This window comes from Chiroxiphia lanceolata, chromosome 14 (genome assembly GCF_009829145.1).
Source record: "Chiroxiphia lanceolata isolate bChiLan1 chromosome 14, bChiLan1.pri, whole genome shotgun sequence".
Taxonomy (NCBI): Eukaryota; Metazoa; Chordata; class Aves; order Passeriformes; family Pipridae; genus Chiroxiphia; species Chiroxiphia lanceolata.
This window is the reverse complement of record NC_045650.1, coordinates 14,138,268-14,651,780: the sequence shown is the minus strand read 5'-3', so window position 1 is coordinate 14,651,780 and position 513,513 is coordinate 14,138,268. Positions and strand designations below refer to the sequence as shown.

The window sequence follows — 513,513 nt, the reverse complement described above, 5'->3', positions numbered from 1 at the left end:
CGCAGGCGGAATGTCCTGCGGCCCAAACTTCCTGCTGCTTCTGCACAACATACAGCACTCTCCCCCTCCTTCTCTCCCATCACCCCACAAACTCTGCCTTCCATGATGCTCCCCAAGACAGTGCCCAAGTGCCCCGCTCCCGTTGCAACCCGAGTGTCACTGCAGAGGAACAGGTCACCTTTCATGCAGTTACATAAGCTCAGGGTTCTCACTTCAGGATCAATCTGTGATGCAAATGGCCTTGTTACAAAGGTCAAAAGCAGGGGGGGTGTATTAGAAATTATTAGAAAATTTACCGTTCTTATAAAGATAACCAAGTTATTCTGACCTGCAATTGGTGGCACATATTGTGACAGGAGCTAAACCTAGTCCTCCAGGACAGGTCCTTGAAAAGAAGAAACACGACTGTGGAGAAGAGTCCTGGAAAACTGAAACAGCTTTCAAGAAGTGAAACAAAAAATGCAAAGAATCAGTCCAAAGTGTTTACATATATTAATTCATTCATTTATATTCTTTACTTTTCCATGTTGCACTAGTTCTACATCCCATTAATTCCAAATTGATCTTACCTCTAAGACCTATGACTTAGCAAGTTTTGTACACTCAGAAGTACCATTAGCTACATACAGTTTGCCTTCCCCTGTTTTTCTTTGAAATTAATGCTGGAAACATAAGAACCCAAGAATGGAAATGTAATACAAATGTAAGATTTTAGAGTACAGTGCTTTGGTTGGGTATGAATCCTACAGGTAGGGAATGTGCTCCCATGGCATTTTACCCTCAGCTGTGGCAATACACAGCAGCAAGAAAGGTGATTCCTGTGACGCTGTGCAGGAGTCAAGATTCAGTATCTTGGCCTAACATGGCAAATTTAACATGCTTTGACAGACTCAGGATCAAAAATATTTTGGTTCCTGCACCGGCGGGAAGCTGCAAGATTGCCAGAAAAGAAGTTTAATAATAAAGTGAAGAAGAAGCTAAAAGAGACCGTGGTCTTGGCATGGGTGAGGGAGGAAAAGGAGCTTCGTGACTCCGGCCGGGACCGCCCTGGGCGAAACGGGAACGGACAGACGGACAAACATCCGTTTGAGCAGCGACTCTACCGACCCGCTCTTGCTCTTCTTCCTCCTCTCCCTCTCCCGGTGTCCCACACCCTCTCCCGGTTTCTCTCTCCCGTTCCCGGTCTCTCTCTACACCTGCCGGCCCGGGCCTTGCCCCCGGCCCGCTCCGTCCCCGCCCTGGGCGCGCCGTGCGGGCTGTGGCGCTGCTGGGCGGGCAGCTCTGGCTGGGCTGGGACAGCCGCCCTCGGCTCCGCCTGCCCCGACCCCGACCCCTGTCCCTGCGCCGGCCCCACTCCCAGCTCCGCCGCCTCCCGGGGCCGGTGGGGCCCATACGCGCTGCGGCCGCTCCCGCCTCCTCTGCGGGTGCCCCGGCCCAGCCGCCGTGCCCGCTCCGGGGGAGGAACCTCGGCCCGGGGCGGTTGTGGGGCCGTGGGGACCGTGCCGGGTCCCGGCCCGAACGCTGCCGGCCGCGTGTGGCCCGCAGGGAGGGAGAAAGAGCCCTTTCAGCAGCGGTGCCGGGTGGGTTCGCCCCACAAATGGAGCCCCGGTGAGTGGCGGGACCGGAGGAGGGGCCGGAGGAGGAGCAGGAGGAGGAGCTCAGTCTGCCTCTCCCCTTGGCTCGCAGGTGGCCATTAAATGCGTGGCCCGGCGTCGCTCCTGGCAGTGGGGCGAGCTCGTCAGTGACCGGGGGCAGCGAGAGAAACCGGGGCGTGACGGGCGGGGATGAGCCGAGGCCCGGGAGGGTGGAAGCCGCCAGCACACCTCGAGGGAGAGCGGGCGTGGGGTCAGTGGGGGCGCGGGGCATCCCGAGCTGGGTGAGGGGTACCAGACAGATCCCTGGCACGGCATCACCGCCTCCGACGACATCGTGGTCCCCTCGCAGCCCAGCGGCACCCAAGCTCCCCTGGAGATCGTGCATACATGTCCAGTGGGCTTCATGGCGTCATCCAGCTCCTGAAGAGGTTCGAGCTCCCCAGCAGTCTCTTGTTGGTGATGGAGTGTGTGAGGTAGATACCCATCTTCCCTATCTTCTCGGCATGAGTGGGATAACACGTTTTGGGAGATGGCAGTGGGTACATGAGCATCCTGCTCTTGCAGTTACTGAGGAGATTGTTCTTGTCCTCCCATGTTTGGCTGGAGGAGGTGGCACATGTGTTCAGTAGTTTCTGAAATCAAATCAATCTGGGGTGACCCCAAATAACAGTTTTCAGCTTGGTCACGCTGTGTCTCAGCTGTTCTCTGAACAGTTCTCTCCCCTACCTATTACTTCACAACCGCTCCCTCTTTTTTCCCCCAGTGAGTTCCCAGCTCATCATGGTCTCCATCACACCGTAGCCTTCCCTGCTGCCTCCCGCACTGAGGAAGACAAAGCCACGGGTTTGGGGGCTCGTCCTGTCCCTGCCTGCACAACAGCACTGTCTCACGGGTCCTGTGAGATTTTACGGTGCGATTCAGGCCCTCTCTCTGGTCCTCAGCTGTCCTCACTGCAGTATTCCAATTCCCTTTGCCTCCTCCCTCCAGCACGATGAGCTCTGTGAATCCCCTCAATCTTCCCCAACCCCATACTCCACTTAACAGTTATATCAGGGTCTGTTTATACAAGGGTCTCTTCTGTGTCTTTGTGTGCATGTATATATAACAAACATGGAAAGGGAAAGTGTTCCCCAAGTTGCTTACACACTCCTTCCTTTATATGTAAAAAATACATACGTACACGCCCATATATAGATATACTAAAAATATATGGATGGATAGAGATTGCCCACACACCTCTAACTCTGGCATCAGTTACCTTCTGAGATGGTGGCCAGGTGACTTTTTCCCAGCTCTGTGTGAGTAGCTGTACAAGAGCTGAACTGAGCAGCATTTAGAAGCAGTTTAAAGATTTCTAGGCAGGAACTGTAGCTGATGACCATCTGTGTAACTCACCATATTCATCAGGAGGGGGTGCTGGTTCTTTATGGATATGGAACAATGGAGAGACAAGACTGGAAAAATCACAGCTCTCTGGATTTGTGCAACCTGGGGAGCAACAGAAATGCCGTCTGTCTGCTTTTGTGGACACAAAGTACAAGGAGCTCCAGTGACAGAGAGTGAAATGGGCTGGTGGCAGGTTAAGTCCTCTTTCAGGACATCATACAGTGGCACAGGACAAAGCTGCTGTCACAGAATCTATTGGTATTTATAACTTTTATTTGCAATACTTTAGGTCCAAGTTTCAAACTGCAATATTTTTACACTCAAGACACAGTCATGCACAATCCATATTTCAATTTCCTATTGCTTCAACCACAATTTAAAATAACTTAATATTGGAAACAAAACCCAAAATCTTTAAAAAAAGGATGCTGAGGTCAGTAAGATGGATCCATGCCATCAGCACATTTACAAAGTAAATAACTTAGTTCTCTTTTTAAAAAGATCGGTTACCTCTTAATCCAAAGTTACAGAAGATTTTTCACTACACATGTTTTTTGTTTTTATCTTTCATCTTTTTCTTTTTTCTGTTTTTTTCTTTTCGTTTTTCTTTTTCTTTTTTTTTAAACAGATAACACGTCCTAAAAAAGGAATGTACAGCAAAATGAGATACATTTCTGATAGACAATGAAAATGTAGGCTCCTCCTCTGTTTACTTTTGTCTGGATACCCTGAAGAAAAAAAATCTAGCAGACACCAGCATAAGTGTAACCTGGTTGCTTTGGACTAAACTGGAGTTTAGCACTGGTGACATCCTGATCCAGTCAAGAGTTGCAGAATTCTTCTGCAGATCTGCTCAAACCATCTGTCTGCAGGCACAGCACCTGCACTGCCGACACACCAGTGCACCAGAATCACTCCGTTATTCCCCCACTGAATTTGGGCTCTGCCCAAGGGGGGGGTGCTACGGTCTGTGCAGTCCTTTGCTACGAGTTCCCATCTGGAGAAGCTCCCCTTCTGCTGGCTTACCTGCCAAGGCAGACACCAGCAGCTCCTCGCACCTGAAGGGCTGAGGCTTTTCCCCTGTTGCTGTGCTACAGACTGATTTAGCAGCATTGCTGAACATGGAGATACACACAGTGACCGAGAGCAGTTGCCTTTCTACACCTTAAGCCCAAAGGTCAAAAATCTCAGCAGACACGGACAGAAGAGACTTGCAGGCTCCCTGTTTGCTGTGTTGATCCACATCTGACTGGCATCTGACCAGCTTTGCATGGTGAAGAATAAGAACAAGGGGCAGCTCCCTCCCACCCACGCAGCCAAGGCACTCCTCCGGCCCTGGAACTCAGGGCACTGTCAGCACCTGCTTCTTAAGTGACCGGTTCTGCTGTCACTGAAACCAACCAATTTCTTGCTGACTCCAGAGGGAGGAGCAGCAGTGCCTGGATCTGATCGCTAAGTCTAGGGCAGGGCTGGACAAACAACACACACAGCACGCACCAGCAAACTGAGCTGACTTTCAAAACAATCACTTGCCACTATTCCTTCACATTTACAATAGCATCACACCAGCCTGAGCCACCTGGCAGCCCTCAATGCCAGCATGGACTTCAGATGGCAGGCCCTGGGCTCCCGGAGTACACACCAGAGGTGATGACTCCCTCTCCAGACCAAGCTTACAGATGAAAAGGCTGCTGTGAACAGGCAGCTCAAAGGGCAGAGAAATGAGGGTCTCATCTTTATCTGTGCCAGTTACACAGTCTTAGGCAGCAGCCCCTGAGCACAGTGGGAACAGAGAGCACAGAAAGAGGGACAAAACCAGTCAAGCACAGAGACTGGAAAGACCTGGGACAGGTAACTCGCTGCTTCAATTCTCTCTTTAGAAAAGCTCCTGTTTCAAACCCCTAAAAGGCATGGAGGGGCAGACAGGGGGTGACATGCAAACAGTACTCATGTTTTCACTTCACACACTCACCTTCTCAGTGTTCTAGAAGAAACTGGCTTAACAGTATTCTTCTCTCAGTCATGTAGTTTAGCCTTAGCAGCTCAGGAGCTAAAGGAGCTGAAGCCTTGGGCCACAAGAGCTGACCAAGAGGAAACTTTTTGATCAAACTAATGCTGCTAACACAGACCTAGCTGAATCCAGCAGACAGAATCATGGAATTGCGGAATCCTTTAGGCTGGAAAAGACCTCTGAGCTCACTGTTAACCCAGCACTGCCAATCCCCCACTAAACCATGTCCCCAAGTGCCACATCTACGTCTTTTAAAGGGATGGTGACTCAACCACTGCCCTGGGCAGCCTGTCCCATACTTGACCACCCTTTCAGTAAAGGAATTTTTCCTAAGAGCCAATCTAAATCTCCCCTGGCACAACGTGAGGCCATTTCCTCTGTAATTAGGAGGTCAACCCTGACCTGGCTACAACCTCCTTTCATGTAGTTGTAGAGAGCAATGAGCCTCATTTTCTCCAAGTTAAACACCCCAGTTCCCTCAGCTGCTCCTCATCAGACCCTTCCCCAGCTCCATTGTCCCCTGGACACACTCAAGCACCTCAATGACTTTCTTCTTGTGAGGGGCCCAAAAATGAACACAGGGTACAGAACTGTACAGAGGATTTGAGGTGTGGCCTCACCAGTGCCCAGTACAGGGGGATGGTCACTGCCCTGGTCCTCCTGGCCCCACTATTGCTGGTACAGGCCAGGATGTCATTGGCCTTCCTGGCCACCTGGGCACATGCTGGCTCACGTTCAGCCGCTGTCAACCAGCACCCCCGGGTCCTTTTCATCCAGGTATGAATGGAATGAAGAAGATAAGGACCAAGGCAACAATTCCAAGACAATGAAGTAATGTCTGAAGGTGGCCAGCTCAGTGACAGTGAAAACCTGTAAGAAATCAAGTGACCACCAACCAGAATTAAGTGACTGGACTTGGGGATCAGGTGGTATGGGTATAATTGAGAGGGATGAATTGGGGTATGGGTCCCTCTCTGGAGGTACCAGCTCGACCTCTCACCTGAGAACTAATAACAGAGGAAGTGGAAGCCTTCACTCAAACCTTGCTTTTGTCATCAGGATACCAGGGTGAGAGCCTGTTACAGTAACTGGCATAAACCTGTAACATCAGAGTTGTGATTCAAAGGTGTGTACACATGTGCCTGACAGCTCTTCTGATCTGCATTCACAGCTGCCAGCTTGGGCCTTGTGCCCAACCACAGCCCTTTTGGCTTTGTACATAAGCTGGCCAAGGCAGATGTTGCTAGCAAGCCTCACAGAAACCCAGCGGGATCTCCAAGCAGCTGTGAATGTGGTGCCACCAAACAGAGCAGAAGGCACCTGACACAAAGGTGCTGAAGCTGATGCGTGGTCTGCTGAAAAACCACGCAGGGCAAAGCCACTGTGCTCACAGGCTATTAAATCAATTAGCAGTTGTCAGTATTTCCACCTTTAACTAATGATATTGCCCCCCCATTTCCTCAGTCAGGGTCAGATTCCAGCAAGTGCTTGCCTGGGGGAATTACTAAGCAGCAAGAACAAAGTTTACAGGCTTGTACACGGGGCAGTCCAAAGGGCACCCATGAAAAGCAAGTGGGCATCCATCCCTTCTTCTCTTTCCTATAAGACCTTTTTTCTTTTGAGATAGCTCTTGTCACCAAAGGTACATGCAACCACTGCTAGGCTCAGGCCAGTGATGGTTTGTAGGCACAATGCACACCTAGGATTATGGCAATTGGCTCTAAACTGCACCCAAAGAGAGATATATAAGCAACATTCTGCAAGCTTCAGCCAGAAAAATAAAATTACCCTGTAGGCTCAAGGACAGACACAAGCAAAGAGAAGTTTTAAAGATCCCTGAATTGTAAATCCCACTTAAAGAAACCTCGGATGGTTTCTGCTGAAAGACAAGAGATGTCCTTTGCCTGCTTCCTGAAAACTGGGGATAAAATTAAAGACATTTACCTGGTCAGGGAAGAGGAGAGGGGAAGAAAAAAAAAAAGATGAACACTTATATTTATAGGTCTTCATCAGCTTGCCCCATCAGCCATCATTACAGTTGCTGCACATCTGGGCATGAGTGCACAGTCCACCAGGAAGGTGTGTACACTGGGAAGGTGTGACACCACTGCCTTGATAATCTGTAGCAAGGCAAAGGTGGCACTAGTGTGCATGCCCTGGATGTCAAGCAAAGAAACACTGGCTCCTGCCTTTAATGGTAGATGTTACAGGGCTCTCTCTGGCCCTTCGCTCACTGGATTTGCTCAGGACTGGACTAAGGACTACTAAGTATTTACATGCTCAGTGTGAGGAATATTCGGTAGCCACACCAAGGACTATATATTGGAAATAACCACCATAGGGACAATAGAGTACGGTGACATTTCCTACAACTAGAGGACAGGAGACAGGTACTTACTCCCTTCTCGTGGTGACTGGAATGTGCTTCATTTTTGGTGGCAGGACATGGGGGAACACTGACCGAAAGACCTGCCAAAGTGCAGCCACTGGCCTCAGAGAAACTCAGCACAAACCCTTGAGTTCATTTGTGTGTAGTGGAATGGCCAACCAGTAGCCAAAGATGAAGAATAAACACACACATATTTACAAAAGCACTGGACACAAGAAGTGAGAATGCAACCCCAGCCCAAGTTTGGGATCCAACCCTGAGAGCACTGTAAGATCCACCCCCGTGCAGGTTCCCAGGAGTGCATGCAGGAGCTGTATGGAATTTTACATAGGTATGGTTATCTTTTTTTTTCTCTTTTTCTTAAATAAATAAACTTTTCTGTGCTTCTCAAACTTCCCTGACTTTACTGCTATCATGCTTCTGTCCCAAAACACATTAAAACCACAGTGCACTATCGGCTCATTTTCACACATCTTCACTGCAGGGATGGGAATCATAATCAAGCTCTTGGATAGGGTATTTTATAGTTTAATTTAAAAATTAAGACAATTAACCAATCCTTTAAAACCTTGGAATGGAAGTGTCTGAAACTTTTTTAGTTTTCATTTTGCAACAGAAACAGCCTATTTCTAATACTTCAGAAAAATATATATAACTGATTGCTTAATCTGAGGATAGCAGTCAGAAACCCCAAGATAGTTCCAGAAATGTAAGATATTTGTCTCTTTCCTTCCTGCAAGGTCATGCTATTGTCAATCCTAATATACTCTGTGAGCCTGTAAATCATGTACAATACTTGACCACATCAGGATTGGATTTTTATGGTTTTGTGTTGTTGGGTTTTTTTAATATATCTACGTCTCTTCTACATTTCCTATCCAAGTTGGGAGGATATAAACACAGCTGCAATTTCTCAGTACCTAGTGAGTGAAAATTTAATGCCAGAGACTGTCTCAAGCATGGAGCCACAGGGATACTGGAGGTGCATTTCCCTGCACGTCACACAGCTTCGGCTGGGCAAGTACAGTCCATGCTGAAAAAAGCCACTGGCAGAGATTATTTCTGCTGAATCTTGTCTGCCTCCCAGGAATTGGTTTTAGAAGAAAAATCTCTAGCTTTGCTGATGCAAAGAAAAATAAATATAGTATTTAATAAAATAAAAAGTTAAGGCCTCCTAGGACAGCGGTTGTCTTTTTAAAAAGTCAGTGCCAACAATGTTCTGTATGCTGGGGCATACACTGATTAGAAAAAAAAAACCCTACCATTTGATTTTCCTGTTTTTAAAATCTGTTATCTTCTAGGAAGTTATGGTTGTGGGGTCTTTTTGAAGCAGAGATGCTGAAATACTTACAGATAAAGAAAATAAATAAGAAATTCCCCCTCCAATCAAATAGTGTAGTTTGTCAACAGAAGTATTTAGACTGTATGTCCAGCAAACATGTGCCATTACGAAGTGCTTTCCTTTTAAAGGACGGCTGTCTGTTCCTTTGTGGGTAGGAAAAAATAAAAGCAATACTGGAAACAGAAACAGTCACTCATTTCTTCACTTCTTACAGGAATACACACGTTCCATTCTGATGAATTCTTTACACGTTGAGGGCAGCCCATCTCCAGCCTGAATTACTCTTTCACAAGGAAGTCTCTCCCACAGACACAGAACTTGAGCTGACAGAGAAAAATGGGACCTCACAAGAAGGAAACAAAGTCTTTTGAATAGAACAGAATCATTCAGGTTGGAAAAGACCACTGAGCTCATCGAGTCCAACTGTTAACTCAGCACTGCCATGCCCCCAACTACACCATGTTCCCAAGTGCCACATCTACACGTCTTTTAAAAACACCTACAGGGATGGTAACTCAGCTACTGCCCTGCACATCCTGTTCCTAGGCTTGACCACCCTTTCAGTGAAGAATTTTTTCCTATATCCAATCTAAACCTGCCCTGGTGCAACTTGTGGCCACTTCCTCTCATCCCATCACTTGTTATTTGGGAGAAGAGACCAATTCCCCCACGGCTCCAATCTTCTTCCAGGTAGTTGTACATTGCTGGCTCATGTTCAGCCACTAGAGACCAACACCGAAGTCCTTTTCCACTGGGCAGCTTTCCAGCCACTCTGCCCCAGCCTGGAGCTGCAGGGGGCTGTTGTGACCCAAGGGCAGGACCTGGCACTTGGCCTTGTTGCACGTTGTCCAATTGGCCTCAGCCCATGGATCCAGCCTGTCCAGATCCCTCTGCAGAGCCCTCCTACCCTCCAGCAGATCAACACTCCCACACAACATGGTGTCATCTGCAAAATGACTGAGGGTGCCCTTGATCCTCTCGTCCAGATGATCAATAAAGATACTAAACAGGACTGGCCCCGGTACTGAGCCCTGGGGAGCAGCACTGGTGACCAGCCCCAGCTGGATGTAACTCCATTCCCCACCACTCTCTGGGCCCGGCCATCTAGGCAGTTTTTTACCTAGGGAACAGTGCACCCATACAAGCCATGAGCAGCCAGTTTCTCCAGGAGAATGCTGTGGGAAATAGTGTCAAAGCCTTTCCCTCATCCACCAGGCGGGTCACACTGTCATAAGAGGAGATCAGGCTGGTCAGGCAGAACCCACCTTTCACAAACCCACATTGGCTGGGGCTGATCCCCTGGCTCTCCTGTATGTGCTGTGTGATGGCACTCAAGATGATCTGCTCCACGACCTTCCCTGGCACCAAGGTCAGGCTGACACACCTGTAGTTCCCTGGATCCTCCTTCTGGGCCTTGCAGATTGGTGTCACATTTGCTGATCTCCAGTCACTTGGCACCTTCCCCTTAGCCAGGACTGCTGGTAAATGATGGAAAATGGCTCAGTGAGCTCTTCCACCATGTCCTCAGTAGCCTTGGGTGGATCCCATCCAGCCCCAGAGCCTTGTGAGTGTTGAAGTGGTGTAGCAGGTCGCTGACCATTTCCCTTTGGATTATGGGGGCTGCATTCTGCTCCCCACTTCTGTCTTCCAGCTCAGAGGGCTGGGTGCCTGGAGAGCAACTGGTCCTACTATTAAAAACTGAAGCAAAGAAGGCTCACAGACACTCCTCCTCCTATTCACCCCCTCTGGCAGCTCTGGCCCTAAGATGAGGAGTTCCTCTCCCACAGCTGTGCTCACCATCTGCTGTGCCATGGTCTGTTTGTCTGCCATGGCCTGTTTGTCTGCCCTGGCCGCTCCCACTCCCCAGGGCTTTCTTTATGGGGTCAAAGCTTGGTTGCTTTTGGCCCACCCAGGTCCTGTCAGCCACTGTTGCACCAGCTGTGGGCTCCTGGAGGCTCCCTTGGCTTCCCCTGCGGTTCCCTCGGTTCAGGAAACTGGAGCTGCTCGCCTTGGCATCATATCTGGCCACCTGAAAAATTGTACCTGTTGTGCTCCCCAGGAAATCAGGAAAAGTTAATTCCTACTTAGCAGTGGTAACTCAGGGAGCATTGTCTCCATCTGCTGCTTCAGCCAAAGACACTGGGACGGACAGTGTGAGCGAGGATGGGTCAGTCTGCAGCAGTAAGGACACTTGCCACACAAAGGCTGCAACAAAACAGGAAGCCAAAGTCAAACAAGCTCATGGCCTGATTCAAGACCAGCCCAAGCACCCTTTGTTCCTGCTGGCCAGACGTGAAGGCAGTGAGTACCTTAAAGGCTACTGAGCCCTTTGCAGGACCAGGCTGGAACACGAAGATCTATAGCAGAAAGCTGTGTTACTGTGGGGTTTTTTTTGCTCACTGGGTGCGTGTTGCTTCAGTTGCTGTTTTAAAGGTCTTGCATGAGTCGTACTCCTAAAACACAGCAACAAATACGCCGTGCAAATGCTTTTGCTGAGTGAAGCCACATTGCGTCTTTCTTTCAGAAATTAATAAATAAAACACAAATTGCATACTGAAACTGTTCTGCTCCCTTCCAAATCCGCTGACTAGTCAAGCACGGTCCTCAGGCACATCCCCAGCTCCCTCCTGCTGGCAACTCAGAGCTGCACTGCGCAGTGCCTGCTGCACGCCGGACAGCAGAGAGCGGGCTGGCTTGGTGCCTCTGGATATTTCTGCAATCCACTCTGCACTTCACACGTTTGCTCTGGCTCAGTGCACAACTCCAGGTTCTAAGGCGCCTTCTTCCGGAGCTGGCGGCTGCACTGGCTCCTGCAGATCTGAACTGCGCAGGTTGTTCCTCGGGGCAGTCTTGGTTCCCACAGCAGAATTCCTGTGCCTAAAGGATGCTCACCTGTGTAGGAGCCTGCGGAGCAGCCCGGCTCCCTCCCCCTCTGCTGAGAGTGCTGCAGACATTCCCAACCTTTCCCAGGAGCTACAAGACAACCAGGAGAAGAGCAGGCATCCTCAGAAGAGACCGCTCCGCTCTGTTTTGCCCTTCTCTACTCCTGCAGAGACTCAAGATGGCAAATCCCACCAGGCTGCACATTTCACAGCATGGCCACGATTCACCTCGGGAGCAGCCCATACCCAGTTTGGCTCTGAGACGGGGTGATTAGTCCAGTCCCAGGAAGAGGCAAGCACCCAGGGCCGGGCTGCTGCCACTTGCTGCTACAATGCCTTCTTCCAGCCTGGCTCTGTGGATGCTGAGGCTGCCCTGTGCTCTGCCAGGGCTCTGCTGGAGCTCAGCACTGGGCAAGGCTGGGCCTGCTCTCACCTCACACTGCTGTGGCAGCTTTGCATCAGACGAGCCCTTTCTGAGCAACCAACTGATCTTTCTGCTTTTTCAGTTGAGTAAGACTCTCATCCAGGCAAAGAGATTGCAGTTAGTGATACAAATCCAACTGGCAAGAACCAAAACACTACACAGTCCCAGCTGAATGCCTGTATCTCCACAGGATGTTTTGTCTGCCCCACTCTTCATTCCTTTTTGGTTGGAAATGCAATTGCACTTTCTTCCTCATCTAGAAGTACCACGACTGGGCAAAAACTGGTGAGTGGGCCATATTCAAAAGGCAGTGCAGTCTGGAGTTGATGAATGAAGAATTGCCCTTCTCAATTCCAAACCATACCAAAAACCCCATAAACAGGACTTTACATCGTTAAGAAAGAACTGACAATTTAAAAGTGAATGTACAGCTTATTCACAGGGTGAGAAGGAAGGGAATCTTCCAACTGAATTTGCTTTACCTTGGAAATGATTGAGGCAGCAAAGCATTTTCTGTCATTACCTCTCTGTCCTTAGCCCCATTTCATCTTAAAAATAAATTAAGGAGCCAGAAAGCAGGAAGAAGACAAATGATAATTTTTTACTCCTTGAGGAACTGGGGTGGTCCTACCACCATGACTGTGACCGTTGGTTTGTTCATCCATCCATCTGTCCCGCAGCACGAGAGTTGAGGTTTTACAGAGTCTGTGTTCTCAGTCCTGCTCTGAGCTGGCAGGGCAGAAAGCCGACCTGAAGTGCTAGCGGCTGCTGTTCTTAATCGCTTCCTTCGCTGCAATGATCAGAGGAGTGAGGCTGGAGAGGGGCTTGGCTAATTTTAAAAATGGATGCTGCCCAAAGGAAAAAAAAAAAAAGAAAGAAACCATTAGTTTCCAAACTCAGTTCCTCACAGGCTCAAGGAGGATTCCTCTGGTTACCAGAAATACACAGAAATAGGACTGAGGGGAGTCAGACTAGACGACCGTTAAAGGTTCCTTCCAACCCAAACCTTTCTAGGCATTGGGAGCACCCGATGCCTTTGAGTTTATCTGACAAGAAAATCGATACCTCAGGCAGCTGTTTCACCTGCAGTCACTTCCCATCTTACCTGCAGAAGCTCCTTGGCAGACCCTCGCCTGTCCACATCCATCTCCAGGCAGCAGTTGAGAAAGTCTCGAAACACAGCAGAGAGTCGCTCAGGGTTCTGTAGCTCCGGTGTCCCGTTTGTGGCTATCAGATACAGCGCCTGGAACAAAAACAGGACACTCTTTCATTCATACCCAGAACTGCTCACAAAGACACAAATTTTTAAGCTGCAGTCTCCAGTGGCAGTTTCTTCCCTGGCAGAGGGCTGGAGATGATTTTTCTATACCAACGAAAAGAAAAATCCTGATGCAGTCACAGCTATTCCAACACCAAAATGATCTTGCCTTGACAGCTGATTTCATTGGCTGACCTAGTTAGTAGGAACTACATCAGCAAACACATATTTTGCTTCTCCAAGTATTGACACCAGCTTTACAAACTGTTTTTAAAGAGTCAGTGTGGTCTAAATATATTATTTCAAAAGATTATTACATCAAATACATCTCTGCAGTGCTCACTGGTCTCTAAAGTACAGCTTCCATAAAACAAAAGTAATCAAGTTTTCTTCTCTGTTCTTGATAAAAAATGGTTACCGGATGAAAAAAAAACCAAATCCATCATCTTACTGTTGCATAAAGAAGCAGAAACATTTGGAGCCTCACGTTCAACACAGAAACATTAAGTTGCATGCACAAATATATTATGATGAAAAGGCATAATTGGGTAGACAGGAGCCACCTGCAACTATGTCTTTCAGCAGTCTCTACAGTCCAGATCAGCTCCACTTATGCAGTAGAAGAAAAACTTTTAATGGTCTCATCAGAAAAAGGAGTAATTCCATCCCTATGGTAACCCTCTGCTAATTCTGATACTCAAGTAAATGCATTAATGATGTTCCCATCTCAGAAACTGCCAGGCAAGAAACAGGGGTTTTGGGCAGCTGGATTATTGAAAGCTCAGGCTCGATGACATGGAGAAAGTGGTTGGGCTATGAAAGAAATACGTTCATTACGTATTTCAAGAAATCCAACAACTACTGTGTGCCATCAGCTAAAAATCTTTGCTGTAAAAACCAGTCTTGCTTATAAGCTCTCCTGTTTGGAGGCAGCTGAGACTGCCTCCAAAGAGTTCCGTGCCTGCAGGTACAGCTGCAGTGCTTTTCATAACAGTTCTTCAACTGGAGAAACTTGCCACTGAAAAATTCTTGTCATTCAGAAATACAGCTCAAAGAAAGCTCAAAAAGTGCATGACAAATTTCAAGCACTGCTGAAGGCCAAAATGGCAAGTTTCTGCACTGGCACATGTCACTTCTCTTCTAAGGTTCTCCCAGTGATGCAATCAAAGCTGCAGCAGATGCTGATGTGCTCCAGGAACATTTTTAGAAGTAGGCCTTCACAGAACTAATTCAAGCTGATGTGAATGGGATTTTATCTCATGGAAGACAAAATATGGCACAGATTAGAAAGACAGTGATATCTGATAGTATTTCACCTTACCCTGAGAGGATTTTCATTAAGGTAGGGAGGTTCTCCTTCCACCATTTCTATTGCCATGATCCCAAGTGACCAGATGTCCACCTTGGGGCCGTATGCTTTTCTTGTTACAACTTCTGGTGCCATCCAGTAAGGAGTCCCCACCATTGTGCTCCGTTTACTCTGCTCGGGGGTGATCTGAGCACAGAAGCCAAAATCAGCTGAGGAGAAAAACAAATACTGTTGAAGCCAGTTTGAATCATGAAACCAAGCAAAAGAATTCCCCATTTTAAGTCTGAGAATGCAGTGCTGAATCAAGTGGAAAAGCGGCGTTTCCTCAGGGCTGTGGCCAGGGAAATACAGAACTGGTCATTTAAAGAAACCCTCAAATTTCATACAGTGGCTTTTATTCATTCACTTGAAGCTTTAGATTGTAACTCCCTCTGCTCTGGAAGGGACACACACAAACCAAAGCCACTCCTGACACCTTGTTCCTCTCTAGACCTCTCTGCACATTGCAGCTGTGCCCTTAGTTCGCAGCAGGGCTCTGTGCACGCCCGCAGACACCACTTTTGGGGTATTGCCAGTCACTCAAAAGCAGCCCCACACCACATCCCAGGAACACTGCACTTGACCAAGAACACCTACTCAATTTGACAGATCCATCCATCCCAAGAAGAATATTGTCACTTTTGATGTCCCTGTGAATCACTTGGTTGGAATGAAGGAAATCCAGGGCTTGCAGGCACTGGTGGAGAAAAAAAGAAATGTGAGGGTAAAAATTCACAATGTGATTTCATCACACAAAAAAAGGACATGGCTCTATGAGATTTCCTTTCCAGGGCAATGGTGAGTAATGGCAGAACACGGTGCTGTCAAGAGGAAGAGCTTGCTGCTTCAACACTCTTAAGAATCCTATCTTTCTGAGTGAAGGCAGATCAGCTTTTGGAAGAGACATGTCAATTGTTGCTACAGACAAATAGACAGAATGATGCTGCTGCAGTGGACGTGCCCTTTCTTCTCTGTATAATAACAGCAACACAGAAACAGGAGCAGCACCCTGTCTGTGCAAACCAAAGCACAAGGGGAACCCCTCACCTCCCGACAGACAGCAGCTATCTGTCCTTCATCCATACACGTCTCGGTGACAACGTCGGTCAGAGAGCCTCCAGCCAAGTACTCCATCACTACCCACAGCTCATCACCCACAAGGTAGCTGAAAGGAGAAAACAGCGGTGTGGAGATGAATGTGCATAGCTAACTTACCAAATAATCATAGCTCTACAGCTGATTTTTGTTTCCAGGTCACTTTTAAGTGAAGACAGAATAAAATGAATAAAGGACATTCCTTCTAGGTTCTACAGTACTTGGAATCTGTGCAGTCTAAATGGGAAAGGCACATCCATGAAAAAGAAGATGTCTTAGATGACAAGCAAGTGAAAAATGCAGTTTAGTAATGGTGAAAATAAATCTGGAATCAGCACATGCCACCAGCCAGTTCACCATCTTAACTCATAAATTCCACCATTAACTCTGGGAACAAGGCAATACAACTTTCAGACTCATCCATGAGAGGAAGGTGTACACCACTGAGGACAGAAGTTGATCAAGTGTTTGGAAACTTGCAAAAAAAAATACATCCAGAAACAGGAAAGAAAATTTAAAACCTGCCAAATTAGGTGTTTCTGGAAACAAGAATGTAGTCTTCCTGGCATCCACAGCAATGGAAAATTGTTGGGAAAAGCCCAAAGGAAATAATTTCAACATAAGACATAGAAAAAAACAAACCCCAGAACAACATGGAGGTAGGGAACTGACAGGCTGTCGTTTTAGTAAGATATGGCTGGTGCAGGTTTTTGAAAACAAGGCTTCAAACTACATATGCCAGAGAAGATTAATGCAGAGCAAATGCAAACTCCTGCCATCCACTGGAGATGTGCAGAGAAATAATAAAGAGCTCCATGTTCTGCTGGTGACCAAAAGAGTTTTTTGATCTTCAGCTTGCAGTGTGTAAACAAACATTCATGTGATAATACCAGAACTACTTACCTGTCTAAGTAGTTAACAATATTGGGATTCTTATTTTCCCTCATGACCAGGATTTCATTGATAATTAGTTCCTTTTTGGGCTGCTGTTGGAGATTCATTTGCTTTATGGCCACCTAAAATTACATTGAAAACCATTAACCTGAGTAGTCTGTTGCACAAGATCAGAATGAAAATGGAGTGAGTAATTATATGATTTTTGATTGTATCAGCAACTGCTGCTATTCTTGGTTGCTTAACAAAGCAAGCACAGACATACATTATGGATAAAATGCTATCCTAAAAAGATCATTAAGGTTCCACAACAAAAATACAATCCTAGCAATTCCCAACTTCTTGAATTTTGATTTTGCTCTTGTAAGGAACATTTGTTAACACACTTTACACTTGCAGTTACTGTCAAGGTTTAAAAAGAAATAATCCATGCTTTGGTATTTTATGGATACACCCAGGGTTAAAAGGAGGGCTTAGGGCTTTTAGACCACTTGGAACCCCCAGTCTAGGCACAGTTAGCAAGTACAGCACTGCGGGTGGATAAGAAACTACCAGTAAGATTCACATCTGAGTCTTTGCTGACAGCCAGAAATGAGAACTCAGGAATCTGAAGCTGGAGCCCCAAAGAGCAGTGGGATTCTCCAAGACACTACCTCGACTGCTTATTACTAACAGGATGACCATAATGAGCTGTCATTGACACCAGAGCAAAACACCACTCTATTCTTACCAGCTGCAGTATGACTAAACCACAAAATTGTGCCAAAAACATGACCTCTCCTTAATTATACTTTGAAGATCAAACACAGAAGAAATGGTAATCAGTATTACTGTCCAAACGTGGGATTAAGATAAATTGGGCCCAAATGATGGCAGTCACCATCAGCTTGTTGATGCAAGAGCTTTAGTAATTAAGACTGAGCCAGCGTGTCCTTCTCTGAAAGATACCACTGCCCTCCTTCTTTCTTGTAGTTAATATGGACAAAGTCTTTCTGAAATTAAGTGATGTATCACAGCTATTTATTCCTCACAGCAAGAGGGGAATCTGTGACCACTTTCATGTGACCTGTCTCATTATGACAGATCTTTCAACATTACAAGTTGTATTGTTAACCTATCTGTGGCCACACACACAGGCAGATTTTATGCTGTAGATATAGAGCTAAGTTGTACATCTGAACCAGCATTCTCTGTAAAAGCACAACTTCATGCACACTGGGGAACAGAGACACAGCAACTTCTAAACCAATACATTTACACTGGCAGTAAAACTTATCTACTTTTTATCAGAACAAAAGCTTGCTGGGATTTCTTAACAGATCTCTCTCCATTAAAAAAAAAAAACATTCAGGGGTTATGTAACATGGTACCAGGGTGGGACAATAGCATGGAGAGCACCGACCTGTTCTGAAGACAGAGTAAGTAAAAAGTAAATCTCTTACAACTGGCCTTAAAAACTATGGGTGAAGCATCCAGCCAAGCACAGAGAGCACCAAGGCCCTTACTGATCCCAGGAATTTGCAGGCACATTTTCAGGCATTTCTCAACACCTCAGTTCCAGTGTTGCTGGAAAGTGTATGGCCATAGTAAGTGTTCAGTTACTGAGGCACAGAACCACATTGCCCTTAAAGAGCTTCCACTGAAAAGCTGAAGACAGCAGATGATGGATTTTGCCAGCTGACACCAGCACATGCTTCAGAGGAACAGCTTTTGCAGGAAAGATGTACTGGCCACCCAAAGCTCCACCCACAGCTCAGACCAGAGGGAAGAGTACTCAACAGCTGCAAAATCTGCTGGGATTTTTGACACTTACCTCTTGTCCTGTGGCGATGTCAATGGCCGTATAAACAGTTCCTGAAGCCCTAGAAACAAAACAGCAGCAAAGAACTGAGAAAAGGTTTAGTCCCTGGGAGTGAAAGCCAGCCCGGAGAGGAGATCTCTGCTGCCTGGAGTGTTTATAAAATACCTGGGTTCATTGACTCTTCAGTCAACAGCACAACAGCCCACCAACTCTCAGCCATCCAGGGTGTCCAAGAGAAAACTGAGGCCCCACATGAAGGAAAAGGGCTTGTGCAAATCTCCAGGGTACACACCAAACCATTTTAATTCAAAGCCTAAGGGGGAGGGTGTCTACAAAAACTGGAATGTAATAGATTTAAATATTTTCCACTTTGCCTTGTTGTATTTAGGGTGCTTTTTTTTTTCTTTTTTCCTTTGTGTCTCTGTGTGTGTGTTTTTTCCATGGAATGTAAAATACAGTCCAGTTGGGCCTTCTCACACCTCTTATTTGAATCCATCTGGCAAACTCGGGTAATACCACAGTCTCATTCTGAGAACCCTGAACACATGACAGCCATCTGAGGAAAGGATCTAAAGACAGCTTTCTCCAGCATGCAAGGAAACAGTTCTCCAGCCATCCTGAGAGGTCACGGCTAGAGCAGGTTAAGGAATCTATTGTTTCACACACAGATGGAGAGGGACTCAGAACAAAGGATCCTTAGACAGCTTCTCTGTGTGTGAAGAACCATCAGCAGCTGCTTCTGTTAGGTGCACCAGACACGTGAAGGACCCTTCATGGTGTTCATGTTTTGCTTCTGTTGCAGAAGCTCTGCACAGGTGTTGCAGAGCCGCCGGTAATAAATGGCATGCTCACCTGCAGCCTAGACAGTGTGGTTTGCCATCTGCCTCTCATTCAAAGATGTTCTTCCCCTGTAAGGACTGGAAAGGCCCCAGTCAGAAGAAACCCCTTTGGGTTTCAAAGCAACTGGGGGCTTGTAAACCCTTTTTTTCTAAAGGGCTTCCTTCTAAGCTAAACCACAGCTTTCCTTCCATCATGGCAGAGGTGGGCAGCTCCGGAACTGGCACCTACATTAACTGTGCACATCAGCACCTTCTGAGGCAGTGCCTCACAGCCCAGCCCTGCTGCAGACAGACATGCCAACTTCAGCTGTGCAGCACTTTGGGTGCTCCTGAGCATCCTGTTTGATTACTCTCCTGATGATTTTTTGCTTCAGGATCTTTCCCTATCACTGTAAATTGACCTGTGGTATTACAGGCACGAGTTGGTTATGGCAGCACACTCACTCCTCTCTAAGGAGGGCATGCAGTCTTCAGGCTGTACTAAAGCTGGAGGAAATCAATTTAGATACCCTTTTAGGCCAGCTATTGGCCACTTGTCTTTCCACCAGCTGTCAAGGTACTCCAAGGCTCACTCCTAGGACTATCAAAATAAAAGACCGTGAGGGTGACGCTCACATTCTCACGGTGACAGCAGTCATCTGCTTCACACACATGTTTATTCTGCTCTCACTTCTTCAGCTGACACTTCTCTTTTGAGAGATGGGAACAGCCCTAAGTGTCCACTGACATTTTACAAATGACAGGAAGAACCAAAGCTTCAAGCAGAAAGCAAGCTGGAATTTGAGAAGGGGTTTTTATACAATGGATGGAGCAGAAACACCTTCCCACAAGGGCCTTACCAAACCAGAGAGATCCAAGATAAAACTTGCCAGAGAAAGAGCATGAGCGTGTGTCTGCCTTTCTGCAGTGTGTATCCATTCTAGGTCAGCAACAGGCTACCCTGAGCTCAAACCTCACAAATAGTTAAGGCAGAAAAATATCTCCTGATGCCAGTAAACAGCTTCTGTCCTACACTGACAGCGGCGTGATCCTGGTGTGACACAGATGGTGCCAGCCCTCCTGGAACTACAACACTGCCAAGGAAACTGTGACGGGGCAGGCAGTCCATATTTAAAATGCAAGTCAGATACCTAATTTTGAGGCAAGCTCTTTTGTTCTCGCCTCCTCACATAGGAAGTATTTCAAATCAATCTGATTTACAGTAAGCAAAGCTGAGTTTCAAAAGGGAATAGCTTGGGTGATTACTTTCAGTAAATACCTAAAACCTGCAGGATCCATAAAGGACCTGCCATCACACAGATGATGCATATTTCTCTCAAGTGCATCGACACTGTGTCTGTTACTGAACTTTTGCTTTTTACTACCTCTGCTAGAAAAGAGAGCTTTTCATTTAATCTCCTCTTTCAGTTTCTAAACTATGTGGTTATAAGCCTGACCACTGAATATTGTTTTAACCAAAGTGTCTGAAAGAAATGTTATTGAGAACTGTTATCTGAGTTGCTCTTTTAGGTAAGAAAAGTTTTTTCTCCTTTGCTGAGTGTGGTCGTATTATTTTGAGACACACAAAAATTATTTCTCCTAAGAAAATAAGCAAACAAGTGCCACACACTTGACAGATAGGAGAATCTTCCAGGTCCTGCTCCTTGCCACAGACAGGATACTGCCAGCATCAAGTTGACTTTGATGATGCTTTCTGACCACAGTTGCAAGTTCTGACCAGTACTGAGAGACAGAAGGATCTAAACCCAGTGTCTGAACATGCTTGGAGCTTGCCTGACTTCATGCTTGATATTACACCAGCAAAACACGTGGCTTGTGGTTCTGCATAAGTAACTGGGATTGGACTTACCCTTGGCCAATTTTTTCAAATCGAGTATATTTCTTCTTAGGATCTCCCACGCTCACAATGCTCCCTGAAAGAAAAATGCAAGATGTTGACTTCAAAACAGAGATCCCGCCTTCCACCAGATCCGAAATGCAGCCCCATTGCTGAGCCCTTTGTAGTCAGCTGGGTAACAACAACAACAATAGCAACACCAGAGGCAGCTCCATAGCACAGATGGCCTCTGCAAAGACTGATTTCCTACAGTCCTCTAAAGGGGCACCTCGACAGGAAACGAAGCACATGGAGAAACATTCAGAGCAGACAGAGATCAGAAAAGAACAGGTACCAGTGCAAGAGTTTCTCCTCTACAAACATTAAGGAGAGCTGGAACAACAGTGCCCTTATTTTCTTGGGAATAAACACTCTGATGCAACAAAAGGTTTAATATTTCCGAAGATTAAATGCACCTTGGGTTCTGGAATATTTTTTTATGAAAAGGCGCCATTTCCAGAGCAGGAAGAATATTGGAAAAGTGTTTCCAGGAGAGGAGGGGATCTTCTCAACCTATCAGGAGTTTACCAAAAGAATGCCTTTATCTTTTTAAAGAACAGCATCTTGTTATCATCAAGAATGATGGCATTTTAGATCTAGGACTTCCATGACTGATTACCAGGCTAAGTTCTGAAGACAACCTTGCTTGTGCTGCTTGAGGAACCACACTGTTTGTCTTCAGCCTGACACAGATCAGTCATGAGCACTGGACTCCCCCTCTCAACACTGCCCACACACTGGTCTTCACAAACCAGCACAATTGGAATGGGTAACAAAAGACAGCAATGCCCCTTGAGCGCTGGTGATGTGGACAGCTGCCCAAACGAGATGCTGATCCTTTCACAAGTCCAGGTGATGTGATGCAGAAGACAGCCCAGAGTCCTCTGGTCACGTTCTTCTCTACTGAAGAGTTATTCTGTAGTGAAAACCCGCTCTAGAGAAGTAGAATGACCTTTTGTTTTATGGTATGTGTTTCAACGAGATGAAACTATGAAAAGTTAACCAGGTTCTGAAAGCACTACACCCTCAGCTTGGGTTCCAGATGATCCAGTTCCTCTGACCCTTGCAGGCTGGCACAGCAGGGCAGGACCACTTCAGGATACTTGAGACTGTGTTGGAATCCCAGGCCAGTGGGCAGGCTCCCACTGCCATCCACAATGGGCACTGCCTGGTGTTCCTGGAGCGCTGGGAGAGGGGAGCGAGTACTGTGGGGCAAAGGAAACCTCCTCTCCTGCAGCTCCCATTAGCACTCTTGCCAAGGGCTGCAAAATTATTTTAGCAGGGAGTGCACCAGATGGTGTTGATGCCCTGTCTTCTTGCCGTGCTGGCAGGCAGGATTCCTGGCTAGGCATCCGGTCACATGCCCATTTGGATGCTAAAGCCTCTGCTCCAGAAAAATGGCCTTGACAGGGGGAAGAGGTGTTTGTTACTACTTAGAGTGAATGGTGCATCACCTAGTTTTGTTTTGGAAGCACAGGTAAACAAATAAGTGTATGTTTCTATTTGTCATACAGGGATACTGCCAGATCAATAAAAAAATATATGCTGTGGATCACTGGAAGTCTTTCCTTCTGAACTCATCTTAAACTATTTCCATGTAAATTCCAAGGTAAATCTTTAGTAATCATTTGCATTGAGCCATCACCTTAGGCTTCATTGTCTGCATTTTAGCTAGGAAATTACTGGACCAGAAAAAACAATATTGTTTCTTTAATTAAGCCTTCAGATTTGTTTGAGTCTATCAGATTTTGGCTCTTTCATGAGATACAAACACAACATCCTAATTATTGCTTTCTTTCCTTCCCGTTCAGACTCCCTACATCTCTGAGTGGGCAAGAAGGCATCAAACAGAGCAAGATTTAATTGTAGCTTTCAGTGGCACCAGCTCCACCATGGGTGATGGAGCCAGACTGTCTCATACCCTGTGGCTCACAACCCCACGAGGCTCTGCAGCAGTAAACCAAACACTGCTGGGAATGCTGTGCTCAGCCTGGGCTGGACAACAGGAACAACACTGTGCTGTCTGTATGGTTAGGTGCTATTTTCAGCAAGTTAATGGAACTGTGTACCTGTTAGAACAGATATCAGAAGTTCATGCAAGTTCATTAACATCAGAAAAGAATAAAGAAGACTGAAGAAGAAAGATTTTGAAAAATCATTTTTTGCAAATTCACCACTGATTTTGCAGTTCAGATTTTCAGAGTTTTTCCTCAAGACTTGAGTAGCTCCTTTACTAAGTTAGTTGTTTGTGGCTGACTCCCTGTGCTTAGGCCAATGCACATCAAATTTTGCAGCATTAATATCAACAAAGTGACAGGTATGCAGCTCCTGCTCAGACCAGCACTCACTACTGTGGACAAAAGATAGACATATCAGCTATTTTGATGTCTTTAAGCACTTCCCTTTATCAAGTCCTAAATTAAGTGGTTAAGAAAGCAGAATTGGGCCAGTTCTGTTTTACAGTTATCAGTAGAACATAGTCATGATTTCATTACAGACAGAATTTTGTTTGATCTTATCTCAGTAGTACAGGCTTTACTCACTAATAAAACTCTGAAAGCTCTAAAAGAACTAAAGGTATTTCAAGAAGAAAAGAATTATGAAAGCAATTTCAGATAAAAGAGGGCATGGGGCATCTTCCTAAAAGTAGCATAAAAACAGTTGTGGGGAAAGTAGGCAAGGTGGAGTGGTCATATGAGATAAAACAAAACAGAACAAGCACCACACTCCCTAAATATAATTAGTCCAGGACTCTAACAAAAAAGCATCCTCCACATTTTCAGATAGCTTCATGAAGGCACAAAAAGATTTTCATTGTCCACATCACAATTTGCCCAAGGCAGACCTTCAGACCTCGCTCACTTGGTATCAAATTGTTAAGAAAGAAAAAGCATGAAAGCATGTAACACTTCAAAGATATAACCCCCAACAACTCAAGGGCTCAGTCCTAACTCAGCCTATACAGAAGCTTGAATAAATGATACACACACTTATGTCCATAATGCAGGGTACCTGCAGATCTCAGCCTGCCTCAAGCATTTAGCATCAGTTGAAGAAGCACGATTCCTCTCTCTGTAAGCTGACATACCTGCAGGTAACTATCTGCTCTGGAATTTATTTCATTCTGCCTTCAGCTAAAGCTCTCTAACTTATCCCTTGGATACTCCCTAATGGCACTGAGATTCACGTCATCCTGGTAAGGGTGCAGAACACTATGCAAGCAGCTGAAATCTCACAGCTAAGGAAGGTCTCAGCCTCCTCAGTCACACCAACCATCAGTGGCAAGGCAGGTATGACAAAAAGGTGGAGCCTTGACAACCACTCTGAAGAAGCCACAGCCAGACTGCAGCCCCTTATGAGCAGTTGCTCCCTTTGAAGACACAGCATTACTGGCTTTGTGATCAGACACAAGGAGGTGTAAATCAAAATGCTTTTTGTACTAACAGTTAATGGTAAACACAGAGTAAACTGGGTCTGTTCTGAATCCAACCGAGAACACAGCACTGGCAGCTATTAATAAAAATATTATAAAGCTATTATACAAGCATTTTTTTTTAATTTTCGGGCACATTGAAACATCTTTTTCCTCTCTATCCATGGTGTCAACTGATTTTCTGACAAAAATCAGGACATCTCACTGACAAAATTGTAGAATTCTTATAAAAACAAACTATAGAAGTAGGAGCAGTAATAACAGTCATAAGAAGGACAGCAAGAGAATAGCTGGGGCAGGAGAGTTACTTGAGGCTGAAGGAATAAGCTTAATGCTGCAGTTGTCTACTGTTAAAAAACCCACACCAACCCCCCCCCCCCATGAACAAAAACCCAAAACCCAATAGATTTCTGCAAAGTATTTTGGCTCTGATGACTTGTGAGAAGTCAGGAGTCTAAAGAGAATTAAGGAACCCAAATATTCTGTTCAATTGGCCATTAGCACACAGGAGTTCACTAGGTCACACACTAGGTCCCAGCCTTCTGCTCAACCAGAAACAACCTCTGCTTTTGCCTTTAGAGCAGGAAGCAGCTCAGACAAACCCAATCCAGTCTGAGCTGCCCTCAGAAGCAGGAGGAACACCCTTCCTCAAAGCTCAACAACAGTTTCTGCAGGGAGCTTTAAGAGACTCTGTGACACTGAACTGAAGAGGAACATTTGGTACAGCTAATGCTGAGATATGCACAAAATACACTGCTCTAGCAGACATAAAATACACAATACATACTCAGTTTCTCTAGGATCTCCTCATCTGTCATCTTGGATTTTTTCCGCTGCCGGTCCGTGTTTCTGTACAGAGTGTTTGTGTTTGAGTTTTCAGGCTGGGGAGTGGTGGCTTCTTTAGCTGGTGCTGGTGCAGCGGCAGGTTCAATGACAGAGCGTGTGTAGATCTGTGAGAAGAAATTATCTCGTGTCAGGAAGATGGCAGAGATCTCCCCAAGACCATATTTCAAATGTAAACCCTTAGGAAGATGGTGTCAGCGACACCCAGGGCTCTAAAACTGTTCGGTTTTGCTGCCCGCTTCTCATACTTAATGGGTAAAAAATGAAGGGTCACAAGTTCATGGCCAGTTTCACATTCAATTTTCATGGATTTTCTGAAAAAGTCCATGGAGAGGAGCAAGTACTACCTCAAGGGACAGTATGTCCTACATATCCTGCCAGGTATATGAACTGTGTCTTTAGACCACTCTCTCTGCTGATAGGGAACCTGCACAGGTACTGTGGACAAAGTGGCTCACTTCTACACCCACAGCATTATGAAGAGAAAGTCACAGCCCCTGTCAGAATTCCAGGAGACTGACACCTAAACACAAAAGCTGGAAACTGATTTTCCAGGTGTCAGTGGCTGGGATGAAGCACTATGTCATGGCAGGACCCCAGCCCTCAGTCTTCAGCCACGAATGACAAGTGCTGTCTGATCAGAAACCTGCAGCTCTGCACTGCACCAAACACAGTGCTAACCAAAGCTGGCACTTACTGATTTTGTATGTTCAGGCCGTGGTGCGATAACAGGTGGAGGTTCATTGTCATCTTCTTCCTCTTCATCATCTTCATCCTCTTCTTCAGACACAGAGGGAGCCAGAGGAGGTTCTGATGCTGTTTTTGTGCTCTGTGGACAGACAGTAGTGTGAGTGACAGTCATCATTCTGCCACTTTGGAGCTTTGATAGTTACCTACAACCTTAGTCTTCCAGAGATCAGAATCCAATCTAGACATGCACGTGTTCCTATGGGCCTTAGTTCTAACTTACAGCACAACACAATTTAAAGGTACTTAAAGTTAGGTGAGTTGAATTCCACCAGTCCCAGCTGCTGCTCACAGCAGCAAAATGTCATCCCAAATTTCGCTGGTAAAACAAAAAAATTAAAATGTGCCTTGTGAAGTGTTTACCAACTGCTTTCCAGCTGGCTAGAAGAGGCCACTTAAGAGAACTGAAGCAAACTGAAGGCACCATTCTACATATTCACATCTCATTGGCACTCTCTTTAAAATGTCATCCCTTTGGTCCAGCAGAAATACCAGTAAGGGAAGCCCACAGCAAACAGGGAGGCCTGAGTTTCTAATGCTAACTTTGGAAAGCTGACGTGCTGACTGTCTCACTACTGCCTCTGTCTGCTAGAAGAAAACCCCACAGCATCTGCCAAGGTGTCCATACAAGGCTTACTGTGCTCTGGTGAACACCACACTTCCTCTGAAAAGTGTGTTTTATTAAAGATAAGGGAAGTGGCATCGACTGAAAATCTGAAGCGTGAATATTCAAGGCTAATTTTTCATTTCATTATGCACAGTCTGCTGTGTAATCACAAACCTCACATGAAGTTGCTTAACACTTAAAAATAAAAGCCAAATCCCCATTCAGTCACTTGCTATTTCATGCACTAACAATAACCCTAATAAATTTGGTCACTATTAATGTGGATGTCATTCCTACATCTCTGGGAATGCTCTTGCAATTCAGCATTAATTAGAGTGGATGGTTATTTAAAACTTTCTTTCAATGGTTCCAGTGAGTTACATATCAATTATAATCTGATTTATATTCAGCTATATATCCAGCTGTACTAAGGAGAAATCACGAAATTCTATAGAAATGGGATTCTAAGTTGTTAAAACTAAATTAAAATGGGCTCATTAGACAGTACTGCATACTGTTGTGAATTATATATTCCATCATGGCTAAAACCGGCAAGCAAACTTCTGTCTGCAAAATAAGACTTTCACTTATTTCAAAGCAATTAAACAGAATGAAAAAAACAACCAAGGAAAGCCCATGGCTTGCTCCATAATTCTGAAACACCAGGGGCATCAAAGGTTAGTTTCCCACTCACCGAAGGATGGGCTTCTATGTATCCATGGGCGCTTTTATCTGCAATGAGCAAGGGAAAATGAACCAGATGCTGTTAGGAAAAAAACTGACTGTTGTAGGGAATCACACAGAACAAGTTAACACCACCCCTCCAGCAGCAACAGTTCCTTTACACAGCAAGGAAGAGAACGGGACAAAATTCTAGATTTTTGTCTAATTTTTGCCCTGTTTGCCAGTAAATAAACTAAACAGAAATTTGGTTCTTTAACAATCGATGCTTCTGTTCCACCCAAGAGCTAAAGCAGCTTTTTCTCCTCTCTGTGTTTTATTTCTTTAAATAAATTGCATGCACTCATTCTAATTACCTTGTGACAATGTATCCCCAGAAAAGCTTCCCCAAAATCCCCCTTAAGCATGGCAGTTCTATTCTGACACAGCACAGGAACAGAACTATTTCAAAGTCTGCATTTCTTAATAAAGGGAATCACTATTTTAGTGCACAGTAAGTGTAAATTTAGTCAAATCCTTTAATTACGGAATTTGGAAAATTCTGGAGATAAGTGCAGTTTTTAAAGGGACTTCTGAGAAGCTTTCCCAGTCTGCATTTTGGAAGTTGTCTTGGTTGAACCATCGAACTAAGGAAATTACAGCTCCAGTGCCACAGACGATCCTGTGGAGGGAATGGAACCCTGCAGGTTACATTCCAAAAGCTGCCCACACCCCACTGCCTACAGACACCTCCTTTTTAGCTGAAGCTGTTGACAGGAGCTCTACCAAACTAATGGTATCTTAATGGCAATTTTGTTTCAAAATCTTGGTTAGTTCTAAAAACCAGCGACAAAAAAAAGTCACCGTTTCAACCTTTCAATGACATTTGGAGGAGATGTGGAATTCATTTTAGGACAAATGGTTCAGTTTGCTTCTTGACCACCTGAACATTGAATTTTGCTCTGACTCATTTTGAAGCCTGACCTTCCTTTTTCACAGGGAGAAGTCAACTTACCTCCTGACGTAAAGCTCATGTATTTCTGGTTGTTAACTGTTTCTTTGGAATCATAAAATTTGAGAACATCTAGAACAGCCTGTGGGTTCTTCTTCTGCTCCAGTTTTGTTATGTTGGAGGTCTGTAGTAGCCTGGCCCACTGCTCTGGAATGCCCTGTAGTTGTCAAGTGGAAAAAAAAGTGGGTTTAGAGTATTTAAAATCCACAGCCTCACAGATCTTTACCAAGATCCCACGTTCCCTGTAGCACAAATTTACTTGCAGAATTTTTGACTGACACCTCACAACTAAAATTAGATGCAATCATTCTCTTCTCTATCAACATCTAGATAAAACCAGGACCCAACTTTAAAAAGAAAAGAAAGTAATGACTGTGAGAGGAAAAAAAGTGCATGAAACTCCTTTGGAAATCAACTCTGCTGTTCCATGGAGTAATGATTTAAGGCTTAGCTTGTTTGCCTGGTGATTCAGTGCAGACATAACAAGACAATTATTCTCTATTGGTGGACAACACAGTGTCTTTTAGGAGCTTTACACTGGACTTTTCATGCTTGGGAATGCAAACACATTTTGCTGAAATGATCTCTGCTGTCTGATTACAAGGTGAACCCCACCCTGATACAGTTCATTTTCAGCATACCAGGGAACACTGCGGGGTAAAGAATCCGTCTTTCAGCTCTCAAAAGCATGACACTGAGGTGTCCCACTGCTGCAAAGGATGCCTCTAAGTTTTCTACTGCAAACGTACAGAAACCAGGGATTTGGAAAACAGGCTGAGAGTCCCAAAGCCTTGGATGAATTCTTGGACATCTTATGGGTGAGGGTGGCATTTGAAAATTGATCCAATCGCTGAAAGCCGCAGCTCTACACTGGAATTCTATTTATAAAAACTTGCTTTAGTTACCCAGGATAGTTCCCTAAATTTGACAGCCTGTCATTTCCCCCCTTTACTGCACAGCTGACAGCGACCAGTGAATTGTAGGGCTCACTGAAGAAAAACGACACCTTAGCCTTGGTGCCACCCCAATCTACTTTCATACGGCTTCTTCCTCAGAAATTCTCCACAAAACAATGTGTGACATGGGCCTCCAAAGTTTAGGATTGATGAAAAAAAGAGTGGGAAAAGCCAAGCAACAAATCTACTGCACACACATCAACCTGCTGCTGCAGTGCTATGACATCTCAAAGAAGCATTTGGGGCCTGTGACGCACCTCTGGGAGCTTCCCTGGGCACATCTGTGAGCCATAGAGATCTGGCTGCAATGGACGTAAATAAAGAAAGAAAAGAAAGTTAAAACAGAATGTGGGACAACTCAGAAGATGGTAGGAGGAGGAAACCAATGGGCCAAAATGGGCAAGTCCCATCTAAAATGGGAGTTATGAGGCGGACACCAAATAGATCTGGCGGTGGACAGGCTACAGGAAGGCAGGCTTAGGAAAACAGAAAAACCACAACCATTGCAAAGTTTGGAAGCATCATTCCCCCTCCTCTTGCTTTTAAACCAGTTTTTCTCTCCCTCATAAAAATACATTCCTGAGAATTAATGGCAAGTGACTGAAAAAATTACTTGTGATTTCCTGTCTCAACTAAAAAAAAAACCAAACCAAAAACTATTGGGCTTTTGCTGTTGGCCTAGTTTTGAAGCCAGGTTAACACTTTTGAATGGCTCTATACAAGTTTTTTCCAAGCTTGGGGGTTCTGCAGCCCTGAGATCACCATTGGCCAGTGCATGAGTCCCCAAAGTGCAGCGGAGAGAGCAGCCAGTCAGATTGTGAAATCTGGGAGATTGTGTATGGCCACAACTCAAATGATCTATACGTGTCAGACTGAAAATCAAGACAATTGTAAAGAAATTCTTGATTAGATTAGGAATGTGCAACTTCTTTGGATCTACAGCCACAACTTTTCCCACTTACTAATGTCATAATCTTGAAGCTTTAAAAGTTTGGTGGGTGACCACGTTTTCTTCTAGATTGGGGATGAGGAAACGGCTTCAAAAACATGCATGCCTTACAAAAAACACTCCCCAAAGCCCTGCTAACCACACTCCATCCTCCATTCATAAAATGCAACTGTTTCTTCAAATAAAGGAACATAAAGCTCTAGCAGCATGCTCCCACCCAACAGTTTCCAACCAATTTTATTCTCTGCTTTAAGAGCCCTACTTCTTAGCAAATGTGGTTGCTCCAAGCATAGTGAAATGGAGACATAACATCTGTTCATGATGGACAGCACAGCCTGGTGCTCAAGCCTGAAAGCCAGAACTCAGGAGCCCATGCAACTGTGCATTGGGATGCAACTACCAACAGTCAGGGGATGCAGCTGGGGGTGATGGTTGGGTGTCAGAGAATGGCCCAGTGGGTTGCACATAACCAGGAGAGCAGGCATGACTGGCATGACAGCTGCAGGAATTAGAAACAAACAAAAAACCCCAACCCATACATTTGTACATTTATCCAACACTTCCATGGCACTTCCAAACTTTTGAAAGAGACAGACAGAGTGATCACTAGACAGTGGGAATATTTATCCATGACATGGCTAGTGGAAGTCCCTTCAGCAGGACCTACTTACCACATGACTACCCAGCTGATACACGGGTTCTATCCAGGTTGGGACAAATCAAACAAGCCTAATGTAATCTGGGATTAGCTGGGACTGACAGTCAGTTCTTAATGATGCAAAAACTCCCTTTTCACTGATATTTGACTCCCCTAAGGACTGCAGCATAAGCCCTGTCGCTGGCAAGCTGCACAGGGGAAGTCACCTGTCCCTTTGGTTCGTTTTGAATTGGTTAGAGCCCTCTCAGACTGCAGCACTGCACTTCCACACTTCAGTGCTATTGCAGAAATACTGTGTGGTTGCAAAATAGCAGCCATCTAATCTTGCACTGTTTGGAAAGGGGAAAAGATATTAAAAAGGAACTGTGCTACAGCAACAAAGCTGGATATATTTAGTCACGTAGAACTGCTGTGCTCTATAAAAGGGCAGGACCTGTGCTGGTGGCATCTGACACAAATTAAAAAAATAAAAAAGCAAAAATCTCTGATGCTAAAGCAAAAAGCTCTGATGATATCATCATGTTTTGACACACAGGATGATAATAACAACATTCAAAATGATCCAAACCGTGATCCCTGAAATACTGATAGAGAGTGTTGGTGCTCAGAACCAAAGTGCATTAAGCTTGACATCCCTCCTTTTTGTTCCAGCTGGCAGTGACATGAACCAACTGGGACCCTCACCACAAGTCAGACTATGGAGAACACAACTGTGACCCATCGTGTTTGCACAGAGCCAGAAGGAAAAGGTCTGAAGCACAGGGTAGAATTAAAGGCAGAAGGCTGGAAGGAAGAACAGATACAGAATAAGAAGAGCTGAACGTTTAGTGGGGAGAGAAGGGAAGGAGGAAAGGCAAAGACAGACAGGAAGAAGTGATGCAAACACAAAAGGGAGAAAACAAAAGCAGAAAGTAACATAACATATAATATGATACAAAGATAAGGAGAATGGCACAGAAGATTAACCTGAACAATAAAGTGGCTACAGGGAGAGAAAAAGAGGAAAAAAAGGGAAAAGCCAGGACAGACAGAACAGAAAAAACAATTTTAAAAGCTTTATGTTAAGTTTCTGATCAAAAATGACCGCATCTGGGCTTTTTAAATCAGCATTTAGTCAACCCCTAGGGTTTGGCACAGAATAAATTTTGAAATAAGATTTTATATATGACACCTATTTTAAAAAGGCTAATTAACTAGTTCACTTATTTTAAATGTAGCTGTATTTCCTAATTACTAAGGATAATTCAATTTCACTACCCCTTTGAAGACGTGCTGTCATTAAATGTGTCTTTTTCTCTTCTACTGTTATTACTACTGTTGCTACTGCTACTGTAGGATACAGAAAGTTTCCAGCTTTCTGAAACGTCTTTGCAAAAAAAAAAAAAAAAAAGTGGCAATCAAAAGAAAAAAATCATTTAAAAAATCATGTTTAGGATTCAAATTCTGGAAATTGGCCAGTCCTTTGTCCAGGCAAATGATTTGTCCCATCCTGTTTGGTGTATGCAGCCAGTCAGCACTACCACACTTCATTCACAATTTGACACAGGGTGATTACACAGTCTGACCACTCAGCTCACAGGGCACTACAGGTGGCACAGAGAGAGTTGCTAATGCTTCCTCTCACCTCCACAGCTCAACCACACATAAGCTCACTGCCATCTCAGCTTTAAGGGATTAATGGGTTCTGCACCTAACTAGTACTCTGAGAAAAAATGCTCTGAAACCCCCTGCACACTTCAGAGAGCTTCTATCAGACTCATTTTTCCCAACACTTCATGCACTTTGTCAAGATACAAGTAGCTGACAGCTATTTCATTAGTACACGAAGGCTAGAAACGTGTTTGATCATCTCAAGTGAAAACATATTTTAAAGAAATTAAACTACAATGAATGGACTTCCATAATGCTGCTGCTTTCTGGGTATCTCCAAGGGCTGCCTGCAGAGCACATGGACTTTGCATTTTGAGGCTGGTTGTCTACTATGCACGTGTGTGGGGGCTTTTTATGCTTTTCCAAAGACACTGAAAAACCAACTCTTGTAGCAGCTTGGGGGACTGATAAAAGCATACACCTACGTCCTTCCTAGTTTTCATTTTCCACAGACACTCTGCTGACAATCCTTGGAGGAAAAAAAAAAAAAGCAGCCTGAATCACAAGTTAAACACTCCAGATCCTAAGCCCAACAAAGAAAAGTCTCTTTCTTCACAGCCTGGGTGCTGTCATCTGATGTTTCTGCCAATAGGAGGTTATTTTACCATCAAGAAACTAGAAGCTCTGCTAAGTATGAAATACAGCAGTTACTTACTGTGAATTCTCCAGTGACGGCATCAAATCCCACATGAATGGTATGTTCAAAGTCTGAAGGAAGAGAGATCTCAGGACGTTCTTTCTCTTTCTTCTTGTTGGCTAGAGGCAAAATGTTAACAAGCACTTATTTTCTGTACAGCTTTTCATTTAAAACTTCTCACAATCAGCGTGCTCAAAATAGTATTTTAAAAGTGGAAAACAAATCAATTAACATCCATCTAACTTGACAAACAGATCCAAGCTAATACAACACCAGCAGGTCAACTCCTGTTGGGGAAGGTCTAGAAGGTGCTATTTTGTTTTGTTTTTCTTTCAGCCACTGTAATTGCTGCCAAAGCAAGTTGCTCATGAAGTAGCCTTCTTAGGCTATCTCTAACCAGTAGGATTTCTATTATCAGTTCTTCTTTTCACTGAGATTTCATATCTAGCAACTAACTTCTGTTTGTTAACTACACTCTGTGGGTTTCTGTGGAAGTAAATCACATGGGATACACATGTGTTTGGATCTTTTTTCCTCCGACGTGGTTTGAACCCGTTTCAAAATCAGCCAAATTAGAGAGGAGAGGTTTTTAAGACAACCAGGTTCCTAGAGGTTCTGTGAAAACTGGCAGCTCAGGAGGTGATGACTCTGCCAAGTAAAAGGCTGAAGCAGCAGCTCTGTATTAGAAAACACAGAATCTGCACAGCAACAGGATCCCACATATGCTGCTGGAAAAGCTTCATTTGAGCTCTCAATTAACTAAGACATATAATCATAAAACAGGCTTTATGAGTCTCCAGAAATTTGTTGTTTTTAAATCATTCCACCAGTATTCCCAGAGTGTGGAGTGTCTTACTGAAGCAGACAGGCCTGGAAGTCAGTCAGCCTGCATATGCTTCTCATCTCTCTCTCCCTCTACCACCTTTTGAAAGTAACGTGCTCATCCATCTCCTGCGCTTCTGACAGCTGACAAGTGTCACTTCAGCCCAGTTTTACTGACCCTGATAAAGAATGAGTGGAATAAAGGCTGAGAGAAGCTGCCTTCACTTTCCTTCAGTGTTTTAGTATTATGTTTGCCAGCTCTGTAAGTTCACCCAGGGGTCTCATCCAAAGGCAGAACTCACTGTGTATCAGCACCGCTCCCAGCCCATGTCTGTCTTTGCTCACAGGCAGTACCTCCATGAGGCCTGTCTTAGCACATCTTTCTTATTCTGCCTTACAGCCTCCTTTAGGTGGAAGATGCTCTGCTCTTCCTCCAGAGTATTTTGAATGTTTCTAGTACTTTCTCTGCACTGCTGCATTTATCCTCCTTAAATAATTGTCACCTTTTCTCTGTGCTGCACACCCCTACCCAACGTTCATTTAGCATTCAGTAAAGATGGCAGCAATATCTCAAACACAAACGCAAAGGCTTTTCCCCTTCTTTTATTGCTAAGTTGATGTTTAATTTTCAGGACAGATGTTGCCAGTTAGAAGATGTCATCTCTATGCAGATAACAACACTGGTTTCTACTACCTCATCATTTGCAAGCAAATGTAGTGAAAATTAGATTTAAAGAATTATCAAATTCAGTTCACAGCAACAGTCAAATCTAGAAGTGAAATAAGGGATTACAGAAAACATTCCATGAAAAGCAGCACTTGTCCATTCTAGGATTCTCCTGCAGGAGGAAAAGTGTTCCAGCTCATTCCCCAAGATATGGCTCATCTGCTTCATGGACCTCTGCCTACCAGACTGTGATACAACACCTATGGTCCAAATGCTGATAAACTATAAATGAAATACAGAATCAAGCATCTCTTTACAACACCCTCACTTCTCCCCAGTCTAAAAACTTTGACACTTCTGTCTGGGCCCTGCAAATCAAATCACTTCTATTTCATACACACTGGCAAAATGATACAAAAAGGCATGACTTCTTTGAAGCACTGACTGACTGGATTCAAGGGGTTTGTACTGGACAAACCCCTTGATTTTCTTGCAAATGCCCCTCACAATACCCTCCTGCTGCACAGCATTTAGCCAGGAAGGCCTCCACACCACCTCAGCACCTATTACAGATTAAAATAGAACAAGGAAAGATTGTTCTGTCTCCCACAGTCTGCATCACCATCATCATCACCATTATGTTAAAAGAGAAGTTGTTTGGGAGAAAAATGTGACTCAGCTAAGTGGCAGCTTTTCTCCAGAGACAGAGGAAGGGTTTGACCTCATGCTTACGCCCTCCTGTTTGCTCACCTCCTCTTCAGCTCATTCTGTTCCTTCCTCCCATCCCTCATCCTTCCATTCTCCCTCATGCCATCCTCTCATTTTCCTTCCTGCTCTGTTCCTCCTGTCCCACCCCAGCAGCCTTGTCATTTTCTTTTCCTCCATTTATCTTTACCCTGCTGAGTTTTCCTCCTTCTCTCTTTTCTTGTTTTTCTGTACAGCAGCCAACCAGATGCCTAAAGGCCAGACTCTGCACCCACCTGCAACCAAGTGTAAAGCAGCTTCAACGGAAGTGATACCATTCACCCAGCAACCTTAACATGGATGGACCTCTGCAGCTGAAAGAGGCATCTGAGCTGTGGTGGGCCAGCTTCCCTCAGATTTCTTCAGGCCTTCATGGAGCCACCAGTCCACACACAGTATTAATTTATTTCACAGCAATTACAGATATTTCATGAAAGAAGAACAAGGCTGGATCAAACAAGTGATACAACACACAGAAAGTCATTACTTTCTGCTCTCAATTCTGCTGAGGTAACACCTCTGCTGAAAGGAAGCACTAATGCTGTGAACTGCATTGTGGCTCCCATCACCATCATTAGCTCTGAGATAGGAAGGCCAATTTCACAGCTTCAGTACGGGCTATGAGGAAACAGGTTCAGCTCCTTGTTCCACAAGGATTGCCTGTGTGGCACTGGAGATTCATTTCAATTGTCTGCCTTGGCTTCCTGCCCTCAGGAAATGGGATACCTTACCCCAGAGATTAGAAAGGAGCATGAGGTCAGGTGCTCTGGGAAGGAGCAGGACAGTACTGCCTACACGGCTTATATCAACTGTAGATGCACAGAAGGGCCCCACAGAGCCATCAGTGGCTTGCCAAAATAATTGAAAATGCTGCAGTCCAGCAGGGGAGTGACTGCAAAGATTCCCGGTGTCCAGGCACAGCAGTCCTGGCACACAACCACCTTGGAGGGAACGCACCGTACCACATCCATCCTCGCATCCCTCCTGTCTGGTGAGCAAAGGAAAGACAACAAAGTCCCTGCAGGTTCAGGCAGAAACACCCTGCCATGGTGTTTTCTTCACGTTCTGTTTACTTCTACCGGTGGTGAACTATTAATATAACACTGTGATGCTGCAAAGCACTGCACTAGATGAGAGCAGCCGTATCAGTCACCTTCTGTTTTATAAGCAGGACTCTCAAAAATATGTCAGAGAGTCTGTGAAGCACACACAGACCAGCTGATACCATGACCCACAAACCAACCCTGCAATGAAACCACCTCAAGGGGTTTGGCCAGTCAAGCTAAACTTCCTCCATTTATTATTTCACCCAACAAAATTAAGCTATAAATCTTACCTTATTTTTCCTCACAGTCACATTTAAAATCACAACACTTGTATGTTTCCTAAGACTGCTCTGACTGGTAGTTAATTACATTTTTAATGTCAGTGATCACTTCCAGGAGGGATTTTTTCTGGATCTCCCCTTTTCTGCATGCATTTCACATAGCACCTCCTATTTAAGAAATGCTCCCTCAGAGAGGGATAATACCATCCTGCTAGCACTCAGGGGAAGAAGTGACCCGAGTCTTTCCAGAAATTAAAAAAGCCAGGAGAGGTTTTCATTTTGACCTTTAAAAAGAATCAATGGAAAATTAATTTTGTTCTCAGAAAGGGACATTTGGGGGAACACACTGCAGAGTGAACCGGGCCAGGTCTGCCTGAGGAATGGGCCCATCCAGTCACAGCCTTCCCATGAGAGGGGTCTGCAGGACTGCCTGTGGCTGAGGGCAGGAGTGGGGCTGACACTGTGCCTTGCACTGCCTGTGAGGAGTTCTGAATGCCAGGCTACCTCCAACTGCTCCACACAACCTGGGGGAAAGACTCATGAACGCAGCAGCTGAGCAGCACAAGTGAGCTGGAGCTCCAAGGGAATGACCACAGCTCCACAGTTCTGAGTTCTCCTCGAAGGGACAGTGACCCACATTGAAGGTAGAATTCCTCTTGAAATCCACCTGGATTTCGCACTGCTGACCACAACCTCTGAGCTCAGCATTTCAGCCAGTTTTCAGTCCACCTCACTACACACTTATCTAGACTGTACTTCATCAGTTTGTCTGTGAGGGTGCTGTGGGAGGCTCTGCTGAACACCTTACTAAAGCAGAACTGCTCTGCCTTCACCACCAAGCCTGTCATCTCAAGGTAAAAGGCTGTCAGTGTAGCTCAGCATGAATTCTCCTCTGTAAATCCATGCTGACTATTCCTGATCGCATTCTTATCCTTCATTTGTGTGGAAATGATTTCCAGGAGGATTTGCTCTACTACTTTCCCGAGGACCAAGGTGAGGCTGACTGGCTGCATTTCCCCAGATCCTCCTTCTTAAAGGTAGACAGGATATTTGCTTTTCTGCCATCAGGAACATCCCCCAGTCACCCCAACCTTTCCAAGATAATAAGAGTGGCCTTGCAGTGACATCAGCCAGCTCCTTCAGCATTTGTGGGTGCAGCCCATCAGTTCCCATGGCATTAGAAAAAAAGAAGATCCCTTCTCTTCATTCTGTCAATACACTAACTCAAAAAAAACAACCCCCCTCCTTTCTGCAAATGCATTTCAAATAATGCAACTGGAATGCTGTTCGCTCCACGTTTAAAAGACTCTCTTGCTGTAATCACAGTTAGCAGGTTTTAAACCAAGCCATTCTGTGTCCACTCTCACTGCAAAAGCAACAAGAAGGAAGAGCCTTGCTCCTCTTACTGGAATGAAATGCTCTAAAAAACCCTCAAAGTGTCAGGCATGCTGCCCTCTCACTTCTGCAAATGTACTTCCAGAAGTACACAACCTCATCTGTTTTTACTGCTAATGTAAAGCAAAATCCAAAGGAAAGGATTCCCCAGTTTAACTATAAAGTTATTTTTAAAAGGCAAGTTGCACAATGTGGGCACATTTTAGTGGCTTTCCAGAGACAAGAAAGTAACTGACTGAACACCTCCTCCTCTTTTGAAATATGTTTCTAGAGCAATTGGAACAGAAGGCTTTGGTACCACGGTCTGCAACTGAAACAGAAAGAAAACAGTGGCAGAAAGTAAACACCACAACCAACAACCAGCAGAAAGCACAGAGATGGAGCCCCCCCATCTGCACTGCTGATACTTTACTTTTATCCCCTCCTCCTGGAAAGATGGAGCGCAGCCTGGCTTTCTTGTTCTTCTCCTCGGGGGCCATGGGAAGCGGTTTCGAGCTGTGGTTCAGTGCTGAAGAATCGCGGTTGTTGCTGTTCATTCTCAACGGTGGGGCTGGAGGTTTCTCTTCAATATCCAGACTATCGGACATCTTCAGCAGCCCTCACAGCCTCCTGCAAAGCAGAACACACAACAGGCCTGTGAGGGGAGGATGCCAAGGCTGGTGGGCTGGGGGGGAAAGGGGGTGAGAAAAGCCTTCTGGTGGAATAAGAAAACGTCTCTGTTAAGAGGTTTGGTCTGAATAAAGTTACTGCTGGTAACTATAAATAAATTCAGTGGCCAATTCCTAAAAACCACTGTATTATCCCTGTTACAGGCTTTTTAAGTATTTGCTTATAACTTTTTCCCTGTAGTTCTTTACAATCCAAATTTTCTTCTAAAACAGACTTCCAAAGTAAAATTTAAATGATTTACTGAAACTACCTGGCATTGTAGTCAATCATTTTTATGAGGTAAGAAACAAAGTGCGTGTTGAGGGGATATGGGTAACAAGCATTAAAACTCTGTTCCCTCCCTGCTATGTTTTGAGAGCTTAGGGCTTCAAAAGGAACGATCTTCTCAAAGGAAACTTGTTTTGAAGTATGAATTAAAAAACTTTCTTGCACATAAAAATGAGTATGTGTTTACCTTAAAATCAGCCAAAGCTGGAAAATGTTCATATCCTGAAAACAATCCAAGTCTCATTCTGTCCTGCTACCACACGGGTCTGCTCCCACAGGAGGTGCTCACCTCCACCTGCACACTGAACCACCGGCAGCCACCGACCAGGTGTTGCTCCCTAGAGCTTTGCCTTCAGGCACAGAAGTGTGGAAAAGATTACACACTCCCAACTAATGGAGTCATGAACTGGAGACAGTTCTCAGAGAGGACCACACCACCTGGGAAAGCACAAGGGACCCCTCACAGAAAACCACGGTCCCCAGGATGTACCTGGTCCCCACGAGAGGGCTGTACCCACACAGCCCAGCTGTCCAGGTAAAGAGCTGCTCTGGCAGTGGAGGGACACAGCCCACATTCCTATGGAAGCACATATGGAAGCACTAATGTGCTTTATATCACCCAGGAACAGCTATAACCGTGCCCAGGCTAGGGCTTGTGCCAATCTAGTTTTCAAGTACAGACTAGCCTATTTACCTAAAGAACTAAATGCTTTCGCAGATTTAGGTCAAACAGTTAATATTACTAATCTTTGTGATTTCCATCCTGAAATGCAGAAGGTTTTCTAGTAAGGAAGGAAGGAAGGTGTAATAGCCAGTGATGAAAACTACTGTAAGGTAACAGGGAGAACCACTCGTGCTCTGTGTGTTATCCTGGGGAAGGGACAGCCCATGATGTTCAGGTACTTTTGCACAGAGATGGGTGATGGAGTTCTCAGCCTTTGAAGCCCAGCAGAGACACCTGGATATGTCTCCCTGTCTCTCCAGCAATTCTCACAGAGCAGAGGCTTTTATCTTCTCTTTAACCCACCTACAAATAGCTTTCCAGTGCCAAAATCAGGCTTCACTCCCGAGACTGCTGGCGTGAGGCCGACCACAGGAGCACCAGGGCACGTTTTCGGCTTCTTATCAAAAGCAAGGCGGTTTATTCTGTGAAGTCCATTATGGGGCACAGTCTCAGCTGTCCCTCAGAATGGGACAACTGTATCTGCCACTGCATCTATTTGTAAACAATGCCAGTTTGCTGAAATAGGTCCTCCCATGGGATTTCATTCCACAAAGAATACTATTAACGGTTTCTGGCCCAATTTGCCTATGATGTAATTATTTCCAAGATTTTGAAAGGAACACTATATTTTGTTCAGAGCTGTTTCAGGCTCAGTTTCAAGAACTGTACAAAGCTCTTTTATTCATTTCTAAAACAGAAAAAAAAAAAGAGGGGGAAGATAGCCTAAAAGGTTTAACGGTTGATATTAACTTTCTAAAGCTGGTCTAAATGAAGACTAAAGCAAACCACAAGATAATACACACCAAGAGAATTACAATTTATGGTTTTCCTGATCAGAGCCCATCTGCTCTTCCATTCATTCTAATTTTGAGGATTTCCATGTACCACTGCATCACAACAAAAGAACATTCACTATCACATAAGACTTCAGATTTTAAATATTTTGTACTGATTCACTCCAACCCGAACTTAAAGAAAATCTGTAAACAGTGGAGGGCCAACAAGACATATCCAGCTGAAAAAACTCTCAAGTTTACACTGCAGAGAAATGTCAACAGCAAACAGCCCAAGCTAGACTCTATCTTGGGGCCAGGTTTTCCCATCTTAATAAGAAGTCCTTGGTCCCACTAGTCTAGTTCTGCATAGGGCAACTCCATCAAAAACCACCTTCTGTCTATTGCAAATTATTACAGCATATCCATATATTCAGTTAGTCAAATTCTGGTGTTCTTTCTCTTTTTTCTTTAGCCTTTTGTTGTTGTTGCTTAGGGGGGAGAGGTTGAAGGGGGGGGAGGGTGGGTGGGTGGTTTGTTTGGGGTTTTTTTAATAATGCTACCAATTCCTGCCTCCCAGAAATAATATCTGCTACCTTATCCTTTCATACCTCGTCTCCTGTTCGCAGAGACACAGGTCTCTCCACTCAAAACATACCTTGGTTTCATGAGTTTTTCCTACACCTCCTGGCAGGCTCCCAGGCAACCCTGCTCTCTGTAACCCTGTCTCAGCTCGACATGCAAGGTGTTGATGTTTGCATTCTGCCCTGGAGAGATATGGTCACAAAACTTCCATTTCTTAGGTGCAAGATGAATTCCCAAGTCTCTGAATCCTTGTTGATCCAAGTTTCTATGCAGTACCTCAAGAAGCACATAATCCCCTGAAGACCTTCTCCCAAGAAGCTATTGAAAACAAACCCCTCAACAAGACAAAAACAGCCTCCACTTGCCACTTGTGACAGAACCACAAATTCTAGAACAATGCTGAAGTGACACAGCCCATGCCCCAAACCCACAGGACTCTGACTGGAGGGTATGGAGCAGTTCCAAGGACTCTGAGCAAATGTTCCCTAGCCCTTTCTAAGCTCAGGGAGCCAGTATGGCATTGGTTTACACTCCTGTCACAGTTTTCAGACTTTTCCTGCAGGCCTGAGTGCTAGAAAGTAAATTTTTAAAAGCAGAAGTGAGATTGCAGAATAATTCTGCAGTGGAGATGAGATCCTGGCAAATCCTGCACACAGACCTGTGGAACACTGTGCCTGGGTTCAGAGCACTGCAACAACAGAGCTGCCAGAGCACCCACCAGGGCTGTGGGAGCCACCCAGGCTGTCAACAGGGACAGCTTTTGGAAGAGGCCAGCCTGTGCTCACCAAGAGGATGGAGTACACAATCAACAGTATTTTCCTCATCTCAGTCCTCAAGGACCCCATGAGTGCAACCAAGGTAGTGCTGGTAACCCTTTTAAAAGTGTGAAGTTGCACAACTACCACCTCCTTCCAGAGCAAATTCTTTTCAATGCCTATTGGCTTTAAGGAAGCATTTAAAGAGACAGACTGTTGCACCAAAATACAAGAGTGTATTTGAATGTGTTAGCTAGAGCTTCCAGCCAAGTGGCAGAAGCTAAAATTAAGTTCTCAGCCAGGTCAGTTGCTTCTACACAACTATCACAGAGTTCTACAAGATGATCCATTGTCCCTTCCCTTCCCCCCCACCTCTTCCAATCACCAGTTTTAAGTGTGAAGACAAACACTGACTTTAAACATATGGCATTCAGCTTCTCTATGACTCAATTCCCCCTTTGCAAAAGCCTGTCTTATAATATTTTTGCATCTAGTTCCTGCCAAGCTAGGGAGGAGAGGAAGGAAGATATCTGAAGCACCCAAATGTCTTCAAAACAACACACACAAAATTTGTTCAATTCAGTTCAAGTTCAGAGCAGAATTTCACGCTGGGCCTTGATCTCAGTAAGCTCTTCACCCCTGTGTATCTGGGAAACACTGTGGATAGACCTTGAATAGCTTTCTTAAGTTAGCCCCTTATTTCAAAGTCTGCAGCATTCAGACATGACTGGTTCCAATTAGAACTCACAAACAGTATCCTGTTTGCAGAGACACTGGTGCTCATTTTCAAAGCCTCAGAGATACTATTGCAGCTTGTGATGCAGCAAAACTGTCTCCCAAGATCCCTTGACTGGAAGGAACCATGCCAATTTTCAGGCAGTAGCTTTGCAAATGTAACTTGAAGATACAAGACTCACTCTTTGTTTATAAATATACTTCCTGAAAAAAGATATTTATTACTTAGTTGTATGGGCCAAATTTTGCTCCCAGTGACACTCATCCATTTCCAAAAATCAATGGTGATGTAACTGAGAAGGATTCTCTCTAGATTTTGAGTAATGAGACACTCTGTTTGTTAAGGTATTTATAGAGTACTTTTCTGCCCAGTTCAGACCTGTATGTGCTTTTCTACATCTGCACATTTACTTGCAGTTTTCTTACAGTTCCTCTAAAGAGTAGCCAGTGAGTTGGACAGAACAGATGCAAACACAGCTTCACTGCTTTCATGCAAGATGCTTTACTCTGCAAAACCTGGTTAGGCTAAAATAAAATACTGAGGCCTTTTTGATAAAAAAGGGCCACGTCCAACATCAGCTGAAGCAGATGGGTACTCAGGGTCCATAACACCCTAGGACAGTCTGTGCCCAGCTGCTTCCACCCCTGGCTGCCTGCAGATCATGGGTGGGTGGGTGTGTGGGGCTGGCTCTGCAGGCAGGGTAGACCCACCCAGGGTGCCCTGGGGACTAAAGACATCTTTTTCTGCGACCTCTCCCACGTGCACATGTTGCAAACAACAACTGCATCCCTTCTTTATACAACCCTGAAAAAAGGAGGCATTCACACAAACTACAGAAGGAATTATAACCCCAGAAACATCAAGAACGCTTCCCTTTCATACAACCGTCTCAAAGCACAATACAAACATTTGCCAATTAAACTTCCCCATTCCCCTCACAGGCAGGTAAACATGCTCTGAGCTGAACAAATTATTCAAACTGAGTAATTTCTTTGATGAATGTACTCTGTTCCTGTTTGCAAACACCCTGTAAGCAGCTTATGATTTCCGCCAATATATTCATTTATTCAGAAGTTATCCTCTGTACTTGCTACAAGTGACTTTTGGCCTCTGAACTAGCTGTTCATAAGAAGCTCTCTGTGTGGAGGGGATATTTTGAATTCAGGTTGGATCCAAGTAAAACTACCTGGGTCACAAGTACTTGGAATGAAACATCCATTTTGAGATGGGATAAACAAGCTTCTGTTAGGAACTGCGGCATTAAGAGTTTTACATAGTGACTTACTAATACTGGTTCAAAATTCCCTCTCGACTGTGCACTTGCAGCAACAGTGCCTAAAAAACAAATACAGAAGGGATGTTTGCACAGAAGCTGTGAATTTAATGGTTTTGACTAAATATTTCTTCTAATTTAAATTATTATGTCCTTTGTCTGGACCTCAAGTCACTCAGTTAAATTGCTAAGAGCTGGGAATGGACCAAAACAGTGGACCTTGTCACAACTGATGGAAATAACCTGCAAACATATTTTTTCCCCCCTGCTTAATTTACATTTGACAGCATTTCTAAGTCCATGGCCTTTGAGGATCCATCTCCCCTCCTCACAAGCGTAGCCTACCTATTTAACTACATTTCTTTCCACAACTCTCCAACTCTTTCTCTGCAAACTGCCAGTGCAACCACAGGCAACACTTCACAAAATGCATCTGACTTTCATCTCCCAACACCCTTCAGCCCACCCGCTTTACACGTCTCTTCCCACACGGTCAAACTCGCTGCTGCTCTGCAGACTCCCAGTGCCCCGTGCCTGCTCCCACTACAAAAGTTTCACAGCTCCTCACACAGGTTCACTTTTCCAAGTGCAACAAGTATTGGGACTTGCCCAGGTTTTAACAGAGCACTTCTCCCTTTCCGTCTCCATACAGAGCCATGGCTGTTCAGGCTGTGGTCCCAAAAAGCAAAACATGGAATTATTTTTGCATAGTAAAGCCAGTGGTGTTTAAAGTTAGGTGTATATTTAAGGGCTGCACATTATATTATATTAAAGGTTGCAGTGCTTAATGTGAACAACGATGCTGGGGCTTCAGCATAGCTGTGGGACACTGTGAAAGAAAAACTGAAGAATTCTTCTCCACCCCGCTGAGCCCTAGAGAACACCCTGAGCCCAACATATTTTCTTTGTGGGTGTTTTTTGATCACATCAAAACAAACACAGTCCATTCAAACTGTGCTCATGCTGGAGTCCTGGCCACTTAATAAACCACTTGAGCTTTGGGATGGTTACATGACCTGGGAGGGGAAGAAGTGTGTGTACAGAGGGTGTGGGAGAGTGAAACAGCTTTCTCGATGAAACCTCATCCAGGCATTCATTAATACATCTCATCACAGACTAGCAAGGAAAGGAAGTTTATTCCCACGGGTTACATTAAGTGAGCAGTTCACAGCATCACAGCATCAGGAGATGGCCTGGAAACTGGTAACTATTTTTGATAGGAAAAGTGACTTAACTTCATATGGCAAAGATATGGACACGGCACACCATGATCATGCAGGAAAACCAGCTGGATCACGAGGACACTTCTGCCACCCAGAGAGAGTGAGGGGAGAGCTTCCACCATCCTGATTGCCTTGGGAAGAGCCACCAGCACCTCCACCCACTCATACCCAATCCCAGACAGCTACACTGGTATTTCTGTCATGTGTTTTTGAATCATGGTTTGAAACAAAAAGGTTGTGCTCTAAGCTACTGAATCTGGAGACATGTTGAGACTGACAGAGCGATGGACACTCCAAGAAGAGCTAAAGGAGAAAAAAGTGAAGGACACTACAGCCTTTTTTTTTTTCTTTTAAGGTAATGGAAAACACTTAACTGGGATAGATAAGAAACAATGAAAAAGTATCAAGAAAAGGTATTTATATGCAAGAGGAAAACAAAAACCCCTTACCCACTCCCTGTTTGCTTTTTATTTAGACAGCTGAAGGGCTCCACAAAGCTGAAAAAGATGTCTCAAAATCAACTGTGCTTCTCAAATATCCCTCATTTCACAGTACTGTATTCCATGCCCTTGTCCACACACGACAGAGCCTGTGTGAAACGAAATGTGGATTTAAACCATTGCAGATAGAATGAACTAATTCTCCATATGGACTTTATTATTTCTAGATGAGAGCTTAAGCCTGAGGTTCACTTTTGTTCTCTAGGAGGACTCAAATGTAAACAAAGAAAAGCTACTTATTGGAGACACCAACATCATGACTGCCACACTAAAAATTTCGAGACCTTAATTCAGATTAAAACCAGCCAAGACAAATGGTTTGAGTTCTAATTTGAGCTGGCAACTGAAGTCAATCCTGAAGCACTGTCCAAGATCAAGTATGAGAAGCCAATTGCAAGCTACTGACCATTAAAGTGGACCAGTCTGACCCCAACTCACCTGACAGGCAGCAATCCCTTGGCCACAGGAAGGCTCTGTAACCCATGTTGGACCTTTGAACACCTGTGGCTCACTTAGTTGACCAGTCAACCCAGGTACAGAGTAAAAGGGTCTGGGCTCTTCAGATATTGCCTTTTTCGGGTACAAGACAGAATCATGGCACTGTCTCAGCAATGTCTCAACCCCACTAATTTTATCAGTTCAGCTGGAGAACAGCAAAGCCCCAAAGAGGTCCAGAAAACCCAAACCCAGGCCTGCTCCTTACAGGAACACTTAAGAGTGCAACAGATGTAAGGTTGCTCCCATCATTATTCAGTATCAAAGGAAGCCTCTTCTTGCTTGGACTTCCATAATAAAACTTATATATATAAAAAAGTCCTTAAATTCATATTTTCTGAGCACCCTAAACTTCTACTGAACTCCAGCTGGTGCACTAGGGCTGCTTTTAATAAACCACTTGGCACCTTGCCTATTATGTTTTCATTTTGTTTACATTAAAAAGAACCAAACAAAGTTTAGAAGAAGAAAGAGGGGGAAAAAAGAATAAAGGACCAGTTTCCCTGGTCCTCATATTCTCTGCAGGTGTCAGTGCTTTCTCTGCTCTTGCACAGTTTATTCTCTGCTTGACATACTCACAGAAGATGTGCCATGATAAACACGACCAGGTGAACCCCCAGCCCAGCACCACTCCAAAGCTCACCAAAGAAATGTCCGTGGCCCTTTTCCCAGCAATGGTCCCCACGGGCAGACCAAGAGCTGGTTTTGCCTCCAGACACATGTGTGCAGCCCTCCAGGAAGGCAGCAAGAGGGAGAAGGGTACCCTGTGCTGACCACAACTACGTGCTGCTGAAGCACTGGCCTGTGCCCCACTAAACTCAACGCAGTCCAAGCCAACAATCACCACAGAGCTCTGCAAGAGACAAGGAAGCAGCAGTATAATGCAGTAGTTGAAAGTTATAGACAGTTGTAATTTTCTAGCACCTTCCAGTCACCTTTTAGCTCATTTTGTCTTTGCAATCCTTAGCTGAGAAACTTGCTGTAGTAAATAACACTAAACCTCTGTGTCAGAGGAGAAGGATGTATCTGACATTCAAAAGACTTAACTCGAGGCCACCCCAGGATTGCCAGGCAGAGCTGGGAGACAAATCACACTCCAAGAAGGAGAAATAAAGAACGGGGAGTCTGCTGGATGTCCCCAGCTCTGCTACTGGGGGGCTGGATAAAGATCTCTAACCAGGAGAGCATGGGATGGACTTAAGGCTTCCAAATGCCACAGGTAGAGACAGAGACCAACACCACATGAGAAAATTTGCTGTACCCAACTTCCCAAGGCATGCCTGGAAGGAGTCAGCTCCTGCCTCCAAGTAAGGAAAGGAGGAAGCCTAGGCTGCCACATGCCTTTTACCTGGGAGGTGGATACAGTCCAGATTCTGCATCAGCTCTTTAGGGCACTAGGGCAAGAAGGCATTCATATCCCCATTCACTTCCTCAGGGACAACATTTTGCCTTTTATTCTTTGCCAGGCCTTTTATTTACAGCTGACTAACTTCATATATCTAATATTCACCTGCTACGTTAGTGATCTTATCGTGTGTAATGGCCCATCTACCTTGGGGGAATTATGGATCTGGAGCAGTCACAGGGGGAAATGGAGCAGTCACTGCATGCACTTATTTATTTCCAGTTGCCAGCTAGACCTTGGCTTCAGAGCAGCAGGGTGGGAAGACAAGGAGAACAAATGTACAAATGCTATTCTTAAATAGGTCAGGGGAGAAATGACACCTATGTGCACAAAGCCAAACAAGATACACACACAGGATCTGTTGTCTTCTCAGCTACCACAATGGTCTGATATTTTTAAACTGTTTAAATGGGGATTCAGCATTTAACGCTTCAGCACTCAAATAATAATCATCTGCTCCAGAGTGGTGAAGCAGTGGAGATTCCTTCTTGCCTGACTTCATGTTACAACAGAGAAAACAGTTCACCATCCTCTTAAAACCTAAATGAAAAAATAAAGGTGTTTGGGGAACTATTTACAGCTCCCCTGCAGTTGTCCACAGCCTCCTGCAGAGAGTCTGCAACTACCAACTAAAGACACTGGGCTCAGCAGGGGACTAAAGCTCCCCAAGGTGGTGGCATCCAGGTCACTCCATCCTCAGTCACTGTATAGGAGAATGCTTGAGCCAGCAGGGACCGTTCTAGTTTTGGAAATCACACTGTACCCATGCCACAAATCCTAGTTAGAACAACTAGTAGTAGTCCCAGGCCTGGGCTTCATTCCTGTTTCCTGTGAATTTTCATTAGGACAAACCACTGAGCTTCTCCCTACCACCACAGATGCCTTGTCTGAAGAACCTGGGAGCACATTTGCAAGTCACTGATGCAAAAGGACTCAATTTTTTTGATATAAGCAGACATGAGCCAAGCCACTTCTGTTCCCAACATATCAAGGTACCCCCATCTCAAGATCTCTCTCCAGAACATGCGGAGCACCAGCTCCTGTGAAAGGGAAGCACCTCCATTGCTCAGTGGGTGTTTCTAAAGCAGCCTGAGGTCCTGATGCAAATCCCTACAAAAGTACCAACTCCCAGAGCAGCAGCTGACACTAATGCAATCCTGTATCAGGTCAAAGAAGGCACCAAAAATAAGAAACCATCAAAAGGCACAGAAACAAGTAAACAAACAAAAAAGCAAGGGAAGACAAAGAGGACAACAACAGGACCCAAAATAGATTCCTTGTGCCACACACACATCAGATTTATGGCATAAAAGCTTTGCAAAAAAATCTTGTTCTCAAAACAGCCCATCAACATTTACTCTGCTGCTGGAGGAAGCTTACTACTGTCTGACACCCCTACTTTCTATTTACAACAACTTCAGGCTTTAAGGAAAACCAAAGTACATTAATTGAGGATTTTTATGAGGCACAAAATGACAGCTGCATTGTTATACGTTCTATAAGCAGCAAAGCAGGCTGAGAAATGGGGAGGACATCAGAGAAGCAGTATCCAAGGCCAGAAGATTCCCAAGAAAACCTTAACAGCTCCTCCACCTGCCTTTATTCCCAGTCATTACAAACAAGGCCAGGTGGGCACTAGGACACACACCCTGGTGAGCCTCCAAGAGGACACTGAGACAGCCAGTGAGGAGGCAAATCCAGCTGCACTGACACAGCACTGTGCCTGAGCTGCGTCTGATACACAGACACAGCACCGAGGCAGAGACAGCTCGGGACCCTCCAGCTTGGAGAGCAGACAGAAGATGGGAAGTCTCCATGCTTGCTTCGTATAGAGCCACAGAGCCTTGCAATTCTGTGCTGGAATTTCAATGGGCCCATGAAACAATGTGCCCCACTCCCAGTATTGACAAATTCCAGCTGATTTTGCAACCATAAAGAGCATTCCATGTGTGCACAGACAGCAGCAAACTGCTGCTCCTCGACAGCAACTGCCACCTCAAACGGGTACCTGGCTACAAGATGCCCACATCCACAACGTGAACACGTTCCTTTCCAGGCCCCATGCCAGGAGGAACAGTAGAAGCAATAGGAAGGCAGTGGGATACACTGCCAGCCTCCAGGCTCACAGCACCCTCAGCTCTGCCTTGGTACAGACCAGTGCCTGGAGCTGGTCTTCACCAGGGGAGAAGAGCAGGGCTCTGCCTCTTGTTTTGTTTCCTTGCAGGACATATTGAGATACAGAGCCACATGCTGAGGGTACCAACATGGGACATTGCCACAGAACTCACAAATAACCTCAGACAACTCACTGTCTCGTGTGCCCTTTCCTGTTCTGTGAGGAACTCAGCTCTCTCCCTCGCTTCTTAATGTAGACGAGAGGTTGCTTCTATTTTGTCACATCTACGAGACTTTAAAGAACCTAACAAAGAACCAATTTAGTTTCAGAAATCTGACAGCAATTGTGTTGTTAGTCAGCACACAGTACATGCACTACAGAGTCAACAACCTGGAGAACAAAGGAAGAAGAGAAAATGGACAACAAACTATCTCCTGTGAGTTGAGAAAACAGGAAGTACTGGGGGGGGAGATCAACCTCTGAAATGCTGGATTGCTAGGACAAAAAAGGGTCAACAGAAGTGAGAACAGAGCCTGTACACTGATCTGTCCCTGAGGAGGAAAAGACAAGAAAACTGTAGGCAAAATAATTTTACTAAGTGGCAGAAATGAGAAATGAGCAAGACACTGTTGCCAGGATCAGTGTCTAAAAAAAACCCAAGAGAGAACAGCTGATATATTGTCTGGTCTCAGACAAAATGAACCTGTCTTAAAGGCACTATTGTTTAGGCAAAATTGTGCAGCAAAGACTAAATGCTCTGGTTACAGAGTCGTGCGTCACCGTGTCTATGAGTAACCAAAGAGATACTAGAGGTGTCCCAGTGAGAAGGGTGACAGCCCCAGACATGCACCATCTGCACTACAGGGAGCCTGATCTCGCTCTAGGGAAATGTCCCCAAACAGCTCAGCCCCCTGGACCATCCAGTGAGTGTGGGAGAGTGACAGGCCCAGAGAGTGAGGGCACTGGCATTGTGCTTAAAGGAACCCAGGACACACAGAGACACAGATGCCTGAAAATACAGGCTCTGGGGTCCAGAGCACAGCACAGGGAGATGCAAAAAGAACAAGGCTCAGCTCAGAGCAGTGCAGTAAGCACGCACAGAAAGCAGAATAACTTTACAATGCAGTTTCTCCAGAAAGTAAATAACAAGTGTGAATGCAGTACCTGGGGATGCTCCTGTGGAAAGAAGGATCTCTGCAGTACAACCTCAGCAGACAGACTCTCAACAGTCAGGCTGTGCCCAAGAAGCTGCCAGCCACTCTACAGCTATGTTTGCTGCTGTGCCATTAAATCAAAGACAAATTTGATTCCAGCTGGATTTTAGAGCCAGCTGCAGTGATAAGAGGCAATCTTAGACTGAAGAAATGCCACCAAACATTGAAAATGTAGAATAAAAAAAGTGTTCTGAGGTCAGTGGACAAATACAAGCTTTTAATAAAAAACCCCTCACAAAACCAGAGGCATTATCACTTTATCTTCACAAAAGCTGACAGACAGAACCATTCACAATTTGGCAGCAGGTCCATGCAAACATGAAATGATGAACAAAGTATTATAATTTCTGTAAAAACTTAAGTCCCTACAAGGCCTTACAAGAAAGAGGCTTTGATTAAAAAACTAGAACAGAAAAAAAAAGACCACAGAACACACTAACCAATTAAAAGCCACACTAACAGGCCACGACAACTAACCATGATCTATAAATCATCACTGAGTGAAACTGTTCCAGTGAGTTAATTCCTGGCCCTGCATTTACCTCTGAGGTCTCTGAAGAAACAATCAGAGCCAAAGATTGCAATGAGCACCTTGAGCTGGAGCAGCTCTGCAGACTCTGAGTCTGGGAATATCTGAGGCCATCAGCTCACACTGCAAGTGACAGGCAGTTGCTCGGGGCCCAAGCAACTGCATCCTGGGGTTCCTCTGCAGCAGAGGGTGGGGTCAGGTCACAGCAGGGACCTGGCCAGACACAGGTCCTACCCCACTGAAGGGGCTGCCCATCAGCATGATGTCGCTCCTAAGCAGAGCAAGGCTGGAGGCAGCCACAGCCACAGCCTGTTCCTGAGCTGCAGACCCAGACCAGCCTTCGCTCTTCAGCAACGCAAAGAAGCTGGTACACAAGAAGTTGCTCTGCCACTACCATGATTTTTTCAGCTCCTCCCTAATTTACAGCCTTAGGCAGATGGCTGCTTTTCCTTGCCCAGCCCTGAGGGTACCGAAGTCCTACACAGCAGCTCACAGCACACCAAGATGCCTCAGCAGCAAACCCAAGGAGAGCAAGTATGGAAAAGTCAGTGCCCCATCCCATTCACCAGCTGATGTCTAACAGCTCACAAAGTCCATCTGCTCAGACAGAAAAGGAGCCACCAAACTACACTCCCTGCAACATGGCATGTCCACCACACCTTACTAGTCACCAGCAGTGTCCTGGGTCACAAGCCCAGCAGAAAGGACCATGAAAAACAGCCCCATGGAGCGCTGCTCTGTGATAAATTTCAGAGGGAAACTTAAGAGCAGACTCTAGGAAAAGGCAGTGACCACCCATCCTCTTTTGCAAAATTAATCATTTCTTGCAGCTCGAACAGCTCTTATGTGTCATCAGAAACAAATAAGACAATAAAACCTTAGTGTACCAGGAGAGTGAAAATATTTACCTTGCATTGAGTAAACTTTTCCCAAGGTGCAGGCACAACTGTAAACAGGAGGAAATGTTAAGAAGAAAAGACACGGTAGAAGCTGTTTGCAACAACACACCTCAGAGCCAGAAGGGATATGAAACTGGATCTCCTCTCTTCAGGAGTAAAGAAATTGTCACAAAGAACCACAAATTATTTATTAAAGAGAGTATGATACCACAGGGAAACAAAACAAACCTAAATAATCTAGATGTAGACATTTTTATCAAGAGAAAACCAGATAACAGTATATGGAAGACAATTCTCTCCTTTATTTTCTTTAATTCAATTCTGCTTATCAGCATCGTCATTACAGCTGAAAGTGCAAAGACTTTAACACATTTCAAGTCTTATTCAATTCCCACCAAAGTATCCGAATAGACTCCAGTAATGTTGTATCAGATTTCTATGGGCCCTTCCAATCTGAGAGCTAAACACTCCTTTAAGAACTAAATGAATTCAGCTTCCTTGCCTTTGTGAGGAAAAGCCCTGGCTGCCTGCCCTTCTCTGACTCAGACACCACTTGGCCCAGCCATGAGAAGGGCTACGCTCCCTCTGCTCCCACCGAAGTCAAGGGCATCTCTAAGGCTCAGCACGCCGAAAACCAGGCTGTCTGCCACGGGGGCCAACGCCAAGATGCCAGCTAGTAAATGCACAAACCCTGGGAGGAAAGAAAGTGTGAAGGCAAAGCCCGTGGCTCAGAATGGGCAGCCCTGTGCCGCTTTCTGAGCGTGCCAGGCACATGGAAGTCCTGCTGCACCAGTGGGCACGATTCTCCATTTCACCCTGGGACCTGCGAGTCTAATTTGGGCTGACGCAGAACGGTGCACACTGAACGAGCCTCTGCTGCAAAATGTGGACCATCACATCATGGTTTATTACTATTTCATTATCTTTAGACTCTTCAGCCTGCAACAGCTCCCAAATAATTCAACATTAACAGATCTTGTTTCTCATTACTTCCTGTGTTTTAAAATATTTTTCTTCCATTTTCTAAAAAATATTTATACAGAATGGTAACATTTTGTGCACCTGAAGACTGATTTATCTCAGGTTTATAAAGCCCTTCACCAGCTACAATTAAGTAAATCTCTTGACACAATATAGGTAAATGCCAGTAGCAGCCATCCCTAATTCTAATAATCTCACAAAACACTTCTGGAGCTCAGTGAATTCTTATTAGACAAATCATACACTTGTCTGCAGAGCCAGAATCCCGGGTTTTCCACTGCTGAAAGTCTCAGCCTTTCAGCCTAAATGAGAAAAAGCACTAAAGGCAGGCACTGCAGACTGTACACCACATAGCCTGTGCCACCCAGAGTTCACCCTTGGCATCAGAAATTGGACACAGCTTACTCAAGCTACCCAGAGTACAGAGCTTACAAACTAGGAAATAAATGCACAGAGATTAAATTACCACTCCAAATTACCCTAATAAATCTATGGATGTAAGAATCATATAAATCAACAAACATGCCACCACCTGTCCCTCTGTCCCTGATACACACCTCAGGAGCCCAAACTTCCCCTCTTGCTGTCAAGCATTCACCACTAGCAGTTGTAAGCTCTCCAGCTAAGAAATGCAACTGAAGTGCCCTGATTCTGCCCCCCGTACACAGAGCATCTAATATATCAAATCTATATTCTGAATTAAATTGTACAAAGCATCTCTGGTACTCCAGGGAACAGCAATCACTGGCAGCTGAAAACAATGACAGCAAATCATCTTTTGCCCTAGTGTACTGCTGCACTTGCTAGGTCTCCACCATCCAGAACAGCCCAGTGCAGACACAGGGCTGTGGAAAGTCCACTTCATCATCCCTCCACCTCGAGCCATCGCGTATTTGCAGCACTAACTCTGATGTACCACACACTTGCCTTGCCCTTGGAAAGGTGCACACCCTCTGCTGTGTTCACCTTCACATTCTGACATTCAAACACTCGCCTGCAGCTCTAGGGGACAGGTGTACCTGATCCCACTCCTCACTGAATTACTCTACATGCATTGCCCATATCTCTCTGCATGTCTGCAGCCCCTGATCCTCTTCTGCTACAATCGCTTAGTGGTTGATTTCTTTCAAAAATTAATTCTACTATTGATATCCCCGTAATTTCTCAATGAGAAGCTGAAGCCTTTTAAAAATACAGCCTTCAATGTCCCATCAAATCCAACAATGAGAAGGACCTTTTCCCTCTCACCTCCCGGTGCAGGAGCACAGGAAGAAATTACAGGAATCTGATGTTCTCTTCTGCTCTGTAACTGACTTATCAAGGGGACTCTGGCCGATTGCATAATCACAATGTGCCTCAATTCTCTCATTTCTCAGTGGCTACAATTACTCTGTAACAAATCCCTGGTCACTTAGGACTGATCCTGTACTTCAGATCCTGCCTCCCTGCAGGGCACGTTGCAATCTGACAGGCACAGGCCAAGCTCCTGGGAAAGCCAAGGTCTCTGATTGGAGCTGGGCATGAATTTTTCAGCAAGTACTTGTCAGTGGCTTGAAAGAGAATCTTTTCATGGGAATATGCCACTGTTCTGGAAGGCTTCATCAGAAGGATGACAAGAAAGAGAGGGAAGAGCATTTCTGTTTCCTCAGAGAGCATCTGAAGAAAGTGCAGGCTTTGGGCTGCTAACAGGAGTGGGAAACCTGGGCTGAACGCAGGCACCAGCCTTGCAGGCAGGGGATCCAGATTCCTCAGCACAGTTTTTCCATTACTCTGTGAAAACTTCTTAATAGCATTTCTTCCACTCCCACTCTTTTCTAAAAAGCTTTAAAAGATCTTAGTGCCAGGGAGATACAGAAGAGAAAACCACTTCCAACCCAGCCCTACAAGAGGGAGAGCTCAGGTTCCACTTACCTGGGAAGTGGTGCTGTGTATACACAGTGACCAGGGTATCATGGATAGGAGGAGACTAAGCATGTCAGAATCTCCACTCAACCTCCCTCCAACACAGAACCAGCCTGCTGGCCAACCCCCGGGATTCTGTGTGCGATTATTAATTAATTAATGGTGGCTTGTGGAGAATGCTTCAAAAGGTAGAAGGTGAGGGATGTGCGTTATTTTCCAATATTAGCATGGCTTTCTGACACATAAGCCCAGGCAACTTGGATGTATCCTTCCTATGAATCTGTAATGCTGGATTCTACACAATCAGTTCTTCCAAACACAACATGTGAGTTATAACAAGTGAATGATGATCTTGGCCTAGAACCTTTTAAGAGAGCTCCGGAGATGGGCACAGGGCCACACACTCCTAATATGCAAAGGCAGCTGTGACATCGCTGTGCCCCAGGAGACTATTTGAAGAGGTCCTTCTGCCAAAGCTACTGTTCACCCGAGATGCTGGCAGAGAGGAAGAGTGTTTCTACTAAACCATTTCTATGTAGCATCTGCTGACTTAGCCTAAAGTGCCACCAAAGGGATTTGGGATAACTTTCCAACCTCACAGTGACAAAGGCTGAGGCAGACATTCTTCCAGCTTGGCGCTATGGACAGTAACTCCCACCAGAGTGGAGGAGAGGACCACCAGGACTTGGATCTACTGGAATTCATCCCCTTCCCTTCAGCTCCTTCCCTCAAACTGTCAACATGGAAGACACCGGTCAAGTGCCTCCTTAGAAAACTACTTATTACAATCTAAACTGTAATGCCAATACATCTAAAGCTGGCCTAACTCTTTCAGCAGCCAATATTACTTAATTTGACAACCCAATTGCACAAAATGGATCAAAGCTAAGGCTGGAATTTGCACAAGCACTTTTACACTGGGTGTCTACACCACTGAAAGCAGAGGATTTATAAGTGAAACAGTCAGGTTGCTGCCATTTTTCTGACAAGCCCAGAACTTCTTTCCAGTAGCTAAAGGGGGCTACAAGAGAGCTGGAGAGGGATGTTTTACAAGGACATGTAGTGATAAGAAAAGGGGAACGGCTTCAAACTGGCAGAGAACATGTTTAGATTAGATATCAGAAGAAATTCTTTACTGTGAGGGTAGTGAGTTACTGGCACAGGTTGCTCAGAGAAGTTGTGGATGCCCCATCCCTGGAAGTGTTCAAGGCTAGGCTGGATAGGGCTTGGAGCGACTTCGTCTATAGTGGCAGGTGTCCCTGCCTATGACAGGGGCTTGGAACAAGGTGGTCTTTAAGGTCCCTTCCAATCCAAACCATTCTATGATTCTATGATGATTCCTCCTCCCACACTGACAGACGAAGTACCTTAATTTCTTTGTAAGACAAAAGATCAAAGAAACATCTACTCTGCAGCCAAAGCTGTGCTTGTAGTTCTGAAAGATGCTCCCAAGTTTGCTTTTCCAGCAGGCACATCAGGACAAGACACAGACACCTCCATCCACAAGTGCCCTGGTGAGCAGCTGGACCATGCTACTTCCACGGAGAAGCCGGAGGAGAGATGCACTCCCCTCTAGCTGCAGCATCAGCATTTGCCCCAGAAGAGAACACTGCAGTTGTTTTGGTGCCCCAGGAATTACACACCCCTACTCTTTACACAACTACTCTCAGTAAAAATCTGCTTTAACAACTTGCTGGCAACAGCTGTCAAAAATCCAATTTATGTGTATGTATGTGCACACAGCAGAAATTAAGTGTTTCTCATCCAGCTTTCTCACTAATCTCCTTTTTACCAAACCCTGTGGATGTAGGGTAATGTGACATTAAAAGGACTCGGGCAGATTATCAGTGCAGGCAGTGTGCAACACCTCCATTTCTAGGTGTGCAATCGCCTGCAATTCCTGATAATGCACCTTCCCAAAGGCTTTGGCAAAATGTGCCTTTGCGGGCAGAACATCAAGAGACAATGAGGCAATAAATTCTCCTCTCCATCCTGCCTTTCAAGAGATAAACGACTTGACAAGTTGAGTGATAAAGAACCAATCTAATTATGTGTCATTAAGCTGCAACTAATACTGGTAGAGAATGGATAAGGGCCTGCTGGTTAGAAATGCTATCAAGGAAAATCTAAGATGTGGCATTAAGGCACACCTTGAAAACAGAACACATTTTGTGCTTCTCCTAGAAATACTTAATTCTATTCCAAGCCACCATCTCTTGTTTTACTTGACATGAGCACTTTTCACCACACAGAGTTCTTTCTTCCATCAAGGATTTTATGGAGTCAAAAACCAGCATCTACCAACAAAACAGAGCCTCCACATCCCCTCTGGCAAAACAAAGCTCATCTCACTCTTCATTTAGAAAGAAATTCCAGCCTGATCAGAAAACACTGCCAGACCTCACTGCACAGCTCATTTGCTCCTCATGCAAGGCCTCCACCTGAATCCATACCTGGACTTCCCTGAATCAAATTCCTGTGCTGAACATCTTATCCGTAAACTTCTTGCCAACTATGACCAAAACCTCTTTCATTTGCTTTCAAAGAATATGATGGGATTCAGTAATGCAGCAGAGAAATTACTGCCCATTTCAGGTGCACACGGAAGGCAGTGCTCAGCTCCCATGGGAATCCAGCTCCAGTTGCATGTGCCTCACCATCCATGTGGAGAGCAAGTAGTTCTATTCATCTGCCAAGCAGGAGTTTCTTAGGCTTACTGAGCACACACCCCCACACATCACCCTCAGTCCCTGGGCAAGTTTAACATCTTCAGTATCAAGAACTCACCTAAACTTGTGAAGTATTCCATATTTTTAACAGGTCACTCAGAGAAGCTGTGGATGCCTCATCCCTGGAAGTATTCAAGGCCAGGTTGGATGGAGCTCTGAGCAACCTGGTCTAGCGAAAGGTGTCCTTGTCCATGGCAGGAGGCTGGAACTAGATGGTCTTTAAGGTCCCTTCCAACCAAACAATTCTGTGATTCTATACGACTGAGACAGCTCCTGGTGGTCCCACTGATCATTCAGGTCCTGACCTCTGACATCACCACAGCAGGGGTTAAACAGTCGTTCTGGTATTTGCAATGGAAAAACTGGGACCTGCTTAAGGATCTGGGACTGCATTCCTTTAAGTATGAAACAGGATTTATATCAGATAATACAAATTTTTGATGACTTGTGAGCTGAAGAGGAAAGTTGCTCTTTGACTAGTTCTACCGATTTCTATGACCAAGAAATCTGAGGGAAAAAAATCATAAACCCCCTTCTGATCTGTCTTCTGATCCCATAAAAAATTTCCACGTGGCCAGTATGTCAACAGCCACCAAGGCAGATTCTGTGCCAGTTTTCTGGGCTTGTACCATTCTAAGCTCAGCACAGTCTCACAACAGTGAAAGCTGGGCCCTTCATCAGAAGGTGAGTGTCCTGTGTTACTGATGGAACTCAGCCATGATTATCTGGACAGACCATTATACTCTTCTAGCAATTATCATCAGCACTAATATAACTTTGGCTGCTGCAAACTGTAAGAGTGTCTTGATCTGATTTACATTCAGGAACATTATATAATAAGGTGCAACATATGATCCTAGTCTCACAAGCTGATACTGCAGACTGTGTAAATGGAGATGAATCACTTCCCAAGTCTTTGCAGAAGGTTTGTTTGCCCTCATAGAAAAAAGTTTCCATTCCTCCAAAGGCCACATGGAGTGCAGAACCATGTATTCTTTCCTGTCTATAAGGAAGCACCTCCAGGGCAGAAGCTCTTTTCTGAGTGACTGGACCTACATCTGCAGCCATGGACAAAATGCCTGTCCCAAGACCTCCTGAGAAAGGAAATCTTGTGAGAGGCAAAGGACTTTGAAGGGAGTTACAGAAAGAATGAACATGTGCTGGAGAACAACAGAAATCTTCAGATCATGTTCCGATTGCAAACGCTCTTTAGGTGCCATACGAACATGAGAATCGATGTGTTATTAAACACAGCTATTTTACAAACCTCATTTCTGTAAATTAAATGAGAACTTGAAGTCAGGCCATATAATTGGAGGCAGAACTTGGCCAAAAGCCATTATTTTTCATAAGGACTGGCCTCTAGGCCAGCAGGTGTTTCATTAAGCGCCCAGACAGTTAACTCAGACTAAGGGAACAGTAGTGACAGATTATTTTTTGCTGACAGCAACCCAACCACTGAGCCCTGACACAGGTTTGAAAATCCATTCAGGTCCCAGAAGCCTGACTGCAAAACAATTCAAGATGTGGTAAGACACACATCCTCTATATCTAAGACTTACCTAGGATGCTGCTTGGAGTTTGTTTTCCCCTGCTCTTTCAATTCTATCCTGTTTATATGTCTAGAAATTAAAGCTAAAGGAGAGAGTGGTAAGATTTTTCCAAACATCACAGGAAAAAATACAGGAAAACTGTCTTCCCATAAAGTATCAGGCCAGAGCTGCAATTACATTTTCACTTGTTTTACTAGACCCATAAAATACCACTTGTGCTGAACAGGTGCAGGGTGACACATCAAGTTTTAAGTATTGCTCAAACTGAACAAGAGCACGGGCAAGTCCCTGAGTTGAGGGGAACCAGCTTTCTGGTATGACACCAGCACAAGCCCAGCGTGGCAATAATTCAGGCCCCTCCTTCTGCCTTCAGTGTGAAGCTCAGACATTAATAAAGAAATGCAGTTCCCCAGGCTGTGGGATCCTGGGTACCAGAAATTCTGCTCAGTGCCGAGTCTCAGGCAAAGCACAGGGAAGGAGAGCCCAGAGGAACAGTCTCTAAGATGTGGTTCCAGAATCCACAGCTGGCCTAAATTTTACTCCACGCCACGAAGCAGCTCCTTTCTCACAGATGGCTGCTGTTACACAGCGCTGACACCCACCACGGAGCAACTGGGCATGCAATATTAATAGCATCAATGAGAAAATTAGGAGCCCACATCAAAGCACTGAAAGTTGTTTTTGTAATTTTTGTCTTGAAAACTAGGTGGAAAAGGAAAGGTATTACACTCAGCTAAGCATGTTTAGAGGACTTTCTTTGTAAGATGTGATTCTGCAGCTTTCAAACACACACACATATGCAGAATGACCCTAAGGATGGGGGAGTGCTGCTGTCAGCTGTAACTCAGCAAATCACAAGTTGCATGAAGAAATAAAAATCAATGTTGCTCTGAAATTTAGCCTGGCAGAAAAGTCAAAGCTATCACAACAATACAGCTGAGAATTTCTGCTGTGAACATGGTTTTCCTACAACATGGTCATCCCCTTGGAATTTGAGTCCAGAGATTCTGATCTGCACTGCACTGAAACCCTGCACTCCACAGACGTTCTGAATTCAACAGAAGCAAACCAATAATGCAAATGTAGTACAAACTCATTTGCTAGAAGTTTTCTAGTAACAGACAATGATATAAGAGCATAATCAATTAATCTAATTAATAATTTTCCCTCCTCCATTAAAACACTGACATTGGACCAAACTACATAGAGTCTGTTTGCATCAACAGTGGCAGCACAGCTGAAACATGGGTGAAAATGCTGTCAGCCATGTAATCTCCGTAAAATGACCCTTGGAATTGGGGATTTAGTAAATTAGGGACAAGTACAAACCACAGAAATATTATCATGAGGATACAGTGACTGTCACTGTGTCCCTTTTGACTGGAATTGGGACTGCTCAGCCACAGCCAAGTCTCCACATGGGCACAGCCCGATCTGAGCTCCTCTGCCTGCACTCCAAGCAACTCTATGCACGTGTCTGCTCTGAGAGCTGTAAAGGCATGTGAGTGTAGATGTGCCCACACCCTGCAAGGTGTCCATCATCCTCCTGTCCTGCTGACAGCTACAGGCGTCTCTCACTTCCAGCTTGGAGGACGTGTGCTCCACCACTGCATGACACAGTGAAGTCTTCATGTGATTCTAGATGCATTTCTCTGATAGCTGTGCTACTTTAACATCCACCCACAGTGAGAACCTGACATCTTTTTAAGTAGTTTGTTGAGACACTACAACCTGATGACTCAACTTAGTTATTTGTCTTAATCTGCAACAGACCTTGGAGCTGCACAGTGAAATAAGTATAGGCTATTTCCTCTCAGAGCAGGTGAAAGATGGAATTAACAACTAATCCATCTGCTGTACTCTGCTCAGTTAACTGGTTTCATTTTGAATCAAGCCCTGCCTTTCTTCTGCTTCATCCCATCTTACACATGTGCAGCCTCCCTGCCTGGGCTGGCGCTCAGGCCAGACAGTCTGAAATTACATCACTGGCATCTTGATGCAGCTTAGATGTCATCACCTCAGGTTACATAGGAACACAGGACTGGGAGAGACCCACTGGGTCACCAAGTCCAGTCCCTGCTGTCTAGGCAACCACGTCACCTACCCCCTTTGTAAATGAATCAAAAATAGTTATGAACCACACTCCACTGGGCACACCCCAGGGTAGGCATGAATGATACACTGCGGTGTAAACTGACTTGGGAAAAAGTACACAGACACATCCAAGACAAATTAGAAATGCAGTAGGCAGGGAGGCAGCTTAGTCCAATGGCCAGGGAACGGGACAGGCAGGAAGAAGGCTGGGGCCTGCTGGCAGCTCCCGTGCTTCCCCGTTCCACTGGCAGTGGCTCCATCCCTCAGGTTCCTCTGGGCTGAGATCAAGACAACATTGTCCCTCCTTCCTTCTTAGATTGCTTTCAGCACTACAGACAAAATGAGGGACACAAGAACTAACTATTTTTATCCACTTAATCTCCCCAGCAGGGTTTAAAGCCCATTTTAAAGCCCTCCTTTGCAATTCAGTCTGTGGATAATTTGCTACCTGCATCTCCATAAAGTTTAACCTGTCATAGCCTGGCAAAGGTGTAATTTCATCCCCAGGCTCTTCTGACTTGAGACTATGGAGCTTCTCTTGTGGATACAGTATCAAAGCAATAGCTCTGAGAGACAACAACCCTTTGCATCTCACAACCCATGCATTATTCTCTCTAAACATAGTTTAACAGGCCAGAATCAAAACTTTTTCTCACCCCTTATGTCTCCTCCCCACTGTGACACTTTAAGAAAGAACAAACACAGATAAGAGCAGCAGACAGAGACACAGAGAGAGGATGGTTTATCCCACAGGCAGAGGATTACTGCATCATGATGTAATGACCTTGTTCAGAAAAGAAAAAGGTTACTTACACGACAGTATGAGTTGTAGAAATATCACCTCCTTTCCAGAACAGGGTAAAATAATGTCCATTTAAAGTTATGCTGAAGACGATGTAAAACACTTGTCCAGTGAACTGGAGAAAGACCAAACTTCAGGCCAACTGGCCTGGGTATAATCCCTCTCCAGACACACATAACACATTGAACAAGCAAGCAGAAGTATTGCTCAGCTAAGAATGCAGAGAAAGGAGATACCATTCCACTTTCTATGTGTTTGCATCTTCAAACGTCCAAGAGTCCTCTCTGTACTCTAAAAAGTACAGGGCAAAATCAGCTACTTTTGTGTTTCACTTCAGGTACTAGAGAGCCAACTGTTTTATTTGCCCCCTGTGAAGACTTTATTTGTATTTTTACTGCCTGTTTTTCCCCCCCCAGAACAAGCGGAGGGAGGAAGGCCACATGATGTCTGTATATGAAGCAATCCCATGAAAGAATAAATTGAGGTCAGGCTTGTTCTCTCTGTTTAGACAACATTTAGGGCATCTTTGGCCATGACTAAAACTCCAAGGCTGAGTTAATCACATTTGTGACTACAGGTTCCTCAAAGGGACTTGTTTCTAATGAATTTTAAAATGCTATGAAAATAACAGGTATGGTATTTACCACTGAAAACACTGTAAAAGAACACTGATGCTACTGCCCCAGTACAGCACACTTATTTCTCTGCACTGTTGTTATTCTGCTAAAGTGAAGCGTATGTTATTAAAGCCAATATTTACCAACAGATACTACAGTGGTGAAAGTAATAGAGTCCTTCCATGTAAAAATAGGCTTCCAACAGGAAATAAAAGGCATTTGGCAAGTCTTAGCCCGCCAAGGGCAACTGCTACATGTCCTGTTTCCAGGACAAGAAAGCCCTCCAGTTACTCCAGATACTTCCAGTGGTGAATGCTGAGCTTGTCTGGTAAGTTTTCCGAGCCCAGTGGAAATCCTGCAGCAGACACTGAAACCTCTGAGTCTGAATTGGCACCAGATGCTTTGGAAAACAAGAGAATTGCATTTTGTTACAGGAATATGAGAAGGCCAAAATGCTTTATTTGTCAGCACAGGAACAGTCACTCTTCTAAGAACATGAATATTTTGTTAAGTTGTTACAAAATCAGACTCTTCCAAGGAAACCCTGCACTGAGCAACAGCGCCATGTGCCAGCTTACAGTGCTCTCTACACGTGTATGAGACAGGAAATGTATTTTCTATAGTAGATGAACAGCAATGACAGCCTTCAGACTAGAGTATGGAATATAATTTGCAGCAAATTCCAACCTCTCAAGAAGCAGCCTACAATATCTCTCTACTAGCTCAAAGTCTCCATACAAAGCCTAACTCAACATCCTGCGTTTACTGCAGTGTTTCTTCTCAATTAAACCAAGGAAAAGTGTATTAGCCATACATCAAAACTGCATTGCAGCTAGAACTGCCAATTACTTATGGCAAAAGTAGGCTGATTCATCCGACTGTATGTGGGCCTTGGCTGGAGTTTTCCCAAAACGCTACAAGAAAAGAAGAAAACCTCAGTGAACCTCCCCCTCATTCCCACTCCCTCCTCCCCCCCAAATCACAGTCAAGAGGCCTGTGCTTGCAAAAGCAGCATTTCCTGGAGAATTCTTTATCCAAATCACTCCTTTTCTAAATTCAGACGAAACACACAACAACTCAAAATATATTTGCATATGATATATACGCGTACAAGGACAGCCCTCCCAAACACTCACAGGCGAAACGCAATGCAAAGTGCCTAAAACACCCCTAAATCCCCAGTCCACTGGGATCCCTACATCTCCACTGCAAATCCCGTGGCCACCTGTGTAGCATGTAATGGCTACCTGACAACACTCACTTGGCAACCAGCCTGAGCAGGGGGTGGGGGCCTTGTCTCTTTGCTCAGAACACTCACAGAACAGAACATTTCTGCTAAGCACAAGCACATCCTAAATCCAGACCCTTTAACGAGCTCCCTGTTCCAATGTATTTAACACCTAACATATCACAAATAGCAATTTGCCATCCAACATGTCCCTCCTTCAGCTTGTGTGTTTCAAATGAGCCTTGTGGCCTCGGGGTGCCAGGGCTCTTCTCTCCCTGGCACTGCTGCATGGAAGAACCACAGGTCTGCTTTGGAAAAGGACACAGCAAGTAACATTTCACCGTAAATTGTCCTCATTAGTTGAAATGGACCCACTCAGGCACCTTCTAGCCTAGGTTTTCAATGTCCCTGGCCACACCAACATCCCTATTCCCCACAGTGAGTTCAGGACACAAAAATTCAAACATGTTTGCTTCTGACTGCTGTCTTCCATCACTATGACAGCACCCTACTGATGACCTTGGGCATCTGACTTCATCCTTTTGTTTCCAGCGTGTTTGACAGGAGTCAACCTGGCATCCAGCCTCCCCTGGAGCAGTCAGGCCCTGCCTTAACACATCTCTGGTTTTTTTCCAGGTCTGACTCTAAGCCATTTATTGTAAATCTTTAAAACAGTTTTCACAGAAAATATGCTTTGAGATCCTCAGAGTGCAGAAAAGATGTTTGAAGCATGCACCTACTGCTCACTGCCTTCTGGCACCAACATTCAAAATTCCAGCGAGCACAGCGGGAGAGAGCCTGAGCTGCCTTTTCCATGGCTGAGGGCACGGGTTGTCAGACATGGCCAGTTCCATGGATCACAGCACAATGCCTCACCAACACTGCAGGGCAGACCAGTGCAAGGCATCTTCTGCAATGACCCCACCAACAAAAGCCAACAGTCTAATGAGAACTTATACTTTAGAGGCTGTTTGGAATATGCAAGAGCACAGTTTCTACCTCTCCTTGCCCAAAAGTAAGTCCTGTTATGGGTTGACTTTTAGATTATGTTTACCAGACTGCTCCTGGGGTACACACACTATGGGTAATGTCTGTTCCAGTACACAAGCAATTACACTCAGGAAAACCACTGAAATAGATTCAGTCCTCAAACAGAGAATCACACCTGTATAGCTGTACCCATGAGGCCAAGCTCTGCCATTCTGCTGGGATCAGCAATGCAAACACCATGAAATACAGCTCAAAAAGTACTCAAGAATCTGGTAACAGACCTCTTGTGTCATTTGCAGGCCTGGAAACTTCATTCATGTGCTGCTTCTCACTAAAAAGTGAGAGGACAGAGATTTTGCCACATCAAGGACTTAGAACTGGAAAACTACCTCATATTCATATTCCTATTGCTTTTCCTTATTCCATGAAGAAGCCTGGCATTCACCCTATATGTCCACAGTGCACCACAGACCATGGGAGAAGATCGACTATGCACTGAAGAGCACATTGCTCAAAAGCTCTCACTGTCTGCATTACAGGTCTTAGATGTTTTGTGGACAATTTACTTCAGAAACCCACAAAGGTAGCAGTAGTTCCAGCATTTCAGTAGGACTGTAGCTTTCAAAAAGGGTCCAGGACACAACCTCTGTGTGAACTGTCAATATCCTGCAGAAAAGAATAAGACTCCACTCCCAGATTACTCCTTCTGAAGTGCTTAACATTATCCATTAATGCCACTAGAAAGGAGGATTCTGCATTGCCCTAGTGAGAGGGAACAAAAGCATGGACAGAAGGTGTGGGACAGGATGTGGGGCAGAAATGAAAGGGAAGACTGTCCCCACAGACTGCCACTCTAGATACTTCCAAATATTACCCCACCTCTTTCTGTTCCATGCATCCTATGAAGTGCAAGGAGCCTCCTCAGAAAGAAACAAACCAGGGAGCAAATCTGTCTGCTTTAGTCTTTTTCCTTGCTAAAAATCTTACTTCTTCCCAACTTGAATTTCCAAAGTCTCTGGAACAAAGAGAGGAGAGTCATAGCACAGCACAGCTAATGTAGACCATATCTGTAGGAAATAAATAACCAGGATGCCAACCTGAGCTGGCTAGGCCTGCTAAAAAGATCAAAGGAGGATGTAAGCAGCTCTTTTCTGGAGCAGGCAGGCATAGGAGCTGTGGTATCAATGTCTGTCCCTGATACAAACAAACCTGAGCTCAAAGCATGACAATCTGTGTTGTGCAGAGCAGAATCACAATTAAAAGCACTTTCCAAGCCTCCATTTCTGCATGCACATATTTGACAGCTTTTCTGGTGACACTTCAAGAGCATCCCAAATCCAAGTCCACAATCTTCTGCCTGTGAGGGCAGGAGACACTAAAAACAATTTTAGCAAATGCCCAGGGTTTTAATTGTGTGCCTTCCATTCTCTCCTCTCAGGTTTACCATGCACCAGCAGCCCCGTGTTTCATCTGGGGAGTGGCTGGGTGCACCTGATAAATACGAGCTGGCATCTGGGCACTGCAGGTTGAATCAAGACTCTCTGCAGGGAAGCGCCTGGAAAATTTCTGATCTGGAGGATTTTCTCCTTCACAATAGGGAATAGAGAAGGAGGAGACAGAAAACAGAAAACATTAGGCCTTTCACTCCCCTTGAGAGACACACAGAAGTACTTTCCAGTGCCCTTTCCAAATAAAGCAAACAGTAATTTTTTGATGCCAGCAAATGGACAGGGACTGGGGGGGGCCACAGAGCTGCTGCCCCTTCAACAGCACCATCTGGAGAAATGAGCACACCCAGGTAACACGGAAAGATGATGTTTTAGTACCCCCTAGTCACGTGCACTCGACTGCACACATACCCTGCAGAGCAGTGCTGAGCCTGCTAAGGTGCCAGAGCATTTTCAACACTTGAAGATTAGAAGGGAAATGAGAATGGTCCGGCTCTGGAGTCTGTGCTGTACTGCAATGTCAACGTAGCATCTTGTTCCAGACTTAAGGGATCTACAGCCGGACAAAAATGACACTGCAGTACCCTGACTTGTGGCAAAGCCAAGTTGGACCCCAGCACAGCTCTCACTGGTCCACGTGCAAGGTATCACTTTCAGAAGTCAAGGGGTCACATCCAAAATCTTTGCTTCCATTTCCCAGAGAAAGGACACTTTTGCCCTCAGGATAGCAAAGAAACATGTAAAACTTTCCCAAAGATTCCCTGAACATGTTTTGGGGTCCAAACTGCCTTAATTTGCTTCTGATGGCAATAAAAGAGTACACGACCAGAGCAGAGTAAAAGATGTGTATCCAAGCTTAACTGTGCCGTTCCCCATCTTTACAAGCCTTACATGGTGCTATATCAGTGTCCCCCACCTGTACCACACCGAGCCCCAAAGCCAGTCCTGTCATGTGCAGGCACTGAAAACTAATCACACTGTGGATTCCAGGGCAGAGATATGCTTTGTTCTGCATCAGTCAAGAGTCAGCTACATCTGTCCATACACTATTAGATAAGCAACGGAAAACAAGAAATAACATTGGTAAATAAGCACACTGAATATATAACAACACTATTTTACTCCTAAATAATGCACACAGTCATGCTGGTAAGTCTTTAGACCAAAACAAAGTAACATTCACGGCAGAGGTTTCCCAACTGAGCAGGACATGCCCCTGTTTAAGAGGGACATGATTTCCAAGTCTGCCTCTAGAAGGGACGATATGACGCTGGACATCCCAGCACCCAGAGGTGCACTTAGCCCATTGCTCTGAATCAGACTTGCAGGTTGGGCTGGTGGCACATGCTGACACAAAGATCCTCCCAGCCCAGAAGCCAAAGACCTGGAACGCTTGCAGGCTTGCCTGTCCCCCACCCAGGGCTTCCTGGGGTCATGAGCTCCAAAAGCTGGGGACATGAGACTGCATCAACAACATCACACACAGGCTTCCTGGTGAGTGCCACCTTGCAGCCCAATTCCCTGTCTCAGGAAACCCAAGAAGCCAACTCATAAACAGGGCACTGCCAGAGCTAAGCTGCAGCTGTGCAACTGAACATCCAAAATGAAGGGTCCCTGGGCTGTCCCCAACAAAGACCAGCGCTACACTTGCTGTTCGCTGCACACAAGCCACAGCTGCTGATATTCACCTGGAAAAGATCTCCAAAACTCCATGCACTGAGCCTGACCACTAGCAAACCACAGATACTTCTGTCATATTTTTCCACTACAGAATTGCTCCTAGGAGCAGAAGACACAGCAGCGACAGCAGGTCTGAGATAAGAGGTTCACATCAGCGTCTCTACCTGCGCTGACCCGGGCCCAGTGAAACCTACCAATTACCATTTGGCCTAATGCCATTCTTCACGTAACAGGCAAATCAAAGCCAACATAAAAGAAGGAGAAGATACACAAGTTCAACTGTTTGTGTCTGAAAGGTAAAAAGCAAAATAGAGCTGCAGGGAGAAAATGCTAGCTAAACACAAAATAGCACTGGCAAGTGAAAAGGTTTATTTCTGCAGGTGTAAGTTAATTCATGTTCCTCCTTCCCCCTCCTACTGCTGCCCTCCCCATTAAGTTCCTGGGAGAAAAGCTTCAAGCACCTTTGGCATGAGCTAAGGATAGTAATGAAAGAGGAAGATCACACTGGGCTCCCGCCTGCCCACTGTGCAGCACAGCAAGGAACAGAAATCAGTACTCAAACCAGCAAGGCACAAACTGACAGCACAGTTAATGTCCCAAAGTCACAGGGTGTCCAACCAGAGCAGCAGCGGAAGCCAAATCTGGCAACATCCCCCCTGTGACCAGTTCTGTGCAGACATGGCTAAAATTAAGGAGGAGTTGAAGGCAGATCTGAAAGACCTTCAGCTTCCCAGCTGGTTTTGATCCCAGAACACTGGCAGCTCCAGGAACACTTGGATCCACAGTCACAATTAAAGTATTAAAAGAAAAAGAGAAGAAGGCTTTAGGCAGAGGGAACAGGAACTGAAATGGGACTATCCCCACAAACCGGCTCTCCTCTAGGAGCAAATGCTGCCAGGCCAGGAGATGCCTAACACAGGAGCTGGGTTTGTTATGGCCAACAATATGTTGCAGAGCTGAATGTGCCTCACCTATCCCTGCAACTGCATATATAAAAGCTGCAAAGAATATGGGAGAGTGGAGGAAGACAATCTCTTGTGCCCAGTTTTGTTTTTCCAGACCTTGTGAGCTGGCTCAGGACACACAGGACAATCTGGACTCCAACTTCCACATTTTTTGAGTTTTGGTCAGATCCTTACATAGAAACTGCCCAGGGAACAGTCTACTTGGAAAGGTAAAGTTTTCTCCTGTGGGCCCCCCCTTACACAGTCTCACTGGGCTTGTTAGTTTAGAGGGTACAAAGCCCCCACCAGACAGCCCCTACAAAAAGCCAGCATGCTCGTGCTGAAGCCCTGAGGTGAGGAGGCCCAAGTCCAGGGCCTGTGACAGTCAAAGCAGCTCACCCTGGGCATTGCCTCCTGCAGCACTGCTGCCACAGCTGCCTCCTAAACTGTTGCTGCTGCAAGCAGTGGCCCATGAGGCCGGAAACTTAATACTGTAACAGGAGCTCAGGGCTCACAGGAGCTACCGAGACTTACTTTTAGTTATCCAGAGTCACTCAGTGAAGACATGCCATCCATGCAGCTCTCAGTTCACAGCACAACCTCCTCTGCAGCCCAGAGGCAGCTGCAGCCCCTCACCCCTGAAGTCAGGCACCCCCAGCCCCCCCCACCATGCGGGCCACAAGCTCCTCTGCCCAATTCCACGCTATAGGAATGCAGCTCCAACCCATGCAGCCGCAAGCACCGCTCTCCCTCACCAGCCTGTGCTCACGGCAGAAAACTCGGGCTCAGGGCAATCCTTCCCTTCCATGCAAATAACCTGTCACGGCAGCCTTCACTCCTCGGCCTTGAACAACCCACCAGCCCACGTGCCAGGCCTGAAACCCACTACAGCCGACTCCTGATTTACTCTGTATTCTGCTCACATCGCTGGGTAACCTGTGACTGGAAGCCTGAGGCTCCTCTGCAGCCACGTGCCCCACTTCCACTTCCCTGGGCAGAGCGTCCTCCTCCCGGGTAGCTCTGGAGATGTGCCCGGGCCCCCTTCTCCCCGTCTGACAGCCACGGAGAAGGTGGATTCACACGAGAGGAGCCAGGGCAGACGATCTCATGTCATCACCCCTCCAGCCACAGTGTTCCCTTCCCTGTCCCCTCGGGCTGGCAGGTACAGCCTGGCTCCGGCCCTCCCGACAGCCCGTCCTCCTCCTCCTCCTCCCCCTCCCCGCTCCGAGGCGGTTCATGTCTGAGCGGCTCAGCAAAGCCCACGCTCATCTCCGGCCTCCAGGTTCCCTGTGCTGAACAGCATCCCGGACCGTGCCCAGGAGGACAACAAAAAGCAGGCTCCCCTCTCCGCAGCCCCGGGCAGGTGGGACAAAAGGGACACAAAGCCTTTAGGAGCGTCTGCCAAACACAGACACCCAGGCTGTTCACTGCTGGCTCGCCTGTGCCCACCCGCAACCACGCCCATACAAAAAACAGCCCGGACCCTCGCAAACGGAGCCACGCGGGGAGAGGCAAAATCCAGCCGCTCGTCACCCCTTGGGGCTGCAGGTCCCGAAACAGCCCCTTCTTCCCATCCCGGGCCCACCATCTCTTTCAGCTGCCGCTCACTTTGAAGCCATGGTTTCTGCTGCCTGAATTTCCTCAGCCTTCCACATTCAATACCTCACTGCATTTAAAGCACGGCTCGTTTCTGGCACCGGTGAAAACTGGATCTGAAAACTGCCTCAATGACCAAAACAAGGTGCCACTCGTGTCGAGCGCATCCCCCCTTCCCGGAGGAGGGGAGCAGCCAGACATCACGCCAGAGCGCTCCCTCAGCTGCCTGGTGTAAAAGTCTGGGACAAAGGGACAACCAGCACAGGGACCGCTCCAGTGTGGCATGAGGCACCACCAGGCACGCACAAGGAGAGACTACCCTTCCCTGAACGGATTTCGAGAAAAACTTGGCAGGTGCTGAACCGGTCAATCGGATGCGCGTTGTCAATAACGAGTATTAAAAAAAAAAAAATAAAAAGGAAAAGGCGGAGTTATTTATAGCCCAGAATTTCTCACTCCTCTGCAGAAGCGCAGCCCAGAGGCGGCATTGTTGGGAGATGGGGAACACACGCACCGCGGCCGCGTTCATGGCCGGTGCCGGCGCTGACACAACTCCAGCCCGGGCCGCGGCTCTGCGGCTCGGGGAGCCCTCCCCGCAGGACACCGGTCTCCGGCCACCGCCGGCCGCCCGGCAGCACAGGTGTCACTCACGGCAGCGGCACCGCGGAGACGCGGCGACAACCCCGGCACCGGCGCAGCCCGGCCCTGCCCGCGGCATCCTCCACCCATCGCCGGCACAGACGGGGCGCCGCAGCCGCGGCCACGGGCACCGCGCTCCGCCGGCGGCCGCAGGGCCCGGCCGGGGTTATCGGGAGCCGCGGTGGGTCACTGCAGCCCGGCCGGGTTACCGGGAGCCCCGGTCGGTCATTGCAGCCCGGTCGGGTTACCGGGAGCCGCGGTGGATCAGTGGAGCCCGGCCGGGTTCCCCGGAGCCGCGGTGGGTCAGTGCAGCCCGGCCGGGTTACCTGGAGCTCGGTCGGTCATCGCCGCCCCGCCCGTCCCCCGCCGCCGCCGCCGCCGAGCGCCCCCGGGCGCGGCCCGTCCCCCGCGCCGCCAATCGCCGCGCGCCCGCCCGCCCCGCGCGTCGCGGGGCCGCCGCAGCCGCGCCGGCGCAGCCAATGGGCGAGGCGGGCGACGGGTGACGACACACGGGCCGGGGCTGGGGCTGGGGGCAAATCTTGTGTTTCAAGGCAGCCGCGCAGGGAAAGCGCGGCGCGGGGGGGTGGCCGCCCGCCAAGCCCCTTCCCCGGGAGCCCCCTCAGGGGTGCGCGGGCACCTCGGAGGCGGGACTGGCACCGGCCGGTGCCGGAATGGGTCCTGCGAGGCGTCATAACGCTGCCTGGTCTTCGTCGGCTGGGAATAGGAAATGCACCGTGAAATTCGGGGCTCCCCCGGATGACGTTGCGTGTGACAGCTTGTGGGCTTCTCCGGTCCGCATCCAAACGTGGGAGAAACCCAGCAGGCAGCGATGCTAGAGCAACCAGCTCCGGCCACTCCTGCAACAAAGAGGGCACTTCCCTGCAAGGATCCCCAAACGCACCAGAAGGAAAATCTTATTCACGGTCTGTGTTTTCCTTTCTCCTTCATTCATTTCGAATTACGCTTCCCCAGGCAGAGCGTGGTCCCGTTCCTGCTCCTCCGAGTTCAGCTCCTCCATGAAAGGTCTCAAAACTAGAAACAGACCCTGCTTTGATGAGGATGACCTCACGTTTGCAGTATTTCCAGGAAAAAAAAAATCCACATAGGAACACGACGGATTTTAACCCCCGGGGCAGAGGCGCGGGGCCGCGGACAGGCGGCAGTGCCGGGTCCGAGCTCGGGGCTGTGCCCGGTCCCGGGGCTGGCAGGACACTCTGCCAGCTGCTGTCCTGCCCGTCCGAGCGCAGTGGAAAGGGCTGTGTTGTTACATACCAAAGTGGGCATACCTTTGACCAAATTTTTTTTTGTTTGTTTGGTGTTTTTTCCTGATGGAGAAGCACAAGGTGTGTTTAATAACACATTATGCAGCAGCCACGGGCGAGCACTGAAGACTGCCTTCTGCAGGCTGCTACTGCCAAAGGCGAGGCAGGTCACACGTACCAAGAGGAGATAACAAACCCTCCCAGCCCCACCACACGGCATGTGATCTTCTCTGACCACGACTGGTCACACTGTTGCCTTAGAGCTCGTTCAAAGGACAGGTTCTCCAGAAGCAGGAGCTCACTGAGTCACCCAATCCACACTGACCTGACAAGCAGCCCCCACTGAATCACCACCATCCCTTCCTGCTGTATGCCGAGGTCTCACCAAGGTTTTCTTCCCCAATATGAGTCAAATCTGTCACTTGGCTGGCTGGCTCTGCAGGATCACAGTCAAGCCACGGAGCAAGTTGTCAGTGCTATTTCCCTCCCCACAGAGAAATACCCCTGTGGACAGGTAACTCTCAGGATCCTCTAAGGTCAGCAGGAATCCTGCAGAGCTGCTGTCCTTTGACGGTGGAATAAGAGGCCTTCCACTTTCTGCTGCAAGTAGTGTCCACCCTGGTGACAGCACACTGTAAATCCAAGAGCGATGTCCCTGCAAAGATTTTGGGGAATGTCCCTTGACTGCAGTGATAAGGGAATGCAGCTGACACTGTCAGGGTTCCCACAGTCTCACCCAGCCCTGCAAACCACACTGGCTGCTGCTGTTTAAAACAGCCCAGAGTTAGAAAGGACTGAGCAGGTGGGGAACCAGTGGTACCCAGCCACCTTCAGAGTGAAAATTATTCCTGATGGCTCAGAAACAGAAGGTGGGTCGTTTATCAGCCCCACGTCCCTGCACACCACACACCATGGGAGGTCTGTGTCCCGTTCTAAAGGAGGGAAACAGCTCAAGAAAAGCTACAGACAGAACACCAAGTCAGGCAATTACAGATGCTGGGATTGAACCTGTGGGTGAATCACTTCCATTCATTTTTAAAAGTCCAACTAAAAACTAGTTCTAGCATAAACTATTAGCAAAATTGCTCTTATAAGCACCTTAAGAAAACTGCAGCCTGGTGCCTTGGCTCCTGTCAGACTTTTCCGAAGGCTGGGCGAGAGCACGCGAAGGAAGAGTTTCAGTTTCCTTTGCCCTGTGAAAGAGCAGAAACTTGACTCTGTTACTGCACGTAGTGAAAAAGCAAGATCAGATCCCTTACTAAGAGCCTTGTCCAAAGTTAGAACTCTCCTGGGAGCCAAAGAAACCTTGCAACTACTGACTCTGCATGTGGAGTTTTTCCTGAAAATCACAGTGGTTTTTGAACCTGTGCATTTCAGCCTTCCTGGGTTCTCCAGCTACCTTTAAGCTACTGGATGGGAGCCAACTGTCCCATACCTGATAGGAAGCTGATTTGGCATGCCTGTCCCATGCCACCCTGGGAAAGGAGACTAAGAGAGGAAGCAAAAGCAAAGGCCACAAAGCCGCAGAGCTCCCTTGCTCCTCATCCCAGCCATACCTGAGGCTGACCCTGTGGGAGCTGGAGGGCTCCTCCACACACTGTGAGCAGCCGCGTGTGCTGACAACAGGCATGTTGCTCAAGCACATTGCTGGGAGGGGGAAAAACGGAGTGACTGCATGGTCAAGGCACCCACACAGTCCCAGGGTGCCGGGCTCGGCAGTGCAAGCTGGACTTGCTCCACGGGCTGGGCTGGGGCAGACCTGCAGAGCATGGCTGAGCCTGATCCAGCCCAGACATGGACATGGTGACAGTTTTGTCCCCACAGGGCACGGGAAAGCAGGCCAGTCCCTGCTAGACATCAATCCCATGTGACTGTCACATGGGTGTCCAAGCAAGTCGGAAATACTTCAAGGCTCTGCATGCCCATGAGGTCCAAGCCTCTGAGACCCGCAAGACCTGCCCAAACCCTGTATGTTCACCTGGTCTCTGAGCACGGGTCTCATCCTGCAGAAGCAATCTCAGAAGCTGCCCTAATTTGAGCCCCAATGCCCAATGCTTTAGGAGTCTGAGAAGCAGGAGGAAGGACTTGGCTGCACCAGGTCCATCACAAGCTCCTTTCTTTTGTACTAAAATAGGCAGGGCTGGCTGTATCACAACCATCCATGCTGGAGTGTCTCTGTGTTGGGCTGTGCACAAGCTTCCCAGCCCCTCCTTGGGGCACTCCCAACCCGGAGTGGTCCAGGGACAACTCCTCCCTGAAGATGCAACTCCATGGAAATTCAGGACCAGGAAATTCAGCCAACACAGCATAGCAAGAGAAAGAAATATTAGCTCTGAGCAGCGAATAGCCTTCTTGTAGCCTCCAAAAGATGCCTGAGGACTTCAGAAGCCAAATGCCAGGTAACCTCACCTCTTAGATCTCATCAGCTAGAACCTCCCAAACTGATGGCAGTGCTGCAGACTCACACTGCCTGACCAGCACCCTGCCCTGTGCCACAGGGGTGTGCAAGGCTGAATGTCTCAGCGAAAGACACCAAGCACTGGCATTTTTGTAAACCAAACATGCACTTACCTGGGATGGCCAGGGAGTTTGAAAAAAAAAAAAAAATCTTTCTTGAGCAAAAAGATGAATCCTTTCAAAGAGCTGCCTGATCCTGCTTTCATAGGGAACGTGCTCAAGCAGAACAGGAATTCAGGAAAGCTCTGCATCTGTACATCTGCAGGATGCCTAGTCAGTGCTATGTAGGATGTAACTTTAATGGGATATGCAGTTCCAGAGGTGGCTCACATACACCCCAGTGAAGGCATAAGGTCATGGAGCAAACCCCTCTGCTTCAGCAGGGCAGGAAAGTGGACACGGTCTCCATCTGCACCAGAACTGGTTCTGCCATGTTTTATCACACCTCGCTGGCAAACATGACACGATCTGAGCAATACAGTGTGACTGCTGCTGGGGTACCAGGTTTTCATGGGAAGAGGGTATCCCATTAAGTATCCCATTAATCTCCCACACTAAGTGGTAGCTGCCAGAGAGCTCATCCTACAACTCTGACAACTAACTCCCATCCCCACTAACAAAACTCCAACAAGTAGGAACCTACTAAAGCCCCTCACAGCTGGGTTATTGCAGTACCCTGCAGTTCTCCTCCTGTGCCAGGCTGCTGAGTCACAGTCCTGCTCCTCACCAAGGCTGCACTACATGGGGGGCTCTGGGGGCCCCTCCATCAGCCCTGCCAAGCGCAGGCAGCTCTGAAGTGGCACCACAGCAGGACTGGATTAGCTGTGCCGGGGGCTGATGTGGGGAGCACTGGGGGGAAGGGACACGGAGGGAAGCCGAAAGCCAACAATTAAATCTGGGGGCCTGCTTGGCCCATGATGTCATGGCTTCCCAGCGCCCCGGCGATTGGCTGCGGGTGAGCATCTGCTGGGAGCTGGGGATGGTTATTTGCCTGAGGTTCAGACCTTTCCCAGCGGCTCTGAATCAGGCTGGTTGTCCTGACAACCTGGATAGTGGCAGCTCCTGATAACCACGTAATGAGGTTGTCACAAAAAGGAGCCCCTCCGTCAGAGAGGTTTAGGGATCATTAATGTTTCCGAGGGAGCGTGAGAGAAGAAGAGGTAAGGGGACCATCTGGCGATGCTGGAGCACGTCAACAGCCTCCCTTGGAAAGAAGCTTCATTAGACAGGAACCACCTACCGACACGTAGCGATGGGAACAGGCAGGCTGCCTGCCAGCAGCGAGGGGGTCCCAACTGCTCAGCTGTGGGATCTGCTGTATGCTGAGATCCAAGCAAAGACAGAGCAAGGAGGACACACAAGTGCTGCCTGGGAACGATTTGAGTTGCTGAGCAGTGCTTGGGTACGAGGCAGTAATGCAGCCTGGGACAAGTGACATGGTGAGGCTGGCACACAGAGACCTTCCTACTGTGCTGCTGCTCTCACATGCTTTCTCTTAGAGGGCAAGTCACTGAAAGAATCTGTGCCTTTATTTACCCCATTTGCAGGCAACTTCTGTGAATGGTTAGAATACCTTCCTACCACCGTGCCTGTCCTTCTGCACAGGGCAGGGCACAGACTGGCAGCAACACAGCTCATTCAAAGAGAATTCATACATGACTCTGCTGTCCTGAGCATCCTCTCAGCTCAGGTGCAAGACAGGACAGAGATGCCCCTTGTCCTTACTGGAGACTGAGCCTGGGGGAGACTGAGCAAGGCACCAAACAGTGTCTTCCCCTGGGATCTACACATGCACTGTCTTCTCATCCCAGGAAACTCTTTGTCCTTCACCTTGTCTTTGTGAAACATTCACCCTGTACTCAAGAGAACCATGAGGTACCTCCCTCTGGCAGCAGTAAGAGTGGATTGGGGTGCTGCAGTCTGAAACCTTCATGGATGGCAAAATACAACACAGCTTGGAGAAGCTCAGTTGCCAAATTACTGATTCCCGGACCAGGTCCCTGGAGAAGAATGCCCACATTCACATTAAATAACACGCTTCTTAAAAACACTTCCCTGCAAAATTTTGCAGTCTGAATCTTTCCTAAGAGGAGACAGAAATTACCTCCATGAATAACTCCTTATGAATCCTACAGCAATAATTGACAGAATGTGTCTTTTATGTAATTTTCATCTGTTTTAAAAATATCTACTGTAAACACTTGCTTAAGTCAGTGTAAGACTTTATTAACGAAGTTTTCCTATTAAAAGCTGCTGTAGTTTTAGCTTATATTTTTACCTCAAACCATAATTTCCCTACCCAAAATTAGCGCTTCAACTGTGGATTTAACTGAGATGTAATAAGACTATTAACACATGTCAATTAAATACCAATCAACTACTCAAGACTGCATTTAATAGACACATTTCTTAATATACCACTGCTATACCTCATTAAAATGGTGTTGAATCTTCACAACTGTTGTAAACAATCAAGTGGGATATAATCCACCTCCACGAACTAGTAAAACTTAATGTAGTGCTGTCCTACTGGGGGGAAGTGTGTGATATAAAATTCAAAGCTGAGACAAAGATACAGTTGATTGCATGTAACAGAAATACTCTCAGAATTATAGTAGGCACTGGGTTCACAAATCCTGCCTCTCTCAGAAAGGACAGGAATGTCTGCAAGGAGATCCTCATCCTGGAATAGGGTTTTACAAGAGGGAAACAATATGAGCCAATACTGCTTAAACTTGCAATCCTACCCAAGCTGTAATTATTGATTCTTCTCCATGAGAAGTTGTACAGCCCAGCAGCATTGCTCCTCCAGTTTTGGCAGAGGGGAAACTGAGGCAAAGAGCTGCTCCAGCGGCTCAGGCTGGGCAGCAGCTCAGTGGCAGCTGTGCAGTAACCTCCCAGTGGAATCGCCTCCCACGGATCCCCAGTGTCACTCCCAGGCCCCTTTTTTTTTTGGAAATTGCAATTTAAATCACCTTCCAGCAGGTGTAGCAGGACTAACAGCTTGAATGTATCAAGCCCTACCTTAACACAGCTTGTAAACAGAACACATCACAGCTTCCTGCAGAAACGGCAATGGGATCCAGAATTTTTCAGGAGAATCCCTGTAAAGTCCAACTCTGTCTAGTTTGCACTTAAACATCTCCCATCCTCCTTCTTGGGGAACATCTCATTTGACTGAACACAAGCAAAGACGACCCACATACCTGCTGGATTTTATCTGCTCAAGATGTTGAATCCAATCTGCTCTCAGGATTGAGAAAGCCAAGATTCACCCTATCTATCCAAACAGCATGGAACAGTTTCCAGTCCTTCCTGGCATCAGAGATGCTGAGATTCTGAGATGCAGCACGTTAGCCCAGACCTAGAGGAGTGTGGCCAAGCTGTCACAGCCCAGCACAAACACCAGAGTTACTGATCCATGACCATGCACAGCCCCCTGCACTACAATGTCTCAGCAGAGGTGAGAGATCAGTCCTCATGTAGGAACAGCTACACATTATGCTTTAAGGGCACAGTCTGACAGTAAAACCACCACAGCAAGATGGGCCAATGCAGCAAATTTATCATCTCCAAAAATTGTCATTCAATGCTGATTCTTCATTGGAACAGTCACACATCACTCTGCCCCTGTTTTCAACCTGCAAAATGCCTAGAGCTGGGTGAGACATATAAAAAACATTCTCCAATCTGTTTATATTTGTTTTAATATGAAATGCATTTGCAACCATACTAGATTTTTAGACAAGTTATTCTCCATTTTTTCCCCAATTAATTGTGAGCAGGAATGACACCAATTCTTACCTGCTGGGAGACATCAAAACAGAGAGGCTCAAGAGGTGAAATGTCACCATTTTACAGGCTGTGTTCAGGCTCAGCCATGCTGTGGCAGTGTCTGGAGGTGGGGTTTTAATTTACATTCACCTCGATGTAATCATTAGGACTAATTACTGCAGCACTGAGGTGGAGTAAGTGTGAAGCAGCCCTGCCTGCACAGCCCTCAGCTCTTGACACCTGAGCTCAGCTCTGTGCTCAGAACACATGTGACAGCAGGAGACCTGCTGAGCTCCCACCTCAATGTGCAGACTTGGAAGGTGTAAACCACTGGTGGTACCTGGTATTTTGGGGTTTCAGAAATGCTGAATATGGAGGCCAATACAGATCTGTGACTGTCCAGAGCATCTCAGCATCCCAGAATGGATGGTGATGTCCAAAGGGATATGAAAATGAACTGATTAAAGCCAATAAGGCTGTTAGAAGATGAAATGGCTTTAACAGCTTTTACACTGGAACCACTATCAAATCTTTTTAATGCCTGTTTCTTGGTCAGACATGTCTGCAATAAAAAAAATCTTCCTCTCTGGCTCTTTTCCACTCAATGCAGTTGTGCTTCAGGAGGAGAAAGGACTTAGGCAGGGATTCAGGCCTTTTTTTGGCACTCCATCACCAGAAGATTTCACATGGGGGATGATACTGGACTGAAGATACTGGAGTGTTGTTTGCTGTGGAAGAGAAGCAGTGTTGAGCAGTTGCCAGGAAAATTTTGCCATGTTTCATCTCCTGCTGCCTTCAGAGTACTCTGGGGAAAGCAGGAAAGTCTGATGCCACTGAAGTCCAGGATTTCCCTGTGAGCCCTGAGACAGGCTCCATGGGAGCAGGAAGGGAGCCAACCTGTGAAGGGTGCAGCAGTGTACTACAAAACAGGATGGAGACACAGACTCACACCCAGAAATAGATAAACTGAAGAGGAAAGATTCAGCTCCCTCTTGAAGATCCACTCTTCCCACAACAAATGCTGTGAATCTGAGAATTAACTTCATACTGGATGAGTATGAACTCTGATTTCACAGCTATGGCAACTCCAGTGGTGTCACGGGTGAATATGAACAAAGGTGCTATGGATGGAAAACACATGGCATTGCATGATGGCTTGGAGGGCTGGAGAATGCTGGGTTACTCATGTGTTGCAATGCAAAGGTTCTATAGGCATGAGGATAACATCAGCCCGGAGGGTCTGGAGAAGAAAAAGGTCTTTATGTGGTTCCCATTCCACAAATGAAGACTTCATTGCCTGGAGACTATCCCATGACAGTTAGAGTTTATTGCCACGCCAGCTCAGGGCAGTGCCCTCCCAGCAGCTGGAAGACCAGAGACAAGGGCTGTCTGTGGTCTTACGGCACTTCCATACCAGCCTGCAAGACTGAAGCCTTACAATTAGAAAAAGCATGATAGAGAGTGTGTGTCTTGACTTAGAGAACACCCTTCCCCAGCTTGCTGGGGTTGTGACCTGGAAAATTAAAATGCAAGAAACTCTCCAGCTGCTGACCAGGCAAAGTGGTTGATACTGGATTAAACAATCAATGGCTCTCAGCTATAGCACACAGGCACCAACTGCACTGGCTGAAGTGTCCCTCTTCACTTTAGTTTGGCCAATGCCAGCTAAAGCAGCAGGACTGACTCTGTCTTGGTGATACAAACAATTTGCACCAGCTGAAGATTCCTCTGAAACCCAATTCAGTGAGACACTTCAAACAAGGTTTCAGGAAGCTGGTCCAGAGGAAGAACTACTGTCTTTGCAAGACTGACCACATCATGATAGTAAATGGAGAATGTGCTAAACCCCAAACTTATATGTATTGAGAGGAGCTACTAGAGCCTAAAACACAACCTTGCCTCCAAGACAACCTCAGTGCACCCACTTCTTTAGAGGAGAATATCCCACTCTCTTCCTCATCATTGTCTGTGAACCCTCCAGCACCTTCCTTCCCTTTCTCCCCCGTAACTCTGCACACACTTGCAGCTCTTCACTGCAAAGCCAGTAAAGTGTGCCATATCTGTTCATGCCAAGCACTGTTTCTACTGTTTGTCTCCAAACTCTTGGTTTTCCTTGGTCATAAAGAGAATTCCACAAGAAATAGTAAAGGCTGGTCACCTAGGTAAGCACATGTGCAGGTACAAGAAGTTAGTTCCATAGATTTATCTTCCATGTCACTGAGGAAGTCACAGTCTGCTTTGACATAGCATAGACAGGACCAACAGAAGGCCACTATCCCAGAAATAATCTTTTTATCATAATTTCAGAGCTCAGAGGCAGTGCAGCATGAGTTTTCTGACAAAATAGGAGTTTTTCCTCATGATTCTTGAACTACGCATTTCAGCATACAATGCAACCCAGGTTTGACAGGTCTTATCCAAACAGTAGAAGAGTTTTGAACACCAAGATTAAGGAAAGATATGTTGATGAGACCCTGAGCACAAGACAGTCCATAGAAAGAGGGTGAGACCTGCTGGAGACCTTTTCAAATCACTTTCAGTGATCAGCTTTCTTTAGAAAGCTCAAGGAAACATCAGTTTCTGCATGTATCCATAGGATGGGAGAACACTTAATTCATGGCAACTTTATAGAAGTTTTGTTCTCCATCCAGTACAGATCAAACACAACTGTAAAAATGCATTTCAAGAATCATGAACATGACCTTTTGAGTCAAGGGTATAAAGCACAACAGTAGAGGAAGCACTACATTTCAGCCCTCACCACCAGCTGTGAAAGTCAGGTGTTCAGAGAATATAGTCAGGTTTATTAATCTGGTGCTTAAAGATGTCACCTAATCAAGAGTTGGGATCAGGAAGAAATCCCCAGCTGACATTAAAACGTTAAATACAATGGACTGAATCCAATTATTATTTCTATTGGAATTGCTAATCTATGAGATGGGGCTGGAGGGTCTGATTTCCAAGATAAACACATGACAGCAATGCCACTGGAGACAGGGGCTGATTGAAGCTTCTGACCTGTTCTGTGCCGCTGTGCCAGGTCAGACTCCCCTTCCACCCCGAGCCTGCCAACATCTGGGCAGCCAGGAAGCTCCCATGGGATCAGGGAATCCCTGTCACAGCAATGGTGTCTGGGTGCTCTCATGCATCACAAAGGCTACAAACCTGCATGGTTGCCCAACTCTTCTGCTAACCTCCACGTTCCATGAGATATTTCCTTCTTTTGATACTCATAATATCCAAGGGATTTATGATCCCTGGAAAACCCAGCATACAAACAGAGAAACCATCTCCTTCTGTGAGCAAATTAATTTCTCTTGTAAAAGGACTCACATTAGGCCTTCAGCTCTTCAGCTAAGGTACCAAGACAGCCTTCCTTGTCATGGAAGTGCCTTTGTAGGTAGATGGTAAGTCTCCCTGCCAGTCTGAGCTGCTTCAATGCAAGGATATGTCATAAACCTTCCTCTCCCCCCAAAAATCCTTCACTGAATGAGAGGAAAATGACTGGGGTGTGTTGACAGCTTTCAGCTTCCTGAAATGACTTTGTGAAGTTTTACAGGGACTCAACCCAGCCAAGAACAATCGCCCTTAAAATAGAAATTAAAATTAAATACCTTTATTTTTTCATGGGAAAAAAGCACCATGTTCCATTGGAGGATCCACTCCACCTCTGTGTCACTCTGACACTTCCACCGACAGTCACACTTGGCTTCTGCCAGTGGCCCAAGGAGCCCACCAGGATGGGGTCATCACACTCAGTATCCACCTCCCAATATCCCTCCTCTGCTGTATGGAGCAGGGAATGGCTCCATACAATCTTTACAATGAAAGGTCCCATCCCATATGGAGGCCACTGTCAGAGAGGAACAGAGCCAGAGGCTGGATTTGGTGGCATCCCACCTACTGTCCTGATGCCATGTATTCACACCGGACTCCAACCTACAGGATGCAGCCAAATATCACAGGTGATTCCCTGACATTACTCCAGTTTACATCAGTGTAAGTAAGACAAGGCTCCTGCCCCCACTTTTCCTGTGCTACCAGCACAGCTTTACTGTGCAGCTGCCAGTGTGAATGCCAACCCAGGCTGCCTCTGGCTTTCTGCAGGACCCAGACTCTCACGCTTCAGTGCATCCTTGCAGTTGAAACAAGATGTTTGCTCATACATATTTTTAATCCTGTTGCTACCCTGGCTCCTTCTCGTTAGCCTCCTTGCACAGCCGTTGGTTCCACACCAGGGAAACAGGCCAATTATCTTGAACAGCCCAGGGAGAACCACTGCTCAAGGAGGTGCTGGGTGCTTATCCCAGCGGGAACAACTGCTCTCCTGTGGTGAGGGGAGGAAATCCCAGAAGTTCAGAAAGTCTCAGCAAGGCAGGGATGAAAATGCCAGATAAATTCCTCATCATCAGAGGAAGAGAAACACCATCCTGCTGGCACATATTGAGTGTTACCTCTCAGAGGGCTGCACACAGCCCTGCAGATGCAGGTAAGGAGCCATTTCTGGAGAGAGCAGCTCCTTGGGGCAGAGCTCTGGGACTGACACGGGGCTGGCCAGCTCCAGGGCACACTCACTTTTTACAGGACAAAGTCACATACGGCCACAGACTCAAAGCTGGACAGTACAGACATATGTTGCTGGGTGGGATGGCTCGCTCACCTACTGTCAGCATTTCAGCTCCCGTTGACTTGGACTGAAGCTCCCAAGGGATCACCTTAGCCAAGCCCAGTCACCCTGAACACACTGTCTCCTTGGAGCTGACACCTGCAGGTCAAGCTACAGTCAAGGCTACCAGTAGACAGCCTGATCCCACTCTCCCTGTGCACAGGGCAGACACATCAAGCCTGGGCTGCAGTATGTGACAACAGAAGAAGGTAAATAAGACACAAGCAGTGTGGCTTTCAGCTAAGCCAAAATCACTCTGTTCACTTTTCCACACAGATATCACCAGAGAGACCCACCCCTGCTCCTTCAAGCTTGCCATCACACAAGACATGGGCTCTACCTCCCATAAGAGATCTGATGTGTCATTTCAGGCTGAGGCATTTGGAGTCAAGCTCCTCCTATTCCCAAGGAGTTAAGTGACTGTACAGTCTTAGCTACACTTACACTGGTGTCTGCAGTGAGGGAAGGGGAGGCTGACTCGCCCTTTGGAGGTCCAGCCCCTTCTCCACCTGCCTCCCCCAAGCCCTGCACCAGCAAAATGGATTTTCACACTGAATCGTGCACACAGCCTTGGGCAGTCCCACGTGACTTTATGTGGCAGCCATGCTCCTTCTGACACACTGCGTGGTCCAGAACAGATTGTCTGCACAGCAAGGTGAATCACAGCTGTGAGCAAAATCTCTGGACGATTGCTATGGCAAAGAGACTGGCATTGCTTCATAGTACTGCTGCCAATTATCTCCTGCTTGCACAACGAATCCCTTATCACCTTCTCTCACCAAAGCCGGGCAGAAGGAGCTTTGCAGACTTTGCTTTTGCCTCACTAATCATTGCTGGGCTGACAAGTCCCATGGACCGGGAACAGACTAATCTTCTCAGAAATAGAGCCCATACCTTGCCTTCACTGGCTGCTGAAAATGTGCCCTCAGATGGCCTGTGATGCCATTTTTGTCTTCTAATGGAAGCTGAATGTCACTGCTCTCCCCATCAGGAACAAATGCCAGCAGACTGAAGCCCCCCCCAGTTCTGGCCACTACTCACACCAGACATCAGCTGCACAGGTCTGTCCCAGGAGAGGTACCAGGCAGGCACATGCCACCCCATCTGATTCCAGCATACCTGGTGCTGTGCAAGCCATCCCGCTGTCAAAAAACCCAAAATTTTGGCAGTGACCTCACTGAACTAGCAGGGCTGCATCACTACATGTCCCTCCAGTGTCCTTGTACCCACCAGGCCTGGAAAGAGGAGCTGCTCTGAACGGAAATGGGGTGGGGGGTCTCACCAACCCCAGGCTATCTGCCTCCTGCAGCACTAACCACCTGCCCTAGAGTGTCTGAATTCAGCATGTGAATGCTGCCCTATCCTGCACTTTTGCTACACGTGCCCAGAAGTGATTGTGGCCCTTCAAAACCCTGAGACCACGTTGTGTATTCATGATGCCATCTGCTGGCACCTTCTCCCTTAATTAACCTTTCCAAAGCCACTTTGTGGGGTGTGGAGCTCTTCAGACCCAGAGCACATGGGAACCATTGGCTCCTGTCCCCCTCCCAGGGGAAAAAGTCTGTGCCTTCACCAGCATCCCAAACTCCCTGTTCTCATCAGCTGCAGGAAATAAATCAGGTGGATTCATTACATAATCTGTAATAAACAAGAACTGTTTAAGTAAAATGAACATGTTTTCCTGGTAGGGAAAGGACAACAGTGAAGGAAATACTTGAGATCTCAAGAGATTCTTTGTGATGCTCCTGCGAACTGGATAAGAAGATACCAATGCAAAAAATATCCATCTAATATATACACATACTGGCTTTTTCCTTGAAAGACTGCCTGGCCTCTGGAACCTCAGTTTCTCAGGATTGCAGCTGGAAAGAGAACCCCCAAGATTCACCTACCCAGGTATCTTGCAGAGTGTACTTAGAGGCAGAAAGAATGGCTCTACCATGAGTGATCTCAACAGGGAATCACCACACTTGCAGTGATAGGCACTGAGGGACAAAGATGGGTAATTTATCCAGTTTACTTGGGAAAGAGAAGCAAGGGGATCCCAAACATGCACACTATTCACAGAGGAATATTTAATTAAAGGGGCCCAAGTCAAAAGCATCTGCTGGACACCACTGTTTATTCTTCTCCCCCAAAATATCCAGGAGACTTAGCAGAGCCTCCATGCTACCTGAGCTGTGCCCACTGAAGGAGAACCATGGAACATCTACCCTCATCAGGGCAATAATTACTCTCGTGGGAGCTTTTTGAAAAAAGTCTGGCAAAATTAAAGAAGCTGGCAACAGTGGGAACATGCCAATCTAACTGACAAGTAATATGAAGGCTGCTGAGAGATGAAGAGCAAAGGACTGGAGCACGGAGGATAAAACACATCCAAAAGTGCAACAAAATCACACTAGGACGGATTAAGTCTCCTTAGTACAAGCTCTGGAAAGAGCAGAGACACTTCATCTCTGAGCCACACAGGCTTAGGATTTGTCTTCTTTCATGGCTGTCCTTGACATGGAGCCAAACTCACCCTTTTACACTCACAATTAATGCCCTGCAGGGCAAGATCTTCTTACTGCCTTGTACAGACATACACATCAGCCTTCCCTGAGATCACAGCACCCACTACCCCTCCCTTCCCTTTCCTTCCTTCCACTCCCTGTTCACTCACCCACTCCTGTTTGCTTTTTCATTTTCACACAGGAAAAATTCTTAGAATTGGAACCAGAAAGATACTCATTCTTCAAAGAGCCACTGCAAAGCAGGAGGCTTAGATCCTAAACTCTTCCAGGAAGGCAGCTGAGTTATGCACACACCTCATGATAAAAGTGATTAACCATCATTACCAGGTTGCTGTAGTGTCAGTTCTGGAGCTCGCTCTAAAAAGGACAATGTCTGATGGCACTGAGTTTAGCAAAAGAGATAGAAAAAAGAATTTAAAGTCCAGAAAATCCATCTTTCAGAGAGATGAATGAGCTCATTGCCTGTAATTTAGTAATGAGAAGGTTAAAATGCATCTCACTCACAGTCTGTATGTACCTGTGCAGTGAAAAATCCTGAGATTAGTGGATGCTTGAGCCTTTTTTAATTTTAAGCAAAAGCATGATGAAAAACACAAAAAAGACGAAGCTGGAAATAAGTAAGGGGAGCATTTTTAGACCAAAGCAATGCACCACTGAAATACTTTATTAAGTGAAGCAGTAGATTCTCTGACTTACAGTTCCTGCATCCCCACTGGACGTCTGTCTGAATGACCTGCTCAAACCTAAGTACAAGGTATTGAGCTTGAAGTAGAAATCTTTGGATAAAGATTTCACATGGGAGGTCAGATTATCTGGTTAGAACTGTCCCATCCTCTTGCGAACAGGGCCACAATAGGAAAGCTGGAATCTGAGAACTGGTAACCAAAGAACAACAGGACACAGTAGTAATAGTTTCCCATTACCTGGGATCACAGTACCATTAACTCACAGTATTTTAGGAGGGAGAATATTAATTTGCCTGCCTAGGTTTTCTCCACCAGTAATGAAAAATTAAGGAGATGTATAGTATGACTCATACAGACAGTACACAGTAAACAAATAATGAAAATAAACCATTGGGATATGCAGTTTGGGAACTCCTGTACCATATGTGCTATTATTTATTAATTGTATTCCCATAGCAATATACGTCTGCTGCACCCTGCAGTCTAAAGCCCCTTGCTTCCTAAGTGTTAATTAGGGCTCACAGTAAATGCTGAGAAGTGAAGGAAGTGTGTTCATCTCTCTCCTACGCTTGTAAAGCCCCAGAAGCAAAACCCAAAGTGACTTCCATGAGGTCACGAGTGAATCAATAGCACTGCCTGAAACAGAGCTCAAAACTCCTGGCTTCCAGGTTCTTCCCACAGAGAGAGAAAGATTGGTAACAAATCCCTGAAGAGGTGGGAATGAGCAAGAAAATCACAGTGTGCAGTCTGCCTGTCCTCACAGGTGAGTTAATTAGACTGTGGCCTAATTAAAACACAGCCTTTGCATCTCACCTTTCTTTCTTGATGATGTTGGCAGCAGGTGTAGGTTGCCCATAAGTTAAAAATGCAAGCCAGCTTCTAACCTTGGAGAGAGTGGAACAGCCCTACAATGGGGTAAGAAACCCAGTGACTGCAGTGTGGAACCTACTGTGCTCATGGAAAGCTTCACTGGATACAGATGCCTGCAAGACAGAGGGAAAGAAGTGAAGATAAAAAAGGCTTGTCCTCCCAGTGCTTCCCTCCACAGTAAACTTGGGTTTAGAAGCACCAAACACTTGCCATTTCAAATGAAGTTCCCAGGTGTTTGGCCACCTCTAGAAAGCAGCTCCTGCATCTTAGCAATTATAACCAACATGAGCCCAATATGCTTTTAATGGCTGGAGTTAAAGACTATTTCAGACAAAAACTGCAAAAACAAGTGGCAATCACATACCTCTCAATCCTAGGGAAACTGGGGAAATGAGGACATTACTTTTGTTATGATGTCTCTCTTTCTGCCAGGAACACGGTAGGAATGGAAGGGACACAACTTACAACAGGCCATGAAAATGAAGCATTAACCAAAGATTTAACCTCCACACACAAAACCTCACAAATGGGAAAACTCTACCACAATAAAAAACCTTTTTTTCTCTAAAGATTGTTTTTAGAGGGCAATGGTCAGGTCAATGAAAAGGCTGGGTTTAACTTGCTTAATCTCCAGCGAGTTTTAAGGGTCTGACCAGGAACTCACTGGAAAAACCCAACTGTGGTCGTCACCCACCTGTTCTGCAGAGAGGCAGAGGGGTCACGAGCACAAGCAGCAGCCTGTCCCCCTGGGGAAGGGAGGCTTTCTGGTGCCAAGGGAAGAGTGCAGCCAAGGTTCTTATGGAAACCTGCAGTTCACATGAGGATGAACAAAATAAAATACCAAAGTCTCCCACTACCGAATCAGTTCATCAGTGACGGGAGGTGAAATGCTGAACCCAGGACAAGAAGCGTGTGCAAGAAGGGCTGAGCCACAGAGCCAGAGCGCTCAGGAGATGCCCAAGGCAGCTTCACCCAGGCTGTACATCCAATTAATTCTCCACCAAGACAGACACCCTCCAGACTCAGACAATGCTGGAAAGAGTAAGTATTCGGCAGATAAAAAGGCAAAAAATATCTGTAAACTCCAAAGGTAAAAGACATGACTCTCGCCCTTAATAACTCACAGATGTATTTTCCCTATCTCGTCTGCAAACATTTCAAAACAGTGCTGCATTCCCCACTGAACAATGGTGCCCACAGAGGGGAACTCAAGATGATATAGTGCATGGAAAATGAAGTTTCCAAAAGCATTTGAGAATAAAGAGAAAAGGAGGGATCAGAAGCAGCAATGAATGAACACAGAGACAGGATTTCTCTGTACAGCAGAACTCTGCTCTTCAAATCACATGGAAATCCCAGCTTTCCTGGTTGTAACAGGAAACAGCCCAGGAGATGGACTGAAGGCTCTGAGGCAATTCATTTTCCAACAAGACAATGCAGTCTGCAGCCAGAGCATCACATTGCAGTCATGCTGCCTGTTACTCAATGTGAAAAAAGATCAAAGAGCAAGTGGGAACTGATGCAGCGAGGCACGGTGCGAGTCTGCAGCCACACTGTTCTCTTTCTCACAGCTGAAAGCAAGGAGGGCCTGCACCTACACAGAGAGGACACCGACAGCACCCCTTCCCCTGCCTGATGGAGCACCCTGAACAGTCTGAGCCGAGAGCCCTACACACATCCAGCAGGCACTGCTGGCTCACTCCAGCACAGCAGGGTTGAACGAGCTAGAATTCCAGAAAGGTCTGGCTGCAAAAAAAAGCCAAGGCAGCACGTGTCTTTATGAACTTTCATCAGCTTCCAGTCTCTTTGCTATTTTGCTGTCACCTATCACTATAATTAAATAATGTTTGGTCTTGTTACTCTGTTAACCAAGAGATATTACAGACTCAGAAAGTCAAACTCAGTCTAACCTGCTGGATACTCGCTCCTGGTATATTCGATGGGAAAGCACAGCACAAGAGGGAGACAGGGGACTCATTCCTTGGAAATGTAAATGCCTGATGCCTTACCCAACCCATAAAAGAAATATTGCAAAGGGGTTGGAGACACATTAGATTTGTAATTGGGATGATCCTATACAGGCATATCAGTAATTACTGATAAACAGCATGAGAAAGCCTGTTTCATAGATCCACAAAGGATCTGGGACAGAGAACATCAGCAGCACAATGTAATGTCCAGCCCTCACACACTGTCTTTACAACAGTCAGTCAATATTCCTGCAAAGCTGCCTGCTTGTGTTTCATATCTGTACTAACTTCCATGCCCATTTTGGTCCTGATCTCAAAAAGGTACTGTTTATCTATTCTTCCCAGTTCTGTACAGCCACGAGCTGCTCATAGATTTCCATGACTTGAGAAGTCAGGATAAGGATGCTCCAAAACCCGAAGCAAAACAAAACAGTGCTGGACGCTCCTCTGGTCACCAAAAATACAGGGCAGCACTGTACTATGGATGCAAAGCTTTCTGCTACTCAGACAGCATTTTAGGAGGATTCCTGGTTTTCTTCTCTCTTCCTTACAAATCAGGCTCTCTCCCTGTCTGGTTCTCCTGTGCTAGAAGTCTTGTTACAGCTGCAGGGAAAGGCAAGCCATTTTGCTTGCATGGCTGCCTCTGCATTTCAGGCTGATTTGTATGAGACACTGCCACCCAGCACAATTTGCATACGTACCAAAACGTGAGACCTGCTCAAAAGGAAGCAGGAAAACCATTCGTCTCTCCTCTTGGAAAAGGTTAATGGCATGGATTCTTTGCAAATGTTTACTATTAAGTGTTTCCTAAGCCTCTGAGCTATAGAATTTGTACATAAAAGGAGGTTCACCCTCTTCCCCCAGTCCCACAATCCTATTTGCTTCAGATTAACATGAGTGACCTCTACTTCACTCGAGCTTATTCATTGCCCACAGAGCAGGGCCTGGTTTTACTGAATTATTTCCCTGCCATCATGAAGTGCTATACAGCTGCATAGGAGGGGACAAGGCTGCAGATGCAGGTGTTAGCTTTCTCGAACATTAACCGTTCAACACCCAGACAAGATTCCTATTTAATCCTTATCCAGATCAGGACAGTTGCAGAAAACTATGACATAAGGACAAGATACCTGGACTTAACACACCATAACACTGGGCCCAAAGGTGTGATAAAGAAAACAGGGGTGAACTACATCCCAGTAATTACAAGAGATCATACATGTCAGGGGACAAAGCAGCCCTGCCATGAAACACCTCATCTCAGCATCTCTTGCAGCTCCCTCCCTCTCTGTCCTCAGTTGTGTCAGTCACCCAACATGCTCCACACTTGCTGTCTTAAGAGTGCATGAGAGGCTCTGGGGTGGATGCTCTTTGAAATGGCTTAATTTAAATTGACATATGAAGTGTCACCTCCAAATTAAGCCAGGCTGAAGAAAACCCTTCAGGACTTTTCCGTCCCTTCTTCTCTCTCTCTTCTTTCCCCTCTCACTTCACTCTAAAAGAGGGCTTACACGTCATTCACCTCCAGCCATCAACAGAAAACAACTCGTACCTGAAAGGTGTCTTCAGCTGAACACTAAGGGCAGGGAAGATGTGCCCTCATTTCCTCAGTCCTCCAAGAGTAACAGCCCAGACTGAAGTCCCTCCATAAGTCAGATCTCTCCTGTGTCAGACACAAACCCAAATTATTCTGGCACATAAGCACATATCTGTGCTGAAAGATGGCCACTGGGCAATTAAAATCTGTCTCAGTCCTTTGTTCTCCAGGCAGGCTGCCTGATTGAGTGGACCCTTTTACTTACAAAAACAAATATTAGGCCTGATCTTCAGCTGGCAGAAAGCCACACAGTGCCATCAATTCTTCTGTTACCCTGACTGAATTTTGACCTATGGCTTCCAAATACACTGAAGCTCTTACTTGCTACTTGCACCTCCCATACCGTCAAATGGCACAGTAACCCACTCACTAATTTTGCAGACAGGGACAGATCTTCTCACACCTCATGGCATCAGGCTCACAGTGCAGCACCTGGGCTGCCTGGCAAATCTTGTTCTGATACGGACAATACTGCTTCAGGTTTGGGACCTTTTGCTGTGATTTGCAAATAATCAGAGTTCAGACACAGCCCATAAATACCGTATTTAAATGTTCCACTCATTACTACAAAAGAGGATCCTGCCTAGAGAAGCGAGACTGAAACTTAAAGCAGAGCAGGACAAGTATAAAGGACTGATGGCAATAACTGTCCTTCTCTCGCAGAGCAAGAGAATACTTCAGCACCCAGACTGTCCCAACAAATATTCCATCCTATAGCTTGTTCAAAGAATTACATATCATTCCTTACTCTGCACAGACAAGAATTTGCTTTTTCATCAGTGAAGGTGGCTGGGTTTTCGGTTTAAAAAACAAAACATGTATTACTGAAACTAATGTGACTCTTGTCATGAGCAAAACCATTTTAAACAGTCCAGAACCTGGGGGAACCAGCCAGAACCCAGAGGGTGTTGTGTGGGCCCCTCTTCAACACACACATACTGATCTCCAGCATGTGAGTGCTGTAAAAATAAGCCAGAGACTAACAAAGACTGGTAGGATAATCAGAATAAGGCAGACTCCTCTAAGGGAGACTGGAGTAACCAGCTTTTTTAGCTTAACCAAGCAGAGGCTGAGAGGGGTCATCACTGCAATCCAGAAATAACTCAAAGGCAAACACCAAGGAAGAAAAAACAGCTAGTCAAGATCAGTGACTAGAAATAAACAAAGAAGAAATTAGAAGGCCATGAGCAAATCTGAACTGGAAATTCTAATGTTTCTATTACCAGAAGGACGAGGCAGAAGCTACTTTTCAACTGAAATATGGTGGAAAGAACCCCTAACCCTCTTTGGGTGTTTATAAAGCAGACTCTAGGACATGGTACCTGCAGTCAGTAGGACTGAATCAGACACCCTTGAGCTTCCTCACTATACTGAGTGCTCAGCTCAAACCCAAAGAAAGGGAAAAAAAAAAAGCTAACGTAGAGAAAAATGTCAATATTCACCACTGCTGTCAAAAATTTCTCATTAAAACTAGGCCACAGAGGCAGCAAGCTGTGCAAAGAGGAGAAAAATGGCCTCTCAGTGAATTCAGGCTCCCTGATCATTTGTGTTCCTCCATCACAAACACAGACACTTGCCCCATACTTGCTCTCCAACATGAAATGCCACTTGGGGTTTTCCTGTAACATGTCTACAGGGAGGCATCAGGAAATTCTCTGTAGAAGCTATTGGAATAACTCTACCCAAAAGCACTCTTTTGCAGTGAAGAAAACTGCTGAAGAGGAAAAGCAGTCAAGTTTTTCTGGTCTCCTATTTAGTCTGTATCTAGAATTTGCAGGAATCAGAAAGGAATACAAATGTTTCCATCTCCAGTTATAACTTTTCAAAGGAATTATGCTTGGTTTTTTCCCCAAAAAACCCTCTCCATCAACATTTGCAAACTATGGTCCAGAGAGTATGAAATGCAGAAAGTCCTTTCCAAGGAGAATTAATCTCAATATAGTTGGAGCACAGCACATGCACGTACGGGCCCAGATCCTTGCAATTCTCATGGACAAAAGGGTTTCTTGTATATAGATGGTTCTCAGCTAGAACCCAACTGACTGAGGAAGGTTTATCATTACACTTTCACCCATACACTTTCAAAGCACACTGGTCAGCAATGGAACAGATCCTCTGAAGATACCTGTAAGTCATTCCTACTACTACCCAAGAAGGAATTAATCAATATATTAGTTTCCAGGCATTCACTAAGGGATCAGACCACTACAGGAAGGATGCCTGCCCCTGTCCTACACCACTTAGAACCCAAGTCACTGGAAGCATACCAGAAAAGGAGATGAGAGGACAGGGAGCTGAAGCAATGGAGAGCACAGAAACTAAATCTCAGTTAGTTTCTATCTGCGCAACACATCGGCCTCCCAGCAGAGAGAGGTTTCAAGGAATTATCAAAGAAAAACCAACCCAGTAAAATGGAGGTTAGCTCAGAATTGATGAGGTTTTTCAGAGGCACAGTGATATCACCAGAGAATCAGCAACTGGGTCTCTCAGGACTGACAGAGCAAAACTAATGATAAACATCTTGATCCAGCCAGGGGAGACTGCTTGGAAGAGCCCCAAAGATCCAGCTCTCACTTGAAGGAGGCAGTTCCTTCCAGTTTTCAAAAATATGACCAACATCTATTTTAGTTTAATCACAGGAGCAAACTTAATTAACAGGGATGGTACAGTAGAAGGCTGTGCAAAATAACTTACTGGATTTCTCTTTCTTCTTTCCCACAGAAAAGAAGTTGTTTGTCAGTCCCATCGGAATGCCTTTGATCTCAACACTGATCTAAGCAACAAAACAAGAAGAAATGAAGGAAAAAATTAAAAAGGCTCTCTAGAAGAGAGCATCCATCTTCTCTCCACACACTGATTTGCCTCTGCCTCCCCAGACACAAGCAGGTGACTCCTGAGAGCTGGCAGGGTACAATGCAGAGAACAGCCCCACACACCCCAACGTGCCTCAGGCACTTTTGTGAGGCTCTACCAGATCCTCCATTCTGCTCTGTTTCTGCTAAATATATTAATAAGTGATCAAGTTTTATTGTTCTATAGCTACATTTTACAGTCATGCATAGTGCTCTTCTCAACAGCATTCTCCCTTTAAATTCCCATGAGTAGGGAAGCACAGTCCATGAAGTTTAAGGATCTACTGTACTTTGAATTTTGAAGCCACCATCATTGCTAGATTAAAACTGCACTGGCTGGGACTATCTAAAAAACACAGTTATCAGCCCTCCACAGGCTTGCAGAGGGTCAGGGCTGCCAGGCAGCGAAACCTAAAATTCAAGAAAGACTCTCTGTGTATTAGGTCCCAATTTAGACACGGCTTGGGTATTTCAGCACTCACTGAAGTTTAGGCATGTGAGTCGTCTCACTGAAGTCACAGGAGCTATTCATGAGCTCAGAAGTTAGACACACATTAAGCACCCTCCTGACTTGTGACTTTGGATCATAAAGTCTGTGAAGCAGAAATCTGCTGCTCAATCCCGCCTTGTGCAGCCCTTTGCATGATGATCATATCTGCTCTGGGATCTCAGAACCACTGCATAATAATTATTCAGTTGAAATTACATCAGCTGAGATCAGGTTACACTCAAGTTTGGCTTTTCCAGGAAAAACTGAAAGCATCCATAGACATGCATTGCCTCCTCTGATGTCAGCAAAAATTTTGCTATTGATTTCAAGAAAACCGGGATTTCATTGCAGCATTTAATGCTCTGAGTGTCACTAAGTAAAAGTGGGACTGTCCCAGATTTCCCTAGAGTTGTTAAACAAGAGAGTTATCAGTTCTAAAGACAAAAGCAGAACAGTAAACAGTGCTACTTGCAGTGATAATGATAATTGGAGGGGAAAAAAAGGAGAATTAATATTTCTTTGCAGCACTGGATGTTCCCAGCAAATGCTCGAAATGGCAACAGTATTCAGTGACAGACAGTTTATTGTTCACAGAAGGCTTTCTCGTAATCCCAGTTTTTTACCTCTTCAGCCTTTAATTAACAAAACTTCTGCCTGGGTTTGCACTGGCCCTCCACAATCTGCAAGCTGTTCAGGCAGTCACAGAGCAGAAGAGAGCCTGAACACTAACCCTGAGACCCAGGAAAGGTCCTCCCTGCTTCAGAGACCCTGGAAAACCTCATCCAGAGCGAGGCTGCCGTGCCTGGCTGGGGGCAGAGCAAGCACCAAGTCCCAGAAACAGGTAAATAGTTTGGGATCCTTTTGGCACAAACACACCTGTTGAGGGGAAGGGAAAGTTCCTCTGTATTCACACCCCGTGAAGGATTGCAGAGCCACCCCTGCTGCTGGGTGTCACACAGGCAGGATCACACCACAGGCAAGGGAGAAACTGGGTCCTTAAGTCACAGAAACTCAAGTCAACCTGTCCAGCTTGATGTTCTCAGGAGAACATTCAATTCAGATAGTTTCCTCAACCATCCTGAAGCTCTGTTTGTGATCAGTTAATTGAGACCTACAGCAATGACAGTAACTTGATAAATCTCAGTGTGCAGGAGGTCATTTTTAAAGCATCATTATGTGCATTAGAAAGCTTTAGCACTCACACTATAATTATAATGAAGCCTCATCTGGCATTACCTAGCATTGGGAAGAGTGTGGTGAGGGTAGTTTGGTTTAATTCCTAATCTAATTAAAATTCTCTTTTGTTCCAGCAGCCAAAGCCATCTTCCATTTAAGAGCATAGCAATGCCTACCTGCAATTATGAAATAAGTAATTTCATTTAAAAGCAACTGCTACATACAAAAAACTCTTGCACCTTGGATATCCTGATGGAAAAACATGAATTAAAAATCTTTAACACAGAGCTGGCCAATTCTGGTTCCCTACAGCCCAGCACTGCTGTAAAATAAAAATTTACAAAGGTGGAAAGCTCACAGCTTTGCAGGGCAAAGGCACAGCTGTATTTCATACCTCACAAAACTTATACTGTGCAGCACAGACTTGAAAGTAAATTTTTGGGGTGAGGGTAGGGGAGGATGCTTGGATCTCTGCACAGTTGCTGGGTCCAGTTACAAAGCTATTAGCCTCACTGTGAGAATTACAAGGCAAAACACCACATCTTGAATAATTCAGGAAATCAGCTTGAAGGACGGTAGCAATTCCTTCTCACTTTAAATCCTGTCTCCCTCTTCCCCACACTGACCTCCTGGGACTCCACTAAACATAAAGCAGCAGGCAATAAACATACAGCTATTTCCACAGACAGATGCATAAAGTCCCACTCCCTCCCTTCTCCCCCATGTGCCCATCAGAAAGGAATCTCCCATCCATCCTCTTCTTTCTGCTGACTTGGAGTGAGAAAGGGAAAGCAAAATATTATTGATCTGATCTCCAAATTCAAAAGTGCAGAGCATCCCCAGGCTCCAAGAGAGGAAATCCCTGGTAAGGTCCTGTCAATAGTGTGCTCTGCCCAGCAATACTTCTCACAGCTGATTAAACTTTCAAGGTGCCCAACATTACAGCTATGGGGTGAAGTCAGAAAGTCCAACTGGGGTTTATAAATCCCAGTTTAACACACACACACACAGCGATTTATGAACATGGTACATTAATGGCTGGGCTCAGCATCACTAAATCAGTTCCTCCTGCTACAAGTATGAAGTAAAGATGGATAAACCAGAGCATTTCATTTAGGGTGATTTACATTGCAGATAAATCAACATTCATCACTGAACGATTTGTTAACACACTGCAGGATCTTCTAATCACTTTCTGGTTTTCCACCCATCGAAACCTTTTGAAATTACATCACTAAATCCCAGACTAGAGGGGCAGGGCCATGAATAAAGTCTCGGGGGCAGAACCAAGGAGGCTTATGGTGCCAAGTGATGGTTTGGTTGGGCTGGGCTGGGTGGCAAGACAGATGGGTTCAGTTCTGGGGCTTCTTGCACAAACTGGAACCCAAATGTTGGAGGAGATCCACTCTCCTGTCTTATTCTACAATTCCTCAGTCCCATGCCTCCACATATGAAAGTGAGAACAGAGCACATCTCCCTGAAGGTTGGATCGTGAGGAAAAACACCTTCAGAAGAGCACAGAGTGTTAAAACACTACTTGCAGCTACACTGCAAGGCAGTCAGGGATTTTGGCCACCCCAGAGAGCCATGAGAAGAAGCTGAGGTCTCCCTCAAGGTGACAGAGTAAGCTATGACTCTATTCTATTCTATTCTATTCTATTCTATTCTATTCTATTCTATTCTATTCTATTCTATTCTATTCTATACTAAATACTTGCTAGTAAGGGAATCAGAAAACCATTCAGCCTCTGATGTATTGGTAAAATTCTGGAGGACTGTACAGCAGAGGGGCTGAACAGAGCCAGCAAACAGGTACACACCACAACTACTTCTCCATATCTTTACTCAACCATTTCCATAGCTACAGAACATGGCCCTCAAGGGCAGGGAGATCTCAAGGACAACTTTCCTCCTGCATCTCAGGACAGATGACTTCAGGTCCTGCCTCCACCTTCATCTGTCTCTTCTCCATGTCATTCTCTGTCCCTGTTCCCTCAGCTGTGAAGGGGAAATTAGGAAAGTGGTCTCATTTATAAAGCACTTTGAGATAAGCTGACGACAAATGCACTAGAAGAGTGATTTGTTCTTCAGGCATGACTTCTGATCTCAGAGGTTGCTCAGTCTTCCAGCATCTACAGATCTAAAGACTCAGATCTAAAGCACTTAGGCTGTCTCTGTATTACATCTCACAGTCTTGATAAATTCTCTTTTTCCTCCTCCCAGAAACCCAGAAGTTTGATTTCTTGTGCAAAGCTGATAACTTCTCCATCACAAAAGCATTCCAAATTAGTCAGAATCCAAAATACAAGAGGGAAGTGTGTCTCTTTAGGTTTCCACCTATTAAAAAAAAATCCTTTTTCAACAGTCAGGCCTTGGCAGCTACTGCTTTTCACAGAAAAAACTCCTGTCCTGTTTGACCAACCTTCTGTTTCAGCTTTCCTGTTGGAGTGTAGCGCTGAGAAAGCAATACTGGAGTAATCTGCAGTTCAGCAGACATGGAGTTGATTTGCCCTGTCAATGAATCACCGTCTGACTGATGCATCCATTTATTTCAGCAGCATTTGAATTGATCTAAGGGAGATACTTGCTGAAATGCTGTTACACAGATGCAAATAGTTCTTATAAAATTCCTACACACAACAGCAACACATCCTGTGCTGTTCAGGAAGCCACTTGCAAAGTCCTGTCTGTACGGGATGGAAAAGCAGCACCAGAAAATGAGGACTGACTCTAAAAGGCATTTGGTTGGATTTACTTTACCTTTAGCACACACAGGAGAGGTTTGTGCCAGCAGGAGATGTCAGAGGGAATGCTCCAGAGAGAGGAATGGCTCGGCCACCACAGAACAGGCAACAACAGGCCTTTCCCTGAGCTTGAAGCAGCTGCATCCTGCAGTCCAGTGGGATGCATCCCTCTGTGCCAGATAAACCCAGAGCTCATGTCACACTCGGGGCACTGACAACAGGACAACCACCTCCTTTGGCGCCCTCACAAAAGCACCCCTGTTCCCTTCCTCACTCTGTCCAGACTGAGAGAAATGAAACTGCCCCTCAACAGTGCTCTGACTGTTGTACAATGTATATAAACACACACACAGAGAAATACACACTTATATACACTTATATATATACATTTTGTTCATACATGTGTGTATATATACATATACACATACCTATTATATTCTGGACACAACAGTATGAACTGAAAGAGCTCAGGGTCAAGTGCTTTAGTCGGAGACTCTCCGAGCCCAGAGTATCTGGTTGTTCCTTCCCTCACTGCTCCAGCTCTGCCAGCACAGAAAACATCCTAATAAGACTGTGCTTTTAACAGTACAGAACCACTTTGATGAGGTGCCTGGGTACAGTGAAAGCACAAAGCTTTGCTGGAATCACTGTTCTCCCCACCAGCAACAATGAGAGGGACAGGGAGTGCTGGTGTGGCCCCAGTGGTCCAAGTCACACCTAGACTGTGAGCCTTAAACAACCTTACAAGTACACCCAAGCAAAACAAATCAAAGAACCTTACTCCCAAACCTCAGCCTCTGTAGTGTGGAACGATCCCCTTCAATTCCATAATTTAACAATTTGGCAATCTCACTGGATTTTGACACTTTTGGAATGTCGCGATCCAGAGATGCTTGCTGAGAACAAAGCAGAACTCCAGTGTCATTTTAAATATTAGTTGATTAGATAACTTGTGCTTTTAAGTGGAGTGCACGGGTATGGGCACATGAAACAGCACAATGCTGCTGAGCTCTGGTGGGACTCACGCCTTGCATTAACTGCAGGAGCTGTAAGCCCAGAACCAGTGTGCTTTGACTCCTGGATATAGGGACGATTCCAAACCTTACCAAGTGCTCATGGCTAGGCTTTGTGAACAGAGATTTGGGAAGGGCTCTACCAAGTGCTAGCACAAAGTTATATCACCTTATTTGTGTAGTCTCTCCCACAATGGGGACTTGAGATCTACCCTTCAAATATTTACACACACACTTCACACACCAGACTAGACACAGCTGAAGCAGAGCTGTGGGTATGCATAATACACCTTTTTTTCCCTATGATATTGTTATGAAGTAGGAGGTGAGATTATTCACATATTAGGCCTTCAGTCTCCAGGGAACTGTCTGTGATTTCTATATTTATACTTTCAGGGTTGTCACAGAAAACACTGCAAGAGATTTTGATCTTGAAAACTGATGCAAATTAAGAAAAAAAATTGGTGGCATTTCCACCTCATCCCCAAAGCTCAGGAAAACACAGGCTCTCAGATTTTTGCCCTGCTCTTTCTTAAAACAAAACGACAGAGTAAAGCAGCAGGAAGCCATCACACAAATGGCAATCATAAAATTGATCAGGCCATCAAACAACTGTCATCAAGAAGCAGAAAACAGATTAATGAGCATTCATTATTGACTGGTCAAGTAGCCTGGCAACAGTTCTCTTCAAACGCTGACAACAGCAGGACTCTCTAATCACCTCCAAGCAGGAGAGGACCTTTCTTATGCCACTGGGCAGCACAGCCCTGGCCTTTTGCTCTTCACCACGTGGGGGAGATTAAACAGAACTTAGATGCAATACTGGCTGCTGTCTAACCACAAATATTCCAAAATCTAAATTCTCTATCATGTAAGCACCAAGAAAAATGTGCAAATCTAGATTAAGAGATGCATAATTAAATATTTTGAACAGCTTATCAGAGGTTACTGCCTCTTAACCAAACAAAAATACTAAAGTTTTGAAGATGAGCAACAAAGGGTCGTAAGAAAATGCAAGGGTTCACATGGTGGACATCCAGGTCCCTGCAATGTCAGTGCCACTCCACGGCCTGCAGAACTGCTCAAGCTGGATCAACTTTATTATAAAGGAAGGGTTTGTAGGCTGGGCAAACTCTGAGAGCAATCCTGCTCTCCAGTGCACTGCCCAGGTCCACTGTTTTAGTCCGGGCATTGAACTACCCTAATTTTACACGTAGCTCAGCATATGTGGCTACACAGATTACCTTTTTTGGATCTGGCCAGTTCAGACAGGATGCACACACATTCCAGGTCATAGCCCCACATGCTCCCAGTCAAAGCAGCCCAACTCCAAGGACCTTCCAAGCACAGAGCAGAGGATATTTATTTCATCAGGTTTCTGAAGAAGTTCAAGAACATTTTACAAAGGGTAGTGAAAGGGGTGGAAAGCACCTTATGTCAGCACTTGGCTCAAGACATATGGACTTGATGGTTTGAAGGCTGCCAAGACTGGGATTGTGTTGTTCTTGTGCAGCAGATGAACTGCAGCCTTATATACAGTGGGTGCTGGCAGTTGTGTGAAGAAGAATATTCTACATCAATGAATCAAAAGTGGGTGGGTGGCTTTTTGGGTTGTTTGAGGGACTGCTTCAATCGGGTAAAAACAAACAAAGACTCCTAAGCACAGAGACAGGGCAGACTCACCTGCCATGTGTTACATGTGTCCAACTCCTTAGGTACAAAACAGGGAAAAAAGAGCGTGAAAAGGCTGGTGTGGTCCTACACAAGCCTCTCTGTCCTCTCCCCAGTGCTGCTGCCCCTCTCCTGAAGGAACTGAAACACACAGCAGAAGCAGCTGGCACTAATATTTATAGAAATGCATAGAAACCCTGCCCTGTGCTTTGTCCTTCATGGGCATCCACCTCTTCTCCCCTGCCCCACATTTCCTTGTTCCATGATTCAGCAAGACCTAGGAGGGACAATGGCACTAGTGGTGCATGTTCCACACAGTAAGAAGTTCCCTCTGCCTCTATTTCTCAGGTCACTTTTGCACCAGTGAGAGGTCCTGTGAGCTGCCCTCCAGTCCCAATGTCAAAGCATTATAAAGGGATACAGGGCACTTCTGCCCATGTATACCATTTGTAGCTCACATTTGCTCAGTGAGGTGATCTGAAATATGGGTCAATACCTAATGTTTCTTAATATTAAAAGACTGATAGTAGCAGCGGGAAATTAACAGTGCAGAACATGCAAGTGTGATCCAATAGCAGCAAGTACCTATTCCAAAAGAGCTGCACAGAAGGAACCAGCATTGAGCTGTGTCCTTAATAACTGAAGACTTCACTGCCTCTGATAGCCAACTCTAAAATACACCTTATCATCAGTACTGCAGTGGGGCCTGCAAGCCCCACCTCCCAGGCCAGGACTCGAGGACCAAATGAGCAAAGCAGCCCCCCACAGCGAGCTTGAAGGAACATGTGAGTACAGCTAAGGATGCATAAAGAAATAACAGGAGGATTTGGGTCAAAAGGGAACAGTGCTGTCCACTGCCAAAAGAAACAAAAGAACGATCTTTAACAACCGAGTTTTGAGGCAGAATAAGAAGGAAGAAAAGGAAGTTTTACTGGGGATCTTGGAGGCACAGCCTTACCTGTGAGAGTCAAAGTCCAATGGTCAATGGTCAAAGACCCCCCCACGAGGCTAAACAGCCTTTATGGTTAGTTCAAGTGGGATAATGGGACTGAAGTGGGCTGCTCACACCCTCCCAGCTGCCACTGACTTCCAGAGTGGGTGAGCTGGTGCCAAGTGTCAGGCAGGTTGGCTAGAAGCAGCTTCAGGAGAGTGAGAAGGTAGGAATCAGGGAAAGGAAGATGAGCAGTTTGTGTCTGACAGGAGGGAGAAGGTGAAGGTCAGTGGAGAGACCTTCAGAGGTGATGTTTGCAGCACCAAGAGAAGTGAGGTAAAACGAGATTTGACAACTTTTATTGCTCTTCGGGAAAGATGGTGCAGGAAGCTGAGGCAGAAGATAGAGGAGACCTGGATGGAAGAACTTTACTTATACCTAGGCTTTAAAAAAACCCCAACCAATAAACAAGACCAGCAGCACCCTCTCCACATATTCTGGATGCACTTGAGATGAATATCAAACTAAAAAAACATCTGAAGATAATCCAAGCACAGATCAGAATTTAGTCTAAACCAGTATGGGTAAGATTCAGGTAACTCCAAAGCTCTGAGATAAAACACCATTATCAGCAAAGGAAATTACCTTTTTAATACCATATATTTTCCTAAACTAATAAATCTTCATGCCACAAACCCCTGTTTTTTGTAATGGGGACAAACACCCTCTCTGCTGCCCTTGCATCAGTTCAAGTCCTTCCTCCCCTGCATGTTCCTTACCAGCAGCACCCTTTTTTCTAAACTAAGCAAAAGTAGAAGTAAAAATACCACTACCAAAAAGAAAAAACAACCAAACAAACCCAAACAGAAAATCCCAGCTGTCACAATGAATCACTTCCCAAAGGGAAGATGTTCTGGGATGCTGATATTTCACAGTATTGTGAAGTCCTGGTTTGGGACCAAAGACCCAAAAATTGCCCCAGGATAACCTTTGGCCCAAATTATCATCTGAAGTCCCAATGACTTTTACACACACAAGTAACCTCTTTCCCTCCTACCACTCTTCTGCTTTTGGCTTCAGATTTCCACAGAGAAGAATTAAAAAATTCAATCCCCACAGGCCATTTTATTTATTTATGGGCAGAATTTGCTCAGTTCTTTCGCTGCTTTTCCCATTGCTACCAGACAATGTTCAGATGCCCTTCTGCTTGTGTTATCCATGTACAGCTAAATTACATTTAATTCAATTATGAGTGAAAGCCACAGGAAGCCAATATGACAACTCCACTAGATAATCTTCCACTTCCCTGCCACAATTTCATCCATAAGGTCCTTTTCTCATTTTACTTCAGGATTCCTGGCTGCCTCACAGTCTGATTTGCTTATTTTAAGACAAAAGCAGTTATGTTTCTTTTTAGTCATGTCAAAGATTTTTAATGTAAGTAGAGATAAATGAAGTTTCGAGATACCATATTTCTTAGATAGTCAAACAGTTCCTTTTCACACTGTTAAATTAGAAAAAGTAAATGGTTAATTTTCAGCAGCAGGAGGGACATTAGTCTTGCTGTGTGCTTCTAACAGAGATGCATGCACAAAAATCACTGTGCATTGCACAAAATATAAATAACTAAAATAAAATAAAGCTATATAATTATATGGCATTTTAATGGGATTTTATAATTATATTGCACTTTAATGGGATTTGGACAACTAACTCCCTCCAGCTCTTTGCAAATCTCTGCCTTAGGCAATGACCTTGTGCCAGTGCCCACCCCAAACCAATGTATAAAACAAATTCTAGGGTGACTGATGTCTCTGGTGAGGTACAGTCACGTCCACAACGAAAGCAGCCACTGCTGCCCTGTTGCAGTGGCCAGAACACACAGTAGGAGTGCTCTGTGTAGCCCTAAGCCAACGGGGGATTTCACCACACAAAATGTAATGCTGAGAGCCTGGGACAAGTAATCACATCCCATCCGCTTCCTTCTGCTCCACACTCCAGCAAGGCTGACTGACAGGGAAGAGCATCATTTCATCTGACACTAATGCCACATCTTAAATGAATATGGAGGGGGATGTTGTCTTGGGAACCTCCCTGATGAATATTAACCTGTGCCAACCTGTCTCTCTTTTAAGGGCTGGCAAGGCAGGACAAGTTCACAGATGTAAACTTATGGGCAGGAAATCTAAATTCTCCCTGGGAACTACATTTCTAAATAAAACCCATCCTTTCAGTGCAGTGCTATTTATAAGGGCAGCAAGTTTATACTGCTCATTCCCTATTTAGTTTAGCCCTTCTCTAATATTCATTATCTCACTCTCGACTTCTCGCTGTCTGCATATCCATTGTCACCTCTCATTTAGGAGTGACTCATTCTTAAAAGGATTTAGTCAGCTGTGAACAGCCACGCTGAGCACTGTGCATGGCATAGCCAGGGAAAGAGAAACTCCAGAAATGTCTGGACAGATCTATTCAGATAATCTCCTCTGCAGACAGAGCAAGTAGGCAGTCCAAAATAATCCACCTTGAGTCTTTGGGAATTTTACTCCAGAATTTAGGGTGAAATTATTGCTGCTGTCATGTAGACTTTAGATGGCTAAAGGTTCAGGAGCCTTCTCCTCCACTTCATTGCTGCCCATCACGCCCCTCCAAAGCAGCAGATATTTATCTCACCTTCTCCTAAGCACAAGAAGCAAACCAGAATATTTCACCATCTGTCCAGCAGCAGTGTTCAAGAGCACAGATTTGACCCACTATCCCATTCTTCTACATGCCATAAAAAGCCATCCCTGAGGAACTCACCATCTTTTGCCCCTTGTTAAGGCAGGGGTGCCTTCTAGTGGGACTCATCTGAAAACATTGCTCTGTTAGATCCCATCTCCTCAGCTGATGGCTGCCTTTTCTCCTGATGAACAGGACCAAAGGGGAACTGGCTGGGTGGCTCACAGGTCCACCCAGGAAGCTTCTTATGGCACAGGAGGTCAGGAGGAGTGAGCAGCTGCTGTTGGGGCTTGAGGGAAGGGCACACTGTGCAACCCTCACATCTGTGGGAAATGACAAGGCAGCTTCAGAGTCCAAGATAGCTGGGTACTGCACTGTACTTACTCACTAGGGAAAGAAAAAGCAAGCCCTATATTATTGAGAATTTGCTTTTAAGTTTTAAGAGCGTGGCTGAAGATCACAGAGGTGTCCAAAAAGCTGTGCTAGCAAAATGCATCCAGCTTCCTCTTCAAATGAGCCTAATAAACTGGGAAAACCCTGTCAGTCTGAATACACTGTAAGTTAGTGAGGCGCGCATTTAGTCCCCGACAAGGCTGATTTCCATGCTGCAGTCACGTGCAGTTCAACCCAAGAGGATGACAACTTACCACAACACCTCGCCTCTCTGTGGCATAAGTGCCCCTGCTTTTGGGGTTTTGTTCAGAAGGACAAAATAAGTCCATCTCTTTCTTCCTCACCCACACCCCCTGAGCCTGCACGGGCTGGCTGTGCACTCAACTCAGCTGTGTCACAATGGAACAGCTTTCTGCCCACAACAAGGTCAGCTCTCCCTGGGACTGTCCTGCCAGTTCCTGGCATGGAAAAGTCCACTCTGCCTTTCAAATTCCAATCTGCAAAACAAAGCCATCCCAGAAAAAGACGCAACCTGAGAGATAAAGGACACCAAACAGCAAAGATTCACCCTGCTCTTCTACTCTTCTTACCAGAAAAGGGCAAAAGTCAGAACTGGTTTTGATCAAAGCCCTGTTGTTGCTGAAAGTGGTACATCTGAGGGATGGAAAAGGCAGGCAGATAAATGGTTCTAATTTTGGCATATCCTGCCTACAGATACACCACATAGTAAATCACCCCAAACCAAAGCAGACGCCAGCAGAACTGGTGTCACGAGAGCAACGCTGAATCCAGGCCCTGGTTTCAGTATCTACACCAGAACAAAACATGGCACACAGATGTCCACACCAGGACACTGCTTGGGTTGTGCTGATTTTCCTTTCACCTTCCCCTTGCTTATGTCTCCTGGCAAATTATATTCCTCACCAAAAAAAAAAAAAAAAAAGTTTGCTGAAGGTAGAAAACTAGAATGTTTGCTGAAACCAGACTGCAAGACAATCAGAGAGTAAGTGTTGCATCTGCAAAGAAGCATTTCCCTGCAGAACTAATTCCAGAAGCCATTTTCATCCAATTAACGAGGTGAAACAAACTGTTGCTAGGCCAAAGGAATTTGCTTAGCCAATCTATTTGGACGCTGTTTCCGCAGCTTTCATTACAAGAAGCTGGCAACATGAGTTCTCTTTCCTGAAATCAGTAGGATCAAACAAGAAATAGCCTCTCATGGATCAAAACCACACGTGATGACATCGTTACTATCCAAATTACACAGCAGAAAACCAACTGGACAGATACAGTCAAGCAGATCATGAAACTAAACCTGCTTAAAAAAAAAATATTGGGTTTTGTTGAATGCAATTCAGTTCAGATTATAAATCCTTAAGAATTTGTCACAAGGTATAGCTCTACCACATTTCCAAAACAAAATAAAATTGAGGAAAATCACTCTTCCTACAGAAACAGGAAAAACAAACAAAAAAAGAAAATGGGGAACTCATTTCTTGAACAAGAGTTCCCTAAGAGATGTTCAGCTTGCTCAGTCACAGCTTAGGTCACGTCAGGCAAATCTTGTGGGTAAGAGATGGACAGAACCTAGATCAACCAATTTCTTGTTCTCCCTATTCAGACTAAATTTACTTTTCACATTATGAGTGTATTAAATTGAAAAACACTGGGCAGGGAGTTCAGCAGGGAGCCCCCATTCCTTCTAGTGCTTCTCCTGCTGCAAGAGACAACAAATCTCTTCTCGCTAACCCATGTATTACAAGGAAATCCTTAACACTCTGGGGTGTAGATCATATCACAAAATATAGTAAGACCTTGTAGGAGGAGCGCTGTCAGATTCCAAATGGTGGTTGTCTCACCACAGCATTAGGAAACAAAAATTCATTTGCACTGATCTCTTGCAAAGTTGAACATTTAGACCATCTCTTTGGCACCAAGCAATCCACTTGCATCTTGAACCCTTCCCGCATCTTGCAACAGTGAACAAACAGCCCTAAGCAGCAGGGACTTTTCTTCTTACAGAAACTCTTCACCCAACTTTTACACCCCTCCACCCCGCAGTGATTCAGAAAGAGATTAGAAAATACTCCTTGTAATTAGCAACCCAGTCAAATTAGATTCACATTGTTTCTCCTTTAGCTCAACTATGCCTGCAATCCTCTCTTTAGCTCTGGTTAACCACTGTTTGTCAGTCAGGTCCAGCATACAGATGAAATCCAAACAGCGTGTTCCCCGCTGGCGTCACCGGCCGGGATGCTCCCTCCGCTTCCCCTGGGCGCTGCCAGACGCAGGAGGAGCCAAGGCAAAGGCACACAGCAAAGCTGCTCTGCCGGGAGAAAAAACACCCAAGGTGCTTCTCATCAGACCTCCCTGAAACTCACACCCCGCTCTTGTCTTCCAGCCTTCCTCCCTGGGAGCATCCTGAATACAAAACGTATGAAAAGCACATGGGGAGACAGGAGGAGGGAGGGGAGTGGAAGTTAACATTGCTATAATGGAAATTGTCAAAGCTTCCTTCTCTTTTCTACTCCTAGATACAAAAGTAGGAGTAAGGAGATTGATTTTCTTCCTCTTTATTGTCCCCTCCCTTTTATTTTCTATCTTTCCAAGCCTCTCCAATTTTGGCAAAGTACAGAGTGGCAAAATTACACTGTTGCATTTTTTCTCCTCAGTTTTGCTTTGGAAATTTTTCATAGAATGGGTTTTTTCAGTTTGGGTTTTTTTCCCCCAAAGAGTGGGGGAAAGAAAATACAAAAGAAAATATCCCTATAAAGACCATAAGTTTTATTTATGCAACTTCATGATGAATTAAAAAATGCTGGGGGTGGTGGAACGGAACATTCAAGAAAAACCAAAGTAAGAAAAAAAAAATGAAACACAAAAGGAATGATTTCTTTCAAAATAAAACTAGAGTTTTGATTCCTTTCCACTCCTCTGTCAAAGAATAAGAAAGTATTTTATTCCAGTTTTGTATAACTTTCTACCAAAACCTTTTTAGGGGTAATAAAAAGTAATTTTAATTCTGTGCTCTAATTTTTAAAGCACAACAGCTTGGCACATACCATGAAAGGTGCCTGGTGTGCTATTGCACTTTGTAACCAAGATAAGACTTTCCAGAGAGCCACTGTGGAAGCCAAAAAGCAACCTGAACTTTTAGATCAAAAACTCTTGCTCTACACAGGAAAAATGTTATTACAAACATACTCCCTTTCCTAAAGGGAGCCCACACATGCCCTAACAGTTCACCTTGAGTTAGGAAATTCCCTTTCACCAGCGCTGGGAGTGCACGTGCTGCTTGCTTTCATCAAAGGAAAATTTGGCGGGCAGGAAAGGAGGGGGAGAGGTGTTGGTGTTGGGGAATTTGTCAGCTGCAGAATCAGAGAGTAATTTCTAAAACCCTAAACACTTCAGCAATAAATGTGCATCCCCCAGGAGGTGCAAGCCCTGCGACGGCCTCCCCGTCAGTGAGGAAGCTGCAGGAGGACAGAACCACGCCTGCTGAAGGACAACCAGGAATGGGAATTCACCTGGCAGAGTGCACAAAACACAGCAGCAAAACAAAACTCGGGATGGAGACATCCTGGGATTCGTGCCCTACCTGGGCACATGTTTGATTTCCACACTCCCCCCAGCAGCGAGGGGAGGGCATGGCTGGCCTGGCAGCGGGGGCACCTCCCAGAGGCATCTGAGCAAAGCAGCCTCGTGCAGGAAACCTCCCACCAGCACTCACAGAGAAGGTACAGAAGCCACAGCTTTGCCAAGTGAAGCATCCAAGAGGGACAGCTGGACATAGAAACCAAAAGCAAGGTTTCCAATGAGCATTTGTTTATAATGGACCAAGCCCAATGCAACCCTCACTGCTTCCCCAGTTCACACCTCTCACCTCTCGTCAGGTCCCTCGGATTGAAGGGTGAAGACACTCCTGCCTTTCCTGCCCCTGCTACAGCACAACAGCCTCCAGAAAGGCAGCAGAGGGCCAAGCAGAAAGAAATGAGCTTTAGTTTGCCCCAGCACCCATTGCCAGCCTCTCCTGGAGGTTCACACCCCAGCCCTGGGCTGATCCAAAGTACCCAGTGCCTCAGTCAAAGCCCCTCTGGCTCTGGGAGCTGGCTACAGATACATCCTCAGGGGGTTTTGAACCTAAGGTCTGATCCAAGTGCTTTTCGACACAGGCAAATTCAGATCCAAATGAACATCCAAAGTCAGGCCCCACACCCCGTGCCAGGGTGGCCGGAATGCGGGTGTGAGAGATGTTCGGGCTCAGGCTGCTTTGGCAGCTCTCCTGGTGCCACAAGTGAAAAGTCCACAACCCTGAGGAGTCAGTCTGAGAACCTCCCTTCACACCACTGACCAGAGGGGTTTGCAGGAGGTCAAGTGCCCAGAAAACAAGGCCCTGGACAAAAGAATATGAAAATCAAATGGGAATAAAACATAGAAAGATGGGAAGAAGGGAGACATAGGATGCATGACTGACATTTTATAGTCTCCACCCCAGTTTGCTGTCTCTAAAAGCCCTCAATGTGGCAACAAAGCAATTATGCCTCACTCCAAAGCTACCAAGAGCAGTGGGAATCCCCTTACTGGGTTTGTGGGGTTCAGGTCCACAAGGCAGCGATGGATGGGTTTCCCTGGGGATGTGGGCAGGACTGCCATCAGATCTCTGAACTTCACCCATTTCCCCTCTGGAGGGCTGGGGAAGAATTCCCCACCAGAAGCCACATTGTAAGGTTCTCCTGGGAATGGCAGATCTTCCCTGTCTCAGTGGATGCCCAGGAGCATGGACTATCCTCCTGATAACAAAGACATGTCTTTCTGCCTGAGACATCCCAGGCATTTCCCAGAAGTCCCTCTGTGGCTCAGAGCAGTTACCTTTCAAAGTAATATCTTTTTAATTTGCTCAAGGACACTTTGTGGTGCCATTAAAGTTTCTCTCCAGCAAACATGCTATTACACAGCTTGGAAACTTAATTAAACAACATGTACAATTTCTTTCAGCAGCTAATGCAGTACAGAGGAAGATGATCTGCCACGCTCTTACTTACTTCAGTGCCACTTCCAAAGAAGCTCTAAAGTCTCTGGGCAGGCAAACAGTCCCATTCTGCCCCCCTATCACACCTCTTCTGATCATGCAGAACGATTCTGTGCAAAAGGGGATCCTCTCAGAGAGCAGATGCTGCAGCCTACAAGCCTCACAACTGACTGCCCTCCACATTGTCTTTGCTTCAGAGCTGCCAAAGCTGTTAGCACCGGTAAAATTTTACTACATCTTCAAATCCCACTTTGTGGTTTTCCTTGAAGACACTTCTTGGAGATAATTCTTATAGTCCAGCCCCTTTTATGCAATAAGGTCTTTCTGCTGTTACCCATAGCACAGCATTTTAGTCTGAATTTCTTCTTTCTCTGTCAAGGTAAAATAGAGAAGGAAATTACTGATTTCTAACGAGATTTTTCAGACCTCCTTCTCTATTTCTCTGCATAAAAGCATAAAATAATAATATGAAAAATTAGCAAACTGTTGTTAACTTTCCACACTTTCCTGAGACTCTAAATACCAATTTCTATTTTCTCCTCATTTGGATTTTTTGTAACATCATACCTACAAATAAAGGGTTAAACTGAGTCACAGCTTAATCCATTCCCAATTATATTGCTGAAATGAGGAAAAAAAACCCGTCAGTCTTGGGGGGGATCAATGCTTTGCCTCCATAGAATAAACAACCCCACTCAGCCGTTTGCTAATTTATCAACATTCATTTCAAAAAGAAGCTTTACTGGGAGTGCAATACCTTTTGTTTCCCTGGAAATGGAGGGTTTGCCTTGCCTCTCCTACATGGAATGAGAGAGAGCAAATCCACCCAAAGTGATCTGACAGCTCTCAGCGTTACTAATAATACTTCAATACAAGCAGTTCCCTGATTGTATCACCAGAAGAAGTCACTGATAAAGGACACCAAAAGGCAATATCCCCTGTGGAGATTGGGAGCATCAGGTAAATTCCTTCATTGTGCTCTCAAGTGCCCAGGGCTTATCAGCAAGGCTATGAAAACTGTGATACCTTGTCAGGAAAAGAGTCTGGACCTGCAGGGCCAAAAGACAACTGAATCATCAGAGTTCAGTGAGTAAGTCATTTAACAGGAGCCTTGTTAGCTGCATTGCATTAGTCACATAGGAGGTTTCCCTCTTGCTCCTGGAGCTGGTGGAGGGCACACCTGGGTGGGATCTCTGCTGGACCCTCACACTACAGACATAACCACCGAGATGAGAGATGAACCCAAGGAAAGGTCTGAAGTCCCTAAAGCTCCATCTCTGCCAGAATCCTCCCTTGAGTTTAAACATTGCTTTAGTTTGGCTCAAAATGCTCAGCACTGCTTTGACACAAACCTTGTCTGTAATGAGCAGGAGCAGCTTCACCTCTGCCACAGCCGAGACTCGTCCTGAGCCACACAGCAACCCTTCCATGCAGGGAGCAGCCCCCCAGCTGTCCTCCTCCCTACCCACTTGGAGAGGCTGGGAAAGCAGGAAATCCTTGATCTTCTGTGAACAAGCCCTCTGTCACAAACCCATATTACGAGGACCAGGGGGAACACTAATTAAAGGAGCAAGTATGCCCTGGTTTTGAATATGCAGGCAGCTCCTCGACACAGCCTGGATTTCAAACCAGCTGGCTCTTTGTGGGGCAAACAGCTGCTGGATTTGTCAGGCTTCATTGCCTGTTCAGCCCAGCACCGGGCTGCAGATCCACTGAAAGAGACTTCCACCAACACAAGCGAGACTCTACCTTCTCCTCCCTCAAGCAGGCACATAAACCATCCCTTTAAATGGGGTCGGTGTTAATTAACCCACTTTAAACCACGTTATGCAGAAAAGAGAATACTTTTCTCTTTCTGTGGACATACAGTTTCACCTGCCAGCTACCACTGCATTGTACTAAACAGCTCCCTTCTTTCACTAGCAGGAAGAGGGATTTTGTGTTCCCCCCACGTTCAGGAAGATCCCCAGCAAACAGAGAAAGGCCTCCTACAGCAGGAGAATACGTAGGTGGAAATATCAGCTTATTGCACGGAAAAGCACAAGGAGAACTGTGGAATGAAAGGCTTATTCAGAGCACTCTGTTAGGAAGGTTTGGCTTGGCACTTTTCACAGAGGGACTTTTGGTTTTGCTGTATATACACTAATTGGAAAAACAAGCAGGTAGAACATATAGCATGCAGCCACATTAAGGACTCTCCTTTCTTTACTGCTATTCACAAACACACACATTTCTGTTGTTTTCACTCAAATGCCAAGTCATCTTCTTTCCCCACCAGAAGACCTACAAAGCCCAGAGAACCCGCTGGAAAAAATATTTCTATTACAGCATCTTTTAAATATAAAAAGCATCTCAAGTAAAGACTGAGCATAAGACTTACTAATTGGCTGTCAATAACTCAAACATGGATTCACACATTTCATGCCAGACTTACCTGTAAAAACAATATAAAGAAACAAAATATATTGATTCCCAAAATTTTATGTTGGGCAATTTTCTCCCTTTTTATTTCTGTTTTAAAACTTTAGGCTATTTTAAAGCTACAGAATTCTGGTTATTTGCTGGCCTTGACCCTGGACTTTCAAAAAAGCTGACCTTCACTGCAAAAAGACCAAAAAGTGTAATTACAGGGAAAGTGTTATCCTTAGATTGAAGTGTAGCAGAGCTGCAGCACTGCCATCCCAGCCTTGAGTGCTCAGCAAGGTAAGCTCCACTGAGAAGAGTACGAGGTTCAATCAGTGACCTTGGGGTAAAAGCTGAAATATCACTAACTTCCAGCACTTGAAAATCAAGAGTAAGATTAAAAGTAAATACACACAAACAACAGTCTTGGGGCTGGGGACAGAGGAAGGTTTCTCCTCTTTGGATCAAATTTCCACTTTCTCTTTCATGGATGAGAAACACAGGAAATTACTTCCTTAAGGGATGCTGAGACTTTCCCCTGAATCCAAGAGCTGAGGCCTTAAGGAAAACCTCAAAACAGCAACATGTGTAATAAAATAACACTGCAAGATGCAAAATTAAGACTTTGCACCAGTATCCACAACCCCTCTTTTTCAAATGAAGACAGAATTCCAAATTTCCCTAGTTTTACTTCAGAATATTCCCCACAGAAAGATCCTTTCTGGCTTCCCTTTGCTATCGTGTGTTTTCCTCTGCTTCCCCCTCCCTTTAACCTAATTTGTTCCTTAGATGTAAATCTCAACTATGTCGATTTCATAACCAGCTCATAATATTTTTACATTAATATTTCACATTATAAAAGACCAAAAAGACTGTATGAAGAAAACCCTACTGTGATTTCTTGCTTCTGCCTCAGAAGCTGTGTTGTTTACCACAGTCCACATTTACCACACTATAGGGCAGGTATGGTACAGCTCTGTGTGTGTGCCATATATCCACATTTCTTCTCTCCACCCCAGCTGTGGATGTCTGACTACTGGACCCCAGGCATGATTTTAATGGGTGATTTTTATAGGTGTGACAGCTGGAGTAAAGCACTTAGCACTTGTGAAAACCAGGTCTCTTGGCTCCACAGCCAACCTGGGCATTCAAAAATCATTACTCAGATCCTAAAAAATAATGAGATTGGCTTAGAAATAAAGATGGGTTTAGATATTGCAGGTTTTATTTGCCTTATGGTGTTTATGCCTTTTGCAGCTTCAAGCCTTCTTTTCTTCTCCAACAGGGAGAATTAGAAACTGTCTTTTAAATGAAAACAGAGAATCTTCCCATAAATCACCTGACTTCTGGAGCTAGGATTTTAGGAAAAATATACAACCTCATCAAATTGATGATTCATAGTGACTAGCAGCACATATCCCCATTAGAAGCATGTTTTCTTCTACAGGCTTCTTCTAGGCAAAAAAAAAGGTATTGGAATTGTCTTCTCCCCTTGTGAATGTTGTTACCCAATTTCTCTCAATTATCACAAAGGGGACACCTACATTCAATAATCAAACACATTTGCACTGGCACTTACAGACCTATACAAAGTGTATTTCAGGGGAAACCTCTTACACTGTTAGAAGTGTCACACTCACTTCATGCAGCCTGAGACACACCAGGAGAGTCTGTGCCCTTTGGCTGTATGAGAGACACATCAAGGCTCTACTGAATCCATCAATGTCTCTCCAGGTTTGGGATGCAACGTTCATCAAGTAGCCTGAAGCCTGGCTATCTGGGAAGCCCTGATGCAAAAACTTCCAAAGCTCTAGGGAAGGTTTAAGGTAAGATTTAGCCTTGTATCTTACTCACTTTGAGGGTGGGAGATAAGGGAGCAGCACATTAATTATACGTATCCCAATACATCAGCCAACCTCCTCCTCCAGCACTCCCATACAGGCATGACAAACCAGCCCTAAGGTGACAAAAGCCTTCCAGACATCAGAGAGGCTGATCAGTGGCACACTAGGGATGCACTTGCAAGTTCTCTCTTGAATTAAAAAATGCAAATGATACTACAGACAGAGGGGGTTTTTAACTTACATTTATATATCTCAGCCTTGCCACACTCTTTGAGTTCTGTTGTTGAATTCTTTTCTGGAAGAAGAGGGATGGCAAGGTGATACAACTATTAGAGTAAATAATCAAATACAAGCTCTGCATGAGACAAGACTCCATTCATTCTCTGAGGATCTCAAGCTGGCAGGAAGGTCACACCTCCGTCTCCTCCCATTTAAGGGGGCAGGCCATGTCCTTGCACTCCTTTGGTGGCTGCATATCAATGTTTGCAAGATGGCACTGCAAAACAGTAAGATTTGGTGCTGTAGATCACCCTGGAGTGCAAGATGGTCGAGACACTTAACAGGTTACTAGGATGAAAGCTTTTAAGATGGCTTTTAAGAGCCATCATGGCTGTTTCCAAGTTATTCTTCCAAGGTGTAAATCTACCTCCTTTTCCAAGAAGTTTTCTTAGAAGTAGGGCAGCAACGGACCATTGGCATGATGATATAGAGGCCCCAGGGCAGGGATCAGGACTTGGTAGCTCTTTAGTGATGCTTCACTTCCAACACTCTAACCAGAATCAGTTTTGTCTGGAGATGGTGCAGCTAAGGACTCATCATGAAGTTAATTGAAGTTAACTTTCCTACCACTTCCACCTGTGATGGATAACTTAAGGACATTCAGCTATCAGTGCAATCAGAGATGGAGTTATCAAAGGTGGAGAGAATGGGATGTACAGCCACTGCAAAAGAAGAACGTGGGAGCAAAGATCATCACAATCCATCCTGCTTAAGATAATCTGAGAGGTCTCTCTTTATATAACACAGTTTGGGAAGAGATATGCACACTCATCGCCTCCCTTTTCTCCCTGAAAACTCCCCATGCTGCTCTAATAAGAGTCCCTGGTAAAACAAACTAAACACACACAGCTTTTCAAAGAAGGCATCAATGCCCTAAAATAAATAATCCTTTAAACCCTTGTGCATTGCGGCACTTGCTGGGCCTTAGGCAGGGAGAAAACAAGACAAACTGCAGCTGTGAAATATGAAGTAAGACAGGAATGAGAAAACATTCCTTTCTCCTGAGGAAGCATATGCAGAGCTGCAAGTGTTTTGATCTACCAGTTTAAATTAGGCCTTGCAAATCAGCTGGGAAAGAGCTCCTGCTGAGCACGTGTAGTAAGGACCTGCAAGCAGAAGGTGTCCCAGCAGCACCAGGAGATGAACAGAACCAGCAGGAGGAAAACAGCAGTCCTGCTCTTCCCAGCTCCTCTGCTGTTACTGTTTTATTCAGATTTTTTCCTTGCCTGTATTCTGGTAGAACTTTTTCTCCTTAGAAAGGAACCATGACTGTGCACAAATGCAAGGATAAATATCACATCACAAGATGTTTTCTAAGGTTTAAATATGTTTTAATTTGCAGGTATAAAGTGAGTACTCATGAGAATTCTGAGAAAGGAGAAGCTGGTGACTGGGGAGAACATACTGTAGCTCTTGTTTTCCAGCCAACCGTCATCCCAACATGGCCCGGTACACTCAGCTCAGGTGCTCTAATAGAAGCACTTTTGCTCAGCCTTTCCCTGGCTTTGGAAAAAGTGGGAGTTACAATTAGTAGCTTCCAGAGCCCATCCACTGTGTCTAACTCTATGTTACATCTGAAAAAGGGCAAATGAACAAGTTCCAACTTTCTAGTGCCGGTTCCTGGTTAACTGTGAAGCTTTGATTCCCAGCTGGGACATCACACCAAGCAGCAGCGGCAAGTTTAGGGAGATGGAGAGAAGGTTGGTTTTCCAAAATCTTTGTGTAACACTGATATCTCATCATCTTAAAATACTTACCTAGGAACCAATTGCCTTGGTCAGTTTAGATCAAGTCAGAGATACAAAAATAATCGTGATGAAAGCTGAGCCAATGTCAGCATCCAGTGTCTCCAAGAGCCATCCTTGTCCTCTGGCCTCCCCAGCTGCCCTTCTCATAACAAGGGGAACAGAAGACAACCACAAGCAGCTACCAACAGAACAAATGGAATATGCTGTGGCAGTAAGTTAACTCAGCTTGAAGGAAACAATATTGGGCATTCCAAAAGCAAATAATTACACTCTCCCTAACTAAAGTTGTCACTCTAGAGGGTCTTGCACAGAAGAATCAAGACTTGCCCACTGCAGTCCTGCCATCTCTGAACATGTCTATCTTCACAATTTATTTTTAACTTCTTTGGACACAAACTTTCCCTTCCTGTTGTTTATAGAAATGTATAAATGGGGCCTTCTTGAAGATGGAGACTTCCAGGCTGTGATAAAGGCTTGGAAAGCTGTCTAGCACTGCTGCAGTCTCTCCAAGAGTTTCTGTGTCCTTTGCAGAAATGTTATTTCACAACTTTTCAAAGGACCTCAATAGATTTTGACAGATATCCCTACACCTCATGTAAGCACCAGCATGTTAACCAAACTATTTTTCCTATCCAGTCAACAAAGAAAAACATAAGGAACACAGCACTGACATGTGCAGACACCAACTCTTCATTTCTAACAGTAGTCACTTCTGGCCATTTCTGATTTCACTCACTCATCAGAACCTAGTTGTTAGTGTCAACTGTCTTCCAGTGGAGTGGCACATGTTATTTCTAGGAAAGAAACTAAAAACGTATTTCGAAAGTGTTCAATCAACCCTGTCAGTATATCTTGCAAGAGAAGAATCAATTAGGAACACCAGAAATTAACTTTTTTCTGTTTCACACCATGTACTGCTATTAATTATCAGAGTGTACAGGCAACATACAAGCAGAGCAGAATTTTTTGGTCAACCACTGAAAGAGACTGGCATCCCAGATGATAAACATGTCTTTAAGTCCTTTCTGCTGTGCATTTACACAAACACCCCCTGCAGATACTCTTCAGTCCCAGCTTGTGAGAGCTAAAGGTACTGCACACAAGATCTCAGAAGAAGACAACTATTTTGCTTCATGGCACTTTCTGAGGTTTCAGTATTTCAGTGCCTTCCTCAATTAGTTGAAAACAAACCAATTCCAATGTTTTAAAGCATCAGAATCACTCTGAAGCATCATCCACATTTAAATGGGAGTCTTTTCAATCAGCATATGCAAACCCAGTGATTACTGTACTGAGCTGAGATGCAAACACTAGTCCCTGATGTGGGATGAAATTGTCCTGACAGACGAGGGACCTTGAACCTCTCATACCTGGTTCAGTGCTTGCACTAGCCCTGCAGATGGATCTACAGGGCCACATTCACAAGCAGATGCATCCAGGTGCTGAACAACTTCCACGTGGACAGCTGGCAATACAGCAGAGCAGCAGCCCCTGAGCAGCCTGGCAATGTACCTGTGGTCAGTGCCCGACTTTACAAGGATCTGATCATCCTGAGAAATGGAAGAGTAATCAGCAATCTGTAAGCATGTCTTATGTACTCACATCTCCATGTAAGTTCAGCACCTCAGCTGAGAAGAGCCAAAGAGGACATTCTTGTCTGCTTCCCCCTCATCCTGCAGAATGCCACATCTCCCCTTTCTTCACCTGTTTTACACCAGCACTCCACTAAGACAGTTTCTTAAACAAGGATTCTTTTCCATGTGCCAAATGCAGGAGTGGCATGTAAGTAATACCAGAAAGTGAGGGAGATGGATTCTATGATTCTATAACCTAGACTGACTTCTAGAGCAATCTTTCATATCCCAGTGTTCAACTTAGTCCTCCAGATACAAATATTTTCCCCTCTATGCCTGTCTCAGGGACTTCCTTCTAGCTTTTGCAGCAAACAGGACTGGGTTTTAGATTTTCTGAAATACAGATTCACCCAGAAACTTAAGGAGTGCAAATACATGCTGTTAAGATATTACTCTATTTTCTAAAATATATATGTAATATTAGACCCACCTCTGCTGAATTTCACTTGACCTTGGTACAACTTACATGAATACTGACACTAAAAAGAAGCCTTCTCCTCATTGTCTTCATTTAAGGGAAAGAGGTCCAGCTTTGTATTTCCAATGCCTCCAGATTAAGCAAAGGATGGTACTGAAGAACACCTTTGTTGGCTCTGTTGTACTGTCAAGCACTTGAGACAGCGATGGGAAAGAACCAGCATTGTGCAACAATCCCCTTCCACAGTGTAATTAACTCTCATTTTCCCTGGCCCTGCAGTGCTTGCCTCCTTCACCCATAACTGAAAGAAACAACAGAAAGCTCTGGAGGCAAGGGAGGGGACAAAAGCAGCTGCTGAAAGTGGTTCTCCCTGTTGGCTGTACTGCTTACTTAGGTAACTGGCTATTTCTTTTCATCACAGAGGTCACCATAAATAAATTCTGCACACACATCAAGTTGAAATGGAGCAATCAGGAGATTCAGCATCCAAAACCCAAAATTACACTCTCAGTGTATCACTCAACAGCTTGGGCAACCTGTTCCTTTCTCATTCTGCCATAACGTGCTCCTTCACCAGGACACTACGAAAAGCTTCACATCAGCTGAGACCACATTGCTTTACCATGGCCTCATCGTTTCCCCACATCTCAAACACCTTCAGTTCCCCTTATACCTCCACTGTGAGCAGTCTGGGGCCGAATTTGGCACAGCCCTAACACTCCCAGTGCCAATCCAGGCCTGGGGACACAAGGCACAGTATTAGCCCTGCCTCACCTCCTCACCTGTAAAATGGAAGCCAAGATGCTGTTTTCTACAGGAGGCTGCAGGCTGGGTATCAGATCAGGAGCAGCCACTCACCCTGGCAGGGATGGAGCAGGACACATGCCAGTTGTGAGCTTTGTGTGCTCTGCCTCTTTGGACACCACCAACCCAGGCAGCAGGGCAGAAGGACCTGGCTTGCTGACTACCAGTTGAACTATCCTGACTTGTACCTGATGGGCACTTGATAATGAGCAATCTAAGTACTCACATGCTGAACAGAAGGAGGAATTGCTTTCTAATTAGAGCCCTGGACACCAAAAGAACCATATAGCTAATAAGCACAAACAGAATCATCATTAGAGGAGACTTTATTAGGTACTTACAACTGAGATTGTAGTCATTTGTCCTGACAATAAACTTGGGCAAAACTGATGAGTGGTGTCCTTTAAACCTCAACTGGTTTAATTAGGCTAGTTGAGGATATTTGATATCCCATCCCTTTAGCCTCTCTAAAAATAATCCTGTTGTATGTCCTATTTATTAATTTTGATTTATATCAAGACAGTCTTCTGTTTCTCTAAGGGGCATTTACAAAAGTTAAAATGCAGAGCCAGCCAATAAATCCATCCAGTACCTAATGAAATGACCTTCCAAGGAAGTAAAACCCCATCACCCTGAAAAGCCAGAGAAGCCTTTGTTGGATTTGCTGAAGGTAACTATAGCTTGAAAGATGGCATCTCTGCCTAAGAGGTTGGAAAAAGTGGTGGCTATCATGTTTGAGTGTATTATTAAAAGTGACAGTTATCTCTGTATGCTTACAATTGCAACTTCTGATTTCCTAGACTATAACAAATGCACCACTGCTGTTCTGGATGGCCTAGCATTAATAAAGCAAACCAATTCTGAATGCCCAAGGCCGGGACCTCAGGGACAGCAGATGGTGCCCAGGATACCCATTCTCACATTAGCATAAGAATAGTATGGAGCGGGTCACAGATTGCCTTTAAGCAAGCTTTCAGTTGTCCACACAGTCTCTGCTTCCTACCAAATGAGACAACAGCATTGTTTGGGATTTTTAATTTAGGTAATCGGGGCTTCATTACATAAAATGTATTTCACAAGTCAAACAATAAAGAAATCCCTCTCCTTTGTAACAACTTGCACTCGATAAGCACCTTATTCAAACTTTGCACACACAACAGAAGGAAATGAACAGCCTTTGTTCATATGCATTAAAACACTTTAGACAAACAACATAAGAGTTCTTAAAATTAGAGCTTTTTTTTTTATTTAAATTGCTTCTAATTTTGTGTGCAATCAATTGTAGCTGTAATTACTTGTAAGCACAAATGGTATATTCATTGATATCCAACTTGACTCTCTCATTGAGAACCAGAAGAAATCCCAAATAGAAAATTGGAAATTGTGCCTCAAATTCTTTAAAAAGAGTATGAAATCCACATGCTTACCTGGATTCAAAATTAAGACTGTCCTGATCTAAAAAGAGGCAAAACTTCACCCCATTCCTAATTTAAGCCTCGGAGTTAAGTAAAAAGCACCCAAGGTCTGGACTCTCCAGAGAGAAGTCCAGATCAAGACACAGGATAACATATGCAAACTTTCACAAGATATTTTGCCCTTTCTGGGACCCATAGGTAAGCTCCACTTTAACTAAGATGTCTCACAGAATGTGAGACATCAATAATGAACATAGCCTTTGTGCTTAAGTGTCTGTCTTCTTGGTTGGATTAATGCAGATTTCTGAATTAATTAATTAATAATTAATTTCTGAAAAAATGCTCTGCAGTCCTTTTATAGTTCACACTTTGTGCCTCTTGGACAGGGATGCTAAGCTCAGTTTCTTTCCTGGCCGGTTATTAACCATCAAGAGAATGTTTCAACTCCACTCATCACATGCATCAGGCAAATCAAATCTGGAAAAACCTACAAGAAGAAGTCAGTTTATGGAAAAACAGGAAGCACATTAACTGAGAGATGACCTACTACCTCACAAGCTCTCTGCATGAAACATACAGAAAGGCAGAGCTCATTTCATTTTTTTTCTTCATCCGAGAAACATGAAGAAAAAAAGGGGGTGTTATTTCCACTCCCAAACCGAAGGGATTAAAGAGGGGCTAAAACAATCCACACAGGTATCATGTGCCCAGATCCCTCTTCCTCATCATTGCACTTACTCTAGGAAATAGTAATCATGACTTCACCTGCTTAGATCCCTCTTGATATCCCCATGACGGGAACTTCTGAAGTAAAGACTGGTATTAAAAATCTGCAGGGTGTCCAGTAGATGGTTAACCTCACTCCAAGTCAAAAGTGCAAAGCTCTAGGGATGACAGTGCCATGGATTCACTAGAATGGATCTTGGCAGGCTCAACAAGCCCTCAGCTTCCCAAGCTGTTCTCCAAAACAAGGCTGACAAAGAGCTAGCAAAGGCAAGTCACTCCACACCACAGGCACACCCCAGATTCCAGACATGGGTGATGGTAAGGCAGCTGAGAGTTACAGATTTACATACAACACAAACTGGCACAAGGAACAGACGAAAATCTTTTGTTGATGTTGCTGTTCTTGTTTCTCATGTAACACAGTTTTCATTCCCTAAAGCCAATGTACTAATTGCCAACTGAAAATAAGTCATTTTATCATCTTACTTGAATAAATACCAATAGTTCTTGAGCTTGACTGGAAAATTCAAGAAGCCATATCTGGACAGTGAAAGCAAATGACTATTTCTGTATCTTGCTCAGCACATTTCCTTCTGTATGAACTGCATGAAAATTATGAATTCTCTAGAAACACAATGGAATTAGGGAAAGCTTTTGAATAAAGCTTTTGGGTCACAAGGTCACTGGACTCCACTGAATTATGAGGGTCCTTTCCTGGCTAAGGAGTTCAGAAGGTGGCTGAGGATTTTGTAGTTGACAGATGAAATATGTTAAAACAAAAAGGACAGGGACTGAAAGCTCGTTCCCTATGTAGTTATAAGCAGAGCTGTTTAGGGCTTATTTTTCAGAACTGTTGAGTTTCAAGAATTTCAATTTTCATTGGACTTCCTTCCAATCAGATACTTCTGGGGATGGAAGTTCTAAAACTTGTACCAAATGAGAATTTACAACCTTGCCACAGGAACATGGCCCACTGGAAAGACTCTCTACTCAATACCCAGCATTGTTCAATAGAGAGAAAATGTAAATCTAGCAGCATTTCTTGACACCACCTTTGGGGAAAGAACCTTCCACTGTTGCAGATGTCTCCTTCTAAGTGATTCCAGAAGGTGAGCAGATGCAGAGAGGTGGTAACACTTGCTAGAGGGGAAATGTCATCTCCTCCTGTCAGTGCTAAGGCTTCTCACACTCGTCACAGAGTGAGAATGAGTGATGGAAAGAAGACAAACACAAACATTACAGTAAAACACCAGGTAAAGATATTATGCTGCTTTTCTGGTGGATATTTACAGCCAGAGAGTTGGGATATGTCTGTAAAAGTAGTATTTTTAAATTATCTCTAATATCTAATTTATTCTTCTCAGATTCTGTTAAGCAGCCAACTTGGGGTGTTCTACAGAAAAAACCCACACTGTAGCTATAGCACTGCAGGCAACTGCTGAATGTTCTGTAAAAACATAAACAGTTTCTTGCCTGCAAATCTGCTCTCCATCATACTTCTCATCTTTCACTGCTCAGTTCCCAAGATACCAGAATTTCCTTAGTTCTGTGGTTACCTAGAATTTTCTCATGGAAACAAGCACCAAACACATCATGAAGAAAACAAACAATAGGCAAAAATCCCCTAAAAACAACCCTTCAGCTTATTATTACCTTATTCTTCCTGTGTAGGCTCAGAGCCAAAGATATTCCAGCCACTGCTGAGGAGATCAGTGGTAAAAGTCATTAGCTGTTAGCAGAGGAAAAATCTTAAAATAAACAGTTCTTCAAGGTATAATTTTTCCCCTGATAAAAATTAAAGAAGGGCAAAGCCAAGAGACCGCTCCATCTCCCCCCTTCATTAATTAATAATATAAGCACTAACCTGAAAATGAAAATGGATGGTTTCTTTAAGCCTATGGGAAAACTCCAGAAAACAGGCAAAAGGCTCCTGTCCCATTTGTCACATGGTTGCCACGATCTGCGGGTGGTGTGGCAGAAACGAAATCCCACACTGTGACGAAACCTCCTGTCATCTGTCGTGGCATGTGCCCCTCCCAGAGCACTCTGTGGTGAACAAGGGCCTGGGCTGGCACTGCTCTGAAGTGCCTTTCTGAATTTGAAAGAGGAGGATATTCCATTTCAGTCCTTGCAACTGTTAAGGATATCCAGTGAAATGGTAGTTAAAGACCTGTCAGCCCAAAATGTGCTGCACTTACGGAGCTTTTATAAGATTTGCCTCTAGCTGTCTTTGCAAAGACTGAGGATAATACATAGTGTGTTACAGAGACCTAAAACAGGTAAATAAAACTAATTTTCTATCTGGGAGAGGCAAAGTGCAGGGAGGTTAAGGAACAATCCAGCCTCTCACAGCCAAGCAATGGGAGAATCAGGGACAGAATCCAAATAAGCTGATACAGTCCTGTGACCTCAGCACCGAAGGGGTATCTTCCTGTACTTATGACCCTCTTTCTCAGATAAGTTTGTCCAATGTGTACTCCAAAGAGTGACCATGCTGGTCTGGGAGTCCCAGCTGCAGGAGCTTGTGCAGATGAGGAGAGAAGGTTCCTTCAGTAACAGTCTCTCCAGAGCTGCTTCTGGAGGTCAGCAATCTTATTGCCTTGTTTGGTTTTGGGCTCTTCCTGACTTTTCATTTAATCTGGAGGATTTGATTCACTGTTTCTCAGCAATAAACTGTTTTCCTTAGAAGGGCTAATCAAACTTTTATGAGGCCCCTGAGCAATGGAAAAACTGATGAGATACATTAAAGATTAGGTGTGGAGTAAAACTGAAGATCAGGGCAAACATTCCTATTGAGTTCAATGGAATTAGATTGGGATTTCCATGCATATCTTTTCCTGCTGCTCTAATCCATCTTTTTATGTATTTGTATAACTACCTCAGCACCCCGAAAGAGGGAACTGGTAACCTCTCCCATACTTTACTTAGCTTCTCTATGGATATCACTATCACCAGGAAAAAAACAGGATTCTCTGGCTGCCTGCAGTGCACCCTCACATCGGTGCTTCATGGGGCTTAAGAACTACCACTTCCACTAAGAAGTGGGCAGATACAAGCAATTAAGAAATGTTTTCTGCCTGAAGCATTGGTAACTAAAACCTAGAACTCATCGACCCGGCAGTCATCCAGACAATGAACTTAACAAGACTCAAGAAGGGATTAGAAATGCAGACAAATATGGTCCACCAAAGAATTCTGGCATGGTAGCACCCAGAACATGTCCATGTTAATCCTTCCTGTACCACTGCTCCAATCATAGACTCACAGATTGGTTTGTGTTGGAAGGGACCTTAAAGGTCATCCAGTTCCAACCCTCCGTGCATGGGCAGGGACATCTTACACTAGACAAGGCTGCTCCAAGCCCCATCCAACCTGGCCTTGAACACTTCAGGGAAGGGGCAGCCACAGTTTCTCTGGGCAACCTGTGCCAGGGCCTCACCACCCTACATGTTATGAACTCCTTAACCTGGCAGAAAGGCTGCAGTGCCACAGCCTCTGCCCTGCCTGGTCAGACCTGTGCTGTACAGGCACCCACAGGGGGGATGAACAGGATGTTTTTGATGGCTAGAGCTGGGAGGTGGGCAAGGAAGAGAGGCTGTCCTGCAGATAGGCAGGAGTGACCACGTGGCTGGGAAATAGCTCTCAGTGATGTTAAGCTGATGGTGCAGACCTGAATCACCCAACTGAATACTTACATACTCAGCAATACTTGCTTTCTTACTCCCCAAAACCTTCAGCAAAGATGCTGCAGCCTTCCTAGGTAGCCTATTTCAGAATTTAGTATCACTACTGCTGGAAAGCATCCTTAAATTTATAATGATAAACTTCTGAAAAACATATTAATCTGTGTGCTGGTCTGTGAAGGCAAGAAAACGAGCTGCAATGTGGGGAAAGGGACAGCAAGTCCTGGGCCACCCAAGACAAGTCATATCAGGCTAGAACAGCACAGTAGGTGACCTTCAGACCTACTCTAATACGGCAGTTCTTATGCTTCCACACAAATAAAGCGTTCACACCAACTGCCAGACAGCAGGTCAGTTTTTCCAGCTGATCCTCTGTCTTATTATGTAAGATATGTTATTTGATATTGCTCTCTGCTAACCCCTGCATAAATTAGCCATTGAGGACTAGAACAGAAATTATCACTGAAAATTCAATCAGCGTTTCACTGATTTTTTTTAATACATCACCGTGTGTAGGTCAAAGTGCATTATCCTGCTTGAGCTTATTGGAAAAGATATCATTAATCAGCTGCATACAATCTAACAACAACAGTAGAGAAAGGAGCAGTGGTCCAGGAGAAGGGTAGGAGGGCAAAAGTTAAACCTGAACTTCTCAACTTCAGCACTCACAAATGGTGTATTTAGGAGAGGACATTATCCATTATTTCACCTACAAAGGTGTTTTTATCTCCTAAATGGTTTCATTTCCGATCTGCTTTGACTGACACATGTTCATAGTATCACAGAATCACAGAATATCCTGAGTTGAAAGGAACCCACAAGGATCATCGAGTCCAACTCCTGGCCCTGCACAGAACACCCCACTAATCACACCATGTGTCTGAGAACATTGTCCAAATCGTTTTTGAACTCTCTCAGGCTTAGTGCTGTGATCACTTCCCTGGGGAGCCTGCTCAAACATCCTCTGGATGAAGAACCTTTCCCTAATATCCCACCTAAACCTCCCCTGGCACAGCTTCATGCTGTTCCAAAGCTCTTGTTCATGAGGCCTAGTGACATGCGAGGCCAGTGCAGGTGATCCATATCTTTCCCTATCCCACAGAAATTTATTAAATACACAGTGTTTGATGCTCATGGTCTCAAGTTGCCTTGCAGAAAATGCTGCCAGCTGATGGTATCCAAGGTTTGAAGTTTGGGAAACTGCTGACACACTGGTTGGGAACAGTGCAGTGTCAGGGAAGGAAATGTCTTAACCATACAAATATGACAGGATGGATTCACTCCAAAATCAAACTAATCCCTTAGGAAAAAACATGCCAACAAATGGGGTTGATGACGTGAAACTGCAAGAGGCTTACGGAAAACCCCACAGGTGGACGAAGACACATCAATTCAGCCCTTCACCCAGTCCTGTAACATGGCCTGCAGTCTGTCACATAATGCTGCATTTGAAGGCAGGATTTAGGAGACAGGTTCATTGCCAGGCTACAGCTGTGCCAATCTTAACTTCACATGAGAGCAAACCACATGAGGATCTTAGTGCACTACATGTGCTCTCACACTACCACTGCCTCCAAAACCCTGTCTGAACAAGGTCTAGTGAGAGAAAAAAAATCAGAAAACAAAAAAACTGTAAGGCTGCCTGCAGTGTGCAGGACCTATAAAAAGGACCTTTTCACATCTCTTCTATCCTCACTTTCTCTCTAATCTACCCATCTCTCTATCTATCTATCTATGCCTACCAAGATGGAACCAGACTCTTCCAAGAGATGTCCAGTGAAAGGTAACAGACACAAACTGAAACACTGGGAATTCTGATTAGATATTATTTTTTTTTCATAAGGATGGTCAAACGCTGAAATTGCACCAGAGAGGTAGTGGGATCTCCATTTTTGGAGATATTTTTTAATTTAACTGAACCAAGCCCTGCTAAAAATTGGTCCTGCTTTGAGCAGCAGGTTGGACTAGATCACCTCCACAGGTCACATCCATCCTAAATTATTCTGTGATTTTTCTTGGGTATATTTGGAAGCATACCTTAAGGCTTTAATAAATATTAATAACTTTCTATAATACTTAAGCTGACCCTCTGCACTGATGAAGAATGGAGACAGGCTGCTGGTGATAAGATGAATAATAATGAATAAGATGGTGATATAAGATGAATAATAGCACTACCCACAAAATACCCCCAACAGTCAGCACCACTCTGGAGAGCTCTACACTCAGAAACCTTCTCCAGTGCACTCAGTGAACACTTCATCCACCATGAAGTGTGTCCAGGGACATGCTATCCATACCCTGCTATGCTCAACAGACTAGGACCCTGTGACTACAGACAACTGGTTCCATAGTGAAACCTTCTAGAACGTGGTGCACTGTAAGAAAGATTACTGGGGAGAAAGATCATAATAAAAAATCCTATAGGATCTCAAAATGCATCTTATTCTATCTGAAGGGCTAAGGCTTCAACTAGGCAATTTTAAGGCACTTGCTTAATCTTAGAGAGCACTGTGAGAGACTGGGAATATTTACATATACTGGAATAGTTATGATCTGATGATTTAAAGTGATATCTATTGATGCCCAAAGGTATTTTTGGGCCCATACTTTCTCCACTGACTGTCTGTTTTCATGTAGTTGTTTGCCAACTACTGACAATCAGGGAACATGAAATCCGGAGGTGTATCAGTGTGTGAGCGTCCACTCCAAAACCTCTGTGAAAATAACCTTCAGGGATGGCAATCAGCCAGAGATGCAGTCTGAAGCCAGCTAAGACACAAATAAATATTCATGGTAGCTAAGGATTTTGTATTTAATACCATTCTGCTAATGCAGATAAATATTCAGATTTCCTTGGCTCCTGGAGAGTAAACCCAGTTTAAAAGAGAAATCCACACAACAGCATTCACATAACATTGCCACTGCTGGGAGGGGTTTGGGGGGAGGTGTTATCTTAATTTTTAAAGACCAAGATGCAATTCGAACATCTACATCAGAAAACAGACACAGAAAGACTCATGCTTCCCTGCAGATCACTGGATCACTGCTGCCTCGTGGCAGAGGGATGGCTCTACCTGTACCATACTGTTCAGCACTGTGCTCTACCTCTACCTTTCAGGACTGTATTTCAGTAGCAGCACCTCTCACTTACCTTGACATCTTTACAATGAACAATATAATTCCAAGTTAATATGTTACTACTTTTACTCCTACCCACTGCTCAGCCTTCTCTGTGCTAAGGCAAATGTTTATGTGGTACAAATCCCAAGCTCACCGTTGAGCGTAACCGACTCTGAAGTGATGATTACCTTCCCGAGACTCAGTTTACACAAAAGATCCACAGTTGAGTTAGGCTTGGCCATGCTATTGCAGCTGTTAACTGTGTTACAGCAGCAGATCTACACGACCACCTAACTAGGTAAAAGCAAGGCTTTCCTCTCCAGTCAACCAAGGAGGAGTTGCATCCTGACCCCACCACAAATTCTAGTCACATCCCAGGTAGAAAGGCAGAAGTTATTCAAAGGGAAGCAGAATCAAAGAAAATTATTTCCCTTCCTCTGCAGATTTACAAGCAAAAGGATAACTGGGTTCCATAGCCCATTATTAAAACTCTTTACAATTAACCACCTGACTCTCACACCCCAGCTGGATGCTACATGAAGCTGTGACTGCAGGACCACTGATAAGTCACTTCACTCTCTCACACATAAGTCAGGAGCCTAATTCACATGATTCAGAACATGAACTTTTAAATTGTTTTCAACACACCTTCAGACTTCGTGGAAGGAAATGAGCAAGATGACAGATGGACCCATTGTTTTTTCTTTTTTTCACAGAACAGTTCTCAGTCTGCATTATCTCACTGCTTTTTAATCCTTCTGTGCCATACCTTCATTTCTAGAAGTCTATGTAGATCAACACTTGCACTTTCTCTTCCCTTGTCATTGTAGTTTCTGTAAAATGTTAAGAAAGGAGGGCAAGTAGCTCCTAAACAACTCTGTCACACTTGTGACTGGACAAAAAGGGGCGAAAGGAAAGGAACTGGAAGTGCAGCCACAAGGCAGCGAGAGGCCAGGGTGCTTTCCCCAGTCTTTTACTGGCCTTGAGTAAATCACTTCCCTTATATGTTGCTATACATTTAAAGTCATATTAAATTGTTCAGGCTTCTGGCAGAACTTCTGAAGTACAAGGCTCAGCTACCAGTATACAGGTTTGAGATATCAAAGCACTCTGGAATTCAAGGTGTTCAGCTCTCTTAGACAACAAACACAAATTTAAAAAGGCAAATTAAGATAAATATAATCAGCACATTTATGATCCCTAGTTAAGAAGTACTTTCAACCTAAGAGCTATTGGAATACCCCTCTCCATTCAGCTTGTCAGCCTCTCTACCTTTTAAAACATATACCAGAGATCACAGCAGTCAATACATTTATTCTCTCAGTTAAGATATACTTATTCTGAACCGAGTCTTTGTATGATCCTGACAATTCTCACTCAAATGAGAATGACTTGAAGACATACAGACCACAAGTTTCACCTTTGTGAAGAAAACTATTTACATGTGGGGGTGCAATAGTTTATTAGAGCAGTTACTTCTTTAAAAGAGTGGAAAAGATGGTATGGTGTTCCAATGGCCAATAAGTCATCCCTGCCAGGACCTCTGTTAGGGATTTTGCTGCAACAAAGTTCTTACAGGATGTCAGTGCTCACTATCTCTGTTGGACAGAGTGTGCCCAGAGTCTGCCAAAAGAGAAAACCTGAAGGCTGCACTGAAGTGACAGTAATAGGGCAGAGGGGAGCTCTGCACCTGACCCAAGGGGAAGGCAGCTAATTTAACCTTCTGTCTTGTTTTAGTAGAAGTCCACAGCGCTCATCCCCATTTCTAGTATTCTAAAATTCACCATTACCAATCTCTTAAACTGCTCAGCCAGTTGATGGTGATCCCTTAAATTAGGGCATCAGATCCAAACTGGGAAGGCTAGACAGGCAGATGGATTATGTCTCCAGCAATAGAAGGAGTCTGAGGATGCAACTGGCTCCAAAGGCGCCCCATTCCAATTAATGTCTTCCTGTGAGTCTGGAAGTGCCTCATGCAAAGACACTCAAAACCATCCCGTTGAACCTCAAGATTAAAAAATAACAAAGGTAAAGTTGGGAAAATGTTTAATATGTGAAAAGCAACTGATCCTAAGATACTGGAATGGGAAGTCACTGAAGGTACACCTGGCATGGGACTGAGCTCATCTTGCCCAAAGGACAAGCAGCCTGTCTCGCCGGTGGCTCACAGGAGGAGCCTGCAGAGCCCTTGGCCTCCCCTCCCCTTCCGCACCCGCCGAGCTCCCGGTGCCCTCCTGCAGCCACAGCCCCGCAGCGCAGCACCGGGTCCCGCAGCATCCAGGCCCAGCGAGCGCCGCCAGGCACATCCCAGAGCCTTTCCCATAGAGCCCATTCTCCCTGGAGCCTCACACTAGCCAGAACCCCCAGCACAGAGGGGAGGGTTCGGGGTGCTTTGAAGGCACAGATTCGGGACCTACCGAAGGGAGCCGGGTACTGACCAACAGCTCGGGGCTGTCCCCGGTGCCCCCCCAGCTGCAGCCGCGCACGGACCCCCGGCCGGGCTTTGTTGCCGGGGCCGTGGGTGCCGGGGCCCGCCGATCCCCTCCGGCCGGGGCAGGGCAGGGCCGTGCCGGCCACGCCAGGTACGAACGCAAAGCACAGACCTTCTCCCTGGCCTCTCCGCGGGGAGGCTGCGCCCGTCCTGCCGGCCGCGGCCACGGCGCCGGCGGGGAGCTGGGTCCGGCCGCGCCGCCTCACCGGCCGCACATCGATGTGCCGCCGGCAGCCTCGCCGCGCTGCTCTCCACCCCCTCCTTCCAGGGGGACAAAAACGGGGGTGGCGGAGGGGGGGAACCTTCCTATTATTATTATTCTAATATATTCTGGGGGCTTGTGGTTCCTGCAGCCAGGCGGAAGTGAACCCGCTTTCGTCCCCCTCCTCCTTCCGCGATGCTCCGGGGCTGGATGCGGGAGGTCCCCGCAGCCCAGGGAGCGCTCCCGGGGCTCCGCTGCCCGCAGCAGCGCCCCGGTCCCTTGGTCCCCTGGGGGTGGGGAGGCGGTGCCGTTCCCGAGAGGCAGAGGTTGCTTTGAAATCAAAAGGGGGGGAATGATTTTCTCCACCGCAGTGAGGGCGGGCTGGCGGAGCTCGGTGCCCGCAGGGAGCGGCGGTGCCCGGTGCGCTCGGTGGCCCCGCTGGAGCCCCGGGCGGGCAGCGCTGGCAGCGGTGCCCTCAGTGACGGGCGGGCACAGCTCGACAGGAAAGGCTGTAAAACGCAGCGAAATGCAAAGGTGTCTGCTGGCTCCGTAGTGACATCCCGTGGTGCGGGGCCACTACTGCCGAAGGCCCCCCGAGCTCCGGCGGAGCAGCCGCGCACCCAGCCCGGAGCAGCGCCGGGGGCATCCTTCAGAGACCCGAATCACCGTCAGTGGCTTGGTTTTAAACCAGCCTTCTGCTCTGTGCTGCTGCAGAGCTGCGCTGCTCTCTGGCACTGTAGGGATTTGTGCCCTACAAAGGTGTTCCAGGGAACATCAGAGCAGCGAGTGCTCAGAGCTGAACAGTGCCACTGGCCCCGTGCCTGCACTGGGGAGCAGAATGAGAGACACCAAATGAACATACAGTTAACTAAGGCTAATGTTAATTTCTTAATTTAGCATGTGCCATCATGTTGAATCAGACTTGCAGAACATCTTCCCCCAGCCAAGAGTCACCGGAGTAGAGATGAGGTGGTGAAACCCTGTCCCTCCCTTAGAGAATTCCCCTATCCACCTCCTCTGTCACACAACACACTGGGATGCTCCAATGGCCTGTGGCAGAAAAGGCAAGAAGAGAAAGACAGTGAAAGAGAGCTGAGCACATGGACCAAAACACCACAACCTGTCCCTAGGCAGGAGGAAAGTTGGAAGTCAGCACTGAACAGGCACAGCTGAGCTAACTGGATTCCAGCTCACAGGGATGCCACTAGTAATGAGGACTCAGTGGCATCAACCTAAAAATGTCTCCACAGCCCCTGGCAAGCTTGGTAAGATCCATGCCACCATGTTTACAAAGATTGCCCAGATCAGAAAGATTAAGGCTAGCCTGGGCAGGCCTGAACACACAGCAACTGAAACTCCTGATAATTGTTTCGGGGCATGCGGATGCGGGTGGTAGATGGATTGGAAAAGATTCTTCTAAACTCCGCTACAGGAGTAACATCAGATGATGCACATGTTCAGAAGAGATGGCTGGGACACTCTTTACTGAGATCTCTGTTGACCCCAGAAGTCACCTGCTCATCATGGTGGAACTTAACCATGCTAAAATTCTGGTGCTGCCCCTTCTTCCTTGTAGAAACAGTGAAATGGTCAATGATGCTGACATCTGTTTTGTCCAGTGGCTCATTTTGGACCTGCCGTTCTGGGCTGTGCAGCTTCATCTCTGTGTTCAGTTTTGTGTTAAACATTTCCTTCCCATCCCAACAGCAACACAGTTGCTTAGTCAGCTGCTGCATCTGTCTCGCAGCCTCAGGATGTCTGCAGCCTCCACACTGCCAGGGGATGGCTGAACAGCCACGTCAGCAGAAATGCCCTCTTCCAGGCAGGACTGGCCAGAAGATTGCACCTCATCCTGAGGAGTGCACACGTGGACACACTGGTGCATAAATTGTGTCTTGCAGCTTAATTACTGGAACTCCCTGTGCTTTGAAATAAACCACAGCTGGTGTTAAAATACAGCAGATGTCTGCTTAGCAAGGGAGAGCAGCCTGGTGCTTTGCTCACCCTGGTTTCTTACTAAGTACAGACTTTGGTCTTCTTTTCTGATATCTAAAGCCCTTCATAATCTTCCACAGCCAGCTCCTGCTGGAGCACTGCAACCATTGACCAAGGGGTTAGACAAGACTGTGGAAGTTTCATCTTTCCCAGGCAGAATTTCTGTACTGTGGAACTTACTTTGCCTCATGGAGATACAAATAACCTAGATCTCAATGCAGTCAGAAGCAAAAGCAAAAATTCTCTCCTCAGCTTCATTTCTTCACACAAAAATATGCAGAGAACGCTAGTACACAGCCCAACAAACCCAAGCCCTATAAAGTAATCAAGCTATTCCTCTTAGTGGCTCGCTGGAAGGAAAGGCAGAGAAGGAAAAAGCATTGTTCTGTTTTAAAATACTTGGGAGGCACACAAGGCCCACAGAGATGGGAACCATCTAAATATATATAAAGACAATCCATCTGTTGTAATCCAGCAGTTTCATAAAACCAATGAAAAAAATTGACAGTTTCATGAAACCACTAAAGCACTGTTGATACTTTCAGGTTTTTTAAATTCGTCTCCAATGTGTATGAATGTAGGAAATCAACCATCTTCTGTCAGATTCCTGAACTACACAGGAAAAGAAAAAGGCTGTGCATGAAGCTGATGCAAACAAATCCATGATGTAAATTAAAGCAAATTGCCATTAACAATCTAACACAAACTATTAGAAATCGCTGTTCACACCCCAAAATACATTTCTGATTTTCATGATATGTCAGCACACACATCCATCACTCCCCTCTTCCATCCCATGGATCTCAAAGCATCTCACAGATGGTGCTTAAATGAAGCCTTACAACACCTCCAGTCTTTCTCCACAGGGAACACCGAGAGGCACAGGGATGTGCTTATTGTCTAGCAGGAAGTATTAGAACGACCAGAAAGATGTTGGTGTCCTACCTGCACATAAGCCTTGCTCTTATTACTAGATAGCACTTCCAGTGCTTGTCTGCTCATAATTATACAAAGTCGTTCCCTTAAAGACTGCCCTGAGCTATCCACTGACAGCTTTGCAGGCAGAGCAGGGCACAGAAGCAGTGTTTTGCTTCATCCCAATGGGTGGTGCCTCTTCTCAGCTCTGTGTCTGAGGAGTCACGTAGCAGCTATGGAGCAGCACTCATTAATACACTGTGAATTTACACCAGCTTTGGTTGGTTTCAAATGCTCGTCTTGTGGTACAGCCAGGTGACAGGTATGGGAAACAGCTAAAGGTTTCCATACATCAGGGAATCCTACAAAACATATAGGAACAGTATCAACCACCATCTCACATGTTGATGTGTGTTCTGAGACCTCCCAGCAAAGCAGGTTCGTCTGGGAAGCAGGAAAATAAATGTGCATTAGCCAGAGAGCTGTAGTAGCCCAGTGAAGTACCTTGCAAGTATTTCCCATTAAATGTTCAGGCAAGTTCAGCTTCCTCCCTTCCCTCTCCTCTTCAATATATGCACATGCTCCATCTCAGTGATTTATGGTCCAGTCCTGCTGTGATCTTTCTCTGGGTAAACCTCTGTGCCCAGACTGCAAGCTGAGAGCACACGTATGAGGAACAGGCAGCACAGAAGATCTGACAGTTTAGCCCCTAAAAATTTCTCCAGTTAAATTACAGAGATACCCACAGACCTCAGAGAGCTACCAAAGTACATGTCCACCAACACTATTTATTAAAAAGGCACCAGTGTTCAAGTGAAAGTACCCAAAAATCAGTCCCCCAGCCCATAACCAAAGCCCTGCCTCGGTATGATGGTAAATGGAGAGCATCATATATGGAATATGAGACTACTGTGGCTATGGATATCATATATGATAGAACAAAAGAGGGAGTTGGCCATAGCTGGTCACTTCTGGAGATCATCTCTGGGTTACCTTTGTAATATCCTCTTCTATTTTCCTGGTTTTGTTTGAGTTTTTCTTCTAGAACTTGGCAACTGATGTCTCACTGTTATTATCAGTATTTTATTAATGATATACTGTCAGTGTCTATAAAAAGTACGTATTTCAACTGATAAATGCTACAATATGAAAAAACAATCTGCTGTTAATAAAACACAGATAAATTCCCAAAGGAAATGAATGGTCTTAAAACCCACAAACTTGAAGTAAAAAACCACTCTGCTGCGTTTGAAGTAATTACAAGAGAAAAATGATGAAGACTGTTTCTTCCCAAAACTTGGCAATTTTTATGTCATGCTACTGATATTATTATTGAAAAATGGTGCTTTTATTCACTACCACTTCTTTTACTTTGGCCAGTGCTGCAGCCAAACATCTGCTTGTTAATTTAGCAGAGTAAATTGATGGTTAGTAATTCAGGAGTTTCCAAAGATCCCCACAGACATTTCTTAAGGAAAATCCTCTCTAAAGCTTTGTAAGGATGCACTTAGGAGGGGAGAAGAGTGAAGAAACAGAAAGATCCAGACAAAGCATCCAAGCGAATGTTTGGACAAGTTGGGCTCTTCTCCCGAAATATCTCAGTGGACGTTTGGGGACAAGTTTTCAGCTGAAGGCATTCCAAAGCTCAGAGTGCAAGCTTCACACTGAACATGCCACTGTGACTGAAGAAAGCTGTGAGTGCAGGAAATGAGGCTAAAAGCAATGGTGAGGTAGCAGACAGTTCACTGCTCAAAGGATTCGTTTCTTCCCCTTCTGTCTTTAGAGAGTGGCAGAGGAAAATTAATCATGATTGTTATAGTTACACATTGTGAGCCTGTTCTTCCTGCAAGCACATTGACCTGTCTCTATGCTGGAAAAATTCTCAGGAGGCAGCCCAGCTTCACCAAATATATCCCAACAGACGGAATCCTGTATATCCAGGATTTAAGAGACAAATCCCCCAAAATCCTACTGTCTAAGCAGATACAACCCAGACAATCGTCATCAGGCCTCCCAGGTCCTTGGCTTACACTGTCTCTATGTGCCGTGCCAGGGTAATGGAGAAGTGTCAGACCTTGGGATCCTCCTCCCAGAGCAGGTACAAAAAAGGCACATTACATCACCACACTCTGGCAGCATTCCCACCAAATGCCCTTTCATTCATACTGTTGACAATCAGTTATCATGCACCGGGGTTGAGACAAAAAAAATAATACTACTGGCAAAAATAGTGTATTCACCGAATGATTTTAAAAAGATCTAAAAGCAGCTGCACAAATAAAATTGTAAATAGTCTTACTATCCTCACAAAGCGATTGCATCTGTTAGGCTGAACAGATAAATGTAAAAAATTTTTAAGAAATAGTGAGTTTCTTGCAGGCTAACTACACAGCCCTGGAGACTGAACCCTCAGACTAACAACAGACCATGGCAGCAGAGAGGAAAAGAAGCATCTTTCCAGCACTCTCCAGAGCAGTGCCTGAAGCTCAGGAATGCCTTCTCCCAAAGGCAGTGAGGAAACCTGGGTACCAAGAGGAAAAATTGTATGGGTTTTTGTGCCTGTGACACACCTGCCCAAGCACGCTCCAGGTTTTTTTCAGCAGTATGAACTGAAGGTGTTATTTTCTTAGAGTATGAGGGTGTCACACTGTGAGTTCAGCAGCAGTGGTGTAAAAGTGAGGCACTCACTGGGGTACAAACTATGTCGGGATCAAATTCTGTACTTTTCAGCCTGTTCTGAAAATAAACAGCCTCTGAGTACTGCTGGCCTTCTTTTTCCAGACTCCATTAGTTAAATGCACAATGTTAGGACATAACTCAAGGCTTTGCACTCTCTGGGCTGCTATTTATTGCTAGCGACAAAGACATTCACCACAACGTGCACAAGTAATTGTGCAGCTATTTCCTAAGCAATACTTCTTCACCACCACTAAGGGACAGTGTTTCCTACATTTCTACTAAAAGGAATGCCATATCTGCAAGTTCAGATTTAATTAGCAATGGGTAATGCCTCCTTTTAGTGCTTGAAGTGTTTTACATTCTATGTTAGGTTTGTTTAATAAGTAAGTTGTTCATGACACAGTGAATTACAGGCCCATTTATTGTACTTTCACTACTGCTAGAAGGTTACACTGACAAAACAAGTGTATTAGGGAAGGTAATTCCTCCTATGAACTTCTAAGCCTAAGAGGATGGCTAGTCTAAAGTAAAAGGTTTACAGTGAGGTGTCAATCAAAAGGCATAAACAGCTTCGCAAAACACATCTCTTTTTGCATATTATTATTTTCCAAATACCTAATTTGTGTCTGTGAAAACCTCTTAAACTGTCCTCATCTGTGCTGACAATTCAAATATTGGTAAATGTGCAACCTGATTCTCTTTGATAGGTACTGATTCCTTTTCTATTTATACCAGACACACTTCAGCCATTGACTTCACTCAGAGTGAAGATAAAGCCTGCTATATTCAGAGGCAGAACTTCACTAGCAGTCCCATTTCTTCAGGCATATTTTGTGTTTTGGAAAATAGTTTAACCAACTTAAAAGACTCCATTAAGTAACTTTCTCTCCATTTGTGTTTCTGAAAAATACTCTGAAAGTCCCACTCTCACCAGAAAGTAATTTATGTATGGAAAGGCTCTGGCTTATACAAAAGGCCAAGTTTTTATAGGACAATATAACAGAGATACCTGGTTTTCCTTATTTTCATGCTCACATAACTAGGGAATGTCCATGAAGAAATTGTTACAGTGATAACAAATTACTGTATCAAGCTCAGAGCTGTATGATTTCAAGACCATATCTCAACATTCTTTTTGGTGCCTCAAACATTTAAAGACATTCAAATTTGATGGCTACAAGATTAATAGCTGTACACTCAAGCTGATAGTGTAGATGCACAACCAAAACCCAATTCTCTTTGTTTTCTCTTCAGTGAGAGAAAGCACAAGGCACATCATATCCAATTAATAAAGAACAATTAAAAAAAATCATGAGTCCCATGAACAGAAGGCTTCCCAAATTCTGTACTCTGCTGAATAGTACATCTAACCTTATCTGTGCAGATAATCCAGTGCAATTAGCCCCAACTGGTGCTAGCAGGGGACAGTGGCATAGCCAAGAAATGGATATTTTTAGTACCCACCATCTAACCCTGCCCTGTAATTAACTGCAGAGCCCCACAGATTTCTGCCTGATTAGCTGTTCAGCTAATGAGAGGCTCCAGACTCAGCTACCATGAACCCTGAATTACCTGCCATTCATGGACCAGTCTTTGTGACTGCCCAGAGCCCAGCACAGGTGCAGAGCTGTGCTGCAGGAGGGACACAAAGAGCAAAAGGGGGCCCCGTGCAAACCGTGCACAGCTCCTCTGACTCCAGTCACACATATTGAATGCTTTGGATGGTTATGCACATGGGAGAAAAACCTGGCAGTTCCTGTATGGTCATTACCCAAGATATAAAATGTTTGGCTTTTAATTAAGATCTACAATATCAATGTCACAAAATGAGTCTGAAATTACAAGAGCGGGAGCTGATCTGATTGTAAAAAGCTCAGCTATTCAATTGAAGGCCAATACTTGGTCATAACCAGAGAAAAGTTGAGGTCAGGAGTCCAAGTTCAGGAGTGGAGAAAATAAGAAGCTGAAGGAAACATTATATCCTCCAATAATCCTCGCAGGAGATATGATTTCAGCATGAAAGGATGCAGTCCAGCTTTCAAGTTTCCAAGCAAAAATCGTTCTACTATAACTCCACTGCGAGATAAAAGCAGACATGTGATCCAGCAATACTGGCCTCTTTCACTGGTGTTTTTATTGGTGCTGCCCTCCATATTAAAGAAAACAAACACTCTGCTTTTAATATTAAAGATAACTCCAATAGGTCTCCTTTAGAGAACCTTTCTTTGTTAATCCATGCCTTGTAATACAGTGATCCTTGTGTTAGTTTGGAAAGTGGCCTGTAAAAGGAAAAGCAAGCACAGGATTGGCTTTTTAAAAAAATTCTACCCAGTTTGGAAGCTTTTGTTTGAGTGTTTTGGGGGTTTTTTTCTGTATCGGTTTCTTCTCCTTTCACTTTTAAAGGGTCATGGTGGAAGAATAAATAAGGCTGTCACCTCATATGTGGTTCTCCTATTTCTTAACTGAGGAAAATGGAGATTTGGATCCTCCTGAGACCTGAAATTCCCAAGGGAATGCATAAATACATGAAAGAGCATTTTTTTAATAGCAATATGACTCAGTAGCACACTAAGATGAAACTCAGGAGATGAGGTCTGTTGTAATTCTCCTCTGAGCTGATGGGCACCTCCACAAAAAGCATTTCTGTGTCTTAGTTTCTAAAAAAGATAACCTGAAATGTCCACAAGTTTTAAAGTTTTTTCAGATATGGCAGTGCAGTATAATAACAGTGTCAGCCATGAGATCACCAGATGAGCTAAGCTGTGGTACCCCCCGGTCAGCAGAGCCTCCTGTCATCACATGGGGCACCTACATTTGGGCAGTGCAACACAGAACACAGAGCTGCTGAAGTCCTGCTCCCTGCTCTTGGGGATTGAATCTCTCTGGATTCAAATGGAAAGGGTTGTTAAGGATGCAGCATTGATTTTGCTCTCACTGTACTGCCAGATGGCAGTTTTTGTAGGATCACAGAATGGTTTGGGTTGGAAGGGACCTTAAAGACCATCTCATACCAACTCCCCTGCCATGGGCAGGGACACCTTCCACTAGCCCAGGTTGCTCAGAGCCCCATCCAACCTGGCCTTGAACACTTCCAGAAATGAGACAGCCACAGCTTCTCTGGGCAACCCGTGCCAGTGCCTCACTATCCTCACAATGAAGAATTTTTTTCCTGATATCTAATATAAACCTACCCTCTGTCAGTTTAAAAACATTCCCCCTCAAATTATTAATTTTCTTGTATTTAAATCAAATATTGTTAAACATTCCTTAAACCAGTTCTGTCAGTTAGTCAAAAACTGTGGCACAGAAGAACCAAAAAAGCAACTAATTGCTGACGTTAATGAGTTCAAGTAAATTGAACTGATGCTTTCCTGCCTGCTTACACTAGCCATGAATTTTACCGGTAAAATGTCTCATGATCAATCAATGGTATAATACTTGTAATTCTGAATGCACAGAATAGGGTGGGGCTCTTCAGTGATAGAATCACCTCATGAATTCTCCTCCTGAAGCAAGATGAACACACTGACTGATACATCACTTTTGTTTTCGATATAATTCTGCCAACAGGAAGTCTTGTTAATAGCTATGGATGCCAGTGTCAATAGGGAAAAACAAAAGGTGTATTTGCTGAAACAGAGGTTAGAAATATTTTCGTTTCTCTTTTTTGTTTGCCAGCTGCTTATAGCAATGGATATCACAATTTACATCACTGATGCATACTTGGATGAGCTGGACCACAAGATAGGATGCTGTTGATCTGATCGTTTCTGCAACCAAAATAGGTCACACATAACTGTGCAACATTAGTAACATCCAGATTCCTGTTTCCCACAATGGAGTCCTCATTACTGCCTAAGGACAGCGTTTAACACTCTGTATTTACCCATCATGACAACAATCTGGGAAGAAGGCAACAAATTAAAAATGAAAAAACTGAGGAAACCATCTCCTCTTTGATTAGAGCGCCACAGCTACTGCCCCGAACCATATCCTCCTAAAGGAGGGAGACATTGGCCTTGGTAATTAGCCACACATCAAAACCTTCCTAGGGAACTCCTCCTCCTGAGAGGCACATGAAGATCAGGACAGGCTGTCTAAACACAGCGAGCCTCCTCTCCCTTGCTGGGTTATTTTCCTTCTCTGTAGGGGAGCTCCAGCCAGGGGAAACTCCAGCTTTAACAGAAGGTGGCTTGGTTTCCTCCCTGTTTTTATAGCAAGAACAAGCTACAAAGGCACCCTTTCGATAATATCTAGTTCTTCAAAGTCAAGTTCTCTGTGGTACTGAAACATTGAAACTTCAGTTCTGCTTTCACTGCAGTTTTATCCAGCTACTGTATTTCTAACACAGCTGGAACACCAGTACCCCAATCTGAAGTGTACTGATGTCAAACAGCAAAAGACACCTCATGACTCCATATGCTCTGCTCATTCCAAGGAAATGTCTAGAGCCTCACTCACTCATGAAATACTGTTCATGTTCAACAGGTCAGAGATGCAACATCAGCAGGGACTAGAGACCCAGTCTGGGCTTTCCACCTCTAGGACAGACAGGGACCCAAAGGAATGAAGGTCTCATCTCCTGGGACCTGGGCTCCAAACAGCTGAATTCCTGCTCACTGCAGTTCAGATGCCATGCCTTATAGGTACTTATAGGGAAATTATATCAGCATTAAAATCATCAAAATTGGATTATACTTGGACACATGCTGGCAAAGTATTTGCAATGGATTCAGAATAGCTGGAGATTGGCCACATCCACATAATATTCCTAAAGTTGGATAAAATTTAACAGCAGTAAATTAGGAAACTTTGCCAGCTCCAAAGCACTACCTCAATCTTGGGCCAAAACAATGCACTGGCACTCAAATGCTCTAGAAAGATTTTTCCCTTCTGCCAAAAACTGTTATCAGATAAGAAGAGCTGGGCTGCGGACCACAGGGATAGGGATGCTGTTTCTGGAGGAGGATGGGCTTTGGAAAAGGGCCTTTTTGGCAAAAACTAAGGAAGTTGCAAACAAAAACCTAAACTATTTGCAGAGCTCTGTGTAGAGGGCAGAGGAGCAGGGCTGCTGGAGCATCTGTAAGTCCCAGTGAAGAGCACTGGGGACCATGGATACTCTCCCTAGCCACCACTCAGTGTTTCTCAATGATGAGGAAAATAGAAAACTGAATTGTTACAGTGCATAGAAACATTCCTTCCAGAGAGATATTTAGAGCACAGTGAGAAGTGGGGGAGAGTGTAGAAGACAGAAGGAACAAAAAAGTATTAAAAGGGTGAGACAAGCTGTTGGCATCTCTGTCTTTTGCCACATCTCAGTCCTAGTGCCTGTTGAGCTAAACTGTGAAATCCGTATTTATTTCGCAGACCTGTGAGGCTGCTCATGCCCGGCAGTGCTCCCCCCAGGCACTTACACACTGCCCTGCCTGGCCCCCTGGAACCCCACAAACCAACGAGACCGTATGCAACCACCCCGGAGAAGCAGCACAGCCTCGGAGAACCATTCCCTCTTCTTCGGGATTGTTCAGTGCCATATTTAAAAGATTCTCCCCATCTCTTAGAAGTGAAGTGGGGGGAGGATCTGTCTGATTGTATCTGTGACCCTGGCAACTCTTCACAAGCGGAGACAGCTGAGTCACTAATATTTAGAAAAATAACATAATTGACTGTATTCAGGCCTGTGGAGGACCCCTGCTGGGTATTCACAGTTAAACATTAGCAACTCGGTCATTCCTGGCAGCCTTTGTGAAGGGTTGCCAGGGCTGTAGATTCAATTAGATGACCTCCGACAAACTGATTTCCACTGCAAATATCTTTAAAAAAATATATTAAATCCCCAATAAATACAGTGAAATTGGAGGAGACAGCCCTTCCTACCTCATTGAATGTCCCAAATCACCCCACAGCCCCAGCTAGATGCCTGCCTGGATGTTCTGCATGCCCGGGTTCTATTATCACTGCTGCCTAATGTGATTTAGCCCTGTCTGTGGACTGCACTCTTTAAATCTGAGAATGTGACAGTGTCGCGGTTGGATGCAGATTAGGATACAAAATGATATTGAAAAGGTAAAAACATTTGCATGTATCTTTCTTTTCCTTGTCACTGGGCAGGGGTGACAATTCTTTTAGCACTACTTTTGTATCTTCAGACAGCTTTTTTTCCATTACTAACCATTGAATCATTTTGATGTAAGAGGAACTAAGATGAATCACTAGATCCAGTGTTTTGTACTACCCATTACAATACATTGTGCATTACACTGAGCTGAAATATTTGCTTTATTCCCAGTAATCTATACTAAAGGTGATTCATGTGCCACTAAGGCATCTGGGAATGAGATTTTTAAATTCTGGTTTATGCACAGAGTTTTATGATAAGCCCTACAATAAAACAACCTATGTGGACACTGTTTGTTAACACTATCATAATAAAATCAGCTAACACCTAAATTACACTTTGTAATTGCTTCTCATAATGTCTGTGTCCTCAGACTACAGGATTTATTTCAGTCAACATACTCTGCCCTGGTAAATTGGTTCTCAGCTCAACTTTTTTGTTTGCTGCTTTTCTATCCTAAATAATTCTGAACAGCTACCAAATCCTCATCTTTTTTGTACACATAAATGTTTGAGGAAATATAAAGAAGCAGAACAGTACTGGATTCTCAATATGTCCCTCCAGAGAGAAGCTTAACAAAACAATGTTTTAAAATATTATATCCCATTGTTGGAGTTACAATGAGATATTAATTCAGCAGCAAAAAAATTGTAATAGGATAAGAGGTACTATGAAATGATTATCCAGAGAGCCACTAACTAGCATTTTGTCACATGGCATTGTAATTATTCTTTGTACATGGTGCTAAAGAGTATACTAAGGGTATTTACAGAGAAGAAACTTTTCTTTACATATAGTGTAAATTGGTATATGGAACAGAGACACTGCATAGAGTTAAGTCTGATTTTTTTCCCCTCAATGTTCCCTGCTGAGCAGTGCCACAATTAATCAAGCTTTCTAGGTTTTAGTTAATTGCTGGACCCCAATAAATTGGTTTGTACTGGCACTGGTCCAGGTCTGATAATTTCACAGCCTCGCAAACTGCTGCATGTTCACACAAGAACCTTGAAAGCAGGGAGCTGGGATAAAAAAAGAATAAAAGAAACTCTTGTTCTGTGACGTTCCATTAATACTTAAAAAGCCAGCCCACAAGCAACAGTGTCTTCACTGTTTGTTTTACTCCATGTGTTTTATACTGATGCTTTTAATGATGAAATGAAATCCCCCCTTTCCTCATTTTAAACTTTTTTCTGTAGGTAGTTATTCACAAAGAGCCATTTCTAATTTCACCAGTGTCCTCTTGGACATTTCCACCGTTCCCATCCTCTGCTGAAAATTCATTGTGACTTTTTGACACAGCTCGGCTATTTTCCCCCCCTCTCTCTATAGTTTTGTTCATGTGAAAGGATCACCATCTTCTGGTGAAGAAAAGTTCAAGACTGGCTTTATGAACTAAACAAGAGAGATGAGTGGTCCCCCAGTCTGGTCTAACTCAGTGCTGGTGAGTGCCCTCTCAGTCAGTCAGACGCTGTGAGGCAGAGGACAGCGGGGCTTTTCCTAAGCCTGCAGCCAGAACCAAGCAGGCTGGAGTCACAGTTTAGTGTTAGTGCATTTGGGTCTGTTATGAGTAAGTACACAATATTGTTACCAGTGGCAAAGACAGCTCCACAGCTATTAGTTCATTTTACAACTGAGCTCAGTTACACAGAGGACTTTGCATCCTCAGCCGTCACTGGTCGCAATGGGATTTGCGAGTGCTCAGCCCCTGGCAGGCTCTGGCTCCATGCTGGCACATATTTGACTTTGTTCTCCCTAGAGAAGGCTCATTTGGCAAGTTCAGTTTTACTAATGGGTTTCAAAAGCACTCTCACACCAGCAAGTTTCTAAGCAAAAGAATTACATAATACCCAAGGTGTTCGGTAACCTCGTTGTTATTGTCTTTGGCTTACCAAGGCGAGATTAGCAGCACTAATCATGGTTTATAAAAGTATATTTGAATTGCAATTGGAGCCTCATTCAGCCTGCCTTGACTCCTTCTGTCATGCCTGGCTTTATCTGGTGGATCTCAGCTGCAGAGAAATGTCTCAGCAAGTGGATCTTTATCATGGTATGATCAATCTGTAAGATTTGTTCCTGCTTTTCTCATGCATAGTTATACCCTCAGTAAGTGCAAAACTCCAGCAAATTTCTACCAGGTGTGATTCTAGTCAACAATTGCAATGGCAAAAAAGAATGTCTGTTGTTTTTATGTGGACTATACCATCTTCTGCTGCTTTCAAGAATGTGTGGTAGTGAAAAAACAATGAAGGTGAAGCTGCTCCCAGAAATCAGAAATAATCACTTATACAAATTCTTTGATGCTGCTTTTCACTTGCTGAAAATAGTCACTGAGATGTTGTTGCATGCTATCTGGATTTACACTCTGGTGGAAGCACTAATTGTAAGTAGTGCAGGCTTCCTGCCCACAAAATGCTGTTCAGGCAGAATTATAGATGAGAGTTTGGACTGAAGATTTGGACTTCCTGTCTTGAGAAAAAAAATGGCCCTTTCGGTTTTTTGAATCAACTAGGAATTTAGAGCTTTATTCTCAACTATGTTATTGATGTTTTGCCTCCAACACTCATTACATTCAATACAAGACTAAATAACACAAAAGAAATTCATTATTACTATGAATACTAGAAAAAGACAAAAAGCCAAATCTGGCATGGCTACATAATCTTTTTTTAATAGGTAAATTAGATTAACACAGAGGATAGCTTAGAAATCAGTGGTTTCTGTCAAAGATTACAATGCACCTCTGACAGTAAGATGTACCTGTTCAAGAATTTCTGAATTGGACATTCAACTCTCTGGGCAAGAAGGCACAAGAAAAGAGACTACAGAGAGGAAGACTTTCTGTGAATGTAACAAAAATCAGCCCTTTCACAATTTCAATGTAGTTTGTGTAGATTCCTTGGGCTCTTTTGAAAGTTTGAGCAGCATTTGCTTCTACATATCTTGGTGATGACACTTCACTACTATTGCACTCTCAGTAAAGCACTGAGTACTAATGTTTTGATACACAACAGGGAAGCTCATGCAGCTCATGAACATACCAAAAAAATGTATATTCCTACAAATTGCCTTGCAATCTTTCACATTACAGATGGGAAAGAGAATGATAGGATCATAATTACAGCTGCACACACTCTGTGGTGGTTAAAAGGTATCTTATTAATATCTGGAATTGTTAGATTAGATTAGATTAGATTAGATTAGGTTCCATTAGAAAAGAAAGAAAAGAAAAGTAAAAAGGAATAAGAACAGACAAAGAAAGAAAAGGTGAAAAGAAAAAGCAAAAAGAATAAGAAAAGAAAAAAGAAAGAAAAGAAGAAAAAGGAAAAGAAAAGAAAAGAAAAGAGAAAAGAAAGAAAGAAAAAGGAAAAGAAAAGAAAAGAAAGAAAAGAAAAGAAAAGAAAAGAAACAGCGCAGAAAAGCACTTCAAAATCAATGCAAAATTCAGGAGGGCCTCACTTCTGAGTGCATATATCTATTCAATACCCACCACTGGGATTCTTGACACCCCACCCAGCAAGCATCATTTGCTCTATGATGGAATGGAAAATTGTGTGGTTCCCTTCTCCCGCATTTTCATGTTTGCTGCTGGCAGCTCTTGTGACTCTCTTCTCACCTGGGTATTTGGAAGGGGAATTTAGAGACCTGTCTTTTATTTGCATTTTTTCACAGAACAATGAAAGATTTTCAGCTAATCTTCAGTCCCAGCTGAATATATCCACATCAAAGTAATGAGGAATTGGGCTGCAATTTGACATTTTATGTAATGCTGTTGTTGTTTAGTAAACTGAATTGAAATCTCAGGTTCACTTCATCCATCTGTCTCTCTGGTAAATAAATTAATTAATTTCTAGTGCTAGAGGACTGACAGCCCACTGCAGATGAAGTCAGTGCTAAGAATGAACAGGAGGGTGGAGAATGCTCATGACCATCCTATGCCATAATCACAAAATTATGCACATCTGAAGCCCTCTTTGTTGAAAAGTATATGTGAAGTCTGGTTGGGGAACATCCAGATTGTATTCCCAGTATAATAATTGGGAGGGTTGATCCAAACCACAAAAACTAATTTAGAATTTTTTATAAAATCCTGGGAATAATTTTTAGCATCTTAAGATTCATTTTCCAAAGAGCTTCACTGAATTTATAGGACTGCAAAAACCAAAGGAATTCATTACATTAAGAACTTCCTTTCATACTTTTTTAGAGTGAAAATTTGACCATATATAAACAGAACAAAAAAAAGGACAGGGAAGTAAATGGAAGTTGTGTCATGTGTCTAACACCTCTCAGAGCTCAATGTCTGTTCCAATTAAGAAAACTCCACATGGTGTGTAAACATGTTAGCATTGGCATGAATCTTTTATCCTGTTTTTTTCCCCCTCACACAAACTGAGAAATAATAGCAGGATACCTACATGCTGCTCAGTCACTGTGAGGCACAGCACAGGGACACGGACTTCCACTGTCAGTGTCACATTATTAGCTGCTTAACTTCCATTATCTGTAATGAGAATTACATGGATAAATCTCTGTGCTTTTAAAAATTTAGGGCATCCTTGAATCTCTAATGCTCACTATCAGGAGCAATTCTTTCCTGTCTGGACAACTAGGATGCAGAGCATATTCAAGCAGTGAGTTCTGGGCAGCACGAAGGGTAACAACTACATATCAGATGCCTTCCAGAGCTCCCTGTGTCACATGTGTGCAGCAGCCCTGAACTTCACACATTGCAGTAACAGCCCACTGCTGAGCAAGAGCATGGGGCAAGGTGTCTGTAAGTCCCATCAGTGCTGTGGTCTAAGGGGAATAAGACAGACCCCCTAACGTGGGGCTGTATTAGCTGTGAGACAGGGCAAAGCATAATGGGCTGTGGTGAGACACAAAGAGTAGTGGCTTGTACTTGTACTTACTCCTGGGTGAGGCTTGGGCAGAGCTGGGAAAAGAGGAACAGCTTGGGCATGGGTGCAGCACTACCAGGATCCACGGGCACTGGCAAACCCTTCCAGCTCAGCAAGGATCACTCATTGAGAGGCCACCTGTGAACATTCCATTCAGGCACAATGTCCAGCATGTGCCACATTATGCTTTGGCCTAACAACCGTAACCCTCGCTGTGACACTACGCCTGGGAAGATGAATGACAAGACACAGAGGCAGCCTTTGTACGTGACCAAGAAAGAGGCAGATCCTGACAACGTTAAACTGCGTCATCACTCAAAAGCCCTCAGGGACGTCCCAGCAAAGGATGAACAGCACAGCTTGAGCAGCAGGATCAGGAGTAGGAGTCAGACTAGGGCAGCTTGCCTTTGGAAGTCTGGGTTTCTCCCAAGTTGCCCATTCATTGAGTCCCAAGCCCTCACTTCAGAGAAAGGCTCTTTCAGCCAATTCTCTACAGCCTAAATCTGACAAAGAGTGGGAAAAGGAATCTGTTTTGTATATCTCCATGTTCAGCAAAGGTCTTACACCTGAATTAGTATCTCCAGAGACCATTAGACACCATCATCTTCTGAAATAGTCTTACAGAATGCAGTGGAAAGTGCTGGCATCTGTAGCAACTTTTCCAAAGCACTCTTCAGGCCAAATAAGGAATTTCTTTTCAAAGAATCTCTCTGCAAAAGAATTCAGGTCACACAGTCTATAGAAAATATTTCATTTTTCATTACTACTACACAGTCAGTGCATAAAGACTACTGTAACAATTACTGCTGTCTTTACACAGAGAAGTGTCTCAGCACAGAGAAGGAAATACATGGGATAACCACTGTCTAGAGGAAGCTTGACAGAGGTGGGTAGCTCTGTTGGGTGAGTTGTTCTGGAGGATGTCTACACAGTAAAACTGAGCTTTGCCCAGGCCCAAAGCTGCATCTACCAAAGTCATGTTGATGCTATAAACCCAGATTATAGAGACTCTCTACAAAGACCTGTGGATTCCTACTCACAAAGATTTGCAACAGCACGATTTCAGTCATAGATCTGAGTGTCTGTTATTCATGCACAATTTATCTCACAGGCTGGGCCTGCACAGTCTAACCCAGCACAACACCTAAAGGAACATAACTACAGCCTCACGATTTAGAAGCATGTGTGCACACACTTAATCCTTCCCTCCATGAACATGAATATACCTCTGCAGGACCAGAACTTGCACAGCACAGGTTCTCTGCTTTCATGTGCAAATTACAGTCATATTTCTGCTTTCTTTCTCCATTTGCCCATCCCTCTTTCATACAGTGGCTCTTCCAAAACTATCAGCCTGCAACAGTAGCCATCACATTCAGGAGTAAGCGCTTTAAGTGAGGATTTTTCCATAGGAACATGGATTACTGCCAGTGCACAGCAAGGAAAAGAGTAGCAGAGTGACACAGAAGTAGGCATGGAGCAGTGTTTTCAAAATGCTTAGCTCCAGGACTTTCTCTTTTCCTTATTTCATATTAAGGGTTATGAAGTTGCATTTGACTAACACACAGCCCTGGTTACTCATGAAGTCACACTACAAAACCCTTAGTAAGTTATCTATCCCTTTCTCATGCAGTATAAGATTTCACCATACACTGTACCTTCAGTATTTTGTCCAACTAAGATACAATGGAAGAAATGAAAGTTCTACTCAATTTTCAGCCTTCTGAAAATATCTCTCAAGTCTGAGAGGTGTATGACCTCCTAGCAGTGCTCCCCAAACACCCTAGTCCCAAACTAGGGGAAATAGGTTGTAATTTGTTTCTCCACATGATGTCTTTTCATACCTCACCCTTTTTCTCAGATCATTTGTCAAGAGTTCACTGATCTCTTCTTATTAGTTACAGGGGCTACAAGAAGACAGAAAAAGAATGTTTGACCAAGCATATAATGAGTCATGGGTTTAATTTAGTTCCACCAGAATCTCAATGTGACCTTGAAACCTTCTAACACAATAAATCAGAGCAGAGGATATCAGCAGAAGGTGTCTGGCAGATCCCAGGGGATGCTAACTCCGGTCGGCTCTGCTCCGGAGGGCACCCCTCCTGGGACAATCTCATTAAAGAGCCGTCTCGGTGTGGAGTCCTCTCTCCAAGAAAGCCGCCCGTGGCGTTCTGTCACCCAGCCCGCAGCTCATTTGAAGGCACCGGAGCGCGGTCCCGCCGCCCGGGTGCGGGTCCCGCTGCCTGCAGGTGGTTCCCGCAGGAGGAAGGGGAGCGCGGAAGGCGGGCAGGCTCCGAGGCCCCTGTGCGGGGTCGCCCTTCTCGGAGCCCCCCGGGGCGGAGCGGCCCCTCCCCGGCCGTGTCAGTCAGGCCGCGGTGCCGGGCGCGGGGCGCGGGGCGCGGGCGCGGCGGGGCCGGGGCGGGAGGCGGCCCCGCTCACCCCGCCTCCCGCCGCCGCTCCAGCGCCGCCGGGGCTGCGGGGCCGGACCCGCCGCCGAGCATCCTCCAGCCGCGGGGTCTCGCCGCGCTCCCCGCCGGGGCAGGAGGCGGCGGCAGGTGCCCCAGCCCCGGACTTTCCGGAGCGCCCGCCCCGCAGCGGCCCCGCAGCTCGGGAGTAGCGGATCCCCCCCTCTCCGCTCCCGTCCATCAGTCGGGGGTCGGGGGCTGGCGGCGGCAGGACCCCGTCGTTCCCCTGCTCGCCCCCTCGCCACCGAAGCGAAGGAGAGACCTAAAAGCCGCTGGAGAAGACGATGGCAACGTGAGCGGGCAGCGGAGCCGCCTGTCCGGAGCCCCGCCGTCCCCGGCGGAGCGGAGCGCGGAGCCGCGCGGTGCCCAGCGCTGTTCGCGGCGGTCCCCGAGCGGAGCGGAGCGGCCTCCAGCCCTGCCCCAGGTTTGTGAGCTCTGCCGTCCGAGGCGCGGCCCCGGGGAAGGCGCGGTCCCGCTGCCGGAGCTGCGGCACAGGCAGCCCAGCGGGGGCACCCGACGCCTCCCGGGCTTCCCATCGGGCCCGTTTCGCCCCCCGGGGGCACCGCGGGCACCTGGCCGGGCCCGGGGCAGGGGGGCAGCCCCCGGCCCGAGCTCCCCTCCCGGCCCCGGGCGGGGCTGAGGGCGCTCCCCGGGCAGGCGCCCAAGGGGCGGCTGTTCTGTCAGAGCAGCGGGAGCCGGGAGGCTCCGGCCGCGGCTCAGTGCGAGACCCGCCCGCTCACAGACACCCCGTCAGCCGCCCCCGACGGCAGCGCCGGGGCTCGCAGGGAGAAAGCCTCGGGGAGAGCGGAGGGAGAGGGTTCGCGCTCCGGGTGATGCAGGGGGAGCGCGGCCGTCGGAGCAGGACCGCTGTCCCCGGCGCTCCACCGCCGCAACCCCGCGCCTCGCAGCCTCTGCCAGCTCCCCTCGGCACTGCCTTTTCTCGCTTTTTTCGTTTTTTTTCCTCATTAATCATAAAACGTGGCAAGACCGGACACTGCCTCTTGCAGTTACCAAACTGGGATCTTTGGAGGGCGAGGCGTTAAAAAGAGGCCCATCCGCCTTATTTCACTAAGTAATTTATGTAAGAAGGGGATCACTTTCATTGTTTCTACTATGCAGAAAACACACCAATAATTAACAGGTTAATCCTAACTGAGATTATTTAAATACAGGAATATTTTTAGGTCATTGCCCTTTGGGGAAATAAAGGGAGTGTGCTAATAGTGAAAAGTATGTGTTTATATTTGGAGTAACAACAATACAGAAATTAAAGAGAATTAAGAAAGACATCAAAAGTCTGCATCCTCTTTCTGTTATTAACTCCTCCATCTCACATTACCGTGCAGCATTTCTGAGAGTAAGCAGTCCAAGTTTTAAAATGTTCTTCCTTTTGAAGACCTGACATTTAAAATGGGTGGATTTCTGAGCCTTTCTATTCCAACTAACCAACCTAGCTAACAGGTAAAGTGCTGCACAAAGAATAATTGTGTGCCACTGATAATTATTGTTTGCTTAAGCAACCCCCAAGAAGGCCAAAATATTTAAACATTCACATTCCTGCTAGTCTCAGTGATGTGCTACTGTTGTTCTCAATGCACGCATGATGTCCTGGGACTAAATTATGAGGTTTTAATTTTAAACAGGTTTTTAAAAGGATGTTTGGCTTCAGAATGTCCTATGTGATTTGAATATGTTGAAAGGAAAAAAATTACTTAAACCTTTCTTCTGAAATTGAAATATTATTCTCAGCTTCCAAAGTCGAAATGGGAAGTTATGTTTTGTTACTACATGGGGACTGTGCTTTAAAAAAGGTGCTTTTGTGTTGGTTTGTTTTTTAATATCTTTTCAGATGCAATTTGCATTATTTTGAATGAGATTTCTGAGTACAGACGGAGTAGTTGCACAGGCTTGATTAGTTAAGGAAGATGCTCATTTTGGTTGTTTTTGTGGAATATAGACAAAAGGCAATAAAACCACTGATAAAATCAGATCACTCACCCTTTATTACAGTATCCTAGTTCTCAACAGTAATAATAGGAAGATTTTAATTTTAAGGGCTCGTTAACTTACTGTTTACTGAGTTTCTCTAAGTTATCCACAACTTAGTTTTGACCATACATATATAAATTATTATTTCTACCTTGATTAGCTGTGACTTGAATCATATTTCTGTGCAGTTCTGTTATTTACATGAAATCTGAAGAGGTCAAATCAGTTTACAAAACACATTGTTTATCTTTCCAATAGTGACTCTTTTTGGTTTTTTGAAACTTCTGTGAAACTAATAATGAATCCATATCAAGGCTCTTAAAATCAACCCCAGCTCTTTCCAACATTGTAAGTTATGGACAAGTGCACTCTGGGAAAATGATGCTTTTGTAATGAATTCTGATAAACAGCAAAGCACCAAAATAGTTCTCAGTTTAGAATTTTAGGTTGGCTATCAAAACCAAATCAATTCTACTTTAGTTAGTTATTTTCTTTAAAATAATTCACCTTTTAAAAATCAGAAAAAAAAGATAAACAGAATGGCACATGCAGCAAGTACAATACCACATCTGCACCACACAGACAAGAATACATTAAGCTTTGCTCCATATGCAAGATTTTGACATTAAAGATCTGCAGGAATGAAGATGCCTTGTCATTCCCCCATTCTACTCTCAGCCATCAAGGCAATGGAAGGGTTAAGTCTAGAAAAATTAATTATACACAGTCACAGAACAATAGTGGTTGGGAGAGGGGCGAGTTGAATAGTGGTGGAAGCCTATTAGATGTGGTGAGGAAAACTCCCAGTGACTGCAGCGTGGCCAGGGGCTCACCCTGAGCAGGGATTCCCATAGTGCAGGGCTGGGACTCCAGGGACACCCAAAGTTAATTTTACGATGAAGCAAACATGCCACAACTGAGACCTGTGTGTCCTGAGATACGCTCAAAAGACATGCTCTACAAGAACATCTTCCAAACTAGTTTCTTGGGGAAGAGAACTTTTAAGAATTTACGTTGCTTACTTGCCAGATTTCTCTGCTTTGGAATAAAATGAGGACTTTTTTAGAAGTAATATCCAGTTTTCAGCTTTCATGAATGGGAATATGGCCCCTTTTAAAAATGAAATGTTCTGAAGGCAAAGCTGTTTCTGTGAAGAGAAGATCCATGATACAGACAGATTTTATTGTTCTGACAGTTTAGGATTTCTGTGTGCTGGATGAAATCACTAAGTATCTTACAAGATTTTATTTTAATTAACTTAATCTTTTCTTCACAACAGCTCAACATTCTCTACTTGGAGGCTCTTTCTTTTCCTTTTGCTGATAAAGATGAGAAAAAAGTGGATATTGGAGGATTTTCATTTTATCTTTTTTGGCGTGCTCTGTCTCCTTTTCATAGATGGAGGTAAACTAGAACAAGTAAAACGTAAGTAGACTTCAAACAAAGCTGTCATGTCCACCTAAATTGGACATTTTCCTTCTATTTTCAGATGTCATTCAGAAAAGAATGTCCTGTACCTTCTAACTTTCTTCCTCCTTCTAATCCTGCATTTAGTAGAATCAGGTCACACCCACATTTGGGGCAGTTTCCTAAAGCTGCACAGGTTACACTGCATGATAAAGAACATAAAACATCAATTGGAGAATCTGTTTTATTTCAAATATCCTGAGTCAAGAGTGTGCTTAATTCCATTTTAGTAACCTCTGTAAACATCTGACAGATTATCTGGAATCTGTCCCATGTGTAAGACTGTTGTGCTCAAGTTTTCATCTAGTGTAAAGCTCGGCCAAGACTATTCTGTTGTGTTGTAAAAACAGCCTCATATGAACTGGATTAGGTACATCCTTTGAGAAAATTAAGAGTCTAAGCACTGTCAAAAACTTGATGAGAAGAATTGAAAAGAATACAAACAAAACAAAGGGATATTTCTACAAAGCCTGTTATCCACGGGAGATGTTAACACATTTCAGAAATAATGGCAAGGAGGAATAACTACTCAAATAAGTCTAGGAGTTATTGACTGCTCCTGTTAATAGCTTTCTGGAATGCTCTTCCAACCTACACAGGTTGTTTTTTGGCCTTCTTCTTACAAAGGACATTGTTTGCCCTTGAGAATTAATTAAAATTTTTAGGCTTAGTCTCAGCAGCTTCTGCTTCCAAGGAAGTAGATTGGAAAAAAAAAAATAAAGAGGAGAGTGAGTTGCAGAAAGGCCCCTGCCCTGCTGAACTCACTCACAGGAAAACCATGTGCAGGTATCCCGGTTCAAAAAAACACAGAGTCAGAAATTATCAAACTCCACTTCAGTTGTCTGCTTTTTCATATCCTGCGTTTCATTTGTCATGCTTCTGTGTGAAGGGAAAGCAGATCACTTCACAGTTTCTAACAGTCCCTAGCTCTTGCTACCTTATTCTAGCCCAGTAAATATGAATAATGTGTCTTGCTTGGATTATCACGTGGAAGACGGGTATTTTGTTAGATACCCTGAAGTATCATCTATACTGAGATTAATGAAATAAACTGAATTTGAATCATAGAATCATAGAATTGGGATATCCTTAAGACAACAGGAAGGAATTCTCACATGGAAACACATGAGAAACACCCTTTTATAAAAGAGATTTGAGTTTTCAATGTGAAACCATAATGTGATAGGGAGAGACAGGACAATAATGCCTGACAGATATATGGGTACCTGCAAAACTGCACCTGCGAGATTAAAAGTGCTTAATGAACAGAAAGATCTTAAAATATTTTGAAAGCTGATGCATAAATTATTTCACAAAAATGAGCACAAATTGTTCTGAAATACTAGGACAAACTTCTTTTATTAGGTTGTTAAAATATGGAGTTACTGAACATGCAGTGTAAGCACAGTGCATTTATCTTCCCTTTGCAGGCCCCTTGTTCAAGATCTCTCTGTGGTACAAAGTAGGATATCCCAGAGTTGGGCCAATTGCTTTGGGTTTTCCCTGAAAAGGTTTTGTTTCCTATAAGTCTGTCTGAGTGATCAGGCACTTTAATTTTCTTACATAAACAGGATCTTAGCCTGAGTTTTTGCAGGTGGAAGGATAAACTCACCTATATAAAAGCCATTTTATCAGCTGTTTCAGGAGTTGAAATTTTGGAAAGATGGAAGGCCACATAATTTATTTTGGTTTGGGAGTTTAGAAAAAACAGCATGTGAAACTAAGGATGTTTCCACTGTGTGATTCTCCAGGGAAAGAACGAATAGTTTAGAAAACTCTGCACGCCCAAATACACTTTGTATGAATAGAATGGAAGCATTCATTCATAGCTCTTTCAACTCTTTACTGTTTTACAGATTCAGATACATACTGTGTGTTTCAAGATAAGAAGTATCGTGTAGGAGAAAGATGGCATCCTTATCTAGAACCCTATGGCCTTGTTTACTGCGTTAATTGTCTTTGCTCAGAGGTAGGACTGCTGACTTATTGATCTTACAACTTATTCTACTTGCTTCACTGACTAGAATCCTTTTTGTTGCAGCTACAATTTGACAAAGCCCAAACCTGTTTTCACTAGTGGGTCCTGATCATGCTACAGGAAATAGAGGCAGGTGATCCTAGCAAAGGGAAAAAATTAACAGAGAAGGCCAGTACTGGCTAAAAATACTTGCATGGCCTAAACAAAACAGCTCCTTACTTAGCCAGAAGCCTTGTCAATGCTGAGCATTACGTATTGACTCATCAGGCCCCACTACCAACATATAATCTTTGCAGTTCCATCAAATATGGATGATTATGCTGAACCTGAATTTGGTGGTGCTTTGATCTGTGTACAGTGCCAACATCTTCAGAAGCATTTCCGCAGTCAAAGCATCTACTGCCTTAAAGTGCTGAAGGAACAGGCTTGGATATTGCTGTTAGTAAAGGTCAGTGAAAGAAGAATGAGATGATGAACCATGAGAAAAGGGTATGGGGAGCACAGAGAACTGGATAAAATGTGAAAGGACAGGTCCTTGACTCCCATCAGTAGATGGCTGATGAGAAAACACAGCAGTCAGACGTCCCCATAGTATGTAATATACAGCTGGTGGAGAGAGGCAGGAAAATGAGAGCAGAATATGTCCCTTAGAGTACTTTAAAATAAATAAGGGATCTTAGTCACTAACACATGAGACACTCCAGATGCTGAGTTTTGTCTGCTATATTTAATGCAAAATAAAGTATTCCTGGCTATTTTCCGTCCCTGCAAGTGTAAAATATTGGGCCCCTGTGCAGCATTTGCTCTGAGGGAATCTGCTACTACAATTTAGTGCAGAGATGCACAAACAGTAGTCCCATGAGCTTGGCTGCAGCTCAGATCTATGCAGCAGAATGCAGCTGTAAGAGAAAAAAAAAAAAGGAACAGGAAGAAAAGGAAAAGTCCTTATTTAGAGCAAAAAAAGGAGTTTCCACTCATGTTTTGCTGATGTATATGCAAAGTTGAAAACTCTCTCAAGAGTCTGTGTGGAGTAAAATGCTCACTAAATTGCTGTAAGGATATGTCTTGAGTGGGGATTAAATTAACTGGAAACCCTAGAGATATGGATACAAATCATTGCTTGGTGATTTTTAGGAAGATGCCAGACAGTCTGGAGGGATGGGAAAGTGCATGGTGTGCTCCTCTAGAGAACAGCACTGCTGGGACCCAGACATACCCACACACACCCATGCACCATGAGGCTCCAGCAAATGGAGTCTGTTTTATTTCTTTCTTTCACACTTGGGCACAGAAAACAAAGTGACAGTTCAGGGCAGAAGGTTTAGTAAAGATGGAAACTGCTGATGGTAGTCCCCAGTACATGCAGCTCAGGAGTGAACTCGACTCTACTCCCTTGTTTGCTGTGTTTTACCTTTGGTGTACTGTGAGGATGCAAAAAGTGACCTGGTGTTATTTCAGCAGTGAAGATGCTGAGGGATCTCTGAGATGTGACTCTTCTTGTCTGGAAGGAAGACTCCAAATAACAACTGCAGCATCCAGCCACTCATTTCAGCTTTGTCCTGGCCAAAAACATACCCTCAGAACATTGACCTATAGTAAAAGCTCCTGATTCCTTCAGGGACCCTTAACAATTTATAATTTTAACAAAGTAAAGGCATTAGAAAACATGCCATGACATAGCACAAGCACAGACCATAAACCATAAACCAGCATAAAAAATTAAAGTGTGCCACAGAGAGCAAATAAGACACACTTAAATGTGACCCACCTATGATTCCCTGTCAGTCAGGCAAAGGGTATGTACAGAGTCTGAAGCAGCAACTGATTCCCTCACACTGCAGAGAAAAGCAAAAAAATCCCCAGGGATCTTCGTCATCAGTGTGATCAAAATGTCTTTGCTGGCCTCAGACATCATGATCCAGATGATCTCTGCACAAAACAAGTCATATCAGCCAGGCAACAGAGAGAGATTTCTGATCCATGCTCCGTCTCTAAACACAGTATGTCTGTCCATCCCCCAGCACACACAATTATGATGTTTAAGAAAAAAAACCAAACAAATTAACTAACTAAACAGAGACCAAATTATTCAGCCTGGAATTTAAAAAAAACCACCTTTCCTGTTTTTGTGTGTATGTAGTATTGTATTTTTACAAGTTAGAATTTACATACTTAAGCCAGAGTAAAACTAAACATAATTCAGTGTTCTCACCCTGTTCCCCCTTTCTTTTACAACCCCTCCTCCCACCCCCAGTTCACAGGGGAGCCTGTTGACTGTTACTGTCAAGTAAATTTGAGCACTCACAATTTGTCAGATCATTATTTTACTCTCTAAAATACAGCAACTTTTTGCTTGTGTTCATAGTCAGATCTGCAGACTTCAGGAGCTAAGCCAACTGCTCTCCACACTCAGCACTGATAGCTCAGCTCAGGAAGAGGTGCATTGGCACTCTTTGGTACCTGATGCAGAAATGCTGATCATGGCCCTGGCTCACAGGGACCAATAGGCACTTGAGCCCTGCTCTGGTCAGTAGGGCTTGGCCTCCCAAACACTGCTGTGAATCCAAGTGTAAGATCAGTCTCTCTAAGCACAAGATCAGTTAAAACAGTTCTGTCCTGCTGCAGACAGTGGAGTCCTGCTGGTAGACCGGAGCAGCAAAGTTGGCCTGCAGAATTTTGTCACAGCTGATCATGCACAGAAAGTAAACATTCACCTCAGGAGATTCCGCAGGACATAAAATGAAAAAGGGAGTGAGGTCATGGAACAGGACAAGTCAGCAGCATGGAGCCAGGTCAGCAGGCAGTGCCAGCCTTTCTTCCACAGCAGCGCTTTACAGGCTCTCAGGTGAGGGTCTGCTGGGCAAGGAGCTGTGTGGACCAGGGATAGTCCCTATCCTGTGAAAGTCCTACAGCCCAAAATTTACTCCTCCTCAACAAAATCAGTATATTTCATTTCAGTCATCATTGGAAACAGATGGTGATACCATTTTTAGTGTCTCTTTCCAAAGCAGATGCACAAATGTAGCTCGTGGCTAGCAATGATCTAACAGTATGATTCCAGCCTGTGGTCTGCAGATATTTAGGAGTCAATGAATTATTTTGAAAGAGATGACTAGAAAGGCCTACACATCTGCTGTCTAAGGAAGTCTGCACCTCCCCTGGAAACATTTCAGTGTTCTAGAAGGCATATGAAAATGAAGTGGGTTTGGTCCTGACACCACCTAAAACTAGTCATAGCATGGTATCAGTGTTCATGCTGAAAGATCTTTCTTGCTATAAACATGAGCAACTCAGAGCTAAATTAGAAGGATGAATTATAGATGGGAAATTGGAATTTGAAATGGATAGTCTTTTCTGGTGACACACACCGGAGAATGAAAATTCCCTGTGTTTTAATTATAAATCAAACTTAGATGTGGTCAAATAGAATATTATGTTAATGACATGAATAATGAACCCTATTCCCAAGACTTACTCATATTTCTTAGAAAAATGGCTACTTACCAACTGGTGTTTTTGTCTACTGGGAAACCCATAAAATGAAAACAAAAGACTCTCCACAGTTTTCAGGAACAATTACAGACACTATTGTCTCTTGTGGTCTTGAACTAACCCTCAGTAGGGGATATCTCAGAGACCTACCATTAATTATCCATGTCTTAGTTTTGGAAATGCAATTCCTAAGCATAATCTGCTCAAAAGAAAAAGACAAATTGAGATTGTTGCAATCCATTTTTAGACACTTCCTCTCATTTTAAGGTTTGTATGGATTTCTGACCTTCAGCATAAATTCAAAGGCAGTAGAAGTAGTCTGGGCTTAGCTTGGCACGAGTGAAACCAGAATGTTGTAAAAAGTCTTTTCTTTTTTTAAATATCTGGACGTAGAATAGAGAACATAGAAATTTGTAAGACATTTCGTTAAAGTATTATGCATTATGTTCCACCTGCAGAATGGAAATGTACTGTGCAGCAGAATAAGATGCCCAAGTCTACACTGTCCTTCCCCTGTGCATGTACCACAGCTGTGCTGCCCACGATGCCCAGGTAATTCTATTAATGACAAACAAACAGTCCTTTCTGAAATAGTTATTTAATATGTTGAATAACAGCAAAATTAAATGTATGTGCTGGAAAACTTCTGTGAAGTAAACATCCTCCTATATCCATTAAGGTCATGAGAGGCTTGTCCTACATAAGTTATAGTATTACCCATGGTGGTTTCTTCACAGGAAATCAGAAATATAGATTTGGGATGGGATCAGGTAAGCTACCAAGTCCAGTCCCCTACAGTCCAGGCAGAAGATAGCAGAAGTTTCATTGACTGTCCACTCCTCACTTTTATCTCTAAACTCCATCACAATAAAACACCCTCCCACAAACTTCCTGAGTTTCTGCTTTTGGTGCTTTTCATAAGAGCAGGCTAAAATATATGGTTATTTGCAATGGTTCTCTGTTAATAAGTGACTGAAAATAGCTGTGGCAAATGTGCATTTGTATAGTATCACTGTACAACCAGTCTGGTAACATTTGCCTTTTACATCTCAAGTCCAGGCATAGCTTCATAATTAGTAGAGACTGTTGTAAATCATAGAAGCAGTGCTGTAGAAGTTTATGACTATATAAATCCAATTGGATATGTATAGTAAATTCTTCCAGACTGTACATTTATTATATGCTCATTATTAAGAGCCACTGTATGAAAGAGGCTAAGCAGAATCTTTCACGAGGCTGTTACAGCATTCCCGACATGGCCTAATGGCTGGTAGATTTGATTGGAGCTTTTGCCCTAAATGTCTGTCTTAGTGGCACCCCACATTTCCACTTATAAAAGAGTATTCATGCAGCATCACAGAAAGGGGTTTTATTTGACTTTCTCCAGAGAGTTTCATTGTCTGAGGAAAAGAGCTGTTCCCTGACCAAAACCTGTGAGCTGAAGGCAGGAGGCAATGGTGGAGGGACAGAGCGCACAAGAAGGGTGCTGTTCAGCTGGGATGGGAGTGTGTTCACTGCACTTACTGGGTAAAAAGGGCATCCACCCATCAATTTGGGGTAGAATTCATCTACCCTGGCAATTATATACACTCTCTCTCAGATATGTGTATCAATATCTGATCTAGGTATCTAGAATCCCTTTTTAATCAGTGACAAGGAAGAACCATTTCAAGCATATAACCCGTCTGATGCCATGAGGCCACTGTTGTGTCCTAGGATGAGATTGAGCCCATTCAACTCTAGATTCAACATTTTGGCATTTAGTTGATGATAGAGTTCTATCTATGATGGTCTAATACATTGGAAAGAAAGTTTGTAAGGCAGTATGCTTTCTTTGGCGAACTACTACTGTTAGTTAAAATGGTAAGATGCTGGGAACACAAACCCCTCTTCTGTTTCCAGATCAAAAGAAGGACTGATGTGCCCAAAATCTGGCCTGTTTTTCCAGGTAGTCTAGGCATTAGTTGGCAAGGGAATCATCTAGATACCCTTTATAGCTGTTGGAAACATGCTGTCTGAGAGGGTGACATCCTGTTACCCAGAATGAGAAGACTTTTCCTGGAGATGTCTGTCACTCTCCACTGATTATTGAGGGAGCACAGGAAAATAGCTTATGCTAGATGCTTACTTTGTTGACAGCTTAAGTTAACTCACAGAATTCCTACACTCAGTATGTAAGTGGCATCTGTACTCAGGAACTTTTTCTTTTCATTTTTTAGCATCTTTGCAATAGAAACATAATTCTTCTAGATTGACTGTTTTTTCTTCAAGTGCTCTTTGGTAGTGAACTGTTTGGCTTTTCTTCTGTTCATAAGGTTGTAAATGCCATGATACATACCAAGATTTTAAAACATTCTACAATGGCCTGGTAAGGAAGAGTAAGGGCCCCTGTAAACTCTCAAATCCATCTTATCAAATTAAGTTCTTGCTAATAATAGTCTTCAGCTGGAATTTTGTACTCTGTGTTTAAAATGATAAATACAGAAAATTATCAGAATGAGCCTTTCTTGAATTGTGACCCATTATCTTCTCTTAGCTGTCCCTACAGTCTATTGGCTACCTATGATGGGCCATTACATTGTTAACTGGGCACCATCTCATTAAAAATGAGAGTCCCACTAAGGTCTATTTTTACCCTACATGAATCTGTAACTCAGATAGATCTGCTCCAATGCTAGGCAAAAGAGAACCAGGAATCTCCTGTGATGTCAGGGGTTATTCACATTCTGCTTTCTGCAGTGATTATGTGTATCATATTTGGTGCTCCATCTTCAATGGTAATGTTCATGCCTGATCTGAACAGGAATCTCCATCATTCTTGCACATCTTGTGCCAGCTTTCCATTCCTGTGTGTCTGGCATACAATGTCTTTTGTGCAACATGCCCTGATATGCAGGAAATTCACCTCTCTGGTTTCCCTGGTTATTTTCTAATAGAACGTGTGAGAGCTCTGGCCATTGGCCATCCTTTGGAATCACCCTCATAAGAGCTCATTATATTCTGTCACATGATGTTTCCCCTCCGTTTCTCAGGTTGCATTTCAGAAGTGAGTAGTGCTGGTCAGAGTGACCTTCTCTTCTCTTGCCTCTCTGCAGGCCTTGTAGAGTGTAACTGCCCAAATCACTGCCTCCTTATTTAATGAAGCAGAGGTAATGCCAGGAGGCAGCAACTTTCATTGGACACCAAACTTCTTAGCTACCTAAGTGGAGGAGCTGTTGAAGGGATTCCTTTGAGAAAAGTTGGCACTGCTCTCCCCCTGGAATTAATCTCTCCTGCATCCATAGTGACACTGGACTTGCTGACACAAAGAGATGCAGTGTTTGTATTCTGTCTCCCTGGTACCAGACACCATGAATCTTAAGTAGTTGTCAGACATGTTATGAAGCATCTTCTACTTTCCCCAGTGGTTTGATCCTACCAGCTTCTACCACAGATTCACCACTAACTTTTCCTTTTTTTTTGAAACCTATTCTTTCTAGAATTGGCAAAATGCCTTGTGTCTTGTATAGATCTAGATATTCCTTCCTTTTGCAACTCTGCAAAGTATTTTACCATCTGAATTGCATTCTTATCATGACACATGTGTAACCAAAAATACTATGTTCACATTCACTGAGACTCTTTTTACACAGTGGTGAGACCCAAAAGGACATCACAGGCTTGTGAGCTTGCACTCCTTCCTTCCACCTCTAGGATGCTCCAGGCATCATGAGAGGAGAGGTAATTTGTAGTCAGGGAGAGAATTCACCATCATTTTTAGATCTGGATCAGCTCTTGATCTAGAGTGGACTTCAGACCTCCTGCCTTCTGTCATGAAAATAAACTTCATGTGCAAATTCTTCAAGCATTTATCTGCATCTGTCTTTTATGGCACTACTACAGACAGTGCCTTTAAAACTGGAACATTTATTGTAGATTGTATAATTTTTACATACAACAATTGCAAATGAAAGCATTTAGAGTCTGGTCAAAGATAAAATTTTTGAGTACACTCTGGAACATGTAAATCTAAGATGGGAAAAGCTTACATCAGAAACAAAGATTCACGATTGCAGGATTTAGAAAGGCTTTCTGTATTCCACTTGCTGGTTTGATCTCTCAGCAGATAAGGCTACATGCTGATGTATGAACTGGTCCATCTGGCTCCAGTGTTTTTTAAGCCTGCTGCCCCGACTAAACACACTGGCTTCCAAGAACGTTCATTATTAGTGACACATTAAAGTGTGAGCTTCTTTGGTACTGTGATTTTTCTTTATCAAATTCAAACCACTTTTCTGATGGACTTTTGTTTTTCTTTAGATATTGAAATAACAACAAAATGCCAGGTGGTACCTGTATGCATAGCTGGTCTAAAGATCGACCAGATGAGGTATCTGACAATAGTGGTCTGAGAATATCACCTAAAAATAAGTGAGGCTATGTCTGCATAGTAGACTGCAGCATGACTCAGTAGTACCTGAGTCTTTGAACTAGCTACTTTAGATCCTGGGAGCAGCCTAGTTAGGACAGTGCAGAACTCACTGCACTGTAAAACTCCTTAAGAAGCTGGAAAAATGTGCCTGCCATGAGCTCAGTGTGACCTTTGCTCAGGAACTCCCAAAAACTGAGCTAGTCCAGGGGACACCCTGCAGGGTAGATGTGCTCAGAGACTCAGCCTTGCGAGGTGCAGAGCATGCAAAGCACCTGCTGACCTGACACACATCGTGTAAGCAAACACAGAAGCATGTGTGTGATGCAGTGCATCTTGCACTGAATTACAACCAAAATTCCAACCCTGGCAGCTGGAGTGCTCCAGTGGAGTGATTTTCCATGGCAGAATGCACATACAATAAACCATTTGGTGAAGAGGTTTTGGGTTCCACCCAGGTCACACACCAGAGCTCCCAGGCTCTCAGTGCTGGTCTTCTTACCCTTCAGTTCACTAACATTTTTGGGATGGAGGAAGGCGTATTGTGCCCAGCTCTTCCATTCTTTATGCAGGTCTTGTTACTACCACTTATCCTTCTCATATCACCAAGTGAGAGAGTCCCAAAAATGGGTAGTTGTCAGATAGTTCAAATAAATTATTTATTTGGAAGTAAATCTGATTTAGAAATACAATGATACTGACATTCCAGGGAGATGTCGAATTTTTTCCTATTGATGTGTGCTCAGATAATTCGGGTTGTTTTGGGATTTGCCTTTGTCACCAGCTTCATAAGGAATGTTTGCTATCACAGCCAGATTGAGGTTATCACTTGTTTCCATTCTGCTTTTCTGACCATAAAAACTCAAAAATCTATCTGTACATCAGCATCCAAAATACACTGAAAAATACATATCTTCCCACATGGATGACAGAACTTCCATTCTTTGGACTGACATGATAGGATAGGATAAGCTGCTCAGAATTTTTCCAAGATAACTTCCAAGACCTTCAAAGAGGATTCAGAGAGGATTCAAAATGCACCAAAGCTCCACTCAATTTGTTCCCTTGGCAGGAGAGTGATTGGTAGACTCACATAATAGTTCGACTTGAGAGCAGGAATTAAAGTAGAGCGACCTAGAAAGTGTTTTATGAGTCCTTCAGAGTTGCTGGGCAATTGCTGGGCAATTTTTTATGCCACTATAAAAGAAAACACAGGAAATTAAGCTGCAGAAAATATATTAAAATAATGTGAAGAGCTTGACTTCAGCCCTAGAAAGCTAAAAAACAAACAGCTTTTTGAATGTTTTAACTGAAACTACATCTTTGCCTTGAATCTGTATGAAAGTTCATACTGTCTAGATAAGGTGCTACTAGTTCCTTCAAGCAATGAATTTCATACACTTTCTACCGTCTGACCATATTAAAGACTAGCTGTGCTGATTAACTCTGAATTACCTTGGAGTTTTTAGAGCTTAACCTGGTCCTTGAAGTTATTTTAATGCAAAGCATTTTGTGGCTTAATATCGTTGACACCTGCACCTCCAAGAGGCACATATGGATTTTGTTTAGAGCTTGTGTTTGCAGTTTTTGGAGAGGGCACAACTTTTCCATCCACATTTACTGTCAGCCTCAGCCACTGCTTTTAAAACAACATCGTTGCACTGCTTTTGTGCGCATCCTCTATGTTTTTTCAAATCACAGATTTGTAATAATTTGGATTCTGATGCATGACTGAAGGAAAAGGCTACATGCAGACAGACTGACAGCTGATCCACTAGTCTACTATAGTCAATCAACAGATTTCTATTAATATTGACAGTCTTTGGACTAAGTCTTCTATGAAAACAGATGCAGTTACTGACTGATATAGTCACCTCTCTAGAAATATTAAGTAATATGGTAGAAATATGAAACAGGAGATGAAAGGGGAAACTGCCTTTTCTCTATACCACACAGAGTAGGTGTTTGGGCCAGGTTCCAAATCTATTTAGTTCAATGGACTTCAGATCAGACCTTGAGGTGACATGTTCATGTAGAGTGGAAACAAAAGCAGAGAGAAGAAATGAAGCAGAAGAATTTTTCACAGGAAAGAAATCCATTTGGTCTCTTACGCTGTGCTATAATTTCCCAAGGACCTCCAGCCACAAAGGTTATTTAAAATAACAGCTGACCCCTAGAAGATAACCTTGCATCAAAACAGTGTAATAAGTTTTCAGTCAGAGGTTCCTGTATTTCCATGAGATGATGAATAATTACCTCATTCTGGTGATGAAGTAGCTCTAGAATATTTGTGGTTTACCCTTCTTGATGTGACAGTGGTAAAAACATCCTTTCAGCAGGTGGTAGTTTTGACTTTGAAACAGCCAGTGTGCAATAGCAGTTTTTCCCCCCACGTGCTGATGGCTTTCCAGGCTCAGTTTAGATACCCAGCCCTGAAGCTGCACTAGGAGCAGGTCTGGGATATTTAGAACTGAGTCTATGGTGCTCACAAGTTTCCTGTCTTTCTAAGGCAAAGGCCTTCACAGATACTGAGCAAAGTTCAGTAAATCAGTACATTTCTGGAAAAAACAGAGCATGTGTTATCTCAGGTCCCATGACACTTGTGCTCTGCAGTGTCCCTTGCTGCCTGTGATACAGAGATTCCTTACTCTCTTTATCCCCTCTGCATTTGGCCACTCTCACCAATTAGCCCCAGCATAGCACACTCCTACTGTGGTGGCCAAAATGTGATCACAGAATGTCTCCTGCACTGAAGGCCTTTTTGGAGAAGTGAGCCACAGCAGCAGAACGGGGTAATCCGTATTCTCAGCTATTTGCTTCTTTGCACTGGCCTTCTGGTACAAATGGGTCAGCATTAGTTGGATCTCTGGGTACAAAGGAAACCTACTGTTGTTACTGTACCTTAGTTTCACTGGAACTGCAGGAAAATAGGCAAGTTCTCTGTATTATATAATTTCTGCATGAAATGCACTGCATAAACACAGAAGAATATAATTTATGCAATCCTTTTTCCATATAAACACAAGGATTTTTTTAAAAGAATTTTTATAAAATACAGTTTGGTTTGAACATGTAGCATCAGGGTTAGTTCAATCAACAGAGTTGTTCCAGATTTATTCAACATAACTATGATCAAAATCTCACTGACTGTCAGTCTCCTAGCGAGCTGCAATAATCTGTTTCTACAGGATGCTTCCCTCGCCTCTTTAAGTCTTAGGCTGCTCTGGTTTGAATTTGTAAGGATCAGATTATCAACACATATTTATTCCTCCATTCCAAATACGTCTCATACTGAATAGCTGTTTCTTATATACAATAACCATGTTCCTTTGGCTTGTGTGTAGCAGAGGGAAGAGCCTAACATGGATGATTTCTGCCTGGAGGCAGGCTTCTTTATCTTTTACTTGGAATGTTACTAGCACTTAGGTTTCTCCAGTACTGGTAAGATCTTTGGCTGAACCCCTTGGAATGTATCACCAAGGCAAGAGTGGTCAAAGGACTCATTACCACTTCTTCAGAGCTCTGATTCCTTTGGTGAAAGAAGGCTAGTTTGGTCACTGTTAATCAGAGCAGCTCCAGGGTTGTTTATCTAGCTTATCTAGCTGTCAAAGTGGCTGTTCCAGCAACAGGAAGGGGCACATATCATTTTAAATGCTGGAGAGAGGAGTTTAACCCCGGTCCCCTCACAAAATGAATGTTGAAGTAATGTGATTTACTCGCTTTCTGTTTTCTTCTTGTACATCAGGGTGACAGAGGATCCAAACATGCTCCAACTGGCCGTGCAAGCAAAAGTAACTAGAAAAGTAAATTCACAGAATCACAGAATATTTGGGTTGGAGGGGACCTTAAAGATCATCCAGTTCCAACCCCCTGCCATGGGCAGGGACACCTTCCACTAGACCAGGTTGCTCAGAGCCCCATCCAACCTGGCCTTGAACACTTCCAGGGATGGGGCAATTACAGCTTCTCTGGGCAACCTGCCCCAGTGCCTCACCACCCTCACAGTAATGAATTTCTTCCTAATATTTAATATAAACCTGCTCTCTTTCACTTTGAATCCATTTCTCATTCAGATAAAAGCTGTTGCACTGGGAGGCACAGTTCCTACTCTGCGTGTCTCTGGCTCAGTATAGGGCTCCTGCTATGAATGATAGTGCTCAGAAGTAGCAACTTGGGAAAGTCTCGTAATACACAAACACAAAGTGAATTTCATTGCACAACTCCTGTGGGTGACAGCCTGTTTCATGTTAAACACATTTCAGTGGTGGAGGAAAACACAGTATTTTTTTATTGCATTGACCTTTGAGAACTGAAACCTGCGTTCTGGAGTAGCTGAAGAAAGCTAGAGAGGTAACAAGGTGAATAACATAAAGAAAGCTTCCAACATTTTATCTTCAACTCTCTCCTCCCTGCATTTCATGCATCCAGCTCCTCGCAGGAATTGCAGTCAGTGCAAAGTAGCCTTTTATTCTGCATTGCTACCTGGATTTCTTTCAGTCCACTTTGTAGATTTTAACTCCATCTGCAGGTTTTTATACAGAAATGTAATTTTCTACACATTAATAACTTATCTCATTACTGTTATTACAGATTACTTCAAGTAGTATTTTGGGACCTCCTAGAATTAATCTTTCACAGTGGAGCATGGAGCCCATTGTGCTGGCCTTTAACATTGCTATGAAAAACACCAAAAGTCTCAGTAAGCAAGAATCATCCCTGTATCTTTCTACTGAATTACATGTACGTTACCCTTCAGAATGATTTGCTTTTAGGCAAAAGACCTGGACTCCATGAAGGAGGAGAATTAACTGGTTTTTAACGAGGATACCTAGGGGTATGTGCAACTCCAACACAAGCAAAGAGTTTTCCAAAAGCAGATGTCAGGTCATCAGAGAGCTGCTCACTTGTGTTGGACAGTGTGTGTGCCTGAGCTGATTCAGGTCTTCTAAAACTTTCAGTAAGCAAAATGGGGACAAGTACTTTTCATATTCTAGTCATGTTCATGTTCTGTTCATGTTCATGTTCAGTCTAGTCTATTCATGCCATTTCTATTCTGGCATTAGAAATGCTCATGGTCTGCACATTTCCAAGAATTGGGTTTTATTTTGATCTTCATAGTTGCTCTTTATGTGTGGCTTCTGAAGAGGTAACCTGTAATTCTTAGGCCAGTTTTAAATGTGAAAGCAAGTAATATGGCCTCATGTGATGTTTTTACAACTTGAAGTGACCTCATTTCTGTACAGAAGCAGCATGTGAGATGACCAGTTAGCTGGTGTCCAAAGACAGTTTCCTGCACCAGGATACAGCCTAGAGAGCTCTGAAGTACGTCTTGCAACTAAACTGACTCTCCCAATTGTGTTCATTAAGTAGCAAAACTCCTGGAAATACAAGTGAATGTACAGGAGAGATGGCAGTGCAAACCAATGTCCTGGAGTTACAGCAGAAATCAGTTGCTTGTCTAGTGAATAGGGTTCCAAAACAATCTTCAGCCTCTTGGTCTGTACATGCTCAGTGTTGATTCAGAAAACATGTTTCATGAAATCCTCTCTGGATTCAAATTCATAATCTATCATCTGTCTGCTTAAAAAAACCCAGACTATCTGCAAAACAGTTCCCAGTATGGTAAGTTTCTTAAGGCATTAGACCTTGTGATTGATTTCATATTGTTTAGCACTTGATTGTTTTTATAAGGGTGGTTAATAAAATAGACAAACTGTAAAACCCAAGCCAGGCTGAACGCCCAGCCTTTCTGCTGGATGTTAAAAGCCTATCTGTTTCAGTAAATGACATTAGGTGATTCTGAATGTTGCTGTTTAAAAATAGTTTTTAAGTCAGCAAGCGGACTCTGTAGGATTTTTAAAAAATGTTCTTTGCCAGATGTTCTCATACTAAAATAAGCAATGGTGAGAGTGTTAAATACTAACACAAATGGTCAGAATATTGTATAAGAAAGTACCTCACAGAGATGCAATAAAACCTCACAGACCCTTCGTGAGGTGCTGTGCAGGTCCCAGCAGACCCTGCTGAGGGTTATGCAGTAGCAGGAGCTTTGCCTGCACCTTCCTTGTCTAACTTGTGCAGTCCCCATTTCAGGAGGACACTCACTGCCACTGTTACTGTCTGCAGGTCAGTAAAACCCAGCACAGTGACTCTCAGAAAGCCAAGATGCTTGGTCTCATTGTCTACAATGGCAAAGACACCCAAAAGCAATTGATTTTCTCAGTTTGAAGGTCAGATGTCACATCATAAATATTTCACTGATTATCATGCCATGACTGTACTGATTCTGAGGTGGTTTTACCAGTTTGTTAGTTAGTGTCTAAATTGTTTGTTAGTAATTGTACCTGCACCTCTTGTCTTTGTCCAGAAGGATTCAAGTTCAACACTTAATTGATTGTAGTAAGGCCTGGATCCTAAAGCCCTTCCTCAAGCAAGTCAGGCCCCATTTCCCAAAAGGCTACTTTGCCCATAGCTCATCACTACTTTTCACTCTCTACACATAAATACTTTTACAGAAGTAACCACTGTTTCAAACATCAGGAACTGCTCATGGAATTTGTCTAAGCTATTCAAGGGATTAGTTGCAGATAAATGATGCTCTTCTGCTTCATATCCAAGTAAGGGTAAATCATCTCAGGATCAAGAATTTATAGCAATCCAGGAAGGAATAGAGTTGTAAACAGAAAAAGCTAAAAGATGATGTTTCCAAAACTGACTGTGATCCATGTGACACAGCTTCTGTTTCTCCCAGGAGACTGGAAAGTTCCAGAAGCCAGGAAGGCCTGGTCTCTGTACATGTATGACTGCCCTCAGCCCTTGGCCCTTGGACACCTCAGGTCATGGGCAGACTATCAGGAACCCAGAAAGGCTTCCACAAAAAAAATCTGTGATTGCAACAGATTCCATTAAACCAGAAAATTTCCATAACATATCTGTGGTTTATCAAATTCATATCTAACACTGTTTTGTCAGACTATCAGGAAAGCACTGGTGCTGCAGTTCACACCAAGGTGGCATCCCTTCACGGCAAACATTTTGCCATACTGTTTCTTCACAGGCTCTGTCAAATGAACCACAATTCATGAAATACAGGCACTATAGTGAACTTCTACATCAGGCTGTACAACAGATCTTAGTTGATACAAATCTTGTTTTTATGGATCAACAGTTCCTCATAGTTCAAGCATCTATCTCAATCTCAGAAAGTGGCATTCAAGCAAGTACCTTGGCTGAGTCCTGAAGGAAACCCTTCTACTGCCTTCATTGGGGCTAGAATTTACCTTGAGTGTGTGGGACATCAGTGAAAAACAGCCAAGGTAGGCAAAAGGAGCTGGACAGAATCCCACGTTTGGAAGAGAGGAATGGTTGGATATAAGGTTTCAAGCATAGCCACCAAAGTCTCCAATTGCTTTTAAAAAAAATGTTTTTAAGCGAAACCATTTTTGATACAGTTGTATTCTGTTGTGTGTTTGTAAAATCTGAAAGATTTCTTCAGCCAAGTTCAACCTTTAAAGTTACTTACAGGATAAATTCAAATCCATAGCAAGTCACATGAAGCCCAGGTCCTACATCTTAGCCCCTGCAGTTCCTTCATGCTCACGCTGGTGAGAAAGCTCTGCTCTCCATATTGCAGACTCATGGTCTTATCTCGATTGTGCTAAAATTGTAGGCAGATGTAAGCATGGCCTCTTAGCTTCTATACAGAAGCCTGAACCCTTATAGAATAAATGCCAATGACAGAAACAGAGATATTTCCTTTTTGACTGAAGCTATAACATCTTTACTCTGTATGTTATATGTTGCTTCCACTGACGTGTGAAGAATGCCAGAAAAAAAGCTCAGATTGAACCCAGTTAATTAAAAGGATTCACACAGATGGTTTGCCTGGTACTTTACAGAGGCAGCTAATTAAAGCAATGTTAGTCAGCACCATTAAAATGCCAGATAAAGCTTTTGGAACAATCCTGATTAGGCAGCAAGGTTTACAAATAGAGCTTTGAGCAATGCAGTGTATTTGCAGTTAATTACTCTAATTCTAACGTGTCTTAACTAAGGCACAGAATCATGCATGCTGATACCAATATTAATAAGATTTTTTAAAGCTCAAATGTGGCACTTATTAAAACAATCCACAATGACTCTAATTTCACATTTTACAGGAGAATATGATATCATGGGGGAGTCTGAACTCCTCTAATTAGCCATGATTTAAAGAGCACTAGGAAAAAAACAAAGGAAAGTACTAGTTGAAGAAAGTCAGTCACACACTAGCAAAGTGAGAGAGAGAAACTGCACCAGACATAAGTTATATTTAGACACAGAATATAAACAAAGCTTCCTTGCAGGTTCAGGCCAATGCTGTGTTTGGAGATGATCAGTTGTGCTCTCCAATATGCTGTCTCCAATATATGACTGCATATATTTTTTTGCAATAACAACTGTTTGGTCTTGATCTGAAAACCTCTTCTAAACCTTATTCTGTGCAATGAAATAGGTCCCGTCACTTAATGTGCTAATAGATAATCATATGGACAGGTGTGTGCAGCATAGGACTTAAACCATGGTCTTACTCCCTGTAATTGAAACTTGGCTTTTCTTACAATTATTTCATCAAATAAGGCTTCAACTCCCTGAAAGGATGTTGTAGTGAGGTGGGTGTCAGTCTCTTCTCACAAGCAACAAGTGACAGGATGAGAGGAAATGGCTTCAAGTTGTGCCAGGGGAAGTTTACGTTAGGTATTAGGTAATATGTTTACATGGACAGGGCTGTGAAACATTGGAACATACTGCCCAGGGAAGCGGAGGAGTCACCATCCCTGGAAGTGTTCAAAAAATGTGTGGATATGGCACTTGAGGACATGGTTTAATTGTGAACGTGGTGGCTGTGCTGGGTTGATGGTTGGACTTGATCTTAAAGGGCTTTTCCAACCCTAAAGATCCTATGATGCTATGATTCAAAATAGCAATAGAATTTCATCCCATATTCCAAAAATAGGCAGATGCATGTGTGTTTTCAGCTGCATGATATGATTTAGCTATTACAGGCCTAACTTCTATGATCAACTTAAAAGAAATATAGATGAAAACAACTACCTAGTGCAACTCTCTACCATCATTTTCCAAGCAATAGAAGCTTCACCATCCTCTTTTATTTAGAAGCCACAGTTTAGAAGTATTTCATACTCAGATTTCATACTGAGTTGAGTGATGTGGCATATACCAAGGTATATCTGCAGTAAAATTTACTCTCTTCATCCAATACCCAGAGAATTCACTACGAGTCATTCAGGTATTGGTCTTTGCAAATGTCAGACCACAAGCCAAACACTGCTTTTGGACAGGCATCCTACATGGGCACAGCAATGTCCTGCAGAGGCTGTGTGAACAGGGCCTCATATCCAGTCAAGAACCATCTGTATTCTCCTTTCATTTCTCCTTCCATTTTCATTTCTTCCCAGTTTTACTGCTCTCTCAGCTGCCCAAGGGGCAAGGAGATAACTAAAGGTTTGTCTATCTCTCCTGCTTTCCATGAGGTGACTCTCAGAAAGCCCAAGAAACTATGGAGATACAAGTTTTGGGAGGTAGCACAGTCCTGAGATGTGCCTCTTTATCCATGTTTTCCAATATTTGTGCCTAAGTGGTAGCTGAATCTGTCACCGGAATCTTTTGCTGATGAGTTGCAAAGGATGGGTCTTAGTCGGAGCATACGTGTTGCCATTCCAGAATGTTCAGTACTAGCAAACATACAGAAAGGGTTGAAAGCACTGCATTTCTATGTCAAACACAGGTGTTGTCAGAGCTCTGAACTCTTTATAAGATTTTGTAAAGGTATCATTGGACACCCTTTATTGCACTTGAAATAACGATGTATGTGATGTTTCAAAGGAGGAAGTGCAAATAACATGTGTCAGGCAATGAAATGTCAGGCAAGGAACATGAACTGGCTGACTCTGCCAGTCTCCTGACCCAATAGACTCTCTGACACTGTAGTACATGTATGTTCCACAGCCAGATTTGACATTTACCATTCAAAATATTATTAACATTTGACGGACCAGTGTAACTAGATATATGCTTTTATGGAAAACTAAATGTTAATGTTTAATGCCGGTGCACAGCGGCAGAAAACTGCTCTTTCACTTGAGCTCCCAGCTGAAAAATTCTGTGGTATCATGGTTTCACAAAAAAATCTCTCCAGGTTTATCTGATAGGTAACGAAAGGAGCTGTAGCAAAACCTGAATTTTTAGGTCAGGTTTCTTTTACATGAAAGCCCAAACCCGCTGCATGAAATTTCAGCTGCATTCCTAGAAATTTGCAGTGATTCGGGCTCCAGAGAACAAACACTTCACTGTTACTTCCATAGAGCTCTTGTTTGAAATGGGTTTTTCCCCTGCTGAGATACTAAATTCATGTGAGTGTAAATGTATAGTGCCAGGTTCACTGCCCAAGTGGAATCAACTGGCTTATATTCCATAGGTAAAGTGTAATCCCGTTGCACAGTTTATCAACTGCTAATAGTTAAACAGTCTAGGGGATGTTTTAGCATAAGGTATGGATAGCTTAGTGTCTTAGAAGAACACTTAACCCATGTGGTGCAGAACTCAATGTGATACTGAGGTGAAACAGGAGGTTTCAGGGTTTGAATTGATGCTGCCATCTTGTGCACTTTGTCATATGCCCTGAGTTCTGCAAACAAAGTGCACTCTTTTGCACATCTGACACTACAACATGCGTATCAGAGGAAAATCAAGGTTCAGGTGGCTTTTAACATCTGCCTTAGACAAGTTTTGCCCATTTTGAAAACAACAGCAGCAATGAATAGTGAGGAAGAAACACCTGCTTAGTGCATAAACTCTCTCAACATAGTTCCCTCATCAGTATTCCTGCTCCTCTACCAGAACTTTTGTGCCTATGGCTGGTGTGGAACCATGCATGGAGTCATGCATGCCCTGTGGCACAACCTGCTAACCTGCAATTAAGTCTCCTATGGGCTACAAGAATACAAATCATTAAAAAAAAGACACCAGTACTAAGAAGGGGGAAACCATGCCAGAACAGTGCTATTGATAGTGGGATTCTGTGTGTATACAGCACCTAATGCCTTCTACATTAAAGCATGAAAGAGCCATGTAAATGTAACAAGTGGGCACATAACTGCACCCATCTGTCCTGATACCAAATGCTACAGAACAAGAGAAAATACTGCAGCATGAGACAGGGCCATTAGTGCTGGCATTGCAGTTGATCATCAGCATCCTAAGATTAACTGGGACAGTCAACTCGAAGTGTGAATTACTAAAATTCAGCAAGATAGCAGCATGAGAATATCACTTGTACTTTGTAGGATGACAAAACTTGTCCTTCCTTAACAAAGAGAAATGAGGGAGAAGGGAAGCTTTTCCTCCCCCATATTTATGATATTGCAAGTTATCAAGAACATTTGCATGAAGTGTTCCTTTCCCATTGCTTCCAGAGGACTCCCTTTTCTCAGTAAGCAGCAAAATCACTGGGAAATCCTGTGAATACAATGGCACCACCTACCATCACGGCGAAATGTTTGTGGCTGAGGGGCTTTTCCAGAACAGGCAAGCAAACCAGTGTGCCCAGTGCAGCTGCTCAGTAAGTAACACAACTTGACAGAGCCCTGCTCTGTCTATGCTCCAGTTCTCCTTTCTAGAAGACGTGACACTGAAATGTAAGCAATACATTTGCAATAGCAAAGGCTGGGAATTGAGAATTAATGCTGAAACTCATGAGAGTGCTCAGAGTCAGTGTGCAGCACCTGGTAAATGACAGGCGACCTCTTACACACAGTGCACAAAGCGTACCCTGTCAAACATCTGCTCTAAGTGAGCTTACAGTGCAGAGGCAGCAGGTAAAATATTGCTGCTTGGCATATATAGAATATTTCGGTTCAACCTGACTGGAAAATGTAGCACTAAGCCAATGACTGATTTCATTTGGACTGAGCTGATAAGTAAAGGGCCCCAAGGCTGGGAGCGGACAGCTCTGAACTGGCACTGGGCCAGAGAGCCATTCCTGAGATGTCACCAATTCAAATCCAGTATATTTGAGCACTCACCCAGTGACTCTTCAGAGCCAGTGTCTGAACCATGACATCCCTATCAATCCAAACAGCTCTTCAGTACCAACTATTGGCAACTCTGTACCTCCTCTTATCAAATCATCATCATATTCTTCATTAACTAAGAATTTAACAGGCCAAGTAGTGAACAGACTGTTCAGACTTTTCATTGGTTTAATATTCTGCTTTTGCATAGAGTGGCATTTATGTAAACATGGATTTAAGCATGTCCATAAAAAAATGAATATACAGAAAAAATCAATGACTCCTAAATTGCCCTTGTGTTTTACTGGCAGGAAGGAAATGTGTACTGTGGGTTGAAGACTTGTCCCAAGTTAACTTGCTCTTTCCCAGTTTCTGTTCCGGAGTCCTGCTGTCCAGTTTGCAGAGGTAAGTTCAAGGACAGACTCTGAATTTACTCCTTTTCGTGTCAGAGCCCTGTCTGTGCAGCAGTTCTGTCACTCAGGACACTATCTCCAAGTTTCCCATGTAATTACAATCCAATACATGTTGGGAAATTAAACCATGAGTGCCAGCAGGGTAACACGGCTACCTTTGTTCTCCTAAATTGAAACAAGGAGAGAACTGATGATAAAGTTGCATCCCCATAATGAGGTAAATCAAGGCTTCAAATGATGTATTGAAATAGCTGCCATTACTCTCTGTAGAAAAGCTTTATAATAAAAGATGAGCTTCTATCTGACAGATTACAAGACCTGCTCAAGTTGTGCAGAATTTCAATTCAAAGGCAAGGGCAATTACTCCGGTTTAAATTAGGTGTTAACCTATATTCAGGTGATTTCAGTATTTTACTAGCAATTGCATTTAAGATCTTGTACACCCAGGGAACTTGATTCTAGGGGCCTTCCCAGCCTTTCTGAATGTCTAAACCTAAATGTCTGTCTAAAAGCCCATCAAAATGTCTGAGAATTTCTAAATGTATTTTATATCTGTATTGTGGCATTTGAATCATCACTTCTAGGGTATCTAAGTATCTATGGCCTGTTCTCAAAGATGCAGATAAGCACCTAAATGTATCTTTGGTTTTCAGAAATGCTACTCTTAATACCAGTGATGCCAGGATGCTTTGAAAAACTCTTGCACCTCTGCTTGCACCTTTGTGCAGCTGTACTCTTTTGAGATTCTGCTTGTCTGAACTCACTGCTATTGCAGTGGTAAAAATAAGGAGTATTATATAGTTGGTTGTGTAATATTTGCTGTGGTACAGGAGTTGTGAAACACAAGCTAGCATAGTCCCAGAGTTCTTGACCTGAGGAGTTGATTGAGTTCACACGCTGGACCAAAAGCTCTGGGCAGGGAAGGGCTGAGCCAGCAAGAAGGTACTTCAAAGTGCATCAGTGCTGATAATGCAGCACGATGCAGAGGGAGCACCACACGCTCTGAGGGAACAAGGTCCTGGACAGAAGCTGTGTAGTCACGTCAGAACAGCAGGCTGTCACAGCCACTCACCCTGGGGAGGTGCAGTGCTAATTAACTTACGTGTGGCACCAAGTAGGACCTGAACTAATCTCTCGGGAGGGCAGTGCTGTGTGCTGTGTAAATACGTCAGCTCAGTCAGAACGAGCAGGAGGATCTCTGTGCAGTGCTCCTTTGCACAGAGATTGTCCCTCAGTCCCACTGCTTTGCTGTTACTCCACAGTACCTTCACAAATCTTGAAATGTTTAGCCAGGCAAACTGCTTATAAAGCTTTCTGTTCTCAGTCAGGCAAGGTGATAGCCCTGGCTTCCCAGGGTGAAATACAGTGATACACTGTTTTAAATGTAATACTTTGACAGTTAATTAAAGTAAATCCTTGTTAATCATCTGATTTCTCTTCCCATATAGTTATTTGAGCTGTATTTGAAACCAGACTCTTCCATTTACAAAAATCAATTTGACTTCCAAAGTATAAACTGTCAGACTCAGCTAGACAGTAAACCAGCCTTACGCTGGAGAAATCAGTCACTTCAGCCAGAGTCACTAATGAGAAACCAGTTCATTTGCATTTCCATGTGAGAGGTGAGATTAAATCGGATTATGCAGTAGAGGCGACCCACTGTCTCCACTGATGCAGGGGTTATTTAATGTATTCTTCTGCCTACTACTCTTATTTAAAAATGTTAAAATGATTATTTATCTCGTAATCAACTTTATCCTTTTCAATATGGCATAAGCTGTTTTATCTCTCCTCTGTGATTCTTATGAAATGAAAAGCTAAACCAAATGTTTGCATCAAGATCTAACACAGCTCATGGGGAGGAAACTGTGAGTCAGTTTCTGCTCCCTGCATGGCCAAATAGATTAATATATTAAAGTTTGCTGATTTTCATATTCATTCCTCTACCACTATTCAGACCCTAAATACAGCTGTAAAGCCGGGTGAGACTTTTCCCCTCTGTATTTCCCAAGGTGTTTCACAGTTACTCCTCTAACTGACACTGCTCTGCTTCACGTACAGGAGATGGAGAATTATCATGGGAACATTCTGATGGAGATATTTTCCGGCAGCCGGCCAACAGGGAAGCTGTAAGTGGGACCTACAATTTAAAGACATATTTTCTTGCTGTGCTGTGCATGACAGTGCATTGGGGGGGAAAAGAGAAAAGGATGATAACAGGTCTGAATACCTATTGTTTCATTCTGGGTTCTGTGAATCTAGCCCAAAATAAGTTTCTTCCACTCAACCTGAATTCATGAATCATGTTGAATTATAAACTCCCATGAGCTCCTGTGGATTCTGGATTTGGTCTTTGTTGTATATGCTCTATAAGAATAAAATTCAACAGCATTTTGTTTGCTATTCAAGCATTGTTTTTAAATCATAATTGCAAACACTTGCTTCCCAGTTCACATACACATATATGTATTTACTCTAGGGGCTTCATTATCTGTGAGGCTAAGAGTTTCCATTAACAACTTATTCCTCAAGAAATAATTTTTATAACAGCATTTGGAGAGAATCTGAAGACCTTTTAAGCATTAGGTGCACTATCCAAAGACATGAACCAACAGGTCTTTAGATGAGTGGGAAGAACCATGCCTGATAAAAGGAGTGCTATAATCTACACTATTCCTTCAGGTCCATGGCCATTTTGAAAAATGATTCTCTGAAAACAGTGTTTTTGCTCTAGAAAGCATGCTGTGTGCTGCTACTACTACTACTGCTGCTGCTGCTGCTGCTGCTTTTCTTTGCAAATGGAATGAGATTTCTAGTCTGTAAAACACATTCTAGTAAGGCTCTGCTCAGGCTGTGCAAGGCTAACTTGGGCCTTGCATGAGAGTTTCAAGCTGCAAGCAAAGAAGAATCTGGGCAGTCATTCTGGATGTGCTCTGCCACTGGAGCCACGGTAGAAAGCAATTTTTATGAAGAAAACTAGACAGGCTTAAAATTCTTCTCATCTGCTCTTAAAGTAGAGTAGATCAGAGTAAGTAGAGTAAGATCAGTAAAGTAGATACCGTAGCTCTGAACACCATTTTGAATAAATGGAGCAAAACAGGCACACCTGGGTTGTAGTTCTTCTTATTCTCTAGAGATCCACACCAGGTCAAGTTCTAAAACTGCCTCTCTGTCCACTGACAGTTAGGGACTTCAGATGACCAACTCAGATAAAGACACCTACATTGACATACAAGACTGGTGAGATGAGTTACATCTGCACATGTGGCTAATGATGCCTGATGAGAGTGGCCACAACCTTATTGCCTGTCTTGAGCTTCTAGTACAGCCCCTCTCCCCATGTTCATTGGAACGAGACATTTACTTTCCTGCTCTCTTTCTGTCCCCAAACAGAGACATTCATACCATCGCTCCCACTACGACCTGTCACCCAGCTCTGTGAGGCAGGTAGTCAATATTCCACGATTTCCCAGTGCCAGGAGTAACCGTGGAGTCCTGCCGGATCCCCAGCAAGCCTCGGGCACAATAGTACAAATCGTCATCAACAACAAGCATAAGCACGGACGAGGTAAAGACAAGTACTTCTTACAGTATTGCTCTGGGCCAGGAATCAATCACCTACAGCTCAGAGAGACTTCTCAAAATATACAACAGAATCTTGGGGATTCACACTGGTATCAAGAAAGCCAGTGCAAATCGGGGAGGCAGAAAGCAATCAGCTATTCAGGGTATGAAATTCCCTCTTGAGCGAGATCAATTCTGCCTGCACAGACAACTGCATTTCACTCTGCAAAGGCACCACAGAACTGTGTTGCTCTCTGAGTTACTTCGTGGGATTGTGCTACACAGTTCTGAGAACTCATGCAGTGTCTACCAGGGGAGTGAGTGCTTTGTGCCACAGAGGACACCATGATGCCTTTAGATTCAACAACTTGTTCGCACAATGGCTCATCCCATAGGAAATTGTTCATGGTTATTTTCTTTACACTCTTTCCTATTTTGTAACTTTACTGGTCATAAACAGCTTATATTTAAACTGCCCTACAAATCTCAGACCGTAAAGTATCAGGGGGTTTTCTGCCCCCAAGGCTTAGCAAATTATGCTTATGAAAGATAGTATCATGTCTTCCCCCACCTTAAGCTTCTTGCCTGAGACAGTGGGATGGAAGGGATGCTTTTTGTCCCCCATGACTGATATAAGAGGCAGAGCAGGCAATTAGCCTGTACTTGATGCCTCAGCTGTAAAAAGGCAAATTTAACCAAGGTAATGAATCTCACTCTAAGAATCCTTTAGTGCCCTCTGCTAATAGAATACAGGACATACTACGTTATGTGGACAGCAGAATTTTGAGCCCATATGGCAAACCATATTCAAGCTATATTCGTCATGCACTCGAGGAAGGACAAAAATAAAGGGAAAATACCAATTCACCAGTTAGTGAGACAGCAGGTTTTGTAGTGGGATGCTCAGTTCCCACAGTGGGTGTACCTTGGAGAACAGAGGTGTGCAGGAACAGGTCTAGGAAGACATAAAAGAAATAGCTGTACAAACGTATGCTCAAAAGAGCATCTGTCCACAAATACCAGTCAGTGTGCACTTAGAAACTACCCACAAAGAGTTAAAAGCCCTTGTATTAGGGCCAACTAATCTTTTAAGGTATTAACTAACAGAAGGAATGTTGGCTATAGGATCTTTGTTATCCACCTGAACAAGCATGAAAAAACATTCAGATCATGCCAGTGTTTTATGCTGAATCTAGGAGCAGGAATCTCCATGCAGGGCAATGTCTTTGACATGTAATTCACACATGAAGACATCATCAAAGCAGTTTCTAACTGACTTGTTTCAGCAAATAAAGAGCATACAGACGAATAGCATAGTTCTGGATGCAGTATAATTTCAGACACTCACTGCCTGGAGAGTGTCTGAGAGATCCCCATGATGGAAATAGGAATGCTGACCACATGTTTTCTTTTGTTCCTGTGCAATTAGCAAGTGTTCTATTAATTAATGCACATGCCCCTTGAGACACATTTCAACAAGTTAAAAAATAAACACACAACAACTCTCCTCACGTGGAAATACTGTGTAGTTGTGTGGATACAGATTTACCATTCTGAACATGAAGAGCACTAAAAACAGGGTATCAGGGAACCAGGAGTTATTTGCTGTATTTTGGCTTCTACTAGAGGCTTCATCTTCTCCCTTAGAGTAAATATTTAACTGTTCTGTGCTAAACAACCCTTAAAAGACAGAAAATATGTATCACACAATGTCCTGTATTATCCCTTCATCTGTCAGGGAGAAATCATGGAGTATTTATGTCCATAAAGGATCTGAAGAACTCTGGATGGGGGGAAAAAATCCCTATAAGCGTAGATATAACTAATAATATGATATTTGAGCATGTAAGAAGCCTACTGAGCAGCTGAGTACTTACCGGTTTTCTCATTTATAGTTTTTTCTCCCATGTTCTTAGTACATAGATAAAACATGGCTTTTTATTTGAGAAACAAAATTGTTTCCTACCTCTAAAATAAAACCATGTCTTAAGAAAGAGTTAAAAAGTAGCAGTTTAGAAACCAAATGATAGCATAACCCCATGAAAGAAAATACATTGCAAAAAACACTCCCCATAAATCTCAGTAACTCAGTAAAGTATAAGCCAGTTGGTTACATCTGTTACCAGTTAGATATAAATTTCAGATTACAGATAAAAATTAAATTGCTTTTGAAAGTTACAGGCAAAATTGGAACATATTTTACAAATAAAAACATTAATAAAAATGATGGCATATTAGAAGAATTGGAAATATTTACAACATATCCCAGCTTCACTTCAGTTGCTTTTAGAAATCAGGCTGTGTCCTTTATTTCACCTTGTTAGGATTAGTTTGCATTTTTCTTTGTGTTTATAAAATATTTAAAAATAAAGAAGTAGGGTTTATAGGACAAATGCAAACATGGTGTAAAGTGATATAATTCCCATCAACTGCTGGGTGACCCAAAGTGGCTTCTACCAGGCATAGATTTTTCCACTCTCCTTGTGTCAGCTGTATTTCTCTGACTCCCAAGGGCTCTGATGAATAAATATTCTGAGGCTCTTAGATGCTATTAGAATGAAATTTCAGTCCCATATGCATCCTTTCATGTTAATGTTTTCTTGTGATTCCAAAAGCCAAATGTCTCTATATACCTATAGACATATATATTTCCACAGAGGACATTAAACTTCATTTTGCAACATTCCCTTGCTTTGTTCTGTGTGTTATGTAGCAGAACTCTCATGCAAAAGCAATAAAAGGCCCAGGTGGCACTAATCCATCCTGCTGATAGCATGGCTCTCTTCAGCTTATGGCTGAAGCTGTGCAGATGACTCAGTAGCAAATAAGAGGATTCTGTCATCTGCAAATTCAATTCCAGCAGCCAGAGCCACTGTAGCAGGCTGTGTCCTGTGTGTGGACTGAGATTAGGAGGGGAAGGAGGAGTGAGTTTTATGAGCTGGTTAATGGTGCACAACTGAAATGCACGGGGGGGAGCCAGTCAGATACTTGACTCAGCCACCTTCACTGTTTTCCTCAAAACAGCAATGGACATCAGCATCAGCAGAGTTGGAATCAAGGCAAAACTGCTCAGAAAAGGGTGATCACAGGCTCAGGCTCATTTTAAGTAACAAAACTCCAAGTTAAAATTACCAAGCAGAGAAATGAGCCAGACACTAACAGATGACATATGGAGACACTGCTTTAAACAAATGTGCACGAATCAAACAAATGTGTATAGAGAGGTAGTCAGTGAACATACCTTTTCCAGTTGTACTTTTTCTTCTTTTTGTTTTCTTTCGTAGTTTGTGTTTCAAATGGCAAAACATACTCTCATGGTGAATCTTGGCATCCTAATCTCCGGGCCTTTGGAATCGTAGAGTGTGTGTTGTGCACCTGCAACATCACCAAACAAGAATGTAAGAAAATTCACTGTCCAGAACAATATCCCTGCAAATACCCTCAGAAAGTAGAAGGAAAATGCTGTAAAGTCTGTCCAGGTAAAACAAAGTTGATCACAGACCATCTTTTTGCTGTGCATGTTAAGGGGCTTGGCTCAAGCCCTCCGGTCACAATAACTCTGATGCAAACGGCAGGAGCTGTGCCCGTGCTAAGGTGTGTGAGAAGTCTCAGTGGGGGACAGGCAGAGCTGCCTGGCCAGCTCTGCTCTCACTGCTGCTCCTCAGACAGGGGCCATGCTGCCTGGCACATGTGTTCTGATCAGTCACTGCCTTTCTTTCTGCTGTTAGCACGACTTCCTAGCGCTCATTGCCAAAGAGAGTATTGCAGAAATGTATACAGAAAGTTCATTACTGTCATAAGACTCTCGTCCTTCCCCCACCCCAGTGCCCACAGAACTTTCAAATCATTTTATAGCTTGTGAAATTTGTGTGGAGATAACATCATTTCTGCTTTTTAAAACGTACCAGAAGGATTCAAAACTCTGATTGGTGTCAGTTACGTAACCTAACCCATAACATAAATACTAGTTTATCACAGGTTTAGCATTGTGTCTTTTCTGCACTAATGATAAAACTTATGTAGACATTACTAAAATAAATGGCTACAGCTAGTGAAAAATCTGCTAACAGGAATATGCTGAGGGTCTGCCAAATGACCAGCCATGTCGCATGGGATACAAAGGGTAAAGGAGTGTCCAGTTCCCTTATGTGCCTTTAAACTTCTTCTCTAATCTGTACGGCCCATTTCTGTGTTTGTTTGCTGATGCACTGGGCAGAAATGCTCAGCCATATATAGAATTCACACTTCCCATCTTTTGCTGGCCTTGCTTACTGGGGTAAAAAGCAGTGCCAGTAGGCAGGCAGGAGATGTGTTATCTAGAGCTTTTGGATACTTGTGAAGCAGAGATCCACAGCTTTCAGTAGAAGAACATCCAACAAAACCTGGCTAACAGGCTTCAATTGAAAATTTAATGGCAAAAAGAAAGTTATTGTCTTGTTCTTTGAGATTCTGTGTGCCCATTTTAAAGAAAGCTGAATCTCTTCCTGCTGTCTGTCTTGTATGTGTGGAAAATTATTAGGTGTTTCCACAAACAGAAGTCCAAGCCTCTGAGTTGCATCATCTCTCTTACATTCTTGTCCAACTTCCAATTGCAAACAGAATAATTACAATTTCTACTTATATGCTCTACAACTTTACCAGGTGGGCAAAAGATAATGTGCCCTATGGCTAGCCCAGGCTTGCACTGGCCAGCTGGCTGCTGCTGAGCAAAGTGCAAACCTCCTGGATTCTGCCTGCCCTTCTCTTCAGCAAAGCATGAATTTGGTTTTCTTCACTCTGACCAACCACCAATTTTCATTTAGTTATTACCTCTGAGATTTCTATCATTATTTCAAATATTCTTGAAAAGGGGACAACAGATTTAAAAATTGTGAGGAGTCTCCCAGACCACATGGTGTTACAGCTCATTTCCTTAGGAAACTGGATTATAACTATGAATACTGTATTGCCTCCATGAACAGGCCACCAGAACCAGAATAGAACACTGTTAAGTGTCTGGGGCTTAGCTGGAGATGGATTTGAGTGGCCATACAAATGAAAATGCTACTTTTAAGCTAAACCTGCTTGGCTATTGGTGCCAAATAAGTTCTGGAGGACTTGATTACAGCTGTAGTAGGTGTTTTGTGCTTTTTTTTTCTTTAACAGAAGATGTGCCAAGTCAAACCTTTGACAACAAAGATTACTTCTGTGGGAAAGAGACATTTCCTGTCTATGAATCTGTTTTCACAGAAGAAGGAGAAACCATCAGGAAAATTGCAATAGAGATTGAAAAGCCACCTCAGATAGAAATACATGTGTGGACAATTAGAAAAGGTGGGTTGAGCAAGTTCTTTCTTTAAACAGTGTATAATCTGCCATTAAAATCCCAGGATAGTTTAGAGATCCAAACATTTTGAGACTGCTGTTCTTCTGGCTTTTTAGGATATCACTATTACAGCCACTTCAAACATAGACAAGTTTTGCTGAATAAAACCCATTAAAAACACACAAAGCTGGAGTTCTGCTAACTCCTACCCTTCATTGGGAGCAAAGGCACAATGACAAAGAGGTTGTCAGCAATATTCTGTGTAATTTATTTCAGAGAAATGAGTTTGAACCGAGTGCCTGGAGGCTTTTATTTAGGATGGACCAAAAAGCTTTCCATTGAAATCAGTCTGTCCTATCTATTGTAGTGATGCTACATCCATGATGGTCTAGAATATGGGCCAAAAATGTGTTAAGGATGGAAACAATATCTTTTACTAGACTAACTGGTAAAATTAGAACAAAACAGAAAAGCATCGAGAAGCACTGGTGCAAATCACGAACTTTTGGTGTAATAAAAATTATCTTCAGCCTCCTAAAAATCAAATCTACTTAATCTCTTTTGAATAAAGAGCATATGATCCTCATAGGAAATCCTCACAGAGTGCAACCCTGTACATGGAAATGATACATCTCTAGAAAGTGCTTTAAAGCAGAAACCTAAGGCCAAAGTGGGAGCAGAAAAGAAGTCACAGAGCATTGGATGGTTCACACATACCATGAGTGTTCAAGAAGCCACAAAGCTTCATAATGATTTGACAGTGCTGTTGTGTGCTGGCTCATGACAGGCAAAATGGTATCTGCAAAACGATACTGTTTTTCTCCAAGACACTGGGATTTTTGGCTTCTCTTGTAATCTTACATTTATGCATAATAAGGAAAGATTCAGCTATTTTGGAAGAGAATTGGCTGATTCTCACACCCCTCACAATCCATGGAAAGATTTACAGGGGAGTAGCAAGAAAATGGGTGGGGGAGGGTGGAAAACAGAATAAAAAAGAAAGAATAGTCTGAAAATTTCACAGAAAGGCAGGTTTAGAAGAACGGGCACATTTCCAGTAACATGCATTTCTCATTTCTTTGCTGAAGGGATTCTGCGTCACTTCTATGTTGAAAAAGTGTCCAAAAGAGAATTTGAAGAACTTCCTTACTTCAAGTTGATAACAAGGACAACCCTTAGTAAGTAAAATTCTGACCTCTTGAGGTTTCTACTCTTCATATTATCATAGCAGTGAAAAACATTCTCTGTTACTCAACACAGTGAAATGGATGTACTAACTTTTCCTCTTTGATTTCTTCTTTGTATTTCATCGAGTTTGGGATTTTGATAGTAGTTGGCAACTACTAATTCAGCTGATTTAATAGTTGAACTAAGATACAGATATTTTTAATTCCTAGTTCTTTTGCATTATAACTTGTAATTTTTTCTACATTTTTTTTTCTAATTAAGTAAAGAAGTCTTTTTCCCAGGGATAATATATTCTTAATAATACAGGCCTATTGAGATACAGTAATCTTTTCGTAGAAAAAGTTCCCTAATTTTTTGCTGTCAGCCTTTCTTAGCTTGCCATTGTTATCTGTAATGTAGTTATCAGGACAGCATGCATTCATATCAGAATTATCAAAAATGTTAATTACAGGCAGATAGACAGAGTTCATAGCACATAAACACTTAGACATGTTGCTTCCCACTTCTAAATACTTTGGTTTCCAGGATATCCATTGTCATAAGTGGTTGAATAAATAGAGCCAACTTACAGGACTACTTAATTAAAGAAAATAATAATAATATTCTGGTCCTTGTTTATAATTTTTAATAAGGTTATTTTGCATGGAATATGTTACGTGATTGTAAGATACTTTGAATATTTTCCATGGGAGGACTGGACATTCCCTCTTTGACTATTGTGCATCATTTGGTTTGCAGAGTGCTTATAAATGTCTTCAAAGTTCCCTGTGCCCTTTTCTAAGTCAGTATCTGTCTCCTTTGTGTTTTTGTTTTCAGGCCAGTGGAAAATATTTAGCGAGGGAGAAGCTCAGATCAGCCAAATGTGTGAAAGCAGAGTGTGCAGGACCGAGCTCGAGGATTTGGTAAAGGTTTTGTACCTTGAAAAGTCTGAAAAGGGTCACTGTTAAGGGAGACAGCACTGGAGGGAAAAACACAAGAAAACTTATGAAAACTTGGATCTGCAGCTGGACTGCAGGCTTATTTTGCTTAAGTCAACAGTTGCCCTAAAACCCAAAACTATAATGCAGTAATTATTCACATCATGCACAGCAAATTTGCTGCTTTATGTGTAGTGGTCTGTGTCAACCATTCAAATATCTCCTTCAAAAACTAGGAGGCTCTGTATTACTGGTGGGGGAAGGAGAAAGAGAGACTGTGCTTTCCCAGAGTTGCATTTCTTTACAAGTTAAAAAGAGAAAACAGAACATTATTATTACTATTATTATTTGGCAAATTATTCAAACTATTGAAAAGAAGAACACCTAAAAAATGTGCAGGAGTTATAGAGAGCATTATTTCCTGTGCTAAATTTCTGGTGTTGAAATGACTCTTGGATTTCTCTTAGTAGTGGAGGAAAAATACAAGTGATACAATACTTGTGCTGGAAACATAAAAAGCAGATTTAAACTAACAAACTCCTAAGCAGCCTGCCTTTGGGATGATGTCTTGTAGTTGAGCAAACAAAGTCCATAAACTGAACAGCAGGTGTTAGTGGCAATCACTATATTTTTGTAGCAATTGGAGCGAATGTTCGCTTTTAAGTGGTTTTTAGTGTTTCCTCCACCCACTTCTCTAAAAAATGTGAAGTGTTAGCTCCCTATCACAGCCCTAATAACTTCATTATTCTGGGCCCTATTAACACATGGTCTTGGCTGATAAACCACCTTCTAAAGTGATGGGGCAGAAGGTAGTGAAGTACTTGCAGTGTTTTCAAAACACCTAGACTATTAAACCTCACAATTAATTAACTCCTCAAAAGTTGTGACAGGGATTAATTTATTTGTTCTGATTTGTTACAAACCTAATCTTGTGCATTTTTCTGAGAATGACCTCTCACTTCTCACGCTTCAAGGACATCTCTCTCCCATGACAAACACCAAACAGCTACAGCAGGCCTTTAGAGCACAACAGCTCTGTGACAACTGTTGTGAAGAAAAACAAATCTGAGTCTGTTAAATTTAGTATAGCATGTCTACAGTGTGTCTACTTATTCTGCAGAATAAGTGTAAGTATAATTTAAAAACTGTTTTCTCTGAAGAGTCACCAAAATCCTGCACTGCACCATGGCTGCAATGTTGGATTAAATCCCAAGATGCGAGTGACTCTGCCTGCTTTTGCTCCCATTTTCTACTCCACAAGCAGACAGAATACTGCTGTTCAAACACATGCTAGGAAACAAAGCTTTATGGAAATGGCCTGAGCCAAGGGCTGGGGCTTCACAGGGAGTAAAATCAACAGTGAGAGCAAAGATTTTGAGGTTTGTTATTCTGCCAGTGACAGCACTCCAGGGTGTCCCCATTCCTAAAAGGATGAAGGTGTGGCAGGGGTTGGTAGTGGATGCCAAAAGCCTGTTCAGGCAGAGCCTCACCATCCTGAGGCGATCCTTGGCTTGAGCAGCAGGCCCTGGCAGCCTCCATCAGCCCCACAGGCCTCAGGATCAGGCTTCTCCATAGCACCCGGGTCCTGCCCGTGCCGCCTGAGCCTCGGGAGGAGTGGGATACAGGGCTTCTCAAGCAAGAGGAGCAAATGAGGAGAACAGACATGAAGGTGAACAAAAGGCTGAAGGGAATTAGAGAATACATACAGGGTGATCTCAGGACCACCCTGCTGTCCCTAGGCCTGGAGAGAGAGCAGATCCAATCTGGGAATACTGGCCATTTGAAAGTACAGCAAGTTGAAATGCAGGAACACCTGGCCATGAGAAGTCCTCTATTACTGTTCATTAAAGGAGAGCTAACTAAACTGTCCCACCACCTTTCCACGGGGACTGTAGCTTTCATAAATCCTGTCCTGGTGTTGGACAGGGGCGTAGCATATCTAAACCAAGGTCCTAAGACCTCACTGCACCAGAGGTTACTGCAGTGTAACTGTAGAAGCAGCAGTTTGCCATCAGCAGCACACATTGCAGTGGCATCTACTGGGCTGAAATGTGCTGCAGAAGTGTAAAATTTTATTATAAATCTTTAGGAAGAGGTTCTGAGGAACTGTAGCGTCTGGTGAGAAAATCAGCAGTTGATTTCTCACCTAACAGGCATTGTCTGTTTGTAGCAGTAGCTGGTGAAAAAAGACTAATTGGAAAGTGTACAGTGTTTGTAATTTTTTTTTATGAAGAAGGCAATCTGCTTTTTGTATTTGTGACAGGACAGGTGGAATCCAGATTGTATATTTATTTTATAATAAACACTTTTTAAGAAAAGCAAAAACAATCATAAGCATAATTTAGTAAAATGTAGCAGTGCATTTTTCCAGTTTCTGGTCACTTAAGACAACAAAATACACAGTGTCATGTTTTTCATTCTCTTCATGAGATGTATGTCTGTTACAGTACTTATTTATGTACTTGTATCACTTTGGCCTGGTTTGATAAATTAATAAACCCTGACGTTGATAATAAAACAAGATGGTTTGCATATGGTGCTGTTGTGTCAAGATATTTGGTTTCAGTGACCTGTTTGCAGTCTGGCTGCTGCCACCTCAGAGAAGGTAAAGCCACATGCCCAGCTGGGTGCAGTGTGTGGCTGCCTGCTGTGAAATCAGTACTGAGCTATGGAACGATCAGATTGGGAAATACCCAATTTAATTCAGCTTTAACCTACCTGCCATGCTAAATTTTAGAAATCAAAGCACTGACATTCTTATATGGAAACCTACTCAAGAAGAAATCTCTCTGACAACAGAGGGAACAGTGCAGGACTTACTGCTTTCTGGGCAATATATATTCTGAAGCTCAAAATAATTGGGGAAATGTTGATGGAATCAATCTACTGTAATGACTAAAATGAGAAGGCTTTCAGAAACATAAGAAAAAGATGTAAAACATTAACTCACACATGGCTAGCAGTGTAACTAAAATGGAGAGAATCAGCCTTGGCAAAGATGAGTGTTCAAAGTAAATCACTTTGTACATCAATTAGTACATCAAATCTGAAATCCAGGATGTCTCTGGAAATTTCTAATGAAATTCATTTCTGTTATTTCATGACACCCTTCATATTTATTTTCGCTATCTTTTCATTTTAGCAAGGAATCTGCTACAAGAATCCTTTCCATGAGAACACTCCTTAGGCACATGTACTTGCTCTGCTTCCTTAACTATGTGAGGGGTGTTCTCCTTCCTGCTGGTTGCAGATTGAAAGTCAGTAACACTCAGGGTTGCACAGCTGCATCCCCATTGAATGTATACTCTTGATTTCATAACATCCAAATGCTTCTTAGCAGCACACTAAATCTTACTTCTCACTTCACTCCTATCCCCCTCTCCTGTCACAGGGATCATCTCTGGCTCCACGTGACTCCACAGGCCAAGAGACAGGGTACTGAGACCAGACCCCTATTCACTGCTATGTTCTTCTGAAAATACTTTTAAATGTACCTACATGAGTACAAGAGAAAGAATGTGTCAGCCTAACTAATGCTCTCATCTTCCTACACTCTCCATTAAAAAAAAGGTCAAAGCATTTCACAATTCAGATGATGACTCCTTCCAAAATAATTGATAGCACATGAAGTATTTGCGTAATGTTGGTGTGCTCTGGTGCCTATTGTGTTATCCATCTAAGATAAAAGCCAAGATTTTTGTAATTTATTGTGGGAGGGGTGAAAATTTACAAAGTTAATCCTTATTTCCATTTATTGCTTTTGTTTGAGGTTTGAAAAATGTCTTCATCTTCTGATCTGAGGTTTTGGACCGTTTTACTTCTTGGGTAAAGTATGTCTGCAACTGCATGAGTATATTGAGTATGAACCCACAACCCTCCCTTCTCACATAACACCAACCCAACTGTGAGCAAGAATGCAAAGCATCCAAAGTAAAAACAAATAATTGATTTTAACTTGGCAAAAGAGTTTTTAATGTAGACACACTGGATGATAGTTCAGCATGTTCACAAAGTGCAGTGAGCCTGACTGCACCACCACTTAAAGTAAAAACGCCCAATCTGTCCTCAAGTGACCTCAGCTCAAGAGACACAGTACATCACACTAAGCTTTACATGTAGCTGACTACTACAAAGAGCACCCATAGTTAGTTGATCTCCACATCAAAATTAAATCTATCTCCTATAGCTTTACTTTCCTGTTTCTCTCTTCTTTATTTGTTTGTTCAGGATGAACACCACAAAATCAGGTGTGTTAAGGCGATGATAACTTAAAACTGCATTCTATTCCCATTGATGTAAACAGCAAAACTCCCAGTCTCTTTAAGAAGGGTCCCTGGAGGACTCGTACCAATACACACTGTACTGGCATTAAACCCACTGTAGTGTGCTCTAGGATTTAGTGTGTACCAAAGGTACGTTTTATACTTTTCACAGGCAGATTCCCAGTCACTTCATGTTCCTCAGCCAGAACTGTTGCTGTAGCCTGTTCCTCCCCAGCCCAGTTCTCCCCTCTGCCAGCAGCTAGGATGGGACAATGAATTTGAGTTCTAATTCTAGAGGCATAAATAGGAGTCAAGTGATGCTTAAGGTTTATGTACTGGGGTATTTTTGTTCCGCATCTCTAAATGGGAAGAGTCAGACTTTCCTCTTAACAAAGCCAGCTTGACATTAACATGGCATTTATTATCATTTCCTGTACTAAAGTGTTGTGCAGCACAGCCAGGTTGTATCCTGCTAAATACGCACTTTGTGGTAGCTGCAGTTCAATAGAGACTGAAACAGTTCCTACATAAACTTTTCTTAGTGTACCCAGGGTGGAATGGGAAGTGTTGTAGAAGCGTCAAACAAGAAAAGTGAGCTCTTGGGCCAGCTTTTTCCTCAGTGAAATAAAAAGACATTATGTAGAAGTATTTATAGTTATGGCTGCATAACTGTCCATAAACTAAAAGGCAACAGTCACCAACTAATCAATCTTCAGAAAGGTCTTCCTAGAAAAAGGAAGATTTGATTTTAAATGCGGTTATTTAGTTAACAAAAAAATATTCTTAGAGACACATGTACAGCTCCAAGTGATGATATGTTCCAGAAGGCTGGGTTTTCATATCTGAGATCATATTTTCAATTCTGTGCTATTAGAAAATATTTCCTTGCTTTGAATGCCTTATAATATATTCCCATAAGCTAAGTCTCACAAAATCTTTGGGTTTAGGTCTAGCCAGACAGTGACGTCCTTTCAAAAAGGGTCCAATGACAACATTAAAAAGCATTAGAGGGTGTTTACTATCAGAACTGATTATCTACTAAGTTTAACTTTGCCATTTATATTAATGCAAACCAGGTGTAAAATTATGCAACCAAATCCTACCAGTAGCCCTTCTCACTCACTTCACACTATGTAAATTATGATAACCAAGTCAAAATTGAGAAAAAAGTGATTTTGAGCTTCAGCAAATGTGCTGAAAATAAAACCCCTGCTGCTATTTTGTTTGAAAGACTTAGTTTATAAATTATGGATTGTCTTCACAAGTGAGAGGAAAAAAATGCAGATTCTTGTACTAATTCAGCCTAGAGTCTCTTTTATTTTGCAATCATAAGCAACTGAAAGACTCAATTGACAATAATGGCCAAAGCCCATAGAGACTTAAGAACTTACAACAGTTTTTCCCACCCTGATTTTTCTTCTTACTTCAAAGTCAGACATTTTTTAAAGACCTTTGCACTGATGAGTCCCTGCTGAAGGGACTGGACGCTTCCCATGACATCAGCTTATAACAAGCTCCCAATTTCTTTATAGTCTGCATGTGTTGGGAATTATTTACCCCATCTAAATCATGTCCATGATGAGATCACTCTATCATAACATGAGACAAAACTATCATAACTACCATGCTCATGATGATCACGACTCACTTTAATACATAGAGTGCCTAGGAAAATGCAGTCACTGACTTACTTTTCAAGCAAGAAGTTAAGCAAACCCTAGAGAAACTGAGGAGCAGAGAAACTCCTGACAATTGAAAGACTGCATTTGAACACTGAATGTTGCAAACTGCAGCTCTTTTTACTGGCCTCTCAATTATTTTGTTTGTTTGTTTTGGCTATGATTAAAATGTTGAAAGGATCATTTATGAGAACAGTCCCTCTAGAATGAAGCTCCGGCAAAATCAATCTACTGAAAGATTCTTGAAGCCATGAGTCCAGTAACAGGCAAATGGGCTTTGCCATTTCTTAGATTACACAGCTCAAACATACCAGAAACTCAACTGTTCCCTTAAAATACATTTCCCCGTAAATCTACATAATAGTCTCTGAAGGTTTTTGTGAAACTCAGTAGAAAGAGATACATCAAGTAGGATTTCAAAGAAAATTATCAGATCAAATTCTATGTAACCACATTAGAGGGACATCTGACCCAACAGAGGAATGAGCACTTCAATCTGGACCGAAGGCACATGAAAAAAATTAGGGAAAATATGATATTGTCTGTTATAAGTGTAAGGAGAAATATTTTTCTCATTTTTCCATTTTCATTTTAAATTGCAGTTTTCAGAGTCATTGCATATCATTCAATGCTACTCCTGCTGAACCACTTGTGAAATCTTAATAGATTTCCAAACTGAAGTTCCCAGGGGACTGCTTAGCCCAGAGGATTAGTAAAGAGGGTAGAGCAGTTGTCATTTTGAGTTCTACTTCAGGGCAGCGGGCTGAACCCAGCAGACCAGCTCTTATTTCCATCTCAGAAAACACATTCAAAGATCTTGCCTGTGAAAAAAGATTGCTCTGGTCTAACACATGAAAGGTAGTCAAGGTGAAACCCCAGGACCTCTTCTGGGGCTGCCTCAATCGGCCAGTGCATCTCAAATCCACTGCTACTGTTCTACAATATGTTACTTAACATATATTACCAAATAAATAGCCAAGAACTGTAGACTTCTCACTGGTATCAAAATAACCTGATTTCTGTCGAGCATCTCCTCTCTATCAGCATCCCTCCAATCCCAGAGCTAAAGACACCTTCTTGTACCTATTCCACTCTGAAAAAAATTCTAGTAAAACAAGATTTTGTAACCCAAAAAAGCAGGAGAGCCAAAATCTGCTTCCTAAGAACTCTTGATGACCTAGCTGGGAGAAACTCGGGAAAATTCCAGCACTGCTGCCAGGGAAATCACAAAGGATCCTGGCCCATTTCTGCAAAGAACTTGTGAAAAGCCAGCCTGCCCCTGCCAACAGCATAACTGTTATTGTCATTAATTGCCAACTGAGAGAGAATCCCAAAAGAAAGTTGGTGATCAGGCTTTGGAGAGCTCAGAATGATGTAATGTTTGACAATAAGCTTTTGACTCAAAGCAGGTAGTCCAACAAGTTGGAAGTGCATTTAGGTAAAATATTTTATAGATAAAAAGCTTCAGGTGCCACATAAACTCTTCAATTTGAAGATTTGACTGTTGTGTAAGAGATGCCAAAATTGGGGAGGAAATGAGAAAATTTGACATAAACTCTTCAAAATGAGCTTTTAAATAAGTTGAAACAGACTGTTGTGCTGTTTCTTACACCTTTAATTTTGCCCTACAAGCTAACTACTTTGGATATGCTTACATCTCTTTTCTCCATTATAAAATCTCATTAACTCCTCACTGGAAACACATCATCTTCCACTATCTTGATAAAACTCATTTTTCCAAAATAATAAATAAAAATAAGGTGAAAACAAGCTTAAGGCAGTGATGGAACTCTTTTATGAAGTGAATAGGTGCTGTCTGTGCCAATACAGTCTGTTTAATCACAGCCTAACATTTTAATTATGTATATAGCTAAGCAGATTTGCTTGCATTGGCTTAATTATTCTGCATGATAATATGAACAAAGGGCCTCTGTTAAAGTAATCAACAAGAATTTTAGCTGGCTGAGTTTCCTCAAATGTTCCAAGAGCAATGACAGATCTGATCATTAAGCATTTACTGCCCCTGAGAGCTATTTTAAACCTGTTCCCTTCATATCACAGCTGGCCTCAAATTCTTTTTATCTGAAAGCCCTAGTAAGACAGAACAAAAGAATGTTTCTCATTTGGAGTGAGCTGTCTGTGTCATCTGTGTGATGTTCACTAGCAGGAGATGTCTATCTTAATGAGCTTTTGGCCAGGAACAGCGCTGCCACTTTCTAACTTTTGTCCAGTTCACAGGGCTCCTGATGCAGGGTGTGCTGGATGTGTTAGAATTGTAAATGAGCCCCAGCAACTGCACATTGCCCGAGGATCCCACAGTAACAATTAAGCACCAGAGTCTGCTCCTGGGGGCCTCTCCTGCCAGATAATTGACCCCGACGGGAGCTATGCAGAGAACCCACGCTGAAGGTGAGGACGCAGAACAGAAGGGAAGGTTCATTATCTTGCAATGAAAGGGAAGTTAGCACCAATGGGAACTGGGTTTTAAAGGACCAAAGGGTTAAAGCTTTCACTTTTTGGAGTCATTTACCATTAATTTCTCCTTTGCCCAACAGAAGCTGACTGTTTTGAAATACACTCCTTTTTTAGTGGGCCCTGGGAAACAGGTCAGTGGTAGCCACGTAAACCCTCCAAACCTAACCATGTATATGGAAAAAGAGTGCAAGAATGCTGGAAAGTTGTGCAGAATAAGACACAACAATAATAAAGACATGTCTTGATCAAAAAGCTAAACATCCTGCCACTGTAAAAACTTTCCACATAAAATGTGGAAGCTCTGAAAGAAAATCAACAGTCAGTGTATTACAACAAGACATGATCCCTCTGGTACCCTGAGAGAGCTGAAGTCCAAGTACTTTCTGATCCCATTTTCCTCTCTGAGTCTCCCTCATCAGCATATTTTCCATCACACACAACCTGCTCTCACAGAGATGACACACGAGAGGAGCACCTGTCCATGCTGCATCTTGAGAGATACAGCTCACCTGCCCCACCAAGGAGATCAGAGATGGGGGGAACAGAACTGCAGGAGTCATCCAGTACCACAGTGGGCATTTACATAATTTCCATGTGGAGTTGTTTTTCAAATATTCATTTTCTTTTTTTTCCTAACTGCTTTAACAAAATTTTCCAAAATGTTGGTGATAAATACAGCAAGAAAGAATTCAGGAAGTTCTAAAAACCTGTTACCTTATTATGTGAGAGGCAGGTTTACTGGGGGGAATAGAGAGGACTGCTCCACTTGCAGGCAACCCCGTGGAGTATATGTTTCATCCACGTGACTGAGCAGAAGCTGTAGCACTATATGTCACCATGTCACCACCCCACCTAATTCAATTACACATCCAGCCTGTATCAATGTGATATTTCTCCTATTCAGTAGCGTTTACTCCTGAATCTGCACTCTTTGTTTTGCTCTCAGCCTGCTGCCTCTGGTGCTGCCCAGCTGTCTCAGTCCTATACATTCACCCTCATTCCCTGTCCCTATCACTCCTGGTAACAGGTCTTATCATTTTCCTTCGGCTTATCAGTCCTCCTTGCTTTTCAGTTCCTCTGCCCCTCAGACTGCAAAGCACATTCCTTTCAAACTTCTTATTTATGAAGTTGATCATATCAGTGAAAAGGCAGTGGTGATGGATGATCTTTTTGAATAAACTTGTGCCAAAAAGAATGAGCATAGCTGAAGGGAGAAAGTGTGCTGTCACATTGTTCAGTGGGGAGGCATCAATCCTGTCCTGCTATTCAAGAAAGCATCTCTAGGTGACAGTCACATTGTTAACACACTACATCATTAAACAAGTCAATAATAAATATGTATTTTTCAGTTCTCACTCATTAACAAAGTCAAAGACATGCTAGACCTGACTATTCACAGGATCTTACTTCCTTCATCTATATTCTAGTCCAGTCTCTGAAGCTTTTCCCTTACCTCATCTGCATTTTTCCTCATTATTTTCTCCTTCCACAAATTCAATTAGTTTTGGCCACCAACTCAGAAATCCCAAAAGCTACTGGAGAACAGTGTGGGGCTTTTTTCTGCTTCTTATTGGCAAGGATTGCTGTTAAAAAGCCTGAAAAATAAAAGGAGAAATAAAATGAGGCAAAACAATGACTGAAACTCCTACAGTGCACCTGTGGTTTTAGAGAGCTGGATGTTTGTGAGTGGTTAGTTTGCTTTCCTCAAATCTGCCCTTTTGAGACACAGACATTCACTCCTGGTAGGAGATGGTCAGAAGGAAGGAAGCAGAACTGTTACAGCTGTGCAGATGGCAAACGTGAGGGAAGGCTCTGCAATGGAAAAGAAAGGGTGAAGAAACCACCACACCAGTCTTGTCCTGTGTCTTGCTGCAGAACTACGGTTGAATGACTTTGCAAATTCTTGAGCAGTTTCCTGTGAAGCACTTCATTGTTTGCTTTCATGCAAGCTGTGGTCCTGGCTCCCACATTTGGTTTACTTCCTCTGTAGGGTGAACCTGACTTCCAGACATGTTTCCATTACCACAGTAATTAGAGTGGACCATGAAACATTCACAGCCACATGCCTGGTCACAGCAAAAAAACCTATTCCCTTAAACTGTTCTCCAATGTGAATATAAGGCCATGATGCCTCTGGGAAGAAGGGCAGGTAACAGATCTCTACCAGTCCCACCCTAAGAGCTATACTGGGCCAAGCCCCAGCTTTTATAGCTCAAGTTTCACTGTTTTCAAGTAGATCATCCCCAGCACCTGCTTAAATAAACAAACAAGACATCTCAAACTTCACTGTGGTGTCACTCCAAAAATGCAAATCCCAGAATTTATCTGGGTCATCAGATTTCATTTTGGGGGGTCTGAAAATATCCACAAAGCTCCGGAAACATCAGAACCTCACCAGAAAATGCAAAGAGAAGTATTTTCTCATACTTGTCCATTTCTCTGGCTTGCAATTCCAAAAAACTGTGGCTAACAGAAGAGTTCTCCCACTCAAGTTGTTTTTATGTAATTCACATTCAGTTATTAATCCTGGCATCTGAACATATAGTTCTGTATTAGATACATTCTGATTTTCATTTGGAACCAATTTTAGAATTAATCACCTTTGATTTGGAGGGAAAACAATCCCAATTCTCTGTAGTGGATTTGCCTCGATACACAGAGAAAGTCAGCAAGAGGTTCCCCAGGAAAACAGGCAGGGATGTAATGTAAGAGTGCCACTATGTTAATGTCAAACAGTTACCACCAGGAACTATCTACACCCCAAGATCTTAACCAAACCTTGCTTTTCTCCTCATTTGATCTAGTGACTGATTCAAAACTGGTAAAAAAAAAATTTCTTCTGCCAGCAGTCTTTGAAATCTTGCAGCAGGAGACCACACACAGGAATCCAGAGTGTTAAAAATAGATTAGAAACTTATGTGGGTAAGAAAATCAATATTTAAACCCCTAATAATTTCATTTTTATAATGTGATAGCAAGAAAGAAGCAAATATGAACTGATTTCTGGCAGTATGCAGTGTTAGCATTCTGGCATCATTTTCCATACACAGATCTACCAAAATAGAAACAACAACCATTAAAGCAGTTTAAAAAAATAAACTTGCTTTCACTACAGATAATAACACTTCTCCCCGCCCTGAAAAAACATCTTTTATTTGTCAAGTCAAGAAAAAAGGTCATGACAGTTTTCATAAAATTTGGACAATTTTCAGCCAGCTCTAACAACGACAAATGACAGCTGAGAGCCGTAAAGCCGGTGTAGGAGGGAGGGAGAGCTCTGCACTGAGGGATTCATGCTTCCCTGTATTGGCATTTCTGTATTATTGCTATTTTATGTGTTTAGAAAGAATTTATACACATAGACATCCAGGCCTAAATTTATGCCTGCTTTCAGGCAGTTATACCTCTGTCTCTCCTGCCTGTCCTTTCTTAATAACTCCAGCCTATCCGGGTGCATTTCTGAAAAAGCCCCAACTACAGTTCTCTATAAAAAGAAGTTTGTGGAAAATACTACATTCATCCTGCCTCTCTCCATTTCCTTTTCTGACTGTGCTGGTTTTGGCTTGGATGGAGTTAATTTTCTCCATAGTAGCTGGTATGGCCCTGTGGTTTGGATTTCTGCTGGAAACAATGTTGATAATTCCGAGATGTTTTCCTGATTGCTGAGGAGTGCTTACACAGAGCCAAGGCCTTTTCTGTTCCACACCAGTGAGGAGGCTGAGGGTACACAAGGACTTGGGAAGGGACACAGCCAGGACAGCAGATCCCCAGTGACCCAAGGAATATTCCAGACTGTATGGCCTCATGCTCAGCAATAAACTGGGGGGAAGAGGAGGGAAGGGGGGGCACCAGAGCTGCCCTGTTGTGTGTGATGCTGACAGCCCAATGGAAGCTGGGCAGCAACCATCTGTGAGAACCAGTCACTAGGAAGCCAATCATATTCTGAAGATGTGAACATATCTCCCAGAGCAAAATCCAGCCTCTTCTGATGGAGTATGTTGAGTAGCACAGCACAGGAGCACTGCCTGCTAACCATATACTCCAAGCAGCATCCTTGCTGGCAGAATGGTTTTTCAGGGCTGTAAGATGTTGGTTACACACTGCTTAGTTCTCTTATGGACTTAAGTTCTCTTATTGAAGTAGCTGCTCGCTGTGGCAGTGAGATTCCACCAACGATTTTTTCCTAAGTAAGGAGAAGATCTTCATCAAGGATGTCAGAGCCACTCCATCTCTGCACTAACAAAGCACAAGAGCAGAGTAAACCAGGACAACATTTACAGGGGTTTTGTCCTACATTTTCAAAGAGGGTTCTGATTGTGCAGATTCAGAGTCACCTGGCAGAAACCTCAGAACACCTTTTATTTAAAAATTAATCTTTCCCCAATATCTCAAATTAGACACCCAAAGAATTAATAAATCTGCAGCACTAACATTCAGCTTCCTATTTTCACTAGTAGCAGCTTTTGCAAGGATCATTTAATTCTTCTGTTTCATCTAGCACTGAGGCTTGTAAAATCCTTTGAGGATCCCTACCAGGAATTCATCAACATGAAGGATATATACTGGGAAGATCATAATCAAGTCAATCAAGGGGAGAAATTCAAAAGGTTTGCCACTAAAGGAATCAAACATAAAAGCCTCCCTGGGGGGAAGAGGTTTATGTACCATGCCTGGCCTATGTTAAGAAAATTAAAACTCGTTTCACAACATAAAAGAGCCAAAGTGTCAAGTCACTAAAACCAGTTTCCAGTACAGATGCCCTTTTCCAGACTGGTTTATGAGGGAAATACAAATTTATAATACACTTAAAGAAACACAACTGACAAAAACATAACTAAGGGATATATACAAGGCAGACAGCACAGAACATAAATTAAACAAGGACAATTTAAATGCAATTTAGCAGCCATCCATGTTGCTATAACGAAGAACACTTCTGTTTATATACATGGCAAACTTCTTACTTTTATCAAAGGAAATATTTGCAGAGCAGATAATTCTAAGTATCTGCCTAACATAAAAGTTGAGGTCTGCTGTTATAATTTCCCAGAGTCTATTCACATAAGGGTAGCAGTGCATGAGAAAGAGAATCCATACTGCTGCTGGGAGATGTGTTTCAATGAATGAAAAAATGGACTTGGGTTTGCTGCTTTTTGGTTCTGTTGGAATAGGTAATTCTCCTCTTCCCTACCACTCGTTCAGCAATTTTGTTTGGAAAGCCTGAATATTTAAGGTGACACATATTTTAAATACATAGTTCAGAGCAGGATGGAAAGAAATCAGTTTTCTGAAGAAGGTTGTCAGTGTTCTCCAGAAAAGGAGAACAGGGTATAAACTGATTGTTACAGGGTGCATGTCAAAAAACAAGGTTTCACTTTTCCTTGCATGCAAAAAGGATCCTCTACTAGTTGCTTTCCAAAACTGTCATTCCCCTTTGAAACTGTGTCATATAGAGGACTAAGTAGAAATGAAATAGAAAATTTGAAAAATGAACAGAAAAATGGGGCTTTTTAAACTTGCAGGACTAAGATGACCTCTATTTTTATGTCAGTAGGGTTTTGGGAAATGCAGATATATAACTGGCCAAACATTTTGTTGCCTCCAAGAAGAGCCATAAAGAATCTGGTGGAGATTTTTCAAAGCTGCCTTAGGGGATGGATGTCTAACCCCCATTAAAATTAACAAAAACTGGCTCCTCAAACCCAGTCAATGGCTTTGAAGAATCAACTCCGTGGGGGTACTATGTAGTATCAAAGAGCAGGGATGAGTTGTATGGTTAACTGCATCACATGGGAGGCACTTGTTTGTTCATCTGAATAAAAACGAAGCAAAAATAATAATAGAGATTGAGCTGAATACCCAGATAGATTTTCCCAGTGGGCTTTAACAACTTTAAACATTGTGGAAGGTTTTATAATGGTAACTGGAATTCTCTGACTGACAAGACTCAGATTGTTTTGGTGTGATGATACAATGTAGCAAAGCATTATTTGCTAGAACACAGTTACTTATTTTTAAGTGTTCCAATATTCTCATTTTATTCTCTTAAGGTTAAAGACAAGTTATTAGATAGTAAGAAAGAAACCAAATTAATTAAATGTGAATGTAAGTGGTGAGAACTTCCAACTATCCAAATAACAGCTGCATTAAGGTTGAATTAATTATTTCTTTTTTGTGAACATTATTAATTCTGAACACTTTGAAACAATTTCCACCAACTGGACTCAAAAAGTATTTTCAATTTAAGACCTTATATTATATTATTTTTATGAACTGCTGTTCTTACTAAGAATTGATAATATCCATGGCAGAACGGTTGGAAGTAGATGATCTTTAAGGTCCCTTCCAACCCAAACCATTCTATGATTCTCTGATTCTATAATAAAACTTAGAGGCAGCAACTTAAAAGTTGATAAACTCCAGTCCAGAACAAGAATCGCTAGAACTTATAGACACAGGACATATTTGAAGAAAAGGTTTAAATAAGTACATGAATAAAAATATCAACAGTTCCATAAGACTGGATCAACAGTTCATAGTTAGGAATTTGTTATCATTTCTTTCAGTGGGATTCTCAAAAAATACACTGAGTATGGGCAACCCATTCTGTTTCCCCAGTGTTATCCAGGATAAAACCTTCTTTCACAACTATCTGAAACAAAGATACTTCCAACCTCTTAAGGACAAAGATCCTTGGTCCTGTTTTGCAGACTGGGAAACTGCCCCAGGTCAGCAGCAGAGCCAGGAACTGCCATCTCTACATCCACGAGGAGGAACCAGGACAGATCCCAGGGCTCAGGGCTGTTGTGCCTCTCGTGCTCTGTGGTGCAGGGCCAGGCACTGTCACCTCTCCCCAGCTCCACCTGCAGCAGTGCTGGGCAGCTCTGAGAACCATGGGCCTGCTTTGGAGAAAGCTGCAGCACTGACCCAGCCAGCTCTGTCAGCCCCACTGAGAGATTTAAGATGAACTGCAATTTAAAAATCATGTGCTCTTGCTTCATTCATAGGAAGAAAACTCTTCCCTAGAAAGACTCCCACAACAAAAGATAAAATGGTTTCTTTTGAGATTATGTACAAAATCTTTTTCTTTTAGCCTCTTTCAATATTTGGAGGTGGTGTTTGTTGCAATGCAGAAAAATATACATGAAATGAAATGAAATGGGAGGTTTGACAGTATTAAGTTTCCTTTTCAGTTAAACTCCTGCCTTCTCAGACAACCCACACTTGGCGGAAGCATTTCACTCAGCTTTTCCTCTGACCTCTGGTTTAAGGGTTTTATTTCCACAGAATAAAATGAGAGTGGGTCCATACTTAAGGGCCAAACTGGGGTGAAAGTCACCACAAAAACATGAATAATGTTCAACACTACCAGAAGTAAATTAAGCCTAACTAAACAAGCCATGGCAAACAGAGTAAACTCACACTCTAAGGTGGATGTTCACACAGAAGGCAGCTATAAACTGAGTGTGGCCTGCAAATCAATCAGCCCCCTGCCTCTACCTAATGAGACTCTTTTCTTTATTGCATTTTTATAGACTTATAAAAGCAGCATAGGATGGATTATATGGGCTGTCTGTCTACCCTGTCCATCTGTCGCTCTGCTATTGGTGTTCACCCCCACAGACCAGGATAGTACTTGACAGAGGTTGGAACTTAAAGGAATACGGAGGTGATTGAGAGACTTTTAAATAAATAACAAAACAACACCAGACATAGAACCACCTCCCCACTAAAACACTGATTTCAACAATACCAGTTTGTAACAAGGAGTGTAAAATGAAAATGAGTCAACAGTAAAACTCCTCCACAAATGCAGCACAAGGCTTCAATAGCCTTTGTGTGAGACGCGTGTGAATGTCAGTCCTAATTCATGTTAAAAACACAGACAATTTCTCAGAACTCTAAATGGAACATAATTACTTAAAAAAACAGGTTATGTCTATTTGGGTAGAATTATTTAGAAGTTCCAGGATAATGACTTCTTTTAACATGCATTACACAAAAGACATTTTTGGAGCTATTCCCATAGAATCAAAGCTTTCCTGTTCATGTAACTCATTTTTGTGATTCTTTATTTTGTCAGTGTTGCTGTAAACAATGTGCTGCCCATGGCAGGGAGGGGAGAGGAGAAATTGTTTAAGGAAAAGTAGTCATCCCTCCACAGAATTTTGTAGTTACATTTACCAGCTGCATAAGTGTTCTGATAAACTGCCAAAAAGGGTCACTATAAAGCAACACTCCTTTAAAGTTTTAATCCCTATTAAAGGAAATTATCTGGACTCTCTCCAGAAACATTTTTGGGGGGGAGAAAGGGGCAAAAGCTTCCGCAGAAGATCAAATGTTGTTGATTATAAATTCATTACCAGCATAGCTGCTAACTTCAGTAAATTAACAAGGAACTTTTATTACATCCAATCAAGGTCTTGTTAAAGATAACAAGTTCTTTTCATTCCTTGTATTTGTATAACAGTCACTTTTCTGGAACTCATCAAAGCTTGTTGCGAATCCATGTGAAAGTACTACTCTCCTTTTTAACTGCTTTTTTAAAAAATAATGAAACCTTATGATCACAGTGAAAATGCATTGATTATGTTAAAAATATTCCAAAATAGAAGACTGGGAACTATAGAGAAATCTGCCCCAGTATCAGCAAAGAGACTGATATTCCATAGCAGAAGAGTCCTAAAATGATGAGTTTTTCCACACTTATGTTTTATTTTGTTTGTACAGAAGAAGCCTCATTAATCAGTCTCTTTAGGAAATCTGATAGTGCAACAAAGATCCATTATGCTTTCATTTGAGAGCAGGCATTCATTTGAATATTAATTGCTAAAAAGCTATTTTACATGATCAGTTCAACCACATGATTATGTTAAGAATCCTTTTTTTATCAAATAACCAAAAGTAGGAGGGAAGAATGTTTTGCTTTGAAGTTTCTCACTAACAATATATTTTACAGCAAGTTAAGGATTTTCTAAAAAGATAACTACTTCAAAAGCAAAGATCTTGGTGACAGGCTGTTGTACTGAGTTCCCTTTCTTACATGCCATGCTATAAATACATATTTTTCATGCATTTCATTTGTCTACTGTCCAACTTTACCAGTGATGAAAGAAACCTTTCTGGAAACTATTTAAGAAAGTTCCAGTGCCCACTGAAATCAATGTCTAGACTGGATTAGTTTAATATGAGAGTTTTCATATAAAACTTAAAATTATCCCTACAATAAAGTATGATAAAAGCATACACAATTGATGAGAGTCATCATTTTAAACAAGGCAATGCAAAACAGTTTTTCTCAGTCCCACCCCTCTAGCAGTACTAAAAGAAAATAAAGCCAAATGGATAATGCATGCCTTTTTAGGTAATCAACTAAAAATCCTTCTAATATACAGTAATGTATTTGCACATTTTTAAACATTTTTTCCTACAGTCAATCAGTAGCTTATTGCTTATTACTAACACTGCTTGAAGCCTTTTGTTCTAACAAGCTATTTAAGTAGAAGCTTTTACTGAAAGTGTAGTTCTTTTGTTTATTTCTTTTCCATGTCTGTTGGCCAAAATGAAATACTCATGCACAGAGAAGCTGAACGTGAAGATGGTCATTTCTTCTTCTCCCAGTAGGACACAAGTTGTATCTGGGCAGCTTTCCATTGTCTGTTGTCCCGGTATAGAAGTGTTTGAAAACCCTCTGTAGAGGCACAGTCCAAAAGTCAAGAGGTGAAGTTGAGAGAGCAGCCACCTGCAGTCTTTTTATTTCTGCATAATATCAAATACATTAGACTTAAAATGTTCTTGGACAGCTCTAGCATCCTGTAATTCCCATGTAATGCATCCCTCCTCCCTGAAGCAGTCTAAGGTTCATTGGCTGTGCTTAGATAAAAACAGTTATTGTTAATAACTAACATTATGTAAGGAGCTGATGGAAGGCCTAGGGAGCAGCACTGTGGTTCAAAGCACCAGCACTCATTTGCCACAGGAGAATCAGTGCTGAATGCTGCCACCGATTTTCTGTGGAGCCTCAAACAAGTCACTTCATTTTTGTGATATCTCCTTTGTGCTCTGCAGACCAAGGAAGGAAGAGTTCTAGTGTTCTGCTGCTGGTTTGGGACTGGTTTGGCCCTTGCTCTTAGCCTGGGTCTCTCAGCTACCTCAGAACATGAACAAAGCAGCTTTTTCCTTGGAGTCACATTGCTGGCAGTGTTACAGCACTGGCCAGCTTATGTTTGCCCTCCTATCCTGGCTTGTTCCTCTGCAGAGTCTGTTAGTGCCATTCCTTCAGCAACAGGACAAGAGGACATGGCCTCAAGCTGTGCCAAAGAAGGTTCAGGTTGGATATCAGGAGGAATTTCTTCACGGAAAGTGCTGTTAAATATTGGAATGAACTGCCCAGGCAGGTGGTGGAGTCACCATCCCCGATGGTGTTCAAGAAATGACCGGACACGGCACTGAGTGCCATGGTCTAGTTGACAAGATGGTGAGCAGTCAAGGGTTAGACTTCATGACCTGTATTAGTCTTTCTTCCCATTAAATTCATTGGCCAAATTAGTCACTGTTATCTGTTTTAAGGATCATTTCATAATTAACCAAATGGAAAAAAAAAAAATCAGGCTGTTTCCAATTCTCTAAAACCCAGTCTTACCCACCCACCCCAACATCTGCAGATGGTAAGCACAGTGTGTCTCTTCATTAATATCAATAATGTTAATTAATATCTACATACAATAATCTTTTGATCTATACTGGGACTATTTGTAAGGCCCAGTTCTGCAGTCATTGCTCAGGCAAAACTAACTCGAGAATCAAAGAGAGCTTAGCTCAGTTAAAGGCTGGAGCTCTTTGCTCTTGGCAGTAAGAGCACTGGAAGAGTCCCATAAAAAGCAGCAGCGTTAGGGGGATATTTGCCTTTGCATTCAGCAGCTGCAAGAAAGTGTCTCAGCTCCGGGATTCAGCCCCGTTTCAGTAAAGCAACTGTTCGTGGCAATACAGGAACAAATTTTCTGTGGAGCCAACAGGTTTTAGTAGGAACTGGTTATGTTCTGCCACAATTTCAGCGTCTCTTAAAATTTCAGAAGGGACAATAATTAAGAAGTAATAAAGTGTGAGAGATATTAAGGACTGTTAGTCTCAAGCATTTAAAAATAAGTCAAATTCAAATACGCTTTTTAATTGACCTTGGGCTTTTTTAAACTGATTTCAAGTCTTTGAGGTTTGTGTTTCTGAGTTTTTCTCACAACAAGGGGCTCGAGAACTTCTTTTGTAAACTAAGACACTTGTAGAATCAAATTATTCTAGCAGCTGAGGTCCTAGGAAAAAAATGCTAAAAATCATTTTAAAAAATTAGTTATTTCTGTTTGTCCTACAGATTCATAATTACCTTCCATGGCAGTTCAAGGACAGAGACAAGAAAATTAGTTTTCTGAAATATGGAATTTCTTTTTATCATGCTTATCATTCAGTTCTGTTTATTTCAAACTTCTGCAGGTTTCATTTTGTATTTACAAAAGCCCTGACTGCAGAATCATGTTAAATCAGGGGGTTTTTTGCCCAGGGTTTTTCCTCTTAATGGATAAGGCTAGGAAAGTGATTGCTGTTGGTTTAGATGGTTTAGAGACCAAGCTTCCTCCAGACATGTTCTTTCGAGGAATGCTGCTGCAACCATTCCAGACAAAAGAGATGCAAGAAAATTTGGGTTTCTGTGCCCAAAGAGTGGTGATTGCATTCATTCACTGAAGGCTGAGCAGACTGTATTTCAGCAGTTGATGGCTATTCCCAGAACGTGCAATTAAAATGCAGCTGTTCATTAGGAAAACGATACACTTTTCTTGCATAAGTAAGGGGCAAATAAAGGGGTCATTTTTGGTCCAAAGTCAGTCTGTGAATAAATGCTGGATAGGAGATTTGAAACACAATTTGATAACCTGTTATAAAGAGGCAAGACTTGAATCAAGAGCAACAATAAGCTTTTAAAATTTGAAAACATGACTTGGAAAAAGTCTTCAAAGTTACTTTAAATAGTCAAAAAAAGCAATATTAGCAACACACTGAATTTAGCTAGTTAAAGCATCAGACATTTCTAGGAACTTTTCTTCCTCAAAATAAATATCAGCCCCAAAAGATATGAAGTCTCATAAACAACTATTTATGCAATATTTAAAAAATCCACAGAAGAATTAAAGGGGAGATTCTCACTTTTACATAGATTTTTGTTATTGCTATATCAAGTCAGAAGTCTTCCAAACTGCCATGTTCATTCCTTGTTTAAAGTAAGTTTTATTTATTGCAATATGAAAATGACCTTTCTGCAAATAAAGATTGACTGTATGGTGTGGAGGTTGATCTGGTTGTTACCTAAAATAAGAAAAGAAAACCACTTGCTGCTATGCTTTTCATTCATCTCCTTATTCAGCACTGACTCACGTTTCTCTAAATGTTTGGACCTGGGGGAAAAACAGCTCCATGTTTGCAGTCTCATACCAGCAAACTCTCAAAGGGTGCTACACAATCAAAATTTCACAAATCCTGGTCATGCAGGGTTCCCTGTCCATGGGACAGAAGTGGCTCTTGTCCCAAGACTTGTGGATTTGTCCACAAGTAAGTCCTTTCCAGTCTAGGATTCTTCACTGAGGCAGCAGGCGTGTTTTTGCATTCTTCCTCAAAACTTGTTTTTGCTCTCTAATTCAAATATCCATCAGTAAAAATTGCTGGCTGGGAGTTGCACTCTGCTCAGAAAGGGGAGACTGGTTTATCTACTGTAGTTTCACAAGGAACAAGGGCTGGAAATGTAACATAGCTACTTGAAGAGAGTAAGACACAAAAAATTAATACAATTGAAAGAGGTGTGTTTTAGTTCCCCCAGTAACATGGTACACACTCTTGGCCATTAGGAGATAAAGCCTGCTTGTTCATTAATTAGAGAAAGGCCTTGTCCAAAGATTACATCAATGAATTAAAGCAATGACTGCTCCAATAAGGTTTTCATCACACAGGCACCAATTGAATAAAGGTGATTCTTACCTCTAGGGCACAATCTACCTTTACTCCAGTAACTGCACATAAGGTATGACTAAGCATTACTGTATAATTTTAATAAAAAACAATTCAGACTAACCCATCCATACCTCCAAAAATTATGTGCACTCTCACTTCCAGTTCATTCTCAGTCAAGTATCAATATTTAGAACAGTCATTTACATTTTTATATTAAACCATGCTTATTCAGACACATGTCCTCAGAGACCTAACTTGCCAAGGTCATCCTACGTGTATAAATTCCTACATCAGAGGCCATATTATGAATTATTAAAACTAAGGGGAAAAAACTGCATTGGATTATTAGCTTTGCATTATTCATTTTCATATTTATCACAAGACCATGAAAATACATGCTCTTCATCTCTGAAAACATGCTTATCCAATTCAGTTCCAAATCAAACCAGATAACAGATAATGTCAATTGAATGAATAAATTAAATTATTAGCTAATGTGAGGAAACCAGACTACTCATGAGAACTAGCAGCCACAAAGCTGCCAGTTTTCATCCACAACAAGAATTTGTCAGGGTCTTTTTTGCCTTCAAAACCAAGTTTTCTTGCCTAAACCTCAGTGGGAAGCCATCTGAGTCAAGAATAATTTCTACAGTACTAAGTTCACAACCTGAGACTTCAGGATATAAATAAAACCACCAGATAAGATATTTATACCAATATTCTGCTATATCTAGGAAGAGACAGCACTACAGAAAGAGATTTCAAAGTTCTCCATTAAACTTCAACACTTAACATTCCAAATCTGAACAGCATTTTGTGGAACAGAACATACACAGGAAAATTAAACTTCCATTTGGTCCTGTGCAGGGCTAAGGATTGGACTCAATGATCCCTGTGGGTTCCTTCCAACTCAGCATATTCTGTGATTCTGTGAATTTCTATGCAGTACATTTGTCAAGTGAGGGAAGAAGCCACCAGGTCCAGTATTCTACAATTTGCAACATCTGAAGTGATGTTCTTAAGGTCATGTTTAGAGAGATTGTTCAATACCCTCTCTTATATTCTATGGTTATCAGAGCTCACACATTACAATTATATCCATTTGTAGGCATCAAAACAAAAACATCTGCCTTTAGAAACCATCAGCCACCTGCATCATACACTGACTTCAGTATATTTTGCAGACACTCATTTCAAATAGAGACTTTCTTCAGGTGTGCACAACTCCAGTCAGACTGAGTGCCTTCTCTTTTCAGTGCACTTTAAAAGACAAATGTTGAAAAGGCATGTTCCTTCCTCCTTTGCAGTGAATGGATTGTTTAAGGAAATGGGAGTATTAACTGTGATAGAGCTACCCTTTTTGTCAAATTCTTTCACAAAGAGATCACTGCTTCTGGGACCCACAGGCCCATGTATTATTCACAGACCACACACTGGGAGGAGATACATTGACCTCAGGTCTGTTACATCACCATTAGTGTTACTCCACCCAGGATCTGAATCGTTCATTTGGATGAAGTTTCAGAAGTTATCAAGAGCAGCCCACATAATAAGCCACGAACTTGGGCTGATTCAGTTTTGAAAGTCTAAACAGTGTTCAGGGAGTCAAAGAGGCAAAATTTTCCATATTTTTTTTGGTGGGTTGGTGTGGATTTTTTAATTCAGATTACAGATTCTCTACTTTATTGCTTGGTCCCAAGGAAATGAAAGAAAGCTTTCATCTGTACTCATTTATCTTATCTGTCATTTAGAGGAATCATATAAAAATCCCTTCTGGATGACACAGCCTCCTGAATTCTACAAGCTGGACGTGAGCAAAAAGCACAGTCTCCAGGGCCAGACCGCAGGGTTCTCCTTTTGTACAGCTGAAGCAACATGGAGCAAGTGAGAAATTACTGAGGATTCCTTCCCTTGACACAAGGGATTCTTTGGGCGGATGGATGACAGGGTAACCTGCTTTACTCAACAAATGCACGTCCCCCTGTCAGGGGTTTTAAGCAACTAAATGGATTGGGAGCAGACATAATAATGTAAAAAGTCTTTGGGCAGCAGAATAAAGGACTGCAGCCCAGCCTCGAATGTGTGCTAAATTAGACTAAAAGCCAGAATACTATTAAGACTGAGGAAACAGAAAGAGACCTGGCTTCCATGTCCTTCTCTCTTCAGATGTACTGAGCACAAACCCAGTAAGAGAGAGAATCGTGCTTATGGTTTTTCATGTCTCAATCCACTTATCCTTTCATGTGCCCATAGGACAATGGGCGGAAGTAATGGAGAGGGTTAATGGCTTCACTACAGTCGACTGGTGTTGAAGCCAGGGCAGATGTGGGCTTTAATTAGAAAGCAGCTGCACATACATAAACCACAGAGTGACAGTGTGAATACAGACCTCTTGCAAAAGCACATACCTTTAATCTGCATTTGTCTGTGGTTTTAGGGGGAAGGGTTTTAGCAGAATTCTATCCAGGAGCTCAAAGGAGATAGAAGGAAAAAGTACATATATGTCTAAAATTCAGAAAAGGACACTAAGAATGTAAACAGAAAAGAATAAAAATAACCACACAGATCAAGTTCCTCAGCACCAAAACAGAGCAGTAAAGTTTTCCATTACCTTTCACAGAATAGAGCTCTCCCACTCTGAGTAAGGCTCCAGCTGTTCCCAGGGCTTTCCCTTGTGCATTGATTATGCTGGACATCCTGTGAACCCCCCACAAACTGGTAATTATATCTAGAATTGAGCCCTTTAGGAATTCAGGTACCCAATTTGCTAGGAATACCACAGAGGAGGAGGGGGAAATCATGAACAACAAATTTACTCTGCTAATTTTTACCATGGTCCACTGGGTCAAATGTGGGGGTTCCCTTGTCAGGAGACAGGTCAGTGCAGAGGAAGCAGAGCCACCAGACAAGTCAGGTGCTGCACATTCCTTTCCCATCTGGAGGCAGCAGCAAAACTGTGCATCCTGCTCCCAGTATAAAAAGTGGGTTATCTATAAAGGCCCAGCAAGACCATTAAGTCTGAAGCCCATAGGCTCATTCAGCCTGTGTATAAGGATATGCTCGAGTACTCCAGAGAGAACAACTTTTGGCCCTTCTCAGTATCCACAGAGGAGTGTCCACGTCCTGCCTCATCATATGCACTGCACATGCAGTGTCAATGGGTGCAATGCACTTCATGTTGTCAGCTCTGCTCAGCTCTAAGAGTACAAATCTTCAATGGATCTGAACATAGAGAAGAGGGTGGACAAGCTGGGAATTTTTATATCTCACATATACTCCAGTAAAGCGTTTCCCCTTCTGTCCTGAATGATTGTCCACATGCAGTCTTACACTTTTAAGACACTTACTATCCACTGACTTCCTCACTCCACCAGTGTAGATTATTTGGATGAGAAGTCTCTGGCCTTCAAAAAGAAACAGAGAGATAGAGAAGAGGACAATCCTGTCAACAATTGAAGCAGCCCCACAAGCTTCTGTAATAGTAGCACATTGGGTCCTGGCAGGACTTGTGGACTGTGGAGAGAGGAAGCCAAACTGGAGCAGGTTCTCTGGCTGGACTCGTGACCCCACAGAAGGCCCACATGGGAGCAGTCAGTTCCTGAAGGACTGCATCCCACAGGAGGGACCAGCACTGGTGCCGTTTGTGAAAAACTGCAGCCTGTGGGAAGGACCCATGTTGGGAGAAGTTCTCATAATTAGTCAAAAAAAAAAACAAACTGGGGGAAATCTTGTGTGGGATCTAAAAAATGTGTAGACAAAACTGCCTTACTTCTAAATCCATATTGGAGTCCATCACTTCAGTAACCCTGGCACACATGCACAGACAGTGTGACCTTCAGTTGACAGATGAGAGCAGTCCAGAGTCTTGGATTCCGTTTAAAAGCCGCCAGTGAATCACTGCCAAAGGACAGCAAACTGCTGGCCTGGTTCAGTGGGGAAGTCGCTCAGGCACCAAAGCTGGCTGGGTAACACAGGTGCCAAAGCAACAGCACATGATATGAACCAGAAGGGCAAGAGGGGAAACAACTAGTAATAACTCCAGTATCAGTTTTTCCCTCTTTTCAGCTGTAATAAAGTGCCTATATATCCATAGGCAGACACTCTAATGAGGGGCCTGATTTCCAAAACAATTCACTCTCCAGTAGTTTCTGTGGAAACTGCTATAAAAAAATCAAGTCTCTTACAATGCATTTGCATAGCTAAAGCTGGGCCACTGTTCTTAACAAGAGCATCTTAATATTTTGGTTTACATATTGTAGCAGCTGGAGATGGCACAAGGCTGATCAGCAAACTGAAGTGGGATTAGAACATAAAACCAGTATTAATTGTATAAGCAAAAGTCAAGGTTGGTAACCTTTTATGTGGAAACTGTGCAGACTGAATATTAAAGGGGAAAAACTCCAGAGAAACCTGCCAGATTTTCTTTGCTGCAGCCAGTTGGGAAGGGAGAAGCAGAAGAAAAGAGATATTCAAAGAAATAAAAAAGGGGAAAGGAAAACAGGCGATTAAACATTCCTTTGTTAGATTAATAGCCTGAAATAATTCAGGATGACAATATTTTTTAATTCCATACAAACATTTGGGCATGCTAGTTCGAGAATTTTGTACCTTGTCCTCATAACTGATGCAAGTCAAAGTGCCAGAGTTATGGGGATTACTGCCACAGAATGCTGTAATTTTAAGATCTGCAACAGGACACCAAAGGGTTCCACCCTCTGCTATCTTCCTTTAGAAACTGATAGAAAGAAATAAAAAACATTTACAAAGTCTATTTACAATGCTTGGAGTGATGGTTTCGGTAAAGGAACATCATGAGACACTTCCCCCCACCATTAAACATCCCACACACATACATTACACCATTGTGGATTTATCCTTTTATGACAGCTTTTAAGGCAAATTCTATACACGACTGTAACAGAAGAAATCATAGAATCATAGAATGCTTTGGAAGGGACCTTAAAATCATCTAGTTCCAACCCCCTGCCATGGGCAGGGACAGCTTCCACTTAAAGCAGAAATCAACTGTCAGGTTCAACAGAAACCACCCCTTCATAAAGGCAGATGAATCTGGAAGTACTGGTCACCCACACAGTCCCTAACTGGACCACTGCTTAATGCAGGTTATGATTTGCTCCCATTTCATTTGTGGATATGTACCACATTTCCTTCATTCCCCAAATACCCCAGTGATGGCTGCTGGCATCTCTGTGCACAGAAAAGTAACTAGTAAAGTATTTAATATATTGCAGCTTCTTCAATTCAACCTAACTGCAGGAAATAGCCCTTTTGTCTGTCAGTGCTTCAGGAACCAATTGCCAGCACCTGATAAAACACTGGTAGACCTTAGAAGCGCAGGAACTACCAGCATAGAGTGAATAATCTGTGAGTGAACTGCATTGCCTCCAAGTGAAATCTTTCTACCCCAATCTTCAGCTATAAAATAATGTGCTGCAGTAATTTCCTAGCACCCATATTGTGCTGCAGCTACTTTTTCATGTACCTTCTTTTGTACAAAGCATATTGAAGTGAGGAGTGATGGGAAGGTCAGATTTGTTTTGGAAAAGTCCAAAAGCTCTTTCTGCAGCACAGTTATTAGGAGAGGTCTGAGAAGGCCCAGTGGCAATGATATATAGATAAACATCTGCATTCCTTACATACCACAATCATTTTAGCTTCAAGCAGAACTTCACACTTCCTATGCTAAGCAGATTGTGTATGTGCCAATTAGACACCCAAATTCTCTCCCCCCATTTGGTGTCAGGTATCCATTTGATAATTTGCTTTTGCATTATGAAGAGCCATGACTGACTCAGTGATCCTTTCTCTAGATTTGTCAAAGCTCTCTCACATGCTGAGCAAACATTTAGCCCCTTTACAATACTGTATGAGCTGACTCTTTAGTCAAAAATATTCCACTACCTTAGAGTTGCATTGCAAAGATCCCCAACTATTTTATGCACTGCCTACTTAAAAAATAAATAAAGATTGAATTACATTCCTGAGCCCAGGATCCTCTTGCACTATACAAATGTAAGTATTTAATTTGGCTTTCCCTGTTTATGTTAGTTTGTTTTAGTTGCTCTGTGTCTTACTCAACCACAAGAATGCAGTATAATTGGACTTATTCAGTACTGTGTGTTTTTGGCTGCTTTTTGCTTCACAGTAAAAAAAAAAAAAAAAAAAGGTTTTAAAGAAGGTCTAAAAGTGTTTTTTGTTCCTTAGTTGTGAAACTAAAAACTAGACAAACAAGCAAAAGAAATTTCATACCGAGAGCCTGCAAATAAAGGCATAGAGTTAAAAATGAACTGTTTGTAGCATTGGTGAAGGGAAGAGGATTGCCAGCCTGTAGAGACTGAAGTCTGCTGCTCATCCCTGCAGAAACATGTTGGAGATCAGACCTGTGCAGTACCTGCTCCAGAACCCTCTTGCCAGCGTAAGCTGGTTTATGGCAGGTACAAGGGAGAAGAGGAAGAAACTACATATCAGTGATGGGGTGGCCTTCCCTGGGAAAGTTTATTCTAACCCACAAGATCCCAGAGGTACCAAAATCCTGCTTCAGCTCCCGCTGTAGGAAATGGGAAGACTGCTGTTGTCTGTAGAAGGAGCAGCTGCAGCTTGCAGGAGGTTGTCTCAGCACCACAGTGCCTCATGCCCAAGCAGCAGGACTGACAATCCCAGTCACAGAATCACGTAATCATTTAGGTTGGAAAAGACCTCCAAGATAATTGAGTCTAACCTTTGACTGATCACCACCATGCCAACTAAACCGTAGCACTAAGTGCCACATCCAGTCACTTCTTGAACACCTCCAGGGATGGTGATTCCACCCTGGGCAGCCTGTTCCAATCCTTTACAACCCTCTGTATGAAGAAATGCCTCCTGATGTCCAACCAGAACCTCCCTGGTGGAGCTTGAGGTCATGTCCTCTCATCCCATCCCTGGTTGCCTGGGAGAAGAGGCTGATCCCCACCTTGTTACAACCTTCTTTTGTGGATCCTCATGGATCTTGGAGTGCATCAGTAGAGCTTAAAGATGCAGGGATGGCATCTGGGACAATATGGAAGAAACCTTGTGACTGGTGTTACTTTTGGTATCTTGACTTAGATCCACACTAGTTTACAAGCACATAAAGCTTCCCTAAAAAGACATTAAGGATTCTCCTCTGAAACATGGTTTTTCTGGCAAGATAAACTCAGCCTAAGCAATCACTCCCATCCAGCTCCAACAGCTTTTCAGTGCAAAGTGCACGGTCAGGGTCGGGGCTGGAATGTGAAGTCCGGCCCTTCCCAGCACAGGGAACGTGCCTGAGAGTGAGTCTGGCTGAGGGAAGCTTAGGGCAGCTCTGAAGATGCTTTTGCCTATTTCTATGAAATGTGTTAAATGAACAACAACCAAACCAAAACAAATCTCCACAGGAGGCTGAAAGCAGCAGCACCCAGAGCAACTATAATCAAATATTCAGAAGTAGCTCCCAATTAGTTTTTAAAGTCCCAAGAAAGAAGTCCCACCCTGAAGCCCCATTTGCCACGTTTTAAAAGACTGATTTTCTTATGCTGAATTCTACACCACAAAAAGCTCTATCCAGTCATAAAAAGCTCAATAATTTTACTAAAATTGCTGGAATTTCAGATCTTTATGTTTCATAATATTTTATAAATGAAAATTGGATTGTACAAGTATTTGTAATGAAAATTTATTCTATGTCTTGTTCTAGTGCTTGGTTGTTCATGAGCACAGTGCACAAAACTGATTCTATACTCAGTTTTAAAATGCATTTACAGCAAGAATTGCATTAGCAAAATAAAGAACAGCAAAAGGGGAGCAAAATAAGGAATAGCAGAAGAGGAGCACTGTAAAGCAGAGGCACACCCTTCTGAGACAGAAAGCAAAGCAACACCCATGAGTAATAAATAAATAATTCATCACAAATTTTATACCTTACTGTTTGCTGTTTCAGGGGCCAATACATAATACTTTGCAGATGCCATCTACTGGGGAAGTAGGAAATCATGTAGTAAATAAAATACTTAGGGAACAGTTTTTAAAATCTCACAATTTCTTTACTTATGTTAGCTATTGCAACAAGAAAAGTGACCAAGGCAACTGTCTCTTAAGCATTTATGATGAGCCAAAAAGAAACTGGGGAAATGTAGGCACATGAATGTTAACATCACTGAGACAGCAATCAAAGTAGAAATAGGGTTTTTTAACTAAACACTGATCATAAAGCTCAGAAAAAAAACCATTTAAACCCAGAGAGATTAGATGCTCACAGACCTAAAGATCTCGTACTCTCATTGTTTATACCATGCTGCCCTCTAGCAACCGAAAACCACTGCACAGCATTCGTGAAGGGTTTGTTCAGAACACAGGTTGGTTTTTCTTTTCAAAAAGTGTTTGTTGTTTGCCTCAACTGTCCTTTAAACTGCGTTTTAAAGCTCTTATTTTGTAAATTTTCTTCAGTAGTTTAATGGAAACAGCAAAATTGGCTACTTACCTGCAAAGGTGAAAGTTAAACATATTTGGAGACAGCTACTGCTTTATAAAGATATCTATACCTGACTAATCTTTGCTCCATTAGACCACCTTATTCCCTGATGTGTTATCAGGGAATGTGGCTCCAGCCCTTTGCTTACTCAGTGCAAACTGAACTGTGAGAAAAACAGTCTGGTGCCAGTGAACTCCATCAGTGGCTCCACAGGCCCCTAAAAACCTAAAGAGGATCTCTAAGTAGTGCAAGTTTTTTCTTGCACTACTTGTACAGGGCACCTTCCAGTTCAAGGCTGGAACTATAAACCCCAATCATATCAGGTCCACTCATGGGGTCTGACACACCCTAATCCATTTTGCCCCTCTCACACCTTTCCCTCTATAATTTGTGATCGCCCTCTGCTGCTAACTCAATCCACCTGGGAATTGAGATGCCAACAAAATACAGTCATTGAAATTAAAAATTAAATTAACAATTTTCAAGGGAACTTATAAAACAAATAGTTACAATTGCATTTCTTCTCTGGCCTGATAAAACACATGAAAATTCTCAAGGCCTGTGATGATATTCAAGCCCAGGTACATTCACCTCTAAGGCACCTTAAACAGTACCACTGAAGTCAGTAAGAGCTACAGACAGACATACAGACTTTTCCAAGTGCCAGACCTAAACAGGAGGTCAGATTCTGACCTCTAATTGAGTTGAAAGCCGCTGCAAAAGGGCTTCATTTAGAAAATCTCGTTTGAATTAAAACTAACCCAAAGTGGCTCCAGTCCTAAAGTGGAGAGAAACATAAATAAATATTCTGATTAAATGGCTTCCATGATTACAAACAACAAATGAACACAAGTTTACTGTTAAAATAACAAAAAAAGGCATCTCAAGAAAAGCACCAGAAATGCTGACAAAACAACAAGGGTGAGCTGACAGCCACTGGGCTAAGGGAGGCTCTTCAGCTACCTGCAAGACCAAACTGTTCTTTGAAATGATGCACAGTTGCAAAGTTACAGCAAAGTAAAGGTCAGGCATCAATAGAAACATAACTTAAAAGGCAAAGAAATTCATATTTTACGGAGTATATTCCCTGAGGACCTAGCAGAAGATCACTGCTGTCATATGAATTGAGCTGAGGAAACATTGAGAGGAAGACGTCAGACAGATGCATTTGAGTCCCTGCTTCCATCCCTGCTATCCCCCCCAGGCTGAATCAGGCTGCCACAGCTACAGCACCCTGGGCTGGGTGACTCGGGAAGGCCACCCTGACCTGCATGGCTGCCTTCCCCTCTTTCTTCTCAATGTCTTTCGTAGACAGCCCAAGTGAAGGGGCTGTGACTACCAGGAACAGCACTTTGCACTAGAATCTCTCAGCTGTGTATTTGAGGAGGTTTTTGTATTGCCCAAATAGGAGAGCAAAGTTGATTGTTAAATATCAAACAGTAAATAAACATGAAATAAACATACAGGGGGTGAAGGCAGGGTAATGTATCTGCCTTAGGGACAGCAGTGTACTGAAATTTCATTTTACAGTAAACTGCTATTTTGTATCTACTGGGAACTTCATATTAAACTCAAAGAATTTCCATTAACCTTTTCCCTATAAATTTAGACCTTGGGAGGGGTTTATAAGTGACACTACTGAAAAGCATGCTGCAGTAGTGGAAAAATGTGTTACATGGAACAAAACAGTAGATTAAAACCTCCAGCTCCATTTGTCCAAACAAATATTCTTTTCCATTAACCATAACACAGGAATCCTGTACCACAGTCTTTGAGGTTGATTATGTGAAACTGCTTTTAAACATTACTTTTGAGTTTCTCTTTTTAACTAACCAGTGGGACATTCTTAAAATACCATCAAATTATTTCCCTCTTTTAATATAAACAACAACACTTTTTGAAATGTTCAGCTTCTTGTCCACACCCAATTTGCTGAAAGGTCAGAATTAGAACCACTGGGATTCATACTGGATAATTTTTCAATGTGTTATAACCAATAATTGTGAAATAGCACAGTTAAATCTTAAGTAGGATTCTACAGGCCTCAGGCAAAATTCCTACTGTAGTCATGAGAAATTTTTCTTGAGAAAAGACCAAGGGATTAAACTGTTGAAGGAAAAGAATAATTTTATGAAGCCCTGCTGGCCAGTTTACACATCAGATAAACTCGTGTTGGAACTGCCAGGATATTTGGACAGGAATGGCAAAGCTATCTGACCCAATTAGACCTGATTCAGCTACTGCAAAATCTCATCTCCGGAAATCAAAAGTTTGCATATGTAAGGAAAGACCAGAAAGCCCTACTACTGAAAAAAACTTATGAAAATTACACTGAATCAAAAAAAATGGTTAAATATAGTTCTAATAGTCCTAAATAAAGTCCTATTGCAATATATACTTATTTTCAGGTACATGCTTCAGTGCTTTCCTGATTCAAGGTATTAATGAACACAATGTCTTCTATTAACAGTACTTTCTAGACTAAGAAATACAAAACTTCAAGAGTGTCTGTAGCTATACAAGATATTTGACATCTTCACTCATAGCAGAAACACCACAAGCTGATAAAAATACCAGTGCCATGGAGAAATCAGACAGAGCAAAATGCTCCAAGGGACAGAAAAGGTAGCAAGGAGTCTCTGAGGAGAAGGAAAATTTTGGAATGATGGCAAACCCCGCAAAACCTTAATTTCAAACATTGTATTTTATTCTTCTTTGTTTGGCTTGCTTTTTTTTTTTCTTCTCTTCTTCTTCTTTATTATTATAAATTCACTATCCTACCTCAAAGGCCCACTGTCACACTGTCTGTCTATGCATACTTGCCCAGGATATTTAGGCAGTCTGACTGCAGGCAGCAGAGATATACAAAGTGTGTTTAAAGAAGAGGGACCTCTAAGGTATCGCAGAAGAGAATCACTGCACAGAGACAGATAATGATGGTGAGAGAAGGGAAAGGCAATTCAGCAGCTGCAATAGCCAATTTTCCCCACAGCCAACATATCAAACAGAATGACACTGATGGGCTTCAGGCTGCAGCTGACTTTTAATGGAACCTTTCCTGGTTTGTACACTTCAGAGTAAAATGAAGTTCAACAATAAAGCTCCAACTCTTTTCACAAAAGCCAGTGCATTTAGAAACTGGGCTAATCACATCTCTGAGACAAAGTATCTTTCCTTATCCTCACTGTGAAGCTCATCCCAAGAAAGGATGTACCAGTTATCTAACTCAACTTCTATACACATCTGAAATGTGTAAGTTTAGAAGGAAGAATTACTTGGATTTACAGCTGTGTAATGGAGTAGAACCAGGACCATTTTACTCACTATTTTTCCTAACATTTGGAATAAAACTTTGGTAATGGAGTTGTTAGTATTCAGGAGTCAGTTGCTTTGGAGTACTCTAGTTTGTATCACTGTATATATAAAACTGAATAAATACGGTAAGGCCAAATTGAACATTTCATAACACAGGAATAAGCATGGATTTGATGGTTGTTAATAGCAATTTCTGACTGTATCCTCTAACTTTGCTAAGACAAACCTGCAATCCTTGGGCCAAGCAGATGCAGAATGTATCAAATTAATACCTTAGGGCAAGGAATACAATGTGATGTTTCATTATAAACTCAGGGAAGCAAACTATATCCTTGACATACTCTGCTCCCAGACATTGCTGAGGCCATTGATAATTCTTTATGTCTCATGTGAGGATCACCAGAGGAAATCTCTGGAACTAGTCATTAATCAAACAAAGCATAGCACAGAGTTAGAATTTTTGAAATGGTGCCAAAAGCATTTGTGGAGATTTGCAATGACAACTGATGAGAAACTCAATGCCTAGAGGGAGAAAGGGTTGTGGCTTTCCTCAGATTTTGTTTTGGAGTTTTTTTATTTTCTTTTTCATTGATTGCTACGGAATCTTTATAAGGAAAATCTTCCAGTCAGTCCTTTGTAGAGAAGAAAATCAATTTCACAAACAGTTTCTATTATACTGGTACCTTTCCTGTTTTTATACAGAATGAGACTTATCCATTCCAACAACAGGTCTCCTACTAAAATACAGGGCAACAGAATGAGTCTGGAATAGAGTAGGGTGGGATGAGTCACAGTCAGAATGGACTTGGCAAGAGAAACTGTTATAAAAGTGGGTTTTAAACACAAAGGAGAACGTCCCAGACAGTAGAGCAGAAAGGCAAAAAGTAGAAGAGAAAAAATGACTGAAGAGATTCTGGTAGATAACAGCAACTGACTGTGTCTAATTAACCTTAGCTGAAATGAGAGAAATATATTATATCAAGCCCTTCTTAATTAGTTGCCAGGTACAAGAAGAGACCTTACTTTTCAGGTTCCTGTCATAAAATGATATATTTTGCACATTTTTGCACATTGCCTAGAGAAACAGCTCTAGCTACTGAAATATGGAAAAAGACAGTTGCAGTAATCAAGGTCATTAACCTCAGGTTGCCCTGTCCTACCAAACCTGGACCCTTATTGTTCAAACAATTCAGACAGACACAGTCTTCAAGGCACTAACACTTATTCTTATGATATTCTTCAGTCTTTTTTTTTATCCCAAGTTACTTCAGGTAAATTAATCCTTAAAGTTTTCATAGTGCAGTGTCAGGTAGAGTGTGCTTTTTTTCCCCACTGATTTTACCAGGGCTGGCATTTGAGCCCTTGTTTCCAACCATGGTTACAGCTTTGGACAATGCAAAGAATCAACTTTGTACCAACTCTGTCATTGTCAGTCCCCTGGAAATCTTCCTGCTTCAGTGATTTACACGTGCCAGACATAATTTTGAAGTTCATGCTCCAAAGAGCTCCCTAAACAAGAGACTATCTCATAAGGAAAACAATTGGTGACATCCTACCCAGTGAAGTGTGTAAAACATTCACCTCTATTTTCCAGTTTATTTTGCTCAACAAGTTTTTGTAATGGAGTTCTCATTTACACCCACACCAGTCTGGTGACTCAATTCCACTGGTAGAAATAGGATTTTGTTTCTCCAGATCAGCCAACACTACAGGCAAGACTCTCACACATTATGGGATGCTCAAATCCAAATCCTGATGTGCAGAGAGACAGATGATTTATAGATCACAGCAGACTCATGACAGGCTCACAGATAAGTCAGTCCTGGTAGGACAGCACTAGTTTCAGGTATTTCTCCACTTCTTTCCAGGGAAATCAAAGGAAAAAGACAGTATTTAGCTTACACTGGGTGCTCAGGCAAAACTCAAGTCATATGATATTAAAGAAATGACTCAGTTGAAGAAAAGAAGAACAAGAGCATTCAAACATTTAATTCTCATGAGCGTGTTAGATAATTTAGAGGTATCATGACATAAAGCATCATGCTTAGTGGAAGATGTACTTTCTCTATACATCTACTTGATAGGCACCATAAGCATTAGTGTTTCACTATAAGAAGGATGAATGTATGCTAATGCCTTTGTTTCCATGCCAAACCATCCATCTGTTCTCTGCTCAGAATTCTGTCACGCTCTTTTCTTTTCACTTTTGCCCTACACTATATTTAAGTTTAAAAAATACGAACGTAGGCATTATCATATATATGTAATTTATGATCTAGACTCTCAGTACTAATGAAATTCAACAATGAGAGAATAGAACAAAGAGAGAATGGTTCTGAATGCTAAGTTTCCAATTGTTCGAGATGCAGCACTGCTTTATTGCATTGCATTAGCAACCTCTTCATAACACGGAGAGACAAAAAGTGTTTGAATTAATTACCTCATTTGGGAGGGGAAAAAAAAATCTCATTTTATAGTGCATAGTTCATCTGCTAACACACAGACACTAATGATAGTCTTATGCTGATATTTCACTAGCAGTGCACCACACATGATGAATTACCCACTACTTGTCATTACTACTGGCTTTAGGTTTTATTAACTTATGAAAAAGGTGCCTACAAAGTTTTTTGTATTATCACTTGCTGCTTCAAAGACAGGAACAGAGGTTTGCATTAGGAGTTTTTAGGAGATTAGTAATCAGACTTCCTGAGCTCACTATGAAATTTATTATATATATTTATATGCCAACACTAGATGTGTGTAAGTGCTTCCTGCCTGTTGTCTGAGAGTGAATACTGCAACATGAGTCACAATTATTCAGTCCATAATTTCTAATATCCTACATTTCCTCTTGGTCAGCAGAAGTACTTCAGAAAGAGCCTGCTGGGGTATAAATACAAATTAAATGACCAGCCTACTTCAGGGACTGTCTACTTTTCCAGCTCCTAGAGAAACATTTATGATCAGAACAGTTAGAACTGTAAATAGAACAAAAGACTTGATAATGGGCCTTTTCCTCCAAAGCACCTACATTCACAGCATCTTCAGGATAAAATGCTCAGACACTCTTAGAGAAGCACAGCTTCATCAAGTCAAGTGGACAGTCCTACCAGAATGATTAAGTGATCACACACCACTGTAGTTGAAGCACATTAGGCATTTTGTTCTCCCTGTGATACCATTATTCTTTGGCACATATTAGAAAACTGATGTTAAACCAAAAGCACATTCTGAAGTAATGGTGATATTTGGCTCCTTCCTCAGATCACAACTGCTTTCCAAAGCAGCAGCTTCTCAGAATCCAGTCCCCTGTGGTTTGAATCTAACCCAGTTGCAGCACTGAAGCCTTTTCCCTTTTCAGCGTCATTTCAAAGAAAACTGGGGAGTAGCTCCTAGTCCATGCTCTGGCAGCTTTAATACTGGCCTAAGTAGGTTACTGAGGATTGTTTTTGGTGCTACTTGGGAAACTTAACTGATGTCAAGCCAATGTACCCAGCTTTGTGCCAACTGCTTCTTGTTCTCTTCTAAATCAGGGAAGTAACATTAAAAAGTGCTGGGGAACAAGCTGAGTGCTGGGGCTAAAGTACACTGTGCTCTAGTGGTCTGTGTAAGCACAAGGGATCCACAGGGAACACTTACACACCAGAACAACCTGCAGCAGTCTTTAAGCTGCTGTAATTTGTTCTGGGCACAGTATAGAGATACCAGGGTCCCCTCCAAGTCTGTGCCAAACAATTCTTGATATTTTGTCCAAAAGTCAGTGTTTGCAGAAAAGTTCCTAAAATGTTGTGCCTGCCTTCCTGCCTGCCTTCTTTCCTTCCTTCCTTCCTTCCTGCCTGCCTGCCTGCCTTCCTGTCTCAAAACTTTCCCTCAAATCCTTTTCATTCTGTGGGACCACAGACAGCTTAAAGGGGCTATTTTACATTTATCCTACACAAGATTGAGCTTTCCAGAAGTTAGAACTCTGCAAAACATTGGCTTGCCTGACAGCTCTGAAATTTAGGAAATAGGGCATTGCTATAAAATATTGTCACGACATCATAGATATTACAGTTGAAAGAATTTTTTTTTAAATAATATTTCCTCTTCCATCTGCTATTGCAGAACTTTCTTCCACGCTGAACTCTTAAGGGTTAACTGGCATTGGGTGGAGGAGGGAGAAATCAGAGGTCAGCTCGTGTTCTGATACCGGTGAACTCACAAGTTACTCCTTAAGCATGTGGTTTCATCCTAGGTTCTTCCTGCCAGCAATTTCTCACTTTAATCACACACCCACAGCAACCCAGATCTTTAAATTCAGCAATTCTTTCTCAGGTTTCAGCAAGTCATTGGCAGCCTGAGCTATTTTTGGGATATTTTCTCTACTGCAGATGCAGCTCAGGAAAACGCAGGGAGCATGCTAAAGACCTGCAGCTATTTGCCTTGTACAATTTGCTCATTTCTCTTTATTTCTCTGTTTTCCTGCACTCATCACTTAAAGGACAATCTTTCTTGCAAACAAAATCCCCGGAGCCTGATTAGAGGGACTGAAGGCTCCCAGACACGGATTGCCTGCCAGCCACAGCACGGTAAGGACATGGACACTTTTGGCTAGCCTTGCATTGCAGCTTTTTAAGCTTTGCTGAACGTTTATTTGTGTCCATCGCTTCCAAATCAACATTGCTGGCATGGCAGGCAGTCTCCAGCTCCTGGTCTCCATTTTCATTCCCTAAAATCCTCAGCACTTGTAAGTAACACATTTATACTCACCGTCTCTTTGTGTGTTCTAGAAATCAATGACTGACACTAATTTTGATCAGTTCCAGGGGTCGGGGTTTTGTTCTTTACATTCTAGCATCTTTTGGACATCTATAATTTGCAATCTTGATTGAAACTGTGGGTATTTTTATTGCCTGATCTTCCCTGTTGAAGGTATATTGTTAGTCTTATTATTTAGCTCGGCAAATTATTCAAATCAGGGAGTGGTTTTATGTATGGTAGATGGAAACATTATAAAAAAGCCCTGCTCCTGCTGATTTACAGTTAAATACATCACTCTCCTGCCTTGTGTGCCGGCTCTGCTCGAATACCTTTAGGCTGCCACAGAGCAAGCAGTACACAAACACTACAAAGGCACTGACAGCACAAAACCAATGCAGCAGACCAAGCTGAACTAAAAATGACTAGGTTTTCTACGTTCACAAGTAACCTCTGCAAGAATGGTGAAATTCCAATTTTATAGGACATACTGTTTTATTGAAATACTTGTAAAAATAGTTCAGCATCCTCAGGGACATTTTACTTACACATACTGCTGCAGGAAGATGAACACAGTTCATGTCTAATCAATGTACAAACCAGATTCTGGGAATCTCTGGTGAAAGAAAGTGGAAAAGGGATTCTTAGAAAAACTGGAATTGCTTTATGCTTTATCCTTTCATGTTCAGTAATTTGATGATTGCAGACAATTCCCCTGAGGGTTTAGTGTACATCATCCAAACATTTCACTGCAACTTAGTGTTTGTTGTCCTTTTAGGAGAGCTTTTAGAAAGCCTGACTTTGTACTAGAGGTGGGAAGACCTTCAGACTAATCAATCAAAGCTACCTGTGTCTGCTGCCAAGCAGACTATGCCAGAAAAGAGCATAGTCAACAATTGTATTTCCATAATATTTACTATCAAAATGCTTAGACATTACAGTCTGCAGCAGAAACAAAAGTTAGCACAGTTTTTGAAACAGTATTTTAGGAACTTATTTTGTTCAGTTTCTAGTTTGCAAATGTTTCTTGAGTGATGTATAAAACCGATAGAGGGATGGGAGAAATGCTAAATGTGCATATGAGTAGAATGAAGGTCTTTAAGGCTTAATTTTCAGTATGGGAAAAGTTCTGGTGTTGATATGCAAAGATTTTTTTAAAAAAAGCCATGCAGGATGTAATGGCTTACAACTCAGACACTAGAAGCAAAAAGTGAAAATTTCAACTGGTATCAGTAGATTTAGGATCAGACTCTGAAAGTGGTATTTTTGCTTCTGAAAGCCTCAACAATTTTGAGGCAATTTTAATGATACTTTCAATGTTGCTTCTGATACCTGAGCCTGGCTCTCTCCACCAACTGGTGAATCTCTGCCTCAGTTTCACTGAAGTCACGGATCCTATATTAGCTGAATGAGAAATAGGAATCAATCCTTTAGTCCTTAGTCCATCTTATACTCAATCCCAAATGTTAGCACTCAGCTTGATTGAAATCTTGAGACTCGACACATTTCCCAGAGACCACATGAAGAAAGATGGATGTGTGTCACTGAAAGTTAGGAAAGCATTTGATTGTTTACTGCTAACAGAGGAACTGATGTGTCATTAGACAAGTGACAAGGCGTGCGTGGAAAGTTACATCGGGTGCTTCTCAAAAAAACAAAGTTACTCTCAGCACAAACAGAAGTCAAATGAAGGAAGTTTTACTGACAGGACAGGTCTGTGCAGAACTGAGTGTTTTGGGAATACAATGAGATAAACCCAATACAGTGATTACATCTGTACAGATAACAGTTCAAGTGGTGTTTGTTTGGATTAATTTTAGAAAATGTCATACTAAATTGTGCCATTGACAAAAACTATTATTAGAAAGACAACACGTGTTTCACAGTATGGGCAGAAAGGAAATAATCGGAATAATGAGAAAGCAGATGCCTTCTAGGATATATTAACTGTTTATTTTTAAAGCAAACTGTTGCATCCAGGTGCTCTTTGGAAACTGAAAACCCAGTCCTTTTTAGAGGAGGAATACAGACCATGGAAATTAGCAACTCTCCAGACCTTTCCAACTGAGGGATACAGTCATGTCATGTTAATACACTTCTTTTGTGTGTGTGCATATACATTAAATCAGACACACGCAAGATAAAAAAGATTAACTGACTCTGTAAAAGTACTAATTTATAATTCAGCAGCAGCTATGATGCCAGGCACTCCATAACTCATACTTAATGATCCTTGCCTAGAAACAAGTATATATAAAGGGCTAATGGATATCAATAAGGGCAATGGCTAAAAAGGGACCCATGCTGACGTACAGTAGAACTTGTTCTAAGTCAGAACATGAGTCAAAAGCACAATTATTCCTCAGAATATCACAGAAGTGGGTTCCTCCACTTTTAATGACATCCTCAGACACATAATAAAGTTGCAATAAAATTGTACATAAGCAAAGCCATGGTAACTGGCCAGTTATATACTCTTATTTTTTCTCCCAAGTTTACTTTTTTCAATTTTGGCTTAAAAATCAGTTTAAATTGGTCCTGCATTACTCTGAAAATGGCTAGACTAAAAGCACCCACGTCTCAATGGCTCCACTGACATGCAGTAACTGCAACAACCTGATCAGATGGCTGAGCCCTTCATTAAAATTGAAGGGACAGTTTTATTTTTCCTGGATGTCACTTTGCACCAGACTAATACTATTAAATCCAGTTGAGGGACTGTGTTGAAAGAGGATTCATCAACAAAAATTGAATAGTACATGAATTCTTCAAGGACTAGGTCTGAATTTTAATAGTTGTATAAGGCAAGGCTCTGCAACAAAAAACTGACAAATTTTGCTGGTGTGCTCGAGTATATCAGGAGGCAGCATCAGTTTAGAGGAGGAATATCACAGAGTAGCAGAAATTAGAGGAAATGTAGTAGGAATTTAAGGCTCGTGGTAGGTAGGAATGAGCAAATGAGGGAGCAGCCTAAGTGACAAACAGACTTGTGTGAGAGGAGGCAGGCACTCACTTGGTTAGTCCCAGCAGCTCAGCTTTGTCTTCCCTGTAGCTGCTGAGCCCTGGCAGCACTAGCACTCCCCAGCCTCCTCCCAGATGGCAGCAGAGGGATGAAATGCTCTGCAGCCTGTTTCTCTTGGATCCTCCCATGTCCATTTCTTCCCACATCATCCCACAGCAGGAGTAGGCCTTGGCCCATTTGTGGCTCTCACTCCAACCCCAACGTCAGCCTCTGATAACAGTCAGAGAAGCACTGGAAGGTATAAAAGCTACCTGGGAAGGAGGAGAGAAGGGCTACAAGGCCTGGACAGCAGAGCAAGAGTAGCAGAGGAATGGAGATGTAACAGAACATCTTGGAGGAGTGTGTGAAGAGACAGACAGACAAAGTGCAGCTGCTTCCACCCAACATTTCCCAATGTGATACAGCTGAGAAAAAGACAAAAGCATTTCACAGTGCACCGTCAAAGATAGAGATACTGGAGACAGCACAGCACTGATGGCAGCCTACAGGTATGGATCCCTGTTTGGAACAGGATCTAGTTCTTGTCACTCATAGAAAGATCAATGTATATCATAACAGTGAGGCAGGAATATGAAGGCTATTGGTAAAGATAACATCAGGGAAATTAATTATTTAAGATGTATGACAATGCTGGCCCAAGAACAAACAGATATAAATTGAAGATAGCAATTAGAGTTAGAATACACTGAAGCAGTGAGATGGGAGCAAGAATCCTAATTATCCTCTTTTTAAGGTGAAGCATCATCAATTACCAAAAGCACTGCCTGTTTTTGCAAGTTGCTGCAACATTATAATTGCTCCAGGACTGTTTTCTAGGTCACTGTCATACATGTTAATGTGAGATCAGAATCAACCTCTGGGTGTGATGAATGGATAGGTGCTATAAATTTACTTTAGCAATATTGCTGCCTTTGACATCCCTTCTCTGCACAAACACTAAGATAACATCGATGCTGTAACATCAGCCTCTCTAAGATACACAAATGAAACTATCACTTTGAGTTGAAGAAGAACAAATGGAGCAAACTTGGTTCTTGTTGATATTCTGAAGAATCTTGGAAATCTGTTCTGAGGCTGCACAGATTAGGTGTATTTTAATTGTAAACAAGAACCAAGAAGTTATTTCTATGTGAAGTTTTTCCTCTATTGCTCAAAAACCAAGTGGACCTGGTAGTCCAACAGGCTGCTCTCACTGTGGACAGAGGGGAAGACTGAGACCATGAGACCCTTACTTCTTTTTTTCCTAAAAGAAAATTAAATTCAATGCCACATGGACAAGAGACACACTATAGTATAGATCTGGACTGATCTGTCTGTTTGACCAAAGCAACAAACCTCAAACACCAAGGCTAAAATTATTGGCAAAATCATGTCAGTACCAAAACCCAGTTTCTATGTAGATTCTGCAACTCCCATATAGATACAGCAGGTCAGACTTGTATCCTTCAGAGGTCTTTTCACAGGCTGTGGGATTGATACAGAAAAGGCTCTAAGCAGCCTTCAACAGAAATCAGCATTTCTGTTGCAATCAACCTTTACAAATGGATGGCTGTTCTTTTCAAATTAACTTTTGAAAGATATCCTTGCAAAATTTATGATTGAAATTTTATCCCAAACACCATAATCAGTCACTGCATATTCCATAATATTCGAGTATTTTAATTATCTTGAGATTGTAAAGCAGTGAGCTCTCACATCAGCAACAGAGAGTACAACATATCCAAGAGATCTGTTTAAAAGATGATGTGTCTGAGGCTACATAAAACAGTGGCTACAAGAAACAGTTCAACTGCAGTCACTGGGTAATTTTACTTCAGCTGGGCTGAAAAGAAATAAATCCTTTGGATGAAAAGACTAGATTTCTGGTATTGACAAAATCTAATTTGTTGCCAAAAAATAAGTAAAATTGTTGAATGGACACTTTAAAATGTCACCCATATAAAGACTGACTTAGTTGAATCACTTGATAATTTTCCTTAAAACTAGTTGGGAAAACAAACCTTTGTCATTAACGTTTCATGAATTTCTGTGATAATGGTTTGTAGGCTGCAAGCTAAATATAATCCCTGATACCATTTTTTGGCTTTCTAGACATTGGCTCCAGTTAAACACATCTGCAATGGATTCCTTAACCTTCCCCATCAAATATCTCAACCTTTCTTCAGTCAGTTCTAGTGGATATTTCTCTACTTTTGTGGATTCTTGATTGACTTTGGTTTTACTACATGTGATGATCAAGCTACCAATGATAAGAAAGAGAACCATTACCAAAGGTATCTAAAAATTACATTTATTCTTAGAAGTCCAAGCCCAAGTCACCAAGGCATGTCACTGACAGATACTAATGACATACAGCAGCTCCTAACTCCAACTTCTTATTATCAATATCTTTTCCTCTGCCACGTCCTGTTAGTAATTGAAGTCACTAACTTTATCTAAAGCTAAATAAAGTATACAAACTCAAAGAATATAATTTATCAATGCAGGAATGGTCTATTAAATGTAAATACTATTTTTAACAAGGATAGCAAATGCAAGCAAAATTCGGTTCTCATTAACACTGGTTCACATTTATCCCTACATTATTTATGCTGTGACTGTCTTTTTTTGATGCCAGATGCAACATTAAGCTGTTAGTCCTCAAATTTGAAGGTATAAAATGGTTGAAACAAATAATTTTTCTGTTTCCAAAGTAAAAGCAAAAGGCCTCAGCTGGCAAAGAGGAAAGAGATTATTATCCCTAAGTATAAGAAAGCCTTCAGATAAGATATTGATCCTGTCATATTTATGTCTAATAATTCCACCATTTTAGAGTTAAACAAACAATATTTCAGTCTTGCAGAGCATGCTGACATCACACAGCCTCCAAATTAGTTCTTTCATGCAGTTTGTCTGTGCTGGTGTTATTAATAGGCACACTAAAATGGGAACTTCACCCTGGCTCAGCTTTGACTCACTGCATGGCCTTGGGCATCACATAACCTCTGTCTCCAGTTCTCTATCTGTATAATGCATTTGTCTGTCTGGTGACTTTGCAGAGTCATGGGGCAAATAAATGAGTCACTTCACAGAATTTTTAGATTGGAATACACTGGCTTCCCTTAAAATCTCTGTGCACTTTTATAATACATTTCCTGAATTTTAACATAAACTTGACTTTTTCATAAAGGCAACCAAACTGTTTAAACAGAGGGAAGAACTCTTTAATACTTCCAAATTAAATCTCCTAGGATTAGTACCTTGAAATAAAAGAATGGAACCACAGCCACATAAGACAGCTTGCAGTCTCACAGCCCGAAATACCTTTATCTGATGTTTTCTATAAAGCTCCTTACTGTCCAGGGGAGAAGGAAGAAAGAAGGCAGCTTAATTTCTCACCATGAAAAGAAATAACAGATTACATAGTCAGTAAAATCTGCACTGAGAAGTATGGTCTGGGCATAACAGATGGAAGAATCTGTCAACTACTCTCCATTATTCAACTGGCAGTGAAATGAGCTGTATTATTTTGGAATCTGAACTGGCTCTGAGTGCAAGAGAGTCATATTCATTTGACTGCACCAGAGGATATAAATCCACTGTGTTGCTGAGATGACTTGCCCAAAGCTAATTAAGTTAGTTATATGCTTAGTTAATTTTTTTCCTCTTGTCCATTGAAACTAATTAAATTTTCTCTAGAATATAACTTCCCTGCTCCAAATCTGACCCTTTGTGTCTTAAAGAGACAAAAAACCCCTTCCATCAAGGAAGCCCCTCAGAGGACTTTCAGGGCAGTGACATGCAGTACTCAAATATTCATTTATTTATAACAGGAGCCTGAAGTAGATGCAAAAATAGATTACAGAGTCATCTGACATTGGTTTAAAATACAAAGGTGGACAAAGCAAGCACATTAATTATCAAAAGTTGAATAGTTCATCACCGATTATTGCTTCAGTGAATGCTGCAGCTTTACAAAGCCCAGACATCCAGCAAACAACTGATGCCTCATTAGATACAATCAACTGAATCTTTCAAGGTGATATCCTTGGATGCTCACTCATCCATTGTTGTCTTATTTTTTCTTATGACTTGATTTATTCTTTGCTTTGATTAGGGTCTAGATCAAAAATGGACATTAATGTAAAAGAATATTTATAATTCTGGGATACATGAGACCCTGCTGAGCAGATCTGATAGCACAACTCCTAGAGAATGGTAAATGCCCTTCCATTTCTAATTATATCACTACAAAACAGTGAGAAAAAATGATGTATTGCCCAAATAGGGCTACATGTAGATACGTGTGAATGCGTAACAGGTTCCTGGTCTTGGAAGCACCTTGTCCATTCTACAAGAAAAAAGAATTCAGAGTTCCAACCTAACTCATAGCTTGTGTCCTCATGGAACTTGGCAACTGGATGAGGAATTAAAAAAACTCTAAAGCTGATCTAATCACTAATAATGACATGATTATTATGACAACTACAAATTTATGATACATCTAGTCTGACAATGCTATTTTAGGACAACAGGTCAAATGAGGATGCAAAAACCCCAAGGTCTAATTCATTCCCAGTGTAAACTGGCAGTATTCCCGTTGATTTCAATGAGAGATTTACTTGTTCACTCCAGTTCTAATTTTAAGTCAGCATCTTTCCAATATTTAGGATTGAATTGCACCAGCCTAAAAACTACTCACTTTTAAACTCAAATGGACCTCCAGGGAGTTGGGGGAAAGGCATATTTTCATGTGTCTGCATTTAGACAGTACATGTAGATTTACTGTTATTGGAGAAACTTACCCCTATAAAGAGAAAAGTTATTAAAAAAAATAAAATTAAAAAGCTTCAGATGCAGGGCAGCAAGAGCCAGTTTAAAATATCTGTGTGGCTCTTTTATGTCCAGATAACCAGAAAGCAACATTCAAAAGAGGAAAGAATAGAAGGAGTCACTAAAATAGAGAATAACAAGACAGAAAGAACAAGCAGAGCCTTAGATACATGTAATCTGCTTGTGTTGTTTAAGCAACAATAATAAATTCAAACATTAAACCAGAATGAGATGCTTTTACTTTTTGTTTTGTGGAAAATGGGATTTTGGTTTCATTGTGATGCAACCAAATGAGAGTTTCAAAACAGCAAAATTTCCTGAGGAAGGGAAATTTTGAGTTGTGCTATTTGAAATATTTGAGTCATGTTAGTCTGTAAATTGCAGTAAAACACAGAAAGATACTGCACCCCACTGCAACCCAAACTGTAACAGCAATGAGACCAGAGCATCAGTACTAGCCTATGGTCAAACCAAAAGTATTGCCACAGAAAGTTCGAGATTCTGGAGAAAACACTTTACCATAGGCTGGACTATCTTTGTGATGCTGTGGTGATAAAGCACATATTTAAATACTTCACTGTATTGTCAGAGGGATTTTGCCACAGAGTAGCTCTATAGAGGGAAAAATCAAGAGAGAACTGAGGCAGCCAAGTGGTCCATTACATCTTCTCAGAAGACAAAACAGTGAATCATTTATGACTAGTTTGATCAGCAAAACCACTGGGTTTAGACCTTAGCTATAAATACATTTTTTAATGTGGTCGTTGATCTACTATTTAATGATGGTTCATTAAAAGATGAGGTTGCCCAAGATCTGTATCCATTACCATTAAAGGACAAGTGTTGAGGACTTGTAGATAGGTGCTGCTTATTGACTTTCATATCTTGCATAAATATCGTGGCCATGCATCTATGACTCAGTCAGGTCAGGGTGTGCTGCTCAAAACTCTCCACAAATGTCAAGCAAGTGAAATTCCTGAACCAGTATTTTATATATTGAAACATAAAAAGAAATGGAAGTTTTATAAAAGCACAGGGCTTGCATGGTAGTTTCTGAACTGACAGGTTACTTTCAATAATCACCTAAATTTTCATCCAGTGTAACTATTGCTCTGCATCAAAAGGAAAAGAAATGGCCTGGGCTCCATTGCCTGGATGGCACTGCGAGCTTCTGCCACTAGAGTGTGTCAAGGCATATGTGAGGAATAAACCTCTTCACACGCTGTATCCTTCAATTCAAACTAGTTACCAGAGCACTGGACAAAGACAAGTATCTTGAATGTACCATTTTTCTGATTTACTGCTCGGTTGCTGGAATTTGTCTAAAGGATTAAACTACTAAGGAAAGGTCTCATCTCATTAGTCTGCTTATGCTGTGCACCGGGATTTTCATATGGATACTGAAGAACACAGGTATCCAGAAACAGTCCAGCCAATTTTAAGATCCCTTACACTGTGACTGTGTTTTCAGTTCAATGTCAATGAAATATCCCTTCCAGGCTAAGGCTTACTTTGATGCAGTACAATAACTCTGTTATTTTGTATTGAAAAGTCAGCACAGCCAGTCAATGTATGTAAATCTCTCCCTCCTTGCTGCACTCTGCCGGATGTGTGCAGTTGCAGTAAAATTTGGGGGGCAAAAAACCCCCACATATCCATAAAAAACCTGCTGACAATCTGAAAATATACTGAAAATCTGTGCTGAGAATAGAGATGTTCCGGTGTATTTAAAAAATCAGTTTGAAGAGAAACTATAAAAGCCCTTCTCTTTGATAGTAAAAAAAAATCAGAACAGTTAAAATTAGAAAAGCGTAGGCATAAAGCATTGCCAGTATCAAACAGAGTATGTTGAAATGTACACATTTGGAAACGCTAAAAATCAGGATCTGCCTCCATACTTTCCTGAATCAAGGCTTGTCCCCTTCTCCATCTGTAAAACTGTACTGAGAGTGCTCCTTTTCTCTCTCTTTTTGCTCATTTTTACCTCTTCAGATTGCAAACACTTATTAGCTGTTCTGAATACAGAGGGTCACTCTTAGTAACAGTTTTTCACTGTCCATAATGTCACCTGTTTGCTGAAGATTTTAGCTACTGGACCAACCCTAATAACTTTTCTTTAAAATACATTAAAACCCAAACCAAACACAACCAAACAACTACTACTTGAGAGAATAGGAATCCTACACACAAATCTGTAGTCACATACATGCTCAAGTGATGTTCTGAATGGAGACATGTAGCACTTGATTTCATTATCTACTTTATTCTCTTAGGAAAGGTCTGCTAAGCCTGTCTTGGAAATTGCAGCAGCTTTCTGAGCTTCCAAAGGTCAATAGTGTTAGAGTGACAATGATGACTGAGCAAAACACCTTCTGAAACCCTTAAGCATCCTCCTAAGTCAACCACATAGGGTCAAAACAGACAATGGGAGAAGAACCCCAGATGAGATTATTCTGCCTTTGAGTTGCTGAGGGCATGAGACTTATGGGACACCTGGAGTTCTCATCACCTGCTCTGTAACTTTACAGGAAAATTTTACATGTCATGTCTATTCGAAATGAAATGGTGGCTGACAAGAGAACAAGGAACACAAAAGAAAAGAATAGGAACACAAAGTAGAAGGGAAAGATCTGAGACCAATAAAGTGTCTTTGGCTCAGTGTATGCTGAGCTAAGGGTACATTAGGCAGGTATCCCAAAATCCCAGCAGAACTAAGAGATCCTGCTTTCCATGTGCAGCCTGCTGAAATCACAAATCCCTACACATGACATTTGAGTCCCACAGGATCGCAGCACAGCACGGGCAGAGCATGCAGCAAGGCTCAAGGTCTAGCACCGGTACAGAGCAGGGAGGAACTACAGCCCTACACACTCACAGTCACCTGAGAACACACAGGGCACCTGAAAACTCTCACAAACAGAACCGAGCAAGTGAAGTTTTCTCCAGTTCAGTGACCAAACCAAAAAGTCGGAAGGAAGCAAGTACAAACCTCAGTTCAAACAGAGCTCACACAATACCTTTTTTCTTACAAATAGTAATTTCCATTTGGAGTAAGTCTGAATATTATAATTTAAAATAATATTATTCATTACCTTTTTAAAAAACCTCATATTTTGCTTTTATAATTTGAAATGGAAAATAGTATTTCAATTTAAAAATATGAACAATCTTATTTTAAGCATGTTAAAATATTTCCTTTAAAAACTAAGAAAATGTTTTATTTTTCCTATTATTTCAGTTGAAACTATTTTAGCTCAACCTAATCTCATAAATGGTCCCAGTCCTTTCAAACTTCTTTTATTCTAGGAATTTAAAAATCATTCAAAATTTTTGTCCACCTCTATTCATACAGTCAAGCAACATTTTGGCCTTACAATCTTGGGAAAGGAAATACTCAAGAGCCTTTCTAAAATACCTTTCCATTTCCCACCACTGTGTCCCTAGCTGATATTCCTTGTAGCCTCCAGCAGCAATAGCTCTGCCCTCACCGTGGCAGAGTCCCTCATTAAACATTTTCCAGAAGTAGAGTGTGAAGGCTGGAGAGTGAACTTGCCGCTTTTATAGAGGGAAGAACACCCAGGAGAAGGTATTTAAATTATGTCCTGAGGCAGAATGAAGTTGATTTATGTCAGGGATTATTTTTATCTCTCCAGTCAACTCGAAGTTATGCAGCGAAGTGTGCCCAGGCCCAGCCGTGCAGCGCTGCTCGGTACCAGCCCCCGCCAGTGTCTGGCACTAAAGCGAGCTCAGCAGCAGGTGGGGCTGTGCCCTCCTGCAGCCCTTGGCACGGCCTGCGGGAAGGGTTTCCCCGGCCGAGTTCCCAGAGCCCTGCTCAGGTGGGCACCACACAGACACAGTTTGCAGGGCTCCGGCAGCACAAAGCAGACTTCACTTCCAGATCGCCCCAGGAATTCCGGAGACTGCTGGGTTTGGCTCCTGCACCTACCACTGCACTCTTGTCCCAGCATATTGATGGACAAATGGGATGGTTATGATGGATCCCATGCCCCATTCTTCAGTCACATGCTGCCTCTAAACATCTCTAAGCTGTGCTGAGATCAGGTTAGTTGAACCATGGACACCTGGGATCCTTCTCCCTCCTTCTGGCTCTGGCACAGCAGCAAATATACTCTTCCATGCTTGAGACCTCAATCCCAAGTGCACAACCTTTCAGAAAGCCTTGGATAACTCCCCAACCAATTATCTCTGCAGAATAACAACAGGAAAACAAAGCCAAAACTCCACAGGTGTGAAATTACCTCTGGAAGAGAAATGGTTATTTCCTCAAGATTTTTTTTCTCTGAAAAAGGTGGTATATTTACTGAGTTTTTAACATGCAGAAGCATGTATGAAGTTGCCTGAAAGCACATGATCTAAAACATTAAACCTCTGCATTTCATTTTCATGGGTAGAGAAAGAAAATCAGTAAAATATGGAATAAATAAATTCTAGCTTTTAGAATAAAAAAATAGAGTAAATGTTTCCAAATAGCCTGCTAAAATAAATTACTTGGATTTTAAAATTCTCTTCCGGTGTTTGAAATTGAAATATTGTGCCACATTTCTAGCACTTGCAAGCAAGAACAAATTCATTATGAACTAATACAAAACTACATTTTCCTGTGCCACTGGTGAACATGCAGCGATGTGCAAGGTCACAAATAAGAAATTTAAATGCATTTGTATGTTAACAAATGTAATGATGTATATAGCTGAATTTTAATCATCTAGGGAATGTAACACCTACATTACAGAAGGTAAGGAACTAACTGGATTCTCTACATCTTTTCTGTTGGCTGTGAGTGGCATGTCATGCATTCCCTAGCACTGAGAAAGGACAACACTGTGGACAAGGAAGGAGTTCCATCCAGAGGCCATCAAGTAGCTTGAACTTTATGATGTGCAGCTTTTTATCTTTTTTATTCTTTTAAATTTTCTAAGTAAAAATACCACCTATTTTAAGAGACCTCCCCATCCTTTGAAACCAGTACAACTGAGGATCAGCAAGATATGTTATAAAGAAAAAGATAATTATCAAAACAGTAGCTAAAAGGAATAGTTTAGAGCTACTCACATACTTTAATCCCTTTAAAATTTCAAATGGCACATCTTCACAAGAGCTAAGAAGTGATTTTACATTATTTAATACAGTGCAGAGATGCAGTGGATATATGTTTTCCTAATGAACCTCTCTTGTTCTTGACATTTTGAAATAAAGCAGCAAAATGCACTGGGATATAAGACGGGGTTATGTAAAGTTAAAAAATAAATAAGAAATTCTATACATGCTTTCTGCTAAATACATAGTATCCATACTACACTCACAAGCTTTATTCCTTTCTTGGCATGAATGTTTATGGCAACATTACTTGAAAGTAGAACAGAAAGATTATAGCATATTACAAATGTAATACATTTAAAAAGAGTTCTGCCAACTAAAATCCTAAAAATTGTATAAGTCCTATATTATATTTGGTTATCTTTTTTCCCGTTATGAGAAGAATCTCATCTCATTCCTATGGGATAATAACATCTAATAAGATCAGATGAAATTTTGCACAGCAGTTTGCAAGAAAGAGAACTATTTTTTAATCTCCATTTTTCATAAACAAAGCTGATAATAGCAAACCTTCTGGTGAATAAATTATTAGCAATTACACTTAATTTGGGTAGTGCATACTATCAGAGCACTCAGCAGTAGACAAATGCAGTTTGAAAGAGGTTTGTTCTCTAGCAGTAAAATAACAGGCTGAGGTCACTTTAAACAAATGTTTGAAATGCAGTGTGTCATTAGTATTTCAATCACTGCCAATTGCCTTTACTTACTATAATTATTGTTTCATAAGATTTAGAACAAACATGTTTTGCTATCTGCCCCAAGACAGCTTATCACAAATTGAGGTGATTCAGATTGAGACTTGTCTTATTGTAAGCACATTCTGAAGCTTAGAATTTAATCCTTACAAATTATTCAAATTTTCTCACAACTGTACCTCTTTCCTTTAAAAATTAAGGTAAATCTTGTATGAATTTGCCCTTCCTTCTCAGAGATGGCTGTCCCTCTGATTCTCTTAGTCAGAACTCGTCCATTCCTAGTATTAAATAAATTCTACCACTTTTCCTTTCCTAATTTTCAAAAAAGAATCTTAGTGAACACAGTTCTCTGATTTTGTCAGAAGTGTCTAATTTACAGCTTTCTACAAGCTTCATGGAATGAATTCCCTCTTTCCACACAAGGGTGGCCACCCTATTTTACCAAGCAAATTATGAGCAAACACTGGAATAACTTACCTGCAACCTAATGTGTTGGCAATGAACAGAAACCTACCTGGTAATGTTTCTCATGATAATTTTTTGCACATTGATGTTGGATAATGACCAGCAGTGGCTTTGTGAGGGAGCATATGCTTGGAACACTCATGACGTGACAGTGACTTGGGTGATTTATCCAACATTTTTAAATGTCTTCTGATGTTTTAACTTCAAAGGGGTTATAGTAAGGTAATGCCATCAGATTTTCATAAGTGAAAAGTACATACATTTTTCCTTGTCGTCAGTTGGAGAGCTATCACAGCATTTCTCTTATTGTGCCCCTGTTTATAATAGCAATTACCTCAAATATTGACAACCGTAGATACATTGTAATATTAAATGGTTTATAAACAAACATCTTTCTGACAGATGTTTAATGTTTTAAAATAGAAACTTCAAAAGTTTTGTAAGTAATGAATTCATAGTGTATCAGCTTTGAAAAAACCAAAACAAAACAGAATCTCCAAACTCAAATTTATCTTCCAAGGGAAAAAAGTTGTATGCAGCACATTTAGCATGCATGGCTATTACCATCTCCTTAGTCTTGAAATCTGTAAATTTGTGAATCCAAGAGTTCATAGCCCTTACTTCATACATCACAGATAGAACAGGTTTCCTGCATTGTCCTCATGGGACCCATAAGAATTGAAGCTCTGCATTAAGGCAATAATTGTAATCAAACCACATACTTCACCCAGCAATCCACAAGGCTTAAGGAATGAGGTAGTTTACCTGATGCACAATTAGTTTCCCTGATACACATTTAGTTTTTATCTGTTGGATTTAGGTTTGGGTATTTTTCACCTTCCTTTGAAGCATCAGCTCAGCCTTTGTTGCCTGGATATCCACCCAAACTCTACCCCCCCAGATCAAGTCAGAAGTTAAATCAGATAGTTCCAACAGACTATTAAAATTAAAGGCAATGTAATTCAGCAGTGTATAAAGCATATTCTTTCATTGACAACTATGCAACTGCTAAAGCTCATGTGGTGATTCTTGTTCCAAAGCAGAAAGACATCATTTTATCTTCATTTAACAGTTTCTCAAATAATTACACAAACTTCTCCACAAACACTGTATAGTACACGTGGCTTTTCTGACATTTTGGTTAATTTTTCCCTAGTAGTGACAACTAAATAATTGGACTAGAAAGGTGTAAAACTCTGTTACAGAATTCTGTTAATATGTTTCTAGTCTTCATGACCCTTTTCATGATTGTACAGCACATCCCTCACCCTCCACAGTCTTGAGACCCTTCTTTCTGTACTTCCTCCCTGCTCTGTATTTTTTGGTTTTACAGTCCTTTTTCTCAAGCCCACAGCCCAGGTCTCTCATGGAGTCCACCTGATGACAGGCTGCAGCTTCAGACCTCTCAGTGAAATAAATATGAGTACATTTGACGTGGCTTTTTTCCCCTCCTGATTATCAGCATGATAACACAGTTGATGGCAACCCAGCTGTGTCAGAGCCTGGGCTGCTGCTAAGGAGAAGGGAACTTGGGAAAATGTACTAACAACGTGATTTTAAAATCTACATGTGCACGAGGTCTTTCACACACCTCCTTATCTCTATACTGGGAAAAGGAATACAGAAGTAATATATGGCATTATTTCTCTATTCCTTGGATAACCAAGGAGGGCTACCTATAGGGTCAGAATGTGTATAGAAAATAATAATCTTCTTCCCTCCATCTCCATCAAGGCTATCAAGATCTATGTAAGATTTGGGGACACAAGAATTTTGCCCCTGTTTAGTGCTGACAGCATTTAGAACAGTCTTAATTTGATCTACTTCTGATCTCTTTTCCTTTTATGTCATTGGTGCAAGTGGTTCAAAGAACAGGATTTTACTCATCTCCCTTCTCCTCCTCTGCAAGTCCTCTGTGCTGTTCTCAGAACTTTGTTCTCAGCATCTCTTACTTCTCTCTCTGCCTGCCAGACAAGGCAACCTTTGGGACCCCTGTGCTATTAAAGTCATCACAGGGCAGAAGTTCAATTCATGGAAGAGCTGTCTCCTGTCTGGCTGAGAGCAGTATGCTAATATGACAGCTTGGCAAGTATTTGAGAATGTCACTTCTAGCAAAATAACTGTCCTGAATGGTATTTGTCATATATACAACCACATATCTATCAACAAAAAAACCCTACAAAATTCAACTCTAATATATATTTCAAATGAGATGCCCACAGGCACTTATAACATGAGTACATGTCAGTAGCCATATGTGCTGTAATCCTCCTCTGTATACATAGACCCAGCATAATCCTTTCATGCACCATGTATCTAATCTGTATTCTCTGCTTTGGAAGCAAGATTAATCTCAAAATTTCAGAATTAATTCAAAGGCATTAAATAGCATATAAATCTTCATTTCTTTGGCTACCAAGCAGTTAAAGAATGTGGTGAATGACCAAATCATTTGTGTTACCATTTCAGTTCAGGTTCTTCAGAGCCCTGCAGCTGAACTATAGCCGGGTATTTAATGCAGAATTGTATCTTTGGGGGGAATGTGTTATTTTTAAATGCTTAATAATTATGAATTCATTTGCCATTCTTTTTATAAGCTGGGGATCATAATGAACTCATCTGTTATTCATGTGAATGTCAAATGTGTTCCCACGGGAGTTTTATTCTAATTCACTATTAGTTAGTGGACTCATAAAATAAAATGTTATCCATTTTTTACTCTGAACATGTAATGCTTGGTAATTGTTCATCAAAGGGCAAATGTAATATTTTTCTTTGATAACTTTCAGTTCTGATTTAACCAGTTTAAAGAACAAGGTTTAGAGTAAGGGTACTTTCAGAAGCAGAAGTGGATTTGGTAAGCTGTGAGTCTTCCATTTAAAATGCAATGAATTAGATTATCATAAGCTAGATTTAAAAATGTATCTGTATTATACTATAAGCATACATGCTTGAACTACATGCATTCCACATACTCTACCCCGATATACAACATTTAAAGACAGTTCAATGAAAGACATGTTTCAGTATTCATAAGGTGACCACAACAGTTTTCAGGCAGTTGTTCTATTGCAACAGAAAATTTAGAGGTGAGACACTTACAGGTCACTGCAGAACTTGAATATGATGACACTGGGCAGTGGGACTTTGACCTGTGAAAACAAACACAAAGTAGGCAATGGAAAACCAGAAAATTCAGACGCTGGTATGATTTTTTTAGAGAGTTAAATACATGGGATTTTTTATTAAATTATTTTAAAATTTCTTCTAAATCCCTGATCTAAATTGAATGTTAGCTGTAAGAACCTACCCCATGAATGGATACCCATGAAATAATTCAGCAACATTTCCTTAGGTCTGATGTGCTGTACTAGGGCTCTCTGCAAGTATGCCATGAGGTAGGCCCAGTCTTGAAATGCTCTTTAGAAATGCTAACCAAAATGAATGAGTTATTATAGAGAAGCATTTTAAAAGATGGTTACAAACCCAGAATTCTATTTATAATTGGAGACACTAGATTAATACATTTATAGATTTACTTTAAAACACACAAGCAGGGAAGTTCTTTTTTTCATTTGAACATATCAAGGATATGTTTTTAGTATTAAGGACGGAAATAGTAATTTTCTCAAATCAAATGCACAGTATTTAAATCAAAACATATTACCCCTGTACAATCTCTGGCAGTCAGTAAGTTATTAGAATATCAACCATGAAGAAACCATTGAGAAAAACAAACATGCAAACCAAAGCTCAGATGTGAGTCTTGATGATCACAGATATTTCTAGATGTTAAAGACTGTAATTTCACCTTATTTTTGGTTAGCAGGAAACAGTGTAAGGAACAGTGCTTCCTGAATGCTATGACTTAGTTCACAATTGAAGAAATACTATTTATTTTACTCTTTAAAATACATTTAAATAATGATCATATTAAAAACAAAAGGTCTGCTTTTACTTGCCATAATGGCAGACTGAATTATATGGATAACGTGAAAAATGGAGTATCAGAAACAGTGAATGAAAGGAAGAGTGCACAGAGGAGTAATGCCTACTATGCCAAGAACTGGTGAAACCTTGTTGAAGCTTCATGTTTATCAGCTGCTTGGTATTCAAAATGAATATAATGTGCTTATTTTATACATTAAACAACTGTGACAGAAATTATCACCCCCAGCAGGCAGCCTGAAGGCCCTTCCCTAGAGTGAGAATACAAACGTGGGAGATAAGAAGAAAGAGAAGACATAAAGTTTTGTTTAATGAAATTTGTGTGGGATGGATGTGGATCTATATAAATACCACTTTCCTTGAAAGCAGAGGATAGCTCAGGAGACCTGGGAACTGACAAATCATTCATCAATTTACAAGGGAACCTACAGGTTTAAAAGGCCTGGGTTTGAACTCATCATTCTGTAACAGTGAAATTCTATTGACCTCATTGGAGTGATTTGATTTATACAGGTCTGAAAGGAAAACTGACTTTTGCAATAGAAAGTACATTAGAAAATATTACATTGGAGAACAGGAATTCTTCTGAAAGGAAGCAGTAAAACTAATGAATGTGTAACTGAATAAGTGAGGTACCGAATGCTACCAGTTCCTACAGATTCAACTTCATTCAGAAACTTGTAGGAGCTGGGGTTCAGGCTTGCTAGGCTCTTCTAAAGCCATAAAGACACAAGAAAGAGTTATGGATTCGGTGCTCATGAGTTGTTTGACTTTTCCTACCACACTCAAAAGAGAAAAAGAAGAAGAATTTGCAGGACTGAATATGTGAAAGCAGAGAGGGGTGAGGGTGAGAGGTGACTCCAAAGTACAGTGAGTATCAGGCCCTGCTGGGGCTGCACTCACAAACCGCCAATGACGAAAGTAACAACTGCAATGAGAAGGGTTTTACTGGAGCCCTGCTGGCTTTTTGCCACGGAGGGTAACACCTGCTGTTAACTAACATTCTATTTATATCTCAAGTCTCTTTTAAGACAATGTATTTAGTGCTTTTAACAGTTACAAGTTGATATGCTGGAGGGCCAGCACCTTCATGGCAAAAAAAAATGGCATTTGTCCGCTTTTTCTTTGAGCAGAAAAAGAGGAAGGTAAGTGCACCAAAGTGACATAAATGGTGATTTTATTAAACCAGTCACAGAAAGGAGGATCAACATTTCATTCAGGGTGACATGTACAGATCAGAAGTGCTGGAAGATATAAGGTTAAGCAATTTGGGCATGGAGTATAAAGAATGCTGATACTTTTAGGGAAAAAAGAAAAAAATACAATTAATAAATAGCAATATGTTACAATACTGAAGAAGGAGAAATACTTATGAGTGCCATGCATATTTTTAGAAGCTGCATTAGTCTACTGTAGCTAACAAACATTCTTTCAAAACAATAGCCAAAGTATTTCATTAGGTGAGACTAAAACCTTTCAATATCAAGTGATTAGATGTTCCCACCTGGAACAGTGGAAGCAGTTCTTGGCTATCTTAAGATTCACAGATTCTATTATAGAAGTTAGAATGGTAAAGGGCAAGCAGAAGGATTCACAGAGTTTTTACTGCTCACAAAGATTAAAGAAAAAAGTTCTTCAGTCTCTGGAGAAAAGAACAGTATATCTTATTTCTCTGAAAGGAACAGAGAGATGACAGCTTCAATGCTATCTGAGCAGTGCAAAATACCAGAGCAAGGGAGCATGAACCTGAGCTAAGAACTGGCCATTAGAAGAATGGAGGCAGAATTCCTTCAGACCAAAAGCTAGATAACATGTGCAAAAAGATTGCAAAAGAAGAAACCAAATCATTGCACAAGAAAATTAAATAACATCTGAAAAAGGAAGCTCAATACAGTCTCACATCAAAAAGAACATCAAAATGTATGCCTGTTGTCTTCCTTACACGGAAGCACTTCTGTCATTCTTATCAATTAACATAGTTAACAATCAATTGTTAACATTCCCCTCTTTTCTGAAATTCCTGCTCCTTACATTAACTAAATTGATAGGAAAGTTTCATTTTGATGTTTTCATATGAGATATTAAATCAAGTGTGGGCCGCTTGGGATGGCTAAAGGTCTAGTGCAATTCTTAGGAATGAACAGGCATGTAATTGTGGTGTCCTGACCAGATTTTAATTCTCAGCAAAAAATCACCATGCATTCTATCTTCCTAATTCACTCACTCATTTGAAAATTAATGATTACATTTTCTTCCTAATAAACCTCAATTTTTGTGTCGTATTTAACTGTTGCCAGGGTGCATTTGAGGGGGTCTGTATGACTGCACTGGATTCACCTGTGTATTTTTCTAATTAACTTAAAACACTTAAAGCTCTGAATCTTTAGAAGTGAGAAATGCTATTAATACATATGGTTGCTCTACAGTGGTGGAAAATATTTTGTGAAGGAGACCAACTACAAACAGCCAAGTCAAAAAATATGTCCTAAGGCTTATTATTAATGTATCAGCTAGCACAAATCACTGTACCTCCACTGACCTCAATGAAGCCATGGCGAATTTATACTGAGAATACAGCTATGTAAGCTACATCTTCTTTATTAGAAAGAAGAAATTTTAACTAGAAAAATACATTCAAAAAGGATAGGATACTGCATTAACATAATATCTGAGGAGCATTCCAGATCACAGAATTAACTGAAAAGAATTCCATGAAAATGCTACTACAACTCTCACCTTTCATTTATTACAAGCGCTTTGAACCTTACGTTTTTAATTTAATAACTTTTCTGATTCCATTGACACATTTAATGTTTTTATCTCTAGTTCAAAAACTGTCCAGTCCTAGATTATTTACTTTCATAAATAACATTTTAGAAAGTGTGGTGATTTTTTGCTTTTCTTGTTTGTTTGCTTTGGGAGGTTCATTTAGTGGGAGCTTTTGTTTGATTGTTTGTTTGGGGTGTTTTGGTGTGGGTTTTTTTAACAAACTAATGCCCAGTTTTGCGGTGCAACAGGACCAAACCCTAAGTTTGTGTAAGAGTGAAAAATGTCTGTAAAACAATATTAATTTTAAAATAGCACAGATTGGATTCACAGTATGGCAAAATTATAACAGAGCTCATAATATGAAACAGGGCCAGGATTCCAGTAACACAACATGTGAGGACTTTTTGTCTGCTGGCTGGTATCACATCCTGAGATGATTTTTGTACAAGGTTTTTTAGCAGAGACTTCAATAGGGGTTTGATATATGGAACAATAGCAGGATATGGCCTCTAACTGGTAGGAACAATTGCTGTTCTCAGACATGTGCAAGTTAACTTTCATTAACTTATTGGATTTTGTGCACATTTTCTGGCCTAGATTCAGTGCTGCATCTAATTTCTCCTGGGGACAGCTGAGACAGGGAGTGTACTGAAGAACAGTAACTACTCTGTCTAAGCAGAATATACTAAGGAAAACTCACATGAGTCTCAAGAGTGTGATGGAACAGTTTGGGAATAATGTGAGAAAGTAATACAAGCAAACCCACTTTCTTCCCAGCTACACTCACAAAGCCTTGTAGGCTGCAGGGCAAGGGAAGAGTTGCCTAGACTGGCTCCACAATGGGTGAAAACTCCTCAGACCAAAGGAATTTTCAGCATGTAATTCTTCCAGTTTTATGGCAGGCCCATCCAAAAAAAGCTCATTATGATGGGAAGATACAAAGACAGAATTTAACCTTTGCGTTTTGGAATATGTAAGTACAGACTCTTTTCTAGAATAATAACTAACTCCATAGACATGCTGTTTACATAGCTCAAGTTTTGAAGTTGTTGAGGGTTGTTTTATAGAATTTTTTGTGGTATAATGTTTTCTTTAGTTCTAAGAGAGTGGAATATTATATATTTTGAAAAGAGGGCCTTCTGTTTCCTTTTCTTTCATTGCCTGGCTCTGATTTTTCTACAGTCTCAAGCATAAACTAATTCCCTTCCTGTTCAAGGCCCTTTATCTTTCCTCAACTGGTTTTCTTCACCTATTATTTAAAATTTGAACACTTCTGTTATTTCTGACAGTTTCCACAAAAATATGTGCAATGTAGCTTTAGGCTGCATCTTCTAATTTTTCAGTAGCACTGTTTAAACTGCCCAAGGCCATTAATTCACAATTTTGTGTAGCCACTCCAACAAGCCAACGCAGACTTTTGTGCAGCCCTCTGATAAAACCAGACTGGAGAACTGATTTGGCTGAAAAATAATTGAGGGAAAAGAGTGTTTTCCAACTTGATCTTCTGCCTCACATCTGCACAAACAGCTGCATGAACACAACAGAATGGGTGGGGCAGGAAGGAGAACAATTAGCTGAGGCAGAGCTGCTTAAACCAACATTACTAGTCCTGCAGAAATGCACATGGAACCAGAGCCTAAATGTGCTATTTTAAGTACCCTTTTAAATCCCTCACCTGTCACAGTGCCTATTAAAAGAATTGGTACTAATAAGGCAAGGATTATATCACTCCTGCTTACCGATGGAGCCCAATTTTGGATCACAGTTTCCTTGTTCTGGTTGATTTGTCTTTTAACTAGATTGAAGGATACTGAGAACATAAATCATCTTTTGGGTCACTTGAGAACAACCTGACTTCTACTACAGTCAGTGCAAATTTTACCTTGGATTCAAAAAGAATTGGATAATGAGTGTTAGTATATCATTTCCCCCAGATACTAGTCATTCTGATTTTCTTGTTTAAGAAGGGCAATCCTTCAGAGCAGGTTTGGGTCGCTGAGAAATATCTTTCTACAAATAACTCTGTTTTCCTTATAATAATTTCTTTGACAGCTCTCTTCAAGAATAATGTTTGTGATTTTTAATTAAAACATTAATTTTAATCTCTTACTTGTAATAAGTGACAATACTGAAATCGCTGGGGCTTTAGAACACGAGGTGAGCAATATTGCTAAACAGCTGGAGTCATAAAGGAGAGCTACATCCCACCTAAATTAAACTGACCTAATTGCACTTCCATTCTGACTCTGCTTGTACTGCTAAAGAGTTTGAGCTTTGTATGGAATTCACTCAGTATATTTGACTGCATATGAGACACAACCAACAAGTCATCAACTAACAGGAAAGAATGTGCTGAAGTTAGCAAAGTATAGAAGTACTATGTACGTTAAGGAACTGAACATATTCAGGGTTCCTTGTAATAAGAAATGTAAAGGTGCTCAAGATTTAACTGCTGCAAAGGGCCAATGAAACACATGTTGCAGTGAACTGAAACGATCTTATCCAAAGAATAAACGCTCCTTCAAATAGAAATGGAAATTTTTCATTGAGCTACGAAAAATGTTTTGTGAGGCTGCAGTTCTCTCCACTTCAAGATATTTGATAATACAATTGTGTGTTTCTGACTCCACTAATTTCCACAGTTGTGTTTGTATATTTACTGTTGTCTTTACATGGAGATGTGGTATGCTTGAAATGTACTGAGGTAAAATAGGAGCACAACTACAGGCAAATACAACAAAGAACATCTGCAGGAGTGGAAAAAGCAAGGTGTTTAACAGATAAGTAACACGTAGTTTAGCCTTTCATTCAAGGACCATTACAATACAATATTTAATCAAAAAGTTATCCCTATGCATTATCAATAGTCTTGATATTGCATAAGGATATCAGTCCTAGCTCTGAGACTTACACTGAACCTTCCAAATATCTGTCCCTGTGGAGTGAATGATTTATATTTGTGTGTGTATCACAGGCTTTTGCAATTACTTAATATTTTTTATAAATATTAGTGTTAAATAATGTAGGATGTTAAAAAAATTAGAAAAAGAATTCAATACCTGGAGAAACTATTTTCCCAAAAGCAACAGAAGGTGTCACTGCTAACTGATTTTGAACAAATGAATCCCTAAGGAGAAAAACACTGCCTTTGTTTTGAAAGAAACTTGCAAGTTGTTTGAGAGAGGGGAACTGGGTTCCCTTCTCAAGTATTCTCCAGCTCCAAACATAAACATTACATTTAAAAATGGAAAAGACTGCTTCACACCATCTAATTCTTCTCCTTTCTGTTTGCTGTATTCCCTGCAGCTGTTTCACCTCAGGCTATGATTCACAGTCAAAGCAAGAGGAGTTTAGGCCAGTATTTGGACAGAAAGGCTCAAAGGGCTTTTTAACCCATTAGTATTAGCCTCTAGTGATTGGGGACTTTCTCTTCAAATCCATAATTTAAGATCCAGCCAAAATTAAGATCATGAGGATATTGGATAAACCATTTCCAAAAAGAAATGTAGAACTGAGTCTCTAAGTAGTCTGTGACTGAAAACTTTTTCTATAGTGCATTCTAGCTTGGGTAACGGCTGCGTCTCTCTAAACTTGTGATATTATTTTAACTCGATGTGGCAGTCCTTGCCCCTTGTCTTCCTCGATACTGTAGTGTTGCTATTCTATGTTAAACAGCTGTTACATCCCATGCCAGAGATGGCTGCATAACACTGACGGGTGAGGTGTTATTTTCTAAATATAAGTACAGACAGATTTTGAAGTACTTTAGGGCTCTTTGCAAGCCTCCATAAATTCAGATATATCTATATATGAGGCTAATGCAAAACAGTAATATAAAACACATTTCCCCTGCCACCCTTGTAGCTTGATAAGCTTAATTTTAGATGTCTGGAGGACAGCAGGAACTCACATCTTTTTTTCCCTGGATTTCCTTTCCCTAGAGGTCTCTCCCGGGCTGCAGGCACCCAGGGCCATGGTCTCACCGGGTCAGGGCTGCTGGCTCTGTAGCTGCGGGCCTGCACTCTGAGCTGCTATTTATTGGTTGTGAAGCAATTGCCAAAGCTGTAATTAAAAAAACATATATATCTATATAAAATATAATATATACATAAAGCCCGTGGCTTTTAGCCATCACGATTGCATGTTTAATAGGTGCATCCAAGCACTCTCTGAAGGCTCCCAGCCTGCCGGCTCCAACACAGCCCCCCCCCCCTCCTCTTCCCCAGAGAAAGGCATCTCAGGTCACTTGAATTATTTAGCGGGGTGTTTTTAACCATCTCAAGGGCTTTGCTCCTGCCGTGCGGCGCCTGCAGAGCTCGGGTTTGCGGGTTTATTTTTTTTTTAATTTTTTTTTTTTTTTTAGCACGCGAGGTGGAGTTGCTCCACTACCCCGGCAGAAGGAGGAGATAAAGCGCGGGGGGGGGAAGGCGAGAGGGGCGGCTCGGCGTGTGGAGGGGAGGGGAAAGGCCGCCACACCTGCGGGCCGCGCTGCCCCCTCCACCCCGGCCCTGCCCGCCGGGGCCGCTCACCGGGTCGCTCTAACGCAGCTCTCTCTGTCTCTCCCCCCACCTCCCTCTCCCTCCCGCTCCTCATTCATCGCTCCCTCTCCCGCCCCCTCCCCGTGCAGGCGGAGCGGGCGCGGCAGGAGGCGGAGCGGGCCGCCGCACGTCCCCCGGCCGGCCGGCCGGCCCCCCCGCCATGGGTCGGAAGCGCTGCGTGGGGGGAGACGGCTCCAAGATGGCGGCGGGTTGCTGCGGGGTGAAGAAGCAGAAACTCTCCAGCTCCCCTCCCTCGGGCTCGGCCGGCCCGGGCGGCGGCGGCGGCGGCTCCCACTGCGGCGGGGCGGCGGCGGCGGGGGGCGAGCCGGGGGCGCTGCCCCCGCCGGGGGGCCCCCGCCTGAACGGCCTCGGGGGGCTGGCGGGGGGCGCCGCCGGCTGCGCCCTGTCCCCGCCGCTGCCGCCCAGCTGCGGCGGGGGCCCCGCCGGCCTCTCCCCGCCGTCCGCCTCGCTGCTCGCCTCCCCCGGCTCCGGCGGGCCCGGCTGCAGGAAGATGGTGGTGTCGGCCGAGATGTGCTGCTTCTGCTTCGATGTGCTCTACTGTCACCTGTACGGATACCAGCCCCCGCGGAGCCCCCGCTTCACCAACGACCCATAGTGAGTATCGCCGCGACCGCCCGCGTGGGCGCCTCGTGCGCGCCCGTCCCGCCCGGCTCCCCCCGGCCGGGCGCCCTCCCCTCCCTCCCCGGCGGCTCCCGCCTCCCGCCCGGCACCTTCCCCGCTGCTGCCGCCCGGCCGCTGTCCTCGCCTGGCCCCGCGCCTGTCCCGCGGCCCGGCCCGCGGGCGCCCCCGCTCCCCGGAGCCGCGCTGCCCTCCCGCGCCTGGCTCGCCCCGGGGAGCGCCGCGCTGCCCGCCCGCTCCGTGACCCCTGCCCGGCCCCTCTCGGCCCGGCGCGCTGGTGGCATCTCCCCCCCGTGATCCCTGACCCGGCAGCGCCCTGCTCCGAGCAGCCGCCTTTGTGCCGCGCTCCGGGCTCCGCGGCCACCTCCGGCCGCCGCGTCCCGCGGGCAGCGCCCGCTCCCCGCTCCCGGGCTCTGTTCAGTAGCGCCCGAGTCGCCCGCTCCCCGCCTGTTTCACCAGTAGTCTTTACTGGGACCCCTTCACTAGTCAGCCTCTCGCTGTCCACGTGTTCTGCATGAGTGCGGGCCTCTCCTTCACCAGTGCTGGATGGTGAGTACAGTGTAAGAGCCCTGTCGTGCGAATACAGTGTAAGAGCCCTGTCGTGCGAATCCCGAATTTGTGAGCACTGGTGTACTTGTACGTTCCCTGTGCCAGGCACTCGTAAAGGCTACTTTGGTCTCAAATTGTGCAGAGTCCTTGCTTTGTAGCAACTCCTGAAGATCACCCAATGTTAGACATCCCTGAGTCCCTGAGTAATCCACCACATCAAATTCCCGGAGTTTTGAATAGATCACATAAACACCTGTTACTCCCATCCTCCCTCTGCCTCCCAGGCTTCCTTGCAAGAGTGTCCACCAAGGGCCTGTTTCATTCCCATCCCTGGCCACTCTCGTTCGGTGTTTGTGCCCCACTGCCTTCGGAGGTGACCCGCCAGGATGACGGTGCCCGGCATGTCAGCACCTGCAGCCTGCCTGCGCCAGGGAGCCGGGCGTGCTGCTGCAGACAGTTCAGACACTTCAGGGAGTAACTTCTCTCTGACAGGAAGTTACTTCCTCTCAGCTGGGATGAGTTACTGAGTCGCTGCATGTTCCAAGTCCGTTTGAGTGCAAAGTTAACCTAAAGGGTTGTGGAAATTGAGTTTCTGCTGTTTTACTTTGCTTTTAAATGGGATGGAGCTCATGTGGTGAGTTTCCAGACTCCAGCTGAGACTCGAGTGCATTGGTCCACCAAAGTGCATGTCACTTCTTTCCTCTTATGTATAGCATGACTACTGAGTCTGTGAGAACCTGTGCTTTATCAGTACTTTATGAATACAATGTTTTGTGTATGTCCTAGACCCTCGTGCACCCTCACCAATGCATATGGTTATCATGTAGTCTGTGTTTCATTAATGAGCTGTAGTGTATGCTTCTTGGTGTTTAAAAATGTGATGTATTAATGATCTTATTTGTAGTCCTTGCTGTTCTAACACCCAGGATCTATACATCTCTTGCATACTTTCAGCTGCTGTCATGACAACCCAGCTCTGTGGATTCCTACTTAACCTGCCACCCCAGCAAGTCTTCCCTATATGCTCTTCATAACTCCCATGTGATTTCATCAGAGTACCAATAATGAAAGGAGGGCAGGGAGACTCCACTGTGAGTTTCTTTACCCAGGTCTTTTGCAAATCCATGTCTGTCCTTTCGTAGATACCAACTGTTTAGGAACTGCTGCTCTGAGTAGCCATTTTGCTGTGCGTTGTCCTGTGTCTGTTCTCCATCCCAGACCACTATATAGGTTGCAACATCAGCTTTGTGCCCTTTCACTCTTTTGTTGCTGTAAGAGAGTTGAATTCTGTCTGTGTCTCTCTGTAACAATATTACCTTGGTGTTATGTTGTTTATTTGTATTGCAGAATGTTTAGTTGAACAGATTAGTGCTACTGTCTCTGTTTTATTAGTGGAGGAAACTGAGGCAGGGGTGAAGATCTAGGCACAGAAATGTTTTCCATTAAGCACTTTTATTCCTCTTAGTAAGCAATAGATCACTTTTTCCTCCCACTTCTTACTTTAACAAGAACACAATAGCAAATCAAGTAAAATTGTTTGAATTTTTCTAAAATTCATATGTGTGCTTCAGTGTTCTTAAGATTTAGTTTCTAGACTTGGTGAAAAGTTGCTGCATCAATGGACTTCTGAAAATGGCACTGCCATTTAAAATTAGTAATGTCATTTTTGCTTATTCCCATGCCTGTACCAGCATGCACGGTTGATCTGATGATAATTTTATATTTTTCCCTGGTTACTTTTCAGAGTTTGGTTCTCTCTAGATCGTTGCATGGCTTCACAAACACTTGTGCCCGCACAAGTGTGAGGTGGGAATAAGCAGACAGATGGCAGAACTGCTGCTTTCAGCAGCCTTGTGAGCTGATTATGTTTGTGCAGTTGGGGAAGCAACTTTGAAAAAGTTGTTCAGTATTGCATGTAAAATTCTAGGTCGGTGAATAAATTGCTCTTGCTATGTGTTCAGAGGCAGCATGATTTCTAGCATTCATAGGATTTGCAGGCAGTCTTATCAATAACTGGGTAACTCACAAAGATAGGATGTTGACTTTGAAGCTGAGCTTCATCCTGTACAGCAAAAAAAACCTGAATGAAAACTGGCATTTTTTAGTGAATGTGTATTGTAGCTTTCTGCCTTGAATGCTTTTAAAAGGAGGTTTTGCCCATAGACTGAAACATCTGTTCTAAGAGTAGTAGTCTAAAATAAGGGTTTGTATGTGAATTTTAGAATTTCTTTTTTAATTACATTAATTACAGGGAGGATGAAAGACCTGTGAGCAGGTATCTTGACACAAACATGACTCATGTTCCTTGCAGGTCTTTGAACAATGAAACTGGGCACGATCAAAGAAAAGCAGGTGGCTGAATCACTTGGACAAGGGGTTCTGGCGTGTTGTCTTTAGAACAAAACCTGCTTGTGACACCTCCAGGTTTTTCTAACTTTTTGATGCCAAGATGAGGACAGTGTCAGGGCAGGAAATCCAAGGCAGTTATTAGGAACAAGTGGAGATGCCTGTTTTGAGAGAGTGCAGGTTTTGGACTTAAGACAGCCCATACATGGATGAAATAGTTGGCATTTTCCTATCCCTGCAGTTCCTAAAGCACAGAGAACGGGGTGTTGGTCACAGGTATTGCGAGGGAGCTGCTGGGTTGGAGAGGGTGACTCATGGAGTCAAAAGAAGATAGCTGGAAGATACTGAATCTCTTTAGCAGTGTTTTGGCGAGAGTAGGCTCAGCAAGTCCTTGCAGCCATGGGCTTTCTCTTCTCTTATAGGCTCCATTAATCTGCTGACATTTTGTTCTGTCACTCTTTAATTGAAGAACTTTCTCCTGCCTGTAATTTAACTTCACTTTGAGCTGCTCTCTAAGGTACCCTTTCCTTTCTTCATGGGGTATGTTCTGAAGGGCATATGCTTTGCTTCTACCAGTGTGATGGCCCTCAAACTGCATGTACCAAAGGGATGAAGAAATTATCCTGGAGGTGTGGACACTGATAGAAAATTTGAAAATTGCTGATCCAGACCAAGTGTCATTTAGACACTGTTTTTGAAACTCCGTTTAATGAGTAAAGTTACTGAACACTGCAGTTGTTCAGGAGCAGATTTTCCAGAGGTGTCCATAGAAATTAATTGTAAGAGGAGGAGTTGTAAAAACATTTTAACCCACTCATTTAGGGAGAAGGAAAACTGAGGAGCCTAACTTTCCTATGTTTCTTACCTTTCTGACAAGTAACTTGCATATCTTTATTTGCTTTCTTATTTGGTCTTGTGCAATACACCCTGTGCCACCATGATCAGTAGAAACGATATCATGTCCTGCCTTCTACTGTGGAGGTGGAAAAGGACTGCCCCCAGTGTGAAGGGGCTCACTATTGTTTTTCTTTTAGTAGGAAGGTGTTTGAGTGGAAGTGCAGGAAAGTCGTGACAAGATGGGAAGCGTAAGTGTGTGAAGAGGAGTTCAGTTGAAGCCGTGCTGTGGGGAATGAGGAGGACTTTTTTCTTAAAGAATCTCACATCTCTGCTCACTGTAAAAATTTCCCTTGGCACACAGAAATCACCTGTCTGAGTTTTTGATCCTGCGCGGTGTCTGCCTCAAGCTCTTCAGCTTGCCTGCTTTAGTGTCTACATCTCTGTGGGGAAGACATTGTCTGGCAATCCAACAAGCTCTTTTGCCAGTTGTTTGCTTTTTATACTCCCTTGCTGAAGGTTGCCTGCTAGTGAACAGGATTGATTTAGTGGTGACCACCTGTACTCGATGCAATTTGAAGGGGGAGTTGTTTGTTCTGCTCCTGTCATCTCGTACTTGGCAGCCAAGAACAAGAGTTTGCAGCTGGAATGGCTAATGTGGCCTGTGCCCTGCTCCCCATCTGGCTGAGCAGCTCTTGGGAAAGATGTTTACCACTAGTGCCTTACATCAAATGCCTGGATGATGGCTTGCTCATATCCCTCTGGTCTGGCAGGGGGATGTGCCAGAGGCATGAGGTGGTGTCTGTAGCTGGCCTGCATTCCTGTGGTGGATCTGGTGCTCCAGGGAAGCTGACAGCCCTGTGCACGTGTGGAAGTGTTGCTGGCTACCACGTTCCTTGTCACAGGAATAATCTGCATGGCTTGACCATCTTCTGTGATTTAAGGCCTCTGGATTAAAATATTTTCTAGGTGATAGCCAGTTTTCTTAAAGACTTAGCTTGGAAATTTACCTATTCCTTTCTTTCTTGATGACTTGTAGTATTTTGCAGCAACTGTTTGTTTGGCTACAGGACAGAGATACAGATATGCCACCATGATCACATCCCTGACCTTTGTATTTAATCGTGTTTTCAGGTCTGAGATCTGTTAATTTACATAATCTGGAACGATATGGTGTAGCAGTTCTACACTAGCTTAATATTTTGTTATTTGAGTTTGGAAACATGTCAATTAAATGAAGTTTAAAAATACAGTTAGCTAGTCTTGTGCCTGTTAGTTTTGACACTTTCAAAGAAAGTTGTGATTCTGCTCAAAGTGAGTGTAACTTGACCCTGTAGTAGAGAAATAGTTCTAGGGTTTGTTACTAGCCACCCAATTTTTTTCCTTACTTACTCTGTCTTGATAATATGTTGGTAATAGTGGTAGTGAATTGCTGGTAGTTTAGACAGAAATAGCTTAAAATCTTCCTGTACAGCCCAAAGCTGATTTTTTTTCCACAATTTTAGTTGTCTGTTGCTTTCATTTAAGCATTAGGCTTCTCTGTAGATGTGTACATCTGCTTACACATACATGTAAATAAAAATGTTATGGCTTGCAGTTGATAGGATTTCATGCTTTTCTCAATTTCTTGTTTCTTGGCCGCTGCCCGACTTCCTGTTTTAGCCTCTACAACTTACTGTAATGTTTAAAATTGGAACGTTGTGCTTGACTCCTTGCTTGCTTTACTGTATGTTTCTTTACAAGAATTTTTGTGAAACTTTGCCTAGAAGCTTACCAAAGTATGAATTTCATATTGTCTTTAAAAACCCAACAATGTTCTCAACTTCCTCTGCAGTTCCTACTCAGAGTTGAGCTGTACCTATTTGACATTACTAGTCTTGATGCCAGAAGTTTGAAATTTTGTTGTTTCTCTGCAGGAGTTGGTTGTGTGGTGGTGGAGACTTACAGTGTTGTGTGGCAGACTCTGTGCAATAATTTGTATTTATTGTCACACTTGAACATTACACAACAGCTGTAATGATTGCTTGGTCATGGCTAAAGATCAACACCAGTCGCAAAAGAAAAAACAGAGCAAGGAAACACAGAGACAGGGAAGTGTTCTTTCGTGTCTGTGTCTGACTTTATTCTGGATTTCATGTGTACATTATGTACATTTGTGTAAGCTTTAGTATTTTCTTCTGGCTTAACAGGGTCTTTACTGTTGAATGTTAAATTTTGGAATATGAAGTGGTGGTTATTTCAGAGTGGCATTCTGTGGTAGGCGCTTTTAAAATACCGTGCAGTAGAAAATGTGTATTTTGGCTGGCGTTGGCAGTGCTCAGCAGGGAATTCCCAGCATATTTGAAAGCAGGACTGGTGAATGTATCTTGGTGCAGCAGAGAGGGAAAAGGGATAAAGTTGCACAGCTTCAGAAAGAACTTGCCTTTGCCGGTACGTTCATCTTCTGATATGATTGGTGAATGGAGAAAATAATGCCATGTTAAACTCCAAATTAGGTTAACTGTAATTTGAGGGCTTTTTCCTTAATAAGCTTATTTTAGTTGTCTGTTCTTATGTCTAAATGAGGTAGTTTCTGTTAGTCCAGGAGATCGCATTACTAACAGTCTTAAGGATGGACGCTGGCTTTGTTTGTTCAGCTAAAAGCAGTCACCACAAAGTTATAATAAATGCTCTGATTCTCTGCAGTACTAGTTCTGCAGAAGGTAATTGTTCTCATACCCCTTGTAGGGTGAGAAGGAGTCAGTAACCACCTCTTCCTGTGCCATCAGTCTGGTCATTCATTTTTATTGCCTCCTTTGGTTTAGTTACATTCATCTAGTTTGTCATATTTTCTTTTACTCTCTCTTGTACTTTATCTTCCCAATAAAGATTTCCGTGCAAATTTTTACATTGTTTTTGACTTTAACCTGTCTACCTGTGAGAAAAATGTTTTGTGTCTAGATTTGGCTTACTTCACATGTGCACTAACTTTAATATTCATTGCTAGAAATTGTTGAGGGTTTAATGATTTAAGAATGCCAATATTTTGAGTTGCTCAAAGAATGTGAAGTTCTGCCTCCTCTTTAGCTGTGAGTTAATGATGTTGTCTCTTAGGACACCTTTATAATTGTAATGGTATCTAGAATTGAATACTAAACTGAGAAATTTAATGTTGGCACTTTTTTGTTGTTGACAGTTAAGAGGTAACCAGGAAACAAGTTTGGAACCCTGCTAACTCAGTTTGCTTAATTTACAGATCTAGACTGTGACCACTCAATGAATAAAATACATTTATCTAGTCTAAAGTTTTTGGTTCTCCAAGACTCCTGTGATAATTAGTGGAGCAAGCTCAGTATGTCAATCTGTCTGTTTTTACGTTAAGTACTTGTTTAGACTTAACTGCAGGTTTTCCATAGCATCAAATTATTATCTTCAGAAGAAGTGTTAGTTGTTTGAGCCATATACTGGTGGATTATGTGGCAAGAGTTTCCACGGAAGGCAGGAAATATGCAAATTATTTAAAAATAATAATACACTAATCAGAGTTTGGCCAATACAGAAACTGTTGCTAGGCTGGAGGCCAAAACAAGTCCAGTCAGGCCCTGACCCTCATTAGCAAAGCATTGTGAAAATACTTGACCTTTTTTTGATGTTTATGCTCCTATGGAGTGGGATATTATATTGGTATGCAGTTTAGCATTGCAGAGTTTACATTTAAATAACAGGATGGGGCAGCTCTACTGCAGTTAATCAACACATTCTCAAAAACATGTCCTTGATAACAAAGCATGTTGGGGAGTGCAATAGCCCTCAAATGGAATGTGGCTTTTAAGTTGGTCCAGTGCTGCATTTCCTTACTGTTTGATAGTGCTGTGGTATATGCTGACTGAGCAAAAGCTGTGGTGTTTATCAGTCCAGCATCATAAACAACAGTTGGCATCCTTCCTGGGCTACTTTTATAACCTTTTAAAAAGCCCTTCGTTTTCATAACTGGGGTGTTGGTAAAAGGGATCAATGTAAAGGCCCCATTACTTAAGTGGGATACCTCCCTGCTTCATTGGCCAGAAACATGTCTTTGGTAAGATTTTTTTTTTTTTTTTTTTGCATTTGTCAGAACTGCTGTCCCCTAACAGATTGTGTCTAGGCCTTACAGGATATGCCGTACGTTTTTATAATCTGACTGGGCTTTGATAGCTTCCTGGAAGGCAGTGCTTGTTGTGAGTACGTGAATATTGCTTTGCCACATTGAGTATTGCAGCCAGGGTTGTTAAAGTGCTAATTTCAGGAGAATGACATCTTAGGGAATGCAGAACAGCTCCGCGGAGTTGTGGCAAGGTCACTGGGACAGCAGCCACACAGAGATCTGTACGTCTTCCCAGAGCACTTGTCTTTCTGTCTTATAAAGAGTGAGTTCTCACGATCCTTAATGGTATATGAAATGTAATTTTATACCTTTCTTTTCATTAGCTTGAACTCTGTGGCCTTTTTGGCAAGATTGGGCCTTGCCAAAAGGAGCTGTAGTAATTGCAGTAGATGAGCCATAGGCATAAAACACTTCCCTTGTTTTCCATGTGGCACTTCGTACAGAGATAGAAATTGTGTGGGTGAAGCTCAAGAGTTCATGAGTTTCAGGTGTATTAAGGAAAAGGAATGTGATCCTCCACTGATGGACAGCAGTTTGGGCCAAGTAAGTAAATCTGGTTGCTTCCAGCTCCTTTTTCCAGGAGGCTGAAAGAATATAAGGATTGACTGCCACACCCAGTTTTTCTTACTCAGTGAATACAAGGATAAGTTTAGCTGCCAATGAATGGCAAGTTTGCAAGGCAGTTCTTTTCTCTGTAAAGAAACATGCTAAAAGATTGACTTTTGGGGAAGATGGTGTGCTAGAGAGACATCCCTTGTAAGGAGGAAAAAATATTTTTGTAGTCCTCAGTACTTTGACCATCACATGAAGCAGGCAATGAAAGTGTTGCACCAACCTTCTCTAAGTAGTGTTTCTGCAGAGAGAGTGCTGGAGGCAGAGCAAGTGGTTGAAAAACCCACAGAAAAGGTATAGTGAAGGAAGAAGCCCTCTTCAAAGAGTGCTGCAGTGCCTGAAGGGAGGTGAGTAGTTGCAAATGAACTATCTCTTAAGCATAAGGGGAACAAAGCTTCAGCAAGGCACTGGCCCAGAAGAAAAACTGCAAACCAAGCAGTAGAAGGCAAGTTCTTTCCGTGCAGTGTTGTCCAAACTCTGAAGAAGCAAATGAACATCCAAATGGAAATGTAATATTAAAACCAATCCCTATTAAGATTCTGATAGAATGTGAAGTTGTAGTAATTAGACTCGCTCTTCCTTAAGAAATAGGAGCAGGATTCTGGTTCTGGTTCAGTTCAACTAAAATTGATGAGGTAGAGAAGAGGCACATGGCAGAAATCAGAAATCTTATGTGGGATAAGATAATATCACCATAATATCAGAATTCCTGTAAAATACTGGGGCTAAACATGCAAGGAAGAAAGATTGGTGCTGTTCATTTGGAAGGAATGCTGGATAAAACCAAGCATTAAAAATGAAGTGTTAAAAAGAAACATGAATAGAACAGAAATTACCTTTTCCTTAATTCACAGGAAAAAGATTGAAGTGAAACAAGTATTCCTGTGTACCCTTACAATTGCAGTCTCTTTTTACCGCAGGGATGAATTATTGCAGTTTGCTGTGCTTGGACAGCTTGGGCTTTTAACATAGAAATCTAAGCCACTGCAAAAAGTAGCTCCAAGCAGTATCTCTTCTTGGGAGAACATGAAATCTGTCCTTCGGGTTATTTGGTGCTGGCAGCTTTTTTTGGTGTTTTTTTTTTTCCTTTTTTCCTTTTGGACGATTTCGAGAATGTTAAGTTTCTTTACATATGTAATATTGATGGCTTGGAATAACCTACTCAAAGACTACCTACTATCCTATGCCATTCTGCTAATTTAAATATGTTTTCTTCTTTTTTAAGCATGTCAAGATGTCAGCAGCAGATGAGTTTTACTTGTCCTGAGCTGAAGCTATTTACACTAGACAAGGTAGATGAAGATAGAGGAAGGTAATGAGCACTCTGCTGCTACAATGAGAGATTCTTACTCTTTCTCTGACTGGTAGTTATCTACTTGTGTGGATCACAGACATACCTCCAAAAATTAGGCAACATAAGCATAATATGCTTTCTTGATTGTTGTTTTATGTAGAATGTTTAATGGAAATTGCTTTAGAGGAGAAAACTAGGGCAGTTCAGAGTGGTCTCTGACATCTTGGCACTAAATTTTAGGGTTTTGGAGATGCCAGAAATTTCTTGGAAGAGGCCATTGCAGAGAGATCAGCAGTGTTCAGATGGTTCCACAGATAAGGCCTCTATTTATGTTTGATTGGAGTAGTCAAAAAAGAAGGAGACAATCTTACATAAAAAACTTGAATGGTTGTTGGACTTCTGAGTGTTTCTGGGGTTTTGCAGGTTCTGTCCAACTTCTCTGTATGCAAGTTATTAGAGGAGTCAAGTGGGACTTGAAGGATGAATCACTGCAGTGAGGTTTGGAAGACTTTTGTTTTGTTCCTGACCATGTGATTATGGTGCACAAGCGTGGATGAGATCCTCAATCTCTGTACCTTATGTTCTTACGGAAAAAAAAATAAGGCACCTCAACCTCCTTTTCTTTGTCAAGTTAGTAGTGAGGGAAATTGGCTGTTGTTGTGATTGTTCTTTCCCTTGACTGGATTACCCTGCCAGGAAGCTCTCCAGACTCAGCTCAGGATATTTTTGCCTAAATTGGCAACTGGGAGGCATACGCTTCCCTTTTTTTTATTTCTTTTTTTTTTCTCCTTTTTTTAAACCAATCCATTATATCTGAAATGAATCACAGTTGTATTCACATTAGCTTGAATCCTTTAAAGGCTATTGTTGCTTCTCAATTAAGTCACAGAATTTTCAATGATTTTTTTTTTTTTCCAGAATAGTTTTTTTTCAGTTTGCATTCTCATAGTCACGGTATCCTCCTTCATATTTTTAGGCTACTGTTCAGTGAATCCTTTCTTTCAGAATGGTTTAGACAGTTTTAAGTTTGCTAGCACAAGTTGAAGACAAGACCTTACAAAAATCATATTGCATAAGCGTTTCTGCTCTAGAAGATGTTTCTCCTAAGTGTTTCCGTTTGAGTCACATGAACGCCATTTTTTTATGGACACTTTAGAACTGAGGATGGGTTATGGTTACATATTCCCTGCCCTGCTACAGAACTGTGGTTCTGTAGAGAGACGAGATCTCTTGATATACCAAGTGTTGGAAGTGGAGATGACCAGAAAGAGAAGGTAGGGTGGCAAGAAAGGTACAAGCAATGATGATATAATGATACTTCCCTAAGTATTTTTCTAGTCTTCTGGAAATTGCAGTTTGGATGTCTGGAGCCAGAAGTGGTGTCTTTTACCAGTAACACTCCCCAACACCCCACCCACTCCACAGCAGTGGGTAGATTATAATGAAATTTTAGTGAGGCAAAGTTGGGAGGAAGATCCAACTATCCACTCATTCCTACTATACAGGAATGATTGAAATACTTCAGGGACTATGCTGTTAGAACTGAGATGGCAATCAATATTTTATAGAGCAATTTCGTGTACTTCAGGAGCAAATAAAAACTGATTCTGTAAGTTAGGAGTTTTTGTTTCTCTCCTTAATGGTTTCCTGGTATTACCAGTTGACTGTCAGCTATTACTTAGCCTTCATTATACTATAGATATGTAAAGGGCAAGTGGCTATTTTAAAGAGTAATTCTCAGTAAGAACAGAAAAGTATTAAATACAATTTTACAAGAGAGTGGCTGAGAACTTACTTGTAAAATTTTATGGTTCTGCTGCTCTCAGGAGAAAGACATTTTGTGTTTGTAGAGCAGGGCAGCCAGAGTGCTTGGAAGTGTGAGATCAGCTTGCAAAGGAAGATGAGAAGAGTTGGGCTGCTTTAGAGGATCAGAACAATAGCTGAGAGGGACACTGATGCTTTTCTTTCATAAGAAAGATTATTATTGGAGAATAGTCATGATAGATGAAGTTTATTATCTCTAAGGACTGTTACATGAACTCTCTGTAGGTAGTTTCTGGTAGAAAGTTATTTATTTTTTACCAGATTACTTGTTGCAGTGTGAGTTCGGAGATGCCCACGTTGGTGCTGTCTGACCTGGTTAGGTCTTGCAGGATTGCTAACTTAGTAAGTGGGAGGGTTTCTCTAATTAATTTTTTTGCTTTGACAGAGAAACTTTTACTGTTCTTTCCACTCTTTTTGTTTTGAGTAAGATTTATGACTTTCTTGAGGTGGAGATGAATAGAGGCAAACGCTGGTCAATAACGGAGCTGTGTGGAGGTAATGAATTTGGAGAATGTTGTGTGTATAAATAACATTTCACTGGATTGGAACCGAACCATAACTCAGTAACTATTCATATTGAACAGGGATATTGCTTTTCTGAACACACTATCTTTGCTGTTAATAAGAAACATTGCCAAAATAAAACTCAAGGAAATGACGATTCAAATGGCAAACAAAGTATTTGTTAAGCAGTAATTTTTTTGAAGTGGTGATACTGGAGACTTTACTACTTGACTTCAGCCAACTAATAAAATGGATTTTTTTATGCACAGCAATTCATGACAGCAAAGGGATGGAGCAGTTTAGGAGCACAGTTCCTATGAAAGGCGAGTAACAGGGAGCTGAAAAGACAGGCTCACCCTGAGGTGTCTGGGAGAGTTGGGGTTTCTGTGCTTACGTTGAAATGTCAGAAGACTTCAAATTGATAGGTTTTGAAATTGTGGTATATGAACAACTTTTAAAGCAAAGCTGAGTTTTGGTGAGTTGTTTGTGTCGTTTTGTTTTGGTTTTTTTAAACCAAAACAGCAAACCAGCAAAGTGATATAGTAGGTGATCATTGCTTCTACAGCTGGTAATATGGTTATTGTTTATCAGTGTTTTTATATGGTGGTTCCTTCTGTTCCCCCTCATCTCAGTTGAGGTTTCTCCCATCAGCTGAAGGATGGCCTCTGTTTTGGGCTTGGATGCAATTGAGGGAGTGGCAGCTTAAAGGAGGTAAAACTGGAGATGATGGTCAAAGGGAAGAGTTTGACCTCTCACCATGAGGTGGAACATGCCACCACCTCGTGTGTGGTCTGGCACAGAGCTGAGTGCTGTTGATGGCGTGGATGCTGTGCCAGTGGCTCTACCTGAGCAAGTTCAAGTGTGTAAATCCATCCTTTAGTTTTCAGTAAAGTTTGCTGGTCACAGTGTAGACCGACCTGTCCCAGTTTACTGAAAGAAAAATGGGTGCCAACCTCCAGCTGTCAGATCTGGTAAACAGAAGTTGCAGCTTGGAGTCTGGTCGGGGAGTGAGACAGCAGTTGAATTCTTCTGCCTTGGAAGGGGTGAAAATAGGAGACCTGACACCTTGAAGTGTTGCAGTGAGAAATCCAGAAAGGAACAGCTTGGACCTCTCGGTTGTTTTCAAAGGATTTACGGCCTTTTTGGTAGTCCTTTAAAAGCCATGTGCCATTATGTGTGTTGATTTTAAAAATGCGTAGGCAGTAGGAAGGTTGAATCTTTAGTCTTTTGGAATAAAGATATATCTTCATTCATTTGACCTTTAGAAAGTTCATTGATTAACTAATGTACAGGTCTAATAGCAATAAAGTAATATTGCTCTTTAGATCAGTGATTTATGTCAGTTATGGTTGTGTGGGATCTGCTCATAGGTGGTGAGCTGTTGGAGTTTTTGGGGTAGTATACCAAATAAGTATCTTGAACAAAACTAGCACATTTATACTGTATATTTTTGTGACATAGTTGTAGGATACAGTATTTTCAGAGAACTCCTGGTACTACTTTGGAAAGGCTATATATATAATTTTGCTGGTGTGCAATGCAGTTGTAATTTTGTGTTAGCTTCAGAAATGGGCAGTTTTCAAGGTTAATTGGAAGATGTAGTTAGCTTTTTGCTTTCATAAGATGCTATCTAGTGAAGAAAAAATGAAACAAAATATGAACACCTAGATTTTAATGCATCAAAATTAAAATTCACACTGGTTATTTTCCAGAGTGTCTGAGATGGTTTTTGAAATTCAGTTTTGACATTTGAAGGGATCTTACTGAAGGTGTTCTATACATAGTTATGAAACTGTTTGGGTCTCATGTGGCGTTTGAGAGAATATTTAGTTTTAGAAAGAAATGTTTAAGCTTTGTTGTGGAAACATTGTAGTCGCTTTGCTTGAGATTAATTCTAGGTCTTCCAGCATTTTGTTTTGCTTTAGTGTTGTTAGTGTTGAATAGCTGACTATCTCATGCAGCATATTTGTGTCCTGCAAGCCCCTTGAATGACATTAGAGAAGTGGAGTGCAGTTTCACAACCTGACTTCACTCACATACCAAACCTATTGCAGGCATAATGATTGCTGTGACTGTACTCTGCTTGTTTGGGGAAGTAATGTGAGTTAAATGCAACTTTTGGATGAGACTGCATGTCCATGGCAAACAAAACATCCTCGTATATGTGCCCCACACCCTCCCTTGTACTACTTGCATTGATCAGTGTATGCTGGCGGTGCTGTTTCTGCTTGATAAGTCAGCAGCAGATACTCTGCTGCTTTTTGTTAGGTTATTTTTTTGCTGAGTTTTAAGACTTTTTTTGCTGAGTCTTTTAGCACACTAAATGCCAGAGCTGGCTTAAGGGATTGGATCTTCCCATGTGGGCTGGGGAGAGATGGGACCCTTGCAACTAGTCATTATTAATGACAGTGGAGAGAAATACTTGAGCTTCAGCCTGATTTCCCCCCCACCCCAGACTCACCTCAGTGACTTTTTTCAGCTTTTAGCACCATCAGCAGGTAGATTGGTGCCTACAAGTACATCCAGAAGCTATGGAAGAAAAAGTAATCACATAATGACAGACTTTCTTTTGTGAAGCTGCTGTTAGCAGCATTGCCAATTGTTTACCCTACATCCAATTCCCCAGTCATCAGAACAAAGCTTACAGGCTGCTCTATAAGGCTAAACAGGGTTATGGGATTTTTTTTTTTCCCCTCGTTGAGTTCATCTGGGTGCACCACAGTGCTTTTAAGCACGTAGTTGCAAACATTGCAATGTAGAACAAACCTTTGCATTGTGATTTTGAGATGGTGAAGGAGCCTGCAATATGTAGCAGAAGCATGTGCAGGTTGTCACAGAAAGTCTTGAGCCTCTTTTGGGTGGCTGAAGATTACATTTACAAATTTTTTTTCTGAATAATCCTGAGTGATCACTTCCACCAGATTATATGGTGTTCAACCCAGATATTCAATGGGTCCAACAGCTCAGTCCCCAAATTCAGAGGAATTTGTAAGTTGGCACCAGCATGAGGGAGGGGAAGTGTTGTGGTCTTGGTAGGATTTTCTCTCACAGAAGGTGTGCATGCTCTTTGCAACAGACTGGTTGTCTGTGTACAGCAGTCAGATCCACTGCCACTTTGCAGGGATGGAAATTGCATTTGCTTTTCTGTAGTACCAGTCCCTTTAGGGTCTTTAATGTGCACTGGAGTTACACTGCCAACCTGTTGCCCAGCAGGTTTGGAGCTGTCCTGTGCAGGCCTGTGCTGGCCCAGGTGAACCATGTCTGACTTGTCCATTCAGCCTCATGATTCCTCTGTACTTAGTTCAAGTTGACCTTGTCCCTCTGACCTATATACCATAAAGATAAGGTGTGAGTGTCTCCCCAGTTGCTTCACCAGTAAAGACTGGGAACAGAGTGTTCCACTGAGCTTCTCTGCATTGGTACTGTGTCCCTTTTTCATCTTGGTCTGGTTTTTCTAGTTGGTTTCCTGCTTTGGATGTAGTTGAATAACTTTGCAAGGTGCTACCCAAACATATTAAGTTCTTTATTTACTGTTTACTTTTGACCTACCATCTGTTTTATAATCTCTTCTGTTCTCATTAGGCAAGCTTTCTGTTTTTAAAAGTTGATCTCTCAGATTTGCTCCCTAACTTCTCTATTCAGTCATGCAGGATGTAGGCTTTTGTTGCTGGGGCTGATGTGTCCCTTGGACTGCTTTTGTTTTCTTTTCTAACTGTGATGATGTTTTACCTGATCTTTTAATACAGTTTTGTCTGCTTTTGTTGCTTCCTCCACCCCCCTGCCCCTCTTAGGATCGTGTATGTTTAGGTTGGTTTGTTGTTTTGGTTGTTTTTGAGAGGAAATAGGTTTGGGAGGAATACTTTTTTTTTTTTACACTGTACCCGTAAATTAATTATTATGTGCTAAATAATTTTATGTCCCACTGTATTCAACTGCGATGTTGAAATATAATTGCATTGCAGACAGCTATAAAGCAGCTTTCCTATCAATGTCCTTTAACCAGGTCCTGTGTACCACTCAAAACCAAACCAAAAATGGCATCTTTTCAAGTAGGTCCTAGCACTAATTTTCAAGGCAGAAGTCATTACTTGGGAAAAAAAAATAAATCTCTGTATGCCATTCTGATGAGTCACAGGATTCATTTTATATCAGGAGATTTCAGTTGCCCATTGTTACTACCTTTCTTAAACTTTATAACCTCCCTAAACTGGTAGTGCAGTTGATGCATCTTTTTTACTTCATTATGCGACTTCTACCATAAGTTCATTGGGCTTCTCTTCTCCTGTAATGCTTTATGGCATTAAATATTTGTTTATCCTTTGCACACAGTGTCATTCCCCAGCTGCCTGTTGTTTGTCATTCCCATTGGAATTGCTGACTAAGCTGGTAAGCTCTCAGCATTACAGTGTATTGATTTGTCCTCCTTCTACCAGGTCCTGGAGATGCTTGTTACTTCCAGGGTGTCAGGTGAGGCCAAGCGTTTGGCTTCCCATGTGTTACTGCTGAAATTCCCAGCAGTAGTGTAGAAGTGTTTGTTAGTTCCAAAACTCTTACTAGTCATGCCAGTGTGTCTGACTCTGGCATGACTTATGTGCATGCCTAATAATTTCTTCCTGTTTCCATCATGCCTAAATCCTTTCCCTCTGTATCACTGACTTCCCAACTCAGCCTCCCTCTCAGGCCTCCCATGTGGATCTGGCAGCACTTGAGATAAAGCCATTGAAATCCTGAATGTAATTCTTCTGTCCATCGACCTCACCTTACTGTTTAGAGAATCCATCCTGTGATTCCATATGCTACTGTCACTAGTGTCAGTTCAGTGGACTGCTGTGTTGTTTGGTTGGGGTTTGGTTTTTGATTGGTTTGTTTTTGTTGGGTTTTTTTTGCTGAATCACCAGGTAGTCAGTGGAGAAGCCCTGAGAGGTTGCTGCTTCTGCATTTGCTGGGCATTGTGCCAGCTGATTGTCAGATGTCACAAATACAGCGAGCTGTGTGTCTGGTGAAGTCATCTGATAACCCCACCTGCTTCTTCCTACTCTTAGTTCTGTCTCCTGCACGGAGGATTCCTGGTTTGACAGGATGCAGTGGGTGGATTATTTCAGAGATTAGCTCTGACCCAACATATGTCCACCTGGATGCTAGAGATGGCAAAAGACATGATGATGCATGGGAAAAAAACCAAGCAGACTACATGAGAGTGCCATTTTCAGTGGCATTGCTGGTTATTGAGTACAAAACTGCAGTGAGGTTCATAGGAAGCAGTGGTGGAGTTTTTGAAAGTTTTTAGATTTGTTTCCTCGTAATGAAGGCATAACCCTAAACTTGTTAGTCCTCAAATAGAAAAAGTGCATTTTTTGGAAGCAAAATTACTGTATTGCAGACAACAACTGTGTGTCTGCGTGAACTTGTGTTTGGTAAGAGACCATGAAAGAGCTGATGTCACCAGTGAGGATCCACTTAGCCCTGTATGTTGTCTCCCAGGGATGGCCAATGGCAGATGCTATTGGAAGAATATAACAGGGAAAGCCTGTGAAGATGCTTCTTTCACTTCCTATACTACAGCTAGTGTCTTTGTGTTTATGGGTTGTCTAAGTGTATGGCTGGTGACAGCATGCAGTAACCTGTGTACTTGCTCTGAAAATGATGCTTTGTTATCTTGATGTCTGAGAGTAACTGAGGCACAGCTGCTGTGTTCTGAAAATGGGGCCTCAACCAGATACACTGGCTCTGTTACTGCATCCCTGTGTCACTGGCTGCAGTGTGTTCCTCTCCCAAAGGGATCAGTGACCAGTCATCTGCCCTGTCACTAACACACTTCTCTGGTCCCCAAGTGTGTTCTTCTTCAGGGTTAGCCTGGTTATGTTTACCTCAGGAGCAGTTTTGTTCTGTCTTGTGCTTTGCCTAATCTGCTAAAGCAGCAATGTGTCTGAAAGCTCCTCTGCTTTTTCCAGCAGTATAGACTGTTCTAATGGAAAGTAATGACCTTTCTTTAATACTCTTACTGCTGTTCCTTGTTGTTTAAGCAGCCCCGCGTGTTGTTTCTTCTTGTGAGGGCAGATATAAGTAGTGATCATCCTTACCCTTTTTCACTGCTGCTCCTTTTACCTCTTTGCTTTTTGAGCTGATGTCCCTGTGTGTGCTCCTGCACAGTGACACAGAGCAGAGAATCAAACTTGGTCTACATTAAACTGGCAAAAAGGAGAGAGAGACTTTTAACCAGATCAGTTCCCCGGTCACAAGTCTGTTGAAGAACAAGAGAGGAGGCTATCAGGGGATGGGAGGTTGGGTGAGGCTGTTTTTATTTAATCAGGAACTCTGAACTTCACTGTTACTCAACCCTCAATGCAGTCATTTGTTATTTAAGGGGTGGGAGGACAAAGAGAGATCATCAAGTTCGTTTGAAAACATGATATCCCTGTGTTCTATACCTGTGCTGACTGACAGATGTCTGTCTTACAAGCTTCCAGAATGAATAGCAGACATTACTTTCAAACCACTGAGAAGTCTGTGATTTTGAATCATTTTTGTCCATCTTAAAAGTGCTGTCTTATGTCTTTCCTGTATCAAAAATATAAATTCCATTTGACTCTAATTCCAACACTGTTTTTAGTCTGTCTTTGAACCCTTACCCTTGTCTCACTGGTTAAATTACATGTCTAAGTTCTATACAAATAGTGCAGTCTAGAGTGCATTGATTTCATAGTAATTCTGGTGATCCAAAAGATTAATTTATTCCAGCTGTTGAGTTAGTGAAGTCTGAATTAGAGGGTAAATTCAGATTCTGCTGAGGCTTGTTTTATGGCTCCTCTTGCAACATTATCATGAGCTTCTTAACCACTTCCAAAATAATTGAATGTTTACTAGCTTTTCAAAGTTAAGCATTTTTAAAATCCTAAAAATTTGAAAATATACTCTAATGTATCTTGTTGAATGATTTCTAGTGTTTCAAGTCTCTTGCAAGCTACTGTTATGCAGTGGACCTTTAGAATATGTAGTTTAAAATGAGAAGAAGCAATGATTGTTAAAGGAATAATTTTGAATGTTTGGATGAATTGCAGTCTCTCCTGTCAGTGGACAGCTTGACATATAAGTTTTGTAACATATTACTACTATTAAAAAATCCCATGTAGTTCCAGTTTTTTTCCTTAGGTTTCTTTAAATATTTCTCATTCCTTTGAACTAAGTTCCACTTAAGCAGAGAACTCCTGTGTGTTAATTTCTCACAGGCTTGGCAAATTATAAATTATTGGCATAAAATTTTTGTTCATCTGTTTATGTTGTGCCCTTAGGTGCTTATGTCTCAGCATGCATTGTGCATTTGGCAACTAACAGAAAGCATTTTAAAGGTCCAAATGGATGCCTTTATGACTGTATGCCTAGTGTCTTGTAGTATAAAGTGTCTGAACTTAATTAACAGAGTTATTTTCCAGAACAAATTGCATACATTACATTGCCTGCTTCTACTCGTTGATCTAATATTTTGGAAGAACGTGTCTCACAGTTAACTGAAATTCATTAAAAAATAAGTTATGATTTGTCTGTAGCAGGAGAATCCCAGTTATAGCTCTAATAAAATTTGGTGTGACCTTTTAATAACTGCAACTCATGGCTTTTACTGATGGCTTGACTTACTGCTTCAGGTAATATTACAGTAGAACAAAAAAAAAAACCAGTTTATAAAAATCCAGCATCCCCGTTGCTAATGGTCACAGGCAGTTTGGATAAAGCTGTCAGGTAATCAGAAGGAAAAATTTAGTATCTTCATTGGTAATGAGAACAGACTCTCTTGGTTTGTAGTAAATATGCAGCAACTACTTGTGAACATGTTTGCTCTCTTCAAATTGTTTGCTCTCTTCAAAGAATGGAAATGATGCTGTGGCAGAAAGCTTCCAGACTTTTAGTGCCTGAAGAATGCTTTTTCTCTATCAAATTTCAAAACTAATTTTATGCCTGAGTCATTCTGCTGGTGATAGAAGGGGAAACGTTATGCCAGCACCTCAAAACTAATGTTTGCTGCATTCTTGCTAGTGACTTCTAAGGACAGGCACATCTAGGAGCTGCAGCTGTTCTTATCACATCTCTTTAACACTCTCTTCACTGTTCTTTTATGGGCAGAAGTTCTGGGGACCTTATACAGCTTTCTAAAACATTTTAGATGTGATGTCCTTAAAACAATTTGGTTTGGATACATTCATGGAATTTTAGGAAAGGGTTCTGCTGAATCCTTTCAAAGCATTAATTGCAAAAAAATTACTGTTGAAAGGAAAGTACTTTCACTGGAAATATTTTATCTCATTTCCAGTTTGTATCATAAACTATACATGAGATCTTCAGTGGTATTGAAATTGTTTCAGCTTTGACTTGCAAAGTTTCCAATTATATGTTTTTAGGGTGACTATATTGCACCCTTTAAAATGTTTTTCTTTAACGTGGCTGTCTCTAATTCAGGACTACTTGCTCCTCCCCAAGAGGAGATTCCATAGTGTTGCTTTGGGAGGACAAGTAGGGCCAGCCCTTGTTTATTTGAAGGCTTGTTAGTTTAGTAATGTGGCTACATTTGGACATGGCCTACATGTGTTTTGAGCTCATTTTTAGATATGGGAGCCGCATGTGGTTTGAAGTTGCTCCCTTTCTTTGAAAATTGGGTGTGGAGGTGACTTTGGGTGGGACCTGTCTGGTTCGAAACACTTAAAATGCAGCCAAAGTTACTTGATGCAAATTATTTATTGGCTCAAATGCAGTATTTTCCTGGTGTTTCAGTCGACAGCTACCGAAGGGAACATAAAATAGTGTAATGTCTTCTGGGGAATGAGAAAGGTAGAAATATCCAAGGAGAAAAGACCAGCTTTGCTTTGTGAATAGTTTTTGTTAACAAACCACTAGTTTCAATGTATAATCTGAAGTTAGTTTGATTTGATTAGAAGAAGTCCGATGGATGACTAATAATAGAGGTATCAGGAAAACAAAAGTATATTTGTTCAGAACATTTAAATATGCCCCATAGAAAGTCATAATCAGGTGACTGCATATTCTGAAGTAATAACATTAGCAGTTTGTAATGACACTGAATTGATTTATTAACTTCATAAAGTCTGATTTTTCTGCTCTGGTTCATAATTGTGCAACTGGGGAAAAAGAATTGCTTAAGTAGGTCAGCATAAATGTGAAGAGTTTTATAATGCATATATATTGTTATATGATTTTATTAAACGTTAGAAATTATAGTGTCTTAATAACCTAGAATATGATGACACTTGTTCTTGGGTGCTTTTGACATTAGAGCAGAATTTTATCTGGAATTACAGTCCTTACTCTGGATGCATTTAATAAGCATCTGTACTGTCTTGAAAGATTAAGCATTATTATGATAAGAGAAGTTCCAAAAAACTTTAAACTTTGCATGTCAAAATCCACTTTCTGGTAATTTTTGTCATTTTTGGGGGGAAATGCTGAAGGCTCCAAAAGTTTTAATCAAAATGATGGTTCCAGACTTCATGAAAGCAAATAGAGATTCATTTAGGGAGAAAGTCTTCAACCCTCACTGACTTGTAATGGGCACGTGGAATGCAATGACTTGAATATTACATTATTTTTTCTCCCCCCCCTTTTTTACAAGTTGGTTACAAAGGGAGATAAAGTGTGAGGAAGGTAGAGGGAGGACAGAAAAGGAAGAGGAGATGAAAGGATTGAGGGAATGGAAACAAAGGATAAAACCACATGAAATACAGAAACAAGCACAATGGGCAGAAGAATGAATTTTGAAATGTAATGAGTTCAGAGTGTGATGGAGACAGGAGTACACACTTACTCTGCAGTACCTTGCCGCATCTCAAATTGTGCGAGGCTGGTCGTGCTGACCAGAGGAGTGTTGTGTGCTGATGGCTCTGTCACAACACAGTGTACAGTTCAGCAGATCCTGATCGAGTGCTTAATAAGAGCCAGAATTGTCTAGGCCAAGTGCAGAGCCATCCTATCTGCTCCCACACATATGGCACTGCGCTGCTCAGATAAACATGCTCGCCTCAAGTAGCTCAGGGATGTCTGTCTTCAAGCTGTGTTGCTCCCTCTAGACCTGTGCTGAGAGACTCATAGGCACCTTTAGCAAAAAGAATTACGTATAAAGCAACAAGCCTTTTTAAAAAAGCATAGCTGGTAATTTATTGTCTTTAGTAATTGATGGTGTTGAAATAGAGATGGGTGGTTGGTTTTGAGCAGTAGGTTTGTATGTTTGGCCTGCTGGTCATTACTTGGATAGGATTAGCAGAAGTTTACAAGATAGAAGGCTAAACTGACTAAAGTCAGAGGTAAATATGGAAGAGCAGGGGATCATGGTGTGCATGATCACAGAAAATACTGTGATAATACTCTGGTGAGGAGCCTTGGCATCACAAATGCTGTGTCTTAAGGAGACTGTAACCCCTTGTCTCATTCTGGTAGTTCCATTCTTCCTTGATATCTTTTATTATTTAAGACTAACAGACACATTCTACTTGGCATTCAGAAGAAGGTGAAAAAACTCTTCTCTTTCCCCACTGTTCCTTCACTTCCACAGTCTTTTGAAGGAGTTATGGATTTTCCATTTTATTCCTTCTTGCTTTTTTCTTCCTCTTATCTACTCTCCAATCGTGGCCTCCCCTCCCTGTTCTGTGTGGGTGACGGCTTCATGCCACTGTTCTTCATCATTGCAAAGAGTATTTTCAGTTTGAAATGACTAATGGTTTCCCCGTTGCATGGATGATTCTGACAAGAAATAGTAAACATAAAGGCTGTGCTAACACTGCTGTTGCTAAGATCTGCAGCCAAGGTGCTGGAATAACCTTGTGATATTGCATTGGCTAATTCTTGGGTCATACTTGGAAAGCTTTCTTCACAGCTGTATGGGTTAGAAATATTTTTAAGGCTTGATTTTTTAAAATTTTTTTTTATTATTATTATTTTAAAAAAACCCTTCTAAATTAAAAAACAGACCCATGCCTATATTCTCTCTGGCCTAACTGCATAGGATCTGTGTTGGATCCTTACTTCAACTTGATCTTAATATCTTGGAGATGCAGATGGCTTTAGTGACTAATGTACAACCCCAGGGGCTGATGCTCTGAAGATACTCAATTCTATATGGCTTCAATTAACTTAATGATTTAGCACCTCTCCAGATGTATAAACCTGATACCTACTGATTAAGTTATAAAACAGCTTGATGACTTGGAGTTTGTGGTAGACAGGAGCTGTGGCTGTAGTTTGAAGCAGTTCGAGCTGCTGAACTGGTACATCCTCTTGGTTACTGTGTGCATACTCAGCTGTGTATCTGTGCAGGCACCCTGACACATCAGTCCGTTCTACAGACTCAATTTATACCCAGTTGAAGTTGTAATTTTGGGAATTTGGGGAAGAAACATACCAGTTGAGAGGAAAATTCAAGTGCCTCCTCTTAAAACTGAGATATATAGGCCTAAAAATTCATCAGTAACCCTGGGCAATGAAGCGAGTAATTAGTTCATCTGTAAGGAAGATGCAGTCCTGAAGAATTTCCAGGTGCCTTGTGACCTGTAGTGCTGCAGAGTAAGTGCCTTTACTTTGCCACCTGTACTGCCCTGAAGAATATCTCTGTGGAGAATATAACGATTTCGAAGGTTGTTTCTTGAAAGTGCATCTGAGGAACTGTAAATACTCAAATCCTTTTTTAGCAATGCTAAATAAGCCTACATAACCAACGTGTGTGATTTCTGAGGCGTTCTGGATTTCGTTACATGTCAATATTTATTTTAGCAAAGTGAACAGCAAACTTTGGAACATATGTCATAGAAATTCAATTTGTTTCGTGAAGTTGATTGATTGTCTTTTGGGAGTTGGAGGTAGAAGGTACAAAACAACAACTCTTCTTCGTTTGTTTTGACATTTGTGTCGGTACTGTCTGAGCATACCTAAAATTTCTTGTCATCCCCTTAAAAATTGTTACTTGTACCTTCTCTTTTCTGGAATGCTGCCTATGCTGCCTGAGCTCCACTAATACAGTGTACAAGAACAGCAGCTCTGCTGCAGCTGAAGAAGCAGAGACATCCTCTGGCTCTGTTTGTGAATTTATGTCCATTTTTAAAAGGAATTTTGAATGTGATCTTAATTAAGGTGTGTTGTAGGTTCACTTCAGACAGTGACCTACCAGTCAGCAGTCCTTTTATTTTTAACCCTGATTATACTGTTGTTTAAACTAGGTATTCTTAAAATAGTAGCTGCTTTCTGACCTTCCTTAAGATTAGCTGCTTAGGTAAGCAGAACTTGCTAACAAATTCACACCTAGCAGCTCAGGTTTGAGTCTGATCTCTCTAGGGCATGTGATGATTTCAGAAAAGCCATTGAACATACTAAGTGTGTTATATGCCTAATGACAGAAATCTCTGAATGTTTGTTTCTGAAATACAGTAGTTGGAAGAGTTGCTCATTTGGTCATTTAGTCCTGAGAGTGACTGAAAGAATATACTGCACCCTCAGAAGTAATGAATAGCATTTTCAGTAATTGTATAGTATTTTAATTCAAAAATTGCAGATCTTCCAGTTTCTGAAGGCAGTAGGTTGTAGTGATTGGTTTTGGATTACCACGTATAGACCATAATGAACCTTCTTCACTGACTAAACATGTTGAAGGTGTAGTGCAGTATAGACTGTTTTTAAGAACCTCAGCATGTTTCCCCCATGGAATAAGAATGTTATCACAGAATATACTTTGTCCTGTTCGGGGAAATTTATAGTTGATGTGTTCCAGTCTTTATGGATTTTGCTGGATAACATTATCCTAGTAAGTTGGAGTTTCTTGTGTATATATGCACAGTTGGACACAGGCAGGGAAATGGATTTAAGACACTTTACTCAGTAGCTAATTCTTTTTTCAATTGTGTAACACTAGTCAAGCAAGTTGTGCTTTTATTAACTCCTGGCAAAATATGTGTTAAATGGTGCTGTAGTGGGAAAACTAACTTTTTGTTTGCATCTAGCCCAAAAGACTCTTTATATTGGCTTTCAGAATAAGAAAAATATCATCCTTGGGCTTCTCTAAATTTTCACTTCAGAGCCCACTTCAAACTTGAGATGAAGAAACTGGTTTCTATTCTTGAATCAGAAAATGTTGAATAGCACCTAGAACCTCACTGGAGCTACTCAGTCTTATAGTCTGTGAAGCAATAAATAATTAATGTTTTCTGGTCCTACAAATGTGGTCAATACTACATATCTCTCTTTCTCTATTCAGTCCCATAATTCTGCTACATAGAAGAAAACACAAAAATGTCAGGTGAACCTGGGATTTTCAGATTTTTAAACTTTTTTTAATCCTGGAGGTTTTTAATGACCATTTTCTCTCTCACAGTTTCAGATGTGAATTGTTCTCTGTGTTGCATCATACAAAATCAGAGAGTCTGCAGTGAATATCAGGAAGCCGTTTGGTCCCATCTCTTGTTAAAGGGTTAATAATTTTACAGCATTCCTGACACTGGCCTGGTTTTGGAGGCCTTTGAGGATACACTGGTGATGGCAGCTGTACATCTTCCCAGGCAGTCAAACCCAACATTCGTGTTTCTTAGCATTAGGATTTTTTAAATTGAACCCTTTACAGTTTGGGTTTCTTAGGATCTTCTGTTGCTGGATGTTCCCCATAGTCTCTAAGTAGCTGGCCAACAATTCCCTTGTCTTCCTCTTTCTTCTCATAAATTATAGCATTTTTTCCCTTTATACTCATTAATAATCCTGTGGCACCTGTAAGTAGTTTTAGGTGGAAATACTTTTTCAGCATCAGGCTCACAAACAAACAAAAAAAAATCACAGAATGAAGACCCTTATGAAAGTAGAATGATTGCCATGTTTACAGAGACTTCGAAGGGTCTTGATTTGGTCCCTTCTTCTGCTCCTTTACAGTTGGAAACGTCTTCCACCAGCTTTCAGCTACTGTCTATTTGGGGTTGGTCTGCATCACTCCTGTTGTTACACTGTCAGCAGCTTATGTGGGTTCCCAGCAGCACAAAGAGAAGCAGGATAACCCATCAGACAAGGGTCCGAGTCTGTTGGTTCAAGAGAGCTCAGAACTGTTACTTTTATGCTTCCTCCTAAACTGAGTAAGAGAACTACTTGAAGCTGGTTCTTTGAGCACCTCCCAGGGAAGTGCAACATCTGCTTTTGTGATTTTATTTTATTATTTAAACTAACAAGCAATAACAAAACCCCCTGCAGCTTGCTGACTGCATCAAGACAGAACCACTCAGAAAGGTGAGAGCAGTCCAGCCCAATAGGCTCTTTGACTCTTGTGAGATATGCGGGTTCAAACTTCCTCAAACAAAAAGAGGACTCAGATCTCCAGCAGGCCATCATCCTTACTGTACATCATTGGATAACAGGGACTCCCAGCATCACATCTGCTGTCCCTTCTGCTTTTTACTAAAGATTTTTAGGTCTAACAATATGTTGCTCAAAAAAACCCCTCCTTTTTATTTTAAGAAAAACAGATGAAACAAGAACTTTTTTGGGTTGAAAATGTACCGATTTCCTTATCTGTTTTTGACATCAGTATCTGTGGAATTTGGCACCTTAGCCTCAGATTTGCAGTTAAGTTAGGTAGCAAGTTTATTTGTGTGTTACTGGCTTTAAAACAAGAAAAGCACTGTGGGCTTGAGGAAGGTAGGCAAGCAGCTGAAACCAAGGATACCAGGAAAAAGTAAAAGAGCATCACTAGAAAGAAAAAGATTCTTTTCTCTGCATAGCTTGTCTGGCTCCTGTGAGCAGGTTTCCTATGGTCTTTGTTTAGTGTAAGACTGGAAATACTCTGTAAAGGCTTGGACTCGACATTACGCTGTAAGAATACTAAAATGTAGAATTCAGTGTTTCTAGTTCAAGCATGGAACCATCAGTGCAGGTGCAAAACCCTCCTGTGTATTTCTGCCTCCAGTTCTGGATGTGGGTGTTCAAGAAGGCAAATTTAAACCGAAAAAGTGTAGAGATGAGATGTGATGGTCAGAATGGAAAGGTCCCCTTTGAGAGGAAAGTGAATGAGCACAACCCATTCAGCTCAGCAAAGTGAAGTCTGAAGAGGCATATGAATTCTTTCTATAAATACTGTGGGAATAATCACCAGGAAGGGAAAGAACTATTTAAACTAAAGGACAATGTTGGCACAAGAATAGCTAGGTACAAGCTGACTGGGAAAAGATTTTGGCAGGAAATAAAAATGGTTGCAGAGATTCTGAACTTCAACAAGGTTTTAAGGCAACTTTCTGATTTTCCGTTTTGGGAGTTTTGTTCCCATTATTTCTACTTTTCACATGTAGAATGTGGCTCATTTATGAACAGAATTATGTAATTATTTCTTACGGTAGCAGGAGCCCTGAAGGTGCCTTCTTGAATCTTGAAGATTTAAGTCAGTGGCTGTTCTGAACCTTTGGTCCACATTACAGTTTGAAGACATCTGTGATGGTAATTAAGTAATTCTGTTCAGTAGGCTTAGATCTTCTGTGTATACATGCTGATACCTTTAGTGGCTCCTGGGGAGCAATACAGAAATTGAAAGGTTGGAAAAACATCTTTAGTCTTTTGGTGTATGGCTGCCAGTGGTGGTTCATTTACCCACCTCTAGTCTGAACAGTATGTTTATACTCCTGCTGCCACTATTACAAAAGTGTATGCATATAACCTTTGTGTTTTCTGTTGCTACTCATTGACATGGACCTTCAAAGTATATGCAGATGTTTCAGTACTATTTGACATTCAGTGGTGGTCTCTGGTCTTCTGTTGTCCTTTTGAAGCAGCAGTAATGCATCCCAGAAGGAATTCAGTTTTGACAAGAAAGTAAATGTGTATATGTTTCCCTGAATTACAGCCCTCCACTAAGTGTATTACAGCTAATAAATCTCGTAATCCAAAGGTAAAGGTCAAGAGAATAATCCTAAAGTCCAGTTTGAATCTTATTCATGCTTGTTTCTGTGCAAGGGGAGTGAGTGCCTTCAGTGCCGTTGCGATCTAATAATTTTGTCGATGCCATTAAGGGCAACTAGGATACCTTTCTTGAAAATGGTGTAAAATGCCACTTTTAGAGAATAATGTAATAGCCCACATTTTGCTAAATGTTAGGTAATAGCTTTATGGTCTTCAGTATTTATTAACTTTAAAAAAGAGAGGGGGGTGGCAGTCAAAAAGAAATAAAAGGAAATCCAAAAGAAAACTATGACTTCAGCTTCCTCTTTTATTCATCATCATTGAAAGAAGGGAACTTGTCCAGCTTAACTGAGTAAGGAGGAAGTTGCTGTACCAGCAGGTGATAGCAACAGGTTTTAGAAGGTTAGGAGAGGACTGGATGCAGCTGCATTGGTGCTGTAGGGACTGAGAGACATTTCTTTTTCTGCCATCACATGATGAATATCTTGTGCCACAGTAGACAAAGTGAATTGAATGGAAGGATAAAAGGGATAGGGGCTTTTCCTTGAGAGTCCAATACTTCACACACTCCCAGTATGATTTCACCCAGCTCTGTTATGCTGTGCAATTGTGCAGTGACTGATCTACTCATATAATAAAGCTCCTAGCCTTAGTATGTTTTTAAAATCTCAGCATAGCTGGAAAGGGTGGTTGTGTTTCACAAAGCAGAGAAACTTGCAGAATATATTTTTACTGATCCTTCAGATGAGGAGTTGGACAAGGCAGTTACCAAAGGTTGTCTTTCCATGCAGCACTGTTAATCTTACAGTGTACTGTTGTAAATCTACTCATTATTTGCAGCTGATAGATGTAACAGAAGATGATTCTTACTTTTTGATGCAAGCTGCATCAAATGAATTTGTGAAATTTTTACTCCATCTATGCTTCTCTATCTGCTCCCTTCCTTCAGGGCACCTGTGATATTTGAGTTTGCTTGGCTCCTGCTTCTCAGGTGCTACCCTGAGGTGGGTTACCTCATGTTAGACATCTTGGGCTTCACAGCGATGGCTCTGGGCTGTAGTAAGGAGACTGTGCAGGAAACAGCTATAAAGAAAACCAAAAGGGGTGTACATGTGTATGATGCTGAAGAGCAGTGCCTGATCAAATGGCTTTGGCAAGAAGTCAGCTGTGCATCCTTAAGTGTGTGTGTGTGATGGTCACAGGTGCTCAGAATGTCAGAGATGCACCTTGTTTCTGTCAGCTTTAGTGCAGTGGGGCTGTAGTCTTCATAGCAAGAGTTATAACTGAGATGTGTTCAGCTCACTAAGAGATTTTGCTCCACTCCTGGTCATTTTTGAGATTTTTAAATACTAACTTGGCATTCATAGAGAAAATTCCCTTTCCTCGGGCCGTTCTTTAAAGAGTTTTCCTAAGTTTTCTTGTCTTCCAAGGATTTCTATTTCTTGCCAGCAGTATTCAGGAGGAGAGATGGGCTAGTGTGACAGGGGTATTTTTCCCTTCCATAAAGGGTTCCTGATGCACAGGTCTCTTAAGGCAAGGCTTTTCCCATTCACAGGAGAAGGTTAATGAGGGACTGAGCGTATCAGATCTGTTACCAAGAGCTTTCATTCTGTCCATAAACTATTCCAGTAATCTTATTTTCTATTATATCACATGATATAATAGAGTTGTTCTAGAGATTTGGCCCCCCGTTGCCTGAAATGGAAGGGCACTGTTGCTGAAATTTCACACCAACTGTCAAAATTGCTTCTGTGATCATGTCTCTTTTTTCCTCCCTCAAACAGCCCACTGTTTGTAACGTGGAAGATCGGTCGAGATAAACGATTGCGTGGATGCATAGGTACTTTTTCCGCCATGAACCTGCATTCAGGACTCAGGGAGTACACACTTACTAGGTAAGATTTTGTTTTCTGGAGCCTTGACTTATGTATTTAACTAGTCTGTTGAGGAGATGATAGGTGTGCCTTGGGTTTTTTGGCTGTGTCGTGTACTGATCAACGAAAACCTGTGTGTCCTTTTGGTGCTAAGTGTATTGCCTGGTTGGTTGAGTACTGGTGCCATGAGGCTGTGCTCTCGGTTAAAAACCATAAGTTGAGCCTATTTTCTTTTTATTGGTCTGGAAACTACTCTCTAGTAACTTATTGTAACTGACTGTTATAGTATTTTTTCCAGTGTTCAGACAAATTTTAACCTTAGTAGTTAATGTCAGGGCAGAAGACCAGAAAGTCAGATTTGGGGATTATCCTATTCACGCTTCTAAAACAGCAGGTATTCTCACCTCTTCTCCATCAGGTGCTTCCAATCAGCTGCAGTTAATTTAATGCTACAAATTTCCATTACATGTTACTCTTCAGATACATCCCAGCCCCTGAGTGGGAAGCTTCTGGATGAGGGAGGTAAGTGATGATAATCCTTCACTCCCTGGCAGCATAATCCTTCATTTTTTGATCTACACCTAAATTCATTCACCTTAATATTGTTCCATTTCCTTTGCATAGAGTGAAAACTAATAAGTTTATCACTAGAGCTAGTAGCAAGCTTTCTACTCGTGTTTTTCTAAGAGTTTTCTTAAGTTTATTCTCTAAAGAATCAATGGAATTTTGTTCCTCTCAGTTAAAATAGACTTCATAGTGCTTTAAAATAGAAGCTACATTCTGGCATGTGTAGACCTCTAAAATTGTCATCACTTAAAATAATTAGTGCTTCCAGATCACTCTAGATTTGAGGCTTTCTTCCATTACAGGATCTTCTTCTTTGCTGTTAAAATGCCTTGTCAATCCTAGTATTAAATAATATTAAAATGGGACATGTTCTTTCTTACTTGTCTCCTTAGTTAGTTGCAACTTGAAGTTCATTTCATGCTTCTCTGCTCAGCTTGAAGAAATCAACTGCTCATCTCCTGGAGTCCTTGCAGACTTCTGAAAGACCTAGTTACCTTTATTGTGTTCAGTTTGTTTATTATGTGTTCTGGAATGTTTCTGCTTGTGTCCTTTAAAACCTCGGCAATCAGAATGGTCAATGAGAAAATCTCTTAATAAAATTCAAAGCAATTTTTTTGCTGAGGGTTAAAAGTCTTAAAATCTTAAACATTAGTGAACCAGACTGGATGAAGGACAGTTTACCCCCTGCACTGGAGAGCATTTCATTTAGATGTATGCTTTACAGTGCTTGATCAAGAACAATGAGCTTGTACAGAAAATTTCCCCCTAAGACTAGGAAGAAGGTGATAGCCAAAAAAATAGTCTTTGTTCCTTGTGGACTTTTCCATTCTCACAATTCAGACAGGGCTGTACTCTTAAATACCTTCAAAAATGCTCCTAAGATTCCTGTCACTGCATTCTGACTCTGAAAACCGAAATCAAAATACATGAAAAGTGATAGAAATTAAAGGGAACTGAAATATTTTCAGTGCAATATTTAAAGGATGGCCACGTGCTGTGGAAGTTTATCCTAGGCTATTCAGAGTGCAAATAGTTCGGTAACTTTCAAGATGAGAAGAAAATGGAACTATATACCAACCTGTTTTTCAAAAAATCTTCATGAGAACATAGGTTGTTTTAAAATTAAATACTATATTTGTGACATATTGGATTTTGTTACCTTTTATGAGGAACCCTTTTTATGGCACCCAGAACATTCCGTGTTGTTTTTTGAAACAAAAGCAAACAACCAAACTTCACATATGACCACTGAAATGTAAAGTTCATATCTGTAAGTATGGAAAAGGTATTCCCTTCTATCAGTCATTATTTAAAAAATGAAAGAGAGGCTTACCTGTGATCAGCTTCCTTCATAATGTTGGTTGTTTCAACCACAGAACGTTTGAGGAATAATGGAAGCACCTTTGGAACATCTCTGAGCTTTCAGAGTTCGGAGCTTGACAGGCCTCCTTAGGAGGGATCAGAAACTAGGACATTATAGCTTAATCCTGGAGTATGTGGGCAATAGGCTCCTGCAGAAGACATGAAAATTCCTGAAAGAGGAAAACTTCTTCAAGGCAGAAATTAATCAACAAAGTAGGTAGAACGAGAATGGACTTCTACTTCAGAAAGTGGAACTTGACCAAAATTTTCACTTGAGGATACAGGCAGATATTCTGCTGCCTTTATTTTCCTTTGACACTGGGAGGCACTTTTCTTTGATTATTTTGAAGATACAGTGTGGATAAACAGAACTAGGTTGTTTGTCTAGTTCATTCTTATCTTTTTCAGCACCTCCTGTGGAATTGTGGCCCAGGTTTCAGTGAGTAAAACAGTACAGACGAACAGCTGTTCATAAATGCCCTGGCGCTTAGTGATCAAAATACCCACAATTTCCTTCACACATAATTTTGTTACAAATATGCTGAATAGTCCTTAGGATCACAATAAATGAATTTTTCTTTATTTCTGGTAGTGGTCTCTGGTTGTGTATTGTATACAGTGTGTAGCATACACATCTCTATCTGCATACAGTAGTGTAGTTTCTTCAAAGGAGCACAAAGATAATTCCTCGAGGAATCTGAAGTGAACAATTTCTTTCTTGGGACACCCCTGCCCTACACTTTTTGGGGTCTGTAAACAAAAACAGCGATGATGTGTAACCATTTTACACTCTGTATGTTGTCATGGTGGTACTGCCAGTATGTTATAAACAGGAAATTTATGTGGAATGATTCATCATTAATTGGATGCATCTGCCTAAGTTGTGAGGAGGGATGAGAATACCCATAGTAAAAACACTAATACTGTATTCCTAATAAAATCTACATGTTAGAATTCGATTTTCTCTGCAGTTATATCAGTGAAACACAGGGGAAAGGACATGTATTATAAGATCTTCTGGAGAACTTCATGAAAAGATAGATTTTGATGTAGTGATTTTTATTTGCTTTTACTATGAGATTAGTTGGGTAACAATCTAACCATGTCCAAATGTTACACAGTGTTGAATATTGCATTTTAGAATCTAGAAAATTTTACCATGGGCAAAGTAGTCTTTTAGACTGTGTTAATTGAATATCCCGCCTGAATGCGTAAAAATAAACCAATCCAGATTATGAAAATACCTTATGTTTTACAGCTTCTTCAAGAAAGTACACTGAACTTGGAAGCAGGTTACCACAGAAATTCATAACAGGTTGATAAATTACTTTTTCATGTATTCTGTACAGCAGTAAGACTTAGGTTTTGGCATTGAAGTTTTAAACTTGTGCTCCTATACATTTGAGAAACTGAATGAAATGCTTTCATTTGTTCATTTTAGTTTTGGTTTTCTACCTATTTCATAGAATTTAAAGTCATATTTTATGACTAATTGATGTAACAAGTCTAGGTGTATAAGTTTTAACTCTGTGCTGGTTTATGCTGTTAAGGCTAGAATATCTATTTGGGAGGGAAATAGTAGAGAAGAGGCAGATAAAGGGAGATGTTACACAACAGAGCCTCCTGTCATAGGAGAAAGTAGTGAAGAAAAATTGGAACAGTCCAAGGCAGAAGTGTATTAGGCTAATGGCTGAAAACTGGATTTAAATCTTAAAATAATATGTAAGCCACTCTCCTTTAACTAGCATAGACCTGTCTCTACTGACTACCTGATGTAATCAGTCTTTTTATTGTATGTTCTACTTACCATTCCACCTGAGGGAAATATGACTGCTCTCAGACATTCAGCCTAGATGTGGTTGATCAAGAAAAGAAAACAAAGAGAAGCTTGGGATGAGAAGCACAAGATTGAAGGAAATGAAACCTGCAAGCCAACTTTCTCATAGCTGGATTGGGGTGTACATTCCATATGAGGATTTGGCTACCACTGGCATCAAGTACTGCTCTCTCTTTGTCAGCAATTTCAAGAGTCTCAGTCCATGCTGCTGCAATGTTGCCTACCCTCTCTGTGAAAAACACTGACCCTTTCCTCCTGTTCCAGAGTTAACCATTCAACTGCAAGACAACAGTATGGCAAGCTAATTTAAGGGGTAAAATTGAAAAATATTTAATGACTGATCACATTAATATTGACGTTGGCCTTATTTGCTGAAGACTAGAAGCAAGTATTTGTGTAGACAGGACAACTTCCCTCTTGTGTTTAGCTGAGGCTAGTACTTGTTTAACCCTCTAATCCGCCCCTGCAGCTCAGTGCTAACTTCCCAAAGCCTTTACCATCAGGCACTGTTGCTATGGGTGTAGACAGTCATTGCCATTGATCCAGGACAAGATGTACTCATCCGTCTGACTGCAATTTTTTGAACTGTGGTGTTGGGGGAATTACGTGTTTTTGAAGCTGTTGTGACCTTCACTATTCACAGAAGTCATAGGTTGAATTAATTCCTGCAAGTATCATTTCATGTAGTATTTCAGAGCATATTGTTGCTTCTGTTGCATAATCTGCTTGTTGTCCATTGATAATACTTTGCAACCTGTCTTATTTTTGGCTTTGATTTATAGTGAACCACTGCCAAAAGTTGGCTTTTTTTTTATTATTCTGTTCATACACTGTCTGATGGCCATCAGTGAAAAATGCCTGATAATTGTGAGGTGAAGCTTACACTGTCATGTTGGAAACTAAGAGACTGACCCCCACGTGGCTGCAGCCTCCTTGCAGGTAGGGAGCGGTAAGGTCTCCCCTGAGCTTCCTTTGCTCCAGGCTGAACACTCCCAGACTAAACAACCCTCACTTACACCATCATATTCCCTTACTGGGCAACAAGGTTCTGTCCTAGAGTGTTTGCAGTTAGGAGTGAGTTCAGAGCATCCTGCATTCCTGTGGAGATTGGTAGCTGAGAATGTTGCCATGACATGGGCATCTCCCAGTGACCATTATAAGGCAGATTCTGCTCATAGGACAGTCAGAGGCAGAGGGAATGGTTGTTTCTCATTCCTTCATAGCAGTTTCCAATCACTAAGACTCCTTAGCAAAAGAAACAGGTGTCTGAGCCAAAGCCACGTTTGAAAGAGATTTGGAAATGTGTAAGCACTTAATGGGTTTATTATATACAGGTATATTCGTATATGGTACATATAATACATGGCACATATGAATTGTGAGTCAGAACTGGGCCAAAGTGTGTTAAAGCAGTTCAGCAGTAAACTTTGCTTTACAAATTAGAAAATGTATATAGTGTTGACCATGGTGTTGACTTCCAGAGGTATTAATAATATAGTGTCTTAGAACCCCTTTCTGTTTTCCAAAATGCTTCTGGCAAAATGTAAAAATAAGGCACTCGATCTTTAAACACTGACTGATGGCTTCTAATGAAACTGAAGCAAAATGACTTTAATACATAGACATTTTGTACTGGCTCATGGTTTTGCCTGCCATGTCATCTGTATGTAGATGAGCCTTCACTGAAACTCGGAGCTGTTCATATTTCTAAATTTTATCTAAGCCAAAAAAAAAAGCCAGTTGCTTTGACTTTGCTTGTAGACATCGACTTTACAAATAACAACCACTTTAATTTGGGTAAATCCTCACATCTGTTATGGTAGAATATATGTTTAGTCATAAAATGGTTTGTGGTGTAAACTCACAATACTGGAAACTCTAAATGAAGTATATAAATCTGAATTTATTGACCCAGCCTTAGTTACTCTGTGTGAGTCAGTTCAGTAAATAGGTCTGTAATGATTTTGTGCACACAGTGCCAGGTCATTTTTTCAGGGAACTGTTGCTTAACAGAACTGTCTGCTGCCTTTTCTCAAAGGGCAAAGCTTAAATACCATACTGGCTCTAGAACTGGAAAAAAGATGCAAATTTTTTCTTTAATGGTGGGTTAAATGTTTCTCCTTATTTAGTTATGAAATGAAAATCATGTTGTTTGGGAGAGAAGAGTATGCCTTAGGGAATATACGTCTCTTGCACATTATGTGTGTTGGGAATGTAATAATTCTACCCTAATTTTTTTCTTTATTAAAAAAAAAACAAAACCAAAAAAACCTAAACAAAAGGGATACAGGTTTTGTAATTGTTGGTCTATTATTCCTGAGAAAAACCTTGCTAGACCCTTGGACCTAATAGTAGATGATAGTCTGTTTCCTTAGCAACACTTCATGAAAGAAAGCAAAAGAAAACACCACAAATGGAAGGACAGTCCTTAGATTATTATCCTTATGAAAGGAGGAGACCATAATGATGCCCTACCAAAGCTTTTTTGATAGATCCAGGCTTATCAAATATTGATAACTACTTTACTGTTTCACTGGGGAAACTGAATTATAGAATATGAATTCTTTGGCACGGGGGAATGCATTGCTGCGTTTTGTGAAGTAAACCTACTCTGTGAGTTGACTTTTTATGGAAGGTAGCTGGAAATCAAGAAAAAATGGAATTTATAATTAAAAAGTATTACAAAATTGCTCTATCTATGTAAAGTGGCTCCGTGAAGTTTACAGGGGATTTTATTGAGACTGTCATAAGTTTAAAGTTTCAGCAATAGAATTTGGTGTAACTAAGGAAGCTATCGAGATTTGAAATATTTCTTTCATCATCTTATTTTAAAACACGTGCATTAAAAATTGTGATTTTTCAAAAATGTGCTTCTTATAAAGTGCATGCTTAGAAAAAGACATGCTCAAGCAGGGCAACTTGCATCAGTTGGTGTAACTTGTGGTATTTTGAATAAATGAGGTGTACCTGAAATGTGATTGAATGTGAGTAACTGGGGATATCCAACAGTTACTCAGACTTTCCAGATGGGTGTCAGGGAGGAGCCATGTCATTTGTGACTCCTGTTTTTCCCATGATGATCTTGCATTTCGTGTTCTTCCCACACAGTCTCCTATTATGTGAAGAAAATGATGCACACCCTGTAAGTTCAAAGTCAGAGTTCTAGTTGAGTCGAAACACTGGTTTGGTTCTAAGTCAGATTTGTATTTGTCTTTGAATATTAGTTGACAGAAGTGTTTGGGAGGGAGGGTGGAGGCAGGGGAACTGGCCAGCCTGGCTTTCCTAGCAAAGCTCTATGTTACCATAACTTACTTTTCCATTACTAGCATGGATAGTTGTTGGTGCTTCCATGGGTTTTGGTCAACTTTTTCATCTTTTTGTATGAGACTCTTAATGGGAACTTCTTCAAAACGTTGCCTGAAAATCTTTCGAGACTTTCAGTGACTTAACTGATTTCTTAAGCACTACAAAGACATGCTGAGTTATGGCCCAGAGCTGAAGAATACAGGACAGGCCTGTGTGCTCCCAGCAGACAGAGGCACAGGTGAAGTGTTTCTCAGAGCACTTGAACTGTAAGGAAAAGATTTGTGCATTTGGGAACAGGACAGAATGGAAGAAGTCAGCATAGAACTTACCTGCTTCTGATCAAGTTTTTCTCTCTGGCTCTTCTGAGCTTAGCAGTAGATGTTAATTTTTAATACAGAGTAAGGGTCATTTTCCATAACTTTATTGTGAAGGCACTAAAACATACACTACATAGACTGGCCAGTGCTTACAAGTACTAAATGTGAGTTGTCCTAAGCCTCTGGAAATTGAGGTGCAGCTGTGGTATATTAGATATGTATTAGCTACCTTGCCCAGTAGAAGTAAACTTTGGCTCAAGGAACTAATTTTTGCTGAAATCTGATGTTTTAATACCAGTTAGCAGAGATTAAGCAAGGGCACAGGAAAAAGAATTGTCTCATGCTTTTAAGTTGTTAAAATCTTTAAACTCTGCAGCTTTGTGTGGGAGGCACTGTGGGAAAGGAGTCTCAATTAAAGTTTTGAGTCTGTCAGCACCTCCTCCATTTAGGTGTTTTCTGATGCTTCCTTTTAAGACTGTATAAAGAAGAAATAGCATGAACCGGGTGTGGTAAACTGGGCTCCAAAAGCCCTTCTTATCCCTGTTCACTTTAACACAAAGGTTTGAAGCTTTTGAAATTATATTTTACCCCTTTCCAAAGACCAAAGTAATGAGAATTAAAATGCTCTTGTAAACTCTAGCAGAGTTTTCTGGTATTTTTAAATAGTACCAACAGATACCTATTTCTAAAAACCATTCTTGTTGACGCCAGAAAGAGAGAATTGTGTCCTTCACAGAGCTGTGCAGTCGAGATGGTAGAAAAGCTCTTGGAAGAAGAAATAGCGAATCCATTTCTGGGACACAAGCAACCATATAAAACCCTGAAGACTGTCTGAAGGCATCTAAACTTAAACACACTTTTGAGGTAGTCCTAAGTCTTCCAGGCCCAATCACTGCACTATTTCAACTTATATCATGTGTGTATTGGTAAGCAGGTGATCTCAGAGCTGGAAGGAAGAGATGACAGGGAGGAAAGTTGACGGTCTTGAAGTTCATCATTTACAAATGACTTAAGTTTTACTGTTCATCTACTGCATTGCAGAGAATAAGATATATTTACTTGAAAATAACAGGATTTTTCTTTTTTAGCCTTATTTTAAAATTTAATGTTAGTTACAGGAGCAGTCCAGTTTTGTCTCTTCCCATTGAATTGCTGTCACTCTTTTTGGATTCTGGCATTTTCAACTGCACTGCTTATAAAAATGTATGCAGTGCTCTATACACTCCAAACGTGTATATTGGTGATAGCCTTTATTTTAGAAACAGAAATTGAATGTACTTTGATTTTTTTTTTTTGGCTATGTAAATAACAGTGTATTGATACAGTTTACAAAATATCCACTGCTGTGAAATGTAAATAAACAGTTGCTTAGTAATAATTGTTTAGAACCAAAAAATATTTCTAACCTTAGAGATTCCTACTTTTATGTGACTTTTCAAAACTTTAATTAAGCTTTTCTAAATATAGTTGTAACTTACACACAAAGAATAGCTTTTGACCGTGGTGGAGAAGAGCTTTTTTTGGCCATCAATACCAATTTCAGTAGGACTGAAAACACTCAGTTCCTCAAGTAGAGATATTCACTGTGGGGGAGTGGTGACATGTGCTGTGTCTTAAAAATAATACACAGGCTACAGAGTGTCAGCTCACATGCTTAAATTTAGGTTCACTGTTCAGATGCAATGGTATAATCTTTATTTCTTAGTGCAGATTACTTGAATTAAAGGGTCAATTGTCAGGCAAGCAGTCTCTCAGGTTGGAGAAGTACAGTGTATAAATAACTCCCACAAGAACTTGGGGAACTGGTCCAGATGTTAAGGAGTGTTCAGCTGAGCCTGGGCACAGCTCCTGGGAACTTCCCATCTGTCAGAAGGTGCAAGCCCAGCTTCATTGAAAAGGGCCTTTGTGATAATGGCATTTGCTAACAGTTGTGTAAGTCAGAATATGAGATCAGGTATATCAAACTTTTATCAGCAAGGAAATGTGATTTTTTTTTTTGTTTTCAGTGAATTTTTCAGTTGATTAAAATTTCCTTAGCTTTAATTTGTTTTGATTTGACAAGGGAAAAGCAGAAAAGCTCTTAGTTTTTTGAACAGCACAACTTTCTCATACTTCAAGTAATTTTGATGACTTATACTTCTAGAATACCACAAACTGAAATAGGTCCCAAGCTTCCTGTAACATCCAATTAATTCACCACTTTACTCGCAATTAGGCTGGTATCTAATGTTTTCAGTGCTTATTGAGAAATAAAAGCCAGATTAGAAATACATTCACACTGGTACATTCAAACAGTGTTTCTTAGTTTAGAAGACTGTTCGTTTTTTCATTTGGTGTTGCTAAAGTGAACGATTTAGAATAAAAATATATTTAGTATGTAATAAAAAGGTTAAGTAATTATTTTTCTTCAAATATTGGCTTCTATCCAATTTAACAGAAATGTCAGTGTAAAGCCAAAATATAGTGTGACTCATTTGTATGAAAGCTGAAAGAGATATGAGTGTCTGTGTGTAAGAAAAAAAAAGTTCTGTGTGCATATGTATGCGTTTAACAGCTTCAGTTCTTATGGAATTAGAGTTAAAAGAGCTTTTTCTGTTGTCTCCGGGCCAGTTATTTCCAGGCTGTTGTTAAAGCCCCACAGATACTATTGGTTTTCCCATGAAGAAGTGCTTGTTATACACATGTACACGAAGGGAAAGGGGAAATGTAATTTTAAAGGAACTGAGAGGTCGTTGCAACCTCAGTTCTCCATCAGGGCATCACCGCTTTTCACCACGAATATTTTACGTGCTCTGTCAAGAAATTGTTTCTGGTTTTGTTGCTGTTCCCAGAAGCTTCTACGCAATTTGCAAGCTGGTTAGCTGGCCCTTTCTCATCTGTGCTGAGGATGCATTCTGCAGTTTGCTCACTTAGCTACAGAGAGGCTTTTTTCCTTTGACCTAGACTGCTAATCCCTCATTGCAAAGAGCAGCAGCTGTGCTTTGTCTGTGGAGGTCTCTGCACCACATGCAGCCTCATTCGCCAGAGCCACCCCTCTTTGTGTGCTCTGCTTTTTCAATTACTGAAAGGGTGACTTTCTGGTTTGCTGCTCAGAAAACCCTCTTCAGGTTTGGGGAAGTCTACAATGCATGAATTATTTTTTTTTCTTTTTCAAACATGTAGATTTCCAAGAGCTGTTACATATGATTTCACAAAACTGTATTTGACTAAAGCATTCCTGACATTCAGGAGGTGAAACACTTCTGAGCTGCTTTTTAGAAAAGATGATGAAATCTATTTCCATTTAAATATTAACCACTCTAGATAGATGTGCTGAATGCCTTTAGTGGGTATGATTACGAATAAACCAGTTTTGTGTGTGTGTCCACATTGTATCCTCATTTAACACCGAATAATTGGTCTTCAGTTACTCTTGATGTAATTCCCTTGGTTAAACATATGTAGCAATGCAAGATGGTCGTGGTAGTTAAAAGCTGAGTTGACACAAGCAGAGAACAGTCTTTTCCTGGTTTAGGCTTTACTGCGATGAATGGAAAAACTACTATCTTCAAAGGCAGAAGAATTTGGCCTGTAGTTTCTCTAAGAAGATATGATGTAAAATATTTATTTAGTAAGCACATTTTTCAAATGTATGCAGTGCGGTTGAGTTAAATGCATTCCTTGAATACTTAAGTTATGGGGTTTGAGGCTATAGACAGATGTAGCCTAATGTGGACCTTTTGCCTTTTCTTCATTTCAGAACTTCCTTTTCATTCCACTTGAGCTCTTTTTATTTGCTACTCAAAACCTGGTTTAGAGGGGAAAACATATACAGAGAGACAGCTGGCAGACTTGGAACTGAATGTACTGTTTAGCTGAGCTTGCAAAGGTTCTGTTGCTTGGGCATCTTGACCTTAGAAAGAGTGATTTGTGAATGCCCCATCCAGGCACTTCTGTAAGCTGAGTAGGTTGCAGGTGGCACTAAATGTGCCACCCCAAGTAGACAGAATTGTGACAGAAAACTGGAAGGGATAAAGGGATGAAATGGTGACCTGCTCTCATTAGAGAGAAGTGGCAGAGTTGCTAACAGGAGAACAAGAAGGTGGCTTACAGACAACTTCTTTGTGTGTGGAGGATAAAGGGAAGGAAATGCAGGAAGCAAAGCTTCCAGCTGAATAGAATGTGTTTATGCATCTAAAACATACTCTGTTTTTCAGTTGGGTATTTGTAGAGGTAATGAACAATTATAGCTTAATCTGTTAATGATATTCATGTATGAGTAAAAACCTGCACAAAAACAAAATGAACAGAACAAAATGTTGAAAAGTCTTGTTTGTTCCCTTAAATAAGGATTACATTTTGTTGATGCAGCAGTTCTGATATCTGCATTCTAGAATGGTTTCATGGTAGCGGGAGCAAGTGCCTAGAAATCAAAATTCTCATGAAATAAGGAGGGACCATTTCTTTCCTGAGGTCTTGTTACGTGTGATGTGCCACAAGGGATTCATCTTGTACCTGTCTTTTTTACTATATTTATAAAAACACTGAGAATTAGTAAGGTACCGTGAGCTCATATACCAACCTTGACACTGGGAGCACTCAGATCTGCATCTCTGTAGATGAACTCACAGGATGTGTGAGAGATTGCACTTAGCTAAAAACCAGTTGGTTTAAACATAATCCAAGCTGAGTTGTGATATTGATAAAACACAGATCTTGGCAACAAGCCAGGATATTATTCTGTGTCCTGTATTTTGAGTGGTCATATTCCAGTTGGTAAGGCAGTGTGGACCTTGGGCTGTTCTCAGTTTATGTACTTGTTAAAGAATTTCAAGCTGGATTCTGTCACCTCTCATTTAATTTCTCAGACCAGTGCCTTCATATTTCAACGTGTTTTCTTGTCTTAACCTTTTTTCATGCAGCACCCCAAGTAAGTGAATACAGTTGAGCAACCTGGTCTGGTGGCAGGTGTCCCTGCCCATGGCAGGTGGTTGGAACTCGATGATTGTTAGGGTCCCCTCCAGCTAAAACCATCCTATGATTCTGGGATTTTTTATTTTCCTTCTCAATTGAGTTACTGCATAATCTACCATGTCTTTCACTTACCTCATGCTTAACCTGATTATATATATTCAATTTGTCCATCGCTGTGGTTTCAAAGTCCTGATCAAAACCCACAGTTTCTGTGTTTGTGGCAGACAGCACCAAAACTGAGCGTAATAGTAACACTCCATCCCCAGTAACTTACTTAATTGTTCTTAAAGTGAATCTTTGACGACTAATAAAAATTCAACTGCATCATACTTTTATGTAAAAATAGAGTTTATAGTATTTCTGGTGACAAAAAAATGCTGAGAAAATGAAGTACTCTTCTGTTCTAGAATTTCAACAGCATAATAAACTTTTTACAGGCTGCAGGAAATGGAAGATGTAAATGTTTGAATTATCTTCATGTTTTTATATATAATTGCATTGCTGAGATGTTTAGAAACATATTTTTCCATATGTGCTTAAGATGAGGCTTTTTAAAGTTCACAATAAATTAAAAATGCTTCATGTTAATTTGTTCTTTTTTAAAGTTATGACTTGAATGTAGCTTTAGAGGGGGAGCAATATTTTGTGAATTGCTTGAATGAGAGTTGAATTCAGCAATAAATGTGGTCTTAAAGATTTTTGTCTTGACTTCAGTATCTATTTTGAAGTAAAATGGTGATCTTAGATCAATATTGAGAGACATGCTGGAGATGTAAAGAATTCTAGAGACTCTTTTTATGCTTCCGGGGATTTGGGTGATTAATGTCTCTCAAGCTGTATAGTTCTAAGTGTAATTGAGCAGTTCATTTTTTTTAATTATCTAAACTTTGCCATCTGCTGGAGAGCCTTTTAGTGACATTATAATTTAGTCCAGTTGGAGCTCAGTTAGGGTTTTCTGACTAGTCTGTTATCATGTGTTCGCCAAACAAAAACCTACACGCTGAACCGTGGTCAGTTCTGTTACTCAGTTTTTAAATTAGCATCTGGAATCAGTGTGACAAGCTTACTGCATTATGTTGGGAGATTGTTTTGGTTTTTTTATGTAGCAAACCAGGACATTTCCATGGCAATTGACACCTTTCAGCTTCCTGAATGTTTATGACACAAATTTTCACGCCTTTTTGAATTCCATTGTCCTCATTTATCTCAGCATGATGACAGATGCAGGGTGAGGTGAGGGACAATACAGAAAAGAAGCTGCCACCTGCAAACTCCTGTGTACAGCTGCTGAACTGATGTTCCCCTGTAGTCAGAAAATACTCTTCAAGGTCCATGCTGAGCAATTCCCAGTGCAGACAGCCGTGGTGCTTGGATATTCCTGACTGCCTTGGTTCAATTTGAGCAGTATGGAGTGTATGGAACAAGCAGTTACAGTTCTCTTCCTACACCCAGGCAAATGCACAGTAATTGCACACTTTGGGCTGTGGTTTGCTCTGAGCTCTCCTGTCACTGACTCCCCTGTGTGATGGGAAGAGTGGGTTTAGCCCACATGCATCAGGATGTGCCTCTGAACTGTTACTGAAGTTAATTTAAGATTTTAATTTTTTTTCCAGTGTAACAGGGCATATTGTGTAGTAATGCAGAATGATTCCCCCACACCCTGCTGGGCAAAAACTATGAGAAAAATGCAGAGTCCTTACCTTATTTGGGCTTTCTTCACATTAAAGGAGAAAAGTAAGTCCTTTAGAACCACAAAAGCAATGTAGTGTAAAATTTCTGCTTTCAGGAAACAGTAAGGAAGTTAAAGCCATAGAAACTTGACTCTTACAAATATAATTAGGAACCTACAGTATTACTCTGAATCTTTTTAGTTCTAACTGAACTTTTTGATGGGAGCAGGTTACAGGAGCTATGACTTTTATGATCATACTTTTCCACTTAAAGTCCATAACAGCACATACACAGAATCTTCTTAAACTTTAAGGACCTCTTCATAGATGCCTTTGTTGTTTTCTTCATACGTTCTGGCAGTAAGAAAAAGAAATTGATTTCAGGGATTATGTCCACACATAACATCAATCTGGCAAAATGATGGACTGGGTTTATTTGGAAGAATCCTAAGTGTCATGGAATAGTTCTCTGGGTAATTGTCAGAGCAGTAGAAAAAGTCATCTTTGTTTCTCTTTGTGCTAAAAAGTTCTGAATTTTAACTTTTACAGCTTCATGCATATGAGCTTGCTTTTCTAAAAGAAATTTTGTAATGGTGAGTCAGTGAGGAATTTGATGGTTTTCACCTGGTACATGAGGCTGACAGACCCAGCTGAAGAACCAGCAGTAGTTAAACCTCCAGGAGTTTTCAGCCAGTGGTCACTGGGCAGGTGCATGTTAGGCCTGTGTCTTAACAAGTGCTCACAGTGACTGCAGAGTCCCTGGGCAGCTTCTCAGACCTTGTTGGTCCTTCTGTGTGTGCTGGGGACTCGATCTGAGCCAGGGGAAGAAATCAAGAGTAAAATAAGCGTTTGTCTGGAAATATTCAGTACCCCTGGAAATATTCTGTAAGGGCCTCTTCTGTTGATTTAAACAACTGGTGAACTTGTTTGTGGAAAAACAAGGTCCCAGAATCTTATCAGCAGTACCAGTGTGGTTTGATTTTTAATTGTGGGTGTGGATTGCACAATACACGTGTGCACACACCAAAATACTCCTAAGAATATGATCGAAGCCATTAAATAAGGAGGACATGGAGAGTTTATTTTGGGAACCTCTGGATACCTAAAATAGAGACTTAATTGTCTTATGTAGTGAAGGAATGGAGGTTGCCTTTTCTGATAATCTTTTCTTTGCACTTAAGTTATGTACATACTCTGATTTGTTTTTTAGAGGATGATATCCTTTTCCAGGCTAAAATAACTATCTAAAAGAGAGTAGCAGGTTATTACTTCTTCCTATTAAATTAATTACATGTCTGAATTCAGACAGAATAGGAGAAGAGAGACTTTCTGGCCTACCCTTGTGGAGTAAAAAAAAAAAGTTATCCAAGAGCCCAAATGCCAGACCAATATTTTATTTTCCCACCTGGAATACTGTTGCCATTACCTGCACTGTGCTTGTAAAATCAGCTGAGAACTTGAGAGATGTATTTCTGTGCCACACAACAAGTGTGTATTTCTTTTTTTACCCTGTGACTGCCACTTAGTAACGTAATGTGCAGGAAGTATAAATGTTGTTCTTTCCCTTTCTGTCTCCCAAATGTAAGGGAGGGTTCAGGAAAAGCACGTCATTCACAGTTGTTTTGTTTCCTGGAAATTTTTCCAGTCTGACCCCCAAAAAAAGCCGACAATATAAATAAATTCTTCTTCCTTGCATTCAACTGATCTGATGTTGCATATAAATCACTGCTTGAAATCTCCATTTAAGTTGGCAAAACTCTGCTGGTCATAAATAAAATTGGGAGAAGGCTGACCTGTGGGTTGTGTTGGGCTGTCTGATCTCTTATGCTGACAGCTAGGAGAATTTTATTCATAGTAATTTCACTTTCTGAAGTAGAGCACGCTCTGCCCTGTTTTTCTGGCTTAAAAATTAATTGCATGTCGTGACTTGGAAGCTGTTAGTTTTCTCTGGTCTCTGCCAAACTGAGCTATGAGAGCTGATTTTCATTAGGAAAATACTGGTGGTCTGTTTAAGCATTCCTTAATTTCTTCCTGTTGAAGTTACTGAATGAAAAAGTAAAAATCTGAACTAACTTCATTGCTCAGTAGCCCAGCAATGGAAGAAACAATAAATGGCTGGTATTTTTTTTCTCTCTGATACCCTGGCACCCAGTGTCTCTTGTTGCTGTAATTTCTTCACTGTTCCCTAAAATCCAGTGAGTTTGCCACTCATTAATTTCAGGATGTTTTGAATTAATTGAAGAACAATATCTGGGCCCTTTGGGCTCAGTTCATTGACAGAGGGCCATTTTTTTGTTAAATACATCTTCAAAGGTAATTGTACTAACTGTAGCTCACTCAGTGAAAGAATCCGAATCTCAGGGTTATACTTATTGAGCTAAATGAAGAGCAGGTAGAATTTAAGTCCTTTTCCTACCATCTGAAAGTAGTGCCAATGTACTGTTTATCAGAAGAAGATAATAGTTGATAAAATAAGATCTTTAGCTTATTTTTCATAACTCTACTGATGTTGTTTGAAGAATTGTTTGGATGCCAAAACTTTACGGTTTGGTTTAGCTGTGTTCAATATTGGAAACTGTTTAAGAGAAAATTGACTATAGACTATAGAAAAAATACTGGAAAAGTAATTTTTTTAAATTGGATTAAATTTATTGGTTCTATTTTGATTTAATCTCGTGGGAGCTACGTTTCTACATGGTAGGCTGAGCAGATTGTGAAAGAGGCTGTCACAGAGAGATTTTTAGGAGTCGGGGATCTTGGATTCTATTCTTGATTCTGTCACTGACTCACTGTGTAAGCCTCTCAAATTGTGTGAGTCACTTAATGTCTCTCCCTCATTCACACTTCCTATAAAAGTGAGTATTCCTTATATCATGACCAGTGTTTGACAGCTTCCTTTGCATCTCCTTCTCCTGTGTCATGTTTAAGCCTCTGAAGTAATTTCCAGCAATGTACAAAACTGTATCAGATTTTACCTAAACTCTCTGTCCTGTGTAGGTCTGTAGATGTGACTGTCCCCAAAAAGGAGCTTTAGTGATTGTTTTCATGGTTAATATTTGTCATTAAATAAAAATCAGCAAAATACTAGGAATTCAATTTATCTAATGCCTTCATTCATTTACACTGAAATCCTCCTTTACTATTTTGGTGCTTATATGCTGTCAAACCTTTTCGAAGGATCTTTTAAATTCAATCACAAAGATTTTGAGGCACTTCTAAACAGAGTAATGTAACTCCATTGCTATTTCTTATTTCCCCCCTTTGTGTCCTACTGTTTGTTACCCATCTGCCACATCACATTTAGGAACCATAGGTTCTTGAAGACTGAAGCTGACTTTTTTTAAAAAGCATTTTTATACCCTACAGAAATTACGGATGGACAATACAATGTTGTGTTGCATTTTGATTCACCTGCTCATACTGTTATTTCACGTTATTCCAAGAGCTTCTCTGGTGTTATTTTATAAAAAACAAGATGTAGTCTTAAGAAACATAAATATATAAGGAATATAAGTGGTTTTTTTTGCTAAACATGCTGTTTGTCACAGTAACTCAAAATTCTTTAAACAATTTCCTTTTCTTTAAATATTCGATGTCTTTAAAGTGTTTGCAAGCTTTTCTGTATCCCAAATACAGGGGGAGTGGTACATGGAAAATGAAATTATTGAAAAACGTTTCCTATGGCCAAATAAACTTCATTTGAAGAAAAGCTGAGATTTGTAAAGTACAGCTCAGCTTGAAGGAAAACTGATAGTTGAGTAACACTTTGTTTTGGGTTTTTTCTTAACTGGCAATTACTTGATTTTAGTAGGACACCCAAGACTGCATAAATATTTAACTAGAAAGGCCATGCGTGTGTGTACATGCATTTTGTGTCTAAAAATAGGTTTGTTTGAACAGGATTCAATTCTGACTTCGCCTGCTTCACTTATAACATGGAGCAGAACTCCATGTGGAAAAACTGATGCCCTGTTATTGGCTGGCTGAATTCCCCATGCTTGGCACTGCCCTTTTTCAACTCGTCACTACCATGTACTTTCATTTAGTCAGCAGTAATATATGTAAATTAGTTCTGGGCATGAAGGAATAAAGAACAGATGGCTTAGAAAATGCTTTTGAAATTAGGGGGGTTTTTTTAAAAGTAGTTTTGAACTCTGCCTGATTTTTCCAACTTCTTTTGCTAATTATTTGCATTTACCCTTTCTTAATTCTAAGTTTAACATAACAAATGTGGAATTAATATTTTTTAAACTTGCTATCTAATATGCCAGATTTTACTCCTTTTCTTAACAGATGAATTGACAGAAAAACATAGCATTGAATAAGACTGCAAAATCACATTTTAATGCTACAAAAGTACAGAAGTAAGTCTTCTGTGCTAATTGAGAGTGCTGACACATGGGTATACAGTGACTTTTCATTCTGAGCTCAGACCAGTAACAAGCTTTTGAGGAAAGCAAGTGTACATTACCTTGTCTTGTTTTCTGCTTGCTGAGAGTTGGTCACCAAGAGGCACAGGGACATGCCAGGGGAGGCCTGAGTCTGAATTTACATCCGTAGAGGTCTGTAGAGCATATGAGGTGTGTGGTACGTGCCAAACTGCTGCCTCTACAAACTGTTATTCTTTCTTCCCGGAACTGCAAAAGTAAAAGCTCATGCAAAGATTTGTATCCTTGATAAGTAAGTGTTGAGATCTGCTGACATTTCTGAGAGTGATGCCACTCTGTGAAGCATTGAGGGCTTAGGTTTGTACAGCATGGGCAGCTGCCCCTGAGGAACTCTGCTGGGCACCATCCACTTGTTCCACTGGCACCCTCAGAACAGGCATAGATGGTGATTGATTTGCTGCCCACAGAGATGAAGTTTAAGCTCAAGGACAGTGGCTGAATTCTGAAGGGAAGCATCTCTAATGCCATATGTCTCCTGCTAACCAAACATTGAAAAAAGGCAATAATGAAAGCAGTTAATTTACAAAGAGATGATACAAAGCTGATCTGCTCTTAGGTTTGCAAAAAGTATCTGGAACTTGCTTCAGAGTTTCAACCATGGTAGTAAGAAAAGAATGACTGAGAAAATGACTGATACTCTTAACTGTCATACAGAGCACTTAAACAGTTATCAGCTTTTAAAGTGACACCCAAACTCATTAGGGAAGGGCTATTAAGTTTTAATGTAGTTCTTCTAAAACTGGCATCTGATATAATTTTAGTGTGATAAATTTTGTTAGCAGACAGTATTTCATGTGTAGCTGGCTGTTACAAATAAATGCTCTCCTGTTGGCATTTCCCTTCAGTGTGTTTTGTTCCAATTTCTAATTATTTGTCAACACAGATTTCTCCAGGTAGACCTTGGTTTTAAACAACAAAAAGGGCAGAACTTGTAATACGGGGTGTGGAGACGGGGAAAGGAGGAATAGAATAGCAGCAATATTCTGTATAGAGCAGTCACAGTGGTGTCAGAGACTGTTACTCAAATCTCTGATCTTGTTCTGCCAGATATCTCACTTACCTTCAGCAGCAGGAGTACTGAGACAGGATCGGGATCTGTGCAGGGGTGTCTGTAGTCATGAAGGTGTCAAGGAGGAATTTTCCAGCAGGCTGTACAGATAAAATAGCTCCTGGCAGTTCAGCAGGAACTAGGTATAGTTAAAATGGCTCTATCATTTGATAAACAATATTTTAGTTGTCCCAAGGTGGTTATGTGAAAACAAGGTATTTGTGCCAGTTGTCACGTTACTGAAGAATGGAACAGGCCAGCTGAGCTTGCTGATAAGTGTGCAATGTTCACTGCATGGTGCTGCTTCCACCAGAACTGAACCACTTGGTTTGCTGTATGTGCCTGAGGCTTTTATGCCTCTGTGTGCCTTTCTGCTCCCACTGTGTTCAGGTGAAGGTTTCACATCTCAGCTTTTTATTAATATTTAAATTTGCCATCATTTCTCTAATCTTGTTTCAGATTATTAGCTCAGGATTTGAGTGGACTGGCTGAGATATGGGTTACACGAGCATGGGATGAGGTTTGTTTGTGCACAACTTGAAGAATGTTAAATTACAGATAGCTTATCATCTAATAATGCCAGTGCAGCAGATCCTCAGCGAGTGGAAATTTGCCTGAGATGTTCACTGCTAACATTGTGGATATCAGGTTTACACCCATAGCAGACAACCTTTGCCTCAAAAAGTTGACATTCACAGTGGATTTTGGCAGCCTTAGGAATTGGAATTCGGTGATAAACCCCTACTATCAAATTGTGGGGAGGAGGAAAGTGTTTTGAAGGTTGTAAATTATTACAATATGGGAAATTTTGCATGGTAAGATCGTTGCGTAAATTATGAAAAGCGGATTTAAACAAATATTGGCAATGTCCACGCATACAGTTGTTACCTGTATGTATTTGATAACAGAATTTGTTGTTTGATGAAATAATGCTTGTCTGTTTGGTTGCATCTCAGTATATTGAGTGTTTGAATAGATTGGTTATATGAGAGAGGTGCAGCAGACCTCAGGGGGGTGAGACATCTGCATATAAACAAACTTGTAGTAGCAATGGATTTGAAGTGGATTGGGGTTTCTGAACATAATTTTTTAGTAAAAGGTGGGGGTAAAATATTAAAAGCATGTGTACATACACTTACTAAATATACCCAAGAAAAGCTTTAAAGTTCAGATACCAATTCTGACTCAAGTATTTTAAGCTATAACAGCTGGATTCCTGGGGAGTGTTCCAGGAAGGTACCCCTGCACCTTTAATGTGACCATGTTCATACATTCATTCATTTTGCTAACTGCTGTTGGTTATTACTTAATACTAGGGTAGATGGACTTCTGGTTCAAGCTGTCCCTGTGTTCCAAGTGTCCTCCCTTTATATCTGTATGTTTATTCCCCCTGCTATGTGGAGGGATAAGAAAGCTGAATTAGCTGTTGGTATTTTTGGATGTTGCTGTTTGGCAGTGGCTGTAGGAGTTATCTCTGATGTTGCTCCAAGCACTAGAGAGCAGAGGATGGTAATTCTGCCTGGTTCCAGCAGTTAGAAAGCTAGCTTTGCAAACCCCATCAACAAAATCTTGGAGAATTACTGCCTTTTGATATATTTTCATTAGAAGTCATTAGTTAAATATTACATTAGGCTTTAGATCTCTTTAATGTTCCCAGTTCTTCACAGGTCTGTGTAGACCTGTGTATACTATGTAAATGGCAACAGAATTTATCTTATCCCAACATCATCTCTCACATCTGTGGCAATTTCAGCTGGAGTTGCCTAAAATTATTTCTAAATAATGGATAGCATAGGTCCACTGTTATTGAATTATATAATTAATTTGCCTTCATAATGGAAATCTAAATTTTTTACCTATTATGTAGTGTAAAAATACCAAAGCTTGGAGAAAGGCTTCTAGTCTAAATTTCAATACTATGTTCTGTTTTGTAATTGTAGTGTGTCTGTAACAAGAAGCCTGCCTTCCCCCTGACCCAGAAAAATATAGGTCCTATTTTAACTCTTCAATGTATGGTATTAATTCTTGATGGAAAGCTATTTGTGGTTATACTTAGGATGATTTCTTTTAGTTAAACCTTACATGTTGGGTTTTTGCTTAGTCTGCTTTAATAAAGTAATATTACTTTTTATACAAATCATTGATTTCTGATGAGAGGCTTCAGCCATATTCTGACTCCATGGCTGTGGCTGTAATTATATCAGCTAATGGCAACCACTGGCTGTAATCCAAGTAAAACAATTAAGAATGATCTGAATGTTAGGTGAAACAATGAGACACGTGAAGAGTTTGGTAGTGCTTTAGTAAGTCTCTTAAATTCTCTTTACTCACCAAAAGCTCAGTTAGTAGATCACTGTTTTTGTTGGAGATGAGCACGTTTGTATTCATGTCATACTTCAAAGCTTAAGAGAATAAAAAATTGAGCTGTCATCCTCACTTTAACCTTCCCTTTGCCAATTTAACTGGTTCTTAACCAAACCTATGCAAGTAGGTTTTTCCAAGTGTTCTCACTCGTGGTACTGCTTGCTGTCTGTTAACTGCTGTGTGTTCCCAGCGTGCTGGACTGTGCACAGGTAGCTCCTCTCAGGAGGGGATTTTACCCCACTAGGTGTGTTTGTCTGTAGAATGGTATGTCAGCCCGTGGATTAGCTGTTTGCAGCTTCCTTGTTACTAATCATGACATCTGCTTTGCAGAACCTCCTCAAGTCCTGTAGGTTTACAGGTCTGTAGAACCCTTGAATGTTTTTATATTCACCCTTGAATTTTACATTCTCCTTTGCTAGTAACCATGAATATTATTTTTTAGAGAATGTTCTGCTTGTTTGGATTTTTTTCACTGAATAATTAAGTTCTACAATTTGATTACTGTATTAAGTGTTTGATCACTGCAGACTATTGAATTTTCCCTTCCACTTCATGTTGTGAAGTTTAATCCTTTTTGAAAGGGATTTACAAGTTGCAAGTGGAAGAGCTATTGGTTTTGTAACTTTTTCCAAAAGCTTTCTGCTGCTTCATTAATAAGATTGTCACAGTAGCAAAACCAGCTCAGGAAGGAATGACCCTCAGAACACCTGACTGTGGCCAGCCAAGAACTGAAACAAATGCCTAAGGAAAAAGTTGGGAATATTGATCCATGTGTTACACTGGTGACTGGATTATCAAACCAGTCATCATTTCATCAGGATTTTTTTTTTGTCCTTTATACTCTTCAGATGATTCATTAGATCCTTGAAATTAAAAAAAAAAAAAAATCCTTTGAAATTCTGTTTTGTCTTCAACAGTGCCCTTAAAGATAGTCGTTTCCCCCCAATGACGAGGGATGAGCTGCCACGGCTTTTCTGCTCAGTGTCTCTACTCACTAACTTTGAAGATGTATGTGACTACCTGGATTGGGAGGTAAGAATGTCAGATGTCTTTTAAGAAAATGATTTTGATACCACGAACATCTGTAGCCAACAAGTCACACTATTTAAATTATCTGCGTATATTAGTGCAGCTGTCACTGTGTTGCACTCTCTACGCATGGTTATGTGCATAGATTCAGAAGTTCCTTTTTGATAGAACTGTCATCACCTTGAAAGTGTGAGCCATAAAAATGGAGTAAAGTTGTGGGTTTGCCCACTTAGGCACTCAGGGTGGTCTTAGTGTCTAAGACTCCATCAAGCAAAGTGTTATCTGAGCAAAGGTGTCCTGAGGCCTTGTTTGCAGCATAGCAAACACAGAAACATGGTAGATCAGTCCATGGACTCTGGAAAGGGGATGTTCCAGCATGGAAGTGAATAATCTGATGTATGCTTCTGGAAACAAACACTGCAGAAAACTGGAATCCCGGAACAAGCTGCCTTATTTAGCTTGTAGGAGCAAGACATTTATCTTTCCCAAAACTTTATTTGCTTTTGGAGTGAGTGGCCTGCACAGACCTGTATGCAGTGAGGCCAAGTAACTCACTACTCCTGGTTTTCTTTGCTCTTACGCATGGAGCTGAATCTATTTTAATTGCCAGGTTCTAGGAAACCTGCATGCATTCCCTGGGAACAGCAGCATCAAAGAGACTGAGAAGCAGATGCTGACGTATGTATGGCAGAGTGTGCTGACGGAAGTGTTAGTCTGTAGTATTCTGCTTTTCCCCAAATTATTTGGCATTAGACACTTGCAAAAAAACAAGCTGCTAGACTTGAGGTGAATTTCTCATCTCAGTCATCATGTTGTGTTGCTCTTTGAGTCTGTATTTGAGTGGACATCAAAAAAAAAATCTGAAATTGTCACACAATAGCAGATGTGCTATAATGCCAGAGACACCACACAAGCTACAGTGTTTCTCTTTAATAATAATTTAGCCCTATTAAATATTTAGAATTTCTTGAGGGAAAAAGAGGTTTTCTTTTGTATTTACACATAAAAATATATATTGGATAGAAACTGCATTTGTTGTTAGAATACTAAAAGGCCTTGCTGTCTCAGAAAGAAGGTATCCAGCAGTAACCTCAGCATTATGAATTTTACAGTAGCTGAAAATTAACAAAAGTGTGTTTTCTGTTCACCTCGTAATGGCAAGGGCTTCTTACCTTCCAGTATGTAATTCTGAGTTGGATGAATCCAGGTTTTCTTTGGGGTTTATCAGCATTTTCACCATAATCAGAAATACTCATTTTTTATGTAATGTCAGATCAAAAATAAATCTTAGCTGAAACTGTGTATGCATTCCCAATAAGGTGTTTTTTCAGAGAAGTTGTCTGCTTTGTCACTGAGCTGTTCACGTACTTTAAACAGTATTTTCAAGTAATCAAACTGTAGTGACTGTTAATACTAAACCAAGCTAGAAATCAAAATGGTGGAATTTTTCTCCTTCACTAGGTTGAGTTTTGGTAGCAATCATGTGATGTTTTTAATTTCATTTCATTTATTATAATTTGTAAAAAATCAGACTATGAACACGCTCTCAATGTGTGAAGTGCATAATGAAATAGTATTTAGGTCGGTGCATGTAGTACCTTAGAAATACTATTAGATGCTGGTTTATCATCTCAGTAATACATTTATAAGATGACCCAAATACTCATCCTTAAAGCTGAAACCAAAGCCTGAGTTCAAAAATCCACTCTCCCTTGGAAAGACTGGTTTTAACTTTGTTCCTTGGGAGGCTGCTGGTTCGTAACAAATATTGTATTAAACAAAGGAAGCTTTTACTTTTTATGTCCTTTCTGTACTTTACTGCAGAATCTGTGAGACTTGCTAACAGCAGTGTAATCAAGCTTAATGCAGAACTCTAGCCTTGCTGAGTTCTGGATGATTTTATGGATTTTCACAATTCTTGTTGTAAAAGCTCTGACTTGCAAGGGAAGAATGGAGGGGTCAAAAATATAATAGTCCTTGTGTTATCCATTTGCTTAGTTGCTGTCTTCTATTTCATTTAAGGTTTTTTTAATTATAGGGTTTTAAAACTTCTAGCAAATTCCTTTCAGTTCTAAGAAATGGTCACAAAGTAGGTTTTCATGCAAAAGGGCCTGGGGGCAGGGAGGTGATATATAAATATGAGGGGAGAAAATTGTAATTGCTAGTCCTTAAAAGAATGACTCATCGCTGTGTGCCTGTCAGTGAGATGGCTCATGTCACCCATGTTTCTTTTAAGAGAGCTGCAGTTATGCAATATTAATGGCAAAAGGACATTTCAGGATGTCTGGAGTATGATATAAAGAGATTCTGCATCTTTCACCTCCTGTAATGCTGAGATCATCCTGAAAAACATCAACCTGATTAGAAGACCCCATATCTGTAGGCGTGCTACTGATGATCTTGTGGGAGCCAGTTCAGCAGTTTGCTGACAGAGGCCACAATATTTCAAAATTGCCAATTCAGGCAACTCACAGTGCTCTAGGGACTTAGAGACAGGGTCATCTGAAGACACATCTCAGGAGTGTCTCCAAAATCCTGAAGCAGAGTCGTAGATCTTCTTTTCTCTGATTAGGAAATTACCTTCCCAAACCAAATAAATGAATATTTCAGTTGTAAATAATGATGCAAGATCCTTTTCCAGCACAAACTTCAGTCAGGTAAACAGGAGATATGTATGAATTTACTGCTGTTGGCTCCCACAAGATTTTTCAAATTGCTGCCACTTTCACCTTTTATAAAAGCAATCAGGGGAAAGTACACACCTTTAAAGGCACCTTCAGTGCCATGTTCATGAGGATGCTTCCTAAAATGTAATTTAGCATTCTTGTTTACGTGGGACCTTTTCTGAGTTGCAGTGCCCTTTAGTTGCTGAATAGATGTAGGGTTTTGAAAGGAGCACTGGGAGTGTAGCAGCTTCATTTCTGTTCAGCAGAACCCCTGAGATATCACTGTGGTCCGGTTGCTGCTGGGGTGGAGTTGCGCAGCCTTTCCACCTCAGAGAAATGGACAACATGAGAAACTCATGTTTTATTTTGTGTTAGTACTGTTCCTTTATTAAAGATCAGACAGCAAAAAGCTACTTATAAGAGAAATCATAAAGACCAGTTATTTTTGAACACATATGCCATTGATAGCAGTCACTCCTTCCCCACAGAAACTCAGCTTTATCCATATTGCCATTCTCCTTGTGCTCATCTTTGTTCTGTCCTTCCGCCAGGTCTTTTCTTTGCTGCAGAAACTGGAATTCCTGCCTCAGGATACTTCCAGTTTTGCTGTTGGTTGTTACTGCAGATATACATTGCAGTGGGAACTGCATGTGTAGTTAGCAGCACCCCAAAAAGAGGAATGTAGAAGAGTCTGAATAGGTTGCTGGGAAGTATCATGACAGGTCCTTTAGAAAGAGCTTCTGTTTGGTTTTTTGAAGCTTGTTAGTCTGCAATTTGGGCAAATAAGCTGGTGCTGGGAAGGGCCTGTGAGGGGATTCAGATCCCAGGAATGGCATGTGTAAAGTGGGATCAGGTACAGTTCCAGCCTTGGTGCCAGAGGCTCTGTCTCCTTGGGAAGGTACAGCTGCAGGGTATGTTACAATGGGAAATGGTTTAATGCATCCACTGCTGCCTTTTTTCTAGAGATACAGAGGAAAAAAGCAAAGTAACTACTCCCTCTCCGTGTTATAGCAAATGAATGCTTTTAAATTTTTTTCACTAATTTAATTAAGAATCTGGGGTGGGGAGGGTGTTGCTAGACAGTAAAACCTGCCTTGCTAATTCAGACCCTCTTCTCATCTTTTATTGAAAGATCCTAAACCATTACAATTGTATGTAATTATGATAAAAAACTTTTTGGAAATCATTCCTACACTTCCAACAGGTTAATAAATAACTACAATTGACCAGTGGCTCTTCCTTAAAATACACTGAAAGAGGTCTTTGCCCTGAAATTACTGGTCTTCACTAAAGTAAAATCTGCAGAATTGTACATGCTGGCTGTGTTAATACAGAAGGCCTTTAGCCTGTGTGCACTGGTTTAAATATTAACTTAAATAGTTGTAGCCAATAATGTTGAGTGAAAGGTAGCTTTTCAGTGTTGACAAAGTAGGTACATTTAAGAGTTGTGGAAAACCTTTCCTGCCTGTAAGTGCAGCGACACCAACAGCTCTTGTAGCTTCTGTTCCTTAGAACAGAGAAGGAGTCTTGATCTCAGTGTTTTATTTTCTTAGGACAATATTCAGTGATCCCCTGTATGTAAATACACAAGGTCTGATGTTTAGGTGCTTATCCAAATTCCCCATGGACAGTCTAATGAGAATAATATTATTTCTTCCTCTCAGGATAGTTGGAGAGTCAGTCCAAGGGGAACAGATTAGTGAACTGTGTTTGGAACTTTGGGACAGAACAGTATTTAACAGGAGAGTTTCTTGAACTTTGATTTCAAAGTGGGTTTTGGAACAATTTTTTCTTAGATATAGATACAGAGAGAGCTGTTGTGGGCAGTAATTTAGCAAGTGCCAGAGAACTTGGCAAAACAATAAATGTGGTGTGTTTTCTCCCATCCAATGGTGTAATTGAGGAATTCATTAGAATTCGATATGTAAAAATGAATATGAATGTGTTTAAATACACAACAAAGCCTGAATTTCTGTTAAGGTCACTTCAGAAGTGAAGTTTAAAGCAATCCTTAGGTTTTGTTTTAGTCTATGAGCTTGAATTAATATTGTCAGTGGACCTAGTTTTAGGTAGCCTCTGACCACTTACACAACAGGCCAGAAAGTTTAAGTCTGCAAGAACTGGATTTATAGGATACAGCATTTCATGTTCTAAAGCCCCATAGAAATATTTCTGTTGGAGGAGGTTGGTTTTTGCCTTTCTAAATCTCTCCTTATCTCACTTTCCTCTCCCAATAGCAACAGTTTAAATAGATTCCTACCCACGTGGGAGGCTGAAACACAGTCGCGTGGTGGTTGTGCAGCTCTGGAGGATACCTGTAGGTAGTAATTTCCCTAATCAGTGGTACCAGACGAGAGAGAACTCAAACTCCCATCTGCAGAAGATTGGTTTGTTTTTCTGAACTGCATAAACAGACGTTGTTGTTCTACAAAATGTTGCCAGTAGTGTATCAGTATTTTTAGTTTGGGAAGCAGCCCCAAGGCTGTGTGTGAAGGTGTTTGCTGGTCCTGGGAGGAATGACAGTTACAGTCAATGCCTTCCAAACACAGACCCAGCCCTTACCTTCCCATCTCAGAGAGGGATGTTTTGGAAAATCTCACAGAAGTTTTCATTACTGTGGGAACACTGATCTCTCGAAGTCAAAATAAATTCCAAACTGTGCCCATTCCAGTCTTAGTGTGGATCATTCTTATTTCGCTTGTGTGTGGCTTTCATTTATTTAACTCAAGCCTGGTTTTGATTTAACTGGAGCTGAACAATGAAAAGCCATTTGTACTGGGCTGAGAGTCCTGCTCAGCAACGCAGTTGGAATCCATGTTCCACAGAATCTTAGGAAATTTTCCCAACTGTGGGTGCAGTTGTTCATTCTGCTGTACATCCATTTTTTCTGCAGGCGTGGGCATAAAACTCCATTAAGATGATGATTGGTGAGAACCATCCCGAGCAGTGATACAGTTTGAATGTTGCATCATACTTAATACATCACTAGTGCTCCTGCTTAGTTGCTGGTGAATCCTTTGGGGTCACTGTTACGCAAAAGACTTGTGTAGCATTTAGAATCTCATATTCTGCAGGATTTGAAGGTGTGCAAAACCTGGAAATATTTAATCTTAGTACTTAGGCAACCAAATATAGACAGCAATAATATCATCAGCTGCAAAAACATACCGATTTTGGAATAAACTCAGTAGGCTCATTTCAGTTTCTAACACTGTTTTATTTTACTTTCAGGCCCTTTGGGTTCATGATTACATCATCTGAGTAGAGAGATTTGATCTCTCTGGCAATTAGATATCCATGTTAGGAAAGTTGGGGTTTAGGAGTGTTTGGTAATGAAATTCCATGTTAAAATTTGAGACTAACAAGTTCAATTCACTGTGAAGTTTCATTTTTCCTATTTATAAACAATGGTCAATTCCTAGGGAAACTCTTTGAGGCCATGAGAGCCACAAGAGACTCTTCTAACCATTTCTCCATGCTTATATCATATACAAAGAAGGAAAAGATTAAAAAATAAAGTCTTAATATAAGCAAATAAGATAATTGAAGAAGTGGTAGAGCTTTGTAAATATGCCTTATTTGTTTCTTGACTACCATGCAGTTAGAGTGAAATAAGTTGTCTCTGGAAAAACTGTTACAGCATTTTTTGTTTAATTTTGTGTTCACAAGGAAGTGCCACACCAAATAACATGATTCCTGTTAAACATCAACTATTCATTTTCTCATACAATGTTGGGAACTTTGGATTTAAATGGAAATAACATCTTGGTTGTGTGGGCATGAAAATAAAAATGTCCATCTACTAATGCTTTGTGTTTATGCACAGAATTCAAAAGCAACTGAAAACTTTCTGGCATTGGAATAACTTTTATGGCATTCCTGATCCCAACACAGGTACTCTCCACAGAATTATTGTACCTTGGAAACAGAGGGGCTTAAAAATGCCCTGGAAAGGTGTGCCCAGCCTTTATTTTATTTTGGTTTTAAATTTTTTTGGCATTTCAACTTTTATCGCCACCCAGCTCCTTGGTATTGGTAATCTTGGTTTCCATGCTGGCATTTTGCCATGCTGCAATACTTAGTAGCATGGAAATAGGAATTTGAGGCTGAGTACTTCGGAATATTTCCTTTGCCTTGTCATATGTTAGCAGAAATTTTGAAAGCTCCAGGCTTGAGTTCGTAGTGTGACAAATCTGTGATCGTTCAGTTGTTGCTTTGAACTAAATTAATGCTCTTAACTGAAGCCTCATTAGATATGGCAGCTGTTTAGTTGTGTGCAGATTGTAGCTGGTGACCAGGTGATTTTATCGGCAGCATCGTTGCTGACAGTGTCAGAGGAGACAGTAAACTTGGAGACAGAAGGACTTTTGCACCTCAGCTGGTTTTCCTGCAGCCCAGGAATGAAGGAAGCTCCATGGTGTGGAGTGGAGGAACATCCCTGTGCCACTGCTGAGCTTACGTGGCTGTGAGGTGAACACCTCCCAAAAAGGTCATACCCGCTGCAGTGCCACCTCCTGAAACTCTGCAAAATGGTATTAACCACTGAAAGGTTCATGTTTTGGGTCTTATCACGTTAGAAATCTGTACCTTTTTTCTGGTAATGTACTAATAAAGCTGCTGATTTCTTGCAGGTGGGTGTACATGGCATTAGAATAGAATTCATCAACGAGAAAGGATCAAAGCGCACGGCCACCTACTTACCGGAGGTTGCGAAGGAGCAAGGTCATTGTTGCACTTTATTTCATATGATCTGGTGAAGAATTTAAACATACCTATAAATCTAAAATGCAATATTTGACCCTGCACTGATGTCAGATGATGGAGCAATACTTAATTGTAAGAAGACTCTTATATAAAATGCCAGTTACATGCCTGTGTCAGTCCTCTGTAGGGATTCAGTAAACTGTAGCTGTTTTTTGAGCCAGTCGTAAATGCAGCATAGCTGTAGGAAAATAAATATGGAGGGGTGATAGAGTGCTTTCAGCCAGGCTAACAGTTGTTAAAACCTGTATAGTTGTTAGTCTGTGATATTGGGGACATGCAGAAGCTCTGCTAAGTGATGGGATGCCTGGGCAATTATCCTAACAGCTGATTTATTCCTGAGTTCCCAAAGATCAAGTTGCTTTTCAGTTGGGTACTTTTTGCTAGTACTTAACTCCTCTTACAAACATCGACTTCCCAGGGTTTTTTGATGGATGGAAGAGAATTATTTTTAATTTGAAGGTCCTAAGTAATGACGGTGAAATTCCCTTTTAATAGAGGCACAGCCTTAAGTTTGTGAATTTAAAAAGCTAGAGTAGATTTTGTTGAATAATCATCTTTTGGACCATCTTTTCAGCCAAGCAGCTCTGATTCAAAGGTTGATGGTGTGTTTCAGTCTGTCTCAATCTTTTACATTTTGCATTGCTGCTTTTTTTTTCCTCTCTTTCCTTTTTATATTTTTATATTTGTTTGTCCTCAAAGGGTTTGGCTGATACCTTTACTGAGGATCATCTTTAATTGATAATTCTCCCAAATAGTTGCTTAGAAGTCTAGAGTTGTTCCAGGCTTTTTTTTTAAATTTGGGGGGGGGGGGAGGGGCAGGAGGAGGGATGTGTTTAAATTTCTAAATAATTTTAGTAGATCATGCATTACAGTCTGACTCTTTAAGTCTCCAAAACTACCCATTTGTATTTTGTATGTACCCAAAACTACTGGGGTTTTTTGAGTTTTCTAATGTAACAGTGTGACTAAAGTATTGCATCTTTTGGAAACAGCATGTCTAACAGCTACTTAAAATATTAGGCTTTCTGAAATCAACAGGTAGGAGTTTTGAATAGCGTAAAGATTTTATTCAGAACAGTAATGATTCTTTATTTTTAATTCATCACTTCTTCTATTACCCAGACACCTATAATGTAATATACAGTAGTTCTAAAACACATATCGCTGTAAATCTAAGTGATATTTATGAAGAAATTCTGATCTCTGGAATTCTCTGCACATGTTCAACTAATAATTCTTTTCAATTTGACTTTATACCAAAATTTAATTTTCCATACTGCCATAGCCATTTATAGTTTATAAAGTGACTGTGATACATGATCATACCTGAACGTTTGGGAGAAGTTAAATTTTGTCTCTCACCCCCAGTCTTATGACACCTGGGTAGAGTGGCTTCACTTTTAGAATATTTCAACTATAAAATCATATATAAAAAATACATTTTGTTTGTAGAGTGAACTGTGTGTGTGAAGCAATCCTATATGTCGTGTTTCCTTCAGCTGTTCTGAAGTAGGGAAGAACGTTCTGGTCTCTACCGAACGTCAGCAGGGCCTCTGTCCTTAACAGCACCACACCCCGTTCTGTGTTTTTGCAACATCTGTTCCTATTGCTGGATTTCTCACTAATTTTTGCTACTGTAAAATTCAACAGGATGGGACCACATTCAAACCATAGATTCCTTATTGAGGAAAGGAGGCTACAAAGCTCCGATTACTAATGAGTTCAGGAAAACAATAAAGCTAACCAGGTACGCACCGGGATACCGCACCTTAGTCCTGTTTTGTAATGCTCTGAGTGTTCATTCCTGGTAAGTGCTCCTCGCAGATGGTAACAGTAACCTTTCCTGTGTATATCATTAATGATCTCTTTGTTTTCACAAGAGCAGTACGGACTTTGGAGGATCTCTATGCCTGGCACAGGGATTAGTGGCACTAAGCAAGAAGAGGCAGCTGTTCAGTACCAGGGCACGTATAAATCAGGGTACCTGCAGATTTCGTTTAGCTCTGCACGTTCCCAGCAGTGCTTTCCCAGTGTGTTCCTTGGCTGTAGTGGGTGGTCAGGGCTGTGCTTAACAGGGATTACTTGCCCTTGTAAGGCTGTATTTGGGCAGATGGTGTGTAGTGGGGCTGTTGCTGTACATCACAGAGGCCTCTTGGTACCCCTGGATTTTCAGAGAAAGTTTTGAGTTCTTTTATCCCCCCGTGGAGTACAGGTTTCCCTGATCTTAAGGTGTGAGACATGCAAGCCATGGCTTTGACAGCCAGTGTAACAGTGAAACTATGTCAGGGTATTCTCAGAAGTGAGGACAAGAATTTAATATTTTGTTTCATGCTAGTTTAGTTTGATTTTGCTAATTTAATAAAATGTGGTCTTGAGGGCTTTGTGGGAGCCAAACTGTTTTAGAATTAGCAGCAGATACTCTGCCCATAATACTGTAGCTATGTGGTGAAGGGTGCAGGATTGAATGTCTATAAGAATGGCTCTAAAGCTCTTTATTTGTATAAGCTTGCAGTGTAAAATGACTGCTGAACTTTAGTTACCTAGTTATGTGTGGAGAAATAGGAATTTTTAAAATCTTACGTTATAAGGAATTCTTGATCATTTGTACTTTTCAGGGAGATAAAGATTTTGTGTCTCAATGACTGTTCAGAATTCTGGATTCTTGTAGGAATCTAATTATTGTGGAGTAGCTCTGAGTAAGGAAAACATGCTATGTTAAAATTAGGGAGGAAGGATTTACAGAATCCAGCCACATTTCCAAGTGCAGAACCCCAATTTCCTTTTAATTTATTTCAGCTGCATACCTTGTTATCTTCTGTTCAGAAAGAACAGAAGCTATCTGGAGATAGCTGAGGGCAAGAGTAACAGTGCTATAGTTCACCAATGACAATTTCTGTGCACCTTAGTAAATAAGGAATATATTTTTCCAAGAAACAAAAATTCTATAATTCTTCTTGCTACATGATTTTGTTTAGAGCAACAGCATGGGAGCACAAAACAAACAAAAACCACCCTAAAACTCACACCTCCCCACCAAAAGAAACCACCAAAAGCCATGTGTTTACTCTATTTCAGTTCACAACAATGGAACTGCTACCAAAATCAGTGGCCTGATAAGTGGAATGAACAAACTATAATTTTTGATGTTCAGAAGAAGTATTTTTTTTGACTGTCTGTTGTACTTGCCTAAAACCTCAGCTTCTGCTGACAGGTTAGAGACAGTAATATTAAAACAGTAATTGTTTCCCAGCATTAAACAACCTATTTGAGAACCTCATTGTAATAACTTATTGTCATACACAAAAATATCTACTAGAAGAGTGGAATAAGGGCTTCTAACTTCTTTTTTAAGTCTGTAAATTAAAGTAAATGTCCTGTGTGTGAAGAAAGCTTTAGGCTGATCAAAACTAATCTGTCACTATCTTCACTTCAAGTTAATACCCAGCAATTATGGCCATGGTTTGAAAGAGAGAACTAAATAACAGTAGCACCAAAGGACTTGTACCAGTTGCAGGGGTCTGGAATGCAGAGGGACAGATTCTCTTCCATCTGCTGAGCTGTGCAGAGGTCCCATGGTTGGTTCTGAAGTGTGGGGATTCCACTCCCAGCCCAGCTCTCCCACCGGGTGCTGCGTTCCATCCCCACCGATTCCAGAACAGCTGCAGCTGATGCCCTCAGCAGGGCCCAGTGGTTGTTGGTTACATTGTGTTCCTTGTTGTCAAACAATACTGATGCAAGTTTATCCAAATTATTTGATGCCAGGGCCTGGATTCTGCTTTTAGTTACATAGAACTGGCCAGTGTTCTGGTGGGACCTCTCTCCATTATTTTTCAACCGTCTTGGGAGTCAGGAGAGGTCCCGGTTGAGTGGAAGTTTGCACATGTTCCATTTTTAAGAAGGGTGGTTAGTACAGTCATGGGTTTCTGTTCCCTCTACATCGAGCAACACAATAGGCAACCATTTTTAACAGTTCTGTTTGTTTAAAATATTTTTTATGAGCACTTATGTTGTGATTTGTGATGTGATTCAGGAATGACCCTGACCATTGTGGCAGTTCCCTCCCTGCCCTTGTGCAGCTGAAGTCAGTCCTACTCCCAGTATCAGAAGTATGGAGTTGTTATCTCTAACCAAACCATCAGTGCAGCATTTCTAGTGCTACTTGCACCTTCCTGGTAACAGTTCCTGAATTGGCTTCTTTGCTCTTTTCCAGGTACCGCAGTGAGAAGATGACGATGAGCTACACAGAGTACCTTGCCCATCGTCAGCATCATCACTTCCAGAATGGTATTGGGCACCCCCTTCCACCATACAACCATTATTCCTGACACTGAGCCGCATGACCAGTCACTGGACCTCTCTGCAGACCTCTTCCCAGGAGACCCTGCCCCTTCTTGGTCTAGCTATCTCTATTACTGTACCATTTTATGATGATAGTTTCCGTTGCCATGTTGAGGCTCCTTAGTTGGTTCAGCTCATCATGGCAACGGGAGGGAAAACTGCGTTACTACAAAGATCCCATACTTTTTTATTATCTATTCACTGCAGATTTTTTTGCAGCATATACCCTTGGGTTTTGTATGAAAATTTAAATTTCTACTTCATTAACATTGAATTATATCAATCAAGGCTTTCTGTGACTGTGGATGGAAGGAAGAGTTTAAGGATTTCAGTTAGGGATGCTTTGCTTAGCAAAAAGGCATTCATGGCTTATGCATTAATAGGTGTGACAGGGAATGAAACATATCAGATTCAGGTATTAAAGGAGACAATGAATTGCATTTTCATAACATTCTTAATAACGTGTGTACAATATCTCACCCTCACAGTAAAGATTCCACGTAGCTTTGTACATGATCCTCAGATCCAGCACATACAGCCGGAACGCCAGGGCTGACACACAGAATGCTTTTTTTTGGATGAAGAGAAGCGATTACGTGTACAATGAGAGGTGATGTTAACGTGGCAGCATTTTCAGAATCAAGTGGCCTGATTGGTAGGGCATGATGACATAATCCAGCAGGCTCCCAGATCCCTTTGTCTCCCATTCTGTGCTGGGAATCACGGGCAACTCAGCCCTGTCAAGACTCGTCATTATAATGCATTTGTAATGAGATGATGCCTTTCTGATGACTCAAATTAGGAGTGACATTTGTTTTCTAAAAACAGATTGACAAGTAGCAGATGTCATATTAGGAAGAAAATGGATTTAGATTTTAGTGCCTTTGACTATAACATAACTATATACTTATATATGAAATTCATAGGAAACATATAGCAAGTACTCCAGACGTTCTAGCAAACCCTGTTGAAGCTGCTATGGCATCAGGGGTTTGGACATTTTTTTTTCTTTAAAGTGAGATTATTTTTTTTTTAATAGTGAACTTATTTTGGAAAAGAGAAATCCCAATTTTGCTCTTTCATCTGCACTTGAACTTGTTGAGTTTTTTCAAGTCATGAATAGTTCAATCAAGTTAACTATTGTTTAAGAAAAGAAAAAAAGACTGTTGTGAGACAGCCAGGACAAGTATGCCATAATGTTACATGTTTTCATCTATTGCAGGAATAGTGCTTGAGAGCTGTAAGTACTGTGTAATAATTCTGATACCCCTCCACACGGTAGAAGAAAGAAAACCGATTGAAACTTTTTCCTGCTGTAAAAATAGGATTTAGTAAAAGGTATGTGTGGTATATTTGCAAGCCCAGTCGATGGCAGGAGCTCACTCCTTCCTCCTGTGCCTGCAGAACTCCCACTGCTGCCTGTTGCAGCTCAGTGCGTGTTCTAGGGGACAGCACAGGCCGTCTGTTACAGAAAAGACCTTCCTAATATGTGTTAGTAAACCACAGTAAGCAGAAATTCCAGTTATTTTGAATAATGAATGTTTGTAAATATATAGAGATATAAAATTCAAGTAGATGAAATTCATTAAAATTCAGTTGTTATAAAAAAAATTGGACTAACTGTAAAGATGTTTCAATAGGGTTTCAAAACCAGATAAGGATAAATTATGCTCATCCCTTATGCGAGGTTAGCTCTGCCACTTAATTTCTATGGAGGTTCTTGTAGAAGGTCTCTGATATTCCTTCATCCACAGCATTTATGTCCAAATATTACCATTTTCAGTTGCGATGCCTTAATTTATAAGCGGAGGGCCTGAAATTTCAGGAGCCAAGAGATGCCAGCCAGAAGCTGCAAAAATTAGTAGATGTTTATACAGAGGCTATTTTGGATGATACTGTTGTCTTGTTTCTACTTGGGGATCCCTTTTAGATGAATTAGTCTTCAAGTGGAAATGTGAACAAGTGGCTACCTGATAGAGTTGTGTTGGTTTTTTTTCTTGCCCTTATAGGGAACCTGAGCACAAACTGAATCATTCTGCTGCAAAAAAAAAAAGTCATCCGACCCCATCTTTATCTGTCATCTCGTTACAGCTCGCTCGTGCTTCTGCATGAGCTCATTGTTAGAAGTTTTTTAAAAAGATCTATTATATATAAAAATATATATGTATTGAAAGGTGCTAATCAACCTCAAGAAGGTCACGTGACTGGTCATGCGGATCTAAAATCATATCAGATTTTTTAAAAAATCTTCGATATATGCAGATGTTATACAGAATTTCTTACCAGTGTAATAATGATATACTGATGAATAAACAATCCTGCAGGTTTTTAAGGACAAGGTCAGCAATACTTCCCACCATGGCTTGGGGGAGAAAAGGATAGTTTTGTCTCCTTTTTGTATACAGCATAATGCACAATGCATTTTTGTCTATCTCTTAGTAGCTGTTGCTTAAAAATATAGTTAAAGGGTGTTATACAAACTGTAAAGGTGTGCTTTTGAACCGAGCTCGTGCCAGACCCTTCTGGACCAGAGTTTTGTATCACTAATTGAAAAACTGTTACAGAGTCTGTGGTCAATCAGATTGTATGATATTTTTCTCAAAGATTGGAATAATCAGTCTACCTACAGTGTTTCTAGGGCACCTACCTCCTCAGCACACAGTGCTGAAACTGCTGCAGATTGTTTCTGTGTAATTGTGGGTTTCTTTGTACCAAACATGCAGCTCACTGTGACATGCACTGGCACAGAATAGGTCTGTTTGCTTAAAGCTGATCAACAATTGCTCTCACAAATGTCATTCCCTTGGAGTTATGTTTAAGTACCTCTCAGTTGTATTGTTGGGGTTAGTTACAGATTTGTTTTTCATTTGGGGTACTTTATAGAAGTTAAGGTACAACCAAATAGCTTATATTTCACTGTTTGTTAAGTTGAAATGCTGATTTTTTTAATGAGCACTACTCGGTTTGCCTTATTCCATTAAGGAGATTGTTGGGGGCTTTTTTTCATTCTCTTGCTTAATGTTCCTAAAAACCCTGTTCTGTAAACTGAGAGAGACAACCAAACCGTAGACTTGACGTGAAGCTGTTACTTAGTGATGCTTCAAGTGGCCTTCCCGCTGCCGCCGCAGCTCTGACGCACCATCCCCGCGCTGCTGCCACGGCAGGGAGGGCACAGCCCGGTCCTGACCTCAGAGACACTCTGGAGCCGAGGGTGGCACAGCCACTGGCACACCTGGCGTTTGTATGCGGACCTCTACTTGTCTTCAAATGTGCGGGTTTTTAAAATTGTTGTCTGGAGTAGGTTACATCTCTTATGTGTGTTAGATCGAACCAAAGAAGCCTCCAGCCATGCCCAAATGCTGCTCCTAAAGCCTGCCTTCCAGTCCTTACAAAATCCCTGCAGGATTAAATGTGTTAACTTTTTTATTTTTGTACAGTTTCTAACTGATTTTTGCTAGTGATGTTAATTAAGTTTATTTGGGGAGTCTGAATATCTCCTCCATTTAAATAAACTGGTGACTTTCCTTTTATGTTAAAAAAAAAAAAAAAGAGAAACCCAAAGTGTGCCTCTCAGATTTAAGGGTTTCTGGTTACATTTATTCTTAAGACCAGCAATGATTCTTTATATACAAAGATATGTTTTCCTCATTTTTTTATTACTGTTAAAGAAAAAAATAAAAAAGAAAAACCTCTTTCTTTGCTCTGGACCCAGTAATTGCGCTGGTACATAAACGCACTGAGAAAACAAACTTTTGTTTGAAACTTTTGTAACAACTTATGACTGTTTTTGTATATCAAAGTTGATTCTTTTCAAGATATTTGGATCTAGTTTCTAAGTTATTTTAGCGTTTTATATGTTACAAAAAAAAAAAAAAAAAGAAATTACTTTAAATTGTTCACCAGCATCTTGAGTTATCTTCAATGCCATGGTGACACACAGTGGGCTTAGAGCTACCTGGAGTAGCTTGTAAGGCCTCGCTCTTTTCCTTCCTTCCTTAGCAACTTGATTGATTACAATAATATCACAGATTACCTGAACCCCCTTCCTTTATAACTAGATCCTCCTTCCTTCCACATTTAATTGCTATTAGTGTGAAGAAACTGTTGAAATGGGCATTTAATATAAGTACGGCTTAAAAAGAGAAAAATGAGGAAAAAGAAAAAAAAAATGCTAGAAGGTTATCTGTGGGTCTGTGAGATATGGCTGTGGAAAGATATTGTAGTAGTTTTAACACTATTGTTATTACCTTTTAAATCATTTACCCAATAAAATAAGGAAAAAGAATCACCATTTCTTTTTATGTCTCTCTGCTTAATTGTGTGGCTTGGTCAATGTTTTTATTTAAGCATTTGTACCTGGTGTTAATGTCAAAGGCTAATGGTGTGTTAGAAATATTTTCCTGGCATTAACTGTCTTTCCCTTTTGTCTGCTGCAGGAGCAGACTGGGGACAGGTACCTGCAGCTTTCAGTCTAATTCAGAAGGGAGTCACTCAGCACTCCAAGTTAAATCATTTATATTAGTTACATCAGTTATTATTTTATATCAGTATATTTATTGGTATTTATATCAATTACCAGTTCAGTTTTATACTTTTTACGTTGAAGTTTACACATGGAAGTCTGTCCAGACCTGAGCTTCTTCCTGTGAGACAGGGAAGTGGTTTCAGTCTTTTTAAGCAAAACTTGCTCACAGAACCAGTTGTACTGGTGTAACCAGTACATGGCCTACACCACTTAGAGACAGATTAGTCAGCACAATATTGTTGCAAAATGTGTATCAAAGAATCTCTGTCAAAGCCCCAGTCCAGCTGATGGCAAAGCAAAGTACCCAGAGAGGCAAAACCCCATTGGAGAACTTTGTTCCCTGAGCCAAATTCTTGGTGCACTGAGAGACACTTTCTGCTGAGTCCTCTGTAGGATAATTCCTGAGACAAAGCATTCCATCTCCCTGGAACTCAGGTCTGATTTTAGAAGGGGTTTGTTTGCCTGTGCCTAATGCAATATTCATAGCTCTGCTGGCTGTAGATGCAAAGTCTTTGAAAACAAACCAGTGGGATCCATGTAACCTTTGGATGTTGAAGACTGATGCAGCCATTGCTCCACTTGCTCCAAACCTGCCCAAGTAAATAGCTTCCATTGCTGGTTTTATATGTCACAGCTTTGGTATCATTAGTCTGAACTGCATAAAACTTTCCTAAAACCCTCAGGCCATTGAACTTTCAAACTAGTTATCACTTCCTACCCAGAGTTTCCCACTTTTCTCACTACTTTAGCCAACTCTGCCGTTACCATGCTATTAAAAAAAAAAAAAATCAAACTAACAGAGTAATATTGAGGCTGGTTCAGAGATGGAAACTTGCTTATTCTTACGTATTTGGTGGTACTAAACAATGAAAGGCTGATTTCCAGTTAGTTATAGAGAGCTGTTGAGAATAATTAGCAAGGCCTGAAAAGGGAAATTGCTTTCTTGGTTCATCTCAGGCTGCCGTACAGCACCACACTGGATTTCTACTTAAAGCTGCTATATCAGGGTTTATACTGTTCCAGAGAAATTAAGCTGGATAATTGATTCTGTTCCCCAGCTGCCTGAAAAATTAAACCTCTAAGATGCATATATAATTATACAGGTGGGCATATCCAGTGTGTTCTTTTTCCAGGAACAGTATTTGCCAGGAACCTCACACAAGGAAATAACCTGCTTGTCTGAGCTATGCTGGGTGACAAGAATACATTTATCTAGATTGCAATAATATCAATTACAGCCAGAAGCGTTTGTGAAGTGCATTAAAACTGCTTTTTCATCACCTCTGGTGTGGGGCTGTCCAAGTACAGTACTGCAGCTACTGCAGCAGCTTTCTGAACAAAGTTTTGAGCTGAAAACTTCTGTAAATGTTCTCCCACCTTCTACTAAAGTGCCATGAAATGGGAACTGTAAGACACTGGAACAGTGGAGGAAGCCTCATGGTACTGTAACACTCTTTCCTGAGCTCTTTACCTGAAAGACAAGGACAGGAAATATTTAAACAGTGATTAAAGGATTTATGTCCCACAGTGAGCTCTGCCAGCAAACTCAGGCTGGTGTTGACTGGCAGGTAGCAGGTACAGGTCATACTGAACTGCTTAAAACTTAGAGAAACCCCAGTAACCATTGTTCTCCCAGGAACTGCTGTGTGCAAATGGATGACATCAGGCAGTACAGACTATTTCAGACAGAAACCTCTGTATTTTGTCCTGACTTATAATTGGCTAATATTTAGTGCCTCTGTGACTCTTGACTCTTAATGTTACAAACTGAAGTGGAAAGGCAATTTTGGTTTTCTTACCTAATTATAAAAAGTCTTAAGCAAGACAAACTCCAGGCCTGACACAATTAGAATGATAACAAAACTGTCCAATATCCATTAAAATGCATTTATTTGTTTTAATTCAAAGGTTTAACAACTATTTGCCCAATGATCTGTACTTAGGGCACAACAACAAAAAAATATCCCATCATCAGACCAAAATACAAAAACAAGTACACAAATTACCCCGTATTTGTAAAGTTACCTCATAACCAAGGTTTAGCACATTAAAAAGTTTACAAAATTCATAACACTCTTACAAATTATTCAGAACTAACAGCATATGTGGCAGTTGAGCCCATCCACGTCCACCCTTGCCCTTGCCAAACCATTCTGTGCCTGGATAACGCTGTGCTGGAACTAGAGGGTGGGGTAACCAGATCTGCAAGTTTCCAAAGACCCCTTTGTGGTCCAGCCCAGCTCCAGCTCCCTGGCACAGCGTGGATGGGGAGAGCAGGGAGTGCTCACTGGTCTGCCTGCTGCGTTCTCTGCAGCATTGGGATAATGACTCAGTAAATGCAGAAATAATTTAAAAAAAGTACAAAATTGACCCTGAAGAAAAATAAAATTATTTATAAAACAGCTTGGCTTTGACTAAGTTACACCAACAGCTGCAAGACAGATTTACAGCAATATCACTTAAAGTACAAGATCACAAAATCAACAGATTATGAGTCTTGTCACCATAAAACTGAAAAAATCAAAGCTGACCTGTCTGCCTGCAGAAACCTTGCACCTCCTACCTGGGCTGACATGGGCCCTCTTCCTGGCTTTTGGCCTTTTCAGAGCTTTGTTAACAATTAGGACTAATTTAATTCCTAAGAAACCACCTCAAGTGAAACAATTGCAACACAAGAAAACAGCACAACTCTATTTTCCATTAGCTATGGATGCATAGAAAAACAAGTGCTTCTGGTTTAGATGCATGACTTAAGACACAAAAGTACAGTCATTTAACAGTTGCAAATACCATTTCTGAAAGGAAAATACAATTGGGCTTTACAAAATGATATCAAATATACACAACTATCAAAACCCTGATTGTGGCCAGGAAGAGAAATTATAATTAGGTACTCTCTCACCTCAAGATTTGCAAATGGACTGACTTTTCCTGTCTCCCAAGGTCGGCAAGGCAGCAGCTGCTCAAGCACACGTAGGCTTTGCCTATAAGCAGCATTTTTGAACTGTAAGAAGCTGAACCAAAACCAGCTCCAGGTGCGTGTTCATAGACTGGCTTTTCATCAGTTTATACGTGCACGGTTCATTTTCACCCTTCAAAAGAAACAAGACGCAAATTCTCCTTTGGTGCTTAAATAGCAAGAAGCTAAATGAATAAATGAATAGATAAAGCTCAGACACTGTTCAGTGTCTGAGTCCTTGGGAAAATAGCACTGCAGGGGTCCTGGACAGCTAAAGCTGTGGCACAAGGTAGTGGGTGCAGAAATGATACTGGCTCCCTTCTGTGCTTTGGAGGGCTGGATAAACAAACCCATGAGTAAACAAGTTTATTAAAGTTAATAATGCTCCATTTATGGGTACACTTGGAGGGAAATGTAGCCAGTCGGTGGCAGCAGGAGCAGTTTCCTTGCTCCTTGTTTCTTTTGAAGTGCCTACAGTACTAAAAATTAGAGGGCTCTGATCAGACCCCTTAATACATATCAGTGTCTCTGTGAAGGCCAGGCAGCGACACTGCACAAGGATTTTTTTCTGGGATTGTGCCCAACTTGCTCTTGGACAGTAAATGAGCCCACTTTGGGGTGAGATTTTACACTCAGCGTCAGCTATGGGGAATAGCAGGTGTGGCTGTTCAGCCCAACTCCTGCCCCCCACCTATTGCCAGTGTTGCCATAACTGTGAGTGCCACCACAAAGGACTGGGGCACACCTGGCCAGGAGGACCAGGACAACCCTTTCACTAGCACATGGCACTGCAGCTCTGTAAAATCTCAGCACCAGGTACCGGGCAACAGCTTCAAGTTATCTTGACATAGATTGTGTGCGTAATACCCCAGCAGAGAAAGCAGTTACCTCCCAGGAGCAGCAGGAGAGTTTTGTTCTTTCATTTCCAGCATAAATAAGCATAAAAGCAACCGAAGAAATCATCTGTATAGTGTAAGTGCCTATAAAAGAAACCTTTAGGGGAAACGAAAAATCAGCCTCTGTGAGGGAAAACAACAAATACCTGTTACAGAGCTGAAGCTTTCTCATTCTTTCCTATATCCTGCATGCACATGGAACAAGCTCTGGCTGATGCACATTCCCAACAGATACCAGAGACAGATGAGGAATAAAGGGTAAAAGATGTGAAGTTCAATGATGGTTTCTTCAAAAGTTTGTTGCCTTTCTGCTCCCATTCTGACCTGCCCCTCCCTTCAGTGGAGCCTCACTCTCGCTCTCAGCCTTGCTCTCCCTTCTCTTTCAAGGAACTGTGGATGCAGATCCTTGTGGTGGCTCACCATCACCAAACATGAAATATTTTTAAAAGCTTTCAAAAAAGGGGCACAGGGAAGGAGGGAATAATTGTGACTTTTGGGCCTGTCACTACAGGAAAGACATTGGGGCTCTGGAGCACATCCAAAACAAAGCAACAGAGCTGCTGAAGGGTCTGGAGCACAAGTCTGATGAGTGGGAGCTGAGTTGGCTCAGCCTGGAGAAGAGGAGGCTCAGGGTGGACTTTGTCAGTAGCCAGGTGGGAGTCAGTCTCTTCTTCTGGGAAATAAGCAACATGACAGGAGGAAACAGCCTCGAGTTGCACCCGGGGAGGTTTAGATTGGATATTAGGAAAAATTTCTTCACCAAAAGGGTTGCCAAGCATTAAACAGGCTGCCTAGGGAAGTGGTGGAGTCACCATCTCAGGAGATATTTAAAAGATGGGTAGATGTGGCATTTGGGGACATGGGTTAGTGGTGGGCTTGGCAGTGCTGGGTTAATGGTTGGCTTGATGATCTTAAAGGTTTTTTTGGACCAGCATAACAGGGAAAAGCACAAGTCAGCCCAGTGACCACCAGCCAGCTCTGATCCAGGGTGGGAAGGAGGGCAGCAGTGACCACTCAGTGGCTCTGCTGTCACAGCCAGTGGTGCAAGAGGTACAACTGCACCAGGAATCCCTTCAGCCAAACTGCCCAGGGATTTCCCTCATGTCAGCTCTGCCATTCCTGATACTGAATTTTAAGTCAGCCAGAAGAGCTCACAAATTTTGCATTCCAAGCAAAGAGCCTGCACTGGTGAGACACCTGAGCTCATTTAAATGCTCCTGCAGTTTTAATTGACCAGATGCAGTCAATGGTGGCAAACAGCAGCTGCTTTATACTTGTTTGGAATGCCCTGAAGCATATGACTATAAATAGGAAATGCTATAGTTTAAAAAAGAAAAAAAAAAAGACTGCTACCTATAGAAATGTTTCTAGTAACTACAATATTCTGAGGGGGAAAAAAGGAAAGATTCTTTAAAAAACAGGAAAGATTTTTTAAAAAAAAACAAAAAACTTTAAGTTAAACAAATAATAATGCTAAATAGTATTTGGGAAAATGTGGCTAAAATCATTCTATTGTAATACCAAATATGCCTTCTAAACAGAATTGAATCCAACATAAGGCATTTTGCCGAATTCTTATGTAAATAAATAAACCATGATACAGGTTAGGAAGAATTAGTATTTTGCTCAGCACTGTACAGGGGATGAAGTATATTAATAAGGGACAGGCTTTAACATCCAGTATTGGCATCTCCCAGCAACGTCCTGTATTTCATCACAAAGGACTGAATCTGCTGAAACAACCAGCAAGAACTTCCATCCCTTCAGCAGCTCATCCAGTGGTCTTCCACAGATGGATTCAGGCCTTCAATGCCAACACATTCTTTCTTTAGGCCCCGCTCCACAAACGCTTCAGAAGATATTCCCAGCTTTCCTGAGGCAGCAGGGAGAGTCCACAGTGGAATTCATCATGTACCAACACTGAGTGACAGTGAACTCTGTGTTAAATCAGGTGCTTATCTTCTGAGTTGAATTCTAATTAAAAACACGAGGAGCCACATAGTCTGTGTAACTCACACCAGCTGTATATGCCTGAGGGATAGTTCAGGTATATGCTGCATGTTCTCAAATTGTAAGCATACATGTATCTATTCTCTTGTATGTATGTGTATATATATATATATATGTATATATAAGTACACATACAAACACACAGAGCAAGGCATGGAAGAAAACCAAAAACTAGTCTGTAAATCAATGTGGGACAATATATTTCTGATTGAGGTGTACTTTTTTTAATCACAGAATAAAAATATTTGAAGTAGTCACTTCTTCCTTCGCCAATGAAAATTTTCCTTTTTTAAGGAAAACAGACAAAAAGCCCAAAATCAACCACTTCTTGTTCTTACTTTTCCCTCCTGAGGTATAAATGACTGTACCCTAACTTCAGAACATCCCTTCAGGTGATCCAGCTGAAGGAGGTATGGTGGTTTTGGTTTATCTTACAAGTCACAGCTTTGATAACACAATGAATCTATAAATTGCAACAAACTTCTGTGCAACAAAAACCTGCAGCCTCGAAACCCAACAGCCTGTGACACAGACTCACAGTTCTGGAAGAACACACTCAGGATTTCCCATCTTTCTGCCCAACAGTTTCTCCTCTAGCCTTGCAAAATGGTACACACTTCACTGTTTATCATTCTGCCCATCTACATCCTGTTCTCCAAAAGACAAGTTGACAGAAGATTTATTCTTACCAGTAAACTGGAACATGTTCTTTTCAGTAGAGGCCTGCACTGATTTGACATTCCTGTTTGTACCTGTATTTTAAAATCGGTACACAGAATGTAAAAGAGCTGTAAGGAGAGAACAGTTTCAGTTTGTTCCTTTTTTAACCAGTCTACTCAGCCAGGAGCAGTGTAGACAGAGCAGGAATGTTTCAAAAGCTACTAAGTAAAAAAAAGAGAACTCTGATCTTTACAATGGACTTTGTATCTCCACTCCTTCTCCAGTCTAAGCTAAGTGAAAAAACATTTTGTTCAAAGTCTGAACAGAAGAGTGGATGCAATATCTTATCATGGCTTATACATAACATGGTCTTTGAAATTATTTCAACATGATTTTTTTTCCATTCATCCAAATAAACGTATCTCCAAAGCATCAAGATATGATGGGACTTCACTAGATGGATATTTATCCACAGCAGCTTAAGAATTAAGTAGTTGATTTAAAAAACAAACCAAAAAAAGTATTGTTTGAATGAGTTATTGTTCCCCAACATTTTCAACCAGCTTAAAGAAAGTACAGTAGAACCTCACTCCTTTGCACTTACAACTGGGAGATTAACATTGTTTCCTGTGGCTGTTTTGGAACATTCAGGTTCTAAGAGTTAAGCCAGGATGATGTGGTTCAACATGTGTTCATTCACATCACTGGAGTGTTGCATTCTTTCCTATCCCATGATAGAACTGTACTTATATTTAATGGAAAATAAGTCAAAACAAGGTAGCACTGCCACTCTCTTTGCTGGAATGTGGACAGGTCCTGGCCTAACTTTAAGTGGTGGCTTAGCAAGATTCTACTGTAATCTATACAAAATGTATAAAACACAAACCTTTCCCAGAATAAGGCCACTAATTTTGCCATTGGCAATAGGCAGTGAGAAACAGCAGGTAAAAAAAACCCCTCACTTGATTACAAAGGTGTTTCTGAGGCAATAAACTGTGGGGAGAAGTATAAAGCCGTTGTCCTCTCATCCCTCCTCCTGGTTTTCCAGTATAGGTGTCTCTGCTTCCTGCACGACTCCATGGGGAGAAATTTCAGTCTATTTTCTTAGCTGGGAGTCTGAGCAAGTCCATGCTACATTTAAAGATGGGGCCAGCACTGTAAAACAGTAGGATTACAAGCTTCCCATGGGTCATGGTCATGACAGTCTGATGTCCACACGCCCAGACTCGATACCAGGGCCCGTAAAAAGGATCTGAGACGGCTGGGCACAACATGTTGTTCAAATTCACTTCTGTAACCTGAGAAAGTGACAACAAATTTATAAATTAAACAATATTTTTGCTTTGCACCGATTCAGACATCTAAACTGGTAATTTTGAAATTACCGTAATAACAGAAAAATGTTTAGGTGACGCTTTTGCTCGACACAAATAGGGCAGCTTCCAGAAATAAAGCAGATCCAAATTTTGTTGTGCATTTAATAGATGGATTTATGCAGGTACATAACCAAACTATGAAATATTTTACCAATACTTGCAAGACACAATATACAAGTGCTTGTTAGAACATGCAATTTGCATACAAGCGGCCTTATCAAAAATTTGCATTGCAAGTTCTTATCCATGTGGATCTGGACACTGTGGAACAAAGTAGTCAGTGGTGTTACTTTGGATGTACTTGCAAACTACCCATTTATTAACCTGTGTTTACTCACCAGTCCCAGAATCTGCAAGATGCTAAAGTGATACACAAACATAAACCCCGTGGATAAAAGAGCCCACCAGAAATTGCAGAGTGGTTCTGGAGTGTAGATACCTTGAAAAGAAAGGAACACATTAGTATTCAGCTGCATTGCTGTGTCCATCAAACACTCAACAATAATCCTCTCTCTCCTGCTCTGTGCATGTCAGGGCATCTGGCTTGAGCTGATAACCTACTCAATACCATCACAGTAATTAATATTTGAGAGCTTTAATTCTTACCTGGAGCATCCTGAACAGCTTCTTCCCTCCTTCTGGTCCAGCAGTAAAAATATGCAATATGTTATCTCATTACATTTACCTATTTTTCACCAACACCATTAATTTTTACCTCAATCTTCCTTCTACCACAGAAGTACTGTATGATTTTAAGACACTGTACAATGAGTCTTCAAAAATCAGGTTATTTATACTTAAACAGCTGCTTCTTGCAGGGACTATGCCTTCAGCGTGCACAGAACTGACTTAGGCAGCAGCAGGTCCTGCACAGCACTGTATTAGAGCACAGCATTGCCATTTCCTAATTTTATGGTTGTTTAACAACTATCAAAAAGGAACTTGCACCAATAATGCCAAGGAAGAGAAAAAGCTGTATAAAGTAGTCAATCCATCAATGAGAGGCTGTGCTTTTAAATGAAAACTGCTGTGGAGATATTTTCAGGTATACACTACAAGCAGTGGTAGTATACCTCCACTATAATCAGTAGATACCACAGATACTGTAAAATGCTTTTTCCCTTCAAAGGAAATAGCAGATGCCATGTTATTTCCACCTTTCTCTCTCCTCCTGAAAGCAGGTTTTGTCTATTTACTGACAAAACACAGTGTTCCCTGATCTAGAATGTACCAAGGAAATCAGATCTAATAAAAGTACCCATAGATATATGACTATTTTGGGAATTAAATATTCAAATTTCATACAGTGAGAACAAAACCAGTTTAGAGAGTTCTTAAGACTCTTACTAGCAGCCATGAAAGTTTTGGTGTAAGACATGTGGAAAAAATAATATTTTCCTTATGACTTTAATAACTTCAACCTCAGAACACAAAAGAAAGATGCACAATGTCATACTGCTCAGCTGCTGTAAGAGTTCCAGAGGATTATAAAAATACACTGGCAATTTTTATCTGCCTTTATCTGCTCTCTGATCCATTAGATATTATTAAACATTGGGATGTGTATCCAGTACTCAAAGGACAGCTTACAGCACAGAGTGCAATATTGATACCAGCCTTTGCTGGCACATTCAGTAATTACCAGGAAGTAATTACAGACTTCAGCATACACTGTACAAGGCTACTGAGAACTCAAATAACTCCACATGCAGAGTTCAGCGACCACAGAACCCACCAGACCACAGCTGCTGTGAATATGCCTATGTATGTAGATAAATACAAGTAACTGCTGTTACCACATCCCCGTATAATGGTGCATCCCTTTTCACGTTTAAAGTCTCTAGAGGAATGCCTCCTCAATCTGCTGCCCTTTTAAAATTCTTTTCTGCATAGTTTTCCTCCATAGTTTGTACCCATCATGCCAGTTCAGATTGATTTTGCAGTAGGTGCCTGAGACAAGTTGGTTAAATAGCGTTTTGTGAATGGCACAAAATCAAAGTTACCCACACGCTGCTGTCTAAAGCTGCACAAGAACACAAGTGCTCTGCTGCCAATCCCCAAAGCAAGACACTGATTGCATGTCTGAATGACAGCAGCACATCTGCACCCCACACGTCACCCCTGGCTCTAATGAGAGTCTGTATTACTGTAATTAGCCAAGGTACGGCTGCACACCGTGTTTCACTGAGCAAGCTGGGACTTGGTGCATCCATGATAAACAGGAGCACAGAAGGTACTTGGAAAGCAAAGGTCAGCTTGTAAGATTGCTTACCCAGCGGGAAGGTGAAGTTCAGAAGTGTCTGAACTGTAAAATCTAAAGGTAAAAGCAAACTCTCCATGAATAGCTTTAAGCTCTACAGGTAGAAGGAAAAAATTCCCAACAGTAATTCTTGGAATGCAAGTGTGAGCTTAGAGCTGGCATCCTATTCAGAAAATGGTACAGGAGTCTTTACTTAAATAGCAACAATATTCATTAAACTCCATGGTCTGAAAACATCAGCTATGTGACACCACCTTGAATATGGTTTTTCATTACAGAGAGCAAGAGAAGGAGGAACCAGCTTTGCTGTCAGAATGCAGGAGATCATGGCTCTATTTTTGGCTGCACCAACTTTGGGTGACCTGGTCAAGCTTTATAGAAACTCTTTGTGCTCCTTCCTCAGCTGTAAAGAAAACATTGTTTGACTTGCAAAATTTATTTATATTGTCTTTGAAGTCTTAGGTGCATGTTTAACCTAGATACATAACACAACATAAAATTTAAATAAGGTATCAAAGCAGCTCCTTGGGAACAGGCCGAGCAGTGCTAAACCAAATTAGGTTTCACGTGAACTTATCTGTTGGCAGTTGCCTGTGCTACTTCAAAAATATTTGACAAAGCCTGGTGGTTGGAAAGCTAAAATAGAGGGACCTCCATATCCAAGTGATTTACAGTGCAGGTAGGGTATGAACACCAAAACAGACAAGTGGACCCAGCTATGAAATGAGAATGGAGGGAGACAGCAGTCATTAAAAGACCAAGGAAATTGCACAAGATGACAACAGGATCCATGGCATAATTTGGCTTTCAACCCAGACTTCTCATGTCCAGCTTCAATCTAGTCAGAGAATCATGTTTCAGAGGTCCCTCAGGAGAGCTGTTCAGGTTCCCTCAGCCAAGAATTTCACTCTGCTACATTCTCTCTCTGTTGCAAAACTTCAAAACATACATCAGCAACTCTTGCTCTCTACAGATTTTTGGGATTGCTTTGTAATAGAAAAATCCTCCCTTGTTAGACTTTGGAATCCTGAAAATAATGTGCGATTTTCAGCAGCAGCATTATTTGGCCATCAAGGGACAAAATGGAAACACTGACCTCCACAGGAAAACATTTCATAGTGCTCTGCATTCCCAAGTGTGCTTTGGGAAACTAATTTTAAATTCATACCTGGGATATTTTCTGTACCTTTCTCATTAGATAAATAACCACTATAGATTTTACTACTCTACAGTCCTGCTATTCAGCAGATGCCTGTTTAATGGAGCAGCATGGTCTGCTTTCCACAGTACACAGTCTGTTAACAGAGACACACAAACAGGAAAACTGAGACCCAGCTGAGGGGTTGTTTCAAGGGCCTGTGTTGGCTTTGGCAAAAGCTTCTGCTGCTTGAGTGGGAAATCAATTTTAACAGGTAATAGCAGAGAGTTTCATTCTCTATTTACTGAGGATCATGGGCAATTCTTATACATTAAGCATTTAAAAAATTTAATCCAACTGCCAGTCTGGCACTAATCTCATTCTCAAAACCAGTCATGGCCCAGACAGTTGAGACCATTCCAAATCAGGGGCATCTTGGTAGGCTGTATATTTGCTCCTGTGTTGAAATAGCATGGCAGGGGATATGTCAGTTTAAATTAAACTTCAATACTTCAGTAGCATTGATAGGAAGGATTCCACATAGATCAAAGAGTTTGGCATTCTTTGTCTGCTTCTGCAACAAAATTTTGTTGACCTTGAACATGCCAAGTTGTTCACTTTGCCATCTAGAAAATGGAAGCATGGCTTTAAAAATATAAAAAGCAACAAAGACTCTGTTTCTTTCATACTGCTCCCCCCACAATGTCTTGTGCTAGTTCAAGTGTTCTTATGAACCATTATTTTTATCTAAAATTCTCAATACATAGGCTTGTAAAAATTTGAGCGCAACTTAATAGAAAGTGATACTTCCTTTGTAATTCTCTGAAAGCATAATGGAGGAGAAAATTACTCCTCTGTTTGAATTAGAACCTAGATATAGTACAAATTTTTAATTTAGTAAGGTTTTAAATAATCTCTTTAATGTCTTGGTTTCCATTCCCACTACATTTGATAGAGCTTTATGAGTTTTCCAGCACTGCACACTCTCCTTCAGTAGTCTCACAATTACAAGACCACCTGCTTAAACCAAAACTCACAGCAACTATTACAGTTCTCTCATTTTCAAGCCTACAAAAATGTGAGGGCAAATTTATTTTCATTTAATTTCCCTTGATCAAAGGGTTAATTCTAATTGTTTGGCCTATTGAGCTGGCCTAGAGACCAAACTTCCTATCCAGAGGAAAACAGGAAAAATGTTCTCAAGAGGATGATCCTGAAATCCACTGTTTCCCCTACAGCTGTTCAGACTCCATGTGTAGACTTCAAAATACTACCTTATGCCAGGAGGCTTCTGTTTCCCCTCAGTGCCAGCTGCTCTCATCACAATCAGCTCACACTGGGATCTTATATTACTTGTTCCACTCAGGAATCACTTTTTATTCTCCATAAAGAAGCAGCAGGACTTCTTCCTCTTCCTTCAGACAGTAGCAGCTCTTCTAGATACTGGTACCTGCCCCTCTAAATTTCTTCCTCTCCTAGAGAGAGATTTCATTTTTCAAACAAACTGTAACTGCCCAGGGCATAAAGCTCAGAGGGTCACAGAACAGACATGTCCCCTCCTCTTCCTCTCCAGGTCTCTTAAATCATCAAACAGGATTGTCCTGGAATGATCAAGCTACAAAAGAGACTGAGCCTGCAGCCAGAGTGACAGCACACAGCCACCCTGCTGCTCAAAGCACCACAGGACAAGCACAGCTGGACAGCAAACCAGACATTTATGTCTAATACGTGGGGTGCAGTAGGTAGAAAAAAGCTGGAATGGGAACATGGAACTGCCAGCAGGAGAGTAGGGGAATAATACATAAGAGTTGTCAGATCTCCAAGCAGTTAAGAGGTTCAGTGAAAGAGCTGTTACATTATCAAGGATGGAGATGAACTAGATGTATTACTACCTAAATATATCCAAGTATAAAGTGATACTTTTCCTGGATTACTACTAAGGTATATAATAAAGCCTGCTTTACAACTCCTTTAAAAAGCTAAGGATAGATCTAACCAAATACAGGTAGAGTGTCACAAAGGAGAAAAGTGGCTGAACAAAGGGTGCAACAGCTAAAAAAAAAAAAAAAAAAAAATCTTTAAATATGGTAATCCCCCACTCTAGAGAGTAAGTCCTAACAGCCAATGGAGAGCACAAATTTCGATCCCCCATTGCTTTAATTGCACTTTCCTAGTTTACAGCCACCAGGAAAAATGATCCTTTCGTCTGTACTTGGTATCTGTGTTCTACATCAGCCTCCCCTCAGGTCAGACACGCTGCACTGCCCCCACAGAGCTGCTTCTGCCCAGCTTCTGAAGCGTGACTGAAGCATTCATTCTCCAGGAGAGGGGAAAAAGGGAGGAAAAAAGATAAATCGACTTCTCCTGATTTTCTGACAATACCAAAGAACTTCTCTCTTTTGATGCCACTTTTGAAGACTCTCAGATCATCAAAGAAAAGGGCGTTAGGACTTGAGTCAGAGAGACTGGATCTTCTTTGCTTATAAAGATATAGCACTTGCCTTAAAAGAAGAAAATTCTGACTCTACTCCCAGCAAACAACTCAATTATTTAGGATGTCTGTGTCTGTCCACTTGTGCACAGCAAATCAGCTCTTAAAACACATAGGGCCGGACCACAGGACTGTCCAGAATCTGAAAGGCCATTACTGTCAGATTTAGCTCAAGAAAAAGGATTTCTCCCCCCAGAAAACACGACCCCACGAATCCCTTCCCTGCCCGCTCCTCGCGGACAAACCCGCTGGAACCGGGAATTCCCGGGCTCGCGCAGCTCCCCCTGGCGGCCGCGGCCCCACAGCGCAACCACTGCGGGCTATCCCGGAACTCCAGGTGCTGCTGTTCGGGAACAAAATCCTAAAAAAACCTCAACACCAACATCCTCTTCCACTTGCTGAAGTCCCCAGGTCAACTAAATAACGCTGGCGATCTCAAAACACGAGACAGACTATCTCTGAGCTCCACTGAGAGGGAGCTGCTATAAATTAACCCTTATTTCAATCTGTTGTGGACTAACATCATTTGCTCGCTGCTCTAAGGAAATAATTCCACTTCAATTAAATCTCAGTATGATTTGAAGTTCTCAAATAAGGTGCACACCTAACCTTGTCAAATCCATCTGAAAACCTGACCAAACCAGCTTAAGGACCAAGACAGTCAGGAACTGAGAGTCTCTAAAGCTGATGCAGTGCAAATTCGATTTTTTTTCCATTATCTTAAGAGCATACAGCTAAAAAACTAAGTGGTCCTGAACACCACTAATACTGGATCTTAGAAGGTCAGGCTAATGCACTGGTGCAATAGTTGTGGCAGTTTGAGACACGACACTTCCTCAGCTGCCATCTTCCTCAGCCTTCTCCCTGCAGTCTGTACCCCAGAGCCACAAAGCATAATTATCAGATCATACTCATATGCTTCAGAACACCAGCTCAGTTGTAGAAGGAAGCAGTCTGAGGAGCTTTTGGATGAAGGGGTTGGTTCCACACTCTAAATCTGCACTGCTGTGGTTCTGGTCTTCTGCCTCCCACCTCGACCATTCATGGCACCTCCCTTTTCCCAGTGCTCACACTCACCTGACATGACAGTGAACCAACACAAACTACAAAAGCATTTGGACGTTTTTGACAGGGAAGCAAGGGTCTCACTTCCTAAGGACAAGAGAAAACAGTGACCTGCAGGTCACTGTTCAGCCCATCCAGCTATTTCTGGAATGCTGTGGCCTGCCCAGATGCATCCTGTAATTTTGGGCAGCAACCACAGGTGACATAAGGTGAGATTAATCCAGAAAAATAAAAGTGCCAACTGCAGACATACTTCATCTAAGAACTGTCTTGAGTTAGGGATCTTCTGTGCTGGCCTGTTACATCCACACTGCATCTATCTTGCATGAGAGTCGTAGTGCAGTCAAGAAAGATAAGCCACTGTGCATTAACATTTATTTTGACTGGCACACATGTGTATGTATGTATACATACATGCACTTGGGAAGAAGATATGTTAAGAAAGGGAAGTAGGGAAACTTATATTCACTCAGTACAGAGGGGAGAGGAAGAGAGAGAAACCTTAATCCCCAAGAGGGAATATGCCCTTGAGCTTCAGTGAGTTCACTGTGCTACACTGAAGCCTGAGTTCTAAAAGTCTCTCTCACCAGTGTGCTGCTAAGTGTGGTAAAGCCCCCACACTTATGGGGTCAGGAGGGACATGAAGGTGATGCTGCCAGTGCATCATGACCTGTCTGCACCACAGTAATGAATAGCAGGAAGACACTGAAAATAAATTATTACAGCCTTTGCTTGCTGTCACCCAATTTCCTTTCAAAAAGGAAACGTTTCAGCAGGGAGTCAAATGTGTGTGCATGATACCTGATTAGCACATCAGCAAACATGGGCATGCAGTTCTGCACAGACTGAGCTTCAAATCCACTCTGCTTCAGGTGTTCTGCTCACCCTGCCTCTGAAAAATGTTTGGACCCCATAAAGGCCAGATGTTCAATAAAACTGAAGTAGTGTATTTTTCCATATACGATCCATTCCTTGTCATTTTTCCAATTTTCTGCCCTCCAATTACTTCTCTCAGCCACAGTCCATAGATTCACTGTTCCAAATTTCTATTTACAATACAGAAATTGAGCTGCATGCTGCTCAATGTCAGTGACAAAAAAAAGCAATTTTCCCAAGATATACTTAGGATAAAGGCATGGGTGATCTACCCAGAAGGTACTTTAAACAGAGGTGCTAGTGAAATGACAAAACACTAACAAATGTTTTCAGGCTGAGTAATTTTTCCATCAAAAATCATGCATCAGGTCACCTGTGCCACCACCGCTAATGAAGGAGTTGACAGATGTTAATGAATTACAGTCAGTCAGGTGACAAGAAGGCAAGTGCATAAGACATGGAACAGTTATTAGTTACACAGCCTAGAGCAATCTCAATTGATAGATTTAGCCAACCAAGCTCTTTTGGCAATTTCAATGCCATCACATCAACATTAGATGGCAGCAAATACCTGTAAGTTAATACAGGGCAGGAGTTTAGAAAACTGGACCAGGGTGACAATCCCCAACCCTTCAAACTGCAAATACAGTCCCGTCAGTTCCAGGTCCTGAAAAACTCCAAGACCTTCTACTTCAAAACAAACAAAAAGCCAAACCAAACCAAACCCCAAAACTTAAAGGAACGCATCAAGTGACATCCAAGGCCAAGCCTTAAGGCAGAGGACATACATGTCAAAATGATGTCAGATGGGAACTTCAAGGCCACCAAGTGACTTACTGACATCCCAAGAGTTTGGTTTGTCGCTGCCTACAGAGTACTCCATGGCTGATTACACTTTTTTTACCCTACTCCCCACACTTCTCCTGCAAAAATTGGGATTTTGTATCACTTCTACAACTACACTGCACTTTAGCATTATTCGCCAGAATTTTAGGATACCAACAATGGATTAAAATTAAATGTGGCTGTCATAACTCTCTGGTAAGAGAAAAAAGCAGAATGAAGTTTCAAAGTATGATACTTCACTTTTTCCTTTGAATCATTTTTGTTTAGTTTCACTCAGCAGGTTACAGTGCAACACAGTCACTATAACACAGAGGTTATAGTGAAATAAGGGTGAAGGATTGTAAGTCACTGCTGGTATAAAATACAGCTGATTCAACAGAATGGAAGAGGTTGGTTCTGCTTGTTCTGAGCATTTTCTAAACTGTATCCCATGGTTCACATCACATCATCGGGGTTTTCATTAAAGGCGACTGAACCCCTGGACCATGAGTTATCATCTTTTATTGCCTGAACAAAACAATTTCCCTCTGCTAGAAAATGCAGCCAGAGGTATGTGAACGCTAGAGGGGAGTAGAGCATCACACCAGCTGAATACACACTGCATTCCCTTCTCAGGAAAAATCACTGGCCAGGGGAACAATTTGGGATTCCCAGACTTACCGAACTATTATGGCATAAGTGAATACAAGATGGAAATCTTGTTAGAAGAGATAACAAGCAAGCTAGTTCATGTCACTAATATGTGCCACTGCATTTCATTAGAGCTTCAGAACTTCTGTAACCTGCCTGACTAGACAACTAATATTTACATGGGATGCAATCAGGATTTTTTTTTTCCAGCTCATTTTAAGTTCCAGTACTGAGAAAGCAAAGGTCTTAAAAATACAACTCCCCAACAACTTGAGTGTGTTACAAAGTGGAAGAGATGCTACTCAAAAAGACAGTGCACATTATACCAATACACCCTTGGTATCCCTTTGGGTAATAGACCATTTTTTTTAATTTCCATTTCATTGCCTGACACAAGTTGGTGTTACCTGGATTACAACTCCAACATTAGAACATTAGAAACTATTAAGTAACAACAGAGAAACTTGGTTTAAAAAAAAGGTAAGAATGAAATTGGTGGTGTCCAGTAAGCACATTTTTTCATTGCATGGGACCAATTCAGTCCATATGGAGTAAATTGCCAACATACCTCCTTTCTGCAGCAGATAGATGGGCACAACGTAAAGCATCACATGCTGGATATAATAAATTTCCATTTCAAATGGGAGCTGTGGGAAAAGGAAAATATTTGTAAATATTTTTCATCACTAACAACCAAGTTACAAGGAACCATGCTCCTTAGGACTCATGACAATGCATTGAGCTCAGTTATTTCATCATCTGTGCATATTGACAAAGAGCTGACATTAATGGCCAGTGCCTTGAAAGTACCTTGAAACTGTACCCATTCCACTCCCCTTACCACAAATGGAAGGCAGCACTTCCAGTAGACAATTCCCAAAGTTAGCCAGAAGCACAACACAGAAGGAACAGCATAAGATTGTTCTTTTTCCTTTCTTTGCTTGCATAAATTACCAATAACAATGCAAATCCCTTCAGTAATCAAACCAGAAACTCTGCACCCCCCATACAACAGAAGTCTTTCCAGAAAGAACAGATACTTGCTACCTTGTGAGCGACAGAACTCTATAAATGAGGTCTTATATATATGTATTTATATACTTTTATATATTAATTACTGAGGAGGCCTCTGCAAAAGAAAGAACCCTCAAAAAAGACCTGATTTATAGCAATCTGCATGCATGTGTGGAACTGCTAAGCTTGACCAAATAAAAAATAACCAGTATTTTATTGGTTTTAAAGAGAAGCTGCAGAAGGATGTGGGTAAACAAGTTACCAGTTAGTAGTAAATCATGTATTTCTCACCTGCTGACAACTTTGGGAAGTTACAGTTAGTCATTTGTTTGTTTAGTTGAATTAGTGTAACTTCCTGGTAGAGAAGTCAGGCTGTGCTAAGATAATACTCTGCTAAAAATAACTTGAACCATAACTCTGAGTTTGAGCCCCTTAAACCAGGCCCAACCAATTCCAGCTCTTTATCGGTAAGTAAAGGTGATGCACTGTATTTGAAAGTTATTCCCACCTCTAAGTACCTTTGCCTATATCTGTTTATCACACTAAAGCAACACATTTAAAACTGAACAGTAGTAGAAAACACTCAAAACCCAGAATTCAGCTTCTTGCTGCAGCTGACTATGGAGCAGTGTTATTTACCTTCAGTTATTTTTCTGAAGGTAAAACTGAACAAGACCACAGGTATGAGATCTCACAGGAATAATGCAAAGCCATTAGCTTTGGTTCAATTGTTCTGTCATTCTACAGGCTAAAGTGAATTCAGACATGGGACCTACCACCGTGGTTTGTCTGTTGGAAGGAGAGAGGGGGAGAAAAGCTTTCCTTTTCTATGACTGTTCTGAGACACTGAAGCATTGAAACAGATACATTACAGAAATTTCTACATTAACAGAAGAGAGGTTGAAACATAGTTTGGTTTTCTCCCTAAATAGCAGTCAATGAACAGCTGGTAATTAACATAGTGATCTTTTAAATTCAGCTACAATTCTTATATCCTATTTTTAATGTAAAAGATGCTAAAACCAACAGCCAGATTCTGCCAGTCCTGGCATCCCCCGGCCAAATGTCTGTGCCCTGATGGCAATATCCAAGGTGTGCAGCCAGCTCCGGGGAGACTAAGGTAACAAACCTTTCCATACAATCTGTTGGGTTATTTTATTCCAAATATTCTGTATCAGAACATAAACCCAAGCAAAGTAATGGTATGCAAAAACAAGAACTTCATGGAAGTTGTGAAGTTTCCAGAACCTGAACCTTTCCTGCTGTCCCTTGCCAAAGGGCACAGAGAGCAAAGTGAGGGAATTAAAATTTGGGAAGGGGCTAAAGCAGTTTTCCTAACTGGAGAAAAAGCTGCACCTCTCCCACTTCAGAAACAATTGCTCCTGAATATAAACACCATAACGTGAGGCAGGCACTCCTCTGCCAAGGAGCATTCTCTGTTTATCTGTGGTTCCAAAAGGGCCTCCACACTCGGAGCTGTGAGGGTCCGTTACACAAACACTGTGCTCAGGACACTCCTCAGAACAGAGGAACAGTTGTTTATGCTGCAGAAGTGTTGACAATATTTTTTTTGTGTGTAAAACAAAACATCTTTTTCCCCCACTGTAAGAGATGGATTGTTCTGAAGCCTGGTTGATCATGCAAGTGCATTTCCTGCTCTAGAGCTGCAGAGTTTCTGTACAACCAAGCATTCAAGTTGCACAGCCAGGCTACAACAAACAAAAAACGAAAAAAAACATACCAGAAGAACTATAAAGTTGTACTGAGCAACTGGCTCACCTAGACCTAAATGCCTTGTCTATAAACTGTTTTATCAATAAAAAAGATTCACTCACAGATAGCAGAGAGGCACCTTCTACATGCAAAGAGAAACTGTAAGTGAAGACAAGCACAAGGGATCACCCTGCAGCTGGTTTTCAGTGGGCAAGCAGGTTAACACTTTGCTGTTTTCTGAAAGTAGTACTCTTCCCCCTGTTAATTATTTGTATCTTGGCTCAAGCACCATACTGTGCAAGAGCGGTTCCTCCATCATTCTGTACAAACACTGCAGAATATGGCAGAAAAGGAATAGAAAGAATTCAACTCCCAGGTTCTGGTCTTTCCTGTAGCACATCCAGCACACAGCCCAGCAAACATCAAATGTTGCACTGTACCAGCCACCCTCTTAGATATTACCATCAGTAACACACTCATACCAGTTTAATGCACACAGCATGTACAACTGCCCAGAGATGCACCAGCCTTGGCTTTATCACCTACCAGCAACCCAAGCACAATCTCTCAGTAGCCCCCAACCATTCCCATGGTTCTTCCTTGTGCCAGTTAGATAAAGCCAGTTTAGAGATGACTTAATGAGCTACCATGACCTGTTTCACTTTGCTGTGCAGGCACAGGCACCTCAGGAAAACTGAATTATTACTTCAACAATCAGCAGGCAATGATTGGAGTGTGCATGGAATATACTCAAAGTCCTGCTCAGAGTAGGATTCTGCTCCTAACGCAGATTTTGAATGTGCACCTCTCTGGCCAAACAGTTCTACTAATAGAAAATAGCAGCTTCTGGAAACATTAAAACTGCACCATTTCAGCCGTGTGAGCAGAGACAACAAGTCCAACACCTTTGGGACATGTCCTGTTTTTTACTTTATCTATATCAACATTTTCAGGACATCAGCTTGAAAAAAAACAACAACCCATTTTTAAACCAGTAGAAAGAGTTTCCTTTAAAATTTGATTAATGCAATATGAAAGCTCAAACAAATCCAGTTACTCTCCAAACACTTGGAGAGTTCGTGCCAGTTAAATGAATTTACCCACATAGCCTGGTTATCAGGACCTACACTGTATTTCATGTAATATAAATACAGAGCAGAAAGAAATCTTCCTACTCCTGTATATCCTCTTATACCTTTCTAGGGTCCTACTTGGGAACCTAACAAGCCAATTCCCTTAGCATCTTCTTCTCTATTTACTTAAAGGTCACAAAAGATTACCCTATGATTAGTGTGAATAGTTAATGCTCACCAAGAATTAATCACATCATGAGAAAGGGATGAAATTATGAGGGAAAATTAAAATACCCTTTATTTCTGAAAGGATAAGAACTCACAAAATAATACAGCGAGTTCTGAATAAGAACTGAATAAGCTAACTGAGTAAGAAACAGTTTTATCTCTATCCAATGCCTGTTCCAATGCACAAAATTATTTCCATCAACACATCATAAATAATGTAGAAAATAACTGGAGCATTTAGGTGCCAAATAAATACAAGTGGATGCACTGGTCGCATCTGTTAATTGTTGACACCTCAACATCATGCCAAAGCAGGAAAATATTTTCTTGGAAAGAACAGAATAGACTGACCTCATCTTTCAGGCTACATTTGTTTGGAACACTATCCCAAGTGCCCATTATAGTCCAACAAGATTTTTGACAAGCACAGTTTAACTGAAAGATTAAAACAACAAAAGGTAGAAACTTTCTTCTGTAGGTGCAGTGAATATCTCAACTCTCCATTTCCACTGCCAATAGATTATTATCTAAGAATAATTTTGAAATGACTGAGGTTCTAAAAAAAAAAAAAAAAAAATTAACAGATGCATGACAAGAAAATGGAAACAATGAGATTATGCCAGAAGCTTTGACCAATTTATTTTTCAGGATAATTTAACGTTGAAGTAGTTATACAAAAAGAATACTTACAATGCATTCAGTAATGTAATTGGTAGCAAAAATACGTGACCCAACAGCCTGTGCCACAAAATGCTGTAAGAGGTGTTCTGGAAATTACACTGAACAGGTTAACACTTGGAAGCAAAACCCTGATATCCACTAAATCATCCATCAGCTGGTCAGGCAATGATCCTCTTCCATTCTCTATCTCCTGCCTTTTGCCCCTTTCAGATTATTGATAAGTACAAATAAAACTGCACATCTAATCTTTTCCTGCATCTCACTGCGTTCATCTCCCTAATGATACACAACTTGCCAGCTATTATGCACATGCCTCCTGCTGAACTTGCTAAATTAGCAGGTGTCTCCAAACAGAGACTACAGATCAGCACCACTATCTGCTGCCTGCAAGATTCCAAACAATCACATGGAAGAGGGAGTTTTAGGACAATGTCAGCCGAGGACAATGAAAAAGCTACCACAAGACAACATCCAACTGTATATCAAATAATTCACAAAGACAGAACACATTTTACACTCTGAAAGGCACCAGGGAGGCATTTTGGCACTCAGGGCCATGCATCCGTTTGGCACAATGCCTCAAAGCCATGGGAGGCACCAATCTCCTGCTCTCCAGCTCCACTGACCTCAGAACTCTCTCTGCCTCAGACCATCTCCCTCCCCACACTGGGTTAGGTGACAAATTTTTCATGCTCTTTGTGCCACACACTATATATTACAACTATTTACAGACATATCTAAGTATATAACATACAAAAATATGACATAAAATATCATAAAACTGAAATTTGAAGTTGCTGCATAGAGACATGACAATTCTCGACAACAAAAACTTTTTCACTTAGATACCATAAACCAGAGCAGACAGCTCAGATAAAATTATTGAGATTCTTGTGAAATTCCTACTAAGTTTTAGGAGACATTTCCTGCTTTCAGGACAACGTCAGCATAAACAACTACAATGATAGTTGTGGAGCTGAATGTCTGTCTGCCACGAGAGAATCTGGGTCAAAGCAGCAGCACTCTGCAACATCACCCACATTATCTTGTGCCAGAAGAAACATTGGAAAGAGAAAAGCTGTTAGGCCAAAAATATCCTAAGTTGTATTTACTCCAAAAATATTTGCTCTTGGACATTGTCCTTTGGCTCCTCCAATCCCAATTATGGAGACAATTTTATGAATAGTCTGCATCTTTCTCGTTTAATCACCACTGCCCTAATACGAGTGACATCTATGATCATGGCAGAGAAAACAAAAGCTAATGAGTTATTATATACTGCAACATTTTATCCTTCAAGGGTTACCCAGGGAAATAATTTTGTCATGCTTAAGGTTATACTTACTTGAAAACTGGATGGCTTTAAATACCAAATAAAAAGATTTATCCTTATTGGGAAAAAATCCCACTTGTTTTATTCATTTGATGCCCTTCAGCAGTATCAAGTTTTAATAAAACAATTGCAAACTGCACATAAGCATAAGTTTATACCTAATCTTATTTAGACAGTTAATATCTGCAAAGGGAGAGCCAATAACAAGATTTGCAATGGAGTCTGAAGTCCACCACAATTTTGTTAATAATATTAATTCATGTGCCATATGGCCACTGGGTTTAAGAATCTTACTAGGCACAACAATAGGTTAACTTTTTGTCCAGGAGATTGGAGTTTTATAGCAGATTTGAAAACTTAGATGGGAAAAAAAAACCTGCTGTGCCTAATCTTGGGAGAGAGGGGTTGACAGCCAAGAACAACATTTGGCATTTTCCAGGCCAGAGGAATCTTACATTTAGACAGAGTCTGAAAAGCCTGAAACTGAATTTTGACCACATGCCACCAGGTTAACCTGTGAAAGCCTCTTACAAAGCCATTAAGTTTCCTCTCCTTTAAGGCCAGGATGGAACTGATGCTCAGAATACAGCAGCGTTGGCTTTTCACACCAAGTTAGAGACACCCCAAAAATCCAAGACTGGTATTTTGGCTCTGCTGTAATGATCTGTACCGGGAATCTGCAGCCTGGTAAAATAAACTTTAAAAGGCCAACAAAGTAAAGCTCTGACATCTTTCCAAAGAAAATCTTTAGAAATAAATTAAAAAGGAGGAAGAAAAACTACAGTACACTCACCAGGCGTGTATTAACAACAGGAAACAGCAATGCCAACAGGGCCCCGTTCAGCATATGCATCTGCAACCTTAGAAAAAAGATGGGAGACTCTTTTCACAGATGGAAATCCAATGCAGTGCTTTCACTTATTTTATGTAGCATCTCTTCAATAAAAGGTAGCAAGACACTTAAAACTCTTTTGGTTTGAATTTGAATAAAGTCACTGTTAAATGCAATTAATGAGATACTGGTAAATGCAATAACCAGGATAAAAACATATATTTAAATACACATTTGTAGAATTTCCTTAAGTAGGACTGCTTTCTATAATAAGCTTTGGATTCCTAGAAAGCCTGGACTGTCCATAATCCTGTTCATGATGCAATCTGCTAGATAGCTGGAATTCTGCTGTCCACTTGTCTTCCAGAGCTTAAAATAGAATATTTGATAACAGTTTTTATCCTGCTTAACCCTACGAATGCATAGCTTCAAAGAAAAGCTTCAGGAATTTGAAAGAAGTCCCTTAAATAAAAGGACTGCATTTATCCAAATGCAACAGCAAGTCCTAAGCAAAGCATGAGGCAGGAAAGTAGTGTTATTAATACTGCATTTTATGCAGTTTTCAAACATCTTGTTCCTGAACCACTGTTGCATCACAGGAACAGAAAAATTGTATCTTATATAAAGGAGACTGAAACAGTTTGGATACTAAGTAAAGCATAAACTGTCACCAATCACTGAACCATTGTCTGTCAAACTGTTAGGAATTTAAAAGGAATTTGATGGGGGGGGAGAAGGTATTACAATTTTAAAACAGTCTTCAAACATAATTTATATGCTGTCAGGGTGTCTAAATAGAAACACTCAATCTGAAAAAAAACCAAACAAACACCAACCAAAAAAACCAAACCAACAAACAAAAAAATATTGTGGCCTCTGCTCTATAACCTTTAGCAAAGATTCCTGGACACCAGACATACTCTTCACACTCTCCAAGATGGAGATGCTGACACAGCAAAAAAAGAAGGAACAACGGGGAAAAGTTGCAGAGAGAAGGTAGGAGGCATTCCCCAGCATCATTTTTCCAGTAAATGTCCAGAATTAGACAAGAAAGAGTGGAATTAATGTCAGGGTGGCAATTACAGCCATTCCCAACTACCATTCTGCCTGGGAAGTCCCCTGACCCTCCCCACAACACAACTAATTCAGTCCTTTAGCTGCTCACTGGACTCTGCTTGCTGTAGCCCATTAGAGCCTCCTGCACATTAGAAACTCTTGTGGTTCCTAGAGTAACCTGCAGTATTTTAGGAAGATTGCATGGATCTGAGAATACCCAGGTCAGCAAGAATTTGCAATTAACTATTTAACCTTACCTATCCACAGTTTTAAAATCAGACCCATACTGTATGCACGGCCTTCAACGAGGCCAGTTACTAATTTTACTGAGGATAATAAAAGGTACAAGGCCCGTGGCCACAATTACAGCAGCTCATACATTAATCTGCATTAACTCCTCTGTTACTGAGCTAATTCATGTTCACAAGTGAGGCCAAACCCACCATAGAGAAGCACCAAGGGTATGTGGCCCAACACTCACCCTTTAAGCTCTGACTCCCTTCAGTATATCATTTTCAATCCAACCAATATGCATTTCCAAACTGGACATAAAACTTAGTATTTTATGACTTAGGCAGTGATTAACTGTAAATACATTATGAAAGTAGACAGAAATGTAGTAAGGAAGAGGTATTACCTGACGAGAATCATTGCAGTCCGACATGGGGGACAGGCGAGAAGAAAAATCTGAACTGTTAGAAACAAATTTAAATTAATGATATGATTTTAGACTCCATTTCCTAAATCTTTCCTACCCAGTTCTGTATGTCACAAATCATTGGTAACCAGAAGAACTGTTTTACAGCAGAGCTAGAAAAGACTAAAATCTTGAAAAAATTAAAAGGTCTCACTTTACCCACATAAAAAGGATTTAAGCAGTATGAGCAGCACCAAGAGTTCAGTGCCTAACAAACAAGTCAAATTCTAGCCTGTTGTTATTGGCATTATAAAAGGTCTCTCAAAAAGCAGATTACTGTATAACCAATCACTTTCTACAGCAGCTCCTTAACCCTCAATCATGATAAGGTCCTTGCTGTGCTAAAGACCAGCATTTACAACACCACCACTGCCCTTCCCTTCAGCAGTGCCAGACCACTCTTGAGGATCCCACACAAGAAGCCTGTCTCTGAAAGCCTCCTAATACTTCCCAAAATAAGGCTACCACAGTATCTGCTCTATGTGTAACGCTTGGCAGTCACCTTTAAATACTTCCATTGTCACACTCAGAGTATTTGGAAATTACTGTAAAAATGTCACCAGTATTAGCCACCTAAAGTAACTGAATACAACAGGAGCAGCATGTTGTTTTTCTTTTCAGACCATACTCCTACCATAATAGGACCTGATAAAGTTCTGTTGATTTGCTAAAATGCCCCATCTAAATTTAGAGGACAAGCATCATCCTTTATATACTGACACAAGATATATGTTGCTTTTGAAGCACAGTTCATACTGCCACGAACAAATTCTGCTCTTCCAAGATAAATTTTTTTTCTTTCTCTTTCCTACATCTTAAAAAAAACCACCAGAAAACTACAGATTGAGCTTTTCTTTATATGCACAATTAATCAAACCAGACATTCTTTTTCTAACACACTGCAGAGTGCTCCAACTACTCCATCGTAGAGCAAAAGCTACAATACACGTCTGTACACTGAATCTCAGTGCTGAGGGTAAAAACCAGCTCACATTTAAAAGGATGGCACTGCTACAAAGACTGAGATGGACATACCAATTTAAAACACTTCACTACCATGGAGACAGCCAAAGGAGGAGAACAAGATTCACAGCTGCTTATTTTTACTTCAGTTCTACTGAAAGAAACATTTTTAGGAACTGATGAGGGAAAAAATAAATATTTAACACTTTTAAGCATGCAAATCCCTCTGTTAGGGTGGATCTTTCACAAATAAGCCTGACTTCCATTTTTTACGACAGCAGAAAAATCATAACCAGAATGTTATGTTAAAACTTCAGGATTATGGAACAGATCTTCAAATGCTTCAGCTGTCAGCTGCAAATTTTCTCCTTTGTCTAACATTTCCTAGTTTCTTGACTAGCATACACGTTCACCACAGTTTTAGTAATCAACATTTCAATAATCAAGACTAGTAAAAATCTCAAGAGCTATTCTCAAAAGATATGTACAATCTTTTGTTCAAATGGAACAGCAATACTGCCTCTGAACTAAAGAAAAACACCTCTTCAAATACCTATTAATTGAATGTTATTGCCTCACTCCATGAGCTAAACAGGGAGAGCTCACTGATTTGTTGTTTGGTCCATGAGTTGGCTGGATTTCTGCTTTTCTTTATTCCAGAACGTTCCCAAATCTCTACAAAATACTACACATAAGAGCTCCCCTCAAAAGTATTTTAATGGCACTAATTTTCAGTCAGTACACTGCGGCAGAGAGCGAAGTCAAAACTTGTCATGAAAAGCTTTTCTTCCACCAGCCTTAGCCCTGCTGAGACAGAAACCCGCCTAACAAAGATCATCTTGGTTTGATCAAACAAACTAAGAGACAAAAGACAATTCAAAAGGTAGGGGGGAGAACAGAACGAGTCACACAACTCTAACCATTCCAGAGTCAGCATCACGAGAAGTAGCACTCCTGGGATCAATGGGAACACTTACAGATTGTCTGAGTAGTTCCTGGCAGAAGACAGCCAAGCACAGGACGAGTAAAACCCCTGCATCTCACACACAGCACGGATTTCATTACCTTTCAAAACCACAGCTGTCTGTCCCTGAGCCGCCTGTTTGATTTAGTATCTCCTTGCAGCAGACTGGAAACACATCTTCTTTTCAAACACTGCAGCCCTGATCACTTAACCAGATCATAAATTGATTGGTTTAGGTACTATTTCACAGTGAAAGCTTCAAGAGGTTAGACTTTAATTTCTACTGGTAATATTCAGAGCAATGTGAAAAATTCAGGAAACTGGATTATTCCAAAATTGGAATGAATTTAAAACAACAGGAAAAAAAGCAAGAGAGAGACAGGCTTTGGGCAATCTGCACTGAAATAAAAATTTTCCTACCTCTTAGGTATATCCAAGTACTCTCCAGAGGAGAAGAGATTAAAAGGTATGTTTAAAAGGCTAAGATACAGTAAAGTGTACTTACCCAAGAGTGGTAGGGTTAAGTGTACTTTACTGTACTTATGAAACCATCCATTTTCCCACACAAGACAAGGAACATCTAAGCAGAGGGACAATTTAAGAGATGTAAAAGTCTTGATTAATTAACTCGAAACTTAATTTTAAAGTAAGTTCAAAATAATCATTCCATTATTTATCAGGAAGTAATAGTTAACAACTCCACCTTATAGCTTTTGATTTGGCATTTCTGTCTGTATAAATTATCATTTCAGCCCTACCACTAATAAGCCATCATTTGCTTTCTGAAAGGTAACTGAAATAAAAATCATACCTGTGGTTTGACAAGATCAGACTGCCACATCTGAAAAAGATGTGACATTCCAATTGCTAAATAGCAGCAAGTTGAATGTATTTAATATTTTAGCATAAAAACAACAACTGCCTTACTGTCACACAGCTTTAGGATTAATGTGTCCTGTGGAATCACTAACCTAACGTTAGCATGATTCAAAGCAACACTGCTGGCAGAGCATCAAGAAATACTTCAATAAAAGTAGCTTCTGTGTTACATAAACCAGACTCTGGGAGCACAAGAAGCTGCCTGTCCCTGCTTTCCACCTCCCAGCTTCCCAGTTCTACCCAGGGATGGATGAGGTGTACCAAGTTGAACAGTTTCCATCCTCTACAATCTAAATTGTAAATTACATATGTTCATTAGGACAGATATTCTAGATCAATCTCCCCTTCCACAGGCTTAGTTTTTTAACTGACAAACCTATACTTACCCTCTTTCCTTTTAGAGTCTTAGGTAAAAGATTTCTAGATTTCTCATATTTTAGGATTAATTATTAACATGACTCAGGTCTTTCTATGTGTGCATTAGCTTTAGTTATCACATCTTAGTATTTCAGAGGTCACTGAAGTTACTTTTCCTTTTTCCCCTCACCACTTTCTGCACCAGTCCTTCACTAGTAGTGGGCTACTTCATTCCCCATTCTTAAATCAGAGCTTTAACAAAACCTGACAATCAAAAAAGCAAAAGTCCAATTTCTTAAGAAAATCTAAATTCAGTGTAAATTAAATAAATTGCATCTAAATCTGTCAGTGACACCTGCAGGAGCTTGCATGAGTTCACAATAAAATTTTTACATGCACTTTCATATATATTCACTTTTGTTACTTCTTCCTCCCAAACAAGATGTTTTGCATCAGTTTCCTACAGAAGCAAAATCATCACAGCAAAGTCCTGCTCTACTCGGCCTCAAGTCACCAATATCTTTTTTCCTGTTGCAGTTCAAAATCCCTCAATTTGTTGGATTTTACAACAGAAATCTGTGATCTTTAAAAACAGCAGGATAATAATATCTAATAGCCTTACCACAGCCAATTTTTGCCAAAGAAACAGAAACAGTAACACAATCCATAAAAAACTAAGGCATACAACACCACATTCCTGATAATTTAAGTTGGCATTTCACTAACAACAAAGTATCACAGTACAAACAATTAAATTGGCTTGTCACTAATTACTTGGCCATCTGAATAAACATAAGCCCTCACCACATCAATCTAAAGCCCTGAGGAAGTGTCACCAGAAACATGAGTGCCCATTACTCTCTTTGCAGGTTTCAAATTCACTCGTGGTGAACATCAAGGTTCAAATTGCTGCAGGGAATGGACAACCCCTGCAGTAAAACTCATCATCTGTGACTGGCAGTGTAAACATTTACAGCAGGGCAAGGAGACAGCACAGAAGGGTTTCTTAGACTGGAAGTCATGAGGTGAAAGACATCCCAATCCCTGGAATTTATAAGGTGTCCAGTATGGTCACTGCTGTTGTTTTAATCCACCACCCCACTGAGGTTCCTAAAGGCCTCAAGCAGCTACTCCTGAAACATCAGTTTAAGTTACCAGCAAACAACCTACATGAAATGGTGCGTGAAACTGCCAAATAGGATAAAAAAAATCCCTCCTAAAAATACATGGCAGCCAACAGTGATACATTATAACACACTGAAACAATATAAATAGCTCTGTTCTCAAAAAAAAAGAAACTAAACAGAAGAGGAAAAAAGAAAAGAGGCCTGTCCCTCTCTAATATGTTGCTCAAACTATGTATGTGGCCCTTTGAATTATATTTGCTTTAAATCTGTGATGATCTCATCAAAACAAACCAATATCTGGTTACTTAATCATCATCTAGTGGCCTTTAGATGATAACCCTCAGTGTAAATATTTGGGGTCAGAGAAAGTTAAGCTTTTTCATCTACCATTTCCAACCATTCAGTTCCTACTCCAGTTTAGAGAGCAAGATTACCCTGTGCCAGTTCCCTGCTTGTTATATTCTTTTCTCCTAAAAGTATCCAGAATAAAGGAGAGAATTACCTAGCCTCAAGCACAGAGGCATTTCCAAATTCTAGCAACTTCAAAGCAAAGGCTTAACCAAGAGCTTTAGACTCCAATTCCTCAGCTCAAACATTCACCAGCACCATGACACATTCCCTGGTCCCTGTCACCTGGACTAAAGGGCACATTTTCAGCTCAGGGTAAAGCATCACAGGCCAAATCTTGTTTAAATTAAAATGGCTGAACCATAATCTTCTGAAACAAAGAAAACTGTGAATCACAGCCTCAAGACACATTTGCAATCCTTTCTATACTGAATTAAAAATGTCTATTATTTCTGAATAAGAATCCTTGCCATTCCTTCTCCATTTCTCTACTATATGCTGGGGTTTAGTAAAAATAAACACAGTGGTGAAACAAAGTATATACAGTGTTAAAACTATCACAGAAAAGCTTTTCCTCAGCTCACCAAGCAATTACTACATTAATTACAGTATCAGTAAAAGCCTCTAACTTCAGTTGACAGTGTTTTTGAAACACAAACAAAATCATTGCTAAAACCAAATTGTAACAATTAAGAAAAAGCTGACAGTTCTCAGAAGCAGGGGCAGATTAAACCACGAGCATGCCCTGGTGTTCTGAAAACCGCACCGTAGTCTGGAGCATCACAGACTCAGAGTAAAGGAAGTGAAGAAGTATCTCCTGATCTGCCACTTCCTATCTGTGCCCCTGAGGCTGCCATCACCTTCCTGGGGGTAAAATGCCCTCTTTTACAAGAAATGAGGTTTGCAACTGAGAAACACCGGTGCTTTCAGTGCTTTAATTCATCATCTGCCCTTTATCACCACACATCGTGATGGATTTCCTCTCTAGCCATCAGCTGTGAAGGAAGGTATCACAGGTTAACTTGCAGCTGTTAAAAGAAGGATTTGTGTATTCTGCAGATCCAAACCCGAGCTGCATGCTTTGTAATCCAATATGTTTGTGAGGGTCATTATGCACATCTTCCACTTAAGTGGTAATTTTCTGCTACCAGACAGCATTTCAGAGCACCAAAAGGACCTGCTGACCTCCTAAAACATCTCACATTCCTAATAGACTGATCTGGGAGTAATCATACTGAACTCAATATTTTGCCTTGGTGTTCTCAAATAATTTTTTACAATCCTTATCAAATTGTACTAAATTTCAGTTTTATCATATCTCCTGAAACCAAGCCCTGTCTCTGAGGTGCTATAAAATTACAGGTACCGGGCTTTGGAATATAGGAGGTGCACACAAAAGCACATGGATTAGGGAAATATGCACGAGTACAGAAAGGAGATTTAGAAGCCCACATTTAGAGACTTACACTTTGAAAATGCATATATGTTAATAGGAAATTTTGCCCTTTGTCGCCCTACATCTTACCAATAACCTAAATACAAGCTAAAACCAGAGCTATTGAAAAATCTTCAACTTGGAATACCACTATCCTTTAAAAACTGAGTAACTCATTAAGCTCTTACTTGCAGGCTGTTGCTCATGTACCTCAATAGCATTATTCAGCATCATTTCTATAAAATTTACTGAATTTTTGTAATCAAAGCTTCCTCATAGTCACACCAAAATAACAGGATGTGAATGACCCTTACTTTTAATTCAAGGTTTGGAAGAGACAGAATATAGAAAACTGTACACAATTAACTGAATTCTTCCAAATATTACAAAGCATTTAAGAACTGTGTACACAAATTAAAAGAAAACAAAAAAAGGAGGAGAGAAGTCATTAATTAGTTATATTTTGGAATATATTCCCAGGTGGTGCAGAATTCAGTCAAGCTATGTTTATTATATACATTCTGAAAACAGCCCATTGTTTCCAAAACACAGTAATCTCTTCTGCAGAGGACAGAAATGATCCAGGTCTCTAAAGAAGCCAGAACTGGAAACAATGAACAAAGGATTTAGTATTACTTAACTGCAGATGCACTTAGTACTGGTTTTAGTTATGCAAACATCAGATCAAGATCCCTGAATGAAACCAGACTCCCCTATACTTCTTTCCACCTATCACTTCCCCCTTAGTTTACTTTGCCTAAAAAGATCACTTGAAGTTATAATCCAGCAAAACAGGTGTTTCCTACAAACACATTTTCTCTATTCCACACAAATGTTAGTCCTTAACTGCTTGAATTGCAGTAATTCAAAGTAGAATTGGAAGAGAATTACAACAACTGACCAGCTGAGGATTTACCACTGAAAAATGACTCTTGTAAAACCCTTCCTAAAACAAAATAAATAAAATTTATTTTACAGATTGGCATAAAGGCATCATTCTGGAAGAAGGCATAGGCATACCAAGGTCAAGTTGAAAATTTACAACAGTTTAACAGAAGGACTAGCTGTACCTATCATTTTAGGATTAGAGTACAGAGTACCTGTTTCTGGCACTTCCTAAAACAAGGTTCCAATAAATTTGCACACACACTTCTGATTTCTACAGACTACATTGTTCAGAACTGAAGATCTCAGTGAAAGTCTAGGAAACCTAATTAAAACTGTCAGCTTCACAAACCTAAAATTCAAACTGCTCCTTCCCTAAGTGTGAAATGAAGAACTGCTACATGAACACAAAGGTTGTGATTGAAAGTTAGAAAAATGTATAGCTTAAGAATACAGAACAGATAAAGAAAATTGGTTTGATATCATTGGTTTTGACACTGCAAGGTATGAAATCCTTTCACCTCACTAAAGCAATTCTGTAGCTGTTCTGATGCTCATACACAGGGAGACAACACTTATGCAGACACTTCTCAACAAGCACATTCTGGCTGCTGCCAAAAGTCTCCTTCACAAAACTTGCAAAGAAATCAATAGTGCTGTGATTGGCTATTGAGGGAATCCTCCCTCTTCCACTGCTGAATCAGAAATTTAAGACCTCCTTCACACAGAAGATTTCAGTACCACAATTCTGTGCCCTAAAATACTGGAAAGGATTAGTGTCTTCAAAACATAAACCTGGTTCCTTAAACATATGCTGGGGTTTTTTTCCTGCTATGCAAAGGCCAATAGGTTTGCAACACCCCAAGGATTTAACGTTTCCCTCTTAGGATACCCTTTTATGCCAGGTTTACAGCAGCAGCACTTGCTCCAGTTATATCTCCAGTCCTAAAAGGCAAGTGGTTTGTTTTTTTTAAACAGAGGTATTCAAATAATTTCACAAAGACCATACTTTACATAAAGAAGGAGTTCAGTATGAATTCCTTCATAGACATCTCTCCTTGCTGCATCAAACATTAGCTAAGCATTTTACTGCACAAACCAAGCCCATCCCCATCCAACAGCTGGCAGAGAAATCAAATAAGTTTCCATTTACCTTTTTTATAAATATATATAGTATTTTTAAGAGTTGAAATATTTATCTCTCGATGATGCTGCACTTATGATACTGGCGAAGAAACACCCTTCTTCCTCCAGAAGCTATGCAAGAAGCCAAAACCCAGAGCAGGGTTTGGAAATGACTATCACTGTTGTAGATAATTCAGCCAGGTGACAGGGCAGCAACAAATTCTCTGAAGCTGATTAACCATGACAACTGTTCAGGCAGTTAAATATTGTAAGGAGGAAGTGTCAATGAAGTGAACATGACACATCTAAGCTAGTTTCTTTCCACTTATGAAAAGACTTGATTTGAACAGAAGTTGGCATGATAGGCAGAAATTAGACACTTGATCAAAACAGACTCATTTGTAGAACCCAGTAGCCCTAATATTACTGAGTTTTGTCTTCCCAAATGCACCACACATCTAAATCCCATTTTATTTTGATCTCATTTTCAGTCTTAGGTCTTTTTAAGAGCAGAACTTTAGCTTTTATGGAGAGAAAATCTGAAGGATAACTTTTAGTTCCCAATATTTTGGCTCAGAGCCCAGAGCCTTTGTTGCTGAGGTGAAACAAGTCTCAGCTGAAGAAAATGAAAAGAGAAATGGAGTGAAAGAAGAGCCCTTTAACAACAGCTACTGTTGGCTTCCCTTTGAAGTGATCCTGATTGTTGTAGTACCTTTCATCTCTTCACCTCCTACTTTGTTCATCCTATTATTTAGACATGGTAGCAGGATTATGTATAAACTACTGCAAGAACAGAAGTGAAAGATAAATTATGTTTTCATATATTTCACCTTGCCAACCTGTTGTCCTCCAGATATTTAGGCCAAAAAACAATGCTTGCAAGATTACACCTATCTATTACTTGTCTGCTGCTGGAACATTGACTATCCCTGTGTCTAACCTGATGTCTCTGTGGAAAGCTGCTGGTTTCACCATTATTTTCATCCTCTACATTAAGCCCAAGCCTGTTTCTAAACGAAGGGCCCAACTTCTGCATTTTGCTGACATACCCACCTTCTCAATTTCACAAATGCTGGAACACCATTTCTAATGACTAATTAGCACAGGATTATTTTTAAAAGCTTCACAATTAGTCAAAAAGAGATTCAGAACAGCCCATGCCTGACTACAGGGCTCAAGTCTTCATCTCCTTGGGGAAGGCATTACTGAAAGAAGTGAACAGTCCTTGCTCCCCCAGGGCTGTGTAAGCATTTTGCTGAATGTCATAACATCCTATCATAAAGACAACTAAACTTTCAGATCCTACTGCTAACATATCCTCACCTCCTTTCTGGAGAATTACTAGGAAGATTTCCCAGTTATCATTGAGGATTGACTAGAAATGGAATGTAGCTGTATGATTTCATTTTAATTATTTCTATATAGTCATTCCATAAGTTCAGTCCCAATACTGACTAACTGATTGCACAGAGATCACTACCCCTTCACAGGAAGGAAGTGTCCTATGCTGTAAACTACCGAGCAAACATTGCATCACAGCCTAGGAATTTACATAACCTACTAATTAAGTTCCGGAACTGTAAATTAATTGCTTGTAAAGGTCTTGAATATTCCTGTACCACTCTTGAAATAATACCCATCTCCCTCAAACCTCTGGTACAACCAGAAAAGATGTTTCCCATCCTGTTAGGAAATGCTCTCCAGGTGTGAATCTAACAACTGGCTTGATCTGATTCAGCCCAGATCACTTTGCATCCTGCAGTGGGAGACCAAGAATGGCACTGATCCAATTTTACTGATCCTAGACAGTTGTCACCACGCCAGCTTTTATGAAAGCCTTTTTGACACTCTTCTGTTATTTCTTGAGCTTGAATTTTCTAAGTTGTTTCTAATCTTCTAAGCTGAGGATTCAACATTAGCAAAATTAAACAAAGTAATAATTTTATGTCTCCCACCCTCCTTATCAAGCTCAGTGGGACTGACAGTTAAGTATCTACAGGAGTATTAACAAACAAGTTTCTAGGCTTTAGATATCCCAGTCAGTAACTGTTTATCCAGTATCCTTCCATGTATCCATTATTTTCAAATCTACACAAGCTGCACATTTTTACACATCAACAACCAAGCCACAAGTCATTAAAACATGTGGTTTATCCACAGGTGTTAGGCCATATCACCCTGTTCAACCCCATGTATGAGACACAGGTAACACCTGCTTCCTTACCACTTAGCTTCTAAGATTAGAAAGGTAAACCAACAAAGAATAATTTATTTCTCCAACACCTTCACAAATACGTTCACACCCAAAGAAGTCACTTGCTTGAAAAAGTTGCACAGAGATTACACAGCTGCTTTTGCAATAATCCTGTTCTCATTAGGTTTGGTGCAAATTGAGCACTGCTGTCAGTGGAAACAGCCTCTTCTAGTCTTGAAACAAGGATCAGGTGAAAGCAAGTGGTGAGAAAACCTTAATTATTACATTTTCAACCAGAGATTCGGACATTAATCATAGCTACAATTTCACCTTTTCATCTGACTCAGGTTACTTGAGAGATTTCACTTAAACTGACTAAAAAATTGAGTTTAAATGTTTATATCAATTCTTAGCATTTGTACTTTTGCTATGCACTTTTGGTCCACAAACAGACTACAGGAAAAATACTGCCTTGCAAGTACATCACAAAAGCCAACTTCCAGGTGACCCTACACAAGTCTTACCTGCATCATGGTGACCACATGGCAGGGATTCAGGAGGTAAATGACAGTCCTGGTGGCAAACTTGAACCCCACCTCCAGCCCAAAGATGAGGCAGAGTAGCACCAGCAGCACGTTCTTGCCCAAGCTCTCCTGCTTAGTCTGGGGCTGCTGCAGCAGATTCTCCAGCTCCCTGAGGTGCAGATGCCTGAGCTTCCCCAAGGACAGGAGGATCTCCACGATGCCTACGCTGAGGAAGACCAAACTCTCCAGCAAGCGCTGCTTCCCCGAGAGAAAGGCAGCGCATTCTGGCCCTCCATTGCCGGCAAAGCTGGGGTCCACCCCCCCATACATCCAGTCCAGGAGGTTTTGGAGGCTGTAGCGAGACATGGCGGGACGGTGCCTCTTCTCCGGGAACAGGTAAGAGCAAGACGGAATCAAAGCCAAAATTCTGCCGGGCTGACGAAACATGAAACGTCCAGAGGTTCCCTTTGCAGTCCTTCCTTCCCGGGCTCCAGGAGAACGGGGCAGCTCCGCCCGGGGCAAAGGCAATTCACTCTCCCTTCCGATGCCCGGAGGAGCCCCGCTGGCAGCAGCCTGCGGGGAGGAAGAGGCCACAGCTGCACGGAGCCTGTGAGCTCCGGAGCCTCGGAGCTCCAGACCCCCCGCCCCGGGACCCCTTCTCTTCCCACCCGGCTCTACCGCCCACCCCCGCCGCTCTCCCCTTCCCCACCGTGCAGGGCTGCCCTTACCCGCGGTCAGCGCTGTGACCTGCCCCCTCCCTCCCTCCCTCCCTCCCTCCCTCCGCCTGGTCCCAGTCCCGGTCCCCCCCGTCCCCGCATCCCCCGGCGCGGCCGCGGTACCTCCGCGGGCGGGCGGGTGTCAGGGAGCGGCAGGCCCAGCGCCCCCGGCCATGGCGCCGGCCCCGGCGAGGGGAAGGAACGGGAAGGAGGAAGCAACGCTCCGCTCGGCGGCAGCGCCGGCACGGCCGAGACTCCGGGCCCGAGCGGGCGGGCCGCTCCCCGCGGCTGGCCCGGCCCCTGCCCAGCGCCGCAGCATCACCCCACCGACGTGCCTGACTCACGCCGAAAAATGGACGTGTCCCCCCGAATTGGCTGCGCCCGGCCGCCCGCTCCTCCCTCCGCCCCGGCTGCGCCCGCCTCCCGCCGCTCCCCACCGCCTCCCTCCGCCGCTGCTCCTTCGGCGGGCTGCGCGATCCCCGTCCTCGGCTCCCTCCTGCCTGTTGCCTCTGCTGTCGTCTGGCTGCTCCCCTTCCTCCTCCTCCTCGCCCTTATCGCAGTCAGCCCCACGCAGCTGCCCGCGGTTCGCCCCCTCGGGAAGAAGGGAAGGACAGGGCACAGCTCTGCACGCCCGTCACCGTGGTCCCGTTCGCCGACCCGCTCGGCAGCGGCCTTAACTCGATAAACGAGTTTTTCAAGTGCCATTGCAGCTGGTGTAGGTCGGCCAAGGAATGGCAGTGGCCCGCGCAAGAAAGGACAAATCCGAGCGGAGCTCCAGCTCCAAACCCGAGTGGGGCTCCAGCCCAGTCCCGGTCTGGACGCCAGCAGGTACGTGCAGCCAGGTGTGCCCGGTGCCATACTCGGGTACCTGCAGCCAGGTGTGCCCGGTGCCATACTCGGGTACCTGCAGCCAGGTGTGCCCGGTGCCATACTCGGGTACCTGCAGCCAGGTGTGCCCAGTGCCGTACACAGAGCGCAGATCCCACTGGTCTTTGGGCCTACACGATTTACTGCCACATGTGCCAGACCGAGCCCTGTGCAGCAAAAGCCAGATTTGGTTCCTAGTTTGTGGGTTTGTGAAGCAGTTGTACTGTAAACATGTATCTGAAAGGCAAAGGTCTGTGGAGATCTAGCTGGAGTAGTGGGTTAAGGGGATGTTGTTGAGGCAATTGGAGCCATGGACATCCCCTGAGAGCTGTCTTGTCCTTCAGATTTTATTCACATAACCTGTGTGCAGCACATCTTTCCATCCTGACCATTACAACAGGGCTGCCCTTCTCCGCAGGACAGCGCTAGGACAGCTCTGTTTCAGGTCAAACTGTTGAGCCCGCTTAATTCCACAAATAAGTTTGAAAAAAACACGATCAGGTATCAATACTGACTGACTCAAAGGGATTTCCATGTAGACAGAGGGGCAGCACCACCTGTAAAGCTGGAGGCAGTATGTGAATGCCATTCTGCTGTGAGAGAAATTAGTCTCTTTTTGGGAAATAAGGTGGCCCATCAGGCTTTTTCAAGGTCTTCAGGGGCTCCTATCCCCAATTAGAGCTTGATAAGAATTCTACAAAACGCTGTTTTTCAGTCACTGCTGATTCATCAAAACACCTAAACCTGCAGCACAAACCTCCTGCAAATATCTCCCCTGTTAACTGGACACACACACATGTGCCATATACACACACCTCCTGCCCCAACCTGCCTGTGAGGCCTGAATACTCAAAACAAGCACTAGCACCAATATTTGGCAGTTCTTTTCTTCCTCTATTTCTAAAACATAGGATTACTGCTCACAAAGATAAGCACAGAGTATTTTCTCTCAGGGGTCTGCCAATTTGATTATCTGCTGCCATGTGCAACCTGGAACAGATCTGTCCCCTTCTACTCCCTCGTTCACATTCAAGACATTCTGCTGCTAGAAGCAATCCCAGGCAGTTTTATATCTTGCTTCTGCATTTTGTTCAGTGTTCAGACACTTTGGCAGTGTCTGTGGTCTGTTTCTCAGACTTCTTTCCTGAGCTTTCCTTTGGTGAAGTGAAAAACCCCTTTCATTAGAGCAGCAATACATTGTCAGGTGTTGGCATCTCTGATGTGACTTCTTTAGAATAGGGCCTAGCCACAAGAATTTAATGGCTTGGTTGAGTGGTTTGGGTTTGTTGGGGATTTTTTTTGGAGACTGCCAGTGAAGAATAACTGGATGAGAATGTTAAAGTGGGGCAGCATTTTCCTCCCAAAGAAGAGCATTTGCAAAATGACAGCTTGTTGTCCGTAGAAGAGGAAGGAAAGAGAATAGCTAAATAAAAACAGATGTCATGAAAGATAAGGACTTAAGCAATCAGTACTTAAGACCTCATAGGAAGGAAGTCTAAAGAAACAAGTTAAGAAAAGGAATGATGCTTTAGAAAATAATTTGAAAGACACATTTATCCCAGTTGTGAGTAAGATAGAAGTAACAGTAAGCTTAGCTTGACCACATCATGAGGTCTCCCTTGACCTTTAAGCACACAAAGAAAACACAAAGGAAGAGGGTCAAATTATTAAGAAAAAGAAAGGACTAACAAGGTAGTGCTGCAAAACACTGAACTATCAAGAGCTATCCTTAAGTATATTCTACTAAGAAAGAGATAGAGAATTATTATTCCTTTACTCAATAGAGAAGAAAATCTGTTAACAAATTACAAAGAAAGCTAAAGGGATTGTTGCACCTGTTGTATCAGACTTACAAAAAAGATCATGTGCAAGCAGATAGTTAGGATTGTGACACTGAGAACAAAATTGTCTCAGCCCAGAGTAGGTAAAGAACAGAAAGGAGGCACTCAGGTGAACGAATGTTTTCAATAGTTTGGTCTAGTGACCATAATCAAAAGACAGCTGAAGAATGACTGAATTAAGAAGGTGAATGAGAAGCTGAAAAAAAACAGAAGAGGTAACTGTAAATTGGTGTTATCAAAGCGGGGTTGGAGCCAGAGAAATACAGTTGATTTAAGTGTAATTAACTGAATCCATGGAAAAATCCTGGACAAATAACCTCACAAACTATTAGTAGCACCTAGATGATAACCAGGGAACAATAGCAGCCAACATGGGATCTGTCAAAAATAAATCACACTAGATAACTTGATGTTCTCCTCCAGTAGGGAACAGCCTTGTGGATAGGACAGAGCCTGTTGTCAGTTTGATTATGTTTATGACACTTACATGACATTTTCATTAAAAAGTTAGAGAAATACGACCTGGATAAACCTATTATAAGGTATGTACAAAATTGACTGCATAGCAAGCAGTATTTCATAACATGCAGTAGTTCTCTGTCAAAAGGAAAGAATATATGCTGGTTTTCTAGAGCTGTCTTCAGCCTGGGTCTTTTTGTTGTTAACAATATAAATAATGGAACAGAGAACACACTTATTAATTTTGCAGGTGATGCAAAGCTGGGGGTGGGGGACACAGAATTCCATTTTGAAACATTTTTGACCGTTCAGAAACATGCTTTAAATCAACAATACAGAAGACATTCAGTAAGATCAAATTGCATCATAGTTCAGCACATTATACTGGTCTAAGCCACCTGGTATAAATCATCCCTGCTGTTCCTCTTCCCCTTGCTTCTCATTTTCTCTCACCACTGTCTTATGCAGCATAAGTTTTCTGAGGCTCTGTTGTTGACTGTATGAGGAAGCTGATTAACATCACAATTATGATTCCAGAGGCAGGTGTAACCTGAGCACTATGTTGATCTATTTGTTCCTACTTTGAGTCATGGCAATGTGTGAGGTGACCTGCTGATTCTTGTCGTGCTGTGATTTTCCACTCATTGGGTAAAAGGAACATAGTTTGTTAGAAAACTGAACATTCTGGTACAACTGATATTTCTCTGCACCAGCACAATATTGATAATTCGTGTTCAGATTGTGATCCATACAAATCCAAAAGATTTGGTTCTCTGATCTTGATCTGAACCGGTCTAGGCACAGTTCCTTCATTCTCTCTCAGTTTCTTCAGCTTCATTGAAAAGCATCTGCAAATAAGAATTTAGTATTATTGATTGAACACTAAGCCATGTTCTTTTTGTTTATTAACCATCTCTAATAATTTAGGATCTTACTAGATCCACTGTAATATATATGTATCTCCTATGTCAATAGAAATGGCTCCCTGAAAGCAGTAAATTCCTGCAACTAAATGTTGCACAAGAGCCTGAGGCTTGCTCTTGTACCTAGCATGAGATTTATTTTTCTGTCAGTGGCTTCTTAAATATAAAAATGGTGAAATCTAATGTTAATCCATGAAGAAATGCCAGGCCCTGAGGCACCAGTGGTCTGCAGCCCCAGTCCTCCCCCAGGCTGGGCAGTGCCTCTGTTCCAGCTCTGTCCTTCACTTGTTCCCGACTTGTTGACTGGGCTTCCCAGACTGACCTTGGATCCAGCCTGTCACCCCTCATTTCCCTAATGATCCCTGGGCTCTCACACACCTGTCACCATTCCAGCCCTGTTCCCTGGGTGCTGTGGGACTGTGCCCTTGTTGTTCAGGTCACTGCCCCTGTCCCTGTGTGGTCACTCTTGGCCCCTTAATTGCTGCCTCACTGCCCCTCTGTCACTGCTCCATGACAAGGTATGAGATCTAAAGACAGCTCGTGTCCCTCTGTAAACAAAACTCTGCATCTTGTCTCTCCCTAGTGTATCATTTGCAAATTCCATCTTAAGTGAGCCTGGAAGTAAAGGCAAGGCCTAAAGTCTTGTATGTGGTAGATGCCACCAACAAGCATCACAAGTTGGACTTCAAAGCAGAAGGACTAAAAGACCTTAACTCTTATTTAAAAAGCATTTAAGCACGTGCTTAGCTTAAGCTGTCCTTAGATGCTTTGGATTTAATTATGTAAATTGAGACATTTCCTCACCATCAAGCTCTGCTGCTGTACTTTAGAAATGTGATTGTACACATCAGTATGTAGTTAAACCTGTAGATTTACTAGAAACTCTGTGCCCTTGCTATATAGGAGTTGTTAAAAAAAACAACAAACAACAACAAAACAAAAAACCCACAAGCTAAATGAGCAACAAAGTAAATAGTATTTTAAGTCCTGAAATGTTTCTGGTGAGTAAAATACTCATGGATATAGTTGAAGACATCAGCAGAATGAGTTTAACTGTGAAGCTGTAATTTATTGTGCGCTTTATGCACAAAGTAATAAAGAAATTCAAATTATTTAGAGTTTATTAGTCTTCTAGCTGATGGAAAACAAGATTGTTTGAAGCGTCAGGATGAATGATAATCCTTTAGATCTCATAATGCATTATGCAAAAACAGATGACCACAGCCTTAGGGAAAAAATTCTGCTATATTGTGGGTACTAATGGAAAGTTAAAAAAATATTTTGGGAGAGACTGGCAGCTTGATAATGGTTAGAGCTTGCTGCAATTTTCAAATCTCTGAGCACATTTCCACACTGTCCTCTGACACCAGATTGCTTTTTGGAGCTGATGCACCTCTTCAAAGCACAGGGGAAAGGCTTTTATTCCTGTTCTTGGAATAAATCTGAAACAAGACTTATTGTGTCTTGTCTAATTTCACTTAGGCTGTGACAGGACTGAACCAGAAAATCTTCCCACCTTGTTACATCTGTAATTTTCCATTTTATCCTCTCTTCCATTCCCTCTCTTCTTTTCCCACCTGTAGAGGCATTTCTTACTCAACCGTGAGGGATAAGCCTTGCAAGGTTGACTGTGCACTGGAGACAACAGTTTGCTTTGGTCCCTTGGCTTGAAAATCATAGTTATTGTAGCTCTATGTTCTTGTTCTAGATAGAGACAAGAAAGCCTTGTGTGAGAATTGCCTACCCAAGACAGGAAGAAAAGAGGGCACCTGGACTGAAGGGAAATTCAGGAATGGTGACAGGAAAGTTTGCAAAGAGTTGGGGTTAGGTGGCCCATAAAGAACAGCTGTTTATTTATAAGGTTTTTTAATAAAAGAGCATGAACATTACATGTAAGATCTTTGATCTGATGTCCTTTGGATGATACAAATGGAGTCAGAGTCAGCAACAAATATGTCACTCTCATAGGTTTAAAATGGAAGCTGGACTGAGACTCCTTGTTTGTCATTTTTTGTCTGAAGAACAGTACTGGGCACAGTATTGCAGTCTGAAATACGCTTTGAGCTGTCAGAATGAGACTTGGAACAGCCTCTGGGCAGCACTTGCAGACTATGGGCATGAATATATTCAAGTAGTGTGCACAGAAAGCAACAGCATTGGTAAACCAGAAGGCCTGTTTCTGTACAAAATAGAACCTAAGTCTCTTTGGATTTCTACTGACATCCTACCGCTTTTCACTTGGCCTTCTGTTTCATTCCTTGTAGCCTGGGAATTAAATCAAATGTACTTTCCCTTCACAAAGTAGGACAATTGCTCCCCTACTGTGCTTAAATCTTCAGAAGTGTATACATGTACATGCTTCCTCTCTCCTTATTTCAGTGTGGTTTTTGCTGTTAGGATGACTGTGATACCCCAGGCTGAGCTCCACCAACTCCTGAAATATTTTTATAGTCTTAGGAAATTCTTCTCCTTTTATCCACTTTTCAGAAAGTAATCAAATGCAGGATCATGTGGAAGGCAGTGGGACTGCAAGCAATGCTCTGCTGGCTGTGCTGGAGGCTGATTACTTGCTTTGTTTTACTGAGCGTGAACATGGGAAATAGGCTGCAATAATTCGGACTCTCCTGCTCGCTCCACTTCTCCTGATGGAGCCACAGCCAGGTTTGTACCCCTGGCACTGGCACACAACACACTTTTAGATCTGACATAAATGTCTGTACTTGCTGCAGGTATGAGATGCTGGGTAAGGGCTCTCTCAGCCTCGAGAGGCGTCCCTGCCCAAGGGGAGACCATCACTGTGCAGCTGCCACCAGGGCACCTCAGTGGTCTCAGAGGGCTACAGATATTTATAGCAAAGCCACTCAAGGACAGGGTGGGTTTTTTTTTTGTACTTATTTTGCTGTTTTATTGATTTTTTTTTCCCTTCTTGCTACAAATCATAGGTTCATAGAGATTCTTCCATCACTTTTCTGACTTCCCTCTGTTGAGTCAGTTGCTCACATGTATTTTTTATGAATTTAAAGAAAGGCTTGTGGTAAAGTAATTGCTGACTTCCTCTCAAGAAATTTACTTGAGAGAAGGATGAAAGGCAGTTGCATTTATCATCCCTCTCCCTGTCAGTTAATTTAACTAGAACATATGCTAGACAATACTGAAAAAATAAGTAAATGTCAACTAGAAACATTCAAAATAGAGGCTAAGAAGCATATCACATCTTCATGTTTTTTAATCTGATGGACTGAAAATAATTATATAAAGCACAAACAGAAAGAAACTTGTTAGATGGCAACTGTGTGAGCCAGCTTCTCACTGATTCACATTTCTGTCATGTTTGCAGTATTTGACTTAGTTTTTGCCTTATATAAATGCTGCAGTATTAATAGACACAAAACCAGTTGGATGTAAAAGCAGGGAAAAATGAAGAAGTATCATAAATGAGCAAGGCATACTCTGAGAGAAAGAAAATCATAGTTAACAGCTCATCTGCACATTGATTACTTTATCTCTGTTGAAATGAAAGGTTCAAACAGTACAGTCAGTCTGCAATACAGGTGGAGGAGGCATCTGGGAAATTAAGATACATTTCTTTGTAAGTTCCTATGTTAAATGAATAAAGGGATTCTCTGAAATTGTTTGAAGCTTAGAGAAAATATTTTTGTTGAGGTGTGAAAAATGTATCTGTTATAAACATATGTGTTCTTAAGAAAATTAAATTCCCATCCAGATGTTCTCCTTAAACTTGAAGTATCTTGAGAACTAACAGAAAGAAGATGACTGCTCTTTTTCACACATCAGTAGCCAAACATTTTATGCCTTAGAGTGCTCCCTTTTGTGTTTGTGTCCTGTGTTGTTTAGTTTTCAAGGCATTTGCTTTGTTCCATATCCAGTGCTAGCCCCATATTATTGCTAAGTAATATAAAAGGCATTTCACAAAGAACCATCCAAACTCTTTCTCTTGGAAGCTCAGCATTAACAGCTCTCCTCACTCTCTGATTGTCTGTCAGAGTTGATTTTAGCTGTGATTGCTACACGTAGGAGGTATGTGCTTCTCTAAATCTACATAGATATGCAGGGAGAAGAACGTGTGCTTTCTATTTCTGTTCTATTTGTTACAGTTATTGAGCACATTGACATCCATGATGACTTACTGAAAACCCTTTTAGTATGACTGAATTCTTTGTTTTAAAAACCCAAAATCTAACTTCAGGTTATGAGACGCTCTGTCACTACCTATAAACCTCAGCCTGAGAGATTCAGAACACTGTGTCTTCCCTAACCTTCTGTGTGGAATTTGCCTTTGTTATTAATACCACAGTGACATTTGGTATTCAAAGTCAGAGAACTACTATATTTAATGCAATGTAAAACAAATGTAATGCCAGTATCAGAAACAACACAAAAGGTAGGAAGGAGAACTATGGCATGATGTAATCTCTGGTTGTTTAAGTTATACAAAATTTCTATCATTTCATTCTATCATGGAATAGTATGTGGTCAGGCTATTATTTTATATTATTGTGTTATCACTGTGTATTTTTATGTCTTGTGATATTTGGGAAGGAGGTGTTCAACACCTCAGCTTTACAGTGATTGATCAGGCAGTGTACACTTTCCACAAAGATTTCTGAGCCAAACATGGGGTCTGTTAGACCCTCCTATCATTTGCTAGCACGCACAGATATCACTCACACACTTTTAGCATTTCTGTGAATATAATCCACGAAATTAGATGCTTTAAAATACCGAAAGGCTTCTCTTATACCTTTGTACTGGGTTTGCATGGCAAGGATTTGGTAACAGGGGGGCTACAGGGGTGGCTTCTGTGAGGAGCTGCCAGAAACTTCCCCTGTGTCCGACAGAGCCCAGACCAGCCACCTTTAGGATGGAGTTGCTGCTGGCCAAGGCTGAGCCCATCAGTGACAGTGGCAGCACCTCTGGGATAACGTATTTAAGAAGGGGAAAAGAAATGAGTAAGAATATGTGAGAGAAACAACTGTGCAGACACCAAGGTCAGTGAGGAAGGAGGAACTGCTCCAGGTGCCAAGGCAGAGATTCCCCTGCAGCCCGTGGTGAAGACCATGGTTAGGCACGGCTTTGGAGATAATCTTAGGAAGTTATTGAAGAAAAATGGGTATATTCGCATGTTTTCTGTGCAAATTGATGCATTTCATACAGAGTAGGAGCCTCTCACGAGATAGAGGTCATGTTTAAGCTCTTTGTTAGAGAAAGGCTTATTTAACCATTTTGTTTAGCAGACTGTAAGGAACTCCGAGCCCTCTAGTGGTTGGTCACCCTCTGAAATTCTCATTCTAACGCTCTATACACTAATACAATAACCCCCACCCTTTGTTTTCAGTATCAGCACGATTTTTGTTGTTTTATTTCTTGAGGATGTTGTTATGACTGCTTTTCTACACATAGGAAATGAAATAGTAAGAACTTATTATTAATCATACTGAGAGTTTGGGCTGTTCAGACTGGAGAAGAGAGGACTCCAGGGAGACCTTGTAGCACCTTCCAGTACCAGTACAAGAGAGCTGGAGAGGGACTCTTGACAAGGGCATGGAGTGACAGGACAAGGGGGAATGGCTTTAAACAGACAGAGGCCTGGTTTAGATCAGATCTTGGGAAGAAATTCTACATTGTTGAGGTTGGTGAGGCCCTGGCACAGGTTACCCAGAGAAGCTGTGGATGCCCAATCCCTGGAAGTGTTCAATGCCAGGCTGGATAGGGCTTGGAGCAACTTGGGATAGTGGAAGGTGTCCCTGCCCGTGGCAGGGGGTTTTAATGAGACTCCACCCACTCTGATTCTATGAATTGGACTATTTCTTTTCTAATGATACATGACACACCTTCATAACACATGATGCTCTTCTACAAGGGAGTTTTACTTTAAATACCAAAAATATGAGCCTATTTCTACAAAAGGGATGATGACCTTGTGGTCACTGAGGGCTTGTCAGGCACCTAGGCACAACAAGCATTTTGATTGAAGAAATGTTGGGAAAAAGGTGTCAATATTTGCAGAAAGGAAGGCAGGAATTGTATTCTCTCATGTTAGATCTGAAAAAGTGAAATAGGTTTCATAGTTCTCTGACAAGATGGGGTAGGAAGGAACTAGCTCTAAACTGCAGCAGTCACAGGACTGAAATCTAGTGATAAATAACTTGAATTAAGTTTTCTTGAAATATGTAAGGGTTGCATTTTTTGGAAAGAAGATAATGTGTAAATATAAGAAAGTTGGGGGGGTTTAGTAGGCCAATATAATGCAATGTTTGAAGGAAACAAGAAAATACCTATCTTATGAAGATTTATTATTTTGTCTTATGTTCTTATCTTGGTATGAGATGAATCATGCAGTCAATGGTTCCTTTATTCATCCTACACCGGTGGATGCTTGTTAACAGTTTCCAGTAATAGAATGGGGGAGGCAAAAAAGTTTTTGTTTTTCAGGTCTGTGTTTTCCAGATAGCTCAGCTCCTCTTGGCCTTTTTCACAAACCTTAAAAATATTTACCACAGAGCTCTCTATATTTATCAGGATTCAGGGCTTGTGTACGTGTGAGCATTTTCACAGCTTGGCTGATTGCATTCATCATGCTTCTGTGCTAGATGCTTCTTTGTTTTTTCCCCTGGCTGATTGCTGGGAACATTTCTTCCACAATCCCAACCCTGACACAATCTTTTCTTGCCCAGATGGGGGGTCAGGGCTATGGAACTCAGTGCAGGTGTGTTACCCAGCAGATCATACGGTCGCAGTAACAGATTTTTCTGTTAAGAAACTCTGACTAACTGTGAAAAAAGGCAGCCAATTTTTTTTTCTTAAAGCCCTCTTCACTAGAAACAGAGAGGGATAAGCAGAAACTGTAGTGTGGGCACATAGCTCAGGAGCATGTCAATGAAAAAATTATCCGGTAAAAGGGGAAAGAAGTAACAAAAATACTTATATTCCAGCTTGAAACATTTCAGGTTATTTCTGTTTTTCAGATCTGTTTGCTGCTGTTTATAAAGTCCAAAGAGCACAAATGCCCACTAGATGAGCAAAGAAAACTCTAGAGGTTCAGCCACACAAGCAGAACAAGGTACAGTTTTCTCATTAAAAGATTCTTTAAAATGTTCACAATAACCCTATGTCTGTAATGCTGTGAAATTCTATGATCTGCAAATTACGTAAAGGAATCTAGGATACTTAAAATATACTTGGCATCTATATAAAATCTTCTTTTCTTTGGAAAAACAAAACCAAAAAAACCAAAATCCAAACCAACAGGAATGAAACCTTAGGTCAAGCAGACAAGTGCAATTTAATATCGTGAGCATTTAGCCAAAGTCTGTGTTATCTGTAGAGTGACACACAGTTCGGACACATTCACTGTGTGAAACAGTTAAAATGTCACCAGTAGCTGGTATTTTGAGACTATTTATTTTATAGAGATTGAAGTACATTGAGTTGTAGACATGTAGACAGTACACCCATGAACTAATGTCACAGAGCAGATGTGTGTGACCTTCTCAGGTGAGGCACCTACTCCTTTGATCTCACATGGAGACACTGAGTGTGCACCAGCGAACACACCTCTGCTTCAAGGCAGGATTTTCTCCATTGCCATATGTGTCAAACTCCTCTTCTCTAGAGGATTTTTTTAAGAGGGAAATTAGGTTAGACTTCTGCATTCTGCAGTTAACCTTTCATCACAAAATTACTTGCTTTTGTAATGGAGAACAAGAATTAAAATTGCACAGCAGGTGGCAGTCCCGGTCCTGCTTGATTTTAGCCTAGTTTGTACCTAGGAGGAAAAGTCAGGCTTCCAGAACTCTAGTGGGTACCACTATTAAACAGCTGTCCTTTCCTTTCTTGGAAGCAGCTGATTTTAGCAAAGAAATGGAAATTACCTGGGCCACTGGTCGCTGTCATACTACAAAGGCAGAGTGGTTCGGGGGAAGATCACTTGAAAATAAAACCAGTAAAGTATGAGAGCAGCACAACTCACTGGCAATGTGGGATAGAACCCGTGGTGTAGATGTAAGCTGTGTCAATAGAATGTCAAAATAAATGGTAAATCAGATTCTTGATAATCTTGCTTGAGTACTGCTCCACAGCCACCCTGACACATCTGCCTGTTAGCAGAAACAAGAGGGTCCCACAGTATATTTTTGGATGTTGAATGGCCTGAATAATCTGAAATACTTTGGCTAAACTGCAAGGAGTAGAACATAGCAGTGTAAAGCTTGAAGAACTGAGGATGCAAAATTCTCTACCAGATCTTGAAATTTAATTCCTGAAATGTAATTCTTCCCTCTCCTCTTCATTCTCCTCTTAATTCTTCCCTCCTTGAACCTTAAAAGGGGAATGTGTTAGGAAAAGGGAGGGGAGAGGTTCATATCTTCTTTGCAAATGGGGTAGTTTGCTTTGAAATGTCATGAACGATAATTCTCAGCAATTCCTCTCATCAGCTGCAGCATTTGCACCCTTTCTGTCTCCAGACAGGTCTAAAAACCATGACATTATTATTGAATATTACACATCCTTGTTCACATCCTCATTCAATTTCCTCACCTGGCCTATGGGGGAAAAAGCAGGAATCCTTCTGGGAATGTATTGATCATTAGATAAAAACCTGACAGCATTTATTTATAATTACTTTGGGTTAATGGCAGGCATTTAAAACTTGATTTGCTAAAACTATTTGTTTATTTGCCTGAATGTGACTTGTCCCATTTGGCTGGGGTATCACCTAACACCCAGGGGAATGTCTTAGACCCACAGACTTAGGAGGTTATTAGGCTTAGTTGGTATTATTACTGTAGACTTCCTGAGGTATTGAATATGGCTTGCTCATTCTAAACTTTTTAATCCAGTATTAAGAGGAATTGCCATTAAGTTACAGCATAGAAAAATAATAAGTCTAAAGTTAAATCTTGTGTGGTTGGTTCAAAACTGTTTAAGCCTCCTGTTCATCACAAATCCTCTAACACTTTTCCTGAACTCCATCATGTTTGTGCCAACACTTCCTATAGCACATGAGCCAGCCTTGTGCCCAGTGTAGCACCAGAGAAGTCAGTGGGTTCATACTGGAGATTAATTTCACAATATTTGATAATATTTCAGTCATCTAAGTCACTTCCCTCTTAGTAAGCACAGAGCCTATGCTGCTGAAGTCAATGGAAGTTCATTAAGTACCTGATCCAGTTCTCATGGAGTCTGTTTTTTGTGAAAATGTCTGTTCTTGTTCCTTTGCTTTGTGTGATAACTTCCCAGGTTTAATTATGTCTATTTACAAGACAAATGTTGAAAGGTTCTAAATTTTGTGCATGGGATGTAAAGTCATAGGAATTACATCGAAGTAGCATTTGCTGGCTTTACTGTGTAAAAAAAAAAGAAAATTGGAAAGAAGCCTCAGAAATTAATGGATAGGTTTAGCATTATATGAGTAGCAGAAGTAAAAGGAGATGCTTGGAAATTAGTAATTTTTTTTCTGTAGTGCTTCCCCTGCACTGCGCTCTATGTGCCTCAAGTGCTGTTGTAGCACTTTGTAGAGGAATATAAAAGTATTTAATGTTTGAAATTATTAATATGGGGAAAAGGATGAAACAGTAGTATTGATTATAAATCTAATTTTGTGAGTAAACTTGAACAAGAAGTTGGTGCTTTAGTGTTTTATCATCTGAAATTCCCACCTGAGACATTGGACAAAGCTGCTTTCACAGAATAACTGGAACAGACCCAAGACTGAATTACAAAAACTCTGCAAGGAAAGGGTGTTTCACCTTATAAATTTGCTTTTTTGATAAGAATTTGATATTGGGTCAAAACTGCAGATACACAGGATTTGCATGTGCAGGGTCATGTGGCAGCATGGTTCAGCACGGAAATGGTGAATATTTCAGTCTAAAGGCCTTGTCTCCTGTGGTCAGCCATTTCTGGGAAATTGAATAACACTGAATAAGGACATAGCTTTTAATTCTCTAGTCACTGCAGTGTTGTGTCAAATGCTCAGTATAAAACACACTTTGATAGACAGCAGAGATAAAGAGGGGAAAGAGTGAAACTGTTCTATTCTGTGCTTTGCAAGTCTCCACATTACAGAATTTACTTTTTAATATGAGAAATTTGCTCCTAAGATGGAATAAACTTACTATACCAGCCCAAGACAGATGTAGCTGGTCTTTTGGGAGTTCAGATCTTACCACAGAGTACATTAATCCAGTGTGAAAGCATGTCTCAGAAATATATCTGCTTTGTTTTGAGCAACCCCTTAAATTCCAAGAACTAGCACTGCTCCTCCATTACATGCTCTGCTCTTGGGATGTTCAGTTCACTGAGCAACCTCTGCAGGCAGGACTGACCCACACTTGGGCTGTGAGGAGAGAAAAGGTGCTGCTGCTGCACTTCAGTGTCCTGGACTGACACTTGGGCTACTCCCAACTTTTCTCCTGCAGGGTGTTACTGTCAATGCTGATCAATAATGCCTGAAGGAAAAATAGCCATTCTGCTGTTTGTAGCCTTGATAATGAGGAGATAAGCGAGGCATCTCATCAGGCCCAGTAATATGGTTGGATCAAATAATGAAAATAATATTCTAAAACTTGGTAAGACATGGAATTGCTCAGGCTGTTTGTTCAGTGGGTACAATGTACCTTTTGTTACCCTGCCTATTTTTGCACTGCCTTCTCATTTTCTCAAGCTGCTACAAGTCTTTTATGTGGGGATGCTTCTATCGTGTAATAATGAAGGAGTTAAATTATCTAGGTAACATAGGCTAAAGCTGAAACTCCCCGGCATCATCTTTCTTAACTATCATTGTCTGGTAAGAAAATAGGCAGGTAAGGGATACTGTTCATCTGAACAAGAAGAAACTGTTATCAGGGTATTTGTCAGCTGTGTGTAATACTGATACCTGGGCAGGCCTGTGGAGCCAGATCCCATGGCAGATATGAGGGGTGTCTGCTTTCGGGCAGTTTTGGGTTCTGAACACAAGAGCAGCAGGGGCAGAGAACAGCTCAGAATCCAGTAGCTCCCCTTCCCAACCCAGTGCCTGTGAACTCGCTGTCAGAACTCAGCTTCATTCACACGCATTTTACTTCTTCTACAACGACTACAACAATTATTTTTGCAAACAATTTGCATATACAGTGTCATGTGAATAAATTAAATAACTGACTCCAAGAATCAACTTGTAATAGAACCACTGACAGAAACAAAAGCATAGTCCTTAGAGGTATTGTGTAAGTGAAGCATATTCTATTAATATTTCTTGCCTGTATGACGTTAATTGTAAACCTGAGGAACAACATGTACCCGTAGGTAGCAGCCACTGATATGACAAACTGATTGTGTAAGTAGAATTCTCTTCTCTTTTCATGGCAAAAGGGAAGTCCATGTCACAACTGTGAGCATTTAAAAGAGTCATAGTTTTGTTACCTTTACCACAGTGTTACAGACTGAATTTCACCTGGACCCTCCATTAAAAGTGCTTTTACTTTACAGATCTGAGTGCTGAGTGAAATCCTTGATCTCACAGGAAGCTTTTTAAGTTAAGAATTTCAAATATCTTTTTGAAAGACATGGTGTTAAGCAGCACTTCCCATCTTTGTCTGGCATTTCTGTTCTTTTTCATGGGCAGACGTTCTGTGTACCACAAAGGTTATGAATGGAAACAGGTCAATTTAGATGCAAAGATTTTGACAATGAAGTTACTACGTAAAGGAAATGTTGACTTGTTGACTAGAAAATACTATTAAGAATGTAGGAACTTGTTACTCTGGCATCTTTGTCCATGTAAGTAAGAGCTTTTATAGATCTAAGTGGACAGGAGAGGTAGAAGTGTATGTGGGGAATGTTTTGTGGGTGACTTCTAAACAATCTGAAAAAGGCGACCACGAAAAAAGAATCATATTTTTCTTACACTGTTTAGTGTAACATGCAAAATTGCTGAAGGGGTCTGTACCACTACTGCAAACTGTGCATAAATAACACTTCTCTCCTGGAATTTGTGTTCCTTTTTCAATGGTCCACAGTGCTATGGAGGTAACTGTGCTGGGCTGATGGCAAAGAATGCAGTGATCAACCAGCCTCTGAAGAAAGAGGTTGTGCTAGAAAAAACAAGATATGACTGAAAGCTTTGCTGCAAAGGTAGAATTAAGAGAATGTAATTTGAATTCTGTCAAAATCCTGACTGTTTTGACAAGGTGGGTAAATGAGCTTCTTACAGGTACACTATCTAGTAAATCATGACAGAAAGCTGCAAGACTGTCTTGTAAGGACTCCCTTGCAAGTTCAGGAACAGGCTGAGACAGAACTGCTGGAGCATGTCAGGGCAGATTGGCAGTTTGCTGTAATTGAGACAGGATGTGCAGAGTATTTTAGTACGGGAAGGATACCTACTTGCTTTAAAGCATATACAATACTTGTGTCCTTGGGCTAGAGTTTTGTGTTTAGACTCCATCATTTTACCCTCTGGGCACAGCAACCTCTGAAACAAAAAGAGAGTATATCTGATGAAAGCAGGATTAGTTGGTACTGATTCTTATAGGGATTTACAACCATGGAAACAGCTGTTCCAAGAGTCATTTACAGATTGTTTAAAAAAAATCACACAAGGCTGTTCATAATAACAAGATGACTTCATAAGACTTGTATAGTAGATTGCCAATCTATTATCAAATAATTTTCAGAAATGTCTCTTAGATAAGTGAATAAATAGAGAAAAGAGCTCACAGTCTGTCAGCGTTAAGGACTATATGTTATATTTTTTGCTTTAAGAAACGAAATAGCAAAAACCAACAGCAACACACCATTTAATCTTTGTGTAATAGGTGAATTGTTACATAGGAAGCCATTTACTGTAAAATGAGTTAAGTATTCCTTTCTGCACCAAACTATGGTTTGGGCACAAGATTAGGTCTGTCCTTCATGCAATCTGCTGATGCATATTTGCCCCTGAGCCTTACAGGAATGACTACACAGATAAGCAATAAGTTGAGTCATTCTAACCTTAGCAACAGTACTTCTCACAATACAAATCTGGAGAATTATGTGCACATGCAACTGCTCCCTGTGAGAATTATATGCATGGGAACATCACAGAGGATGTTGCTTGTACTTCCCTGTTTCACGTACCTTGGAAATGCAGCAGAAGTGGCAGCCAGCCCACAGACATACATGCTTAGGACTTGTGTTATTTTTTGAAATAGAGTACTGTATTTTTATAAAAATTGAGCTCAGATGAAAAATTGGAACAGAGTTAACATAATTTTTTTTTTTTTTACTATCTAATTAAAAAAAAATTATTGTGGAAAAAAGTATCGATTAGGAGGTCCCCTTGCTCTTTCTATCAAGACAAACTTCTGCCATCACATATGTAAATAGAAAAACTATTGAGGTCAAGGTCCTCACTGAATTTTAGTCTTTGCTCTAATGAATTTCCCAAATGGTTTCATACTAAATTAGGGCATCATATTTAAAATGCTATGATTCCTTTAAAGGAAACTGTAATACCCAAGAGATATTGATGATGAAAGTATGGAACAGATTGGAAGAAGACAATTTTTTAGCCCTAATCTATCCTAATCTAATGGGCTCTTTGTAGTAAGTCTGGCTTGTTGTGGCTGTTAATTGTGGTTGTGCACTTTAGACTGGATCTTGTGAAAACTTAAATAAAGCATTCCATTTTTTATACCATTTCATTTTATTTCTTTTGAATGTCTCTAGGCAGCACTAGAACATATTTCATTACGTGATAACTACTCAAAGTCTTCTTTGTAATGACTGTTCAAAGATCCCTCTAAAATCCATTTTAAATCTAGTGATTGTTCTACTAATAAGCCATGTAACTGTTAGCACCAACAAAATTAAATTCAGAGTGCCACGTCTTTCCTTAGATTTATTGTGGTATAGATCAAAAATATCTCTGTCAATACTGCTTTCCTTTCTTAAAATGTATATTCTCCAGTCAGGCATTCCTTGTTTATACTGCATCCTGTTTGGGATCTAACACTCTAAGGCTTTGCTCCAGATGGGGCATTTCAGATGGGGTAGAATAAGAGAACACTGCAGGTGCATTCCCCTTTGGCTTTGTGCCACTCTCAGTGCTACTGCCTGTGAGTGCTGGTTGGACCCAAGATCAGTAGATAACCGCTTGGAGAAGAGAATTAGCGGGGGGGAAAGAAAACCAGAATTCGTGTGCTCTCATTGCTCTGGTGTCTTGAAGCCTCAGCAGGCAGAATGTTACTGTCAGGCATTCCCTCTGGAAAAGAAAGTAGCTCTAAACTCAGCACACATCTGAGCAGGTAAGGAAGGTGATGTTTTTGCAAAATACAGGTGTTATGTGCAAGCAGGTACATGTTGCTGCTTCATGCATGGAATATGGCTTAAACCAATTATGTAATTACATAATGCAAGTATATGTTCAGTGCTTGCAAACTGCTGTTCATTTTTCTACACAGTGACTCATAGTGAGAAGTCATATTTGTGTACCTCAGGGGAACAAAACTGATTACAGGATTTCAGTTCAGAAAACCTATCAGACTTTGTCTCTACTTTCCCTCTGCTCCCTTCCCCAGATGCCCAGTATTTTGGCTGGAGGTGCAATAAGAGTTTTTTATTCTTTATGTAAAAATATAGAAATTTGTTATTCCACAACATTTGTTATAAGCAGATTTGCAGATAATATTTGAATCTGGTTTCATGTATAAGTCTAAGGGGAGAGTGGAACTAGCTGAAAAAAAAACCATCAAAGAACAAAACAAATCATATGTTTGGAAGCAGCCCCTTCTCTTAAAATGCCACTCTTTATTCACAGCCATCCTTCAGTTCCCCCTGCCTGAAATTCCTCCTTGGAATGCACTTCTTGGGAGAGATCAGTAATCCTTTGTGACACCAAATGTGTATGACTGACTGCTAGGTTGGTTTTGTTGTGTTTTCTTTTAAAACCAGAGAGTCAGTTTAAAAAGATGTGGAGTGGAAAGAAGTGCATTAGTCCCGATCGCAGAGTTAAAGTGTAGGTCCAACACGCTTCAGCTTTTGCTTTCTTTTTAGTGATGTGCTCTACGTTTATCAAGAAATAGCAGAAATACAATTGAAAACAAAAAAAAAGGAAAAAGGAACACATTAAAATTTTACCGGCCCGAGACAAAACTCAGGCAACTTTTCTGGGGGAATCCTTGCTCCAAAATGACCAAGTTTGTGTACAAAGTTGTTTACTGTTGTTTTGATTCCAGCTGTACACTCTGTGAAGAAACAGGGTTGTATTTAAGAAATAGCTGATTTCACCAGCCACTGCTCCTAATATAAATAAACAATTCACAAGGTTCCAGATACTGATTTACTACTTAGATAAGAAGTGCTAACATTATGCAATCCCTTTGCTGATATCAGCAATGAGGTGAGAAGCTGTTGACTCTCTCCAACCTTGTGCTGAATCATGGGTGAAAACCAGAGACTTTCTAGACCTTGGCTTCGGTCTCTCCTCAACACACCTTTCTCTTCTTTTTGACTTCTGTGATAAGGATGGAAATTAGCATCAGTACAGAATGATTTCACTGTCTGGGAAGTGGTGTTGTACTCATCACATCCCACAGAGGTCATTGCTGGATGTTTCTTACTGGAAAAATACAAAGCAGTTGCAACATGGGAGAAAATGAGAATCCTTTCAGTCAGATTTGGTTTTAAAGATTCCGTGACTTACTGTTATATAAAGGCTGTTTTAATTTTTGTTTGAAGACTCCTCTAAAATGTTTGCAAAGACATTTCAGACATCTTATAGTGAATGTCAACCTCCTGACCATAGGTTTGTCTTAGCTTGCTGTTTTGAAGCCTTTGGAAGTATCACACTTATCTTCAAGGGGTTATTAATTGACCACAGATTTATTTTTAAAAGGAGCAAATGTTTCTGCTTTGCTTCCAAAAGAGAATGTTTGGAGGCTTTCAAAGAACTGGTTTAAATGTAAATATTTCTTATGACAAACAACTGAGCAACTTCTACATCAGTAAATCCTATGTAATTCAAGCAGGCATTTGCATAACTGTAGCTGCAGAAAAGGTTTCCCATGGTGATGTTTCTAAAGCCTCCACAGAACAAGGTATATTTGACTCTTCACCAGGACACCCTGTCTGTAGTAAGTTTAATTTTAGGACTCATTATTCTAATGATAATGTGACAGGTTATACTTTCACCTCAGATTGTAATTAACCAAAATTTGTTTACAACTTTGCTGAGATTATTAATTTGATCTGGATTTCATCCTTCTGAAACAGACAAAGCATTTTTTTGAGCATCCCTGACAGCATCACTGAACCTGGATGTCAGCCAGTGGTGCCTGGCCTGGGGACATGATGGACAAACCCTGCAGGCATCGGCGTTCCCCACTGAGCTTCTTGCTATGGCACAGCTTGTTCAGGGCCAAGAAGAGGTTGATGAGGAGGTCCCATGGCTTGGTGAGGTCTCCAGTAAGGAGGGCATAAAGGGAGAGGTGAGGGGAGAGTTCCACTCAGCAGAAGTGCACAACCTGGAGGACTTGAAATCCATGTGGGAGCAAGGACACACAGTCTGCGGTAAAGAGGTGGAAGCTCCAACTTAAATTTATTGGAGGCACTGTGAAACTGCACCTGGAAAACATGAGACTTGTCAGCCTAGAAGAGAGATGAATGAGGTAATAGTGCAAAGAATCTGTGTTACAAATCTGTAAAACAAGGAGTGGCATGGAGACAGTTCAGAGAGAATAACAATTCATGGTTAATGAATGCAAAAGTCAGGGGACATCATATGGAAATACCAGACAGAAAGCACAGAACATATAGAAGTGATTTCCAGCCAGCATGAAGTTCCTGTGGAACTACATTAAGCAATAGATGCTGAAAGCTTATATGGATTAAGAAAGCAATTGTATTTTTCTTCCATTGCCTATCAAGAGCAGAAATAGGCTACATCCAGCTCAAGGTCTCTGAGCTGCAGCAGCCCTTGTCTCCCCAGGGGTTGGCCAGACACCATCAGAAACAGCATCATGTTCTAACTCAGGCATTGATCTGACCCATTGTGGCCTCTCCAGTGCTCCAGCTGGCTTAGGCACAAGACATGCTTCCTTACACACTAGCCAGATGCATCATGGTAAATCTAAAGTCAATTAATTCAAAACTTAAGACTATAGGAAGTACAAAATAGTTGGAACAAATTACAAATAGTTTTTCTTACCCATGTACTGTTTAAGAGAAAGATTTGGAAAATAGGCTCATGTGTCAGTGTTTTAGTTGAAAAAAAAACTGTGGCAAGTTGGTTTGCCCAACCTTTCCAAAGTATTTTGGAAGGTTAGATCAAAAAAGTACTTAGTCTGCATGAAATAGATATGCCTTTGGCCATCTTGTGCAATCCAGGTCCTCTCATTAGATGATCTGACATTAAGCAAAGCAATGGGGTTTGAAACAAATTAGAACAGAGTATAACACTGCCCCAAGTGTCAAAGAGTCCAAGCAGAGCAAAACCCACACAGTGATTCAGCTCAGCCTCCATCCGAGGAAGTGATGTGCTTTTGGCTTCTCTAAGAATGAGAATTATTAAATACAACATCGACATTGCATATGCAGTTGTTGGCAGAACATTTTAGCATCCTGCAAGGTGTTGTCTTTTATGGGAGCAAACTCCTGTTACCAATTATAGCAATGGCTTGTTTGCTAATTTTGCTTTTTCACACTCTGTCCCAGTCCATATGGGGCGGGGGAGGATAGTGCTGGACTTCTGCTTGGCATAGATGGAGCATGGAATGTTTCCTCTTCCTTTACATGTTATTAAGAAGTGGCATTGTTAAAAGCAAGTTATTTTGTGCCAGTTCTCTTCTGAAGAAGCCTCAGACTCCAAAACATGAAAAACCATCTGGCAAACTCTTGCATGAATCACGGGGATATTTGTAGCCTCTGGCTTTTTGAACCGCACTGTGAGTAATCCCAGTTGCTCTCGTCAGCGCTGCCGCTTAAACCCATTTCTCGTGTTCTGAATAAAGACCAAGGGGGCCTCTGCCTCGGCTTTGGTGGTCTCCAGTTTGTCAGGAGACAAAACTGGGATACAAACCTCTGAGCTGTCTGTTCCAGCCTGGAAGATCCGACCGGCAGCCTTGCTGCTCCAGGCCGGACCCCGCTCGGGAGCGCAGGGGCTGTGCCCGAGGCTCTGGGTAAGGGCGGGGGTTGTTCTGCCACGTGCCCGTAGGCCCGAGAGCCCCTCGGCTCCTGGGAGCTTTACATCACACCAACAGGCCCCGCAGCGGGTCAGGGGCACCGAGCTGTGCCCGCGGCCTGGTGTCCGTGACACCCCCTCCACCCGCCTGCCAACCGGGGACACGCCGGGACACCCCGGGACATCTCCGGAGCGCCGACCAGGGCCGGGACCCCGCGACCCCCGCCCGGCGAGGCCCAGCCCGGCCGCCCCCGCCCCTTCCCCGGCGCGTCACGGCAGCGGCGGGTGGATTGGGCGGCTCTGGCGGCGGCGAGCGGGGCTCGCTCCTCCCCCGCGCCCTCAGCCATTTTAGCAGCCGGTACCGCCGCCGGTACCGCCACGATCTCCGCCGGCAGCGCCGGGCGCGGTGAGTGCGGGATGGCCGGGTGAGGGACGGGACGGGATGGGATGGGCCGGGCCAGGGCAGAGCAGCTCCGGTGCGGTGCCCTCGCTCTGCCCCTCGGCAGCATCTGGGCGCGGCGAGGGGCGGGAGGGTCGCCCCGCTCATGAGGACGGGCGAGGGACGGGAGGGTCTCCCCGAGCACGGGGAAGGGGATGCGGGGCTGGCGCTGCCCCCGGGCCGGGTGGGCCCGCGGGGGCTCCCAGAGGGGCAGGGGCGGCCGGGTCAGCCGGGAGGGAGCGGGGGTTACCCGGGGTCAGGTCCCTCCCTGCGGCCGCGGCTCCCGGGGGCCGGGCCGGGAGGATGTGCCGGGGCTCGGCGCTCCGGGCCGGGCGGGCAGGAGCGGCCCCGGCCGCTGCCCGGAGCAGGTGCTGGCCCCAAAAGGCCGCCTGGAGGTGCCGAGCGGGGGTCGGACCGGCGGCCCCGGCTGAACCCGGGCGGGAGCGCCGCTGCCCGCGCCAGCGCAGCCCCGGGCCGGGGCTCTGCTCGGGGCTCCCCCGCAGCTCCGGCGCCTCCCGCGGTTCTCCATCCCCTCCTCAGCCCGCGGAGCCGAGCGCGGTCGTTCCCACCGTCGGCCGGACCCGCTGCCGCCGCTCCCGTTCCTCCGTCCCTCGGCGCCGGGCGGGAGCCGCATCCCCGGGCGCTGCCGAGGCCTTCCCGGGGCCCTGCCCGGTGCCCCGGCGGGGCTCTCGCCGCCCCCGAGCCCCCCGCCCCCGCCGGGATGCAGAGGAGGAGCTGGGCTCGGGAGATGGGCTGATGCTGATCAGGAGAGGTGATTGCACCGCTCAGCGCATGCTTCTCTGGGCCACGTCACAGGAGCACCTGTTAGAGGGCAAGAAACGGGATGAATTTTTCTGCTGTCCTGTTCCTCTGTGATAAATTTTGCTTTTTGGTGTTCTACAGCATCCACTCTGTGGATTTTTGAAGATTACTTGGGAAGTGAGTGCATGTGCACTGCCCAACACCCCTGCCTCGGCTGCACAGACCTCTGCTGATCTAGTGCTGCTGTTTGCCCAGTAATAATTTTAGCATATAGCATTGCATATAGCTTATAACTTTTGGGAAAACAAAAATTAAATATGAAAAATTAAATTGCGTTAGGAAAAAAAGAGTTATAGTACAAAATAGTTCAGTGAGGATGCTCAGTAAATATAGATGGAGGTTACAGAGAAATTTGGTGTCAGTTAAGGATTGCTTCATATAAAGTAAATGGAGAGCTGTAGTCCCTGAGGGTGGTAAAAGAGGATTGTCAGGGTAAGGATAATGTCTGTCCTTACTTGTTTGCTCTTTTCATCTTGGACTGTAGCAGCATAAAAATAAGAATATGACATGCTTTGTCATTTACTGTTGTAGACAAACTTGCAATTGTGGTCTTGCCAATTTCAAGGGCAAAAATTAGCAAATAAAGCTACAGACGGGCCATAGAAAAATATGATTTTTTTTTTCCTTCAGGTTCTACTGTTTGTTTCTTTGTGATTTGGCATCTCAGACTAAATGCAATATTAAAGATATCAATTTCTTTTTTTTTTTCCTGAAGATGTGAAAATGTTAAGTTTTAAACAAATAAATCTCCAAAACAATTTTTTTCTCCCAAATAAGAGACAGTTAGCAAAGTTTAGTTTCATGATTTTTTTCTTCTGCTTTTTGTGCATGCATACGAAGTTTGTATTTCAACACAATTCTACAGAAGCCTTAAATATTTCCACAGAAAAGTTATTTTGGGAAATATTTAATGCATTTTTAACATAGCTCTCATTTCTTTGTATTTATCAGTTCCCCTTCATTGTTGTCTTAAACTACAGAACTGTTTGAACTTAAAACAGACAACGTGCCCCCAGGAACCCTCCTGTGGTGGGGTTTTCATGAGGTCTTCACTATTTGGGTGTTTGCATCTCATGCAAACTTTACTCATGTGGAGTACTCTCTGGAACGTACACTGCAAGTCTGCTGATTGAAGAATCGAACAGCAGAAGCTATAAATTTGCAGCATAATTAGAGTTCAACAGATGACACCTTCTCCTGTAGTAAGGGTTATGCTTCAGCCCTTTTATAACACTAGAGAAACCACTCTGGAGCCAATCACTAAAGCAAGGCATTGCATACAGGTATATGCCAAGATATCTGTTAAGATATATATCTAGTAAAATAGATATGGCCTCTTTTAAATGAAGTTAATATTAAAATTAAATACCAAACAGTAGCCTGAGCCAAGTAAACATGCAAAATCTATTGAAGTTAATGATAAATAGAGTTAGGTAGTTAACTTGACAAATGAACGAGAGCTTGTTTATAAGAAAGCTCTTCTGAATAAGGCATTGCTTAAGCTAAAAAACAGTTGGAGTTAATCATTAAGGGAAATCTTCATTGTGTACTCCACTAAGCATGTGGTCACTGTGCTTCAGGACATTTGTTTTCTCAGGAGAGAAGGAAGTTGCATGGAAGGAGGAAAGCAATTTCCTGAGAAACAAAATTTACAGTTTTGTTCCGTCTGTTCATAGTTTGGAATGCTATTTAGATGGTGCAATGTCTTCCACCTTTTTTGTGGAAGGCATATCTCAAAAGCTGGCCACACTGTTTAATTTTCCTGCGTTATAGAGCAGCTGCAAAGTGACTGCTTTGGTTCATCTTTGTTCTGAAGTTGCCTCTTGTCCTCCCTGTAACTGGGGTTGCTCTCCTTCACGTTTCCATTTGGAATAGACTAGCTGTATGGAAGGGAAAGCTTAAGAAAGTATTTCTCCTCTGCTGGTAGAGCTATACTTTACAGTGGATAGGAATTATTAGTACTTTGCTGTTGCTTTTGTTTCCTTGGTTTTTTTTGGTTGGGGGTGGGGAGGGAAATTAGGAGTGCCCGTAATCTGCTGACAGTCCTAGAAACTGCGTGTTTCCTCAAAATGTTGAACTCTGCAGACAGGCACATACAAAGGAAAGCTGAACACAGCACTGGTTATTCCTTCTGTGGACACTCACTCAGAGTAACTTATTCTACACTGAAAGTAAAACATATGCTGAGACTGGTGTGACAGGTTTCTGTCATGATCTGTGGTGGCCATGGAGCCTGACAGCACCAGGGCCCTTTCTTAGACTGTTCTTTGTGGTCTGAGTGGTGGATGGGAGGGCCTTGCCTTAGTCCTGGATATGCTGGAGCTGTGAGTTGTTTTTGCTTGTTTTATATGGACACAAACTAAAAGACGCTGTATGGAAAAAGACTTGGCCAGTGGCCAGAATTGCCTGGGAGCTGTGGCTTCACTTTCCTTCTCTGCAGAAGGTACCTAGTGGGACCTGCATTGAGCTCAGCAGAAACAATTGGACAGAAATTAAACTACAGCAGGTCTGCTTTCCCAGCCCTGCTTCTTCTCAGGGCTATCAGTTCCTAATACCTGATATATAAAGTGCACTCGTAATCAAGATACAGCTTTGGTCGTGTGCCAGATGTTCATAACACTATTTACCTGACCAAGTGCGTGATACAGAGGCTAGGAATGAATGCTGGGGGTGGAAATTCCTCGTGCTGTTGTTGTTGCCCTAGATAGGAAGCCTGTCTGCTGTTGGGGTTACTGTGCTGCTGCTGACCTGTGCTGCCACGGCCCAGAGAAGCGTCTGAGTAAGGACTGAGCTGAGGGCTGGCTTCAACTTCATCTTCTTTCTTACTGTGAGTGAGGTGAGACGTTGGAACAGGTTGCCCAGGGAGGTTGTGGATGCCCCATGCCCTGGCAGTGTTCAAAGCCAGGTTGGATAAGGCCTTGAGCCAGCCTGGTCTAGTGGAAGGTGCCCCTGCCCATGGCAGGGGCGTTGGGATGAGATAATCTTTAGGGTCCGTTCCAACCCCTTAAGTTTCTGTGTTTCTGCAGAGGTTCGATATGAGGTGTGTTCAGTGTGGGTATGAGGCGTGTTGGTAAAATTGGCTGGAGAGTTATTTCTATCCCAAATATAGCAGTTAGTTATATCCCAAATATAGCAGAAAACTCAGAGACACATTGAGCCATTTTTCAGTAAGGAAATAAATAGTACAGGCAATCTGGGGAAGTGGAGGGGAAGAACAAGCAAGGAAGGATGATTGTGGGCATTGGACTGGGAGGGGTGGAAAGTGTTTTCCTTCAGCCAACATGTTACCAGATTGTCAGTTTGTATAATGGATGATTTTTGAAGCTTGTATATGTGAGTTGCTGAGGATGGAAGTGAGGTTGGAGCTGCCGCTTCAAAAAGTCAATGTGCATTTTATTTGCTTTGCTTTTAGATTAACAGCTGTGTAATGTGAAGGATGTGAGGAATTGTTTCCCTCTTTCTTTGCTTCAGATAGAACTAAGCACGTGGACTTGCCACTGAAATCAGAGAGTACTTTTCACCTCAGTAAAGTGGTTTTAAGGAATCCTAGATATTGAATTTTATTCATTTATTTATTTATTTAAATTTGTGCATGGGTTTTATGGTACAGTTAATACCAAATCACTGGATATTGTACATCTGGGAGTTTGCTGGGCTTCAAGGGGAAATAGCTTTATCTCCAAGGTAGAGATAAAGTGATCCACTAATTATCACAGATTTAAGAGTCTCGGATTTAAAGTGATCCCAGGTAGATCCTGAGTTATCACTGTAAATCCGAGACTCTTAAATCTGTTATACTTGAATACCACTGTTGTTCAGTGAGGACAAAACTAATGAACTGGGACTTCCTTCAATGTACATCGCTGTGACTGTTGATTTCCTAGAGTATATTACTACTTCATCAGTAGAGCATCTTTTTTTAAAAGCATCCTTGCAACTTGCCTATTAGGCAGTAGATTTATATTTCTTTTAAAGTTCTTTTTATAAATTCATTGGTCTGGCAAAGGCAGCTGTTAAGTGTCAAAACCCAGAGCAGAATACCTGTATGCACATCTGTTTTACTTTAAACTGTGTGATGATGCTGCAGCTCATCTCCTGATTTTTGCTGATCATTTCTAATGCCCATATTTCCAAGCGCTGATAATCAGGAATATTCTATAGCATAGGTGTATAATGGTACTTAGAATAATAACGCATATATCATTTTTTAAAAAAAAATAGATATGCTTGAAAGCCTGTGAAATTAGAAACAAGTTGACATGGCAAGGACAGGCTTAAAATAGCACTTTACATCCCAGTACTTGTTCTCTCACAACTTATACTAATTAAAGAGATGTTTAAATTATAATTTGAATAACACTGAAGTAGTGTTCTGTTTGAACTCTCTTTACTAGAGACAATAAGATTGTAAGTGAGCAATACCAAGACAGTGACAGAAATGCTTGTGTACAATTTCTTTTTAAAAAGTTATTTAAACTTATTATAAGTAAATGTTTTTAAAGTCATCTGTTAATGACACATTTAGCCTATCCATTGTACTTTTGCTGTAGTATAAGCATGGCCAACATGTAAGTTTTCTTAACATCTAGCTAATGATTATGTTTTGCAAAAGTACTTGTTAGATCTGTAGAGCAGACCTGGTTTTTGTTTGTTTCTTTTTAAGCTATTTTACAATACAGTGCAGCCCATTTTAAGGTGAAAGTAGTTCCTTGTTCCACTTAGCAATGTGCTTCACTGAACTGTGTAGCATTTTAAATTTAAATTACACTGAATACATTCTAGGAGACACAGCAGTAGATTGAAGTGACACGAAAGGATGGTTGTTTTCTTTCCTGAGCCGCTGTTCTGCACACTGCAGGCCCCAAGATGTGCATCCTGCGCCGCACCTTCACTGAGGTTTTCCTCTGTACGTGCACTGACTCCGTGTCAGCAGTTTGGTATCTGGTTTATGATGCTGCTTGTTTGTGTGTTTGCTGTGTAACTTTGGAGAAGTAACTTGAGTGGTAATAGTGCCTTTAGCTGAGATTCCTACTGAGTGCTGTTCTTCCGTGGAAAACACAGGCCTCAGGAGAGTGCCATGGGTGCAAGGCTTGGCTCTGGCAGTATCAGTGGTGCCCCCTACGCAGCCGTGTGGGGTTTGACATCACAGGGGTTATGTTACTGGGGACTGAGAGCTTAAACACCTTCATTTCCTTGATGAAATTTTGACCTTTAAATGACACAACTGAAAGCAAATGTCAAGCATCCACGCGCTGCTGCTTATTTCACAATGTATTTCCTTCCATCCCCAAACAGTTGTGTTTTCAGCCTCTGCCCACCAGGCCTTTGTTTTGGCATTGCTGGAACTGATGCACCCCTTGTACATCACCTACACTGCTCACTGTCAGAGATGGAGGGTAGCACATAAAATAGCTGTATAACTGTAAGTGACCCTTAGGCCCTTTTAAGGGCCTTGTTTGCACAAATCTCACTCACAGATCAAGAAAAATAGAGGAACTGAATAAATTATAATGTTAAGCATGGGATACCACAAAGAAAAATTCTGTTCCATGTTGGTAATTATCAGCATGTTTGTTTTGTATTTCCCAGTTCAGTTTCTTGTAAAAGAAATATAAAGCAAATAAATGATTTCTGCAGAGCACACGTGTGCCCTGAGGCACCTCTTTCACAGCTGCCAGAGGATCTTTCTGCAGCACAGTAAGAACAGCCTTAACACTTGTGTTAGGTTGGCTTTAACTGTCTGCTAGTGCAAGTGAATTTTTCTTACTATCCCTCAGTTGCACAAAGGCTTTTACAGAGAGAAACACTGCCATGCTGATATATCTGATAGGTTTTCCTGTGAATATTTTCCAGCATGGCCATGTCTTGCTGTGGAACCCAAAGGCCTCCAGCTTTGGAGGGGCTGACACTATGCCCAGTGCAGGCAGGTCCCACCACAAGCCTGCTGTAGGCATTGGAGAGAGCCTGATGTTCTTCTTTCCATCATCTCTGCTCTCCACAGCATCCACTGGACACACCTGTTGATTTCTGTCCTTGCATTTTTTGTATTGGGTGCTCTGCTGTAACATAAGAGCTATACTTCTTGGTTTAGGATAAGATGTACTGATGAGCCTGAAATTCAGTGGTCTTTTAAGAGAAACCTAAAGTTGTGCTGTGTTCCTGGAGACTGAGCAGCCAAGTTGCTCACTCTACATCCAGCTTACTCAGCTCAATAGCAAGCTTGAGATACCACAGTGTTTGCTAAAACAGGAACTTTCTCAAAATAAATAAATTTTTGCTTCATGTAGTGATTGCTTATCTGCCTACAAAGCGATTAAAGATTTCAAAATTTACAAAACAGTAACTTACTTATTATGTGTGTTTCTGTGCTGTAGGAGCCACCTGTACAACTTAAACCAAAAAGCACCCTAAGATGTGTTTAGAGAAACATTAGACTGCAAATAACGAGTAGTGTCAGTTCCTCACACTCGGTGACATACGAAGCACACTCACTGTCCCGTTAGGCAGGTGCTGCAAAGTGTTTGATCTAATTTCTCAGGGTTGCAGTTCACTGTTTTATTGCTCATGTTTGGGGCAGGTGGCACACAGGGCAGAATGAGTCTTTGCATATTTAAATGAGTGCTGATATCAGTGTCCTGTTGGGTGTGTTGGGCTGAAGGGAGCTGGGTAAGACTTCACAGAGCTTGTATTGTCCTTCCCAGTAAAAGGATGCAAGTATCTTGCTGAAAAAAAAATCAAAGCAAATTGATGTAACTGGCCAGATTTACTGGAACACTTCACCTTACTCAAGCAATCCAGTGGGTGCTTTGTTGTTTCCTCTCCAGTAGTCACACACGCAATAGTTTTTGAAGAGATTATATTAAGTTCAGTTTACCTAAAGGACTTGATAAATAGAATACACAGTGAGTCATTCTTATTAAATGTTTTGTCTTGGAAGCTAGAGGAGTTGAGCAGCCTGTGGAATGGCACTACTTCAAATATGCTGGTTAAGGTTGAGGAGCTGGAAGCTGCATATCGTGACACGCTGAGTGTTGGCTCACAGCAAAACCCCAAAAATTTATGAATGAGGGCATTTGTTTGATAGCTTAAGATGACAACTTGGCAGCCAGCTGCTTTTTTCCTGTACCATACAGCCACTTTGGATTTGGAAGATTACTAACTCCTGACCTCCCACAAATAATAAATTATGCCTATTAAAGTGTTTTGGAGTGTATAAAATGAATCTGCAGTAAAATTTTAATAAGTGGTTGGGAATGGAGGAGTGGATGGTGGGTTTTTATTTGAGTGGTTTTCGGTGTTTAGTTTTTTGGCTTTTTTTTCTTTCAATAAAGATAAAAGTGGGCTAGTTTTCACGCTATAGCTTCTGGTTGTCTTTTTTTCCCTAATGCACTTCCGTGGACACACTAAGCTTGTAAAGGCTGGGGCAGCAACAAATTGCTGGAGGCTACTTTGTTCACCAGTAGCTCATTTTCTGTGTGTAGCTCTAATTTAAGGCTTGTTTAAAGTTCTTTAAAAGCTACAGTGTAAAGGTGCAAATAATTCTGTGCCAGCAAAACTAAACCAAGGTGATGCTGCCACCCTGGCAGTGCCACTTGTGTGGAGCTCTGTCACACAGCCCGTGCAACTCAAAGGTTATGTATAACTGGCTGCCTGCAAAATCTGCAGCCCAAAGGAACAGCCAAAGTTCCCAAAAGTCCAGCTGGGATCACCACAGTTCAGATCTGGACTGAGATAGCTGCCATGAACCTAAACCTGACTCAGACAGAGAACCAGCAGGCTTCTTGCACTGTATTCACTTCTCTTTTGGAGTGTTACACTGAGGTCACGTTTGTGTCAATTCAACAAAGTAATTTGCTGGAGTTGTGTTGTATCTTAAAAATTTCTTCAAGTACTAACCTCTCTAGCCTCTTTTCTGTTCCTATTATGGTAGTTTTTGTTTTGGTCTTCTTTCACAACAAAACCCCATATACTTAAAGAATTACAATACTGTATAGATAGTGCAGTTTTATAACAGTATTTTCTATAGCTTTGAATGTTATGTAGAAGAGTTGAGACAGTAATTCTGCAGCTAGTGGTAATATCCAATAACAGCAAAGTGATACAGCAATAGAAAGTAAAAATGAAAGAGAAAGAAGAGATCCTAGTTTGTGAGGTATGTTATCTTTTTGCACCAGATATAGAACTAGGAAGGATGGAGTAGGTTCTGTCTGCCCGTAGTAGCCCATTAGTTTGTCATTTTGCACATTACTTTCCATGAAGAGAGCTGTATGTACAGCTGATTCATACTGTGTATTTGCACTGGGTAATTTAATACTGAACCTGATAGCCCTGGTTTTGTGCCTTTGTTTGATAGATGTGTTTGATTTTCATTATGAAAATGGATAATCTGTTTATTTCATAAGCATGGAAATGCTTTTGTATTTTTATGAGCTCCACTGTTTGAACTTGGTCAAAAGTGCTTTCATTATGAAATGTATCACCACAGGGAAGAGGAACAACTGGAAAGTGAAACTAAGCTTGCTGTGTTTAAATAAAAAGCAGACTGAGAACATGGAGCTGGAACAGGGATTGGAGCAAGGTTATGCCTTAGGAGACTATGGAGAGCATCCTGTTTGTGTGAGTGTTCTACTTTTTGCCATTCTGGCGTTGTCACTTCTCCATCTGGCTGGTCTGTTGTTCTTGCCTGTCTTTAAGCCCCTATGCAGTGACCATGGACTCGGCTGAGGAAGGGAGTGTGTGATAAACAGCCCGGGAGTTTGTCTGACAAAACTGAAGAGAAAAACTCGTTCTGTCCCTGAGCTGAGTGCAGGTTATTTGAATGCTCAAAGACAGTCTGATGAATGATAATCACATACACAGAATGGTCAGAAGTAAGTGTAAGCCTCTGCCCAGATCACGTTACCACACCAGCTGTTTCCCTACCTTTGTGATTCATGGTCTGTGCCCAAACACTGGCAAAGGTAAAGGAGAGGTTGTTCTATTCCCTGAAAGGTCATAGTAGATAAGATTTCTGTTTCTCTAAGGTAATTCATTGGTGTTCCTCAGACAGAACAAACAGTTTAATAAAGTTGTTACATGTTACCTCTTAGTTTATAACTTTCCTTATTTAGCTGAAAATGAGAAATATTTTTGTAACGTGCATAGCATTAAGTAGATTTATCTTTCAGAACATTAAGCTTTGAATACTGGGTTACAGAAGCTTTAAAGCAGCTTTAACCTAGAGTACACTTCAAAACTTTTTGTCAGGCACAGTGTTTGGCAGCATGTTATATCATTCAAACACCTGAAGGCATTCAGAATATAAAGTTTAGGTGAAAACTGAAAATGGTTACGAGTTTCTAGTGGTATCCCATGACCTAAAGCAGAGCACCTGAACAGCCTGTTCCATGTTTGCAAGGAGCAGGTAGTGGTTTGCATTTATACAAATGACACCAACAGCCAACAGCTGACAAAGCTCTTATTGCCGAGCCAGGGAAAGTTTGGGGTTTGTGGTCTATTTAGATGTGTTTGTAACTTAAGAGTGCGTAGAGTTTTCACTATTTAATGTTTTTCTTTTCTAGATTTTTCATGAGTTTGCTGACCTACTTACCTAGAAACATTTGAATTGCAGTTGTGTTCAAGGCAAAGTGACATATTTGTGTTCTAGCAAGCAGTAAGACTGACAATAACTAGGGAGTGGGCACTTAAATAGCCCTTACTGAAACCTTGCAGTAGGAACTTTGTCCTCCCATCACTGTAATGATCAGTCCAAATACTGACAGACTTGAAGTGCATATTTTTAAGTTGAATTAAAAACATTTTCTGACAACGTTAGCTTTTTGAGTATCACTGCATTTATTAATAAACTAAATTATTATTTTCTTTATTACTAACCATGAGTTGTTGTGATACACAGTGTCATACTAAAGATTTTTCTGTCCCTTTTTTCAGAACAAAAAGTTCCTAAAAATAAGTTGAAAGAATGGTCAACAGCGTCAGCTTCCTCTTCAGGCTTCCTTCAAAATTTAGGGCTGAGACCACTTTACTGTCTGTTTAGTCTAGTGTTGCAGGAACAGTTCATTCTTCTACAGTTGCTACTGTGACTCCAGCTTTACTCATCTCGTTATGTAAATATGTCATGCCATCGGGCCCCTTCAGTTTTTATGTTTCAGACCATGGAGATTTGAACAAATCCCTTTCAGGAAGCTCTGTGGCTGTGCTGGTGCCCAGCTGTCCTCAGGTGGGATGTTTTGCTGAGGGGTAGGACACGTGCACAGGCGTGATCATGATAATGTGGCTGTGCAGCTCCTTGGCCAGAGCCAGCTTCCAGCTCAGGCTTGGAGCACCTGAGCCTGGACAAGTTTGTCCTCTGCTGCTTTGCAAAAGCTGCTTGGATGTTTTGGACTGAGAACATCAAATGGTTCTGCCCCTGAAAATGCACACCTTAGACAAACACTTTTGTGTCTATAAATAAGAAGTGCAATAAATGTGCCTTCCTGGGTATTGGGGTGTGGTAAAGTTCAAAACCTCGCTGGTTAAAACTGCCTCAGAGGTAGCTTTTTCCTCTGTTTTTTTAAAAACTTCTTGAAGAATTGTGCTAGTTTCTACCTTGCTCTGCTTAGTATGAATGTTTGTGTTCGGACTACTTTTGAACAAAATAGTTTTTAGAGCTGTGAAATCTAAAAATTTAAATGTGCACTTTGCCTTACAGGAGAAAATGTAACATTTGTTTGGTCACCTCACTTCTTTGAAGTGCAGATAAAATCAAAGAGCTGTTATGATGTACTAAATAGTGAGATTGCCTTCTCTGGTAGAAAATGCCAAGTAACGTACCCTAAAGATATCTCAGACTATCATAAAGCACATGAAAGCATCAGAAAGCAAGTTCACTCACAAAAAGTTTAAAGTCAAGTCAGCAAAAAGTTGCAGTACAAATTCCTGTCTTAGAACAGTTACTACTGGGGAATTCCACATGTGGATCCAGAGAGGATAGATATCTAGAGATGAATCTAGGTATGTTTGGCTAAGAAGTGATGGAGTAGGTTCAACATGAACCAAGCAATAGACTGTGCTAAAGTTTTGTAATAAGACTACAGTAAAATTCAGTTCCTTAAAGATCCAAAAAACATCATCACTCTTTCACTGGAAGATACTGTGATTGTGCAAAGGATTAAACTGTGCCTGCTCCCCATGCTCCTCATGTTTATTGACCCTCAGAGCATTTTTATTGCACAATGAAAATGAAAAATAGAGATGACTAATGCTTGAAATCTCGGGGGCCACCATCTCAAACGACCATGGGTGGGGACAGTTTTCTTAAACTTGTGTTTTTGAAGTGCACAGCTGATCATCTGAGTATCAGAACATCTGCAAGGAGAGAATTGCTGCAAATTGCAAATAAGAGAGCCTAATTTTCTATTTTTTTTTTTTTACTTAGTCACAAAAAAAAAAAAAAAAAAGGGGGGGGGGAGTTTGCATTTGAGTGTGAGCTTCTAAGAGAAAAGAGAAAGTGTATTTCCCATCTCTGCTGTTCCTCTTGTTGACTGTCCCCACAGAATTTTGAAAAACTCATAAAAACCTTAGAAAAATCTCTCCCAGCCCCCAAAACACTTTTAGTAGGCGGAAGTCTGCTAATGCAGTACATGAGGAGGAACATTTACTCTCCCCTTTCCCTTTTTAAGTATGTAAATAATTTCACTACCTAAATTACGACCCATGTCTGAGAACAAAGCAACCTAATGCCAAGGATGAGATATGATGGAGTTTCGCAAAAGCAATAAAGGTAAATGTAAAATTGGTGGCAGAATTTCTTGTCAGAAGCTGAAAGCTGAGGAGCCAGTCAGGTTCTCTGAAGGAATATGGAATGTTGTTTAGAGCTTCAGCCTGTTACATTGCACAACAGCCAGTGTTGAGAAGACATTTAAAGAGAAGTTCATAACCAGGGGAACTACAGTGAAAGGAGAAGCTGCTGTGGCTCCTTCTGTGCCTGCAGAACACGGATTAATGCTCAGGACTCTCAGTGGAGGATTAGGATGATCCCTGTCATTACACTGCCTGCTTCCCTGCCAGACTGTACTTGAGCTCATGCACTTTAACATTTGACTGTTTGAATCGCTCCTTTCACAGAAAGGTTAATACAGAGCAATGCTGCAAGACTTCAGGAAATTTATAAAGAAAGGAACTGGCTTTTGATGACTGGCGGTCGTGTTCGTGTTTCTAAGATTTGGTCAGATAAATCTATTGCCTAAATCCTATTTAAAAAAGAAGGGTTCGGTGTTTAATTTTTCCTAACTTTTGTTCTTATGTAGTAAGAGATTCCTGTTACTATTTTGTTTTATCTTGGAAAATGCCATTTTAATTTTAAGTCTTGCTAATGCGTCATCATGAGGGTACATAGAATTCCTCCTACGTTGTGCTGCACAGATGTTTGGTAACATTCCAGATTCAGAGCCAGGAAATAAGTGTTAATATTTAATCTGTGCACCTTGGGTAATGTCATTAATGAACCTTTTGGCTTGTTGGGTAAAATAGTATTAATATTTGTCCAGCCCTAATACTATGACTTGATCAGAGTCTGAACTTGAATGCATGAACTCAAGGAATCAGTGAAGCAGCTGTATCCACCTGGCATAAGTATAAATATATTGTCTCTGGATAAATTTTTAAAAACTTTTACCCAGGGAGATTATTTCCTTCATCTTCATTTGCAAAACAAAAAACACCTGATGTCCTAATTTCCTTACATTGTCAATTGTCAAAATGATTATTAGAAGTGTTAGGGGGGAGATGAGCACCCTAATTCTTAAACAGTCTGTTGTCAGTGCATATGTTCCTGGTGGTTCTCTCCCTCTACTCCACTCTTGTGAGACCCCACCTGGAGTGCTGCATATAGTTCTGGTGTCCTCAACATAAGAGGGACATGGAACTGTTGGAGCAAGTCTAGAGAAGGCCACAAAGTTCATAAGGGGACTGGAGCACCTCCTCTATGCAGACAGGCTGAGAAATGTGGGGCTGTTCGGCCTGGAGAGGAGAAGGTTGTGTGGAGACCTCACAGCAGCTTCCAGGATCTGAAGGGGCCTACAGGAAAGCCAGAGAGGGACTCTTCATCAGGAACTGTGGTGACAGGACAAGGGCAAAGGGGTACAAACTGAAAGGGGAAATTTAGGTTAGATGTTAGGAAGAGATTTTTCACTGTGAGGGTGGTGAGACACTGGCACAGGTGGCCCAGAGAAGTTGTGGATGCCCCAACCCTGGCAGTGTTCAAGGCCAGGCTGGATAAGGCCTTGAGTGGTCTAGTAGGAGGTGTTTCTGCCCATGGAGGGGGGTGGGACTGGATGATCTTTAAAGGCCATTCCAACCCCTGATCATTCCACGGTTCTGTGGTTCTATGACTTGACTCCCCGTGTGCCCAGGGCCGTGCCCAGAGCACAGCACAGCCAGCGCAGTCGGGCCCGGCCTGCGCGAGGCAGCGCCGCAGGGAGGGAGCTCAGGGACTTACAGGGCAGGGTCTGGACAGAATTTAATGAGGCAAAACTACCAGGTGAGTCTACAGGAAGGACTTTCCCAATTCAGGTAGTCTCAGTGGACAGTTTTCAGTTGTGGAATCTTGCCTTGGCCTTTAGCCTTTTCTGCCTTTGGGGCATGCAAACAGCTCTTACCCTTTCACCCAATAGTTGCCCTCGTGTTACAAATGAGGAGAGAGTTTCACACGGGGCTGTTGGATAATACTGGAGAAATACTGGGTCAGTGTGGCTGGGCTGGCTTCCATTACAGTACTTACTGCAGCAATAGATGTTTGACACTTACAAATGAATTTATTTTTTTTTCTGATTGACATGAAGTGCATGTGTTCTGAGGCAGTAAATGGAAGCAGTGAATATAAGGGACAACAATAATATTTTTCTTGAAACCAAACATAAATTTGATCTTTCTTAGTTTTTGGGCCATTGGTACCAGTATTTACACTGTACAAACACAGTGAGAGCTCTCAACTCTCAGGCTTTGAGCTACTATTGTAGTGCCAGAGCACAGAAGTACTTCTGACAGTTGGTTAGGTTATCTCTGGAGTTTTCACTGGCCTTTGTGATGTACCAAATGTGCAAGAGGAAAATAGGTAGAAATCTGCTTGTGAGAAAGTAAGAAAAATTGGACTCATGAACCTTTTTTCTACCATGAGTAACTTGCACTAATATTGGTGGAGTTTGTTTTCATAAAAACACTGACGTGATGTAAAAACTGAATCATTTCCTTTAGGTTTTTTTCTTTTAGTCTTTCTAACCTGAATTGCATTATAATTAGCCACAAGATACTTATCTTATTGCTATTTCATCACAGTCTTCTAAGCTGTAGAAATGTTCTATCATTCTTGTGTGTGCCAGGTATAAATCTGGAAAATCAAAACTTGTAGAGAGCCTCACAGTATGCACTCATTTGTTTTTTGTGCTTAAGTGTGCTGCATCTTCCTGGCAATGTGGTATTTCTGTCTTTCTGTAATTTCTTTTTGAAACCCCAGCCTCTTTCAGTCCTAGTACTGGAACAAGTTCAGGATGACTAGATGCTGATGGAGTTCCCTTCCAAAAACTGACTAACTAATAACTCATGTACTTGTTCAGGTCAACTCAAATTTTTTTATACTGTGTAAAACCACTTTTCCACTTACGAATTCTGAATGCTTGCTGTGGTTTCCAAAATGTTTAGATCTGCCCAAATGCTAGAGAAGTTCCACAAACAGTTGTTACTTATTCGTATGGGATTGTTTTGGAAGATTTCAGAACTTCCTGAATGGAGTCAACCGTGAGTATTTATGCTAAAGCCAGAATTGTGTCTCCATTTGAAGTTGGCGAGAGCTCAGTTGCAAAGGAACCAGACTTCCTCCAGTGTTGTTTTTAAACTGAAAACAACCTGCTTTGCAGATTCCAGTTTTCTTCATAAACTAGAACACTGCCCTTTTCCTGTCTAATGTCATCTTTGTTACTAGATTACTTCCCTAACACAGCGTTGGAAGTAGACAGAAAAAGAAGTTGTGTTTTCTTTCTAATCATGCTGTTACATAGTAAATTGGATCCCTGGCAAGCTTTTTAACACCAGAGGAAGGACAATAAGCACTGCTGTTTATATACTTTCAATATTTAACCTTTACAGTGTTTTAAGCTTGGGCTAATTAAAGCCTTTCCTAGTGAAGATAATAATTTGCTGCCTTATTAAACTGCATAGGATAAAATTTCTAGCCACAGGTACTTCTTTAGGTTTTGAGGTACACTTAGAAATTCTAGTAGTGTGTGCAAATGCTAAGTTGATTCTGTTCTGTCTGAGCAGTCAAATGCAGAGAAGATTAGGGCATTTCCTCCTTTCAGAGGCATAAACCATCTCCCTGTCCCCATGCACACTTCTGCTCTTACTTAATCCCATAAGCTTTTGTGACTATTTAAGAGCTGTTTTTCTATATTAAAACAAAAAAAACATGCCAGTTGTTTTTAAGATATCAGTTAAATTAGGAAGAGAGGAGTGTCTCTTGTGTCCTAGAACCTGTGCTTTGATTTCATTTGTTCTGTGGCCCTGGCTACAGGACAGGAATAGAGTGGTGCATATATTCTGTCTCTGGAGCTTTTAACTGAGGGTATCAAAGTCAGATTATACTGAGAACATCTCTTCCATCTCTGGCAGTCCATAAAGCACAGTGGCAGTCAGGAGTAAGCTTGGACTACCGAGTTTTGTAAACACCCAGCATGTAACAGCCATAAGGAAAACATTACCTCACCAGCGAGGTTTGCAGTATGAACACTGAAACACATCACTGCAAATGTTAAATAGACTCTAGACCATTTCAAAATTGCTAGAAGCTTTTTCACCTGAGGAAAATCCTTTGGAGATGCTGAAAACCCAGCTATCTGGGAGAGAAACTGCATCTCCTCTTGTTGGGTTTGGTTTTTTCTTGCAGTCACACCTGACGCACATGGGTCGCTCTCACTGGGAACATGGATTTCCTGCCTCGAGAGCCTGGAAGCTGCTGTTTCCAAAACAGCTAGATAAGGACCTCAATAGGCTAGTTATGTCCAGCAGTTAAGAGAAATAATGTAAGTCAGTAGAAAATATCACATATTCTAAATATTCTAGAATTAAATAGTAGTTCTATTTTGATACTGTGAAATTTGTCACGAGTGCCAAATTGTCTTTTATTTGTAAAGAATGAGAAAGTTTACTGAGAACATAACTGCTGTATTTTAGTGATGTGTAGTTGTCTTGCCTTGAAGGTATCCTTGATGGTGCATTGATGTGAACATTGCATCTCATCTTTTCTCTTAAAGTATAATTAAACTTAAATGGACTATTGAAGGCATAAGGGGTAATTTGAATAGCTAAGTTTGGCTTCTAACCAAATACTTTTGCAAGTTGAGTATGTCAGGCTGTTGTGCATTATATTTAAAATATGATGAATATTTATTTAGCACAAATTTGAGGTGGTCCTGTAATGGATCCAGATCTTATACAGCCACATGCAAGTTCCAGTAACACTAAAAACATTCTAGCACCTCTTTTTTATTTTACATTTCAAGAGAAAATGTTTGTAGGAGAATTTTGCAAGGGACATTTAACTCAGCTTCAGTCTGTAAAATTGATTGAAATCTTAGATTTATGGGGAAAGCTATTAAAACATAACCAGGTTAAATATCAGTTAAAGCTTTCTGTATGTAAACACCCAGTAGTCAAAGAGAATGATTATGCTGTGACTTTTTGGAGCCTTATCTCTGCAGTTACACACAGCCATCTTTTATTCACTGGTCATGGGACCAGTGAGGCCTCTCTGCCCATATAACCATGCTTTTGTTCTGGAAACTCTTCTCTTACCTCAACACCCAAAATCTACTTCATGTTCCTCATGCCTCCCTTGGGCAGTGTGTGCTGTGGGGAGTCCTGAGTTCATGTTTCTACTGATACTCATCTATCAAGGATGAGAAAGGTCTTGTTGTTTCTGCCTTGAGACAGAAGAATGGGCCATATGGAATATAAAAGTCTCTTTCTTGTCTTTTTTTTTTTTTAATTAAATTATATTAAGCTGCTGTTCATAACTTTATTCAGAACATGTTTAAACTTGGGAGTGGAGGGGGAAGGGGTAGTGTCCCATAAAAATTCAGCTATTTTTTGGGTAGCTTGGTCTTTGTCTGTACAATGTACTTTGGAAGCCGTAACTTTTCCAATAATGCAATTGCTCTCTTCTTGTATGGGTTGTGTTTGGAAATCCTAAAGATTCCTCCTTTCTGCAAGGCAAAAAAATTCCCAACCTCTAACATGTTCTTTTTTTCCTTTTTTTAATATAGATTTAATTGACACTGAAAAAACCTCAGTCAGCACAGTCAGATCCCTTGTAAGTACTCCTCTGTGTGTGTGTGTGTGTGTGTCAGCTTTTACATGGGCTCAAGGGAAAAAGCCAAGGTTGGCTTTTTGGGACTCACTAAGTTTTTCCAGCTGATGTCTGTTAAGAATTACAACTGAGTTTTGTCAGGATAGAAACATGACTCTGTTTTAAATGATTACAAATATGTATGAATTAGCTAAGTTTTCTGTTTTTATAAACACTTCCAAAAGTATTTCAAATTAACTTGAACTTCCAAAATGAAAGAAATGCAACCTTCCTGAATTAACCAGTTCTGGATTATTAGCCAGCAGTTTTTTATCAGTAGGACAACTTGGGACCAAGCTCCTACTGAGCCCAAAGAAAAGCTGTGGTACTGTCTCACTATGTTAAATAGTTTGCAATAGTCAGACAACTCTGCTTTTTATCCAAGTCACTGTGCCTGGTCATATGCTTTTTGTTGGAAGGTGAGGAGCAGTTAGAGTTCTCCATGGAGTTTATTTTTTAGTGTTGTGTCTAACCATGGGCGTGCACTGACATTTCCATACTGTGTCTCAGTGCCATGGCTGGATTCTGTTTGCAGTACAAGCTCAAGTGCTGTGTTTGGAGCACTGAATTAACTGAAATGATTTGTAATATAAACCAATAAACCTTCATTTTGGAGAACTGGAGCTTAGGGAAGTAAAATGATCTCTCTTCTGCTGAGGTTGATGAAGTTAGTCATGAACAAGCATGTACGTTTTGAAAAGAATGTAGCATTCATCTTTTTTTATAAAAAGAAATGTGCAGAATACATTTTTCCAAACAAGTCTGAGCTTAGTTTATCTTATCTTAGTTTATTATATTATCATTCAATAGTAATTTTATTATGTAGATGTAATTACAGAAATTAATGTGGTGGTCATGTGAAGTATCTGCAGATCTCTTAATCTTACATTACATTAAATGCTGTTGATATTGGCTATGACACAACTGCATATGTTGGGATTCTTAATAAAAACCCCAACAGCCTATTAACAGGTTTCTGTTAACACTATCAGTAGCAGTTGTCTTGTTTAACCTGAAATGTTAATTGTAGCCTCCCTCGTGACCTGAGGGTGGCAAATATATTAATAAAGGTGTATTTTGAGATGTGCCCACGTTCTTTTAATTCTTGATGGAGCCCTGAGAGTTTCCCTATTCTCATCCATTCTGTTTATCAGATTGTGTCCATGACAGCCTGGGTTTGGGATAAGTGTCAGTGTTACTGAGGTGCTGCCCTTTGGTCAGTGCCCCTCTCCTTTTATTTCCCCACTGTGGCAGTGTGGGTGATGTGTTGCAGGCCATGTCTGTGTGCCAGCCAGATGAAGACAATAACCTGTATCTCTCACATGCCAGTGCAGGCTAGTTATAGGCCAGTGCTCTGGCCACAGCTGTGATTTGCTGTGATGCTTTTGTTTTTCTGCCACTTGCCTTCAGTCTTTATTCAGGGCCAGTTCTCCATAATGAGGAAAGATTTCTGACATGCAGACAAAATCTTGCCAAATTGTGCTTTTTTTTTTTTTTAAATTGACTTAAATCGGTCAAATTTGATTCCATTTTCCATACCTGGAGTTTGAAATGCATGTACTGAAGCAGTTTTTGAAGTTGGAAAAGCAAATCTGTGTAATCCCTTTCCAAGAGTCTGACACTGAAAAGTAAGAGATCAGGAATGCAGTTGCTGGGGCAAAATTAATAAAGCAGTTTTGGAATATTATGTAGTTTTTAGATTACAACATGTAGACTTTTGAGGACTCTATCAAGATACCTTGTAATATATGAATATAAGTTGATGTAATATTTTGAAAAGCAGTAAAGCAATCTACTGTATCTTTTCTCTGTAGTACAAATATTTAGGGGAAAACAAGCATTGACCTTTCCCATAATTACGCAAATGGGGCATTACTCACACAGCTTTAACACAGTATTTTGATGTGAAGGACAGAATTATCTCAACAGCCTTGAACTATTCAGAGACAGTGGGGAAAAGTCTGTGAAAAGTAAAGATTTGTGGATGCAAGAAGCAAGTATGGAAAAGATTGACCCTCTTTCATCCCCAGAGCAGTACAGTGCTCTATTGTGCAGCTTACAGGCCTCTTAAATCAGTTACTTCAGTCTCCTTTGTCTTGATGCTTTTGAAGTGAACTCTTAGAAGGACTAAAACTAATGAATTGACTGTAATATTACTAATATTACTAATTTAATTATTTTTTCTTTTTTTTTTTCCTGCTCTCTGCTTGGCACTGGTCTTCACCCGCAGGCGTCCACTGTTGGCTCTCAAAGGTTACTAAAATTTTAGCAGCTGCTGTGAACCAGACCTAACCTTCACGTGCTGTTGCTTCTCCCCACACCCCACTGTGCTGCTGCTTTGCTCTTGCCTGCTTCAGATCTTCATAAGAGAGTTTCTTTTTTAAATAGCCACAATGAAACTTAGGCTAGAAGTGTGTACCATTCTCTTGCTGCCTGTGTACTTGTTAATCTCCTTGTACAGTATGCTGGTATTTATTCCGTGGTATTTTCTTACCAATGCTAAGAAGAAAAAGGCTATGGCAAAACGGTTAAAAGCCAAACCCATCTCAGACAAACCTGGGAGCCCCTACCGCTCTGTCACTCATCTGGACTCACTAGCAAACATCAACATTCCTGGAGCAGACACCTTGGACAAGCTGTTTGACCATGCTCTTGCAAAGTTTGGGAAGAAGGACTGTCTTGGAACCAGAGAAATACTGAGTGAAGAAAATGAAATGCAACCAAACGGAAAAGTGTTCAAAAAGGTAAAACCTACAGTTTTGTACTTAATTCTGATTTGCTTTTGAGCTGCTTTGCATCTTGCCTCAATAATGCGTAAATCTTTAGAGCTCTTCTTCAGTATCATCTTATAAACCATCCATTTGATGGTAGTTAAAGAATAACAGAATACAGGATGCACTATTTATTCTACTTCAAGAAAAATGAAAGCAACTTTAACGAATGGCAGCGTGTGCTTATGCTGTTATGCACCAACTCACATAAGCTGGTAGAGCTGTACCAGCAGCTTCTTGTCATCAAAATTCATTGTTTTTCCTCACCAGTTAATTTTAGGAACTTACAGATGGTTATCCTATGAAGAAGTAAATGAGAAAATGACTCGCCTGGGGAGTGGACTGACAGCCCTGGGACTGACCCCCAAGAGTACTGTTGTCATATTCTGTGAGACCCGAGCAGAATGGATGATTGTAGCTCTGACCTGCTTCAAGTACAACTTCCCTCGTGAGTGTTCAACTCGCTTACTTCTGATGTGTTTTAGAACCATTTTTCAGCGCTGATTTGGCTTTAAAGTATTTTGACTCTGCCAATCTTGTCATTGAAGTTGTAAGAATTTCATAAACTTCCTCCGCTGATGGTCTGGTTCTTAAAAGTTTTCAGTGTTCTATGTGTTGTGGAGATCCCTGAAATTAACTTGCTCATACTGTTTTTTATGATCTTATTGTAGCAATGTTCTAGATGTTAGAATGACAGAACAACAGTTACTATTCAGGGGTTTTTTTAAAATACTCTGAAGATGTCAGTAGTTGCATTTCTCCCCCCAAAATGTTATTAAGAGCATTGGTCAAAGGCCTCTGAAACAGTGACAGGCTTGGAGCATCAACCACCTCTCTAGGAAGCCTGTTCCAGTGTCTGACCACCCTCTTAGTAAAGAAATGCTTCCTGTACAACTGTCCTCCTTGTTCCAGAGGTCTCTTGTGCTGCAAAATTTCTGACATGGGAAAATTAAAAGCTATTTTATTTCCAAATTAGAAAATTCCCAGTTGAGCTAATAATAACCGTGCTCTCCTGCAGTGCTTCCCAGGAAGGTAAAGCAAGAGCTCTTGCATTTAGTGTTACTTTAACCTCTCTCTCATATCTTCTGCCCTCACTGGGACAGTTGTCACTCTGTATGCCACCCTGGGTGAAGAGGCAGTGACCTATGGCCTCAACGAGTGTGGAGCCTCATATCTGGTCACGAGTGTGGAACTTCTTGAGAGCAAACTTAAGGTAATTTGGTACCAGTTTCACCTGATATAAGCAACCCTATAATAATTTTACAGAGCAGACAGTGCTAAAAATGTCATTTCTCTTCTATAGACTGCACTGCCACAAGTCTCCTGTCTGAAACATATCATTTATGTGGACAAGAAGACTATCAATAAATCAGAATACCCTGAAAACGTGGAGATTCATAGTATGCAGACAGTGGAAGAGCTGGGAGCCAAACCAGAAAACTGTAAGTGAATCACTTCAGAGAGGACTAATCAGAACAGTGTTAGCAGTGAAATCAGACCTGGGGTGAGAGGGATGTGTAGCAGAAAACCCCCCATCTGTGCAGGTGTCCAACAAAAGGCAGTGGCAGATGGTCAGTTCATCCTCTGGCTCCCTTTAAATAAACAAAAAATTTGCTAGATCTCTTTTGTTTAAGTGTCAGATATGTCAGGATAAAACCTCATTTTTAACTTCTAAACCATAATCAGAATAATTTAAGACTCCACCTTTGTTTTAGGAAATTAAATGGAATCCACTGCAGTGTTGCATTTTTTTGCTACCCTTACCTTTTATTCATCTTATTTTCACTACTTTCCTAAGAAAAGAGGAGAAAGCACTCGAAGGGCTTTTTGGTTGGTTGATTTTGTTGGGTTTTTTTATTGGCTTGGAAATGTCCATTTTCTTAACCAAGCTGTAGCTAAAAAGCAGCTTGGGCTAGAGGAATAACCATTACATTCCTTGCTCTACTGGGCAGCCAGGAGTGACTGTAAATATAAGGAAGGAAAACCCAATCCTGATGATCTGTTTTCCTTACATCAGCAGTCTGTACTTAGCCTCATCTCCTCTCTCTTGAATAAAGGAGGAGATAAACTGGCAAATGAGCTTTGGGAAGCACAGACTCCTCACAGCTGCTTATCTCTGATCAGCCTGAGGTGCTGATAGAGACCAGCAGTGACCCTGAGGGGTGTTGTTTTGTTGGGTTTTGTCCCTAAAAGACCTGCTTCCTTGCAGAGATTGTGAAAGCCATGAAAGCTAAGGATTTTCATCCTAAGAATGAATGTCAAGGGATTAAAAAAAAAATCAAAAGTGTTCTAAGCTTATTGCCTTCCACTAACCTGTTTCTCTCCAAGACTGTATTTATCTCTTTTGCTGCCCTTGACAGATTTAGTTGGTCTTCAAAAGGCCTTTTCCATGAAACTTTCAATCAGCTGTAAGCCATAATGACAAAAGCATCACCCAGATTGTGTAGATGCCCAAATTTTCATAATCCTTTTAAAATCAGCCTTCCCTCTCTTACTCTTAAAAACAGACCACTGTTCTCTCCAGCACTGACTTCTGCCTCCCCCACTGACCATGGAGCAGCACAGGGTGCTTGTCTTGGATGGAGCACCTGCTTCACACTGACTACAGACATTTTCACATTGATTGATTAATTACAGAAATAATTTAGAAAGTAGATAAGAATTAATAACAGTTTTTCTCCTGTGTTTTTTAGCAAGCATTCTGCCAAGCAGACCTGTTCCTACAGACTTGGCTTTAGTAATGTACACCAGTGGCTCTACTGGGAGACCCAAAGGAGTGATGATGCAGCATAAAAACTTAATAGCTGGAATGACAGGACAGTGTGAGAGGATACCTGGACTGGGGTAAGAAACACTCAGTTGTGAAAAAACCAGAACCTCCAAAAGTATGCAAATTTAGAGAGAGGCTGCTACTGGCATTTTGTGTTATCAAGTTTGTTCATTTTATTGTGAGTTCACTACTCTAATTTATAAGAAATATGTCTTGTGTTTGTGAACTTTCCCTGTTTGAAAAGTATGCCCTTTCTGGCTCCTTTCTCACATGCTGTTGCCACCTTTTTTTATTACTCTTAGTCGGTGATGGATTTTTGCACTTTTGAGCATCACAGGATGCCACTGGATAAGGAGATTCCTCATCTAGTGCAACTTGGGGAATTTTTTTTAGACATTTTCAGGCAGCTCGAATGGGTGTAGGAAGTGTGTCAGAGCCTACCACTTCCCCTGACCTACAGACACCACTGTTGGGTGGCTCATGCACATGCTGCAGAATCTGCTCAAGTACAGTGCACTGAAGGAGCAGAAGAGTAATAAATTGTGTGTTGATGATAGTAAAACCAACTGCAAGTCCCCTCACATTAATGTTTCGAGGAAATTTTTCATGACAGTGGGTGTATTTGTGTGTGCATTCACAAAGGGTTCAATAGCTAAAATGAGCTATGTTGCTAAACTTTTGTGAGAGGATACAGACCCAGTTCTGACTGGGTGCTGGAAGTTTCAGTTCAGTGACAGCTAGAAGTGTTTTGTTGAGAAATCTCTGAGCAGTTACTTCCTCAAATAAGCCTCAGTACTTCAGTGATAAGCCCTCTTCCTAGAAAGGTATCTTAGAAGAAGATGACTGACAGGGTTTTGTGATCATTGGTCATTATTTTAAAATATAGAGATTTCATCCTTAATTTCGTAACTGGAATGAAATCTCCCAAAAGGAGAGTAAATAGCAGTGAAGCACTAAGGAACCTTTATGCTTCCTAGAAAACAAGGCAAATCCTGTAATTCATACTGATTTCAGTAAGGTCATATCTCCCCCTTTTGTTTACATACTGTGGTTGAAATCACATCCTTCTCGTGTGCAGAAGAATAAGCCTTACTTGTGATCCAGGTCTTTCAAAAAGCAATAACTAAGCACACAATAAAACTGTTAAACAGTATTTTCAGTCCATTTGTGCCTCATGGTTAATTGGGTAACCCTTTCCTTTCCTAGCCCCAAGGACACTTACATTGGTTACTTGCCTCTGGCCCACGTGTTAGAACTGACAGCAGAAGTTTCCTGCATCACGTACGGCTGCAGGATCGGATACTCCTCTCCACTCACGCTCTCGGATCAGGTGAGGGGTGGCAGAGTCTCACTTCATCAGTTCTTTATCCAGTTATTGCAGATCTTCTATTCAGCCCTTTGCCTTTTTCCATTTAACAGTTAAGATAAATAAGAGCCAATTAAGCCATAAAAGATGTGTCTGTATGTTTTGCTGGTATGGAAATTTGCATCAGGCAAAACAAAGTCCCAGAGGAAGGTGGAGGAGAAAGCAACTACTAGAGGGAGGAAGTAAGAGAAAGATAAACAAAGTGAACTTGTAAAACATCTAGTATTTTGGTTGAAGTAGTTATTAATTGTTACTCTTTCCATCACAATGGGGGGAAAAATTATGCAGGAACAGGGAAGAGATTTATACAAATCATCTGATAACATATCTCCCCCTTTTTTTAGTCCCTCAGTTTTAAAGAGCTGTCTGGTTTTCTGCTTCATAAATTGCCTTTTTTTTTTTAATTACAGTCAAGTAAAATTAAGAAGGGAAGCAAAGGAGACTGCACTGTACTTAAGCCTACACTGATGGCAGCTGTGCCTGTAAGTATGCAGAAGCAGATATGTTTAGCAAAAAAATTATGTTTTCTCTTTTTCATGCTAGAAAAGTCTATTTACTAACATGCTTTTCTCTTCACATGAAAGTAACTGTCACTAATAGGAAAGAGCAGAATACAGACATTCCAGTTGTCTTTGGTTGAACCGAGTACTGATGATGCAGATCTCCACTAAAAGACTCTTTTTGATCCAAACCTGTAAATGTGCTTCAGAAGTTGCAAGTGGTGTTTTACTGGGCTACTGATGCAGCACAGAAAGCCTTTGACAGTCACAGTCTGGAACTCCTGTTTCCATAGGGACAAAGCAGGGTGGCTTTGGCCAACATGGACACTTTAAGGATATGGGCAGTTGGCTGTCACAGACTCAGGCTGTGCTGCCATAGTTTTTGGGGTGCTCAGTCTCAGCTGCTTGTCTTCAAGGTAACACTGAGGCTGAGTCTCTCTTGCTTTCTCAGGGTGAGCAGGACAGGCTTAATCTCTTGGAAGCAAAAATGAAGCTATTGCTTCTGTAGCTCATGCTGTTCTTTGAGTGACCAGGCTCCTGCATTCCACAAGGCTATGGTGCTATCCAAAAAAATCCACAAATGTTTGTGTCTTTCTAATGGAAAAACCTTCCTCATGTGTCCTGGAATCACATGTGCTGCTTTTGTGATCTTATCACATCTGTGGCTCATGAGACTGGTAGCACCAGCTGTTGCCACATGGTTGGTGGTGGTGAGTGAGTAGGAGGATTTAATCTCATTTAAGAACAGAGAGTTTGGGTTGGATTTGGTTGCTTTGCATCTTAGAATAGTCAAGAGTTTTAAAATCAATCACTTGCATTCTTTTGTTTTATAAAATGCTAAGCATATATAGCAGCTTGATCTCTTTCTTAATAATTAACAGAGTGATAATTAATATGTCTGAGAACCCCAGCCTGCTGGAAAATATCCATTTAAATTTATTTCATGGGCAGAAAGCACGTAAATACTTCAAAGCATTGTGCTCCAAAACAAACTTGAAGGAGCCAGTCTTTAAACTTCTATTAAATACTTTATCAGTCTGAACACTATTTTAGGTTGTGTATTTTAGTGATCATAAGGTTATTATTTTAATGGAAATTAATCTCTCCTCTGTGACAGAATTGTGGTGGTTTTTTGTCAGATAACTCAAATTACTGCAACCACATTGCTTTGAAAGTTGAAAAACAATCTTGGAAAAGGAAATGGTGAAATGAAATCTCTTGGTTCATTCCCTTGCACTTGCCAGTTGCTGTGGATAAAGTACAGCATCAGGACTCCTCAGCAAAATACATCTTGCATAGAGATTTACCTAAACTCGAATTCAGAATTTTCTAAGCCAGTTTGTCACAGTTTAAGTACAGGTTAAGGTGTAAATAGCACTGAGCTGTGGTGGTCTATAAATTGACTGATTGATCACACGTTGCACTTAAGCACTGCCTAACCAATGATGCAAATATTTTTCACTCTTATTATCCATTGCAAAGGAAGAATAATATGGGGGCTTATTTATAGCATAACATGGACTTTAATTTACACGTGCTAGTCTACTACTCCTTGTGGTAATTTTCCTTGCTTTTTTTAACACTTTGCAGGAAATAATGGACAGAATTTATAAAAATGTCATGAGTAAAGTTCAAGAGATGAACTATATCCAGAGAACTCTGTTCAAGATAGGCTATGACTACAAATTGGAACAGATCAAGAGGGGATACGATGCACCTCTGTGTAACATGTAAGTATTATTCACAATCCAAGTGGACCTTTTGCCTTGGGATCTGTTAAGACAGCCTAAAAAAAGGATCATCTGAGCTATCAGACAGTTCTCATCCAACATGCAAATACCATCTAATGACTAACTGAAGTAATCCAAGTTCTTACTGGAAACGGATATTTAATGGTAGGAATGACTAATCTTCCCCACAGCTGACTAGTTGGTTTTCATTGGATTGCATTTTTTTTTTGTAATAAAATTGGAATGTTTGTTTAGTTAAGCTACAGGAATTCTGCCTCTTCAAGTGTTACACAAGAGATAACGGGTTTTGATTCACCCTCCTGTCCCTACTAAAATCTGTGAATAAGTTCATTTTTAAGGCGTTTCCAGATAGGAAGGAAGGAAGAAGGTTTGTGTGTCTTTTATAAAAGCAAGCTGAGTGAATAATTTTTAATGCTTCTTTCCTCCTTTCAAGACTATTGTTTAAAAAAGTAAAGGCCCTGCTGGGAGGGAACGTCCGTATGATGCTCTCTGGAGGAGCACCGCTCTCACCTCAAACACAAAGATTCATGAACATCTGTTTTTGCTGTCCTGTTGGTCAAGGCTATGGACTAACAGAAACTTGTGGAGCTGGAACCATTACAGAAGGTAGTTAAAACACTTCTGGAAATACATAATTTAAGATATAGATATGTATGGATGGGGGTTTGAGGGATTTTTGTGAAGTCCAAATAGCTGTGGTTCTTAACTGCAATAAAGCAACATGAGATAAGCTATGGCCTATTTATATTTCAAATAACAAAAAACCTTTCTGTTCTTTGTTGTTCTCTTCCTAAGTTGCTGATTACAGCACTGGCAGAGTTGGAGCTCCTCTTATTTGCTGTGAAATAAAACTGAGAGACTGGCAAGAAGGTGAGAGTATTAATTGTGTTGATTTCAGAGTAACTAATTTAGCTCCTGCCTAGCTGGTTTCTTTGCCTACCTGCTTAGCTAGAGGTAGCATATGAAGTAATTGTTCTTTATCTTTTTTAACATGATCAATTAGTGTGTTTTAACTTCAAGCTTATGTTTCAAAGTATTTTCTTGGCAACAGAATATATATGTTAAAAAGAATTATGTTAAAAAGAATTATGTTAAAAAGAATTATGTTAAAAAGAATTATGTTAAAAAGAATTATGTTAAAAAGAATTATGTTAAAAAGAATTATGTTAAAAAGAATTATGTGGGACTTTGTTGTTTTCAGGGGGTTATACTAATAAAGACAAGCCTAATCCTAGAGGAGAAATTGTAATTGGTGGACCTAATGTCTCAATGGGATACTTTAAAAATGAAGAGAAGACAACAGAAGAGTTTTCCATTGATGAGAACGGTCAGAGATGGTTCTGTACAGGAGACATCGGGGAATTCCATCCTGATGGGTGTCTGCAGATCATAGGTGGGCCTCAGGTTTGGATATTTTAGTATATTGCAACATACTGACTAAACATAAGCATGCTGTTAATGCTGTTGGCTTTGCCAGGACTAACCTACTCAAGGTTATTTGCTTGCAGAGTCACAGGGTAAAACACATTTCCAAAAGTCCTCACAGCTGTAGTAATGGAAGTGATGCCATTTTTGTGTGACATTATCACCATCTAGATTTAGCACATGGACTTTAAAGAATAAATGTAAGATTAACTTTTGTATTAATTACCAGTCTTTAAAAGGAGAGTCCTCATCACTTTCTTACAACCTGTGTGACAAAAAGTGTAGTGCTATATAGAATTTTTTACAGAAGTTTTTACAAAGTTGGCAGCTGCTTTTTTACAAAGTTAGCTGCTTTAACATTTTAGTAAGATGCTTTAATTAATGTTTGTGCATAGCATTGCACAAAATCCATATACAGTGGCTTTGGAAATGAGTCTGTGGTAATGCAAAAGTTTAAATGAAACAAGCTTTTCTTTTTCCCTTCCCCTGACTCTTAGATCGTAAGAAAGACCTGGTAAAGCTACAAGCAGGAGAATATGTATCTCTGGGCAAAGTAGAGGCAGCACTGAAGAACTGTCCATTGATTGACAATATCTGTGCTTATGCCAAAAGGTAAGAGTGGTATTAATTCAGAAACTCCATTCAGACTGAACATGAAATGCAGGCTCTGATCCACTTCTCTGATGCAACGCTCTGGTTTTCCGTGGTTTCCATTGAACAACCCCCTCCACCAGAAGGCAAATTCCTAAGAGTATTTCTGAAGTAGCACAAGGTTCCCAGAGTCCCTAAAAGCTGAAGAAACGAGCAATTTTTCTATCCAAATACACTCCAGTTCCATCCCATCCCTTCCATAAACAGGCATCATTATATTTAGGATGTGTTTTGGTCTTCTGTCAGAATACCAGTGAAAAGTTAATCTGGACACTTTGCACCTAATCCAAAGCTCTCCAATGAGTTTTGGAAATGGTCCTGGTCTCTCCTTTCCCTCCCCTCAGTTGAAAACACTACATGAGGGGGAACTGCAGAGAACTGGCTGAGCACCAGGTTTAGCTGGGAAGCTAAACTGAGATCTGCATGTGTAAAATACACAAAACCTGATTCTGATCAAAGCTAACATTGTAAACCAGCTTCCTGTTAAGCCATGAGTTGTGAAGACTTACTGTACAAGAAGGATTGTGTATGGGGGAGTTACTCAAGGTCAGAGAGCCCTGGGCACCTGTGGCTCTGACATCAGGTAACTTACTCCCTGAAATGGAAGTCCTGATTGGATCTGTTTTCCTTCCTTCCCTTGCCACCCCTGGGCAGTGACCAGTCTTACGTGATCAGTTTTGTGGTTCCTAATCAGAAGAGGCTGATGGCTTTGGCTGAGCAGAAAGGCATCAGTGGGACCTGGGTGGACATTTGTAACAATCCGACAATGGAAGCGGAAATACTGCGAGAGATTAAAGAAGTGGCAAACAAGAGTAAGTAACAGAGCACGTGGTGCTGGCCAGTCTTGTGGGGCTTACCCAGCAAGAACTGTAAGTTATCCTCACTAACTGCTCCTCCTTCTTCCAGCTTCTCTCTATCTGCCAAAGAGTAATAGTTTAATTGGAGGCAAAGACCACATGAAATTGTTGCCTATTATCCCAGGAATTTACATACTTTTTGGTCCTATTAATGACTTTATTTTTTGTATTGTTTAAAAAAATATCTGAAGGGTTTTTTCAGCAAAATTCTAGAGACAAGTTGTTTGCCTAATACAGTTAAAATAAGGCCCAAAAGAACTGTCAATTTGGAAAAAAAGTTACAGGACATTTGCTGGTAAGGAAACAAGTTAAGCAAGAGATTTCAAAGCTTTTTTTCGCCATACAACTTTGTTTCCTACAGCTTTGAACAACCACAACTCTTGTGGTTGTAATGGCTTGAAAGCCTGCTATTTCTTGCTGTGGTACTGATTAATCAGAAGTCTCACCAATCCTTTAGGGGGCCAAGAAAATGAATAAAGCAACTGGGGAAGAAAGTCTCTGAAGCATTTGGCACCTCATACAAGGAAGCAGTAAAAGCTGGACTTAAGCACAGGCTAAGCACTGCCTCTCTGACTGTACAGAGGAGAATCTGCCTTTTGAAAATGAAAAAACAAGAATGAAAGGCACTATTAAGTCCTGCCTTTAAAAAAAAATCAATCTGTAGGTCTTAGGTTTGGGTTTAAACATTTTAATCCATGTTTTTCTGTCATGAGTTAGGCAAATTACTATCTTTATAGCTTTGTACTCAAACCCTTTGCTTATATGTTCTTTGTACCTTCTGGATAGTAATCTACTATTGAGATACAACTAGTTTATGTGAAGCCTTTTTCCAAAACTATTTTAAAGAGGTCGTTCTCATTCTTAGTGGAACATAAAGCAACTTCCTCATGAGCAGATACCTGTCTGAGTGAGAGGCAGCAGTGCATTGGCACCAGCCGAAGTTAGAGAGGCAGAAACGCTCCTGGGTCCCGCCTCTGCTGCCCCCCGGAGGCTGTGCTGGAAATTCAGCTGCCAGTCCATGTCCGTGGGATCGCGTTCCCGACCTACAAACAGGAGCTGACAGCAAACTCCATCAAGCACTGGGCACATGCAGCAGCTCCCTGCGCTGTTCCTGCTGCTCCTGCCCTTCCCTGGAGCCTCCTCCTTTGCTCCCCTCTCTGGCCCAGTGCCTGGGCAAGAGAGAGAAGTAGCTTTGGCTGCAATGAGGCTGTGCATGTGCAAAGACACTGCTTCCAGCTCAAGGGAAAATAAGTGGCTAATGTAACAAAAATACAGAGAAGTCCCTTTGTTTTGAACTCTAAGTAAACTCCTAGGAAAGAGGAATTTGGGAAACAAACACTCAACTATGGGAAACATAGAAGTCCTTCATTATAATTTAAATATGAAGCACATCTAACTAGTCTGAGTTAACCTAATTATTACTACATTCCTGTAACAAAGATAGAACTGTAGATTTCTGTGTATCCTCTTGTGGCAGTAGTCTCAGAGCTTCAGGCTACACAGGCATTTGTTTCAAGCTTTAGATTTTGCACTGTCACATCCAATGCAAGCTACAAGAACAGCGTCTTATTAGAATATTTGCACACTAACCAGCACTCAGCATTGGTACAGGGTTAAATCTGCCTGTGGCCCTCCTGTAAGGTTATTTCCTCAAGTAGGACACCATATTATACAAGCTACAGGGTGCTCACCTTAAATTTTTAGGTAGCACAAATTAGTATTTCATTTGGCTTTGTAATCACAGTCATGCTTCTCTTTCTTCTTGTACCTGCAGTGAAATTAGAAAGGTTTGAAATACCCATCAAAGTACGGCTAAGCCCTGAACCCTGGACCCCAGAGACTGGCTTGGTAACAGATGCTTTCAAGCTGAAAAGGAAAGAACTGAAAAACCATTACCTCAATGACATCGAAAGAATGTATGGAGGCAAATAAAGCAGCTCTGTTGGCCAGGCAGTTGTGCAGATGGTTCTTCTCATGCCTCAGTTCTGGATGTCTGTGTATACTGTAGATATCACACATTCAAAAACCACACCAAATAGGTGACTTTCTGTAATCTCTATTGAGTAAAACAGAATATCTTAGACTCCAAGTTCGTAATTATTAGAGATTAGACACTGATGGTCTCCATAGAGTTTCATGTGATAATCTCCAGTTTCAAGACAGACATCATTATGTGAAGCAGTATGACCAGGTAATTTTATTATTATTGTTTCTCTAGCATATTCAGACTGCTTGCAACTTCTGTTTAACCCATGCTGAAGTATGATCTATGTTTCAAAGAGTTAAAAATAATGTGATTGTGGTGATTCTTCTGTCATATTAAGACGCTTAGCAAAGGAGGGAAGAGGAGTATCTAATGTCTGCCCTTCTCCATTTAAAAACAAAACCAACAACATTAGTCAAGAACGTGCTAGAGATCACTAATAACACACTGCTTGAGAATGGATGGGTTCTGCTGCACATCAGTATCTTGATTATTTACAGTGCCTACAACAGAATATAAAGTACACTTACTGAAATAAAGGTGAACTGAAAAGCTTTCTAAAAACAAGTTATATGAAATTTCATTCAAGAGCATTGAATTAACTGTTTCAACTCCCAACTCACCAAACAGATTTTACTCGCCGCTGTATTTTAATTCAAGCAGAGCTTTCCACTGGGACACAGCGTAGAAGAAAACAAAGACTTGTGCTGCTACAGGGGGTACTGATGAGAAATCAGTGCCCAAGTGCAGGATGCAAAACTTGCATCTCAACTGGCAAACAGCAGTGAAACTGAGGGCAGTGGTCTCTAAACAGACTTGGAACTCAGAGGAGTTTTAGTGGGTTTTATTGAGAGGTGGTTGGCGGTTTTGTTTTCAAGGCACTGATCCTCTAGACCTTCACATGCACGTGAGTAATGGTACAGGTCACCTGTACAGAATTTAGAGGCTCAGGCTTTAAAGGTCTGTCTTTGCTTTATGGAAAGGTATTTCTGTTCACCTTTTAACTATGGTAAGCTTAACAAGCCAACCAGAAACCAACTGTAGTTTCCCTGTCTAGTGTTGTTTTACTTACAGAAAAGTAATTTGTGGCCAGGGAATTTTTGTTTTATGGAACTTGTAAAAAGGGACAAATCACTCTTTACAGAAATTCATTACAAAAATGTTCTCTTATTAACTGGAAGTCATAGATGTGAAAGAGTGGGAAGATATAATTTAATAATACTTCATCATTTTTTGTGCCGAATCCTGTACTGTGTCTTCTTTTGAATTGTAACTGAGCTCCTGCATCCCTGCCAGCTCTTCACACTTGAACCATAAGTGCTGTAAAAAGTGAAGGCTCTTGATACTCTTCTACTTTGCACTTTCCTAGTCGTTTTATATATGTTGCTTACATTTTGTACAGCTGTGGCCCTCAACTGCTATATATTACAAATGCACTTGAAAGTATATATAGATTTCTATTCATAATATTTGTGTTGTGTATATGATGGTTAAAAAGAAAAACTATTTGGTATTGTCACTGTACAGAAAGTAAAAGATTTTGTACAATGCTTCTCGAACACATGAGCTTGCAACTTCAGGGCAAGTTTTTTCTTGCATTGCATGTATGTGTATTTTTCTTTTTTCCAGTTAAAATAGACTTTGGCAAAAATAAATCATGGCTATATACTCCTCAGCTAAATCATCCCTCCTCCTGGGGACCAACTTGAAACCTCCCAATGCATAACTTTCTCTGCCTAGACCAGAACACTGCCAGCTCATCTTCCAAGAACCCCGAGGGGAAAGAGGAAAAGAAAACAGTATATAAAGCTGACTGTATCTCGTTGTGCATGGAACTACAAGAGTCACTAAAAGGAACAAGGAAGTAGCTTTTCTAAAAAAATTAAATTTTTTTTTTTTTAAGACACATACAGTTGGTTTATGACAACAGGAAGTACTTCCCATATCAGTAGCAACTTTTCAAATTACTTGGTCCTGGAGCCAGGTTACCAATTTTTCTGTATTTAAAAATGGTCACTATTAAATAGCCTTTAGTCAGCCTGTCAGCATCACAAAAGTGAAGTACATATGAAAAAGATACTTGCACTTGAGTCTGTCAGCAGGCTATAAGACTTTTTTTTTTTTTTAAAGCCATGAATGTATTTATATGAAATGTATTTTATCTTCTGTGTCTTGGTTGACTGAGGATTGCTATTTTAAAAAATATACATACACAATGTTAACATTTCAAAAGTGGAATACAACTTAAATGGTTCAACAAGTCTGTGTTCTGGAAGATCTTTCTGTATTGCACAAGTTGTCTCTAGTTACTGTTCTGTGCCTCCCATTCTGTCTGAAACCAAGCCTATCTTAGAAGGACTTCTCAAAAGCAGCAGCAATGAGTACATGCTACAGATATGAAAAATAAAGCCTCCAGGGGGCCTCATTTTGCTTTTAAGGAATTAACTAAATATGGATGTGCTGCAAAAGGCAATTTGATATACCATCAGCTTTTCAAGCATTTCTGGAGAAGGGAAAGGTTTACATCAGGCTGCCTTCAAACATGGGGGTTGTTTGCAAATAAAATAACCTGCAGTTTGGAAAGAACTTTATCCTTCATTTTAATGAATTCTGAATCCTTTTTGTGACAGAGCTTGTGAAGAAGAAACAGAGGACGAGCAAGAATGTGTAATTCTTGCCATTAAAAATAAGGAACTGGAGTGCAGATGAAGGGATAGTAAATTCCTTTAAAAGCATTATGTGATAGTTGCTGTATGCTGTGCTTGGCTGAAGAACATAGAACATGGGACTGAAGTGTGAGGGGGAGGTTCATGTACTACACGTGAAGGTTCCAGAATGCTCAGAGTAGCTGCAAGTTCTTCAGAAAGCAGGTTCAGAATTTAAAATTATCCTCCTAAGATTGAGAAACAAATTCAAAGAGAAACAAATTTTGGGCATATCCCATATAAGATTCTATTTAGGCCCCCTACCTCAAAAAACATGGGGTATCCAGAGGAAGACAAAGTATAAGTACCTTTATAGTGGGACTAGAAAGCTTCATCTAGGAAGGAGGGTTATAGTTGAGTTTAACTGGCCTGAAGAGGAGTGGCACATGATGAGATGAGTAACCTTCAACTCCATGCAAGGTTACCCTCATGAAGGTACAAAGAGCCATGGCCACAGAAAGAGGAGGAACAGTTAAGTTTACACAAAGTCACATTTACAATTTGACACCTGACTTTAAAACAATCCCTTACTAAATACTGAACTAGCTGCCCAAGCTCTCTGCCATTGAAAGTCTTCAGAGCCTCAATGAAGGTTAAATAAAAGCCTTTGAGAAACAGCTTTGGCACAGCCCCTTGGGTGGGGGCTGGCAGAAGAGTCCTGGTCCCTGTACAAAACAGCAGTGATGCTGCATGTAACAGGGGTCATTCAATGGCTTGCAAGGGGAAAAGAAGTCTGAACAGGGACAGTAATGAGTTATTCCCTCAGGAGCAAGCAAGGTGATGTTTAACCACCCAGTGCACATGCAGTGCTCATGATAACACTTGGAGCATGACAGGATGCAGAGCTCTGCCTGCCACCTACACCAGTGCTGAACTGCAGGCTGTGAAGAGAACAGAACACGAGCTGAGAATGTGGGTCACTAATTTTCAGCCAACCCCCCCCCCCGATCTACCGCATCCCAGAACTATAGTTTTAAAAAAATATGTTGTATTCTAATGATAAATTAGTGATGTTCTGCAATTACATGCAAAACAAGAAATAAATTCTCATTATGTATTTGGTTCTGGCATGTTGGGGTTTTTGTTTCTTGGCTCTGTTTGGTTTGGGGTTTTTTTGTTGTTTTGTTTTTTTCCTGAGCCTGCCCAATGGCTAAGCTCTATTTACATGAGCATAAATAATTTCCCTTTTGAAGGCTAAACTTTACACACTGGAAGCTTAAAAAATAACAAATCTGGTGCTGCTTTTGCGTAAGGTGCCACAAAGGTGATCAGTAAAACTCGCAGTCACTGTTAATGTGGAATTGCAAACGCTGCAGAGTAAAACTATGAACTTACCTGGATTAATTAAAATAAAAACAAACAAACCACATTTCCAGGTTACTCAGTGCTGCTGCAAAGTAGATTAGTGATTGCTTTTTAATGTGATGGGATTACAGTGGCCGTGGAGGAACAGGGCTGACTGTAATAAACACACATCTGCACTTGGCCTGTCATTTTCATGTATGAACGAGTTTCATATGAACGAGTTCTGACAGAAATGGGGGGATGTTTGCACTATTGCTTTGCTACTGGGAGCTGTAATAGGTAGAATCTTCCTACAGCTTTATTGGGGAAAGACATACTAGAAGAAAATCAAATCCATTCTATACTGATATGGAGTTTTAATGAACCTGATTATCACAGGTGATTTGTCCAAAACTGTCTTTAGGTGGAAGCATGGAGTCTTGGCATTAGACCAGTGCTAATTAATTTAGACAAGCAGAGCTCTGGGTACAGTGTCTGATCCTCACAGTTCTCACCTGTGCTTTTAAAGCAAAAAATAACTTAAAAAACCTAAAAAAAAAAAAAGGAAACCAAAAAACAAACAAACAAAGGAACCCCACAACCAAACCCACCCCACAAACTGCTGCATTTTCCCCTTGTTCTCTCTTTTTGAAACACCAATAATCTTGTTAATGAACACTAAGATATGCAGGTCACTGTGTTTGCTACACATGCTTATTCTGCATTTCCCCTCACATGTCTCCTATTACAGAAGTTTGCCCACCACATCTATCTCCATTACCTGTGAACATCCAGACCCTGAGCAGGAATACCCTTCACTCCAAGACATGACCTCATGTCATTAAAATGCTAAAGCAAAAAGATGTCATGTAAGTTTTACTTTTTAAAAATACAGGTGAGGACTCTTAGCACTTGGATTTGAAACAGCACTGGACTACTACTAACAGGACTGTTGCAACTACAACTTCAGGGAGTGAGTCCAAATGTTGTTCCAGTACTTTCCAAAAAAGTCTCAGCCTTGAGAGGTGTTTCCAGGGTTTTTATTTGTTTTAAATAACTAACCTAAACCTTTCCTGTTGGATATAGATCAACCTATTACTTATGGTGCTCCCCCAGGGAGCGAACACGAAGAATGGATCACTGTTCTCTAGAGCTGCCTGCCCTACTTTCTGTCTTCTAAGTTGAAGCAAACACAAGCTCTCCCAGTGAGCCTGTTTCTGTGAAATTTAATCAGGGTCATTAAACCAGGGCCTCTGTGTCCCCATGTTCAAAATACAGCACCTGTCCCATCTCCCTATACCCTTTGTGGCAATTACTTCCTAAAGCCTTTAACTTCACCACATCCCAGAACACACTTATGTAATAGTGCAACTCTCACTTGCTGGTTTTTTTTTTTTCTTGTTATTTTTAAGATCTGGATCTTGGCTCTGAACATTTGCAGTAGCACAAGACCAGCATTGCTGTGAGGAGGGGACATGCACAGGTGGTGACAGTGACTTCTCCAGGACCTCTGCAAACAAACTCTACACCTCAACCCAAGCTGAATTTCTAACTAGTCAGTCTGGATCAGTTTTAACCTCCATGCAGCCCCCTCTAAGCATTTACTGGCCAGCAGTCCTTCACTTCAGAGGAAAGATGCCAGGAAAATTGTTCACACCAACAAAAAACATACTGTAGAAAAGCAAACTAAAACCTCACACTCGGGAGAAATATCTATCAGACTCTGGAGTTTGGCTCTCTTGAGATTCTAAATGGATATTAAGCCCTTCTAACTGTAGTAAAAACTATGACCTGCTGTTGAAAATGCACAAGATAATAACTCTTCTAAATGCTGGTGAGATTGCAAATCTGTAATATGTGCAGCCTCCCTCTTCACCTCTGTGCATAATGACAACTAAATTTAGAGTTACCAGATAAACAACTTGGGAGCAGGGAAAACTCTGAGGCACTCAGGGCATACACAGAACTAAAAAAAAAACCAAAAACCAAAAAACAAACAAAAAACCCCCCACCAAAACCAAAAAGAAACAAACAAAAAAAACCAAACCAACAAACAAAAAACCAAAACCAAAACAAACAAACAAACAAACAACAAAAAAAAAAAAAAAAAAAACCAAAAAACCCAAACAAACCACCAACATAACTATGGGCACAGAGCTTTTGGAGGGAAGAAAAAAGAAGAAAACTCACCTACCTGTTGCAGCACCAACATCTAGCACAACCACACTGGGAACCACCCAGGGCCCACCCTTTTAACATTCAGGGCTTTCCAGGCCTTTCTGATCAAGGAGCAGACCCTCTTTAGCTGATTGCCAATTGTTTTAATGACTCCCATTAATTCTGCCTCTGGGTATCTGATCTCCACAGCTGCTGCAGCTCATGCTCCACTACTCCACCACCTTTCCTCCCAATACTTCCATGCTTTTCTCTGCTCCATTCCCTTCAAAAGCAAACCTGCTCTGGGAGCCTGCCCAAGGCCTTTGCTGTTGACTGCTGTAGTTTTATCAGCAGGGCACTGGGTGACAGCTCTTGTGCAAGAGAGATTTGTATTAGGTATTAGGAAGAAATTCATTACTTTGAGAGTGGTGAGGCGCTGTCAGAGGTTGCCCAGAGAAACTGTGGCTGCTCCATCCCTGGAAGTGTTCGAGGCCAGGCTGAATGGGGATCTGAGGAACGTGGACTAATGGAAAGTGTCCCTGTCCACGGCAGGGGTTTTGAACTGGATAATCTTTAAGATCCAACCCAAGCCATTCTGTGATTCTGTGACTAGAACCCGCTCCTACTAGGCCTTATTTTGGCAGACCTGCATTTCCCAAGCACGAAACATCTCTCGCCTGTAACTCAGGGAGCCTGTCAAGCGCTCTGTTTGCCGCGCCGAGGGCCCGGGAGGTTTTGCTCAGCTCTCCGCGTTCCCTCGCAGAGGTAGAGGGAGCTGTGCCCGGGCGGCTCCGCCTCCCGCGGGTGCGGGTGCCGCGATGAACTGCAGCGATGCGCGGCGGCTGCAGGCGCTGCTGGGCGCGGTGCTGCGGGAGCTGCGCGGCCACGGCAACTCCAGCGCGGCCCCGCAGGGACCCGGACCCGACCAGGGGGCGGACGGCTCGCTGTACATCCTGCTCATCATGATCTTCTACGGCTGCCTGGCCGGGGGGCTCATCCTGGCGTACACCCGCTCGCGGAAGCTGGAGTCCAAACACGACCCCTACCACCTGTACATCGAGCGGGACTGGGGCCCCCGCGGCCCGGGGCAGGCGGCCGAGGAGGGTCCGGAGGGGCAGCGGCTGTGAGAGCGCCGGGACCGGCAGGAGGAAGGGTCTGTCCTGCGAGGGCATCGCTCCTGCTGCCCTCCGGCTTGGGACTACAGACAGCCAGAGACTGCGGGGGAAGCGAAACCCATTGCTCTTGTGCAGTCGCACAGCGCTCAAGGCCTGTCGTGCGGTGAGAGCTGTCCTACAACTCTTGGATTCATTTGTATCGCTTTTCTACAATAAACACCTGCATTACCTACTGCGGCCTTTCAGTACTTGAAAGGGGCTTATGAAAAGGAGGGAGAGTGAGTTTTTACACGGGCTGGTAACGATAGGACAAAGGGGAATGGTTTTAAACTAAGAGGAGAGATTCAGACTTGCTTTTAGCAAGAAATTCTTCACTGTGAGGGTGGTGACACACTGGAACAGGTTGCCCAGAGAGGTTGTCGATGCTCCATCCCTGGAAGTGTTCAAGGATGGGGCCCTGGACAACCCGATCCAGTGGGCAGCATCCTTGCCCATGGCAGGGGGTTGGAACTAGATGATCTTTAAGGTCCCTTCCAACCCAAACCATTCTGTGATTACATATGTACAGAGACCTCCATTTTCAGCTTTAGATCTTAGTTTAACATCTTTTCTTTAAAATCTGTTTGTATTCTACCTTGTTATCTGACCACAATGCTCTTGCTGCCAGCAGCGTTTTGCAGAATTAAAAGCAGGTCCATTATTGCTGTAGGATGCTGCCTTCTGTCTCTCTGGAGCACTGACAGCTGTGCCATGGATTGGAAGGCTCAGGTCTCGTTCTGTTAAAGCTAGATGGGTTTGGCTCACCTGGAAGCATTTATCAAAACAAAGAGAGCTTAGAAACTGAAGTTGTTCCCATGAGGAAAGCACCAGTACTGTAGCTTTGACAATGTACAGGAACTTTTAAAGCCATCAAAAACATCCTTCCACACACAGAGACATGTAATTCCAAGAATATCTTTGTACAAGTTAAACTTTAAGATTAAACCAACATACAACCTATGCCTTCTGCAGAAGTCAGGCAGGCACAGGTTGTTTTACAGGTTCTAGACATGACAGTAGTCTGTGCTTTCTTGGTTTGGGGTGAAGTTTTTTCAGATAGATTAATTAACAATTCCAAAGAACAAGTGCTGTCACTTGTAATGCTGCACTACACAATACAAACTACTATTTGGATTTTATACAAACCACAGTGAAGGAAAAAGAAGTTTTGACATTAACTTCAAAGGAGGAGTGATTTTTATTATAGACTTAAATTTACTAACACTCATGAATATTTTGTCCAACAGAAAACCAGTTGTCTTGTACTTGGCAACTGCTGCATCTTGTTCTCTACTGTAACTTTGTGGGGAATCACTTGAAGTGATGAGTTTAAAAAAAATCCTTGAGAGGACTGGCAGTTATCAAGTCAACCTTGTCACTGTAGAAAAACACTGCAAGATCCACAGACCAAATTACAAAGTATCCTTAGATATCAGTGTCTTGTGAATACCTGGATATTTTAATGACTGCAAAGTATGGAGCAGAGAAAAAATTCAAGTTCCAGAAACAATTTTAGTGGGAGTATATGGCATAGTACTGTATGCCAATATTGTATCAGTATGTGAAACCTTTAGCTCAGTACAGAAAATGCAGCAGTCAGTATCGTGTGGGAAAAAGGATGTTGGAGAAACCAATAAAATGCCAATATTCTTAAAATCCCCTATCAAGTAGTGGGACAACAGTAAAGTTCTAATCAGTTACTTCCATCTGCCAGGATTCCAACAGTATCTCTGGAAAATGAAAATGCTAACTTCAGCCTGGACTTTTGGAGAGTCATAAGCCATATATACATATATGTTATACATCTACAGCTGCAGAAGCCGACTGTCTAATGAACTTTCACACTGGGATAACTCAAACACTGTATCAGACACACTTGAAGATTTTCTGTGAGGATTCCCTTCAGTACAATCAGAATTAAGCTGACTACAACCAAAGCTTCTCCCTCTAAAAATGAGGGGATCATTATGCATGTACAAAACCTTTTATTTACCCTGTCTCAGTGATTAACTTCTCTTTCTGCCTGACCACTGCCCATGAGCAGGACTGGCCTGAGAGGCCTTACAGACGCATGGCTTAGGAATTATTCAGGACCACTGAACTCAACTACTTTAGACAAGAATAGGGGAAGGACTGTTACAGGTTTCTGAGATCTGCACACATTAAAGTTTCAATGCATTGGACACTAAAATGTGTGCTTGACACATTTTGCTTCATATCAGCTGGTTACTGACTGCTTTCCACTGCCTCATCCTACAGACCGAAGGAAGGCTGTGGCAGTCCCTCCAAGTACCGCTGATTTCTTCATCTGATTTTCCCTTATCTTCATAATCTACTTCTCCTCCCAAAATGCAAAGTGTGTGCGACACCCTGTATTTAGGTCCTAACTAAAAACAAGGGCTGCCCATGTCAAAAAGTTTGCCCTGCATGACACAGATCAAAAAGAAGGAAAGCACAAGACCTCCTGCCAAGTAACTTAACACCTAATTATCTGCTGTTCTATCTGTGCCTTCCAACACCTGAAAGAATCACAAGGTCTCAGTGAACTGCAGTAATCTGTGATTTACATCAGTCCATCTGTTCTTACAGTTACAGTTCAACCAGATTAAAGGAGGTAACACCATCGTGCATTAACACACACCCAGGTACTTGAAACACCCAAGAATTCACACTGTGGCATACAGAGACCTTGATAAGTTAGTATTAAGCCTATCAGCAACATTCATTTCTTTTTGTTTGTTTTAGTAAGTCCAGTACATCATGTACTGGTTGGAAATCTTGAAAATCCTTGAAGCTGCAAACTCAGCGGGACTGAAGTGAAATAGGTTGCAAGGAGACAAAAATTAGCCACTGAAACTCAACACATTTTTTTCCAGCAATAGTATATTCTAAGGCACCTGTATTACTGATGCAGGGCAAAGTGGCCACTTAGTCTCTGTAGCTTGTTCAATCACTGGACACAAAGGACAACAAGACAGATCTATGGACATTGTTAAATCCAACCTTCTGAAGGAGAAAGCCCAGCTATCAATATCCCACCTCTTCTCAGTTAGGAAGGAAAAAGAAAAGCTTGCTTTTCTAGAAAGAACCTCCCCGTTCTTTTCTTCAGGCCAGGGGGAATTTTGAAAGAGCAATTTCTGAACTCACTTTCAATGTACCTGCAAAAACATCTGGCTTGGCACTACTTGATTTATTATTCCCAGCACTCACAAACCTTTACACTGCATCAGCTGTCAGTGCCTTGCTCAGGATCATTACCAGGAGTGACTGCTTGCAAAGCCTCACTGAAATCTCCACCTTCACCCACAGCAAGAACTTTCCAATATATTTGGCACTGTTTCCACAGCACACTTCTAGAACAATCTGTTTCCACAAAACCACTGACCTTGCATTGGGATCTTCATCTTTTCAGTTGTCAGCTTAAAAGCTGCTGTCTGCACTGAGCAAGTGTTCATCATGCTAAATCTCCAGTCACCTCGTGAAGCTTTCCTTATTTGAGTGTTTCATTTCTTCTTAGCAGACAAACAGCAGAGGCACAACACCACGTTCTCAGTGAAAATACTTACAACCCAAGGATCTGGCTCAAATTTTGTTTGACTTCATCCAGGTATGTGCTGGACAGCAGCCTAATCTTCAGTAAATTTTAGAGGGAAATGTCAACTTGAGATAGTTACAGCTCAACACCATTTACTGCCTGAGAGTGCTCTGGTGAGGCATTTGCAACAGGGTTATTATTCCAGACACATTTTTGCCCTGACAGAGCTCACAACCAGCCTGTTCTGCAGAGTGCCCCAGCACCACACGGCAACAATAAAACCTACAACATAAGCAGTCAAGATAAGGAAGCCACAACTTATTTCTTGCACTTTTAATATCACAAGAACGAGCTATGAAAACTTCTAATAATAATAAAAAAAGATAGAATATCAGGTAGGTGGTTTTTGGTTGGTTTTCTTTTTTTTTAGTTTTTTTTTAAAATTAATCTTACAAGAGGTCTTAAACAATTTGAAAAACTTACAAAATATATTCAAGTGTGGAAAGTTATTTTACTGGTAAAACAGCATTTCTTTATAATGTGCTTTTCTCCAGTTAGAGTAAAGAAGTGTAGGCATATCAGAACCATCAGACCAAACTATTCAGACCATCAAAACAAATCCCTTTTATCCATTCCAAGGAACAGCACAAGTATTTTAAATCAATTTAACTGTGGTATTCTAAAAGAACAAAGCAACATAAAACCAGTGACTGATAAAGACAATACAGGGAACATACACAAAAAATCTATCAAGTCTTCAGTTGCTGCAGTTTCGTATGTGGAAGTGCTTGGCTGTTCAGCTGGCTTTGTTTCTGGTTGTACAAGAGTAACTTGGTATCAAACAAAAAAAATGGGAGCCTGAACTCCAGTTTAGAGTTTGGAGCATAAACATACTCTTTTTATAGATGCCCATTGTAAATTTTGGGTATTGCAGCAGAGTCAGTAACAGGGGACACTAAATCAGCTGGATGGCTTTGTACTGAATGAGATAAAAGAATTTTTGTGTTCTCTTCTGCTAATTTAAGCACAGAAGTTTTAGCAAGCAGCACAGAACTAGTATGAAAGAGATTTTTTGTTTGTGCCATTAGTTACTCAGTTGTAAAGCCACTGGTTGACTGTAATAGCTTCATTATCACTTAGTGTAATAAATAAAAATATTTTGCAAACCAGCATTTTCAGTTATAAAGAGCAAGAGCTAACTCTGGTAGTACTGAATCACCCCAAGTGATCCTCATTGAAGATGATGGAAATAGGCAGGAGTAACTGGCACTTCTCCCCAGCCCGAAGCAATTGTGTTCCAAAAAATTTCTCCACAAAACCCCTGGGTATGCATACCAAGTCTCATTCCAGCCATAGATCTTACTAAGTAAGAGTTTAAGCTGGGTTTGTCCAGCTAGGCCAGTTAGTTACCTTCCTAAGTCACGTTCCAAGTAGTGGTAGGTTTTTTTATTTGGTCAGTTTTTTTAATATTAACTGCAGGAGTCAGATTTAAAAACAGCTTGCATTTGGATAGCATGAAAATAATAACTGAGAATAACATCTGGTTGAAACACTGCCTCATATATTCTAAATCTCCCAGTCTGCCTAGAAAAAGCTTAAAAATTACTATACAAATTCAAACTTGGATAAAAATATCCAAAAAGTATTTATTCACATGACAATCTTATCAGGTACTGATATAAGTGTGTGTTCTGGTGACCGCCTTCAAAGTCCAACAAGCCAATGCTACAGTTGCACCCATTACTACATTTTAAAAGGCAAAACCTGTTTTGTGTTTGCAAAGCAGATCTGTAACACCACTTACACAATCAAGAGCAAATTAAACAGCCAGTAGAGTACACCACACCAGTGTCACAGTTCAACAATGCTGTACCAGTTACAGGCATGTTTAGGGTTATGTTGTCTTTTCAAACTCATTTAGGAAATACAAATATATGAACATCGCGTATTCTCTTAAGAACAAACAGTAATTAAATAGAGTGATCCTTTCTTCACTACATACAGAAATAACAACGTATTTACAATATTTACAGTTTTCAAAAATTCTGTTCCTGCACTGGTCTGCAGGAATTCAAATTCTTCAGCCTGAAAAATAGGTACACAATACTTCTGACCATAAACAGCCTCTGAATAGACACCAATTACTAATTCTAACTTACTGGGCTAAAGACTAGAGGGCCTGAAAAGGAAATACAGCCGCCCATTTCACCTAAACACTCCGTTATTTGTGGGATTATATCGCAAACTACAGATGCTTTAGGATGTTTTACACATGTCAGATATTGCTCATTTTCACAGTTTTCTCCATTTAAGCCATAGAACCAGTGAACTGCAGCTGTAACTGCTTTCAGACTGCTGTTGTCATTGTCACATGGGTTATGATGGGAGTTATAAGCTCCCTTCCTGTATTTTTAGTTACAAGCAAGTGCTCACAGATACAGATACATTTTGGGGTTTGTTTGTTTGTTTTTCACTCAGCTTAAAACAGAAACAGACCAATTTGAAACAAATCTGCTGATATCCAGATTTACTCTTAAGTTCCCAAGTTAAGACAGACACTCTTAACCTGCAGTCTTGAAAACTATTTTAAAGCAGCTGAAAGCTTTAAACTGCAAATTCAAAGCAAGACACACAAAACGCCCCAGAATCAATAATTAAAGGCCATGTTTACAAAGAACATGAAAAATACAGTAAAAACCTGCATGAGAGGAAGATAGTGTTTGTGGTGCAGAGCTGCTGTTCTTGAAAATAATTCAAGCACCTGTTCTGAATAACAGTACTGAAGAGAAAAATTGAAGGCTTCACAGTAATACACACTTTCAGTGCCACTTGGTAACTACAATGGTTCTTGAAAAGACAAAAAGGATTCAAAAGTTGCAGACTTAACATGGGAAAAATAGTCCAAACCTCATAGCTACAGAATGAACAGTTAAAGCAAACAGAAATCATGTTACCAACCTATTTCTAGGTCACTGTAAGACTTCAAAAGAAAAATATTCAGTTTGAAGTCCTTTACATGCATGTGGCAAGTTGTTGGCACAGGAGCTCCGAATCATTCAGCATGCCCTACATGAGAATCCATGTAAATTAACCACGACCAAAGTCTGGGAAGCTCAGACCAGAAGGAAACCCGATGAGATTATTTAGTTCTATCACATCAGAGAAGGTAACATTACCTTTCCAATGGATTGAGAGATTTGCTCCTTTCACAAACAGTAGAAACCACTGCAATCCTTCCCAGCCTCTTACAACTAGGAGTAGGTAGCTTTCGGAATTCCATCCACATGCCACAAGCATCTTCAAAAAAGAGAAGATGCTACTGTAAAAATAGATCTTTTCAAGTTGAAAAAAAACTACATTTGGTCAGAATTGTATATGAATAGGATTTTGTACTTAAATAGCAGAGTTTGAGCATTCAGCAGCGGCAGCACAGCTGCATGTAAGGCATTTGAGGAATGATTCGAGTACAGCTCACTGCCTTCAGCACTTCACTAAATTCAACTAACACGAGCAACCTCTCACATTTTAAGATTATTACTAAAGCCGTGGTCACTGGAACCAACCCCGAAGGATCTGCGGACCTTCCATAACAACAGATGCAACACAAAGAGCGCGTGTGTTCCCTGGGGAGAACAGCTGCCTGCACAGTGGACTCCTTCGTGCCAAATGAGAGAGGTCACTTCCCTGGCAGTCCCTGCTAACTGGCCCAGTCCTGGAAGCGGAAGCAATCCCCGGCGATCTTCCACACGGTGTTGGTCGGGGTGGCCTGTGCTGTCAGCAAGAAGTTCTGATTGAAGTAGCGCTGCTTATCGCCATCAAATTTGACAGTCCCACTTGTCACCACGAGCACTGTTGTCTGGCCTTGAGTAGCTTGTTCTTCACAAGGAGGTATAAAATGATGAAGAAAACAACTCAAACAAAGACTAGCAGGTAAAGGAGCAGGAAATGCACAGAGAGGCTTCGTTCAATGTGGCTGTACCAGCGCCAGGGTACCAACACCAGCTGTACCAACACCAGCTGGTTCCACAGCGGGGCAGAACAGCTTTGGTGCAGCGTTTCTACACAGACAACGGTGGGTTCGCTCAACACGGCTCTGCAATGGCTTTGCCACTTTCACCTCCTGCTGTTCACTTAGAGCACTATGACAAACACCTCCATTTTTGCTCAGAATAACCTCTCATTACTTGAGATATACACACATATAGGTATTTAGCAAGTTGCATAGACTTTTCCCCCCCGTTATTAGACATTATATCTTTTCCACAGCAGAGCAAAGCAAGTGTGCTTGACCACAGGCTTTTTCCTTACTTATATTCCCAAAATGTCCATTAGAAGCAATTTATTAACTTCTCAGTTATGTAAGCCTTTCTTTAGCAGTTGTTAATCAGAAATCTAAAGAACTTAACATCTATTCTAGATGTAAAGAAATCAAAGTACACATAGGTTAATAAAGATTTGTTCCACGTTATACTGCAGATCAGGACCAGAGGCCACCATAGAGGTCTCTCAAGGACAACATAACCTGATAAGTCAAAACTTTTTCCATACATGAAAATACATCATTTCTGAATATGATCTTAACAAAAAAGTGCTTAAAATATTTTCCCAGACATGAGAAAAAGTGTGGAGTTGCTGCATCTTTTGATTTGTGCTTTATTTATGCACAACTTGACATTTCAACCCTTGGTATTTTCTCTAAGCTTATTCCAAAGGAAATATTAAGCCCTATTATAATTGCATTTCACTTTTAATAGTTAAAAAAGCCCTGAAAAATAGATAAATTATAACACAACCTTACCGTGAACAGGCTGGCAGTCCAACACATTAACCTGGAACTCACTTGATGGCAACATTTCAAAAAATTTATTTAGTTCTTCTTGCCCAGACACTGCATTCCCATTCCAAACTAACGTGGCTTTGTCCAAATATAGTCTGGTTAAAGCCTGAGTGATTATGAAAATACACATTTAGGAAAAATATATAAACATACAGTGGACAACATACAAAACCTGCCCCCCTGTACTGATGAAACCCTGCTCCTGTAAGGCACAGGTGCACACAAACTGAACTCAGGCCATGAAGAAGTGTAAGGCACTTCCCTTTTTACAGGAAGGCTGCACAGCAACATAAAACCCTCTGCAGGCACAGAGGACTCAGCCTGGCCAACACAACACATGGTAACCCACGTGCAGGTGCCTCCTGTGTAATGCCAGTTAGAAAAGTAATAAAAAGCGCACAAGACAATTTAAACTATTGTCAAAAATCTACATACCCTTCTCCTCTTATCCATTGTCTCATAATAAATATTGACAAACTCATCTGCAGCTCTACAAGCTTGATCCACATAGGTTTTGAAATCCTGGAGGGAAGAAATCAGATCAAATTATTAATGTTACACAACCCAATCATGTATGCAATTCCTACTGCAAGTTGCTTTGATTGGTCTTTTCCATCCTCACCGAAGATGGTATCAAATAATGTTGAAATTTATTCTAAACTCCTTTTCTACTTGCAGCAAGTCCCAGCTTTTAGCCAGCTGACATTTTTAGAATTAATTTTGAATGCTGATATATTTCTTGCATTTAAACTACAAATATTTACATTGGAAAACGGGCTACAGCTGGCTACAGGTGCTGTGGACATGAAAGTATTCAGGGAAAATAGTTGTTGCTGTGATGGCTGTTCTGGAATAAAGTTAAGGAATAAGATTTATTCAATATATTTCTGAGAATTAGCATGAACCCCATCACACTGTCAGCCTAGTCTCATTTTGTAAAACACCTTTATATACAAATACAAAATATAATGAGAGAGAACACCAACATGCTGGATGTATCTGTTCCAGTACCACTCAGTGCTGTATCCACAGGTAAAAATCAAACATTCTCACACCCTTACATTTCTCTACTTTTACTCATCCCCAGGCCACAGCCTGTGCTGTCCCATCCCTGCACTGTGATCTCACTGGGTTATCTGCTCAGTTTTTCAGCTGCTTGGCCCTTGATCTCTTACAGACCCTGAAATGGGACACTCTGGAAAACAGATTCTGAATTTCCTGTCCATACTGGATAGGTTCTGTTATGATAACTGCACTTGGTTCTGTTATGACAACTTGTTTTAGATGCTATTATTTATCATTATTCTACTTCAGCACTGTGCTCTCACTAACTGCAACTCAGTCAGTGCTGCACAACTGAACTACTTACATTTTCCTGGAAACCTTTACTGAATAGACACCAGAACTACTGAATTCCTCCAGTATCACCATGGCAAACACTTCTCTATTCAGAGAAAGTTCTACACTGCAAAATAACCAGCAGGCTAGCAAATAACCCCTGTTTAGTCAGCAAAGTCAAACACTCTCATGTTACTATGCTCTATTTTTTCTCTCCCTCTGTAGGGACATGAGCCTGCTCTTCACGTTCCCCAGCAATTCCCAAACCCACAGGCTAATTCCAAACACATGTGACAAAGTAGTGTCAGAGATGCTGTATCCCAGAAGATGCCCAGAGAAACTCCCTGGCACTGGAGACAAGGAGTGCCAGAGCTGGCCCTGAGAACAGGGACTGCAGCTCTGCCTGTGGTGTCAGAGGAGGTGCTGTGTCCCCTCAGCCGGGATGACACTGCACGAACCATTTCCATTTAGCTCCAAATAGATGAAATGGGCGTGAGGGAGGGCACTGTAGAAACACCAGGAGATTGCAATCAGCTGTTGGGGTACCTGGAACAGGGGTCAAATGGGAAATGAGCTCTGATGGCTTTGATGCCCCAGACAAGTTTTTACAGCCGTAGCCCAGCACTAGTTTTTAAATTCTGAGAATAGTTTAGGCTGGAATAAACTTCTGGAGGTCATCTGGTCCTAAACCCTTCCCAAAGCAGAGCTGACTCCAAGGGTTGATCCCCTTCCCAGGCTGTATCTGACTGCCCAGTGTCTGACTGTCCCGTGCCGCCTTCGGACATCTCCGAGGGTGGCGATGCCACAGTTTCCTCGGGCTCCTGTTCCAATGCCCAACCACCTCGCTCAGCAACCTTCCTTCCCAGTAGTTAAGAGGAAAGCCATAACTGGGAAAAAAACAACCAACCCAAAACAACCCTCTCGAAGACTCCGGCGACAACTCCAAGCAGTTTCCCAACCTAGCCGGGCCCCGTCGATGTCTCCCCGAGCCCCTCCCTGCCCTCAGGCCGCTGGGGAGGACCCCACGCTGCTCTGGAGACCCTGGGCAGGGCGGGGTGGCCCCTGCCCGCCCCCCTCGCTGAGGCGCCGCCGCCCCGCACGGGGCCGGGACACGTCCCGCGGCCTCCTCGAGCTCCCACGCCCGCCCTCCGAGCCGCAGCCCCCTCCCGGGGCGGACAGCGGCGTTCCCCCCACCCCGCGCGGCGGATCCCGGCGGTTCCCGGCCGTTCCCAGCGGGCCCGGCCCGGCCCGGACTCACCACGGACGCGGCCATGGGGCGGCGAGGCGGGAGGGCGCCGGAAGTGCACACGGGACGGTTCCGCCGCGCCGCGGTGCCCCCGCGAGCGTTCCGCCCGCAAACCCGCTCCGGCCGCCAGCGGGGATTCGATTCCACGATCAGTAACGCCAACCTTCAAAATCATTAGTTGCTGGAAATCCCCCCAAACAGATGATACTAAAAAAAAAAAAAAAAAAAAGGAATTAAAGTTGTAATCACAATTAAACAGGATTATGTATTTCTCCATTTGCATGGAGATAGGAAGTAATTCTTAGAAGTGACTGATTTAGAACTTCAGTCAAATGCACTCGAAATATCATAACTAATGATAAGTAACGATGTACCAGGATTTCAGAAATGCATTCAGCCATCTGGGTTAGGACATCTTTCATTTTGTTTTCGTCAGTTGATTGATTAAAATCAATTAAAATGGATAACAAAGTGCTGGATGATTTCAGAATCGCTGACAAAATTACAGATTTTTAGTGTGAATTATTTGATACTGGGCAAATCACGGCCACGGAATGAAAATGGAATTCAATCTCCAACAGGATGGAAAAAGTTCACATTTTCCCACAGAAAATGAATTGATAAAATGAATAGCTCTTAGTTTTGCAAATACAGTCTTGCTGGACTTGGATTAATGAGTTTGTAATTTTCAGGGGTTTATAATTTATTCCCCTCTAAGCTTACATAATTAACACTGACAGATTTCCAGTTGAACATCCTCTATTAAAAGAACCCAACAAACTACAATGCTTTTTAATTTATTGATTGAGAATATAAGTAACATTACTGGAACCATGACACACTTGAACTCTGCAGCTCCAAAATCTCACTGCAGTGCAGTACACAACACTGAAGGGCAAGTCCAGGAGGCAGCAGAAGGCAAATATTCCAAATGTCCATAGCCATTCTACTGAATAGAGACCAAAGAAATGATCCATGGGCTATATCAGTGATTAAAGTTAAACTGATAGGTTCACTCTCTCATTATGAGGCTTATCAGCCTTCATGGATCACATGGTGCCAACAGCATCACTGTTCCCAATGTCCCACTGAGAGCTCAGAGATTTAGCAGATATGGTGACATTTGCCAGAAGAATTCCCTCAAGGGAGTGATTCACACGACCCTTCAGCTCTCAAGCTACTAAAGCAGCATCTCTGAAGGCTCTCATGCAGTCACATGGGTCATGTGGACTGTCCGCTGTGACCACGAACCTTTATGAATCGTGAATGGTTCTTGTGAAAGACAATACTCTCAACTGCTCTTACCAAAGAGGGCAGTAATGCTGCCCAGATGGAGAGAAGTTTAAGGAACTGTCTCCTAAAATGAGGGAAGCAACTGGCACTGGCCCAATCCAGACAGATTCTGATTAATGAGGTGCCTATGAAACTGGATCATGACTCAGTGTTCGAGGGTTTTGCCTGAGCAAGGGCTGAGTGGGAACTCGAAGATTTGATCTGATGATTTTAATGGGAACTGGGAGTTAAATCTCAGGTGCTCAGCACATTGGCACTTTGACCTATAGGCTGGGTACAAAAATAATGCTAAAGCTGGAATTGGGATCTACTAAACTACACTGGGCTTAAGAAAGCCTTGTTTGGACAGTTCCCAACACAAAAGGCATATTTCTCTGGGTAGACCCAGGCAGAACCTGTGCTTGTTACAGTCCCATGGGGACTCTGGACTGTGCACCACTCCACCTCAAATTTCTATCATACCAGAACTGCAGGAATGTAATGACTCTAATCCTGATAAATACCTCTATTGTTTTTTAAAGAAAAACAGGACTTGCTATATATTGAAGTGGTAACTGTATCCACTGGGATAGGATGAGATCAAGTACAAATAACTGTTCCATTTTACTCCATGTCAAAGCAGTCCCAAGTGGGGATAAGTTTTCAGAACAGGTCAGTTCAAAGTATCACCACAGTTGCTAGTTAAAGAAGTTTTAAAATCCTCTTCATTTCATTAGGTAATGAAGCAGTAATTCAGCTCAGATTTGTGAAAATCTAGACATACACAAGCTAAACATATGGCCAGATAAACATATTTGTGGGGTTTTTCCTCCAACATCTTTTCCCCTTCAAAAAAGAGACACTTTTGAGAATAGTAAAATTTAGTTTGAAGTCAATTTAATGAATATTTTTGGATCAGCTATAGATGGAGCACTAACCACTGCACATTATAGATTTAATAGAACCCCTGTGCAGAGTTCACTCATGAGAAGGCCTGAAGGGCTGGAATTATGGTTTATGTGCTCTCTGAAATTGTTAGCTCAGGTCATCTTGTAGCATATTCTGAGCTCAATTTACACTTGGCTTAGACCTCGATGCTGGGCACTGGTAGGTTGCCCACAACAATTAACTGGTTAGTGGGATGACTTAACAGCAATCAAACGCTAAGTAATATTTCTCCGGGCCAAACGTACCTGTGACCATTTAAGAAATCATTTTCCACTAAAGAACCATTTACTTCCAGCTGGAAATAAAGAGTTTTATCACTTGTTTTTCTTTATAAGTGGAAGAATTAGGAAAATCCTGTATGATTATTGAGTACATGCTTTCAGATGTTTTACTTTTATTTCTGAATACTGCAAAATATTGAGCACTGTCTGATCATCTGACCTGTGGTTCTGCACTCAGCTGATCTGGCACAGCAGCTCTGCAGCAGGGACAGAGCAGTGTACCTCTCTTTTCGGCTTTCCCTGCTCTCTGAGTTATTACAATGGTACCAAATATTCCCTAAAATATCAGTAACCCAGTAGTCAACTCAAAAAATGGCAAAACTCTCACTAACTTTAATGGAAACAAGATCTGGCCTTTGCTTTGTTTGTTGAGTCTGAATAGGGAATAAACAAAACTTCTTCAAAATGTACCTTTAACCACTACCTCAGTTCCAAAGTCCCAGTGCTCAAGCTCCAGTTTTAGCAAATATCTTGGCTAAATGTCAAACAATTCCATCAGCTCTTTGAAGGCAAATATTAGACAGAGACTGCATCTGAAATAATTTCCCCAAACACCATTCAATTAACCTACTTGGCTAAAAGGTGATGCAAAAATCAATATTTTGTAACAGAGGCATGTGTTTCAGAGGAAACTAATCAATAGGCATCAGAACAATTTCAAATTACAAACAAATATAGATGAAGTTAAAATATCAAGCAGTTTAGGTATCCAATGCATTGCAACTCAAAACAGCTCTATTATTTTAGGCAGGATATTCCTCCTGTTACAATTTCAACATGTCATTGCTTTTATTGAATTATTTTTCTTAAATAAAAATAAAAATAATTACTGTAATTTTGGGAGAACTCACAAAAGAGATGTGAGTTTTCCTGTTGGTCCTTCATCAGCTGGAACTGTGCATTAGATTTCCTCTGAGACAGCAGTTGGAATAGACCTGAATATTTGGAATTTTTCTGTTTGTTTTTCATGAGCCGTTTTTATCCCCCTATTCCTTCTAACCTTGTACACACATATGAGAGGAAAACAAGAGGAGACCCATCTCAGAACCCAGATGATAAATTTTTAGCATCAGGGGGTGTGTGATTTTGTACCTGCAGTAAGAAAAGTCTCTCATTCACAAACCTTTTAACAGGAAGGGCTGTCAGGGAAGGAAGAGCTGTACAAAATGAGCTCATTCTCAATTGTTTTGAGGGCACTGTGAAGGCAACCCCCTCTCTGTGCTTTCTTTGAAGGCAGTGTAGACATGGAACAACCATGGGGATCCTGGAACTCAGATATCCCAAAAGGTTGCCCCCGGTGACAAAACAATAAGTCTGCCACCTTTGCTACTGAAGGCTTGCACGGAGGGCACCATCTACTATTCTTTTTCCCAAGTATTCTAAGACCTGAGTTAGACCAATAGAAAAACGTAAGATCTGATTGTGAATGTGCCCATTCCTCCAATAATTTTAAGGAATATCTGCTAAAACAGCAATGAGAAGAAAGGCTGAAGAGCAAGTCCAGGCACAAGCTTCCTTTTTCACCTTTACTCTTTTATAGGCTCTATATATTTATGAAGACCCAAAGCTAGGTCATTGTCTAACCTCTTCTGTAACAGACTAATCTATTTTTCTTTGAGAAGTTACAGCCTTTGGAATGAATCACACAGGAATCTTGCAACATTTGTACTGCATTTACCAAATACTCAGTAGGATGAACTCCCATTCCCACTGCAGTTATTAATAACAAATTCTGCATTGCTGCAGTGTAAATACTGATTCACCAAAGAACACTAAATCTGATTATTAACTCCCATGATTGCACTAGTCTGCCAAAGAGAAATAAATTTAAAAAACATAGTAGTAAGTAGGGGGGGAACACAAGCTGTGAGTGATTTACAAGAACCTTTACGATTTTATCACCAAACGGATAAGAAAGGTAAACAGTCAGAAAAAAAACAAGCCCTAAGACATTACATCACAGTGAGAAAAGGGATTATCATCTTTAAAAATACTATTTCTCCATGTTGCTATTCTCTAGATATGAATATTCTCTTCAGAAAGAGAAAGACCATATCAATGGAGTCAGAAACATGAGAGATTTCCTAGATGACCTTTGGATCTATATTTCAAGATTATTTTGTAAGGACACTGAGAGATGTTCTTTCCTTTTGGGGCACTAAAATAGATCAGATAATAGCAGGATTCAGGGCACACTTAAACCCAGTCAAATGTTATTCAGGGACCTGGCTGGCATTTACTATCAATCCAGGTTCAGTTCCCAGAAAGGAGGCAATTTCCTCTATAAAGGTTCAGCCATTGTTGCACCTGGCACAGTGTCCCAATGGGAAAATGAAGATATAGATAAGCTATCTACAGGTAAAATATTCTCTCTGCTTCTGCACAACGTCAGTATATCTAAAAGACAAAGTACAGGAAAAGTGAGCATCTCCTGTAATTGTGATTTAAAAAATCAAGGTGAATATGCTCATAGAATTATAATAGGCTGTGTCCCTAAATTCTTATCAAGATTCATTATAAATCATCTCCCTTTTATTTACATTTCAACACATTAATACACCACTGTGCAAGAAATTGCTTCTTAGGGATTGAGAGCAGAGCATCCAAGAAACTGGCTTAAATGCCATGAAGGCAGCCAGGAATAAACCAATGTGCCAATGCTCTGTTGGTTTATTCCAGAGCAATGCACCTGGACCCACCAGCTGTCATACATATTCCATCTGGAGCAACAGCTGTTTGCTCAATAGTTGTCATACTGTCTGACACAAACAATTGCTTGTTAAATTTGTCATCAGGCTTTCTCTCTGGGGTTTGAAATACTGGAAAATGTCACATTTTGATCCTGTCTCTATGTCTGGAGCATTTTTTCCTACAGAGTGTGCAGGGTTTCAGTGCAACTCTGTGCAACTCTAGTCAGAGTTACAGGGCCTGTAGCATCTCCAAAAAGGTCAAGTTCAAGGTAGTTCACTGTGAGCTAAGGATGCTTAAGTAAGGGAAAGTGGAAAGTAATGTTTGATAGATCAAACCATGTGGCAGAGACGATGGAAGGATCTGGTCAAATTGCCGGGCTAAGAACATGAGATTAACAAATTCATTTTATATAAACTTTGGGGGAGAAGGGAGAGGGAAATTCCAGATCATGGAAATTATGGAAGATGTTACAACAGTCAGGGCTGGGGAGTGACCTTACAGTCATAGCTGTGGGGAAAGAACAAGTATGTTTATTAGACATGTTATTAGGGAATGTTTTGCATGAAGAAGTGGAATTTGAATACTCAGTGAATGAAGCAGCACATTATTACAGGGTTGAGCAACCAGGAGGACTGTGGTGAAGAAGATATTCAACAAGAAATGAAGCAACATTATGTGATAGGCAAGCACTTAGAAATGGAGAGGTAGACCTGAAACACTTCCTAACACAGGCAAGCTTTGAAGCTGAGAGTTGATTAAATCACCACACAAATATCTGTAACAAGAAAACGTGGAAATTGAAGACAGTCATATAATATCTCTGAAGAACTGAGAGAACAGAAGTGTACCCATCTAAATAGATGCTTTATGAACTGTAGGAGATAAGCACCCGGAGTGAAGGTAATGAAAAAAGTAGATCAAATTACATCCTGAAAAAATTGATTTGAAAGTATATTCCAGTGGATAATAATAGAGCCAGTAAAGTACATAATGGATGGGAAATCTAGTTAGCAGAGACAGAACCTGCCAAACAATTATCCACCTAATTTCTTCTTTGTAAGTTCTGTTTGTGGCACAGAAGAATATGGCATGAATGAAAATACTCAGCGTGTTATCTTAAACTGCTCACAACATACAGCAAATCAACAGACAAGAAAACTCTATTCAAAAAACCTTCCCACTGAGAGAACTTTTAGAATTGTGCATTTTATGAAACTCTACACAAGCAGATCCCTGAAAATGACCTGCTTTCCTCTCAGCTGTGTGTATCCGGGGCTTGCTGATGCCTCATAACAGATTTTCTTCCTTTTTTGGACTGAACTGAAGAAAAATGAATACCATATAGACATTTTTTTAAATTATCCTTTTTGGATCAACAATGTGGACTTATCATAATAAGTCATCCAAAATGTTATTCTTCAAAAAATGGGATTTGAGTAACCATCACGGATTTTTAAAGGGCAATCCGTGGTGTAAAGAAACACAGTCAAAAATAAACAGCAGATAACATATGTCTCCATCACTCAAGTAAAGAAGGATAAGCCTTTTACTAAACTTACTGATGCTGATCTTTAAATTCATTGAATATAAAAAAGACAGAGCCATGGAAAGAAAAAGACACATTTTCTATGAGAAGTGAGAAAGTTGGGGTCGTTCAGCCTGGAGAGACAAAGGCTCTGGGGAGACCTTATTTTGGCCTTCCAGTACTTAAAGAAAGATGGGGATAGACTTTTTAGTGGGGCCTGTTGTGGTTGGACAAGGGGTTTTAATGGTTTTAAACTAAAAGGGGGTATGTTTAGATTAGAAATTTGGAACTGTGAGGGTGGTGAGGCCCTGGCACAGGTGTGGCTGCCCCATCCCTGGAAGTGCTCAAGGCCAGGCTGGTCGGGCCTTCAGCAACCTGGTCTAGTGGAAGGTGTCCCTGCCCACGGCAGGGGGTTGGGACGAGATGGGCTTTAATGCCGCTCCCGACCCAAACCATCCCGTGATCCCATGACGGAATTTCCCTGAGGGGCCGTTCCGCTCCTCACCGACGCGTGTCGCCGTCGCGCCGCTCCCCACGGCGGTGCCGGTGTGTGAGGGCTCGGCCCGTGACTGGGCAAGCGGCGGGGCACGGCCAGAGCAAAGTCTAAAGGACAGCGTTTGGCGTAATCTGTTTACTTTCCACCAGACTTTGCTTTTCGAGAGTAAGGAACGAAAAGCTGGAAGCCGTATTTGTCGGCGTTCCCGAGCACAGCCACGCAGCCGTGCACGGGACTGTGGCTCTGAGCTCTCTGGGCGTTCCCGTTCAGGGCACTGATCACACCAGCCCCTGCACTGCAGGTGTCCGAATTTCTTGTCCCAGAACTGCCAAAACTCAGAGCACTTTGATTCACCTTAGATGAGGACCAGACTGGGCTCGGGACACTGGTCCTTAAAAGCCTAAAGCACTGTGACAAAACTTTATAGATAAAGTTGTTCTTACAAACTCCTTTTACCACTGGCAGCCACCAGCTGAACCAAGTCCTCAAGCTTCCCCACACCAACTGCAAAATCAGTAACAGTAATTAACAGTAAGATAAATAATTTCATTCCAAACACAGCACTCTATAAATGGGAGAGCAAAAGAACCAGCAACCTCATGGAGTCCAGCTGGAATTGATGAAATCATGTTGAGAACCTGCAAAAAATCAGATTCCTTTGGAAGAAGAGGTGATTCTTGTGTTTTTAGTGAAGATTCCTGCTTGTTATTCAAACCATCCTAGGGATAGAGCAAAAGGAGAGGGAATAAGAATTTTAATGTATTTAAGATCTGACAAAATTGTAGAATATTTTTGGAATTCAGTGGATTGCAGAAAATGTTAGATATTTTCAAGTACGTGATAAGGGAATGTTCTGGAATATCAAAATGTTTTCTTAAGCAACCTAAAAGAGGCTATGCACATCCCACACAGAACTACAGCTTTTTAGTATGTTAGGTCTCAGTCTAACATCCTAGCCATGAAAACAGAAGTAAATTACTGAAGTTTGGAAATCACACTGTAATAAAGGATCTTCAAACACAGTTCCTTTGAGTATCTCATAAATACCACTAAAGCAAAGGTTGAGCATCTCATAAATACCACTAAAGCAAAGGTATAAGAAAATACTGGAAAAGTGAATTATTTTTATATTCACAGATATTTGGAATAAGATTATGCGGCACATAGGTACAGAACAACAGTAAATGCTTACAAGTTCTCTTTCAATTTCAAGCAGAAAGACAAGAAGGTAAAATGACAGTGATGGAACACACCTTAGCACAGTCAACTGCCAAAAAAGGACAAAATTCATAATGATGACAATAATTTAAAATGGGCTCTGGAGTATGCAATAGCCTGATAGATTAATAGAGAAAGGGAATTTTGTCATTATTTACACTAGATGTCCCAGACACTGAAGACTGCTGAGAACCAAGGGAATTTTGTCAGTGATCTGTAAAGGTTTCCTTGCACATTGGGTACAAACTTTGACTTCTGCTCTCACGGAGAGTTCTGCAGAGAGCACATCACTTCCTTGCAGCTTCACTCGGGTTACAGTGCTGGTCCTTTGCCAGGAGGAATCACAGAGGCACTGAGCACCGAGAGCAGCACTCAGTGGTGTATTCAGCAATGTTCTGTATCCAACCCAGACTGCCAGGATTGGTGTCAGTTGCTCTCTGGTTGGTCTCATTTGAGAAAGGAGACAGAAATATGCACAAGGGACATGTTCTAATTTTTATTTTTAGGCAGATCTTCACGACCTTGAACAACTATCAAGAAAAAGAAGCCAGTGCTGTAAACAAACCCTGAACTAGAAATTCTAAGGCAATTAAAATTGAGGCAGTAGGGTCAGGAGACTGCAAAGGGTCTGTGAAGTAAAAGGCATGGGGCTTCCTCAATTCCATTTCTGTGCTGCCAGTGTGTCTCCTGTATCCATCCACCTGCCTCCTGCTGTGAAAAACCTTAGCATCACTTGCTTTACAAGTCCATCTGACTTTCAAGACCATACATATCCATATCAGGAACAGTACAGAATCTTAAAACAGGCACAGGGAATTTTAACTTCACTTACATCCCAGTGAAGACTTGAACTATAATAAAAACATGTTGGTTTACATGGAGGAAGCTTTAGAGGATAAAATTCTAGAAAGAACAATGTTCTGTTGATTCTCTCAGGTTACTTTAAACTGTTTTCTTAAGCAGTTTGTTGGGCTTCCTTACAGCAATGGGATGCTTGTATAAATAGGAAATAAGCTTTAAAAAGTGTGACATGGGCTAGAATAGCTTCCAGTCAAATTTCTGTAAATTTTACAGGAACAGTCAATTGAGTGACACCAGTGTACCAGTGTGGATGGACCAGTAGTACAATCTAAAACAAATTAAATGATTAAGGATTTTAGGCTTAGAGTAGACTCATGTAATGTTTACTCATTTGAGAATGGAAGTTTCTAAACAAATTGTAATTTATTAACATGAACAACATTTTTATCTTCCTGCATAACGTTTTAGGATGTAGACATAACAGTCAAGCTCTGAACAGGCACTCCATGAGCAATAAATTCCCCCTTCCTCCACTCATTTTATTAGAAAAGAATTCACTAGTCCTCTAAAAAAACAGGTGGACTGTGGTCATGTAGTGATGATACTTGAAAATAAAGAATTTTAGTTAATTTTTCAACCCATAACCCCAAATCTGTATACTGCTTTCTTAATGTGTCTTAGACTGAAGTTCCGGACATAAGAATAGGCAAGCTGGGGAAAATTCTAGCTGTGAAAGGGTTGTGAAATAACATAACCCCTTGAATAATTACAAATTTGCCCTGTTTTGAACTTAAGCCTGTCCCTGCACCCTCAAGGTGGCATGACCTCTCACCATCCTGTGACGTGTTGTCACAGGATCCATGGAATGGCACAGGTTTACTTGCCACAACACTGGCAGCTATTCCAAATAAACTGACACCTGTCTCATTTGCACTGGTGGACATCCCATCCCTAAAAACTCAGGGCTGCTGAGGGGCTGCTTCCTAACAGGGGTGAGGGTGCCAAGTGCCTTGAAAGCAGGCACATCTACCAGGAGAAAAAATTAATTTGCTTCCCTTAATAAAATATGCTTTTGTATTTATAAGTCCAAACATGGAAGCTTGCATAGACAAAGCAATTTGGACACAGGGAGAGAGAAAACATTCCAAGCAGTGATGTTGTTATAAACCCTGAAATCAAAGTAATTACTCACTGAGTTGGGAATCTAGCTCCTGGAGTACACTCTATTTTTATTTAGTCCCTAATGAGGGTTAAAGTTAGCAGTCTCTGTACAATGATTAAATTTCATGGTGAACTTGGAAGAAAGATGGTAACACTAATGATGAGGACCAACCTGCTTCCTGTGTCTGCACCAGTGATTTGCAAAGGAACTTGCCCAGGTATTTGTCTCTCATCTCACAATCGTTTCTACTTACCTCGTGGTATTTCAATTCTTCAGGCACTTTTGGAATTGAAACATAAGTTTCTTTCCAGATGAAAGTGATATAAAAAAGGAGATACACCCTTTTCACACTGCTCCAAGAGGGAATCCTCCCAGCAGTTCTCAGCACACCACATGCACACAGGAGCTTCCCTACCTTGCAAAGACCTCTCAGCAACATAGTACAAAAAATGAGATGTAATCTCCTTCTGCCTGTTGTTCTTTACTTGTCTTGATAGTTTGTCTGTCAGAACTGAAGAATCTCTTCACTGATTCTTCTCACTCTCTGCTTTAGCCTTAGTGCTCTTTTTGTGCCTTGCCCTTCTCAGCCTGCCTTCTCACAGAAATTTCAGTATTTAACCCCTCTCCTCTTTTCAGCACCTCATTGCATGCCCCCTCCTTCACATATATCTCTCCATTTCATTTACATTTCTTCCTTCCTTTCAACATGTCTTTGCTGGTATCCCTGTCGCAGTTCCCCAAAGGTACATCCTGGGAGCCAAATGATTTGGTTACATTGTGCTAGGAGACAGAAAGGGCTTTTCAGCTCTCAGGATTCTCAGGAGGTGATGCCTGACTGCTGGCTGCTGGCTTGGATCAAAACATGAAACACTGACATGTTTAAGAGGAAAAAGGTTGTTCCAAAGATCCACTACATCAGATGTGTCCATGTGACAATAAAAGAGCTAAGATCTTCAGGAGAAAGTAAACTAGGAAATGCTTGCTCTCTCCAGCTGGCAAAGGAGAGAATGAGCTTGAACTCTTCATCTCAGGAGTCAAGGACAGAAGCTTGGTAAGGTAATGTTGTAGTGCGACTGTGCCCGATCACGTTCCTGGCTTTTTTGATGACTGCAATATGAGAACTAGGGAAAAAACCTCATCATCCATTCCTGGGCACAGAGATGGCTGGGGATGTGTTAGGAGCTATATGGTTCACTAATGGAATACATGGAAAGCAAGTAAATAGGAACAGGGGGAGGAGCAGCAACAACCGACATGATCTTGGTGATGTTGACATCAGGAAGAGGAAGGTCCTGCACTCAGCCCTGGGCAGTGTTTGCCAGCTCAGGGTCTGGCTGCTGAGATCACCAGTGTGGGACACAGCTTTGCCATAGAGGCCCAGGCTGCAACCAGAGCAATGGGAGTTTGGGTGCTTCTGAAAGGAAGTAGCAAACAAACTCCTGTGTCCAGGTTCAGTTGCTCCGAGTCAGACAGCACCAAGGCCAAATAACATTTCACACCAACCCGCAGCAGAAATGTGAAAAAATCAGCAGCAACATTTTCAGCACAGTAATTCAATCACTCTGAAAACCACAGTCATAGATTTTCCTGAGGGGAAGATCACTGGGAGGGGTACAGGACATTGTCATACTGTGGGGCAGAATACTCAGAGGGAGGATATTCCATTGCAAAGTGAAGCAGTGAGGTAATCATAACATTATTTTATAAACTGCATACACATCAACGAAAACTTCAAGCTTAATGTACTGGAATGTGTTGAAATAACAGAAAAAGAATTCATCTGACCAGATAACAGGCACAGAACTCTGTTAATGACAATGCCAGCAGTAAAACCAAGAGGAATTTTGTAGGCTTACATTGACCTGCATTGCAGGCTAACATTCCTTGTGCATGTGTCAAACATATTTGGTTTTTCCTCCACAAAAAGGTAAGTATAGGAAAATATAACAATATCTCAGATAAATCTACCATATACTACTGTCTACTAGCAATGAAGGCTCATGAAAAATGGGCTCAGATTATGCTGTACATGTTCTGAGAAAACTCACTGCAAGTTCCTGAATGTACTTATAAATGTAGTGCAATACAAATGAAAATAGTAACAGTGTCCTGAGCTCTGTTATTTTGCAGGCAAAGCATCAGTCTTTGTACTTCCCAAGAGCAATGCCTAGAAAATCGGTGTGACCAGGGAAAACAGAGGTATGGCCAGAACCATGTCCAGTGTGAAATGAGGTTGCTGATGATCACATGGTTTGTTATTTTGCCCTTTAATACACTTTTCTGTGTGGTAAATTAAGGCACATTCCTCAGCATAATATAGAGAAGTTCTGCTAAAAACAACTACCACCATTTAGCAGTTCCTGACAACCAGTGCTGCTTGGGGTTGTAAAAGATCCCAGCAAGGGTCAGACCTGGCAGACTCCAGAAGCATTATCAAATGATGAGCACCTCAAGCAGGGCTGCTACTGGAGTTCATTACAATGATTATTAATATTAATAATGTTGCCACTGATTTCCGCAGGAGCCTGTTGGATCTAAACCATCCTATGATCTCTCTCTGTTATCTGGCCCCAGCACTGGCCCAACTGTTACAAAACTTAACATTCATTATGTCTTCTATTCACCTTATTCTGTGGCATTGAGCTACAGTCTTTGCTGAGCTTTTCTCATTGCAGACATCCTGTCTTACAGGACTTCCATGGCATTTGCTCCCTTCTCTCTACAGTCTTGATCAAGCCCTCCCACCACCTTTCAGCTGTGCTCAGCTGTGCTCAGGAGGCAGCAGCAAATTACTTATCACAGTATTGGGTCTCACTATTTGTTACTACCACTATTGCCTTTTTCATTATTTTATTTTTTGCCAGCATGCATTATTTCTCTTGGACTTTTCAAGGGTTTGATTTTGTGAAATGCTGAGAATATTCTATTCCCACTGGCTTCTGTGGAACATAAAGAAGTCTGCACTATGTGGGACAGACCCACTGTGTTTGCATGGTTAAACTGTGAGTTTAAGTTGTCTTAAACTTATCCTGCACTGTCAGGATGTGCCCTTCTTTAGACATTACAGGTGTATTCTTTAACAGCAAATATTATAATGGAACTATTTCAAAAGTTCTCTTTTTGCTTGTGTTTGGGTTTTTTTCTATTCTACTTTACTTTTGTTTATGTTTTTCTCAGACTTCTGAGTCTCTGCACTTTCCCAAAACACACCTACAATATTTTATCTTTGTAAATGCTTCCTGTAATGCCATCTTCAGTCCACCTCCCCCAAGTAAAGTCTTTTCTCTCTTCTCCTCAGCCACAAACACGAGTGCTTTTGCATGCTACAGTGCTGTTCAAGTAGTGCTTCCATTCAAGTGGAGGAAGAGCTGTAACTCGACTCTCCTGTTATAAAGCATTCAAAAGTTTAAGAAGCAAGGAGCACATCGGGCTGATATTTCCTATGTCATCAGCCTCAGGGTAAAATAAATTGTGAGAACATTTGGAAAAGTTTAACAATTCTGCTTTTTAAATTTTGAAAACTTAATCATGTTTTTTTCATCATTAAAGAATATTTTTGATGTTTTCCTTGACAAAAACTGACTCAAAAATAGCCTTCACTGTTGGATTTCCTTTTCCTTTGGAACTGTGTATCAATTAAGGAAGTTGTAATTCTTAATAAATAAACACATAGGCACAAGAGGAACCAATGCTACTTATTGTTTAGGGAAATAATTTGGCATTTAATGAGCTCCTTATAGCAGCTGAGGAGGACGGTAATTAACAATTCCTGTTGGGAGGGCTCCGGGCACTTCCTTCCAGCAAGCACCAGAGGTGTGGGGTTTTATAATACAATCTTGCAGATTTGCTAAATATGTGTTCATGTTACCCCAACTGTTGTTAGATAAACAAATAAATCCATATGTAAAATGAAACAGTTGGAAAAAAATAAAATGTTATCTATGAAATGCTGATTTGGTACTGTCTATCCTGCAGAATGCCCTCCTGAGCAACAGTTGAAGGGTAAAGGGAACTCTGAAAGAGGAATTATATCAAAAAGTGAAATCAGTTAGGGATTCTTCCTTTCATCACCATGAATCCAGTCAGGTATTGCTGACACTGGAGAAATAATTATATGCTTAGTGGAGAGTGTTCTCTGTTTTTTATTCTTCCTATTCTCCCTGGTTTGGAAAAATAATCATTGAAACAAAGTCTAGACCTAGAAATATAGACTTCCATTGATTTATAGTCTAGAAAAGAGAGAGGAAATAAAAAGCAGAAAACAGACAAATAAAGGTTGAAATGTTGTAAGTGTTAAATCCAGCATATACTAACATATTTTCTTAACCTTTTTAATTTGGTTAAACTGATTCTAAAATAATTTCAATTTGCTGTGTAAACCTGTTTATAGCAGCAAAACAATTCCAAAGATTCTTCATTCTTCTTCAACATTCTTCAGAGTGGTTGTTACATCAAGGATGAGGAGATAGTCTGAGAATAACAATACTGCACAACCTCTGGGTATTGTGTTTCCCAAGCTCATAGTTAATTACTCAAATTTTTGTCTCATGTTTTTACAGATCTAATGTATCTGAGTAAATCCAGCTAACTGTTCCAGTGACTAAACTTCTACATATCATCTAGATAAAAAGTGTCAATCAAATCAGTGACATGCCATGAGAATACTAAATAATAAAAAAAAAAAGCTGTACATTTGGTGTTTATATTGTGTTTTCTTATTGCTAATCTATCAGATAATAGTGAAGAAGGTATTTAGTGAGTGGACACGGCAGAAACAGCAACGTAACACAAAGGGAGCATCGTTCCCTGTTTGATAAGTGGGAGCTCAGTGCCCATGTATGAACCCACATATGAACACAGACAAGGCAGACTCAAACACAGACTCCTCTCCTGCCAAAGGGGACTGGAAGTGATCTGAAGTGCAAAAAGAGACAGAAACCACTGACTTCAGTGGAATGTGAGGCATGCTTTCTCCTTTGTTTTCCAGCATGACTATTAAAAGAAAACATTGTCTCTAGCTTTGAATCTTTCCAACTCTAACACTGGCCAAAGCTGAAAGGTGCTGAGCATTTTTTGAGAAGGTGCAGAGCTCTGTGAATTCCCAGTAAGGCAGGGAACACTCAAGGAACAGCCTTCTGACACTGAAACACGTTTGCAGCTTTCAAAATGTAACATTTCTGTGTAATAAAACTGCCCTCCTGGTACTAAATCTAATCAGGACCACGTGCCCCATCTCCCATGTAAGCATGTTTTGGAGAATACTTTCTACAATAGCTCATCTGTGGATTCAACCACAAATGAAATGTCTTGCTTATGTTGCACTCCCTTTCCTGCCTCTCTGCACAGAGTAAAACGAACTCTTTCTTCAGCTATCAAGCAGCCTCTCTCTCTCTTCTTCGGTCCCAACATATCCAGCATCCCTCCAGGGTTATTGTATTTCTAAAGTCCCTATATGCACACAGATGCATACCCATGCAAATATAAAGATATGACAGGTTCTTATTGCCATGAATATTGGAAACAAATATGGAGTGCTTCTGACTAAAGAGCCTTTATGGAGCATTCTATCACTGAAAAGCTATTGGTTCTAATTATACATACCTGAAATCAACACAGTCCTATGAATCACTAAGTATTTTAGGTAACAAAAATAGTATCCAGTCAGATCTTAAATCTTGTAAAAAATACAAAAATCAAAATTACTAAAATCTAAAAAATCTAGCTGTTTTCTTATTTATACACTCCCACTTGGCCATTCACCAACAGCTCTGACAAAGCTTTCTATCCAGTTAGAGCTTAATACCATTCCCTAGGAAAAATCTTTCAGAAAAAAGGATTTTTATGCTTCATTAAAAAAAGCTTGCAGGTTCTCCTTTTATTTATCATCTCATTTTTTACTTATTGGATTCCTTGGAAAAAATGGCTTTTCTGACCCTTTCACACTGGCCTCTCCATATATGTTCCTGCACTAAAATTCTCTTACAGTGTTCCTTGCACTGTATAGAGCAAGGTTCCCTTATTCTTGGTTTCTTGAGAGACAAAAGACTGGATGGTTCTTTGTGGATTTGTGGTGCTATTACCACTGGACTGCCAGCTCAGCTCTCAATGTTTCATATTGCTACGAGTCAGCTTTTGATACAAAATGTTGTTTCATTTTTCCTCATTGAAATTTGAAAAGGCTTCTGGTCTGCTTGTCCAGTGTACTTCGAGAAAAGTCACATACTAGTTTGGTTTTAATTCTTTGAGTGCTCACTAGTCTTTCAAGGTTACTCTCCTGTTGTTTACACGGCATCTACTCCTGAATGGTACAGATGGACCTTCAGACTTGATAAAGGAAATCATTAAAATTCCTGGTATTCTTGAAGCAAACTTATGCACATTTCCTCCATTTTTCTACTTCTCTGGCACAAAGCTGTAAAACCCAGCAACAACACTCAGCAAACTTCTGCCCTGGGATGGACTATTGTATGTGATTGAGCAAAAGTGCATTTTTTAAGTCAATCATATAGCATATGTGATCTAATGACAACCAAATGGCATATATTTGCCATTTCCTCAATATTTTGCTGTCCTTAAAAGCTTTCTGAGAAGCTAAATGTATTTCATTAGCAATAATCAGTTAATCATAACCCAATTTTGAGTTATTGTCCCATTTTAAAGTTCAGGAAATAACAGCAAAGAGATCAAATGGTTTCTCTTGAGTCACAACAGAAACAGCAATGTTGGTATTGCAGCAACATGCAGAGGCTGCATCTGAAATTTGTGCTTCAGGGGCTGCATAAATGAACAGTTTCCAACCTCACAGAACTGAAATGCTAAATGAAGACATACAAGAGGTTATGGTGGGAATGGAGGGACAGAGGGGCAAAGTGATTTTCCTGTAGTCACACAGACAGAAATCCAGACCTCTGATGCCACACTGAGATAAACACAGTATAAATGTCAAACCTGCTTGCTAGATAAAGTCCAGACATGTCATTTCATGCCAGAGGAACCAAACTACCCTTTTCTTTCCCCCATCAATCTTTTCTCATTCTTCTTCCTTTTTTTATATGGTCTTAATCTCATATGTTATTACAAAGGTTTTTTGGTACCTAGATATGGTCTTGGATGGGAAACAAAGATTTAGCTTTCTCAGAGAGATCCACATTCTCCTGTAAAACAGATACATCATCAGCCAGAACATCCCTCCCTTTAGCTCTCAAAGCTGCAAATACTTTATAACATATGTTCCATCAATGCTTTGGCAGAACTCTTCCAGTTATTATTGCAGGGAAGCAATAAATTGGGAAACACCTATTATAAAACTTCTCATGTGCAAGTCCACAAGAAGATATATTAAATGTTTGCATTTCTCCTCTCCGTTTTATTTCAGCTAGAAACATATACAGTCTGCATAAGTTCCCCTCAAATAAAACCAACAAGTCAACCAGGCTTTATAAAAAAGAAAAATTAATAGCAAGATGAAGTCCAACAGGAAATTATCAGGATTATTAATACGTTTTGTGGATTTCTTTACAGTTTAATTACCATCAGGATTTATGTGAAAGATTAAATTGCCTATATAACAAGCTTGGGGTCTGTTATTTGGTATACTTGATTATCAAGAGTCAAAGTCCTGGTGAAAATCATATTGCACAAAGTACAAACTATTGTGCAGTAACCTCTGGTTCAGTGACACGTGGAGTGGCTGAGTCACACTCATGGGGAGCAAGAACTCTCTGCCATGTTCTGTCTTCTCATTTCCCAATTGGACAAGAGGTGCAGAGAAGCGACTCAAGGGTCTTGGTTCTACTCATGACTAGAGTGTTAGTGAGACTGTGCGAGCCCAAGTAAAATGTTAAATAAATGGGTTTTTTTTCAAAATTGCAATTTTGAAAGAGAACAAAAATTGTCTCCTCCATAGGTTACCTAGGCTGCTTCTAAGAATGGCTTAGAAAGAAGTTTTCTGTTACCTGTAAAGATTATACCTTTTTAGGTTTGACCTGGGGTTTATGTTGACTATTTAATAGCTTAATATTTGAATGCCTCTTTATAAAGATTAGAAGTAAAATTTTTTTACTGTGATACTAAAAACAAAGTTTCCCTAATCCTTCACCTAGAAAAAGATGTTATTTTTTCCATAAGAGAAATGTTTTTATACAAGGGCTAAATCTCGTCAAAGTGAGTTTAAAGCAATTAACCTATTTCTTACTGTCCGATTTAATTGTATTTTGACCTAATTGAAGACTAAAACTTGTGCTATACCTGTCTGAACTACCTTTAGCCTGAAAAACATCCCAGCTGGAACAGGATGTGCACATAGGAATGGAACAAACTCAGACCAGGGGCTTCTATGCTTTTGGATCAGCATTTTGGAGGCTGAGTATTTCCAGAAGAAAAAGAGATGTTATGTTGCTTTCAGTGTGCAAAGAACGGGTCTGTTCCAAGCTCTCCCTGGGTAACTGTCAATGAAATTACTCCAGATCGACATAAGTAATAGTAACAAGTGAAAAAAATGACTAATCTAATTGTAAGGAATTATACAGAATCTAAAGAAAAAACACATGGAGAACCTGTGCTTTAATAGCTTCCAATCCACTGGTTTCTAAGGGTTGCAGGCAATTGCACTAAAATACAGGTCTTGCTCTTTCTATCATTTGTTTATCACTCTCTATTATGAAAACATGGAAACATATTTGGAATGCAACTAGATGCATAAACTAGATGTTTATGTGAACATATACAATGTGAGCAGGAATTCCATGTTATATAGTTCATTCCTTTTTTTCAGTCTAGGATAAATCATTTAATCAGAAATTCAGCGAGTAATTTGGTTTTTAAAAAAAGTATTGCGAGAAATCCTTTAATTACATAGTTTGTTCAGCATTTAAGTTGAATAATTAGGGACACACACACACACACATATATATGTATGTATATATATGACACAATGTTGCACCTGTAAACAATGCAAATATCTCCTTTATACTACAGCTATGATGTATTTGAGCTTGTTTGGAGACCACCCAGATGTGTCTCCTTTCTATTTTAGAGTCCTGCCCTAAATTACAGACAACCACAAGTGGGAGGCAGTCTGACTATTTGCAAAAAAAAAAGTTAAAAATACTTTGTAGCAGCTTGTTAGAGCAGGAAATCACTTGACTGGACCGAGGTCTGTGGCATTTGTCATTCCTGTAGAGCTTGTTTTGACTCCACTGGAGATTGCATGGCATGATTGAATACTTTGGTTTCTACCTCTTTTGCCTGAAAAATGACCAGCAACCAGGCTTAGCACATTTTGACAGATGGAAAATGACTGTTCTATATTCTGTAAGAACTTAGGGTTTTCTTTTTGTTTTGGTGGATGTTCAGTGATGCAGTTCTACTTCTGCTCCTTCATGTTACAAGAGGCAGGAGCAGGATAGAAGGGTGACATTTTGAGGTTTGGCTTGGCTCCTGTATTGCTGACCTACAGCCCAACTGCACAAAGACCTGCACAAAGAGAGCCCATGACCCCATAAATCCTGCAAGCTGCAAAAGGCCACGGCCATGTCAACTGATTCATTTCTCTGTTGCTGGAAAACCGACTTTACTACAGTAACATGCTGTACTTTAAAGGTCACAGTGAACAGGGTTCTGATAAATCAGGCTTGACAGCCACAGAGTGGGTCCATAACAAAACAAGAAGCTTTAAAATAAGTAAACAAAAAAAGTAGGTAGAACAGCCAGAATTCCATTTTTGCCTGATGAGAACAGAAAATCCATAAGTAGAAAAGCAGAACATTTTCTGCTGTCTAGAGCATTTTTCAGGTGCCCATCACAGTATTAATTCCAGGAGGGAGGGAATCTCAGACAGTTATCTACCCCATGTACTTACTACTAGACACATGTAGACAATCTGATCATTTCTGTAGAGAAAAACATTTAAATTCCTAAAAAGAAATTATGCTTCAAACTTCCTGCCCATAATGGTAACTGCAGTTGCCACCTATTATAAGACTGAAAATAGAACGATGAGGTCAAATACCAGATCTTCTGGAATAACAAAGCAATTTTAGATAGATGACCAAGTTTGAGAGAGTCTGGCAAGAATATGCTTCTGGATTTCACAGAGAGACAATAAACAAACATTTTACTCCCAAGATACACTAAATTGAGTGCAGTGTTGTTGATTATTGCTTTCCATGTATTTTTAACATGCATTAACTCACAATTTATATAATCCACTGTCTGCATACTCAGTGTGCTTCTTTGTCTCAGCAATCAGAAAGGCACAGACTGCATCCACAAAAACTTGCTCAAACTTTTAAGTCTCTGAGCTAAGTTCAAACATAAGAATTTAATTTAAAAAAATACAACACATGTATTGAAAATCCTGCCTTTGTGGAGCATTAACACCCTTTATTAAAATTATTTAGCAGGAAGATACAGGTATTCAGCATTAACTAGGATCTTTGCATCTAAAAAAAATATCTGTTTATCAAAATCCTAACTACCCACACGATTGAAATACTACAATGTTTTGGTTTTGACTGAATGTATATCTTGTTCTTTATCTCAAGCTTTAGTCTGAAATTAATTTACTATACCTCAAATTATATCAGAGTATAGCCCTAAGGAAACAATGTCAGACTCCCTTTTCCCCCCAACATCTTTGACGTACTCCAACAATCCCAACAGTGCTAAACCCAAGTAATTAAATTGGGATTATGTTTGTTTTCCACTACCACAGCAATCACAGTGTGATAGATTAGTTTGCTAGAAAAAACATGAGGCACTGGAAATGTCTGTTTTGTAAAATAAGGCACACTGAAGAGATTCATGAGCTGCTGTTACCTCAAACTTGTAATTTTATATAGCATGACACAGTGTCAGTAGACATACCAGCTTAGGTACAAAGACCCAAAGTAACTATTTATTATTTGGTCTGAATACAAATAATTAGATTTTTTAATTAAAAATAAGACCAAGATGTCAAAATACTTTGTGTGCAATGGTGACTAAAAATCAGATTTTATTACATGAATGGAACAAAAAAGCCAGGATGGCTGCTGCATAAAGAAGTTCTTAGAGAAAAGGTATCTTACCAAGAAGACGGGCCAGAAAAATGTCAACTGATCCACTGTGGAGAAGCTTGTCACAATCTGTAAATAGTTCTGCTTTGATAACACAAATAAAGCCCTTCATACAGACTGGAATGCTTGGTTAATTGGATGTGACTTTTTCATTGATGTGATATGAAAACTCCCAAGGCAACTTCTAAATTTTATCTAAAACTTCCTTTTCCTCATTTAAAGCTGAATGATTTCCTTCTATGGTTTTATCAATGGGCCAGAAAGGCTGATAAGATTATTTCCTTCCTCTGTTAGATGTATTTGGACTTCTGCCATCCTATCTTGAAAAGTAATACATTTGATTTCCTGTCCTGGGTAGAGCAACAAGTGGGAGGCAACTGCCTTCATTCATAAAATGTAACTGGAAGATTAACATAAGCCATGGAAAATGAAGCCAAGAGATGGGTTTGCATTTGAGCTACTCAAATTCTCAGCCACTGCACCCCAATAATTTACTGCTGTAAGGGCACTGCAAGAGCACCAGGAAGCAAATCTCTTCTCAGCAGACTGCGGGCTGTGAACTCCTGTGAGCTCCCTCCAGGAGGGAGGTGCTGAGGGTCTGGAACTCTCCTCTCGCCTCTCCCTTATGATTCCACTCTTCCCTCCTCTTCCCCATTACACACTTCTGATACAGAGCTCTGTTCTTATCAGTCCTTTGCACACCAGAATGAAGTAGGTGTGAGGGAAATAAAAGCATGACCTCATTCAATCCTCCACTGTACCTCTCCTATGAAGGAGAATTTCTAGGGCTGCAGCCAAAAGTGATTCTGCAATTTTGTGGCAACATAGGAAAGTTCTCTCCCTTCCAACTTCATCCCCTCAGCGGGAAGAATAATTTTGGACTTAACAGAATCTTCAGTATTTATCACACATGCTCTTGCATCCACTATTGGACTTTGGCCCAACACACAAGGGAGTGCAGCAGCTACAGGGAGCTCGATACAGCTCCTGTGTATAAGTGCTAAGAGGCATGAATCATTAAAGTTATCTATTTCCTGAACACAAGCACTAAGGCAACAGCTGTTTTTACAAGATAAACAATATCACATCCTCCTGGACCTGAAAGAATCAGACCTGAACTGCTATATGTTGCTTCAAATAGAAAAGACCTCAGTTGATTAATATAAATAAAGTTTCCATCACTTTTTTTGTGTCAGTTTGAGACGTTTAATTTGTGAGACATTGTTTAATTCTATTTCTTCTAATAGAATTAGCCTCAGTCTGGTGTAGCATTCTCATTTCTTTGCCAGAAACACCTTCTACAGCACTCAATGCAATCTGAATTTAATATTCTTACTTCAGAAAGAGATGTATTTCATTGAGGAGTGACCTCTCATCACATGGGCAGGACACATAGCTCATCAGCCTGGAATGTAGGGGTGATAAAATGGGGCTTTTTCACTGCCTTTCTGCTTTGGGTATCTCAGCTTCTGCTGCAGCAGCATCAGTGAGGCCTCCAGTGGTGCTGGCTGCCCATCCTGAGACACGTGCCCAACTTGGCAGCTACTTATGCAGTTTTACTATTTGCCTTCCTCAAGATGAAAGGACGCCAAGTCCTGCCCAGCCCCCTCCTACATTCCTGTTGTTATACATCCCCCCTTCTCCTCTAAGTTCTCTTAAATTTTTGTAGTTATAATACCAGTCCTCTGTTCCTCTTTTCCTCTCCCGAGATGCTTCCCTTTCCTTCATTCCCACCTCCACCCATCCTCTGAATTCTTTCTCAGCTACACTTGGATCAAAGCACAGTGTGGAGAGCATTTGAGCTGCTCTCCTTCTGAGGCTGCACCACAACTACCAGGACATCCTTTGTGGTTACTCACCAGCCCTGCTCCAACAAGTACTGAGAGATTGCAGAGCTCTGGGCATTTCTAAGGTTGTCTCAGAAAACCTGAGATGTGTTTTGTGCCCATGAAACTGTTATGGGAAGGGTGAAATAGGCTGCCTATGCCTATGTCATATTACACAAAACTTATTTTCATGCAAGGCTTTTTCTTAGGGGTAGCATCTGCATAATAATACAAATACGGTATAAAACTAGTAACCAGGTTATATTCCAAGAAAAAAATACACATATACATAAGGACTTACAAACATATATATGCACATAGGTATGTACTTATGCACATATACATAAGCACTTATATAGAAGTGGATTAATGATTTGGTTCTAATTTCTTAAATTTTATAAAAGCCTAAGCAAACAAATTCTATGCTCTCAAGCTTCAAAGAAAACAAAATAATGCCATCCATTCAATTCCTGAGAGCTGCAGTTGAAAGAATATGGAACAAATTAAATTCCTAAATTATGATATGGTTAAGTTGAATATAGCTCAGAGAAAAATGCACTTCTAGTGAAAACCAACCTCTTGAGGAAATTTAAGAGGTGAAGTCATAATGTGGGCTATTTACTGCCAGAAAAAAACACTATCAACCCATACTGAAATGCTGACTGCTCTGGCAGTAATCTGAATACTTGGCATATTAGAAGTATTATTCTTCAAAAGATTTTAGTTTTCAGATTCATTAAAATTTGAGTTTTAACTCTAAAATCTGAAACCTATATCTTTGCAGCAAAAAGGAAATGCAAACAGGGTGAGGGAAGTAACACACCAAGAAATCTCGCAAAGTAATCAGGTTTAATTTTCCACGGCATATAAATATATGTGGTGTAGTGGTCTGGGTGCAGTAGCAAAAGCAAGGATTTTTATACTTCCAATCTTGCCTGGATCAACCAGTGGCCTTAAGAAAGCTCTGTGGACCTATCAGTTTTTCAGTGGTTAAAGCTCAGTAAGAAGCAATGATATTAATCTAATGAAATTTTTACTACAAAGACACAGATTTATAACTTTCAAATGGGACAGAGGGATTTCCCCAATTGATCCATTTAGTAATATTAAAGAATGGGTATAGAATAAAATACTTGTTTCTCTTGTGGATAGCAGCAGAAGTTGGACCTTTGCAGAAAAGGCCTAAAAAATGCAGCATAGACTAAAAACCAGAGTTTCAACAGAAAAAAGTTCTATAGGAATGTTACTTGTCTAAAAAATACTATATAATTTTCTAAAAAATCATAGCCTTTCTTTGGAAATTTTAGGAGTTTTTAGGAAAAAAATTTCTGTCTATATGAATTATTATGATCATTATTATGATCTGATATCTATAGATAGGTTGTGATTTTCTATTGGAACTGGAAAGCCATCCTTTAAAGAACAAATCAAACTTCCAGGCCTGCAGCTCTATCCTTCTTGTTGTTAGACTTTACAGTAAAATTTTACCCAGGAAGTTCTTTGCCTTTGCTTTTATACTTGACAACTTAAGTATAACATACAGTAAACATATAGATTATAGACAAATGAACATCCCCACATTTGAAACTGAGTCTTGATTTTACAGCATTTGAAGACACTTTTTTGTTTTTGTTTTGCTCCTCTGTGTTACGAAGTTGTCACTTCACAGGATGTTATTTTGACATCAGTTCTCAAAGTGCCACATCCCCAACAGTCAGCACTTCTGAGACAGATCTGGGGCAGTCTCTCCTCTCCCCAGCTCTGTGGAGTATCTGCTCACCTGTCATGAATACCTGTGAGGTTTGGAAGATTGCTGTCAGGCACCAGAGACAGCCCTCCCAGGAGCCTCAGCTGTGTGGATTCAGTGGCAAAAGGACATTGCAGATCGCAGCTGGATAAATGCAAATTCACATACTTTCAAAAACAGAGATTTAGAAAATCATTCTGCTGTATTCTTTTAATCAATATTAAATCAAACCTGTAGGATTGCCTCTGTTTTTATGAAGTCAGCCAGCAGTTTCACATTGTACTGTATTGTGTGGCAATGGGATCAGACCCCTGGTAAAAGTTATGAAACTGAAGAAATTTAGCTCAAAAGCAAGTTCACTGGATTCTCTGAACCTGGAGTTTTCCTTCCTCATTCCTCCTGCTATGTTTTAATGTAACTTTGATATGTTCTATATTAAACAGCATCAAAAATGGTAAATGGCCTCCTAGATGCCATTATATCTCTTTGCTAGAAACTTCTTGATAGCTTAGTTCTTTTCCAAAACTTAACTTTGTATACTGGAACCTTTTTCCTTAATTCTGGAAAACCTGCATAGAGCTGAAAGCTCCAGGAGACCCACAAAGCTCCAAATGAACTGGTCATATTGCCTTTCCAGCCACATGTTGGCTAGGAATGTATGGCATTCCCAGTCACAGAAGCATAAATGTCAAAGCTGGAAAATGGAACAACCGTACACATCAGGAATTGCTTAATTAATGATTTTGGTCTGTATGCAGCCTGAAAACTTGTGGAGGCTGTGATTTTCCTTACTTAAATAATTGAAACTCATGCTTGAGAATTTAAAAATTTTCAGCACAATAATTCTTAGCCTGTTGTTTGAATAAATCTTTACACTGTTGCCATTCCAAATGCATATTTTGAGAGATATTCCCAGAAACTTAGGTCAGTGGACAGGTTTTTTTTCCTTTTTGACAAATGACAGATAGGTAGCTAGACTATGTAAGTGCGGAAAATTGATTTTATAAGTCATTTATAAGGATTTTTAAAAGTATTATTCCAATTCCTGTCAGTATTTTGCATTCACTCACCTATATCTTTATCAGCTTTCTGTGCTCTTTCAGGATATTCTCTAAAAGTTAAAAAAGTAATCCAAAGTAACACAATCACTCTCCCTCTTTAAATTAGTCTCTCCTCTTTTCTGTTACAATGCAAACATGTCCAAGCAATGATGGATAGAGAGGTTAGGCTAAGACACTGCCTTAGGTGTGTGCCTGCTTGACTTGCTCCCATCCTGTACATACCCTGACTGTGAACAGCAGAGTTTTTACTTTATTTGAATATCTTACACTAGCTTCCATTTCCAAGTGTTAGTGAGACAGTATCATTCTAATGTTATTTGAATTGTGATAGTATCTAGAAACTTCATCTCTACATACTGTGATATCTCCTGAAAAAGTAATTGATGATAGTCCCTGATAATTTAAGAAGCAATCATTTGCTCTGCTGAGGCATGATGGTCCCTTTGTATTTCCAGTAGACTTTGTTCATCAGCTCCTGAATGTCCTAGGTGATTTTTTTCCCAGCCCTTATTCCGGGAGACTATTTCACAATCAAACAGGCCTCTGTCACAAAGCTTCTCCTGCTATTCAGCTGAAAAATCCTGTTTCCCTTTAAAGCACAATGTTTCTGTTGGTATTGCCCAATGCACCTCAGAACAGAATCCCGGGTAAGGGCCACAGCAGGGTTTTAACTGGTTGGGTTCTTTCACATCTGGGATAACTGTACGGGAAGTAATATTCTTCTCAGAATTTTCTCATTTTATATTTTGAAGCATATACTAACTAAACAACAACGAGCCATTGGAATGCTCGGACACAGAAGAGTATCAGCTTGTAGTTACATAAAGATTAAAACTTCTTTATCCAAGGCTTAATTTGTAATATTTTCTTTATCTCCTATCCTGTTTGCCACTGGACTGCTGTCATCATTCTTGTACCATTTTTTGTTGACTGCTCTACCGTCCAAATTCTATGATATTGTGAAAGTAAAAAATGCTCAATCTGTATGATCTTTCTCTTTTAACCCTTCAGTTAACATTAAGGGAACTTATTTTTGGTTTATAATTTTGGAGAAGATTGAGACAACCTGGACCTTTGCCTATGTTCAGACCACATCTAAGCCTTTAAACACTTAGTTGTTAAGTTAGATTCTTCTGTAACAAAGAAGAAAAAAGAGATTTGCTTTTAAACTTGAATTACAAAATTTTTTATAATTTGACCTGGTAACTGGCAACTGTGAAGCTCTGAGTGTCCTAAGAGAAATTAAGAATGTTGTATTTAATGCCTCTGGTTTTAGATTGCCATTTTTAAAATTAGGTGGCAGAGAGAAAAAAACCATTCCTTTATTTGAAACTGGGCACACACAGAGTTTTTAACTCTATGTTTTCCTAATCCTTCAAGATCCTTTACAGATACAGTCTGACTTTAGATTTAAAGGTGTAATTAATCCCTGGAACACATATGTACTGACAGATATCCTTCTACATGAAAGAAACATTCAAACACCCAAACTTTAAAAGATGTGCCAGGTCTGAATAAATTAATACATTTAGTAAGACCATAGTCCTAGTGATCTCACTTCTAAAAACTTATTGTTTGATACATCTAAACCACAGCAGATGGAATCATTATTCTATGTGTCTATGTATGTCTACTGGTGACTGCATTCTTCAGGCCCAAGAAATCCTGCTTGGGACTGAGTGAAAGCAGAGTGGCTGCCAAACATCTGTGAGAAATCGAACACTATTCATTTATCATCTGAAACCTGAGTGGACAACTAGTTGTTGGCCTCTTCTGTCTAGACTGATGTTGTTCCCACTCCCCCCCCATGTATAAAGGTCAGCCAGGAACCTGCAGGACAGAAAGAAAATGGTCCAAAATGACGAACACTTTTCATTCAAGTAATCAGAGCTCACTTCCACACTCATTTCTTCCACCTCCATCAAAATGTAAGTAAGAGGAAAGCATGATTTTAGAGTTGACACCTATGAAAATAAAATGCCTGGCAGAGGTTCTAAGAAAAGGCATGCCCTGGTTTTAATTTGTGTCACATAGAGGGCCTCTAAAAGTGAAAAAGCATGTGGTGTGCTCGAGGCCTCTTGCAGCTAAGAGACTGGAAGGAGAGTAAGTTCATTTATGCCCTCACTTTATTTACAGTCCTTTCCACATGAAGGTGCTTTTTTAATCACTCTGTTTCATCCTTAACTCTTCCTTTGAGCTTTTACCACTAGTAAAAACCTGTCTTACAAAGAACACTGTGGTGTGTTACTTAAGCTTCCCAAATCATGCTTAGGTTGAAAAAAGTTAAGGATTATAGTCCTTCCTTGGACAGACTGGAAAAGTAAGTTACGGCAATGTATTTTTAGGAAAAAATGGTGAGGGAGATGTCTAAATTTACATGCAAACATTTTGAATTTAGAGCAACTTTAGGTAGTTAGAGACTGAATTTTGAAAGGTTGATAATTCAGAAACACAACTAAGTTTAATAATTAATTTATAACACAAGGCTAGCTATGAAATTGTTCATGTATAAGACTGTATCATGTGTCTGTAATGAGGTAAATAAACAGAATCATATGGGCAAGGTGGAAAGACTTGAACCCAGATAATATCAGCACGAAGGCAGCACAGTTTATAGGTCAAGATCTCAACAGAGATGATTCCCAGTAAAACCAGGAGTCATGTCACAATGTCACAGGACCAGGGGCAAGAACCTGGAGAAACATGATGCTGATGAGACCTCATATATTTAATTAATTTTGAAAATGTATCTTTTTCCGCCAACAAGAGCTTTGCTTTTACACTTCAATTTCCTTTTCATCTGCGAGATGGGAGAATATCAGCTTGCAAGATGACTCTATTGTTCTTTAAACAAAATTTTTGGCATTTTATTATTATAATTCAGTTTTGTACTAAGTAGATTAGGTGCAAGAATTTGTGTAGTAACATCTGTGATTAACAAGACAAAATGCCTCTCTTTTAGTTCCCATGGCATTATCTCTACAGAGAACTGGAATTTTTTTTTTTCAAAAATACTAAGTAAATCTATGAATTCTATTGTACTTTAAACCACTTTAATAGTGTAAATGTTCTGATTTGTGGGAAGTGTTTTCTGCTAATAATGACACAGTGTCTAATAGTTCGTGCTAAATCTTTAATCAGTTTCGTCCTGTTTTGCTTTGGTCTTTGGTACAAAGACAGAAAAGTCACAGAACTGTGAACTTGGAGAAGGATCAAAGAGACAGCTAAAAAAATAAAGCACATAACTGCAAAGAAGTTTGCTGATAAGCACATCCCAATGGGTGCAGGAATCACACAGTACAGTTATGACCACTCTCAAAGTTTGAGTTGAAACTTGGTATTTGACTGAACAGAGACACAAAGATTGTAAATACATTACAGCCTATTTCTAGTAAAATCAGTTTTTATTACCATACAGTCTAGACCAAACTGAGATTGGAATTCAAATCTTCATAGGTACTATGCAGCTAATATACTAGATAATATATCTGCCCAAGAAAACTTACAATCTAAAAAGGAAAGAAGGAAATTGTGACGAAAGGTGGTAATTTTTTCCATTTTACAGGTTGGAAACTAAAACACAAAATGTTTTCAAGCTTAACCCAAACTCCAATGATTTCTATGGGCTTTGTTTAGACTCTTGGATTATATCCCTGTTGCATCAAATGTCACCTCAGTACCTGCCCAGCTGCAGGCACTGCAGTGCAAGGGGGGTTGGTAAGAAGGAACGATTATGTGGCTGCACTGCGGGATATGGGACACGGGCAGCAGAGACACCACTGACCATCAGCAGGGAGGTCTGAGAGGACATGCTGCAGGTCTCTGGCTGTTCCTGGAGACTTCCTTTAGTTTACTGACAGTGTGTCTTTATTACTCCCCAGGGGCAATAAAATTTAATGCTGAGATCATGAGGGAGTTTGGCTTTAAGGTCACTATCACAGGTGATTTTTTTATCCACCCACAATATAACTCAATGTTAGATGAGCATTTGAATTTAGATCCAATCTTCTCATAATTCAGAAATAACCCATTCCTCTGGTTTGGATCCTTCAGAAATCAAACAGTTTAGTTCATCCAAACACATGCAAGTTTGGATGCTTCTCTAAGTGACCAGACTCTGCAAAAATAGGGCAAATAGATCTCATAAAAATGTGTGTGACTTCAAGGAGAGTTCCCTGCTGGGGGATGGCTGTAGAACGAGACCTGATGAAGTGCTCCTTTTGCTCCAAATTCATTTTCTAGAACCCCCTTGGTCGTTTTGGTTCCGTGCACATGATCTCAGGTACGTGTGTGTGAGCAATACAGACATTCCCTCATCAGGGGGTGTATTCATGGAAGACTGAGAGAAATTCTCATTCCAATGATTTAAGAAGACTGCAATTACTGAACTGAATCCATAACACTGCCAAATGAAACTATGTTAAACTAAAGAATTGGAGAGTTTCTGTACATTCTATTCTTTAGTAAAAGTTTTTCAGTCAGTTCACACCTTTTGTAAATGCAATGGATTAATGACTACTAGATTTAGTTTTGTACTTTATTGCTTTGATCACTATTTTGAAAAAATATGAACTATTATATATATATTATAATTTATATCCTCATTCAGTTTACACTGCATTTCACAGCGTATTCTTTAAATCCTAAAATTGAAATGATTCTGTACTAGGATTGTTTCTCCATTGTGTTTCCACATACAAAATCACAGCATTGTTCCTAAAAGATTTCTGATTAGTGTGGAACAAAGCACTTGCAAGAGATGTGTTCAGTGCTCTCAGTTTTCAGCAGGGCACATTAGCCCAGCACTTTAAAACTCCAGAATGTGTAGACCCTTACAATCTCAGATGAATACACTGCCTTTGCTTGAGATTTTAACCAGCAATATCTAGCCACAGGTCCCCTGAAAAATCAACATTCAACCTGTTTACCACATACCTTACAAAATAGTCTTTAATGTTGCAGGTTCTGCAGACTTAATGTGGTCTGTTAAAAACTGTGCAATAGGTCAAAAATAACAAAGTGCAACATTTTTACTATTTCAGTGTTTCATGTTTGTTTCCTTATTGCACTTGATGTCCTTAAACTGAAACAACAAATTTTGCAATCCTGCAGGTTTGACAGCTCTGCAGTTCCTCTGCTGCTTTGTTCTTTTCAAAAAAAAGTCTGGCATCATCCTCTTCCTTAGCATTTTTTTTAAGTTTTCAACACTGCAAATAATCTACCTTTATAAAGTAATGTAATGCAAATATTTAGGACTGAGATCAGGATGATAATATTTAAAATTATTATTTTAATATGCTTTCTATCTTTTACAATATTCCTCATACTAACAAGACATGTTGATCCTCAAAAAACATCTCCAGCAGAGAATGTACCATATCCATATAACAATGCCATGACATACAGAGAGTATTTGCAAGGGCAGCAAAAAAAATGTGCTAACATGGTTTAAAGCTTTGCAGCTTCTTTTCATCATTTTTACTGCCTCATTTAAGAAAGCATTAAAGAACTGAATAATGCAAAGGTATTTTTCAAACTGAAATGTATAGCTTATGACCTAGTATTTGCTACTAATGTGAACAAACACTACTATATGATGCTTAGCTTAGTCAGTGAAAAACTCATGTGAATTTCCATAAGCTTTAAGTCAGACCTTCAAATGAAATCTCTAAAAACTGTTTCCAACAATTCTGAGGCCATAATTTCTTCCTTAAAATGACATACCAACCTACCTCATTCTTTTCAGATTAGGTTTTTCTTCTCTTCTGTCTGGGCCCTGAAGGTTATATTATTCATAAATGTGTATAAACCACATTTATTTCTATATTACATGAATGCTTATTCTATTTCCTCAGTAGACTGAAAGTCTACTCCACATCTTCAGTACTTTTATTTTACATTGACTTTTAATATAGATTTGTTCAACTCCAGATTTTTAAGCCATCTGCTTGCCTTGCACAATTTATTGTAGGTATTTACTCATTTACTTCAGACATAGGCACCATATGAACACACACTCAGCTCTTCCCCACTGCCCTCTGCCACAGCTGCCACCTTCCCCTCCTGTGTCTGCAGCTGGTCCTGCAGCACCAAAGACTGCAGAGGATGATGAGGGCCCCTCAGTGGGTTTTCTAAAGCACAAACTCTTCCCAGCAGGGTCAGGGGAAGGAGAAGAAGCTTCACCCTCCTGCCAGTGCAGCCTGCAGAGCTCTGACAGCTCAGGCTCCCACCGCAATGGTGTTGAGAGCTTTACAGAGGGGACCATTGTCTGTGGTTCTGCAGCAGGGGAGCACTGGGAGCACCTCTCACTGCTCACCCTGTGAGAAAAGTCTCCATGCTGCACATACAGTCCTGCTTTATTCCACAAAGTACAGCCACAGATTTGAGGACTGCAGATAAAAGCAAGCCCATGAGAAGTTTCAGATGTCAGGAGCTTGGACAAAGATCAGATGACTCTGCTCTGCCTGACAATTTGTTTTATGTCATCTGTCTGTAGTAAGCACTTTTTATAAGTGGGTTGAAGTACCTCCTTTCCTACTAGTACTGAAGTTCAAACCTCCTCATGTAAATCCTAGTCTGCCCTCAGTTTGTTCTTGTTAATCAGGAATTCTTGGAACAACAGAAACACGTTTGTGTTTTTAGCACACATTACGTCTTTTCCATTTGTAAGACACTTATTTAAGCTACTTCCCTTTCCAATTGGCTAAGCTATTTTACTAGTCTGTATTGATTATACAGATTTATTATTATATTCCTATTAGAGTACGAGATGATATCAGGATTTCTGACTTCATAAAACAGGCCAAAGACATATGGCAGCAGACATAAAACTCAAACTAAAATCAGTACCTTTTACGCTTTTAGCACTTGTTCTCACTGGAACAAAACTTCAGAACAACTTAGCAGTTAAGAAACACTTCCTCACAGAGGAAAGCCAGTGCACACAGCAGATGCTGACCACAGGGCAGCATTGTGACCTCTGCAGGGGCCACCTGCGAGGACACCCTGAGAGCAGACATGAGTAGAAAGGAGAAGGGCAAGGGAAAAGCCCGGCAGCAGAGGTGTCATGTACCCTGGGGGGTCTGCTGGTCATAACAACTCGCTAATCAACAGCCTAACCCACCTCCTGCTAAGCTGACACTGCTCTTCACTTGATAATGCAACTTCTCAGCACCGTGTTTCAGAACAAGTTGTACTTGGCAGACTGCCATGGTGCTGAGTGATCCTTCTCTTGTGGGATTCCAGAGCTTCCACAAACACAACAGGTCACTTTCCACTAATGTGACATAAAAGAAAGAGATTGAAAATGTCAGTGTTGACATTGGCTGCCTGATGAAATCAGTATGCAGAATCAAGCTCTGTTTACAAGGCCAGAGTTAAAGGGAACTCATGTAACTCCCTCTGCCCCCCTGACTTCACCTCTCCCACACACAGACTCATCACCACACTGAACAGCTGGCTGGAGTCTGACCAGAATGGCCACAGAGTAATGAATCTGAACCACTTTTAATGAGCACACATTTAGCTTTAGGATGAGAATGGCTGAGTACCAAATGCTATATTGTCCTGCTGCATGAAAACCAATACTTGATGTCTGAATGTTAAGTATGGGTGAGTAGAATGGAATACAAATAAACTGATGACCTGCAAAAATTATCTAGGTCTTAATGTTAGAAAATGTGATCACAAAACTATGAAATGGAAGATGAAAATTGTTAAAATGCTGTGGAAAGTCATCCATCAGAGTTACTATTTATATGTCTCATATGACACTTCAGAAGAGGATATGTCAAAATAAATGGGGGATTACTGATTCCTCTCTAGCTGGTATCTGGATTTATCTCCCAAAGATGTGCTGTGTTCATACCAAGGAAAGTAAATTATTTAAATAAATCAGGAGAACTGGATGAATTCTCACAATGGCAGCTAAACCCCAGAGTATTCAGGAAACAAAAAAATTTAAATCAGGATAGTTTTGCTTCCTAAACAGACTTTGGAAACAGCAAAAGCCTTGTAGGCCATTCTGTAAAGAACACCACTGTATGAATGCCAACAATATTTCAGTCATGTACCATCTTCTAAATCCCTTTACTTTTAAAATAATGAGTAAATGAACTGTGAAAAGATGTTGGAAAACACAGGAGAGAACATAAATTGGTTAGCCAGCCAGGGGTTTGGATTTTTTAAAATTTCATTTCTGTAGTCCAGTTGTATGGCACAGCATAAGGTGGCTCCCCACTTACAGCTGGAATTGCTTGTTTGTTTGTACACACCTGTGTCAGTACCGGAGCTGCTGCTCACCAATTGCCAGAACTCCATGGATTATCTCCTCTGTTTTCATACATTTGCTGAAGCCCTAAGGCAACTGAATATTAAAATCCAATTAGAGTTTGGTTCTGAATCCCTGCAGTAAATTTGGGAATTTAGCCAAAATTTCTCCTATTGTAGAATTAGGATTCCAAATCAGTCAATACGTAATCACTAAAATTTTTATTTTGGGAACAGTAACAGAACCTTGTATCAGCTATTTTTAGTGAAATGCTTTTGACTTTCTTATTATCTCGAATATTGTTTAATAACGTTATCATTAATTTGTATGCTTTTGATAATATACTATATACTATTCATTGAGACCCTTACCATAGCAGTACAAATAAAGAAGATACATTCTGCTCCTGTGCTTACAATTCTTCATCCTATTTTTCCCAGTGGGAAAAACTGGTCTAGTACATTGATCCAATTCACAACTAAAAATTATATGCACGTTTATGTACATTCTTAAATCACAGTTATAGTAAGGATAAAAATTAACTCTCAGCTGCTCTTCTGTTGCTGAATCTTTGTATCTTCTACTACATTGGTCTGACCTAATGTGTTTCATAAACATGAAACATTGAAAATGAAGAAAAAATAGGATTATCTGAAGTTCTCTCATTTATTGTACTTCAATTACTATTACTGCAACAGTTTGAGCCAGTTTTCCTCTGTGGTTCTAAGGATAGAAAGTTGAGTAGTACTTCTTTTCTGAATTCTAATCTACCTCCTACCAGCACAAGAAACCGAAATTTCAGAAAGGCCTTGTCTTTCACAAATATGTAAAATCCATACAAAAAGCTGAATAAATAGTAAGACGGTTACACTGCACTGAGCCACACACTCTGACAGCTACAAAACTCACTGTGAAAACTGATTGTTGAGTCTTCTCTACTCTTCACCCACGTATTCACCCAAGTGAGGATCTTCCCTCTTAACCTTTGCCAGTTTAATTTCTGTGAGAGCCTTTCAGATGTAATTTTTTTAACTGGCTTTTACAAATAAAATTAGACTGTATCCACTGTTCTCGTCTCATCCACCTGCTCACTGACTTCTTTCAAGAAGAAGATTTGTCACAATAGATCTGTGGCAAAAGTTCAGTTGACATTTCCTGGATATACGACATTAATAACTGCATGAACTTACTCCACTCTAGGTAGCATCTAATTTAATTTGCCTGGTACAGTTTCTAACATAGTAGAATCATTATCCTGAAAGGGAACCATTATGCATACTTTCTCTTAAATATCACAAAGAGGGATTTCCAAGACAGCCTTTTATTTAGCCACGACTGTGCACATCAATTACCAGCTGGGATCTCCATAACTTGATACACTGCACTTGAATATTAGGTGGCTGATTAAAAAACTTCCAAAATGCTCTATTAGTTTACAAAAAGCAATTCTTGCTACTGAGGACATAGTGCAGGAAATCATTCAAGGTAAGACAATTAGAAAAAGCATAACATGAACATGTATAAGATAATTAGAATATTTGTTACATGTTTATTATCCTATTTTGCTCAGTTGCAAGGCATGTAGTTTAACAAGATCAGAGTGGTGTCAAAAGGACAGGGTATCTCTGACCTGCAGGCTGAAATGCATCATAGAAACACTCAAACCTGTCTTATAGGGTTAATTCATGTGCCAAAAGCACTCCCTGGGGTGTGAGGAAATTCAGTTGGGCAATTTACTCTACCAAATAGAACCCTACCCTTTTTCAAGGTTCATCCACTAGAACAGTAACTCGGGAATGCTGGGCAGTTTACAATGGAACTATCGTGGGGCTTTATCTAATAACAACATATTAATACTTAATTAGGGTTTTCTGAAACCAAATATTTGCCCACAATGTAGGGCACTGCAGAGACACCTGTGCTATATCTGAACTGGATGTTGTAGGGAATGTTTACCCAGCACAATGTTGGGAAAAGCAGCTGCACAGCTGTGTTGCAAAGGCTGTTGACATGGTAAGTCTGAGCAGAGGGCTCTGTTAATGTAGCTCTGCTCTTCTAGGACCTGAGCTATCTCTGCACTGCACAGCACCCTGTCAACATCCCTGAGACCCCCTGTGTACTCTCAGATCAGGCATGGTGAGCATAACCACCATGTGAGCCTCTCACTTCACCTTTCTCATATACTCTAAGGTCCTTCAAAGGAAATATTCCTGTAGGCAAAAAGGTAGAACAAGGCTTTGAATCACACAGTATTAGACTTCTCCACATAGACCAACCGAATTTTCAGTAAAAGCCAAGCTGTGATGAGTACCAGCTGAGTGGCAGCCCAATGTTACAGCTAAACTTTTGGCTTGTGCCAAAAAATGTCAGTGCCCTTGCCTGTCAGCTCCTGCCCTCACATTCCCAATCTCTTCTGTGTCATGGAATAGATTAAAGATTTTGACATCCTATCTCTGAATTCTTGCCATAGAAATTAAACTGTTTGCTTATGTCTTACAACTCCAATACTTACAAAGTAGAAGGTCTTGCTCAATCTCTGCTGCTCTACCAACAGAGAACCTTCTGGCCATCAAGTCTGTGAAACCAAAGGCCAACCTTGCTTCACAAATATGTATTTATTTTTTTGATCAGATATCGCAGCAGCATCTTTTGTAAAAAAAGATGCTTCTTCTAATGGCACTTTCTCAGTCCTCTCTTCCCAATTCCTTTCCCATTAACATATAGATTTTTTTTCAAGGTTAATATCACACCATGATTATATGTAGGGAATTGCATAGGGAAAAGCTGAGAGTATCAACAGGAGACAAAGTGGATATTCAGCAAAACAGTATTTTAAAATAAACTTTCCTTCTTAATTTTTAAAGTGATCTTGCAAACTTTCTTTGTTAACAACAGTTTATCATTTGTAGAAGAAGGACTTTCTTACTTGGTGGAATCATCAGTAATAGCTCAAAGCAAAATTTACTTTCAAAGCTGGGAAAGATAACTGAAAGGAGCATTACACCTTGCCAAAAGCCTGCAAGATGAACATTAAAAAAAAAGTACACTGTGAACCGAGATTATGGATGTGGTGGTGTTCAAATCCAGATACAGAACTGAATATAAGGTATGTTTTTCCCATAAAACATATTGCTAGATTAAAAATGAAAAGAATCACAGACCCACTGCCTCATCTAGCCCTTGGAGCACAATGAATTTTCATCTTGCAGCAATTAGGGATAAAGCACTGAGCAATCTGATTGTTGTACTAGGATATTAACAGACAACCAAAAGGTTCTTAGTGCTTCTGTTCCTTAAAGCCCACCTGCATTTTTAAGATGGTCTTGCTTCTTTCTTTCAAGCCTAACTCACACAATCTTGACTTGGTAGTATGTTTAATGAAAAAAAGAAAATGACATTTCTGTCAGCAAAGAATCTAAGTCAGATCTGCACTTAAATTTTTGTCAGCTTTGTGTATTCCATTCAACAATGAGAATTCCTATAGAGCTCTGTCTTAAGCAAAACTGAAAAGATCTTCTGTTGGGTCTTGCAGCCTGGTTTTGGTAACAAATAAAAATACAGCATATTCCTTTAGGGAAGTATTGATATGAATCACCCTATTTAAGAAAAAGTGTATTAGAAGAGAATGAATCACTATTTGCTCTATGAGTACTCCAGCACATTGTAGGTACAAGTATTATTCATCCAGATGTGTAGTAACTTCACTAAAACACTCAGTTCTTCAGTATTTTAGTCACAGACACATTCTCCTTCCGGAATTTGTAACTTCCTGACTTTGAGAACAGACATTGCATTCTGTACATACTGATATAAACACAATCACTGTAAGCAAAATAGTCCATCTAGTTCTACCAGGTGCCTGGATGTTTTTTCCCCTGGTACTCTGCCCATCCAGGCTGAAAATGCTCAATCACAGTTGATCCTGGAAGCAAAACCTCTCTAGCCCAGGTTACCACATAGATGGAAGATCACAAAGTACAGAATCGTGGCTGAGTTAGAACAAAGAATTGTGACTGACCCAGTCGAGAAATGTTACAGCTCGTATATCAAAAGATTGACTTTATTTAGTCCTGCTGCTGCTGCTAAATTGATATAGAAGTAAAAGAAAACAAGAATGATGAATTCTTATGCTTTAGAAATGGTAGTAATTTCACAGACAGATGTTATTTTCCATTTCTAGAAAAGATGGGCAAGAAAATAAACCTTATCAGGATAGTTTTTTTTCTTCCATGTCAATTCATGGTAAATAAATTTATAAACTGTTTCAGTTTTCAAAACTGAAACTATACAGTGTTAGCAGTTTCATTTCAAGCAAAGATACACCTTTAGGAAAGAAAAAAGGAAAAAGTATTTCAAGAAACAATTACAACATTTTCTTAACCTAAGTCACTATTTACAATTAATTACAAAATTGTCTATTAAAATACAACTGAAACAATCTGCAAGTGATTTTAGCCTAAAGGTTTTAATTGTGAAGAGTTTGCCCCTCTAATGGGATAAATGATCTCTTTAAAGTTACTAACTCGTATGAAAATGAAAATGATCACTACTTGCTAACAGGATGGAAGAGGGACAAAGTATGTTATTGTAATTAGGGATTTGTATCCTCCTGCAAAATTAAAAATCCAGTTTTTTCCAAAAGACTAGATACAAATATTTTCTATTTTATCAACTCTAAACATATTAGTATATAACATTTTTCATTCCAGTGATTGTATGCAAGAAAAATACAGCATTTGAAATACCAATCTTTTCTATCAACTGACAATAAATTACTTATGCAGTTCACTACTAGGTAAATAGTGCTTTGATCCAGCTGACAGACTGTTGGAAAAGTAATTGGTAATAAAATGCACTTAAATATTTTGGAAGGACTGGCCCCATCAGGCTGTCTGGGTTGAGTACAGCAGCTTTGTGAATTAAGTTCATTTTACAAAGTGTCAGTGCTGGGTTCTCCAGACATCCACAGCAGATGAGATGGGATTCTCCCTAACAGGATCCTCTCAAAATTAGATTTACATAGAACCTAAAAGGAAACTAAAAATCTAGGATCTTTATCTGTTTAGTTATTTATAGTGACCTTAGTTTAGTTTACAGTTTAGTTTATTTTAATTTTAACTGCTCTTTTAACTATTAATATTTACTGTCTACAGGAGATTAGAAAACATTCAGTTGCAGGTTTGGCCCGAATAAAAACTGTCCCAGAAAGCTTACAATGGCATTCTTACACATTGTTAACCTATTTTCACAGTTAAGAACTTTTTTCCAATGTTTTATACAATTATTTATGTCTGGGAGTATATGCATGACTAACACTAGACTGGGTTCTGTGGACCTTTGCCTGGTGTGTTTCTCAGGACTTTATGGCTGTTACCCAGCCAGGGGAGGACCATCTGTAGGTAGATATATTGTTGCACCAGAGCTGCCCTGGTGTTGATGTCCAGGTCTTAGTTAATATAAAAAAGATACCTTTTTTTTTTTCTAAGTTTTAAAGAATTTGTGTGTCTAGATTCAGGTACTCTTGCAAATTCTGAAACATTTTACAAAGTCACAGAAAGCAGTCAGCTTCTGGAGCTCACTGCTGATGTCCTGTGCCCAGAGCTGGCTGCACTCCAGCCCAATGCATTGGTTCATGAACTCAGTGCCCTCTGCCATTCTTACTAAACCTTGTGCTTGCATGTGACACACAAGTTTAGGGTTCTCCTAAACAATACGTTTCTAGACTCTTGTTCTTGGTTGTCAGCTCATCACCTGTGAACTCCCTGCAAATATTTAAAAAACAAGCCAGGACAGTTGTGTTCGCTCAGCAGTGTCAGCACCTTTCGGTCAGGTAATGCTCACAAGGGGAGTCTCTCTTGTTAAAGACACTGCCAAAGGGGCAAATTATTGCCCTTTCTGATAAGCCAGAAGAATAGCTCTGTTAGTGCTTTAAAATGTAGAGAAATATATAAATCTTTGGCACTTTTACTTTTGCTTGCACAGGCAGGCTGTGGCACGCTTTATCCCCTTCAAAGGAAATCCTAAACACATGGAATCACAGACAAATGAAGGTCACTTACAAAAAACTCTTTTTTTTTTCTTTTTATAATGTTAAATATCTAAGACTAATATCTCAATTTTCTTTTACAAATTTCATCTTAAGATTTTTATGCATCGTTACATATGCACAAACATTCCAATTTGTATAGACAGATCATAACCAACTATTTCAGCATTCTGTAGATTCAATAGCAAGCCAAAAAATGTACCAACAGCTATGGAAATAAAGTGCACCATTTTTTGCATGAGAATTTAGACAAGCAAATTCAGACTTCATATAAACATCCATGGGTGTGAAAACTTCTAGAAGATGCTTGTAAAAATATGGTTCTGAGAGATTCAACAGAGCAGGTTGTATTTGGAATCAAACAGTTACAGTCTTTGTCACCTGTTTTGAGCAAATTTTTATCTGAGTTTTAGCAAAGCAGCTTTAGATATCACCAGCTTTCAATGCTTTGATATCCTAACCAGTTGGAGCTTGTCAAACATCAAGAAATATTTCCTGTAACATTAATCAAGAAATCATTTCACAAATATGATCCTAGAAAAGCACACAGTGTCATATTTGTGTGAAGGTACCAAAGTTCAGAGATAAGGCAGGTGACAAACTGACAGAAACACCCAATTTCAAGACACAAAACTTTCAATGTAACACAAACATGAATTGCAAAACCTTTCCTGTCTCTATTAAGTGATCTTACTTTCCGTGAAGCCGCTCTAGATTTATTATGCAGCTAAGAACAGAATCAGTCTCATAGGAAGGGGAATGAAGTTACTCGTACTATAAGTAACTTTTTCGCAATGAAAGCACAACTTTGCCTCCCTTTTTGCTCTTAAAACTGTAAGATAGATTTCTTTTTCCAAAGCTTGCAGCAGGAAAACTAACATGCAGAAGCACGACTCCACCCTAGCCTCCCATTTTAGGCTGCACCCACTCCCAAAATAGCAGTGCTTGTGCCACGCAGCAGTTCACTCCAGCAGCTCTAGTGGAGGACTGTAGACACAAGAAGGAGAGTATTTTAATAACTGTGTCAATAGCAGCAATATAAATTTATATTTACAGTTAGATAAAAAAACCCAAGCGTGTTTACCTAAGAAATGTAATAGTTGTTTACAAGAAGTTTGAGAATGAATACAATTAAACGTGCACTTTAGCTTTGCCCATGCAAATGTGAGCAGCCTTCAGCAGTTGTCTTTGTTTTCTGCACTTATTCATTACTCCAACACATAATTATATTAAAAATATCCCAGTGACATGATGTTTTTTCAGAATATTAGTTGGTATTCATTTGAAGACTTATCTCTGTCAGCTCCCCCAAGAAACAGAAGAAACAAAATTTTCTACGAATGAACCCCACCCAGTCAAAGTAACATTTCTTTTACTATATAGCAAGTTATTTCACTCCAAAAATTTGGAAACACATCAAAACCTCTCTAAAAATATCTTGTTTCTTTTTCCAAACGAGAGGCAAGGATAATTTAAGTGATTTAACTGTGAATATAATCCAACAAACCATTATCAACATTATATTACAAGATCTTTCCAGGAAGCACCGAAGCCGCCAGGAAACAATCCCTAATTGCCTTTATATTTGTAATACTATTCCCAACAGATATTATGAAACACTGTTCTGGTTTTTTTAAATCTTCAGATTTATGATCAATAATAACATTAATTTCATTAATGACATTTAAATCTTATTGCCACAAACAGGTAAACTAGTTTGCAGATCTTGTAACTGCTCACCATAGTTTCTTTTGGCTCCTAATCTAAAAAGAAGTGCAATTTCCAGGACAGGGGCTTTGCTGGATCACAGACATTGTGAGTCTTTTATAATTAAAAAATGAAATTCCTCTGAGGTCAGTGCTTTTCAGACCCAGAAACACCGGGATGGCAGAATGTTTCTTGCATCCGATAATGAGGTATTTGCCCTGGCAACGACTGAAAAAGTGTTTTCAAGACAGAGAAATGTGTTGAAACGGTGGAGGATGTGTTTCTTAACTGAGTAGGAACATGAGATTTCTGGATGAAGATAAAAGGTTTTTGACTTAATCAAGAGCAGCAAAATAAACAGGAATAGAGGAAAAGATTTTGTACTGAAAACTGCCGTGCATTTTCTATTTTCCCAAGTTTCAGACATTTACTTTTCCTTTTCAGCAATCCAAATGTTATGTGAAGATATTTATGTCCCAAATTAATCTCTGTCTTTTTTTGTGTGAAAGATTAGGTTGATAGCTACATCAATGAGAGAGTGACCCATCAATAGAAAATAAATCCTCTGGATTTCAAAGAAGCTTTGAAAAAACAAGAAAAATCAAATTCAATCTAATAATAATAATTTTGGGACTATAATGTAGTTCTGAAAATGTGTATCAACAAAGATGAATTTTATATCACATCCTAATTGTCAGACTTGGAGGATATTTTAATCCAGAAAGAATGTAATTTCAAAAGTACAGTGACTATACTGTCCTTGTAAAGGTCTGTCTTCCTTGTATTACTATCAACTAATGGACTAACAGACTTTAAACAATTTTTTTATTGATTCTGTGCAAATGCCATCAAATTTTTGTCAGCCCTGCCATTAATAAACTTTGTCCTTTTATCTTTATCTTCCCATCTCAGTTTTCTACAATTCCTAATTTTCAGCTCATTTGAAGTGTAATTTCTGGGGTTTATATTTGTACTGTATATATGATACAATGAACATTTACTTAATTCTTTTAATTTATTTTTTTTAACAAGTAAAAAATCTGTGAGCAACAAAGAAATCAGTCAGGGAAACTGTAATGATGACCATATTCTCCTACTGACTTATGCTGAAGAAAAAAAAGAAAAGGTATCAAGCAATAACTCAAGTACATTTATATTACTTTAATACCATATCCCATTGTCAAACTTTGCATGTTGTTATGGAAATAATTCAAGACAAAAAGCTTGAAACAAAATGTAATGCCACAGGCCATGGATCCAAATTTAAGTCTAACCACCACATGAATCTGGGATCCAGCTCCAGCAGCAGAATGTTTCCTTCCCACCCGAGCAGGCGGGACTGCAGGACTGACTCAGCGATAACGATCAAACCCATCCAACCACGGACATCCTTTCTCGTAATGTGAATTTTTCTTACACATCGTCCTTTCAAGTACAGACGAGGCCCAACTCTGCCTAATTTCTGAGATATTACATGATCCTTCCTCAAGAACAAAAGCATTTAAACTCACATCCTTTCTTAACGTTAAAGTGATTAACATGTTACCTCTTGCTAATTTTGTGACTCAAAGAACAAGATATTCAGCATTGCTCATTTCTGGAATTTTGTTAGATTTATGTACTTTTTCCACTAGTGCAGCAATTGCAACCTGTATGAAATGAGACACTAAATGAGACACCATTTCTATAAAAATCTTTTTCAATACCTATATATATATATTAATTACAGAGATGTAGTAGTATATGTGTAAGAAACCAAATTATTACCTCAAGCCCTATAATATACTCAATGCTACCACTGATTATCTAATGACTAAATCTATTAATTTAGATATCCATAATTTATGTTTATAAGTTCTATATTAAGGTTTTTTTCTGTTCCAGATTCTTGCTCCCTAGTGAAGATGCCCTGTGTGTGGATATTGGGCATTCCTAATCAGACACGCTGGCAGACCTGAATGCATGGTACACTGAGCTAAACCAACTTTGGAAAAAACAGTGCCCAGGATAACCAACACTTGGGCTGCTCAGTGTGGGGAAACACCATGGTCACACACCTGGACAGTTCTGGGACGACACTGAGGGTTTCTTAGCTCTGGGACAGCACAGAATTAATGTTTCTCATTAATGTTTCTCAGTCAGAGCCAGACCGTGGCTATCTTGGACCACAGGGATCAAAACTTCAGTCTGTCTGCACAGACATACTCAGACATTCTAGTACTGATTTCAAAATGGTTATAACATATTTTATAATCTTGAAATAAAAATACAGGGCCAAACACTACTCTTACACAAGAGCAAATCAGGAGTAACTCATTATTTCCATACTTAATTTGCAGATTGTTGACTTCAGCTCTGCTTCTCCAGATTTCACCACTGAAAGAAATACCTGCTCCTGTAACCTGGAGGTGGCAGAAGCAACCACTCATCCCTTTCAGAAGAGATTCCAGCTCAACTTGTACTAATATTTACCCACAAGATAGCAGCATAAAGATAGAGAACCATAAATTTTTAACATAAGGAGAATTGCTGAATAATGTAGGATTAATGTAGCTGTTTAGTTTAGTTATCTATTTGATAGACTAGCTAAGGGTGGATAGAATATACTAAGAATAGGCAAACAATTAAAGATTTCCCTTACCTCTGCCCTACACATTCTAATGCCACCAATTCCAGTTTTATTCTTTCAGTTCTAATCTTTCTACAAGACAAATGATTGCTCCCACTCTCTGTGGCATTCTTAATGGGTAAGAAAATATTTTTGCCTTCCTTCTTTCATTCTTTCTTTCCTCATTTCCCCTTAACTTCTCAGATTCCACTTTGATAGTCTTCTAAAGATTTTAAACTACCCTGCATATCAGTGATACTTCGCTGTTAAATAGGGTTAACAAGGTCACTTTGACAGGACTTGAAGTAATGTTTGTTTTGAAACCGAGTGCTCTGTTTAAATCTGTTTATTTCTGCACTAAGTCGAGGCACTTTGAGCTGTCAGGATGACTCAGAGCAAAGTTGCAAAGCCTCAGTTCTACAAAGAGATTACTCACTTTGTTTTCTTGCACTGAGCTGCTCTGAGTCAGCTACAAATTGTTGCACATAGACTACCTGGGTACATCTTTAAATGGTGCAGGTAACTCCAGTGCAAAGTTCTGAAAGAAAAGCAGTCTCTGTATCTCTAAGCAAATAATTGACTAGGTCTACCTTCTCCAATATAGAACTGAGTCTGAGAACTGAAGAAATTAGAACTGTATTGATTTACAATTTTTCCCTTAGTCAAGGAGAAACTTCAGGCTTAGCAGTCAGAGTTTAATAAACTCTAAGTATACTAAACAATCAGTTGAGCTCTGCTCTTAATTCATCGCCTATGTCAGGGATTAAAGATTTAGATATTAAAATGTTTAGTTTACTTAATTTTTTTTTCTAAATCTATACATGTAGACCATAAACTCAATAAATCCACTAACTCAAATTGTCTCCCTAGACAGCAATACTATCCTGAGGCTTTTTGTAGAAACAACCACAAGAAACATCATAGAAGAAACTGTAGCATTTCTCTGAACCACTCAGCTGTATTAATGCTTTCACGTGGCTCCACAGGCAAGAATGTAAAACTAAACTGAAGACAAAGAGGACTTTAGAGAAGGAGGATGACCCAATCCACCTGTGAGTTAGGACAAATTAGTGTTGCTTTAAGGACATTTTGAGTTATTTCCACTTGTGTGAGGCCTGTATTTGTCCCCCTCTCCTAACAGGTATGTTAGTTACCTTTCCATAAAGGCTGTCCTTACTAATTTGTTTTTTCTTCAGCCCATTTGACACATGCTTTGACACATGCTGCTGTTTTACTGGGCATTCAGAAGGCTGCAGCACACCTTCTAGTCATAGTGTATTAAAGAATACGCAAATGCTCATGTCTTGATTCAAACTAAAATAATAACGTCACTAAAATATTTTCAAGAGAAATATTGTGGCTATTTACTTTTATTTCATTTATTTTCTACAGAAGGTACTATGGCCAACTCCCCTCAAACATGCAATCACTGTATGAAGGAATCACATCAAATACAACTTTTCCCACACCACCTGTTTCCAGTCTGACTTATTTAAAAATTGTTACCTAGTTATTATCAAACTAACAATAAGCATTTAAATATGTAAATAAGAACAGATATAGTAACATAAGTAAACATATCTGTTGCACTTGTTCATTCTTTAAACTTAAATTTATGTAATGTACATGTATACCCCTGATTTTGTTCTGCAACTACCCATCTAAATAGTTAAGAATTCTATGAATTTATTTGGAACATAATTTGTTTGTTAGACTGTAAAAAAGACAGTTTGATTACATCATACAACGATTTTCTGTTGAAGGGATTAGCATCCAGTGTCATGTTTGCAAGATTAAAAAATAATTGAGATTTGGAACATGAACACTTTAAATATGATTTAAGAAGCAACGGCAGAATGTTAGACAAGATTTTTAAATCTTCTGAATGCTATTCCTTTAAAAACTGCCTGGAGATTAGAAATACACTGATATGAAACAGAGTAATGTAAATGCATACCTTGTACATTTTATCTTCAGGAGTTTTAGGATAATTTTGGGGAAGTTTTTATTCAAAAAAATGAAATGGTACTTTATCACAAAATATATCAAATGCCTTTCTGAAGAAAAGAGAGGCAATCCTGTTCTAATCTAGTATGAAATATAATTTAGAGATGCACTGTCCTTGTATTATTATTATTTATTTATTATGTTGTAGTGATTATGCTAAGTGGTTATGCTAACTATGCTAAATACTAAGGTCATTATGCTGAATATTGTACAAATACACAGAAATAACACTGAACTGCCAACAGTACTAAGTAACAGAACATTCTGTTACTGAAAAGCACAGTAGTAAGAGAAGTCCTGGAAGGCATTAAGTGATTGATTCTGCCCTGATACAGATATTTACACACTTTTCTCTCCCCTACTCCCACTCTCATCAAGCCACAAGTACAGGGGAGAATTATCTTATTCTCCAACATGCATCACTACCAAGAAGCATTGAGTTAATCTATACTCATGTATTAAAAGTAAGTACAATATAAAAAAAATAATATAAACAATGCCACAACTACCTAAAAAGACACTATAGAAAAAAATTCTCTTCCCAAAGCTCCATGAAACTGTAAATTATCCCATGGAAGTAGACTAACCCTTGTTCACTGGCCCCATTCTATGCCAGTCACAGAGACAGCCGAGATCAGGTTTATCAGTTTTACTTCCTTCACTCTAAGGGTGTATCTTTCAAAATGATCGTTGGCTTCCAAAAAACACTGGTATATCATAATTTTTATAATTATGATAACTCTACTCTTGATTTTTTGTAAAAGTAGTGGAAAGTAAAGTTTGCCAAGCATAAAAAAATAGCAAGAAAAATAGAACAACTGAGCATCAGGAGGTGGAGCAAACACTCAGCAACAATCTCCTGTCATTTCAAGGTATTGCAACATGATTTTTCTCCTGGCTTTACTATAAATTACTTTCTTTTGTAAAAGGTTTTATTTGTTGTGAAAACTGCTTGTGAGTCTGTGAAAGCTCTTTCTGAAAAACAAACGTAGGAGTAAGGATCATACAGAATGGAATTTCAAGCTACATACTTAAAATTAGATTGCACAACCTATATCTGTGTTGGTGAGCAGCTACTTACCCAAGCTGTCCTACAGGCTAAACTGAGCAAATTGATATTTCCTCATGCATTTCCTCCTGCATTGATAGGAGTATAATTTGTTCCTTAAGTAAATGGTTCAGGTAAAATTTTCTGAAAATTTCACTGTAAAAGTTTAGATGTCTAACACTGAAACAACAAACAACCTATTTCAACATACACTATCCTATCTACTACACATTCTTCTTCTTCTTCATAAACCAGGAAAGAAAATAAATACTGTTCACTGCCAGGCTTCACATAGAATTACTGCTGCTACCAAATTAGGAATTCTAAATGCTTGATTCCTAATTGGCTACCAGAATCATTAACCTCTTTAGACATCAGGAACAATGAACCTTTGCATTGCTAGCAGATCTAATGCTAACAAATGACTACTTTATTCTCAATTTTGTTTACAGGTAAATCACTGTTCATCAGCAAAATCTGCTGCCTGAATCTGTTAAAAGTCATTGCAGAGATTAATTAGCTGATTGGTTGATTATTTGATTATGCTATTCTTAAATTTAACAGAGGAGAAGTTTATTTTTGTTGGCTTGCATGTGAGTGCAACTCATTTGCTTAAAAAAATTCATAAGAACTCAGATGTGTTTAATTATATTCTACTTGGTGATTATTGCTAAGTCTGCCTGGAATCAAACTTGAATGGCCCTTTGCAAGCCATGTACATGTTGCTGATATCTTCTCTCACTGCAACAGATTTGCTTCCTATAGGATGAAAAGTGAGTGCCTGAGGAACAAACATTAGTTTCAGAGCTGACAAGTGAATACAATGTCCCACCTACCTACACATGAGCGGAGAAACACTTAAAAATCCAGGCATCTGACAGTCACAGAGTTCTGTATGGAAGTAGTAAGGCATTCCTGCATTCAGCTGTGTCATCACATCGCCCTTCCTGAAGGCTGTACTAAGGGCCCTAAATTAATGAGCAAACCTCGAAGAGACATTATTTCCTTCCATGAGCAAGTGGAGAAGTTGTGGGAATTGGGGTCGGAAATAAACATAATCGTCATTCTGCTCCCTTCTGTGTCGGCACAGGGAGCTGGCTGGACACGAGGGAGGGAACGTACTCCATCTGGCAGGGGCTGATGGCACACTCCCCACTTGTGCAATGTTACAGCTCAGGGGAAATATGATTCAGAGGCTGCCTCTGAGTCACGACTGCTCCCTGAGCTCCTCCGAACGGGCACGGCCACGTTTTGTCCCATCCTGGAAGCACAGCACAGATCCGGCTCACCCTGAGCTCTGAGGTGTGTCAGCAAGCGCTGACTTCGTGAGGGGCACCAAAGCACTGGGCACTGCTTCCCTCTGCAATAATTAAACCAGACTAATATATATTAACGAAAAGGCAACCCCTCACTGCTTGTGACTTTAAACACTTGGTGTTGTCCAAGATGCCTGTGTTGTCCTGCCACACATTTAAGATAATTCCTTACAGACCGATAAGATATATCCACCACATGTTTGGGAAGGCGAGACGCTGATTCCCTGGAGCTCACGGCACTCCTGCAGCCCAGGGCAGTCAGTCCCTGGAGCTCACGGCATTCCCACAGCCCGGGGCAGTCCCTGGAGCTCACTGGAGCACATCGTCCATCCGTCCCCTCGCGAGTCCCGGGGCGCTCCCAGCGGGGCCGGCACTCGCCAGAACGGACGTGGCAACTCCGGACAGAGCTGCCCCAGGGACACGCTGCCCAGGTGTCAGAGCTTGTCCCTGGGAGCGGGTGGCAGCGGAGCGAGCGGTGGTCGAGGGGATGATCTCTCACACTGATGCCAGCGCTGTGAGAGGAGGGAGAAAGGCTAAGGAGCACCAAGGAGCTCCAGAAAGAGCCTGGTGGAACCAAGCTCTGCCCTCCCTAAGATGGGAGCAGGAACGACCACCAGAGAAGACCCGCAATCAGGGGCTTTTCCCCTTCTGAAATACGTTGCCCCAGAGGCACTACCACGGTGATGGCTGGCATTGGCTATGCTGGACATGAGGGAAGCTTCTGGTAGCTCCCCACAGAAGCCATCCCTGTAGCACCCCTACCCCCAGTTACCCAAACCTTGCCACACAAACCCAATACATTCCACCCCTCGCCTCTGGAAATCTAAGAATTATCATTACAATATACATTAATCACAAACTTCTCTTAACATTGACAAAAAGAATTCCCTGCACCAAAATCAAAATAATATCACAATGCCAACAAAACCAGGCAATTTACAGAAAATCCTCCCTTTACCCCTTCACTTCACTCCATAATCATTCCACTCTTCCTTCTCTAGTGTTGTTCATCCATGTTTTTCCTGTTGCTTTTCCCTCTATCCTTATCTTGAATTCCTCATGTCCCTGTTTGGCTGTCAAAAAGGACTTTTTTTTTTTGCCGGGGGAAGGGGAAATTAATCCCACCGCCTTGTGTTGCTACAGATTACTAAAAGTACTATAAACCCCATTGACACAGGGTATCAGCCCAGTCTTGGGGAGCAGTGACCAGCACAGCACCTTCCCAGGCAGCTACACCTCCAGGACAGGCTCAGTTGTGCAAGTCAGAGCATCCCCTCTTATCTCTGCCAGTGGGACCTGTAGCAGCATTGCTTGGAAACATGACTCCCAACACCAAACAGCCCAGGAAGTGGGCAATCAGCACCCAGCAGTGGTCTCACTTCTCCAAGCCATGTCAGTCTTTCTCTGAATACAGACTCAGATTTTTCTCACTCAAGCAGTGAGGATGGATTCTGTGAGTCTTCTGTCAGAGCACTCCTTCCTCGAAATGATGTGTGAACTCCTCAGGTCCTGGCTGCAGTCTTGACTCACAGCAGCACAGGAAAGTCTGAAATGTACCACAGAGTCCCTTAATTCTTCCATGTCTAATGGGACAAATGATGGTGATCTCTTTGATCCTCCAGATGATCGAGATGATGAGGAAGGAGAATCAGTGGGAAAGCATAAGAGTGTATCATGCATCTATTGTCACAAGTTAGACTAGGAATGGATCTAACAAAGATCCATGTCCCCCAGCTGCCAAGACCTTGTCACACAAACCCAATACAGTTGCATGCCTAGATTATGATGAACACTATATTTTGACTATTTCTAATGGTTAAAGATCTTTTCTCATTGTGCCACGGGTGAAGAACACAGGCATTTTGAATCACCTTCCTCCCCGTGGCCTGTGAGCATAGGACATCCTCAGGTTGTTTGAAGATCTTGTAATTGTCTAGATCACTGTAGATGACTTCCAGCACTGCTAATTCTCTTGCATATTGGATGCCTTCATATGTGGTTGCCCATTTTCCTGGGCAGTTCACAAGATCTTCCTTGAACAGATATCTTGCTGTCACACTTGAGAGGAGCTGCCTCCAGAGATTGCAAATCACCACCTCTTTTCCAGTTCCTCTCTCAATTCCCTGTTTCTAGCAAGGGATCCCAGATGCTGGACTTCCTTACCTTCCAGCTGCTGGCTGTCATCCCATTGTGCCAGCATTGGAGAAGCCAGGCAGCAACCTGCTCACATGGCTGGCAGTTGTATCTTTCTGCATGTCTCAAAGTTCTGAAGAAGTCAGGGATCAGGTAGTCTCTCTGTCTGATTCCTCTCACTCCTTTCTCCCACTTCTTTGTCGAAGGACTGGCTTCTTGTTCAAATGTTTCCATTTTTCCTTCTCCCTTCACTGATTTTGGTCTTTGCATAGTTATTTCACACACATAATCCTTGAAATCCAGCAGTAACCCAAAATATTAACCAAAGCTTCTACATTTTTAGATGACCTCAGAAAAACAACACTGACAATCCTGTTTCTTGAGATACTCAACCCACATAACAGTTCATGGGTCACTAAAGATAATCCAGTCGACAAACTGAATGTTTATGCTACTCTGATTAGGAATATTTCAGAGCAAAGGTTTCAGCTTGTCCACAGCAAAGCATTTTTAAAAGGATCACAGAAAAGGCACAACAAAAATTTAATTTATCTTGTTTACTCCTTATTTCTCCCTTTGAGGCTACGTGCTAGCCTGAAATGTTCCCTCACTAGTTATCTTCCTCCTCAGGCATGTGAAACACAAGAAGATACAATGCTGAGAACACAAAGTCCATACTACTTAGATTCCCAGGGTTTTACTTTATACTGACTTTAACTTGGTCCCATGGACTGACTGTTTATTAGCAGCTGGAGTGCACTATGGCTACGCCTGTATCAGCAAGAAATATGGAACAGTGGAGCAAGTCTGGAGGGCAAAGAGTTGGTGCTGAAAACTGAATGTTCACTCTATATGCATTTCAAAATTTACCTAAGAGGAGTTTTAGGCTAGTTCAATGAACAGATAACCCACCATCACGCTTCTGTACCACAGCTTTTGGTCTAATTTCATCTGAAGGGAATTCAGTTTGTGCTCTCTAAGATTGCTACAGGTTACAAACCAAAGTAGGTGAGTAGGGACAAGTGAAAATTAATTTCAAAAGTTAACTTCTAATTCAAATTAAAACACTAATGTAGACATGTCATGACTGTACTCCTGGAATGAATCTTTTGGTTTTGATTCATCAAACTTGTGTACAAAGCTGAAAGTACTCATTTATGAACTGTCTAGAGGGCACTTACTTTAACTTCCGCTATTAATTTTTTAAAGTCAAAGAATTAAAGACATGCTGGCTAATCCATACATAACACCTTTTGGTATATTTGATGTACTGCAAAGAAGGTAATAGGAGAGGTTTATTTGCACACAGCTCGGGAAAAAATGCTTTTCCTTTATGAAAACAGTCTTGTCTGCTCATTACCATGAATAGTTGAAAACTGATACTAATTATACCACTTTTTATTTCCTGTTATATAAGTGGGTATCTTTAATTTCTGTTCCACTCTGCCATTCTGCAAAGACAATCTGTGAAATCAGTGAATAAGAGTCTGGTTGCTTTAGTAGTTTCCCTGTCTTAATGACCTGGACATACGGCCAAAACCTGTGTATTGCAAAAGAAACATTAATGTTTCTTTCACTAGCACAGTTGCATAATATTTCACGTAATCCCAAAGCTATATATCCCAAACAGCAACTATCCATTAACAGGAAAACAAACAGGCAGAATAATCTTACTATTCATTCATGATCCAGTGAGAAAACGTTGTGCAAATGTGAGCGTATGCCTTTGAAAAACAGCATTCTGTGGTTCTTTTCACTGCGTGGTGACACCATCCCCAATGACACAAAACAGTAAAGAAACCAAGCCTCTGAGTATTTTCTGTAGACAATTATGTGACAGGATTAGATAGATGGTGAAAGGAGTAAAATGGAACAAGTAAACAACCAGATCCTCATTATCAGAGAGGTGCTGAGCAGCCACAGCTCCCTCTAAACTAAATTGGGAACTCTTTAATATGTCTGCCTTTAATCTTTGTGCCTGAAAATCTTAAATTCAAATCTATACATTTTCATAAGTGAACATCACCATAATTGCTGTGAAGATTCCGGTATCTTATTTTGGCACAGCAAGGAAGGCCTGGATGAGAAATCAGACTCCATGTAGCTTCTGCCTGGAAATGCACATGTAGAGGACTCTTGGCACACAGTGGATTCTCCACAGCTGTAGGACTGAAGGAAGCCCTCAGGCTGGCTTTGCAATGATTTTTATATAACCCTTGATACCAAAATGCATGAAGTTCTTAGTCATTAACAGATTTTCTCTCTAAAAACACCCTTTTGAGAAAGGGAGAAATTACTATTTCCATTTAATGACTAAGGGATCGAAACAAGATAGACGAAGAGATTTGCCCAAGGATGTAAGGCAAACCTGCTGCAAACTGAAGTGACAGCTTAAAATTCCTGATCTGAGCCTTAAACAGAGGGTATTACTGTCCTCTGGATCTTGGCTAAAAAATGTCATAATAATTTCATTTTCTTATTCCACTGACATACAATGGATGGGGAAGTTTCCTTTTTTGCAGAATAACCTGGGATAATTGGTTAATTTAAAACCACTATTCTATTTGACTTTGTGAGCTACCTTTGCCTCTTGTAAAAACCACATATGACCACACTGTGAGAGCAAGACTGTGAAGAAGTTATTGAGAGCAGGCTACTTTGGAGGTGTAAAGATAAAATGAGACTTCTAGGAGAAGAGTTTGGGCCATAAATATGAATACATTAATTTATTTTGCATAAACATTTAGAAATACATGATTAGTGAAAATGTAATGCATACAATTAAAAACTATGAACCTTACCTTGCACTCAACATCCTTTGGTTGCTAAATACATCTGAGATATTTTTATTCTGAATTTCTACAGAGTTAATTTCTCCCATTAATATGGAGTTCCTTTTCTTTTATGAACATGTCACAAGTAAGACTGAGTTAGGATTGTATTTTACTACTCAACAAAACTGATTTGTTTTCTGTCATTTATTGGGTAATTACTCCCATAAATGCAACTGAGGATGGGCATAATATAGGGTGTTGTAACTAGGAGAAAGGAGTAATAAATCATGTGATATCACATCCAAAACCTCTTATATCTTACCTGAATTAATAATATCACTCTTTGTGGAATTTCACGGACACTTACAGGAACCCATTCCTTGTCCCTCAGTCCTTCAGCAGCAGATGACGTATTTGTCCCTCCATTTGGCTCAACAATACAACTACCAATCGCTTAATTGCTTTATATTACAGACATTGTAGCTGCTTGTGGAAACTGTAACGAAAGAAATGGTTTCAAATTTCTGGCCTCTCACAGTGCCTGCCTCATGCAGACACTGGGTAGGGTAGAAAGAGCAAATACATGAAACACAAAGCAAACATACCTCCAGCTCTAAGAACTACAGGTTCTTCAAGTCTGGTGAAGATCAAGAGACATGAAGAGGGGACCTTGATTTCCCTGTGCAGTTGCTGAAAGACAGTGCACTAACAGTCAAAGGAAGCATTTCAGACTTGGGCTATGTGGGTTTCTGTAAGTAAAACTGAAGAATATAAAGCTGATAATATATAATAGCAGGGCACTGACTTTACATGGTGAATTCTGGCTATGTGCCAGACCAGTGGCCAGAGAAATGGTGACACAGAAACCTACAAAAGTTTGTGAAAGTTACAATCATTTGTGATGAAAAAGATGCTAAAATTAGATGCTGTTCCATACCTAGACAATTATTTCAGTAATGGAAGGAAATAATACATGAGTTACAAAAATAAAAAATCATTACTTCAGAAAATCAGTAACTTTGACTCAATAACTGCACCAAAGACTCTAAACAATATTTGTTTGGAAAGCAAACAAATTAGCTATTCTTCCTGTAACAAAAGTTGAGAAGGAGTATGCAAATTATAGACTAGCTTGCAGTTTCAGGAACTATTTTTAATAGTCATATAGAAAAACATGAACAATTTAAGTTTTCAGGAAGTCTAAGCACTCCTTTCAAGCCAGGGAGTGCCCACTGGAAAAATCTGTTTCTATCAGCTCTGTCTTCACAGCTCCCCATGGGTCTGATCATGCACATCCACCACCCCAAAACTCTGCATGACTGAATTATGCATGTGTTGCTTTCTCAACTCCACAGCAAAAACATTGCAATTGCAATGCAAGAGCAAAGGACTTTAAAAGAGACCAGAAAACAGTGATACATTTCTTCCGGCAGACACAGCTTATTCAGAGTTACTGTCAAGCAAGCCCAGAGGTTGATGACTAAAAAAAAAACATAAACAAAAAAGAAAACCCAAGCCCTTTCTTTCAAATGGTTTCCTTTCTTCCTCCCACATGTATCCTTCAGCAACCAGCCAGAATAAGCATGTAATGAACACAGTTCACCTTGCTCTATACATTAAAACCACTTTAAATTTTCATGTAAAACTATAGAAGGAAACCTAAACAACATATGGAAATGCAGAAGCAGTCTCAGCCTCACCCAACTGACGGACCAGGTAGAAAAGAATGAAAAATAAAAGGAACACATCTTTAAAAAACAGTTTAACTCTACCAGGGGCTACCAACAATATAATGCAATATAATTGTAGAGCTAATGCATGACAACATTGCATGACAGAATCAATGTTAATGGGGACTTCAGTCGTGTATTTTTGTACCAACATGTCTTTAAAAACTAAATTTAATCTCAGTTTCCTAGAGTTTATAAACTTGTTTTGGAAATACTTACATCTCTGTAGTTGCAACTTATTCATTGTATTGCCATAACACTTTGGAGCTCTAATCACGGACAGGAACATACCGTGTTAGATGCTGTAAAAACCCAAAACAAAAAGAGTGCAGTTTAAACACATGGTGAGCAGGCAGTGAACAGATAGAGAAGTATGAAAAAATAATGAGGCATTAACAATCAATACAGCAAGTACAAGACTCGGCATGCCAGCTTCCAAATTGAGTTACTGGAGACTCCAAAAAATATCCTTTCCCATACCTGAGAGTCAGAATGAAAGAAAACATAGAGCTATTTATCCAAAAACAAAACAAGCGGGTGGTGTAAGTTGGTGTCAGGAATTGTTGAGAGTTGTCATCTCATAATGAATCATAGGTGAGGTAGCCAAAGAATGACCTTGAAAGCAAATCAAGAAAGTAAAGAGACGTGTGGTCAAAATTACTGGCTTGAGAAATGATCTTTGCAGTTGTGTTACGGGAAAAGGATTATTTTTACACTTGACATGACTGGTACACACAAACTCCTAACTCAAATGAAACGTACCTTTGGCAGGGTTATTAAGAGTGAGAAGGCACCAGGGACAGCATCAGCTGCCAACACCCTGCCCTGCCCTGTGGATTAAGTGCCCCACACAGCACGGGAACACAGCGTGGGTTCGGGGCTGTCATGAACTTGGACATTGTTCTCTGTGAGGACATCAGTGAGCTGGCAAGGGCAGGAATTAATTATGAGAGGAAGAAAGTGCTGGGGAGGTGGGCAAAGGACTGGAAGTGGCTCCTGCCTTTGGAATGGTGGGACAGCCACACACACGGTCTTAAGCTTTGCCAGGGGAGGTTTAGGTTTGATATTAGGAAGAAACTTTTTACAGAGAGAGTAATCAGATATTGGAATGGGCTGCCCAGGGAGGTGGTGGATTCACTGTCCCTGGAGGTTTTTAAGATGAGACTGGATGTGGCATGCAGTGCCATAGCCTAGTAAGCACAGTGGTGGTGGACCAAGGGTTGGACTTTATCGTGAAGGTTTTTTCCAACCCAGCGGATTCTATGATTCTATGTGGTAATGCCCGGTGCTGTATTTTAGCAATTCAATTAAATTTAGATGGAGCACAGAAATTTTTATGGCACACAAATGCCCACTGACTGTGAAACAGAAGGATTTTGCTCCTCGCTCATCATATTTTGATCTCATCATCATTGTCATCATATTTTGATCCAAAACCCAGGGATAGTGTCAGTGGCCTGCTCAGATCCCAGACGTGGAGGATCACACAGCAGCGACGGGTTGCTCGCTGTGCCCAACCCAACTACGACTGGTAACGGGCAACCCCGAACCCGTGACAGCTCTGCAGTGACACAGCAGTGTATCTAAAAAATAAACAACCCACTGCACGCCAACAGCACCACCAGCGCAGGCGGGGGGGTGTGTGCGTGCTGTGAGGCCGCTGTGGGAGTTGTGAGGGTGCTGTGAGGAGCTGTGGGGGCTGTGAGGCGGCTGTAGGGGCCGTGAGAGCTGTGCGGGTCGTGAGGGCTGTGAGGAGCTGTGGGACCCCTGAGTGGGGATCCCCGGGCCGGACATGGCGGCCTGTGGAGATCACGCGCTCCCGCGGTTGCACCCGGCTCCAACGGCCGCCCGCGCGCTGGCGGGTTGTTTACTTTCTCCGCGGCGCGCGCCCACTCCCCCCTCCCTCCTTCCCTCCCCGCCCGCGCCCCGCCCCCGGCCCGCGCGCCCTCCCCGCCGGCCAATAGGAGCCGCCCCCGCCCCGCGCGCGGGGGGGCGGGCCCCGCCCAGGAGGAAATGGGCGAAGAGCAACGTCAGCCGGTATCGCTCGTCGGACGGGGCTGTGGCGCTGATTAGCCGCGCGAGCTGCCCATCTCCCCGAGGCCCCGCCTTCCGCTTTGCTCGCGCCGCCGACTCCACAGCGCTGCCCGGCCCCGCCTCCCCTCTCTGTGTGTGTGAGGCGTGGATTGGCTGTCGGACCGGCCGCTCACCGCTCGGCCAATCACCGCCGGCCCCGCCTCTTCCTCAGTGCAGGAAACGCCCCGTGAGACCGCTGCCAGCCCGGGGTAGATCCCGCCTTCTATTGGTCTGCCGCGCTGTCAATCCCCTCTGACCCCGCCTCCCCGGACAGAGCACGGCGAAGCCCGCCCCCCACTCCCAAAGCCGCCCGCTGATTGGCTCGCCGGCGAAGGGCCGCGGTTCCCTATTGCCTGTCCCCACTGCCACTCCGGCGCGCGGCCCGGCCGGCTCTGCGCTGCCCCCTTGCCCCGTGCGCCGGGGGCCCCGCCCGCCGCCGGCCGTGGCCCCGCCCTCCGCGCGGTCACGTGATGTTTTCGCCGCGGTGCCGCCGCCGCCCGTGAGCGCGAGCGGCCGGAGCGCGGACCGGGCGGGGGACGCAGGAGGCACCGCACGCACTGCCCGCTCCCCATGCGCGGGGCGCTTCCCCGGTGAGCGCCGATCCCCGCTCTGCCCGCCCTAGTGCCCCCGTCCCCGGCGGCACCGGACCCTGCGTGGCCCCTAAGATGGCGAGCGGGATGAATGGCTCGGGTGGCGGCGGCGGCGGCGGCGGCGAGGAGGAGCCGGGCACCCGGCACACGGGAGGCGGAGCCGCGCCCCAGCAGGAGCCCGGCGTGCTCGGCGCGGTGGCGGGCGAGGGCGAGCCGGCGGCGGGCGAGGGCGGGCGCTGCCCGTCCCCGCAGCCGCACCACCTGCTGCTGCTACTGCGGCGCTCGCCCAGCGCCTCGCTGTGCCCGGCGCCCGAGGCCGCCCCCGCGCCGGGCCGGGCCGTGCCCTCGGCGGCCCGCGGCGGGCAGCCCCCCCCGGCGGGCCGCGGCGCCGGCGAGGACGTGAGGAAGTGCGGGTACCTGCGCAAGCAGAAGCACGGGCACAAGCGCTACTTCGTGCTGCGAGCCGAGAGCCACCTGGCCCCCGCTCGGCTGGAGTACTACGACAGCGAGAAGAAGTTCAAGAGCAGCCTGCGGGCGGCGGGGGCCGGCGGAGCTGCCGCGCTGTGCTGCCCCCCGCCCAAGCGAGTCATCCCGCTGTACCAGTGCTTCACCGTGAGCCGCCGCGCCGACGCCAAGCACAAGCACATCATCGCCCTGTACACCAAGGACGAGTACTTCGCCATGCTGGCGGAGAACGAGGCCGAGCAGGAGGCCTGGTACCAGGCCATCAGCGAGCTCATGAGCCAGAGCAAGAGGGGCTTCCTGGAGCAGGAGGACCACGCCGATCAGCAGGTGGATGAGGATGACGAGCACTATGGGGCCACCCTGAGGCCTGGCACTGTGTTCAAGGAGGTGTGGCAGGTCAACGTCAAGCCCAAAGGGTTGGGACAGACAAAAAACCTCACTGGAGTGTACAGATTGTGCCTCTCCAGCAAGGCCATCCACCTTGTCAAGCTGAACTCGGAGGTGCCCTCTGTCCACCTGCAGCTGATGAACATTCGCCGCTGTGGACACTCAGAGAACTTCTTCTTTATTGAAGTGGGCAGATCTGCCTCTATTGGGCCTGGAGAACTCTGGATGCAAGTGGATGATTCTGTGGTTGCCCAGAATATGCACGAGACTTTTCTGGATACCATGAAAGCTCTAAAGGCCTTTGCAGAGTTCAGGCCCCGGAGCAAGAGCCAGTCTTCTGGTGGTGGCAGTGGTACCAATCCCATTTCCCTCATCAGCACCAGGAGGCACTTGGGCAACCTGCCCCCCAGCCAGACGGGCTTGCAGAGAAGATCTAGAACTGAGAGTGTTGCTGGAGGGACTCCTCCTACCACCAAAAGCAACAACTCCTATCGCTTCAGAACATCCAGTGAAGGAGAAGGAACCATGGCTAGACCTTTTAGGTCAGTGACTGGGAGTATGATCCACTTGAATACTGCAAGGATGAATTTGGGCCGTCAGGAAGGGAGTGGAAGGTACGTGAGAGCTGCTTTCAGCTCATCTTACCACACCAGGTCTGCTTCGCTGCCCGTTTCTCATTTTCCCTCCACTACAAGTCCCATCAGTGTTTCTTCCAGTAGTGGCCATGGCTCTGCTTCGGACATGCTGACCAGGCCTTCTAGCTCATCTGTGTGTGGTTCCCCGAGTGATGGAGGATTTATTTCCTCTGATGAATATGGCTCCAGCCCTGGAGATTTCAGGTACTTTCGGGTCAGGAGTAATACACCGGATTCCCTGGGAAACACACCACCTATCAGAGAGGAGAACTGTCTGAGTGAATACATGTCCATGAGTAAGCAACAAGTAGATGATGGCTCAAGAGATGATTATATGGAGGCTGAAAAGTGTTTCAGGAAAAGAACTTATTCGCTAACAAAACCAAATTCTGTAGCAGTGCAACAGAAGACAACACAAACTACGGCTTTGTTAGATGAAGATTCTGCAGGAAATCATGGGCGATTACTTTACTCTGAAACACCAAAATTGAAAGATAACCATGAATTGGAGTACAGTGATAACCTTGATTCCGTGTATAACCAAAGCAGGAGTCAAGCCAGGGATGATGGATACATGCCAATGATGCCAGGAGTTGCATCTTCTCTGTCCAGCACCAGCGATTATTTGCCAATGACTCCTAAAAGCATGTCTGTTCCAAAACAGATCAACAATTCCTGGTCACCATCTCAAGTTGACTCCCGAGGATATATGATGATGTTTCCAAAGGCTGGCTCTTCACCTGTACGGAGTCCTTTAACTGGATTTGGTTCTAAAGGAAGTAATGAGAAGATTGTAAACAATGAGTATATGGATATGTCACCTGGTAATTCAGCTCCAAAGCACCCCAGTGATTCAAATTATATTCATAGCACTTCTGTGTCCAAAGGTTTTAGTTCATATTTTTCTTTGCCCAGGAGCTTTAAGGCGTTATCAGGACAAAATGGTGACCACAGTGAATATGTTCCAATGTCTTCACCTGGAAAACTCTTGTATGGTGGACCAGAAAATGTAAAAGGGGTGAGCAGTGAGACTCTGGCTAATGGCATCTCTAAATTGCCAACGTTGAAAGGTTCAGATGAAGGACTTGTGCAGAACAGGGCCACCAGGCCCACACGCCTGCCCCTGGGTACGAGGGGCAGTAATACCATCCCCAGAATGTATGACCGTACAGTTCCACCTGAGCCAGCAAGTCCCGGTGAATACATAAATATTGATTTTAACGAAAAGGCAAGTAACACACCCTATTCCTTATCTGCAGAAGGATCACCATCATCTCTGGGCTCAAGTAGTGATCACAGGCAGTCACCGCTGTCCGATTACATGAGCGTTGACTTGGATGTACAGTCACCGAAAGTAGCGAAGGAACTGTCGAACTCTCTGACAGATATTTCAATTTATGCAAGTTCCAGTGTTCCTAGAAACCAACCAAACCCTGACTACGCCAGGCTCTCATTTGGTACTGCTTGTGTCAGCACCACGAGTAACAGGACTGATGACTACACCGAGATGACGTTCAACATGGCAGCAACACCACCTCGGCCGTTTGCCGCTGAATCTGACAACGGTGTGAAGATGGATAGTCCTTCTTCCATCGTTAATAGACTCTGCATTGTTGATCGATATGCTGGCAGCAGTAGCTTCTCCGTTCCTGGCTCTGACCCTCCTATGGGACCGAAAGTGATTCGAGCTGACCCTCAAGGCAGGAGGAGACACAGTTCTGAAACGTTCTCTTCTGCCGGGACTGTGACGACCTCGTCCTCTTTCTTTACTGACAGTAGCAAAAGACACAGCTCTGCCTCATTTGACAACGTTTGGTTAAAACCGGATGAAAACATTTCTGATGGTCAGGAAAGCAAAATGTCCAGGGATACCTCAACTGGATTTCAGAATGGCTTAAACTACATCGCTCTGAATTTACGCGATGACCCCATAAGCTGTGAGGCAAGTACTACAGCGCCGGCTTGCCATCTCCAGAATGGTACTTCAGGTTTGGACAGTGGAGCTTACGTAAGCATAGATTTCAGCAGATCTGATGGTCTGAAGTGTAACGCTGCAAGAAAAGGTTTGTAACTTTAAAAGCACTTCCCTTTCATGCTCGCTTAACCGTAAGGATTAGATTGTCTGCTTAATGCTGCCTTGAGAGTGGGGTGAATGTTTTTTATAATCTTCTGCGTTATTCTAGTACAACCAGTTTTGTCATAGTGCAGCATCTGAACAGCAGTGAAAGGGGATGTGGTCCTTGGCCTAAAGGATTTATGTGACTCTTCTAGGCAGTCAGGAGTTATCAAACTGTCATCTGCCTTGTTTATTTATAAGTTACTTTTGCTAGTATAAGCATTAATGGTATTTCATATTGTGAATTCTTGTCCCAAGGTTATGGTAGCTCTTCACTTTCTTTTTCTTCCCTTCGTAGAACTAGATGACTCCTCACTTTTTTCCTGAACTTAATATTTTGTATTTTGGAAGCTCAAAATGGCTAAACTGGGTTTAGACCTCAAAATCTGGGGCTTAAATATGTTTCTTTTAGCAGATGTAGGTGAAATGCATTTTTGATTTTTTTTAATGTGCAAATTTGGCCAGATTTATTTAGCTGAATCTTATGTAAACAGAATTCAGTTTTTTCCCTTGAAGGTTTGGTGGCTCCTTTTGAGCTCTGGTCTCCAGAGTATCCTTGTGTCCTCTGGAGGAGCCATCTCCTGGTGGCTGACCAGCACGGGGACGTTCACTCCTTAGTCCTGTCCAAGGCTTTAGCTGAGCTGTAACCCTTCCCCTGCTCCGAGCAGCGTCTTCAAGGTCCGAAACTTGGGAGGGGAGGCTACTGACTTTCAAGGTATCAGTGGTCTGACCCAGCCTAAGGTAATGCAGTTCGAGGTGTACATAAAATGTAAGGGTGTTGCAGGTGGGGAGAAAGAATATGGGAAAGAGGAGGGACGCTCCTGTCTGTATGATAAGCTCTGATGGTGGGAGCAAAGCTGGTAATTAGCTTGGTGGTGTGTGTCCCCCGGCTGAGCAGTGTGTGAGCAGTGTGTGAGCGCTGCGCTGTAACTCGGGAAGAGCGATCCTTGCTCTGGTGTCAGTGACCCACTGAACTCCTTGCAGTAATTCACCCTCCCGGTAGAAAACCATTTCTGTTGGAAATGTTTTCCTCTCTTTGCAAATGTAATTGTAGTCAATAATTGATGAGTACTAAGAGGAAATATTTAATCATGGTTGGACATTGGTACTTGTCTACTTTGTCAACAGAGAAAGCAATAAAGGAGCAGGCTGCTGCTGACTCCTATATTTTTAATTACAGTCTTAAACATTGAAATGATTTTTTTCTAGTTTCACATTAAAACTAAGTATCTAAGGGCAGAAGGTATTGCAAGAGTTTAAAACTGTGTAGCCTTTACTAGTGGAAGGTATAAGCCTGACTCAGCTCGCATGCCATTTGGAGTCTGGCAGCACTGCTTGGGGCTGCTCAGAAATGTGTGGTTTGCCTCAGTGGTTTTCTTTCCTCTGCTTTGTTTTGTTGGTTGGAATCAAATTTAGAAGACGTTGAAAGTTGCCAGTCCAAGAAGTGCTTTCTTCCAAAGTTAGTCTTTCAGCACTTCAAAGATTTGTCTGCTAAATCTGCTAAGTCAGGGGCTCATGGACTGCCAATTTATGTTTGGTTTTGTTGTTTTTTGGCCTTTTTTTTAAGGCACCTCCAAAGATAGCAGAATTCTTAACTTGATCTTATTCCCCTCATGTGACTAAAATCCATATTATAAAGTAAGAGTTTTTACAAAATAAAGAGGAAAAAAACAAAGATGTTTTCTCTTCAGCTGTACTGTAAATATCATATTGAAAAATATTTTTCAGGAGATAAGTGTGTTTAGAAACTGTGTTAGTGATAAGCATTTTGCTTACTACTGCCACAGCAAAATATCTACAGCCCTGTGCTGGGTGTTTTTCCCTTGTCTGTTATAAGTTGCAGAGGGGCAAGAGACAGAACAGCTGCTGGCTCTTGCTGGGAACTGAAGTTCTCTGGACATGAAACACGCGTTAAAATGAAGCAAAACCAACTCTGTGAAAAACGTGGGCTTTGGCAGGGAATTGAGCATGAGAACAGTAAGAGCTTAGCTCGGTGTTTTTTCTTCTAGTCCTAAAAAGAGAAACAAAATTATGAAATGCTACTCCAAAACAAGGCCTAACAGTTTTCTGTAAAGGTAGTATAAAACATTTCTGTATAGTAGGGGAAGGTGGGTAAGATGACGACATTGGTCACTTGTGGGGGGAGGTGAACAGATTTTGGAATAGTCCAGGCTAAAAGCAGCTTGCTGGACTTGAATACAGTACTGTAAAGTGGTGGTGTATATCTTTTTCTCCAGGATGACTTAAAATTCTTGATTATAAAAGATACCTGTTAACATTCATGTACTAAATCATCTTTCTGAGCTGTAGCAAGCATAATTTTAGAAGTCTGTATTCTTTAAACAGCTTATCAGTTTCTATGGCAATAAAGCTTTTATTTAAATATTTAAGTTTTTGTTACCCAGAAAAACATTTTCATGTTCCCTTTTGAATAATGAAAATGAAGCTTCACTCTTAAACCTCTTGTCCCCTGAAGAGGTGTAATGTACCTCTGGGTAATTGATATTTTTAATACTTTTGGAGACTTAGCAGAACTGAGTGCTGTCTTTCCTTCTACATCTCACTTTTTAGGTCTCTCTGCCTGAAAAAGTGCTCTGTGGTTAAATCCATTCCTAAGAAAAATATTTAGCAGATGGATTTTTATCCTTTACTTCCTAGAAAGGAGCTATCCCACGTGTGTTAAATTCTTTAGGTAGAGAACTTAATCTCTTGTCCCTGAACCACAGTTTTATTGAGAGGAAAACACTTCCCAGCTTCAGATTGTTTGCTTTTTTTGTTTTGTTTTTGTTTGCTTAAATGGAATATTGTGTTCTGTGACTCAGCTGCATTCTGCCAACTGCTGAGGGTGGTGGAGTGATTTCCAGTGCATCACTGCCCCCTCATTGTAATTCCCAAACTACTTCTGGTTCAGGTTCACTGATATGAATCAAATTTTTTTTTTCTATTCCCTTCTCCATTCATGACATGGATGGAGGAGGGAAAGGGCAGGGATTAGGAACGATAACTAGGCTTACTTGTTATTAAACTCTTGTTTGAGGTTTAGGCAAAACTGATCTCAGGTTTTATGTTGATAATGGTGATGATAAAAAGAATATAAGGTTCTGATTTTTAATGCTTGCAGTTTAAGGAGGTCACTAGCAAAACAGTTTCATCACAAAATTGTTACACAATATTGAAGCAAGCGGTTTGCAGTTTTGATTACATGAATCTGAGTCATGAAATTTTGTGCTAGGAGTACAGAACACTAAAGCTACTTCAAACAGGGCTTAGCTAATGTATACCTTGTTATTGGACCTTGTAGAAACCAAGGAGGATAATGAGAATGGGGCAGTAATAAAATGCGTAATGAGTCCTGCATAATACAAGTTTCTTCAGTCTTAATTAGAAATACTAAACCTGCAAAGATACCCTGCACTCAAAAAACAACTATTCAGAGTAAATGTAATGTTCAGCTTAATATCTACTCAGCTATTTCACACCCACTCTTTAATCTTATCTCTGCCTGATACTCTTACACTTTGCTAAGATATTATTTCAGATGTTCTCTAAAGTGCAGGGTTATTATTTAAGTGTTCTGCACCTTTTTAATCTGCTCCTGTGCTAGACTGGGTGAGAGTGGTGTGTACACTTTGGGGAGTTGAGAGGAAGGAAAACAAGTACAGCTGTAAAGTAAAAATAAGTTCCAAATTGTCCAGATCCTTTCTGGTAACTTGCGTATTTCAAATGCAAAATCTTAAAGAGAATAAGGAACAATATATACTTTGAGAAATTCAGAAGCTGAAAGTTTTAGATATTACTAATATAGTAAATTACAGTTTATGGGATACCAGGCAAATAACTGCCCCTTTTGGGTTTCAGACCAGTGGTTTTTAAGTTTGCTTCAAACTGAGGCTCTTCTGTATTGACAGAATACTTAAAGACAGGGGCCCATGTAAAAATAACTTGAAGAGCCCTCCTGCAGCACATCCGAGCACTGCTGTGTGTCCTACATCTTTGAAATAATGCTGGGATAATAATTCTTAAAAGACCCAAACAACCCAAACCATTCTAATCTTGTGTAACAGTTGCCTCTTTAACAGTCTTGAGTGACTTACAGTTATGCTTAAAAATACACAGGGAAACTTTCTCAAGTAGTGTATGAGCTGCTGAAGGCAGAACGGATTTTTGCTGTGTGGTGTAGGAATGAGCTAATTATGACATATTTGACCGAGAATCAGTTGGGTTTTACTTGTGCTTGGGTGAGAAAATCTGAGGCAAGAATGTTCCCCTGCCATTGAGAGAGAATGCTTACTTGGAGTCAGTGTTGAAATGCTTTTGGAAATCAGCTAATGGTGACATTTGTGTTTTTTGGAAGTCTAAAACTTTTTGCTTGTAGCTGTCTGGTAGGTTAGGACATCACTGCAGGATGCCTGGAGTTCTGGGAGTAATCCAGTACGGGTTCAAGGTGCTTTTTGTGGTTGTTTTTTTTTAAAGTCTTTTGTTGAAACCTTAAATGCATTATTACCCTTGTTAGTTTTCCTTCTACAACTTCACATTTTCCCCTCCTCCCTTGATGTCTGAGGGCTCCTTGTTCCCTGTTGCTGGGGTGGCAGGTTGGAGTTGCAGAAGGTGGGCAGCGCTCGCTCGGTCTTTTCCAGCAGCTGTATTCCAGCATGTGATCACTGGGATGGTTTGTCACCAGTATTTCTTTGGGGTTTTTGTGTGTCCAGCAGTGTGTTAGCAGTAGGTAAAGTTTGGGTTTGCTTTTTCTCCGCATATGGTCTTTTTTTTATGAAAGGATCTTTAATACATTTTCTTCATATTGATTGCTGGGGGAGGATTTATACCTTGAGGTTTTGGGTGGTACTGAAAAGAGTTTATAGTACTGTGTTGTACCTTGGTGTGTGTGCACGCTCTGTTTGTGGATCTGTGGTGCTCACAAAAACATGCTGAAAGCTTTTGATTGCAGTAACAAGTTTGTTTTCCTGATCCAAAGCAGGAAACAAACTCTGGAGTTTTATTTTAAGTACTGTTGTAGTCAAGTGTGGCATTCTTCAACAAAGGAAAATAGAGTGATAAAACTGATAGGCAGGTGAGAGAGAGTCAAGCTTTCTGAAGCCTGGGGATGTATTATTGCTGCTGTTTTCTCCTAAAAATGTACTATTATCTTACGACACAGCCTTAAATAGTATTTAATGATTTGGCTGGAGAGCTCTCTGATGGCCCACCCTGCAAATTTGCTGTTTGACTTTTTTCACATTTAGGTTTTGCATGTTCACAACAACCCCACGATCAAGTTGCACCATTGTCTTACAGGTTAAAGGGGAAAAGGAGAAATATGTTCTAGTTTTAATCAAGCCCTGTATCTCTATAAAGGTCACTCAGCTTAGGGACAGAGATTTAGTTGAGAGTGTGATCAGGAGGGATTTCTGACATACTTGAGGGCAGTGGGAAGACAGAAGTAAATGAACCTGACTCATCAAAGGCATTTCAAAGGTGTTGCTGAGTATCTTATCTAAATTATCTTGAACATATAAGTGTTTGGAATTGTGGAGATTTTGCTTCAGGTGTAGCATTACCCCAGGAGCAGCAGTGTTAGTAGGCTCTTAGCAAGAATTTTCTGCCCTGGTTAAGTCATGAGCTCTGTCTTTAGGGGTAAAGGTTGATTATTTCCAAACATTAATTTTCTGTTTTAGATCTGTGGTTGGGTGCAAACACTTGAGACTCTGTATGTGTGTGTGTGTTGTATACCTACATGTTGTGTGCAGGTGATTTGTGAGTTAAGTGTGAGGTCTAATCTTTTTGATTCTTCCAAGAAGAGAGGGTTTTTGAAAGAGGTGGCTTACACTGAAATTAATATAGTTAAGGTTTGCCTATAATTTCAAGGTGATGATACAATTTAATGTGACTCAAGAAAATGGAAAACTTTTAAATTACCACATGAATAGTACCTATTCATTGTGTAACATGTCTGCTATGAACCTTTATAAATACCAAATTGAACTATTATTTAGGGCATTAAATAGATAAATCTAGTGTTTCCCTTTTGCTAGGGTATGAAAGCCTCATAAATATGCTGCCTACTCGGAGAAAGGTTTTCTTTTTGGTAGAACAGGATTTTGTGGAATGACCGAAGATATCAAAATGCTTCTTTTCTTTTTCTGAAAATCTTGGGAAATAGTACCAAAAGGTGCACAAAAAACCTAGTAAAATTTGCTTCTGAATTTACTGAGGCACTGATGAGTGATACTCTCCTTCCACAGGCAATAATGGGATTCTGTTCCTGTACTCACACCGAGCCAGCTTGCTTTATTGTTTATGGTTCTTGCTGACCAGGTGAATTTGCAGTATAACTTTTTTTTCATGCTGCGTAGTCTGACCCTGAATTATTTTTTGGGAACTAGTGCTTCCTTTCACGCAGATCTCTTAGACTAGCAGGAGTTTAGGAAGTTGTTAGTGACAGGGAAGCAGACACATCATTGATAAATGTGTCCTGATTGTGCACAAGCCCAAGCAAAGCTTTTCATGTGAGCCACGGGACACCTCATTTGTATGAAAACCCTGTTTAAGCTGTTGACAGGCAGTGGCATTTCTGTGACTTTGTGGCACCTTTTGGACAATTGAGCTAAAGTGGCCAAGAGAAATGAGCAGATGGGACAGAAAGGCTTCTCCAGTCTGGATACCTTTGCTTCCCTGGTCTGAGTATCCGGAGCCTGTTGCAGATGGGTTGGCTGAGGGCCCACTTCAGCACAAGGTGGAAGCAGGTAAAACGTCCATCAATATACAGATGAACATGCTTTAAATTCTGTAAGTCAAAACCGTGAAGTTTCTGAAGTCTAAGATGGGCTAAGGGGCCAAAAAGATAGTTTCCTGTATGGAATTATTTTTTATCTTAAGTTAATCTGTTAGAACAATTTGTAAGCTGTTTAGGTTTTCATTAGTACATCCACTTGCAGAGTTCAAATGTTGAGAATATTTGCTTTTTGTCATGTGAGACCCTTTGGGAGGCATTTGCCATCTGTATTTCACTCTGATTTTTTGGGGTGTGTGTGAGTTTTTTATTTAACTGTTTTTAGAACAAGGAGTTTTTAAATTGCAGATTTTGGTGAACAGGAAATCAGTTAGAAATGAGATGGAAAAATGAACAGATTTGATCTTGAGGTCATTCGGACAATATTACGACAGAGTCTGTTAATGAAAGCTTGTAGCTCCAGATGTGGTCTCCACTCGTGGAACCTGAACAGGTAGGCAGATGGAGGTCCCCTGTACTTTGCCACAAATGTAAATGTGTTGGTCTCTGTCCTAAGGAGCTTACAATTTAAAGATGAAACTAAAGAGATGGATGAAACTTAATGTGCTGGGGTGGAGAGTAAGATAGAGATCAAGGCTGCTGCCATTGGCAGAGTGGAGATAAGAGTCAGCCTGGGAGAGATAAAAGGCTGCTGAGAGTGGGTCAGGAGAGGAAGCTGGTAGAGGCACTTGGAAGGGTATGCACACGCCAGGGAGCAGGGAAGGTAGTGAGCTATAAATACAGTGGTTGTAATGGTTTAAATGACTTGAAAAGGATGAGGTAAATGTCAGAACACTGGCCAGGATATTAATCTTGGTAAGAGGAATGTGGGCCAACATGTATCTCCGAGTTAGGGGCATGTCCCAGTGTTTACTTCTCCCTTTTAGATGTGGAATGTGATTATATTTTTTTCTGTTTTTTCTGTCTCCTTTCTGTAAGTTAGTTTTTCTGCAGACATGTGACTGATAGATTCAGTGCAAGCGGGTGTGCAGGAATGTGCCCTGGAGCACAGGATCACCCTGTGCAGCCTCCCAGGGCAGTTAATGTCACACAGACCTGCGTCCTCTGTTCTTGGTGAGACTTTGCTAAGCAGCCAAGGTGGAGCTGCCTCGGCATTACTGCTGGTTTGGTCTTGTTTTTTTTAGGTGGCATCTCTGCATTGCAGGCAGTTTTCTAGCATTGGAGAGGAGGCAGCAGCGTGGCTTGAGAGATAGTCACCTTTAGGATTTGTAACCAGTGTGCCAGAGCATTTGGAGCCCATCTCTAGTTGGGGAGGTCTGGATGGGACCCCTTCATCACTGCTGCAGTGCCATCAGCTGTGGGAGAGCCCATGGAAGCTGGAGCACAGAACAATTACTGCACAGGAGAAAGTTACTTTGTTTCAGTGTCCGTAGATCAGGTTGAACAGACGCTGCAGTGGTTGCGGGTGAGTCTGGAAGTGGCAGCAGCATTGAGGCTTGATTCACTGTTGAGGGCATGAGTGATTGAAATATTAATGTTGACATGTTCCACAAGGTAAACACAAAACAAGAGTTGCACACTGTTGATTAAACTTTGTCTGTGTGTAGACTCAGTTTACCTCTGTCCTTAGAAGCTCCCAAGCTGCTCTTGGAAGCTGAAGGCTCAATCCTTGGCTCCTGTGCTTGTGCTGTGATTTGAGAAGACATCGCTTCACACATGCAGTGCAATCTGAACCTTTCTTCTTCCTCTGCATGAGCCAGAGTTTGGGGTATCCTAATGTTAATGAAGACTCAATAATGTGGTAATTAAAAAATGTAAAAAATGAATGTGTGCCACTGCTGTGTGTGGTAGCAGAGAGTGGCCAATAGCACAGATGTATTTATTTTTTTGTGTGGGCATGCATGGGCAAAGGGTATGGCTGAGGAGGCTGTAACTATGTGGGTATGTGGCTGTGTAGTAACGTTCTTTGACAGTCATTTATGGCAGTAGAGGTGAAAGAAAAAAGTAATGCCAAATGCTTTCAGGTGTTGATGTCTAAAGTGGTTGGGAAGAACCGACGGGATGAATTAGAACAGGTGAAACTTTGCGTAGAAAGGAAGTCTTGGGAAAGGTGATTTGAAAGGTGGGGAGCTTTTTCATTAGTCATGAGTGACACTGCCCTTTCTCTTGGTTGTGTTCACAAAGAATAGTTTGGCTCACTCAAGCCCCAGACCTGTGTCTGCAAGCAGACACCACCCAGCAGAGGAAGAGCAGGGCAGGTGTATATAACACTTCCCACAAACATACACCCAGCCTCTGATTTTCTTTTTTTTTTTTTTCAGCTTGGGGGATTTCCTGAGCCTGATATAGTTTGTCTGTTTTATAATCCTTTATGGATCTTTAATCCAAGTACTTTTCCAATCTCTCTTTGATCCTGTGTAAACTCCTGTATCCATAGCAGCCTGCGATCAGGCAGTGCACACTGCATGCAGACCTCTGTCCATTTTGGACCCTGCTCTGTACCAGCTTTGTTGAGCAGCCCCCAGTTTGTGTAGTGGAAGAGATAATGAACTCTGTCTTTTCTCTCCAGGCCACTTAAGGTTGTGTAGATGCTGTAGCCCCCTCTGCCATACACTTGGCCAGTGTGCTGCCAGCACCTTCCTGTCCTGCCCACAGCGTGGACCTGTGGTGTCATCTGGGCTTTTTGAATGTCCTGCTACATCCCAGTACTTCTCTGCAGGCTGAAGGATTCTTTTAGCTGTCTGTTCCTCACTGGGAAACTGTGTCACACCTTGCAGTTTTGCTGCACTACTCAAACTCTTCTAAGTATTCCAAGTCCTTTCAGAATGTGGGAAGCAGGGCAGTGCGTGCAGACATGTGTGTCATGGCTGTTTTCTTTCCTATTCATTTCCAAACAATTTGTAATGCCCAGTTTGCAGCAAGAGCACAGGCAGAGGGTATTCCTCCCTCTTGGCACTGAGGGCTCCTGACCTTTGTCTCAAGAGCAGAGTGAACTGTAGCAGGTGGTATTCCTGGGAGCTGCACAAACAAGTTTTGGTTGGGTTTTTTTCTTGGCTAAAATTTACTCATGTTTTCTGTGGTTCAGGAGGTCAGGTGCAGTATCTCACACACTTGCTGTGAGAATGCTTTTTCAAAAGCAGAACTGTTTTTCATTTTTCTGTGACATGAAAATCTGAAATCTTGAACTTCTCTGTGTTTGGAAGTGAAGAAGAGTTTATTTCTAGTACTGTCGTTTTATCTTGTAATAGAAAGCTTAAAAATCTCAAGCAAACAAACTCAAAAAACCCCCAACAACTTATTGTCAAGCTGTCTGTGCCATTTGAGTTGGTGTTAGGCCCCTGCCAAAACTGCATGCAAGTTTGCTAATTCTAGGAAATAGTATCAGTAGAAGAGATGAAATTAGGGAGTGTGCATAAGGCCTTCCTAGAAACAACCCTGCTGTTTATTCAAAAAGAAAAAGACGCCACTGTTGCAAAAGATAAGGCATTTCTGCAAAGTGAATAAAAATTACCTTGAAACATGGGAGAGGTTTTTAGCTCATGAAACTGCCAAGCACCACTAAATAACAAAACCATGTTTTGATGGAACAATTGTGAATAAAGATTATTTTTAAGAGTAACTTTGTCTTCTAAATTTTAGAAATACAGGTCGAGGAGAAGTCTCATTCACTGGGATGTGTTGTTACCAGTTGCTGTGTTTAAATAGTTCATCCAGTGAAAAGTGGGTCATGTAACAGGTTTTTTTTAAAAGAAATTGTGATTTTTTTTTTTTCTGCTTGTGGGAAGCCAGTAAAATTACAGGTACAAAATGTGTTCATTAGCTCAGTTTGAGCATCGTTTGTTTGTTGTTGGCTGAAGAGAGTCCATGGAACATGTGCTCAGTGGTCAGCAGGTAGTTGAACACCTTGCCCAAATTGGAATGTCTCTTTGTGCCAGGGCCTCGTTTGGATCACCCAGGCACAGTAACTGCACATGTGATGGATGCAGCAAATGTGCCAGGTTTTGATTTGTGTTTGTAGACTCTGTGTCTGCGTGTGCAAATTAAGAAGGAATTTGGCTTTTCTCAAATAACGCCGCTTGCCTCTAGCGAGGTCTAAAGCTATGCCATTAAAATAAGAACTCAAAGAAGTAGGACAGTGATGCGGGATAGTAATTGTGTATTCAGTAAAATTTGGGGCAAAAAAACTTCTCAGTAATTTGTGAAGAATGTATTTGGGCAACTGAGCCCCCTCCCAGGCCTGCATGCCATGGGGAGGGCTCCACGTGGAACTCGCTGCCGTGCTCCTGCCCCGGCCCGACCGCCTGAACATTTGTCTTTGGATACCACGTCGTGTCCTGAGGTTGTGCTGGGTTTGGTGCTTTCCTGAACAACAGGAATATTGTGTGGCCATGTGCACAGGAAAGTCTAGGGCTTCTCTGCTGCTTTTGATCTGCATAAATCAAATTAATTCTGATTTCCCCCTAACCTGAAGTTCAGGAAATGGAGAACTTCGGTAGTGTTCTCCAGAAAGCATTAAGCTGTCTTAGTCTTTGACATGGAGATTTTAATCATTTAATTATCTTAAATTAATATCGTCTGTAAGCAAAGCTTTTATCCTTTTAGGAATCAGTTGCAGAATTATGTCAGTAAAAGCCTTTCCTGCAAAAACAGGTATTATTTAAAATGGATTTCTTTGAGAGAATTAAGGTATGTCTGCTGTGTTCTTAAAGCCTCTCGGTGTGTATTATTAAGGCCATAAGGTTGTATGGCCTTAATAATTCAGATGCAGGAAATGAAGTATGAATTGGGTATATTCTCATCTGATACATTTTCATGTGGAACACACCGGGGTGCAGTCCAATGAATTAAGACTGAATTAATTCTCTGCCTCTAATTTTTATAAAACTACTGATGATTTTTGCATAGAAAATGTGGCGAGTGCTTTTCTAGTGTGTTCCTTAATTTTAAAGAAAACATTTTTGAGCAATGGCATGCTGCCATCCTAATTTAAGTATTTGTCCTCTTAGTTTCTCTTCTGCCCTTATGATCTTTTTCATCTGATTAATTAATTTATAATCTGATCCCATCTTAAACTTATGAATTGAAAGTGGAATTGTGTAATGAAGAGAACATTGCTTCGATTTTCCAGACTTTGCTTATGTATTTTGAGAGGTGATCTGTGAAAATGTTTGGATGCTTTCTAGACTCATTTTCCTTATTAAACATTCATAGGAAGTTGAATTTGTATTATTGTCAATAGTCGAAACAGTAGAGCTCAATTTTGAATAAAAGCTGAAGCTTTTGTGCAGAAAAAGATAGAAAAACCCAGTGTAGGGTGCTATAGAAGTTTTAGGGTGCTAAAACTTCTTATAATAGTGTATTTCTGGGCTGCTTCAAAAGTTTTTTTGCAGAGGTTTTCTTGAGTTCAGGTTTATGTTGCTTGTTTGTTGCCAGGATCAGTTATCAGATTTTTTTTTTTTTTGGTAGACTTAGCAGATTTTCTTGGAAAAGCTCGTGACAGTGCAGGAACAGCCGTGTGTTTACACTGCAAGTGGAAGTTATCTTCAAACTTGTCATGTCTTCTGATCTGGCCGCTGAGTTTTATTTGGTGGCATTTATGTTTTGAGAACTCCAAGGGACTACTGGGGTACTCTGTGAGCATTGTGCCTCTTGTCTCTGCTGGTTCAGATCTCATAATTTTTTTACCTTTCAGGAGAATTTTTTCATCCCATTCTCTGACATCTTCCTTTACTTTTCAGTGATTGCTGAGTCAAATCCATTCGTATGAGATCTGTAAAGAAATGCTAATCTGGCTTTTATTGTTAATTAGCAATTCTCATATTTGTACTATTAGCATAGAAGATTGATGGCTGATGAATCTTACATTGTGGAGACTAAAATAAGATCATCCAGCTTCCCGGAAACGCTGCTGTTTTCTTCGAGCACTGCGTGGCCTCATTAGTTTACCTTCACCAACTGGTTAATCAAAAAATAGAAGCAGATCAGGTGTGGGAGAGAAGAGCCACCAAGAAGCTTAATGTGTGAGTGCTCTTGCAGTGTCCCTAAATAAACCTCTGTGCCTTGCAAAAGATCCTTCTGGTGAGGAGCCACAGAGGTGAGATCCGCCAGTTGGCTCCGGGTATCAGCAGCACAGCAGACACTGGCCTTGTTCTCACTTACATTAAACCCATTTTACACTCTCTGACGTACAACTTCTCTTGTGGTGTAGGAGCCTCTCTATAAACCTCAGTGGTGCTCAGGTGGCCCCGAGGCCCTGCAGGCAGTGGCAGCACTCGGGTGTGAGAGGCAGTGATGGGGGTGGTGAGCATCCGGGGGCTGTGGGGGGGAAGCGGCATCAGCTGGAGCTGCTGGAGCTCCGAGGTGTGGAAATCAGAGTCAGGGCCCGTGACTGAGTGCACAGCTGCCTTGGGCTCTGCTGGAGACCCTGCTCCTCCCTGGGTGCAGGCTGCACTGGTCCTGCATTGGAATTCTCTGGTGCCTGGAGGTTGGTGGTGGGTGACCTGTGAGCCTTTGGCTGTGGTCCCTCTGCAGCAGGAATGGGCTCCTGAGGGCTGCCCTTGGGATTGGGGGTGACTGCAGCACTTTGTGGGAGGGATCTTGCAAGACCTCAGTCTCCTCTTAGATTTCAGATGGAATTTTTTTTATGTGGTCAAGTTTCACAAGTGGCTCTTTACCTTTTCTATTCTGATACTGATATATGTGTTCAAATCCATATATATGTGTCAATTTATATCTGTATTTATCTGTATATATATAAATGTTTGATGCCTTTATCCCAAAAAAGAGCTGATGATTCAGGGCATCAGCCAGCTGTAATGCTCCAACTGCAGTCCTGAAGTTTCCAGCTTTAACAATGGGATTAAAGTAGTGGTGACAACCAATAGCTCCATGTCTCAAAGACTCAAGGCTTTATGAGATTGTCATCAGGTTGTAGGTAATGTTTATGTGAAACTTCCTTATGTTTATTTACAGTTCCAGCAAATCTGTTTTACCTAAAAAATGAAGAGGAAGCATGCTAAAGTGTAGTTTATAATGGGGGGGTGGGAAGTTAATGAGCTTTTATTTAGGAATTTTGGAGTTTTGGGTAGGTGGGACACTGCAGGGAGGTCCTGGACCTGTCTTACAGCCTGAGCTGCTGTAAACTGTATGTTTGAGCCAGAACTTCCAGGGAATTTGTGAGCTGGGGTGAAGCTTAGCTGAGGATACTTTTTTCTGGTTTCTTATAAATTAATCTGTGCTAGCTGGGGCTCTGCTCAGACTTACCTGGTGTGCTCACTTTACAATTGATTGTTGTGCTGCTGTCTGAGTATGCCAGGCTGCTTCAGGGAATTAAATTTAGAAGTTAAACTGGTGTTGGTTTTTTTTTTCTCTTAAAGTCTTGCCTTTCCCCTCCAAGTATCTTAAATGTACGATCACATTGAATTATGAAAATTTTCAAAACTTTTTAGGTATAAATACTGAGTTCTGCCATATTCAAACAACCGGGCCATTGCTCTTCAAAATGTTTTGGGGATATGCTCAGAGAGATTAGAATAACTTGTCAAACAGCTTTCAGGTGTGCCTTGTGTGTAAGGCGTGGAGGAAAAATGTCCTGACAAAAGCAGAGACAGTTTTTGAAGTTCCTTTTATGTGAGCTTACAGGTCCACAGCAAGGAAAGGGTGGGGGATGCTGGTAAAGTTAATTTTTACTGAATATAAGTTTAATATAGAAGCTTTAACTGTTTTAGTGTTTGACTTGTATGCATCGTTGAGGTGTGATTCATTGCAAGCTGTGGTGCATATTTTCATTCTTTGGTCTTACAACAAAATAATATTTTTCTAAAGAGGAAAATTGTTTCAAAAATAATAGCTTCAGTTGGCTTTTGTGAAAACAAAGCCATTGCTGACCACATCACGCTCTGTGTGTGCCAAGCAATAGCTTTTTGTAGTGATCTTATTATGTCTGTGAAATAACACAAATAGAGATTCTTGAGTTGTGGCTGTCTTTTGGCCACCTTTTCCTTGAATTGTGGAAAACCAAGTTACTGTACTTTTGAAGTCATTATGTATTGGAAAAATGAAACTCAGCAACCCAGACGTTGGTGTGGGCTGCGTAGGGATAACATGGAGTTTCCCCTGAAGTGGAAGGACCCCTTTACTTCCACACTGCTGCCAGCCCTGCTGTCGCCTTTGCCTCTCTGTGTCTGGAGCCGTGGGCAGCCTTTGCCAAGGGCTGGGATGGGCAGAGGCTGCTCAGGCAGCCCAACTGAGCTCTTTTTTCTGTTGTTTTTTTTTTTTTTTCTTTCCTACTTCTTTTGAAGCGATAGTATTTTTAGCTGGAAAGAAATCAGAAGTTCTTTAGGGCAGGGTGGAGTTCATGTGTTCATACCTCATGATTGGTTTGTAAGTAAACATACAGGTTTGCATTATTACACACAGTGCTTGTTCTTTACATGGCCACGTTTTCTTTAGCATGTCCCTGGGGTAGAGGCAGGGAAGCACTGTGGGTGCATTAGCAGTAAGATGTAACTGATTTTCTTGTGACCCTGCAGATTGAGAATGGGCAGGATTAAGCTCTGAAACCCCTTTCCCTGTTCCAGGGGGCTGTTCTGCCATTGCTGTGCTGTGTAATGAAGTGTTCCCTCTATTGCAGCTCTTCTCATGCTGGGAGCTCTCCCAGAGCAGGGAGGGAGCTGACACTGTGTGGCTTTGAGGGGAAAAAGCAGCTGACATTTCTGTGTTTGTTGTTTTCTGAAGACTAAATCTCTTGCACTAGTTGTTTCTCAGTGAGAGCAACCTGTTGTTTCCTCCTTCCCTGTACTGCCAGGGCATGTCCCTCAAACCTTGGAGAAAAGGTGAGCAAAGCCACCTGACTGGCAGAGGACAGTGCCCTCAGTCTTGGCTGGGAGGACAAAAATGGTGGAAGAGGACAGTCTGTCAGGACTGGGAGACAGTGACCCACTGATTTGGCTGACAGTACTCCCCCAACTGAAAACTGGTGTTCATGCTGGTTCTGCTGGGAGTGGAAGGGATTTTGTAGCTGAAAAGTGACTTTTTGTATGTTCCTGTGTAGTGTTCACACAGCTGCAGAAAGCATTTGCATCCCCTTCATCACTTTTTTTTTTTTTCCCCATGCCAGGAAACCCTTGAGTTGCTCTCACCTTGGCATATGTGTGGTTAATTGCAGAGCTGGTGTTCTGCTTTGAGGGCAGACTCCCCTGCTTCCATTTCTGCCTTGTCACCCATCTCGTCACCACAGGATATATGGGTAACACATCCTGTAATTCCAGACTATGTTTTTTACCTCTCTTTTTACTGAGTGCTTTGTATTCTGCCTTTTCCAGTCAGTTTGAAGCCACTGAAGGCAGTTGGTTGTAGCTGTGTGCTTTTGTATCAGGTGGAATTCTGTGAAAAGGGGACATGCATACTCTGAGGTGTTTTGTATTATTAACTAAATTAAGCTTTTTCCTGAAAAGTTGAGGATGGGGCACACAGCTGTCATGACCTGCTGCTGGGAGTGTTTGTGTTGCAGCTCTGCCCTGCTGTGAGTTCACTGCAGCCTCAGTCACTCCTGCATGAGCAGCAGCGCTCGGGCCCCCTGTGCTGGGGAACGGCCTTGGCAGTGGAATAGGTGGCAGTGGAATAGGTGGCAGTGGAATAGGTGGCAGTGGAATAGGTGGCAGTGGAATAGGTGGCAGTGGAATAGGTGGCAGTGGAATAGGTGGCAGTGGAATAGGTGGCAGTGGAATAGGCAGCTGTGAGCTGCCCAGCACAGGCTGTGGACGTGCTGGCTGCTGCCCCAGCTCCTGTCCTCGTACACGTGTCACTCTGGCTCTGCAGTGTTTCTGACTCCGTGGTTCTTCCTTCCCTCAGGATCTCTGAGGTGTGGTCACTTGGCAGTGCCCCCTCTCCCTGTGAGGGACCTACGTTCTGCAGTCAGCAGCTCTCACTCCTGCAGTGGATAAGCTCCGTATATTCTCCTCATTAGAAAATATTTTTTTCCAAAATTTTTTGAATTTTAAATGTCACTGACTTTTTTTTTTTTCCCCCCTCCTTTCTAGACTGACTGCATTGCCATGGAAACCATTGTTGGAAGAGAAGACTTTTCTGCTGGTAACTCCAGAAACTGTGTGGTGCTTTTGGAAGCAAAGCTCAGCTCCAGCCGGCTACTTTCATTTCCACCAGCACGGACATAGACACACATCCTTTTAATTAATTTTTTTCATAGACATCAGCTCTCTACAGTTGAATTAATTTGAATTGAGATTTTTTTCATAGCTGTGCTTTGGTGATGGAATTTGGTCTTTCATGTCATATCTATTCGGGAGGCAGTGTGAATGCTAATAGGAGATCCCTGTATGTCCCTTTCTCCCTCCTGCCTCTCCCATGAATATTTTTTTTTAAAATTTATATTCTGAGAAGTCAAAGCTGGTTTCTGATTGTCTGTTTAACATGGGTTTTACTTCTCTGGTACATTAACAAGTGGTTAGCTTAAAACATATATTGTTTAGAAATATTTTGGCAGTTCAGGATTTTTCCAGGTGGCTGGGTGGAAGGAGGGAGGGAGAGGTGCACATTAGCTTGAGGGGTGAACCCATGGGACTGAATGGGTCTGAGGAGGAGAGACCTCTTCTGCCTCTTTTTTTTTTTTTTTTTAAGGTTTTGCTTTCATGGTACAAGAGATATTTCTTGGGCATAGGCTAGAAGCTTTAAATTAAATGTCTGTCAGAGCTTAAACGGAAATTTTTTTTTTTGCTCAGAATTTTGGTATGTACAAAGTAGGATTAATGGGCTGGTTGTCTTGTAGATTGTTTTTGTTCTTGTTTATAAATATGAATTGTGTAAAATGAGGTTTTTGTTCATGGATTCGAATGGAGAACTGCGGAGTCGTATCCAGCATTTGTGACTTCTGCATTAGACTTGTCAGCTGTAGCTTTTTAAAGGGAAACCACCCTAATTGATCTTACTTTCAGCCAAAGTCCCACTTTTATTTTGGGACTATTTTTGTTCTTTCTTTCTGGCATAATGGGGGAAAAGAATTAAAATGTTGGCTTATCAACTGGCTTTATCCCACTGGCAGAAATGTGAATGACCATGTGACATTTTTAAAATAAGCCCTGATTTTTCTACAATTTAAGTGCTTCACTCTTGTACTGAATTTTTTTTTGGTTGAAATGAATTTAGGTTTTTAACACTGCTATGAAATTAAAAGAGCACGACACTAGTCATTGGTACATGCAATGGATAATAAAAGGCACTGATGATTGCTAAAGGGTTTCGAAGTGGTACAAAATCCTCACGCTGTACTGCACCACACAGCTGGGAATCCTCCACATGTATATTGTACAAGGGATGTGCCAGGCTGCCTCACCTCCAACAGACAACCTTTCAATTGCTGGTACAGTTTGTATAACAAATTAGACACTGTCAGCTTGGATTGTTCAGTGATTTGTACTCAGATCTCTTTTTGAGTAGTATTGAAATGTACATGTCACTAAAATAGGAAGCCTTTTTTTTTTTTTTTTTTTTTTAAACATGGTACCAATCAGTTTACACAGTGTCTGGTGACAGGAAAAACTGTTGCTACAGGGTTTAAAAGCACAGACCTGTTTTTGATTCTGGAAGAGAAGTTTCAGTTGGTACAGTTACTTGCTGCTAAACATACAGGAATTAAAAACACAACCACTCTTACAGACCATGATACTGTCTTGCCATACAGCTCTTGGTTGGTCTCGTAAAATGAATAATGCAATACGTGGACAGCTTTTTATAAAGCTTTACATCTTTTCTAAGAAATCAAAATTTGGATGAAGTTAGTTCTAAACATTTAATGTGAAAGGAAAAGGTTGTTTTGAAGAAATTTGTTACATATTTCATATTAGATCCCTGAGGCTGCCATTGTACAATATACAGCACTGATTTAATACATGCTGAATAAATAAGTAAATGGGTAACCTCAAGTATAGTGGTACAAATACTAATAGGTACGGCATAATAAATATGCAATCTTTTTGAATCTCTTAGTTTACAGCAACTAATTTATTCAGTATTGTGCTGGAAGAACATTTTCAGATGATGTAAAACATATCACTATATATACTACCTTCCAGCTACCCGTTTATGCTGCTGTATAGTACAAAAATACCAATGATAGAACAATGTTTGTCCTGTAAATTTAATTTGATATTGGACAGTTATTGTCTGTACAAACTAAAACATATATGATTGAAACTGTTCATTATATTTGCTATTTCTGCTTCACAGATCTGTTTTAAAGTTGAGCTGATTGATCTGGCTTTGTCTTCCATTGTAAATATTGTTCTGTTGTTTTCTTTGTAAAACACATCGCGTTTGCGGTTTTGGGAGACTGGCTTGAAGCTCTGTATAGTGTTTATATTTATCTGACTTGGCTTTCCATAGAGCTACTTGCAGTAAATACGTGTTCATGTAGCTCCGTGTCTGGGTTTTATTTTTAAACAAACTTTTGCTTTTTCCTGTCAGAAGTGTTTCTTCCTGCTGTGGCTGCTTCTGGCACCCTGCATCCCTGAAGATTTGGAGCAGGTTTTAGCACTATTTCAGGGCAGTGATTCCCAGAGTGTCCAGTTTTCTGTGCCTTTACACTTAGTGTAAAAAGTAACAGACAGCAGAACACCCAGAAGTTTTCTTTGCCATGGATTCACAGTGTTGGTAAACAACTAAGCTTTGGAATGGAAAAAAAAAAAAAAATCAGCGCCTGATACTTTTTCTGCTTTAAATGTTGCCCATGACTGGGTAGGGAATTCTCATGATCAAAAAGAAATGTTTAACACTGTAGTATCAAATACGGTTCTGACTTTAGGGTGGAAGGGAACAAGTGTGTTTTGCTGTTGTATCTTTTGCAGTGACACTTGGGTTTGGTATGTGTTAAATAAGGTATGTAAAACCCAAATGCAAGTAGATAATCTCATCATTTCAAGTAATGCACCCACTTGTAAAAACAACTGAAGTCATAAAATACCAACAAAATGAAGTGCCTTTTCAGATTCCTTACTGATGTGAAGGATATGGCAATATTTTTTTATAAAAAGAGGCTTTTATCCATAGATGGAAATGTATATGATCTCCATAAATGTGGGTGATTAGTGTGAAATATCTTGGATGAGACCTTTCTTTAAAATTACCTAATTTAATTTTTACCCTGTTACTCAGAATAGTACATTGAAACAACTCTCTGGAAAACTGAAGTTTGCTGTAAGGGTAGGGTTTTCCCCAAATAAACCAGCCCTTTTCTCAGGGCCCCATTACATAGTGTGTAGCCTGGATTGGGAGGGAAAGGAGAAGAGCCTGCTCAGCCATGGCAGAAAGAGCCCTACCAGCAGTACCAACAAACAGTGACCATTATCCAGGCACTGACCAGACTGTTGGACAGTGTCATGATAGTTATTTCAAAATACCTTTGAACCTGAAATGGGGCAGCTGCTGGAGGGTTGTAGGGTTTTTTTGGGGGGATGAGGGGGTGTTGGAGTTCATAGTTTTGCACTAATTTTTCAATTTGGGTGACAGAGCTCTCTTGCTTCTGAAGTGTGGTGAAAGCCCTCAAAGATAGAAGGCAAGTTGGATTTCCTGACTGCACCTGAAGACAGTCACTAAAATACATCTTACAAGTCTTTGTTTTGAAATGCATTGACCAGTTCTCCTGGCTTTTGCGTCTCCCTGAGCTCTGTGGTACTGGACATAACCAAATATGAGGGAGTGAGGGGTTCACAGCAGGGAAGAAGGATCTTGTCAGAGTTACCAGGTATCAATACAATCTGTATTGCATGTTTTTCATCCCTGCATCCTGTCTTGGCTATAGCAGTAGTTCCCTCAGATATATAGAAGTTTCTCCCCTCATTTGTCCATGAAGAGCTGTGGAGCAGCATGTCTTGGGGGAGAGCAGGAGCACTGAGCTTGCTGTGCATGTCTGGAAGGTAAGAACTTGTCCCCCTCATCCCCTTTTGTAAAGGAAACAAACACACCAAGCTCAGTTTCTTTGTTTTTCTTCTGAGTTTTGTTAATATACAACTTTTTAAAGCACCATTATGGTTACAGCCTGACTGACTGTGAGGAAAGCTGTGCTGTTGGCAGAGCAGCCTCAGCCACCATCCTGTGCTACAGCTGGGGGCCAGAGAGCCTTTGGGAAGGA

The 513,513-nt window shown here is 41.6% G+C and overlaps 8 protein-coding genes and 3 long non-coding RNA genes across 29 annotated transcripts; 6 read left to right on the top strand and 5 right to left on the bottom strand.

Annotated features, from left to right (window-relative positions):
* Positions 1–3,236: 3,236 nt before the first annotated feature.
* Positions 3,237–131,211, bottom strand: PAK3 (p21 (RAC1) activated kinase 3). Of its 7 annotated transcripts, none has more exons than XR_004359683.1 (16): positions 71,940–72,001; positions 38,660–38,856; positions 33,311–33,411; positions 28,446–28,599; positions 27,465–27,502; positions 26,114–26,245; positions 25,361–25,523; positions 21,114–21,177; positions 18,438–18,486; positions 16,634–16,746; positions 15,683–15,800; positions 15,233–15,332; positions 14,609–14,805; positions 13,135–13,272; positions 11,033–12,877; positions 3,237–10,928 (listed from the first exon to the last, which is right to left on the bottom strand). XR_004359683.1 is itself a non-coding variant. In XM_032702437.1 (16 exons), the coding sequence occupies exons 3-16, from the start codon at positions 38,832–38,834 to the stop codon at positions 12,788–12,790; spliced, it is 1,632 nt and encodes a 543-aa protein (XP_032558328.1). In that variant the 5' UTR covers positions 38,835–38,856; positions 39,084–39,090; positions 47,153–47,164; the 3' UTR covers positions 3,237–12,787. The 7 variants fall into 7 exon arrangements, 6 of the variants coding, with proteins under 6 accessions (XP_032558328.1, XP_032558329.1, XP_032558325.1 ...); XM_032702437.1 differs by lacking the exon at positions 71,940–72,001 and adding exons at positions 39,084–39,090; positions 47,153–47,164 and having other exon boundaries at positions 3,237–12,877; XM_032702438.1 differs by lacking the exon at positions 71,940–72,001 and adding an exon at positions 131,109–131,211 and having other exon boundaries at positions 3,237–12,877.
* On the top strand, positions 82,386–86,500 carry LOC116794099. The gene is made up of 4 exons (XR_004359687.1): positions 82,386–82,513; positions 83,785–83,981; positions 85,461–85,668; positions 86,467–86,500. It is a non-coding gene; the product is annotated as an uncharacterized LOC116794099 (long non-coding RNA).
* A 19,108-nt stretch (positions 131,212–150,319) lies between the features above and the next one.
* CHRDL1 (chordin like 1) lies at positions 150,320–189,581 on the top strand. 2 transcript variants are annotated; one of them, XM_032702441.1, is made up of 12 exons: positions 150,320–150,692; positions 153,537–153,682; positions 155,581–155,693; positions 159,653–159,746; positions 175,077–175,222; positions 175,985–176,078; positions 178,148–178,215; positions 179,480–179,654; positions 182,935–183,129; positions 184,799–184,963; positions 186,044–186,133; positions 186,960–189,581. In XM_032702441.1, exons 2-12 carry the CDS (start codon positions 153,586–153,588, stop codon positions 187,088–187,090), a joined length of 1,368 nt encoding a protein of 455 aa, XP_032558332.1. In that variant the 5' UTR covers positions 150,320–150,692; positions 153,537–153,585; the 3' UTR covers positions 187,091–189,581. The 2 variants fall into 2 exon arrangements, with proteins under 2 accessions (XP_032558332.1, XP_032558331.1); XM_032702440.1 differs by having other exon boundaries at positions 184,796–184,963.
* On the bottom strand, positions 181,170–251,043 carry LOC116794097. Its single transcript, XR_004359685.1, has 5 exons — positions 250,945–251,043; positions 249,752–249,903; positions 242,227–242,276; positions 182,892–183,025; positions 181,170–181,330 (listed from the first exon to the last, which is right to left on the bottom strand). It is a non-coding gene; the product is annotated as an uncharacterized LOC116794097 (long non-coding RNA).
* Positions 250,454–319,841, top strand: AMMECR1 (AMMECR nuclear protein 1). 3 transcript variants are annotated; one of them, XM_032702442.1, is made up of 6 exons: positions 250,454–250,994; positions 280,798–280,908; positions 303,677–303,791; positions 311,086–311,176; positions 312,869–313,025; positions 315,429–319,841. In XM_032702442.1, the coding sequence occupies exons 1-6, from the start codon at positions 250,540–250,542 to the stop codon at positions 315,541–315,543; spliced, it is 1,044 nt and encodes a 347-aa protein (XP_032558333.1). In that variant the 5' UTR covers positions 250,454–250,539; the 3' UTR covers positions 315,544–319,841. The 3 variants fall into 3 exon arrangements, with proteins under 3 accessions (XP_032558333.1, XP_032558334.1, XP_032558335.1); XM_032702443.1 differs by having other exon boundaries at positions 250,469–250,994; positions 312,869–312,965; XM_032702444.1 differs by lacking the exon at positions 280,798–280,908 and having other exon boundaries at positions 250,469–250,994; positions 312,869–312,965.
* Positions 319,842–321,954: 2,113 nt separating this feature from the next.
* On the bottom strand, positions 321,955–357,732 carry TMEM164 (transmembrane protein 164). The gene is made up of 7 exons (XM_032702445.1): positions 357,556–357,732; positions 356,717–357,289; positions 345,856–345,905; positions 344,124–344,190; positions 337,857–337,935; positions 328,321–328,421; positions 321,955–327,904 (listed from the first exon to the last, which is right to left on the bottom strand). The coding sequence occupies exons 2-7, from the start codon at positions 357,161–357,163 to the stop codon at positions 327,698–327,700; spliced, it is 951 nt and encodes a 316-aa protein (XP_032558336.1). The 5' UTR covers positions 357,164–357,289; positions 357,556–357,732; the 3' UTR covers positions 321,955–327,697.
* A 17,489-nt stretch (positions 357,733–375,221) lies between these two features.
* On the bottom strand, positions 375,222–379,948 carry LOC116794098. Its single transcript, XR_004359686.1, has 2 exons — positions 378,711–379,948; positions 375,222–378,127 (listed from the first exon to the last, which is right to left on the bottom strand). It is a non-coding gene; the product is annotated as an uncharacterized LOC116794098 (long non-coding RNA).
* A 5-nt stretch (positions 379,949–379,953) lies between these two features.
* On the top strand, positions 379,954–416,157 carry ACSL4 (acyl-CoA synthetase long chain family member 4). Of its 5 annotated transcripts, none has more exons than XM_032702433.1 (16): positions 379,954–380,078; positions 398,237–398,284; positions 400,828–401,064; positions 401,362–401,539; positions 402,195–402,304; positions 402,395–402,533; positions 403,785–403,935; positions 405,068–405,191; positions 405,638–405,709; positions 407,318–407,457; positions 407,912–408,084; positions 408,274–408,348; positions 408,680–408,871; positions 409,401–409,515; positions 410,209–410,366; positions 412,186–416,157. In XM_032702433.1, exons 3-16 carry the CDS (start codon positions 400,837–400,839, stop codon positions 412,341–412,343), a joined length of 2,013 nt encoding a protein of 670 aa, XP_032558324.1. In that variant the 5' UTR covers positions 379,954–380,078; positions 398,237–398,284; positions 400,828–400,836; the 3' UTR covers positions 412,344–416,157. The 5 variants fall into 5 exon arrangements, with proteins under 5 accessions (XP_032558324.1, XP_032558323.1, XP_032558320.1 ...); XM_032702432.1 differs by having other exon boundaries at positions 400,825–401,064; XM_032702429.1 differs by lacking the exon at positions 379,954–380,078 and adding an exon at positions 389,433–389,559 and having other exon boundaries at positions 398,238–398,284; positions 400,551–401,064.
* Positions 416,158–419,359: 3,202 nt separating this feature from the next.
* KCNE5 (potassium voltage-gated channel subfamily E regulatory subunit 5) lies at positions 419,360–423,288 on the top strand. Its single transcript, XM_032702452.1, has 2 exons — positions 419,360–419,819; positions 423,216–423,288. The coding sequence occupies exon 1, from the start codon at positions 419,360–419,362 to the stop codon at positions 419,666–419,668; it is 309 nt and encodes a 102-aa protein (XP_032558343.1). The 3' UTR covers positions 419,669–419,819; positions 423,216–423,288.
* A 2,414-nt stretch (positions 423,289–425,702) lies between these two features.
* On the bottom strand, positions 425,703–488,704 carry NXT2 (nuclear transport factor 2 like export factor 2). Of its 5 annotated transcripts, none has more exons than XM_032702446.1 (8): positions 488,582–488,704; positions 486,594–486,676; positions 485,250–485,334; positions 484,967–485,140; positions 430,664–430,858; positions 428,503–428,589; positions 428,029–428,173; positions 425,703–427,106 (listed from the first exon to the last, which is right to left on the bottom strand). In XM_032702446.1, the coding sequence occupies exons 5-8, from the start codon at positions 430,676–430,678 to the stop codon at positions 426,928–426,930; spliced, it is 426 nt and encodes a 141-aa protein (XP_032558337.1). In that variant the 5' UTR covers positions 430,679–430,858; positions 484,967–485,140; positions 485,250–485,334; positions 486,594–486,676; positions 488,582–488,704; the 3' UTR covers positions 425,703–426,927. The 5 variants fall into 5 exon arrangements, with proteins under 5 accessions (XP_032558337.1, XP_032558339.1, XP_032558340.1 ...); XM_032702448.1 differs by lacking the exon at positions 488,582–488,704 and adding an exon at positions 487,137–487,435; XM_032702449.1 differs by lacking the exons at positions 486,594–486,676; positions 488,582–488,704 and having other exon boundaries at positions 485,250–485,345.
* On the top strand, positions 478,008–511,799 carry IRS4 (insulin receptor substrate 4). Of its 2 annotated transcripts, XM_032702428.1 has the most exons (3): positions 478,008–478,011; positions 489,434–492,587; positions 509,411–511,799. In XM_032702428.1, the coding sequence occupies exons 2-3, from the start codon at positions 489,719–489,721 to the stop codon at positions 509,413–509,415; spliced, it is 2,874 nt and encodes a 957-aa protein (XP_032558319.1). In that variant the 5' UTR covers positions 478,008–478,011; positions 489,434–489,718; the 3' UTR covers positions 509,416–511,799. The 2 variants fall into 2 exon arrangements, with proteins under 2 accessions (XP_032558319.1, XP_032558318.1); XM_032702427.1 differs by lacking the exon at positions 478,008–478,011 and having other exon boundaries at positions 489,004–492,587.
* The last annotated feature ends 1,714 nt before the right edge of the window (positions 511,800–513,513 follow it).

Coding starts and splice junctions, on each gene's coding strand:
- CHRDL1 (XM_032702440.1), top strand. CDS start 153,586: ATGAGAAAAAAGTGGATATTGGAGGATTTTCATTTTATCTTTTTTGGC. Junction 176,079..178,147: donor CTGCTGTCCAGTTTGCAGAG/GTAAGTTCAAGG, acceptor CTTCACGTACAG/GAGATGGAGAATTATCATGG. Junction 186,134..186,959: donor GATAACAAGGACAACCCTTA/GTAAGTAAAATT, acceptor TTTTGTTTTCAG/GCCAGTGGAAAATATTTAGC.
- IRS4 (XM_032702427.1), top strand. CDS start 489,113: ATGGCGAGCGGGATGAATGGCTCGGGTGGCGGCGGCGGCGGCGGCGGC.
- ACSL4 (XM_032702429.1), top strand. CDS start 400,714: ATGAAACTTAGGCTAGAAGTGTGTACCATTCTCTTGCTGCCTGTGTAC. Junction 408,872..409,400: donor TGGGTGTCTGCAGATCATAG/GTGGGCCTCAGG, acceptor CCTGACTCTTAG/ATCGTAAGAAAGACCTGGTA. Junction 409,516..410,208: donor ATCTGTGCTTATGCCAAAAG/GTAAGAGTGGTA, acceptor ACCCCTGGGCAG/TGACCAGTCTTACGTGATCA.
- KCNE5 (XM_032702452.1), top strand. CDS start 419,360: ATGAACTGCAGCGATGCGCGGCGGCTGCAGGCGCTGCTGGGCGCGGTG.
- NXT2 (XM_032702446.1), bottom strand. Junction 428,174..428,502: donor CAATGGATAAGAGGAGAAGG/GTATGTAGATTT, acceptor ATAATCACTCAG/GCTTTAACCAGACTATATTT. Junction 427,107..428,028: donor GGACTGCCAGCCTGTTCACG/GTAAGGTTGTGT, acceptor CTCCTTGTGAAG/AACAAGCTACTCAAGGCCAG.
- PAK3 (XM_032702438.1), bottom strand. CDS start 38,834: ATGTCCGATAGTCTGGATATTGAAGAGAAACCTCCAGCCCCACCGTTG. Junction 33,412..38,659: donor TCCAGGAGGAGGGGATAAAA/GTAAAGTATCAG, acceptor TTTTGCCTCTAG/CCAACAAGAAGAAAGAGAAA. Junction 28,600..33,310: donor CCGTCACTGGAGAATTCACA/GTAAGTAACTGC, acceptor TGACAACTACAG/GGCATTCCAGAGCAGTGGGC.
- TMEM164 (XM_032702445.1), bottom strand. CDS start 357,163: ATGTTTCGTCAGCCCGGCAGAATTTTGGCTTTGATTCCGTCTTGCTCT. Junction 345,906..356,716: donor ATGTGGTCACCATGATGCAG/GTAAGACTTGTG, acceptor CTAACAGTTCAG/ATTTTTCTTCTCGCCTGTCC. Junction 328,422..337,856: donor CTATCTGCTGCAGAAAGGAG/GTATGTTGGCAA, acceptor TTTCTTTTCAAG/GTATCTACACTCCAGAACCA.
- AMMECR1 (XM_032702442.1), top strand. CDS start 250,540: ATGGGTCGGAAGCGCTGCGTGGGGGGAGACGGCTCCAAGATGGCGGCG. Junction 280,909..303,676: donor AGGGAGTACACACTTACTAG/GTAAGATTTTGT, acceptor TGTCTTCAACAG/TGCCCTTAAAGATAGTCGTT. Junction 313,026..315,428: donor GCTCTGAGTGTTCATTCCTG/GTAAGTGCTCCT, acceptor GCTCTTTTCCAG/GTACCGCAGTGAGAAGATGA.